At 40.7% G+C, this 508951-nt stretch overlaps 4 protein-coding genes across 12 annotated transcripts; 2 read left to right on the top strand and 2 right to left on the bottom strand.

Annotated features, from left to right (window-relative positions):
• Positions 1 to 15808: 15808 nt before the first annotated feature.
• On the bottom strand, positions 15809 to 41335 carry CALB2 (calbindin 2). The gene is made up of 11 exons (XM_074370466.1): positions 41179 to 41335; positions 31700 to 31776; positions 29064 to 29153; positions 26436 to 26516; positions 22088 to 22144; positions 21427 to 21504; positions 20831 to 20886; positions 20468 to 20507; positions 20244 to 20297; positions 19403 to 19474; positions 15809 to 16503 (listed from the first exon to the last, which is right to left on the bottom strand). Exons 1-11 carry the CDS (start codon positions 41270 to 41272, stop codon positions 16387 to 16389), a joined length of 816 nt encoding a protein of 271 aa, XP_074226567.1. The 5' UTR covers positions 41273 to 41335; the 3' UTR covers positions 15809 to 16386.
• A 52700-nt stretch (positions 41336 to 94035) lies between these two features.
• On the top strand, positions 94036 to 101336 carry CMTR2 (cap methyltransferase 2). 4 transcript variants are annotated; one of them, XM_045521392.2, is made up of 2 exons: positions 94036 to 94156; positions 97790 to 101336. In XM_045521392.2, exon 2 carries the CDS (start codon positions 97809 to 97811, stop codon positions 100113 to 100115), a length of 2307 nt encoding a protein of 768 aa, XP_045377348.1. In that variant the 5' UTR covers positions 94036 to 94156; positions 97790 to 97808; the 3' UTR covers positions 100116 to 101336. The 4 variants fall into 4 exon arrangements, with proteins under 4 accessions (XP_045377348.1, XP_045377343.1, XP_010959157.1 ...); XM_045521387.2 differs by lacking the exon at positions 94036 to 94156 and adding an exon at positions 94205 to 94341; XM_010960855.3 differs by lacking the exon at positions 94036 to 94156 and adding an exon at positions 94220 to 94357.
• Positions 94222 to 476059, top strand: HYDIN (HYDIN axonemal central pair apparatus protein). Of its 6 annotated transcripts, XM_074370458.1 has the most exons (92): positions 94222 to 94357; positions 107980 to 118254; positions 170368 to 170525; positions 172312 to 172437; positions 177690 to 177809; positions 181016 to 181150; positions 193436 to 193635; positions 202124 to 202248; positions 222558 to 222759; positions 229130 to 229313; positions 250749 to 250848; positions 267241 to 267359; positions 271228 to 271451; positions 276797 to 276864; positions 283725 to 283960; positions 286413 to 286513; positions 288981 to 289116; positions 291602 to 291766; positions 293286 to 293438; positions 314884 to 315122; positions 318072 to 318345; positions 320090 to 320233; positions 324886 to 325029; positions 329401 to 329714; positions 347432 to 347569; positions 348254 to 348335; positions 349097 to 349216; positions 349462 to 349671; positions 351456 to 351593; positions 363387 to 363564; positions 365344 to 365468; positions 367354 to 367481; positions 367904 to 368040; positions 368272 to 368399; positions 368553 to 368744; positions 369079 to 369228; positions 371891 to 372130; positions 376615 to 376783; positions 379304 to 379483; positions 379957 to 380130; positions 382525 to 382695; positions 385619 to 385836; positions 391060 to 391197; positions 391865 to 392048; positions 393786 to 393927; positions 395797 to 395956; positions 396832 to 397446; positions 399480 to 399701; positions 400668 to 400876; positions 401095 to 401277; positions 402106 to 402225; positions 404912 to 405071; positions 405176 to 405348; positions 405963 to 406161; positions 409753 to 409852; positions 411207 to 411306; positions 413351 to 413519; positions 414039 to 414277; positions 415891 to 416008; positions 421772 to 421976; positions 422525 to 422760; positions 424548 to 424699; positions 424790 to 424979; positions 428542 to 428644; positions 428861 to 429139; positions 430643 to 430785; positions 432806 to 433024; positions 435181 to 435341; positions 437599 to 437696; positions 438473 to 438680; positions 439871 to 440083; positions 440553 to 440691; positions 441760 to 441925; positions 444408 to 444555; positions 444979 to 445186; positions 445679 to 445900; positions 446359 to 446528; positions 447950 to 448148; positions 449841 to 449999; positions 450749 to 451026; positions 452232 to 452451; positions 454037 to 454249; positions 455092 to 455255; positions 456072 to 456222; positions 459865 to 460095; positions 463649 to 463873; positions 465498 to 471417; positions 472804 to 472954; positions 473248 to 473415; positions 474448 to 474510; positions 474901 to 475121; positions 475756 to 476059. In XM_074370458.1, the coding sequence occupies exons 3-87, from the start codon at positions 170391 to 170393 to the stop codon at positions 465981 to 465983; spliced, it is 15339 nt and encodes a 5112-aa protein (XP_074226559.1). In that variant the 5' UTR covers positions 94222 to 94357; positions 107980 to 118254; positions 170368 to 170390; the 3' UTR covers positions 465984 to 471417; positions 472804 to 472954; positions 473248 to 473415; positions 474448 to 474510; positions 474901 to 475121; positions 475756 to 476059. The 6 variants fall into 6 exon arrangements, with proteins under 6 accessions (XP_074226559.1, XP_074226560.1, XP_074226561.1 ...); XM_074370459.1 differs by lacking the exons at positions 456072 to 456222; positions 463649 to 463873; positions 465498 to 471417; ... (3 more) ...; positions 474901 to 475121; positions 475756 to 476059 and having other exon boundaries at positions 459865 to 459997; XM_074370460.1 differs by lacking the exons at positions 437599 to 437696; positions 438473 to 438680; positions 439871 to 440083; ... (19 more) ...; positions 474901 to 475121; positions 475756 to 476059 and having other exon boundaries at positions 435137 to 435273.
• LOC105073566 (large ribosomal subunit protein eL43-like) lies at positions 359105 to 362274 on the bottom strand. Its single transcript, XM_074370465.1, has one exon. It carries the CDS (start codon positions 359523 to 359525, stop codon positions 359184 to 359186), a length of 342 nt encoding a protein of 113 aa, XP_074226566.1. The 5' UTR covers positions 359526 to 362274; the 3' UTR covers positions 359105 to 359183.
• Positions 476060 to 508951: the final 32892 nt, after the last annotated feature.

Below are 508951 nucleotides of genomic sequence, written 5' to 3'. Positions count from 1 at the left end.
AGAAATATTTCCCACGTTTTGAATTCTCAAGCATCCAGACTGTGGACAGCCTCATGCGAGATTCAGGAAACCAAGTGTTCATTGGCAGGGTCAAGGTATTAAGGCTGGGAGCATCACAGGAATCCTGACAGACACAGACCTGGCCAGAGAGGGGCCCTGCAGCCAGGAGAGGTGGGTGGATTCTCCAGGTGGACTGTCACTATGACCCATGGAGTTAGGAGGGAGGGAGAGAGGAAGAGAAAGCAGCCAGGGTCATGTGAGGAAGGGCATTGGCTGTGTCTGTTCCATCTCCCACACATGCCTTACCCTCTCCCCACATCTGTATACCTGTTTTCTCCTCAAAGCTCAGTTCAAACACTTTGTCCACCATTAGAGCCCCTTTGATCCATTTCCTTGGTCCTTGGTCCTCCTTTCTATTCCCCCAGCCCACTGCACACCATCAAACTGAAGAAAAAAAGGTTTCTTCAGTTGTCTGCCTCACTCAGGAAATTCCACGGGGACAGGAACAGTGTCTTATCATTTCCAGGCCCCAAAGTACTGGACACAGTGACTGGCCTGTAGAAAGCCATCAATAGATGATGCTGGGTGGACACATTCAGGGAGACACTAAGAGAGAAGAAGTGTCTTGTATATGGCGAGCATGATTTCTCCATCAGCTGGGATTCTGGGGGTTCCCCCAGGGGTGATCTAGAGGGAAAGGAAAATCTCCCCAATCCTCAGTTTTCCCGGAGGAGGGTTCACAAGAAATCTGAGGTAGACCTAAGGTTTGAGTTACTTAGCAGGTAGCCAGCAGAGGGCGCTCCGACACAAGAAATCAGGTAGACCTAAGGTTCGGGTTATTTAGCGGGTAGCCAGCAGAGGGCGCTCCTGCCCCACCTAGATTCCTACCTCTGATGCCCTAGTCCTTCCTCTCCCTTGTGGCCCACCAGAAATGCTGACCCCAGTGGCAGGAGGCCCACAGATTGAACTGCAGCAACTTGGAGCCTCAGGGCACAGCTCTCTGTAGCTGGCTGGCTCCTCTCCAGTCCCAGGGTAGGGTGGAAGGTGGACCCCCATCCACACAGCCTGTTCTGTGGGATGAGGAGGAAGAAGGTTCTGAATTCACCATGGCCTGGGTCTAGGTCCTACATCGCCACTGACTTTGTGACCTTGACACACTCACTTCCCCTCTCTGGGCCTGTTTCTCCTCCATCCAATGGTGGGGTTCATCCCTTCCAGACTAGGATGGGAAAAGCCACCCTTGCCCAGCAGGAGGAATCCGATATCCAGCCAAGAAAAGGAGCTGGGGCCGTTTTAGAGATGAGCTCAAGTAGGGTCCAGACGTGGATAGCATGATGCCTTTTCCATAAGCTGTCAGAGCCCACCAGGTGGTATGACACATTAATTCTGGCTACACTAGCGTACCAAACCAGTAGGGAATATCCAGAGAAGGGATACTCTGTTGACTCAGTGCCAGTCTGAGAGAAGGGGCTGGTGTCAAAGTAATAACAGGGTGGTGGCAGGGGTGGAGGACTGGTGGAGCTTAGCTTTAGAACAATGTTTAGTTACTTAAAAACTGGTCTGGTGCACATTCAGCAAAGGGGTCACAACTGTTAAATCTGGTTGGCTGTTGTTTTCTGAAGCAAAAATTTTATATTTGAATACATGTATTTGCAAAATACAAGAGAAATGTGCTTCTGAACACAGTTTGTCTGAATGCTATTTCTTGATTGTCACAGGCCTCTGGGATGCCAAGGTGGCCTGCCGGGTGGTTTTCAGCAGGAACCCAGTGATCTGACTGAAGGGTGGACACCAGGAAATGACACAGGACGAACCATGAGGCAAGAGTGCCCAAGCCCCTGGCATCAGTCCCAGCCAGAGGAGGAAAGTGAAGTTGGTCCCTACAGGACCACTAGCCCACCTGGTCCACAAGCAGCCTCTTGCTATGAAACAAAAGCAGAAGGACTGAAGGAACCGAGGAGAGATTTAATGGAGAAAAAATAAGGAAACCTCAGGGACTCGCCGTTACTCATTGATTTCTCGACATCGGCTCTCTCCTGGCCTCGGAGGAGCACAGGAAAGGGATGCTGTGAGCGGGCGGGTCGAGGGGTAGAGGTGGGGGCGTGTAAATGCACAGGTGAGGGGCCTTGGAACTGACTTGCTCCATGAACCAGTAGTTTCTACAGTTGCCGTTCGCTGCTCACTTCACAGGCGCGCTCGGTTGTGGGGGTAGAAAGGAGCGCAGGTCAGCCAGGGCTGCGCCTGCGGAGACCGCGCGGCGGAAGAGTCGGGCAGCGTCCTCCCCCGCAGGCGCAGGCGCAGCGGCAGGCGTGGGGGCGTCTGGAGCTGCCTCCGCCCTGCGCGCCGTGCCCCGCGCCTCGTGTCCCAGGCCACGTACCCGTTCTTGAGAGCCGCTGTCCCTGGTAAGGGTGGTACGAGAGGCCTGGCTCCAGCACCTTTGATGACTTAGCTTCTCAGTAAGGGGAGTGCGGCCGCAGAGGAGCGTGCGAGACGGGCGGAAAGCCAGGCTGGGGTCCGAGCGCCCCCGCCCCATCTTCGGGGACCCCGCCACGCGGTTCCACGGTGGCCTCGGAACCCGGAGGGGCCCCGGCCATGCCTGCGGCTCTGCCACTCTGACACATGGCTGTGTCACCTTGGAAAAGTTGCCTCAACCACTCTACCTCAGTTGCCGCCTCTGTCACCTGGTGATCCTGAGTCCGGACCTGACTGAATGGCTGTGAGGTTTAAATGAGGTAGTAAGTGCAGAAGTTTCTTTTGAGCAGGTTTTCTTTTATTTAGAAGGTTTTTTTGTTTTTGTTTTTTTGTGTGTTTGTTTGTTTTTAATTTGGAGTACTCTAGAAAGGGTACCTGACCTCAGTATCCTTGGGTGCCTGGCATGGGCATGGTGGGGACCTGTATTCATGAATAGGTATCAGCGATTAATAATGTTTCTGCCCCTTCAGAATTACAAAGGGGTGTGTGTGTGTGTGTGTGTGTGTGTGTGTGTGTGTGTGTGTGTGTGTGTGAAAATACTCTCCCCCGGTGCCTTTAGGACCGGGGTTTCTCAGCCTCAGTCATGCTGACAGCAGGGGCTGGCGCCTTGTCTGTCGTGGGAGCTATCCTGTGCATTGTAGGATGATTAGCAGCTTCCCAAGCTCTTCACGTGAGATGCCAGTAGCATCCCCTCCAATTTGTGACAATCAAAAATGTCTCCAGACATTGCCACATGTCCTTGAAGAGGGGAGGTGGGGACACAACTGCCCCTGGTTGAGAACTACTGCTTTGCAGCATTCCCTGTGGAGTGAGCCTCAGAAAGGGGCTATTGTGTGCTGTGTTGAGTTTAGCAAGACTCCTTTTTTGAACCTCACTGGTCTCTGCCTACTTCTGTGCACTGTCTGGAGGGTCCAAGGAAGTCATGGCAAAAGTTTTTTCAAATTTGACGGACACAGACTTTTCAAACCCCAGCTCTTTCTGATAGGGATTACTGGTTCCTAAGCCTGGCTGGGCAGCTGGGTCACTTGGAACTCAGTTTTTACTGTATTTCTTTTCACTGAAACCCCAAGGGTTTTTAGAGCATGACACACAGTGCTCTAAATCACTCAGTCCTTTACTATCAGTTAAAACCTGAGCTGCCATTAAAATTAAACAGTTAATCCTGTGGGGAACAAGGCTTGAGGTAATCTTCTTGTGTGGTGGATACATTTTTTTTAAGCCACAAGCCTCAGAAGTGGTAGTTGCTCGTTCCAGGGAGAGGCCAGAGAAGGGTTTTAAGGAGAAGGCCCAGCAGGGGATGGTTGTGGAAGAAGAATTGGAAGCATTTGAGGTCCCCATTATCTCGGAGGTGGTTTAAAATCACTGTACCTGTGCTGCCCTCATGCTAGGGCATCCTAGATGTGATGAGGGTCTTTGACTTTTTTTTTTTAAATAATGAATCATCCTCCACTGCCTGAATCAGGCTCATCTCTCCTTTTCTTGCCTAACTCCTTGTATACCTGCTCTGACATCTCCCTGGGGATTCCAAAACACATCCAGGATGTGTTATGCTCAGGAGTGAGGAATGTTCCCCTAGACTTAGGGAACTTTTTTGTCTGAATGCTCACATAGCCTGCTTCATTCCTTCTGCTGAGGGTTTGCCAGCCTACCATTCTCTCACTATGGGAAATGTCATGCCTCCTACTAGGCAGCAGAAGCAAGCTTTGGAAATGCTGTGGGTGTGACAAGGAGCACCTCTGGGTGTGACAAGGAGCACCTTTGGGTGAGAGAACCAAGTGCTGGTTTTTGCCTTGAGTGGCTCCTATGCTTTGTGGGAATCGGGGATCTTGGCCAAGACCTCAGGCATAGGGATCAGCGTCAAGTCAAATTCCGGGGTGTGTGTGTCAGTAGCATTGAGTGTGGCCATTTGAGTCCCCCTTCCCATTGTGTGGACCTGGACAGCCATCTGCACAGCTGACTGATTCCAACTAGCACCTTGTGACGCCGTGACTGCCACCACCAGTGTAGCATACACTGAGGCATCTAGGATTGGGTAAGGTGTGTGATGCCTGACAGTGTTAAGGCACTTAAAGTGGCTGCTTTAAACGCAGAGCTCTCTGCAGAGCCATTGTGGCTGTTACCATGGGAGTCTCTAAACAATGCCCCTAGGATGTTGAAACGGGCTGCATCATTGACCAAGTCGATGTTGCAGGTCATCACCAGTGTGTGGGTTCAGAGATTCTGGTTTTCCAAGTGAGTGTAGTAGCCATGAAGCAGGGGTCTCAGCCTTGGAGTTAATTGCAAGTGGCGCTTCTTCAAGCTGATCACACTGCACCAAGGATTGTGGTATGAATTGTCCTAAGAGTGTGGCGTCCTCTCATTTGCTCTGTAGACGGCAGAGCCAGTTCTGGAATATGCCCAGTCTCCACAGGTGGGGCCACAGTCTTAGAATTCTCACTTGGAAGAGCCAGGGAAGATTGTGAGGAAGATGATGGTTGGGTTGGCCCTGGATTGGCTGCATTTGTGGGAATTGAGTTGGTTCCTCGTTGGAGCTGTGACGCGGTGGCTCTTCTACACTTAATTGCAAAAGTGCAGTGTTTCAGGAAAGCACAAATATGCAATCAGGAGAGACCTCAATGGGCCCAGGACAAGGTGCAAGGGCTTCCTCAACAGGCCCAGACCCCAGTCAGGCTGAGCTCCTCCAGTGAGGGACAAGGAGGATCCAGTAGGCTGGCTCATGGGTGGGGGTGAGAAAGAACAGTTTTAGGCAGTAATCTTCACAGTGATCAGACGGTTGTTTAAAACCCCAAACCCCAGATTGCTGTCTGCATATAGTCTCTTGGGCAAAAGGAAGCTCTAACTCAGGGAGAGCACAGATTGTATTTTCTCAGTAGGTCTAAGGGGAAACATAGGTGGAAGGATGTAGGGGATACAGGTCTTCCTGGTGGGGTGGGCATCTTTGTCTTGGTGTGATCATGGAAATCGTGGAAGTGACAGGTGGCCTGTGACATCCAGCTCTTTAGAAGAGAAGGGTTTCTTGCATCTCTTGGTGGGATGGAGCTGAACCAGCCAGGAGGCGTGCACTGCACTGGAGGCCTCGGATGATCCCTGGGAACAGGTAGGTGTTGGGGCTTCCAGTCCAGGCCCTGCCCCTTCAGCAAGAAGAGAACAGGCCCCGCAGGTTGGCCTGTTATTGATACCGGGAGCAGGATCTCACCTGCTTTGATGGTTGGGCCGGAGGAACTCTGGTCCTTGAGGGCGTCTTCCAGGAAGTTTCTGCTGACTGCTTGCTTCTTGGAGCTGTTTTGAGAGACACGGTTTGTTGAAGCGTAACTCTCTCTTTCTTGGTGCGTTTGTCCTAAAACAGGTCTCAAGTTGGCAATTCCCACCTTCTGTGTGGCAAGAGCTCTTTTAACATTCCTGTGCCAAGAACAAGAGTCTGGCTTTCCTGTTCAGAACACCCATGTACATTTTAGAGAACCGTTCTTGTTTTTCTAATTTTTTTCTCTAGCTCTTGGATTTTCTGCTTGCTCATTTTCACTTCCTCAAGCAGCTTCTGCTCTTTCTCCTTCCCAGTCGGCGGTCTGTGCCCCAGCATGACTCGTGGCCCATGGCCTTCTTGAAGGCCTGTGTGGTTTTGCCTTCATTTTCCGGGTGAGCATCGGCCAGAGGCTTCTGTCACTGCTCCCCTTCCTCTGCCGGCACCCGCCCACTGGACACCTCATCTCACCCAGGGTTGGAGGCTGCGTCTTTTTTTAGACTGTGCCCTTTCCTCCCGACTTTGTGCTGTAGAGCTATGACTTGCTGCTGACGGCCTTCTGAGGGCCTGTGTGACTTTCTCTTGATTTTTCGTGGGCTATACACCTTCCTTGTCTCTGTACTCCAGCCTCCTCTCTCTGTCTGGGTGGGAAGGCAACCGCCTCTTTCGAACTGTTGTGGTGGACAGTAGTTTGTCCTGGGATCGTACTGTCATGATCAGACTCCTCAGACTTCTGATTTTCTCATCCTAGGATACAACTGCTTTCTGACTTGTGGTGCATTGGTTGCTGGGGAGGTGGGTGGGGGCAAGGGTCCGGTGTGAGCCACAAGAAGTAGCAGAGCAGGTTGGGGTATTTACCTGCCGACTCTGGTCACTCCTTGGTTGAGGGATGTTCTGCAGGTGGTAACTCTGGAACTTGTGTCTTCCCTGTCTTTTGGGTCCATTTCTTTTCCCCTTTATACTTTGCCTGGGGCTCTTCAGCTCCTCGCTGGTTAACCAGGCTGTGGTTTTAGCTGCTTAGTCTTTGATGCAATAACATACTTCAGAGGAGTGCCTCCTGACTTCAGTGATTTTCGGGAAACCAGAGGCCAAGAAATGGGAGTCCTGAACAGCAGCCCCAGTCTTAGTAAGGCCTTAGTAAGGCCACCTTTGGGGTGAGATGAGACGCCCTCCTCTAAGCTGCTGCTCTGGGGACAGCTGGTTCCCCTTCAGTTTCATCCTTTTGTTTGCTGACCGTATCCCCAGGGGACCCTGTCCAAACCTGCTCAGAGCCTCTGGCAGGCTTTTGTGATTCAAAGTGTAGTTTTGTGATCACAAAGGGCACTTCACAGCTTCACTCTGGTTTTTAAAATTAGTATTCAGGAACCTTGTTTTTCTTTGACTGTTAAGTTCTGTTTGCAATTTCTGCTCTAAAGAGTGTTAGCCATCCCTTTTAAGGGAAGTTCGTGAGACTGGGTCCCACTGGGGGCAGTCAGTGATGGGAGCCCATCCCCTGCTCACAGGCTGGGTGGTGTAAAAGAGCACTGGTCCTGTTCTGCCCTGGGCTGGGGGTTGATAAGCTCATTTCTCTCTCCACATCCCAGGGGTACAGGGCTGGCTTTTGGGGTGCGCCACGTGGACAGCCACAAAGGGCCCCATGCTTGGTTTAATGCTCTATTGTTGTTAACTTGAAATGCGTCAGAATTTTTTGAAGGAGGGGCCCCATGTTTTCTTTTAGCATTGGGCCCTACAAATCATTTGCCCTGCTGGTCCTGAAGAGGGGCAATTAGAGACCTCAGTGCGTCCCTGGAGTATCACTGAGGGCAGCGAGGGAGGCTGGGACAGGTCTTTGGAGAAGGAGTTGTGCAGAGAGGCTGGGGTTGAGGAGAGAGAGAGAGTGGAGAGTGAGCACAGAGGGAAAGGGAGAGGCACCACCTTAAAATCATTGGGATGAATAGCATGAGGGGTGAGGCATTTTGTATGGGCCTTGTGATGATTTGCCCTCTGGCTGTATTTGCGCTCTTCTCCCTCCGACTGGGTCTGCTGTGGTTCTCCGTTATAGAAGCCCCGGTGTGAGTGTCGAAGGGCTCACAGCCTGTGGTTAATGCTCCAAAGAACAGTTGTCAAATGATGACAGACTTCATCACCCAGCTGCATGACAGTGAAATTTATTTCTTTGACAAGCAGCCGGGTCCTGGTCGGTTGGGGCCTGGGGAAGCAGGAACCAGCAAGCCCCTCGGTGTTGATCACTGGTGTTTCTATTGTTGGTTTAACGTGAAGGAGCACACACCCTTCGGCACGTTGCCCTGGGATCTGAGCCTGTGGTGCTGACCCTGTGGATCGCTCTGCGCCTTTTGAAAAACTTTCTTCTCTGAGCTTCTGGCCCTCCCTCTGCATTCTTTGTGTCTCTCTGCAGGGTTCCTTTTTTCTCCCACACCCTCCCTGCAGGCACCGTGGCGCTCCAGCTCAGGCATCTCTTAAAAACATCCACTTTACAGGATGACAGAGCTGCCCATTTCTGCATTAGGTACAAGCTTCCCACCCAGCCAGCACTCCCACCTTTACCCCTGCAGCTGAACAGCCCCTTTGCTCAGTGTGGGTGGTCTGTATGTGGTAAAGAGGCTTGCCTCACCTCTCTGGTATCTACCCAGCCACTCCTGCCTCCCCTTTCCTGGGAGCTGCTCCCTCCAAGGCAGCTGGCAGACTCTCCCCTGCTCCTCCCTGCGTGTGGGTATGCTGGAGAAAACCCTCCAGGGCGAGGCATCTCCAGGATGCTGCGAGCCCAGGGCAGGGTCTCTGTGTGGCGCCAGCTCTGTCCCGGGCAGCTGCAGCGTCCTTGGAGAGGGGCTGTGGGAACCTCTGGGACCTAGGGTGGATTTAAGCACACTTCTAAATTTGTGCTCTTTGCGAGGTCCTGCCCTTGGTTTAGTGCCTTTGAGTGAGATTTCCTGCTCCCTGTGTCTTTTGGTTTCTTGATGCTCTAACAAAGCATAGTTGCTGTCTTGTGTATAAGTATTTTTGGTTCCCACCAAAGGTCCTTTTATGCCATTTCTTATTCTGTTTCTTTCTCACTCAGTCAGTATTGTGTTTTAAGATGTGATTGTCCCCTCCGCAGTCACCAAACTTATTGAGATTACACAAAGAGCTTTTGTTTAGGTGGGTTAAAACTATTGATATTTACTGCATTAGGAATCAAAATGAAGACATTTAAAAAAGTTATTTTTTGATTCATTTGAAAATAGCGATGATGAACAGCTTGCATGTTAACATAAATAACATTTTATCATTACTGTGACGATAGTTTTGACCCCGAGGACTCGCAGTAAAGTGTCAGCCTGTGTCAGAAAGTGAAGGGGCACCCTGAAGGACAAAGTTTGGAAAGTGAATTTTGCTTATATTACTTTCCAATGCCTTTGTCTGAAAAGAAACTCTGAAGTGTAGTCTATTTCAGCAAAGTTTGCTCAGGTTTGATGGGCCCGCCTCCTTGGTTTACTGGCTAATACCATTGCCTACGAAATGGAAGGTTATTCTAGATGACAGGAATTCTGTGTCTTACCAGAAAGCTCTTTGGTGCTTTATGTTGAATTTGTCGTGTCCTAGAATAGATCATTTTAAAACACGAAAGATAGAAACTCCTCACTGAGGAACAAGCTATATGTGAACTTCTCTGTTTATTTTACTCATTTTTCCCCCATAATCAGTGCCTGCATAGGCTTTTTAAGAGAAAATTAAGATGTTTTTCACCTTTTTGGAGAGCATATAGGTCACTGGTTTTTGGTATATAATTACATTGTGCAGCCGTCACCACGATCTATCTGATTCTACCTAATTCCATCTTCATTTTGAAGATGAAACCCCACACCCTTTAGCAGTCAGTCACTCCCCACCCCAGCCCCTGGCAAGCATTAATCTACTTTTGGTCTCAATGGTTTTATCTTTTTCGGACATTTCATATAAGTGGAATTATACGATACGTGGGGGTATTTTTTGGTTTAGCGTCTTAGTGTAACGTGTGTGAGGGGTTTGACCATGTTGTAGCATATATCAATGCTTCATTCCATTTTGTGGGTGATTAATATTCCATTCCATATCTTATTTATCCATATCTTATTATTATTATTCCATATCTTATTTATCCATTCATGAGTCGATGGACATTTGGTTTGTTTTCATTTTTGGCTATTAGGAATAATGCTGCTATGAACATTTGTGTGCAACTTTTTATGTGGACATATGGTTTCAATACCTTGCGGTCTGTTTACTTTCGAGTGCTGTCACTTAATTAAAATGGGTAACTAAGAATTGTTTCTCAGGAACCCATGGTCATATTTTATATATTCATCATGTCCAAATCTCTTCTGCTAACTCTTTAGATTGTGCCTTTTCAAATAATTTAATAAATGCAGGGGAAAAAAAGGGGGAACTTTCAGGATTTCTCTTATACCTAAGGTGATCTTTCAGGTTTCTCAGAGGAGCCCTGGAAAATCACAAAGATTTGTTTTTGCGTCTCATTAAAAGAGAGATGCTGGGGATAATTAGGTTTGTTTGATGTGTTACTGTTGGCACAAGAAGAATTGTCAGATCAGAAAACATGTGTGGCCCTTCCTGAGGTTCAGCTTATATGGGTGAAATGTTAATGTAAGCATTTTAGAAATTGCGTGCCTTATGGAAGTTCCTGCTGATTTGTCAGTGCCTCACTGGCCCTATATTTTTACCGTCAGGAGAAATGCTCATCCAGAGTCTTACAAAACAGTTCTGTACTGCAGCCTGAGAGAGTTTACTCTCTTCCATTCTAATATTATTGGTTAGAGCAATGAATTAACTGCAGCCCTGAAGTCTCTGTTATGTCACAGAGGTTTTTGTTTACTCTGATGCTGTAGCTTATGTCTTCGGTGAAAAAGGACAGTCTGGGAGCCTTGTGATAAATGCCTGTACCAGATACAGCACACTGTCCATACTTTATATAAAGAACAGACTGTTGGGTGCAGGCTTCTGAGCTGACATCACTTAAGCAGCTCTCAGGTGCCACCCGTGGATCAAGTCAGGATTTCCAGGATTCCTTTTGGTCCAGAAACAGATGGCTTCATGAAAGCAGACTGCTAATCCAAGAGCCAGTGAAACAAGAATGAATTACATGGAACTCCATGAGGGGATGTGGGAATTTCATTGTGGTTCTTTGTTTAGAGTGTCAGTAACGTAGTTTCCACACTCTCTTTTCTGGCTCTGTGAGGAAGTCTTTTCTTCTCCTTCCTGCCATCCACAACAATTTAGTAGACTCTGCTTTTGTAAATGGAGATAAAGCATTTAAAAAATGATACTCTCTTTGCATTGGTGGTTTTAATTGGCATTTCCCTAATGGCCAATGATGTCAACCATCTTTGATGTGTTTGTTTGCCATTTATAAATGCTGAAACGTCAGGAGGTCAGATTTTGAAGAACACTTGCACACCGTCCACTGCAGACTTCCCATTGTACAGATGGGGAGCTTGAGACCCCGAAAGGGGATGTCTGGGCCGGGTTCTCCCTGCAGACTGTGCTCTCTGAGTGGAACCAAAGGACAAGCGTAAGGAGGACTGAGCGCCCCAAGCCAGGCTTCTGGGCAGTTTCTGGTGGGTGCAGGTCAGCTTCTGGGCCATGGCAGCAGAATTGCCCCCTCGGGGTGCCTGCCAGGTTCGGAGGACTCCCATCCTGGAAGGAGGAGGCAGTGCCCCAGGTGGCCACCTCCTCTGAAAGGTAAAACTTCCCAGATTTGGAACCAGCTGGGCCCCTGCGGGTCCTCGGGCTCACCGCGGGAAGGAGAGGAAGTGTCTGGAGACCACAGTAAATGTCATTGCGGCTGCCAGGTAGCGACTCACCACCGGCCTGACGCTGTGTGAGGGTATGTGCAACGAGGAGTTTCTGCAGCCTCACAAAAACACTCTGAGGAGGATGCATTCTTACCCCCGATCATAACGTGACAGGAACACAAATATCAGTGAGTCGGCCGGGCTGTGTTTACTTCCTGTTGCTGCTGTAGCCAGTTACCACAAACTTCGTGGCTTAAAACAACCCAGATTTATTAGCTTTACAGCTCTGGAGGTCGGAAGTCCAAAATGGGTTAAAATCGAGGTATTGGCAGGGCTGTGAGGTTTCTGCAGGCTCTCAGGGAGACTGTCTTCCTGCCTTTCCTAGTTTCTAAAGCCTTCCTGCTTCTTGCATCAGACCCTGACTTCTGCCTCCCTCTTCCACATGGAAGGACCCTTGTGATTACTTCAGGCCCACCCAGATAGTCCGAGGTCATCTCCCTAAAGTCATGATGAGGAGCAAGCTTAATTCCTTCTACAGCCCTAATTCCCCTTTGCCAGGTAAGATGATGTGTTGGCTGCATCCGGGGACTAGGGCTCAGACATCTTTAGGGGCCATTGTTCTGGGGGAGCTGAGAGGTACTAGGTGAGGAGGAGGCTGGGAGGAACGGGACCTCCTGCTGTGTGGGATGAGCAGGTGTGGGCAGGACAGAAGAGTGTGAGCACTGCCCTGGAGGACTTACCTCCTAGATGGAGGAGCCCCTGAACACACATCGGATCATGTGATCATGTGCTGTGAAGAAAAATATTCCTGGAGAGGGACTGTGGAGTACAGGGTTGGAAGTGGGTTGCAGTTTAATCAGGGTGGGCCTCCCTGAGGAGGTGGCAGTTGAGCCAAGAATGGAAGAAGAGAGGAGTCGCAGAGCAGCCTGGGAGAAAAGAGTGACGTCCCAACCCCTTGGGGCTGCAGGGCCCTTCATGGGCCAGTCCTGACCGGTCCTTGCGTGTCACCGTCTGGGCTTCTCCCCTCTAAGCTTCAGCTCTCAAGGGACTTGCACCTCCCCCAGTTGAGCCTGGCTTCCTCTGGCTCTGGTGCCACTGATGACAACAATTTTTTTTCCCTGCTGGGAATTCTCATCCAGGACTTGACCCCCACCTCTATTCCAAGGGCCTCCACCTGTGCTCTTTTTCCAGCCCACCACTTACCACACTGAGTTGCTAGTTCCCTCATCTCTCAGGTCCCAGAGCCTTTAAGCTGTCAGCAGCCAGGGACTGTCCTGTTTGCTGTCACGTCCCCACCATCTAGCATTCGTTCATCTCATGGGTGTTTGTTGAAGGCTGACAGTGTGAACGTGCCATCTGTTTTCTGCTGGTGTCCCAACAGGCAGCATGTCCCACATCCCGGTTCCTCCCCATCTGTCCCCTAACCTACTCCTCCCCTTTCTCGGTTACTGGCATCCGCTGTGCCCCTATTTGCTCAAGCTCACAGCCTTGGAGTCATTCTTGATTCCTGTCTTTCTCCCACATAACTTGTCCAGTCCTTAGTGAGCCCATGTGAGTCAGTCCTAGAAACAGGTCCAGGATCTGTTGTTTACTGAACCCTCCCACCACTTCCTTGGTCCAAGTCATCAGCATTGCTTGGCAGCCCTAGTGCATCAGCCTAACTCATGTCTCTACTTTCTTTCTTGCCTCCTATGGTTTGGTGTCAACACAGCAGCCAGACTGACCATTAGTATATATAAATCATGTCACTTCCCTGATGTGCCTCCCTTGGTGGCTTCCCTTGACATTGTAAGATCCGAAGTCCTTTTTGTTGTGGCCTCCACCTTGCCTCCCCTGTTTCTCCAACCCATCTACTCTTCACCCCCTTTCTTCATTCTGCTCTGGCCCCAGTGATGACCTTTCTGAGCCTTCTGGGAACTCTCTGACCTCAGGGCCTTTGCACATGCTGTTTCCGCCATCTGGACTCTCGACCCCAAGATGGCAGCTAGGTCTACTCCCTCACTTCATTCACATCTCTGCTTGAATTTCACCTTTTCCGAGAACCTAAAACAGCACCTCCCCTCTTTCTGTCCCTTTCCCTTGTTGAACTTCAGAGTGTGTATCACTACTTTTTGAATACTTTTAACTGTGTTTTCTCTTTTTCACCTTAGAGTATAAGCTCCATGAAGGCACTCAACAAATATTTGCTACTGAAGGAAGATAATGGAGCAAATACAAAGTGCCTGTGGGAGTGGCCCCCACGCCACACATCAAGAAGCCAGGGAGGGATTCCCAGAGGAAGGGGCAGTCCCTTTGTTATTGCTGCCAAGCGAGTGTGTAGGCCGCATATTCAAGGGTGCCGAGCATGCCAAAGAGGGCCTCCTCGTGGGATCACGTGTTCCCCAAGGGTCAGGGCCATGCCCTCTCAGTGCCATCAGACCTACCCCTGTGTCTTTGTCTTCTTGCTGTCTGACCACGCAACCTGCGGTAGAAAGTGGTTTGTCAGGAAGATATCTTTGTTGTTGACACTTTTCCTTGGGAAAGGCACTGCAGTGTTCCAGACCGTTTAGGGGTCTTCTAAACTAACTTCTGAACTAAACAGACTTCTGAATTAAAGACCAAGTGTCCCTGACAGCATGAGTTTCCCCTTCCGCTGAACAGAGAGAGTGCCTGGGAGAAGGGGCTACAGCAGGCAGAAAGGACCCAGCTCTGCCCCTGCATGGATCCCGAACTGTGCAACCGCACCACCGCATCTGGCCTCGGAGGCCTTGAGGGGAAGCCCAGGTAGAGCAGTGTGCGTTGGGAGGGCAGCTGTGAAACCACAGACTGGGCGATAGCGCCCAACCAGTGGGGCGCCGACCAAACACCAGGGGTGATGGGATGGGGACTGTGCTTAGTGGACAGGAGATGCCCTTGTAGGATACGTGGGGTTGGTCACAAGTGGGTTTGATGAAGCACAGCAGGGCCTGGTGGGAGCTCTTGGATGGCTCCCTTCTTCCTCACTCTGTTTCTGTCTCTTTCTCGTCTCCTTCTTTCTACTTCCCTCTTTCCCATGTGTTTCTCTGCGTATTTCCTCCACTGCTCTCTGACCAGCTCCCTCCCCCAGGCTCTTGGTTCCCACTCTTCCCAGCACCCATTTGGGTTTCATTTTGGGTCACTGTGGTACCACCTCTTGCCCCCAAAGCTGTATCACCACCCAACTTCAATGACATGCGTTCTGCCTGACAGCCCCGGCTCTCAACCTCAGGTTCCTGGAGACTCTTACGGGCCAGCCTGGACCAGATGTCCACTCTCAGCCCAGCAGCTGTGGCCGGGCGGACAGAAGTCGGGTGACTTACAGGCTATGTCATCTGGGGGTGAACAGGATGGGCTTTCTCAGAAGGGTGTGTGGCTGGGAAATAAGTGAGATGTACATTCGATCCAGGCATATCCACCCTTGGGGGGGTCTACCGCTCTGAGTGGGTTCCCGGACATCAGGTAGAGGGACGTGCTGAGGTGACTTTGGAGTCAGAGCGGCCTGGGCAGGCATCCTGCACCTGCCATTTAGGAGCTGTGTCACCTTGAACAAGTTACTTAATGTCTCTGAGCTTTCTGAAAATAGTATCCATCGCAAGGGTTGTTGGGACATGAAATGAAGTCATGACAAAACACATCTTGCAGACAGTCAATAAATGAGAGCATTAAAAAAAAATCAGTTATCTTTCCATTCTGCGATCTCGAAGAGCTCTGTGGACCCAAAGGCCAAGCTAGCCCCATACCAAGGGGCATCTGATAACGTTGTTGTGGGGTAAATGGTACTCGTGGTGTTTGGGACTCCTGGGTGGAGGCTCCCCGCTTGGTGGAGATTACCTAGTCCCACTGTTGCCAAGGACCATTGGTATCCCTACTGCAGAGAATGTGGGTCCAATCTGCAGGATTCACACCCCGGCTCTGCTGCCAACCAGCCCTAAGACGTGGGACTCATTATTTAACCTCTTCAATCTTGAGTTTTCTCGTCTGTACAGCGGAGACAATCCTGGCACCTCTCTCTAAGGACTGAGAGAGATACCACAGGTGAGCTGTATTGCACGCTATCTAGCACCTGGCACTTAGTAAACTTTCAGTGAACTGGTAACTTCTGATAGAATCTCAGAGACATAAAGACAGACGTGGAGACAGAAGTGACAGGCTGTTGAGAGCAGGCAGTGAGTGGGGATGGAGAGCCCAGAGTCCTGGGGTCCTCCACCCCTGCTTCTGGTGCTTACACCCCAGGTGGGTGGTCCCAACACCCTCCCTACGCACCCGCCCTCTTTGTCCTGAAGGGAGCTTATTGTGGGGATAAAGGTGTCCACTCCATCAGAAGTGGGAGAGCCTCCACAGCAGAACATTTCCTTTTTATTGTCTGTAAACTCTTCTTTGGTAAACAAGAGACCCAAGGGAAAAGGGGCACACCGAGTCAAGAGGACAAGGACTGGGCCAGTGCCTTCCACGAACAAGGAATGCCAAGAAGACAGCTACACCATGAGCAAGGTGGCGCAGGGAGCCCAGGGGCTCAGGAGGGTGGGTAGTAGCCCGGGGGAGAGGCAGAGGAGAGCGAGAGAGGGGAGGGTCTGCTCCGTTGGACATAGGAGCCTAAATCGTACAGCGAAAGAGCTCATGCATCACAGCAAAGAGAACCAGGGACCCCTCAGCTGTGCCCCCGCCACCTCCCACACGGTTGATGCCCCGCTGCAGGCCGGGCGCTGTGCCCATCAGTCAGGGTTGGGCTGGAGGGGGCACCAGAGGCCCATCAGTCAGCAGCCCCTCCACCTCTTCTTTCCTGCTTTATAGGCTGCTGTGTGTAGGTGGCAGGGGCAGTCAGAGGGGTGCTTAGGATCTCTGGGTCTGGGTGGGAGTGGCAGGGCAGTGGGGGCAGGGGTTAGGGGAGGTGGAGCAGCAGCCCGTGTTCCCCTATTACATGGGGGGCTCACTGCAGAGGACAATCTCCAGGTCCTTACGGTAGAGCCTCCCCGCCTCGGCCAAGGACATGACACTCTTTCTGTAGTTGGTGAGCTGCTGGATGTTCATTTCCTAGGAGACGTAGAGAAGAGCAGGCTCAGAGGACTGCCCCACCTAAAGGCCCGCCTGATCATTCACAGACATGCCAAGCAGGACCTTTCCCTTATCCCGTCTCAGGGCAAGTGACTTAAAGGCGTAAAAAGCATGGGCTCTGGAGTCAGAAAGCCCTGGGTGAAAACCCTCTCCCTTACACTCACTGGCTGCATTGCTTTGGAGAAAGGATTCAACCTTTCTGAGTCTGAGCTGCCTCATCTGTAAAGTGGGTACAATAATAAACCTGCCTCAGTGAGGTGTTTCGATGATTAGATGAGGAAACGAACATTGACAACACTTAGCACAGTGCCTGGCCCACGGCATGTGCTCCCAAAAAGCAGTAGCTATTGGTGACACTCATTATCTCTGCATAACTTGTATAAATTCCTCTACCTCGTTGGGCCTCCATTTACTCAATCTGAGGCCCTGCAGGTGAGGAGGAGAATGCCAGGGAAGCACCCCGGTTTGTTTTCAGGTCCCCTGGACCATAGGATTCTAACTCCCATCTCCTCTGGTGGCAAAGCCCACCAGCCGACTTCCTGTGTACTGGCTCCTCGTGGCCTTCAGATGCTACTGAGACAGGTTACTCACCAACATATACCCTTAGTCTCATATAAAGCGGAGGCCAGCATTAAACAGAACACCGCCATCCCATACACCTTGTGTTGCTTTGGCTGCAAATAGCCAATAGTTCTGAAATGTAGCAAAGTCACTTAAACAACTATCTTTTTCTTTCCCTCCTTCCTTCCTCTTTCTCCTTCTCCTTTTGTATTGAATATATTGGCAGGTCTTTTTTTTTTTTTTTTAAATACTTCCCCTTCCAGGCTAATGGGTCATTATCCCCATTCAGTGAATGAAAAAAACTGAGGTGTAAAGACTAGGGTATTGGCTAAAGGATGGGGCCAAAACTACCAAATATCCTTAGTCCCCTGAGTCCTGAAGTCTATGTAATTTTTTCCCTGGCTCATTTGTCCTCCATTATGGCTTTCTTGGTGCTCAAAGGTCAGTCTTTCATTGCATTGTTTGGAGACATCCACTCTTGTTACTGATTTCTGGGTTTGTGCCACCACCCAGCCCCAAGGCATGCTGCAAGCATCTCTAGCTTTGAGGGGGCATCTTCCCTAAAGTAGTGAAGTTCCTGGAAGTGTTGCCTAGTCTATGACACTGGGGTGTGCCCGAGCGATCTACCACTCAATTAGGAGCCAAGGAAGGGACCCCATATATGAACCCTGAGCTTGAGAAAACCCTCCGGTTCAGTGTGGGATCAAGAGCTTTAGCAGAATGGAGGGCGTAGGCTGCTTGCTTTCTGTGCCTGGAAGTATTGCTTGAAGCTAGGGAAGGCTTTAGCGAGTTGCAGTTGTCTTAGGAGTGCTGAGAAATAGCAAAGTTTGAGCCCGTCAACCTGTCCCTCAGGAGCCCCAAACATTAATCAACTCAGAAACCGAATCCCCATCCATGCAGGTGATGTCCATTGCAGTTAAAGGTATTTTCATTATGCTGCTCAACATTTCTTGCACATATAGGGATGCACAAATAATTATCTCCTAGAATTTGGTGCCCAAAAAAAAAATGTACCAAGTTCAAACACTTGGTGAGTACCTCCTTCTTCCTAGGACGTATTTGCTTACTTACGATTTATTTTCCTCCTCTTTCAAAAAGCAATGGTAGGTATTGTAAAGGAAAAAAATAAATTTAGGGTGAAAGAAATGAAGGATAATATTCAGGATAACAATTAAGAGGTCGGAAGGCAATTGGAAAGGGAGATAGATAGGCTCAGAGGCAGCAATGATTTTTTTTCTCTGAAAGTGAGCATTAAATTTAGCTCTTGCCTGATGGCCCAGGCAGTCAGACAACACAAAAAATTAGAGCTCATTCCTCATCTAATTAAAGAAAGCACCAAAACCGTTTGCTCTGAGAAAGATTTTCCAGGAGGTAAAGGAAGACGGCTGCCAAAACTCGTCTCCTGGTTCCTGTTCCACCTGCATCCTCCCATCCCGGGCACCCAGATGAGCCCCCGGGTCTGTCCAAGAGGCAACACAATGGGGAAAAGTAGTAAGAGTTCAGTTCCCAGCCTTCTCTTCGAGGAAACACATTCTTCAGTGACCCTCTTCCCCAGCTCCAGATTCTGCAGTCAATTCAGAATACCCGCGCCTCCCTCCGGGCCCTGCTCTCTCAGATCGCTCCATATGTGAAAAGTCTTTTTGCTGGCCATGTGGCTGCCGCTTCCAAGAACTGGGCCACATCAGAATTGCCATTGCCTCACAGCCACATTATTGGCATTAGCACACAGGTGGAAGCAACCCAAGTGTCTTGTCTGTGGAGGAACAGATCAACAAAATGTGGGATAGACACACTGTGGGATGTTATTCAGCCTTAAAAAGGAAGGGAATTGCGGCTCAGGCTGCAACATGGAGGAACTTTGAGGACGTTCCAGTAAGTGAAATAAGCCAGACACAGAAAAACAAATACTGTCTGATCCCACTTATGTGAAGTATCTAGAGCCATCAGGTTCATAGAGGCAGGAAGTGGAATGGTGGGTGCCAGTGGCTGGGGGCAGGAGGGAGTAAGGGGGAGTTACTGTTGAATGGGTACAGAGTTTCATCCTGGGACGATGCTGGACAGTGGGGATGGTTGCACAGTGAATGTACTCAGTGCAACTGAATTGTACACTTAAAATGGTTAAGATGGCAAACTTTATGTGATGAGTGGTTTTTTAAAAAAAAAATCAATTCAACCAGGAAAAAAAAAAAAAAAAAAACCAAACCAAAAAACTGCCGTTGCCTTGTGATGGGTGACCAGAGAGGAGCAAAATGCACTCCACTGCATTGTCCCCACCTTCCCGCCGGGACAGTTCCCCACCCCAGGCTCCTTTGCTCACCTTCTTGTTTTTCTCGTACAGATCCTTCAGAAGGGCGTCCAGCTCATTCTCATCAATGTAGCCACTTCCGTCCTGGCAGGGAGCAGAGGGTCAGCACAGAGCCTCAGGCCTCAGGCCCCACAGCCCCTGGCCAGAGTCTAACTTTTGCTAACAGTCTTTACTCTGTGCAAAAGGAGATGCCAAGATATCCAGTAACCAATAACCAATAACTTTACCAGTCACTGCAGGAAGGGAGGGCACAGGGCAAATTATTCATCCTGGTGTTTGTCATTTGTGTTGAAAATGTAAATGAGGCTCAGGAAGCATTTAGCTAACTCCCTGGGTGTCGAATCCCACAGTTAGATATCAGGGTGTACACAGGGGCTATTTAAAGTCTACCCCCAACCCTTTGGTTCTAAGGAAGACCACTGGAGTGCTGCAGGCAGGGGGCGGCTAAGGGAGAGGTGATGGTGGTAAGGAGGGCCTCTCACTCCCCACTGCCTAGAAAGACAAGATTATGACCTGGCACCCAGGGAGCAGTACTGAGCACGTCCTCCTCTTAGGCCCCAACAGTGCAATCGCACCCCAACTCTGAGCATAACCCTCTTCCACGAGCTATTCTCTCCTGTACTTTTAAGGAACAAAACCTTGGGTCCCCAGGCCACAGATTGTGAAGGACTTTTATCTTCTGACTAAGCAGAAGATGCCGCAGGGAACCCAGAGAGACAGGAAGAAACTACATGGCCCGGGCTGCCACTCCAACAGCTTGTCTATTCCCAAGGACCACGGTGAGCCATTCTGATCGGGGGCTCCCCTGGTGCTGGGCCACCTCCTCCTCTGTCCACACCATCCTCCGTCTTACCTTGTCGTAAAATGCGAAGATTGCGTTGAACTCCTCCGAAGTCAGCTTCATGCCCTGAAAGGCCCAAGGTATTAGAGTGAGAAGCCACAGCCTTGCAAAGTGTGTGTGTGTGTGTGTGTGTGTGTGTGTGTGTGTGTGTTGAGTCGGGACAGGAGGGTGGAAAGGTGAGCACAGAGGGACAAGGGGAAGGGAAGAATTGAAGAAAAGCAAAGTGGCTCTTTTACCTGAAATTTAAGCAGGAAGTTTTCCTGTACAGGCAAGAGTCTGGGAAGAGAACGTTAGAGTAGCGATTAGGGGACAGAGAAGAGGCAAAAGCAACTCAGACCAGAGAGGATGCAGACTTAGTATCCAGAGTTATGGAAACGATCCCTGAGCACTTAATAATCAGGAGTCAGTGGAAGGTGCTAAAAAGAGGGAGACGGAGCATTGAGGTGATGATCATGATTTCCTCTAACTTTGATTTGAGCTTCGTGACCCCTGACCTGTCACTGTATCCACTGGTTAATCTTAGTGATACGGCAGCACAGGTGTGATCTGCAGCAGTCTTGGGAAAAGTGATGCTGGGGTGAGTGAGGACAGGCACTTACCGGGACATCTCCGAGAGGCCCAATTTGCCATCCCCGTTCAGGTCAAACATCCGTAGCTGTTGGGGACAGAAAGTGGTGCCTGGGTTATTTGCTTTGACCTCCTTTCATAGGGGACCTTGACCTGCCACCCCCTATATTGGAGAGGAAGGACGCTGGGGGCAGCGTGTCCGTGTGTCCTCTGAGGTCACCTGGAGGCAGGGCCAGCATGGTCTAAATCAGGCACGGTCACTGGGGAATCAGCAGGCACTAGGTCACTGCTACCCTCTCCCCAGCTCAGGGACTGGGCTGCAGAGGAGAGCAGGCCAGAACCAGAGGCCCACCCTCCCCAAGTTTATCCTCTCCCCTAGCTGGAGACATTGTCATGCAAACAGATGCTCTGGTCACATGCTGGCCCAGGAGCACCTGGCTATGTGGTGACCTCAGAGAGAGGGTTGGGAGGGCCATGAACTAGCATCCCTTTAGCTGGCTGTCACTAGGAGTCACTTCACCAGGGCCTCAAGAATCAGCCAGCTAAAGACCCTGCAAGCCCAGAATCCCACCAGATTGGGGCCCATGTCCTGCGCCCCTGGGGAGGAGTACTACTTTTGGCCACTCACTATGGTTTGGGTGTACTCTTGGAGCTTGAGTTCGTCATATGGCCGGTTCGCCTTCTTCAGCAGATCAGACAGGAATCCCTGGAATACAAAGGGTGTCTTGAGAGCTCCTGACTCAGTCAGTCCATCCATCACTCACTTACCTGTTCATTCAGTCACTTTGACATTGCCTTCTGCCATTTGCATAGCTTACAGCCTCACAGTTCCCTCGCCCCGCAATGCTGTGGAGTCACCCTGAAGGGTGGAGGTAGCTCCTGGATGTAACCTCACCCCATAGGACAGGTGGTGGAGACTGGCTCTCCTGAGAGAGTCCAGGACACATAGCTAAGCAGTGCCCGGGGACCCCTGGTTCCTGAGGAATTTAGGAGTAGACATACAAGCTGGAAGTCCAAATTGCTGGGGTGCCTTGAGGATGCCTCTCCTGGGCCCCAATGTTCAGAGGAGTGTGAATTGGTTGAACTTTATGGCCCCACAGCTCCATGTTACTGATTTCACACGGCTGAACAAGTCCAACAGTTCAGAGCCAGACTTGAGTATTCCTCAGCAGACCACCAACCCATATTCCTCACCCAACGTCTCCTCCTCCCCAGGTTCCTTAAAACCACCACCACTCTGGCCTCACCATTCTCTGCGCCCTCCCCGCCCTGCCCAAGGCCCATCCTACCTTGAGCTCGTTGGCTTCGATGTAGCCGCTTCTGTCTGTGTCATACTTCCGCCATGCCTGCAACGGGAATGTCAGTGTATTCAGAGACCTGTGCACACCTACAAGCCTCCCTCCACCTCCCTTTAATGGGCCAGGCCAGGTCTTGATATTCAGGTGGGATGGGGACATGGAGATGGTCTAACCCAGGCCCTTCCATGCTGCAGCTGAAGAAATAAGAGAAAGTGTCTTGGCCAAAGTCACATAGAGAAGGGAAAAAAACTGTGGGGACAAGGTGTCCTAACTCTTAACTGGCTACAGGCCTGGCCTGAATGTCTATTTGGGTCATCTTGTAACCAGGCTTATGGTTTTCTAAGGTGCTAACCAGACAGATTTTTACCAAGACTAGCATTAGGATCTGGTGGATCCCATTTTTGCTGTGGGTATATTGGGTGCCCTTTTTACTGTTCTGGAAGCTTCTTATTCATCCCCTGAGTGGGAGCTTGGGGCAAGGGTAAGAACCCTCTGGAAGGGGCAGGAACAGGCTTTGGTTACTCTTCACTGTACTGCCTCCTCTCCCCTCCATCGTGATCCATGTGGCAGCCATGCCTGAAGCGTAATCAGTTTGTTGAGACTGTCCCAAGGCCACTCCTCCTCCTTTCTAAAAAAAGCATCTCCCCGCCTCTTTTTAGGAAGCCACCCCTCTCTCATACTCATTCCATGTGGTTCAAGAGGGGCCGACCCATGTCTAGAGATAGGCATGTGACCTAGGCCTGGACATTCGATCCCTCCATGTGTCTTGTCCTATACTGGTTTTGGGCTCTGATCCAAGTCCCAGTTATTCAGTGCATGTGTTGGGTCCCTGTGAGGAATCAGGGGACTGCCTGCTGACCACAGCATCTGGAGGACCAAAGAGAAGCAGAGCTTCAGCAAGTGATAGGGGTCTGACCACCTCCTTCCTCTCTATTCTAGCCATTTGAGCAGGAGCAGACATCACACAGGAGAAACAAGGGAAAATAGTTGTAGTGGTTTAGAGCCTAGTTTCCCCCTCCTTGTATGTGGATTGAACTTACTGAGTCACGTCCAATGAATAGAATATGGCAGATGTGACTGTGTGTGACTTCCAAGACTAAGTCACAAAGACATTGAGGCTCCTTCCTGTTCTCTCTCTTGGATCACTCACTCTTGGAGGAGGTCAGCTGCCACCTTGTAAGGAGGATACTTAAGCAGCCCTATGGAAAGGCTCATGTAGTGAGGAACTGAGGCCTCTTGCCAACAGCCATGTGAGGGCACCATCTTGGTGCACCTCCCAGCTCCAGTCAACCTTTCAGGTGACTGCAGCCCAGTTGACATCTTGACCTCAATTTTATGAGACTCTGAGCCAAAACCACTTGGCTAACCTGTTCCTAAATTTGTAACCACAGAAACTGTGAGATAATAAATGCTTGTTGCCTTAGGCTGCTAAATTTTGGAGGGTAATTTGTTATGCACCAATAGGTAACTAATACAGTGGTCTTGACAAAAGCTGGTCTTGAATGCAACTGTCCTGAAGCCCCAGCCTTTTATTTAAGCCATCTGTGGGTAGAAGGGAATTACCATGCTGAGGGGCAGAGGAGGGTGTATCTGTGACAAAAGGCCCAGAGAACAGTGTTTCCTTAATCTTTGGTCTATTTTGGTGCCTGATCATAGTTCTTAGATTTTCTTTCAAGTTTTCTTCCCTTGATTTTTATTCCTTTCTCCCCCAGCTCCAAACTGCACACCTGGACACCAGCAACACTTGATTTTCTGAGAGTCAGCAGGCACTAATTCTTTTCCCAAATTTGATCTCCTGCCTCCTTGATTTCTCCACATTATGTCCCCCTTTTATTGTCAGGAGTCTGAGAATTTATAGATTTTTTAGAATTTTCTTCCATACCAGTAAACAAGGCTGTGCAATTTTCATGGTACAGTAGTAGCTCAAGAAATTTGTTCCTGATTTTTTTTTTTTTAAGTTATGAGACATGACCAAGTTCCAAAAAAAGAATGGATTATTCTACATACACCTTGGGTAGATGGTTTTTGATTAGGAGAGAGTATTTTCTTTGGGGAAAAATGCCTGATTCAATCAAAATATTCCTTCCCATTCCTTGAAAGCCTGCCTTTAAGAAAGCACAAAGAAATATGTGCAGATTTTCAAATATGACTTCACCAACCACCTGCATGCATTTAGTGCATTAGAATTTATCTAGGCTGAGTCTTGACTGGGTAAAAAGGCAGCACCCCCTACATTGCCTAAAAGGAGGATAACCTGAAGGGACCCCAGTCCTAGCAGAGAGCAAAGCATCCAGCTGCTTTCAGAGTGAGATCATCCCAGCAGGTCTGACCTCCCTTTCTCCCTCCCTCCCTAGATCCACCGCACCCCCACCGCACCCCCACGGGCTCGTGCTGGACTTCTCTTCCCCTCCAGCACTTTGCGCTCAGCCATCGTGGGTCATTATTTTCTTCTCACTCAAGGAAAAGAGTTCAAGAGACCCGGGCTTTGTGAAATCTCAAAGAAATCCTGAGTTGTCACTAAAATTAGAAATTAAAATGTTATGCTGAGCAGTAAGATGGGAGCCATCTGTCAGCACAAGCCTTTCAGGGCTGCCGGGGGGCCATTTCATGTTTCCAGCTGATAAAGACAGAACACATGGACAACCCTGGGAGGGGGATGGTCCTGTAGGATGGTTGGGGAGGGCCCCAGGAAATTCGAGGGAGCAGGGTGGTGTTGGCTCAGTAGTTACGCGGGGGCTTAAAGGATAAAGGCAGGTGAGAATATGGAACCATGTCAACTACAGAGAGAGAAACCACTAATGATTTAGAGAGAGAGGGAGTTTTTGTTTTTGTTTTTTTTGGGTTTTTTTGCTCCTCTTTAAGTATCTCTGCCCTTTGCAAGCTATCATCCCCATTTTCCAGATCACAGGTGGAAGAGGGGCCAATCTTTGGCTGCCTTCCTATCAGAAAGGGAGCAGTCTGATATAAACACTCTCTTTTCTATAGACAGAAAAACTGACCCTCACGCAAGCAGCACCCTGACAAGTTCTAAGTATATGCAGACTTTTCTTCCTAGACAGGCAAGATGAGGCCTAAGAACAGAATCCAACATGTCAATTATCAGCGTATGGAATTTTGCCATCTTGAAAAAAAAATAGAGAAAATCCTTCAAAGCACTGTAAAATTAAATCCATATCTGATGCTTAGGCAAGCTGCCACTTAAAAAATAAGCCTTCTGCGCTGAGAATCCATTATTTCTAACTGACTTTCTATCCACGTGGGGAGCTCAAAGTCACTTGTGGTTCTGGACTGGCTCTCCAGTCGTTTTTACGCAGTGAAGCACGGAGAGGGGATTACCAGTGGCTGGAAATGGATTTAACGTGACGAAGGGCGACTCAGTCGTGTTGAAGGCCAGTCACTGTTTATCACAGCAGGCAGTGTGTGTGCAGGGGTGGGTGGGTGGGTGGTACTGGTTGAATTTTACCCTGAGAGACACATACATTAAATGGCTAGGATGCAGAGCCCCCCCAAAATAGCAAAAGATAATTCGTGGTTTGCTGGGCATCAGCATTAGTAATGTATTTGGTTAGACGATATAGAGTTTCCAATTTTTGTAAATAAAGACTGTTTAAATAGGAGCAGTTTCATATGGTTCAGTCTATTGGTTGAATATTACTCAAAAGACATGAATTTGGATGTCCTATTTCATGTGAGAACCTGAAAGCATTGCTACTGCAAAGACGACCATGTCCATTTTAAAGGTGAGCAGGGAAGCCCAGACCACAGTCTGAGATCAAGTCTGGAAGATATTGGAAACTGGAATTCTCACTTATCTTTTTCAGCTTTAGGATGGTATGTAAATCCATCCTTCCCACAAAGGCTCCTTGGAACTGGGACTTCCAGGGACACAATGCTATTGAGTGAGAAGAAAGTATAGGAGAGTCTGGAGGCAAACTGAGTGAGACAAATCTCTTTACTGCAGGATTTCTCAGAGCCTGTAATATGCAAATATCTATGACAAATCCCCCAAATGGGAGCCAGTGTGTACACGTTATTTCCCAAAGGAACTTCACCCATGCTTACTTCTCACCTTATTCCCCTCACTTTAATGTGCACACACATCACCTGGGGATTTTGCTAAAATGCAGATTCTGAGTCAGTGGGTCAGGGACTCTGTATTTCTAACAAGCACCCAGGTGATGGTGACATGGATGCTGCTGGCCCATGGAGTAGCTGAGCTACTCAGAAGGGGTTTAGTGTCTTTCAGGGACCATTTCCAGCCATTGGGTGGGCTTGGCTTTGAACATGAGAGAAAGGCAGGTCCCAATGTGTAAGACAGAAGCCAGCATCTTGGTCTCACCTCCATAAACTCAGTGCTGGAGCCCACGTGCTGCCTGAAGCACAGAAGGAAGTTCTCCTCGGTCGGCAGGATCTGCGCCAGCTGTGGGGGTCAGAGAGGGACAGTTACATTATGGAGAGCCCGGCCAGGGAGCAGACCAACTTTCCTGTAGGAAGGATGGAAAATAGCCAGTGGCAAGGCAGCGTGGGAGTCAAATTTTGCTCCATTTTGCTTCCTTCCTTGAGAACAGCCCTGCAATGGGGAAGAAGGATGCTTCTGGGTCACCCCAGACTTTCAGGTCGAAGCAGCTGGAGGGACAGAAAGTGGTGTCATTTTAAGATGCAAATATTCAGACTCAATACTTAACAGATGATCATATATATATATATATGATCATATATACATATACACAATTCTAGAAAATGAAGACTAATCTGAGATTGGTGGTTGCCGGTGCAGGATGGCCTGCACCTGGCAGAGGAACCTTTTAGGGGTGATCGAAATGCTGTGTCTTGATTGCGGTGGTGATTACAATATACAACTGTCTAAACTCGTGGAATTTTACACTTCAAATCAATGCTGTTTATTGTATGTAAATTATCCCACAACAAATCTGATTTTTAAAAAAAATACAAATACTCTTGTGAAGCAAACACTGTTGGCTGCACACCCAGCTGGCCTTCCCCCTCTTCTCTGCTCCCAGCATACTTGAGTCATAGGTAAATCCTAACTAGTCTCAGCTAACTGTGCTAATCCCACTTCCCTGGCCAGTGATTGGCTTATGCATAGGCATGTGACCTAGTCTTGGCCAATGAGATGTGAGGGGAGGTCTGCTGAGGGTACTTATGGGAAAGGTTTCCTTGCTCTTCTCAGGGACCACATGAGATGGGTCCTTTCTGCATCAGGGCGTGGCTGTGTCTGGATGTGATGCCTGAAACTGCTGCGGCCAGCTTGCTATGTGTGAGCCTGAGGATGAAGCCGTTTTAGAGAACAGAACCAAGAGAACTGCAGAGAAGCAGGGCTGGAGACCTGGCCTCCTTCACCAGGAGCCAACTCTCCCCATGGCCTTTCTCTTTAGGAGCCTCTCAGAGTTTAAGCCACAAGTTGGTAAATTGTGGCCCAAGAGCCAAACCTGGCCTGAAGCCTGTTTCTGTAAATAAACTTGTATTGGGCCATGGCAGTGCCCTTCATTTACATATTGTTTGTGGTGGTTTTTGTGCCACAGTGGCAGAGTTGAAGAGTTGTGACAGAGACTGCATGGCTTGCAAACCCTAAAACGTTGACCATGGTCTGGATCTTTACAGAAAAAGCCTGCCGACTCCTGGTTTAAGGCCATTTGAGACTTGCAGTTGAGGCAACGAGAGTGGATGCTCTTGGTGCCTTTCCCACATCACCTTTACCTGGGCGGTTGGCCATCCCTCAGCTGCTGTGAAGGTTGACTGCTAGTGGCTCATAGCTGCCCCCTGCTGGAGAAATGCCCTCCATCAAACCAGGGCTGCCCAGCCATCCTCCCTGCATCCTTCACCCTGCAGGGGACAGCCTGCAACCACGGCCTGATTAACACAGGGGTACAAAGGACCATCCTAGCTCTTGCTTCGAGGTGGGACCAACTCTGTGGCACAATCCACACTCTGGAGCCCCCACACTGAGATCAAGGCTAGGCTCCAGCTGAGACCATATCCTTGCTTCACTTCTTCTGCCCTTCCCTGTGTTCTCTCTTCCCTTCTCTTGAGGACTTCTCCCTCAATAAATCCTGCCCACTTGAATCTCTGTCTCAGTCTCTGCTTCCTGAGCACTGACCTAGCATCATGGCAACTAGCCCACCCTGAGAGGAGCGATGCCCTCCTTTGTGTGCCGCCATGATCATTCTGGACCACTGGATTATGGTCTGCAAACTGATTGCCAGAGGTGTTTGGTTAGACCAAGACACAAGTATGTGTGTATATGCAAATTGTAAAATTACACAAGGAAGCCATTAGACTGAGGTGGCCTTGATGCCTTAATAGCCCACGTAAGGAAACCAAAATCTAAACAAACAGCCAAAGCAGCCAGCTAGGCTTTCGTGCATAATGCAACCACTTAGGTGATAGCCAGTCAAATGATTTCCTTGCTTTGCTTCTGTCTCGTCTCTATAAAAGTCCTTCCCTTAGCTCCTGTTGGTGGAGTGTCCCTAACTAGTTCTAGTTTGGTACTGCCCATTCAAATTGATCTTTGCTCAAACTCTTACAATTTTTGATATGCCTCCATTTATCTTTTAACAATTTGTATATATCTATGCACATATGAATATATACCCACACACACCTTTGGATGCCCTTAGGTGGGGCATGGGCTGTCCTGTCCCCCAGTCTTCACCCTGTCTTCTGTCTTAAGTTGAGGTAATCACACATTTACAACACCTGTTGGACCCTGAGAGCATTTAAGGTCTTCATCCCTGTCTTAGTGTTTGTTGCTTCCTGTTTCCTTGTGAGACAAAGAAAAAGACCCATCTGTTCTCTTTGATCAGCCTAGGTGCTGGGGGTGGGGGTGGGAGTGGGGCTGTAAGACTGCCACCTCTTTCAGGTCTCTAGAAGGATGCTTGTACATGGAAGCGGCACAGGTGATTGTAGTCCCCTCTCACTTAGCTCTTAGCAGGACAGTAGGACCCACCTCCGACATCTCGATTTTCCCATCTGAATTCTTGTCGTACTTCTGCATGAATTCCTTCATCTTCTCCCCAAAATTGTCACTCTTTGACATCTGCAGAAAGATAAAGGGTGCTGATTGTGCTCTGGGTCCCCTGAGAACCATGGCTCTCTCACCCTCTCGATGCAGCAATGGTGGGGAAGCACTTTATGCCCCAAATACGCAGGTATGGAACCAGGTCGAGCCAGTGCTCTGAGTAATCAGGGATGCACCCAGATTTTCCCAGGTCCCTCCAAATCTAACTTCTCTTCAAGGCTCATTCACATAATTTTCAGAGGGGAACAGGACATGTGGACATGCTCTGTACCATGTAATTAAACATGCCCCTTTGCCTTTGAGACGGATTAAACCACAACCCTGTCAGAAGGGTGAGGACTGTTCCCATCACTGGGATGTGAGAGCTCAGGCTCCAACATTTTACTAAGGCAGCTTCTAATAAGTCCACCTTATTCCAGTGGCCCCCAGTGGGTTCTGCTTAGAGCAAGGTGAATTGCTCATTTTCCTCTCTAAAGATGAACTGGCAATTCCAAAATATTTTTCACTCTGATTTTATGCCTGGAAGAATGTGAAGAGAATGTCTTCATAAGCCAAGGTGTCATTTAAATAGTCCACTAGGTGAATGTGACTGCTAAAAAGGCAAAGAACTTCAAAAGTTCATTTGGGCCATCACCTAACTTATATCTAGGGCTCTTTTGAAGTTGTCAGAACTTCTCTTGGTTTGGGGTGCTGCTGATTAATTATTTGCATTAACGAGCTCTTCCTTATCCCTAATCAATGATGAATCAACTTGGCATTTGATGCTGCTGCTTTGCTTTTCTGATGACTTTCTGGTGGGTTATGTGTTTACTAGGATTGGGCCAAGGGGAATTCTACCAATTCTTAGAGTCTTTTCTGAATCCCTTCTATTGTTTATTTTTTCGTTTTTGGTTTTTGGTTTTTATTTTATTTTTACCTTTGGAACTGGGGTCATTTACTAGCATTTATTTGTTTATGAATATGCATTGCTTTACATTTACAAATGTGCATGGAATGATCCTAGGCCCTTATCATAAGTGTGGCTGTCCTATTTAATTTTCACAGCAGTCCCCATGAGGTTAGTCCCATTTTACAGACAAATGGAGGCTGAGATGAAGTGACTTCTCCTGAGGTCACCCGTTAAAATCGTCAGAATTTGAACTCATGGCTCCTGCTTTCCAAGGCCAGTTTTCTTTCTCCCACATAGCAGCTGCTCTGAGAACCAGTCTGGGATGATGTTAGTTGAGATGGTTGTTGATAGACTAGAAAATCACACCTGATGCCATCTGAGGAAGGGAATGACTGAGAGAAGTATTTCAGATTTGAAGCTTTTCATAATAACACATTCCTCTGTCTATCCCGTGAGCCCAGAACCAGTTGTGAAGCCTGTGCTTTCTGTGATCCAGGCTTCATTATCCTAGTAATGAGGGTGATGGGGGACTGTTAATAAACAAACCCATGAATCACCTGCATCACTTAAGCCCATCACTTGACGCCCTCTTCTTTGGGGTGGGTTGCCAAGCTTTAGACCAGGTGCTCACCAGTGGATTTATGACTCATCTCCCAAAATGCTCCACAAAGACTTGCTAATGAGCAGTGGATTGGCCAACAGACATGCAGCATGGAAGAGTAGAGAGACCTCCCACCCCCCACCAAGGACCCTTGGGAGCTGATGGGAGAGAATGGGTCTGACTCCATATATTTGAGAACCAGACACGGAAGTCACAGCACCCTAGCTCTAATCACCTTATGTTTTCAGTATTTCAGACGCTCCCCCAAAAGGCTTTAGTGAACTCAGTAGTGCCAGGTTGACACCAGCGGGAACAATGTGCCTGCCATTAAGGGGCTGGGATGTGACTTGGAGCCACTTTGGGCAGGCCAGGAAGGGCAGTCTGACATCACACACGAGGTCAACCAGTACAGTCTGGTTCAGATACTTGGTTTGGAGCAATCCTCATTTTTCTTCTAGGTCTCTGCCGAAGTTCCAGCCTGTCAGCCTAGAACAGTGGTTCTCTCATTGGGATCATTCTACACCCCCTGCAGGAGACATTTAGCAATGTCTGGAGATAGTCACAATTTAAAAGGGATGCTACTGGCATCTCATGGGTAGAGGCCAGGGTTACTGCTTACCATCCTACCATGCCAAGGACAGCCCCTCCATGACAGAGTCATCTGGCCCCAGATGTCAGTAGTGCGGAGGCTGAAAAACTCCAGTCTTAAATAAAGGCAGTTGAAACCCACTAGGCATCCAATCTTGAGTCACGAACCCCCGAGCGTCTTAGATAGATTATAGACTCTTCCCTAAGAAAACACTTTTTATACACACATACACAAATACAGAGTTCTGCAGTTTTGGAGGGTTCATCAATCCCTGATGCCCATGAACACCCCTCCATCCCAGACACCCAAAGATAGTGAGGTAAGGTACTCTTTTGAGGGAGTATTCTAATTTTTAAAAACCCTAAGGGTCAAGACCAGAGATGTCAGGCCCGCTGATGAAATGCATGATCTAGGACAGACAATGCTCAAAGCCATAATCAGGATGACTGAAAATCCCGAACAATAGGAGAGAGGGGTGGGCTTACCATGCCAGAGCCTTTTCTTGCCTTCTCCAGTTCTTGGAAAAAGTTTTCTAGCTCTTTACCTTCAATATACCCATTTCCTGCAAAGATAGCAAAGAAAAAAAGCCATGATGCTCAGAGCTAAGTAGTAAGACTTATGGTAGTTGGGTGGGGTGGGAAGTCAGGGGCTTCACAGATAAGTAGTTCTCATTGGTCATCAAGCAGGTATGTGGGCCAGCCCTGGACTGTTAGGGATGTGGGTCTTGCCCTCTGGGCATTTGCAACCATAGAGATCCAGGATGAATAACCATGTTGTCTTCGGGGTATACATTCAGTAGTCAGAGAATACTGGGAGGGACCAGCTGCTGGGCCTTCCAGCAGAGGGAGCAGGAGCTGGGAGCTGTCTGTCCATAACCAGGTGGGCAGGCAGCAGGCACTGGAGATGACAGGGGACAACAGGTCATCAACCTTGAGGTTTGTCACCAGGTGGCAAGCCATGGTCACTAGGGCAAATTGAAGTCAGAGTCAGAACTTGGGTCTTCGGGGTAGGAGGATGTACTGAGTTGAAGAGTGTCCTCCCAGATCCATGTCCACCTGGAACTCAGAATGTGACCTTATTTGGAAATAGGGCCTTTGCATATGTAATTAGTTAAGATGAGGTCATACCAGATGAGGTGGGCCCTAAATCCAATGACTGGTGTCCTTCTAAGAAGCACATGTGAAGACAGAGACACAAGGAAGAAGGCTGCGTGAAGACAGAGGCAGAGATTAGAGTCACGCATCTCCAAGCTAAGGAGGACTGTGGATTGCAACTACCAGGAGGCAGGAGAGAGACGTGGAACACATTACTCCTCAGAGCCTGGAACCAACACCTTGATTTTGGACTTCAACCCTCCAGAACTGTGAGAGAATACATTTTTGTGGTTTTACGCCACCTGGCTTGTTGTACTTTGTTAGGGCAGCTCCAGGGAATAATGCAGAAGGTAAGAGTGGAGAGAAAGGTAGGGCATCTTTCCTATGGGATAGGGGCACCGGAGGGGGTCATCACAGGAATCAGGCACACGGGAGGCCACCACTGCAGTGATGAGCAGGGGGTGCTCTGAGGTCTGTGGAATGAATAACCTTAGCGGCGCCTTCTAGTGGGGGAGATGCCACAATAAATAGTGTGTGGAGAGAATCATGTGACACATTATGTATTTTCATCTGCAGGGAAAAGAGAGGATTGTAATTGCGCCGGGGTGGGGGTGGGGGGACGAGACTTGAGTTCCCTTTTGCCCCCTCGGCTAGAGTGGTCATTTTTATTCTAGGATGTTCTGCTAAGCCTCTCAGGAGAGCTGGAATTTTCATGCATGTGTGCTCACAGCCTGCGAGCCAGCTGGAGTGGGGGAGTGAGGAGGGGAGGGAGGAAGGGCTTTCTAGGCAAAAAGACAGTTGTCCAGGTGATGGTGCCTCTGAGTTGGAGGAGTGAGTACTTTTCTCTCCCCGGTCACTCCCTGCAGTGATCAGGCTGTTCTTCTATTTCTCAGGCAGGAAGCTGAGCTCAGCTCTGGGTCCAGGGGCAGCTTCAGAAGCCCAAGGCTGGGGTTGCGGTGGGGAGCAAGAGCTCACACTGAGAGCATGCACTGGTGTTCCACGTAGCAGAGGCCTCCGAGGTGGGCCTGGGCCAGGGCTGGGCAGACACGTGAGTCAGTGGGTGTGAGTCTGTTTCGTGAGGGTTTTAGGAGGCAGCTGAAATTACCCACCAGGGCTACTTGGACAGGGTGGGCAGGGAAGGCCTCACTGAGAAGTCCTAGCAGAGGCAGGGAGGGGGGACAGGAGCTGGGCTAGTTCCCCGTTGGAAAGAAGCTCCTCCCTGAATCTAGCTTGAGCAGCCTGGGCAGCCCGAGGCTCCCAGAGACTGGATGAACCCCTCTTGCCATGCCAGAGATTCTGCCACAATCTCTGTGGTTCATTCCCACAAGTCTTTATTTTCTGAGCTGAACAACTGCTCAACATCGTGGCCGGAGCTCAGGGAGGTATGGCCAACTTTAGATACAGGCCTGTTCCCCAAGAGCAGGGGCTGCAGGGAGGAAAGGTCTTTGCTATTTTGGCTTCCCTCAGGGCAACTCCCCACCCATCACCCAGGAGGCACCTATTATCCAAGGCGGGGAGCGGGGGACAGGTTGGCCCACCTGCTTCCAGGGTAGACTTCAGCACTGGGCAAGTGGTTTGCTTTTCCTCTGACCCTCTTACAGTGGGTGGGGTGACTGGCCACCATGCAACTCTCATGTGATGGGCATTGATCAGGATGTAGTTATCATCCTTATGATTACCAATAGGATGGACCATAAGGTTACCATAGCAACCATCACCCCCAACCTCAGTATCAAACCACATCCTGTGAACATTAGGGAGATGGGGCTGGGTGGAGTCAGGGACCCTGCATCCTTCCTTATCCTAGTCTTCATCCCCTTTGTGCCTCAATTTGCCCAAATGTAAAGTGAGACAACACTTTACAATTAATCTGACCAGACACTTGGAAAGCCTTGACTGAAGTATGCCCTGCCCCACAGTGGAAAGGGGCTTATTTCTCACTGAGATTTGTGTGTACAGATTTTCTGAGAGTTGAACAGGTGAGAGGAACCTCAGTAAGAAGGGTAATTCTACCACCAGCTCTGTGACTGTCCATGCATTGTCAAGGAAGTCAATCTCCTGGAGCCTCAGTTTCTTGATCTCTAAAATTGGTATAACTATTTACTCTCAAAACTATTTATCCTTTTGAAAAACAAAAACAAAAAACCCAAAGCTTTATAGCCATTATGACAGCCATACAAGGTAAGACTGGGAAAGCATTCTGGAAAAATGTAAAATCCAACATAAATGGTAAACAGCATTTTTATACCCTATGCTCTTAAGTTCTTCCAAACCAATCCATGGCTGTAAACCCTTTGGGCCAAAGAGTTCCAGCATGACTAAAGCTTCAGAGTCCAGGTTCTCAGCCCAGGCTGTGTGTTAGAATCACCTGGGAAACTTTTAAAACAGCACCACTGCCTGGGGCCCCACCCCCAGAGCGTCTGATTTAATTGGAGGGGTGGGAATGTCTCGTGGGCATGTTTTCAAAGCTCTCCAGGTGATGCTGACATGCAGTCAGGGTAAAGGACTATTTTAGAGCAGTGTGTCTCAAATTTTAAGGTGTGCAGGAATTACCTAGGGAGCCTATTAAAATGGAGATTCTAATTAGGTAGGTCTGGAGTATGAGGACTTGCCGTTCCAAGAGTGGTCTGTGGAACAGTAGGTTTGGAATGACCTGGGAGCTTGTTGGAAATGCAGAATCCCAGGTCCCACCCCAGAGCTGCTCAGCCAGGACTTTTAACAACGTATTTTAACAACGTAGGAGCGTGAACTTTGGAGAACCACCGTTTTTGAACGTGAGCGCCTCCTCCCTAGAGAGACTGTGCCTTTGGCTTCACATTCGAAGTTGAGGTGGGGGGCTGGCTGGTGTGCACCCCGAGATGGTAGACCAGGGTTCCCTATTGACAAGTGACGGCACCTCTCTGAACACGGGGGGCCTAGACCAGCGCTGTTCAAGAGTGGTTGGGGCCTGATGGTGTCAGCATCACCAGGGAGCTCGTTAGAAATGCAGATTCCCAGACCCACCCCAGACCTGCCGAATTAGGATTGTTGGGAATGAGGCCCAGAAAATCGGTTCTTGAACAAGCCCCTCTGGGTGCTCAAGTTTGAGAAGCACGGGCTTAGGGCCACGGCGGTGTGGTGTTCACCAGTCTGTGTTAATCTGTGATGTGGAGTTTGGAGAAAACCAAGGAGGGAAGTTATGCAGTTTCAGACTCTTTGTTAACTAAACAAGAAGGTGTTCATGAGGCCAGGCCTCCTGGCTGTCCAAATTCATGGAAGGGCAAATAGCCCTCTACCCTCCAGTACGAGTTCCTGTGGGCCAGATACCACCCTTTAGGGCAAGAAATTGGCTTCCTTAGCTCTGCTCCCGCATTAATAGTACTTGGCATGGTGCACACCATTTACAAAGAGCTGTCCACTCTCCACCCTGTCTGGTCTTCAGGACTCTGCCACGTAAGCAAACGGGTGTTACTGGCGTCGTGTTAGAGAGGAGTTTGAGGGGAGAGAGAGTCAGTCCCAGCTAACAGCCTGTTCTCCTTCTATTCAGGCTCTGCTCATATCTGTATTTGTATTGGTTTTTCTCTTTGTCAGTCATACACGCACACGCACATGCACACATGCACACGCACATACACACACGCACATGCGCACACTTCTCCTGGTGGCTCCTGAAGGGAAAAACCCAGTGCGAACAGCTACTGGATGAATGTTCAGACACTTGACTTTTCATCTGTGTTTCTGGGCCATGCTGCTTCTGCAACAATGGCCCCGGAGCTGGCCTGGGTCCCCTGAACCCGTGGACATCTGGTAGCCTAATGCTGGGCCGATTCCCAGGCTTGGAGGAGGCCAGAAGGATGGGGCAGATTGGGCGACAGAGGAGGGGAGAGAGCAGAGAGCCAAAGAGCGGGGCGGAGAGGGCTGAAGCCAGAGGCCCCAGCTGGGACCGGCTGGGCAAAGGCGGGATCTGATGCAATCAGCCAGGACAGACCCCCCTGGGGCCAGAGTTGGGGAGGCCCAGTTCTTGAAGAGCCTCACGCCTGCATGCTCTATTAATTCTGGCTCCCTGGGCATTGGAAGAGATTTCCCAAAGGGGTCTCCTTAGCCCTGGGAACCTCCCCCAGGGGATCAGCTAGTGAAACTGCTGAAGTCTAGAAGGGGATAAACAAGGAGTAGGGCAGGGATGTGGGATCGCCGGGTTGGTGGCTGCCCTGGTGAGGCGGGCTTGTTTGTGAAAACGCCCCACAGCTGCCTCCCCAGGGAGCCCCAGCTCTTCTCAGATGCAGCTGCCACCCCCTCCACTCCACCCCTGCCTTGGCTGGTGCAATCACCCTCCGAGAGGCTGGGCCGTGGGGCATGAGATGCTTGCAGAGGGCACCCGGTGCAGGGCTGGCAAAACAAGAGGGGGGCTTGGGGGTGAAAGTGGAGGTGAGGTGGGGGACTTAGTCCTCAGGCTTACCGCAGGTGGGACAGGAGGCTGCTCCCGAAGAACGCGCAGTCCTGACATGCCTGAGACACAAGGACCCCACAGAGAAACGCAGACAGGGTTAAAAGGAAGCCTCACTCGGACAACTTTGACCTTGGTTCCAGGCACCAGTCCTGTCCGACTTTAATGTGCTGAGAAGCAATCATTTTTATAAATCCTATAATTATCTTATGAATAGCACAGTTGTATTGCATAGTAACAGTTGCACTATTTGTGTAAATGCTTAATATATACTGGAGCTTTTGCAACCCTGTTTGGGCAGGTCTTTCTAGTATTCCAAAAACCTTCTTTTAGAATTCCAGCACAGACAGACCTCTCTCCACCTGCTGTTCAGCCTTCCTCCCATTCCCCGACCAGGGACACAAACTCAGCAGTAACTCGTGCTCTGGGAGAGCCTGCCGGGGTACCCTGGGTCTGGCCAGTGGCCCCTGTGATGGGTGGGTTTGGAGGATGCTTTCTGTTATTACCACTGGGTATAAGAGGGCAGAGGAGGGAAGACTGGGAAGGGCCTTCCTCACTCGTCGTGGTCCTTCATGTCACTAATTGTCAAAGTCCTCGAGGACACATGGATAAGGAACAAAGCTCCGTCCCTGTGCATGGCTTTGAGAGCCCACTGCATCAACATGGCCACCTGGAGGCAGAAAAAGGCTCAGAAGACTGCAGGTCCCCACACCTGCAGCTTATATATATGTCTTTTGACGACAAGAGGAAGGTGCCCATAAAGTTATTTTGTTTTTCTGAGTATACAAGGAACACATGCTCTTGTAAAATTTCAAACGCTGTGGAAATTAACTTAGAAAGTTAAAGGAAAAAAGGCCTTTTAATTTGACATCATCTACTCTGCAGAGAGGACCACTACTGTTCTGTTCTTTCAAATATTTTCCAGCATACATGTTTCATTAATAGCAAAAATGGGTTCACACTGTAATAGTGTCCTGCTACAATTAAAAAAATCTTAATAATGCATCATGGACATTTTTCCATGTCAGACAAAAGCTCCATTGGTTGTATAATATTCCACTGTAGAGATTAGCAGGATTTATTTTTCTGTTCCCTAAGGAAGCACATTCTTTCTCAAAATTTCAGTATTCCGAAGAACTCGGTAATAGGCCCCCTCGTTGATGGAACTTTATGCACATGTACAAGTATATCCATGTAGGATAGATTCTTGGAGTGAGTGGGATTCTCTCTGTGGTCCTGTGAGTGTCTGCTGGCCTCTGGGAAAGAAGACATCCCTACTTGCAGTTGCATCCAAAGGGTAGCAAAGGCTCAGGGCAAAACTTGGCTCCTCACTGACCTACTGGTCGTTAGCAGAATAGGGGCCTGGTGGCCGTATGCTTAGAACCACAAAGAGAGGCCAGTGTGAATTCTGAGCTGGGCATCGCTCTGACCCCTGGATCTGGGAGTGAGAAAGTTTCTGACAAAGGAGTGACCAGGAAACAACAGAACAGTGGGCCCAGACATGTTGGGCACGTAAGGGTCACTCAGAGCCTGGAGGTGATACGTGGAAGAGCCCAGGCCCCACTTGGCTCCTAGGGTACCCTTAGCTGCCGTCTTCCATAATTCTGCCTTTAAGAGATGACACCTGGACCCTTCCAAGTGCATGACCTTGTTTGACTGCTGAGGAGGAGTTGGGGGGGGTACTAGGAGATAGGATTCCCCCCACCCTCTCACTTGGCCATGTGATCTTGTGAAAAGAATGTTGCCTCTTTTAGTCCCAATTTCCCCCTCTCCAGACACCTGCTCCTTCCTTCCTCTACCACAAGGCTTATGATCATTCTGAAGATAATCAAACTCTGGGCAAAAGTCACCAGGATGATGACTCTTCCTCCTGTTTAGAAATGAGCTGAGTTAGGGTCAGATCCCCTGCCCCATCCTCACTCTCCTCGGAATCCAGCTCCTCCTGCAGCTTCCTAGTCTCTGTTTACTAGTCCAGAAGGGTGGGGCTCCCTCTACCTGTTGCCCGTGGCTAATTGGGCTCCAGTGAGCTCACTCCAGAGACCCAGTGAGCTGCAAAGGAGTCTTCCCAGAGCTCTTTAACTCTGTGAGTGGCAGGGGGATTCTTGGAGTTGGGGAGAAACCCCAAGATGAAAACAGAAGATGGAGTTAGTAGGAAGGAGGCCCAGCTAGGGCAGGGAGCACCTTGGGGGGTGGGGAGGAGCTCCCTGGCAGCCTTGGGAGTTCAGGAGGGGACAGGTAGGAAAGGTCCAGAGCAGGGTGACCCACAGCTCAATCCTGGGTCCTTCAGTGGAATTCCAATTTGGCTGTATCCTCATTTTCCTAAATCACCTCTGTGCCATCTCTGGCATTTTAGTCCTCTTTGCCTTCCTTCTCTGTGAGGTCCATGGTCCGTCCTTGGGACTTCCCTGAAGCAGTGACCAGAGAGGGCAATGGGACACCGGGAGGAACCAAGAAGCAATCTAGCTCCTCTTTCATATAGGAGCAGGTACAATGGCTTTGGGGGTCTTTAAAGACTCTTGGGTCTAGTTCTAGCTTAGCTATGCTCTAGCCACATCTAGGACCCCTTTCTAGTATTAAAGGAACTGCCCATCACCTCCGAGGCTGGGTGGGGGGCTCTTCCATGAGTGTCCAGAGTTGGGGAATAAGTGCTGGCCAGGAACCAGTCCCCGCCACCACCTCGATACCTGACCTCAGAGAAGTCACAGTTTGTTCCCTTAGCTGCACAAGGAGAATGATAATCTGCCCACAGCTTCGCCATGCAGGACTCAAGAAGGTGCAACTGTGTTTTGAAAAGTACAGAGTCTCAGACAAATGTGAGGATTTGCATGATTATCGAGAGTGCTATTTGTTGTCCCCACGAGAAGAGGGGGAGAGTGGAACTGTGGAGTCCTCTGTTTATAGCTGACTCATCTGGCAGGAGGCCGGTGGCATGACCTTGGCCACTTGGTAACTTTCCTTGAATCACTCAAGTCTCTAGTGCAGATAAACTGGCAGGAGCATCCCTAGGGAATGTGCATGTCATCTGGAATGTGGGGAGGCTGTGATCTTCTCACAGCCATTTCTCCCAAGGGAGTTTTATGGCATGAGCTGGGGCTTGGAAGTACAACCCCTCCTCAGCCCCATTTTACAGATTTAGCAATCTACCCATCTCCTCCAGTAATTCATAGGCAAATCACAGTCCTAATCTAGGTGTCACATGCCCAGTTCTCTGCACTCCTAGATTTCTCAGTTGGCTCCAAGGGAACAAAACTTCACTCAAGATTATACCCAGACACTAACCTGTGCCTCTCCATAGCATGCTGGGCAGACAGCCTCTGTTTAGGCACCTTTACACCCACCCAGCCGAGGTGAGAAAGGGAAGGGAGAAGACTAGAGAGAGTCTCCACCTGACCCTCCCTCTGGCTTCCATCCCCCCACAAGCTCCCAATCCCAGGATAAAATCTCTGGGCCACCACCCTGCCAGTGGTCATAGATGCCAGAACATTTTGGCTGCCCACCCCAGCCAGGACCTCTGAGAAGGAAATCAGATCACTTAATTTTTTGGAGTGGTGGAGAGAAAGTCTCCAGTGATATCAGAAGCCTCTAAAGCAAGGTGGCAGGGGGTTGTCCTATTTATGTCAGAGTCAGACCATCATAGACCCTTGGAACCCCAGTGCTTGGAGGTTCCAAACATCATTCAGCCCAGCCCTCAATTTTTGGGTGAGTCAGTGTCAAGACCATGCAGAGCAGAGGGTGGGTCACTGAAGCATTTAAGATTATGCCTCCCCCGACCCAGAGACAGGAGTCACCCAAAGCACCCAGGATTATCACCGTGAAGGAACATATCAGGCTGGCACCAAAACCTGCCCCCCACCACACCCACTGCTGCTGTGGGTGGGATCTGCTTGCCGGTGAGGGACGGAAAATGAGCAGAGGAAGCCCAGGGGATGCTAAAACCCGATACCCTTTCTGCTCTTGTTCTCACCAAACAGGCTGGGGAGGACCCCCTTCAAGACCCCCACTAGCTTGCCCCAGCCCCCAGGATGCCACAGGGCTATGCTGCTTTTCAACAGGGAAACTTGAGGGAAGAAATGAATGGGCTTCTGAGATCTGTGGCAGCAGCCGCTGAAGGCAGGATGTTACCTTGAAGGGAAAGGCAGGGAAGATAAGATGGCAGGGGGAGTCACAGGGAGCCTTGTCTGCCGAGGCCTCCTCCCTGGGAAAGCTCCAACTTGCCCAGAATGAGGCTGCAAAAGCTGATGGGCTCTGTCATCTCTGTCAGGAAAGAAAAGTTCCTGACAGTTGTCACCCGGGCAGCCGGGTGTCTCCCAAACTCGACCTCAGCTGTCTCGGTGGCCAGAACACCCTCTGGGGCAATCTTACACCTGCCTGCATCATCATTGCCCCCTTCCTTCCACCGCAGGTCCCCTGGGGTTGAGTGGGCAGACAAGTTGGGAGCTCTACTGACCGTCTGCGTCAAAGTGTTTCCAGATCTCCAGGAACTGGGACGCCGTCAGCTCGGCCAGGTGCAGGTAAGGGGGCTGCTGCTGCGGGCCAGCCATGGCGAGCCGCTCTTAGACCTCAGGCAGCACCGCGCTCTCCCTGCGCGCCGGCTTCGCTCCTGCACTCGGCCAGCTCTTGCGCGCCACGCTGCCTTTATATACAGTTCGGAGGCTGCGCCCGCGCCTGGCCGCCAGCAGGGGGCGCGCGCGCTCAGAGAATCAGCCTGGGTCTCCGCCGGGCGGCGGCCGCCCAGGGACTCCGCAGGGGTTCGCGGGGTAGGGGCGCCGGTCTGCGCTGACCCCCGCCCGCTCCTGACCTGGGAAACAGAGGCTTTCGGGTGCAAAGGGAAGAGAGGCTATCCTTGCCTTCCCTCTCCTTCTCTCTGATCATCTTGAGTGCAGCCACCGCATATCATCACTAGCAGCAACAATAATAGTAACAGTAGTAACAGCAACACCACCAGTAGTAATAATAATATAAGTTTAACAAGTCTTTAGCACCTCGACTTCGGAGTTCACTAAGACGCTCTCATGCCTCCTCTCGTCTGGCCCTTTCATAGCAGGAAGACTAGGGACCGCTTTTCTGATAAGGGGACTTAAGACTTTAAATGACCAAATGACTTGCCCAGCCGGGCTCTTTCCATGATCTCATGGGTCCCAGTCTTGGAGACAAGCCGAGTGTTCCCTAGGCTTTACTGGGGGCAGCTGGAAACAGCGACCCCCAGGGAGGATCCGGATGGGAGTGGAGGAGGGGCTTCCACTGTCCCCTCTTGGGGTGTTGGTGATTGCCCTCGCTTGAGTACCTCCCTCCACTCCCTGATGCTTGCCTCGCCCAGGCTCTGGGGGATTTAGACACTTGTTTAGAAAGTCGCAGAACTAGATCCTCCTCTACCAGGCCTTAGCCACACCCACCTACCGACATCGTGGGAATTTGTTTAGGCAGGTGGGCAGAGAAGATCCCACGCTGTCATAGGAATGGTCTGCGCTGGTCTCGGGGAAGACAGAAGCAGCTGCTGAGAGTACAGACCCCCGGATATGAACATGACTCCCCAAGCTGGGGGCTGGACTCCCTCACCATTCTTCCTGGTGGCCTGAGTCCTGTCTTTGTGGACTGTAACCCCAGAGTGGCAGCTTTGTCCCCCCTTTCTCTCCTCTCCTGCTGAGCGACTGAGAAATGCACTGATGCTCATTAGCATGTGCTAATGAGTGTTAGGTGAACTGCCTTCCCAAGGGAGACCAAAGGGAAGGAGGTGAGAATGAAAAGGAGGTCGCCAGGGGAGAGAGGAATACCAGGAGAAGACAGAGGGGGCAGGCTGTCCCTCACGGGGAAGGACGAGCCCCGAGTGAGCCTGAAAGAGGCAACACGGAGTGAAGGTTCTAAAACCACTTGGATTTTTTTGCCTGGGGCAAACTTTTGCCAGGGCATATGTGTTTAGAGCTACTTGCACGAACAGTGGGAGAGAAAAGGAGTAGTAAGAAGCTAGCTGTCCAGGCCTGCATGCACAGAGGAGAGTCCTGGGCTGAGGAATGCACCAAAGCCACTGGGTCTAAGGAGGCAGGATTACTCAGTGGTTAAGAGCGGCACTTTAGAATCAGGCTGCTTGGACTTGGATCCCAGAATAAGCTGTGTGACTTTGGGCAAATTATATAACTTATCTGTGCCTCAATTGTTCTCTTCTACAAAATGGGAACGTGCACGTTTATCTCCTAGAATTGTTCAGAGGATTACATGAATTCATGCTCCCACTATCCTTTGTGGAGCCACAGGTCAGCAGTGGTTGGCTGGGCAAGAAATTCCTTGGCCAGCATCCCTCCCTGTGGTAGCTAACGGCTTCTAGAGGGGCTAATTCCAGAGTGAGGCCAAGGGGAAAGGATAAGCACAAGCTCTTAACCACTGAACTGCCAGCCCCTTGGAGCCAGGCTCAGCCCCTTCCAGCTCTGACAGTGTCATCTGGTCTCTTCTGACTCACCTCCTGCACCCACCTCTGGCCTGAGTCTGCAGTGAGAAAGCTCATCTCTGGCTCTCGAAAGACCAAAACCAGTACCTACTTGATGCTTTGGTTTACCTGGTGAGGAGGAGACAGTGGAGCTCATGCCTCCTACTTTCCAGAGCTGCTGAGATGGGGGAAGATGTTGGCTTGACTGGGAGAGGGCCTGAGTAGGACCACAGAGTGACCACAGTGGCTTCCAAACCCCTAATTGGGACAGCCCTGCACCGTTCATCTTAGCTGCAGGCTTGGAGTCTCCTTCTGGGAGGCCCATCCCTGACTCTCCTGGGGAGAGCTGCAGAGCCCAGTTGAATCCCTTTGCCCCCAAGCTGAGTCCTGCAGGAGCAGTCATGGTGAGGAATTACAAGTCCCTGCTCTGGGGTTGGACAAATGCAGGTGTAAAACCCACGTTGAGACCTTGGGCAAGCTAATTAAGCTCTTTGAACTTTAGTGAAAATAGAGGTAATAATAATACTTGGTAGCCCACCGTCAGTGTAACGTAGTCAAGGGTTTAGCCAGCAAGAATCCTGGCAGAGGTAAGTGCTTAATTAAAAGATAGATAGTATTATTAATATTGGATGGTAGGAATTTTTCTTATTGTTCTGAAATAGTAGCACAAAAGGGGCTGAGTACCCCACTTGGAAAGCTTCTCCCCAGGAGCCAGGCACCTCCTGTCCGCTGGGCTGCCCTCCACTTCCAAACAAGGTCCTGGGCTGTGAAAGGAGAAGCTGTGTAGGGGAGAGGGAGGAGCCTTAGTCTTTGGGAAGTGCAGCATTGTGGCTCCTCTGAAGCCATACTTTGTTGGGCTGACTCCAGAAGACTCTTCCAGGTCATGGGAGATGCCTGCGCTACTCTGGAGTCCGGGCCTGGCGTGAAGACAGAACTGCTGCTTGTGTCTGACTTAGAGCTGTCTGAAGGCCCAGGCTGTCCCATCTCCTGTCCTGTTGGCAAGGGGGAAGGAGGAAAGCTTTGAATAGGAGAAGAGACTGGAGTTTTAAGCTGGTCCTGACCAAGTTTACATACCTGAACGTGAGAAGGAAAACAGACTCGGATCCAGAAATGGTTCAGGGATGGGGGAGAGATTCAATGAGCATATCTGAAAGCAGTGACTATAGAAACAAAATGCTTTTATGTTTATATCTCAATGAGTTGAGATTTTTGTAATTATTTTTAGATGTCTGGGGTTCTCGTTATAGATCCTGGAGGGGTCTATAATGATGACCTGAAGGATACCTTTAGATGACTTTACAAAGAGGGCTGTAATGTGTCTTGCTTGGTTAGGTCCTCACAACTAGCCTATCACTGTAAGAAGTGGGCCCATTTTCAAGATGAGGAAACCAAAGTTCAGAGAGTAACACCAAACCAAGACCTGGCAGGGGTGGGATATAGGGAACAAATGGCTTCTCTGGTATATGGAGTCCTTGTGGACTAGGTGCCAAGTCCCTGGGCAATATATACAAAGTTCTTCCCATGTCCTGACCCCCCAGAGCTGCAGGGCACCTCCTAGTGGTGAGGGGTGAGACATCATGTCTACTGTTTCTGAGATGCTCAGGAGTTGGGCTGATGGTTGGTTCCTCCTTCTCTATAAGGGGCAAATTGGGTGCCATCCTCTGTTTTGCACCCCCAGCCCACCAGCTGCATTGTGAGTGCTGCAGTCCAGTGTCAAGGATTGGCACGAAGACTTGCCCTCCACCTCAGACCCCAGAATTGCTTCCCCAAGAAGGGAGGGAGGCCTGTTGACTGCGAGACAGTGAGATTCAGGAGAACAGATGACAAACAACTTCCCAGCCAGTATCCACTGGGCCGAGGTAATTGGCAGAGCTGCTCAGAGCACCTGGTGTTATTTTGGAGAACATCAAAGAAAAAAAAATCAGAAACCTCACTCAGTTCCTCCCTCTGCTTGGAAATATTTCTTCCAAATATTGCCTCTTTGGTCTTTATAATGTTTAGGCCTGGCTACTGGAGTGCCAGAGAGCTGGCCTTGCTTCCCAGAAAGCAGGATGAAAAGGATGCAGGAACCCAGCAGTTTCCATGGAAACGGATCAGGTAGAGGGATAATAAAGTCTAGAGGAACCCAGAGGTGGGAGCAAGACTTTTGCGTAAACTCGGTCTGAAGCCTGAGAATCTGTGGACAAAATACTTCCCTCTGAGCAAAAGATTTGGGTCACTAGGATAGCCACAGGAGGTGGAATGACAAATATTCTCCCTCAACAGGCAGGGGCACAGAGGCTGAGAGCTCAGTCTCCAGAATCCCACAGACCCCTTTCAGCTCTTGGTTTTTCTGCTAATCAGTGGTTCTGCCATGTGATGGCTGTGTGACCCTGGGCAAGGCATTCAACCTCTCTGAGCTTTCCTTTCCTCATTGGCAAAATGAGGATAATTCTAGTAACTTCCTCACATGACTTTTGTGAGCATTAAGAGTGGTAATGCATGTAAAGGGTGATGTAGGGCCTGGAACATATCAAGCATTCAAATATTGTTATTACAGGTGAGAAAACAGAGCAGATGCTGAAGGGTATCACCCAGTCAGTGGAGCCAATCCCCCTGGCCAAAATGCAATTAAGGATAAGGAGTAAGAGATAGCATTTCAGAAGCTGAAGGAGCTACTGAAACAGACACCCTCTCTATGGCAGACAGACTGGTATGAAGCTGTGAGGTGTGGCATTGCTGCAGCCATTTTGACACCATGAGTGAAGAGTCTAGAGTGGCCCAGGCTGGGGAAGGGCACAGAGTGGAGACTGAGGATGAAACCCATACTGCAAAAGGCAAGGCAGAGGAACTGTACAAGAAGTTGGGTCACATGTGACATCATTTGAGCTGCTGGATCAAGCTGAGCTTGAAGTATCTTTGGACTTTTCCATTGTATGAGTCGATGTATACCATTAGTGTTTAAGCCCATTTATGTTGGATTTTCTTTCATTTGAAACCAAAAAGTCCTAACTGATAATCCAAGAAGAAGATAGTTGTTCTCAAAAGAGCTGGACTTGGGGAACAGGGACCGAGGTGCCTCTCTTTCCTTTTTAATTAGGGCAGCAAGCCACTCCTGCACAGATTCTGTCTCCATTCGCACAGTTCCTCCAGTTTCTTCTCTCCCACAGCACATGTCCTCATGACTTTGCCTTTCCTTGCCTATCAAGCCACCTGGCCTCAACTTGTCCTCTATGGTCACGGCTTCCATTTCCCCTAATGGCTTGGGGCTCTCTGTTTCCCTTTCCCAAATTCCCGAGAGAAAAATCTGATCAGTCTAGTTCATCTTTTTATGTCAGGCCATTCAAATCATTGCAGCCCAGCTGTGGATGGTGCCCACCCCTTGATCCAGTCAGCTGTGGCTGGGGGATAGGGAGGTGAGGGGAGTGGGGGCAATGTACAGAGGGGGCTGTTTCCCTTTAGATGGAGTTGTGGGCACAGTGGCATTAATGCATACCTCGAGTATTGGATACTCGACGTGGAAAACTCAAACAGGCAGTGGGGCCTGGGTAAAAAACACTCTGACCAATGAGTCCAAATGTAAAAGAGCCAGGGGAGGGGATGCCATCTAGAACAGGGGTTGGCAAACTCTTTTTGTAAAGGGCCACATAGTAAATTATTTTGGCTTTGCAGACCACAGAGTCTCTGTCTCAGCTACTCAACTGTGCTGTTCTAGCCCCAAAACAGCCATAGACGATAGATAAACAGACATGGCTTTGTTTCAATAAAACTTTATTTACAAAAACATGTGATGGGCCGGATTTGGCCTGTGGGACATAGTTTGCTGATCCCTGATCTAGTAGAATGAACTCTAGGCTCTCTCTAACTTCTCCAAGCCTCAGTTTCTTCTTCTATGAAATAGGAAAACGAATAGAACCTATGTAGAAGAATTGTTGTAATGATTCAGTAAAATGGTGCGTGTAAGTTACCTAACACAGTGTCTGGCACAGAGTAGATAGATATTGGCTGCTTTTATTCTCTTTATCCTTGGGTGGGATCTCAGAATAACTGGATCCTAGATCCACCCATTTGCTTTATGAGTCTAGAAGAGTCCCTTCATCTTCTCTGAGCTGAGCTGGGAGCTAGCTGATAACCCCTATCTCAAGAGGTGAGACAAGATCACTAAAGGACAGGGGTGGAGGAGATAGAGAAAGACGAGGCTCAGGCAAAGAGCAGAAAGGGAAATAGAGCTGCAGGTGAATCCAAGTCTGCACAGCCCCCATGTGAGGCTGGCTTGGCCTCTGCTCCAGGACCTGGCAGGGAGCCCTGGGTTTGATTTGCAAGCAAACCTCCTTCATTTCCTGCCAGAATGGGACTTCCTGGTGGTTGGGAATTTGGATCCTTTCACCAAGGATGGGTAAAGGGTCCCTAGAGGAGCAGTGTCCCACTTCCAGGATTCTCCAAGATGTTGTAGGGATGTTGGTGTGACGTGCTACATTCCATTCATTCATAAACTCATTTAAAATTGAATTTATTTGTGCTGTCAAAAAATTTCATAACCATCGGCTTTGTGTCAGGCACCGTACTAGACCCTAGGGATTCTATGGTTAGAAAAACAGTCCTTCCCTTCAGGAGTTTAAAGTTGAGTGGGGAGAAAGATATTGGCCAACTCACACAATGGAACATAGAAGTGCAAACTGAGTCCCGTAAATATTTAGCTTTTATGGCAGGTCATCCTAAGAGCGAATTAACCAGGAGAAGGGAGGTGGTAAGCATTCCTGGGATTTCAACCCCATGCTCCATGGTGAAGGAGTTTTAAGATGGCCGGTGGGATTGGAGCGTAGGGCAGGTGGCGTGTGTGGTGAGGGTGACCCTGGAGAGGTAAGCATTGGCCAGGGTCCATCTCCAGGGGAGGTGCACCTCCCTTCGGTCAAGGGCAGTCACCTGGAGAAGGGTGCAGGTGTGACAAGTTAGCAGCCAACACCTGCAGCAGCTGTGAGTGGGAGCCCTGGTCACTGAAGGGGATTGGGTGGGACCCCAGATCAGCAGCTGCACCCCAGACAGAACAGGTGCCTCTGAGCAGTCCAGGCAGGGAGAGACAAGGCCAGTCACTCTGCAGTTGCAGCCAGCAGGGAGGACACAGTGTCCCTCTGAGTGACCTCCACCCCCCACCACTATTATCCGGTTGTCATTGCCCTCCCTCATGCTCAGACACCAGCCCAGAGATGGAGGTGAGGAGAGGATGGAAAAGACAGAGCATTTCTCTAGGAGAAACCAGCTTCTCCAAAAGTGCCCCTGTGAGCAAAACAGCATGGTAGTACCATAAATGGGAAATTTTATAGTGTGTTTCCTCATAAGCGCTCAATGAATAATTGTTGCATGAACAGATGGGTGAATGGATGAATGAAAGGCAGCAGAGAGGAAGAGGATGTTTCTACTTAAATAATCAGGACCCTCTGAAAGCTCTAGAAATGACCTCTTGCACCGACCTGGCCGGCTCACCTCCTGGCAATCAAGTTCCGTGCAACTGGCCCCCACAGCTCACCCTCAGGAGGGCAGCTGCTCTCCCTGCAGGGGCTGCAGCACTGTCTGCTCAGGAGGTGCTGCCTGGCTCTTGTCCTCTCCCTCATTCATTAATCCGCAGCCCTGGCTCATCACTTCTCCCCTGCCCTGCCTTCCTGATCACGTCAGCGGGGATCCCCTCACGGTCAGGCCATAGGATCAGGGTTCAGGGGAGCAGGTCTCAGCTGGAAGGACCCGCAGTGGGGTGCCTCTTGGCATCTTCAGCTCCAGCTGTCACAGCCGATGATCTGATACAGGAGCCAGAAGCTGGGGCCAAGCCCAGCCCAGCCAGTGCTGGAGGGTGACAGAGGAGGATGAGGTCCAAAAGGAAGAGAGGAGCGGGGTGCAGAGGAGAAGGGGAGGGAAGGGGATGTGGCTTTCCAGCAGTCAGACACAGACGGTGGGGTCTGGGCCTCCAGGGTCACCTGCAGGTAGTAGACACCAGTTGGACCCCACTGACGTCCCCTCTAACGAAGGTACAATGCTCCCCAGCAGTTGGAGTGTTGACTGCTGGGGCTCAAAGCTGCACCATTCTATGGAGGATCACCACCTTGCCCATTGATGCTCCCCCACCCCCACCCCCACCCCCACCATGGGACAACCCATAGCCAGTGACTGACAGATACCGGGCTTTGCGGCCTGGCCCCTTGCCTCAAGGCGAGAGAACTCTGTGGTCCATTCATGCTCCAGAGCTCCCCAGGGATCAGGCTGAGGCCAGCCTTCAGCTGAACCTGTACCTTCGCCCGGCTTCTCCCCTCCTGGTTCCTCCTGAGCAACCTCCCTCAATAACTCACCTGCACAGAATCCCTGTCTTGGGCTCTGCTTTTAAATCAGGAACTAGGGTCATGACACAGTCTTGCAGTGTGGCTGTGAGTTCAGGAGGCCGGAGGAGCCAGTGAAAAAGAACCTAACTTGAGAGTCAGATCGACCTGCCCAGCTGCGTGCCTCAGATGTGTTGTTAACGCCTCTCATGTGCACTTTCTCATCCATGAGAGGACGGTAATCCTGGTACCAAAGCCGTAGGTTCCTGAGAGCACAAAGTACATGCAAAGCACTTACAGCAGAGCCTGGCCCATTTAGGGAATACGAACCATACAGAGTTTATGCTGCACAGACCGAGTACTCAGTATGAAGTGGGCACTGTTGTTTTATTAATGTGGACTGTTGTTTTATTAATGTGGATGATTAATGTCTAAAGTCAAATATAATAATGATATGATGATTATAATAATAATAATACATACCTTTGGTAATTTGGGAGAGGTGCCTAAAGGGTGGCCCAGAAGTGTGGCAGATGGAACCCTGGGGGCCTGATACATCGACTGTGGGCTGGGAAGGGTAGGCAGATGGAGTACCTCCCCCGCCCCCCAGTCAGCTGGCATGAACTCGAGGCCTCTGTTCTGCAGCAGCCTGCCACCGGTGGCTTGCCTGCATGCCAGCCCATTTGTCACCCTGTCATCTCCTCCACACTTGAAAGCAGATCCCCAGGGATCATGGACACAGAACAAGGAGGCTCTTTTTTTCTTGAACACTGGCAAAGGGGAGGTGAGGATGGTGAGCAGCAGAGAATAACCAAGGGCTCGTCCTTGCCGGGAGGATGGTTTGACAAGATGAGAAAGGTGTAAATTCTGTCTCACGAAGGGCAGGGGTCAGCGGGCTGTGGCTCTCAGGCAGATCCAGCCACCTCCTGGGTTTGCATGGCCTGCAAGCTAAGAATGGTTTGTACATTGTAAGTGGCTGGAAAAAATTAGAAGAAGATTTCATGCAAATGACACGAAATTCAAACTTCAGCTTCCATAAGTGAGGTTTTACGGGGACACAGCCACGCCCCTTCACTTACATTGGGTCTGAGGCTGCTTTCGTGCTAGGATGGCAGTCAAGTGATTGCAACAGAGACTCTATGGCCAGAAAAGCTGAAAATGTTTACTCTCTGACCCATTTCAGAAAATGCTGGCTGACTTCTGACTTAGAGCATCAGGCTGACCAAGACCAGGTAGAAAGGAAGGTTGCTTCTCTCTTGCTTGTATTTGCTTTCCCGCCACGATTCCATGTCTTTTCAATAACCCTTCCCTTCAAATGCTTGGTACTTTCTTAACGCCTGGCTGAGGCAGAGAGAAGAATCTGATTAATAAGTTCACACTAAGGTGTTGGTGACTTAATGTATTGCACCCTCCTTCTCCCAGGATATTGGACTGAAGGAATAAATCTTTGGTGGAATTTTAGGAACTGTGGACCATGTGCGTGCTTGTGTGTGTGTGTATGAAAGAAAGAGAGAAAGAGAAAAATGTGTAGTCACAATGGATGGAAGCTGCAGGGCCCTGGCCCTAAGGGAAGAGATCAATAGCTTCTTTGGGAAGGAACCAGCTGGGATGAGTGGTGTAAGCCCCCGTAGAGGCCCCCAGACCCTCCAAGGGTGAGATAAAGAGAGTGCCATGCTTCCTGGTGTGAACTCTTCACCCGGATGGTACCAGGCTCCTTTGATGACCAGACAGTGTTGGGAGGACATGGAGTCTGGGGACAAGTCAGGACAATGGGGGCACCACCCCCCACCCTAGGTGCTGCCCAGGAGGTCAAACCCCCATGGCGTGACCAGAGGACCGGTGACAGCTGGCTTTGTGCCTGTGTTGGCCTTGACACTTGCTCTGCGGGCTCCGGGGCTCTGGGTACCAGCTGCTTGCCTTTATACAGAAGCATACCTTTGTCCTCCTGTTCTCTCTGCTGCCCGGATCTGAAGGTCAGTCACAGCCGGAGGGCAGGGCCAGTGCAGCTTGGCTACTGCTGCTCAGCCATCCCATGGACTGTGGACTCAGCCATCCTGACCTCAGGCTCCAAGTAGCTGGATAGCTGCAAGGAGTTTCACCCAGCCTGCTGCCTCTGCTTTGCATTCTCCAAGCTGCCCTCACTACCAGAACCAGGGAGAGCTTTCTGAAATGCCTGCTGGTGTGGACTAAATTGTGTCCCCACTCCCAGTTTGTATATTGAAGTCCTAATCCCACAGTACCTCTGACTGTAACTGTATTTGGGGATAGGACCTTTAAAGAGGTAATTAAGTTAAAATGAGGCCCTTGAGGGGGCTCTAATCCACTCTGACTCATGTCCTTTTAAGAACGGAAAATTTGGACACAGAGAGAGAGAGGCCAGGGGCACACGCGTGCACGGAAAGATGCGTGAGGACACAGCAAGAGGGTGGCCACCTGCAAGCCACAGAGAGGTCAGAAGGAAACCAGCCCTGCCGATACCTGGGTCTTGGGCTTCTGGCCCCTAGGACTATGAAGAAATAAACTTCTTTTGTGTAAGCTAAGCAGTTTGTGTTTTGTTAAGGCAGTCCTGGAAAGTGAATACACCAGCCTAACCGCAGAACCTGCTGTTTAAAATCTGCACCTGCTCTCCATCAGCTAAGGTCTGCTCTCTGTGTGGCCCTCCCTGCTCCTGGCCTCCTCGCCCACTGTCCCCCGCTTGGCCCTCATCCACCCACAGCAAACTTCTCGCACTTGCCAGAGTGTGTGCTGTTCCGCAAAGCCAAGCCCTTGCATAAGTTGTGTTCTGTGTTGAAAGGTCTTTTCCCCGACCTGGCAACTCTCATTTCTCCTTCAAGACTCCTTCCCAGTGCCTCCTCCAACCTCCCAGATAGGAACCCTAACTAGGGCTCTGGTGGAAGTTACATGCTGGATTCTCCAGTGATCAATCACAGTACTTGTAGACTTGCTTCTTTTATCTCTGTGGCCCCAGAATTCAGCAAGCATCCAGACCCAGGATCTGCTCCTCTGTGTGAGTGCTTTCTCCGTGGTCAGTGACAGGCTGAGCACCTCTCCCGGATAATCTCATCTACTTCTCAGCTGTCACATGAGCATCACAGATTTCCCACCTCCTATCACTGCAGCAAGGAATCCACATTGTCAGGTACACAAAGCGCTTGACACGATGACCTGGGCATGTGACAGCTTCTGTGGGCTTTGCTTCTAGCAGCTCATACCTGCTCCCTTCCTCAGGGACCATCTGAGCCACTCCACCTGTAAGGGAAGTGCTCATGCGGTGTCAAGCCGGGCTGAGACTCTACCTGACCTCATGTCCTGGCTTAGCTTCCTTCCCTTCCCTGTCCTGCTCCCTCTACCTCCTTATGGTTCTTCCTGGCAACATTTCCTTGATAAATCACTGCCCCAGAATCCTTGTTCTGCTTCCGAGAGAGTCTGACCTAAGAAGAGGTCAGCAAACTTTTTCTGTAAAGGGCCAGGTAATAACTGTTTAATACATATTTGAGGCTTTGTGGGCCTTAAAGTCTGTGGAAGCTACTCAACTCTGCCGTCCTACTGCGAAAGGAACCGTAGACACTATGTGAATTAATTTACATGGCTGTGTTCCAATAAAACTTTATTTAAAGAAACAGGAGGTGGGCTGTATTTAATCTGAGAGCCATGGCTTGCTGACCTTAGACTGAAGACAACAGCCCTGGAAGCTTGGGGCTCTGCCACATCCTTTTCTTTTAGCTGAGGAAACTGAGGTACAGAGAAGTTAAGGAGCCTGCCCAAGGTCACATGCTGGTGAGTGGCAGGGCTGGCAGCCTGGCTCTGAAGCATCTGTCCTGAACTGCTTCCCGCAGCAGGGGTCTAGGAAGAGAATGGCTCTGAGTGTCTTCCAGGGTGAAAGAAAACAAGGTGCAGGTGAGAAAATTCTGGTGGGTTTAACTCCCCTCCATCTCCAGAAGGAAAAATAGCAACTGTATCCCTGAGGTGATGCATCACCTTTAAAGTTCTGAGTGATTTCTACTAAATCATTAATCTGTTCATTCGCCTTCCTAAAGCACTGGGTGGACTGAGAAGGGCTCCTGGAGTCCTTTGTGAAACCTACGTGGTGGAAAGAGTTTTAAAAATAGCACCAGATTTTTCTGATGAGCAGAGTGTTAATTACCCTGCTGCTCAGGCACCCTGGCCTGTGTGCCGTGCCACTGCCAGCACACAGGCTTGGAGCCCTCCCCTCACCTTGAATCCTGAAGTCTTGGTTGAGGAGTGAGGTGAGGCAGTCAGTATGCACCGAATTTTCCAGCTCAGACCAAGAAGCTGCTTCGTTATAAGGATCTCCATCCTGAACATGATTCTGATGGGAATGTGGTGGGACCTTGCTTTCTGCACACTCAGGGTGGTGGAGGCTGGAGGAGCCCAGGTTGGTCCCACCCAATGGCAGCCAACCCAAGAAGCTTCCTCTGGGTGTGTGTGTGTGTGTGTGTGTGTGTGTGTGTGAGTGTGTGTGTATAAACTTTGAGCAAAAATAATTTACATTCATTGTAGTAAATGTTGCTAAAAAAGAAAACCCATCCACAATCCTACCCCCTGAATGAGTGATTTATTACATTCTGGTTTAATTCCTTCCAGTCTTACATACTCATACATTATTTATTTATTACAAAAATGGGATCCTACTGTACATACGGCTTCATTTCAGTGGCATAGTTTGACCATCTTTCCATGTCATTGCATATTCTTCCACGGTGTCATTTAAAATGGCTATCTATGCATGATACACTCTTTGCATACATATATCATAAGTTCGTTATTTACCAGTTCTTTCCTGTTAGGGAAAAGGTATTGTTTCTAGTTATTTTGCTATTATAAATGATGTAGCTAAATCTTTGTTCACCCCCTTGATAACCCCCTTACAATTTTAGGTGTGGAATCTCCGGGGCTTTGGGTAACTTTGGTGAGGCTGGAATCTTACTGATTTGTTCTTAGTTACCTACAGCTTCTTGACAAGATATTCTAAGGGAGCAATTAAGGACACATGTTCTAAAGACTGAGTGGCTGGGTTTGATTCCCAGCTCTGTCTAGAAAAGGTTTGGGACCCTGGCTGTATTACTTAACTTCAGTTTCTGTCTGTAATGTTGGAACGACAAGAATGCCTGACTTTTTCATGTTACAATGATAATGATCTGACTCTCTGCCATCGATCTCACCTGGTCCCTTCTTTCTCTTGCTTTTGCTCCTGCCCTCCCCCAGCCTCACTGATGGAACATATCAGTGGCATATCCACCCCAGGACCTTTGCACTTGCTATTCCCTCAGTATGATACATTATTCCTCTAGACTTCCCCATGGTTCATTTCCTCACTTTCCTCAGATCTTGGTTCTGATGGTCAGGCCCTTTTCTGCCTATCCCGTCCATCACTCTCTGTCACTTTACTGGGTTTTATTTTTCTTAGACCACTATGCCTTTCTGACATATGACATGTTTATTTGCTTCTGTCTTTCTCCTTCTCCATCCCAAGAATATACATTTCTGACAGGGTAGGAGTTTCTTTTGTTCATGATCATGTCCCCAGTATCTGAATTATATTGTCTTTTGCATAGAAGGTACTCAAACATAATTTTTGGAATGAATGAATTTTGCATTTGAAGTACTGAGGACAGTGCCAAGCCAAAGATGATGTGCAATAAATTGTTGTTCATCTCCTAGAAGAGCTGAATGGAATGACTGAGAAGTTGCAATGGCATGTTCCAGGGGTCTGAGCAGTGGTGACACTGAGGAGACAGGAGGCAGGAGGCAGAAGGGGTATCCTATTTGATGAGCAGCCCTTGATGGCACAGGACTCAGAACTGGCTGGGCTGATGGGTGTTAGGGGGTGTGGCCATGGTGCTCCCTTCTTCTCAGGGACACTGCCCCTTCCCCAAACACAGAGCTACCTCTCAACCAATCTCATCCTGGACTGTTTGATTTTAAAGCGGAGATGGGCAGCTGGAAGCCATGAAAAACTAAGGGACCTTCCCTTTCCTGCACATACTTTCTTCTTGAACTGATATCTCCTCTCTTTCGCCCTCATTCTCCACGCTGCAGCTGCATTGAATTGCTTGCTGCACCCTGAATGCTCTCTCCCATCTCTGAGCTTTTGCATAAACCCTTCTGTCTGCCTGAGCACTTTTTTCTTTGTTCTATCCATTCATTCACCCTATCCCAGCCAACTCTTGCCCAGCCTTCAAGACTCAGCTCAGGTTATACCTGGGAAGTGCCTACCACCACTCTCCCCAGTCTGGTGCTTCCCTGTCCCCATGTCTGCTCTCATTGTTTTTCTCACACTGTGTTATAATTTTGTGTGTGTGTGTGTGTGTGGGAGGGGAGGTCATTAGGTTTACTTATTTATTTCTAGAGGAGGTACTAGAGGATTGAACCCAGGACCTTGTGTATGCTAAGCATGTGCTCTACCACTTGAGTTATACCCTCCTCACTGTTTTCTTATAGACCTTCCCAACCCAGGTGAACATAGGGACCCTGCAGTGCTCACCATTTATCCTCAGTGCCTTGTCTGACACAGAGAAGGTATTCAATACTGTTGCATGAATGAGTTAATGATGAAATAGGCACCACTAATTGTCAGCAGGGGACATCTCTTGGGTGGGATGCCTGCTCTCAGTCATGTGGTTAACTGGTGCCAGGGCCTGGAGTCTCAGGTTCTATCTCCTAGGCTATCACCAAACCTGGGCTTGGGTCCACTTGCCCTATGTGCAGCAAAGCCAATCTACTGACACTTAGTTGTGGCGAAGGAAAGTACAGTGTTTATTGCAGGACGCCAAGCAAGGAGAACAGGCAACTAGTGTTCAAAAGACCCAAACTTGCCAGTGGCTTTCAGGGAAGGGTTTGCCTTTAAGGCAACATTAGGTGTGTGGGTTGCAGGGTGCCTGATCAACTCATGGACTTTCTTCTGATTGGCTAGTGGTGAGGTAATAGGATGATGTTTTGGGAGTCTACATCATCAACCTTATGGTCCCAATGGTCTGGGGTCCATGTGCTTGTTGTCAGCAGTTTTCATCTGGTGGGAGTCTGGTTTCTGTAAAAACAACTTAGGAATGTGCATCAGGCATTGTTATCTATGTCCTTCAGGTAGAGAACTAAAAGTCCTGTGACTCTGCTATATGACTGATCTATTGTTTAAATTACTACCAGTTTCCTGGCCCAACAGCTATTCTTCTTAAAACATGTTCACATTTTCCTAATCATTAACTCTTGAGCCAGCCTTTTGAGACTCAGAGGAAATCTGAAGCCTTTTACTTCCAGAGATAGGAGCAGAGTAAGGGGGGGAGAGCTCATATACCAGAGAGCATCCTGATAGGTCCTGGTTGGTTTCAAGGTCAGGTACTTTCATGGTTTCTGGATAAAGCATCCTTATGTGTCTAGGGGACTGACATTCTCTGCTTGGTGTACCAGCCCTGTCAGATTCAAATGCTTTAGCCAGTTTCTATAAATGTGAACATTTCAATTGGGCAGCAGCTGCCATGGTAACTGGCTGAATCTCAGAACTTGAGGACTAGGAACAGACCAGGGACCAGATAACCTTTAAGGGGCTCTTTTTAAAATTGTTCTGGTGTTTGGAAGCTCACCAGTGAGAACTGACTTTTCCCAAGTGCCCCATGATGCCAGCACTCGGTGCTTCCCTCTCTGGAAAGGAGTCTTTAAGGATTTTCACTGGTTGTATTTGTGGCCTTTGCCTCTTATCCTCTTGGATCCCAGGTTGTTTGGGGCTCAGATGAGGCAGGCTAAGATTTTCTTTGGTACACCAAGATGATAAGACTGGGGAAGGGGTATGGTGAAGCAGTAAGGTGAAGGTCACACACACCTTTAATATTCTATTCCAGTCAAACTTCCAAATAACTGTCCAGGTTCATGGGCACTTCCTCCTCCTGGAGCTTTCTTAAGTGTCAGGACAATATTTTTGAAACATTAACTAATGTTATTTCCCCATGGCATTTTTTCTCCTTCCCACTTGGACTGTATGGCTGTGTGGTCAATATTTTGCAAAACATACAGCTGTGGATATGCATACAGCTGTTCATGTTGTGCACTGCATAAGTTCACAAAATACTCCCTGAATTGTGCTGTGTGATAGCCTTGAAAAGGGATTTAACAACAAAAGAAAAGGGAGATGCCTCAGGGATTTCACATTTGAAAACTTTGGCTTCAGGGGAACAAAATGAACTCCAAGTATAGATAAAAGGATGAGAGGATGCTGGATAAGTAAGAACAAGGATTGTTCAGCCTCAGTCTAAATAAAGACTCCTTGGGCTGTCTGAGGGAGAAGAGACAAGTGTGTAGAAGTTAGTGGCTCACTGGGAAGAGGACCGTGCACTCTGCTCCCTGGGCCAAGTCCTGGTTAGGGCGGGAGGGTGTGGCAAAAATCTCAGGTCAGTTTGCAGAATCAAGAATTGCAGTGACTTGTGCCCATTTCCCTGGTGGAGCTCCAGAAAATAGAGGATTGTGTGGTAATTCTAGGCAGACAGGGCCTCCAAGGGTGAGGGGCAGTGGGATGATTTCAGTGCTGTGGGCACGGCATCCAAGCTGGCCAGCGAGCTGCTGAAACTGACCGATGCTCTGGCCTGGTCAGTTTTCCAAGCCATCTTCTGTGTGGACAAACAATGAGGGTGGATGGGGTGATGGCTGAATCTGAGGAGGCCTGAGTGGACAGGGAACAGCCAGAATCATACCTTCCTCCACCACTACCCCTCGATACTTCTGGAAACTTAGATGCCAGTATGTGGGGAAGTGGAGTTGGGATCCTCAGTTTGGCCAAGATTTGGTGTCTGTTCTCTGGTGGGAAGAGAGATCAGAATAGAGATTAAGTTGCATTAAAGAAAAACAAAGTAGTGGCGGAGGGTATAGCTCAAGTGGTAGAGCACATGCTTAGCAAGCACAAGGTCCTAGCTTCAATGCCTGGTGTCGCCTCAAATAAATAAAATTAAAAAACCTAATTACCTTCTCTCGCTGAAAGAAAAAAAAACAACAAAAAAGATAAAACAATTTTTAAAAAATTTAAAAAAAAGAAAGAAAAACAAGGTAATGTTTCTTGCAGTCAATCCTGAATCTTGGATACAAGATTTCTTTCTGCAATAACAAATTGCTTCAAGATTCACAAAAAGAAGACTGGTTGGCTGTCACTGGCTTATACTGGTGGTTATCCACCAGGGCTGCTTCTTAGAAATACCTAGGGAGTTTATAAAAACACACATGTGTGCTTTTATATTTAGAGAATGTGACTATATTGGGTAGGGCTGGCTTGTGTATTCCACTGGATAGTTTAGTGCCTACAAAGTAGCCAGTGAGACTCTTTCTTTGCGGGATTTGCTGTGTGCTTTTGGGAAATTTTCTTATTCTTTCCTGTTTCTTTATTTATGAAAGTGGGCAAATCTCTCTTCTTGTGAGTGACTCTGAACACTTAGAAATCCCCAGAAGAAAGATCTTAAAAGAAACAGACAGCAATGCTATTCATTAAAAAAGCATTCCATGGTCACTGATTGAAAAGGAGTCTTTGCTCCTTAGAAATTCATTCTTTAATATTAACAGATGAAGTAATAAAATGGTGATGATGATGATAATCGTAATAAAACTAGTTACCTACAGGGGGAGAAGGAATAGGTGGAAGGGACAGGGTCCAAAGCTGAACTTTGCAGAATGTACCTTTCCTGTAAATTTGACTTTGGAACAGTATAAGCATTTTTGGTGATGATGAAACAAAATTAACTGAAAAAAAGGGAAAAAGCCTGGAAAATGAAAATAACATTTTCATTGAAAGAAACATGAAAAACTGGAACCTGACTGTGTACCAAGTTGGAGACCCACAAAGAGAAATTATTTCCTACGACTTTTAAAACAGTATTTAACTGTGCATACCTAGTAGAATATATCCTAAGGACAAAAATAAATGAAAAATAGATCTTAAACTGTTTTCAGTAAAAATGTCATTAAAATAATAGTAGTAGTATTCAAAAGTATTGCTCTCTCTCTCATACACACACGCACACAGAGAGACACAGATACACAGACACAGTAAAATAGAGAAAATGATGTTATTAGAAACCAAGATGTTCAGCATGAGAGAAAAGATGCAAATATAAATTTAAGGCTTCAAGTAAAAATTCCATAATTTAAAATTTGAATTAGAAATAGCTTCAATTTATGACATATATTTTTCTGTTAAAACACATACACACACACATACACACACACAGTTTGTACATCCTACATCTATAAGCCCCCAAAGCCTAGAACAATGACCAATTCCATAGCAACGAGATGCCCAGTACTCAGTCTATAGTCTCCAAATACCATTCAACACTAGAAGGGGGACATTTCAACCAAACGCAGTGTGTGGAATGTGTTTAGACTGTGATTTGAGCAGAACAACCGTAAACAAACTTTCCTGAAATGACTGGAAACATTTGAAGACCAATTTTATATTTGATGAAATTAAGGAATTATGATATTTGTGATTTGCCTGTATTTTTAAAAAGAGGCCTTATCTTTTAAACATATATACTGAAGTAGTTGCAAAAGACAACTCTTGGATTTGCTTCAAAATAATCCATTAGGAATGGCAGTGGGGGAATGGGTGGAGGTATAGAAGAGAAAAGACTGGACATGCATTGATCACTGGTTACGTGGGGTGGGGGGTTCATTGTACTATTCTCTGTGTTTTTGCTGGTTTGAAAAATTTCAAAAAATATTCCTTCAAGAGAAAGAAAAGAAGGAGTAGGAGAAGAAAGAGCAGGGCATTCCATAAGTCTCACAAGTCGAAGGAATCTTAGCTTGTCATCAAAGAGAGAAGTCCAGGCATCTCCAAGAAGCAGAGGCACTTCCCTCTGCCCCAGGTCGTGGTGCCTACCGGGTAGAGGGACATGTGACTGGTGACCTAGGCAGTGATTCGGAAATCATGGCAGTGAGTTGCATAATCCGTTTAGAGCAGCTGGCTGAGCTGGCCTGGTGGAAGGGCAGCCTTTAGCACAAGCAGAGAGAGCTGGGCAACAGGACCAGCTATGGGCCCTGTTCCTTCTTTTCTCTGGCCAGGGCTTTTAAAGGGGACAAATCCTATTTTTTAAGGCACTTCAGTTCCACTTAGAAGGTATCACTGAGAAGAGATCCACCGAGTCAGACTCCAGAGGCACTTGTGTGACTCTAGCTTTAAAATAGTTTGTAACACTGATTTCTTTTCAGATTATAAAAATAACGTATTCTTAATAATGTGCTATTAAAGAACATATTATGGAAAAACATAATGTTTTGTGAAAGGAGCCAGATACAACAGAATACAGAGGATATTATTATTCCATTTATATGAACTTCAACAAGAATTAAACTGTTATTTAGAGATATAAGATTAAGTGGTGATTTTGAGGGAAAAGAAGGGCACAAACAATAAGAGTGAGAATGATTATCTTTATTGAGGAAGGAAGGGGCTGTGATCAGAGAGGACACAGTGGGGCTTCTGGGATACAGTTATGGGTAGTGGTTCCATGGGTGTTTATTCTATAGTTTGCTAAGCTGCAAATTGATGTTTCATGCATGTATTTCTAGATGTGTTTTTTTTTACAATATAAATATAAAAACAATATATCTTGCATGTAGAAAATTAGGAAAATAGGAAAAAATACAAAATAGAGAAAGACAGGCCACCTATGATCACTCCATCTGAGAGTAACCACTGTTGACATTTTGGTGTGAATCATTTTAGAAGGAGTTGATCTTAGCAGTTAAGAAGTGGACTTTAAGTCAAACAGACCCAGCAGGGCTCACATCTTGGACTTGCCATGTACTAAATATAAGAACTTGGGCAAGTGACTAAAATTCTCATCTGCAAAGTGGGGGATAATGACAACAATGCTTATCTTGGAAGATTGTCCTGGGGATCAAGTTAAATAATGCATGAAGAACACCTGGAATGTAATCAATGTTCAATGTGTTAGCTATTTTTAGCTCATTCCAATCTTTTAAAAACTTATGTATATGTCAAATATATATAAAACCTGTATATTATATGCATTTATATATCATAGATATGTTCTTAGGAAATTGTGATTGAGCTCTTAACAGTTCTGACTTGAGACCATTTTAGGAAGTAGTGATCCCTTCCTGGACTTCTCAAAGGGACAATTCTCTACAGTAAAGCCTGAATAATCTGGTGTAACTTCCAAAGCAGTCTGTAACCTACACTACTCCATCAGTTTTCAAAACTTACCTGCCTAGGCCTTTGCTTACCACCTTCCCTTTGCCTGCTGTCCCATCTCCTTTTTTGCTGGTTGATATTCTCCTCATTCTTTGGGTCCTAGCCTGATTGCTCCTCCGTGAAATCTTCCTTGGTTCTCCCAATTGAGGCAGGAGAGAGACATCCTCTACCTGCAGATTCCCTATGTGATGGAAGCCTCAGTGGAGAAGCCCACATTCCCTCCTATCTCCAAGGCACAGGTGGAATCTTAGTCAATGTTTACCAATAAGGGTGATGAACAAGACCCAAACTTTGTTTCCTTCTGATTTGAAAGCCATTGGAAATGAGTCTCAGGTCAAGGTTCAGGGTGAAAATAACCTACCCAAATGCTAGGCCCCTGAGCAGAATTTTAAACAGTTCAAGGCGGTATGACTCCTTCCCATCATCTAAAAGCTGAAAAAAAAAATGCAGATTAAAACATACAAGGGCTTATTCTCATGTGGAATTCCAGAGGTGGTGTTCCGGGCCTGATAATGGGGGCACCACAGTGCAGGTTGACTCCCATCTCTCTGCTTTGCCACCTCCAGTTCATGGCCATCCTTAAGTCACCTCATGGTCTAAAATGGCTGCCAGTGCACCACAGTCATCAGACACCCATGCCAAGCCATACGGACAGGTCACAGAGGGAAAAAAAGTGGGGTGGGGGTAGAGATACCTTCTTTCTAAAAGAGTCTTTCCAAAAGCCCCATATAACATTTCTACTTACACTTTGTTGGCCAGAACTTAGTCACCTGGCTATACCTTGATTCAGGGGAGTCTGGGAAATATTGCTGCCCCGATACAATTGGCCTTCTGTTATAAAGGAAGATGGTGAGAAGCTTGTTAGGATAAGCATCAAACAGTCCCTACCTCAGTTAGAAGGCTCTGCTGACAGGCAGTGTTACCTGCATGGCTGTCACCTGGAAGGGGAGCTGGCACAGAACAGACATTTCTGAGGGTGACAGTGGGGTGAGGTGGGGAGCATCAATATCACATAGAAATTGTCCTGGAAAGTCACCTGTCCTGCTCTGCAGTGGTTTCCTCCAACCTCATACGTATTGCTCTGGGGTGCCCTGCCTTTGACCCATCCTTGAAGGAGATTTCCCCAAACCCATAACTCCAAAATGCAATTCCCAGAATCCTTTAGCTTTTTTTTTTTTTTTAAAGTACTCTGTACTTTTCAAAGTGTTTTTACACACATGGTTCTGTTTGATTTCTTACCAAAGCCTGATATAGGTGTAACCTAACAAGTGGTGTTTGTGGGTCTTGCTAGGGAAAGGCCAAGTACTTTTGCAGGCCTCATCTCACTTCATTCTCACAGTGGCCTGAGAAGCTGGAACTGCTGGAAGCCCGTTTTTTCATATGTAGAAATGGAGGCTCAGAGAGGTGAGTTCCCTTGCCCGAGGTCACAGAGGACATAGTTGGGATTTGAACCCAGGTCTCTTTGATTCTGAAGCCCCTGTTCCTTAACCATAAGGCTAGAGTGGCTTTTGTTTCCCTTTGAGAAAAAGAGACCTTGAGAGAGTTAAAAGAACTTAAACAGGGTTATAAACCTAGAGGGTGGTGACTCAGGGTCCCAGCACTCACCACTGGGCTGCCAGGCCTCATTGCTCAGGACCTCAGAGCATCACCCTAGGGAAGCTGACTGCTGTGGCCCAGATCATCCTCAGATCCCTGCCCCCTCTATGCCATTTCTAACCTAGAGGAATCCAGGCTAATCAAGGCCAAAGGGGGATTGATGAGGTTCTGGGAGAGACTGCAGACTTAGCAGGAGGGACTGTGAAGCTTCTTTTGATTTGTGAGCTAACCCTCTTTGATCTGAAAATCAACAGGAGTAAATTGGTTAGACCCAGGGAAGCCTTTTCTGCCATGCTCTGTGTACAATAGCTCTTGAACTTGCTGCTGTCCTCCAGGATGGCCCCTCCAATGGCTCCTGAGGAAAGACAGGCAGCAGATGGAGTTATCATTCTGCTGGCACCAAATAGGCAGTTTTTTGCTGGTTCCAGCCCATGGTGTGACTTCAGTATTTCTTCCCCACTATTTGGCAAGGGCAGCTGTTCCAGAGTCTCAGCTGAAGGACAAAGGCCTGGACTTAAGAGATATTTATAGAAAATCCCAAGTGGACCCTTCAAGCCTTCCTGGAGACCCCATAGGGAGCACCATGGGGTTATTTCAAGACTCCCCAGCCTTGTTCAAGAACTGAGCACTGTGGCAAGCCAGGCATTTGGGGTGTATGTGTTGCTGGGCTGAAATGCAGCCTTAGAGCTTGTACATCTTATCAATCACTCAGATGCTTTCACTGGACACCTGATCAGTTTCAGGAGGACCCAGATCAGTAGACCCAAAGCTGGAAGAGAATGCTATGGTCATCTTGTCCACTTCTGGATCCTGAATATCCAGGCTGAAATGTGGCAAACCAGATCTACTGGGAATATTTTCCATTTGTAAATAATTCGGCAGAAGGCCTTTGACCCTGCTTCAGTGCCTGGCACATCCTAAGTGCTTGATGAATAAATGCTGAATGAATGAATACATGAATAAATTGCCTCCATAACTAATAACTTTTGAGCCAGGAAGTTCTTCAGGAAACTCTGAGAACTCATCAGCCATACAGGAGTTGAGACAAGTGTCAGCTCAGGAAACTAGCACCAGGTGCATTGATCTGTTACTTGAGCCCTTGTCCTGACACATGGAATGGTGGTTGAGACCATGAGTTTCAGCATCCGATGGATCTAGGTTCAAATCCAGCCTCTGTCACCTGTTAGCTATGTGACCTCAGGGCAATCACTTCATCATTTTGAGACTCACTTTCCTCATCAATAGAATGGAGCAATAGTTGTGTCTAATTCTAGGGCTATTTATAGGATTACCTGAGATAATGCTTGAGAAGAATGCCTGGTACCTAGTAAGAGGGTCAATAAATAGTGATGGTTACTGTGACATCACCACCACAGTGGGTCTCTGGGTCACTCTCACCTGCTCACCTTCACCCCTAATCCAGCCAGGTTCTCCTGGCTTCTGTATAGACCTCATGTTTTCCCATTTTTCCAAGGCCAAAATTTTTCTAATGGAAACTTAACTAAGAAAAAGAAGGGTTGATGAACGCTTCTAGTGACTAAAAATAAAAAATTAAGCCAATAAATGTCTGCCTGCCATACATTCATTTGGCTGGCTTAGCTTACCTGATATACAGCTCTAGAGAGCTTCTCTTTCATCATATTTGTCCAATAACCTTAATAATAACTTATTATTCACAGATTGATGATTTACTTATTGTATGCTCCTATCATCCTATCTTGGGAGATGCCATGCTGGGTTAGTTGGACAGTAAACACACAGTTAAATATTTGGAGCATCAGATGGTTGTCAGCGCTCTACAGCCAAAGACCACCAGAGGTACAATCGCAGTTGGGCACAGTTGGGTTTATTAGCTCTTGGCAATGAGGGAGAATGTATACTGTTGGACTGTGGGGCTCCTCAGGAAGTTGTGAGAAAGGACTAATTATAGGATTTATGAGTGTGTTGAGTGATTTGGGGGAGAATTCAAATAAGTGGAGCTTTGTTCCAGATTGAATGCTATAAGGAAGTAGGGATAATTCTGTAACTGGGGATCTGTGTTAGTTTCCTATTGCTGACGTAACATATCACCATAAACCTAATGGCTTAACACAGCAATGTTTATTATATTCACAGTTCACGAGGTCAGAAGTCCAAAATCAGTCTCACTGGGTTAAAAGTAAAGGTATCTGCAGGGCTGGTTCCTCCTGGAGGCTCCAAGGGAGAATCTGTCTTCTTGTCTTTCCCAACTTCTAGAGGCCACCTGCATTCCTTGGCTTGTGGCCCCTTCCTCCATCTTCAAAGTCAGCAGCATAGTGTCATCATATCTCCTCCACTGACCCTAACCCTACTGCCTCTTTTAAGGACTATGGTAATTATATTGGACCCACCTAAATAATTCATGATAATCTCCCCAACTAAAAATCTCCCAGTTAATCATGTCTGCAAATTTCCTTTTGCCATGTAAGGTGACACTTTACAAGTTCTTGAGATTAGGATATGGGCCGCTTGGGTGGGGTGTATTATTCAGTCTACCACAGTTTATCAGTAATTCTTATCCAGGAGTCATCAAGATGAATGGAGCACGGCCAGAGCTGTAACATGTAAAGCAGCAGCAGTCACTCACATTAGCCAGAATGTGGGGATGTTTGGGTGTTCTTGTGTTTTGGACCATGTTTATATTTGTGTCTGTGCTTAAACATGATTAAGCACAGACACAGTGCTTGTTTTTGTCTTGACCTATCACTGACACAGGGTGGCCTTGTCTGGTGGTGGTGTTCTGTGAAACTCTTTATGGTCAACAGAAGAATACCATGGCCCAGCTTATGGTGCCAGGCAAATTCTTGGCTGTTAGGGCTGCTTTTCTCTTTCTCCTGGTGCTGAGGTCTATGAAGAAAAGTAAGGCAGTTTGAGGGGAGATAGGGTGGAGTGTGCTTTGATTTTTATAGGCCTCTTCAGGGAAGGCCTCACCAATGAAGTTAACTTCTGAGCAGATACTTGAAGGATATGGAGAGGAGGCAATATGGTCAGAGGGAAGTACATTCCAGGCAGAGGGATTCTCAAGTGAAAAGGCTCTGAGATGAAGATGCGCTTTGATCTTGGATATGGCATGGGAAAAAGGGAATGGGGTCAATGGTGACTCCCAAAGTTTTGGCCTAAGCAATTGAAGAGTGGAGTTTCCATATTGTGAGATAAGAAAGATCGCATTTTACTGTGGGAGGAATTTAATTTTTAATAAACCTTTAAAATTAGGATAGTTTTTAATATACAGAAAAATGTGAAGATAATTCAGAGTTTCCATATACCTCACACCCAGTTTCCCCTATTCTTAATGTGTATTAGTACATGTTTGTCACAATTAATGAACCAGTATTAACACATTATTGTTAACAAAATCCCTTCATTATTCAGATTTACTTAGTTTTTGCCTAATGTCCTTTTTCTGTTCTTGGATCCTATCTAGAGTATCATATTACATTAACAGTCATCTGTCCTCTTGGATGTGACAGTTTTTTCAGACTTTCCTTTTTTGTTTTTTGATGAACTTGGCAGTTTTGAGGAGTGCTGGTCAAGTATTTCATAGAATATCCCTCTATTAGGATTTGCCTGATTTTTTCCCCTCTTGATTAGGGCTGTGGGTTTTTTGGAGGAAGACCTCAAAGTTCTCTTTTTATCATATCGTATCAAAGGTATATCCGATCAACATGACTTACCATGTTGATGTTGAACTTGATCATCTGGCTAAGATAGTGTTTTTCTGGTTTCTCTACTGTAAAGTTACTCTTTTACCCTATCCCCATGTTGTACTATCTGAAAGGAAGTCAGTCTGCACAGCCTACACTTAAGAAAAATTATGCTCCACCTCCTTGAGGGCAGAGTAGCTTCATAAATTATTTGAAGTTCTTCTGCATTTAGCTAATCTCCTCCATTTACTTATTTACTTACTTATTCACTTATTCATTCAATCACTTATATTAGTATGGACTCAAGGGTTTTTATTTTATACTTGAGGTTATAATCTAGTGCTACTTTATTTTGTTGCTGAAGTTGTTCCAGCTTTGACCACGGAGAGCGCTTTCATTTGACTCCTGTGTTTCTTTGGACATATCCCCATCATAATTATTTTTTTGTCTTTGAGCATTTCCTTACCTCTGGCATTACAGTATGCTCCAGGCTCGTCTTGTATATATTCTGCCCCAGTCCTAAAATTAGCTATTTCTCCAAGGATCCCTGGTTCCTTTTACTGGAGAATGGTATTACCAAGATCTAGGAACCAGGTCTGCTTGTTGCTACTGAGATATTGTTGCTTCTAGTCCAGGAGTTCAATTTGGCAATATTAAATTCAAGCCTTTCATTTGACATCCAAGTTGAGATATACACCTAAACGGCAGTTCTACATAGAGGTCTGGAGTTCAGGGAGGGATCTGGGCTGGAAATGCCCATTTTGAGACTCATCATGGTGGAAATGGTCATAAAGTTATGACTTGATGAGACTTCCTAACACAATTGAGACATGAGAGGAGAGCAAAGAAGGTGAGGAATGGCCAGTGAGATAGAGTGGCATTTAGAAGCCAAATGAGGAAAGATTTTCAAGAAAGAGATAGTGATCAGCTGTGTCAAGTGTTGATGATACAGTTGCGTGAAATGAGAAATGAGACTTGATCAGTGGACTTAGTCATGGGGAGATCATTGGTAATCCTAACCAGGGCTCTTTTAGGGAAGTGGTGGAGACAAAAGCCTGACAGCCTCAAAGGAGGTTGGGAAAAGAGAACTCAGAGACATTGAGTTTGGATAGCTTTGTAACATTTTGCTCTAAAGGGAAGTGAAGAAATGGGGCAATAGGTGAAGAGGGATATGGATCAAGAGAAGGATTTTAAATTAATCTTTAAAAAAAAAATAGGAGCCATTACTGTGTGTCTTATGCTTATGGAAATAATCTAGTAGAAAAGAAAAAAACTGATGATTCAGTAACAAGAGTGGACAATAGCTACAGTGCTTATTAATTTATTATTGTATTATTTAATTATTTTATTTTGGTTGGAGGCAGGCAATTAGGTTTATTTATTTTTAGAGGAGGTACTGGGGATTGAACCCAGAACCTCATGCATGCTAAGCAAACACTCTACCACTTGAGCTATACCCTCCCCCTACAGTGTTTATTAAGACTTTACTATTTGTTAAATGCTAAATGCTTTACATGTATCATCAAATACTCACAAAAGTCTACAAGGTAAACACAGTCCCCATTTAAAATATTAGAAAACTGAGGGTCAGAAAAATCAAGCAACTTAGCCAAGGTCAAACAGCTAGTGAGTGGGAGATCCAAGATTCAAATCCAGGTTCTTTTGACACCAAAGTCCATGGTCTTAGCAAATATTCTCTTTTTAAATTCTTTGGGAAAGTCCCTCTTCACTTTCCTTCATTTGCTTCTTTCCTATTCAGGAGAAAGAGTTTTTAGAACAATGAGTATAATATGGGCTGATGGGCTGGTCACCTTTTCTGTGGTTGGGTTTGGAGTTACCAAACTTCTCCATAGCCACCTAAACAAAACAATAGTTTCTGATGACTTTGAGTTGCTTCATATATTCATCTTCTCCAGTGAGGGGCCCAAGATCTTTTTATTCATCCATCAGCCAATTCAATCCATCCACCCATCCATCCATCCTGGAAATATACTGAGCACCTGATATATGTTATATGCTAGGGATATGATAGAAAATAACAAGGATGCAGTGAATGTCTGCCCTAATGAAACTTACCACCTCCTTCCTGAGCATCTTTGTACAGAGGAGGCCAGTTCTGTGATGGAAAGACAGTGACCTATCACTGTCCTATAGTCTCAGGCAGGTAATATAAGGAAGTCAAGGGGGTTGGGGTAGTACAATAGGGATAAACAGGGACTCTGGTTAACTGGAAAGTACATGGCCACTTAAAGGGGACAGCCTCTCATGAATTCCAGTTGAATGTGGTCCCGAGGCCCAGTGTTGTGGCATATTTGTATTTTGTCAAAAGAAGGTGGATATTAACATTTTTATGTAAGAATTTCCAATTTAAAGATTTAGGCAATTCATGCTAATAAATCCTCCCCTGCCTGTCCTCTCTGTTTGTGCCCCTGACATTCCCCACCCTACCCTCATGTATGGGTCTGATCCAGTCTATGGGCTGTTGGTTTGCAGTTTCTGCTCTGTAGCAAGCCAGTGGATTACAAAAGAATGGCAGTCCCCATTTAAGAGATACTATTTCATCCTTGATACTCTCTGATCTTTTTACAGTTTCAAGATTGGGACTTTAGCCCTGCAGCTGTCACAACTTAAGAGTAATTTCTCTGAAATATGCCTTCTGGTTAGTGAAATTATTGAAGTGTACATGAAGAATGCATGCATAAACTTGCATTTAGCTGTGTGGGTGTTACTTTAATTTTTAAAGCTACCTTGTTTAAGAAAAAAGAAAGAAATGTATTACAGGAAAACTCTTTGGTCTTTTGGAACCCACTTTGATATGAACAGTAAGAGCAGAGGGACAGGACAACACAACTGAGAAACTTAGAACTGGGACACAGACAGTCTTTCATGTCTAGGTCACTGAATTGAGCCTAGCCCAAGGCAAAACTGTCTAAAACATGTAAACATCAACTGCTGCTCAGTGGACTGTGTGGGAAGGACTCGGAATCTTGATTGGTTACCATATTTAGGTTTTCTGTACCACTTTGTGGCTGAGCTTAGGTTCATAACAAATATGTAAATGCTACCAGCATTGTGATTCCCTGTTTGGTGGATGTAGACTCCAAGGTTGAGGGAGGATGAGCTGCTATGTTTAGAGAGAACAAGAAGCCAGGATTCAAGTCTTGATCTTGAATTTAGGTTCTTTACCTACCACGTGTAATGTAGTGTTTCCTAAATGTCAGGTATTCTTATGTTGCCATAATGATTCTTACCTCATCTCTGTACCACCTGCATTCTTATTTACACAATTTAAAACAACAGGCCCATATTTTTGCTTAGATAATTTATTTTATAAGGAAAATTTATCTATCATTAATCCAAAACCATTATTACTTACTGTAGTAGAAGGTAATAGTAAGGTATGATAAATTACATAAGCTTTATAGTTTTATAGATGTTTATCCATGTATTAATTACACTTATCTTGCATGCCATTAGTGGAGTAATTTTAGTCCACACACACACACACACACACACGTCATGAAACAGTACGTACTCTGTGCAAATACACTTGTGCATTTCTTATTCCATTCTTTTCTTTTTAAAATGCTGGTCACAACCCTCTAGTATTGATTTCACTATATCCACAGTTTTAAAAACACTAGTAATATAGATGGTCCATGTTCAAAGCCAGCACCTTCTGTCCTGTTTACTGTTGGTAGAGCTGTCCACAGTGCTGATTTCTGCAAACTAAGTAGATTTGGTATGTGAAAAAAGGCATCCTAAAACCTCTTGAATTAGTCACCAGAAGATGCACTTTTATGCTCAGCTTCTCTTTCGCACCCTGAAACATACTCTCTGGCTATAGGGCTGGAGGTATCAATGCAGAACTCCGTGCACTGAAAAAAGCCCTTGCTAGCAGTCAGCCACTCTTCTGAGCACTTTGTGTATATTATTTCTCTTAATCCTCATAGTAACCCCATTTACAAGAGGTAGACACTTTTCTTATCTCCATTTTCAGATAAATAAGTGGATTCCCAAGGAGATTTTATAACTTGCTCAAGGTTACCCAGTCACATGGAAGTGGAGTTGAGATTTAAATCCAGATCTCTCTGACATCAAAGATTTTTTAATAAAATGTTCTCCTTAAGATGTGTAGGTATGGGAGTTGAATAATTTAGATCAAGTCCACAGTATAGTATTTACTTTTTCACAGAAAGTCCAAGTCCTCTGAGGACTAAGCCTTGCTGATGGCCCAAAACACATTCCTCTGAACCCAAAGCACCTGCCATCTGGACATATGCTTCTCTTATGTTTTGAGGTATTGCTAACCACAGCAGGTACTCCTGCAGTGAAACATACCTTCCACATGCCTATATGTTGGCTTATAGAAAATCCAACCAGGGAGAACACAGCCAACTCAAGAGAGCAGGAAGAGCGCACACATGTTCAAAGAACACCCCATTTGCAATCCGCATAAATACACTCTGGCTCTAACCAGAGAGCTTAATATAGCTACGTAAGTGGCCAATATTATACCAGTGTCAGCTTCCCCAAGGTCACCTGGGCATTGCAATATTTTACAGTCCAGACATCTGACATGAACCAGCTGGCTCCCTTCTTTTTTCATAATAACATGTTTGCTTCTTCTTATCTTCTGTCTGACATTTATGGAGTACCTGGTCAGATGAGAAAGAAAAATAAGGCAAGGCTCATCTGCTACTGAAGCTGATGCAGTCTCCTCCCTTCCAGAACTGCTGATTATGGGGCTTTGTGTATTGCACGAGGCCTCATCTGTCTCTTTCTGTTCTTCTTTTCTGTTCCTGCAAACTCCTCCCCAGTTTCCTCAGGGATGAACACAAATTAATGTGTGCATGGAGACAAGCACATGATGACAATCAGGATCTTTAAGAAGTGAGTTTTCATTGTGTAGAAATGATGGGCTTGGCTCTCCAGGGTTCCTCAATTTCTAATCAAAAGCATTGATTAGAACCCCATAAACAAGCAAAGTCTCAAAAGAGGGTGGTTTCAAACAGGTTATGTGTAGAAAGATATTCAGAACTCTACTTAAACTGTGGGTTAATATTTCTTATCCTTTGTCCTTCATCTGTAAGTACTATTGTGCTCTCAACCTGCATCTTCTTACCTATTATACAGGATTCCGGAGAATATTTCACCATCATCTTTATCGAAGTTGACAAGCAGCAGTTACATAGTTTTGGTGGTTGATCAATTCTTACTCCATAAGAATAGGTATTGGTATCTCTTTTGATCTCCCTTTGACTGCACGTGGCAGGTGCTGAATACATTTCGTTGAATTGGTTAATTAAAAGAAATGATCTGGACAAGTACCCATATGATAGTTTTGGTGCCAAGATGTTGAATACAGCCTAAGTCCACCTATAAAGAGCTTTCATTGTTTCTGGGTGGTATAAAGTGGGACATTCTCAAAAGAAAGTACTCATAAAGTGAGAGCTCTGAAAGTCAACCAACGTCTCTGGATTAGAGGCAAAGATCACATCAGCCAATGTCAACCACCATCTTTTCTGACAGTGCCCTCTTGCTTGTCTTAGGATGTGATTAAGAGGATACAGAAGAGATAAGAAAGCTAAACCCAAGAGAAGTTTGTGAAATATTGCAGTGATTTACATCAATTATCAATAATATCTCCTAGAATTCCACAATCCAGACAGACCCTCTCTCTTCCCTATACTGGCTTAGGACCCCAAGATGTCCCAAGATTCTTACAATTTTAGAGCTGGAAAGAACATGTGGTATCATTGAATCTTGTTTCATAAATGAGTCTTGGTTTAATTGAATTCCTTCATTTTTTCATTAATACAACCTCTATAACTTAAAGATCTACTAGATGTCAGGCACTGAGCTCATGTTACTACAGGACCACAGTAGTAAACAAAACAGAAAACGTTCTAATGACACTCTTTGCTCTTTATGTTCTGATGGAGGGGCACAGAGAGAAAACCCATGGAATAAATAAATAAGAATTTTTCAGATGGTGGTGAATCCTGGGAAGTAGATCAAACAAGGTGAGAGTGACTGGGAGAGGGGATGGCCATGGGATTGAGAGAACATGCCTCTGGAATGAACATGTGAATGAAGATCTAAATGACAAGGAGTCAGCCTTACAAAGGTCAAAGTGAAGATCTTACAAAGGTCAAAGTGGCTGCTTCTCTGGCAAATACCATGAGGTGGGAATAAGTTGTTATATTCAAGAACAGAAAGAAGGCCAGTGTGAGTGGATCACAGTGAGAGATGGGGAGGCGAGAGGTAAGGTGGAAGACACGGGCTGCGGTCACATCATGCATAGCTTTGCAAGTCATGGCAAGTGTTTTGGATTTCATTCTTTGTGCAGTGAGAAACCATTGGGAAGTGTTAAGCAGGGAAGCAAAGTGATTTGATGTTATTTTGAAAGGGCTACTGTAGCTGTCTAAAGAAAATGGTCTATTGGAGGTGGCCACAGGTAAGCATGGAGTATAGGGAGAAGGCTTCTGCTATCATCCAAATGAGCGATAACTCCTCAATCGTATGGTGAGTTAACGGTAGATCCAGGGGTAAAAAAAAATTGATTTCTTCCAACAGTAAATGGATTCAGTCCAGTTGAAAAAATATTTTTAAAATATAGTTATCGTTTGTTAAGTGCTTAGTATTGCCAGGCTCTGTGTGGTGTGCTTTATATGCATCATTTTATTTAATAGTTGTCATAACTATGTAAGGTAGATTCTATTCTTTCTATTTTATAGAGGTGGAAACTAAAGCTTCAAGAATCAAAGTATAGTGTCCAAGTTAACACAGATGGCAGAAGACAGAAAGGCAGAAGGGGAATTAAAACCCAAACTGAGTCCCAGAGCCCATAAGCCACAAAGATCAGTCTCATTACTTGTAGGGAGGGGCAGTGTAGCTTAATGGTTAAGCAGGTGGGTGTTGGAACCAGAAAGCCTGTGTTCAAATCCCAGCATCCTTGCTTAATAACTCTGTGACCTCGGTAGAGCCGCATCATTATTTAAATAACGTGATTGAAATTTTTGCTGTATTGCATCCCTCTCCACTCCCTCCCCCAGCCATTTCCCCATGATGACTAACAATAAAACTCTGGAAAGAAATAGGACCGTTGGGCTTTGTCTTTGCAAAAAACAGAGGAACTGGGAAGACTGGGTCCCATGTTACAGCCATAGCTTAGAGAATGGGTGGTATCAGTGCCTGAGGCAAAGGAACAGATGCTGATTCTCTGCATTCCCCAGGCAAAAGGAGAAGGAAGGGGGAGATTCTGAATTAAGCTTAAGGAGCATCTTGGGGCTGAGGAGGCAGAGTCATCACAGGTTCCTTCATACCTATGTGGCCTGGTGGTCTCTGAAACCTAAGTTCATTGTTTTCACTGGTGGTTCAGCGTCTGTGCTCTTACACATGATGGTCAGCAGGGGGCAGTGTAGCCAATGTATTACTTGTGAGTGAGGGGTTGTCTGCTTTTCGCACAAGGGTCTGGGGAAGAGTTTCTGTAAAACCGTGCTTATCTGGGCAGATTCTGGGTAGAGGAGCCCACCTTTTCTCTTATCCAAGATCCTATTTTACCCTTTTTTCTCTTGTCCCCTGTTCTGTTCTGCTTCCTGCATCCTCTGCTCTGTCTCACATCCCCATGTCCCACCTTTTATCTGTGTAAAGAGTGCTTACACCCATGGCCTCCTTGGGTCCTCCTAAATAGTCTATGAGGGAGACAGGTTCAGGTTACATATTTATCATCTGAAGATGGAGAAACAGAGGCCCAGGGAGGTGTCAGGTCCCTATCCCTTGTTCTTTCCTCCAGTGTACTGACAGGACATGAAAGCCAATAGTGAGGCTGATTTTGTTTCTCATTCTAGAGAAGGCTGTTATCCCACCAGGCACCACACACACTTGGGAATTAGAGCAAAAGCTGCCAAAGCAGTGAACAGAAGGGGCTCGTTCAGAGTTGTGGACTCTGGGGTCCTATCAATTTCACAGGACCTCCACAGAAAGGATGAAAAGTCGAAGGGCTAAACCCTTGAATACACCCTTGGGAACAGGTAGATGGAGATCAGTCTTCATGCTTTTTTAAGAAAAGAAGCTACAAGAGCCTCTGGCTCAGGGCCCAGCTGGTTGGAGAGAGGCAACCAAAGCTAAGACTATGTCCTTTGTGCAGGTGCACCATACTGTGAGCAAGTTTCTTCATCTCTTTAAGCCTCAGTTTCCTTTCACATAAGGGGCAACTGTAATAGAGCAGGTGTGAGCCAGTCCATGCATACTCTGAATTCAACCAGTATTGCTACCAGTATCAAAATAGATTTATGGTTTCCATAGCTACCACTGTGGAAGATTTAATTACATCAGTGGCCAAAGTTGATGACTCCCTGTATCCATACCCTTTGAGAATATCTGGTCCCTGCCCTCTTTGACTCCAGACTGGCCTTGTATCATGTCTGGCTTTGGCCAGGAGAATATGGCATCTGCTCGTTTTAAGCCGGGGCCTCCAGGAGACTTGCATGCTCTGCAGTTTCTTGCTTGCTTTTGAAACCCTGCCATTTTTGTATGAAAAAGCCCGGGCTAGCCTGCTGGAGGGTGAGGACCTGGCTGAGGCCATCAGACCAGTCTATAGCCCATAGCCCCCAGCCCCCAGTCGTGTGAGAGAGCCCAATTAAGATCAGCAGGACTGTCTGCCTGACCCACAGTTACCTCAGGTCTGTAAGTCCAGTGGGAGAGCAGAAGAACCACTCAGCTGACCCATCCAGACTCATGAGCAATAACACATACTTACTGTTTAATGTTGCTTAGTTTGGGGAGTGTTTACTATGTAGAAATAGCTAACAGATATGCTACTTAAAGTTTTATGTAGGCTAATTGAAGGAGGTGGGGTAATGGTGGGTGAGACTATTTGCAGGGTTACTTACTGTATTCCTGAATACTAAGGCAAATTGATATTTTTAGAGTCTCAAGTTTAGGGGTAGTACATAGTGGTTCAGAGTCAACACTGGAATAAAACAGTCCTGGTTCTAATCTCTGCTCTACCGCATACTAAATGTATGCTTTTGGTCAAATTTCTGCACCTTTCTGTAATTCGATTTCCTCTTCAATAAAATGGAGATAGTAATAGTTATTGGGAGGGCTATTGCAAGGATAAAATGAACTAACATACACATAGTGTTTAGTATGGTGCCCATGAGCATGGCACATGCTCAAAAAATATGTATTCTTACTGATAATCATGAACTTAATCTCCAAAGGACATCCCTACATACAAGCATGTGGTTGCTCAGGTCCAACTGGTAAAGCAGGACAAGATTTTCAGTTAATTCATCTAAAGCTTTGATAACAGATTACAAGCATGTCTCTATTTTTCCTCCTTTCTTTAATTAAAAAAAGTAACATATACCTTAAGCAAAATCTTCTGGGGCACAATGCCTGATTCAATTAAAATTTGTATTGTGAGTTATGACTTATAATTATGAATATTGATCTCTGCTTCATTGCATAGAGGTAGACCTTATTTTTTAAAGAAAGAAATGTGCACTCCATGCTCTGTTGTGAGACGGGGCATCAATCTATCTTTGTTACAAATTGTAACAATTTACCTCATTTCATTGAACAAGGAAGCAGAAAGCAATTATCTACAATGTGGAATGTAGGAAAAAAATCATCTGACTGTATAGCTCTCATACAAAGGTTTAACTCGACAGGAGATCTCAAAAGGAAATCATATTTCAGTCTAATGTTCAGGGCAAAACTTTCTTCAGTTATCAGCTTCTCACCAGCTTTCAGAGGGCACTCACTGACATTTATTCCTAGTGGAGAGGGAAAATTGTGGGCGAGACGGAGAGTCAGGGTGGAGAATCTTCCTAGTCTAGAGAGGAATGCTGTGTCAATTCCTTGTTCCTGAGCAGAATCAGGCGGTGTGAGCATTCACTGATTTAGTTGACTGTCAGTTGATTTCATTTAAAAAACAATAAAAATAAACGACCCCTTCCCTAAACGCCACCTCTTAGCCTCTCTAATTGTTTTGTCTTGGTTGTGTGATCAGAGTACCTGATGTTAGCTACATACCTGTGGATATTCACAACACTCTGTCCGTACAGTTAAGGAGTTCACAGTCCCCAGAGTGTATCAAGGAGCTACATGGACCTGTTTTAGAAGGAGTGGCAAGTCCCCCAAATCCCATTACCCAGTGGTGAATCCAGCAGCTTCTCATACAAATCAGATAGAAACTTTCCATCCCTGCATAGGCCACTTGTGTGTATTTTTCCAGGGATCAAAGTGAATGCACTTGACATTATCACAAAAACTCATCTGTGAGTTGTCTGACAGAGATACCAACTCCCCTGTGGGCTACTGAGGAAATCTGTGATCACACCAAAGTTTGGGCTAGGCTGCCTTGTGACTCCCGCTCGGGTGATCCTGAAGTTCTTATTTCACACATTCCTGCAGCCTCAGTCCCTGAGGGCAGCAGTGCATTCAAGGTGGGAGACAGCTGAGCTTCGGAATAACCAACAGCTGGTGGACACCCAGTGTCCAGCAATGGGGCTGCACCAGATGTTTATGGTGAGTTCCTTCCAGACTGGTTGGCATTTGAGTCTTATTAATGGTTAAATATTACAACTATCATCACTGGTTGCAAGTGACAGAAACCTAAAGTTTTTATTGTACCTCTCCAAATACAGGGGAGGAAGCATAGCCTGCCTGCCTGTCTGTCTCTCTTCTCTCTTTCTCCCCCATATATGGCTCTCTCTGCTTATTTCTGAGCACAGAAGACAGCTGCCCCATAGCTCCTGTTAATATCATTCCATTTCAAGCCTCTAGTAGAAACCAACCAGGTCTCTGGATTGCAGTTCTGAATTCCTGGGGGAAAGTATCTAATCGGCCAGGTTTGGGTCAGGTGTCCATTTCTGGACTGTGGCTAGCAGGGAGCTGTTGCTTGGGGGTCACATTCACCTTATACAATCATACCATTTAGCCTGCCCTGGTGAGTGATGGGAGAGGGCCGTTACCTGAGAAGGGCCCTGTGGTAGATGGCTTCTGAAGTGGCTCTCACTGATTGCTACTCCCTGGTACCCATGCCGCCTGGTAATCCCCTCCCCTTGAGTGTGAGCTGGATCTAGTGACGCTTGCTTCTAATGAATGGACTAGGCCAAGATTGGGTTACAAAAGACTGGGACTTCCATCTTGCTCAGACTTTGTCTCTGGTTCTTCATGTTGACTTGTTCTGATAAAGCCAACTGCTAGGCTGTGTCCTACGGAAAGACCCACAGGGCAAGGAACTGAGAGGGCATCTAGCCAAGTGCCAGCAAGGGACTGAGCCCTGCCAACAACCACAGGGGTGACCTTGGAAGTGGATCCTTTCCCACTTGAGCCTTGAGATGACAGCAGCCCCAGCTGATACCTTGACTGAAGCCTTGTGAGGGGCCTGGAGCCACAGGCACCTCTCTGTGCTCGGATTCCCTACCCCCAGAAGCTGCAAGATAACAGCTGTTTTAAGCCACCAAGTTTTACTCCACCACCCCGAAGCTACTAAATTTGGGGGGAGTTTGTCGTGCAGCAACAGATACCTAGCAAGGCACTTGGTAACTGGAGAGGTTCTGAGGTCAGATGACCTACATCTTGTCTTAACTTCACCAGGTACCAGATGCGTGGTTTGGTGCAAGTTACTGAACCTGTTCAAGTTACATTCCCTTCTGTAGAAAGGGGGTAATACTAGTAATATGATTGCTGGGAGGACTAAATGAGTGCCAGCCCTCAGTTTTCTCTATTAATATTCATTAATTAACTAATATTAGCAATATCAATGAAATTTAGCTACTGCTACTGAGCTTTCACAGCTCTGCTAACCCTGTACACTTGGGTGACTATTGCCTCAGTTTCTTCTTCAAAGAGGTGGAGAATTCTATGCCCTTTGTAAGAATGATATAAAGAGGCACATAAAATATACAAAATGATGGTCAGCAAAAACTCTTTGAAACAAATGGCTCTTTAACTGCTAAATATGGCAGGCTATTTTAATTTTACTCTATTTGGTGTTATAGTAAAGAACTATTTCTTATTAAGGAGAAAACGAATAACAGAATTCGTGCTCTCTGAATCCAAATATCAAAAAACATTTGAGTTGACAGACTTGAATTTGTTTTTGCAGCTTCCCTCACACAAAGGCATCCAGCAACCTTCTGCAGCCAATTATTTTGTGTGTGGAAATGCCAGGGCACCATGCAGGTGGCCATCCATCACCAAGACGGAGCCTGAAGATGAAGAGCACGGGGATGATCGTTGGCACTTAAAAGGCTTTTGCCTTCTGAGGCCGGAGCCCGTGGTGTCAAAGGTTTGATGCGGTTTGCTGATTAATTCCAAGCTCAAATGCTCAGTTACTGTGTTTTCCTTACTCCTTGGGGATGCTGTTGTTCTCCCGCTGGGAGCTGTGGACATTGTGTGATGGTGGGAGATGTCAGATTTGCAGATCTCCCACCCACCTCACTTTCATCCTTTCCCCCACTCCCTCCCCAAGGCCACTCCCCAAGGCTGATTTCCACTGTCTCCTTCTGCCAAGCTGTGTTTTTATTACTGCAGCTGGGGCTCAGCCTGCCCCACCTCATCTCCACTCATTCACATTGCTGGGCTGCTCCCTTCCTGAGCCTGGCTGCAGAGTTGGGAATAGCTTCCTGCCTCCCTCATTTGTGCTGTCGTAAATTCAAGCATAACAGAAGACCTTTCTGTGTTAAGGGTGACGCTACTTCTTGCTGAGAAAACACAGGGCAGCAGAAAGAGTAAATGAGAGGTGTGGTAGCCAGATAGCTCTCAAACAGCAACAACAACAACAACAACAACAACAACAACAACAACAACAACAACAACAACAACCAGGCTCCCTAAGAAGGGGCTGCCACTGCCATGAGGCTAGGGTCTGCTAAGTTCACCACATTTCCTCTCCTCTCCCACCCAGCCTTGTCTCTAAGGATGGTAGGGTAAAATGGTCAGTCTTCTCACAATTAAAAAACAACACTTTTTTGCTTCCCAAATCACCCTCCCCCATCACTCAATGAAATAAATCAGTTACAAATGATTACCAGCAACAACCAAACAAGGAAAGAGGTTATCCTCATGCTACAGACTGAAAAATGTCCAACAAAAGGTAAAGCAGAAAATTTTTGTGTGAGTTGGTGTAGCTCCTACATCACCCTTTCCCCCAGAAAGTGATACAAAGGAAAACTGGGAGATGCAAAACCTTGAGATTTCTCACTAATGCTCCAGACTTGGATAGAAGCTGATAAAATTGTAAGTAGGAAACAGAAGTCAGAGAAATCTCTTCCAAGGGTAGAAGTTCCCATATATGATCTCAGCATCATGGCTGAGCCAGGAAAAGCCGCCAGGTGTCATCACCTGCCAGGGTTCCATGCTGATTCAGGGGACTGAGATGAAGCCTGAGGATACCTTCTCCACCCTCCACCCCCAAGGAAAGGGGGAGTACCCAGTCTGGACAATGGCAAAATCTTAGAAGAGAAGTTAAGACTGGGAGACTGGGTTTAGTAAAGGCTGCAGGAAGTTTGCCAAGCTCTTTCAAATTTCCTGCCTTCAGGCTATAGGAAAGTGGATGGAATACAATTCCCAGGCCTCAAAATGTAGCTGGAAGGGAAAAAATGTCCCGGACAAGGTTAAGAAGTTGTCAATGAGAATTCATCTTCTTTCTATCAGAGCAAAATGAAGAACTGAGTAGAATGGTCCAGATGAAGCATGTGCAACGTGAAAAAAAGTAACATGGTAACCAAGGAAGCTTTCTGCAGGTGAGTGAAATGAAGAGAAGTCTTAAATGAACACTGCAGGCATAGAATAGATGAAAGACTGCCCCCCCCCCCAATCCAAGGAAGCTAGGAAAAGTTCCTTGTAATTTCTTTGAGTTACAGAGGCTCAGCATGAAGAACATGAATTCAATAAGCCTAGAGTTTAAAAAAAAAAAACCCACCTACTTAAATGGTGAAATTTAACAAGCCACAAGATGAATTGAGCAGTCAGGAAAGAAGAACTAATCTAACACTCATTAGCAGGTGATCATGGGACAAATTCTACAAATTTATGAGGGAAAGAAAGTATAAATGTCCTTTGAAAATAAAGAAGACATTTTTAAAGCTTGCTCAAACTTAGCACTTAGGAACCCATCATAAAAAGACATGAATGGAGAAAGTATAGTAAAAGGAAATGCATCAACTTGCATGTATATGATAACACCAGGGTTTGAGCCTATACAACTGGGAGAGTGAATTCCCATCTATTGACATGTGGAAGGCTGTGGGCAGAAGATGTGTTGGGGACTGGAATTGGATTTCAGTTTAACCTGAGATGCCTTTGAGGCATCCAAGAGGTGATGTTGGATAGGCATTTGTTTATGAGAGACTAGATGTCTGGGATGAAGAGATGCATCTAGAAATCTTAGATATATAGATGACGTTTACAACTTGAGATTGGATGAGATCACCCAGGGAATCAGGGTAGAGAAGAGGGCCAGGGAATGAGCCATGATCAATCCCAATATTAAGAATCAGAGAGAAAGAAGAAATGAGCCAAGAAAACTGAGGAGAAAAGTCAATGAAGTAGGAGGTAAACCAGAAGAGGGTGGTCTGGAAAGCCAAGTGAAGGATGGGTATTATAGAAAAGTAGATGATTAGCTGTGTCAAATGCTGCTCAGAGATCAAAGTAAAATGAGACTTGAAAGTTGTCTGTTGCCCTTAGCAATGTGGAAATCATGGGTGGCCTTGACCATAGCTGTTTCAATGGAGTTGTACAGTTGGAAGCCTGACTGAAGGGAGTTTATGAGACAATTTTTAAGAAATGTTGCATGTGGGGCAAAGAAAATGGGGAGGTACCTGGTTGGGATGGTGGGGTCAAGATAATGTTTTTTAAAGATGGGACTGGATGTGGTGCATAAAGGATAGAGGGATAATTTCTAATTCTGTTAGGCAGTTGGCCAGCTGGCTCTAGCCTCAGCAATGAGCTCTGGGCTTGGAGAAGTAACTTTGGGAATCATCAACTTATTTAAGGTTGCCTGGAGATTAGATGAGATATACTAGTGGAGCATGTAGACTGAGAAGAGTAGAAGGCCTTGTAGAGAATTCTGAGGACACTAATATTTAATAAGTGAAGGTACTGGGGCCTACAAAGAGACTTAAGGAAGAATGAGCATAGGAGGAAAACCAGGAGATCATGTTGTCATCAAAGTCTCAGGAAGAGAATGTTTGAAGAAGGAAGACCACAGGGTTGAATGGTACCTGGAATTCAGTAAAGATAAGGACGAAGAATTCCAGGTTGCATGTAGCAACAAAGGAGGTTATTTCAGGTCTTCAGTGAGAGTTTCAGGGATGCAAGAGAGGAGAAACAAACTTTTCATGAGTTGAAGAATACTGAGAGATGATGAAATGAAAACCATGAGCACACAGCTCTCTCAAGAATTTTGGCTATGAAGGAGGTGGGTGAGAGACAGGGTACTGATGGGAGGAAGACATAAGTTTGAGAGACTTCTTTTCTTTTTTTTTTAATATACTTTTATTGAAGTATAGTCAGTTTACAATGTTGTGTCTATTTCTGTTGTACAGCACAACAGTCATATAGGAACATACATATATTCATTTTCATATTCTTTTCACTATAAGTTACTACAATATTGAATATGGATCTCTGCAATGTACGGTATAAACTTGTTGTTTATCTATTTTATATATATTAGTACCTGTAAATTTTGAACTTCCAGTTTATCCCTTCCCACCCTCTTCCCCCTCAGTAACCATAAATTTGTTTTCTGTCTGTGAGTCTGTTTCTGTTTTGTAAGTAAGTTTGTTTGTCTTTTTTTTTTTTCTTTTTAGATTCCACATATAAGTAATATCATATGGTATTTTTCATTCTCTTTCTAGCTTACTTCACTTAGACTGACATTCTCCAGGTCCATCCATCCATGTTGCTGCAAATGGCATTATTTTACTATTTCTTATGGCTGAGTAGTTTTCCATTGTATAAATATACCACATCTTCTTTATCCAGTCATCTGTCAGTGGACATTTAGGTTGTTTCCATGTCTTGGCTATTGTAAATAGTGCTGCTATGAACATTGGGGTGCATGTGTCTTTTCGAATTAAGGTTCCCTCTGCATATATGCCCGGGATTGGGGTTGCTGAATTGGGAGACTTATTTTCAAGATACAGAGACATGCATATCTGAATGTTGATAGAACCAGGAGAGAGGGTAGGGGAAGGGAGAGGCTCCTCTGTGCCTTTGGGATGAGAAAGAGAGCAAGAGAGAAAGGGAGAGAGAAATACAAGAGAGAGAAATAATTGATGGAATCAGGTTCCCTGAAAAGTGGAAAGACCTAGGACACAGAGAACAGAGGAGGCATTAGTCTATTGCATTATGACAGGAAAAGAGTGGGTATAGACGCAGATCATTGTGGGATGAGTGGCAGCATTCTGAAGAAGTCCTTTTCTGATGGCTTCTATTTCCTTTGTGAAGGAGGAGGTGAGGTCATCTGACAGTGAGAAGTCAATAGGGTAGGAAATATGAGAAGAGTGAGAGAAGTGTGAAGTAGTCTCTGGGAAAGAAAAAGACTAGTCATTTGGAAACACAGTAAGGGAGCAGGGGTTAGGAAGGAATAGAAGGGAGTTATTTGTTCTACTTTCTTCTTTGTTCATTGCATCCAAGAAATGAACCTCTTTTTTTTTAAATTTTTTATTGATTTATAATCATTTTACAATGTTGTGTCAAATTCCAGTGTACAGCACAATTTCTCAGTTATACATGAACATATATATATTCATTGTCACATTTTTTTCTCTGTGAGTTACCATAAGATCTTGTATATATTTCCCTGTGCTATACAGTATAATCTTGTTTATCTATTCTACAATTTTGAAATCCCGTCTATCCCTTCCTACCCTCTGCACCCTTGGCAACCACAAGGTTGTATTCTATGTCTAGGGGTCTGTTTCTGTTTTGTATTTATGCTTTTTTTGTTTGTTTGTTTGTTTGTTTGTTTGTTTGTTTTTAGATTCCACATATGAGCGATCTCATATGGTATCTTTCTTTCTCTTTCTGGCTTACTTCACTTAGAATGACATTCTCCAGGAGCATCCATGTTGCTGCAAATGGCATTATGTTGTTGGTTTTTATGGCTGAGTAGTATTCCATTGTATAAATATACCACTGCTTCTTTATCCAGTCAGCTGCTGATGGACATTTAGGCTGTTTCCATGTTTTGGCTATTGTAAATAGTGCTGCTATGAACATTGGGGTGCAGGTGTCATCCTGAAGTAGATTTCCTTCTGGATATAGGCCCAGGAGCGGGATTCCTGGGTCATATGGTAAGTCTATTCCTAGTCTTTTGAGGAATCTCCATACTGTTATCCACAGTGGCTGCACCAAACTGCATTCCCACCAGCAGTGTAGGAGGGTTCCCCTTTCTCCACAGCCTCTCCAGCATTTGTCATTTGTGGATTTTTGAATGATAGGCATTCTGACTGGTGTGAGGTGATATACCTCATTGTAGTTTTGATTTGCATTTCTCTGATAATTAGTGATATTGAGCATTTTTTCATGTGCCTATTGGTCATTTGTATGTCTTCCTTGGAGAATTGCTTGTTTAGATCTTTTGCCCATTTTTGGATTGGGTTGTTTAGTTGTTTGTCTTTAAGTCGTATGGGCTGCTTATATATTCTGGAGATCAAGCCTTTGTCGGTTTCATTTGCAAAAATTTTCTCCCATTCTGTATGTTGTCTTTTTGTTTTACTTATGGTTTCCTTTGCTGTGCAGAAGCTTGTAAGTTTCATTAGGTCCCATTTGTTTATTCTTGCTTTTATTTCTATTGCTTGAGTACTGTTCTAGGAGAACATTTTTGAGATGTATGTGAGATAATGTTTTGCCTATATTTTCTTCTAGGAGGTTTATTGTATCTTGTCTTATGCTTAAGTCTTTGATCCATTTTGAGTTTATTTTTGTGTATGGTGTAAGGGAGTGTTCTAGCTTCATTGATTTACATGCTGCTGTCCAGTTTTCCCAACACCATTTGCTGAAGAGACTGTCTTTATTCCATTGTGTATTCTTGCCTCCTTTGTTGAAGATTAGTTGACCAAGTTTGTGGGTCCATTCAAGAAATGAACCTCTTTTTTAAATGATAAAGGGGATTCAAAACGAGTGCTCAAAGAGGATGTAGATAAGCTGGGCTTGAATTTCTCTAGGTCTCCTGAGAGCCATTGTCAACAAACTCCTCTCATCACTTCTGGTCACAGCTTTGCAGCTGGTTCTCTCATGAGCCTTCCTAACCTCCTTGACTTGGACATAGAAGGGATTATTGGTCCAGCTCCAACAGGCACTGTGGAAACATTGGAATCAGGATCCTGGGATTCAGGTTGAGGTAGAGAGGATGTTCAATGAAGGAACTAGACCTGTAAGAGTGTCTGTTTACCATCTTCTATAGCAAGGTCCACAGGCTATGGCTCATGGGCGAAACCTGGCCAACTGCCTGTTTTTTTAAGAAAATTATATTGCAATAGGTCTATGGTTGCTTTCCAGCTATAACATCAAAGCTGAACGTTTGTGACAGAGGCCTTATGGCACACAAAACTGAAGATATTTACTATCTGACCTTTTTACACAAAATGTTTGTCATCCTCCGTTCTAGAGGAAAGATGGGGATGTTTTGGAGGAAGGATAACCTTGAGAAAACCCCAACTTCTGAGTCTGTTTCCTTTTCTGCAAAATAAGGGCACCATTCATTAAATCAGTCTTTCCTTTAACAAACATTTATTGATTGCTCACCATGTGCCAGAAGCTGGGCGTGCAGAGATCAATAACACCCGGGCTTGTTCTTTCAAAGGCCAACAGCAGAGATAGATGGGTAAACAAATAGTTGGAATACTTAGAGATAAATGCTCCGTGCGAGCCATGAGGATGAAGGGGACGTGTCTCACCTGGCCCAGATGAGTCTGGGAAGGCTTCTCAGGAAAACAGAAGAGGGACTCATCAGCATGGAGGGTTGCTGTGGGTGAAGATGAAATCAGCCAGGGATTGTTGCAGGCTGAATGAAGATCAAAAGGAATGAAGGAGGGGGAATTCTTCGGAGCACTAAGATAAAAGATAAAAGGGGTCAGTGAAGGGAGTTGGAGAAAGAGCAGTGAAAGAGGCAAAAGGAGAATCAGGAAAGTGTCAGGAGTGTCGTTGGGCCATACAGGGCACCATTCTACCATCCTGCCTTGACACATCTCCCTAGCTGATCATTGCCCATCTGGTGGAGGCCAGATGTCATTTCACAACTGGCTCACCATGGCACTCTGGGCAGCCACCATCAATCAGAGTTTGCCCCTGTGATGAAACCTATTGGTGATCTTAAGGTATACACAAGCTATTTGTTAATCACAAAGCACCCCCAAATATTGACTATCAACTGTTAATAAAATAAAAGGAAATAAAAACTTAATAATATGGCAGTATGTGTAATTCAATCCAGGTATCAGAATTTGAAATCTGTTTTAGTCATGTAAACGTAACACAAAACATAACCTATTTTTAATAAATTCATTATACTGTTTTCAAACTGAATCTGAAAATCATCCTTACATATGATTTCGCTGAACAAATGGATTTCTACAGTGCATGGGAATTTGAATCGATTTAAGAATGAAGCAGATTGTCCTCTTTTTTTACATTCAAAAATGTTAAAAAAAAAGTAAAAAATAAATATAACACCCGTGTATCCACTACCTAGATTATTTAAAGTGCTAATATTTTGCCACTGCTTCAGAGCTTAATAAAAAGAATAAACACATTACAGATAGAGTAGATGTCCCTCTTGTGCCTCTTTCCCATCCCTTCTATCTTCCCAAAGAGTACTACTCCCTGGAAGTTAGTGGGCATCTTCCTCATCTGTGTTTTTATATTTTTACTGTATTTGTATCAATAAACATTAAACAGAATTGCTTCATGGGTTGTGAAACATCACACAAATGGTGAGGCAATGTGAAAACTTCTGCCACTTGTCTTTATCATTTGACATTATGTTTCTGAAACCCATGTTGATTCATGTGCTCATTCATTTTACAGACAGTCTGCTTTCTGTTCTTTGAAACCTGCCCAAATTGGTGAAGACAGAAAGCAGATACATCTGACAGCTTCTCGGTGGCAGTTATAAAATAATTTGGTCTCAATTTTCTTCTCTTTTATCCCCCTTCTTCTCCTTAGTCTCCTTCCTTCTTTTCCTCTCCCACTTTATTAAGTATTTTGATTGTAAAAAGAAACAGCAGAAGGAAACCTCTGAAGGGAGGATCTGAATTTAGCACCCTCTCTTCCAGAAGAGAATAGACATTTTCCAGGAGCAGCTAACATTTATCAGATACTGGCTTAGTGAAAAAACCTATAGTAAGCACTTCACATTCATTTGTTAATCCTCAGTTCCACCCTTGGAGGGCTTTCTTGCCCAAGGTCACAGAGCTGGTAGGTGGAGGTTTTAACCAGGGGGCACTCAGATGCTAGAGCTGATATGCCTAACCATTCAAAAAGAGAAGCCATACTGATCCCAAGGAGGGACAGTGTTAGGTGATCTGTTAACAGTAAGAACCCCCAGGGCTAGTGGTTTAACAACTTTTGGTATTAATTTCACTTCTAAATTAAGTATCATAATGATTGTTAATAATAAATAGTAACAAAGTACTTAAAAATTCACAGGGTTGAGTGTTAACTTCAGTTCAATTTTCTTGCCTGAACTTCTGCCACCCATTGATTTCCCTCCTGGGAACTCTCTTCTGGAACTCCCTCCTGGATATTTCCTCTTGGCTATTCTTCTATGAAGAATAAGTAAAGTGATTTTAAGTAAAATTGTATTTTAGGTCAGCATATTATGAATGATCTTATTCTAAATCTTATTTTAAAGTTCATTTTAAATATAATCTTTAATGATATTCATAACATATAAAAACACATTTTAACTTTTCTTCATTTAGTAAGTGACTCATTCTGTTGAGTTAACTTTAACTGTATAAGAAAAACACATGAATTTCTGAAAATAATTTTTATTTTGAAAATAAATTTTAAGGAAGACATTTCACATTGAGTTTTAGTTCTGAATATATTTTAAAATGCAGAATGAAGTTTAGCTATGCATTACAGCACCAAAGATAGACAGAAACTACTTTAATGATCTAATGTGTAGAATTCTTGCATTTATGCTTAAAAATTTATTTGTTTTAATTTTTGTTTAGTTTCTAAACAGTAAGAAAAAAACAGACTGTAGGCAGCTGTTTTCAAGCACTTTCCTACAAATACCACCATGTAGATGTTCTACCCAATAGTTGAATAGAGAAATTAGTTATAATTTTTACTGTATTTTCTCTTAACATTGTGGTTTGACAGTTTAAGGTGCTGCATGAGAAAATTGATCAGAATGCAGTTTAAAAATCTGGTGAAAAATCAACATGAAGGAAATTGGAGGAATTATTATCAGTTTATAACCTTCATTGACTTCTGGAATCTTAATGTCCATGTTCCCTTAGTTTGCTGCCTTTCAACAATGGTCCATTCCATGTGGCAAGAAGAGAGGAAGAGGAACACCATGTGACAAAGAATAGGAACAATTTAAGACTGTGTAATGGTCAAAACCAAGCCTGAATGGTGTTCACTAAGTCAGATAAATGGGTCAAGTGACTGAGCCATTAGAACATCTACCTGATCTTCACCAAGTCTGAAGCTGTTCACTTAAGCTCACTCAGAGGCTCTCTTTCCTGTTAATGGCAAATACTAGATACTCACTCTATGTATGTATTTATTTTTAATGGAGAGAGATGACATCCCTGCCTTTCATGATGTGAGTCTCTGTTTATTTCCCCCAGTATTTTATTATGAAAAATTTCAGTAGAGAAAAGCTGAATTACATAGTGAACAGCCACATGTCCACCACCTAGATTCTACAATCATGAACACTTTGCTATACTCATTTTTTCATTGCTCCATCTTTCTATCTATCCATCAACCCATCTTTTGTGTGGCACATTTCAAAGTAAGATGCAGATGTCTGTACACTTCTCCCCTAAACATTTCAGCATGCAAATGGTTAACTAGAATTCAATATTTGTTTATGGCTCTTTTTTTTTTTAAGGTAAAATTTATATTTAGTGAAATGCTAGTCTAAATCATACCATTTGATGAGTTTTGACAGATACCTATACCTCTTAACTGAAATCCCCTATCCAGATATAGGACACTTCCAATGCCCCAGAAAACTCCTTCTGGGGTTTTGGGACTATGATTTGTACATTGTCACCTGACAGAATCTGTCTGAGGTTGTAATTAGAGACTCAGCAAGTTGACAGTGATGAATGACCACAGAAGCAGTTTAGTTTTTGTTTGCTTTGACAGAGAAATATAATCAGATTAGGGGCTGGGGAGCCTGCTGTTTTAATTCTTGGATGCTACTTACATTCTAGTCATGCCAATTGAATGTAAAGAATATTCAGGAACTGGAAAGAAAAACTGCTTATAGCTAGCATCCACTCAGATACAGTGTATGATCATTAAACTATATTTTTAAAAGTTGATACTAAATGCATTCACATAACTGCATTGTAATACAAATTTACAAACATAGGCCTTTCAACTTTTCAAAGTTTTAGATACTAATTTTATGCATTCATAACATTTTGTCTTTTCCAAAAACTTTGCAACAATCTACCCTCCTGCTTTGAGGACAAAATTAATAAAACTCATCTTTAAAAAAATTAAATTATTGACCTATTATAGAAATTTATGGCCATGAATGTAGACTATAAAGTTGTTTTTAAATTCCTGGAGGCAATTTCTAGGAATTCTCTGCAGAACAGATTGGCCTTGGAGCCAGGCAGACCTAGGTCCAAACCTTGACTCCACTCCTGATGGACCTTCAGCAAACTGCGTAATCGCTTTTGTCCTTGATTTTTCTGTTTATAAAACAGGGACAGTACATGTATCTACCTCACAGAGTTGTTGAGAAGATTACATGAAAAGTGGCAGTAGTTTTCAGTGCTTAGCACATATTATGTACTCAAAAAAATTAATGTGATTATTTTAGTAAAGACAGGCTCACTATAAGCTTTGCTTTTAGAATATTTCTGATAATATTTATAAACCATGGGGAACATAGTGATTGTGTTTAAGAGATCACATATCCTTCATCTAGTCTTTGGTCCTGTGAAAGAACAATATCAACAGCTTTTAGTTTTTACATTAATATTTATTAAGAATTTATTAAGATGTACTAAGACATTAGATGTGGTTTCTTTGCTCCCTTATGTTCTTTGGATATGATTATAGCATTTATAGGCTTGGTGGTGAAGAACAGAAGATATTTGGTGCTAGATAGTGGAGCCTTATTTTTTATTATGGCAGCTTGCTACTTTTGTAACATGATGATTGAGTTGAATGCAATCAAAGTACAGTAACTGATGTCCCCTTCTTCCTGGACGAGTGAGCAGATGTGAGCAGACGATGAAATATTGATATTAGCATCCTTGAACATATCCAAGTGGGCAGTGTTTGGCTACTGCTTCTGTTTGAAATGATGCTATGTTTTGGTTGTGGCCTGAAGCTTTGAGGTGAAAGTTGGCATCTCCTTTTTTCCATGGAGCTCTTACCATTCAGACATGACAGAGCTGGTAAACTACTAGTTAGGCTGAGTCTTGCCTGCCTCTACTCGGTCATCTTTTTATGAATCCAGTGGCTTTTTTGTTTGTTTTTTTTTTTTAAATGGTTTTTAGCTGATGTTCATGAAGAACAGTGAGTACCTGGAACTGTGCCACTAAAGAAAGGAAATCCTATCTAAGAAGGTGCATAGCTGTGCCAGAGCTGTGTTGTAACCTGCTTTGGGCCCTCTGCTGGGAAAGTAGAATCAAGTCTCAAATAATGCCTTTTTAAATTATATCCTCCAGTACTGTATCATACCTCTCTGAATGTAAAATATCTTGTACCTGCTTTATGATACGTAGTAGTGACCATGCTTTATCAGAGCTGGTTTTAATGATGTTACTATTCTAGAATGTTTTCTTTCCAGATGATGATTGAGAAGCTAATTTAAAAAATGGTGCCAGGTACCACAACAGTTAAAAAAAAAAAAAGAATCAGATGTAAAAAGCAACCAGCTCCCACCAGTAGCTAAAATAAGAAAGATTCACACCACCAAAAGTTGGTGAGACTGTGAAGCAACCAGAATTCTCAAGTACTTTGAATAGGGATGTAAAATGGTGCAAGCTGGAAAACCGTTTGGAGGTTTCTTAAAGAGTTACACATATATCTACCTCAGTGATTTTCAAAATGACAGTAATGCTGAGGTTGAGAAACCTTGATGCACTCCATGACCCAGCCATATCATGTATTTACCCAAGAGTAAAGAAAACATGCCCACAAAAATGTCCTGTACTAGAATGCTTTAGTAGGTTTATTTATAATGGTCTCAAACTGGAAACTGAGCTCAGATGTCTATCAATAGCAGAACAGGTTAGTTAAACTGTGATCTATCCATACAATGGCATACTACTTGATAAATAAAAAGGAACAAACTATAGATACATAAGACAACGTGGATGAATACTGTCAGGGTTCAAAACACACTACCCCCAAATATAGTACTGTGGCATATTGAATATTTCAAGCTAAAGAAATTTGAGAAATGGTAGGTGCAGGAAAGACTGTCTGACCTTGCCCTGAAGCAGGTCATAAGCATCTTGGTTGGATGAGAGATGCCCTCCCTATACCTGGAGGAAAGGAACATCCTTATCTCCAATGATGGAAGGCCTCCAAGAGGAATGGATGAACATACCTTGTTAAATTTCCCCCAGTTTACTATTCTTAGTTCATACTCATTTGCCACATTTCCCCACAATTTTCCACTTCTCACCAAACCTAGTATAAAACACTCAAGTTTAACAGTTTCTTCAGATCTTCACTCCCTTGTGAAGGCTCCCATGTCATGCAAAACATTAATACATTTATAAGCCTTTCTTTTGTTGATCTATCTTTTGTTATAGAGCCCCAGCTGAGAACCTTGAAGGGTAGAAGAAAAATATTCTTTTCTCCCCTAAAATTAAAAAAAAATTACTCTGAGTAGAAAGGGGCTGAAAACTAAAAATTATAAACTGTAATGATAGAATGTATATGACATTCTAGACTAGGCAGAACTAAACTATAGAGTTAGAAAACAGATCAGTGATTGCTTCTTGGAGTGGGAGACTGATTGGAAAGGAGTTCTAGAGAACTTTCTGCAATTTAAAAGGCGTTTGGCAAAAGTGGTTGAATATTAAGTACACAAGATCAAAGCACTTGACTGTATGTAAATTATACCTTGAAAAAACTGGGAAAAAAAGGCAACCAACCGGTGAGTTTGGAAGATCTTGGAAGATCTTTTTCTTCCAAACAGCTTTCCATTGATTGCCCCTCAGTCTCTACACATTCTATTTTCAGTGTTTCATTTTAGTCACTTTGGTAATTGTATTTCACTTTGTGTTTTGTTTATATTTCTCCAAAAACTACTGAAGTTGAGCATCTTTTCATATGTTTATTGCCTTTTGGATATCATCTTTTTGAAAGTTTTGTTCTGGTCTTTTGCCCATTTTCCCACTTATTTGTAGGAGTTATATACTCTGGATACAAGTCCTTTGTTGTATATATGTATCGTAAGTATCTTCTCTCACTCTGTAGGTTGACTTTTCACTCTGGATGGTGTCTTATGATGAACATTCTTAATTTTAATGTAGTTCAATTTATGTATTTTTTCTTTATTAGTGCTTTTTCTGTTGTTAGAAACTTTTTGCCTACTTCAAGATCACGAAGATGTTCTGTATTTTCTGCTAAAAGAGTTATTGTTTGACCTTAAAAATACAGATTGGCAATCCAAATGAAATCTATTTTTGTTTTTGATGTGAAGTAAGAGTCCAAATAAAGTCTTTTCCATAAGGATATCCAAATGTCCTAGCACCGTTTTTTTGAAAAGACTTTTTCCTCCATTGATGCATGTTCTGGAAGACTTGCAAAACATGTATGTATATTGATGTAAAATTGATGTAAATGGTTCAAACTCTACACACAGTTCTCCTATTTTCACACAATATTATTGGCACATATAGCCTATTAATGGCTACATAGTATTTCACTGTATGGATAAAGAATTTAATTCCCTTAAAGTGAACAGTTAAAGAGTATCAAGTTTCTGTTATTGTTGTTATTAAGATGCTGTAATATACATTTTGTCCAAAGTGAGTGCCAGTTGTTGGTTTCCTAAAGATAAATTGCTAGGAGTGGGAATTGCTGGTCTAAGGTGCAAGGCAGTTTTAAAGTAAGGTAGTATCAATTTTCAGTCTCACCCAGAGTATGTAAACCTATTTCTCCACATTCTCACCAACAGTGACAATTATTGATCTTTTAAAATCTTTGCTAAGTCGGGTGGAAAGAAAACATTGCTTTCATTTCCAATATTTTTTAAAAAGTTAAACAGCTTTGTACTATATCCTTATGGGCTATTTTATTTTTTATTTTTTGGGGGGTGGCCTTTTTAAATCTTCCATTTTTCTTCTGAGGTTGTCTTTTTTTTTTTTTTAATTGGTTTATTGGTTTATAAACATAGCAGATAAGAGTGTTATCTCGCAGTTTCCCCAGTTTGGCTTTTTAACCTCATATTGTCTTTCGAGCACTAGTTTGTTTTTTTCTAATGTCTTGACAAGAAATCTTTAATCTCTTAGAATTCAGCGGTCTTTATACACTTCCACGTTAAAAAAATTAGACATGCACTCTCACTACAGATGGAATTTGTCTTGGACTGTCTTCTCTGATGCTTAACCAGGTTCCCTTGTGGAAATTACATGGTGTTACTTAGCAGTTTGAAATTTTGCCTTCGTATCTCATGTATCTAGTTGAACTCGGTTTTAATTCAACCAGTCTTAGTAACTAACTTCCATCCAAAAGCGATTGAAAGCCTCTGGCGTCCAGGGCCCAGGTGGGCGGGGCCGGCGTGTTTCCGACAGGCTTGCCCCGCCTCATCCCACTCGTCCACCCTCGAGGGGGCGGGGCCAAATGACGCTACGTATGCGCGCTCAGTTGCCATAGCAGCCATGGGGCGTGTACTTCGCAAAGAAGCGAAACCTAGGGAGGCCTGGGCGCTGAGATGGTCGCCTGCGTGCGTAACGTTGACGCGTGACGTCAGCTGGGCCTCGAGGCGCATGCGCGGTGCATGTGTTTGGGCCCTCAGGCCACCGTCGTCCAGCGTTCGGCGACGGCGCGACCTGGAGGTGTGCTTCCGCTACGGGTGTCTTGAGGGAGGGTCCCGGCCTTTAGGGGTGGTACCTTCCTTCCCAGCGGCGGAGGCTCAGAAGACCTGAAGGAGCGACGCCCCCGGGAATCATCCCCGGGAGCGGAAGTGGAGAATGCCCTCCTCGAGTGAGGAGAGCGAGTGAATCGCAGACTCAGGGCTGAGGTGGGCGTGAGCGAAGGTAATCCAGGCCCAGGTTCCGAGCCCGCGTCCTCCTTCGACTTTCCTGTGGTGAGACAGTGGCTGGGACTGAGGGTTTCTCCAGCTCAGGGGCCAGGCCTCTTGAATGGAGCTTGGGGCTCAGTTCCACCGGAGGAAACGAGTTGTTGGGTGCCCCGGCCCAAAGTAAAGCGCTGGATACCCACTAGGCATTATTTTCACCGTTGTTGGGAGGAGGAGTTGGTAGAAACACTTCTAAAACTCCTTTGTAAGTGTTAATTGGAGAGGTGACAATTGTTGACGAGGTTTTGTGCATTTTATGTTAGCCTGGAGAATTTTGCAGGTTTTCCCTTCGTGGCTTTGGGCAGGGGGCTACGGGACTTCCTGCTCGACTCTGCAGAATAAGAATGGTAATATTGACCCTTGTAGCAGAATTATGATGCCACAAAGCTCCATGAAGTGCTTAATGAGAGGGACAGAGGAAACATTCTGAAAAATTTACTTACATCCTATAAACATGCTGTTTTGTTGTTGTTACGCATTGGAGTGCTAGAGTGAAGTTGAAGTGCATTATTATGACTTATATTCAAAACTTCATCAGAGGACCGCCTTTTGTGCTAGTCTGATATCCTTTCAATTATTCGGTAAATACTTATTGAGTGCTTGCTGTGTACTAAGCACTGTTCTAACCTCTTGGGATGATAAATGAGCAATCAAAGATCTCTGTCCGATGGAGCTTAGATTGCAATTTTGGGAAGACAAAATAAATAGTAAATATAAATAAGTAAATTATATGTTAGAAGGAAAAGAGTGCCATGGAAATGCAAGAGTACCATTGGTAATGCAAGATGCAGTTTTCTTTATTTTTCTATTGTTTGTTTGTTTGCTTTTGTTTTGGGGGGGAGGTAATTAAGTTTATTATTGTTTTAAGGGAGGCACTGAGGATTGAACCCAGGACCTCATGCATGCTAAACATGGACTCACTCTACCACTGAGCTATACTCTCCCCTCTGCAAGATGCAATTTTAAATTAGAATGTCAGGTAGGCTTCACAGAGAAAATGATACTTGAGTAAATACTTGAAGGAGGTGAAGGAAGTAGCTTTGCAGATATCTGAGGTAAGAGCATTCTATGCAGAGGGACTGACCAGTTCAAAGACTTTCTGATTGTAGTGTGCCTGGTGTCTTCATTGAACAGCAAAAAAGTGTGTGTGGCTGGAACACAATGAGTAAGGGGTAGGACTAGAACATTAGGGTAGAGATAGGATGTTCCTGGAAGGCAGAAATCTTCAAGGGCCTTGTAGGCTTTGTAAGGACTTAGTGACTTTGCAGCACAATTTTGAGCAGAACAGAGATACAGTCTAACTTAGGTTTCACAAGATTACTCTGGTCAGTATGTTTCAGAATAGAATATAGGAGGCAAGAATAGATGCAAAGAGACCAGTTAGAAGGCTATGGAAGTAATCCAGGAGAGAGTTGACAGTGTCTGCAGTCAGGCTGGTAGCAAGAGATAGGTGAGAAGCGGTTGGATTCTAGGCACCACGATAGTAGGAAACAATGTTTGGATAAATTATGGATTATTGACCTGAACACTACTCAATATAATATATAATTTATATATAATGTGTAATTTTGGTCTGTGTACTGCAGGTATGGTCAGGAAGAACAGTGGAGTGTTTGAATTGCCTTAGTTCTCATGTGAAAGTAATTACCTCTTAGCTTACTATGAGTTTAGGACTTACAGGCATTAATTAGGATGTGAAGTTAATGACTAAAATAAGACTTTTTCCAAAATAGGATATAGTTGAGATCTCAGGGTGGTTGTGGGTTCCAGTAATCACGGTGTAAGTTAGGACAAATAACTTGTAATAAATTTTCACTTGCTTTTATTTAGGATTTTAGTGAATGTGAAAATGACTGCTTTTTGCCTTCTTTCAGCAATTAAAGTTAAGGTTAAAAAAGTAGATCTAAGGTAAGCAAATGACATTGATGGGTACTTATGACTATTGTCCACAGATTTCATGCATCTTAATATACTGTGGCAAACAAATGACTGAGAAGATACTTGTTACTTCAAGAAACTTACAAGCTAGTAGAGACTTGTAAATAATTTTAAAAAATATGTAAAAGGATGAAAAAAGTGTTAAGAGAACAGTACAAAGTGAATGCTAATAGAATACAGTCTTCAGGATGTCATCGTGTTTATTGTAGTGCTGGTTCACCTTTATCTGCCATTTTAATCATCGAACTGGTGTAGAATGTGTTGAATATGCTAAATAAATGCAGAACTCAGGAACTGAAGCACCTATTGATTAACATTGCGCCAACAAGTACCACATAATACTCATTGCTGTATCTGCTGGAATTTAGAACTTTTTCAACACGATGCCATTAAGCCTTGCATCTTTCTCTTATATGCATTTCCCTTTCCAGTAGACAGATGTTTTTGGTTTCTTAGGTACACAGAATGTAGGGTGACTATTTGTAATTTGTATATTCAGTAAGGATATTTCTTTAGTTTAAAATGATTCTGTCAAAGTGTGTTAAGTTTTAGTGGCAAAAAAGTAATATTTTATAATATAATCAAGGAGCTATCTGACTGATAATATGAGGCACGAATCTGTAGTTTAGAGACATGCCAGAGTGAACTGTAGATCAGTTTCAGCATTGAGCAGGAGGCTAACCAGTCAAGTACACCACAGTTAACAAGCATTATGGTGGATGAGTGTTAGTTGGTAGCCTGTAAAGGTGATTTGGTACCACCAAAGTGCATGACTTAGCAAGAGAGTAAGATGTGGACAGAGGACATATTTGGCAATCCTGGTAGGTGAGTAAGGGTGGTGGCAGAGAGGTCTGGAGGCAGGATCAGTACTGGGTTCAGGTACAGGAATCTCTTCCTGGAAGGAAGTGAGATGTGGAGGGAGCTAAAAAAAAAAAAAAAAAAGCTCAAAGTCACTTGTTAGAGCTTGATCAAAGGTCTTGTTCAGGGATAAATCTTAGTCTAAGCAAGTGTTTGGGGCCCTGCGGGTGATGTCTCAGCCATAGGTAGAGGAGAACTTTTGGGAGGAGCTAGATGGGTTACCTTGGTAATACAAGCTACCATTTACTGATTAATATTCTTTGGTGTATGCTTTTTATATGCTAGCCTGTTTTATCTTCATCTAAAAAGAGTGATACCTCAGTTTTTTAAATAAGAAACCGAGATGTAAAATGATTTGCCCAAGGCCACTTACTAAGTTGTTTAAGTGGTACAGCTGAAATTTGAGCCCAGGTCTGTTGGATGTCAGAGCCTTTACTCTTTCTTTCTTCCAGATTGCCTCATTATGTAATGCATTGTGTTTTTATTAGTCTTCCCATTTTATGTGGTTTGTCATGAATGTGATCCAATTGGCAGTGGATGAGATTTCACTCACTAATAAATTTGATTCATTTAATTGTGTGTTTTCTTTTTCTAGATTTTAATTTAATTTGAAAATGAGTAAGTGCAGAAAGCCACCACTGGGTTCAAGTCCTGAGACATTCAGCCCAGATGTTCTTGCTGACATTTTTGAACTCTTTGCCAAGAACTTTTCTTATGGCAAGCCTCTTAATAATGAGTGGCAGTTACCAGATCCCAGTGAGATTTTCACCTGTGACCACACGGAACTTAATGCATTTCTTAATTTGAAGAACTCCCTAAATGAAGTAAAAAACCTGCTGAGTGATAAGAAACTGGATGAGTGGCATGAGCACACTGCTTTCACTAATAAAGCTGGGAAAATAATTTCTCATGTAAGAAAATCTGTGAACGCTGAACTTTGTACTCAGGCATGGTGTAAGTTTCATGAAATTTTGTGCAGCTTTCCGCTTATTCCACAGGAAGCTTTTCAGAATGGAAAACTGAATTCTCTACACCTTTGTGAAGCTCCTGGAGCTTTTATAGCTAGTCTCAATCACTATTTAAAATCCCATCGATTCCCCTGTGACTGGAGTTGGGTAGCTAATACTCTGAATCCATACCATGAAGCAAATGACAATCTTATGATGATTATGGATGACCGACTTATTGCAAATACCTTGCCTTGCTGGTACTTTGGTCCGGATAACACTGGTGATATCATGACCTTGAAATATCTGACTGGACTTCAGAATTTCATAAGCAGCATGGCTACTGTTCACTTGATCACTGCAGATGGGAGTTTTGATTGCCAAGGAAACCCAGGTGAACAAGAAGCTTTGGTCTCTTCTTTGCATTACTGTGAAGTTGTCACTGCATTGATGACTCTTGGAAATGGTGGCTCTTTGGTTTTGAAGATGTTTACTTTGTTTGAACATTGTTCCATAAATCTGATGTACCTGCTAAACTGTTCTTTTGACCAAGTCCATGTTTTCAAACCTGCTACCAGCAAGGCAGGAAACTCAGAAGTCTATGTGGTATGTCTCTACTATAAGGGGAGAGAGGCGATCTACCCTCTGTTATCTAAGATGGTGCTGAATTTTGGGTCTGAAATAACCAGGAAAGCTCTCTTTCCCCATCATATGATTCCCGAGTCTTTTCTTAAAAGACACGAAGAATGTTGTGTGTTCTTTCATAAATACCAGCTAGAGACTATTTCTGAGAACATTCGTCTGTTTGAGTGCATGGGAAAAGGGGAACAAGCAAAGCTGAATAGTTTAAGGGACTGTGCTGTTCAGTATTTCATGCAGAAGTTTCAATTGAAGCCTCTATCCAGAAATAATTGGCTAGTAAAAAAATCTAATATTGGTTGTAGTACAAATACAAAATGGTTTGGGCAGAGGAACAGATACTTTAAGACCTACAATGAACGGAAAATGCTGGAAACGCTTTCATGGAAAGATAAGGTAGCCAAAGGATACTTTAATATTTGGGCCGAAGAACATGCTGCGTATCACCCTGGGCAGAGTTCTCTCTTAGAAGGGACAGCTTCCAATCTGGAGTGTCACTTATGGCAGATTTTACAGGGAAGGAAACTGCCAAAGGTAAAATGTTCTCCTTTCTGTGATGGTGAAATTTTAAAGGCTCTCAATGAAGCAATTGAAAAGTCATTAGGGGGAGCCTTGAATTTGGATTCCAAGTTTAGGCCAAAACAGCAATATTATTGTTCTTGTCACATTTTTTCTGAAGAATTGATATTTTCTGAATTGTTTAGCCTTACCAAGTGCCTTCAGGATGAGCAGGATATAGAGCCCAGCAATCAAATAAAGTGCCTGCTTGTGGGTTTTCCAACTCCCCATGATATCAAAATGCATATACCATTGGAAATTCAACTCCTGGAATCAGCTGAACTCATGACTTTTGGTTGTTCTTTGCTTCATGATGGAGACCCAACTTACCAGCAGTTATTTTTGGACTGCCTTCTGCATTCATTGCAGCAGCTTCATACAGGAGATGTTATGATTTTGCCTGTACTTTCTTGTTTCACAAGATTTATGGCTGGTTTGATCTTTGTACTCCACAGCTGTTTCAGATTCATTACATTTTCTTGTCCCATATCCTCTGAGACCCTGAAGACCTGTGCAGTCCTGCTATGTGTTGGTTATCAGGACCTTCCAAATCCAGTTTTCCAGTATCTACAGAATGTGAACGAATTACTGAGTGCTCTCGTTAACTCTGATGCACCCCAGCAGGTTTTACAGTTTGTGCCAATGGAGGTGCTCCTTAAGGGTGCACTACTTGATTTTTTGTGGGATTTGAATGCTGCCATTGGTAAAAGGCATTTGCATTTGATTATTCAAGGAGAGAGAGAAGAAATCATCAGCAGCCTTCAGTTACAAAATTGAACTTGTCCTTGAAAATTTAACTTTATGGCTTTTTACAGTTTCCATTGATATTGCATCCCTTTGCTGTTAATTTAAAACCTTTTATCTTGAGGAAGGGCCAACTTTTGCATCATTTAAAGTCTTATTATTTTTGAAAAGCCATCAGCTAGTCTCCATCTCTGGGGTATATACGCCCACAGGCATAGAGTTTTACACGTCATAGAATCTGTGCAATGATGATATTTAACTTCAAACATGAAAAGTGTGTATGTGCTTGGATGGACACACTGATGCTTGCATATGCAGTTTATTGGTCTTATTTATCTACTTAAGATTTGCACCTGTGTGCCTTCATTCAGATTTGATTTTTTTCCAACTAATTTTCTCTCAATGGCTAATACTGTTAATAAGTTAATAGAGATCTTTGATGAAAGGAATTGAACCACTCCTCAGCAACACTGATTTCCTTTAACACTGACTATGTCAGTTATGAATTTGGAGAACTCATCTTGCCAGATATCTTGATATGTGCCATTCATTGCCTTGAAGCCATTGATCCAGTTTACTTCTGTGGTTCAAATGAAGCTGCTGTGCTGTTTTATAAATATTTTTACCGACCACAATCATCCAGCTAGAAAGGATATCAGGACAGTGTCAAACCAAAGATCATGTTTAAAATAAAGTTACTGTGTCCAAAACTCTCCTGTATCCTGAAAAGCTTTCTTTAGCAATGGTATAGTAATTTTTAACTTCTGGGAAACAATCTGTGAACTAAAAGATTTTTTTTAAATTGCAAAATAGTGTTTATGGTCTCATATTGGGATCATGAATATGATGAATACAGTGAAGACTGAAGAAAAATTTTAACACCTTCAGAATGATGGTTTAACATTTAAAATTTTAATCTTTACTAATTCTTTTTTTAGTATGATAATAGCACCTTACCAAAAGATTAACCATAAGATGGTTATTATGTTTGATTTCTTTTAAATTATATATGTTTGCCTGTAAAAATGGACTATTCTGGCCAGCTCTATTAAGCAAATCTTCATTACTTTGAAATTCCATGAAGTGGAGAATATTTGTATTCTCACACGTGCATGTTAGACATTTTTGTTAGTTATATGAAAAATAGATGTATTCTTTGATGTATTTGGTTGATAAATATTAATCTGAATTTTTTCATGTCCTTTGCTATTTTGAGTTTCATTATAAATTCATGAATAAAGTCATTAGCAGAGAGATTTTGTGTTCATTTTTTTAAAGAGAATCATGGGGAAAGTTAAAAATATAACTTGGAAACAGATTTTTTAAAAGGAAGGTTTGAATGAGAGTTAATGTTCCTTCATTTCCTCTGATTTGTATTCATTAAAATTTAGTCCTTAATATTGTAATATTTATGGAATCTCTACTTCGGGAAAGAAAATGAATCCTTGAGGGAAGAAGTGGGTAGATTTAGTTCTTGCCAGGGAGGGTATGGAGTCCTGGAGGTAGATTTCTGCAAGAAATGTTGTTTCCTACTGGTGACTTTTTAGAAGCCGTTTCCATGATAAAAGTCTGATAGAAAATTGGTTACCAAGACAGAATTAAAAACCACTCTTGGGAAACCTTGGCATTTAATAGTATTTATGTCTTGGTTAGTTTGGTTCAATATACTGACTCAATTTATTTTTACTTGCTTTAACCATTTGATTACAATGAATTTGAAAGCCTAGGTCCAGGTTCTGATATTAAAATTTTCTTTTAAGCCCCTCAAATAAGTATGGAATGCTTAGTGTTTTTTTCTCTTTTTTAAACACTAACCTGTATTGGAATCTGTAACATACTGGTGTATACTACAATGTATTTTGGTTTTTAACTCAGTGTTTGGGATCAGTTGCTATTTATCTGGTTAACTGGATTCAGATTTGCTTTAGAGGTGAGATACAAGTAGAGGAAGGTTCATATTGAACTGGAAGTAAGTGACAGGAACCAATGATTTATAAGAATTTTCCTTTGAGAAAAAGGGAAGGAAAAATGCTATCCAAAAAAATGAATAAAAAAGTAGAGGAGGACAGTAAGGTGATGGTTTGTATAGTTTATCAAGTTGGTTACTGTTCTTTAAAAAAATTTTTTTTGGTAGATTTTGAGATTTTTAACTTAAAAAGAATTTTTAACAACCAGAGAATTTAAATGTCACAAATACGTTTCCTAACAAACTTAAAGAGATCATATAAATTTCATTTCTTCGGTATTACTTTTTGTTTTCCCTAAGAAAAAAGTTAGTTTTTTTTTTTGTTTTTTTGTTTTTTTTAGTTTTGTATTTTAGTGGGGCCTTTTATATATTATCCTAATGTCACATAGATATTTAAATGTGTTGAAAATATCTTTTCTGAAATAAATTTAAAATCCAAATTTGTGGACTTTCTTCATCTTTACAATAGTTGTTTTAAAATTAGGTTTGCATTAGATTTTTATTTTCTAAAGATCTTGAAATGGAATGAAAGAAGCAAGATATTAGGAGAGTTGAAAAAGTTTATTGATACTTTTGTTATTTTACTTATCTTTGATGAGAATACCAAGTCTTTAACAATATTTAAACCTTATCTTTTATTTCCAGGAAAGATCATTAGTTGAACGGTTTTAACATTAGTGAGAATATGAAATCAGTTAATCACTCAGATTTTTAGAGATGAAAATTTTGTAGTTGTTGTTTCTGTTTTTTTGGAATTACAAAGAAATTTTACTGAGGTAAAAATTAGAGGACACCAAACTGTAATATGTAAAGTATACAATTTGGTGTACTTTGAAATATGTAAATACACATGAAGCCATCACCAAAATCAATTTCTTCTTTTATGTCTGTTGGTATTTGTTTTATATATTTAGGTGCTCCTATATTGGGTGAATGTATATTTTTTTTAACATTTTTTATTGATTTATAATCATTTTACAATGTTGTGTCTAATTCCAGCATAGAGCACAATTTTTCAGTTATACATGAACATAAATATATTCATTGTCACATTGTTTTCTCTGTGAGCTACCATAAGATCTTATGTATATTTCCCTGTGCTATACAGTATAATCTTGTTTATCTATTCTACAATTTTGAAATCCCATCTATCCCTTCCCACCCTCTGCCCCCTTGGCAACCACAAGTTTGTATTCTATGTCTATGAGTCTGTTTCTGTTTTGTATTTATGCTTTGTTTGCTTGTTTTTTTAGATTCCACATATGAGCAATCTCATATGGTATTTTTCTTTCTCTTTCTGGTTTACTTCACTTAGTGAATATATGTTAATAACTGTAATATCCTTATCTTGTATTGCTTCTTTGATCATTATATAGTGTCCTTTGTCTTTCTATATGGTTTAAAGTCTGTTTTGTCTGCTAAGAGTATTGCTACTTCTGTTTCCTTGTTTCCATTTGCATGAAAATTTTGTTTAAAAGTCTAAGATGCTTATGTTCACATATAGGTTATGTACTCAATTACAAATTGTAGCCATCATAAGCGTTTCTCTAATTTTCTTGAGATCTTGATTATTGTGTCTTTATAGAGTGTCTTAATAGATTAACTAGGTGTAATTATCCTGTGTTCATTTATACCAAGTGCAGGAGCATCAGTTTATCCTGTTATTTAATAATGCAGCCACCTTGTTGACTTGTGGCTTAAATTTGTTATGCTATAGTTAAATAACATATTTCTAGAGACTGTTCTTTTTCTTTAAACTATTTATGTGATTATGCTGAAAAGATACTTTTATTTTAAAAAGTCTACATATCTTTGTGGATAAACGTATCTTATTTACATGTGTATCTGCATCTTTTTCCTCTTTAGAATCGTGCTTCAACACCAAATTAATTTACTGGGCAAGGTAGATACGCTTTTACTGTCTGGACTTCTGGGAGTTTCTATTCTGTTTCCAGTGAATTTCAGGATTAAAAAGTTAGTCTTTATACTTGACTAGCTGAGAAGGTTCAAAACAAGTACAAACGTATCCTAATGAATTTATTTTTTTTAATTAGAATAAACATTATCCTGCAGCTTCCAATAACTCCAGTAATGATAATCTCTTCCTGGAGCTATTGTACTTACTGCTTGAGTCATTCAATTTGAGATTTATTTATTTTTCTGTTCTCTTGAACATTTTATTTTATTTGCAATATTGTATATACACATACATACATATTTTGAAGTATTGATGTACAGTATTATGTAAGTTTCAAGTGTACAAGATAGGGATTCACAATTTTTAAGGATTATATTCCATTTGTGCACTACTTACTTTGTTCTTTGTTTTCTCCATTCTTTCATTTTCTTGACGGAATTAAAACTCAGGGGCAAGGCACTATGACATACTTACTTTGTATCCCATGTTGTCAGTATAGGTGTTTAGAGAATACTACTTGATTTTGTTTTTTTTATTATGGAAAACTTTCAAACACAAACAATACTAAAATTATATAACACCCCCATGTACTTTGACCCATTTTCCGTGACTACATTTTGCTGAGCATATTTTATCTTCCACTTTTTTTCTTGGAGTATTTTAAAGCAAATTCATGAAGTATCTCTAACAGAAAAGAACTTTAATCACACCTAACAAAATTAACATCACCCAATACTTAGTCTGTGTTTAAATTTTGCAGATTGTCTCAAACATGCCTTTTTATAGTTGATTCAAATAAGGCTCAGACAGTGCATTTACTTAATATATCTCTGAAGTCTTTCAATCTCTTCAGTCCCTCTCCCAACTTTTTTTTTTTCCAAACCAATTAACTGTCTTGTAATTTTCCACATTCTGGATTTGGCTGATTTTTTAATCTTTTAACATATCTCCACACAAAAGTTGGCATGGAGATACAAGTTAAAAGATTTATTCCTATAAATAGGTAGTTTATAAATTTATTCCTATAAATTGGTAGGTAGATCTAGAGAACTGATTGCTTTGGGCAAGGTTACTCCATAAGTGGTGTTGTGTACTTCTTTTTTCATCATGCCACGAAGCACAAAATGGGGTTGCCCCTGTCAGTGATATTAAGGTTAATCAGAGGTTCAGATAACAACTTTATTTCTACACTGCTAAGTTTTCTATCAGTCTTTCACTTAATGGCATTAGTATCCACTGAATATTGATATTTAGCTCTAGTAGGGATCGTAAATTGTTATATTACAGTTAAATCAGTTGGAATTCCTATAATGCATAGATGATGATTTGGTGCTCCTTAGGCTTTCTTTATGCCGTTTCATTATTTTTTCTTTTTACTCATCTGACTGGATAATTTAAAATAACCTGTCTTCAAACTCACTAGTTTCTTTCTTCTGCTTGGTTGAATCTGCTGCTGAAGCTCTCTATTGGATTCTTCAGTGCAGTTATTGAATTCTTCACTTCCAAAGTTTCTGTTTGTTTTTTATGTTTTCTATCTCTTGAAATTCTCATTTTGTTCTTGTGTTATTTTCCTGATTTTATTAAGTTGTGTATCAGTATTCTCTTGTCATAATCTAGGCATTTTTAGAACAGCTATTCTGCATTCTTTGTTGGGCAATCTGTTGATCTCTGTTTCTTTTGAGTCAATTACTGGAAGTTTACTGTATTGCTTTGATGTTGTCATATTTCCCTGATTCTTCCTTATCCCTTCAGACATCTGCACATTTGAAGAAGCAGTTACCTCTTCTAGACTTTATGGACTGACTTTCATAAGGAAAGACCCTCACCTTTGGGTGGTGACATGCTGGAGCATTTTGTGACCCCAGGTCTAGTGGTGTGGGGCACCAAGTGTTCAGGGCATGTGGTAGTTCTGGGTCCAAGAGTGCATGATGTCTTGCCAGCTCAGGCAGCTGTGATCCATGACATTGACAATTGTATGATCCTTGGCAAGAGCTGCAGAGGTCGACAGTGGCTTCAAAGGCTCTTGGTCCTTAATGGTGCCTCTAGGTCAAGTGGCTAGGGACCAGGGCATGTTGTGGTAGTCGCTGGAGCCAGGGTATGCACACACTTGGCCTTGGGGCAGCTGCAGGTGCGTGCATGGTGACAAGGGCTGGCTACAGACACCCATGCAGTGGCAGGGCCAGGACCACTGGCAGCGCCAGGGCCAACAGCTATGGGTGCATGAACAGCTGTGGAGTCCCTGAGCTGGTATGTACTTGTCTACTAAGGGGGCTAGCCTAAGGTGAGTGCAAGGCAGTGGAGGCTGGTGATGGGAGTTGGGGCTGGCAGCATGCAGGTACTCACTTGGGCTTGCTTGTGGTGGTACAGGCCAGTGACAGGAGTCAGGGCCATCTCTGGGCCCACAAGCAGCTCAGGGGACCTTGATTGTCTGCATGCACTCATGTGGCTGCAGTAGCTGAGCACAGATGCATGCACAGCAGTGGGGATCAGCTCTGGGAGCCTAGGTTGCAGAGGCTGACTGGTAGCCAGTGTGGATCCTGCACTTTGGTGGCAAGGGAGCATGGAGGTCTTGGCCAGGGTTATCTGTGAGCATGAAAATCTTTGAAGTGAAAATTGGCAGGGAGTCCACAGTGGCTATGCTGGCTGTTGGTTTCCTCAGCAGTGAAAGCTGCTAGGGTCCTCTGCGAGCAGTCTACTGGAGTCTGCAATGAGATTCTCAGTGATGAAAGTTGGGGAGGGGGTCTGCAGTGTCTGTAAGGGCTATTGAGGTCCTCAGTAGTGAAGACTTCAGTGGTCCTCTGCAGAGCAGGCCACCAGGAACCACAGTTGTTCATGCTTCATGACTGATACTGGTAGCTCCTGCCCTTCTCTTCTGTTCCTAACCATCTCTGGATATCTCAACTTTGCTGGTCTCTGGGTGAATCTGAAGTGGGTTCTTTGTGCAGTGTTCTGAAAGGCTGAGGAGGCTCTGTTCCTTTTACCAGTGAGGGAAACTCAGGCTGAGGAGTTCCTTCTTAGCACTGAGCACTGCCAGTCTGGGGGATAGGATGATGCAAGCAAAATGAAACTCTTCTTCCTACCCTTTTTGTAGTTATATTCAGGATTTTTGTTCCATTGTGTTGCTGAAGCTTCTTAAGTGGACTCCTGAGCTCTCCCTGGGCTGTTTTCCTTCATGGATAGATGTCTAATTGTTCTTTGTTGGGAGGACAGAAGCTAGAGTCTTCTACTCCACCATCTTGATGGTGTCACTGTCTTTTGCCCTTTAAAAATGTTACACTGTTGTCTTTTAACTTGCATGGTTTCCAACAAGATGACTGTTACAATTGTTACATTTATTTCTCTCTGGTAATGTCTTCTTTTCCCCTTTGCCTTCAAGATTTTCTCTTTGTTTTGTGTTTTTGGAGATTGAATATGATACGTCTGTCTCTGGCTTGGGTATTTATCTTGGTGGTTTAGATCTGTAGTTAGATACATGTCATTAATTTCAGAAATTCTTAGTCATTATCCCTTCAAATATTTATTCTATCCTATTCTCTTTTTTCCTCCAGGAATTCTAATTGCACATCTGTTAGATCATTTGATGTCCTACAGTTCCTGGATGCTTTGTTTTTATTTTTAAATATTTTTTCTTTGTCTTTCAGTTTGTATATTTTTTGAGCTCACAAATTCTTCCCTTAGCTCTGTTAAGTCTTCTTATGAGCCTGTCAGTAACTATCTTGATCTCTATTACTGTGTTTTTTATTTCTAGCATCTTCATTTGGTTTTTTTCTTAGTTTCTGTCTCCTGAAATTACTTGTTTGACATGAGTGTTGTCTAATTTTTCCATTGGAGCCTTTGACATATTTTTCATAACCATTTTAAATTCCCTGGTAGCTCCAACGTCTGTGTTATTTATGAGTCTGATTCTGTTGATTGTTTTATCTCTTGGCACTGTGGGTTTTTGTTTTTTTTTTTTTCCCCTTGCTTTTTTTGGTATACCACATCCCTGGTAATTTTTTTTGTTTGTTTTATAGGGGAAGTAGAGAAGAAGGATCTGGGCAGGACTCCATGGCCTTCCTGCAGCAGCTGCTCTTCCCCTCCCCTAAGCCTGTACCATGAGATATGCTTTCACAGGACTCTTGCTATCATTTTATGTGAGTACCCATTGGGATCTATAGAGAGAGAAGCCTGTGAGTGACATGAACTCCCTTATGTCTGCAGCCTTTAGAGCTCCATACTCTGTCACCAGCCAGTACTCAACCTCCACCAATTTCTTAACATTTCTAGGTGAATTCTTATTAGTGTTAAGTTACCCCAAGTCAACAAGTGCATTCCTCGTCTCCCTGTATGTGTTTGTCTCTCAGATTTGGGGCTAGTTGGCATTTCCTCAACTTCAGTTATTTGGTGAATCCAGGAAAAGTCATGAACTTGCAATTTATTCAACTTTTTGTGTTTTCAATTGTAAGGTCTTTTCCAGCTCTCTTCACCCAAGTTGAAACCAGAAACCTGATCCATCTTTTTACCCCCTGTCTCTACTGGTAGGGTAGTAATTTGTCATGGTTTACACCAGTATAATTATTAATAGCATCCCCCTTTCATTCAGGAGTTTCTTCATTTGAATGATAAATTGTATGATCACCCTGTCTTTGAAAATATTACATAATGAGGTTTCATTAAGATCATATGTTAAGTTTGGATGGATTTTTTTATTCTGGGTAAAAATCAAATATTGAATTCATTTTGGTGATATTGGGGAGAAAATGTGTAAATGAAAGTTATATCAACCAAATCCAATGTGTAGACTTACTTTGGATCCTGTTTCAATCCAAAAGGATTTTTTTTTAGACAATCAGGTACATTTGAACATGGGCTTAGGTATTAGAGATATTAAAGAATTATTGTTATTTGGTTAAGCATTACAATGATATTATAGTTATGTTTTTAAAAAGTCTTTATTTGTCAGAGATAAATTCTGATGTATTTGAAGGTAAAATGGTATGACAGTGGGAATTTATTTAAAAATATTCAAAAATGGAGGGAGAGAGAAATGTGATAGATACAAATAAGAACAACAAAATATTAATAATTACTGAAGCTAGGTGATAGGTACCCAAAGGTTCATTATTTTATGATTTCATCTTTATTGTACTTTTTGTCTATTTCCATAATAAAAACTTTAAAAAAGGGAGACAAAGATTAATCAGGAATCAATTTTTTTTAAAAAAAGGTAATTATCCTAAAATTTAAAGTGGTAAAGGTCCATTTTTCTTGTGGCAGATCAGAGATCAGGCAGCCCTGCCTTAAATTTCGTTTGAAAACCTCCTGTGCTTTAGTGATTATTCAGCAAACCAAATAATCTGTGATATGACAAGTACAGGGAGAAAAAAAGAGGTAAAATGCCATGGTTTCAATGCAGTTCAGTCCTGCAGACTCACATTCGATCAGGAGGAGGGAATGAACCTTATCTTATTAATCCTGACTCAATTTAGTGTCTGTTTTGTGCACACTTACCCTAAAAGGGGTACACTCTGCTTTTCTTCCTGGTTCTCACTGTCCCTGTATTCTCCTCTGTTTTCATAATATGGGGAGACAAATGCCTTGGGAACGAGGGTAGCAAGACTATAAACTCCGTGGGGACAAGGACTGTTCACTGTTTTGAACAGTGAGTGATATACCTAGTACCATTACTGGCACATGAAAGACATTTAGTAAATATTGGATGAAGAAATGAATGAATCAATTCACATTTGCTTCTTTCCACATAGAAGGGACCTAATAATATATATTGTATTTGTTGAATTGAATTATGAGTGAGAGAACTGAAAAGAGAATTTTAAAGTTCTATGTCCATTTAGTGCTGGACCTCTTCAAGTCTTCAGATATCCAGAACAGAATTAGCCAACATTGATGTTGGAGAACAGTCAAGAGAAGCCAAATGAAGTGCACCTTCCTTTAAAACTAGAAGAACTATATGCAGTTGTATGCATGCCACCTTTCTTTCAAATATATTCTTGGAAATGAATAGGAGAGGACAATGATTCTCTCCTCTCCTTTAAAAGTCCTTAGCTCTAGTTCTGCCAAGAAATCAGGAGACTGAAATACCCTGTTCACAGAAAGTTAGAATGACAGGTACCCTTAAATAAATAGGTGCAATTAATCATGGTGCTGCTTGTTTTGATGAGCATGCAAGAGTGACAGGTTAATAATAAATCTCCAGCTCATACAAGGAAGGTGGCTAAGGAGATGCTGTGGTTTAATTTACATCTTTGGAAGGCACCAAAGATTTAATAATCTCCCTGCGTCATACATCAAACTAATACCCCTGAGGCAGAAAAGCAAAACATTTTAAACTGTTAATCTGAGAAGCAATAAAATCCTGTCTCAGGTCACAGATAAATTGAGTTTCTCGTGGTCTCAGTGGACCCCTAGTGTGTATGATTTATTCAGATTCCAAAGCCATTCAGGACCCCTGGGAACCCTGGCTGCAAAACCAGGCAAGCTGGAAACACCATGGGAATTGCCAATCCAATCAGAAGACCTAGACTGAGGGCAGTGACTGATTTTACCTTAGATCTACCCAATAATTTTTTTCACCTTCTATGTTAACTACAAGTAGACTATGGAATACAAATGTATATGAAGTTGTGATTAAGTTCTAAACGATTGCTTTCAGTTTTTGCTTTAGTTCTGCTTATGTTATTACTTGTTCTTAAAAGATCAAAAGCTTTTTTTTTTTTAAGTTTTTAATAAGTGTAGGATTTTAACCTGGCTGGAGAAACTGGGATACAGAAAGGGGAAATAATCCTTCAGGGCACAACGAGCCTCTTGTGAAACCTAAACTGTTTTCAGACTTCTAGCTCTTCATTTCTTAAGGAGCTATAAGCTATGGGGTGTATTGAATTTATTAAGTTGGAAAACTGTCTCCTTATTGATACTAATATAGAAGATATATCATTCTTGTTTAAAGAATGGGCCATGATGGTCTCAGAGAAAGAGGGAGGTAGAATTATGTGCAGTTGCAGTGTGTACAAGTATATTCATGGCTCTAATTTGCTATGAAATAATTTTTAAAAGGAATTAGATCGTAAAATATGATTTCTGTTCATCTCTTTAGTAATGCTGCTTATAATTTCAACTGAATGAATCATTGTGATGTTTAATGCACTGTTATCAGAAATGGAACATAAAAATATCCAATTCCCCTCCTCCTCCTACCTCCCTTCAGCTCTAAATCACAGCTGTAAATTAGGGTTGCATTTTGTCATGTTTTCCAAGGGCACACTGACTGGCATAGAATGAGCTTTGGACTGTTACTAGCACATCCATTTGACTTAGTAATTAGGAAAACATATAATATCACCCCAGGTATACCTGGGCTGCTTCTGCCTTCCTCTCTCTGAGGAAGGCTAGATTCTCCTGGTCAGGAGTTCAGGTTGGGCCAGGTGGGAGAAGCCTTAGAGGAAAACCTCTTCCTCCTTCAGTAATTCACTTAGCAAACATCCCTTGACTACCCTAGGTCCTGGGGATGTAAGGACATAAAAGGACAGAGGCACAGGGCACTGTTGTCAGTTTCCTATTGCTGTTGTAACAAATTACCACAAATTTAGTGGCCTAAAACAACACAGATTTATTATCTTCCTGTTCTGAAAGTCAGAAATCTAAAATCAAGGTATTGGCCGGTCTGTGTTCCTTATGGGGACTCTATGGGAAGATCTGTTTCCTCGCCTTTTCTAGCTTCTAAAGGCCCCCTGCATTCCTTGGTTCATAACTCCTTCCTCAGATCACTTCAGCTCCTGCTTCTGTTGTCACATCTCCTACTGTTCAGTATGATCTCCTACCTCCTTCTTATAAGGATTCTTGTGATTACATTGAGGCCAGGATAGTCCAGCATAATCTCCCCACCTCAAAACTCTCAATCACATTTTACAAAGTCCTCTATTTTCTATGTAAGGTAACAGTCATAGATTCCAGGAATTAGGATGTGGACATCTTTGGAAGCTGCATTTTTCAGCATGGAATTTGACATTGGACAGCTCTGCTACTCTCTAACTTAGTTTAACTATTAAGTAAGTTTCTTAATCTTTCTGAATCTCAACCTTCTTAACTGTGAAATGGGGTTAATAATACCCATCTCATACGGTTGTGTGAAGATTAAATGCCTGAAAACAATTAGCATTTTGTCTAACGTGTGTTATTTGTTCAACTAATGGGAAGTTAATGGATTATCGTTCTTCTTATTCACCTCTTTGAGGACTTCTCACTCTAGTGGAGAAGACAAACAGCTAAACAAATAATTAGTCAGTGTGAGGCAGTGTGACATGGGCTTTATTTGTCTCAGGCCACAGGGATTTTCCATGCATGATTTCAGTCTTTTGTAGATGATTACCTAACATGAGACTTGAAGCAAAGGAAGGCAAAACATAAAAGGTTGTCTGAAGCTATGGCTGATATGGAATGTCAGGTCCTGGGAGGTTATGTATTTTTATTCTGATGAGCTCCTGTTTTTCCCAAGAAAAAACTATTTCTCAATCTTGAGATATTATGTTAACTCTCTTGGGCTTAGGGTATATGCCGGTTAACAAGTTAGGGCCTTGGAGGGCTCAGACGGCATTATAAAGTAAAAGAACCTGTACAGACCTATAGTGTAAGTCTTAAGAGAATGTTGAAAGTCTTCCTGTTCCTCTCTCCTTCTCTTGCTATGGACTTTCACACCTTCCCTACCCCAGGGGGAAAGAGTTCTGATTTGATTAGAAATATACCAGGAATTCTAGTTGGGCCATGTTTGCTGGTTACTAGGGTCCCTCTGTATGGAAAAGTGCATTCTGGGTGGGTGTCACTCATATGACTCTCCCATCATTGTGGCTTGAGTGATGAGGACCAAGCTCAACTCTTTTTTCTGTGTATCGCTTGGCCTGGGCATGCATGCTCTCCCTATTATGTCTGTCTTGTTTTCTAATTCTGCCCTCCTTTTATCTGACCCTTCAGCAGCCCATGACACAGACTCTTCATTTCACTTCTAGAACACTCCTTTCTTCTGTTTTCTTTCTACCTCATGCCCATTCCTTCTCCATCATCTCTTTTGGATCTCCCTCACTTCCCTGACTTAATATTCAAGCTTGCCAAAGCTTAGTCCCAAGACCTGTTCTCTTTTCTGTCTCTATTCATCTCATTCTTATGGATTTAAGTATCATCTCTATATTGAGGATGCTGGCATTAATTTTCCATCGCTGCTGTAACACAGTACCACAAACTTAATGGCTTAAGACAACACTAATTTATTATCTTACAACTCTTTAGGTTAGAAGTTTGACAGTCTCACTGGGCTAAAAATAACCTGTCAGCGGGGATTCCTTTCTGGATTCTCTAGGGGAGAATCCGTTTCTTTGCCTTTTCCAAGTTCTAGAGGCCTCCTAATTTCTTAGCTTGTCTTATTCCTTAGCAACATCTTATTCTCTCTGAACCTTCTTCCTTTGTCAGCTCTCTCTCCTCTGCTTCTAAGGACCCATCTGATAAGATTGGGCTCACTCATATAATCCAGGATAGTATCCCCACCTCAGAGTATATTCCCTTAATCACATCTGCAAAGTCTTTTTTGCCGTATAAGGTAATATAGTCACAGGTTCTGAGGACTAGGTCGTGGACATCTTTGGGAGGGCATTGTTCAACCACCTACTTGATATCTCCGTTTGGATGTTTAATAGATGTCTCAAATCTAATTTTTCCAAAACAAGCCCCTAAATGACATCTCCAAAACCTGTTTCTCTCATAGTCTTCATCATGTCACTTGATGGAACCACCCTTTAAGTTGCTCAGTCCAAAACCTTAAGAGTTATCCTTGACTCCGCCCTCTCTTTTATACCTATGTTTAGTCCTTCAGTGAATCCTGGTGCCTCTACATTTAAAGATATCCATTATGTAACTACTTGTTACCTCCTTCACTTCTATCACATTTGTCTTAACCACAGTCATCTCCCACCCAGATTATTTCAGTAGCTTCCTCGCTGGTTTCTGTGTCTATGCTTGCTCCCCTTCATTCTGTAGTCAGCACAGTAGCCACAGCTGTGCATTTAAAACATAAGTTGGGTATGGTCATTCCTCTTTCCAGAAATCACAGATGATTTCACATGTCATTCAGAGTAAAAGTCCAAGTCCTGAAGATGGCCTACCTGGCCCAAGGTGCTCTGTTCCCTCTGACCTTCACATTACTTCTCTGACCTTCTCTCCTTTCTTCCCCGTGCTCATTCCACTCCAGCTGCAGTAGCCTCCTTACTATTTCACAAATATTCAAAGCACATTTGCACCTCGAGATCTTCACACAAGCTGTTTCCGCTCTGCCTGGAATTCTTTTCTGGAAAACCACACAGCTTACTCTCCTACCTCCTTCAGACGTCACCTTAGTAGTGAAACACTTTATTTAAAATTGTATCTCCCTTTCCACTGCCCTTTCCTGCTTTTTTTCTCTTGTATGTTATAATTTACTTATTTATCTTGTTATGGTCTATTTCTTACTCTCTTCCCCCCACTCCCACCATTTGAAGGTTAACTCCACAAAGGCAGGATTTTATTCCTGTTTTGTTCACTGTTGTACCCTTAGTACCAGGAACAGTGTTTGGCCCATAGTAGGTAGTCAATAAAATTTGTTGAATGAATATGTGAATTCCCTCTAGCATTGGTGAGTGGTTTTTAGATTAGCCTTCCTTACATCAGAAAAATGAAGATCAAACTTGAGTGTTGGGAGACTGGAATGAATAATACAACTTTATCCAGTTCTAGCTTTGGGGTGAGATATAGTTTTATGATGAGATGTTTCTGGGAATTCACCTGCTCATCACTTCTGAATTTTTCTACTGGAAATAAAACACAGAAGTAGATTCACATATTTATCTCTCAGTACCAGGGATGAGAAAAGTTGTAATAAATTTAATCATTGTGATATTATGTCAAAATAAGAAATACATATTTTTGATCTTCATCCTTGTTCCTGGCACAGAGCTCCAAAAATCCTTGGCATTTCCTGAGTGATAGGGGTGAGAGGAGCATCTTTTGCTATTCATAATAAGCCTCTTTCCACCAAACCTGAGTTTATGCTAAGGAGGTGACTCTTGTAGGGTGAAGTTTGGTAGCCAGAGGAACTAACCATGTGATTGATTAGAGGGTTGGAACTTTCAGTCCTGACGTCCCAGAAGAGGGCTTGAAGATTGAGTTCGATCACCTCTGTCCAGTGGTTTGGTCAATCATGCCTATGTAATGAAGCTTTCATAAAAACCCTAACTGAAGGGGTTCAGAGAGCTTTTGGGTTGGTGCACACATCCACATACCCAGAGGTCGCACTCCCTAACTCCAGAGGGACAGAAGCTCCTGCACTTGGGATCATTCTAGACCTTGCCCTATGTACCTCTTCCTTTGGCTGTTCATCAGTATCTTTTATTATATCCTTTATAATAAATCAGTTAATGTAAGTATTTCCCTGAGTTCTATGAACTGTTATAGCAGATTATCAAAGGAGTGATTTCTGATTCAAGGGAGTTAATAAAAGGATTAGAATACCCTTCCCCAACCACCTTCTCCCCACCATGCACCTGCACTGGTGCTTGTAATGCCCACAGAGTTTGGCTTTGGATATCTTCTTTTTTGTTTGCTATTCCTCTTGGAAGGAGTCCAAAGCTGTTTAGATATCTGAGGGAGAAAGAAACAACAAACTTCAGCAGGGGGTTGATTAAATAAGATGTCCTGAAATTTTTTCTCCTTATTTTTAAAAATAACTAATTAAGTAGGTTTTGAAGGGATGGACTTCTCTGACTTTTTAAAGGTCCAAAAATTGATTCCAGGTTTGGGGCAGGAAATGTAAATGATGAACCTGGAACATCTTGTACAGTAAGAAAGGAAACTATTGACTGTTGGTTGTGGCAGAAGGACACAGGGAAAATTGAGAATCAGAAAGAATAATCACTGTAATTGATTGAAGTACATAAAATTTAAAAATATCCTAGTTCATACTGATACTTTAAAGATTGTCATCATTGGCAATTACTATGGTGCCAACTCATTACTCTGAAAATTAATAAAAGTACAGAATCAAGCATTTATTCTGACTTTCCTGTATGTACTGTGTTCAAGGAAAAACAGCTAATGAGGAAAGTTATTCTTTATAATTGTATAATCTTTCTTATTTTGAAACAATCTCAGAGTTAGCAAAAATGTCTAGTATAGTATAACAAACTACTTTTTCCTACCAAGCCATTTGAAGTTAAGTTAACAACCTGATGCCCCATCACCCCTGAATACTGAATACTGAGAGGATTTGTATTTTCCATAAATACACTCTCTTGGACAACCACAGTACAGTCATCAAAATTGGAAAAATAACATTGATGTCCATTTGTCCTAATAACAACTTATTTATAGCAAACGGTTTCTGTTCAGAACCATGTGTTGCATTAATTGTTATGTGTCTTTGGTCTCTTTCATTCTGTTTTATTCTGGAGCAGTTCCTCAATATCTGACTTTCATGACCTTGACGTTTTTGAAGATTACAAGCCAGTTATTTTGTAGACTGTCCTTCAAGTTGATATGTTTCCTTGTGATTAGACTCATGTCATGCATTTCTGGAAGAAATATCACAGAACTGAAGCTGTGTTCTCCTTTTTGCACCTTCTTGTCAAGTGGTATGTGATTTTCATTTGTCCATTATCGGTGATGTTCACATGATGAAGGTAGGGCCTGTCAGGCTTCTTTACTGTGCAGTTATTCTCTTCACTTTGTAATTAAGTATTTTATTTGAAAATATTTAAATACCTTGTTTTTCATCAGACATTTATTTATATCATCAAACTCATGGATTCTCATTTTATTCAAAGGGTTATAATCTGTTACTCTCATTATTCATTTTGACACTTGAGTTTTTCAGATTAGAAATGTAGGTGTGCCATCAATCTGGCCTTGTGTCTGTGGCATGTCCATCATTCTGTGAGTACTTCCTTACCTTCTGGCACAAGATGTCCCGAGCACATCTTATACTTTCCTGCCTCTAACCCTTGGATCAGCCATTTTTCTTTGGTTCCTTTTAGCAGAGAATAATATTTAGAAACCATGATTAGGTGTTATTGCCATTTTGTATTAGTGCTCCCAGCCCCTCTTACCTTCCCAGTTGATAGAGCTAGGGAATATATTTCTGTACATGTGTGTAATGCAATGTGTGGACCTTGGTTTGTATTCAGATTCAAATGAATCAATTGTAAAAAAAAATCGTTGAGACAGCTGGGGAAATTTTATAGGAACTGAGAACTGGATGATATTGAGGACTTACTAACTTTGTTATATGTGTTAAAGACATTGTGGTTATGTTGAAAGAATAATCTTTATCTGGGAGAGGCAACTGACATTCTTACAAGTGAACTTTACTTTCAAGGGGGTTAAATGAAATAATAATATAGGTGGAAAGGACAATCTAAATAAACCATTATTCCATATGAATGTTTATGCTGTATGCATATACTTGCATTCACTATGTATATACATACATATATATTGTAATTTGAGATTAAAATTGAGCTTGATATTTAAATATCTGGAATATCAGCCCTCTATATCCAATGTCTAGAGTTCATGCAATCCAAAAGCTCCCTGCCAAGTAAATTTATATCCTAAGCTATTTTATAAGACCCAGAAAGGTTTTGACCATGTCTAGAGGAAAAGACTTATTCCTTGACCTTCAGTTTGGTGCATGGTATACATCTTATTCCAAAGATAGAACTGATAATTTGAGACTTCATAATGTATTCTTGGCTTTGGCTGAATTTTTCAGGACATTAAAAGGTTATTTAGGACCAAGCACAAAAACTATCCTTCGTGATCCTGTTTGTGAACTGTCACTGATATGACAGGAGGGGTCGATACAGACAAGGACTTATTCTCTCCCTGGATGGGGAGCTGGCCTATGGCCCCGACAGCTGTTCCCTGCTGGAACAGTCATAGTTCCTGGATGCTCTTTGACATCCCCAGCAGCTGCAACAGCAAGCAATGCAGTGCAAAATAATTAGTCAATTAATCTCTTTGCTATTGAACATTTCAGATGCTTGTGCCTTAGTTCATACTATAAATGACGTGGGAAGTGGTGTGACTCTTGATTTTTACAGGTATATGCCAGCATATGATTGTCCTGCCAACCCCTGGGGACCTCCAGAACCCAGAGAAGAATAGCGACAGTATTAGGAAGTGGCGAGGCAGACAGCCTGTGGGTTGTACACAACTCTCTCCACAGTGACAGTGGCTCCGCCCTTTGTCTCCCACCCCAGGAAGCATATCCAAATGTAAGTGAGTGAGAGAGCTTACTTTGTGTCCTCTTAAACTGTAAAGAAAAGTACATTATTTGAAAACTTTAATACTTGAAAAATTGATGACAAACTAGTGTTAGGATATCATGGTTCAGAGCTAGTGCTCTTGTGGAATACTTTTAATAAATAAGAGAAATGGAAAACAATGTCTACATACTTCAGCAGAATTGTCCAGAGGCCTGACTTTTGTCAAAGCTGAAAAAAAATCCCTTGAAAATCTTCAGCTTCGCACTTAATTACCACCTCCTTTGGCTGTTTCTCTTTTACTGCCTTTCTCTCCTCCCTCCTGTGATTTTTCTTTCTTGTTGCCAAACACACTTTCTCTTCCAGACACCATCTGTTTTCAGAATATATTTGCATTTCCTTTTTCCTTCCCAAAGTGGCCCACTTTGGGGGTCTGTTTTCCTCTCAGTGGGCTGCTTCTACCATGTTACCCCATGCATTGGTGGAAGGAAAGCTGTGGCTCTGCCGATTTGAAATACGACCAGGAACCCAAGAGAGACATTCTTTTGGAGTTAGATGTACGCATCCACCCTCCAAAGGAGCTTAGTCAGTGGTGGGAGCAGTGGTGGGAGCATGTCTGAGCTGTACAGAGCCTTCCCCTCAGCGTTCATTGCAGCTTGCTGTCTGACGTGACCTGAAAAAAAAGATGATACTGCCCTGTCAAAAAAAAAAAAAACAACAAAAAACCCCCCAAAAAACAGGGATTGGTTTGTTGTATGTCTTTGAAAATAGTTTTTTTTTTTTAATTATCAAACTTCAGAGAATTCCAGAGTGTCAAAAGGAGAAAGTGAAAGTAATTCTCTCCAGTGCCAGTCAGATTTATCAGATGGGCATGAACTCCTCAGCCACACACAGTGATCCTAGTGACTGCTATCAACAGTGAGGCCTATATCCTTCTAGTCTTTTTGCTGTGCATGTGTTGAAATGTATAATCTGAATACATAGGAATGTAAAAGAAGTTGGATTATACTCTATATATGGTCTGCAACTTGCTTGCTATTATTTTACATAAATTTCATAGACATCTTTTCATGTCAGTACACATATATTTTCTCATTACATTTAACAACTGGTATTCCGCTGTATGAATGTGCCATGATTTATTTACCCAACCCATGACTGATATATATATTATTTCTAGTATCTTATTATTATTACCTGTGCCTAACGCATTTATCTTTATGCTTGTGCAGCTGTATTCTGTAAGATAGTTGCAGTTGCTGCATCAACGAGTATGTTTGAATGTTAATGGATGCTGTCCTAAATTTTATATGTAACACTAACGGAGGCACAACATTTTCTCCCTTCAGTTATCAGAGATTATGAGATAAATGATAACAATAGGTAAAGTGTAAAGCATTTTACAAAGTATTTTTATTTAACTTATTTAACACTCATAGATATTCTGTAGGGAGATAATGTTATCTCCAGTTTACAGATTTAAAGAAACAGAGACTCATCAAAATTAAGTGATTTGCCCAAGAGAGTACACTTGGGTGGCAGAGCTGAGTCCAAATCTGTCTTTTATCTCCAAGCCTGAAATTCTTTATCCTCCAGTGTTACTGGCTTCCCATGTAGGAGCACCAAACCTTCTGCTGTGGTGGATTGACTGAACATAGGTGCAGGGGGAGAGGGAGCGTGGAGGGAATTTTGGTCAGCCAACCCATGCAGCATACCCATGAACATACAGACATTTCTCTCTCTGCCATCACTTCTTTCGTGATGTCATTTGGTCATAGCTTCAAATACCATCTATAATGTCAGTGACTCCGAAACTTCTATTTCCAGTCTAGAACTCTTCCCTTAACATCCTACACGGAACTCGATCTTTCCCCCTGAACTTGCTCTACCTGCAGCCATCTCAGTTGGTTACTACCTCATCCTTTTAGTTCTTCCAGCCCAAGTTCTTGATTCTTTCCACTTGCTCATACCCCTCGTTCACAGGGAATATGACTAAGCCTGGATTGCCAGTTCCTGCCGGGTTTGTGATTAAAATCCAGGCATCCCTTGCTTTAAAGCACACCTAGGTTAAACTGCTTTATTCTAATTCCATTAGCCTGAAATGTAGTTCTGACTTGACTCTTGGAATTTGTACTGTAGTTTAGGAGTCCATGGACTGAGCAAATGTTTAGAAATGAGATCATATTCTTAATAAATGATTTCTTCTGGTTTCTAAGATTACAAAAATTGAAAGTCTGAGTTAAACTTATTGAAAGCATAATTAATCTTAGCTGAGGAGATCATTGGACCCAGACTTTTAAAAACACACAAGTCCTTCCTAGATCATTTCTCTCATATTGCATGCATACCAGTTGGGGGAAGAAAAATGGGCATGAGGGGAGTCCCAGAAGGGAGCCTTTTGCTCTCCCATTTTCTTCCTCCTCTGCAAAAGTACAGGATCAGAACAAAAGGTTTCCAATGGAAGGGCAGCTGATTTGGGAGGTTTAAATAGGAACTGAGGTAAAGCTGTGAACTTTTCTCAATACACCGAGGAATGCAAGCTCTTAAGTAAATTGGTTAAAAAAAAAAACAGCTTAAATTATTGATCAGAACAGGGATTTAGCTTGTCAGGAAATGCTGATTTTAATTTTAGCATATACTTTAGGTATTTGTGTTTCTGTGTACGTGTTTTTGTGTAGAAAGAGGTCATATTTAGAATTTAAAAGAGAGCAGTATAAGTGCTATTTTAACTATAATTCATTTGTCAGCTGGGCCCTCCCTGGCTCTAGGAAATTTAGGTAAACCTAATTCAAATCGTCAATCTTTCAGCCTGGCTAGAGTTTGCCTGGGACAGAAGGGGTTCCTGGAATGTGAGCTTTCCAGTGCTGACACTGGAAAAGTCTACACAAATCACAACAAGGTGGTTACTCTGAGCTTGACTTAGTCCAGCCCTTGCCACAATTTTTGCTAATTCCGAACTGCTTAATTTTTTATGCCCCCTTGTTGTGACTCCTGTATTCAGGCTTTCTCAATTGTACCCCGTGAGTACCTGCATGCAAATCTCAGTTCCTTCCTGGATTTCCACAAAGGATTTACTTCGCACCATGTGTTAATGAAGTAAGCAGCTTTCCTGAAGACTTAAGGAGTCACACATTCCACTGCACAGACTTTAACCATGTCTTTGGCTTCTTAGCATCCCTTTTCTTTCTTTCTCTTCCCTTCAACCTCTGTTGCAATCAGCAAATTTGTTCTCTTGTCTTATCCAGAATATTTCTGCCTCTCAAGGTCCTTGGTGGCAGGGGTCCCACATTTTATTCTATGGGGTACACCAAGAAATTTTCTCAAGAAAGGTGGGTCTCATCTAAGGGGAATTCTTTACCCAGCTACTTAGAGAATAAAGTTGTGTCCATTACATTACATAATGAAGAGTATTTTATGCAAACATGGGTGAAGAATTTTGACCTGATTTTGGAATTATTAAGCTACCTTCCTTTTTTCTCTTTCCAAGATCTTGTAAGATGTGACACCACCCCCAATTATACAATGCCATTTTTTCTTCTCTCCTGGAGCTTATCAATAGGGATTAAACTGAGTGCGGTGTTTAACTGTCTTCTTGTTTTAGGGACATCATGGAATTTTCCTTAGAGGTATCTGACTTTATGCATTAACAAACCCCTCGGGATAGTGGCTTTGCAAGGGGAATTGAGTGTGCATCTTAAAAACCAAGTGATGCATCTTTTCTAACGTAAGGCATTAAAGATTCAATTTGGACTTGGACCAGAGGAAGTAATAATGAGAAAGTTGTCAAAACCATTCATCAGGAAGGAGCTAGAGGGAAATGAGGTCAGACTCTGGGTGGTCTAGAGGCTCTGAGTAAGGATTCTTTCTGCTCTTCTTGGAACTGACACATCTGAGCAAGAGTAGGAACCTGTTTAGGGTGGAGGTCAGAAGGCCCTCCTGGCTTTTAGTTCCTCTTATGCAGTATGTCTGGACTGTGGGAGAGGCCACGAGTGTTATTCATAGGGAAGTTAGCCAGAAGAGAGAGCATGGGAAAGGCACACATGGGACACAGGAGATAAAAGGTGGACCAAAAGAGTATAAAATGTTTAAAAGCTTCTACAAGTCTCTGCCCATGTCCATGTTTGAAAAGTTATGCTTTGGTGATCAGAAAATAGGAATAATAATAATAATGACTAGCATTTATTGCATGCTTACTATATGCCAGACGTGGTGTTCAATGCACACACAGTAAAGTGTTCAACTTTATTACATCACCAGGAAAATGCAAATTGAAACTACAGTGTGGTAGTGCTACAAACCCACTAGAATGGCTAAAATGAAGATGTCAGAAAATACTGAATGTTCCATATAAATTTCATTATGAATTGTTCTAGTTCTGTGAAATATGTCCTGGGTAATTTGATAGGGATTGCATTAAATTGTAGATTGCCTTGGGCAGTATGACCATTTTAACAATATTGATTCTTCCAATCCAGGAGTATGGGATTTCTTTCCATTTTTTTAAAGTCTTCTTTAATTTCCTTAATCAATGTTTTATAGTTTTCCTTGTATAAGTCTTTCACTTCTTTGGTTAGATTTATTCCTAGGTATTTTATTACTTTGGGTGCTATTATAAAGGAGATTGTTTCTTTACTTTCTTTTTCTGTTGATTCCTCATTAGTGTAAAGAAATGCAACTGATTTTTGAACACTAATCTTGTAACCTGCTATCTTGCTGAATTCTTCGATTAGTTCTAGTAGATTTTGAGGGAACCTTTTAGGGTTTTCTATATATAGCATCATATCATCTGTATATAGTGACACTTTTACCTCTTCTTTTCCAATTTAGATCCCTTTTATTTCTCTCTCTTGCCTGATTGCTGTGGCTAGGACTTCCAAGACTATGTTGAGTAGGAGTGGTAATAGTGGGCAGCCTTGTTTTGTCCCAGATTTTAGTGGGAAGCTTTTGAGTTTTTCACCGTTGAATACTATGCTGGCTGTAGGTTTGTCATATATAGCTTTTATTATGTTGAGGTATGTTCCCTCTATACCCACTTTGGTGAGAGTTTTTATCATAAATGGGTGTTGAATTTTATCAGATGCTTTTTCTGCATCTGTTGAGATGATCATGTGGTTTTTGTCCTTTCTCTTGTTGATGTGATGTATTACATTGATTGATTTGCATATGTTGAACCACCCTTGTTTCCCTGGGATGAACCCCACTTGATCATGATGTATAATCTTTTTTATGTGCTGTTGAATTCTATTTGCTAATATTTTGGTAAGGATTTTTGCATCTATGTTCACAAAAGACCTAGAATTGTCAAAGTATTACTGAAGAAAAAGAGGCTGAAGGAATAACTCTCCCAGACTTCAGACAATACTATAGAGCTACAGTAATCAAGACAGCATGGTCTTGGTACAAAAACAGACATATGAACCAATGGAACAGAATAGAGAGCCCAGAAATGAACCCACAAACTTTTGGTCAACTAATCTTCGACAAAGGAGGCAAGAATACACAATGGAATCAAGACAGTCTTTTCAGCAAATGGTGTTGGGAAAACTGGACAGCAGCATGTAAATCAATGAAGCTAGAACACTCCCTTACACCATACACAAAAATAAACTCAAAATGGATCAAAGACTTAAGCATAAGACAAGATACAATAAACCTCCTAGAAGAAAACAGGCCAAACATTATCTTACATACATCTCAGAAATGTTCTCCTAAGGCAGTCTACCCAAGCCATAGAAATAAAAGCAAGAATAAACAAATGGGACCTAATGAAACTTACAAGCTTCTGCACAGCGAAGGAAACCATAAGTAAAACAAAAAGACAACCTACAGAAAGGGAGAAAATTTTTGCAAATGATGAAACAGACAAAGGCTTGATCTCCAGAATATATAAGCAGCTTATATGACTTACTAAGAAAAAACCAAACAACCCAATCCAGAAATGGGCAGAAGACCTAAACAAGCAATTCTCCAAGGAAGAAATACAGATGATCAATAGGCACATGAAAAAAATGCTCAATATCACTAAATATCAGAGAAATGCAAATCAAAACTACGATGGCCATCATTCAAAAATCCACACATGACAAATGCTGGAGAGGCTGTGGAGAAAAGGGAACCCTCCTACACTGCTGTTGGGAATGCAGTTTGGTGCAGCCACTGTGGATAACAGTATGGAGATTCCTCAAAAGACTAGGAATAGACTTACCATATGACCCAGGAATCTTGCTCCTGGGCATATATCCAGAAGGAACCCTACTTCAGAAAGACACCTGCACCCCAATGTTCGTAGCAGCACTATTTACAATAGCCAAGACATGGAAACAGCCTAAATGTCCATCAACAGCTGACTGGATAAAGAAGCAGTGGTATATTTATACAATGGAATACTATTCAGCTGTAAAAACCGACAACATAACGCCATTTGCAGCAACATGGATGCTCCTGTAGAATGTCATTCTAAGTGAAGTAAGCCAGAAAGAGAAAGAAAGATACCATATGAGATCACTCATATGTGGAATCTAAGGAAAAAAAACATAAATACAAAACAGAAACAGACTCATAGACATAGAATACAAACTTGTGGTTGCCAAGGGGGCGGGGGATGGAAAGGGACAGACTGGGAGCTCAAAATTTGTAGATACTGACAGGCATATGCAGAATAGATAAACAAGATTATACTGTATAGCACAGGGAAATATATACAAGATCTTGTGGTAGCTCACAGCAAAAAAAAATGTGACAATGATTATATGTATGTTCATGTGTAACTGAAAAATTGTGCTCTACACTGGAAATTGACACAACATTGTAAAATGACTATAACTCAATAAAAAATGTTTTAAAAAAAGAAAATACTCAGTGTTGGTGAGGATGGAGCAACTAAACTCTCGTACACTGCTGGTAGGGATTTAAATTCGAACAGCTTTGGGAAACTGGTTGACAGTATCTGCTAAAACTGATACCTTCTGATGCAGAAATTCCACTTGACCCCACAGTTGTATATATAGTTTCATGAAAAGATATGGACAAGAATTTTCACAGCAGCAGCATTTATAATAGCCCCCAAATGGAGACAACTGAAATCTCCATCAAGAGTAGAATGGATAAATAAATCACAGAATATTCAAAGAGTGGGCTATTAGCAATGAGAATGAATGAACTCTAACCATGTGCAGCACTATGGATGAATATCATTTGCTCCTCACAGTAACTCTATGAGGTAATTGCTATTATTACTTCCATTTTACAGATGAGAAAACTGAGCACAGAGAGGATAAGTTATTGTGTAAAACCACACAGCTAGGAAGTAGAGTAGCTGAGATTCAAACTCTGGCAGTTGAGTTCCAACCCTCAACCACTATGCAGCACTACCCTCAACCTCTAGCCATAATAGCGCTATTATTTAACGGGGTGGGAGGGAAAAGGGCTTTAATGAAGATCTGGCCTTGACCCTTCGGCCCTATAGGTAGGAACATACCCAAAGCAGTTGATTAGCCTGGCAAAAGAAGAGATCTAGTACAGAAAGGAAGGAATATTTATTGATTAACAGTAGTTGTCTTTTAAAAGTTTTTATTTTTGGTGCCTAGTGTGTTTGCTGCTTTAGTGTAACATGCCCAGAGGCACAGGGTGGAGGAGCTGTTGCAGGTGGTTCGGCAAAAGGTGTCTACCAGCTGACTTTGATTACGATGTGTCAGGCTGTGTACAAGTGCTTCACCTGGAGTATAATGTTTAATTCTCACAATAGCCCTCGTGGTAGGTACTATTACTGTGTTCATTTTTATAAATGGGGGAACAGATATGATGAGGTAAACTAATTGACTAAGTCAGATAACTGATATGTGATGGAGGCAGGATTTCAAGCCAAATCTGTGTGCTACATAGTCTTGTGTCCTTCACTGTCTCACCACATGCCTCTCCTCCACAACAACCAGGAAAGCAAAGCTGCGGGGCCTCCGTCCTAACAGGAATGGCTGCTCCTGGTCACAGGGCTTGAGTTCCTTGAGCTGTATCAACTGGCAAAAACAGTGAGAATGTGAGACCAAACCTTGAGTTTTCATGAGGCCAACTGACTTGTAAGCAAAGTATCTTCCATAGGTTGTCTTCAGCCACCTTCAAGGAAGAAAGAAGACTGCTGTTCCATGGCCTTGGGCACGTCTTCCTGTAAACAAACAGAAAAAGATAGTTGGAAAGCTTTGCAGCTTTTGAAGTTATGCCAAATTTCTTCCAGGCAGGCTGTGAGAATGGCCCCCTTCTAGCCACCAGAGCTGAGAGGACTTGTACTAGGGAGAAAGGGAGAGTTATCTAGCAGATAGCAGGGGTGCATGTGAAATTCCTCAGTGAATTCTGAAATAGGCATGGGCCTGCACCCCAGGGTTCTCTAATGAGAGGAGGCCTGGACACTGGCAACCTCTAGCCACTGGTTGCTCAAGAAACAGATGCTAGACCTCCCTGTATTGCCAAGAGCAGAAGACACTGGGGACTTAGGTTCTTTTGCTTGAATATGTTGATGGAGGAATGAGGAAATAGGAGAGTTGGGGCATTTTTTATATTTCTTCCTGATTGTAGAGTTTTGTCATCTCCAGCTGGTATCATTATAGTAGCCTCTTACCTGGTCTCCTTAACGCTAGCCTTTCTCTTCCCTGATTGACCTTTCTTACAGCCCACAGGTAGTAGGTCTGTACCTGAAGCTCTTGCTCCCACTTCCCCAAGTACACCATACAGTTGAATGTTGCCATGCCTTTGCAAATGTTGAATCCTCCCACTGAACATGGCAGGAACCTATTATTTTTGAAGCCACAGTGCAAAGCTCTGTCTTTGGTGTGGCCCTCCCTGACCACCTCCCTAGGTCGAATTCATTTTTTCCTCCTCAGCATTCCCATAATCATCATCATCATCATCATCATCATCATCATTATTATTTACTTTTTAACACATTACATCCCTGCTCTAACAATGTATTGTAACCATTTGCCATCCTGTCTCTAGAGTAAACTGTGAGCATCTTATGGGCAGGAGCTGTGGCATATTCCTTCTATCCCTAGCATCTAACAGTTCACAGCTTGTCTAGTGTCGAGTAAACATTTGTTGGATGAAATCCAAAAGCACAGATGTTTGCGTTGGTGGTATGGTGGTTAGCATAGCTGCCTTCCAAAAGCACAGAGGTTTGAGGTATGAGATCACAGTGTCTTTGCAACCCCAACGCAGCCATTGGAAGAGAAAATGCTCTTCTAAGGCCAACTTTCCCCTCTCTGGTCACATTGCTATCTCACCCTTCTTAATTTCAACATCAGTACCAGAAACTCTAGGGTTTAAGGGGCAACAATGGGTTGCTTTCCTCCGTCTCAGCTTTCTCATTCAGGTGGGTGGTAGGAAGGTGGTAGAATTGTCAGTGTTGTGGTCTCATGTAATAGAGTATTTGTGGGTGGGGAATAAAAACTCATCTGTTTCCTGTGCCCCCAGCTCCCATGATGGGTTAGCAGATAGCAAAAGCTTTAATAAGTAAACCTTTAAAACATAGATTTTATTTTTTTAGAACAGTTAACTGAAGTTTATCATTTATTCAGATTTCCTTAGTTTTTACCTAATGTCCTTTTCTGTTCTAGGATCCAACCCAGGATAATATACATTTTCCATCCTATTTACTTGGGCTCCTCTCTACTGTGATAGTTTCTCAGACTTTCTTTATTTTGAATGACCTTGACAGTTTTGAGAAGTACTGATCATGTACTAGACGTCCCCCTATTGGAATTTGTCTGATGTTTTTCTCATGATTATACTGGGGATATGGGTTTGGGGAGGAAGATCACAAAGGTAAAATATCATTTTCACCAGGTCATAACAAGAATATAGGCAGAATTTAAAAAATGTGAGCATAGACTCAACTCTTCCCTCTCCTTCTGTATTCCTATGCCAATCAATAGAATCATCACACACAGTCGTGAAGACTAGAAATTGCATCTACTCTTTCTTCTCCATCCTCCATCTAACTAGCGGTCAGTTACTAAGGTGCTACTGCCCCAGTAGCTCTGTATTTTCTCCCTTCTCTCAGTCACACTGTCTCTCTTAACTCTGCATTATTTTTTCCACAAACTATAACCATTGTGCCCTGACTGGCCCTCCTGATTCCATTTCCTTTCCTCTGCACTTTATTCTTCCTGAATACTATCAGTTAACTATTGGTTTAACATCAGTTCCATCTTGAGAAATCTCAGAATGGCTCCCCATCCCACACAGAATGTTTAAATTTCTTGATGTGGAATTCAAAGCTCTTCTGGTGCTAGCTCCAAATAACCTCATTTTCGATGGTAAATATTAGTTCTCTTACTCTATATTTAATGGTGTTGGGGAATTTATCTAAAAATAAATAGGTGTTTTCTTAATTTTCCCCCCTGAAGAGTAGATGATGATGGTGTGTGTATGTGTGTGTGTGTGTGTGTGTGTGTGTGTGTGTGTGTGATGTGCACACCTTGCTGGGGGATGTTTACCTCTCCAGGGCATGGTTTTAGATGGGCAAAAGAGCTACCCATGGCTTAAAGTCTGTTGTTAGTAGAACTAGTCCCCTTGCTGCATAGTTTGTATCAAGTTTAAAAAGATGACAGGGGAAAAGATAGTGAAGAGAATACACACTTGCCCAGAAGCGTGTGTGGGTGTTTAACAAAACCTCCACTCGTTTTCCTTTTTTTAATGGCTTAAAACAACAGCATCTATTATCTCACAGTTTTTGTGGGTCAGGAATCCTGGCTCCTTGGCTCAGGATTTGTCATGAGGCTGCAATCAATGTATTGGCTTCTCCACTCATTTTTGCACTTTAATCACACTTTCTAAAATTCATTGGCTAAACCTCAAATACTTCTAACTTCTTTAACGCAGAGAGCTTTTGTCACAGTCCGAGAATGGCGTTTCAATGTAAATTGAATTCCTTCTTGCCTGGGAGAGCCAGTTGTCCACATCACAGGATATGAAATGAGTCTGTTGTGCTGGATTATATAATACGGCTATCCTAAATTTTAATGAGCAAAAGAAATTGGCTTTCAAATTACATCTGCCAATTATTCATGGAAGTCCACAATCTTCATTATTAAAGTTTAAAGTGCATGAGGGATTTGTGAAAGTCTCTTAGGCAGCCTGCTGAGGAATGCATAAGGCAGTCTAGGCTGGGGACGGTTTTTATGCTCAACACTAGACAAAGAGAAGGGCTAGCAGAGGTGGAGACAAGAGTGAAAAGAGCAGGAACCATGAGTCTGAGGGTGCTAACATGCAAGACTTTGGATAAGTCATTGGATGAATTAATCAAGATGATTAATGTTCTCCTTGCATACTTAGGAATATTGAGCTGTTAGCAGCTCACTGAAGCTGTGTTACGGAAAAAGGCAGAGACTGTGCAGAGATCATCACCACTGATTTGGAAACTGTTTTCATTTCTTGAGCTCCTAAATAATGAAACTTTTCTGAAAGTGGAACTAAAACTGTTATCCCGGGATGGAAGACATCCACAGCTCATCTCATAAGAGCAGCAACTGTAACCAAACCACTGATGTTTTTCCACTCTTTGGGGATCCCATTTATCCATGGGATAGAAGGCTTCCATCTCACAGGACTTTGATAACTGTGTTCCAGACACAGAAGTAAAGGCTGTTGTTTATTTAGAGTTTAGGTGAGAAGGTGCAGACACTGACAGACCAAGATAGTTGGTGAGAAATAAAAAGACCACATGGACAGAACACATCATATAATTCTACTGTATCCATGTAGACTTAGACTTTATGTTCTTGTCTTCATCTTGGCTCTCAAGAAATATAGACACACACACATGCAGTATTACCCACCCATGTATGTGTTAGCCGTGTTCTTCCACTAGGCTTCTAATTTTGAATAGCTAAGGATATTTTGAAATACCCCTTTTTGGTGTATTATCTATGCCATGACTACCTTTATTAGTGCAAGTGGGCAATATTTGATTGTATAAATAGTTGGCAATGTTGCTACTACTCTATTTTAATTTTTATTTCTTCTTTTTTTCCTATTCCTATGAGGGGGATCATTTTCTTAAATCCTAACCTAATTTTAGATTTTACCTTGTTGTTCATTCCCCACCAAAAGTTGTTGCCCTCAGTTTTCAAAGTCATAACCATCTCTCAAGGGTCAGCAGCTAGGACCAAATCACTTCTGGGTCATCCCTGGCTGCCATTAACCCCTCTGATGTGTCCATCTGCTTTTCTAATGAGGCCTGGGGCTGAGGACTCTCCAAAGCCTCAGGGTTGGTCTAATGAGAAGACAAGGGCACTAGGGTACACTTAAATTTGTCTTTCTTCTTTCCTCGTAACATTCAGCCCCATCAGCTAATGAAAGACCACTGGCTCAGTGTCTGCCTCCTCCTGGCCTCCTTCCCGTGTCATTATCATAGAGGCTGCACCCTTTGTGTTTAGTCTGGGTGGAAGATTAACAACTGAGAATATTCCTCTCTTTGTCCCTAGAATCTGACACAGTTGATACAGTCTTAAACACATAGGTGTCTGAGAAATTTGTGCTTAAATGAATTAATGGAAGAGTTCTTATATATTTCTTTCCATTTCTGCAATAGGATATAATTATCAGAGCAAAATTTTTATATGGATTCAAATTGAACATTTCTTTCTTCTCTTCTAGGTAATTTGTACATTTTAGAAATCCTTCCTCATTTTGTCACAATCTTTTCCTCTAAAATTAAAGTCATAGCCCATCTCCATTTTCTCCTTTGTGTAATTCCTGGCTCTATCTCTCTCAAGTCTTTTGTTCCAAGTATCTAAGACTAAATTTTATCTCAGAAATTGTTGTCTTTACTCTGGTGAAACCCTGATGAGCTGTCTATAGGAATGTCGTAGCGCCTCATCTGGAAATCTTTCCCCTCCTTTTTCTCTGCTCTCTAGGGCTCTTGCTTGCTCTCAGCAGCTTCCTCAGTGCCTGACATGGAGTGTGTATTCATGAAGAGCTGTGAATATGTTAAATGAATAAATGAAGGGTCTGTGAGCTTTCAGTGGCCCCACCCAGTGACTGGCACGATCTGTTCCATAGCAGAGATTCAATACAATATTTGATGAATCCCATCTGAGGACACATTAATAAATGAATCAAATTTTACTGGCCCTTCAATGACCACTTTAACTTCAACCTCTCCTGAAGCTTTCCCAACAACTGCAGCCAACCATGTTCTTTCCCTTCTTAACCATCCTTGTGTTTGTTGAATGTTTTTTTTTTATAGATTATTACAGTGCTATTTATTTTGTGATGTATTGCACATTAACATTTGCATGTCTTTGTGCCTCCTCTCCCAATGATTTTACATTATCATTTTCTAGAGAGAATAGAAAAGATAGTTCAGGGTTTTTTTTTTCTCTAGCCTGGTTGATGTAAATTGCTGTATTTATTATTGATAGTTGCACATATATCTTTGTGTGTTACTTCACATACAGACATGTTCACTCTGTGGTATTGCTATACCTTTGGGCTCTACAAACACAGGGATTCTGTGAGATTTTCATCAATAAAAGGAGAAAAAAACAGTGCATCTATAATTACATACATGGCATTATCAAGTATTTTCCTAATAGGAGATGATTTTTATTTTGCCTAGATATTGACAACAACCAAATCCCCTCCTTACAATTAATTGTGCATGACTAAAGATTGGGGAATTTTTTACAGACTATCTCTGGCCTCACCCCTTTTATATGGTAGGTCTTCTCTACCACATGCTTTTGGTTCCAGAGCTGCATGACACTTTCATTATCATGCATCAATCCCAGATCCTGGGTGTTCACATCTACCATTCTTTAAATTCTGTCTCACAGCCAGCAGACACAGTAAGTGTACAGTGTCTTCTCTTGACAAGTATTTCTCTCTGGGTCTCCTTTTGACAGTTAATCACTGGAAGTATATTCCTGTTGACAGTTCTTGGATTTGCATTTTTAGGAAGTCTAAGACAGAATAAAATCTGCTTTAAATTCTCTTCCAACCCAGACATTGTCTGTATTGACTAAGAACATGAGGTCATCCTCAGGACATGAGATAAGATAGATTTTCCCCCTATAAACAAGACAGTGGGTAATGAAACATGGTGCTGACAGCTTTTGTTTCTAGGCCCTGTAAGAGCATTATAATTAGTCTTTTAATTGTTGAGCTGAGTCTGGTGTCCTAGCAGGAGAAGTCCAGTTATGCATATTGCATAAATATAAATTGCTGATGGCAGAGGGGCAGGCATGGAAGATGGAGTGCCACAAAGAGCCAGATGGGGAAACTGGGGGCTTGTATCATCTTGGTTAAGACCTTAGACCCAAGTCAGACAGACCTAAGTCCTGCCACTACTGCCTGTGTGATTTTGGACAAGTCATTTATGAAATGAAGAGAATAACTCCATGGGGTTGTGAGAATTGGTGTATAAAGCACTCTGCATGGAAGCACACGGTAAGCACTTTAGAGATGTTAGGTATCATTTTTTTGCTTCTAACATTTCTCTCTCCTCTAGTTCTATCTAGGTATCTATATATCTGTGTTTGATTGTTTAAACCTTTCCCCAGAATCTAGTCTCTTTAGCTGTTTTTCAGAAACAACACTTTTTGACAGCAGGAGCCAGAGCTTAGTCATTTTCTGCCCATAGTGCCTAAAAGCAGCCCTTTGTGTATAATCACCCCTCCCATTCATTCTGCAATCTACTATGTACAAAGTGTTTTTCTCTGCTGTATCACTCAGTCTTGAAAACCACCCTTCGATGGTGATGGCGATGTTGATGTCACCCAAGCTTATCGTGCTCAGCCCTTCTGCACGGTGAAGAAGCTGGTGCTCTGCTGCAGGAGATACATCATTGGGAGCCACATCCTGGGTTAATTCAGGAAGAGGTTTCCAAAAAATTTTAGCTGTTCGAAAATGGAGTGGCATGATGCTTCATCTTAGGTTTGAGAAGGGGTGGGAAGTAAGCATCCTAAAAAAGAGACTAAGCCGCTTGAGGGCAGGGATTGCATGTTATTCACCTGGGTATATTCAGTACCTAACATAAAATATAATGCTTAGCAAGTTCTCAGTCAAAGCTTGGCACATGGAAGAACGAAGAGCAGGAGTTTTAACAGAGGCTGAGTATCTTAGTTCATTTGGGCTGCCATAACAAAAACACCATAGACTGGGTGGCTTAAACAATAGACTTATTTCTTACAATCCTGTAGGCTGGCAAATCCAAGATGAAGGTGCTGGTAGATTTGATGTCTGGTGGGAGCCCAGTTCCTGGTTCGTAGACGCTGCCTTCTCACTGTGTCCTCATCTGGAGGAAGGGGTGAGAGAACTTGCTAAGGCCCCTTTTACAGATGGCTCCACCCTTATGACCTAATCACCCCAAATACCATCCTGATACCATCACACTGGGGTTTGAATTTTGAATTTTGAATAATGACACAAACATTCCATCTCTAGCACTGGATGAATGTTGGGAGGTTATGTCAAAAAGAAAACTGGACTGAAATATGGTGACAACATTAGCAAGAATGATAGCTTTCATTTATTAAGCCCTTGGTTTATGTTATTATCCTGTTTATTCTTCAACAATCCAATGAGGTAGTTGCCCCATGTGGCAACTGCATGAGGCACAGAGAAGTTAAGTAGCAAACACCACATAAGGAATAAGTTCAGAGCTGGGCTTATCTCATAATAGTAAGAAATATCATTGCTCGTGTTTTGAGCAACTACTATATTCTAAGCGTTTTATACCCATTGAGCTCTAAGGCGCTTTATACTGGTGAGTCCATGATCTCTGGGTACCTGCCTCCCAAGTTCTTGCCCAGGGCCCTCCTCTGCATGGGTCCTGTGGACCAGGATTGCTGAGATGGGCTTGGTCTTAGGGCCCTCAGGGTAGCTGGCCTACTTCTCTTTGAGGTCTGAGGAAGACTCTGTCTCCACAGCCTTGTCTCCTCATTGACCCGGTTATCTGCTCATACCTTAGAAAGAACCAGGCCCTGACCACCTCTCTCTTACTCCATCCACATGTGAGGTTCCTTAGGGTCAGGCAGCTTAAGATGGAGAAGTCTTCATCCATCCCATTAGCCTTTTTGGCTGAAGGGAAATGCAAGTTAACAAAAATAATTCCTAAATTTGATCTGCTTTTTAAATATCATAATTAGCATTCAGTTGGATATCCATTTCTAGATGTGTGGCTTTTTTGTTTTTGTGTTTGTTTTGCCTTGTGTTGGTCTTCTTGCCCGTCCCTCTGGCACTGCGAACAAACCAGGCTTCCATCGCCGTGCAGAAGCTGCAGATGAGCTTTGAGGGAGCAGCAGCCATGGTCACTGGTGACAGCTCTCAGCAGTCCCAGCAAGGCTTCTGGGGATGGGGCATAGATGCCAGTCTGAGGTCTGAGGTTGAGGTGCTATGTGACTAGATAATCTATTTTTCTCCCTATAATAATATGCACTTTCTTCCTTAACTTTATACATCTTCTGCTCTTCTGTACACTTCAGGTATAACACACATCACTGCCTATATTTATAGCCTGTCTCATATTTCTTATGTAACTCTTAAGTCAAGCAAGCATGGCTGGTGGGCAGCAGTCATGAAACAACTTCATTTTTGTCTTCTAGTCTCTGTTTAAAATGTCTCCATGGGGGAAATTGTTTTCCTGCCTCTGGGTGAATTCAGTGCCAGGTGCCAAGACTTTAAAATGAACCTTCTTGGGTATTAAAACAGTCTCAATATGTTCTGTCCAAGGTGATAATCAAAACTTTTAAAGTTGTGGCTCCCTCCTTTTTGGGTTTGGGCCTGCTACAAATAGGAAGCCTGCAGCTGGGGAATGAAAGCATGATCACTTTCTTCTTTCTTTCATATTGTCATCACTTAAGTTCATTGCCAGCCTCTATATCTGTGCCCCTAGTTGGGTGACTGTCTTCTGGCTCCTCTGGGATTACATCATGAGGAGGGAAGAGAGGAAAAGATGTTAAAGAAGTTGTTACTTGTCTGATACTGCTGTGATTAGGCTGACACTTCCTTTTGTGGAACACTTTCAAGAGTCAGAAAACTTACCCTCATTACTGGGCATCTGCACCCTGCAGTTCTCTTAATGGGGTCAAATGCATCTCTTTTTGCTGGTTCTTTGCTTTTCATTGGCCCCTCAGTACCTGATAATACCTTCAGCTTCCCTGTGCTGAGGTGTCTTTGTCCCACTGATTTCTCTCTTAAAACGGACCCAAAATGACCCTACACTTTTCTCAAGAGAAATCTGTAGCATCATGGAAAACACTCATGCATATTTTACCCTTGATAAATCCTGGGGGAAGGTTCTTCCTTTGCTCTGCTGTCTGCCCAATAGTCCGCTCATCTATTGTTCTTTAGAACTATTAGGTGGGATTCAGACACAAGCCCACTGTGCCTTCTAATATCTTAAGCTCACTGAGTGGTCCCCTTAAACCTTTTTTTTTTTTTTTTGGACTAAATTGTTAGGAAGTGGGGCTCACAGCTCAGGTCTCTTTGAAGAAATCTTCCTTAATCACCTACTCTTGCTCCTTTTATACACTCCATGTGGGAATGGCTTAAGAGTTGTCTAACCTGTTTTCTTAGTAAGTTCTTGTTCTAATTCCTCTATTTGAAATTTGCTACCTATTGTGCCTCTGCTGAAAAGTCTTATTTCAATATCTGTAATAAGATATCACTTGTTTATTCAACTAGCATTAAGCTCCCACTAGATTAGTTCTGTCCAACAGAAGACAATGCAAGCCACATATGTAATTTAATGTTTTCTAGCAGTTTAATTAAAAAACAAGTAGAATTAATTTTAATAATAATCTCATTTAATCCAGTATATCCAAAGTGTTATATGAAATCAATGTTGAAAATTATTAATGAGCTATTTTACATTCTTGTTTTCATTAAGTCTTTGAAATCCATAGTTTACACTTGTCCCACATTCCATTTCAGACCAGTCACATATCAAGTGCTCGGTGGTCACAGGTATCTAGTGGCTACTGTAGTGGACAGCATGGCAGTAGACCATAGCTCTACAGGCAAGACTGGTGGTGTTCCTGCCTTGTCAGTGCTGTACACCACAGTGCTTGGTATATAGTGGGCATTTGAATTTGTGAAATGGAACTGAAATGTTATTGAAGAAATTATCAAGAAAACAGCTTAATGTCTTCCCACAGCACTTACAGTCTAAATCATTCAATTCTACACATTTAGTTTGCCCACATAGTTTGTAATTCATTTATTCCACAAGCATTTGAGCTCCATGAAGGCAGAGGTGTCCTTGTTTTTTTCTCACAATCTATCAGAGTTCACTGTGAAATGGAGATTCATGTAGTCAGCAAATATTTATTTGGTGTCCATCCTGGGCCAGTTATTTTAGGTGCTGGGAATATCCTGTTGAACAACGTAGACACAGTCTCTGCCCTAGTGGAGCCCACAGACAATAAATAGTAACAAGGACTATGAAGGAAGTAACTAGGGTGACATGACAGGGTGTGGCTGGGGGGGCAGACAAGCAAGGGAGTAGGGAGAAGTAGCCAGTCCTTCGAAGAGCTAGGGGAAGGGCCATCTGATGGTGTCCTACCACAGTCCTACAAGATCCTTTTCAATCACATTGGCCTTTCATTTTCTCTAATTTATTTTATTAATATTCATTTATTTTAACTTTGTTTCCTTTGCCTGTGTTACTGTCTCCCTTTCTCTTGTATAGCTCCCCTTCTCATGTCTCAGCCCAGATACATCTCCTCAATGCGAACTTCCCTGACCACCCTATCTAAAGTACTCATCACCTTAGACACTCTCCATCCTGTTGCCACATTTTGTTTATTATCACATTCAGAAAGGATCTTGTCTATTCATCTGTTGTCTCCCACACCATAAGGAGAGCACTAAGAAACTAGGGACTCTGTCTTGACAGTTGCTATCTTCCAGTGGCTGGCAAAGTGGCTCTATGACAAATGTATTACTCATAATTAGTGATTAGTAGATATTTATATGAATGACGATCAAGAGTTAAAGTCTTTGGGAGAGGCTCAAGGCAGGATTTGAATGAGACCACAGTCTAAGTGGAGTCTGGGAAGAACCACACTACTTTTTATCTGTGTTCTTTGAGAAGGAAGGTGGAGTTAATGCATACAGCAGTTACTCTCTTGGACTTTATTGGGCACCTGGCAACTTGGGTTTCTGGTTCTGGCTCCTTTGAGATTGTACAGTTATGGGCCATCCTACTGGGTAAGTGAATATAAACTTTTGCATATAATTTAAGGAGTTCATGGACCTCCTGAAGAGGTTAAAAGACCCTTAAGTTAAAAATTCCTGGAGAAATGACTCTCACAGCAACACGGGCAGACACGTGTTAAATAAGGTAATGCATGAAGCACCTTTAAAAAACTAGGACAGGTGCCTGCTGAAGGTACCTTTGGGGAGAGAGGGTGTCTGAAGAATTTCTGAAAACCAAATTCTTCCCAAGTATCGCTGCCTGGTGGTTGCTATGGACGCTTGCCGTCTCCAATCAACGAGCGTCTTACTAAGCTGTGCTGCACTCTGCGGTTGCTGTGGCAACGGATGGCAACAGCTCCGCGACCCGGCTGCACCGGAGGAGAGCTGGCTGCTTGGAGCTGAGTGGGGAGCCCTTTGGCTGCAGCGTCTGTGAGTTGGACGCGAGGTCTCGGTGGGGAACGGGGCCCAATATTGACAGGGGGTCAGCAGTACACCGGGGTTGGAGGTCCTCGCAGTGATCCTGAGGTCGCAGCATGAGGGACGTGGGGACTGGCCAAGGTGTTCCGTCCTCGTGTTCCCACCCTTTGTCTAAGGGATTCCCTAAGCTTTCCACACCCCACCCCTCCCAAGCCTCCCCTGGCCCTTTCTCCTCACCCCACACACCTGCGCACCCCCCTCCCCCCGCCCCGCCCCATTAAAATAGTGGAACCTCTGATTTCTTTTCTTGGGATTCCCCAGCCAAACCACCTGTCTGGGTAGGGGGCAGACATAACCTAAAGGACAGAGACCTGGGTGTTCACCTTGCTTCTAAGTTATAATTAGCCAGGAGGCCTTGGGCAAATCATTTTCTGTATTTCTTCACCAGGAAAATGGGGTGCCATGCCTCCACTTCTCCCCCTTCTCTCTGTCCTCCCCTCAGGATGACTGTGAGGATCAAAAACATGGCCAGTACACCCTCAGATGTACTTTACCTATATGATCTCATTTCATAGCCACACCTGTGAAGTAATTCTGATGAGTATCCCCCCTTTACAGTTCAGCAATGTGGGTTCGGAAAGTGCCCCATAATCAGGGCTGTTGGTATGACTCTTAACCACCACTGATGCTGACACCTGGTGTCCTGTCCTCTATGTGAGCTCACTTGTCTACCTTAGGCATCTTGCTCCCTCTTCTATTGGGTCTTGGCCTTTTCACTTCAGAATATTTCAACCAGTATGTGTTTTATCAAGATGATTCTTCCCTACTCTCCTTTTCTTTACTCCTTGAAGTAAATGAGGTCCCACTTCATGTCTAGTGCTAACCTAGATGTTTCTCAGGAAAAAAATGTTAAGACGGGATCTGTGCTCTTGATGAGCTTAATATGGTGGAGTCAGGTTTTACTTTATTAGGTTAGGAGTCAGTGCTAAGGTCAAAGTTGAATGCAGTAAAAAAATATGCCTGGAAAATCCCTTAAATCACCTCTGAGAAACCTAATTCAGAAGTCAAACCATTGAAAAGGTGTAATTCTGGGAACATTTAAATACATTTCATACAATTCTAATTTATAGACTTTTCCTTCTTGTCACCATGAATTAGTGGGAGGATAAATTTATCCATTCCATTATGTCTCTCTAAATTTTCTTTTGGCCCTCATTTCATTCTTCAGTTTCTTCCCTGAGAATGTTTATGAGGCTATCACCATTTATGTGGCTACCTGGACATCACTCTTTGCTTGATAGGCTGTAAAGCCTTACAATTATTCATGCATCTTACTGGGGTCTCCCCAGTCTGCACTGGTCTGACTGTTCCAGTACTGAAGAAATGGACACTAGCATTTTCAGGGCTACCATCTTACCTCATTCTACAGCCCACTGAATGGAACAACAAAGAAAATCACTCAAGTATTTTACAGGTTATTTTTCTGTCTTTTGATTTAGTGAAGTATGAATTTGAATTTCCATCATACCCATCAGTGTAACTTTTGGGGCCTTACTGTAGAGATTGTACTTGTACTGTATAGGCATCAACACTTAATGCTGTCAGTGTTTTAAAACTTTGTTTTTCTGATGGGAAAATAATGTTTATCACTTTGTTATAATTTACATTTGCCAGATTACTAGTGAGATCAAGCGATTTATAATTATTGACTATTGATAATTGATATTCTGTGGATTGCCTCTCTTTATCTTTCCCCAATTTAAATTTGTCCTTTTTACATTGATTTGTAGGAGTACCATACATATCCTGGATATTAATACTTTGTATGCTATATTGAGATATAATTTAAATTAAAATTTTCTCCAGTATGTTCTTAGCTACTTTTTAAAAGTCAGGTTTATGATATATAATTTACATAATGTAAAATTCACCCTTTTTGTTTTTATTTATAATTGACATACAGCACTGTATAAGTTTAAGGTATACAGCATAATGATTTGACTTATATGCATCATGAAATGAGTATCAATAAATTTAGTGAACATTCATCATCTCATATAGATAGAAAACTAAAGACATATAAAACATTTTTCCTTGTAATGAGAACTCTTAAGTTTACTCTCTTAACAACTTTCATATATAACATACAGCAGTTTTAATTATATTTATCATGTTGTACATTACATGTACTGGTACTTGTTTATAACTAGAAGTTTGTATCTTTTGACTGCCTTTATCCAATACCTACCACCCCTGACCCCTTTCCTCTGGTAACCACAAATCTGGTATCTTTCTATGTGAGTTTGGTTTTGAAGTATAATTGACCTCCAACACTGTTAGTTCCTGTTATACAACATAGTGATTTAATATTTCAGTACATTTCAAAATGATCTCTATGATAGATCCAATTATGCTCTATCACCATACACGGATATTATATAATTATTGACTATGTTCCCCACACTGTACATTTCATACCCATGACTTATTTATTTTGCAACTGGAACTTTGTACCTCTTATTCTCCCTCACCTATTTCTCTCTTCTCATCCCTTGTGGCAACCAACTATTTGTTCTCTGTATCTATGTCTGTTTCTGTTTTGTTATGTGTATCCATTTTTTTGTTTTAGATTCCGCATGTAAGTGAAATCATATAGTATTTGTCCTTCTCTCTCTGGCTTATTTCACTTAGCATAATACTCTCTAGTTCATCCATGTTGTTCAAGTGGTAAGATTATTTTTTATGACTGAGTAATACTCCTTTGTGTATATATACCACATTCTCTTTATCCATTTGTCTATTGATGGGCACTTCCATATCTTGGCTATTGTAAATAATGCTTCCGTGAACACTGGGATGCATATATCTTTTCTAGTTAGTGTTTTCATTTTCTTTAGATGAATACCCGGGAGTTGAATTGTTGGATCATATGATAGTTGTATTTTTAGTTTTTTGAGGAACCTACATGCTGTTTTCCACAGTGGCTGCACCAATTTACATTCTTACCAACAGTGCACAAAGGTTCCCTTTTCTCCACATCCTCACCAACACTAGTTATTTGTTGTGTTTTTGATGATAGCTCTTTTGATAGGTGTGAGGTGATAGCTCATTATAGTTTTGACTTGCATTTCTCTAATAATTAATGATGTTGAGCATCTTATCACATGCTGTTGGCTATCTATAAAGAGCCCAAAAATGAACCCACACATATAAGGGCAGTTAATTTGTGACAAAGGAGGCAAAAATATACTATTGGGAAAAGACAGTCTCTGCAATAAACAGTGTTGGGAAAACAGTACAGCTACATGAAAAAGAATCAAACTGGACTACCCTCTTACTCTATGCACAAAAATAAATTCCAAATGGATGAAAGACCTGAAACCATAAAACTTCTAGAAGAAAACATAGGCAGTTCACTCTTTGACATTGATGTTAGTAATATTTTTTTGGATATGTCTCCTCAAGCAAAGGGAAGCAGAAGCAAAAATAAGCAAATGGGACTACATCAAGCTAAAAAGCTTTTGTACAGTGAAGAAACTTCAACAAAACAAAAAGGCTGCCTATAGAATGGGAGAAGATATTTGCAAACTATACATCTGATAAGGGATTAATATCAAAATATACAAAAAAACTCATACAACTCAACATCAAAACAAATAAACACCCTAACTGAAATTGGGCAGAGGATCTGAATAGACATTTTTCCAAAATTAATTCTTTTTTTATTTTTAAGAGATCACATTGCTTTTTATTCCATAGACATTGTGACATGACATAAAAAAGAGACTAAATATGTCACTAGATTCATATTTAGTTGGTTTTTGTTTTTGCCTCCTTTGCTAATTTTTTTACTCAGCTGTTACATCAATTATTATTTTTTAAATTGAGGTATAGTTGATTTACAATGTTGTGTCAGTTTCAGGTATACAGCAAAGTGATTCAGTGATATATATACATATATATATATATATATATTCATTTTCATATTCTTTCCCATTATAGATTATTACAAGATACTGAATATAGTTCCCTGTACTATACAGTAGGTCTTGTGGTTTATCTGTTTTATGTGTAGTAGTGTGTATTTCTTAATCCCAAGCTCCTAATTTATTCACCCCCCAACTTTTCCCCTTTAGAAACCATAAATTTGTTTTCTATGTCTGTGAATCTGTATTTGTTTTGTAAGTTCATTTGTATCCTTTTTTCTAAGATTCCATATATATAAATGATATATGCTTTTTGTCTTTGTCTACTCTCTTCACTTAGTATGATAATCTCTAGGTCCTTCCATGTTGCTGCAAAGGCATCATTTCATTCTTTTTTATGGCTGAGCAATATTCTATTGTATATATACATATATACCACATCTTTATCCATTCATCTGTCAGTAGACACTTAGTTGCTTCCATGTCTTGACTATTGTAAATAGTGCTGCTTTGAACGTTGCAGTGCATGCATCTTTTCAAATTAGCATTTTTGTCTTTCCTGGATAGGAAAGTGGGATTGCTGGATATATAGTGAGTTTATTTTTAGTTTTCAAGGAACCTCCATACTTCTTTTCTGTAGTGGCTGCACCAGTTTACATTGCCACTCACAATGGAGAGTTCTTTTTTCTCCACACCCTCTCCAACATTTATTACTTGTAAACTTTTTGATGATGGCCATTCTGACTGATATGAGGTGATACCTATTGTAGTTTTGATTTGCATTTCTCTAATAATTGTCATTGTTGAGCATCTTTTCATGTGCTGGTTGGCCATCTCTATGTCTTCTTTGGAGAAATGTCTATTTAGGTCTTCTGCCCATTTTTGGATTGGGTAGGTTGTTTGTTTTTTGATATTGAGCTGTATGAGCTGTTTGTATATTTCAGAACTTAGTTCCTTGTTGGTTGCATCATTTGCAAATATTTTCTCCCAGTCCATAGATTGTCTTTTTGTTTTGTTTTTGGTTTCCTTTGCTGTGCAAAAGCTTTTAAGTTTGATTAGGTCCCAATTGTTTATTTTTGCTTTTACTTCTCTTGCCTTGGAAGACTGACCTCAGAAAATGTTGATATGATTTATGTCACTCTCTGTTCTCTTATCTTCTAGGAGTTATATGGTGTCCTGTCTTATATTTAAGTCTTTAAGCCATTTTGAGTTTATTTTTGTGAGGGAGTATTATAGTGTGAGGGAGTGTTCTAAATTCATCGATTTACATGCAGCTGTCCAGCTTTCCCAACACCACTTGCTGAAGAGACTGCCTTCCTCCATGTACACTCTTGCCTCCTTTGTTGAAGATTAATTGACCATAGGTGTGTAGATGTATTTCTGGGCTCTCTGTTCTCTTCCATTGATTTATATGTCTGTTTTGTGCCAATATCATACCTTTTTGGTTACCTTAGCTTTATAGTATTGTCTGAAGTCTGGTAGAGTTGTGCCTTCAGCTTTGTTCTTCCTTAGTATTACATTGGCAATTCTGGATCTTTTTTGGTTCCATATAAATTTTAGGATTATTTGTTCTAGTTCTGTCAAAAATGTCATAAGTAATTTGACAGAGATCACATTAAATCTGTAGGTTGCTTTGGGTAGTATGGCTTTTTAAACAATATTATTCCAATTCAAGAGCATAGGACATTTTTCCATTTCTTTGAATCATCTTCAGTTTCCTTTATCAATGTTTTATAGTTCATAACATATAAGCCTTTTACCTCCTTGTAGAGGCTTATTCCTAGGTGTTTTATTTTTTGGACACGATTTTAAAAGATTTTGTCTTTTACTTTCTCTTTTTGATATTTCATTATTTGTGTAAAGAAATGCAACTCAGATTTCTGTATGTTAAACTTGTGTCCTGCTACCTTGCCAGAATTTATCAGTTCTACTAGTTTCAGTGTGGGGTCTCTAGGATTTCTATATATATAGTATCGTGTCATCTGCATATAGTGATAATTTTTACCTCTTCCCTTATAATTTGGATCCCTTTTGTTTCTTTTTCTTATCTGATTGCAATGGCTAGGGCTTCCAGTACTATGTTGAGTATTAGTGATGACAGTGAGCATCCTTGTCTTGTTCCAGATTTTAGTGGGAAGGCTTTCAAGTTTTCACTGTTGATTATTATGTTTGCTGTGGGTTTGTTATAAATTGCTTTTTAGTATGTTGAGGTATGTTCCTTCCATACCCACTTTGATAAGAGTTTTTATCATGAATGGGTGTTAAATTTTATCAAACGCTTTTTCTGCATCTATTTAGATGATCTTTTGTTTTTTTGTCTTTTTTCTTGTTGATGTGGTGTATTACACTGATTGACTTGTGCATACTGAACCACCCTTGTGACCCTGGGGTGAATTTGACTTGATTGTAGTGTATTATCCTTTTTATGTATTGTTGGATTTGTTTTGCTAATGTTTTGTTGAGGATTTTTGTATCCATGTTGATCAAATATATTGGCCTGTAATTTTCTTTTTTGGTATTGTCACTTTCTGGTTTTGATATCAAGGTGGTGGTGGCGTCATAGAATGAGTTTGGGAGTGTTCCTTCCTTTTCAATCTTTTGGAAGAGTTTGAGAAGGATCAGTATAAGTTCTTCTTTATATGTTTGGTAGAATTCCCCAGTGAAGACATCTAGTCTTGAACTTTTGTTTGCAGGGAGTTACTGTATTACAGATTCTCTTTCACTTCTATTGATTGGTCTGTTCAAAATATCTATTTCTTCTTGATTCAGTTTTGGTGGGCTGTATGTTTCTACAAACTTGCCCATTACTTCTAGGTTGTCCAATTTGTTGGCATATAATTATTCCTAGTATTACCTCTTAATTTTTTGTATTTCTGCAGTATCAGTTGTTATTTCTCCTCTTTATCTCTTATTTTGTTTATTTGAGTCTTCTTTTCTTTGTTTTTTGGTGAGCCTGGCCAGAGGTTTGTCGATTCTGGTTATCCTTTTAAAAAAAACAGCTCTTGGTTTTATTGTTTTTTAATCTCTATTTTATTTATTTCCTCTGTGATCTTTATTATTTCCTTCCTTCTTCTGACTTTGTTTGTTCTTCTTTTTCTAATTCTTTTAGGTGTAGGATAGGTTTTTTATGTGAGATTTTTCTTGTTTTATTGAGAAAGGCCTGTATTGCTATGCATTTCCTTCTTAAAACTGCTTTTGCTGCATCCCATAGATTTTGTATGGTTATGTTTTCATTGTCATTTGTCTCAAGGTATTTTTCAATTTACTCTTTGATTTTATCATTGATCATGTTTTTTTAGTAGCATGTTCTTTAGTCTTCATTAAGTTTTTTTTTCTCATTTCTATTTCTTTGGTTGATTTCTAGTTTCATGCATTATGGTCAGTAAAGGTGCTTGAAATAATTTCTATCTTCTTAAATTTGTTGAGGCTTATTTTGTGTCCTAGTGTGTTGTCTGTCCTAGAAAATGTTCTGTTTGCACTTGAAAGGAATGTGTATTCTGGTTTTTTTGGGTGTAATGTACTGAAGATATCAATTAAGTCTAACTGTCCTATTGTGTCATTTAGGATCTCTGTGGCCTTATTGATTTTCCATCTGGATTATGTGACCATTGATGTCAGGGTGGTGTTAAAGTCTCCTATTGTATTCTCATCAGTTTCTTCCTTTATGTCTGTTAGTATTTGTTTTATGTATTTAGGTGCTTCTGTAATGGGTGCATATATGTTAATGAGTGTAATATCCTCTTCTCATATTGATCCTTTTATCATTATATAGCGTCCTTCTTTACCTTTCTTTATAGCCTGTGGTTTAAAATCTATTTTGTCTTATATGAATGTTGCTACCCCTGCTTTCTTGTCATTTTCGTTTATATGAAATATCTTTTTCCATCCTCTCACTTTCAATCTATGTGTGTTCTTCACCCTAAAGTGGGTCTGTTGTAGGCAGCATATTGTAGGGTCTTATTTTATTATCCAGTTTGGCACTCTGTGCCTTTTGATTGGAGCATTTAGTTCATTGACATTTAAGGTAATTATTGATAGATTTGTATTGCCATTTTAAACCTTGTTTTTGAGATGAGTTTATATTTCTTTGTTCTTTTTTTCTTTTTCTTTTTATGTTTTGATGATTTTCTTTTGTATTATGCTTGAGTTCTCTTCTTCTTGTTTTTCTTTTTTTGTGTATGTGTGAATCTATTGTGTGTTTTTGATTGTGGTTACCCCAGTTTTCAAGTATGTTAACTCATAACTATATCCATTTGCTTTACATTGGTAGTCATATAAGCTCAAACACATTCTAAAAAAAAATCTACATTTTCTTACTCCACTCCTCACATTTTATGACTCTGATGTCCTATTTTTACATCTTCATGTTTATTTTTTTTGCTGTTCCTTGTGGTTATAATCACTTTCACAAATTTTTAAATTTGTTTTAATCTATGTACTGGCTTATTTAAGTAATCTACAATGTATATATATGCACCTTTCCTATTGTGGTTTCCCCTTTCCTATGGATTCTTGCTTCTTTTCTATTTAGAAAAGACCTTTCCATATTTCTTTTATGATAGGTTTAGAAGTGCTTTATCTTTTTCATTTTGCTTGTCTGAGAAATTCTTTATCTCTCCTTCTGCTCTAAATGATAATCTTGCAGGATAGAGTATCTTAGATTGCAGGTTTTTTCCCTTTCAGCACTTTGAATATATCTTGCAACTCCCTTCTGGCCTGTAAAGTTTCTGTAGAGAAATCGGCTGATAATCTTTTAGGGGTACCCTTGTAACTAACTCTTGTTTTTTTTGTTTTTTTTTTTCTTGATGCCTTTAGAATCCTCTCTTTATCTTTAACCTTTGCCATTTTTATTATGATATGTCTTGTAGTAGGTCTGTTTAGGTACATCTTGTTTGGGACCCTCTGTGCTTTCTGTACCTGGATATCTGTTTCTTTCTTTAGGTTTGGGAACTTTTCAGCCATATTTTTTTTCAAATACATTTTAGATACCCTTTTCCCTTCTTCTGGGTTTCCTATTTGCATAGATTGGCATGCTTTATATTATCTCATAGATCTCATATGTTGGTTTCATTTCTTTTTTTATTTATCTTTTTCTCCTGTTCTGATTGGGTGATTTCCATTATTCTATCTTCTAAATCACTTAATTCATTCTTCTGCATTATTTATTTTGCTACTTATTGCCTTTATTTGGTTTTCATCTTGGCAGTTGAGTTGTCTAATTTTGACTGGCTCCTATTTATAGTTTCTAGTTCCTTGTTACAGTGATCCACATTTCTATTAATAGATTTTCTTAATTCCTTCAGCATTTTTATTACCTCCTTTTTGAACTCAGGGTCTGGTAGACTGGAGAAGTCTGTTTCTTGTTCTTTCTGGGAATTTCTCTTGTTCTTTAACTGGGAGTGGTTCCTCTGTTTCTCATTTTACGTGTATTTCTCTGACTCAGTAAATTTAGGGGAAACAGTTACCTACTGTAGTCTTGAAGGGCTATTTTTAGTGGGAATGTCCCTGTGTAGCCTATGTTAGTTCAATATTTTTGTTGTGAAGGCTGTTTTTAGTATGGATACCTGCCACATCTTTCCTTAGGGTGTGCTAGCCATTATCCCCTTGATAAGGTGTGATTGATGCTGTGGTTACCAGAGCCTGCACTGAATGTTAGGCAGGGCCTCCTCTAGGCTCTGTGGTCATCACAGCTCTGCCAGGGGTGGCGTCTGCTCCCCAGTTGTTGAAGGAGAAGCCCCCAGATTCAGTTTTAAGTTGCGTGAGGTAGGTGGGCCTGGAGTGTTCTCAGTGGCAAAGGAGCTGCTGTGTAGTCCTTCCCGGAGCTGTCCGCTTGGACATGTGCTCTCTAATGTTTCCTGTCACCGAGCATGCTCATAAAATACACTGTTGTTGCCATTCCCCTTGGCCCTGCCTCTGCTGTGGGAATACTGGGAATTGGCTCAGGTTTCAGCCCTACCTCCACATGTGGACAAGCCACTGGCACTTGCAGGCTCTCAGAGCTCTTAGTGAGGGAGCTGTGCCTGTTGTGAGCATGCTGAAAATGAGACTACTATGATGGAGCCATGCCTCTCCTTTAGTGGTTGTGTTGAGAATGGGGCTCCTATGGCAGACCCAGGCTCCATCCTGCGCACACCTCTAGTTGTATTCTGGAGCACACTTCAGGCCCTTTGAGCTGTCTCTCTGCAGCCAAACCGAGTCCCCTCCCCGGGTCTGTCTGCTGAAGCCCGAGTATTAGCAACCATACCCTGATTGCACCAGCAGATGTCTTGGGTTGGGGAGTGCAGTGACGTGGCAAGGACCATCTTTGCTAGTTTCTCTCTGTCTTGCCTGCCATAAGCTGGCTGCTGCACTCTCCTCTGAGCCTCTGAAGCTCCCTATTTGTCCTGGCTGACCTCCTAGCTGGTGAAGAGGGTTCCCAGGGTGAGGGAACTTTCCCCTTTCAGAGCTCCCTCCCAGGGATGCAAGTCCCATCCCAATTCCTTTTTTTTCCCCCCTATATCCTACCCTTACATGGTGATCTTTCTTGCAGCTTTGGTTGTATGAGATCTTTTGCCAGTATTCAATAGGTATTATGTGAGGATCATTCTACATGTAGATGTATTTGTGAGAGGAGGTGTGCTCCACTTTCTTCTATTCTGTCATTGTATTCCAAAATGCATCCCTTTTAGATGTACAGTTCCATGAGTTTTGAAAAATATATAGTCATGTATACATGTAAATGTATAGAATGATTCCATTAGCTCAGAAAGTTCCCTTGTAGCTGGTTGTAGCCAATCAGTCCCCTTTCCCTACTTTGAGCTCTTGGCAGCCAGTGATCTGGTTTGTTTCTGTGTTTTCCAGGATGTCATATACATGGAATCATAAAATATACAGCACTTTTTGTGTGGCTTGTTTTATTTAACATATTACTTTTGAGATTTATTCATCTTGTTGCATATAACAGTAGTTGTCCATTCCTTATTACTACTGATTACTATTCAATTAAGTGGATGTACCACCAGTTAATGGACATTAGATTGTTTCCATTATTTGGTGATTATAAATAAATAAAGTTTCCGTAAACATTCACAGACAGGGGTAGATACCTAGTAGTTGGATTGCTAGGTTCTATGGTGAGTATATGTTTAATCTTATAAGAAACTGCTGAACTGTTTTCCAAAATAACTGTGCCATTTTGCATTTGTACCAGCATAGTTTGAAAGTGTCACCTGCTCCACATCCTTGCCAGCAGGTGACAGTTTTGTTAATTTTAGTTATTCTTGTAGATGTGTAGGGGTTTCTCATTCTGTTTTAAATTTGCATTTCCTTGATGACTAATGATATTGAACATGAACTTATTTGTTATTCTGTCTGTTCTTTGATGAGGTTTCTGTTTGTATCTTTTGCCCACGTCTTATTCAGTTGTCTTCTTATTGAGCTGTCTTTTGAAGTCAGAAGTTTTAAATTTTGATGAAGTCCAATTTATCATTTTTTTCCTATTATAGATTATGCTATCTAAAACTCTTTGCCTAACCCAAAGTAATACAGATTTTCTTCTATGTTTTCTTCTTGAAGTTTTATAGATTTAAGTTTTACATTTTATTTCATATTTTGTATATGAGCAAACTTAGAATTATTTGGGGGAAGGCACAACAGTATATCTGGCTTGTGTGTGAGAATGATTCATGCAGTCAGTCACAAAGTAGGGCAGAAATTATTATCTGTTATTAATTACTGGTATAGTTTCACAAGCTTCAAAATAGCTTTGAGAATGTTTTTCAGTGTTAGCAGCAGACACACTGAGAACATGAAAACTCATCAAGTGTGAAAGAAACCCACATAGCTTGAAAGTATTGAAATGTTTTAACTGATTTACTTTGAAATCTGTGTAGAGATTCTTGACCCTGGGTATATGGATCTTTAGATTTTATATTTATGTTCATCCTTTGGGGGACAGTGTTGCTTTTAACTGATTCCCAGTGGGACTTGGACCTTGAAGGTTAAAGATCACCGTTTATGTTTAGGATGAGCACATTTCAGAACGCAACACAGTGATACGCTTCATCACGGTTTCTATCGTTAAAAGTGAAGCAGCAGCCATTTCCTGAGGGCAGTCTCTCTCTCTTATGTCATTTCTCCCAGGATCTATTTCCTCATTAACACTACAGAGGCACTTAGTGTTTGGCTGATCTTCATATAAAATGTCTTGCAACGCACTGAAATAAGGCAGAAATCATTGTACAATCATGGCTAGAAGGATTCAGGCTGGGCAGAGGATAAATGAGGAATTGACGTATCACAAAATGCCTCTACTGCAATTTAATTGAAAAAAAGTGCTTTAGTTCTCTGATTTTTTTTAAGGGTCATATTTATCCCTTGTGGTAGGAGGGCAGAAGAGTGGGCTTTTTAAAAGTGTGCTGTGTGTGACTGAAAGTCTTGTGAGAAAGTATATGATGCTGTTAAAGTGGTGGTCTTCATCTTAAAATGAGTATCAAAAAGTCAACTTGGTTGACTTTAAGGAAAAATTAGTGTGACACAACTGAGAAAGAAATCTCTTGTAATTTCACTATCAGTTCATGAATCTCTCCTACATTTTTATTTTAAAATATCATCTCCTTGTTTTAATAGACTATCTAAAATATCTGATACAAGGTTGCTTTAATAACTTTTTTTATGATCTGACTGCATCTGTCTGTTTTTATTTATTTAAACTTCTGTTGTAAGTCAAAGTTTAAAAACTTTGCCTAAATCTATGTTCTGTACAACTATGTTGTTGATGCTTGTTTTTATTATAAACAATGCACCCAAGTTTGCAGCGATGTTTGGAAAATCCTTAATTAAAATAAATTTCAAGGTTAAGCTATTTTTATTCATGCCTGAAAACAATTACCAATACTTGTGGCTTTTAAAATAGTAACAGTGTGGTAAGCATATTTCAAAACCAGGAAGGCAGAAATTTGTGTTTATGAAAGCCAAAAAATTAGTCTTGCAATACTTTGCAGTGACCTTGATAATTAATTAAAGGTGATGCGTATTATAAGAAATCGCAAAGATTTTAGCGGGAGGTGGAAAACAGGAGATTTAGGTATTTCATTTCTGATATAATCCCTGTCACTCTCAGAGGGAATTAAAGTTTAATAAAAAGGAATAACGGAGAAATGTAATCTAAGAATACTAATTAATAACTTCAGCTCCACTAGAATGAGATTCTGTAATAAGTGGTAGGCTGTCAGTTGCTAAATCATGAAATATTGCAGAGAGGAAAAAGGCGACGTACTTTTTTACAATATGTTATGTTAAAACTGTTAGTGGTAGGGAAGTTTTGTACTTGTTAATCATTTGTGTTTTTGCATCACTGTTTGTAATTACAATTAAACAGATGGTTCCTAAAAAGATAGTGTGTTCTTAGCAATTAAAACCATTGCAAGCAGCATTTCCTCTTCCCCAACATACAATTAAACAGAATAGAATCACACACCCTGTGGGTTCTTCAGAGTAAAAGTTCTGCGCAGATTCAAGGAGATTAACATTCTGTTCCCCAGCCCTGTCATCTCGACCCCTGCAAATTGAGAACATTGCAGCTGGCAGAGAACTTACACACTTGGGTCTTAGAAAGTAGTCACCCCTTCTCTGCTTTCTCCCCAAATCCTATTCTTACCATATGAGGATTAACAGAATATGTTTTAAAATGGGATCTTTGGAACAATCTCTAAAAACCACTGAATATGTTGTATCTAATATGACTTTCTAAATTCTGGGAGCTCGGCTAGCCCATGAAATTCCTGAAGGGCCCAGGAAAATTCATCTTTTTTTTTTTTTCTTCTCAAGACAACTAATTTTGACACGTTTGCTTATGAAAAAAATTATTTCAGAGTTTTTTATCTAAAGAATATAGAATTTACTTTGGGTTCTAAGGAAATCAAATTTTCACCTTATTTAAGGTTCCTATTACAACAAATTAACATTAGGGGATTTCTCACCAAGGATTCAGCACCCCATGAAATATTTTGCTAGTTGAGATACGGCTTTGTGGCACGCAGCCCCTTCCTTGAACCAGACCTCAGCAATGTTAATTCATCTCCCTCAGAGCAGTGGAGTTGGAGCCTGTGTTGGTCTGTTCACAGATGAAACCTTGGAAATAAGTGTTTTGTTTGCATGAGCATAAATAGGCCCAAGTATACTTTCAATCTTTCAATGATTTTTAGATACAGGCTTTTGTGCCCACAAGTAAGCAGTTATTTGCTGGTGTAATTAACCATCTGCACCTTATTATGAGGGTGCAGCTGGCTAATTATGCCCAGCACTGTAGGGCAGGTTAAACTTCTCATCTGCATAAGAAGTGGATTTGCAGCAAAGGACACTGACCTTTACAAATGAGTCCCTAAATTTAACCAGTTCAGTTTGAGGTCACAACTCACGGATTTTTGTTTTGTTTTGTTTTGTTTAGACAAGAAATTTATACATGGGTAATGATATGTCTATTTGTAAAGTAGTTTATACAGAGCCATAGGACAGACATTATGAATCAGGGACAAATGATAACCCTGGTGAGTTCAAAGTATTTTGGTTTCTCATTTTGGAAAAGTTGTACATCAGTATGGATGTACATGTATTCATGAACTTGTATGAATGACAACTTGGAGTATCACTGAGACTTCAAATGGGGTAATTTTTGTATTAATCATTTCAAAATCATTTTCAGCAGTAGTTGTTCATTATTCTTGTGACTCATTGGATGGATTGTTTGAGAGAACAACAGAATATTACTGAGCAGAATCCAAAGATCAGTGTAGGTTAAATTCACAGCCAATGTCAGTTAATTAAGTGCAAAGGAGGTCTGCTATGGTGAATCTTCTCACATTGTTTGTCCAAAACTGTCTTTAATTTACTCCTACTCTTGAAAGGTATTTTTGCTGGTTATAGAATTAAAAGATGGCTGCCTTTTCCTTCAGAATTAATAGATGGCAGATTTTTCTTCCAGTACATTTGAATGCATTGTTCTACTATTTCCTAGTTTCGTACATATTGAGAAATTAGCTCTCAGTCTAACCATAGCTCCTTTGAAGATAATCTGTCTTTTTTTATTAGCCTTTTAAAATAATTTATCTGTTTATTTTTAGTTTTCTTCACCCTCTCTTAAGATGAATATGGATTTTCCCACATCTGTTTAGCTTGGGATTTGTTGGGCTTCTTGAATCTATATATTGGTCTTTTTCAACACTTCAGTATAATTCTCAGCTCTTATTTTTGAGATATTGCTTCTGACACACCTCTTTTCTTCCATTCAAAGCTCCAATGACGTCAGATCCTGTCCTCCATGACTCTTAACTGCACTTGTATACCCAAGGAATTTTTCAGTTTAGTTACTGTATCCTTCATTGTTAGATGTTCTATTTGGATCTTTTGAAATCTATACAACTTCCCCCTACAACATTTTGTTCTTAAAACAATTTCCAAATCTAAAGAAAATTTGAAATAATAGTATATAAATATCCTTTACTTAAGAGTCGTCAGTTGTTAATATTCTGCCACATTTGCTTTCTCGGCTTTCTTTCTTTCTTTTTTTTTTTTTTTTTGAACCACTTGAGAACAAGTTAATGACTTACAGAAGGGAGATATCATGACATTACTCCTTTAAATATATTAGCAGATAGTTCTTAAGGATAAGAACATTCTTTCATATAACCTCAGTACTGTTAACATGTTCATAAACTTAAAATTGATACAGTATTATCTGAGATACTCCATGTTTCCCCAATTTTTCAGTAATGCTCCTTTTATTTTTTTTTTTTTTAATTAAATTCAGGATCCAGTCAAGGATTGAGTTTTTAAGCTTTTTAATCTCTTTTACTGTAGAACAGTTCCCTTGACATTTGGGGGGGGGTTGTTAGTTTTTGCCTTTCAGGGCATTAACATTTTTGAAGAGTCCATTTGTTTTATGGAACTGCTGTATAATTTTTTGAATATAGATTTCTGTGTCCTGAAGATATTTTCAGGCTTATCTGTAAGTACTTGAAACATAGTAAACATTGTTGTTTTATAGTCTGTATTTAACGTCCCTATATGAAATCTTTAATGATCTTTCTGCTACCTTTAGTTTCTGTTAATTTTGCTCAAGATGTCTTGTTTTCCTATGTGTTGATTATTTTTGTTCCTCATTATCCTTGAAATATTATTTGTAGGGATTTTGATTTTTTGAGGTCTGGTAGGATGATGTTTTCCTCAATAGGTGATTTATATTTGCTTCTTCCGGGCACCTCAGGATTTGTTAGTCTAGGACTACATTAAACCTAGTTCATGGCTTGAAGTTCTGTGGATAATTTATGTGGTAGGGACCTGGGCTGCAAATTTGAGTTGGAAGTGACCCCAACTTTGGAGGTATTTTTCCCCCTTCTTTTTCTTTTTATTCTCTTTCTCTGCTTAGTTCCATGACAAGTTTTTCTTTCTGGTGATGGTGATGGAGTGGATTTTAATTGTGGACCCCAGCCTAAGGTGAAAAAGATCTCTCATTATACTTCCCATCTTGAGTGGACACTAATCATTGACTTTTATCTCATTGCCCAGCAAGGCCACCAAAACCAAAGCTCATATTTTTCTGGATTAGCAAATGCCATAGGGCAAAAGTGGCTATGGGTTCTAGTGCTTTGCTGACTTCTCTGGTGTTTGATTTCCTTTAGATTTTGGTTTGGTAATTGCTTACTGTCTTGAAAGCTCTCTTAATACTTTTAAGGATTAAATTTTTTTTTTCGCCTGGAGTTTTTAGTTGTGTTCACATGAATTGTTGGTTCAACTAACTGTTACTTGCCATTACTGGAAATGGAGGACCTCTTTGATTTTAGGGGAAAATATATTGCTGTCCTCATTAGAGATAGAGGCTGGATCCAGATATTTTTCATACTTTTAATGGGAATCGATCTGGCCAAGCCTTGTGAAAGTAACACACTCAGAATTTCCTAGTCAGTATTTACCAGTGTGATAACTGAAAGAAGAAAAATGGCGCTGTTATGTGCCAGACAGCTCAAGTACAGTGTTTTAGTCTGCAACCAATCTCTGTCATTGTTTTTCATTACTGAATTCTGTTATGACAGCCATCCAGTATGAATTAAAAGATTTCTATTTGACATTTTAATAAAAGGTAGACATGCAGCATTTAACAAGTAGCTGCTAGTGAGAATGTATGAGAGAGTGATCACTGTTGAAAGCACTCAGCTGAGCAGGGTCAAGCTAGCTTGCTGTTCACTTGCTTCTGGGGTTTGCCACTTCCCTAATGGCTGGTAGAGATTGATGAAAGCACCAGGCTCTTTCTTCATTCATGTTGGTTGGAGCTATGGAAGGGTAAATGAATAAATTCCTTTCCTGTGAAAGGAAATCTGATTCCTACGCATTATTTTTGTCAGAAGGATTTGGTGAAATAAACTCGTATAAAAAAACATTTAAATAACTCTGACTTGTTAGTACTTGAAGAAAATGATGTAAAATGTATCAGTTTTCCATAAAGGATTTTCTCTGTAACCCTTTATAGACTTTCAACTTTAAAGTCTGAAAATGCATTATTTTCAGTTCTCTCTTCTGGGCTCATACATTCTGGATGACCAGAATATTTGGATCCATGTGAGCTTCTGTAAAGACCTTGCTACATGCTAGTCATATTCTAACGTGGGCTTTGTAAAAGCAGAATAATTTGTGCATGGAATTACCTTCCCTGGGTTACCTAATCAAACTATCCAATGATTTTTCATGATTTCCAGATTTCTAGGCATCCTGAATGGTACATTTGATGGTACAAATGAATTAGTCCATATATTATATGTAAGTACAAAATGTATAAACTTATTCTCTCCTATCCTAATAGAAATGAGACATTTTAAACTTCATTTGGAAATAGCAAGTCATGCTTTTGCATAGTAGTTATTTGCAAATCTTCGTAATAAATGCTAGGAGTAATTTTCAGCTAAATGTATGATTCCTAGAAATATTAACAGTTATCATTAGAGAGTGTTAGATTTCAAGTGACAGAAACTTACTTCAGACTTCAGTACAGCTTAACAAACAAAATACGGAATTTATTAGTCCATGTAGTCAGGATACTAAGACACTAGGATGGCTCATAGGACTAAAAGATGAGCCACAGATACCAGGGCCTCAGAGTTTAGAACTGCTTTGAATATAACTGTGATTCACTTATATTCATCTTTCTTATCTCCTGTCATCCATCCATCCTGCTCACATTTCTTCTTCTATCTCCATAGTTTTGTTTTGCAGAAAGTCCTTTTCCGTGTGATTGGGAAGATAGCTGCCAATATCTTTAAATTCATTTTCAGCCCAGAAGGTCCAAAGAAAAAACTTCTCTTTCCCAGTATTCAGCCATCATTCAGGGGAGGGATTCTGATTGGCATTATTAGGACCACATCTTCATACCCAAGACCAATCAGAGGATAGGAGAAGAGGATACTGTGATTGACTAGATCTGCCTTCGACTTCTGGACAGGGCAATAGTTTTCTTTAGGAAGAAGGAGAATGGGAGGGGGATATCATACTGGACAACCCAAAGAAATCCTTTACAAGAATTGATTGTTAAAGAGGGTTAAAAAGAGTCTTCCTAATTCAGTATGCAGTCTTGAATCCAAGTAAGATAAATTTGAGAAAATGATCCACTAACCCATCATAGTCATATGAGAACATATTTTCTCATGTTAGAGAATTCCATAGATTAGTGGAACTGATACAGCACACTGGAGGAAAGAACAGTTAGGGATTCTTGTGTTAGGAAAAGAAATTAATACACCCAAGATTTTCCTTTGCTTAGGTTTCTTCCACAAAGAAGTCACTAAGAAATGATAGACAGCAGCTTTGAAAAAAATTAGTTTCTATTATGCTACACCAGCAAGAGTGAGCCATTTCATGTGTTGTTGCTATTAAAATATGGATAAGCTCTCATTGATTTAATGATTGGACCCAAAATAAGGAATTTTACTTATTAATGAATGGTAATTTCAATATCTTTTCTTCACTGCAGTAAATTCATAAATAAATATGCATTTGTTCATGAATTTGCTGTGATGAAAATAATATGAATTGCCTAGCATTCATAAGCATATAAAATAGATTATCTTGAATGATGTATGTACAGGTGTGAATTGAAGCAAATTGTCCAAATGAACATGCGTTATATATAATAGCTGTAGAAACCAAAGGCATTCTCACTGCTTTTGCAAGTCTACTGGTCTTTAGACTTGGGTGGTAACAAAACCAATGGCATATAAATTAGAAGTTTTTATATTTTAGTAAGGCAAACATGGACTTAAAGTAGCTTGTCTGTGATGTTTAAATTAACATATTTGACAGAATGCACAAGACCATCAAAAACTGCTTTTACAAGTTACGGTCTGGATAGCTCTCAAGTTATTCATGCTATGGTAATACATTACAAATAATAAATGGACTGCAATTATTTATAAAAAATTCACTTTGTCAAGAGACTGTGGTCACAGCATACAGCTCAGTTGACATTTGTGTCGAAGAACATTAACTGGCTCCGATAACTCACGAGTTCCTGTCTGGGTCTGAGGATTCGAATGATGTCATAAGAACTCATTCTCTTCACACTGCTTTTTTTGTGTGTGCCTTCATTCTCAGACAGCCTCTTCCCTCATAGGGGCAAGTGGGCTGCTAGCAGCATTAAGCTCATATCTCACTTCTCGGCAACCTCAATGGAAAGAAAGCATGCCTCTTTTTCAGCAGTTTCAAAAAAGTCAGAGTTGAGGCTCTGATTGGTTTGACTTGGGTCATTTGCCCTGTTCTAACTATGACCAGGGAGATATGATATTGGATAGGCCACTCCTCCATTGGAGTAAGGAGTGGAGTGTTTCCCTGAGGAAAAATAATATTGATCCCAGAAGAAGGGTGAATGGATGCAGGGTATTAAAAACCAATAAATATCTGCCAAATGATTCTTTTTTTAAAAATGAAGTTATCCTTGAAAAAGAACACATAACAAATAGTTCAGTGATTCAGCTGCCCATTAATCATTCCACAAAGATTTATTGACTTCATGCCAATCACTATTTTAGGCATATATACCAGAGGTGAGCACAATAGTCAAGATCTCTAACCTCATGGAACTTGCTCTCTGGTGGAGAAGGCAGACATAAAAATCTAGTTACACAAACAACTTACTCAGTATGTAGAAAGTGCAATTGCTGTGAGAATATATAACAAAGGACCTTCAGGGAGGTCAGGAAAGGCTTTCTAGAGGCAGTGATGTTTCACCTGAGACCCGTAGGATGAGTCTAAGTAGGGAAGGGAGGCAGGGGATGGAAGGTGAGAGTTTCAGGGATTTTACCTCTAAGAAACTCTATAGTTTGATCAGGGGAAATGGGGAAGCCTGAGAACCTCGGCAAAATGGGGACAGAATGTACCAGTAGAGCTAATGGACTTGGAAGGGGAGGCTTGTGTTCCAGTGACAAGAACTATGCACTTCATCATGTCATCCGAGGGTATCTGTGATAAGTGAGTCTCATAATACAGATCCATACACGGATCTTTTTCTGCAGGAAGATCTAGCTAAAGCTCAGAGATTCTCAGTTTTAATATACCTTTTCAAATTTTTTGCTTTTTTTGGTTCTTCAAATGAGAAGAGGCTGGAAAATATGCCCTTGGCTGCTTGGTAGACAAGTGAAAAATGTTTGCTTTTGGCCATTACAGTTCTGCAAGTAGCTCTTTGGTGTTTAATACACTAAGGATCCATCTCAGCTAACAGTAATTGTATCTCAACCTGATACCCAAAATGAAACAATCAAAATGTCAAGACATCAGCTTTGTCTATCTTGGATTAGTGGCATGAATGGATTATCCGGGTAATTTCAGACATCTAAGCAGTACTCTAAGCAGACTTCTACTAGTCCTAGGCACTATTTGTATTGTTTCATTTTGCATTTTGTCTTCAGATTTTCAAAAAAGTGGACTAATTGGAGATTTCTTTAGGCATGGGTTAGGGTTTTTTCCCCCTTATACCATCTACACTCAGTAAATGAGGATTTCTGTTTGTAGGAATGGTAGGCTAGGTAATGCAGGTCCACCCTCCTGAGGGCAACCAGAAAAACTGGATGGATTATAATCAAAGGCCTGCTTCATGGCACTCGAAGGCTAACAAATGGTGAAGAGCTTTCAGGCCAGGTCCAGGGGGAACAGCAACCTGTGGAAGTGAGCCCCACACTTGGTGCCTCTGAGAGCACATGCAAATTCCAAGGAAGAAGCTGAGAGACTAAGAGGATGGGCTGTCTTCAGAGGGTGGGCTAATGCAACAGGGTTTGGTAACCAGGGTCTGCAAGGTTAGAGGGAACCCTTTCTCTTTCGGTTTGGACCTCAAAAGGCTGCCTTGAAGGAGCAGGGATGAACAGGAAGTCAGCCCATGAAGCCACATGAAATGGAAAAACAAGCCACAGATTGGGCAAAGACATTTGCAGGAACATGTAATTGATACAGGGCTTGCCTCCAAAAGGACTTCCACAATCAATAAGAAAGACAACCCAATAGAAAAAAGGCAAGAGAATTGAACACTTCACAAGGCATTTCACAAAAAGGCATATCCAAATGACCAGTAAACATGGGAAAAGTTACTCAGTCTCATTAGTAATCAGGGAAATGCAAAATAATACAATGAGCTCTCATGACACACCCACCAGATAGCTAAAATTTAGGTTGTTAATCTAAGTGATAGCAAGTTTGAGGGACAACCAGATGTCAGCTGGTGGGAGGAAGAATAGGCACAACTTTGGAAAACTATTTAGCATTACCTACCGTAGTTTAAGATACGCATATCCTATGATCCAGCAGTTGTAGTCCTAGATATATACTCTGCTGGTCCTTATGCACAGACATATATAGAGGAATGTTCATAGCCACGTTATTCATGATAGCCTCCAACTGGAAACCACCCAAGTGTTAACCTATAGTTAACCTGGATTAATAAATAATTGTATATTCAAACAGTGAACTGTTATACTTAAATGAAAATGAATAGACTACAGCTAAATGCAACTATATATATATATATATAAAATAGCGCAAAAGAAGCCAGACATAAAATATTACATACTGTGTGATTCCATTGTTCCAAATATTAAAAGCCAGGCAAAACTATAGAGATACACGCTTAAGTTGTAAAAGAAAATCAAGGAAGTGATTTCTATAAAAGTGAGGACAGTGTTTACCTTTAGTGGGGAGAGAGGGCTTAGTGATTGAGAGGGGATTCAAGGAGCCTCTGTGGGCACTGGCCGTGTTGTGTTTCTTGGGTGATCATTACACAGATGTTCACTTGGTGATAATTCATTTCAGCTGTACATTTTGATGACAATTCTATGTGCATGTAATATTTCACCATAAAATCTTTTAAAAGACCATATCATTTTATCTTTTATCCACCTCAGTGAAACTAAAAGTAAAGTTTATCTATCACATGTTCAATCAAATTGCAGCAATGCTTTTCACTCAGAGATGTGACAAAGACTGAATGTGGGCAGATATGCAAAGTCAAAGTCAAAATCCAGTTAGATTTCTGGGGGTTTATTTCCATAAGCTAGTAGACATATTTCTCATTTTCATCTTCATTCTTCAAAAACAATATGATTTTACTTGTAATTAACTAATACAGTGCTTTGCACATAGTAGATACTCTATTTATTAAATTGAGAAATAATTGAATTCCCATGTGAGAAAAGTAATCTATTTTGGAACCATTAATACTTATAGATTCTTGGTATGAGTCATGAAATTATGTGAATTGCTGCTCAAAAATAGTAATAATCACTTTCTGCAGGTGTGACTCTCTCTTTTCCAGTCCTCACCTTCTTCCTAAATGGCTTGCAGTTGGCTCTTTGAATTTTTCCCTGCCTGTATCTGGCCTGGAAGCTTCTATGATTTGAACAAGCTTCCACCACCTGATATTTGCCTATGGAGAAGCAGTTCTTTTTCTAATTTGAATTCTAGGAAAAATAGTTTTCACTGTATATGTTGTGATGTTGTGATTTAAAATAAGAAATATATATATATTTCTTATACATATTAAATAATAATTAAATAAATAATACATATTAAAATTATATATATATTTGTTTTTGCCCCTAGTTCTGGCACAGAGCTCCTAAAACCCTTGAAATTTCCTAAGTGACATGAGGGATAAAGATATTTTCTGTTGTTAGTGAGGTGACTTTGGGCCCCATCTAAGGATGGGGGTGCTGGTTGTCAGGAGAACTAACAGTGTAATTAGAGGGTTGGAGCTTGCAGTCCTCCCCTCGCCGCCCACTAGGGGAAAGGGGCTGGAGGTTGACTCAATTGAGGATGGTCCGTAATTTAATCACTCTTGCCTATGTAATGAAGCCTCCATGAAATCCCAAAGGTTCAGAGAGCTTCTGGGTTGGTGAATACATACATGGATATCTGGGGAGAGTGGTGTCCCTGGAGAGGACATGGAATCTGTGCCCCTTCCCCGTACCTTTCCCTGTGCATCGCTTCCATCTGGCTATTGCCGAGTTATATCCTTTTGTAATAAACCAATAATCTAGTGAATAAAATGTTTCTCTGAGTTCTGGGAGCCACTCTAGCAAATTAATTGAATCTGAGGATGGGGCCTTGGGAACCTTTGATTTACAACCAGTGGATCAGAAGCACAGCTAGCAACCTGGGCTTGCAACTTGTGTTTGAAGTGTGAGGGCAGTCTCCTGGGACTGAATACTTAACCTGCGGAATTTGATGCTATCTCCATGTAGATAAATTGCTGGTTGGTGTAGGGGAAGATCCCCTTCCCCTGCCACACACACAAACACACATGCACGTTGGGATTGGTGACCAGAACAAAATACAAAATACATCTTCATTTTTTTTTCAGCTGCGGTCAAATAAGAGAATTCTTTCTAAAATTTGTCTCTCTTCTATGTACCTCAGATATAATAAGTAACACATTCTGCAGAGACAGGTTGTTTTCAGGAAATATTTCAAGGGGAAGAGAGCAGAGACCAATGTGAAACCTATGAAATCTGAATTAATCCAATTTAAAAGAGATAAAACAAATAGAAAACCAAGGAGCATAACAGCTTTAGAAACAGTAGAAAACAAAAAGAAGCAGCAGGATTATATGAAAATTAATCCTTTTACTCTGAGTGCCTGGAGAATCCCTCACTGACAAAAGCCATGTTGCATTTACTTGAGTGTTTTTCCTAATTTTTTCTTTGATATTTTCCTGCTAAAATGAAGTAAAGAAATATTTATCAACATCCTAGAGTATAATTTCCCTGCACTCACTTTAGCAGTAGCAGAACTTGAAGACATGGGAACGGTTAGTTTCATACACTCTTATTTATTTCCAGCAAGTGAGGTATAATTGAATGGAATTTCCATCTTTTCAGTTTTTTTAACCAAATATTCTGCTAATAACACTAAGAACAGTTATATGCCAGGTATTGTGCAAAGTGAAGTACTTTACAAATATTATCTAATTTAATCCTCATAATAAACGTATGAGGTGTATGTGGTTATTGGCTTCCAAGATGGCTCCCAGTGATCCTAATTTCCTGGTATTTATGTCCTTGTGTGGCCTTTCTCACATTGAATAGGACTGATCTGTGTGCCTAACAGATCTTGCATAAACGATGGTGTGTGACTTCTGGGCCACAAAGGACATTGCAGCTTCTCCCCGGCCTCTTGGACTGCTTGCTCTGGAAGTTGCCAGTCATCATGCCATGCGGACATTCATGTAGCCCTGTTGAGAGGCCCATGGGAGAGGAACTGAGGCCTCCCACCAACAGCCAGGAGCAACTTGCTAGCTGTGTGACTGGGCCATCTTGGAAGTGGATTTTCTAGCCCTAGACAGGCCTTCAGATGATTGCAACCCTTTCTACCATCTTTGACTGTATCCTCGTCAGAGATCCCCAAGCTAGGTTCTCCTGAGTTATCTGAGATTACATTCTTCCTCTTTTTTTCTAAAAGAAGATACTGTTTCATACATACTGAACACTTGTTTAGCTAGACTGTTACGTGGAAACACTAGGAGCTGGAGGTTGACATTTAAATTAAGGAACAAGAGGTAAATAGTTATTCTGAGAAATGTTTTTGTCTAGTGAAAATTCTCTTTTAATGAATGCAATTTAATATTCAGTTCAATTCAACAAATATTAACTGAGCCCCTTTTATGTGCCAATCACACATGGTCCCTACCGGCAAGAAGCTACATTCTGCTTCTGCACATCAAAGGAGACCATAAGTAAACAAAATGACAACCTATGGAATGGGAGAAAATTTTTGTAAATGAAACCGACAAAGGCTTGATCTCCAGAATATATAGGCAGCTCATACGACTTAATAAGAAAAAAATAAACAACCCAATCCAAAAATGGGCAGAAGACCTAAACAAGCAATTCTCCAAGGAAGAAATACAAATGATCAATAGGCACATGAAAAAATGCTCAATATCACTAATTATCAGAGAAATACAAATCAAAACTATGATGAGGTATCACCTCACACCAGTCAGAATGCCCATCATTCAAAAATCCACAAATGACAAATGCTGGAGAGGCTGTGGAGAAAGGGGAACCCTCCTACACTGCTGGTGGGAATGCAGTTTGGTGCAGCCACTGTGGAAAACAGTATGGAGATTCCTCAAAAGACTAGGAATAGACTTACCATATGACCCAGGAATCCCACTCCTGGGCTTGTATCCAGAAGGAAATCTACTTCAGGATGACACCTGCACCCCAATGTTCATAGCAGCACTCTTTACAACAGCCAAAACATGGAAACAGCCTAAATGTCCATCAACAGGTGACTGGATAAAGAAGCAGTGGTATATTTATACAATGGAATACTATTCAGCCATAAAAATGACAGCATAATGCCATTTGCAGCAACTGGATGCTCCTGGAGAATGTCATTCTAAGTGAAATAAGCCAGAAAGAGAAAGAAAGATATATGAGATCGCTTATATGTGGAATCTTAAAAAAAAAAAAAAAAGGAACATAAATACAAAACAGAAACAGACTCAGATATAGACTGCAAACTTGTGGTTGCCAAGGGGGCGGGGGATGGGAAGGGATAGACTGGGATTTCAAAATTTCTAGATACTGACAGGCATATGCAGAATAGATAAACAAGATTATACTGTATAGCACAGGGAAATATATACAAGATCTTGTGGTAGCTCACAGTGAAAAAAATGTGCCAATGAATATATGTATGTTCATGTATAACTGAAAAATTGTGCTCTACACTGGAATTTGACACAACATTTTAAAATGACTGTAACTCAATAAAAAAAGTTAAAAAAACCTTTTTTTTTCTGTACTATTTTAAATGCTGAAATGCTTGATTCCTAACAATATTGAGGTAGCTACCTGTTTTATAATATTTTACTAATATTATGACCAATAATAAGACTGCTATCCATTAGAGAGATATAGTCAAAAACTGTCTTTTAAGATCTGTTGGAATAATTGTTTTCTCTTTATGGTTATGGCACAAACTTGATATATGGCAAAGTTCATTTTTTTCAGTTTTCAACTTCTAAGAATTAATTTTTTCAAATGTTTTAAAATATATTTTTAGCAACTTTACTGAGATATAATTCACATTCAGTTCACCATATAATTCACCCATTTAAAGTGTATGTACAATCCAACAGTTTTTAGTATATTCACAAACAGTCAATTTTTTAAATATATCTTTTTACCGAAGTATATAGTCAGTTTACAATGTTGTATCAATTTCTGGTGTACAGCATAATGCTTCAGTCATACATGAACATATTCTTTTTCACCATAAGTTACTACAAGATATTCAATATATTTTCCTCTGCTATACAGTAAGAGTTTGTTGTTTATTTATTTTGTATATATTAGTTAGTATCTGCAAATCAGGAACTCCCAGTTTATCCCTTCCCACCTTCTTCCCCTCCTTGTAACCATGAGTTTGTTTTCTATGTCTGGGTCTGTTTCTGTTTTATAAATAAGTTTGTCTTTTTTTTTTTTTAGATTCCACATATAAATGATATATGATATTTTTCTGGTTTGATAAATTTCTTTTGTATTAGCTTGGTTTCTTTTTGGTTTTTGTGACTCTATTGTATGCTTTTGATTTGTGGTTACCCTGTTTTCCAAGTATGTTAACTCATTACTGTATCTTTTTGCTTTAGTCTTGTAGTCATGTAGGCTCAAACACATCCTAAAAAGAATAAAGGAAAAAAAAAAAAGAAAAAAAAGGGAGAGAAATCTATATTTTCTTACTCCCCTCTCCTACCTTTTATGATTTTGATGTCCTTTTAAAGTTTTTTCACATCATCATGTTTATTCTCTTGCAACTCATTGCATTTTTCGCATTTCCAATTACGGTTTTCTCATTTCTATATTTTCCTGCTTCTTTTCTATTTAGAGTAGATCTTTCAATATTTCTTTTAGGATAGGTGTAGTATTGCTGAATTCTTTTAGTTTTTGCTTGTCTGTGAAATTCTTTATCTCTCCTTCTACTTTAAAGGATAATCTTGCTGGATAGAGTATCATAGGTTGCAGCTTTTTCTCATTGAGGACTTTGAATAAATCTTGCCACTCACTTCTGACCAGCAGTGTTTGTGTAGAGAAGTCAGCTGAAAGCCTTATGGGGATTCCCTTGTAACTAACTCCTTGTTTTTCTTTTGCTGTCTTTAGAATCATTTCTTTATCATTAACTTTGGCTATCTTAATTATAATATGTATTGGTGTAGGTCTGTTTGGGTTCTTCTTGTTTGGGACCCTCTGTGCTTCCTGTACTTGGATAGCTGTTTCCTTCTTTAGGTTTGGAAAGTTTTCAGTCATGATTTCTTCAAATACCTTTTCAATTCTCTTTTTCTTTTCCTTCTGGGACCCCTATTATGTGTAGGTTGTTATGCTGTATATTTTCCCATAGGTCCCTTTTATTGCTTTCATTGGTTTTTACTTGCTTTTCTGTCTGCTGTTCTGACTGGGTGACTTCTGGTATCCTGTCTTCTAAGTCACTTATTCATTCCTCTACATTATCTGTCTGCTGTTGTCTGCCTTTAGCTTGGCTCTTATCTCAGCCATTGAGTTTTCTGTTTTTAATTAACTCCTCTTTATAGTTTCTATTTCCTTTTTATAGTATTCTCTCTCTATTCATAGTCTCTCTTATTTCCTTCAGTGCTTTTATCTCCACCCTTTTTGAAGTCATAATCTGGTAGACTGTTGAGGTCTATCTCATTGTTCATTCTTTCAGGGGACTTCTCTTGTTCTTTTAATTGGGAGTGGTTCCTCTGCTTCTTCATTTTACTTACATTTCTCTGGCTGTATGGATTTAGGAGTATCGGTTATCTATTGCGGTCTTGAAGGGCTGTTTTATATTTTGTTTGTTTGTTTTTATTTAAAGTGGGAGCATTTCTGTGTAGACTGTGTGTGTCTAATAGCTTTGCTGCAAGGGCTGGTCTTAGAATGGATGGTTGCCACATCTTTCTTCCATATGTGTTGGCTGTTATCCCTTTTATTGGGGGAGTGGTTGGTGTTGTGGTGATCAGAGCCTGCCCTGATTGTTGTTGTTGAGCAGGACCTCCTTTTTTGTTCTGTGGTTGTCACAGCCTTGACAGGGGCCAAGTCTGCTTCCCTTTTGCTGGAATAGAGGATTCTAGACCCGTTTCTGAGCTGTGGTGTGTGGTAGGCAGGATTGGAGTGCTTCAGATGGGAAGAAGAGTTGCTGAGTATACCTCCGCAGGAGATGTCCACTGGGAAGTGCCCTTTGTGGTGTTGTCACATATTATGTGGACTTAAAAAGTACTCTTTGTTGATGTTGCCTTTGTCCCCACCTTAGCTGTGGGAATGTCGGCCACCTATTCTGGTGTCCCACAGGTTCTGGGCCCCAGGAACTACTAGTGTAGATCCACCAATGTCAGGCGCTAGGACCTGCTATAGTGAGCGTGCAGTCACACACCTGAATCTGCGGTGCACCACAGGGTGAGCGCAGACCCCAGACCCCTCTCTGTGTACAGTACGATATGCCAATCTGTTGTAAATGACCATGCTCGCCCCCACTGTGTGCCAGAACTCTGCTCACTGCCTATTTGTCCCAGAGGTACAGGTCCACAAAGGGTCCAGAGAGAGCTCTCTGCCTGGAGCTGTAAACAAATCTCTGTCCCACCTATGAAGTTGCAGGGCTGCTGAGTATGGATTAAGCTTTTAGCCCTGCCTCTGCGCAGTAGAGGCCCACCTCTCTTCTCATGAGAACACATCAACAATGGAGCCAAGTAGAGATGGGCTATGGTGCGGCTGTGTTGTGCCCCTCCCCACCATGCACACCAGCAGTGGTTCTTTTTTATGGGGATCCCAAGCAGTTCTGTTCCACACACACCCCCAGCCAGAGCTCACACCACCCTCCAGTCCCCTGAGGCTGCAGTGGGCCCCGGCCCTCTCCCCGGGCTTCTCACCAATCTCCAGCAGCCAGTCCCAGCTTGTTCTTGCTGATTGAGATCGCAGGGACCCTCTGTGCAAGTTTATCTTAGTTCTGTCTGCCAAGCAGCTGCCACTTCCTCCTCTGAGCGTCAGAAGCTCTGCTTCTGTCCTTACTGACCTCCTGGTTGGAGAAGGGGTGTCTGAGCACCCTCAGCCTTTCTTCCTTTGCCAGTCCTTTCCTGCAGGACCAGTCCCGCACTGATTTTTTTCTTTTTTCTTTCTTTTTTCTTTCTTTTTTCTTTTTTTTCTCTTACTGGATTTTGTGAGAATCCTCCTGTATTTCGAAGTGAGACATACTCTGCCAGAGTTCAGTAGGTGCTCTGTGTGATTCAGTGGGTTTGTAGATAGAATTCTTGGTGTATTTGTGGAAGAAAGCGAGCTGTGAGTCTATCTACTCTGCCATCCGGCACCTCTGTCCAATTTTAAAAACATTTTCATCATCTGAAAAAGAAATCCCATACCTTTTAGTTTTCACCCCACCCCCTCTGCATTCCTTCATTCCTCCTAGCCCTAAGCAACCACTGGACACTTCATGTGAATGGACTCATACAATATGTGTTTTTTTGTGACTGGCTTATTTTACTTAACAAAATGTTTTTCAAGTTTTTTCATGTCTCTTTGATCCTAGGGGATACTTCAGTCTCATCCCAGGTTTTGGGATTCTCACAAAGGTGTCTTGTCTATGGACAATTGCTGATTGGTCTTTTTGTGCAGAAAACTGAGGTTGACAACTACCTACTTCACCATGTTTATGACCTCATACTTCCTATATTATTTTATATTGTAAAAATTATATGTATTGTATATAATTTATTGTTTGTCTTTCTATATTTAGTATGTCTTCTTTGCTTTTTCTAAAATTTCTTTTAGTATTTTGGAAGGTTTATCTTCATATTCAGCAATTCTGTTTGTATAAAAACCCTTTATAGTGCCTATATTTTTATCTATTGCTGTATAACAAATTATCCCCAAATTAATAGTTTAAAACAATGAATATCTGTTTTCTCAGTTTCTGTAGGTTAGGAATCTATGTAAGGCTTAGCTGGTACCTCCTACTTAGGGTCTATCATGCATCTCCAGTCAAGCTGTTGGCCCAGACTACAGTCATTTCAAGGCTCAACTGGGGCTGGCAACTCTGCCTTCATTCACATGGTTGTTGGCAGGCCTCAGAAGATCCACTGCCAAGCTCACTCATGTCATTGCTGGCAGGCCTTCGTTCCCCACCACATGAGCCTCTCTCTAGGTTTCCTGAGTGTCCCTACAATGTGGCAACTGATCCGAGAGAGAGCCAGACAGTGCCCAAGATGGAACCAAGTCTCTTTATAGCTAACCTCAGTGGTGACATCCATCATTTGTGCTGTATTATATTTGTTAGAATACCTAAGTACAGCTCATACTCAAGAGGAGAGGATTATATAAACACATGAATGGTTGGAAACAGATATCATTGACTGCTACCATGAGGGCTGTCCGCCATTTCCCCTTAATCTTCCTTTATTCCGTCTGGTTAAACAGTTTGACACCTACCTAACACACAGTTGTTAATAATCTTATTCCACTTTTCAGCCTTCTTTCTTTTTTATTTCTTTTCATGTAAAATTTCATTCTTTCTACTTTTTTGGAAAATATAACATTTAAGTTCTGTTTTTCCCTCATGTCCTCAATTTCATTTTAATCTTAGCTCTGTAATTAAATATATGAAATGCTCATCCACAGTATTTTTGCTGAAGTTCCCCAGTTACATTTTGGTTGGATGAAGCCCGTCCTCTAGTATATTCTTCAGGAAGGGAATATGTTTATAATATTCTCTGGGCTTTTGCATGTTCAAAACTCCTTTTCTGCAGCATTGATGATTAAAGGAGAGCTTGGCTGTTTATAAAATCTTGGCTCATGCTTTTTAAAGTTTTTAGAAAATGTTGCTCTTCTGTTTTCCCATTTCATAGGTTGCTTTTAGAAAGTCCAATGGCATCTAAATCTTTTGCCCTTGTACATTAACTCAACTTTTCCTTGGCGGCTACTAGGAGTTTTAAAAATCCTTTAAGTCTAATAGTTCTTCTAAGATATGACTCAGAGTTGATCGTTTTGGGTCACTTTTCTTGGATACCTACTGGTCCCTCTTGATTATGTTTTTTTTTTTCTGGAAAATTTTCTTAGATTATAATTTTAAATATTAGTTCCCCTCCAGTACTTTATTTTTCTTCTTTATGTGCTCTAATTATAGCATGTTAGAACTTCTTTGTCTTCCATTTCAGTCATTTTTTTTCTGTGATCTTTTTTCCTTTTTTAAAATCTCATATTGATTTCTTTGGGTGTTTTACTGCTTCATTTCAGTGTACCTTATTCATTTTCATTCAGATCTATTTTCCTTTATGCACAGGTTTCCCTTCCATTTTGGTCTGGCGGTACCTTACCATCCTGTGAATTTCTCATGATTTTAAAGTTTTTTATTTAGCATTGTTTCAAGTGTTTTTATTTTTTTGTACAGGGTTGGACAACCTTGCCTGCTATTACTTAAAATAGAAATCCCTACTTAGTCATAAATGGACCCCCATAGTTGCAAGTGTCCTGCTAGAAGTATAAGAAAGATATGCAAAGGGGAAGTGACATATTTCTTTGATTTAGAGGGATTAGGCTGCTGTTAAATGCCTTATTTATGACTATCAACTTCAAAAATTTTTCAGAAACTTTTCCCCCATATCATCTCATGCTGCATTTTTCAATTCTCTGCCCAGCTGTGAAGGCCTGAAGCCTTATATTTACTCTGTTTGAAGGGTGTCATCAGAGACAATCGTCAAATAAGCAACGATGAAGTGTATTTATTGAGCAGTTTTTATTTGTTTATCTGGGGAGGCTAAAAGTGCCAAGATGTAGGAACATCTTGTGTTTTGAAGTCTTCCATGAGCTTAGTCCAAAATCACTTGGTTTGTCTAAAACGGGTCCTAGACTTTGGGATAAGGCTAAATCTAGACTGGCTAATGGAATAGATTCCTTTAGTTAAGGCATTTGTTTCAAGCATTTGATGTATTTTTGAAGATCAATATTTTCTAAACCTTCTTGTATTTGAAAAAGCTTTTTAAAAAGTAACCTGTATTCAGGAATTAACTGTATTTGTTCTAATATTTTTTTTTCACTCTTAGGTTAACAAAGGAAATAACTAAAAATGACAACTAGAAGACTTGGGGAGTCCACGGGGGCTGTTCAGATGGGGTTAGTAAGAATGCTTAAAGGATTCCAAAGCAAGATTTTGCCACCCCTGAATCCAAAGGTGGTTACAGAAGAAGAAGTAAATAGAATGGTAATGTATCAGAGAATTTCAGAGTAAAATACTTACTGCAGTCTTTTCAGGAGAATGACAGTTGCTACTTGGCATTCTCAGAATATCAAACAAAGAATTATTGGCTGATAATATCAATTTAGTTAACATAGTAGCTTGCTGCAGAGCAAATGCACCTTTTAAAGCCTGAGAAGCTTTTGCAGTCACATATGTCAAAGTAGAGGCTTGAATTGCTTGAGTTAAGTTGAAATAAGACTATGCAAGCAAATTATTAAGGTTTTCTAAATATTAGCTTGAACCCTAAGATACTATCATTTATGCAGTTCAAAAACAGTCAAGTATGAGAATTTCATAGGTGTAACATAAATAATCAATTCTCTGTTGATTGGCAAGAGTTATCTTTGTATAATTGTAGAGCATAGAGCATTAAAATAATGACTATATCATATCTAGGGGAAATGTGTGATTTTAGAATATCCTATAAGATAGAAAATATTAATATTTTTAATGAATTATTCTGATTTGGTGAGAATTGAATTATAAACTACTTGCTGTAGAAAATATCAATAACAATTTAGAGTGTTAAAGTGTATTCACTGCATTTTAAAAACTAGTCTCTAGTTATGTGCGAATTAGAAAAATAAAATCTATCATCATTTTCTTTTGTGGTGTTATTGTTTCATATTTAAAGTAATCCATACTTTTTGCTTTTAAGAGCTTGTTATTTTTAACTTAAATCACAACACAGCTGATACCTATTAACATTTTAGTATTCTAATCTGTGTTCCAATCCAAAAGACCAATCTTAAAAAAACCAAGTTGGAAGCTATATTAGAAATATGCCTTCATTTAAATGGGCTCAATCCCAGAAATTAATTTTGTAGGGAATCCGAACAGCATTGATTTTAACCCAAGGCAGAATGAATCAGCTAAATTATATACCCCTGAATGTTTTAAAAAGTCTTGGCACATACTGAAGCATTATGTTGCTGCCAATTATCTCGGTCTCTTTGCATATAAAGTAGTGAACATTCCAGAACATCCATAACATTGCAGAATTAATAGTGATTGGTCTTCAGTAAGCCTTTGCTAGGTTATTTCAATGATTTTATTTAATTGATAGGTTACATTTTTTTCCTTCATAACATTAGAAAGTGTTAAAGCGTTTTACATTCTTAAATTTGAGTATGTGGATATGACTGGCTGCTGGATCTGAAAGTTGGCTTAGAGCTCTTTGAAAACGAGGTCTACATGCACTCTTGTGATTTCTGAAAACTTCAAACTCATTCCTAAGCAGTGTAAACACACTTCCCTAATCCTTTACATTTTATAAGATTTCCCTTTAACCTGATATAACATGATAAACACCTAAAAGCTTTACTTGCACATTGTAACTAGAAGTAAATAGAAGTATTGCAAACTCCTTAGCTCTGAAGCCTATGAGTGATTTTAGAAACCTAGAGTTTTGTGCTCTTCTGAGCATAAATGTTAAGCTCTTTGGACATGTTCTCATGCTATTTCTTGACCCCCTTCTCCCCCACCCCAAGTTCTTTTGTGTGAATCCTTCAAAATCATAAGGAAACAGCAACCACATGTCATTTCAAATTATGGTGCAGAGAGCTCAGAAGTGCATAGGTACTTTGTTTGTATTATTTAGTTATTTTAAATATTTTATAAGGGAACTTAGTGGAATTCCAGAATTATCCTGAAAGCTGCAAACACAAATTATTCATTACTGGCACTTATGAAAACACTTTTTCAGTATTTCCATTCATGAATCCTTGGCTGCTGTTGTTTTAAATTCTAGCTGACACCCTCGGAGTTCCTGAAGGAAATGACCCTCACCACAGAGCAGAGACTGGCTAATACACATATGATGTGCCGACCACGGATCATTGAACTTCTAGATATGGGGGAAACAACACATCAGAAGGTAGCTGCTCTCTCTCATACTTATGTATAAAGTAGGCCCTGGAATAATGTAAATATTTTAGAACAACTGGAACTAAGCAATACTTATTAATTCTGGGCTTACTAATCCCTTATTGGATTTCTTTTATACATTCTTTTTCTACTTCTGTTGATCTTTTTAGCTATAACTTGATATGAAAAGAATTACAGAGTACAAATAACTTTTGACTAGTCTCATTTCTTCCTTAGCTACTTCTGGACACTATTGTTTAAAGATAAGAAGTAATTCTAAGAATTAGCCCAGCCTGATTAGGTTGTCTTCCTAATACAAGAAATTCTTCCTTACCTGAGCTGTCCATCACTAGAAAGGAAGAAGGAGGAATTGTTCATCAAAATAGGCATGTTTGTTTTGGCTCATTTCCAATAACACATATATCCTTTTAGTTTCTAAAGAATAGCTATTTTGATATGCTTCTGTATTCTAACATAAAGCATATATTTCAGGAGTTAGGGGCATATGATTACAAAATAAGGTCTTTTTTCCCTACTTTTTAATTAATTTCTTGTATTACGTGCTTCACTTTTTATGCACATATTATCGTTGAAGGTTTCCCAGCTATTCCTGAGGGTTTCTCAGAGTGATTTTCCACATGAGAAATGAGTCCCCCAGGCTCTTTTGCTGTTCATGCCACACCATTGCCTCCCCTTTCTAAGATATGCATAATATTTGCTCTTCTTCTGAGCACTGCTAGCCTGCGTTATTAATTGTTTCTGCTCTTCCCCATAACCACCTTCTAACTTTGAGGGCAAGGAACAAACACAGCTTTTCGCAAAGCTAATTTGTCCTAATTAAAGGCTGTTTGCTCCTTTCCCAGAATATAACTAAGGCCAGACCATGTGTTCTGTTCTGTGTGTACTGCTTGTGTGTGTGTTTTGAGAGTTTTGACTCTTGCTGTGCAGGATGAGGAAATTCATATACCACATCTCCTCTCACCTATTTCTTCTCTTAACTCAGTTGGTTAATTGTACTTTATTTTCCGGAGTTTCATTTGTCTCTTATTTGGGTAAGAGTCTTCCTCTTCTGATTTCCCCAAGAAGAGTGTATGGAAACTATATTTCTTTGATTTTATATGTTTAACAGTATTTGCCTGCTGCCTTTATAAGTAAACTGCAGATTTGTTTAATATAAAATGCCTGAGTCACACATTTTCCCCACATGAGCTTTGTAGGCATTTTCTTCACTACTTTCTGGCTTTAAATGACAGCATGCAGAAGTATGAAGCCAGATTTATTTTCCCCACTCGAGATGCTTTTATCTTTTATCCTGTATGCCCAAAGATTGCTTATTCTTATTTGATGTCCAGTAATTTTATTAGGATGTGACTAAATTTTTCCTGAGATACTACTACACCACCCTTATTATATTTCTAGAAAGTTTTTTTTTGAATTATCAGATGTTCATGCCATTTTTGCTTCTTTTCTTTAGAAATATAATTTGTGAACATGTTGGATCTTCTTTGTGCTTCTACATCTTATATATCATCTCTAATCCATTTTTAACTTTCTGTTCATTGTCATTTCATTGTAATTACATTCATCAGCTATCCTCTGTATCCCTTATTTTGAGTTGTGTCTGTGTGTGTGTGTGTGTGTGTGTGTGTGTGTGTGTGTTTGTGTTTCTCTAATTCATTCTTAACGGGGAAGTGTATAACTCAAGTGGTAGAGTGCATGCTCAGCACTCAAGAGGTCCTGGGTTCAATCCCCAGTACCTCCTCCAAGAAGAAACCTAATTACCTCCCCTCAGAAAACAAACAATACAAACAATTCATTCTTAAGCTTGACCAGTTCATCACACTTTGGGTTGCTCACAGCATTTTACATTAGTTACTGTCTTTTTTTTTTTTTTTTTTTTGGTAGCTTTTTGTTTACTTATGTCTCAGATATCACCTTTGGCTTTCTTCACACTTCACTGGTTGTTTTTTGGGGGGGACCTTTCTCCTCTTCCTGAGCACTAAACATTGGAGCTCCCCAATACCTGGTCTTTGGCTTTCTTTTCTGAATTCACTTCTTAGATGATACATTCTAGGAATGAGGCTTTAAATTTCACCTTTTTCATGATTATTTTTATAATTATCTCTCCTGCTGTGGGCTAGCCCCTGAACTCTGGAATGTATGTTCAGTTCAATGTATGATTGGTAGCTCAGACTTAAAATTTTTAAGATTGAATTTTTGCATTACATTTCTTCCCTAAAGGTGTATTCTTTCCTCTTTTGTCTTTCCTCCCTCCAACTTATAATACCCCCACTTATCTATTTTCTCAGGCCAAAGACCTTGGAGTTATTGCTGATGCCTCTGTTTTTCCCATGTCTTCTGTGAAATCCAGCTACAACTGTACTTGCACAAATATCTTTAATCAAACGACTTCTCACCACCTCCACCACCATCCCAGTTCAACCCACCATCATCTTAGACTATTGAAATAGCCTCCCTGTTTGCATCTCATCACCCAAATATCAATTCTCCACCAAGAAGTAAGAGTGGTTTTATAAAATGTAAATCAGAACCTGTTGCTCCCATGTTTAAAACTACCTAGTAGCCTCTGATCATCCTTATAGTTATAAGGTCCTGCATCATCTGACCCTGCCCTTCTCATAGATTTTCCCCCTCCACTTCTCCCCAGCTCATTCTCCTCTAACTATGCTCCCCTCTAGCTGCTCTTCACACACTCAAAGATAATTCCCACCCAAGGGCCTTTTTGCTTGTTATTCCTTCTAACTGGAATGCTATTCTCTCAGACCTTTGCATGACTTGCTTCAGATCTCTGCATAGATGTCATTTCCTCAGAGAGGCCATCCCATGACTACCCATCAGAAAGATTCCTTGAGATACCCATTCCCTCCGTCTCCTTGTCTGGCTTTAGTTTTCCTCATAGCCTTATTACTACCCCACCTCATATTATGTATTTCTTTTTTTTTTTTAATCCGTTTCCCCAAGAATTTCAGCTTCATAAGACAGAGGCTTTGTTGGCATTTTTCACTACTGCATGCTCAAGGAATGGAAAATATTGGAAACTCAATTAGTATTTACTGAATGAAAACATGAATTTTTCATCTCTTTTGATTGCTTAATCTTCCCTGCATTCTTGAATATTTGCTTTGTGCTCTCTGATTTTTTCCATTATGTTCTTTGAGTTTTTTATGGTAAAATGGTGTAGTTAAGATTTTCATTGCTTCATGGCAATGCTTTTCTGGTGAATATTTGCCGTTTTCTTTGCTTCTTCTTCTTCTTTTTTTTTCTTGAGTGTTTTTGTATAGATCTTGTCTTGACTTGTCATTATGATTATTATTACCACTCATCTTTGAAAGAAAGAAGGGAATTCTTCTTGGAATTGCTGTTTGTAAGTAGTTAATGTTGAGGCCAGGATGGTTAGTGTCTCAGACCAGCTGGAATTCTCTATGATGCTAAATGCAGCTTTTTATGAAAGAAGATGGTATATGTGTGTTTATTTGGAAGGGAAATGAGAGGAAGGGAGGAAGTGATTGAGTTGTGTTGGCTTTTTCTTCTCCCTAGAGTTCTGACTGTAGGAATTCTTATGATTCATTCTAGCCTGCCTAAATGATGTCTGCTTCCCATAAATATGCATATTTGTGTGTTTTCCACGCAATTGTCAGTGGTTCAGTGTAGATCTTCTTTAATTTCTCTCAATAATGTTTTGTAGTTTTTCCAGATAAAGGTCTTACACATCTTTCTTTGGATTTATTCCTGTGTATTTTATGTCTTGGGATGCTATTTTAAATGGTATTATCTATAAATTTCACTTTCTAAATGTTCATCGATAGCATATAGAAATATAATTAATTTTTTATGTTGACCTTGTATTCAGTGACTTTTGATAAGTCACTTATTCTAATTTATCTACAGATTATTTTGAATTTTCTAAATAATTTTTTTCTTCTCAGGAAAATGACAATTTTGTTTCTTCTTGATGAAAATTTCTAATGTTAAAACAATCTTAAATTTCTGAGATAAACTCAACTTGGTCATAATGTAGTATCTTTTTTATATATTGTAGGTTTCAGTTTGCTAATGTTTTGTTCCTTTTCTGCTTTGGAGCTATGGTTCATGCATAAGTTTGACCTATAATTTTCCTGTCTCCTACTGTCCTTCTCAGGTATATGAAAGCTATGCTAACAACATCATCACTTGAGTTGGGACATATTTAATTTTTTGTTTTTCTCTCCTTTGAGGAAGTTTCTATAATATTTCAGTTGAGTTGCTAGAATTTGCTAGTAGAGGTACTTGGGCAGCATTTTCTCTATGAAAGGCTTTTGCTTTACAGATTCAATTTCTCTAATCATTAAAGAACACTTCATATTTTCTATTTCTTACTGTGCTAGTTTTGATAATTTGTATTTTTCTAGGAATTTGTACTTTTAATCTAAATTTTCACATCTATTATCTTTTTACTTAGTTTGGGTTCTGTAGTAATGCTCCTTTTTTCATTCTTTATAATTGGCTCTTTAAACCTTCTGTCTTGTTATCTTGATCAGGCTCACTAGGTATTTTATTATTTTTATTAGTTTTTAGAGACTCAACTTTTGGATTTGTTGATTCTATGGTATAGTTACTTCATATTTCATTACTTTCTAGTATTGTTTTTGTTATGTCATTTTTTTCATTTGTTTGGGTTTTAATTTGTTTTTTATGTTTGCCATTGTTCTTCTAAATTATGGAAATGGGTACTTACATCTTCAGTTTCCAAATTGTGTGCCAAGGTGCCAAGTTCATGCAACCATGAACTCACAGGGCATCATGGGATAGTCTAAATTTTTAAGGAATACATGGCAATACTCCAAACCTGTTGGATACTACATAAGCTACTAGCTTGAGAAAATGCTATTTCAACATTAGGTCATACTATCTTGTTAGCCCCTCAGGGCCTCCAAGCAGGTTATTTATTGGTACAGCCTTTTCTCTTATTCTCACAGGGGAATTGGTTCAAATTATCTTATTCACCATTACTGGAAACAGAAGATTTGAGTTGGTGTTCTAATTAGCCTATTTTTTTAAACTGAGGACCAAAACTACATTCATTAAAGAAGTTAATGACAATAATCTTACTAATTGTAACAGTGTTTTTATTACTTACCCCTTTTTGAGTGTTTCCTATGTTCTTAGTATTAATATTCATAGGTTGATGTAGTATTTTCTTTTCTTCCCTAGTCATTTCTGCCACTGTGTGACTATAAGATTAATTTATTCTTTCAACTTCAGTTTCCAGGAATTGATCTAGATCAGGCATTATTCCAGCCCTTCCCATCAGAAATAGTATTTCAGAACTACACTCCCTGTGAAGTCTATGAAGTTCCACTGGTGCTGAGGAACAATGACACAGTGAGTATGTTTGCTGGGTGGCTATATCTTTCATGGATATATAAGAAGGGATTAAATAAAATGAAATCCTGTAGGATCTTAGCTGTATTCTTTAACTTGGTAAACCTAGGAAAATAGATGAAAACATGCCTTTTAACTATAGGCTAAATGAAGACAAGACTATGTTGATTGGTTTGTTGCTCAGTCCCAGGGCAGCACCAATATATGGTAAACTCCCCACGTGGGCACTAACATTTTGTTGAATAAAGGATTGGCTAGATGAGTGTCATGAAGTTCTCATGAGTCACCATTTGGGCTAGGTTTTCATTTAAGACAGGGTGATTACTATTCAAGTTTACATATTCCACATTAGAGCCACTGTTTCCCCAAGTTGAAGGTGTAAACTCTACTCACATGAATTGCAGTTTTTGAGCCAATGCAATTAATTCTTCAAATTGTTTTTTTTTAAACTTCAAAAAAATGGAGATTCCTTTTTCTCTTTTCTGTCTCCTTCCTTCTACCTCAGATAGCCTTTTGGTTTTGTCTACAGAATGTTTTGGATGGCTTCTACCACTGTCTATACCCTGTCTCTTTGTGGTTGCAACTGAAGATTTCTTTTCCATCCTTACACCTTTTTCTTCAGAGATAAATTAGGGTTTATTTCAAGAAAAGATATTAGATGCCTGGAGATTTCCTTGACATGTAACAATAAGGATAGAAAGAATAATGCAGAAGGGTAGCATGAAGCACAGGTAAGTGTGAAAATAATCAGATAGGGAGGAAGACATCAGAGAGATGCTAAATGTCAGGTGTAAGGGCAAGTCGAAATACTTATAGGAGTCTTAGAATGTTGAGACAAAAAATTCTAGCTATAAGAAAGGAAAATAAGTGAAGACTATGCAAGTATCCAAGGCAAATGGGAAGACTTGAAGTTATATTCAGTATAGTAGCTCATTGAAAGAATCAGTGATGCCTTTCAGAGATCAGTGGGGTGATTTAGTGACAGGAAAGTCAAATGTTGAAGAAAATTGTACGTTTAATTCTTTACTACAGCAGTGTTAGCAAGAGAAACTCATCGGGCAGAAGCTAAATGGTAGGCAGAGAGAAGAAAAAGAACCTGAGGTGTGCAGGATTCTGCTCCTACACATCAAGAAGAGATACACTACATAGACAATAGGTCTCTCTCTTTTCATGTGGGGCTGCCATCCAAATTAGTTTCTCAATTCCAGTTCTATTTTTCCCTTTCTCCATTACTTTTTGACTCTTGTTCAAGTTTTTTTTAGGCTATTAAAGGCAGAGAGGAGCTAGTCTGAAGGGTACTTTGGCTACTCCTCCCTCATCATAAAGAAGAAATGATTGTCATGAATGTATATGAACAAGTCAAGGATAAGAGGCATGTGTAAGTCTTATCTACCAAAGGGCACTTGGTTTTTGTAGATAACCCCACACCTCTTGGTAAGATGCTGCTCGAGGATTGGATATGAGGAAAGGAAGGTCCTCATCGAAAGAAAGTCCAGCTACTAACAAGCAGACAGATACTGTAGATGATGCAGGTTTGTTCTCGAGTGAGTTATTCCCAGAACCCTGGTCCTAGGTAGCTGATGTAGCCTGCTTCCTGCTTCCTACTTCCTAGTTCATGGACACATAAGGAACTACTGAAATAAATTTGGGACACTGAAAAATACTTTCTATGTCTTCCACCTTTTATTTGCTTCCTCACTGTCATGAAATGCAAAAGACAGAGACCGTTTGATTATTATTTCTTTCTCTCTCTCTCAAACACACAAGTTGAAGGTAAGTCATGAACACTCTACAAGCCACAACACAATTCTACTTGGGATACAATTATAAGCACCCAGACTCCAGAGTCAGACTAATCTGGGTTCAGATTCCAGGTGAGCTCTCTCCCAGCTGCAGAGCTTGAGCAAGTCACTTCACTTCTCTAAGCATCCATTTCAGTAGGTTGCTTGGGATATTAAATGAGATAATGGATGTAAAGTATGCTGCTCAGTGCCTGTCACCTAGTAAGCATTAAAGCATTATTGTTGTTGTTGTTGTTGTTGTTGTTGCTGCTGCTGTTGTTTTCCTTATTAGTTTTTAACCCACAGTTATGTTCTTGTTATAAGTATTCCCAGCAAGCTTACATAGCATCATTCAATACATTGTAAATGCCACTGCGTGTTTCCCTTACCAGCAAAGCCAATTCTATTGCTCTCATATTTGCACACATCTCTTCCTTACATCCTCACTCTCTAATCTTATGATCTGTCTGAATTCTCTCAGTGTTTCTTCTTCCCTTCCTCATCTGGGTTTCAGATTTGAGAGGTTATAGGAGTTTTTTTCCTCATTTTCACCTGAGATTTCTAAGACATACTTAACTATAGTTAACTTTCTTCTGCTCCCTTGAAGTCTTTAAAAAAACAATCCTCCCCCTTTCCTGTGTTCCTAGAACCTCCAACCCTGATCACCCCCATTCTCCTCATGACTACATTTCTTTGATGGTTTGGGCTCTCTGAGATAGCAATACCTGCTCTGGGCAAGGCAGGCAGAGCAGAGGAATAAGACTTTAAAAGGATGAAACTGTTTGAAGCTGCTCTGAGTCAGGCCTGGGGATACTGCACCGCCCTCCACGTTCTTGCTTCACAGTGGTCTTTACTCAGAACAATCCTACAGGGAGGGGAGGTGGAGGTCGGCCAGAACTTGATTCTGAACGCCATTGCTTGGTAAAGCTGCAGCACTTAGGGCAAGTGTCTGTTTCCTCATCTGTAGAATAAGTCGTAATGAAAGTCCAAGGTTATTGCGAGGATTACATGGCACATCACATTCAGTGGATGGTCCATAGCAAGAGAGCAGTAAGTGTGATCTTGTCTCCCAGAGCAGTTTTCAGATGTTGGGAGGTCCAGTAACTCCACGGTGAGGGGGCGGTTTCAGGATTAAGCACTTAGTCTTTGAAGATAGTCACATTTAAATAATAAAATAAAGGTTTGCAATACAATTAAATTGGGTAATAATAATAATGTTAGTAAAAATTGAAACTAAAGTATACTGAGTGCTTACTTTGTGTGAGGCATCTCCTTTTATAGTTGAGGAAACTGAAGGTCAGACCTAACCAAAGTTGCAGGATTAGTAAGTAGTAAATGGAGAGTTCGTATTTAACTACAAAGCCTTTCCTGTTTTCTTCTGCTTTAACGTGTACAGTGCCACCTCACTGTGTGTTTTTCTTGCAGATTCCAAGGATGGTAAAAGTTGTTGAGGAAAGTTCACCTTACTTTAAAGTAATCAGCCCCAAAGATATTAGCCACAAAGTAGCTCCAGGAGTGCCATCCATATTCCGAATCCTCTTCACTCCAGAGGAGAACAAGGTAACGTGAGTTCTGGTGAGAAATTGGTTGGGTGCTTATCACTAGCAGTTTGCAGTTGTTGATATTGATGGTGGTGGCGTCAGGGGTATTGTTTGTGGTACTGGTGGTAGTGATGTTGGTTTGGGTGGTGGTAGTGTTGTTGTTGATGGCATTGATGGTGTTACTGCTGGCTGTGGTGGTGGTAGAGAAGTGGTGAGGATGGGTGAGAGGATGGGTATGGAGCACTGCTAAGAATGAGGAATGAATTGTCAAACAGTGAGGAGGGCTTATATGAGCTGCAAGTAGCCAGAGTGTAAAGAGGGGTAATCCTTCTGGATGCTCCCCGGGCACCTACCTCAGCATATTTATGTTGGACTACAGGCTAGAGAGACACCAAAAAGGAAGAGATGTGCTCCAGAAGCAATGAGCTGAGACAAAGAATGAAGATTATGGCTTCTTGGAAGTTTGGGATCCTGGTTAGTTACATCCCTCCTCCCCGATGCTAACTAGTTTAGGAAAGAGACACAAGATCCAAATACTGATCACAGTATCAGTCTCATTAATGGCAGAGAAGGTGGCCAGGACTGAGGACCAGTCTTCAGTGAAGGGCTGACCTACCCAGTAGCTGCACCCCAGCATGAGTAGAGAAGCTAGAGCTGAGAGCAGAGACCTGCCTTGTTTGCTGACCCTTGTTGGTACACAGGTAGACTAGAAAGAGCCTGAGTTCAAAAAGAGGCCCTGTCCCCTCAGCATCACCACAGCTGCAGAAAATCTAGCCCATTATCAGGCTCTCCTCAGTTGTGTCAACTCCAGTTCCTCCTGGAAGGAAAGACCAGCTCAGGGGGACTGAGGGTGGAGGCTTCTCCCCAGCCCTTCTCCAAGAGTGTGAAATTGTGGGTTGAGTTTTCCTCTCTAAGGGCCAAAGTGGAAACTTGTGGAGAGGGGGAAAAGGGTTTTACCAGCATGACTGAAGAAGCGAGAACAAAAAATAAGGCTTAAATAGGCATAACATAATGTGAGGTTTATATATAATATTAATAATGTATGTGCTTATCTGTATTGTGCCATTATGGTTAGAATCAAAAGAGCGTAATGGAGACAGAACAAGCTTTGAAAACCTGCTTCTCCATCACTAATACTTACTAGCTGCTATAAATGTCATTACCAGTATTCCTGCTGCTACTGCTACTGTTTCTCCTTTTCTGGAGAGCAGGGTAGAGAATTTAAAGGTCTGCCAAGCATCTATCACTGTAGTACATGGTTAGAAATTGCATTATAATGCTACTGTTAATTATTTTTCTACTTTGTGTGTTACTATTTATTTCTTGGGTTGTGTTTCTGAGCCTTTAATTTTGTTTGAGGCACCATTGAAATAAACAAAAAAGATAAAGAGCTCCAGAAGTAGTGCTTTTTATTATATGCTATTGAAGTCCTTGTTTTTTCTCAAAGCTCTAGCTCTGGATACTATCTGTGAAGAGAATGGTACTTGGATTTAATTTGGGTGTCAATTTCCTACACTGTCATTTCTGTGAGAAGCTGATTATAATAAGCTTTTGTGCAGCTTGAACTACAAAGCTTGTTGGATTTGAGGTGTTGGCTTCCCTCAGTTTTTTTCTGTGCTGGAGAAAATGTCTTCTGTTGGTTAAGTATTATTCTATCTGCAGCTAGTCTGGCTGAGAAAGGGATACACAGAACTTTCTGAAGAGGTGGGATTTTCTGTGTTATGATAAGTGTGTGGGTTATATGGATGAATTCATATATTAAATGTATTTATATTTTCTAATATATCTATATTTTACCTTAAAAACTATAAAATATAATAATAACAATAGAAGGAGGAATGGATGGAGGTATAAAGCCACAATGACAAAATGTTAATGATTATTGAATCTGGGTGATAAGTCCATGGGATTTGTTGTATTGTTCTGTTTTCTTGGTAAATGTTTCAAATTTTCCTAAATCAAAACCTAAAAGCAAAGGAGAGAAATTTTATTACTGCTTATCTGTACAGCAAATAATTAATTGAAATTTATTTTAGGTAAGTTTGTATTTACTTTATAACTATGAAATGCTAACATTCCCACTGAGGATTATTATTTGGCTATACTTTGTGGCTGCTTATCTTACTCATAGTTTTTTATTCCCTCTTACCATTCCATTTCACTAACATTGCCTATGGTCCATTGGGAAAGACCTAATGTAAAAAAAAATAAGTTAAATGTTGTTTTCCTGTTTCTTCTTCTAAGTATTTGAAAGTTATCAAAAAGTACATGCACGTATGAGGAGACATAGAGTGAGTAGAATGGCTACCTCTGAGAAATTTATCCACTTTTGGATACCTTAGGATTTTGTGTTGGATTGGACTCTAAACTATAAAATATTTGGCCTAATTTGTTTTTCTAAGGACATAGTGATTTCTCCTTTTGCTGACTGTCTAAGACTGATGGTGGGTATTTGGAGATGCTCCTCTGTTGCTAGTTTTGGTCCCCCTTTTCTGCAAAGATCCTGCCACCCTTGCACCATCAGCAGGGCCCCATGCCAATAGATTTTTCCAGTCAGCATCTGTATTCACTCTTCCTGTTGGAAAACCAGCAAGAATGTACACAGAATGAACAGCTAGGTTTAGTTGTGTTGCTTTTAGTGCTGCTCCGGAATGTATCAGAGGAGTAGCTAGAGCCAGATTCATTTTAGGAAGAATAAAAGTCACTGTGTCACTTTTTTTCTCCAGTCGGCCAAATTGATAGCCAATGTACGTATTTTTCCTTCTTATCTCCTGCTGATCTGAACACACACTGTTCACATTTACCCTCCTCACATCTGGAGGGTAAGATATGTAAATTGCAGCATGCCACAGTTTAATAAGCCAGTTCTCTTTCAATTGGATTTTCGGCACCCATGTTTATTAGCATGTCGAAGATGATAATACAGATTTACATTTTTTCCTGTCATCTATTAATCTAGCTTCCTGGAGATTTAACTTGTTAAGGATGCCAAATACCCAGATAACAGGTGCAGCAAATTCTCTTTAGCTTTCCTTATCTCTTCTCACACAGACTTGAAAGATTGGATATGTTACTTATCTAATAATCCAAGTGTACATGTCATGGACAGCAGAAATATAATAGTCAATGTTATTGTAACACTATAAAATTCTGGAGCCTGGCATTTTTCTTGGCCTCTTAAATTTGTACTTTTAACATTAAAAGAAATCTAAAAAATTAAACTTGAGCAGAAAAGCAGAACCAGGTACTTCCTTGGACTTAAGAAAGTATCTGTTTATAATAGTGTCAGCATGTGGAAACAGCAGCAGTAGTTTGAAGAAAAAATGAAGTGATGCAATTTTATTGCTCCAGCTCTGTTTTGTGAAAACATCTAACTTGTTGTCAAGATAGTTTTCTTGATTTGTTGCTATGAAATTTGAAAATCATGGCCCAAGAAGAGCAGAAAAACATTAACATATTTTGTTATGTAGGTATACCACAATAATGAATTATATTGCTAGCATTTTGAATTAAAGTATAGATATCATAAAATTTTCTGCAATCAACCATTTTTGTTGAGAGAAATAATGATAAGAGTTTAGTTTGCTTCCTGCCTGGAATTCACCCTCCCTAGTTCTCTCTGGGTTGTCCCTCTAACCTCAGTGCCGAGCACAGGGCCTAACATATAGGAAGTTTGCAGTAAATATTTGCCAAGTGAGATAAGTAAGTTCAACTCAAGAAAATATGAGTTATTTTTTTCAACTTGAGGATGGCCTGCAGATGTGAAAAGCAAAGCATGTAAAAAGCGAGCTCAAATATTTCTTCATACTGGGAATGTATTAGATGTTAACTTTCTTCTTGTCATTTCAACCAAGAGAAAGATGTCTAAGAAATGTGTAAGAAGAGTATGTCTCCCCATTTTGTTTCATATCTTCAGAGTTTTTATAATACAGCCAATGAGCATCTTAGGCATTCTCTTTATAAAGAACTCTTGGTAGTTTAGTATTCCAATAGAGATATTAAAATGAATATTATTTCACACACCCTGTGCCAGGCCCAGATCTATGAGCTGGGATCCAACGGAGAATAGAACAGGCTTGGCCTTCATGGAGCTTATGTTCCACAATGAATAAACAAGCAAACAAACAAACAAACAAACAAGCATCAATAACGTCAGGTATTGACATGCTACAGAACAGAGAGTGATGGAGAATGGGGGTTGTTTCCTTTCAGTAGGAAGGTCAGGGAAGACTTTTCTGTTGAGGTAACATCTGAGCAGGGAACTAAATGAAGCCATATCTGAGGAAAGATACTTGCCTGAGGATGGGAACAGCAATTACAAAGGTCCTGTGGCAGAAATGTGTCTGGGAACAGGTCAGGGAAGTGCAAGAAGGCCAGTGTGGCTGGAACGAAGGAAACCTCTGGAAAAGTGATAGGAGACAAGCTTTGCAGAAGGTGAGACCATGAAGGGTCTTAGAAATCATCCAAAGCAGAATAGAAAGCTACCATAAATTATTTAGAATGTTTTCACTATAGAAGCTTTCACCCATATGTAAGAGTATAGAGGATGGTATAGTGAAGTGTCACCACCCAGGTTTTCAAGCTATCAGCACTTGACCAGTCTTGCTTCATCTGGCCTGCCCCCTGACCCAGAGGATTTTTAAGCAAGTCCCACATGTCATTTTATTTCATCTGTAAATACTTCATTATTTGCCTCTAAGTGATAAGGTCCTTTTTAAAAGTTAACGTAACCACAATACTATTATCACACCTAAAAAATGATAGTAGCTCCTTAATATCATCAAATATGTAGTCAGTATTCAGATCTCCCCAGTTGAGTAAAATATACATTGTAAGTTGGTTTGCTTAAATCAGGGTCCTAACATGATGCTGAGTGCCTCCCTACGAAGTTCTATAGAATGATCCTCTGTCACCTCTGTTTCCAGTAGACTGATAGTTAGATCCAGAGGCTTGGTTAGATTCATGTTTGATTTGATGCCGAGGCATGGGCAGAATTCTTCAGTGATGTGGTACTTCCTATTCATCACATCAAGAGGCACAAAATATCTGTTGTTATGCTTTATTTTTGTAATGACCTGATGAGGAAGGATCTTGAGGAAAAATAGGATAAATGATCTTTTTCTTTCTCTACTTGAGAGGGTTTCGATTAGGAATGAAGCATCTGACTCACCTTTTAGGATCACTCTGGTAGCTGTGTAGAGACTAGAGTGTGATGGCTGGTTGTCTACCCTTGACATCTATTTTCTCTTTCCTCACTGGGAAGAGAATCACTAACTTTGATTGGATTCAGTGCTGCCTGAAATAAAAGATTGCATTTCCCCAACCTCCTTTGCAGCTGCTTGTGTTTAAGTGTTGGCCAGTGAGAGTGAGCAGGACTTCCAATGCAGATACTTGACGAAAACTGATACAGTGAGAGGTGCTCTGTACTGCCTTCTCCTTCTGCCTGCAGTTTGGCTGTGAGAAATAGCTGGCATCCCAGGAGTCACTGTTTCATCAGGTGACACTGAAGTTGGACACTGCTAAAATGGTAGTGCAGGAATTTAGGAATTTGGGTTTCTGAGGACACTGTTGAGTCACCATAAAACCTGGCCCACCCACCTCTGGACTTCTTTACAGAAGAGGAATAAACTTCTATTTAGTTGAAGTTGCTCTTATTTTGTCTGTTCCCTGTTCTACGTAGCAGAACTGAACCCTGATGAATACACAGACAAGAGCCTATTGTAGTAGTTGGGCAAAAAATGAGGATGATTTGTGACAGCAAAGGTGATAAGGAGTAGGTAGACTAAGCATATGTATTTTTAAGGTAGAGCTGTCAGGATTTGCTGATGAATTAGATAAAGGAATATGAAGAAAAAGGAGTCTAGTTTCTTACAGCGTTTTGGCCAGAAACAGACCAAGTGGTGCTTCCATTTACTGAGATATGGAAAATGAAAAAAAGTAGGTTAGTGAGGCTGGGTGGATATAAAGTAGGGAATCAGGAACTGTTTTTTATGTTAAGTTTGAACTTCCCTTTAGACATCCAAGTGGAAATATCAAGTAAGCAGTTAGACACAATTGTCTGCAATAAAAGGGAAATGTTGGGGCTATAGACAGATATTTTAAAATCATAAGTAGAAAGATGGTACCAAGAATAGAGGAGGTGATGTTGAGAGCGAGTGTAAATAAAGAACAGGTTGGGGAAGGGCAGAGATGCCAACAGAGGATAACACTAAGAAGGGGCAGTAGGAGGAGGAAAATCAGGAGACTGCATGGCTCTGGAGTCCAGATGAATAAAGTATTTCAGAAAAGAGGAAGAGGTCAACTGTGTCCAAAGCTATGAAAAGTAGAATAAAACAAGATGTGGAATTTGCCATTGGATTTGGTAAAATCATTAGTGACCTTGGTGAGAACAGTTTCTATGGAAGGCTGGGTACAGAAGCCTGATGGGGTGGATTGAAGAGAGAATGGAAATCAAGAAAGTGGTGCTATTGAGTATATATAATACCTCTGAGGAGTTTTGCTGTAAAGGATAATTGGGAAAATGTGGCAGTACCTGCAGGTGGATATTGGGATTGAGGGTAGGTTATTTAATATTTAAGATAAGGCTATTCAGGCATTGTTACAAGCTGATATGTGAATGTTCAGTAAAGAGGGAAAACTGATGCTTCAGGAAAATCCTAAGGTACACAGGAAGGATTGATATCTGGTATAAAAGGAGAGTAATGAAGACAGAATATATGGGTATAGATATAGGTGGATTGGTAGAGCTAGGGTAACTTAGAAAGCAAAAAAAGTTAAAGAGGAAATTAATTACCTTAAGTGGATGATTTGTACATGCATCATGAAATAACCTCACAACCATTGTATACTAATGATAAAAATGGTCAAAACAAATTTGGAAGTCCTCCAGTCTCTGCCAGCCAAAGATCAGAGGTCATTCCCTTTTTTTAATTGAAGTATGGTCACTTTACAATGTTGTGTTAATTTCTGGTGTACAGTATAGTGAGATATATATATATATATATATATATTCCTTTTCATCTTCTTTTTCATTATAAACTGTTACAAGGTGTTGAATATAGTTCCCTGTGCTATACACTAGGACTTTGTTGTTTATCTGTTGTAATAGATGGAGAAGTGTAGATGCCTCTAGGAAGCTGAGACCCCAGCTAAAACATATGAAGAGTCAGAGTGGTAGAGGATAAGGCCCAAGAGACCTGATCAGCCTTGTTTTTAAACTGATTAGGACTTGAGAACTGATTCTTCCCCTTTGGAGGTGAATTTCAGATTGAGAAGATACTGTAAAATAAGTACTTTAACTGGTTAGGGAATTTATAACATTTTTCAGGAACACTGAGTATTGAATGCACTGAGTCCTAATCAAATCTGGTTTTATTGTGTTAGCCATTCCACCGTCAAGTTTAGGAGTGGAAAAAAGGCAGAAGGAGGATTGTAAGGGCTTAACCACACCGGCTGTGCTTGCCCTTGAATGCCTGGAGAGTCATTTGCTGCAGTAGAAGACATCATTTTCCTTCACCTGAGACTTTAAAGGACAGGATTATTGCTGTGTCTTCTTTCTATCATGGAGCTAATATAAAAATCAAGATTTATTCTTTTCACTTCTCAGAGTCAAATCTGCCATTTTCATATTTTGCTGCCTTTTTTTTTTTAGTTTGGAGGATAGGCATGTTAGAAGGAAGGCTAATGGATTGGAATGGATTGACAATTTCATCTGGCGAGCATTGTTATTTAGGATAACATTTTAGGTTACAAAGTAATTCATGGCTAAGTCTCTCACAGTAGAGGGGAAAGAGCTCAGAATTAATCTTTTGGCTCTGAATGGTGACCTGGTTGCTCTGCATTTAGTTACAGTGGAAGGAAGTCCATCAACGGAAGTAATTGCTTAGCTTGCAGGCTGACAAAGCCTCCCAAGCTGAATTAATTTTAAGTCAGTAGAGCAATTGATAATTGTATATTATATAATCTAATATCGTCATGTTAAATACAGAACTTCAGAGATGGGAATACATTTTTAAGGAGTTGTTTAAAGAATTTCTTCATATTCTTTTATGAGCGTGTGAATTGACTATGAAAAAATATATAATTTTGATCAATCTTCAAATCTTCCTCATTTGAAAATTTGAAAAGTTTTGAAAACATCCCTGTGAATATTTCAGTTAGCCTCCTGAACAATTTTCAGCTGTCTTCAAGGAAGAGAATATGTAAATATGGAATAAAATAAGACAAATTACTTGGGGGTTACCTCTCATTCTGGATTCAGTAGCATCTTTTGTTGTGTCTCTCAAAGCCTCAGTTAATATTAAGTTTCCACATGTGCCAGCAGCTTTCCAGTTTCTAATTCCCAACGAAACCTTTGCTTGCTGGGTTTGATCTCCTAAGAAAAAACAAAAACAGTACTCATCTCTTTAGGATTCTGATGTAATCATATTAGGCTGTTGTTGAATTCTGTGGGGTTTTCTAGGATCAAGTATGCTTCATGTAATTTGTATTTCCTCATGTCTGAGTATCATAATTTTTGAGCATGGCCTTACTATGCAGAAACCAGAATCAATTAAACAGGTGAGTCCAACAACTCAATTTTAGTCAATTTCATGAATACGGTCCATTAATTTTTATTACTTGCTTCTACCGTAGGACCTTTACACTTGCCAGGAATCCTGCCTTTACCAGGAATCCTGCATTTACCATACCTGCATTTACCAGGGATCCTGCATTCCTAGACCTCACCTGACTGGATTCTTTAGCTACTCAGGTCTCCATCCAAAAGTCACCTCCTCAGGGAGGCCTCCTTGGTTGTTCTAATCTAAAGCAGCCCCTTCCCATGTTATCACTTTTCCATGTTTTGTTTTCTTCAAAGCCCTTATTGTTCTCTGAAATTATCTTGTTCTATTATCATTATTACCAGGATTATTATTATTATCCTAACAACAAAAGTAAACACAAATTGAGTTTTTTAATGTGCCTTACACAAGCCATTGTATTTAATACATTTGGGTGATGACAGCTAACATGTCTTGAGTACTTACTGCCCATCAAGCACTAGGCTAAGCATTTACCACACTAGGCCAGGTCAGTGTCATCTCTTGCCTGAACCACTGCAGTGGCTTCCTAACCAGCCATCGTTTTTTTCTTTTTAGCTTCCTTACAGTTCATTGACTACACAGCAGCTAGTAGTTCTTGTAAAACATAAATCAGGTACATCACAATCAGCTTCCAGCATCATTAATGTCTTCAGCCATCCTCAGGTCCTCACAGCGGCTTACAAGATCCTGTGTGGTGTGATCTGGCCCCCTACAACCTCTTTGCTGTATCTCTAACCTCTCCTTACCTTGTTCCCCTTTGGCCACAGTCTCTGAGTCATGCTTCAGCCAGATTACTAACTGTCCCATGACTTCACTTCTCCCTTCACTTAGGTCTCTGCTGAAATGTCAGCTCCTCATAGAGGCCTTTCCCAACCCTCTCTATCCCCTTATCATGCTGTATTTCTCATCACTCAATGTTAATGTTACTCATTTGCTTGTCTTCAGCAAACGTTTGTTAACTATTTACTAAGTACCAGCCCTGTTCTAGGCACTCGATACGTGAAGTCAATGCAAGAGGCAGAATCCTTGTTGACTTGGAGATATTTGGGGGAGATATACAACAGACTTGGTAAACAGGTAAAATAGATAATATGTAAGATGGCTTTGGGAAAACTAAAGCAAATGAAGGGCTCGGGAGTGATGGGACAGGAGAGGGAGAGTTAAGTGCAAAACAAGGCCTTCAGGGAAGGTCTAAGGGAGAGCATGGAAATTGTGCAAAGTCCTGAAGGAGATGAGGGAGCGAGAGATGTGGAGGGAAGCATGTTCTGGACAGAATAAACATCGTGTTTGAAGGCTCTGAAGGGGAAGCATCTCTAGAATGCTCAAGGGGCAGCAAGGAAGCTGTGGCTGGAGCAGAGGAGCCAGTTAGGGGAGAGGTATGGCCAGAGGAATGACAGGGGCGCCAGGCCATAGACTCACCATCACCCCAGCACTTTGCTTGGGATACTTTGAGAGCTTCCTGAGCTGACTTATGTTTCAACTGGATCTCTCTGGCCCTTGTGTGGAAAATAGACTTTAGGGGAGCAAAAGTTGAAATAAAGAGTCTAGTTAGCATAATAAAGATTGGAGTGGCCAGGACCAGGGTGGAAGGGTGGAGGTAGTGAGAAGTGACATGGTATGACTGTATTTTGAAGGTCAGTCCTACAGGATTTACTAAGAAATTGAGGAATAATGCAGTCAAAGATGCTTCATTCCAGGGTATTCAATCCAGGCCCCTGGAAGAATGGAGATGCCAGTACCAAGATGGGGAGGCAAAGAGGGAACAGATTTAGGGTGAAAGGAAGGTCTTGAGCAGGACTTCAGTTGGCATTGTGGAGCCTTTGTGGAAATGAGAAAGGCTCCCATGCTGGGCTGGTGGAGGCTGGAGCCAGCAGAGTGGACTGGATTTCAGGCCCCATTCCCCCCCTTTGGCAGGACATCTTTATGCACAATTGCAGGCAGTAGCATTAGTCAGGGACTTTGCTTTGGGACAAGGACAGTTTGCATCCAATGAGATGCTTATTGGGCCTCTGAGTATGAGTTTGGAGTTCAGGGAGGCAGAGAGGCTGCAGGTGTAAAGGGTCTGTCGTGGGAGCCTTCCTGGCTATTTTATGTTTATATTTATTTATGTGTTTGTTTGTGTGTTACATTGTATATTAGATATGCTTTATTTACCTGTTCATTGTCTCCTCCATCACTGTGTAAGCTTGAAGTGTCTACATCTGTGTTTTCTACTCAGTTATATTCCCTGACCCAGCTCCGTGCCTAGCACCTGAAAAGTTAATAAACATGGTTGGATGAATAAACAAACCGAGGATACCGCTGCTTTCTACTTGTCCAATAGGGTTCATGAAATTGAGTTCATGGTCAGGTCTATATGTCAATCAGTATGTCAGACATTCCCATTCCTGCTCTATGCCTAAAGCCCAAAGAGAGTTTTTTTAAAACCTCCACCCCTGAAAACCATTTACTGCGTGATTGCCAAAAGGAAACTTAAGTTCCCAGTGGACTTTATACTTACCAAGATTGCCTCGCAGCCAAAATACACACAAAAATGATGGAGAAACTTAAAATGAAGGAAAATGAATGTGGTTTAAGTAACAAATTCCTTTCACGGTGACTTCTGAGCTTCTGGCTTATTGTTGGGGGTCTGTTAATGCTTTTCTTGTACAATTAACTTGGGGGTGAGGGTTTACTTTTCACCTTTTCTTTGTTGCATTGATGTTGCATTGAGGGTGAGAGTTCCATTCTTCTATCTTATGAGAGGACATAAAGGGTGACTTAATTCAGCATTTCTGTTGCATTCGACTGAAGACTGAAGAAGATAGATGCCCATGACTCAAGACTGGGGAAGATACATGCCCAGGCCTCAGCATTTTTATTTTGAATGGTTGGTAATAGCTTTGCATAAGAGGTCAGGTTTAAAGTGGACTATGTATCAGTTACTATTATTGTATAATAACAGACCACTCCCAAATTCAATGGCTTAAAATAGTAAACATTTATTATGGCTCACAAGACTACAGTTCAGCTAGTCTTGACTGGCCCACTGATAAGTTGAGTAGGCAACTCAGCTTGTCTTGATTGGGCTCTTTCACATATCTGGGACTGAAGGCTGGTCTAGCATGGTCCTGGCTGAGACATCTGGGCTCTCATCAGTAGGCCAGACCAGTCTTGTTTACATGGCTGGGTTTCAAGAGCAAGAGTGGAAATGTCCAAAGCTTCTTGAGGCCTTAGCTTGGAACTGGCATAGCATAACCACTGCCATATTCCACTGGTCAAAGCACAGGGTGAAGAAATAGACTCCACTCATGATGGAGAAGCTGTACACTCATATTGCAAAGAGTGTGGTCATAGACCATTAATTGGAGCCATCAATCTAACACATGGGCATGAAGGATTAAGTTGGTAGGGTTCAGAATGATGACGTGAGGGAACTGGTGTGAACCTCCTCTGATCTAAAGAAGCATGTGCCTTGACTATCCCCTATCCCACCTCCCTGATATCTGGGAAACACAAGAAGCATTAGCTTCCTTACTAGCTTGTAGGTTTTAATACTTGAACTGTACTCTTTCTCTCAGAACAAAGTATCTCATTGAAAGTACATGTTTAATTGTCTTGAGAAGGTTTCATAGAACATGTTCAATTGTTTTGCAAGATGCTTGGCATACAACCATATTTTTTGCAGTTATCTTGATCATGTTGGTGTTTCCACAAATAATGATTGTCCTCTTCTCTTGTAGGATTATGCCCATATGTTGACCTGTGTTACTGAAAGAGAAAAGTTTATCATACCCATCAAAGCTCGAGGTGCACGAGCTATCCTAGATTTTCCTGACAAACTGAATTTTTCTACTTGCCCTGTCAAATACAGCACTCAGAAGATTCTGCTGGTACGAAACATTGGCAACAAAGATGCTGTGTTTCACATCAAAACTTGTAGGTATGCATTCCTTCAGCTCTTGTTTTTGACTGATTTTAGCTAAATCTAGTTAGCACAAGTCATTTCTTAGACTAGCAGTCAGGGTACAACTGCTTATTACAATCTTCAGTTGCAAGGCTGGGAGACCTCACTGATGTAGGGCAGACTTCCTCTTCATCCCGTGAGGAAAGCAAAATTCAAGGTTACCTGTTTGGATGTGGATGGTTTTCTGAAATGCCAGAGAAGAGTCTTCCTATTTAGCATAGAGATTGGCTCTCATGGGAATCTATTAATAAATATGTTTATTTTGACTGAAATTTTATGACTGGCTGTATTAGTTTTCTGCTGCTATTGTAACAAATCACTGCAAACTTCATGGTTTAAAGCAACACAGATTTATTATATGACATTTCAATAGATCAGAAGCCTCATTGGGCTAAAATCCCAGTGTCGGCAGAGTTGTGTTCTTTTCTGGAGGCTCTAGGGGAGAATCCCACTTTTCGGGCCACCCACAGTCTTCTCATCTGAAAAAATGGGGAAAAGTATAGTAGCCACTTTATAAGGTTGTTGTAAGGAATAAATGAATGAATAAACATAACTGCTAGTATATAGCAAGTGCTATATAGTAAGTGTGTCTTCTTTTATTGTTTCTTCAAATGAGCTACTGCCAGTGTGGTGGACAGAATAATGTCTCCTCAAATATGTAAATGTCCTAATCCCCAAGAGCCTATGAACATGTAGTGTTACATGACAAAGGGGGATTAGGGTTGTAGATGTAATTAAGGTTGCTAATCAGCTGACCTTAAAATGGGGGAATTATCCTGGATTATCTAGGTAGGTCCAGTGCTGTCACAAACATCTTTAAAAATAGAAGAGGGAAGCAGAAGAAGAGTTCAGAGTGATAAGATGTGAGAGAGACTCAGCCTGCTATTGCTGGCTTTGAAGATGAGAAAACTGAGCAGTACAAAGGTTATATAACTTTCTCAAGAGCACATAGCTAGTAAGTGAAGTTGTTTGACTTTAATTGGATTATTTATGGGGTAGCTACAGTATAGTTCACACTATGGGACAATATAAATATAATAGGACAATCTTTGCCCTCACCAACCTAAGATGGGAAAGAATGATTGTTATGGGACACAAAAACACTGGCTGATTAGCAAGATCATAACAAGAATGGCCAGCTTGGGAAAACAGGAGATGGAAGGTCAAGTTCTTTTCTATGACTTTTTTTTTTAAGTGCATGTATTGTGCTGTATCATGAGCTCATTTTCAGAAGCGCTTTATCTGTGGAATCTTTTGCTAGTTTAAGGACACATCTCTCCAGAAAGGATTAGCATTTTTTCCTGCTTGGTTTCAAATGTTAGATTGTGTAGTCTACCCTTCTGTTAATTTCTTGGCATAATGGTTCCTGGACTGATCATGCATATCTAAGCCTCATATCTGCATAAGATACATGTCCAAAGTTATGAATTCCCTAGAAAAAGATTCTCTCCTTCAAAACCGAGATAGACGTTTTCCCTTGTGCTAATGGGAGAATGTTGTGGTAGCCCTTCAAATTTCCCAGGTTTTCATGGGGATTTTGTTACCAGTCCTCTAACTTGACCATCCCAAGGCCTTGTCTCTTGCTCCAGCAGGGCTGTTAAAACCCACATTTCAGGCTTATTGCTCTGGTTCTTATTTCTTCTTTGTTTTTGAATCCTGTGGATTTGCCTTATTTTTTATTTTTTATTTTTTGCATGCTCAGCTACACATTTTATGTAAGTTATATTTTATCCAGTCTTTCTAGGTATTTTCTGATGGGTTTTCGAGTTTACTTGGGCTGGCACATTATAGGTAGCCAGGCTGCCATAATACAGGTTGAGGTGCATTCCTCAGAAGGGAATTTGTGTTTATTCTTCCATGTGTCCCAGGAGCACCACTCTATCTGAACCTTTTCACGCAGATCCAAGTTTCTGTCTGGTATCATTTCTTCCTGGCTTAAAAACTACTTTAATATTTCTTGTAGCACAAATCTAATGGAAATTCTCTCAGTTTTTGTCTAGCTGAAAAAAAAATATTTTGCCTTCATATTTTGAAAGATATTTTCTCTACAATATGGAATCTGAAGTGACAGTTATATATACACATTTTAAAAAGTACTTTAAAGATGTAACTTCATTGTCTTTTGGCTCACATTTTTCTAGTGAGAAGCCTGCTGTAATTCCTATCTTTGTTCCTCTGTTTGTAATTGTGTCTTTTTCTTGGGCTGCCTTCAAGATTTTGTCTTTATATTTGGTTTTTAGCAGTTTGAATGTGATGTGTCTAGGTGTGGGTTTTGTTTTTGTTTGCTTTTTGTTTCAAGGATTTTCTTTTGCTTTTATTTAGTTTTGCTTTCAGTCCTGCATGAGTTTTTCTGAGCCTCCTGGATCTTTCATTATTTTTGGAAAATCTCAGCCATTATCTCTTTGGCTATTTCTTCTGGTCCATCCTCTCTTACCATCTCTTCTGCTTGTAGGGAAGTTCTGTCTGCCACAGGTGAAACCAAGTGCACATGTCTCATCTTCCTTAGGGGCAGAGATTGTCCATTTTTAGGTTTCAGGTCACTTGTTTGCCCTGCAACCAAAACTCTCTGATGGGTTTGAGAAAAATTGTGATATTTGTTATTTATCTGGATTTTTTTCATTGTTAGAATGGGGAAGACACTCTTTCTAGCTCTCTGCAGCCTAGGTGGAAGCAGGACTCTGAACCACTTTAGATAGATCAATCATCAGAGGCAGAGGGAAAGTTCTTTTGAAAATCAGTGTCTCCTGATGTTGTCAAAGTGGTTATACAACCTTTGTTTGTCATTTCATGGTGAGATTTATGTATTTTGGTTGAAGGAGAGGGAGCAGGTTGTTTAGCTGGCTCACCATGATTTAGAAAGAACCAGTCTTTTTTGATATTTAAAAAAACAGCCTTTCACAACCATCATGCATGTTAAGTAAAAAAAATAACACACATTAAAAACTTCCTGTTACATTGTATTGTTTCAATGAAAAAGCGAATCCACCTAAGGTGGAAAAATAGGTGCAGGCAGCATATCCTCTGTTCTGTAAACTTAACCCTAAAAACTATACATAAATGGCAATTTCTTACATAATACATTCATGTGAAGTGAAACAAAATCACAGGTTTAATAGTGTGAAGTTACAGGAAAAGATCTAAAACTTTTCTCTTCCCTATAACTATGAATGTGAATCATCTTTTCCTAGTATAGAAACACTTCTGTGGTAAAATGGTGAGCTAACTTAAGGACTAGCCAGGAATCATAATGACATTAGAAACTCTAGTCCAACACGCCCATTTTACAGACGAAAGAAGTAAAGTCTGAGAAGGGAAATGATTTACTCAAGTTCCTTTAGGAAGTTAATAACAAAACCTGGATTAAAATAAACATGGGCTGGCTCTGGCCTTGTTTACCTTCAGATTCATTCTTTGCCCTTCCCCGGCTTTGCTCAGGTATCACTGTAAGGCTGTGTTCGCCCTGCCATCCTGAGCTTGCTGGATTCCAGCTGGGTCTGACCAGTGAGGGGCACTGGAAGGAGACTGGAGAGCAGGAAGAAGCTAGAATATTTCTCCTACTGCCTCTCTGATTTCAGCAGAGTCCGCAGCAGGTGACTGCATCTGCTCTCTTGTTCTAACTCCTTTCTGACAGACCTACCATGGTTCCAGCTTCTGCCAGGTCCCCAGGATCTGGTAACACTTCTTCCTCTCCTTCTGTCTCCAGCCCAGTGGTGGAAAGGGCTTACTGCTGTTACCATTCTCCAACCTTTCCCACCATTACAATTGGACTTTTCATCTTTTTCATCTTCTGTGTAACCAAGTATTTCAATTCAATTTCCTGCTTATTTTTGTTTTCTGGTTTAAGACTCTGCAGGAAATGTTAGTTTTATGTTCTTTCCACAAGATGTGTTTTCCAACCATAATGTCAGTTCTCTGAGCTACATCAAATCCTTTCAATAAATCCCTTTTCTAAGTTAGCCAGAATTGGTTTCTGTTGTTTGCAACTGAGAACCCTAGTGTCTACAACAAGAAAGGATGCAGTTGAATTTGTGGTCACGTTGTATTGAATCAGAATCTCTCGTGGGATCCCCTGATGAGTATCTATTCTTAAAAATGCACAGGTGATTGTGTTGCCCAGAAAGTGTTGAGGCTGACAAAATGTTTGTCAATAGACATGGTAGAGCAGTGGATATAGTTTGAGAATTTGGAGTAAAAAATTCAGGGTCTGTTGGTATTTCTGCTTTTACAGTCATTATACAGTTAGAAATAATACCTCACAGGAAATTGTTTAAAAAATTATATTCTTTTCCTTAAAACAATGATTTAATTAATAGTTAAGTTTATAAATGGCTAGGTTCATATAAATTATAAAAAATTAAGTTTCCTTTATGTGTCTGTTGCTTCCATTAGAATGTGAGTTTCTCAAATGCAAGGATTATATCTCTTTTCATTTGTCTGTCCCCAGCATCTAGCAAAGTGTCTAGAATAAATAAGTCCCCAATAAATGTTTATAGGATGCCTAACCAACAGTATATCACAACAGCAGAGCTACAGCTATAAACTTCTATAATAATTTAAAATAAAAAACATGCTCCAAATACTATAAAAGAGGCATAATGTTTTTTACACTAATAAAAGGAGCCACAGTGTGCTATAAAATATATAGAGAACATAAACAATTACTCTTCAACTTTATTACAAATTTGACCTAAAACTCTAGTAGGTACCAGAGTAACTTTGACTATTAAAGTATGATTAATTTTGGATGGTGAAATAGAAAGGATTAAGAAGCAATTTCAAAATCTAAAACCTCAAGTTAGGAATAAGAAAGATTATCTGAAGGAAAAATACTAATACTATATTCAGTATTTAGTATAATAGAACCAATATTTAGTCTTCTGCTAAAATACTGAATCATTTGGATAGAATAGTTTCAGTTCTTAAGAGCAATTTATAGTGGATTAAATAAAAATTCAAAATCTTTCCTGTGGCTCTTGATTTGTCACAAACCTGAATTCCCTCCTTAATCATGTATTTGGTAGTAATGAAGATATGATATGAAAACCAAATATTTTGGTAGACAGAGCCAGCCTTATACCCTGGAGGAACCCTTTTACCTCTTTGGAAGAGCATTTTCTGGTACTTGGTATTCTCTAGCCTTTTCAGCCTGTCTGCCTGTAGGAAAATGAAATACAAAATCAAATTATAGACAATATTTAAGCACCAGAATTTAACACACTCTATCCAATTAACATCTGATTTATTGAGGAAGCTCAGACAGCTCTAAGTAGCAGTGGCTATCCCAGGTGATTTTCTAACGACTGAACAAGTTTAGTTTAATATAAACCCAACAAGTAGCACAAAAGGAAAGAATCTATTACTGCTGTATGAAATTAGGATTTGTGGAGGTCCTGAAAGTGTTCCTTTGCCCATAGAAAATTAGCTTAGATTCTATAATTTAATACTATCCAATTCATTTCAAAACTGTTCTTTTGCTACTAAGAGATGTTTGAGAAGCAAATGAAAGCACAGTGTAGGAAGAAAAATACTAGGAACCAAGGAAGCAGAGATAGAAGAAAATATTACAGTTTTTCCCAAAGCCATGAAACTGGGCCCAGTTCTCAATTCTTTAGATTCTTCCATAACGAAAGAAAGAACTTTAAAGATGGTGAGACTCACCTTCATCTCCCATCAAAAGCCTACTCCTTTTCTGTTACACCAAGATGTCATATAGGTTAAAGATTAGAGATATTTTTTATTTCCCTTTAAAAGTTGATAATTCAGTTGGACAACCTCTTTTGAAAGGCTCCTCTGAGTAAAGAGCTGTGCATGAGGTGGTGAGAGACACAAAGATGAATAATCTAACCAGGTGGCTTCCATATTCAGGGGTGGTCTGGGGTGGGCAGAAAGAACTTGATCCTGAAGGCAGGCTCCCATCCCTGCTTTACCACTACCTAGTTGGGTAACATTGGGCCAGTTGCCTGGCCTTTTGGAGCATCTGTTTTCTCATGTCTAAAAGGCAAATAACAATACCTACTTTCTCAAGGTTTTTTGAGGATTAAAAGAATTGACATATGTAAAGTGCCTGGTGCAGCACCCAGCGTAGAGTACGTGCTCATGAAATTTTGTTCGCTTTCTCTTTCCTTTCATCTCAAGAGTGTCTAGCTATTGAGAGACAGGCATGAAAAGTAATTACAGTACAAGGTGAACCAGAAGTAAGAAGTAAAAATAAAGTTATAGCCTCTGAGAGGAAAGAGATATTATGAATAAGAGGGAGAATCAGGGAAGATTCTATTTAAGAGGTAACTTCGAGTCTGGGCTGAAACAGGTGACTTTGGAAGTATGACATTGAAAATGGTGAGTGTTCCTATTCCACCCTAGCAGTTCTGGAATGTCTAGGTAGGGGACACTGTCTGGTTGGAAGGGAGAGGAGGTGCAGTGCTTGGGAAGGTTATGGGTGAAGATAATAAAGCCCTCTCCTCCCACCCGACTCGCTCCAGCCTGAAGTGGAATGTGACAGTTGTTTAGGATATTTGGACAGATATATTTGTTTAATGAGAAGGCCGAAACTGGTTGGGAGCTGATTGTGTGGGACCTTGAAAGTCTATGACTTTGAACTTTATTACATAGATTATGGGAGCCACTGGAGGTATTTGAACAAGAGATTGATATGTTAGGTCCTGTGTATGTTTTTTTGTTTGTTTTACAACATCTCTAGAGCAATGTGAAGGATTGAGGGGCTGATAATAAGCACCTAAACTCATCTAAATACCCAGGATCATCCTCTGGCTCATTTTCCATCTACAGGCTGCCAAGGAGGGAGATAACAATAGCAATAACAAAAATAATAATAAACATTTGTTTAGCACTTCCTATGTGACAAACATTATTCTAAGCACTTTACCTATATCAACTCCTTTAATCCTCACCATAACCCTGTGAAGTGGATGCTATCATTACCCTCATTTTACAGATAAAGAGACTGAAGCTTCAATGACTTGCCTAAGGTCATGGCAGAGCTGGGTTTTGCACTTACTCAGTTGGTTCCAGGCTTGTAACTACTACCTCGCAGTGCCCCTGTAGCAATGCCTAGGGTTTATTGGCGGACTGGTGCTGAAGGTATGGGAAATGGACAGACAGAAGAATGAAAAAGTAAAGAAGAGAAAGGAGAAGGCGATCCAAATAGAGGGCACCAGAGAAAATAAACCATTGTCCATGGCAGGAAGTGTTGGAGGTCCTGCAGTGATGCTCTCAGGGACCACCAAGTGCCACCCTTGCCATCAGCTCTGTACCCTCATGGAAGAAAGCTTAGGTTTTCTGAAATTAAGTTCATTATCTAAGATTTAAGGAACGAAGGTTTAAGCGACAAAGACTCTAAAATTGTTTTTGATAGACGTGAATAATCAGAAACAGCTTAGCCTGCCAGATACATTGTCCAACACATTACTTTGAAAAACTAGCAATTTAAAGAACTGAAATGGACCATGAAAATAATTAAATAGGCTGGGTTTCCTATTTAGAAGGAACAGCTCTGTAAGTTACTTAAGGTACTTTATGATCAGATCCAGTTTCTCTCTTGCTACTCCTTTCCAGGACAGTAAACTCAACTCTTTATTGTTCCCAAATCCACCCAACCTCCACGTAAGGTCTATGTACCCAAATTCCATTTTCAAGACACAGAACATGTCCCTAGCTTGCCTTTCCAAATGCTTTCCACCCTTCTCCAGCTTACTGTCACCCAGGAGGCTGGCACAGGTCAATAGGCTCCCATGCCTTTGGCTTCTGGCTGAGTTTATCCTGCTGGAAGTCCCAGTGGGCAATTAGACTAGGGATATGAGGTTAGGTTATTTTTATCCCTAGTGTCTTAGGATTCTGTTGGTTTCAAAACCACTCCTTCTCCTTGGCTCTTTGGGCCTAGAGGTGGTAACAGTTCTACTGTTAATAACCTTGGGCAATTACATCATCTCTTGTAGTTCCCCTACACCCCTTCCCCTCTTTTAAATAGGCCCTTTGTTAAACTGCCCTCAACTTATCCTCATGTGACTGGATGATCACTTTCCTTTTAGAACCTGAATATGTTTTCCACTATAAAACCCTATCTTCTCCGAACTCTCACGAAACTTGATTCTTATCCCTTTAGAGGTACTCTTGTTTTGCATATTACAGTATTTGTGTACATGTTATAAGTCTGTCTTTTACTGGAATCTATCAATGAATGTTAAAAGAATGGCTGAATGGCAAGGATACAAATAAGAATATTATGCATTATTTAAGTTTTCCTTACACTTGCTGTACTACTACTGTTATTTTAATATTAAAACTAAAGTTCTTTCACATTAGGGGGAAAATATACTTTACTTCTGAATCATTCAATTGTGGTGTTGGATCTGTGCTAACGGCAGACCTAGAGCTCCGGTCTCCTTGCCCCTTCCCTTCACACTAGTAAGCAATGTGTTCTGATGGTGTGTCTCCATGTGCATTGCAGGCCCTTCTCTGTAGAGCCATCTGTTGGAACTCTTAATGTAGGAGAGTCCATGCAACTGGAAGTGGAGTTTGAGCCACAGACTCTAGGCAATCACAGCGAAAGACTTATTGTGTATTACGACACAGGTATGCATTGCTCTTTGTTAAAAGTTCAGGTGGAAAATATGATGAAGCAAAATAGGAACTGGTTATTTTGGCTGTATTAGAGTAAGCTAAGACCCACAAGGTGAAGAACTAAAGAAGGAATGCCTCCAGCAGAAATCATGTTGAGCTGGATGTAAATCCCACCTAATAGTTTCTCCAGAGAAATACAGGGCTCAGGAGGAACGGAAGGAACCCATACCCAGAAGTTACATTGGTAGATTGAGGTTGCTTATATGTAAATGGAAAGTTGAAAGTAACTTAATGCCTCATGGGTTTTCCATTTACTGCTGCATTGGTTTAAATTTTTAAAAATATAAACTCCAGTTCAAAATGTTATTGTGTGTTTCTGCTAGTTTATGTAAGATCCAGTTACTCTAATTCTTAGAATATGCAAATATATTACTTAACATCTTACTTAAATAGCCCTCTGTCTACTGCTGCTAGCATTTTCTTAAAGACCCCACTCTGCATAATAACAAAAATTCACTTGTTTTTGGAAATATTTAATTTATGGTCATGTAGACTGCCTGTATGTTATGCAAGTCTCCAAGTTGGCTTTCAAATTAATATTTATTACTGCTATTTATTATTTCATGATTTTTCTCATTTTCTTCTCACTTCTTTCTTACCTATTCGTATTGATTGACCCAGATTGTCTGTATTAGAAGGGCATCGTAGTGAGAAAACAGAAGTGCTCAGCCAGGGAAGGAGCGACAAATGACATCTAGATCACTGTTCAGGGTTGCTGGCTTTGTGGATGCGAATCTGAGCAGGACCATTCATTTTCAAGCCCTTGACTGAGGACCTGTGGTTAAGTGGTCCTGGTTCCACACTGCCCAGCATACAACACATAACCAGTGGCACAATCTGTATTCCTTATCTTTTAGTGTTGTCCACAGGTCACTGGCTGCTAGCAAGACAAACCTAACTTGGACTAGCTTAAACAAAAGGGGGTGTTTTGGGGCTGTGTAACCGAATAGTGGAAGGTTAAAAGTACAGCACATAACCCATCAGGGATATCTGTTTTCCAAAGCAGTGACATTTTATACTCCCACCAACAAAGCATGGGCATTCCAGTTGCTTCATATCCTCGTCCATGCATGATGTTATATTGTTCGTTATAGGCATACAGAAATATCGAGTGATGTCTTCTAGTGGTTTCAATTTTCACTTCTCTAATGATTAATGATGTTGAACACCTTTGCATGTGCTTGTTGGCTTTTCATGTATCTTTTTAAAATTAAGTATTCAAGTCTTTTGCTCATTTATTATTGAGTTGTTTTTCCTATTATCATTAATTTGTAAGAATACTTTGTAATTTGTTACTCTGAGTAGTCATTTTTCAGAAAAAAGTATTGTTAATTTTCTCTACCAGTCTGTAGATTGCCTTTTCATTTCCTTAATGATGTTTCTTGGTGAGCCAGTCTTTAATTTTAATGAAATCCACATGATCATTTTTTCTTTTAAGATTAATGATTTTCACCTTCTTGCTGAGAACTCTTAGCCTTTTCCAAGATTATTAATATATTCTCCTGTGTTTACTTTTAGAAGGGTAATAGTTTTAGCTGCTATGTTTAAGTTAATGATACATCTTTGATTTCATTTTTGCATATGTGTGAGGTAGGGACCATGTTTCTTTTTTTTCCCAAGTGGATTATTGACTCTTCTCCATTCTGTTATCTTGTTCTGGAATTCCAATTAGTTACTCTATTAGTCTATTACTTAATCTACTAGTAGTCTATTATTTATTGCTATTAACATCTTTTTTTTATGTTTTCCATTTCTTTGTCTTGGTAGACTTCTCTGGATACTTTCTTCCTATCTATTATCCCATTCAGTAATTCCCTCTTCAATGAAGACTCATCTGCTGAGTTTTAATTTTTCAATTATTATAATCATTTTAATTTCTGAAAGTTTTATTTGGTTCTTGGCAAATCTGATTGATCTCTACTCTTGTTTTTCACATTTCCAATTTATTAAATGTATTAAACATAGTTACTTATATTCTGTATCTGATAATTCAGACATACTGTCTACTCATTTATTTGTTTATTTATTTATTTTGCTGCTTGTTGTTTCTTATGGTTTTCAACCATGGTATCTGTAGAGGAGGAAAAATATCTTTTTCCTCTATCCTTTTAGTTTTTTAGGCTGTGGCTCTTGTAACAAAAGACAGATTAACAAGAGAAAAATGTAAACATTGATTTAATGTGTTTTACATGATATGGGAGCCTTCATAAGGAAATGAAGACCTGAAGGAGTGGTGAAATCTGAATGTTTTAATGCTAGGTTTGAAGAAGAGTGGAGCATTGTGGGAAATTGTGATAGGACAAAAAAGAGTATGAGCTAAGTGTAGTAAACTGATAAGGCCTGTTGATTCAGATACCTCTTGGTGTCCCTCTGTATTCGAAGATAAGGATGCTTCCTTCCATCAGATATTGGAGGGCACCTCTCACATGGAAGAATCTTATGACCTGCCTCAGGAGAAGTTAAGAAGAGCCATCTTGTACCTGCCATTTCTTATATTCGTTCAGCTTGAAATATTCAATATGCCAAGGTGCCATATTTTGTGAGTGTGTCCTGAACCCCATCATATCTTATGCCTCTTTGTGTTTTATAGTTTTTGGATTTAGCATTCTCACTTTGAGCAGGTCATGGACTTTTTCTCCTATCCTAGTCACCTGATGCAATAGTTAAAGCAGAAGTTCAAGGGTTAACAAAAGCCACTAAGGTGAAAGATAGCCTTGGCACTAGATTATTTCCCGGTATTCTTCACTTCACTTTGATGCCTTTATTTTCCTATCAGGTTAGTGATGAATTTTAAAGTAATTTGAAAAATATTTTTATTGAGTATTTTAGTTATTTCAATCTCCAGTTTGTTTAATTTGCTGCTTAAAACTGACTCTAATGTATGTCTTCTTTCACATTGTTCAGCAATACTTATATGATAGTTCATCCTTTCCCACTACTTTACAGTCCTTTCTATATATGATATTGTAAACATAGTTTATTCCTGTATATATTTAAGTTTTCTTTAATTTCTCTCAGCAGTAGTTTTCTGGGTATAAGTCTTGAACATTTTGATAGATTTATTCCTATATATTTATTCATCTTTGATGATTGTATGATTTTTTTTATCACTTTTTAAAAATTGAGGTGTGATTTAGATACAATGAGATTCAGAGATCTTAAATGTACAGTTTGATGAATTCTGACAAACGTAAATACCTTTGTAACTCATTCACGATATAGAACATCTATCACCTCAGAAGTTTCCCTCATATTCCGGTCAATCCCTCCATCCCCCATCCCAGAGATTCTGATTTCTATCACACTATATTAGTTTTGCTTATTCTTGGACTTCAAGTAAATGTACTCATACACTGTATACTCTTTTGTGTCAGGTTTCTTTCATTCAACGTAATGTTTTTGAGATTTATTCATATTGTTGTGTGTGTTGGTAATTCCCTTTTTACTCCTGAGCATTATTCCACTGTATGATTGTACATAGTTTATCCATTCTTTTGTTAATGTAACTTTGAATTGTTTAAAGTTTTGGGCTACTGTGAATAAAGCTTTATAGCCATTATTGTACAAGGATTGTGTGTGTGTGTGTGTGTGTGTGTGTGTGTGTGTGTGTACACATACGGGGTAAATATTTGGAAGTAGAATTGCTGGGTAATACAATAGTTATTTGTTTAACTTTATAAGAAACTTCCAAATAGTTTTCTAAAGTGGTTGAAACCAGCACTAGATGAGGGTTTCAGTTACTGCACATCCTCATCAACTCTTGGTTGTGTTAGTCTCTGTTTTTAATTGAGGCATAATTGTCTTATGTTATATTAATTTCAGATGTATAACATAGTGATTTGATATTTTTATGCATTGCAAAATGGTCACTGTGGTAAATAAGTATTAATAACCATCATCACCATCCAAAGTTATTGCAATATTATTGACTGTATTCCCAACGCTGTACATTTCATCCCTGTAACATTTGTTTTACAGCTGGAGGTTTGTACCTTTTAATCCCGTCCCTGTTTGCCCATCTGTCCACTCCTCTCCCCTCTGGCAACCACCAGTTTGTTCTCTGTATCTGTGAATCTGTTTCTGTTTTGTTATGTTTGTTCATTTGTTTTGCTTTAATTTTAGTCATTCTAGTGGATGTGAAGTGGTATCTATTCTGGCTTAAATTTGCATTTCCCTAATGACCTATAATGTTGAGTAACTTTTCATGTGCTTCTGACTGTTTTATTCCCAAATGTATATTCAATATTTTTCCCATTCTTAATTGGATTATATATCATTCTGTTATTGGCTTGTAGTGTTTATATATTCTCAATACGTCTTTCAGAAGTTATTATTGTTAATATTTTCTCACAATCAGTGGATTATCTTTCTGCTTTTCTTAACAGGGCTTTTCATTAGCAAAGTAATTTAATTTTGGTGAAATAGTGTGTCATTTTTTTCTTTTATAACTAGGGTAGTTTTTTCCTAGTTTTATTTTCTAAATTTTTGTGAGTGTATCAAAATACAGTTGAATTTTGTATGTTATCTTTTATCTACTGACCTTGATAAATTTACTTATTAGCTCATGGTTTATCTGTAGATGATTTTGGATTTTGCTTATATATAATCATCATTTGCAAATAATCATAGTTTTATTCTTTTTTACCCCTTAGCCTTTTATTTCTTATTCTTTCTTGCATAGGCTAGGACTTCAGTACAATGTTCAATGGAAATGATGACAGTGAACATCCTTGTTCTCAGTCTCAGAGGTGAAGTGCTCAGTGTTTCATCAATTAGTATGAAGTCTTTAGTGGATACTCTATCAAATTAAGAGAATTCCCTTCTGTCTCTAGGTTTCTAAGACTTTTAATCTTGAATGGATGTTGAATTTCATCAATTACTTATTATGCTTTTGTTGAGATGATTATATATTATTTCACCTTTATTCTTCTAATGCTCAGATTGAATTTCAAATGCTAAATCCCTGCTATATTCTGGGGTAAATCTAAGTTTTTAATGTTATTTTAATAAATTACTGGATTAGATTTCCTAATATTTTGTTTGAGAGTTTGACATCTAAACTCATGAGAAAGATTGCCCTGCCTGTAATTTTCTTTTCATATAGTGCCTTTGTCTTTGGTCTGAAAAAACAAATTGATCTCATAAAACAAATTGGGGATTATTCTCTTTTTAAATTCCCTCTGGTAAAGTTTTTTTAAAGATTCATATTATTTCTTCCTTAAATGATTGAAAAATTCATTGTTCAAGCCATCTGGTTCTAGAGCCTTTAAAAAATTTATTCAGTTTTCTTTAGGAGATATGAATCTACTAAGTTGTTTCTCTTTTTTTCTTGTGTAATTTTTGGTAAACTTTTCCAAGGAATTTTCCCATTTAATTGGAAAATATTAACTTACTGTCATAAAATTGTTTATAAACCATTCTCTCTATAATGCCTATAGGACCTGAAGTGATATCTCCTCTTTCATTATTGATACTGGTAATTTGTATCTTTTTGTTTCTTGATCTATATTGTTAGGGATTTATTAATTTTATTTATTCAGATAATCAACTTTTGATTATTTCCTCTATCATTCATTTCTTTTCAATATCATTGATTTCTGCTCTTTGTTATTTCATTTCTTCTACTTCTTGGGGGTTTAATTTGTTATACTTTTTCTAAATCTTAGGAGAGATGCTTAGAGCACTGATTTACAACCTTTCTTCTTTTCTAATATATGTATTTAAGTCAATAAATTTTCCTCTAAACTTGACTTTATCTTCAGCCCATATGTTTTTATATGTTTTATTTCCATTAACACTTAATTGAAAATATTTTAGAATTTCCATTTTTACCTAGTCTTTGACCTATGGGCTACTTAGCAGTGTGTTACTTAATATTTAAACATTTGATGATTTTTCTAGTTTTCTTTGTGTTATTGATTTCTAGTTGAGTTCCACCAGCAACAGAAAACAAATTCTTTATGATTTTTATCCGTGAAAATAGTTGAGACTTACATTATGGCCCAGAATATGTTCTGTTTTGGTAAATGAGCTCTGTACACTTGAAAAGGGTACAAGTTCCATTAATATCAGTTAGGTCAAGTTTGTTAGTAATCATGTTGTTCAGTCTATGTCTTTACTATTTTTTCTCATTTTATTTGTTATTGCAGGATGTTATTCAAATCCACTGCTATGATTGTGAATTTTGTATTTCTCTTTTTTGGTGATATCAATTTTCATTTTATGTATTTAGATGCTGTGATACTTGGTGTGTATACATTTAGGTTTATTATAACTTCCTGTTGAATTAACTATTTTATCATTATGAAATGTCTCTAAATCATTAACAAGATTTCTGACATTAACAAGATTTTTGGTGTTTGTATAGTACAGTAGCTTTCTTTTGATTAGTGTATCCATAGTATATTCTTTCTTTTTCTTTCAACTTTTGTGTGTCCTCATATTTAAAGTGTGCCATATGGAAGCATCACCATGTTGTTTTTTAATCCAGTTTGAGAATTTTAATTCAGTTCAGTCCTTTGTACTGTTCAGTCCTTTTATGCTGAATGCAGCTTCTAATATATTTGGGTTTGGATCTTCTGTTTGATTGTGAAGTAATTATTACCTTTATGAGAAAATTATTAGCTAAATTTCAACAAAAGTCTTCATGTTATTAGTGTTGCTAGTGGATGAAAGTGAAAAATAATGAGTGTTAAAAAACTCAATCAGTGATATATTTCTTCCATCTGGATCTCCATATCCTTGTGAGGTATCATTTTTGTTTATATCAGCCCCAAGATTAAGTATTGAAAAAATGTATGGCCTGAGAATTACCTTTTTTGGATTACTATATCACAATGTTTTAAACCAAGAGTTTAAAAAAGAAGGAAGCATAATCAATATTTTTTCTCTCACTAAAATAATTGTTGGTAAATTGGTAAATGTATCAATAAGTTATCTTTAAAATATTTTTATCTCATGCTCTTTTAATATTTTGGTTGTATTTTTAATACAGTTGACATGTGCCTGTTCTAGTATAGTGGTATAATTTATAAACAAAGAAGTTTACATATGTTGGGGTTACAATGTCAAAAGTTTTTGAGACCAACAAGCTTAGAGTGGTCATAGAGCAATAGAATCAAACCTTGAGAGAAGATTTCAGTGATAATCTAATCCAGTCCTTAGATTTTACACATGTAAAACTGAAGACTTATGAAATTAAGTGATTTGCCCACAGACATTTAACTGGTCAGAAATATAATTAGAACCCAACCTCAGACTCTCAACTCCTGTGCAGTACTTTTTTTTTAAACCATAGGAGATCATCTCCCTAATCTCTCATATTACTGCACATGCATTTTGTACTCCTGTAACCATTGACTTTGAAATGCAGCTACATTCTCCCAGTGACCCTCAATCTGGATTTTAGTTTTATGGAAGTATTTGGGTTGACACCCATACTTACATTTATAGTCCTATGCTAAAGGAAATGAATATTTGTATATTAAAATGTAATCATGCATCAAAAAGTCGATTTCCATACCCTGAGGTTTTGGTGTTAACCTTGATTTATGAATAAAGTCACTTTCTAACCATTGCATACAGAGGTAAACTGTCTTGTAGCATTTCTCCTTACATGAAATGAACTGCTGATAAGAATATGCCTTCATCTTTATTGTGGGTTATCAATGACCAGGAACTCTAAACTGTCATTACTGAAAAACAGTTAATGGTTACCCAAACACAATTAATCACAGAGCTTTTTCAAGCAGTCTTGATCACTGGCTTCTCATTTCACTAAATAAGCATCTGATTGAACTTTATGCAGCTGTTTGAAGTATGAATTAATTTGAGGAGGGAAATTTAGCGTCGGTTTTTCTTCATACTTCTTCAAACGATATTCCACAAAGAGGAGCATTGATACTCCTCAGCAGGGAGTGCTCAATCATATTTCTTTTCTTTCTTTTTCTTCTTCTTCTTTTTTGTTTTGTTTCTGTTATAGTTCTATGAGTTTCTGGTGTACAGCATAGTGATTCAGTTATACATATATGTATATATATATTTTTTCTTTTTCATATTCTTTTCCATTATAGGTTATTACAAGATATTGAATCTATATGTGCTATACAGTAGGTCCTTGTTGTTTGTCTGTTTTATATATATAGTAGTTTGTGTCTGCTAATCCCAAACGTCTAATTTATCACTTCCTCCCCTTTCCCCTTTGGTAACCGAAAGTTTGTTTTTCATGTCTGTGAGTTTGTTTAAAAAACAGAAACTTGTTTCTGTTTTGTAAACAAGTTCATTTGTATCATTTTTAGATTCCATTTTTGTATTTCTCTGGCTTATTTCACTTAGTATGATAATCTCTAGGTCCATCCATGTTGCTGCAAGTGGCATTATTTGATTTTAATGGCTGAGCAGTATTCCATTTTGTGTGTGTGTGTGTGTGTGTGTGTGTGTGTGTGTGTGTGTGTGTGTGTGTGTGTGTGTGTATCTTCTTTATCCATTCATCTGCCGATGGAAATTTAGGTTGCTTCTATGTTGGCTGTTGTAAATAGTGCTGCTATAAAGATTGGAGTTTTCAAAATAGAGTTTTCTTTGGGTATGTGCCCAGGAGTGGTATTGCTGGATCAGATGGTAAGTCTATTTTTAGTTTTTAAAGGAACCTCCATACTGTTTTCCATAGTGGCTGTGCTAAATTACATTCCCACCACCAGTGTAGGAAGGTTCCCTTTTCTCCACACCCTCTCCAGCATTTATAGTTTGTGGATTTTTAAATGACATTCTGACAAAACTTCATTGTCATTTTGATTTGCCTCTCTCTAATCATTAGCAGTGTTGAGCATCTTTCCATGTTCCTGTTGGCTATCTGTATACCTTCTTTGGAGAAATGTCTATTTAGGTCTTCTGCGCATTTTTTGATTGGGTTTTTGTTGTTGTTGTTATTGTCGTTGTTATTGAGTTGTAAAAGATAGTTGTATATTTTGGAAATTAAGCCCTTGCCAGTCACCTCATTTGCAGGTATTTCCCCCCAGTCCATAGGTTGTCTTTTCATTTTGTTTACAGTTTCCTTTGCTATGCAAAAGCTTGTAAGTTTGATTATGTCCCATTTGTTTATTTTTACTTTTATTTCTATTCCTTTGGAAGACTGACCTAGGAAAACATTGCTATGATTTATGTCAGAGAATGTTTTGTCTATGTTCTCTTCTAGGAGTTTTATGGAGTTCTGTCTTATAGTTAAGTCTTTAAGCCATTTTGAGTTTATTTTTGTGTATGATATGAGGGAGTGTTCTAACTTCATTGATTGACATATGGCTATCCAGCTTTCCTAACACCACTTGCTGAAGAGACTATCTTTTCTCCATTGTATATTCTTGACTCCTTTGTCAAAGATTATTGACTGTAGGTCTGTGGGTTTATTTCTGGGCTCTCTATTCTATTCCATTGATCCATATGTCTGTTTTTGCATTAGTACTTTGCTGTTTTGATTACTGTAGTTTTGTCGTATTGTTTGAAGTCTGGAAGGGTTATGCCTCCAGCTTTGTTCTTTTTCCTCAATATTGCTTTGGCATTTCTGGGTCTTTTGTGATTCCATATGAATTGTAGGATTATTTCTTCTAGTTCTGTGAAGAATGTCCTGGGTAATTTGATAGGGATTGCATTAAATCTGTAGATTATTTTGTGTGGTATGGCCATCTTAACAACACTAATTCTTCCATTCCAAGAACATGAGGTAGCTTTCCATTTCTTTAAATTATCTTCAGTTTCCTTTATCATTGTTTTGCAGTTCTCAGCGTGTAAGTGTTTTACCTCCTTGGTCAGGTTTATTCTTAAGTATTTTATTTTATTTTTTGATGCAATTTTAAAATGGATTTTTTTTTATACTTTCCCTTTCTGATGTTTCATTATTAGTGTAAAGAATGCAACAGACTTCTGTATGTTAATCTTGTATCCTGCTATCTTGCTGAATTCGTTTATCAGTTCTGGTAGTTTTTGTGTGGAGTCTTTAGGATTTTCTATATATAGTATCATGTTGTTGTCATATACTCATAATTTTTACCTCTTTCCTTCCAATTTGGATCCCTTTTATTTCTTTTTCTTATCTAATTGCTGTGACTAGGACTTCCAGTACTGCCTTGAGTAGAAGTGATAAGAATATGCATCTTTGTCTTGTTCCAGATTTTAGAGGGAGAGTTTTCGGCTTTTCACCATTGAGTATTATGTTGGCTGTGGGTTTGTCATAAATAGCTTTTATTATGTTGAGATATGTTCCCACTATACCCACTTTGGTAAGTTTTTATCATGAATGGATGTTGAATTTTATCAAATGCTTGTTTGGCATCTGTTGAGATGATCATGTGGTTTTTATCTTTTCTTCTGTTGATGTGGTATATCACACTGATTGATCTGCATGTGTTGAACCATCCTTGTGATCCTGGAATGAATCCAACTTGATAGTGGTATATGATCTTTTCTATGTGTTATTGGATTCAGTTTGCTAATATTTTGTGGAGGATATTTGCATCTATGTTCATCAAATATATTGGCCTGTAATTTTCTTTTTTGGTAATGTCTTTGTCTGGTTTTGTTACCAGGGCAATGGTAGTTTCATAAAATGAGTTTGGGAGTATTTCCTCCTCTTCAGTGTTTTGGAAGATTTTTGAGAAGGATCACTATAACTTCTTTGTATGTTTGGTAGAATCCCCCAGTGAAGCCATCAGGTCCTCAACTTTGGTTTAAAGGGACGTTTTGTTTGTTTGTTTGTTTTTAATAGATTCTACTTCGCTTCTAGTGATCAGTCTGTTCAAATTATCTATTTCTTCCTGATTTAGTAGTTTTGGTGGACTATATGTTTTTAGAAACTTGTCCATTTCTTCTAGGTTGTCCAATTTGTTGGTATATAAATTGTTCACAGTATTCTCTTATTTTTTTTTTAATTTCTGCAGTATCAGTTGTTATTTCTCCTTTTTCATTTCTTACTTTGATTATTTGGGTCCTCTCTCTTTTCTTCTTGGTGAGCCCGGCCAGAAGTTTGTCAATTTGGTTTACGCTTTCAAAAAATCAGCTCTTGGTTTTATTGTCAATCACATTTCTAACAGTTGTGTTTATACCTTTCCACTGTGGGTCCTCCACTTGATTAAATGCAGCTAGGAGATTTTGCTTTTTTGACAACTGGAGTTTGAACTAGTTCTCTAGCAGTTAAAGAAGTCAAGTATAAATTTCACTGATGTCTGATATTTTATTTATTAGCATTTTCCTGAACCAGAACTCTCCCTTCCTTTCCTGCTGTATATGCTCTTCCGTAGTAAAATCAAGTTTGTTCAAGCAAACTTTTTATTATAGTCTAAAGCTGAGAAGGAACTAAAGTAACTTGATACCTTTTACAAACTAATCCATCCAGAAGAGATTAAAAATTCAATTTCTCAAAGCTACATTCACAACAACAAAACCCAAACTGAAATGAAATCGGAACACTGAGTAAATTAGTTCCATTATTCCAGTAAAACTGAGAAGTTAAAATACTGACTATTAGGAGAGAAACAAATGGTTAATTGCCTTAAGTTTTACTTTTTTCAGTTGATATTAAGAAGCTTTATATAATCTAAGGATTCAAGGAAATATTAGTATTCAGAACAGGCTTTTAAAAAAGACACTGTTATTGAAACAGGTTATTTGGATGAACAGTAAAGTAGGAGCACAGCAGTGATTTTCCTTGATGCCTGGTGAAGTTACTGTCATCAGAGAGGTGGCATTAACTAGTGGCATAATCAGGAAATAGAGCTGATGCACTTATTCAGCATTTTAAAAAGTATTTTGTCTCTTAGTGAAGAGGAGATATTTCAATTCAGGAATCAGAAGTCGGCGAATGGGCTCTTTTCCCCAAAGGTGTGATGATGTAATATTATTAAACATGCAAGCAACTGTAATATTAGTACTTCATAGAGCAGCTTTATAGTCAATTATGTATTTTATGCTAATAAACCATGAAGAAATTTTTTTCCGCCTAAAGGCTAATAAATGAGTACCAAAATATAATATAGTAATTGAGTGTGATATGAAATCGTGCAGGTGAAACTGCTGAATAATATGTATCTGAATATACCCGTGCAGACTTAGCTCTATGAGCTTTGTGTCAATTGTGTGATTATTATAATGAATTATAAACATGTGCCATTATAATTACAAAATCTAGCAAAAGACAGTCATTATAAAGAAGCAAATGTTTTAGAGCCAATGCAAACATTCCTTGACCTAGTTTTCTTAGTTTCTTATTTTGCAGCTTAGGATAAGGAATAGCCAGAAGTTAGGATAAACTGATGGTCAGAGATTGTTTAGGGAAGTGGAGTGTTTTCGTAAACTGCATAGCAAGTGAAGACTCTCAAGTCATTAGATGTTAGTATTTAAAAGGACATTAGAGGACATCTCTGCAACTCCCTTCCTTTTAGGGAGAAGTAAACTGAGGCCCAGAGGCATTAAATGACTGTACACCTAAGTAAAGCTGGAACTTGGACCCTGGTCTTTGGACTCCTCTGAGGCCAGCATGCTTTCTATAACCCTACACTGCCTTCCATGTAGATTAAGAATACCAATTTTGGCATTTCCATTGATGTGCTAGGTGAGCTCAGTCAAGTTGTGTAATTTGTTTCCTGAACCCTTCAAAGAAAGAGCACTTCTGAAGAAGTTTGATTCAGCAATCCACTTGAGTGGTGAATCTGACCCTGCTGTGACCAAGAGATGAGAAACATTCTTTCCATCAACTTGCCAGTTCCCAAGAGAATCTATGGCTCTGCTCATATATTTTATTTACTGTCCTCTGTTGTCTGAAAGTAACTAAAACCGCAGTATAAAATGTATTGTGTATACAGCTAGTTTCACATTGGAGGGGGTAAAATTAGTTTCGTTCATACTTGTTTTTGCTTGATTGATAGTAGCAAAACTTGCAAGAGGTAATGAGACCTTCCATAAAATATGTCTTTACTAGGACATAATAAATGACTGTGGCTAGCCTCATCTACAGTGACTGCAGAATTCAACCCCAGAAACCAAAACAGAGCCATAATGGGAACAGGCACTCCAAGGGCACAAAAAATACCAACGATAAGGCACAGCAGCCTTACCTGTTCTCACAGGCATAACACCCCTTTCTCCTTTGAGTCTTCTAAGTAGCTAGGGGTTGGGGACCCTACTTAAGATTATCATCATGAAAGTCCTTCAACAGCTGTGGAAACAAGACAGAGTTATTGCTTTCTTCACTTGGTGGATCTGACGATTTTTGGAAGATGGTAGTGAAAAAAATCAATATTAGGTGGTTTTCGAAAAGAGTACAGTGGCTCTTGCTTTATTTCTGGGAAGGAACATTTTGCAGTGAACTCAAGTTGATGGCATTAGTCTCTCTGACCTCTAGATTTTTATGAAATAAGTAAGCCCTTGAATGTTTTTCCTTGATTAGTTTTTAAACAATGTTTCAAATAATTGGAAAAGCACAGAAATAACATAGTTAACAACCATTATATTTAGGACATCTCAACATTTTTCTAAATACATTTCTTTCAGATGTTTTATTTTATGGATAACTAAACTGATTATAGATTTGGTATCACTTTGTTACTCCTTCCTGATATAACTCCCCTGCCTTAGTTTACAGAGGAGCTGTATTGGGTGCATTTTCATGCCATTCCTACATATCTACTTATCCATAAACAATATATGCTATTGTCTTGAATAGTTTTAAACTTCACATAAATTGCATATTACTGTATATACCATTTCCCAACTTGACTTTTTCAGTCAACATTATGTTTTAAAGATTTAAACACATAGTAGTTACATAGCTGTGATTCATTTTAACATAACACACTTCAGCATATGAAAATACTATAATTTATGTATTCTTCTACTGAATATAAGCATGTTTCTAGCTTTTTGCTGTTACAAGCAATGCTGTAGTGAGTGTCTTTATGTATGTCTTCTTGTGCAGTTTGTGAGATTGTCCACAAGGATAAATATCTAGAAGTGAAATTGCTGAGTTATATAGCCAATGTATCTTGAGCTTTACTGGATACTCAATTGGTTGTACCAATCTATTTCCATCAGCAGTATATGAAAATTCTTGTTTTTCCAAATGTTTGCCAATATACTGCCAAAACAGGATTGTCATACTGTTTTGATTTTTGTTAATCTGGTGGTTACAAAATGGTTTTATTTTATTTTATTTTATATTTCTCTCATTACTAGTGCTAGCTAGCAGCTTTACATGTTTCTTGGATGCCCAGTAATCCCTTTTTTAGCATTAAAGTTTTAGATGAGTAATATATTCGTATGTTCAAAAATTAAAGCAATATTTTAAAGCATGTATCAAAAGTGTTATTTTCATCATACCTTGTTCACCTGACCCTGCTCTCAATTTATTGGTTTCTTATATATCTTTCCAGTGTTTTTATACAAATAGATGTAAACGTGAATGCATTTCCTTATTTCCCCCCGCCTTACACAAAAATAACACTGTGTAAATTGTTCTAATCCTTGCGTTTTCCACTTAACCATATATCCTGGAGATCTTTCCATATCACTGTGTACTTTTTCATACCCGCACAGTATTGCACTTTGGGGTCTAGCACAAATAACTGAACCAGCCTTCTCTTGATGGGTGGTGCTCCGGCTGTTTTCACTCTGTCGTTATTGAGAACAGTGCTGTAATGAATACCCTTCATCTTGTTCTGACTGATCTGTAAGATAAATTTCTAGGAGTGGGCCACAGGATAGTTTTGTAATTTTGATAGATGTTTTGTTCCAAATTCATTCCATGGAGTGGGGAAGAATAGTACCATTTTGCATTCCCACAGAATGTCTAAGAGTGCCTTCTCCCCACAGTCTTGACTATAAATTATGTTCTCAAACTTTAGTTTTACCAATCTGATGGGGGGAAATGGTATATAAATACATCTTTAGTTGTACTTCTTTTATCATATAGAGTCAAGCTGAGCATCTTTTCATACATATAGAAAGCCGTTATATTTCTTTTTTCTGTCTCTCTCTCTTTTCTTTTCTCTCTCTCTTTTCCCTTCCTTTTCTTTCCTTCTTTCTTTCTTTCTTTCTTTCGTTCTTTCGTTCTTTCGTTCTTTCGTTCTTTCTTTCTTTCGTTCTTTCTTTCTTTCATTCTTTCTTTCTTTCTTTCTCTCTCTCTTTTTCTCTTCTTTTCCTTTCCTTTCCTTTCTTTCTTTCTCTTTCTTTTCTTTTTTCTCTCTTTTTCTTTCCTTTTCTTTCTTTCTCTCTTCCTTCCTTTCTCTCTTCTTTCCTTTCTTTCTTTCGTTCTTTTGTTCTTTCCTCCTTCCTTCCTTTCTCTCTTTCTCTCTTTTCTTTTCTCTCTCTCTTTTCCTTTCCTTTTCTTTCTCTCTTCTTCCCTTCCTTCCTTCCTTCCTTTTCTTCCTTTTCTTCCTTTTGTTTCTTTCGTTTCTTTCCTTTCTTCTCTATTCCCATTCTTCCATTGGATTGTCTTACTTACTTCTAACAGCTATTTATATATTTGGTGATTTAGCCCCTTGTCTCAGATATGAATTGCAAGTATTTTACCCAGTTTTCCTTTGTTTTTGCTTATGACTTTTTGTACCGTGCAGAATTTCTTTTTTCATGTTTATATAATCAATTCTCATGTTTTTTAGAGGGATCTGGATTTTGTCACAGTTAGAAAACTTTCCCCCCAAAAGTAATGAAGAAGTTTTTCTGAGTACTGTTCTATTTTACAGTTTCATACTGAAAATTGAAATATTTGATTCATTTGGCTTTATTCTAATGTTAGCTGTGAGGTATGTGTTTCCATATGGCTACCAAGTTGTCCCAATAGCACTTCTTTTTAAACAAAGTTCATCAATACGCCAGTGATTCAAGATGCTGCCTTTATAATAATTTCCAATATGTATTTGGAAATTTTGATTTTTTATTCTGTTCCATTGATCTATCTCTTTATGCTGTTTTAATTACTTATACTGTGTTTTAATTTTAGCAGTTCCTGGGTTTTTTGAGTTTTTTAATAAAAAATTTTTTTTTGAATTTTGTTAAATTCCTTTTCAGCATCAGTGGAGAAGATTATCTAATTTTTCTTCTTAGATCTATTCTACATCAATAGAGTTTCTACACATTCCTGAGATAAACTCCACTTGGTTGCAAAATATTATTGCCTTAATATGCTGATGAATTACGATTGCTAATTTTTTATTTAAGGTCATACATTGATATTCAGAAGTGTAATTGGCCTGTATATTGGCCTATTTGTTTCATCTTTGACAGAGTTTAATAACAATGTCATGCTGAAAATACAATGTTGGAAGTTAATAAATAATTATGTTACTTTACCAGTAAAATGGACATAGCAGAAGATTGGATTAGTGAACCTGAAGACAGGTCAATAGAAAATAACCAAACTGAAGCACAGAGAGAAACAAAGAAGAATAGGGTGGGGGTAAGATACCAAACAGAAAGCAAAAACCATGCGGAACACAGTCAAGAGGACAATACACATGTAATTGGAGTCTTAGAAATAGAGCAAAGAATGGGATAAAAAATATTTTAAGAGATAATGGCTGAGAATTTTCCAAAAATGATGAATGACATTAACCCAAAGTTCACAAACTCTGCAAACCCTTAGTGGTACAAATATGCTAAAAACAAAAGCAAAGACAATATCATAAAAGTAGTCAGAGGAAAAAAGACACAGTCTCTTAAAAGGAGCACCATTAATACTGATGGCAAATTTTTCAGCTGGGTCTGAAATTTTAGAAGCCAGAAGACAGTAAAATGGTATTATGCAAGTGCTGGAAAGAAAAAAGTACTAATTTAGAATACTTTATCCATTAAAAATATCCTCAAAAAGTGAAGACAAAACAAAGACATTTGTAGACAAAAAAAAAAATGCTGAAAACCCATAGAATTCTTGATTGGCATTGTTTTCCTGTTCATTGTATTGAAGAAGCCATTCTATTGTTTTTTGTTTTCCATTGTTTCAGTTGAAAAGATAGCTGTAATTCTAACGTTGGGTCCGTTGAAGATAATCTTTTCTCCTCTAGCTGCTTTTAGGATTTTCTCTTTGTCTTTAATTTTCTTTAGTTTCACTGCAGTATATTTATATATGACTTTCTTTTAATTTATCCTATTTGACATTCATTGCACTTTTTGAATTCTAAAATGATGCCTTTAATCAATCCTGGAAAACTCTTAACCACCATCTCTTAAAATACTTTAATCAATCCTAGAAAACTCTTAACCACCATCTCTTAAAATACTGTCTTTGCTTTATTATCTCTTTCCTCTCCTTCTGAGTTCTCAGTTAAATGCTTTTCATCTTCTCATTCCATTTGCCTGGTCTTTCACACATTCGTTTTACATCTTGCATTTGATTTTATTTTTCATATTACCTTTTGTATTTTCTGAACCATTTGTCATTTCACTAGTTTTCATAAAATTGATAACATTCTCCTATTAAGTATATTCTTAGAGTTTAAAAAATTAGGATATTTCCTTTCTATATGATTTCATTTTTTCCCATTAGTTAGTTAGTTAGATATTAGTTAGTTAGTTAATTATTTCATGAAAGATTCTTAAATTCTGTAGTGCTTTACAACTTTTAAAAGTTTCACACGCATGATTTCATATAATACTATAATGACCCTTTTCCCCCTCCTCCTATATTGTCCCTCCCCATTCCCTCTCCCAACTGGTAACCACTACTTTGTTCTCTGTATCTGTCATTCTGCTTCTTTTTTGTTAAATTCACTAGTTTGTTGTATTTTTTAGATTCCACATATAAATGAGATCATACAGTATTTATCTTTCGCTGACTTTTTTCTCTTAGCATAATGTCCTCCAACTCTATCCTTGTTGCAAATAGCAACATTTCATTCTTTTTTAGGGCTGAATGTTATTCCGTTGTATCTAGATGCCACACCTTCTTTATCCATCCATCTTTTGATGGACACTGGGTTGCTTCCATATCTTGGCTATTGTAAATAATGCTGCTAAGAACATTGGGGTGCATGTATCTTTTTGAATTAGTGTTTTCTTTTCTTCTTGGATATATACCCAGGAGTGGAATTGCTGGATCACATAGTAGTTCTACTTACAGTCTTTTGAGGACCCTCCATACTGTTTTCCATGGTGGCTGCACCAATTTACAATCCCACCAACAGTATGTGAGGTTTTCCTTTTCTCCACATCTTCTCCAGGATTTGTTATGTGTAGACTTTTTGATGATAGCAATTCTGACAGGTGTGGGGTGATATTTCATTGTGGTTTTGATTTGTATTTTTCTGATAATTAGTAATGTTGGGCATCTTTTCATGTACCTGTTGGCCACCTGCATTTCCTCTTTGGAGAAATGTCTATTCATTTCGTATGCTCACTTTTCACTTGGGTTGTATGGTTTTTTTGATGTGGAGTTGTGTGAGTTGTTTATATATGTTGGATGTTAACTCCTTATGGGTCGTATCATTTGCAAATATTTTCTCCCATTCAGTAGATTGTCTTTTCATTTTATTGATGGTTTCCTTTGCTGTGCAAAAGCTTTTAAGTTTAATTAGGTCCCATTTATTAATTTTTACTTTTATTTCCTTTGCTTTAGGAGACAGATCCCCAAAAATATTGCTGCAATTTATGTCAAAGAGTGTTCTGCCTGTGTTTTCCTTTAGGAGTTTTATAGTATCTGGTCTTACATGTAGGTCTTTATTATTTTATTTTATTTCTGTAAGAGCCTAAAGTGTGGCTGTTAATCAAATTTTCTAGATCTTTTAAAAATTTCCTATTTCTTGGATAGAGCTTCAGGCTCATCCTTTTTTTTCTTTTAACTACTAAGCATAGTTGGTTCTAGTATCTGAACCACATATATATATGAAACCAATTAATACATGAAATGATGTTCAGCATCATCTACAATTAAGAATATGCAACTTAAAGCAACAGGTTTTCACTGATCAGACAGTTCAGTTTAACTCATCAAAAAGTTTAAAAGTTGACAAGAGTGCATACCTTTATTTGGGAAAGATGTATGTGAAAACACTAACAATTGTTACCTCTGTAAGGCAGGATTCTCACTCTAGGATTGAGTGAAGGGGAGGCAGACTTTTTATTTTCATGGTATGTTTTTATAATGCCTGAATTTTTTACTTTATGTATACATTTTAAAATAGAAATTTAAACTTCTAGAGTCAGATGCTTAACTTTTTCTTTAAACTTTGGGAAAAGTTTTGCTGTGTTCAAAGGGCCTAAGGAGCATTTGCACTGCGTAAAAGGTGTTAAGTAGCTGCTTGGTTCATACAGTCATAAATGGAGCAGAAATATTTGCTAAAAAAATAAAGTAAGTGATCAGGCTTTCTGGGTTCTGATTAAAATTATAGCACAGATCAACAGAACATTCATGGTATTTAAGTATTTTCTTTTCCTCCTTTGATGTCAGAGTAAGGCACCTGCTGTGACATTACAGAGATCAGAAAGAATATAGTTTGAAGGTTTGTGTCTTGGAAGCCCAAGGAGCCTCATTTATATACCTAGAATCAAGACATTTGGTACATCCTGAATTAAGTCAAGGACTTAAATTACTAGGCTGAGGAACTTAAATTACTAGGCTGAGGAAAGGTGTTCTTAACATTAAAAAATTTAAAACTTTAATCATAGTTTCTGTCTTTCTATTTTTTCTCTGTGTAACCAGTATGCAGACATTGTGTGTGTGTGTGTGTGTGCGTGCGCATGCATGTGTTTTTCATTTTTGTTTTGTTTTAATTGCTGTTGTTTAGGGATGTGATTCCTTTTAAATAGTCAGTTTTCTGTTAATGAAGTTATTAATTCTTCCTTCCTGATCCCCTTTGTTTTGGCCTTAGATCCTCTTGCTGAGCAGCTCTTCCCAGGTGTACTTGGTGCAATTACTTTAAGAAATCCAGCTCATGCTTGGAATAGAGATGAGGTTAATGGTTATAATTCTAGAACTCAAATGCCCTCATGGTCAGGCTATAGGATTTAGAACTATTACAAAGAAGAAAAAGTCTGATAGGACCCACCACACCATTTCATATTTTATGCATTTTTTCCAATAACCAAGCAAGATTATTTCTGTATAACTGTATCAAACATAACATTTAGGGTTTCTGATCATGTCTGATTTCTGGATTGATGTGGTGGGGAAAGAATGAAATGTCTAATGCTTGTAGTATGTTTCCTAACTTCACCTTGCGGGGGAAGTAGCCTAGTAGCTTCATTCTAGAATAAATCTCAAAGTGTATCTATACTTTGTTAATTTCTAGGTGAAAAAGTGTTTATATCTCTGTATGGAGCTGCCATAGACGTGAATATAAGGCTGGACAAGAATTCCTTGACCATTGAGAAAACCTACATATCTCTGGCCAATCAGCGAACTGTAACTATTCACAACCGCAGTAACATCATTGCCCATTTCCAGTGGAAGATATTTGCTACTCAGGAAGAGGAAGATGGAGAAAAGTATAGGTCTGTAAGAAAAACCACTGTCTATATAATAGGAACACAAAAAATTAGTTATGAAAACTCTGTGACTTTTGTGGTAAATTTCTAACTAATTCAAACAGTGTCAGATTTTTATGACTTAGGTCTAGTGCTCTTTATTTTCATTTAAAGAACTGGAGCTGAGCTATGTGAAACACAACATTGCCCATCCTCAGTTAATCTTAACCTGGTTGTAATTTTACAGTAGCTAAATTCCTGGATTTTAGAGACCAAATACCTCGTTCTTCTCTATTCTCTCAAAACTAATCTACATGTCTGTATTTCTTTTCATAACCCTAACCAGGTCAATTTTCATACAGTTTCTTAAAATAATCTCTTTTGGGTTGGGATCAATATGGAGTTTTTTTTTTTTTTTTCAGTGAAAAGATACTTTCAGAAAATATGAAGAATGAGGAAAAAGAAGGGCTTAGGTATAATGGTTTTTATATTTTCAGTTTCAGTAGCATTGATCAATCCCTGCTAACCATATAATTTAATAATGATTTCTTGTTCATATCTTTAATCTGCTGCTTTTTAAAATGATACTTCAGGCAGTGGAGCAAACTAATAAAATGAAAAACCAAACTGTTTTAGTTAATCTCATCACTGTGAAGTTTTGAATGTTTCTTTTTGCTGAATCTATCCTTGACTCTTTTAAATTCCATTTGCAATTTTATCTCCTTCCATCGTCCCTGAATTAGCACTTTTGCTGCTTTCATTGGAATTTATTTCAGCCTTTTTTGTTTGCCTTTCCATTTTCATTAAAGATTAGCCCTGGGAAGCTTCAAAGCTTTGTTTAAAATGGAGTTAATATGTGATAAAAATAAAAGTCTTAGGTCTATGGAAACCAGGCGGAAATCCCCCAGTGTGCTGTCCCTAATTGTATCAGAAGGAGCTGTGACAATGATAGGACACAGTGGACCAGAAGCTTTATCATTCAGACAATGAGCTTTAATCACCGGATTGCCACTGTGCCATCTTTAAAAAGTGGGAAAAGAAAAGTCTTTCCTGCCTAAAAACTTCATTTCGCCTCCTGGTATAGAACCTCCTCCTGTATAGAACCAGTAGTTTAAAAAGGCAAGAGGACACTGCCCATCCACTGCTTCATCTGTCCTGATTCCCCAGCTGGCATGTACATACCAACAATCAGAATGGTCCAGGCATGTTTAAAGATAAAGTGGGAGAGCAGGTACAAATAAAGAAACAGCAGTAAAAGTAGTGTTTCCTACTTGTGCTGTGGACCTAATCTTTTGGAGAGAATGTGTGTGTACTATCGAGGGGAAGCCAACTTTAATTTCAGCTATGTCTTTGTGTTTGACTAAGTGTATAGGACATGATTGATTCCATGCCTATGTCCAAAAAGTATTTAAGGAAGTTCATTTCAACAGTTAAATTCAAGAAAAATTCAAACCAGTTGCTATCAGAGATGCTAAGGTATAGAGAATATAATTTCAACCACATCTGGATGGGCATTTCTTTTCTTTTTTCCCCGCATTTCACCTCCCCCAACACTCACAGCCTCGTCTCTAATATTATTCTTGAGTCTTATTCTTCCTTTTCTCTTTCTTTCTTTCTTTTTTTTAATTGAAGTATAGTCAGTTACAACATATCAATTTATGGTATACAGCATAATGTTTCAGTCATACTATACATATATATATTTTCATATTCTTTTTCATTATAGTTTACTGCAAGATACTGATATAGTTCTCTGTGCTATACAGAAGAAATTTGTTTTTTAATCTATTTTATGTTTAGTGGTTAGTATTTGCAAATCTCGAACTCCCAATTTATCCCTTCCCACTCTTCTTCCCCCCTGTAACCATAAGTTTGTTAACTATGTCTGTAAGTCTGTTACTGCTTTGTAGATAAGTTCATTAATGTTGTCTTTTTTCTTTCTTCCTTTCTTTCTTTTTTAGATTCCACATATGAGTGATACCATATGGTATTTTTCTTTCTCTTTCTGGCTTACTTCACTTGGAATGATGATCTCCAGATCCATCTGTGTTGCTGCAAATGGCATTATTTTATTCCTTTTCTCTTTCTCGCTGTCTCTCTTGCTCTGTTAGTTCCTCTAGCAATTTTTTGTAGCAAGGGAACAACATAGGCTAGCATTTTCATAACCATGATTGGAAGCCTAATTTTGTCATCTTGGATCATGCCCTTCCCTTAAATAAAGAACTTGAAAAGTCACTTCAGATGGCTAGATAAGAATGCCTCCATTTTCACTGTGGGTGACACACAGCAGCATAACTCATGCTTCTCCAAACTGGATTGGTTGATCTCACTGAAGTCTGTTGCTTCCTCTCTCCCTATCCCTCTCCTAGGGCCAGATGCCTAACCTCTTGTTTGACCAGGTGTCTCTTCTCTCCCATGCTTCTCATTCCTTGATACAGCCCCAAGCATGCCACAACTTTTATGTTATTAGCCATGGATTCTTGTCCTGGATGTAACTAGCCATTAAATGCCCATCCTCTCAAAAGCAAAGAAAATAGTGAGAGGTTCGCTCTTTACTCAACATTTGGTCCCTGTCTCTGGATAGCTGTCCTTCTGTGGGTGGCTGGGCTCTTGCTGTGGGTGTAGGCCCTCTCCTCCTCCATGTCCCAAACCCTCAGGTTGTCTTTTAGGCCCACATCACTGACAGATAAAGCAGAATGTTCTTGGATAGCTTGTTTGTGATTAGGGGTTTCCTCATTTCTGAGAAGCAGCAGTGAGATCTTTAGCTAATGGTATAAATTCTCCCTTGAGCTCCCCAGTAAGGCCAAGGCAGGAATCCTTGGAATAATATTTTTCATGTTTGATTCTCCTTCTCCTAATAGTGAGCAACCTCTTTCTTTTCTCCTCTTCCTTGAGCAACATCTGTAGTTAAAGTGTAGACAGAAAGGTCGACTTTCATTCTGAACTTGGAACAGAGATGATCTAAATGGGCTCACATGTACTTTGAGAGAGTAAATTTTCCTTTTGCAGCACCCCAATGACCTAAGATTTGAAAATTTCAGTGTTGATTTTTAAGTGAGACTCAAGAGCCTTCCCACTGCTCTCCAGTTAGACCATGGCTCAAAACTTGTCCCAAGGCATTCATCTACAGGGGCTGAAACTTGCTCCATGGTCATTTCAAGAATTCTAATCACTTTAGCATTACCAATGCCCTGAAGACCCTATTCCAACCATCATGGTTTCTTGTCTTCCAGCATCTTGATGATGTCCCTGGGCAAAGACTTGGATGTCTCTTGTCCCAGCGAAGGAATTTCAGCCCTACTCAGGAATAGCATTTTATCATTTCCATTCTAGGAAGGATGACTTTCTCTCCACCTACCAAAACATGATGGTACAAACCTTAGGGCACATGTCCATATTTGGGGGCCTCAGGCTAATCTCAGATTCTAGGAAGAAGTTCTAGGCTTAAATTTTTTTTTCCACTTTTTTTAAACCTTAGGAATCAGAGGAGCCTTTAGAATTTGTCTTTTGGGTCTCTCTTTTCTGATGTTTTTCTGGGACTCGCAGAAAAATTAATTTCTTCAAAAATTGAGGCTGAATTCATTCCTCCTTATTTACTCTACCTTGGCCTGAGGGATTATAAAACATCTTACAAGATTCTTTCATCCTTGTTCTCATCACAGTTTATTATATCCAGAGACTGTGCATGGGCTTTTAAGGATTTCTGCTTCCCTTTTTTCCATTAAGGTCATGACCATTGTCTCAATCGAAACTGCTCTAATTCTGGATTTGCTCTGTACGAAAACTTATAACATCCTCAGTGGAGCCCCCACAGAATGATCAGTATGGATGTGTTCCAAAACATTTCAGTGTTAGAAATGACACATTTCTCTAAATAAATTTTTATTTTATTTATTTAGAGTTTTATTTGGGCTTTGAGCCTGCCACTTGGCAGTAATCAATTTAATCTCAGTTGTATTGGGGAGCCCTTCCCTTTCCTGGTCATAGAAGAATCTGAAGACTTGAGTGATACTTAGTAAACAGGAAGAGAACCTCTAGACCTCTGTTTATAATCTTCATCACAGAGTTGCTCTGTGTGTGGGGTCACACAATCCATTTGAAGGTGGACAGCTCCATCCTTTGTATGCCAGGTGTGGACATGGGAGTATTTCTCCCAGCTGCAGTGACCAAGGTTCTTAATTTTTAATCTCCTCAGCATCCAGTTACCACTTCTTGGGGTGCTCTAAAGGAGCAGGGTGCAGGTCTCTAGGAACTCAAGATGGGGCATTACTGGTTTAATGCTACTGCACCTGAGACACAAGTCTTCCCCAATGACTATAGTCCATAGACTGGACTATATTTGATGATGCCTAAAGGTGATGGGTGTTAGGGCTACCAGACCATTTGCAAAATGCCTTATATCCTTGGCTTTACTGAAAGAGAAGGCTGGTGTGTTGTTATGCTCTCTGATGAGAGGTCTCATCTATAAAACAGAACTACCTCTGAGCACAGAAGACCATGAATATCAGCAGGACAAGATGGCAAAACAATAGACAGAGGTATAGAGAAGCCCTTGTTGGAGTCGCCCCAGCTCAAGGTGGTGTTGCATGTCCCCTTCTTAGACTCTCAGCCATGGCTCTAATTCTGCATAGAGGGCAAAGAGGATGACGTCTGGTATCATCTCCCCGCCTCTCCCTTTACATTGTACAACTGTCACTGATTTAACAGCCCCAACCGTGTGGGAGAAGAGCAGCATTTAGAAGTTTGTGTTTGTCCTCTTTTGTTTTCTGGTGTAAGGGCTGAGTTAATCATAATCTTTAATTCATAGAGAATTATCATCCTTGGTCTACACAAAGCATTTTATCCCCACACGCGACTTCCATTAACCCCCCTTAATCAATGTAATATTTATGCTACCCATTATTTGTTTACCCAGTCCTTTAAACTGTTATGTCAAATTTACCCACTTTTTCTGATATTATTGCTAGCACTCTGATGAACCTTTTTATCACTCTTTGTTTACATCCATGATTGTTTCTTTAGGATTTATTCCTAGAGAATGGGTATCAGTAAATTCCACTTGCAGGAATACATGGTTTCCCTTCTTTCTGTAGATTGAGCTGTCTTTAATTTGCCATGCCCTGCCCAGCAGTATAGAAGGACTGCTGCTCTGGTAACCTTGGACACTGTTTCCCTTCTAGCAATAAGAAGGAAGCACAGAATGCTTTCTTCCTTGGGACCAGAACACACTGAACCATTTCTTCACCTTCTTTATGCTATGGGATGAAAGACCCTGAACACTAAAGTTATTAGAAAGAGTTATTTGACATTGCTGAGTATATAGTTTTCATGAAGTCATTTAGAAAAGAAATAGTTGGGACTGGGACTGGAATTCTGTGGCCCCAGGCTTTCAGTCAGTACTCACAGTACTAAACAATTTGTCTCTCACCACTGGTAATACCAGTAAAATTCTGGGGAAATGATCATATGACCTGGGAGGAGAGAAACTTCAGTCTTCAAAATTCAGGCGAAGTAACAGACACTGAGGGTGATGTGAACACAGCTTCACTGAGAGCAATGAGTAGAAGGCTGGGGAAGGCTGCTTTCCTGACTTCTCGCAAGGGATATGAAGAGCTAGAAGGAGAGAAAAAAGGAGGTGTCTCCAGGTGTAGTCAGAGCATTTTATAAGCTTGACAGCTTGGTAATTTCCTATGGTTGATACAGGGAGAAAACTGGTATTTACTTAGCACCTGATTTGTCCCAGGAACTAGATCAGGTCCTGGATCACACTTAATTCTCAGCACATCTTTATGATGGAGGAGCTCCTATTATTTCCACTTTATTAATGAAGGCACTGAGGCTTAGAGGATTTAGATAACTCCCAAAGCCCCAGAGTGAGTTAATAGATGGTAGAAATCAGTATCAAAACCTAGTCCTTGCTGGCTCCAGATTCTGTTCTCTAGGTCTCTAGGTAGCTAACAGCTCGGAAAGAAGTAAAGCTAAGCAAGTTTAAAACAAACAAAATTGCTCTTAAAGTGTGAGAGACAGAGTGTATGTTAAATATTCAAAAAGCAGCCTGGAAAACACAGTTACCTAAAAGAAAATATTTGTCCAAATGTACATGAGGGCTCAGGAGTAAGCAAATAGACATTGAGTAGGACAGGAAGCCTGGGAGGACTTCTTGAAGGAAGTGACTAAAGATGAGAAAACTGAGGCTCTTGAGAGGTTAAAGTACAAGATCACTCAGCTGTTATATTATAGACTCAGGGCAAGGAGGGACCACCCCCAAGTCATGGGTGAGACCATTCTCAGGAGGATGGGCTAGTGGGGAGCTCTTTACAGTGTTCTTCATGGGAGTACCAAAATGAATCTCATGTTTCTTTTTCTTTTCTTTTCTTTTTTTTTTTTTTTTTGGTAGGCTCTGTGATGATCTGATCAAAGAGGAAAAGAATGAGACCGATGAGTTTCTTGAGGAGTGCATCACTGATCCTTCACTACGAGAACGTCTTTCCATTCTCTCCCGCACCTTTGAGAATCAGAGAAAGATGGTTCAGGCAGACAGCATGCTCTTCTTGAATAACGTTTTTACCATTGAGCCTCTGGTAAGCACAAAAATACCGTCTGACCTTACAGTAAACAGAGCTATGCTTATTTTGATGCAGGTACTTACACTGCAGTTGATACAGTGAGTTCTGAGAGCATGAAGATGCGTCCAAGGAGTCTCATCATCATTATGAGACAATGAATGAAGGTTAATGGTAAGAGTGCTCAGAGGTCACGTTGATAGGTCACACTTTCTATTCACCAGTCATTGTTAAACACTTAATAACCATTACCCAGTTTATCTCATTTGTATGTATATTATTGGTTGTAATCAGTCCCCCATTCTATAGATGAGGAAATTAAGATTAAAGAAATTTGATAACTTGCTCAAGGCCAAAAAATTAGTGTCAGTAGTTAGAATTGTATCCCTGATTAGCCTCACTCTAGAGCAGGGAGTCTCAAACTGTGCACTATTGACATTTGGGGCTGGATACGTCTTCGTCCTGTACATTATAGGATATTTAATAGCAGCCCTGACTTTTACCATCACATGCTAGTTGTGACAACAAAACTGCATCCAGATGCTGTCGAATGTCCTCTGGTGAGCAAAATCACTTATGTTGAGAACTGCTTTGTCCTTAATTCACTCAGTAAATACTTATTGACTGCATGTTCTGTACCAGGGACCGCGTAATGTACCAGGCATCAATAAACTAAACAGACAGTCCTTGACCTCACTGTCTATCCAGTGAGACCTGAGCCAGAGTTAGAACAGAGTCTGTCCAATTCCACAGATCAAACTTTTTTTTAGGTGTACAACATAATGGTTAGGTATTTTATAGATTATACTCCATTTAAAGTTATTACAAAATAGTGACTATAATTCCCTGTGCTGTGCCATATATCCTTGTTGCTTATTTATTTGATACATAGCAGTTTGTATCTCTTAATCCCAAACCCTTATCTTGCCCTCCCCCCTTCCTTCTTCCCACTGGTATTTACTAGTTTATTTTCTATTAGTCTGTTTATATTTCTCTGTATACATTCATTTGTTTTTTCTTTAGTTTCCACATGTAAGTGATAACATGCAGTATTTGTCTTTCTCCCATCTGATTTATTTCACTAAGCAAAATATTTTCTAGGTCCAGCCACTTGTTGCAAATGGCAGAATTTTATTCTTTTTTTATAGCAGAGCAATACACACACACACACACACACACCCCTACATATATACACATACACATACATATATATATACATACACATACACATATACATATACACAGACACATTTTTTTCCACACATCTTTTGATGAAACACCTGGGTTGCTTCCATATCTTGGCTATTGTAAATAATGCTGCTATGAACATTGGGGTGCATGTATCTTTTTGAATTAATTTTCTTTTTTTCTTAGATATTTCAGGAGTGGAATTGCTGGATCACATAGTAGTTCTATTTTTAGTGTTTTGAGGAACCTCCATACTGTTTTCCATAGTGGCTGCACCAATTTACAATCCCATCAGCAGTGTATGAGGGTTTCATTTTCTTCATATCCTCTCCAGGATTTGTTATGTGTAGACTTCTTGATGATACCCATTCTGACAGCTGTGAGGTGATATCTTACTGTTTTTTAAATTTATATTTCTCTAATTATTAGCAATGATGAACATCTTTTAATGTGCCTATTAGCCATCTGTATGTCTTCTTTGGAAGAATACCTTTTCAGTCTTCCCATTTTTAAATTGGATTGTTTGGTTTGTTTGATATCAAGTTATATGAGTGGTTTAAGTATTTTAGATATTAGCCCCTTATCAGTCATGTCTTTTGAAAATGTCATTTTCATTCAGTGGATTGTCTTTTGCTGTACGAAAGCTCGTAAGTTTAATTAGGTCTCATTTGTTTATTTTTGCTTTTATTTCTTTTGCCTTAGGAGACAGATCCAAAAAATAATAATTCCTATGATTTATGTCAGAGTGTTCTATCTACAAAACTTCTAGGATTTTTGTGGTTTCACATCTTACATTTAGGTCTAATTCATTTTGAGTTTACATGATGTAAGGAAATCTTCCAATTTCATTCTTTTACATACAGCTGTGCAGTTTTCCCAGCAACGCTTACTGAAGAGACTCTTTACCCCATTGTGTGTGTGTATATTATATGTTGTACTATCTTTGTCTGGTTTTGGTTTCAGGCTAATGGCCTCATAGAATGAGTTTAGGAGTATTCCCTCTTGTTTAGTTTTTTACAGTCATTTGAGAAATATTAACTCTTCTTTATATGTTAGGTAGAATTCCCCTGTGAAGCTGTCCAGTCCTTGAATTTTTGTTTGTTGGAAGTTTTTTGTTTACTGTTTCAATTTCAATACTAGTAATTGGTCTGTTCAGATTATCTATTTTTCTGTGATTCAGTCTTAGAAGATTCAGTTTGGGAATTTATCCATTTCTTCTAGGTTGTCCAGTTTGTTGGCATATAACTGTTCTTATGCTCTTATGATTGTTTGTATTTCTGTGACATCAGTTATAAATTCTCCTCTTTCACTTCTTATTTTGTTTATTTAGGTTCTCTCTCTTTTTTCTTAATGAGCCTGGCTAACAACTTATCAATTGTATTTATCTTGTTTTCATTGGTCTTTTCTATCAATTTTTTTGTTCCCATTTCATTTATTTCCTCTCTGATCTTTATTATTTCCTTCCTTCTACTGCTCTGGGGTTTTGTTTGTTCTTCCTTTTCTAATTCCTTTAGATAGTAGGTTGTGTTTTTTATTTCAAATTTTTCTCGTTTCTTGAGATAAGCTTATATTGCTATAAACTTCCCTCTTAGAACTGTTTTTGCTGTGTCCTATAGATTTTGGAAGGTTCTGTTTTTATTTCATCCATTTTAAGGTATTTTATGCTTTCCTTTTGGATTTCTTCATTGACCCATTTGTTTGTCTGTTTGTTTGTTTTTGTAGCATATTGTTTAATCTCCATGTGTTTGTGTTTTTTTCTTTTTAACATTTTTTATTGATTTATAATCATTTTACAATGTTGTGTCAAATTCCAGTGTTCAGCACCATTTTTCAGTTATTCATGGACATATACACACTCATTGTCACATTTTTTTCTCTGTGAGTTATCATAACATTTTGTGTATATTTCCCTGTGCTATACAGTGTAGTCTATTCTACAATTTTGAAATCCCAGTCTATCCCTTCCCACCCTCCACCCCCCTGGTAACCACAAGTCTGTATTCTCTGTCTGTGAGTCTATTTCTGTCCTTTATTTACGCTTTGTTTTTGTTTGTTTGTTTGTTTTTGTTTTTGTTTTTGTTTTTTAGATTGCACATATGAGCGATCTCATATGGTATTTTTCTTTCTCTTTCTGGCTTACTTCACTTAGAATGACATTCTCCAGGAGCATCCATGTTGCTGCAAATGGCATTATGTTGTCGGTTTTTATGGCTGAGTAGTATTCCATTGTATAAATATACCACATCTTCTTTATCCAGTCAGCTGTTGATGGACATTTAGGCTGTTTCCATGTTTTGGCTATTGTAAATAGTGCTGCTATGAACATTGGGGTGCAGGTGTCATCCTGAAGTAGATTTCCTTCTGGATACAAGCCCAGGAGTGGGATTCCTGGGTCATATGGTAAGTCTATTCCTAGTCTTTTGAGGAATCTCCACACTGTTTTCCATAGTGGCTGCACCAAACTGCATTCCCACCAGCAGTGTAGGAGGGTTCCCCCTTCTCCACAGCCTCTCCAGCATTTGTCATTTGTGGATTTTTGAATGACGGCCATTCTGACTGGTGTGAGGTGATACCTCATTGTAGTTTTGATTTGCATTTCTCTGATAATTAGTGATATTGAGCATTTTTTCATGTGCTTTTTGATCATTTGTATGTCTTCCTTGGAGAATTGCTTGTTTAGGTCTTCTGCCCATTTTTGGATTGGGTTGTTTATTTTTTTCTTATTGAGTCGTATGAGCTACTTATATATTCTGGAGATCAAGCCTTTGTCGGTTTCACTTGCAAAAATTTTCTCCCATTCCATAGGTTTTCTTCTTGTTTTACTTCTGGTTTCCTTTGCTGTGCAGAAGCTTGTAAGTTTCATTAGGTCCCATTTGTTTATTCTTGCTTTTATTTCTTCTAGGAGAAAATTTTTGAAATGTATGTCAGATAATGTTTTGTTTCTATGTTTTCCTCTAGGAGGTTTATTGTATCTTGTCTTATGTTTAAGTCTTTAATCCATTTTGAGTTGATTTTTGTATATGGTGTAAGGGAGTGTTCTAGCTTCATTGTTTTACATGCTGCTGTCCAGTTTTCCCAACACCATTTGCTGAAGAGACTGTCTTTATTCCAATGTATATTCTTGCCTCCTTTGTCAAAGATGAGTTGACCAAAAGTTTGTGGGTTCATTTCTGGGCTCTCTATTCTGTTCCATTGGTTTATATGTCTGTTTTGGTACCAATACCATGCTGTCTTGATGACTGTAGCTCTATAGTATTGTCTGAAGTCTGGGAGAGTTATTCCTCCAGCCTCTTTCTTTCTCTTCAGTAATGCTTTGGCAATTCTAGGTCTTTGATGGTTCCATATGAATTTTATTATGATTTTTTCTAGTTCTGTGAAATATATCCTGGGTAATTGGATAGGGATTGCATTAAATCTGTAGATTGCCTTGGGTAGTGGGACCATTTTAACAATATTGATTCTTCCAATCCAAGAGCATGGAATATCTTTCCATTTTTTAAAGTCTTCTTTAATTTCCTTCATCAATGGTTTATAGTTTTCTGTGTATAATTCTTTCACCTCCTTGGTTAGATTTATTCCCAGATATTTTATTACTTTGGGTGCTATTTTAAAGGGGATTGTTTCTTTACTTTCTTCTTCTGTTGATTTATCGTTAGTGTAAAGAAATGCAACTGATTTTTGAACGTTAATTTTGTAACCTGCTACCTTGCTGAATTCTTCAATCAGCTCTAGTAGCTTTTGTGTGGACCTTTTAGGGTTTTCTATATATAGTAACATGTCATCAGCATATAATGACACTTTTACCTCTTCTTTTCCAATTTGGATCCCTTTTATTTCTTTCTCTTGCCTGACTGCTGTGGCTAGGACTTCCAGGACTATGTTGAATAGGAGTGGTGATAGTGGGCATCCTTGTCTTGTCCCAGATTTTAGTGGGAAGCTTTTGAGTTTTTCACCGTTGAGTACTATGCTGGCTGTAGGTTTGTCATATATAGCTTTTATTATGTTGAGATATGTTCCCTCTATACCCACTTTGGCGAGAGTTTTTATCATAAATGGGTGTTGAATTTTGTCAAATGCTTTTTCTGCATCGATTGAGATGATCATGTGGTTTTTGTCCATTCTCTTGTTGATGTGATGTATTACACTGATTGATTTGCGTATGTTGAACCAGCCTTGTGTCCCTGGGATGAACCCCACTTGGTCATGATGTATAATCTTTTTTATGTGTTGTTGGATTCTATTTGCTAAAATTTTGGTGAGGATTTTGGCGTCTATGTTCATCAGTGATATTGGCCTATAATTCTCTTTTTTTGTAGTGTCTTTGCCTGATTTTGGTATCAGGGTGATGGTGGCTTCATAGAATGAGTTTGGGAGTATTCCCTCCTTTTCAATCTTCTGGAAGAGTTTGAGAAGGACTGGTATGAGTTCTTTGTATGTTTGGTAGAATTCCCCGGTGAAGCCGTCCGGTCCTGGACTTTTATTTGTAGGGAGGTTTTTAATTGCTATTTCTATTTCCTTTCTAGTGATCGGATTGTTCAAGTGTTCAGATTCTTCTTGATTCAGTTTTGGTGGACAGTATGTTTCCAGAAACTTGTCCATCTCCTCTAGGTTATCCAGTTTGGTTCCATATAGTTTTTCATAATATTCTCGTATGATATTCTGTATTTCTATTTTGTTTGTTGTAATTTCTCCATTTTCCTTTCTTATTTTGCTAATTTGTGCTCTCTCTTTTTTCTTCTTTGTGAGTTTGGCCAGAGGTTTGTCGATTTTATTTACTTTTTCAAAAAACCAGCTTTTGGTTTGGTTGATTTTTTCTATGGTTTTGTTAATCTCTATTGTATTTAATTCCTCTCTGATCTTTATTATTTCCTTCCTTCTGCTGCTTTTTGGGGCTTTTTGTTCTTCTTTTTCTAATTCATTCAGGTGGTGGGTTAAATTGTTTATTTGAGATTGTTCTTCTTTTTTGAGGAAGGCCTGTATCGCTATAAACTTCCCTCTTAGCACTGCCTTTGCTGTGTCCCAGAGGTTTTGAGTGGTTGTGCTTTCATTATCATTTGTCTCAAGGTATTTTTTAATTTCAGCTTTGATTTCCTCATTGATCCATTGTTTGTTCAATAACATATTGCTTAATCTCCATGCTTTCCTTTTTTTCTCCTTTGTTTCTCTGTTGTTGATTTCCAGTTTCATGGCATTGTGGTCAGTAAAGATGCTTGAGATAATTTCTATCTTCTTAAAATTGTTGAGGTTTCTTTTGTGCCCAAGTACATGATCAATCCTAGAAAATGTTCCATGTGCACTTGAAAAGAATGTATATCCTATTTTTTGGGGGTGTAATGCTCTGAAAATATCCACCAAATCTAGTTTTTCTATTGTAGTATTTAATTTCTCTGTTGCCTTGTTTATTTTCTGTCTGGAAGATATGTCTAGTGATGTTAATGCAGTGTTAAAATCTCCAACTATGATTGTATTCCCATCAATATCCCCCTTTATCTCTGTTAGTAATTCTTGTATGTACTTAGGTGCTCCTATATTGGGTGCATATATATTAACGAGTGTAATATCCTCATCTTGTATCACTCCTTTAATCATTATAAAATGTCCTTCTTTATCTTTCTTTATGGCCTTTGTTTTAAAGACTATTTTGTCTGAAATCAGTACTGCAACACCTGCTTTTTTGGCTTTTCCATTTGCATGGAATATCCTTTTCCATCCTTTCACTCTCAATCTATATGTGTCCTTCTCCCTAAAGTGGGTCTCTTGTATGCAGCATATTGAAGGTTCTTGCTTTATTATCCAGTCTGCCACTCTGTGTCTTTTGACTGGAGCATTTAGTCCATTAACATTTACAGTAATTAATGATAGATGTGTGTTTATTGCCATTTTGAACTTATCTTTGCAGTTGAATTGGTATATCCTCTTTGTTCCTTTCTTCTTCCTTTTGTGGTTTGGTAACTTTCCTTTGTATTATCATGGATTTTATTTAATTTTTGTGACTCCTTTGTAAATTTTTGGCTTGTGGTTACCCTTTTTTGTAAATCTGTCAACCCATTACTATAACTGTTTTTATTAAACTGATAGTAACATGATATCAAACCCATCCTACTGTTAAAAAAATTTAAAAAAAGAAAAAAAAATATTCTATATTTCCCTGCCTCCCTCTCCCACTCTCAGTGATTTGTATGTCTTCTTTTATAGTTTCATGTTTACTTTATTTGTAATTCATGAGTTATCACCTTTCCAGTTGTGTGTTTCTCATTTCTGTAGCATCCTGCTGCTTTTCTATTTAGAATAGCCCTTTCAATATTTCTTTTAGCATGGGTTTAGTGTTGCTAAACTCCTGCAGCTTTTTTTTTTTTTTGTCTGTGAAACTCTTTATTTCTCCTTCTATCCTCAAGGATAGCCTTGCTGGATAAAGGATCCTAGGCTGCATCTTTTTTTCATTCAGGGCTTTGAATATGTCTTGCCACTCCCTTCTGGCCTGTAGTGTTTGTGTAGAGAAATCAGCTGAGAGCCTTATGGGGGTTCCCTTGTAACTTACTCTTTGCTTTTCTCTTGCTGCCTTTAGAATCATTTCTTTATCCTTGACTCTGGCCATCTTGATTATATGTCTTGGTGTGGGTCTATTTGGGTTCTTCCTGTTTGGGACCCTCTGAGCTTCCTGTACTTGGATATCTGATTCCTTCTTTAAGTTTGGGAAGTTTTCAGTCATGATTTCTTCAAAAACCTTTTCAATCCCCTTTGATCTTTCTTCTCCTTCTGGGACCCCTATTATGCGAAGATTGGGACGCTTTATATTATCCCATAGGTCCCTTATGCTATTTTTATTATTTTTTATTTGCTTCTCTTGTAGTTCTTCTGAATGGGTGCTTTCTATTGCCCTGTCTTCTAGATAACTAATTCGTTCCTCTGCGTTATCTAGTCGGCTTTGCACAGCTGTTAGATCATTCCTCATCTCTGTCAATGAGTTTACCCATTCTACTTGGCTCTTCTTTATAGCTTCAATTTCATTTTTGACATATTTTATATCTCTAAACACTATCTCTTTTAATTCCTTCAGCAATTCGATCACTCCTTTTTTGAAATCTTGATCTAGTAGGCTATTGATGTCTATTTCGTTGATCTTTCTTTCAGGGGATTTCTCTTGTTCTTTTAATTGGGAAAGGTTTTTCTGCTTCATCTTGCTCATACCTCTTTGGCACTGTGGTTTATGGAGTATCAGTTGTTTATTTTGGTCCTTAAGGATTTTATCTATCTGATGCCTATTTAGGAATAGAACTTAGGGAAAAAAAGAAAAAAAATAAGAGAGAGAGAGAAAGAATTTTAAAAGAAGGGAGAAAGAGGGTATGAAAACAGTGTATAATGAATAATAGAAGAGTGAGTTGAAGCAGAGTATTAATCGGGTTGAGACGTCCTTTTGAAACCTTTACAAAAAAGGGGGGGGAGATGAATAGATGTATTTGAAACCTGTATCTAATCAATAGCAGGACATCAAAACCCAAGAGAAATAGAAATGAATTAAGAAGTAAAGATTAAGAGAGTAATAGAAAATTGAACAGGTAAAAACAGATTTAAAAAAAAAGGGGGGGGTTGTTGGTGTTCTCCTGGAGTCTGTGTGCTTTTAATGTGAAGTCTTTCTGTCTTTGTCCTGTTTTGGAAGCTCAGCTTGCTGTTTTCAGAGGCCCTACATTGGCGCCCTCTCTGTGCTGCTCCCAGCACCTGTCGGCAAGCAGTGCGCGCCTCCTCCTAATACTGGGTCAGGTGCAGCTCTCTGCTGTGGGCGGGCGGGTCGCTGCCCCTCCGGATGCCGCAGTCAGATGTTGCAGACTGGCCAGGTAGGAGGGCGGGTTGTGCCCCTTCCCAGCACCTCGGTCAGGGGCTGTGTTCCTGCCCGAAAGGTGGGGGGGGGGGCCGCTCTCCCTCTACCTGCGCCGCCGGTAGTTCCGCTCTCTGTGCGGCTGCCGCTCCGCCCTGGTCGGCGCTCCGTAGGTGGGCTCGGGAAAGACCGAGGGACAGCCCTGTCCCTGCTCCGAGCCAAAACCCAGCTCCTTGTTTGTCTTTGTGGAGCAAGTTCTCTGAGGGACATGGATGGAAGGATCCTATCTGCCCCGGGCTGCAGGCCAGTCTCAGCCTGGCCTTTGAGGCTGCTAAGCCCTTCGGTGCGGATGCAGGTTTCGCCCCCGCCCCCGCCTGAGTGCTCAGCGCGGAGGTTATGGCGGCTGTGCCTGAGCCCCGCCTCTCTTCCCCCAAAAACTTTCCGCGGGTTTTCAGAGATGGGGGTGTGCACCCTTCCCCCGAGAGCACATCAACCTTGCTGTTTTATGGAGGGCCCAGGTTGTTCTGCCCTGTGCACCCACAGCCGCGGCGCGCAGCCCCTTGCGTTCCCCCGGGGCTGCCTCTGTGCAGCCACTTCCATCCTCCGCCCGGCTTGTGCAGCCTGGCCCTGCCCTCCGCTGCCGGCCCGCGTCTCAGGCTGGGTGTCGGGGGGACGCTCTGTGCCCGTTTAACTTAGTTCTGTCAGTCAAGGGCTGCTCTGTACAGATCCAAGCCTCGGAGGCTCCCCCTCCGTCCCGCTGGCCTCTCAGTTGGAGAGGGGAGACCCAGCGAGCGAGCGCCAGTCCTCCTTTGCCGCTCCCTCCCCGCGGGACCCGTCCCGCGCTGCTTTGCCTTTTATTCTTTCTTTTTTCCTTTTCTCCTACCAGATTTTTGGCGTCTTTATCTTTTGAAGAGGGCGATGTTCTGTTGGAGTTCCACAGGTGCTCTGGTTGGCTGAGTGGGTCTGTAGATGTGGGTCTTGGTGTATTTGTGGGAGAGGGTGACCTGCCAGCGTCCTTCTACTCCGCCATCTTCTCCGTCCGACCCATGTGTTTGTTTTTGCCATTTTTCTTCCTGTAATTGATTTCAAGTTTCATATTGTTGCAGTTGGAAAAGATGCTTGATGTAATTTCTAGCTCTTCAGTTTGCTGAGACTCTTTTTGTGGCTTAGCATGTGATCTCTTCTGGAGAATATTCCATGTACTCTTGAAAAGAATGTGTATTCTGCTGTTTTTGAATGGAATATCCTGTAGATATATATATTAAGTCCAGTGATCTAGTATGTCATTTAAGGCCACTGTTTCCTTATTGATCTGCTGTCTGGATGATCTGTTCATTGATGTAAGTGGGGTGTTAAAATCTCCTTCTGTTGTTGTGTTATTGTCAGTTCCTCCCTTTATGTCTGTTAATATTTGCTTTATGTATTTAGGTGGTCGTTTCACAGACCAAGTCTTGACCATTCTGCCCCACTGCCTCAAAATGAAGGTAGCCAGCATCTTCTCTGTTTACTATGTGCTAGGCACTGTACATTATCTTAGCAAGCATAGAGTGATGTAAGGATAAAGACAGTAATAAGAATTGAGAAAGCCCACAGCTAGTTAGAGCTGCTGGATTGTTACCATTTAAACCAGTTGGAGAGAGGACATGAGCCAAGGACACATTAGAATACAAAGTCATTTGTGAGAAGTACCACTGTGTAGACCAGTTTTCCTTAAGTCTGCACTTCCAAAGTATTATAAGAGGCTATAACACAGAAAAGGGATTCCATGGCTAAATAAGTTTGAGAAATACTAGGTTCAATATTGTGTGAAGGGTTTCTTTGGTGTAAGACTTCTAAAAGTCTTTAATGTGATAATGTGCATTATAAATCTCTAAGAGGGAGCCGTCCTGTTGGAGATATCCTTTGAAACTAATATTTAGTGAGAATTGCTGTGTGAATCATTGGTAAAGACAGGACAATAGTTCAGAGGCTGAGGTGATTATCATAGGCTAAGGAGTCAGAGTAGACTTTTTGAGAGCAGAGCCTTGACTTGGGTCTTGCAGGATAGAACTTTTAGAAAACAAAATTGGGAGTGTACATGGCGTGATTCATTCAAGATTCCATGAATGGATCCATTTGCTTGAAGTAAGGGATTCATGTAAGAAAACATAGTTGGAGATGTGGTTTGAGGCTGAATCTTCTCTCATGTCAAAAGACTGTTCGGGGCTCAGTTGAGCAAAGGGATCTTTATATATAATGGGTTAGACCAGAAAGAGGTTAAATCAAGGTGAATACATAGTCTTGGAAAGACAGGACATGTCCCTATAAAAGTAACTGAAGCCCAAAGAGGTTGAAAAGGTCATGAAGGCATTATAAGTCCAAGCAAGCAAGTTGCTAAGTAGGGCAGAGGCATAGAGGAGCAATCAATCATGGCAATCTTAGACATGACTGATAAGGTCCCCAGTGTAGACAGCCCAAGATTCTTCCCAGCTAGTACTGGAGAATCCAGGCTGATGACTGCTGTCCTTTTCTCATAGCCTTCTGGGAGTGGGTGGCCTCTGGGAGGAGGTGGGAGAACAGCAGGTAAGTCTTGTATATTTCCAATTCAGAAGTAGAAAGATTAGGCTTACCTCAGATTTTCTTCTCATCCCTGAAACCCGAAGCTTCTTGATGCAGATATATGTGTGTGTTAAAATGTGGCATTTAATATGATTACTTTTGAATTCTAGATAGGAACTAAATTGGGCATTCTTATCACAAAGCATCTTTTCACCATAAGGAAGAAAAACATCTTTTAAAATAGTGATACACTGAAATTATACCTTTTAAATAAATGAGACTGATTTTGTTTTCATTGTATGAAAAAAAAATCACCAGGAAGGGGGACAATATTTGCTAAGAGTATAAGTGGTGTTAATGGCATCTGTAATGATTTTGTCTTTTCTGACAGTATTCAGGTTTTCTTCTCATGATAGTATTCATTAGCTGGTTCTTGACAATTTTTGCAAAATGAAAATGAAGGCATGAACTTTTCCTAATGTTTCCCTTTCCTAGTGTCTTTCCTTCCTTGTTATTCTGGTCAAAACAGCAGAACTCTGTTAGTTATGGTGATTTACTTATTGATGTTAAAATTCCTTTTTTCCCTGCTTAACTATCCTGATAGTTTTATAGAAATACAGTTCTTGTGAGTGTAATATAATTGTACCTTGTGAATTACTTTGGCATGTATTTGATGGGAAAATTCTGTCATTTTGTTAGCTTCTTGACTCAAACGTGAACTGTGGGTTTTTTCCACTGTTGAGATTTTGGTTTTCTGATACAGGTAAACAAATACTACAGTAATTTTGGATGAGATAGTTGGGAAAGGATTTATAGAAGAGATGAGATCTGAACTGAATATTGGAGGAAGGGTAAGACTTAATTCATTGGAAAGGAAGGAGAATGTTTCCATTGGAGAAATTATGAAAACAAAGAAAGGGGAAACTGTTAGGTGCATAGCATATTAAATAACAATGAAATGATCAGTTTTTCTGGAGCAGCTGGTCATGGATCATATAAGAAATGAGACTGAGGAGGAGAGTAGGCATATCTGGGCTTCCTGGGCAACCTGTTGTGCTGGAGCCTGCTGTCTCCCACAGGGTGTTTGTGTGAATCTGAGGGGTGGTAGTATGTGTTTTTTGCAAAAAGGGAGTTTTACCGTCAAATTAAGTTTGGGAAATACTGGTTCAAGAACAGATGATTCTCCAAGGAAAGAGTATAAGCAGTACTTCCCCATCACCAGAAACCCCTTTTCCCACCCAGCATCCATCAGAGTCATTGTTCCACAGATCTCAGTCTAGTAACTGGTGCTGAGGGTATCTGAGGCTCACTGCTAGGTTTGAACAGGAACATGGTGTGTTCCACATGTTCTAGGAAGATTATCCTGGCATCCACTTGTGGATCAAATTGGAGGAGGATGGATAGAGGGTGGATTGGGTGATACAGGTCAGGCAGGAGAAATTCACTAGTGCAAGGAGCTTCAGGGAAACTGAATGTCTCTGCAGGCAAGATCAGAGTGGTGTGTGAGAGTGAGGGTGATGCTGACCTGGAACAGCCTGGTGATGGTCAGAAAGCAAAGGGAAATGGCAGCTGTGAGAGAGGTTCAAAAGAAAGAGAACTGGTTTTTGTTTGACAGGCCATTGAGAATGAGACATGGTGAGGAATCACATGTCTTCTCAGATCTGAACTAGAGTGAGTAGGAGAATTATGATGTCTTTGACATAAATTAGCAAGTCAGGAGTCCTGGGTTTAGCTCCTAGCTGTGCCAATGGCAAATGTGACCTTAAACAAACCATGTGATCTCCCTTGGCATCAGTTGTCTTATACACAAAATAACAATATTGAGGTAGGGCATGGTGATCCTTTTTGATTAGTAGGTTATGATTCTCCAATTGGGAACAGATTCTGAGCTCCTTGACGTCAAGGGGGTGCCATACCCTTGTCTGTACCCCAGGCCTAGCAAAGTGCCAATTAATGGTTGGAGGAGGGAAGGAACGAATAAACGAACAAATGGAAATCAATTAAGGATGATAAGTTTGGTTCTGAATATGTTGAGTCTAAGGTGACACTAGGTGTCCAGATAATTTTGGAAATGCAGTACTTAATTTGTAGGATGGGAATCAGGACTGGAGGCAGGATTTGTGAGTATCCGTTAGAGGTCTTCACAGAAGGCATGAAAAGCAGATGGAAATTCAAATTGCAGAATAAAGAAGGAAAGTTGCAGAGGATCCAAGACAGCCCTCAGGTACTTACCTTTAAAGGTCCTGCAAAGAGAAGAGAGTCTGTAAATTCTCAGAGAAGGATAGCCAAGGAGAACCAGCCAGTGGACAGCTCACCAGCCTATTCCACATGTCTTTCTACCCTATTATCCCTTGTTCACCATTTTCTACTGAAGGGTCTTCTGATCAGTTATGCCAAATGGCTACTATTTATGACAGTTGGGCTGTGCATCAGCAATTAGTTTTTTTTATTAGGATGTGATTCGTTTTAATTAGCTTCTTGATGTGAGCTGAGGTCATGGTAGAAGCTGAGATGATTAAAAACAAGCAGTGTCACCTACTGATCTAACAATCAATCTCTAATTGATGTCCTGTTCAAAAAATAAAAATAAAATTAAAGATGGATGCAAGGGTTTAGAGACTACCTTGCTTTCTGATGGGCTTTTCAGCCCTGTGTCTACCAAGGAAGGACATTGTCTTCAAATGAGGTAAACTTAAAAAGTAAACCAAAACCAAAAAACCCAAAAACAAACAAACAAAAAACACCCCAAAACCCATGTTACCTTAGAGTCTGAAAAGAAATAAGAAATCATATGCTTATTTTTCTCAGATCCATGTTTATATATCTGGTTCTTTAAATACATCAGCTAAAAGGAAGGTTAGTTTAGCCCTTATATGTTCTCTGCATATTGAGTGTTTTATGGCAACATTGTTTCTATTTTAGGGTCTCAATTTAAAGCAAGTCGATCCAAGGTTAAGAGATCAGTCACTGTCCCTAAATTGCCAACAGGTGGTGATGGGTTTGAATTTAAATCAAATTTTATTTATATGATCATGTGAGAAGCAGTTTGATTCCATGCTATAAGAATGACTGATGCAAAATTCTAGAACTGCAAGTTCTTTCTCTGTTCTACCACCTGTTTACTACTTGGCCCCTGGTTAGTTCCACTGTCTCACTTTCTTTTTATCATGCTTATTACATCCTCTTGCCATAGTGTCTGTTGCCAGAACCTAGAGGAATTATGCTGGGGCATTTTTGGTACTGATGCGATCAAGGTGTACAGAAGTGGAAGTTTTTCTTTTGAGAGACCCCAGACATGTTCACTGGTGGAGAAAAGAAGTGGGGAAAGACCCAGAGTGACCACAGGGAGAAGGCAGTCCTGGGCACATAACGGAAAATGGGCTGGAAGGAATTATTTTCAGCTTTACTTGGTAATTTTTTGATATTTTAATAGTAACCGTAATTGTTGTTCTAGTCATTAGAGCATGTGATATATTACTACTATTTATATCAAATTCCTCATGTCAACTCTTTTGATAATTTCTTAAAATATTAATGTAATTAACCTAAAGTTTCCTATTTATTCCTTACCTAGGGAAAGCACTGGGTTCTATAGAATACTGATCATTTCTCAAGGCACCTGCGTCCATATAGGTTTCTTCCCCCTTTGAAAACAATTGCAAAATCGAGTCTGTTATGCATGTTTTGTACCTTCCAGTAAAACAAGTGGAATTGACTACTTTCAGAAATATAGTATTCTATTTTACTAGATGGACTCTGGCTGTACAGAATTTTGACAGTCTCATTCTGTTATTTCCTCTGCTTAGGTCTCTTGGGTACCTTGAGTGAGAGAGATTCAAAGACAAAAAACACAGTTCTGAGAATTGAGAGGCAGAACAATACCACTGGGCTAAAAGAGAGAAATAAGCTTTTGATTTCCATGGGCATCTAGGAGCCCTCTGAGAAATCACTGCACAGATGTGCTGGTCTTGTTTCTGAACTTTGATATGGCTGGCTCAGGTCACACTTTTAAGATGCAGTGATTTTCTGAATATTGGACACTTGATATTCTCTCAAAAAGAAAGATCTGAGACATTAAAGATACTTACTCAAACTAGCCTTAGCTGATTGGCTGACATTAGTGAGCCAGGAAGACATTTCTCCTTCTAACAACAAATGTTTTTTTCATCAAAGAAAATTTCATCCCATATCCCTAGGGAAGCTTCAGCTTAATTTAACTAAGTCTTAAAAAGGGAGAGAAACTTGATAATTTCTTTATTACCATGTAAGTAATAGTAAACCATACTTTGTTGTCACCTAAGCCTACAGAAAACACATGGTTCAGCAATTTAGACTTTGAAAGCACAGCTCAAATTTAGTTTACTTTATTTTTCCCAAGTTGGCACAGCATGTGAGCTCAGCAGAACCAGGTTGGGTAGGAGCCCAGATGGCTACCAAAGAGGAAGAAGCTAGCTTTTTACTGCACACTTTTCCACCTCTCGTACCATTAGCCGTGAGTCACATTGCAAAGGTGTGGGCGCTGACTCCTTGGAAATGGACACCAGAAAGAAGCAAGGAGGACAGGGATCTGCTGAGAGCGCACTGTCCCTGACAAGTCACAGCTCTTCCATCAGTGCGGTTTTCCCATCCCTTCACCCTCCCTTTATTATTGTTCGTCCTCTCAGTTCTTTGTGCTCAGCCAAACCTTTTCCAGTTGTGCTGGTATATTCACTATTGTATTGGAGGTCGAGGGAGGCCTAAGGAAGTCTTAGAAACAGCAAGTTTCCTCATGGCTTGTTAAATAAATTAACACTCCTCCTTGTTGGAAGAGATGTGAGTCTATTCTCTACAGAGAAAGGCGTGAACATCACACACAACTGACTCAGCTCTGCAAAACCCGACTGGAATTTTCACCATGTAGCGGTTAGAGTATCTCACCCAAGAATGAACACACCTTTTGTGAAATTTTCTCTGACAAATGACCAAATTTTAAACCCTTCTCTTAAAACTTTTCTGGTCATTATTTTGAGAATCAAAACTTTACTAAATTCAGTTTCCTGTCCTAGGAGATATAATGGAATAGAAAAATCTCCTTTCATGTGCCAATTCAGTCTTCTCTCTCACTGATAATTAGGATAGTTTACCTTCAATTTTTTAGCTTCTATTTTTTCCCTATTTCTCTTTGAGACACTTCTGTTTGCCCTAAGTGACCATAAAAAGATCCACGGTTTCTCCTAGGTTTAGGTTACTCCTAAACCTCCTTTAGGAAGATTCTAAAAGAGCAACTGTGCATAGTTACACAGATTACAGCTTCTAATCCATACTGTTTTCCCCCTCTAATTGATAGCTGGAAATTTGACTTTAATAGGATATTTTTACTTCCCAAAAAAATTCTTTAAATTTTTCTGAAATACGATAACTGAAAATATTTGTCTAGGTAGTCAAGAATATTTTCATTTTGGTGGAACATGATGGAATTCATTACACATTATAGCTGCTCTTGAAGTCATCATTCACTGACCTTGTTCTGACCTGACTGTACCCTGACCTAACCAGGATAGCTTGATAAAGATCTACCCATGCATTTCTTAAGAGCAGCAGCATGCTAATATTGACTATGTCATCCATAAGAACCTCCTGTGAGTCACCTTCCAAGGTACCTGAACATATGATTATGCAGGAACACCAGGCCATGCTGGCTTTAATTAAGCGATTGTCAGCTGTAGCGTTTTAAAATTTCTTCTGGCACTTTCTAAATAATATGAAAAAGGCGAGACCTGACATTTTGTATAGTTGCAGTGGGATTCAGGAAGTTAAAGCAAATAGTATTATAGAATCCCAGCTTCTGCCACTTACTATTAATATAGCCTTGGGTGAGATACTTCTTCTTGGCTTGGTTTTCTCATCTTTGAAATGGGACTAATACTACCTCACAAGGTTGTAAAGATTGAATTAGATAATGTATAACAGCACTCGACACAGTGCTAGGAGTATGAGTTCTCAATTAATGGTTGCGAATATTATGATTTAGAGTTAGATACAATTCAATCTCTTGTCAGATTAGAGACTATGATTGGAAAGGATAACATTTGAATGGGCAAATGTTTGAATTTACTCTTCTAAATGTAAATTGGGAATTAAAATGCAGTTTTTTTATATGATAAATTTAGACATTGAGTCATATTGTCAACTACTTTCCAGATAAACCAAGTAAATCAAACCAACCCTCTGTATAGATGACCCTCTGTTCTTGTACTTTAGGTTTTGATTTTGCAAAATTTTCAAGAAATAATTCTTCACTAGAAAGAAGGAAGGAAGAAGATGTGTAATAAAGGAGGGAGGGAAGAAAGGTGATTTTTAAAATATTTCATTTTTATTTAAAGATTTTCAAGGGAGATATTTAAAGAGCCTCTTTAATCATTGCTGGTACAATTTTTAAGGAGATTATTTTAATGGGACACTTTTCTCATGATCTTATTAATCACCTATCATGAACCAGTGGCAGTATGTTCATAGACAGCTTTCAGAAAGTCTCACAACTGTTCCTGTCAAGCCACTTGGTTGTTCTTGTACCAGAAGGAAACATGAATTTCCATATGCAGAGATATTTAATATTGGGGCAAAAACTGCAAATATGGGAATTAACTTTAGACCTGAAAATTCAAAGTTAATTCCTTCTAGCTGGTCACTTGATTAATAAGTGAAATGCACTTATAGATCTGAGAGGAAATCAAAGCACTAAGACCAAGGAGAAAGATAATTACAGTAAAACTGAAGGCAATTATTTTTAACAAACAAGGTATTGATCATTTGCAGATTATCTTCTATGTACTCAGTATCTTTTTTGGAGCAGGAAAATGGACAGAGGTGGGAAAGGGGTTATAGATGGGAGGAAAGCAGAACAGCAGGGGTTTCTGTGTGATGGGGTTGGTTTCCTAGGACTGGGAAGAAAGGACACTGATGTCACAGCCAATAGGGAACATTCTGAATGTTTTGGCTTTCAGGAAGAGACTTTAGAACTGAGCAGTAAAAGAAAAATTCTTTTCAGAAACATAAATGTCATGGAAGTTAACTTCAGAAGTGTCGGAAAAGTAATATAAAATGTATCAAAGATACATAGGTAAAATTGGGGTCATTTTAGACTGATTGCCTGTTTCTGGAGTTTGCTTTCTGTGGTTTGCTAGAAAATGCTATAATGAGTTTTTGTTGTAAAGGAATTGAAGCTTTTTAACTTTTATTTTAATCCCAACTGAAAAATTAAAGTATCCTTCTACATGTTCCAAACTCTTTCAAATGACCTAATATTGAAAGCATCCCTCTGTGAGAGGAAACTGAATGATCACACTTCTGTTTTTACAGATACACTCGGCCTTCTTAATGCACATTAACTGATAAAAGCCCAGGAGAGGTTTTCAAATAGGATTTGTCCTTGAATTATCTCCTGAGGCTCAGTAAAAGCTATAAATTACTAGCAGATGTAGTAGGCACAACAAAACAGCTGCAGCCCAGGATAAGGAAGCACTGCACCCACAGTCCCCTTCACTCAGTCTGAACCCTGTGGACTCAGATTCCCTGGCACTGGTTTTTGCTCACCAAGCAAAAGGGCTTCTCAGCCTCCAGGGGCCTCCATGTCACACAATATGCTCGTGAGTCATATCCAAATGTCAGTGCTTTGGGAGATTCTGGTTGCCTTTCAGGAGTATGTCTGACCTACCGTTTTCCAAACCAACAATCTGACAGTCAGACTTCTTTGATGATAGGATGTCCAAGAGTGCTTCTGGGATAGAACTTAAGTGCATTGCCTTCTTGTCTGCATATGGACCCTGGACTTTTCTTGCTTGGATAATGCTTTTGAAAGTGGTCTAGCCCACCTCAAACCATAAGTTCCTTGAATTTGCCCAAATGTACTGAGCTTATTTGACTGCCAGTGTATCCTTTTTGGAGCATTTCCTACCACTCTGGTGAGACTGTTCTAGCAGAGGTTTTTTGGGGATCTAAGCTGGCCCCTGCAGTCAGTCAGTTTGGACAGGAACAGGTTAGCTATGTCCATTCTACACTTACATAGTACAACAGAGTCTAAACCCATCAGGGGAATGCATTTGTCTCATGGGTTAGGAGTAAACCCAGGTCTTCAGCCATTCTGAGACGGAATACCCATGGATACACTAGTGAACGGATGAACCACCTCTTTTGCGTGGCTTTTCTGCTCATTGTGGCCGTGAGTGTTCCTAACACTCCATATCACCAACACCCCCACAAATCAAAATGGGCCAGGCATTTGCCCTTTATCAGAAAGGAACAGATACTGTTTCAAGGTTTGGAAAAGCCCCCCAGTGAAATGCCCAGATAAGGGAAAGCGCCCAGGACTTCCCTATTCCCTGCATGATCTCCAAAGTTCGTGTCAGCTCTAAAATTGTATGACTTTTGTGATTCCAGTTGAGAAGAAAATGGCATAAATAGGTGCAGAGATTAACAGGCATCTGCCAGTAACTACACGGTGGACAAACTAAGTGGATATGGCTGATTCAGTAAATAATTTGAACACCAACTATGAGCCACCTCTGGTTTAGGTGCTGGAGATGGAACAGCGCTCATCCTCATGGAGCTTTCATTCTATTGGCCTGATCTGGCTGTAAGAGGACCCATGTAACACCCACCGCCCCCACTGCTGCTTCTTGGAGGCTCTGTGCTCTTCATTGTCCTGCAATCAGGGGGCCACTGCCTGGGAAGCACACTCACCAATCTGTTACCTTCATAAGCAAACCCAAATCAGCTCTAGTTTTCTATCTCCCTCCTTTGGTTTGACGTCTGCGTTTTAAACTACTTTGCTCTCTGCTTGATTCTCTATTCCAGCACTACATTCATTTTGGCCCAGACTGGATATAAACATGCACGGGGAACTGTCTGAAACTGGATCCTAATTATTTATGAACTTGCCTTTCCTTAGTTTTCTATTTAGTTGGTAGGACTGTTTATAGATTTTTGGATGTGCTTATCACTGTTGCCTTACTTGGCCCTACTTATAAAAACCATAGGAAAAAACCATACTTTTTCTCCCTAACTTTTCTGATACTTTCATCTTAGTTTTTCCAAGTGGCATAAAAATAACATCAATCATAGCAAACAGTTATTTACTAAGCTCTTACTATGTATTGAACACGGGGCAAAGCGTTTGACCTGCGTTACCTCATCAGCCCTTAGGAAACCCTTTGAGGCAGGTGCTATAGCATCTCCTTTTACAGCCCTGAGAAGTTACATGGTTAGTAGAAAAATATTTTTCAAAGACTATCTCAAGGGGATTCTGACATGTGGCATGTTGCATTACAATTTTCAAAACTCAGTTTTTTTATTATGACTTTTGAGTCATTTGAGGTAAAATGAGAAATCTGACACTGGGTCAGATCCAGGTTTTGGTCTGGCCATTGTTCTGCCTTGGGCTATCGCTGTTTTCACAGAACAAAAATATTTCCTTATGCTGTCACTCAAAAGGTAGGAATGTGGTTTCTCCATCAAGTAAGCTAGCTTTCTCTGTGGCCTTTCTGGCCCTTATATAGATAAGGCTCAGCACTTACTGCATAAGATATTAGTAATCATTTTCATACATGCAATCTTAGATCACACATTTCTTCATCTCTGAAGCCCAGCGCTGGACACACATTGGCATCCAATGAATGTTCATTGAATCCACAAATTGAAAAGATGCCCTAAGCATCCTAGTTTCCTTTAGTAACTAATTATGTATTCATAAACTCACTGACATGATCTTTGAAGCTTCAAGCAGCAGAGATTTCCTATATGTTGTGTAAAATAGGGCTTTCTTTTATTTATTGTAAACATATTTCCTTCAGATTTCCTGGAGTTGTAACAACAGCAAAATTAAAAGCAGTACCTTCCCTTCTTCATATTGTTTTTGAATGATTCTTTCATGTTTTTAGGAAGGCGAGGTCTGGCCCAACTCATCAGCTGAAATCACTGTGTACTTTAACCCTCGGGAAGCCATACTCTACCAACAGACTGTTTACTGTGACATTGCAGGTAAAACTCGCTCCTTGTAGTAGAATCAGGTTATCAAGTGCCTGGAGCATAAAGTGGTGGTGGTGGTGGTGGTGGGGTGTGTGTGTGTGTGTGTGTGTGTGTGTGTGTGTGCGCGTGCGCGTGCGCATGCGCATGCTGCATGCAGTACTCGACATCAATGGAGGATAATAGAGTCAAGCTATTCACTTCCTACTTCTTTCTAGAATAGATCAAACTTTGAAGTATATTACAATTGTAGTGAGGTGGGTAGGGAAGGGAAGCCATGGATCTGGGTTACCCCTTGATTTTTAGAGCAGTAAGTATATTACTTGACACTAACTCTCACAATATTATATTTTGTTCTTTTTACAATATTTGGCTACTTAATTTTTCCCTTTTAAGTTTATCAAAATAATGCATACCAAGTGGAGTGAGAAGGGAGCCTGGCAGTGGCCAGAGCCACAGGGAGTGGGTACAAGTAGGGTGGCAACCTGATGGCTTCAGGAAAATGAATACATACAGAGTAATTAAGCAAAAAAGTAAATATACTGTGGATAACAAGAGCCAGTATTTTTCACTCTTAGAGGAAGGAGATACAAATATGGGAAGGAGGAAGCCTAAGATGAGCCCTTTGGTACTGGAATGGAATTGGAGTTATAAGTATGAACTCAGAGTATTATAAATATATATGTAAATATATGTTTATGTACATACATACACATATTTCCTAGCTATGTCCATTGAGAGGTCATGGAAGATTTGCACTCCTAATAGCAATGAGCACAGCTAGCGCTTAAAGCTTGGTTTCTAAGTCTCCACTAAACGGAGACTTGAAGCAACTGACTGATGCTAGAACTGAGGCAGAAAGAGAACGAGATGAGCCTGGAACATCCTCTTGTGCTGAAAAATAAGGAAATGCTCAAAGAATGACAGATATGTCAAAAATGACACAGAAGCCAGCAAAGGGACTCCTACTGCCCAAATGTGGAACAAGTTGAGAATCAAAATGATGACACTAATAGATTATAATCAATTGAATAAATAGGAATTTATGAATCTACTAAATAAAATGTACCACTTGGCAATCATAGTAATAACCAATTCCAGTTAAGAGCACCAATGGATCTTAGTAACTAATAGGTGAAAGTAGGGTGTGGAACAGGATTTTACGTAGTCTCAAAATATCCTCCCTCAAATACTTATTGATTATAAAGAAGAGAAATTTAATTTTATACCGAGGAAACCTGGTAGTTGTTGTCTTAGTTAATACCAGCAGTAATAGAGCAAATCAACATCATCTCGTAGATCACCCATTAGGATGAAAACACAGCATCCCTTCAGTGATATCAGGACCAAAATACCTAACTTGGGTCTCATCACGAGGAAACATCAGACTAACCCAAACTGAAGAACAAAGTAAGATGACCAGCCTGTAATCTTCAGAAATATCAAGATCATGAAAGTTGAGAAGAAAAGATGGAAGAACTGCTCCAGATTGAAGGAGGGTAGGGAGTACAACATGTGAGCCTAGCTTGTATCCTTCGCTACAAAGGAGGTTATTGGGAAAAGGATGTATAGAAGTTCTTTGTACTACTCCAGAGACATTTCTGTATTTAAAAAATGTGACAGCATTTTAAAGAAAATGCTGATGTCAATAACTAAGTGAAAAAAATATATATAGTAAGATTATAAAGCTAAATAATAGTCTATTTCTCCAGTACTGCTTCCAAGAAGTACTTTTAGCTGTTTCTGGTGGTGGTAATTTCCCTTGCTGATTCTATTTATTGCTATTTTTTGATTTATCAGTTTCACACATTACTTTTCAGTCCTCAATATGAAAGGTAAGGATTTAGTTGACTTCCATCTCCCCTACCCCTTCTTGGACATATTGGGTTATAATTTATATGCAATGAAATTCACCCTTTTTTGTGTATAGTTCTGTGAATTTTGGCAAAACTCAACAGTGTTGTAACCACCACCAAAGTCAAGTATAGAATCTCTCCATTACCCCATAAAATTTCCTCATGCCCCTTTGCAGGCAATTCCATCCCCAACTTTAGCCCCTGGTAATCCAATTATTTTTATTATGTTTATTTTGTTTTATGAGTTATTTATAGCCTCAAATAGCTTTTATTTACATACTTAAAACTGTATTTTTGGATCCATCAACTCTACAATATCTCTCAATGTGCAAGGATATTGGGACCCCTAACCTGCCTACAACTGTTCAACCATATTTCTTCCTCTTCTGTGAGTCGTTCTACTTTATATTGTCATAGTTGATTACCATATTCAAGTCTTCTATTTTCATGGTTGATTACCATTTTCAAGTCTTCTATTTTATCTACATAAATTTTGTACACTGAAGGGCCAAATTGTCTTCTGGGGTTATATTTTATACTTCATTGGTTGAGTGTTCTGACCCTTAATCCCTCAAAGAGTGTCCCTAAGGTCTGAATATTGTGGATTCTCTCTGAATATTGTAGATTTTGCTTACACTCTACTAATTTCTCACAACCATACCTCGTTTTAGCTTACTTCATAATTGACTTGACTCTTTCGTACAACTTTTGGTATTTTTCCACTCATGGTTTCTAATTCCTCATTTCTTCATTCCTGTTTAATTTTAGAATTCATGTTCTTCTTGAAGATATTTCCTCAGAGCCCACCAGCTTCTTATTCTAATTTAGATCAGTTACCTCCTGCACAGTGGTTACCTAGGAATTAAAAAGAATAAATTTCCATGTGCATTCCATTGTATCTTCTCACTCTCACTTTGCTCAAGTAACTTCCTCAGAAAGGGTATTTAGAAGGGAAACTTTGATCCTTAAATGCAAGAAAATATCTCACTCTGCCTCACTTTAGCTGACTATGGAATTCTAGGTTCAAAATAATTTCTCCTCAGAACTTTGAAGACATTGTCCCAACTTCAGTGTAAAAATCCAGAAGTCTGAAGGTCACCTAATTCTTCTTCCTTTATAGGTGGCCTGTTATTTCTCTCTTGTATTTTTTAGGGCTTTCTTTTTCTACTTGGGGTCTGAAATGTCATGAAGCTGTGTCCAAGAGTTAATTCTTCAAGTTCATCCCCCTCAGTTTTCTATGGGCCATTTGAGTCTGATGACTCATGTGTCACTTAAGCTCTGGGAAATTTTATTTTCCTGGGAAATATATTTTTCTCCATTCTTTTTCATTTTATTCTGGAAATCTTAACAGTCCAATGTTAGACCTCCAGGACTGATCATCTGTTGTCAAAGCATGTTGTTTAATCTCCATGCTTTCCTTTTGTCCTCCTTTATTTCTCTGTAGTTGATTTCTAGTTTCATGGCATTGTGGTCAGTAAAGATGCTTCAGATAATTTCTATCTTCTTAAAATTGTTGAGGTTTCTTTTGTGCCCAAGTACATGATCAATCCTAGAAAATGTTCCATGTGCACTTGAAAAGAATGTACATCCTATTTTGGGGGGGGGTGTAATGCTCTGAAAATATCCACCAAATCTAATTTTTCTATTGTATTATTTAATTTCTCTGTTGCCTTGTTTATTTTCTGTCTGGAAGGTCTGTCTAGTGATGTTAATGCAGTGTTAAAATCTCTGACTATGATTGTATTCCCATCAATATCCCCCTTTATCTCTGTTAGTAATTGTTTTATGTACTTAGGTGCTCCTATATTGGGTGCATATATATTAACGAGTGTAATATCCTCATCTTGTATCACTCCTTTAATCATTATAAAATGTCCTTCTTTATCTTTCTTTATGGCCTTTGTTTTAAAGTCTATTTTGTCTGAAATCAGTACTGCAACACCTACTTTTTTGGCTTTTCCATTTGCATGGAATATCCTTTTCCATCCTTTCACTCTCAATCTATATGTGTCCTTCTCCCTAAAGTGGGTCTCTTGTATGCAGCATATTGAAGGCTCTTGCTTTATTATCCAGTCTGCCACTCTGTGTCTTTTGACTGGAGCATTTAGTCCATTAACATTTACAGTAATTAATGATAGATGTGTGTTTATTGCCATTTTGAACTTATTTTTGCAGTTCATTTGATATTTCCTCTTTGTTCCTTTCTTCTTCCTTTTGTGAACAAGAGTTCATCCTCAGACATGAATAAAAATGATATTAAATGCCATTTAAAGCTGTTAAATAAGGATGCCCTGAGAAATACTGACATTTATTAGTCAGAAAAACTCAAGAGTAGCAGATACCATGCATTCATAGGATTCCTTCCAATGTCTTCTGGTCTGTGGTTTTCTATTTATATATAAGAATAAGGAAATGGGTTTTAATTTTCAGGGTAGCTAGTGCTACTTGCCTCTGCTGTTTAATGTATAGTTCTCCAAGGGATATGGCTGTGGTAGTTACTTTTGACTTGGGTGTTATTAAGAGTGCACAACTATTAGTATCCGCAAGTGTAAAAATTCCAGTGTGCTGCTCTACCCAGCATGTTTTCAGTCCATATCTATGCAGTCACTTTTCTCTGTGTCAAAAGGGATCAGGCAGGCAAAGAATGGTACAGAAGAATGGGCTGCCTCACCCAGGACTGTGCCAGCCTCCACCTCCCCCAGGCACGTGTTCCTCCACCTTCCTTGGATGTAACCATCACCTTGACTTTTATGATGGTCATCTTCTTGTTTTCATATATAATTTTACCACCTATGTGTTTATCCCTAAGCAAAATAGTATAGTTACCTGTTTTAAATATATATTTATATATTGAAATCATGCTCTATGTCTTATGCTATTAGCACTTAGAAGATAAGCCACTCAATAAATATTGATTAAGTGAATGAGCAAATAAATGAAACGAATGAATAAGTGAATGAATCCTAGTTTGATCTGGTCTCTCCTTTGCCCTTGGACACGGATTCTCAAGATGGCCCCAGAGTGGATACAGATGGACTAGGAGCTTCTGGATTGACATAAGTGTTTCCACACTTCAGACCAGCATCATCTACCCCTGACTTCTTAATGGATCTGGAGGAAATGTTGGTACATCAGTGTTCAGACACAAGCTGGAAATGCGTCAGTGGCCCCACCCATCACAGGTGGCAGGACCTCTCTCCCATTGACAGCTCCCCTGGGATGCCATGCTTGGCCATTTTCCAGGGGGTTGGCTGCTCTCCAGGAGGTTCCCAAACGTTACATAACTAATTGCATTTATCTATTGTCTCCTTTGCAATTCTGAATTCTGCCACAGAATTCACACCCTGGGGCAACTGAATAGTGTAATTTTCCATCTGCATGACATTCTTTTTTATTTTCTTAGTGGTGTATTAAAGATAAGATTGCCAGGGAAGGGTTTTGTTTACATCATAATTCCATGTTATCTTCCCTATAAATTCCATGCAATTCTATGTGTCTTTTCAAGGGCTGGTGCTGATTCCTTACTATTATCTTCAAAGGGCTGGTAAAACCTCCTGGTTTTAGGTCACTGAGAAATACTTCTTAGGCAGATAGAAAAAGCTCCTTCTCTCGTTGTGTTTTGTTTTGCTTTGCTTTCGTTTTTCTCTAACGCTTTGAGCATATAAAATCAAATACATATAGATATGCTTCCCCTCACACCTTTTTACATAAATGACAGCGTACCTTATACAATAGTTCTAACACAGCTTTAAAAATATTTCTTACAGACTATTCCATAACACTAAATTAAAAAGGGTCGTTCTTTTTCCTGGTTGTATGGGAATCCTTTGTATTTACATATCACAGTTTAACTTTTAACCTTTTGTCACTGAGAAATAGTACACAGATTCAGAAATGTACATAATACATATGTGCAGGCAGAATAATGGCCTAAGCCACTAAGTTTGTGGTAATTTGTTGTAGCAGCAATAGAGAACTAATACACATACATATGCAACATAGCAAATACTTATAAGACAGACATTGTGTAATTGCCACCAAGACCAATAATGGAACATTTCCAGTCCATCCCCCTGTGTGTTCCTTCCCAATCACACTCCCTTCACCCCAGCCTCTCGCTGAAATAAGGACCATTCTGCCCTTCATGATTGTTATTTCCTTGCTTTCATTTATAGTTTTTACTCCTGTGTATATATAGCTAAAAATTACAATTTAATACTGCCTGCTTTTGGAATGTGCATAATTCGAATCAGTCTGCATGTCTCATCCAAGTTGTTGCTTGTAGCTCTAGTTGTATTTCAGTTTCACTATTGGCTAGTGTCCCATTATGTGAGTATATGTTCAGAGACAGGAAGTTGCAGGGAAGGCCAGTGTCACTGCTCTTGAGGGTCTTGCATGAAATTTAACCCACATCTCCAACTGCAACCTTTTCTTCTTTTGAAAGCGTTTACAGTGAGGCACCATGAGTACAAAGATGTACAGAAACATAGTTCCTGCCCTCAGGAAGCATAGAAATGAGTAGGGGAAACTGGCACATAAACCAACAGCTAGGTAATGCTATACAGTGAATGAGTGATAATAATAGAAAAGAATACAGGACACACAGCTCAGTCTTGGTATTTTCAAGGAAGGGTCCCCAGAGAAAGTGACCCTTGAAATATCTGTTAGTCGGGTGAAAAAAAAGAGAGGCTGGGCATGTCAGGCAGGGAAACACTTGTGAAAAAAACAGAGAAAAATTATGTGAAAATATAATATGAGCAAGATTCACAAGTTCTTGGGGTGAGAAACAGAGAGAGACAGAGAGAGTTGGAAGAGGCAAGGTGAGGGCAGGAAATGAAGCTGGAGGCTGGAGTAGTAGGTGGGATCCAGTTCTTTGAGGGCTGCTCTTGACTGCCAGAATAAGAACCTCGGACTTCATCCTGAGTGCAGTGGGGAATCACTGAAGGGTTCTAAGTAGGGAAGTAACCTGCTCAGACCTGAATATGACAAATACAACATCATCATAATCTTTTCAGTTAACCTGAAACTGAATTTTTTTTTCTTCATTTAAAAATTTCAGGTTTCCTTAGATATAGTTAAATCTGTATGTTAGATATTTATAAAAGACTTGTTGATGGTTTGATCTAGAGCTTGAAACTGATCTTTCTTGTATCTTTATTTTCCAACGGAATGTGCAAATACCTAATTTAATAATAGAGATTATTTGTTTTATAAAAAAAAAAACTTAAAGGGAAACTACACATATTTGGTTTGGATCACCATATGGGAACTTCAAAGAAAGTAACACTTTCTGATCTAAACTGTGAAATGTATCACTAGATAACATTAATGGGTGCTTCAGAGTCAAATTCAGAAAAGCAGCATGGTGGAAATGAGTCCTGATGTACCCGCTTCCTTTAAAGCCCCAATTAAGATGAAACCTTGTTATCCATTTTCATTCTTTGCATCATAAGAGAAACATCTGAGTTTTTAGCACAATTTGAAGCTTTTGAGTTTTATCCTAATTAAACTAAAGAATGGAGATTTAAGAAAGAGAAAGCTAAATCATCCTAATAATTAAAAACATTTTTGGGTTTTCAGAATAATAAGTGAGTAATACCCTACATATTTGTAAGTTTTCTTTCTCAAAACTCATCTGACTGCAACCTCATAATAATATAAGATGTCTTAGTCCTATGAATGAGAAATTATTTTCTTGATCAACTATTTTAAATTACATTTAATTAAGGTTAAATTTTTAGTTATCAAATATTTCAAACATAAAGAAAAATACAGAGAGTAATATACAAATATCTTTTATACATACCCAGATTTAGGAAAACTTGAAGAAATGGAAAAGCCTGTGTGTTTGAGCAGGAAAATCAACACTATAAATAGGTCAGTTCTTCCTGTAAATGTAATGTGATAGTATCAGTAAGGTGTTTTGCTTTTTTTTTTTTAGTTAGTCAGTTCTTATGGAAGAAATTAAAAAGTTCCAAAGTTCTTATGGAAGAAATCAATGAACTAGGATTGCCTAGAAAATTTGACTAGAATAACTTTGGAGAACTAATATGTTAAAACTTATTAAAGATCTATAGTAAATGCAGTTGTATGGTTCAGGAACCTGCAAAGAAAGTAGCCATCAAATCAATATCCATTCTTCTTTCCATCTTTACCAGTTAGCAGCAGCAGCAGCAGCAGCATGTCCTAATCCCCTAAATCCCACCCTACCCCAAATCCACATTTCCCAGTGTCCTTGGTGTGTGAGCAAAATAAAAACCCTAATCTGTTTAAGCCACTTTGCTCCATTTCGTGGCTTACAACAACTAGCAGTCATTTATTTTGCTCACAGATCTGCAATTTGGTCAGGATTTAGCAAGACAGCTCTTGTTGCTCTACATAGAGACAGCTGAACAAGCTCATCCACCTATCTATCTGGCACTTGATCCTGGCTGCTGACAGGGACTTCACTGGGTTCTGTTTGCCGGACCTCTTATCTGTAGCCTCTCCATGTGGCCGCTTGCTTCGTCATAGCATGCACAACGGACTGAATTGTTGAGATGAGAAACCTATGGCAGTCAAATTGTGATTTCTTTAGGTTATCTGTCTTTTCTATCATATTAATATTAAGAATTACTTTATGATTCTGTGTTCCACAGTTTCACTGTAATGGATTTGCCTCTACTTATCCTACTTGGTACTTGGTATGCTTCTTCAATCTCAGAACCTTTCATCAGTTTGGAAAATTCTCCACAGTTATCTCTTCACTGTTGTTTTCATCTTATTGTCTCAGTTTTCTCCTCCTGGAAATTCTTTTAGATATATGTCTATCCCATGGGGTCACTGTGTCTTTTAACCTCTCCTTTACATTTTTTATTTCTTTGTCTCTGTATGATACATTTTGGGTTTTTTCTTGAGATCTTTCTTCCAGTTGACTAATTCTTTCTTCGGGTATGTCTAATCTGGTGTATTTATTCATTTTTTTAACATTTTTATTGATTTATAATCATTTTACAATGTTGTGTCAAATTCCAGTGTTCAGCACCATTTTTCAGTTATTCATGGACATATACACACTCATTGTCACATTTTTTTCTCTGTGAGTTATCATAACATTTTGTGTATATTTCCCTGTGCTATACAGTGTAGTCTATTCTACAATTTTGAAATCCCAGTCTATCCCTTCCCACCCTCCACCCCCTGGTAACCACAAGTCTGTATTCTCTGTCTGTGAGTCTATTTCTGTCCTTTATTTACGCTTTGTTTTTGTTTGTTTGTTTGTTTTTGTTTTTGTTTTTTAGATTGCACATATGAGCGATCTCATATGGTATTTTTCTTTCTCTTTCTGGCTTACTTCACTTAGAATGACATTCTCCAGGAGCATCCATGTTGCTGCAAATGGCATTATGTTGTCGGTTTTTATGGCTGAGTAGTATTCCATTGTATAAATATACCACATCTTCTTTATCCAGTCAGCTGTTGATGGACATTTAGGCTGTTTCCATGTTTTGGCTATTGTAAATAGTGCTGCTATGAACATTGGGGTGCAGGTGTCATCCTGAAGTAGATTTCCTTCTGGATACAAGCCCAGGAGTGGGATTCCTGGGTCATATGGTAAGTCTATTCCTAGTCTTTTGAGGAATCTCCACACTGTTTTCCATAGTGGCTGCACCAAACTGCATTCCCACCAGCAGTGTAGGAGGGTTCCCCCTTCTCCACAGCCTCTCCAGCATTTGTCATTTGTGGATTTTTGAATGACGGCCATTCTGACTGGTGTGAGGTGATACCTCATTGTATTCATTTTTTATTTCATCAACTTGGTTTTTCAGTTTTAGAAGTTCTATATAGTTTTAATACTTTCATTTTTTCTCCTTCACATGGTTTCTATTTCTTCATTTACTTCTTTAAAGATTTTAAGAATGCTACATTAGAATTTATTTAAGAATTTTCTATTATCTTAGACTCATGGGGTATTAATTTGCATGTTTGTGGTAACCACTGATTTTCCTCATACTGGGTTGATTCTTTAGATTGTTTGAAATGTTTGTATTGTGAGCTAATCTTTAGCCCGTGCTATGGACTGAATGTTTAAAGGTGTCTCCCTCCACCCCTTAATTCATATTTTGAAAGCTAATCCTCAATGTGATAGTGTTTCGAGGTAGCACCTTTAGAGGTGATTAGGTTGTGAGGGCAGAGCCATCATGAATGGGATTAGTGTTCTTATAAAAGAGACCCCCAGAAAGCTCCCTCACCCTTCTCTCCACGTGATTGAGAAGATAGCATCTATAAACCAGTAAGCGAGCTCTCACCAGACACTGAATCTGCCAGCACCTTGATCTTGGACTTCCTAGCCTCCAGAACTGTGACAAATAAATATTTGTTGTTTAAGCCATCCAGTCTATGATATTTATTGTAACAGCTTAAACAGACAAAAACAACATGGGTACTGGATCATGGAAGTATTCCTTCAAAACATTTAAAAAATTTCTTCTGCCAAGACCTTACAACTTTTATTTTCTCAGCTTCTGATTCTTTCACCTATAGTATTGTGTAAATGGGGCTTTGATTTCTCACAGGGGCCTCTTTTCCCTATTTAGACTGCAAGGTAGAGAGCAGGCTTCATTGATCACTGCTTCCTTAGATCAGTAGGTAGAACTTTTCTAGTTTCCTTTTTGGAAAGAGGTATTCTTTCCAAGGTCCTGGATTTATGCAGGGATCTAAATTCAGTTCCTCATTTCCAGATAGAAACAAAGCATTATGCCCTGTTTTTGTGAAGGTGTCAAAACTGAAGCTATTAGACCATAAGGCAGTATGTACTTTGCCAATCTCCAAGTTTCCTTTTTATTTCTAGCACCTAATATGTTCCTTTCTTTCTTTCTTTTGGGCTTAGATAAGAATTAAAACTGTATATTGTCATACTTTTAATAAGCTTTTTTGTGTGTGTTTGAAGTGAAAGAATAGACTGAGTCAGCTTACTCTGCCATGTCGTCAGAAGTTAATGTAGTTAATAGTGTTCATATGTTTCCTGAGTTAGTGTCCTTAGAGGATCTGCACAGAATCACTCTGGTTGCTTATTAAAAATGAAGATTCTTGGGTTTCATCTATGTCTTATTGAATCAAAATCTGTGGAGATGGTGCTAGAGAATATGTATTTTAATGAGGGCTAAAAAGTAAATGTGTATCAAGATTGTAGGACACAGGATTTATACATATAGAGAAATCAGTTGTGTTTCTGGACAACAGTGAGAAATTAAATTTTTTTAAAGCAATACTACTTACGATAGCATTAAGAAACAAACTATTTAGAGATAAATGTGATAAAAGATGTGTAAGACTTGTACACTGAAAACTATAAACATTGCTGAGAGAAATTAAAGGCCTAAAAAATGGAGAACTATGCCTTAATAGGTCAGTATATTAAATATCATTAAGATGTCTTTCTCTTCCAAATTCATCTGTAGATTCAGTGCAGTCCAAATCAAAATCCCAGCTACTTTTATAGGTAGAAATTGACAAACTTATTCTAGAATTCATATAGAAGTAGCAGAGAATTTAGAAAGCCAAAACAACTTTGGAAAAGAAGAATAAAATTAGAAAGCTAGTATGACATTATTTCAAGACAACTTGTAAGCTACAGTAATCAAGATAATCCAAGGTAATATGCCCATCTCAAAATTCTTCACTTAATCAATCTTTTGCCTTACTAGATAATATTCACCTTTTTGCCATATGAGGTGATAATTTATATACTAGTTCCAGGAATTAGGGTGTAGATATCTTTGGGAGTCATTATTCAGCCTGCCACAGAATGGGGACCCTATGTGGGTCCCCAGTTGCTTCAGCACTTTATACTATGTAGTCCATCTGTCTTCACTGATTGTCAACACCTGCTCTGTCATAAATCAAACTTACATATATATGTGTATTTATTCTTAGTTCTGTATTCTGTATCCTTCGTCATTTTACACTTCCTGCACCAATACCATATTATCTTAATTACAATAGATTTATAATAGATTTTAATATGTGAAAGAACAAGTCCCCTGGATTTATTTTTCTTTACTAATGTCTTGGTTATTATTGGTCCTTTGATTTTACACGTAAATTTTATAATCAATCATCAAATTCCACCAAATTCTACCTACTAGTGTTTTGTTTCATAGAACATTAAAATTACAGATATAGATGAGTTGGAGGGAAATTGATGATTTTACAATATTGAGTTCTTCCCTTTGAAGAACACAGCCTAGTTCTCCATTTATTTAGATCTTTGTTAATATTTTTCAGTGAAGTTTTACAATTTGTTCCTTGAAGGTCTTAAGTATATTTTATTAGATTTATTTCTAGATACTTTATTTTTTGATGCTATTGTAAATAGTATGTTGAAAATTAATTTTTCTAATTGTTGCTGTATATAGAAATGCAGTTGACTTGTATATTGATTTGGTAACCATCAATCTTACTCTATTTTATTAATTTTAAAAAGTATTTATAGATTCTTTAGAATTTTCAAGGTAGATAGTCATAAAATATGTGAATAATGACAGTTTGTTCTTCCTATTTGTACATTCCTCCCCTGCCCCACCTTTTTCTTGTCTTATTGTACAGGAATGGAGCTCAAACATATTGGACATCTAAGATATCTTGGATGGCAAGCTTTTGAAAGTCCATGGTTATATTTTCTGGTATTTAATACAATGTAATCTATTACATTCCTGGATTTTAGGGCTGTGAAAGGGGTTCTGTAGTACATCTCTCTGTTTTTCATGTGTGAAACCAGGACACTGTAATCAGATGAGAATCTGCTCTATTTTAGAAATATTTTAATATTTTGCCCTTCTAATAAGGAATCTGTCCTCAGAGCTTACTGGTTCCTTTAGGCTTGTCCCCCTTGCTGCCTTTTGCCAAGACAAGAAAAATCCCTGCTTCAAAAATCTTGTGAAAAAATATTTATAATATAACGCTAAAATTTAGAGTAACTCTTGCAAATACAAGGCTGGGTATTACTTTACTCCCATTCTTTCCTGGCTGAGGGAAATGGCTAGCTACAAATAAGACAGTCTTCTTTGAAGTAATTGATAATTCACAAAGAAACATTGGCTCACTGCTTTATTACAACATACCTCCTTTCAAAAAAATTTTTATTAAGGAAGGCCATCAAGGTAACAGATTGAGAAAGCTTTAAGCTTGACAGTTATAAATAGTCTTGCAGTTTATTCCACAATATATTTGCAATTCTCTTTCTTTGTCATTCTGAAAGTTGGATCTCTGTCAAAATACTTTTCTCTTGACCAAGGAGTGCAAATTATTGCCTTCAAAACAGATTTGAAGATTAGAACTCTAGAATAATGGAGAAGGATGATGAGGTTTGGACTCTCGGAAAGTTTTACTAATGTTCTAGAGTGTTGTCAAACGAACACCTGATCTTTAGAGGAACTTATTTTCCAGGGATAAGATGGATTGGAGGTACCCTTTGAATAAATCAACTATCCCAAATATTGCTAGGATTGCTCTTGTTTCTTATAATCAAAGCAATACTTGCCTAATGACCACTGTGTTGCCAAGCATTAGAGAGGACCCAGAGATAAGTAATCTTGTCTTTAAAAGGACAGTTTTGGAGAGGGAGTGTTACAGATACAGAAGCTAAATAGCAATAGAAGACAGTGGGACATAAAATGTCACAAGGCATTATAATGATGATAATAAATTAGAAATATCACTTGGTTGTTCAATGTGTATTTGCTGTAATACTGAAAATTACATCTAACAGAGTAGCAAAAGTATTTTGAGTGTTCGAAACGTTACACACAGAACAAATATATCATTTTTTCCTTGAATAACTTAAAAATTTATTGGTGCAAATTTAAGGAAAACCTGTCAAATTAATCAGATATTTTTAAGAGTGTTGGCATCCCCACTGTCATAAAGGATATGGAGAGACAAAAAACATTAATACTGTTGATGTTTGTGTGTGAATTAGTACATGCATTCTGGAAGGCAATATGGCCATAGCTGTGAAGGTGTCAAATGTGTATCCCTTTGTTCTGGCCATTCTACTTCCAATGGTGGTGGGCTGGGTAACTTGAATTAACTCGTTTCTCTCTCTCTCTCTCTCTCTCTCTCTCTCTCTCTCTCTCTCTCTCTCTCTCTCTCCCTCTCTCTCTCTCTCTCTCTCTCTCTCTCTCTCCCCCACCTCTCTCTCTCTCACCTCTCTCTCTCTCTCTAAGAGCAACTAAAAGAGCAAGGCAAAATCTTTTTCAAACCTATTTTGAAGGCAAAAGAGAGCTGCCAGGACCATGAAGGATTTAGGAGGCCAAGATCCAGAAGAAAGACACCAAAACAGACAGACTTTGGGGCCTCTTTAACTTTAGCAATAGATTTTTTGGCAGATACTACAAAGACTCAGAAGTTCAGCAGAGTTAGGGAAGAAAACATAGAAGTTCACATGATACCCAAGAAGAAAGCGCCCTAGTAATCTCCCAGGCTTAAGGGTGAGATGCAGTAAAGTGGGCACTGGAAATGGGCCGCCCTCTTAAGAACTGGAGCTAAGCTTTGGATCATTTTCCAAGTATAAATTTGATTAGGAGACTTCTCTGTTGGGGTTCCAAGACATAATTAATCCGTAATGTTCTAAGGTATCTATTGTATATGAGGAATTAACTTCTCTTCTGTATCTAGGATAGTGCTACCTACATACCCTTCTTGGGAGAACTGAGAAAATAGTCACTCCAATAATTTACTGCAGGGCTTAATTCTCTCACAGAATCTTGCCACCAAAGGTTAGATTAGGTTATCTAGAATTGCTAATATTCCCTAGTCACCATCCAGAACCTGGAGGAAGATACCATCTTCTCTGAGTTTCAAATTATCTCTACAATTTTTTATATACACTAATCAGCACTCAATAAAAAATAACCAAGTAAATAAAACGGTAACACACCCTGATGATAGAACATCAAGAGAAACAATAGGAACAAGCCCACAAAGATCTAGGTAATAGAATTATCAGACACAGATTTTTAAAAATGCTCTTACTAAAGACAGTATTGAGCAGAGGTCTGGAAACTACAAAAAAATCTAATAGGAAGTCTAGAACTCAAAAGTTATAATGACAAATTAAGAACTCAGTAGATGAATTTAATAGCCTGTTAGGTGCAGCCAGAGGTAGATTTTGTAAACTAGAAATTAGATAAATCAAAGAAATAGTCACACTGAAGCATGTAGAGACAAAATACAGAAAAGAGCATAAGAGTTGAGTAGAATGTGGCAAAAAGTTCATATATATGTATTATGTATTACATTATATATGAATATATATAGAGAAAGAAGTGAGAAAATGGAGCATAAGCAATATTTGAGGAGATAATGACTAAAAATTTTCCAAATTTGATGAAAGATATTCATCCACGGAATCAAGGAGTACGACAATCCCCAGGAAGGATAAATGCAAACCACACCTGGAGACATTATAGTAAAACTGTTGAAAACCAAAGACAAAAAGAAAATCTTAAAGCAATCAGAGGGAAAGACATATCTCAAATAAGCAATAAGACTGTAAGCTGAGTTCTCAACATATTTCTGGAAGACAAGAAATAATAGAATGGAATCTTCAAAGTATTTAAAGAAAATATAGGAAAATTATAAATATATTCAAGGATATTAATTACTTTATAATTTGTTCTAATGAAAATTTAGAAATCACTTAAATATTCAACAAGAGGAATTGGTTAAAACATTTACTTCATCTTTATGTGACAATATGTAAAAATGTTTCAGATGTATTGTTAAGAGAAAAAAGGCAGGCTACAAAATAACATATAGCATATGCTCTCATTTACATTAACAGTATTTAAAAATGATTAAATGTGAAAGGATTGGCACCAAAGTGCTAACAATAGTTACCTTTGGGTGGTGGAATTAGGAGACAATTTCCACTTTCTCTGTAATATTTTTATAATGATCATGTATTATCAAGTGCACATATACCCCTTTAAAAAAGGGAAACAAAACCAGTCAGTACTTTAATGGCTTATGTGCTGTATTGACCATGGGTCCACTGTGGATGTGTAGTAAGGGATACTGTTTAGTGGATTCCATTTCCTCTATATGAAAGAAACTGCAAAGTGAGGATCAGGTAAGACTCCTAGGCTCAGATCCTTTTATGCCCTGAGTCTTCCTAAATCCCAGGAAGATCAGTGTGAACAAAAGCCTTTGGAGACTCATGGTGACTCTTATTTTATGGTCACTCTTCTCTGATTTAGAGAAATTATCTTCCTTTATAAGAAACTTGTAAAGTTAAGTTAAGATTGGGTTAATTTTGGGGTTTTTTTTCCCCCTGCTAAAATGACAGCCTAAATTGCAATATAAGCTGCCCCCTAGAGTTAAGAAAATAACAATATTCTTGTTTCTTAAAGATAAGCTAAATCTCCAGCATTAGTTAAATTACAGTTCCCTCGGTCCAGTGCAGGGAATTGATGCAATAATCTTGATGGCTTACACTGGTAAGATGCTGTGGATAATCTGGGGTAGAAAAGCATCATTTAGGGTAACAGAGTCTGAATTGTTTTTACAGGCCGAGAGATCCGTCTGCCCCTCAGAATCAAAGGGGAAGGAATGGGACCAAAGATTCACTTCAACTTTGAATTGCTGGATATTGGAAAAGTTTTTGTTGGATCTGTTCATTGTTATGAGGTAAGCACTAGAACTGTTCACTGAGAGTCAAAAGTCCTTGGTTTTTTTTTTTTTTTTTTTGGTTTGTTTTATTTTATGTGTCTTTAATGATAGAAAATCTGTGCAGTCACATTTATCTGCCATTACTCATACCTATTCAGACCCCAAATGATCCGACCCCTCCACCTCCTAGTCTTGTTGAGGGAAGCAACTTTTTTCTATAGCCCCTCTAACTTTACAGAAAGCATCAAAGCCATAATTTAATAGGTTTTATCCTCACCATTTGTAAATTGTGAAGGGGAACACTGTAAATACTTCTCCCCGTCCGTTTAATTCTTGTTCTCTGACAGTGTAAATCCTGCAGATCAGAGGATAGAGAACCTTCTACATTTTCCAAAATGTCCTAATGAGGATAGCTGTTTTCACACTTCAAAATTTTCTCTGATTTAAAATTTTAATTTAATTTTCTCTGATTTAAAAACCAATCATCATGGTTTCTAGAAGAGACCTCCCTGCTTTATCTTTCCAATTAAATAGAAAATGATTTTTTTACATGATGTACTCATGGGTTGATGAGGATCAAAGTTACTTCAATGTCATCTCAAACCTAAATTTGTATCTAGGACACTTGTTATACTATATCAAGCCATTGAAACTTTATGGTAGAAATATTCCTGAATTGTAAGAGTTTATATTTCTATAGAGGTAATAATAGAAGCATTTATTTAATGAATGACAAATAGGTGTCAGGTTCCAAGCTTTATTATTTGTGCATGTCTCTGTAGACGTGTATCATTTCTAATCCTTACAGAACCGTGAATGGTAAATTTTACTGTACCTAATTTTACAAATGAGAAACATGAGGAATTTAGTAGTTATTTCGATCAACAACCTCGCCCTTCATGTGTGTTGGGCACACATGCATTTGTTCACTTGGTCCTCACAAAAACCCTGTGGAGTAGGTACCCATTATATAGCTGAGGAACCTGAGGCTTAGAGAAGTTTTACTACTTAAGGTAATGCTACATACTATAACAAACAAATACAATAATATATACTCTCTGGAACATGATAAAACTCTACTTGGTTGCTAACAGAAAGTCCCTAACAAGCTTGCTCATCCACAGATAGCTCTCCTCCAGCAGATCAGGAACCCAGTCTCCTTCCACCTCTTGTCTTTGCCACCCCTAACATGTGACCTGCAAGATTGCAGTCTCATGTGTATCACACTGGCAGAAGGAGAAAGCTCAGAAGGATGCAAGTGAGAGGTTTTCCTAGGAGGTAACACTGGAGGTGGCATGTATCACTTTTGTTCACATCCTATTAGCTTCTGTAACTGCAAAGGTGGCTGGGAACTGTAGTCTAGCTATAGGCACTGGAAGAGGAGGATATGGGTTCAGTGAAAAGCAAACCTGACTTTGCCCCATCTGGGTTTCTCGGGCCCTACATCTTGTGGGAAGAGAGGGCCCTATGCTGGCTTTTCAGTCCATCAGGCTCTCATCATGGGCAAATCCAGCCTGTAGCCAACTCAGCTCTCAGCCCAGTCTAATCTGGCACAGTAGGTAAGTGCCCAGTTGATGTTGAGAGCTTCCCACATTGTTGTTTGTCCTCTTTTGTACTCTGTGTGAGGACATACAATAACTATGGCCCAAATGGGATGATGTGAAAAGTAGAGATGTTAATATCATGATGAAATGGGATATACCCAACAGCACAATTTAAATGAAGAAATCAGTCACATGACTTTCATAAAATGAAAAGAGGTACAGGTACTATGTTGCGTTGTCCTGTATTTCATTTTGAAAAAATATGGTCACTTAGGGGAGGGAAAAGAAAGATACATGAGTTCTTTATTAAATTAATATTCTGTCTGTAATTTATCCACTGTGAATTTCTCTTACACTCTGTCTTATGGATGCCACATCAGAAAAGGACCTTTAGTTCTGATGCAAAATGGATAGGGTTTCCCTGAATGTAATAATAACTTCTAATAAATTTAACAAAAGTGTACTTGAGTCCACCACTTCCCACCCTCCCAGATTTGAATAGTAAAGAGAACCACAGCCAGCTAAATAAATGTTAAATGAGGTGCTGCACCAGATTGGACAGTTTTGAGAGCTGTGCAGTGGCAGAGGACATGGTAAGGTGCTTCTTATGGGAGTATTCTGCACTCTCTGCGAATTTAATGCTGATGCCTCATTGCATCTCTCTCAATTTATTACATTACCTGCTTGAGACAAATTTGAATAACTAGCTATTGCTCTTAGTCATTGCTGAGCTTAGCAGATACATAAAGAATAACCCCTGAGAGATTACACTGTTGCCCAGTGTAATTAGAAGGAAAACAAATGAGAGGTGAAGTTCTACTTAAGTTGTCTCCTCTCCAAGGAGTTGGACTGCAAGGAGAAGGGCATTACTAGTAATCAGAAGGTGTCAGAATTGTGTCCCAAACAGTTTGCTTGATTCTGGATTCATAAATAGGCGCTGCTTTGTCATGGGGAGAAGAATGATATGTATATTCTCAAAAAGAGAGGAGCTGGCACCTAATAAAAAATCTGGGTGAAGCATTTCTGTGAACAACAACCAAAAAAAGCCATCCATGCACCTGCTCAAAGAGAAGAACAAGGGTCCTTCAAATTACCACTAATACCTTTGAGTTGCCTTCAAGTTACCACCAGTGCATGTCAGTTGTTTCTTAAGCCCAGTTCAAATTTAAACCCTTAGCTGTGGGGTTTAAATAGCAATCACTGTCATTTATAAGCACTCTTTGCCAGGCACTATTCTAAAAGTTATGTAAATTAATAAATTTCATCTTCACAGCAATCTGAGAAGTTGGTAGTACTACACATTACAGATGGGGAAACTAGGGCACAGAGAAGCTAAGCAGGTTCTCCAAGGTCACACAGCTAGTAAGTCAGTGGCAAAACTGGGATTTGAACCCAGGCATTTCGCTTCTGAGTCCCTGGTCATAATCACTTTTCTCCAAGTTCTCTTTAAAAGGAATGAAGGGTGAACCATGATTCCTACAACCAGGAAATTTAGAATGAGGGAAATGGGGAATAAATGTAAAAAGATGAATAAAATATCAAGTAGTGATGTACCTCTTTTGATGCGTTGCCCACTTTCAAGGACAGGAATTGTGGGAGGTGGGATCAGGAGCAGTAGACTGAGCCATTTGCAGAAGACTCTGAATTTCAGGCGTGAGCTTTTTACACACACCTAGTATACAATCAAAATGGGCAATGACATGGTTCTAGAACATTAGTATATAGGAATAAAACTTTTCTGTAGTAAAACAATTGCTTTTCTAAGCACCCCCAAACAGTTATCTATCCAATAGAGTTTGAGATGAAAATATCTTAATAGGATGAAATCTAATAGTACAACAAAGAGAATCCTTGCAATCTGGAATCCACAATAATATCTCATTTGCATCCTTCAAGCTACACTATAAACACAGGCTTAGGTAGTCCTTGCTCCTCTGTTATGACTTGCTTTTCATTTTTCAGCATGCCATTTAATCTCAGCCTTCTCATGTATAAAAGAGAAATACCTACCTTGCCTTGGTTACTTCATAGTATGAGTATTTTAAAAAAAAGTATTTTAAGGCTTTTCTTCAGTAGACGTGCTTAGGATCAATCTTTATAACATGAGCATAATACATTTGACTACATTTTGAAGAGGAGACAAAAACACAAAATTACTTTCTGGCTTAGGATTCTTATCTTCAAACACTCAAGACAGTTCTTGATTCATTTTTCCCCTGTTCATTTGTCCCCTGGAGTTTTTCTTTTGTTCTAATTCCTGCAGCTGTCTCTGTATTGGTGCTTATATGAAAATAAATCAGAGGCCCATTGTCTACCTTTTCACTCTTGCCTTTTTGATATAGGCAGTACTATCCAACAAAGGCAGCATTGATGCCCTCTTCAACGTGATCCCACCAACTTCAGCTGTGGGAGCCTGCTTTGTTTTCAGTCCCAAGGAAGGCATCATCGAACCGAGTGGAGTCCAGGCTGTCCAGGTCTCCTTCAGTTCTGCCATTCTGGGACACTTCGAAGAACAGTTCCTGGTCAGTGTCAATGGGGCCCCTGAGCCTGTGAAACTGACCATCAGGTAAGATACTTCTACAACTAATGTGGAAACTAACTGATGTCTTTACCTATTGCTTTCTTAGACTTCAAAACCAGACCACTTTACACGTTAATGGCGAGTTACTAGATTGCCAAAATATTTATCTATTTTTTTGTTAACAATATTGATACCTGATGAAAATAACAATTTGATTCCTCATTGATTATTTCTTTTTAATCCAGACACTGAAGTATCATGTAAAAATAAAATTCTTTAAAAAACCAAAACTAGATCATGTCTTAAATGTCCATAACTAACTTTGTTGATAATGAACACATTAACATACTGGGGTATTTTAAATTTCTACCAGTGTTTCCCTACAGAATACATGTAGCTTATTATTGTAGCATGGATACAGATGCTGTTTTTGGGATCTAGTTTTCCTGTAAGCTACAGCCTTAAAGAATAAGGACCTAAGTACTAAATTAGTTTCTACTTACTCTGTTTTACTGTTTAGGGAAAGTAAGTTATTGATGTTTTGTTAAAATCATCTCCTTGACTAAGCTTTGCCTATTATCACAGTTTGTCTAAACCTTCATCTTTCATTTTTATTTTAAGGAAATTCTTTAAATGCTCTTACCTATAATACCTCCAGGTATTGTAAAAGAATCTACTTACTGTGTCAGTCAGCCAGAGCTAGACACTTGCAGCTTTTGTGCTGGAAATCTTTTGATGTCTTCCGGCTTCTTCATTTGTTCTCAGGTTTTAAAAATAAGTTCTCTGTGACCAACCCATTGGGCTGATCTATAACCTTGGTTCCCAGTGCTGAAAAAGATCATATCTTCAGAACACATGGCAGATTCTATTTGGATTCCCGAAGCAACGTGCTGTTAATTATCATAGTAGTCTCTCTTATTATGGTTCAGTAACCTAGCAGGACCTCCTTCCATCTACAGCTGCCCTTTTTGCAGTAATTGACAAGCTGATACTAAACTTCATATGGAAATGCAAGAAACCCAGAATAGCCAAAACAATTTTCAAAAATAAGAACAAATTTGGAAGACTAACACTTCCCATTTCAAAACTTTTTACAATTTGATGTGGTTATCGAGACCATGTTGTACTGACATAAAGATAGACATAAAGCTCAATGGCATAGAATTGAGAATCTGAAAATAAATTCATACATTTATGGTCAATTTTTAATCAAGGGTATCAAGACAATTCAATGGGAAAGAGAAATTTTTCCAACAAATGATCCTGGAGCAACTGGATATCCATATGCAAAAGAATAAAGTTGGATCCCCTACTTCACATCATGTACAAAGTTAGCATACCATGAACCAAAACCTAAATGTGACAATTAAAACTATACAACTTTTAAAAGAAAATGTAGGTATAAATATGTGTGACCTCGGATTAGGCAAAGGTTTCTTAAATATAACACCTAAGTATAAGCAATGAAAGGAAAAATAAATAAATTAGACTTCATCAAAATTTTTAAAATTTGTGCTTCAAGGGACACTATCAAGAAAGTGAAAAAACAACCTATAAAATGGGAGAAAGTATTTGTAAATCATATACCTGAAAAGGGACTTAGACTGAGATATATAAAGAACACTTACGACACAGTAATAAAAAGACAACCCAATTAAAAAATGGACCAAGATTCTGAGGAGACATTTCTCTAGGGAAGATATACAAATAAATGGTCACTAACACATGAAAAGGCTCTCAACACCATTAATCATCAGGGGGATGCAAACCAAAACCACAGTGTGATACTTCACACCCACTTAGACAGCTATAATTTTTAAAATGGAAAATAGCAAGTGTGGAGAGAATTTAGAGAAATCAGAACCTTCATACACTAATGGTTGGAATGTAAAATATGCAGCCAGCTTGGAAAACATTCTGACAGCTTTTCAAACAGGTAAACATTGAGTTACCATATGACCCAGCAATTCTATTCCTAGATACATACCCAAGAAAAATGAAAATAAATCCATACAAAAACTTGTACATGAATATTTATAACAGCATTATTTGTAGCAGCCAAAAGGTGGAAATAATACAGATGTCTCCCAACTGATGAATGGATAAACAAAATGTGGTATATCCATACAGTGGAATGTTGTTAAGATCATAAAAAGGAATGAAAAAGAATGAAGGATGTACATGCTACAACATGGTACAATGAATGAACCTTGAAAACACTATGACAAGTGAAAGAAGTGGAAAGACCATACATTGTATAATTCCATTTATACAAAATATCCAGAGTAAGAAGATATGTATATAGATAGGAAGTAGATTAGTGGTTGCTCAGGGCTCGGGGTGAGGTGGGGGATAGAGGTTGATTGCTAAAGGGCATAGAGTTTCTTTTAGAGGTGATGAGAATGTTCTAAACTTGACTGTGATGATAGTTGCACATATATGTGAAAATACAAAAACCACTGATGTAGATACGTTGAGCAGATTGTATGGCATGTGCATTATGTTTCAATGAGGAGCCTATAATATTGAATAATAGTTTTATCATTTCACAGGTATATTTTTAAAATCTCTGATCTCTTCTAAAGATCCCAAACTAGTAGCATGTGTCACTATCAATGACTCAGTAGATTGAGGTGTACTTGGGTTTTCCATTGTGAATACGATTTAGAAATTTCTCATGAACTTACAAGTAAACTGGGACTCATTAATACTCTAGGTGCTCTGTGCAGGTTAAGTCTCTTGTTTTATCCTCTGGACCTTACCATTCATCCAAACTCCCATGCCATTTTCTTATTTTGGATGTTCATTCCTGATTTCTTTTGAAGGAAAAGAAAATCTCACTGTAGAAAGAATATTTATGTTCATCCTAAAACTAATCACAAATTAAAAAAGTAAAATAATCACAAATTGCTAAGAGAAACATTCTTGTCTAAATTGCATTTGTCCAAAAGTGTTCTAGCACTTCAAATCACAAATAATAATTTCAAAAACTTGGTAAATATCTGGTGTCAAAAATAAATGTCTAATGATAAAGGGTAAAATACATGTATAATTTATTATTTATTCCCAGATACCACACATTAATATTGATTTTACTTATGACTTTTGTCAGGAACACTTTTCTGGGCCTTGTGGCCCAAGAAATCTCTATGAAAGTTAATATTGTGGATTCTGGAATTTTGTTTCATACTCTTTTGTTGTTGGGTTCTCTTCTTAATACCACAGAATTTTGGCTAGTAAGCCTTGAAAGATCAGAACAACTATTGTACCTCTGTGGTTTCTATTTACTCCACCAAGTATGTAATACAGTATTTTAAGTGGTTGGATAAACAACCCTATAAAGTTAACATGGTTTTTAAAATTACCCACAAGCAGTTTTGTTCCCTCCTGTTTTTAAATATGTAACTTTATGAAGTTTAACTATAGCATAGATGTATTTTGCATTCAACTTGTTTCATGTAATATGTCATAATAATTCAATCATTCTATCTCTTAGTCTTTAAAATTCTGATTTTAACAGACCACTGCATTGATGGAGGATGCCATCTTGGTGGAGACTATCCTAATGTTCAGAATCCCTCTTAGAATGAATGTGGGCATATCCAACTCCAGATGGTATTCAGTGGCAGTTCCCTTAGTTGTGCCTTTGAACAAATGTGATTTAACTCTGTTTTTTCCTACTTCTGCGCTGATTTAACGACTGCTTTTTGCAGTTTTGTTATCTTCTTATTTTTTTAGCCTTTTGTGCATTTCAGATACTTCTGATCTATTTGTTACTTTGGCCCCCCAAAACTTCTTTTACAAGTCAAGTATCTAATCTGTAGGCTTGTTTGACTTCACTCTCTGCTGGATCCTAATTCCTTGCTAAGTACCAGCCACACTTTTTGAAACCACTTTGGATCATTAGCATAAAATAGAATAGATGGTCCTGAGAAAGACTTTCAAACTTGCTGCATTGAGTCTTTGTTGTCATGGCTCCTCCCAGGCTTGCAACAGCCTCTCACCACATGGTGAAGTCAAATCTTTAGCAGCTGAAAGTATCACTAGGGCACCATGTGCGCTCTTCATGGTATGACACACCTACATCACCAACATCTGGATCCCGGTGAATTAGGAGACTCATGTTTAGTGCGGTTTCTGGTATCTGTGTGTCTATAACTTTTAAAAGCTTGGCACGTAGATGGGGAATTATTTCAGTTCTTACCTTTGGTCTAGAGATTTCAGGGACTTGGATCCTGGAGAAAACAACAATAAACAACTATCTGATGTATTAGTTTTCTATTGTTGCTGTAATAAATTACCTCAGACTTACAGTTCTAAAGTCCAACACAGGTCTCTCTGGGCTAAAATCAAGGTGTTGACAGGGCTCTATTTGTCTCTAGGAGAGAATTCATTTCCTAACCTCATTCAGCTTCTCGAAGCTGCCTACAGTCTTGGGCTCATGGTCCCCCTCCTGTATCATCAAAGCCAGCAAAGGCTGGTTGAGTCCCTCTCACATTGCCTTGCACCTACCTCCCCTTCTGCCTCCCTCTTCCATTTTTAAAGACCCTGTGATTACATCAGGCCCACCAGAATGATTCTGACTCTAATCCTTATCTTACAATCAGTTCATTAGCAACCTTAATTGCTTCTGCTGCCTTAATTACCCTTTGCCATGCAACCTAATTTAGTCCAGGTTCTGGGGATTAGCACAGAGACATTTTGGGGGACCATTATGCTATCTGCCACACCTGAAGTCTGCTAGAAGCTGTAGAATATCTCAATTATTTATTTTAAGTTAGAGCATCATTCCAAGATCATGAGCCTTGCACTGAGAGAGAAGCAGACCAACATTTAGAGTGAAGGGTCCTTAAAGTTCATCTATTCCAGTCTTCTCTTTTATACATTAGGAAAAGAAACTGAGGCCTACAGAAGTAAAGTAATTGGCCAAGATCACAGCTAGCTGGTGGTAGGAGCTGGATTAAAACAGTTTTATAAAAGTGTGGGACAAGGAATACTGATAACATCGATAGCCTCTGATGTTTATTATATGAACAGACCTATAATTTTTTTGTCTGAGTTAATAACTTTTCATGATAAGTGTCTATCTACATTAATATTTTGTGCCATTAGTTCACCGATGGGTCTGCTCTGCCTCATCATTATTAGGAATATGGTGATAACTTAACCATAGCATCATTTGCTAAAACCCAAAGGTTTGAGAGTTTTAAAAGAATTTTAAGAACCACTGTGATAGATCATCATTTCATAGTTACTTTAAGTCCTAGATGCTATAACTGATTTAATACCAAATTATGATTTTCAGTACTTACCTTCTCTCCAATTTTGATTGTTACTTTGAATTTGCTGGATTCTCTTTCCACTCCCTTAACTTGTATTCCTACTTCCAGAGGCTGTGTCATTGGACCTACCTTCCACTTTAATGTTCCTGCTCTGCATTTTGGTGACGTTTCCTTTGGTGAGTACTTTTCCATTTTAAATTAGAAATTGAGAGGAATTACTTTTCTCTCTACATAGGAGGAAGAAGGTTTACAAAAAATCTCTCTTACCATTTTGTATGGATAATAGCCAAGAGATTCTAGAATCGTTCTTCCTCTGCAGAATTTTGGTGCCATTTCCTAGTTTATAGGTGAAAGTTGTATTCGTGTCCTGGGCACTAATAGCTGTCAGGCCGTCGCTGTCCCCTTCTTCCAGCAGAGGAACAACAGAAAGCTTTCAGCTTCACTCCACCATCTGAACATTCTGAACACTCTATTTATAGGCAGGTTCTGATTTGCCAGTCTGGCTACACAGCAAACTTTTCACAGAGATACTCTTAAGTTTTAAGTGAGCTCAGTGGTAGTTTAATTCAGGTGTTTCATCACTCCAGATTGAAGACTCTTCTGTATTTTTGTATAGTCTTCTTACTCAATTACTTCCCTGAGTCATTTTCTCCCATCTAAGCTTCCTCATAATAAAAATGATAACAGTGGCAGCAAAAATTCCCATTTATTGGTTCTTTCTTATATTCCACTTACTGCTAAGAAATTACATGCAGTACTGCATTTAAATGTTTTAGCAATCCTATGCAGAGGCTCTATTTAAGGCCTTCATTTTAGAGATGGAAGAACTGAGCATTGAAACAGTTAAATAACTCCCTAAGTTCACACAGCAGTGGCAGAATTAGTACTTCAGTTGAGATTTATCTAAATCATAAACTGCATATGCTGTCCAGCTGGGTGATATTGACCCTAGAGAAGCAAAAATTGGTTCTTGGGAGTTGAAAAAACTTAGATACAACAATGGTTTGTTCCACCCTACCCAACAGAATCTTATCCCTTAGTATTTAGTTTTTCTTGTTAGGGAGAAATTAAGTCTAATTTAAATCATATCTAATTAATTGATTTGACTTGGTAGAAAATTAGTTTATCATGGTGGTTCTTTTTAGGAAGTGATAATTTTTTAAAAATTGTGAAACCCTAGTCTACATCTATATTCCATAATCCTTTCTATTTTGCCCTGCTGTTTCCCACTTTGACTTTCAGTTCTTTTGCTTCATATCAAGTAGGCTCATCTAACTTGGGGAAAAATAGTTCTTTAGAAAAAGTTGATTCATTATGCCTTTCTCAGTTGCTTCAACATTTGGGTGTTATGACATTTTTTTATTCAGAATATGTTTATTTATACAGTGCCCTCCCCAACTACGTTATATTAGGTAAGGTACATACTATAGGAAAATTTGTGTAAGTAAAGTTGAATGTCTGTTCATACAGAATATGAAAATGGCTGGAGAGATATTTACAAATTCGTAAGGAATGTTTTATGTAATAGACTCCTTTGAAGGAAAATAAAAGTGACCTACAACTTGAAGATCATCTGGTGTCCAGCTCAGAGAGGCATACTCTCTCAAGGGTAACCATGACTGATGCACAATAAGAGGAGAGTTCCTGTACCGAGAGGCTTATGCAGTGTATGCCAAACACTTCAACTGAGTCCACAGAGAGGCCTGGGCAACTGGTGCTGACAGCAGCATACCCTTCCATGGGCAATGAAATACGAAGTCCTGCCCAAGGACATTTGGAAGATGTGCCCTATGTCATATTGCCTTGGAGGGAGAAAACAAGTCCAAGGAAGCACCTCAGATCAGTTACTCCAAGAAATCTCCACGGACTTATTGTCCAGAATCTGCCCTATTGTTCAGCTCTGATATGTTAATGTAAATACCAGCGATAAGCCAATTATTGAATCCCATTAATATCTAAAATGTTTTTATCTAGAGTCTAAATATTTAAAACCATCACAGCCAGTAATAGTACATTTCTATGAAATATGGAAAATAGGAAGCATACATAAATATCCTCAAGATGCCACTGATTTACTCAAAATGCTGTATTTGATATTGGCAAGACATGGGCCGCACAACGGGTATAACCATGTGTGCATGCTCCAATTCTAGGCAGGTTTTTCCATTAACAGTTTTCCATTTGAACCTCTCTTATCCCTAAGGATATGGAAAAGGCCATCATTAGGTAATTGATTCATAGTTGCCTTGAGCTATAGGGGTAATAATCAACAGCTGTTCCTCATAGTTGGTCCAGCTAGAAGTTTTAGTAATTAGCTTAGGTGAAAATTAGAAACAGCTTATTTTTCTTTTGTATAATATCAAACCATTTGATGATAGAGCAGCTAGATGCTACAGAGCCATGACCCAAGATTCCCCAAGTCTGAGATGTAAAAACTTACCCTCCAAAGTCCACCTTCAAAACCCAAGTTGCCTTTTCTTCTAGTTTGGCTGTGGATTCCTTAATCTTCTCTGTGTTGTGGTAGGAAATGTTAACAAAAACATATCTTTTTTTTTCCTTGCCAACAGGAAACCTAGGGCTATTTGGTTTTCAAAACCGCTTGGGTCATTGAATTCAAGCCACTCTGCTGTGCTTCTGGATTCTGCACTGTAATGGCCAGAGTTAGGGATACTTTGTGATAATCTTTCAAAATTATCTTGTGATAATATTTAAAATCCCATAGTTGGAACTCGAGTCCTCATGGTGCCAACACAAACTTTCATTTATTTCTCCAGGTAGATTGGCTTCCTGTCACAAAGAAGCATAGTTCATTGGAGAGTCATTTATTTGAAACTTTCTAATTATTACCCCATATATGCAGGTAGGGCTTTGATGAGGCAGATAAAACTAAGCATGTTATTGACTCAGGAATAAAGACCAACAGATGTATATATAGTTAGTTCCAGATGCAAAAGAAAAATTAAATGATATAGGAGCCATTCAGAAATTGGAGAAATTTTTTAGTTACTTCAGGATAACAGATATATTGTGTGGAATGAAACGAGGTTTGCAGAGACTGTTTTGGAGGTTGGGAGTACCTTACGCTAATTAAAGTTGGTAATACTGTCCCCATATTGGAAATAAGGCCCATTCCTGAAGAGGTATCTGTTATAGACTAGTGTTGGAGACATGGCATTTATTTACTCAGTGATAAAGATCTAGATGTGGCATCAGGGTCTGTTGGGATTGATAATGTTAGGATATCATAAATACCATAAAGTAGGTGAGAGGTTCAATAACCCTGATAGCTTGGATAATTCCTCAGATCAATAAAAGAACAAAATGGACCAAGTAACAACTGGTATGCCAGGTGATAGATGAAGAGGCAGGATAAGTATCTGCAAAGTCACTATTTTTTAGGAAGTGTAAGAATGTACTGAATGAGAATAAGGAATTTAGAAGGTTCCAGGCACTTAGTGGATTTGACCACTGGATAATCTGGACAGAGAAATTAGGGTTTGAGGGCAGAGTTATTGGGATAAATAAATATAAACATGAAAAAAAAAGCATAGTTGATATCTCTTGCATGGCCAGGTATGGCAGTGTTTTACTCAAGAAGTATTTAAACTGACTTTAGGACGTGTAGAGTGTCGGGGCAAAGCTTAATTGTCATGATCATAGAAAATTCTTAGAAAGATTGACGGAAGAGATCATAAGAGGGATGAGCAAAGCCTAGACCCAAGAAAGTTACATTAACAGTAAGGGAGACCTAACAGGGATATCAGAATTGTTACAACTTTAAGATAGTAAATAGAGAATAATATGGCAAAATGATAAAAAAAAAAAACAGAAGTATACAAGGGAAAGTATGAGAATCAGTAATGTCAGGTATGTAGCAAAATCTTGTTCCGTCAATCTTTCTACTTCATGTAAATTCTGCTCATTCTGAGGAGCTTCTGATAGCAGTCTATTTATGAAAGTTACCCATTTCTGGAAGATTTTTTTTAAAGCAAACTTCCATTTAAGATCTTCAGTTAAGAGTAGTTTTCTATATGTCTTCCCTCAATAATTCAGTTTCTTTAGGCATCTTTTTACCCAAAGGTCCACCTCTTAATTAACTGCAGGGTCAGTTGTTAGAAGGCTGTAAAGAAGACTAGCAATATATATATTTTTTTCATTTTTGAGGTTAAAGGAAGGAAGAGCTTCTGAAGGTGAGTTGTTAGGGAAAGCTTCTTAAACTTATAGATGAGTTGGTTCTTGACAATATTTCACTGTGTCTGCTCAAAGCAAGCTTGATTCAGATGATAAAAGACTTGTAATCCCATGGAGCTTCTGATTATTATTTCCTAAGGTAAATAATCTATGAGTTCCAGAGGGAGCTAACTTGATCTGATAGATATTAGAGTTAAAGGTAAAACTCTTTACCAAAAATCCCCAAGAGCCTCAGAGAGCTTGGCAAGTTTAAGATCAATAATACTATTTTTATGCTGTATTCCCAAGGATTGTGGATTGTGAAATTTTTTATCAAGTGGTTAACACACTATAAGATTCTTTATCTTTTCTATGTAAGGCTGGTATTCCCCAGGTGGAAAAGTTACAGTATACAACTTCTCATCCACAGTTATGGCAGTGGCCTTTCTGTATTGGAAGGCTCAAATCCATCTAAAGAATTTGCAGACAATTACAAGAACATATAATATTCTTAATTGTATGATTTGAATGCAGCCCATTTGAATTTGAAAGGTCTTCTGAGGTATGATTTAGACCCATGTCCCACTGCAGTTTTCTTGGAAAATGATAGAAGGATATCCGTAAGGCAGGAACCAGCCACATCCCCAGCTACAGAGAAGAAACATTCGCATCAACTGGTATTCAGAGATTATCTCTTCTCTTCTGTGATGGGACCTGTGGTATAAGGTTTTTGTCAAAGACCAGCTCAGACTTTGGGGCACTCCATGGTTGGTATGCCAGAGACCACTGAAGTGGACAGAGGATCTTGATTTTAGGCAGTGTTTGTTTTCTAAGTCTGAATGTTTTATGTTCAGAATGAATTGTGCAAATGTGCTTACTAATCTCCTGTATCGTGAGTTATTTCTATAGACAGCTACAAAAGGACCACCTATTTTGCACAATGATCTGCCAACACATTTCCCTTTGCTTTGTCTAAAATATCCCATGAATCCCAAAAAGTCTATCAATTTTAACTTAATTTTTGGTCTTGGGTATTGCTGAATCAATTTAATACTCTCATTAGCTAGAGTCTTTAAAAGAGATCATGTTCCAAATAACATACCACCTTTTGTCAGAATTGAGATTTTTACTTTGCAGCCTTAATGATAGTTTGCTTCTAGTTTAAGTTTCTTCTTAGGGGCTTTCTAGGTCAGGTGAAAATACACATTTTGAATGAGAATCAACCTGCTTGAGAGTATAGTCTTTTAAATTGTTATTTAAGTGCCAGGAGAGGTATGAACGTTCCTCTGTGAATCTTTGAGGCATTCAGGCCAAGAAATTATTCCAAGAAAAGTCACATAAATGTTGATGTTTAAAGTACTAGATAGTACTAAAGAAGGGAGAATAGAGATCTACACTGTAAAATACTTGCATTCAGATGGATGATAGAATAGCAATTAGGATTTGGTGCAACCAGAAACCTAGGAATAACATTTGTGTTGATTCATTGTATGATTCTTCACTCTTTAATAAAACAGCATCCTTTTTCTTTATGCTTCCTGGGGAACAATATGGGGTATTACAGATAGTTGTATAAGAAATTGTTCTAACTAGGAAGTCATAATTGGCTATATTCTTAGAAAAACTTCTAGCTTCTGGAAAGTAGTCTGGGCAATGGTTTGGAAGGACTCGTCCAAATCTTTATAGGATCCACTTCCATAATACACCCTACATTAGAAGAGTGTTTATCCCATAAATGGTCAGGTAAAATAAGGGATCTATAGTTTCAAGAGTCATTGTTGGGGAAGTTCAGAAAAGTCAAATGTTGTGATTGATTACATGATTGTGAAACTGACTCTCTAGCAATTCCTCTGGAATTTCCAAGAATGCCCTTAAAATCTGACAGTTCTTTTTCCATTAAAGATCTCTTCCAAGTTGATTGGCAGGTGTGAAGTCACAAAGGAGACATGCGTAGAAGTAGATCAGTTCAGAATACCGCCAGCAGAACTGCAGCAGTTACTCCAAGAGACTGTTATACTTTATCACAGTAGGGTTCAATATAGAAAGAGAAGTGTTTGCATCTGATAGAAATATGCATATTTGTTCTCTTAGGGTTGTAGATCATTCTTGTTCTGAAAGTGGTAGCAGATACAATGGCCACCTAGGGAATCCAAAATCAGAATTCGATTTATTGCTTCCCAGGCCATGAGGTTCCACATCTCTTGGGAAAGGAATATGAATCTTCTTGAATTGAATGTAGGAGAGCTAGAAATAACATTAAAAAGCAGCTTTGTCTAAGGGAGGTGAAAGCCGATGTGTTTGTCTCCAGCTGGCTCAAAAGCAGATCGTAAAGTCTCTCTCGGGAGAGGCTATTATTCGATTTTGTGTCATCGACCCTGAGAGCATGAGCCTCCAGGATGAGTTATGTAATGTCTTGGCAGGCTGTGGGTCACAGAGCGGGTAAAACTGCACAGGCTTCTTTCACACACTGGCAAATAAAAAAAAGCAAATATGATTCTATTCTCTGGGGGAAAAAACCTGTATTTCTATGCAAAAATTAAATGCAAAATGTGCTTCTAGAAGATTACTCAGCAAATTGAAAGTAGAGACTGACTCTTGAGAGGGGCCTGAATGACAGTCGAGGGGTTTGTTTCATGTCTATTGCTGTTATATAATAAATGCATAGTAAGTATTCATTGAATGAATGAATGAAATGTATTTATTGATTGTGCAATTGAAAACAATATTGGGGAGAAATGGAGTTAAGCACATAGTGATGAACTGCATAGACAATTTATTTAAGAGGTTTGGCAGTGCAAAGGGAGGTTGAAGTTAAGGGGAGGATATTGTGGGGCTTTTATTTCTCACCTCACATTTTGTCTTCCAGGGTTTCCTCATACCTTGATATGTTCCCTCAATAATACCTCTTTGGTCCCCATGACCTTCAGACTGCGTGTCCCTGGGGATGGCATTGGCCATAAAAGCATTTCAAGTTGTGAGCAGTATTCCAACAACAACGAATCATCTTCTAATAAGGATGAATTGCCTGTAATGAGACCAAAAGAATTCACCATAACCCCCAACTGTGGCACCATTCGCTCCCAAGGATTTGCTGCTATCAGGGTAAAGTGCACAGCCTTCCAGCACACGTGGCCAAGCAGCTGAACTGTCAAATAGTTATTGGGACCACATCTAGGGTTTGCATTTTATGCCCAGCGTCATTGGAGGGAGTGCCTCTAATTCACATAGAAAAGTGGGTCTATAAGGAAGTAAACTACTGTGGCAGAAAAAACCAGATACAAATATATTGGGCAGAAGAACTGACACTGCTCCAGTGGGTTTCCATCAATCTAAATGCCTTTACCAGAGCAGTGAATTCTAGTTATTTCTACTGAAACCACTGCTTTATATAGAAAGTACACACATCAATACTAACACAGATTTAAGAACTCATGGATAACTAGTCCTCCATCAGACTCAAATCATTCATACCAATAAGTGTCCAGATTTATGCCACAGACGATATCCAGTTTATTCAGATTTTTAATCCGATTCTGGGCTTCATGGCAAATTTGGATATGATGTTCCTAACAAGGCTTTATATTAAGGTCCACAGTGTGATGCTTTGCTAATGGCCTCATGGCGCCACAAGCAGAGTTATTTCACAGCTAACTGAGAAAGGTTTTAGCTGTCCTCCCTCACTATCGCTTCTCCAAACAGTTAGGTCTAGCAATTCAGAAGGTTGCTATATTGAAATGATTGTATCTTTTCTGAAAAAGAAAAAAGATAAGACTTTATAGCTAAGGTTGTTAATTTTCTCTTTAGTCATTGCCTTTGAATATTTGATTCAGGTATGGTTTTGTCCCCCAGATTTGATTTAAATGCTTCATAGTAGCTCACCATGAATCGACTCATTCTAAATCTTTTCTGGGAGTTTTCAGCTCTTCTAAGGGCTTCTCCAGGGGTCCAGTGAGGTTTGATATCATAGATTGTTATAACTTCTCAGTGTTGCTGTCTTAGTCCATTTGGGCTGCTATTACAAAATGCCAGAGAGTGGGTGGCTTATAAACATCTGAAATTTATTCTTACAATCTGGAGACCAGAAGTCTAAGGTCAGGGTACCAGCATGGTGTGGTTCTGGTGAAGGCTTCTTTCAGGTTGCAGACTGCTGTATCTCCTTGTATCCTCACCTGGTAAAGGTGCAGTCAAGCTCTGTGGGGCCTCTTTTATAAGGGCATGAGCCCTCATGACCTAATCACCTCCCAATGGCTTCACTTCCTCACATACTCACATTGGGGGTTAGGATTTCAGCATATGAATTTGGGGACAGGGGCTACAAGCATTCAGATCATAGCGGTTGGTAACGGTGATGTTCCCAGGGAGAAGTGCAGCTGCAATGAATTAATTTATTTTTTACTTAGTAATGCTCAGCTTGCATATTACCTACCATCTTCTCCTTTTTTGTGGCTTCTCCCAGATAGTACAGGAAGATTTTAGAAGAAGAGCATCTATCTAACAACCTTCTGCCAGAACCACTTGTTTGACACTTTGCCTTCCCGCCATAACTCAGAGACATCAACAAGGGTTAGAGTCACTCCAGGCATCTCTGCGCGCTGCGGCAAATCTGTCAAGTTTTCTTTTCAAATCAATGACTCCCTCTTCACTTTATTTTTTCTTTACATTTGGAGAAGCTTTCTCCAGGCTTCAGTTTTCCCTCCTGATCTGCACTTCAGCCATGTCTGTGTGGGCTTTAATTTGCATCCAACAATTCCCTTTCCAACCAAAAAAATTTTAATTAGTACCTGATACATAATTTATAGGTAGAAAAGCTGTAACCCATGCCAGAAGCAGTTTTCTACATGTACAATGATCTTTTCCAGCACAAATCATTTTAAAGCAATTAAAAATTGTAACAGGGCTTCCAAAGACTAAATGTAAAGCTTCACAACAATAAATAAGAACGTAGGGTAAAATTTACTAGTTAGATCCTGTCCTGGATAGACCTTTCTTTGGAGCTTCCTTTTTTCTGCTCTGTTAATGAATATGGAGGGTAGGGGGTAGGGAGGAATGACAAGATTTGATTTAAAAAAAAAACTAGTTGATTTCTTATGCCATTTTCTAGAATTGACATGGTTATATTCGTGTATTTTGCTATAAGAGAAATCTAGTTGTAGTGTTTTATTGGTGTATTGAATTTTCATAATTTATGTAGCCCAGAGTCATAGGGAACAACTTAAATTGCAATAATTAAAGTTTGTTTGATGTTGAGCATCTCTCAGGGTTCTGTTTCCCCTCATGCAGGTTTATGACTCCTTTGATATAACCCCCTCAGAAATCAGCAAACCTCTTGTACCAAAGCCATTTGGTAGTTTCTAACCTGGCCTTTGAAAAAACTCAGCATGCCCTGACCCTGAAATGTAACTTGTTTAACTAAAAATGTAAAACGCCATAGATCCCCTGATAAAGTACCTAGAAGCCACACTCATCGGTGTGGTCCTCCCCAGGTCCCTTTCTCCCCTGTGCAGAGGGGGAGCAGGCCTTTCAGAAGAGCAGCTTTTCACCCTTTTCTTTCCAGGTGACCTTATGCTCCAACACTGTGAAGAAATATGAGCTGGCCCTGGTGGTAGACGTGGAGGGCATCGGGGAGGAAGTGCTGGCGCTCCTAATTACAGCCAGGTATGGCACTCACCTGCTTTCTCTCTTCCCCAGTCTCCCGCAGAGCCCCCAGAAATGGGCTGCCTCTCCAGAGGGCAGCAGGCCTGCAACGAGTTCACACTGTGTTTGTTCTGCTTTCCTGGGAAGGGAAGCTGAATCTGATACACGAATGACAAAGCTTTAGAACAACAAACGCACCTTTGGTGGAAAAAAGAGGAGGGATGCGTGTGTTTTGCAGTGAGAAGAATAATAGTGCTCTCTAGTGGGTCTGACTTCCCAAGTATAACTAAAACCTTTTCAGTTATATACTCGAGGTGAACAGTTGCTGGTTTTTTGTTTTGTTTTGTTTTTTAGTTTTTATCTTTAAATATAATACTCCAGGGTTTTGCAGCAGAAAGAGTGGTGCTTGCAGCCCTGCAGTGGAAGATTCTGCTCCAAGACGTTGTCACTAAGACTTGAAGGCAGGCTGCAGGCAGGTCCCCCAAATGAGGCCCCCTTTAACCTCATAAACTCCTCAGAACCATCACCAACTTTACTCCCTTTTTTAATAGAGGCAGCCCTGGGCTCTAGAGTCAGGTTAAGATCCTGGCTCTGCCACTTTTGACTATGTCTTCTTGCTAAGTTACCATCTTTCCGAGGGTGATGTGGCCCCCTACTGATGATGACAGTGACCCTAAAGAAAATCACGGGCTACACTCTTGTGAAAGCAAACAAGTATCCAGATCTAGGACTTGAGAGTGTGTGTGTGAAAATGCCATCTGAAGGAGAAACAGAGAAAAGTGCTTAGTAAAACTCTGACATTACTCCAGTCCCTAGAATTTACCATTTCCTTGACTCATAGGAAGATGCACCTTAAAGAAGCTGTGCTGGTGGGTGGGGCCATGATAACTGGCACCATTTCCTGTGTCTTGGGGCTTGAATAAAGTCAAAGAGCAGTCCTAACAGAACTTGAAGGTCAAGGTTTTGTCACAATTGCTTAGTATTTCTTCCAAAGACCTAACTAATTCGTTTGTTTGTTTAAAAATAGTGAAAACACTTTCATCGGATCCTCTTTATACCAAAATTTGCCTTTTTGTCTAGTCTTGCTTTTCTTTCCTCTGTGGGTTTATTCTGAAACTTCCCAGCCTCTTTTCCCTGCAGCTATCAGTAGGAAATCCTGAAGTAAAAAAAAAAAAAAAAGGTTCTGGGCGGCTACGAGTTTCCTACCAAGTAGTTAGTCTGGGACCAAGTGAAATACTATCTGTCCTCTTAGCCACAGCCTTTCAGGAAGTAAAGGATTAGCTTTACTGAAATCATTGGGTCAACCAGTAACTTCTGTTCTAGCTAAGAATGAACACTCATCCCATGCTAAAACCCAGACTTTGGTGTCGACAAGACTCTCTTTCATGTCGCTACTTTTGGCATAACCTGTAAGAACTGCTCAGAGACTCTCAACAGAAGAGTTACTTTTAGAACGTGCTCCCTGAAGTGATTCTCCCAGAGAACCAGCAGTGCCGGCTGGCCACGCCCTCAACCACACGTTAATCATCCCTTACTGAGCACACGCCATACCCTTCATTCACACTGTCTTCCGTGTTCCCACAACACATGAAGAAGAGTTAACAATCCTAATGTCAATCCCTAGAACTACCTTCATTTTACCTCTGAGCAAAAGGGGACTCCGGGAGGGAAAGCAACTGGCTCAGGCTTGTACTTGGTACAAGGTTAGTATTTGAACACGGCTCTGACCGATTCCAATACCAGCACTCCCCACCACTGCACTGTATTGTGACAGTGCAACAGGGTAGGGCAGACCTCGGGACTTAACAGACACAAAATAAAACGCTGGTTGTCTAATAATAGACCAACTGCATGCACAGGCCTTCCATTCCTCCTCCCCTCCTCCCTCCCCCACATGCAGCTCACCCTCCCTGTCACTCCCAACACCCTCTCCGTATTGAGCGTATTGAGCGCCTCTGTCACAGGGCCAGTTCTGGGTTGAGCAGCTGCCCGAGCCTACTGATCCAAGACAGCTGTTCTGCATAGGAATTAGAATTATTACCATTATTTAGATGGTGCGAGCTATTGCCAGTCCTTAGGGGACTCTGACTGGTCCAAAGTGTCACAGCTAGTTAGGACCCCATGCTGGTGGCATTGGCCCTGTTTGTCATAGAAACAGATCTACTACCCTAAGGAACTTGCACTGTGGGGGTCTCTTACCAAAGAAGGGCCAATATGAAAAACAATGGAAATGTTAGTCATTACCCACAGAAGACAGTGTTTAACGAGTTCTGCTTCTAGCTCTTTTTTGATTAAAAAGTGGTGACTGGGGGCTAAGGGAGAGGGATGACAAGAGAGACAATTTGAAAATGATTAATGTAGTTATTAGAGGAAAACTACTGTGTGACAATGACAAATGTGTTTAACTTGGGACTCCACATTCTCAATACATAAACAAGCTCTCCCTCCATCCTTCTGACTTCTTTAATGGGCTCCTTCTTTTGAGCAGGTGTATTGTACCTACCCTTCATGTAGTTAATACAGAGGTAGACTTTGGGCGCTGCTTCCTGAAGTACCCATATGAGAAAACGATCCAGCTTGTCAATCATGATGACCTCCCAGGATGCTATAAGGTCCTGCCTCAGGTGAGTTACTCTACCCTTTTTCAGTGTTGATTTTTCTTCAGTTGGATTCCCTCAGTGAAAAAGAGAGGTCCTTCTAAAGAGCCATATTCCCGAGCACATGATCTTACAAAATTCTGATTTTTAATGGTGGGATACTCTGGTGATGGGGTTATAAAGCCACAGGTGGATTGCCACCTGCATGAGTGAGCAACTGTAGGTGGAAATAGTTGTTAATTTCCCAGGGAAATTGCCTTTGATAAAAAAGGGAAAGGGTCAATTAGGCCAACATGCAGAAATTGCACCTGCAAATTATTGACAGTGAATCAACCATGCATGGGAGATGAGACGGAGCTAGTTTTCATTTATGTCTATGGCTGTGACTTGAACAGCATCACTAAGATATGGTAAACAATATTTACAAATGAACCTACTGGACCAGAAGGCTAGAGATAATATAGGAAGGAGAAAGGAGTAATTGTTTCTTAACGTTCTAGGAAATGGATCTGTCCACATGCCACTACACCTAGCTGGGTGAGAGACTAAGCAGTTAAACATGTATGAAAAAAAATTCAAAAAGGCCTGTATAGACTAGAGTAATGAAGGTTACTAATGAGAGGCAGTTTACCAAGGAAGCATTTGGGTTTAAAACTCAGTTCTGTAAGTAGTACTCTTAATAAAAATTCACGCAAAAAGAAAAATCAAATGGGGGTTTTATTTGGCTACAAGTTCAAAATAACTTAGAAGACCAGTGAGGTGACTCTGTGGTGCAATGGATAGTGCATTGGATGTCCCAAAGACCAGATGTTGGGGCCACAGAACCATGACAAGTTTAGGCTGCATTAGGGAAACTGTGCTCCATAGCGAAAGGAAGGAGAGAACCACCTGTCACTGCAATGCTGGAATGTTGTCTTCAGATCTTGAAGTGTATTTTTTAAATGGAAGCTTAGAAAAAAAAATAATCATGTTGGGAGTAACCAGCATGTCAGTCTACGTTCATCTGGAAATCCAAGTCATCTAAGGAGCAAGTACAGTGTCTAATCTGGAACAGAGAATTTGCTAGGATGAAATAGCCACCACTAGTCAAAGGACTATTGTCAAAGGACTAGTCAAAGGACTATTGTATAATCCAAAGGGGAATTTGGATTATTCTTTGGGCTTTTCTGAGACAAAACCAGAAGCCAAGAATGGGGGTGACTGGAGACAACTTTTCTAACTTTCAGATGTTCAACAGCCAAACAGGCTAGCCCTGCACAGTACACAGTCATCTCAAGAACTCAGAGCAGAGCCTGAGCCGCCTAGGGTGACAGGGAAGCGATCTCTGCACAGCCGGGCTGTAAAAAGGATGAGGCACTTGCCTTGAGCACAAAATTTAGAGGGGAGCCAAAACACTCAGTAACCAAGTAGATGACATTTTCATGCCTCCCTTGAAGAAATCAAAACTAATGCAAAAAATCTGTGATAAATACCAAAATGTTAGGTAAAAGTGGAATCAATATTACTGTTTTTTTTCTTCAGGCTCAGGATCCAGGAAGTCTGGACGGAGCACTGCCATGGAGGGAGGTTGAGTTAGATGTGGCTGTGCGGGACCAGACCAGGTGCAGACAGATCGTAGGGTGCTCCAGGCAGAGGAAACCTGCATGCTCCATCCTTCCCTCCAGGAGTTGAGGCTCTGAAAAGTGTCTCCCAGAATTACTCAAACTTACTTGGCCAGGGGATTTTTTAAAGTTTTATTTGTTGTTTTTGTTGCAAAGAGCTTAGTGATAATGCTGCAGAGCAGGGTTCTGAGGACTATACATGTGTAAACAATGGAGAGCGTTCATACAGTCATCTGTTCATTCACCTACCTATTTCCCATTTAAAAAACCATCTACTGAGCATGTGTTTTGGGCATGCATTAAAGCCCAGGTCGTGCCCCAGAAAGTTTACAGCCCATGGAGAAGATGGACACATTAATAGTGCATGCTGTGGAGGGGACTGCAGGATGTTCCCCAAGGAGAGAGGAAGCGCCTGGACTCTGGAGCACTGGGCATCCCTGGGGGTATCATGATGAGTGTGTGGATGGGTCAAAGGGTGAGGACTTTCCAGGAAGAGTAACCACAAGTGCAAAGAGTTGGAGGTGGAAGCAATATCGTGTGTTCAGGAAGTGCCAGTGGCTTCTACTGATGGAACGCAAAGGGGTGAGGTGGTGGGAATAAAGTGTGAAGGCCAGTTTAAGCAATCTGGCTGTGGGAAGCTGTTGTCCTTACCTAACTCACACTGTGGATAATTTCTGCACTTTGCTGGGTCACACACTTTGTCTTTGGGGCCTTATGCACAGCCCGCTTAGCCAAAGTTCCTTTTGACTGAATAGGGGTTCTCATCCCCACTCACTTGCTTTAACGATGACACATTTCTAAAGACCCTCCACGGACTCAGGACAATGCTTGTTTCAAAATAACTTAATGTGCTGTTGGTTTCATACTGCACCTGGGGCTGGCTTATTTCTCTGCCTTCTCTCTCCCACCAGGTATCTGAGGACATGCCTGCTGTGTTGCTCTCTAGTCCCGCCCCCTGTGGGGTTATCCCCCCACAAAGCACCATTCACATACCTCTGGCTCTGGAGACCCAAGTCCCTGGGAAATGCAGGTCCACAGTTTACATCTCGACCTTCGGGAGCCCGGACCCCCCTATGGTGAGAGCCAGTTTTCAGAAGTGTAGTTCAAATTGCTGTACTTCTTGCCAGACATTCCGGCCTTCGCGTGTAAGGCAGTGTCGTATTTACGTATCCTCCAGTTGTTTGTAGTTCTGGAGGTTTTTGTTTTCACTCTGTCATGGTAAAATACCAGGGCTGTTACTTTGGGGATCTATTTGTGGATACATCTAAAAGTAGTGGTGCTTTATAGCAATTGATTTTTCTCACACACAGACACACTTGACCCCTCTTGAGACCTATTAAATCAGAATCTGAGGGGAGAGGGACAGCACATTGGTGTGTCTACAACCTCCTCAGTTTTTCCTAGTACACAGCTGAGTATTCCGAGATTGCTGCATGTGGGCTTTCAGACTAGTTTCACTCACTGCTCACTGGATCTTTTCCTGTAAATTAGTGGGTTTATATACAGCTATATGCCATGTATGTGTGTGTATGTGTGTGTGTATATGTATATATATGTGTGTGTATATGTGTGTGTGTGTGTGTATATATTATATATATATTAATATATATAATAATATATATATATTATATATAATATATATACACACTGCATTATATACAATTGGACTTACATCTCAAATTTACCTACTGAAAGTCTTGAGAGAAGTAGTCTTTCTCCTAGCCTGGGAAGAGGGATACATGGAAAGCTCTCTCCTGCTTCAGCTGAATCGTAGGTTGAATCTTGAATCTTGAAGGAAATTACCCAACAGGCTACGAATCCTAGATAGTGGGTTTACTTGAAAGTTGTGATGTCAACATACATTTGTTTGAAGTGATTCTGACTGCTTAGAGAATATAATAAATAAGGATTTTGCTTCTGTCTCTTCCATAGAAGATGCCATAGATAAGCCACCTGACTTACAAAGCAGCATCACGAAAGCAGGCCACCTGAAAGGTGCCACAATCCAGGTCCCGTCCTGGCCTACGCTGCACCTGCCCAGCCCGGATGTAGCACATGAGGGGGCACTTACTGAGCAGGAAGCACTTTATGAGAGGAAAAGACCCCCTTCCTTGGGCAGACACAGAGCCTGGCCGAGGGCACAGGGCAAGCGGGGCAGAGAAAGATGATTTCAGCCCCCAGCCTGTACAGCTCTGCACAGTGGATGGCCCTGTCACAGAGCAGGGACTCAGTGCAGCCACATCTGACTCAGTGGTGGTCCTTAACCCCTAAGTGTTCTTGAGGCTGGAGTGCTGGGTGGTGTATAGAGGACCATTCTTCTGCTTTCCCCTTGACACAGGGCTCTAGGCTGACCCAGGGAAGTGGATCATCCCTTTGGGGAGGAATTCCAGGCTGGACTCACAGTCTGATCAGCATGGCCATCCCTGTGACTTTTGACCACAGAGTACCAGGGAGAAAGGATGTCAATTCTAATAAGTACACTTTTATATCCCTGTTTTTTTATAAAGGGGTGCCTAGAAGCTTCTGTTTCAATTTGATTTTAAAGGCCAGCCATTTCAGCCATTCTTCTGTTCTCTCTCTCTCATTGGAATGCAGGTATGCCACATAAAGAGCATTGGAGAAGGCCCAGTTATCTACGTGCATCCCACTCAAGTGAATTTTGGCAATATCTACGTCCTGAAGGACTCCCTCAGGATTCTCAACCTCTCTAACCAATCCTTCATTCCTGCAGTATTCAAGGCTCGCATGGTGAGTAGACTTTGGGACTGTCACGTGGTGAAAACACAGCTTTGCCTGTATCTTATAGGCAGGGGCCCTATTTTAGCAGCATGCCTTTGAAAAATGATCACCGGAAGCAGAGATTTACATGGTTCAACTGTATTAAATTATGTTACTCTCATCGCCAGTTCCTCTTTATTATAATCCATTTGTGGATTAAGAAACATAATACACATGTACTTGGTAAACAAGCAAATGTATTTACTATAATACCCATTTAGGAAGGTGCTCAGAGATCTCCTTACTGAACTGTTCCTGAGCCCAGCCCCACACTTCCAGAAAACACTTTTTAAATGTCTCTATAACCGAAAGAGCTTCCTTGTATTTAGTTTGAGCCCTTTGGGCTACAAGTTTGTTAGTATGCTTATTCTGTCTTCATTCTCTCTTCCTTCAGTTATACTTTAATGTAGTTTGTAAGCATGTTTGAAATCCAACAAAATAGTTGGTAGTTGCCAAAAGTAGAAATTAAAGAACACAGCAAAACAAAGATAGGTAGAAAGATAGATATAAAATGGTCCTAGAAATGAGTCTGTCATATTTCTGTGTATTTAATAATGACATTTAGATCTGCTAGTCTTCCGTAAGCTAATTTTTTAAATAGAGATAATATTGGATTTTTGCAGAATCTAGGAATGTCTAATCCAGTCATTGAAAGTATTCTTGATTTTAGAAGTTTTCTAAATTAAAAAAAAAATTTAAGTAGCATAGCCCTATCCCCAAATTACTGACATTTGAATGAAAACTGACATTTGGTTTCAGCATTTGTCGGGTATTTTTGAAAAATCAAATAGTATTAATTTTATAAAAGTCACTATCAAAAGGAGCAGGATTGTAGTTTCCTACTGACTTGTGATGGCTCCTCAGTGTCACTGGTCCCAACCAGCAGCCATATATCATGATCATTATTTCTATTACCATTTGTCATCACTCCTTATAAAGGCATCCATTTCCTGTACAGTCACTGCTCTCTTTAACATGAGGTTCGGACATAACCCCACTCTTGTTCTCATGCCTTGTGGATGTTGTATAAAGAATAATGTTTAATAAAAAAATCCTAGACAGGACACCTTCACTTATCTCTATCCAATTAGTTAGTTGGTGTGGTTGATGGAAGCAGGGAGTACTGCTTAGGAATTGTGGCTTCTGGTCCAGCTTTGTATGTGCATGGTTCACAGAGGATAGGAAAAGAGGCAGCCGACCTATCCAGATGAGGAGAGGTGACATGGGAGAGTCCCAGAGGAAGGACATAGGCAGAGACTTATATTCAAATACAGCAACAATTCCCTTTCTCACCACCTCCCCTTTGGTTCTCAAGTAGCTCCAGATTTCACTCCTGATGGCAACTTTTGGTAATTCTAAGAAGAAGAAAAAAAAAAAAAAGCACATCAAGGATTGTTTCTTACTAGTATAGTATGTATATTGAATGACCCAGCAGATTGTTCGATGGGACTTTTTCTTTTCCACAGAGGTTTTCATGATTCCATCTTTTGATTCTTTAATGTCATCTTAAAACAGAAGCTCTAGTTCCAAGGAGCCAAATGTGTGATGTAAGTGATCTGCTGTAGACTCTGTGCATTCTTCCCTCAGTCCTTTCTTGGAAAACTTGTGTTTATTGAGTTGATTACCCTTATAGCATAAAAGTAGTTTCAACTGTAGTTCTCATAGGTGAAAATTAAACTCCTTTCCTGTTTTGGCTGGGATTCTTGATGGATTTCCTAGTAAATACTCTATGTTAATATTTAGAAGCCGAATTCCAGTACCCTGGAAATTAACTACTGTAGAAAGAAATTGAAATACCATTTATTAAATTTCAACTTGATGTACAATACTGAACCCACAATTCATTCTTACAGAAATTACTAAACATTAGGGAAGAGTTGCAATTAATAGTTGTTTGTTCCCTTGCTAAGCCCACTGCTCAGTACTCAGGTAAGTGATGGTTAGATAATTACTGTATTTAATTTCTCACTTGCTCAGAGTTGAGCCAAGGGCATATTCTTCATTTCTTCTGTTATTACCATGAATCCAGGTCTGGAAGTTCTTCTCTTTTCCTGCTGGATGCCCCAACAGGGGTCATCTCTCTCCTTTTCTGGCCATCAGTGAAAGTCCTCCCTCCCCAGATGCAACGCTGCTGCCAGCGGTCTGTTATGCGTTGCTTTGGAATGTCTGAAATATCAGCTTCCCCTAAAGGTTCCCAGTGAGCTGATTACCTGGGTTAAGCTGAAGGACTCAAAACAGTAGAGTAAATCACCTCCGGTTTGGGGGATAAAAAACATCAGAATGTGAGAGCAGAACATAGAAGCAGGCCCTATGTGGGCTGTGCTTTTACATACAGTGCTCCTTCAGGAAGACAGATTCCCTCTCTTTGGGTGACGGCAGAAATGAGGGTGAGAATATGGTGGTCTGCCCTGGGACCTCAGCACTGGGCTAGAAGACAGATACCCTCTTTGCATGGGTGTCTCTTGCTAGGTGGAGCAAGTGCATTGCTCAGCACTTATTTGGAAGCATTTGGAATTCTTTTCCATTTACCCTTGGCTCTAATTCAGCCTTGGGTACCATTAACTCAAGAACTTGTGTACGAGGTTAGTAGCACCTTGGGATTCAGCTGGCACTAAGACGTCTTCACAGTGGCCTTCTGCCTCTGTGATCTGCGGGAGAGGCCCTTGTAGTTAGATCTTTAGACTTTCCAAGATCCAGGAAACAGGGATTCTGATGTCTCATTCAAGCATAGTTCTTTTTAAACATTTACTTGGTCACTTGCCATAGAAATAGATAGGGATATGTCATCAAGGGAGTTATCAGGCTTTCATATCTCCTTCAAATCCTAAGCTGTTGGGTTATTTCCTCAAGTAAGTAGGGGCCTCGCTTGCTTGCTTCCTTGCTTTCTTTCTTCTTTCTTTCTTTCTTTCTCTCTTTCTTTCTTTCTTTCTTTCTTTCTTTCTTTCTTTCTTTCTTTCTTTCTTTCTTTCTTTCTGTGTGTGTATAGATTTGATTTTATTTTATTTTATTGAGTTATAGTCAGTTTACAATATTGTGTAAATTTCCAGTGTAGAACACAATTTTTCAGTTATGCATAAACATATGTATATTCGTTGTTGCATAGTTTTTCATCGTGAGCTACCAGAAGATCTTGTATATATTTCCCTGTGCTATACAGTATAATCTTGTTTACCTATTCTATATATACCTGTCAGTATCTGCAAATTTTGAACTCCCAGTCTGTCCTTTTCCACCCCTCTCCCCCCTGGCAACCACAAGTTTGTATTCTATGTCTATGAGTCTGTTTCTGTTTTGTATTTATGTTCATTTGTCTTTTTCTTTTCTTTCTTTCTTTTTTTTTAGATTCCACATATGAACAATCTCATATGGTATTTTTCTTTCTCTTTCTGGCTTATTTCACTTAGAATGACATTCTCCAGGGCCATCCATGTTGCTGCAAATGGCATTATGTTGTCATTTTTAATAGCTGAATAGTATTTCATTGTGTAAATATACCACATCTTCTTTATCCAGTCATCTGTTGATGGACATTTAGGCTGTTTCCATGTCTTGGCTATTGTAAATAGTGCTGCTATGAACATTGGGGTGTAGGTGTCTTTCTGAAGTAGGGTTCCTTCTGGATATATGCCCAGGAGCGGGATTCCTGGGTCATATGGCAAGTCTATTCCTAGTCTTTTGAGGAATCTCCATACTGTTTTCCACAGTGGCTGCACCAAACTGCATTCCCAGCAGTGTGGGAGGGTTCCCTTTTCTCCACAGCCTCTCTAGCACTTATTGTTCTTGGACTTTTGGATGATGGCCATTCTGACTGGTGTGAGGTGATACCTCGTTGTAGTTTTGATTTGCATTTCTCTGATAATTAGTGATATTGAGCATTTTTTCATATATCTATTGGCCATTTGTATATCTTCATTGGAGAATTGCCTATTTAAGTCTTCTGCCCTATTTTGGATTGGATTTTTTTTTTTGTTATTGGGCTTGTATGAGCTGTATGGGCTATTCTGGAAATTAAGCCCTTGTCAGTAGCATCATTTGCAAATATTTTCTCCCATTCAATAAGTTGTCTTTTCATTTTGTTTATAGTTTCCTTTGCTGTGCAAAAGCTTATAAGTTTAATTAGATCATATTTGTTAATTTTGCCTTTATTTTATTGCCTTGATAGACTGCCCTGAGAGAACATTGCTACAATTTATGTCAGAGAATGTTTTGCCTATGCTTTCTTCTAGGAGGTTTATAGTGTCTTGTCTTATGTTTAAGTCTTTAAGCCACTTTGAGTTTATTTTTATTTTCTAACTTCATTGATTTACATGTGGCTGTCCAGCTTTCCCAACACCACTTGCTGAAGAGACTGTCTTTTCTCCATTGTATATTCTTGCCTCTTTGTTGAATATTAATTGACCATAGGTATGTGGGTTTATTTCTGGGTCTTAATTAGTTATAGTTGTTGGTAAACTCTGATCTGTGGACTTCCTTTCCAGCCCTTGTACCTTGCTTCTTATTCTTGACTCACCGCATTGGATAGGATCTTCAATGTCATGTTAAATAGAGTAAGTTAGACTGGGCATCTCTGTCTTATTCCTGACTTTAATGAATAAGCTTCAAATGTTTCACTTTAAGCATAATATCTCCTACAGGTTTTTAGTAAATGCTTATGTCACATTAAGGAAGTTCTCAACCATTCCTATTCTGTTACCAAGAACATGTGCTGAAAACAGTGCATTTCCTGTATCTGTCCTGATGATATGATCTTCTCCTTTAATCTGTTAATATGATGAATTAAATCAATAGATTTTCTGATTGTGAATCACCTTTACGTTATTGGGATGAATCCATCCAAGCAGTTATAATATACTATTATTTGAGTACACTGCTGGTATAATTTAGGTATTTGTATCTGTTTACTTTTTTTTTTTTTACATTCTACTTTTCCGGTTTTGGTATCAGGAATAGTGTATTCTTATAATATAAGTAAGTTTTACTTATTTTTCTAATCTTTGAAAAGATCTATATATAATCTATATAATATAAAGTAGGATTCCTTGATGATAAAACCCTTTGTCTTGGTGTGTTTATTGAGAGTAGAAGGTGTATGGGAAGTGGTAAGGAAATTTCAATTAATGATTCACTCTCTATGATGATTATTCAGATTTAAATGTTTCTAGAAAATGTTCGTTTTATCTAAGTTTGCAAATGTATTGCATAAAATTATTCCAAATATTTTCTTATGATTTAAAAATGTTTATAAACTAATTTCTGCCCTTAGTTTTCCATTTTATGCATCTACTTTTTTTAGTAAGTATTTTGGTCTTTTTCAATCACCTTAATTTGAATTTTTAATTTACATATTTTAAATCTTAGTTTAATAGTGCATTTAAAGTTTTTAAATATTCTCTTTATGCAACATTTTAGCTGCATACCACACATTTTTATTTGTAATACTTTTTATCATTACAAATATTTGATAATCTCTACGTTTGCCTTAATCCTGAACAAGCTTCATGAATCCAGAATCAAGTGTTGAGCCTTTTTTCACATGAGGATACAGATTCAGTCATCACACTGGGCAGTGGCTTGGCCTAGGACCTGTCTAACTGACAATCTCTATTTCACCACCATGTACATCACCACTGGCACAGAAAATGTGTAGACTATAGCCTTGGGAACATCAGAGCTTTATTCAGACACAGGGAATCTCTCTTAGCTGGGGACCTGGGCCCTTATCCCTTACTTCCTGGAAGATCTTTTTGGTTTCCATTTTTCTTCCTTCAGCTTCATTTATTTGTTTCAGGACCTAGAGCCCAGGAGGTCTGTGGCTTCAAGCCCCCTTACTGTTTCTCTTCTACTTCTGGCCCATACAATGTTTACCTTGGTTTTGAATATAACTATGCCTGGCTTTTCATTTTTCAAAATATTATCTCTTTTTTCTATGTGTTGAAAGGCATGCTTTAAAGCTTAAACTCATTGATTTATAGACCTCTTAACTACTTTTTAATAGTGTTCTATATATTATCAGTAAGCACTGACAAAAGGGGAATGAAATGTGTCTTCAATTGGCATGAGAGAGTGGAGTTCTTATATCTTGGCCTAAATTGCGAAAAAAATCTATAAAATAAACTCACAGGAATAAGGAACTAAGAAGAGGATAACATTCTAGTTTATCATGATGTGGCATATTTTCTTCTACCACATGAAAGTCATAGCCACTCCAAAGTGGACTGTGCTCTTTCTGAGCCACACCAAGTGACTCTGAGTGACAAGAGGATCACTAGTGGCAATGACACCCAGAGACTTCCAGAAGCAAAGGTTTGTACTTGACAGAGTGGTGAGCCTCTCACCCCCACCTTCACTTTTACTTTGGCGTAGCTCAATGTGAAACTCAGAAGACCGATTCCAGCAGATCATATTGATTATAAACCACGCTGAGAGAAGGAAAGCTATTGATTGAATGTTAGGTAACATGATGGGTCAGCACCTTCCTTGCATCTAGAGCAACAGCTCTACTGATTGGATATGATTAGTTTGAGTATAAGCTAAAAACAAAATGAAAGGAAGTTTGGTTCCCTTGTCACTAAAGAGCTATCCAGAAAATAAAAGAAAAATATGTGGGTTTCCTCCATGCTTTGTAAGCCTTTCCATCTTCATTCTGCCTGTTCCAGCTCTTAATTAGCTTTAGCAAATTGTTTTTTCTAATTAATTACTATTCAGAGATACAGTTAATACTCATTACCTCAGAGGGAGGTTCAGGCAAAACTTCCTTTATATGGATCAAATGTGCCTTTTTTTCAAGTCCCACCTTCCCTCCTCCATAAAAATTTATAAGTTCTTCACCATTACCAGCATCATCATCAATCCAACTGTAATGTTTATGTCCACCCCTCCAAATTTATATATTGAAATCCTAACCCCCAATGTGATGTTATTAGGAGGTGAGGCCTTTGGAAAGTAATTAAGTCATGAGTGCAGAATCCTCACGAATGGGATTAGTTCCCTCATAAAAGAGACCCCCAGAAAGCTCGCTCACCCTCGTCATCACGTGAGGAAGGATACAATGAGAAAAATGGCTGTCTGCAACCCAGAAAACACCTCTCACTAGAACCTGGCCATGTTGACACTTTGATCTCAGACTTCATACCCACCAGAACTGTGAGACATAAATTTCTGTTGTTTGTGAACCACCCAGTCTGTGGTCTGTTCTAATAGCGCACACTGACTAAGACACCAATTCACATTACTTTTAAGGGATGCCTATCGTTTTCATTATTAACTAAAGAATTTATTCTGCCTGTTTGTGTGCTGGCAGTAGACAATCATCTCTGGCAAAAAGCTAATACAAAATGAAACAAACACTTTTATATAATGAGCAAAGACAAGAAGAGATGTGTTAAGGAGCACGGTATAAAAGTTTATTGATGGTATGAAATCCCCAGTCCACATACATCAAGATTATATGATGTCGATCAGGGAGCAAATCATATTCTTCCTCAGTCCCATTTCCTCTTCCCTATCACAAGTGAAAGAAAAGAGACGGGAGGACATATATAACATAGTAGGAGTCTGTGTAGGATGGGACTTGGGGTACGTCTTTTTTTATATATATATATTTCAGTTGTGATGAAATTGTTGTATATAGCATTAGGTTTCATACTTTGGAAGAAAAAAATCCCCCTCTGGGATGTTAGAACATTAAATTGGGGTGTGTCTCAGAGGGAAGAACAATGTTATCTGAGGGTAGGCATGGACATGTGTCATGCAGAGTTGTCTTACCCTAGGGTATTCACTCAACCCAGGGTGGTTGAGTATATGAGGGCTGAAGTAGTATTCTGTACCACTGAGAGTAAGTACACTGTATTCAGTCAGATCTGGAATCACATTCTAACTCTGCATGAACATTCTGGGCACGTTATTTAATCTTTCTGAGCCTTTGGTTCCTTCTCTTTAAATGGAACTAATAATGGCCTCTAGAAGATAAAACATGATAATCTATGTAGAAACTCCTGGTGAAAAATAAGCATTCTGCATTCAATATTTGATTATTAATATTGACAGACAAAAAGATCTAGGGGAAATGGCTTGTGGAAAGACATAAATTTTTATGACATTATATCTTAAGGTCTTTCATATTTCTTTCTTAGGTAAGAAGGAAAAAGAAATGAGGCACACTCAGAGAGGTCCTAAGCTTTCAAACTTAACTAATCCATATCGTATAGAGCTCTATCACATGGGAGCTCTAATGCTGCCTTTTTCCTCATTCTTCACTTGTTTCCCTAAATTTTTGACAGTGAAGCCATCTTGTAAAATATAAAACATTTTTATTGATGAATGCATATGTGTTCTGCATCAAAGAAAAGAGGTTTATTAGCAAGTAAGTTGCTTTAGAAATTTCAGATTCATTAGCTCTCTGATTCTTAAGCTCCTTGGAGCTTATTTACTCATGTATTTGTACAGATGCTTCCTGACACTGTGTATATCATGCCTCTGTGCTCATAGCAGTCCTGTTTCCTTTTATCTGGCTATCTTCATGCCTTGGGTTTGATCTGACACCTTTCACTGAATCTTGAGAAGGCAGTGACTTTTAGAAAAAACAGTATGGTCCTTATTCAAAGATATATTCTTGTAGCCTTAAAAGATTGTTGATACATATTACTTAAGAGCAATGTAAATTGCAAATAACTGCCTCCCTTACACAGTCAAACCCAGCTGGCCTTAAAATTCTCACAGTCTTTTTTTCCCCACAAAAGGGGAAGTCAATTTTACAATTGTTTGACCAACAGGAACTCTCAGCACATCAGTGACCAAGCCCTTTCAGTTCAATCTATCCTTCGGAACTACTTCCCTCTAAGAACAAGGAGAAAAGCTGGGCAGAATATGTAAAATCATGAGTTTGAGGGAATGATGGAGCCACAAAGTCAGTGACAACCCCAAAGAAAAAGGAAATTGAGACATAACATGCCCAACGTTTGTGATTACTTTTCCTAGTAGTTCTAAAAGAGGTTGAAAAACTGAAAAGAGCTTTCAGAAAAATCACTGATCTAAGAAGATAAAAATTGGAATCAGGACAGTTGTGAGAGATAAAGTTAGAGAATGTTGAACTTCCCAGACTTTTGGTTAGAACTCTGAAATGCTACATCCTGGGAACCAAGGTAAACTAGAACAGATCCTCACTTCAAATCATTTTAATCTCTGCCTGGAAAAAGGAGATCCAGGATTGTTGATTCCCCCACTGTCACCAGAGGATGAAAACATCATTCTAAGCCTCAGAAAGTCTCTACAATTTTCATATATGATGTCCAACATTTAATTTTTAAATTACCAGGCATACAAGGAGTCAAGAGAAGTTAATAGAAAACTACAATGTGCATAATAAACGCAAGGAAATAAAGGCAAGGTTTAAATTTTTGGTAGAGATCTGGAAAGTATAAAAGAGAACAAATGGGAATTGAAGACCTGAAAAATACAGCCATTGAAATTAGGGACTCATTATAGATGGGTTTAACTGCATATTACATACAGATGAAGAGACAGTGTGGAAGTGGAAGATCAGAAGAAACTACCCAAAGTGAAACACAGACAGATAAAATGATGAAAATGTAGAAGAGTTGGTAAAACAAACACAGGGAGTATGGTTACTGGAGTACCTGGATAAGAGGAGAGAATGTAGCAAAAGAGATAATAGCTGAGACATCAAGCCACAGATTCAGAAAGCATTATTAACATAAAGCAAAATAAATACAAAGAAAACCCCCCTAGGCACATTATCGTAAAGCAGCTAAAAACCAGAAATAACCAGAGAAAAAGACAGTTTCCCTTAAAAGGAATAATATTAAACTGGCTGCTGACTCCCCAGACACTGCTGAGGGCAGGGTACCATTAGAAAAACAAGAGGACTACAGGAATATCTTTATACTGAAAGGTAGAACTCCAGCCCCCTTTTCTCTCAATTCCCAGAACATGGGCAGAAGACTGGAATATTCTTCTCTGGACAGTTTCGCCAGCCACAAGGAAAGGCAGAAATAAACGATAGTTGGGCATATAGAAGGCCCTTGGCTAGCTGCCATCCTAGTGCACAGTGGTTTTAGTGCTTCACTCTTACACATGTAAGTACTAAACCAAGCTCCACAGAAAAGCCTGTGATGCAGAAGTAAGAAACCAAAAAACATAAATGAGAACTTGGAGGAAACCAAGACAATACAGTGAGAAGAAAGCTTAAAATTGAACAAAATGATCATTCATAATCTAAGGAAAATAAAAGATGACTTTGCATCCATGAATAGGAACAGGGGGGTGTTTTTTAAAAGAAGAACAAAAATGTGCTCATAGAATTTAAGAAAATGAACACAAAAATTAAAATTTAGACAAAAGCATCGGAAAATAAAATTGAGAAGCTATCAGAAAGTAGAACAATAAGAAAACGAGCTAGAAACTAAGAAAGGAAGATTAGAAAATAAAATGACTTGTTCAGGAGTTCTAAGATCCAAATAGTGGTTCAGAAAGAGCAAACTTAAAAAGAGAGGTGAGGAAAATATGCAATAAATAATTCACGGAATGTATCCAGAACTGATGGAGGGGAATGTGTGGGAAAGACTCATCAAATATGCTGCATAATGGATGAAAATAGGCTCATGTCAAGGCACATCATTATTAAGTTCCAGAACACTGGACACAAAGATAAGACTGCAGGAACTTCCAGATGGAAAAATAATAATAAAATTTGGTCAAAATTTAAAAAATTAAGAACCAGAGTGGCATCAACTTTCTTGTGACAGCAACACTGGTGGGAAAAAAATACTTTCTGAAGGAAAATAAATCCTAATTTTGTCAGCCAGAAAACTAATCAAGTGTGGAGGTAGCATAAGACATTTCAGACGTGCAAGATCTCAAAAAATTTTCTCTTCAGGGACCCTTTCTCAGGAAGGTACTGAAGAATGTGCTCCACGAAAGTGAGAAAGACATGATTTCAGGAAACAGGAGCTCAGACACAGGTGAGAAACTCAAGGGACACATAGGACATCACTGTGTGGCACTCCTAGGACCTTATCGCAGACCCAGACAGCAGCCAGTCCAGATAGGACAGTTACAGAACAGATGACTCCAGGAGAGATTTGTCTCCAAGAAAGTGGAACTGGTAGAAAATCTGATGTTTCCAAAAGTACTGAGAGGAGATTTACCCCTTTGACTGAGAGTTTGGGGATAAATCCATGTTAATACATTAAAAACCAAGCAAAGAAAGGATAATAATTCCTGGGAAAATGAAAGTGGCACCAGAAAGGAGATGTAATCCTAGTACCCTTATCATAAATCAGCTGTGAATATTTGCGTGCTTATAATGGCCAAAATGCAAATGTTTTTCTCACCAGAAAATAACTTTTGTCTATATTGAGAGAATGGAGAGAAGAAAGTGAAAGAGAAAAAGAGACATGGAGAGAGGGACAGGAAAAAAAAAAGCCATCATTGTCTTCCATAAAAGCAAGTGGATAAGGCTCAAACTGAAAAATTAAGTAGCAGTAGATTACTTAGAGACATGGAGGCGAATACCAAGAGAAGACAGTAGTTTTCCCATTAATGGGCAACAATGGGAATGAGAAGGTTTGGGAGATTGAGTTCAAGGGACTACTATTTTTTTACAAGATACCTTTTCTAGAACCATGTAACTTCATAAATTGTGTGGATGTGAACATTTCATAAAAATTTGAAAAATTTAAATCATGCTCCAGGACAGTATAAGTATGCTACCATTTATGCAAGAAAAAGTATATATGCAAATATATATATATATGTATTTTTTTTTCAGTCATAAAGTGTCTCTGGAAAGATGCAAAAAACTGTGAACAGTGGCTGCTTCTGGAGATGGTAACTAGTGGCCATGGGCAGCATGGGAGAGAGAAAAAGACTCTTTACCCTTGAAGCCATTTGAATTTTACCCTGTGGCCATGTGTTATTTATTTTTAAAGAAAAAGCTTCTAAGGAAGAAGGAAACTGGGTATCAATCGGAAGCAAGAGAGCAAACAGAGTTAAAATTAAATGAGCTCTAAAGGGAAAGACTGTTGATATCCTTTTAGGATGAGTTATTTATTCAAGAAATGTAAGTGTATGTCTTCTTATTGCACAAAAAACTTTATCCTTATGAAACAAATAAAAATTAAAAGAAAAGAAAATCACTCATAGTGCCATCCTGCGGATACCCAGTATTAGATTTTGGGTGTACATCTTCCAAATCCTTACTGTGGATGTGTCTATGTATTCCTGCCTTCCCACCATCGAGTAATACTATTTCATTACTGGCTATTTTCACTCATGTCAGTTTTGACATGAATTATTAAGGCATATTCCTGTGCAGATCATTTTTGGTGACTGACTTTACTGCATCATTTGTCTCTACACAGTTGACTGAACTAATCCCCTACTGATAGGTGGTTTTCAGTTTTTCCACCACTGTCAACAATGCTCATATCCTAATTGCTGCTCTAGTCTTTAACTGTTGCCTTAGAATGAATGCTTAGAAATGTAATTGCTAGGTCAAATGGCATGAACATAACTAAGATACATCTTTTGAAATTATCTCCTGGAAGACTAGTACCAATTTACATCCTACCCTGACCCCATCAGTGCTGAAGAATGTCACCCTCTCCCAGACTCTTGCCAACATTTTGTTAGTTTTGCAAAACCTGACAGATAAAAAAAATGTTGAACTGTTACTTAAGTGTATGTTTCTTTGGCTTACTGGTGATGCTAAACATTTTTTGTATATTTATTGACCAATAAATAAATATTGAGCATCTCCTCCATGCTGGGTACTAACTGTGCTAACTGTGTTTACTGAAGGGAGAGATGTAAAAGTAAATAGAGTGATCTCTTTCTTCAAAGAGTTTACAGCATTAAAAAAAAAAAAGGAAATGGATACAAAAGCAACACAGTATTACAATGTGCTATATTATATGTAAGCCCAGAGGAGAAAGTGGCTAATTCTATGAAATTAAGAATGTTGACAGAAAGGCACGTTTGAGTGGATACTTCAGGGATAAGGAGAAGGAACTCAGGAAAATGGGGTGTACCTTTCCAGAGAACAATGATGATATACAACATACTTGGGAAGATCTGGTGTGGCTAAAGCCCAGGATGCATGTTGGAAATTGACAGTGCCTGGGAAGTAAGTCTGGAAACGTGATTTGGGGCGCTCTAATGAATTTGGAATAAATCCTCCAGACTGGAGGCTCCTATCCTGTATACCAGTCTTGATTGTAGGTTGCCTTGTTTCAAACAGGAGAATAACCACCATCCTTGCGGTCCACGAACCCTGGAAATTATATGCAAAGCTTAGGATATGTGTTTAGGGTATGTGTGTTCATGGGGTATGTGTGTTCATGTGGTGAAGTGTGTGTGTGTACTTTTTTCTATGGAGGTGTTCCATAGATTTCTCAAAGGGGAAAGAGATTCAGCACCACTAGTCCAGACTTTGGAGAGCCATCCAGAATCTCCAGTAGAAGAGGCACAGGATCAGGTGTGTCAAAGAGAGTCCCATCAACAAGATAGACTGAGGAGGGGGCAAGCAGGAGGGAGAACTGGACATGAAGTTTTGGAAGATAATGTTAACAATAACCACCACTTATTATTTACTCCATGGTAGACAAAGTGCTAGATGCTTGGCAACCATTTTATTTCATCTTCAAGTACCACATTTAACAGATCAGCAAACTGAAACCTAGATTTGAAAAATTAGTCTAATATCACCTGGCTACAAATACTCTACACATACTCTAAAGGTCACCACATACTCTAAAGCCCCCTTTTTTAATCGTGACCCTCTCTGTCCCTCTTGTAAAGCTCCGGCACCATTTCTTTTGTACTTCGTCTCCAAACATGCAGTTAATTTTAAGCAGCAGAGTGACTCACTTCAGGGTAGAGAACCATATGACTAGAGGTACCATTTAGAAGACAAAAAAGAAAAAAGCCTCAATGACTGTTCATTGTTCTTGTTCCACAAAGAATTGATCATCTGCTGAGATAATAGTATAAATCCAAAGCAATCCCTCACTCTTCACATGGATTCCTGTTGTTATTTGTGTCCTCTCTGTCATTCCATGGAAGGAAATTCCTGCAGATTTCAACCGGCAAGCAAGTCATTTTGAAGAAAAGTGCGCAGTGCTCCTTCCTTCAAGCCCCACAGTCATTAGCACAGCAGGACAGGAGGTTGGCCTGAGCGCATCGTTCTCATTTACTGTGGAGACGACATGTGCAGACACTTCTGCCTTTCATGGCAAATATTAAATACATGATAGTGTAACTTACAAAAGCTCTGGCTGTTTTACCTTGGGACCTGAGCACTGCCTAAGAAGTGCGCTGATGCCCTGTTGTCAAATAAAAAGTAAATGTTATCCTAAGAGAGATGAAACCTCAGGGAGGAGGACGTAACACTCATCGCCAGTGGGCATGGAACTCTGAAATGCAAAAGATCACTATCCATCTGTCTTCGCACCTTCATAGGCACATGCACATACCAGCCTGCTGTGCGTGTTATTCATGGGCTGCTGTATGACCAGCTTTCCAACCCCAATTCGCAGAAAAAAACAGAGGCAGTTGTTGCTGAAATTTTGATGGAAGGCTTAGGAAAGCTCATTTTTGTCATCTTTGAAACAAACATACGAAACCGTGCATTAGTTTTCTACTGCCATGTGAACAATTACCACAAGCTTGGTGGCTTCATACAACACACTTTTATTACCTACCTCAGTTTCCGGGGATCAGAAGTCCAGGCATGACTTGGCTGGATCCTCTCCTGAGGGCCTCAGGAGGCTGAAATCAAGGTGCTGGCTGAGCTTCATTCCTTCCCTTCGGGAGGCTTGACTAGGGAAGGATCCATTTCTAGACCCGCTCAGGTTTGGTAGAGTTGGTTTTCTTGCAGTTGCATGACTGAGGCCCCATTTTCTTGCTGGCTGTCAACCAAGGACTGCTGTCAGCTGTCAAGCCCCCCACAGTTCCCCACCATGTGGCCTCCTGCATAGACCCTCTCATGCTTGGAATCTCACTAGGAAGAGCCCAGTCCCTTCTGAGGACTCATCTAATTAAGTCAGACTCACCTAATTAATTCAGACTCACTAAGGATCACCTCTCTTCCTTAATGTCAACTGATTTAGGACCTTAACCCCATATGCAAAATCCCTTCACCACAGAGCCTAGATTAGTGTTTGATTGAATAATTGGGAGAAGATAACTTTGGAGGCCGTCTTAGACTTCAGTCTACTGTAAACCTCTGTGAGATGCTTCTCTTCTGGCAAGAGTATTGTATGTTAAATGCTTTCTTAGCATCCATCCTTGTTTTCTCAGTTTTGTAATTTTTTTTTTTTTTTGGAAAATGCTGTTGAGCTCATAATGTGTCAGGTGGGGATATTCCAGCTCTTGGTAAAATGATGACAGTAGCTGTCATTTATGAGGACTTACTATGTGCCAGACACTATCGTGAGTTTTACATGCATTACGTCATTTAACCATCTATGCAGAAGGTGCAGTCAGTGTCAGATGGGAAAACTGAGACCAGGCATGGTGACATGACATGCCCAATATCTGACAGTTGAGCCCAAACCGCAACATCTCTTTTCCTTCAGACTTCTCCTTCCTAACCTATCAGTCATTGTCTTGCTGTATTGTGATTTTGAAAGGGTTACTGAATGTCCTCCGCATCTATGATTATCATTCATCCATTCCTTCTTTACTCAAATTTGCCATCTCATAACAGAAAATGTCACATAGACCAAGTCCTCCCTAAAAACAAAGAACACTCCCTAAAAGCCAGAGACCAAGATTAAAGTGGTTTAGAGCCTAACTTTGGGTAAAGATAGTCCAGTACCTTCGCAGCTGGCATTTTAATGCGCCTTGTTCTTGGATTCTAGGATATACTTTGCTGCCTGGTTTTATGCCAAACATTGATTAATAAGCTTCATCAAAAAGAAAACTCACCAGTTCAGCCCTGGAGAGCAACTTCAGGACTTCTTTCTAGAGCAGCCAACCTGTGTCAGAAGGAATCAGAATAGAAATGGTACCCATCCATTGAAAACTAATATCCTCTGACTTGAAATAGCATTTATGCTGATGACACCCTCTCTTTACTGTAGACAGAGGGTTGACCTGTGCTACTGGCTAGAGGAAGAAAATAAAATGGTTAGAACAAGAAAGATGACATTGACAGTATCCTCCTCTTAAAGGCATTTGTTGTCTTGATAAAAGGACAAAAATGGCATTGATTTATGTTTTAATTGTCAGCTGAGCCTCGTAAGTGAGTAAAACTATATATAGAGTGCTCAAAGGCCACATATTTGGGAAGAAGGGCCAACAGAGTGAGATGATCTTGCCTAGAACATTCTTATTTTATCTTCTAGTTGCCCCTCCTTTTGTCCTAACAGCAGGTAGACATGAACCCCAGGCCTGCAATTCCCATAGAAGTTGAAATACCAAGTTACGCTGCCTGTGTTCTGATGGAGTGAACTCTTCACTTTCCAGAATCTGACATCCAGGGTAGTTGGGGAAAAACCTTAAGACATGACAGTGGACTAAACCAACAAGGTAGCTTTAGCGGTGAGTAGCTAGCAGTTCACCATGCCCATCCTCCTTTATTCTTGGACCCAGAGCAGATGACATTTCCCAGCCTCCCTTGGAGTTAGGTGTGGCTGCATGACTGAGTTCTGGCCAGTAGAAGTGAGCAAAGGTGACGTGTACCACTTCCAGACTTGGTGCATAAAATCTTAACACATGGCCTTCCATTCTCTTTCTTCTCTTGTTGGCCAATCGAGTGTCAATGTGCAGACTGACTTAGAAGCCCCAAGTTAAACATGTCAATCTTTTTAGCTGGTGTCCTTGAATGACTGAATGAAACACAAGCACATCTTCACTCCTGCCACCAATTGGAATGCATGTGAACCAGAAATAAGCTTCTGTTGAATTAAGCCATTGATCATCATGAATCTTTACTTTATAGTAGCTGACATTACTTTATCTAAAAATAGTAGCCTAAAATTAAAAAAAAAAACTGAAGGTAAAACAAGTAGTTCTAAGCAAAGACAGGGCTGGTTACTCAAGCACAGGAAATCTATTTCCATATATTACATTGATTGTGTAGGTCAGACTGAAAATGACATGACAGACTCCTATTTATTGTAATAAAAACGCCAATGAAACGAAGCTATAATGACCCATTAATAATATCTATAGAAAATTTAAGTTGCATTTATAGCTCTTTAGAACTCATCTTTTGTGTCACTTTCTATGATTAATATGTTAGAGGATTAGTATTTTCACTTTGGGGCTGTGTCTTAGTTCAGACTGCTGTAACAAAGTACCAATAGAGTGGATGACTTATAAAGTACAGAAACTGATTTCTCATAGTTCTCGAGACTGGAAGTCCAAGATCAGGATGCCAGCATGGTCAAGTTCTGGTGAGAGCCCTTTTCCAAAATGAAGACTGGTGACCTCTCATTGTGTCTTCACATGACAGAGAGCAGAGTAGAGGAAGTGACTCTTATGAGGACATTAATCCCATTCATGAAGGCTCCACCCTCATGATATCATCTAATCCTAATTACCACCCCAAAGCCCACCTCCTGATACCGTCACATAAAGGGTGAATTTAGGGGCAACACGAACATTCAGTTCATAACATTCCATCCTGGCCCCGCCAAATTGATGTCCTTCTTACCTGCAAAATACATTCATTCCATCCCAACAGCCCAGCAGTCTTAACTTGTTCCAGTATCAACTCTAAAGTCTGAAGTCCAGAATCTAAGTATCAACTAAATCAGACAGGAGGGAGGCTCAAGGTACATTCATCCTAAGGTGAAATTCCTCTCGAGCAGTAAGCCTGTGAAACCAAACAAGTTATGTGCTTTGGGGGCTGTTGAGATGAAATGAATATATTTCGCATATAGAAGGGCGTGAATTTTGGGGGCCTGGGGCAGAATGTCATGGACTGAATGTTTGTACCTCCAAAATTCATATGCTGAAACTTTACCCTCCAGTGGGGCTGGTGTTAGGAGGTAATTAGAATTAGATGAGGTCATAAGGGTAGAGCCCTCGTGAATGGGATTAGTGTCCTAATAAGGGTCAGAAGAGAGCTCACTTCCTCTGCTCTGCTCTCTGCCATTTGAGGATACAATGAGAAGTCATCAGTCTTCTGCCTGAAAGAGGGCTCTCACCAGAACTACACCATACTGGCACCCTGATCTCAGACTTAGAGCCTCTGGAATCGTAAGAAATAAATTTCTGTAGTTTATAAGCCACCCAGTCTATGGTACTTTGTTATAGCAGCCCCAGCTGACTAAGACAGATATTGGTGCTGAGAGTAGAGTACCCCTGTAACAAATTCCTAAAAATGTGACAGCAGATTTGGAACTGGGTCATGGGTAGAGGCTGTAAGAGTTTTGGGTCATGGGTAGAGGCTGTAAGAGTTATAAAGTGCATGCTAGAAGAAGCCTACATTGCTGTGATTGGACTATTACAGACTTTTAAAAAATATGAATAAATTTAAAAATGCAAAGAAATTATTTCTGTGAATCTAAACGTGAGCAGAATATAGTGGCATTCAATCCTTGTAGTTTCTCTTGCCAATAGTAATCAATCTATAATCTCAAAAATTAAATTTATGAAGTTTATTATCTTTTTGTTATTAATATTTTAGGGTAAAATTATATACAAATACAGGTTAATATTCTAGAAAGATAGACTTGCCTTCTGCTTTCTTAATATTTTAGTACTTAACTAGGGCTAATTTACTATGGGTAGAAAACCTAGAGAGAAATTTTGGAAAAACAGTTTGAGTTGTACAAGCACCAGCATTTCTTTCAGAAAGTATCTTCTGAATGGAGATAATTAACATACAAATATCCCATCTCAGTCCTAGTTTATCTAGTGTGGTATTTAATGTTTAATTGTTGTCTTTTATATCCATGTCTCTAGAGATGTCCCATATTAAAGGATTATGAATAATGATTGGACTCTTGGCATAGAGTTAAATCTATAATTTCCATTAATGCCAAAATTAAAATAAAATTTCCTCATCATCATTCATCTATATCCTCTTTGTAAACACTTTATAATCTTGACAACTGTTTTTTGTTTCACTTAATTTATTTAAATTTTAAAATGTAATTTATTTATTAGTTCCCATGCAGAACTTCAAACCAGGAGGAAATATAATTAGCATTCTGATCTGTGGAATAGGATTTTCCTTCATTGTTAATTGGGAAATTGGCATTTGGGTATAAATACTAGATTTTCCTTATTTAAGTACCTATGAGCCTGTTTCCCAGAGAGTGATAATTCAGAATCCACTGACCAAATCCAGTCTCTGAATCTGCACTGGAGCCAGACCTGGATTTTGGTGACTTTCCAAGGTACTGCCATCCTGTGAGATTCTGCCTAGCTGAAATTTCTAACTCCTGCCTACAAATTGCAACATACATTCTTATTTACAATGATCATCAGTGCAACTCTTTTCCTAACCTGATCTATGCTTGTCAGGAAGTTTCTGATCCGTAGCTTTACAGTGAACCAAGCCCTCCTAGAGCTTTTGTTTATTTGTTTTGAGCTACATATGTTTTTACATTTCTCTTTTTCCTTTTGCTAGGAGAAATACACCATAGAAATTAAATAAAGGAAGGATAATTTTGGACTGGAATGCTCTCTCAAATTCAGTCCACAGAATATATTTTACGTTTGTTTTTAAGTTATTTTCTTCTGTACACTTTTCGTTAGAGGGCTTATTGTGAACTTCCCTACTTAGAAGAATATGAGGAGCCAAGGAAGATTCATGAGTGAACAATCAAACTCTTCTCCAATAAAGTGGAAAGGTTGACTTTGCCTCTCAGTTATTATCTTGGAAGTCTTGAAATGATCTCTACATCTCTTCTTTTTTCAGTCTTTGCCAACGCATTGTTGGTCATCAGATCAGAACAGCCTGGGTCTCCCATAAAATAAAATAAACACATATGGCTGAGAATTTTTTTTAGAAATAAAAGGTATCAAACCACAAGATTCTAGAAGGGTGGCAAATTCTAAGCAGGATATACAAACAAACCCATAACTAGACACACTGTAGTGAACTGCACTACAATCAATCACATAAAAGGAGAAAAATATTAAAAGCAGCCTGAGAAAATATATTACTATCAAATAAGCAGAGTTTATATTTTTAGATTAAATAAGGTACTTAAAGCATGAGTCTTTTTTTATTATTTGACACTTCAACCAAATTTTCATCTTACTTTGGAGCCTCATTGTGCCATACAAGATTTTCTTTTAAAGCTGGATGCAGGATTTGAAGGGCTGTTAAGCAAGAGGGAGATTTGATTTACTCTATTTAGCTCCAGGGGAGTGGACCAAATACCAGTGTATGGAAGGTCAAAAGGAAAAAAAAAATCTCTACTTAATATAAGGAAGAGATATCAAACAGCTTGAGTTGTTAAAACCAGGGATGAGTTACCTTAGATGAGAAATGAGTTCTCTGACATCAAAGGGTTTGATTGAAAATCAGATACATGAATTAATTTAACAAATATTTATTAATTATCTACCATGTACCAGACATAGTTATGGGTACTGGGGTTATATCAGTAAACAACAATAGCAAGAAAGACAAAAATCCCTTCTATGGAGAGCTTATATCATAGTACAAGGGGGCAGAAGTGTGCTAAGTCAATTATGCACTATGTTAGGAGATGTTAAGTGCTAAGGGGAAAACAGAGCAAGGTAAAGGGGATCAGAAGTATGGGGGTAAGGTTTGAAATTTAGAATATGATGGTCAGAGTAGGCTTCATTGAGAGGTATTGTTTGGCCAAAAACATCAGGGAGGAAAGACAGTGAGCTATGAGGATCTTAGCAGTTAAAGGGAACAGATCGGTGGGAGATACTTCCAACTCTATAATTTAATCCTATCACATTTCAAAATAAGTTTGGAATTTTAGCAAATGAAGTTCTATTGATTATTATGAAATAATAGAAATCAACATGGCTTCCTGTGTTGTGTTCATTAATGAAAACTATTCATCCCTACTAAAACATCATTGAAACTTTGCACTTGAAAGCCATTTCTTTTAAAAATTCCTAATTCCAGGAAGGATGTAGTACCTCCTGTTGGTATCTCAGAATTTGGAGATTAGAGCAGGTAATTAATACAAGGTTATTAGAGAACTGGGCTGTCATCCTGAGAGATGTAAAGAATCTTCACAGAGCATTCAGAAGTTGAATTGTAGGTTTGCTCTTGGGAATCATACTGCTTTTAAAAAAAAAGAAAAACACAACAAACACCCAGCTGCTTTGATTCAAAAAAGTAATATTTGTCTCTGATGTTGAGTTCATTTGAAGTATAAAGGGCTTTGACGTGCAGAATGAAAAGCCAAGAATATCTTCACTGTTAACTTGAAGTCTTGTGTTACAGGCACACGAAAAGTCCCTTTGGACAGTTGAACCCAAGGAAGGCATGGTTCCCCCGGAAAGTGATGTTGAACTGACACTGACTGCTAACCTAAATGACATAGTGACATTCAAAGACACAGTCATTTTGGATGTTGAAAATAGCAACACCTACCGGATTCCTGTCCAGGCTTCAGGAATTGGCTCCACCATTGTTTCAGATAAGCCCTTTGCTCCAGAACTCAATTTGGGAGCACATTTTAGGTAAGGAAATACCATGGGCCAGTTTTTATACGTATCACATATGTTGATAAACTGAGCATCACCTATACTTTGGAAAATTATTTTTAAGTAAATAGAACTAGCCTCCTCAACCACTTCCATTCCCCATACTCACTTTTCCCTCTCCAGATGGGTTCATCAGCCACACAAAGACATTTCGTGGTCATAACTTGGTTTCATTCTCCAAACTGTGTCCCTCAACGCTAAAGAAGAGACAGTTCATAGAAAGTGAATTCTTTTCTAAAACTTATAGTAGCTTCTTTGTGATAAATTTAGAATCTGAACCATGATTTCTCTTCTTTGATTCCAATACACTGCTAATTCCTCTCCATGAATGTGGGAAATACAGATGCATCTCTGTTGAGGTAACCTAAGTAGACTATAACTAGGAAGGTGAAAATATATTATAAATGTATCTTATCAGCTATTGCAAAGCCAGTAATGTTTTTTGGAATTACATCCTCTGCTTGCCTCCCCACCATAGCACTGACCTTGAGATGGTTGTAATTGGCTCCACCTGGTCACTCAGGAAAAGTTAAGGAATCTCAATATTTAAATAAAAGTGATACAGTATAGACACCTCTGACCAGAATGATCTAAATTTAATTGTGAAAATGTATGATGTTTGGATACTGATAGTGGAGGATATGTGTGAGGGTTTATTTTTGTTTCCTTAGAAGTTCATGAGCTGTTACCAGTTGTCTCTGAAGAGCCAGCTGAATTTGTACCTGTTTGTCGCAATACTGTGAGCAGATGTCAAAGGGATGCTCCTGCCTTCTGGCCTGAGGCCCTGAAACTAAGATGTGCCTGACAAAAACCTTTTAGGAGCCCTTCCTGCAAGCCCATCCACACCTCCTTTCCTCTGCTTCATCTACAAAATATGGCACTTGACTGAAAAATACCATAAACCAATAGGAATTAAGTAATACGCAAGTCAGATAGTTAACTGCATGTGTTTTCAGAGAGACTTTTTTTTTTTTTTTTTTTGCAGTTTTTGTGTCACCTAGATACAAAAATGCTCCTCTCCCCCTGTCCACTGACCATAAGCTAGGGCATTTTTTCATTGCATACCATGCCTCTGTTTCCAATTTTTTTGTTAAGTGCATTCAAATATAATTATAGAAAACAATCTACTGCAAACCAGGCTTAATTACGTGTTCTCCTTAATCTAAAAGTATTGTCAAATAACCCCAAAGGATATTCTGACACTTGCCTGGAACTGAAGGATTAGCTAAGTTTTCTATGACTATAGAAGCAACTATAGCTTTTAGCTGCCAATTTCCACTCTGCCGAAACCTTATTGTTCTTCCTTTTGACATAAAATCATGATACCTTCAACCTCCAGAAGAATCATCGAAAGCAGGAGTGGAACACTGCCACCTACTGCATGTTTCTGTAAATAAAGTTTTATTGGAACACAGCCATGCCCATTTATGTACATATATTTTCTATGGCTTTTTTCACTCTACAGTGGAGAGTTGAGTAGTTGTGATGGACCATGTGGCCCAAAAGTTCTCAAATGTTTATTATTCAGTCCTTTACAGGAAAAATTTGCCAACTTTTTGAACATAAGGGTCTAAAGAAATACCCGTATCATATGCTCCCTGTTCTGATTGCATTTTTTTGGACAACTCCTTTAAGTTTTCAGAGTTTCTGTTTCTCCATCAATAAAATGGGAGTAAGTGCAGTTTTTATTACTGGGTTGCTATGATGATTGAAAGATAGACTGTGAATAAGTGACAGAGACCCTGCCTAGCTTATAAAAATAATATATATCATTTATTATTTTCCCCCTTAAACTACTCTTAGTCATGAAGTGAAATTACAGAGTAAAGGCTCCAATGAGCATGTCCTTTTGGACATATATTTACATTAAAATGGTAATACCAACAACCGGCAAATACTCATTATTTATCAAGCTTCAACTTGCTTATTAGATATGACATCTTTCCAAAGGAGGAACAGATGGGATGAAAACTCGAAGTCCCTCAAAATGAAAAAGAAATATAAAACAGTCTTGAGATGAGTTTTTTTTTCCCTGAGAATATTTTAAAGGAAACTTATAAATCAGTAAAATAAAATCTCAAACAAAAATACATTTGAACTACCTCCAAGATCCTAGAAATCCCAGTGTCTAGCAAAGGACTCCTTAATAGGGGGGAAGGTATAGCTCAGTGGTGGAGTGCTGGCTTAGTATGCACAAGGTCATGGGTTCGATCCCAAGTACCTCCATTAAATAAAAATAAGAAGAAAAAAAGAAACCTAATTACATCCCCCCTCCCCAAAAAGAGGTCCTTAATAAATATCTGTGGAATTGATTAAAGAAAGAGAAAGAAAGACAGAGTGAGTAGCATCTTTAAAGCACATCAGACTGAGAAAAATGACCAGTCCCGCTGGTATTTGGATCCGTGACCTGTGATAAGTCTTAGAGGATATATGTTGTTTCTCTTCAAAGTTCCCTTCAAGTTAAGTCTGTCACAAAAACATTTCACTAGTCACTAGAAATTTACTCAAAACAATTTGAAATATGCTTCTCCTCCAGTATGTATTTTGCTTTTGTTCCTCAGAACCATTTTTCATAAGTTGAAGTGGTTTTCGCATGAACTGTGTCTATGCATCCTGTGGCGTTTTAACCTGCTGAGAGAAACTGAGGAGAGGTGGGGCCACTTTTCCATCCCTGGTGATGGCAACTTAGGGACCAAACTCAAGTCCCTGACTCAAGTCTAATGACACCTTGAGTAGATATTACCCTGTCCCGTTTCTGTGGTAGCTCCTAGTAGTACTACCATTTAGCCTTCCTACATTAAAAAATAATAATAATAATGTCTATTTTATTGCTCACTTTTTAAGTACTTCTGGAGGAGTAAATCCCAAGGGTGTGGAGAACACCCTGAAATTCAGTCCTTTCAACCCCTGCCTCATCTTTTCCAGCCTGAACACCTATTATTACTGCTTCAAGTTGACCAACAAGGGACGTCGGGTCCAACAGTTGTTCTGGATGAATGAAGATTTCTGTCACCAGAAGAAGCCAGGCAAGAAGGATCTGGCTAAGAAGGGACTTGCTAAGAGCCAGCCCCAGCCCCAGTGCTCCAAGACACTCAGGGACCCTTGGAGCCCCGTGTTTCAGCTCCACCCTGTCAGGATGGAGCTGTACCCAGGCCAGACGATCGACGTGATACTTGAAGGTTATTCTGCTACTCCCAGGGTAAGAGGAAACCACGTTTAGAAGCTATTTTTCTCCTGCATAAATCTTTGCTCTATTTCTTAGGAGAGTCGCTTGATATATATCTGAAGAAAGGATGTGGTTTCTCAAGGATTGCATTTGGCACTGAGTTACCATGGCAGCACCCATTTCTTTCAAGGTTCAGCTATGCAGAGTTTTCTGTTTGTTTCTACAATACCATGAACCCAATTCTAAAATACCATTTAAAGCAGGTTCTCATTCCCAGAGTCAACAAAGTGAACAAGTCTCTGGTAGAGGGACATCCAGTGTTCAGCCAAAGCTAAGCCTATTAATGCTTAGCAGTATTCACTTAACATTTAATCAAAAAAGATGTTTTTACAGACACTCTCAGCTACCTCTCCTATCCAGGTTTTGGGATATTCTCAGTTCCTTCCCTCTCAGCCTGACACAACAGCATCACACGTATATTCATCATCTTCTTATGTATCAATAAAAGAGCCACATTTATGTTCAGCAGCTCTGATGTTCTGCTGTTATTTACATTATTACTATTCTGCTTAAAACAGATCCAAACCATGTGTCTGATTATTCCTTTTCCCTCATGGAGGTTGGAAACCATCAAAAATCCAAAAGAAATGCTTCTGAAATCACTTAAAATCCTCTCCACAAATGCAGACTTTGTGAATGAGAAATGATGATTACTGGAGCTCCTGTCTGGTGTCACCAAATTAGGAGGTGATGCTGAACTTTCTCCTCATGAAACTGGAGACAATAAGAAATGGTCTCCCAGCAGACGAGATAGGAAAGCATGTCCACTGCTTAGCTTCTTGAGGTCACAGGTGGCACTCTGTTTCACTTACATCACTTCCTTATAAAGCATTTTCAGGGAAACCACATCCTCAGTAGGAAAAAAAAAAGATTATTTCTCATTATGGAGTATATAATGTGTTCTTTCTCTCTGATATTCATGGGCTCAGCCAGCTTTCACTGAGGATGTACATGACAGACACTGTGCTAGGCATTAAGGATGCAAAAATGAATAGAATGCAGCCCCTCATCTCAAGACACTGATAGCCTGTTGCAGGGGCATGTTTACAATGTCATTATCTAAAGTTGATAGGGTTCTAAATTCAGTTTTAGCTTTACTAACAGCCTCTTTGAACGTTCTTCCAAGTTCTGCAACATAATTGAGAAGAGACTTGAATTCAGTAACGTCTGAAACCTGAGCACTCTTCAATACAGGCTCTTCATGATATAAATTCACTTTGGGTCCTTTCTACTTTATAAAAATCTATTAGGTCCAAAGAAATATTAGTTTCTATAGCACAATTTTTAAATATTTCAATATGAAAGGCAAAATTTTTCCAGCCAATTTCTGACTAGCTTGATAAGAAATCATAAAACCACCATTAAACTCTAAGCTAATGAAGGATTTTATCTGCACCATCCATCACTATGGTGTGTATCCAGTCCCTAACAGCCATGTTGCATAATAGAGCTTCCATATACATATTGGATAAACCAAAGGTAAATTGACTGTGCCCTTGGGGGCAGTCAGATGGAGGCACAGGATCCTCCTGGACATACCTAAGCAATCAGACTTTAATTGTGGGACAGAGACCCACCCCTGACAGGCAGTGCTCAGAAAAATGTGCTCTTCCCTGGTGTCCCCAGGCAGGTAGTTGAGAATCAGTTTGCTGATTGTTGAGAATTAAGTATTCTGAGCTACAGAGGTTCTGGAAATGCTGGTATATGTCATCCGCAGATAGTCAAAGAAAAGCTGGTGTGCCGCACCATCATCGGGACACAGAAGGGGAAGAGCTTGGTGATGACTGTGAACATCATCTGTGAGTTTGTGGCGCCGCTCATCCAGGTCTCCACCAAGCAGCTCGTGTACCAACTGGAGAAGGTCAGCGGGGCCTTGCTGGGGCGGGCTGGGCACTCCCACTGTGGGTCAGCATGTTCACACTTTCATTTTGGAAGCTAAATTCATAGGAAACCTGTTACACCCACACCCAGCTGATGTTTTTTAAGCTTCAGAGGCCAATACACATTCAACTAAAAATTCTGAATCTAAATCTAGATCCCTTTGAAATGTGAATTGCCGTGAAATTCTGTTTCCATCATTCCTGATGTATGAGACCAAAGTGAAGGGGTATTCCAGTGCACCGAAAATACATTTTAGTCCATCATTTTACTCTAAATAAACTAAGCATCACAGTGTAGAAGTGGCTAGAGAAGAATTATTGATAATTACAGTAATAGGTACAAATAGCTGCCACTTATTGATTGGCATGTGCTGGGCATTGAGCCATGTTCATCACATCTATTTTCCCACTTGCCCCTCCCAGCAGTTGCTGCAGGAGGTTCTGTTATCTTTCCTACAATACACATGAGGAAACTGAAACACAGGTTCAGCTATTTCTGTGGATCATCTAACACTACTTGAGAAGAATTGGCTAAAACTGTTTGATTCACATTCTTTAATGAATATACCTGTAACAGTCCACAACTTTATATGTCCTGAAGGGTGAGCAGTAGTGTGGGGTGGGCAGCAGACAGGGGAAAGTCAGGGATGATTGCTGCTCTGGGCACAAGGCCAGGATGGTGAAGAGGAGGGGAAGATACTGCAGCAGGACTTGACCTACTCCTAGGCAGATTTCCACCAGAGAATTATTTACTATTTAGAACAGGTATGTGTGGAATATATCTTCTGAGTCGAGGACCATGTTGGTGTGAAAATCTGACGTAATCGAAGCTAAGAGACTTGTTGTGGTTACAGACTGTAAACAAACTGTTAAAATTTAATTGTTTTACCAAAAGGAAAGTTGGGAAGGGACAAATTACAAGTTTGGAATTAGCAGATACAAACTATGATATATTAAAGAGATAAACAACAAGGTCCTACTGTATAGCACAGGGAACTAACTACATTGAATATCTTGTAATAACCTATAATAAAAAAGAATATGAAAAGAATATATGTGTATAACTGAATCACTATACTGTATACCAGAAACTAACACAACATTGTAAATCAACTATATTTCAATAAAATAAAGATTATGACAATGTAATTGTTTAAATTACAATTCTAAACAGTGCTATGAAGAAGTATAAGGTGTAGTAAGAGTGTGTATCAGGAGACATGACCTTATTTGTACATGTGGCTTCCTTGAGCAAGTGCCTCAAGTTGGTACTTGAAGGAAAAATAGAAGTTAGCCTGGTGACAAAGGAAGAGAGAGAACTGTAGCCAGTGGAAACAGCACATGTGAAGGGCCTGTCAGGAAAGAGCTTGGTCAGCATAAAGAACAGAAAAGCCACCTTAGACAGAGTCTGTGCCAAGAGTGACATGAGGTCCATCTAGGGAAGTGGGCAGGAGCCAGATGTGTAGGGCATGACTGGGATGCAGGTTCTGAACTTTGGGGTTTGTTCTGAGTGGCCGCTGGAGGGCTTCAGTGAGGGGAGTGACCTGGTCAGATGTATTCTTGGAAACAGTCACGCTGGCTACCCAGTGGAATGTTTAAGACCTACCATGTGCCAGGCACTGTGTCAGGTACTAGAGATACAACAGTGAGAATAGTCCCTCCCTGATAAACCTCACGGCCAACTGGGAAGACCAAGCATTAAGGAGGAGCCCACGGTGTGGTCCCTGCTGTCATACGAAAGGACTGGGTGTGGCAGTGCCTAACCGGTCATGGGGAACCAGCCAGGGCTTCTTCCACTAACAGAGGCTTGCAGGAGAATGTTCAAGATCATTTATTTTGGTATTGGGTTCCATATATATTGTTCATATTAAGTAGATATCTATTGAGCACCCACCATGGATAAGGTGCTCTCCTAGGAGATGAATAAGGGAGCTTAGAGGCTAGTACAGGAGGTGAGATGTACAAGTTCCATTCACATCAGCAAATACTTTTTGAGCACCTAGTGTGTTCGACAGTAAAGGCACAGCAGAAGCCCTGGCTTACCAGACTAGTGCAGGAGGTAGACAGTGAAGAAGTGGGATAAGAGTTTTAGTTACAGGATGCTAAACTAACTGTGACGCTCTCCATGAGACACATAAAAAGAAAATACTACAAGAATTCCTGCTATAGTTATTAAGCTTTCATTACCGTTTTAAATTCTTCCTTTTTCAAGAAATCAGGAAAGATGTTTATTGGTGACAGCTGTGCCAAATTTGGTGGCATCATATTTTCTCTAAATGTAGCTTTTCAGAGAAAATTCAGTGAAGATTTATTGAATAGCTACTCTGTACAAGACATTATATGTTAAATATCCAGTTTAGTTTCTTATTAGATTATTTTCTGAAACCCATAAACACTTAGAAAAATGTGGGGTAGTATTGCTTTTATTCTCTTTATATCCTTAAGCCTTGTCTTTTTTTTTAAAAAGAAAAAGCATCTTCTTGTTTAAATGTCTATTGTTTGAATTTATCACTACAATAAAACAGCAAATATTTTGAATATGACAGTGACTTGTTGAATTAAAAAATGAATTGGGTCACAATGCCCTGTTTATTTGTCTTTGCCCTTCTCTCCCTCCTCCCAAGTATCACAAGTTTGAAATCTATCCTACTACTGTATTTTTCATTGTTCATTTCCTGCTCACATTTAATCTATATCAGGGACCATGAAGAAATGCAACTTCATTACCCAGCGTGTGCAGGAAACCTGTTAAGTCTCAGTATTCAGATTTAATGACGTAACATCCAATTATCCATTCTGTCTCCTTGCTTTCAGCTCAAGGCGGTATATCTGATTTAGTCCATTAGACTATAATGATACCAGCCCTGCCTATGGGAAGAATTTTTCTATCACTGTTTCCTCAGATTTGATCTGCTGTGTAACTGTGGTACCATTCATAGACCACAGAGATGTGGTTTCATCTCTGTGGAACTGAAAAGGTCAACTGAAACTAGCAGTCAGTTTGCTTCACGAAGTCCAGCAGCAAATCCTGTCTCCTGATATTTGGCGAGACAAACAAGCCAGAGAGAAGAAGGGGTCATTTTAAAATAGAACAGGTTCTCTGTGCATTGACTCTTTCTCATCACTAACCTCCAAATGGCCTCTTGCCAACACCAACCGAGTCTGGCTTCTTCACTTCAAAGCTACATGCAGTGACACAGCAGCCCGGGGGAAGGTTGGAAGTGCTGCTTCGCCCCTCCGCACACTGTAGTATGCAATCTGCGAATGCAGAGTGAATTCAGTACCTGCCTTACCTGTGAGCGGGAGGGAGACAGTGGCTGGCTTCCCGTGGCAAGTGCCAGACCGAAGCTCTGAGAGAACTTTGGGAGTGCACCGAGGACTTGTGGGGTACAACCAAGGCGGAAGGCTCAAGTCAACTTTATGGATTAATTGTGTTCCCCCAAAACCCATGTGTTGAAGCCCTAATTCCCTATATTGATGATGTTGGAGGTGGGGGCTTTGGGAGGTGATATGTTCATGGAGGTGGAGCCCTTGTGAATGGGATTAGTGCCCTTATAAGAGGAGATAAGAGAGATGATCTCTCAATCAGCATGAGGATACAGTATGTAAGGATACAGTGAGAAGACAGCCATCTAGAAGCCAAGAAATGGGCTCTCACCAGACACTGGATGTGCTGGCACCTTGATCTTGGACTTCCCAGCCTCCAGAACTATGAGACATAAATGGCTGTTGTTTAAACCACCCAGTCTATGATATTTGTTATAGCTAAGACTCTGTGGACACTGGACATCCAAGCTCACCTAGAGCCAGGGGCTCTAAGAACCACAGTGAAAGAAAGAATATGCTGGACAAAGAAGCAGAGACAGAGACAGAGCAAAATATGGAATCAGGAGGATTTAACTGAAATTGAAACAAGGAGAGCAGTCTAACCAGAAACTCTCATCCCAAGATTCATTTCTGATGTTTTCTGCGGCTGAAAATGAAATTTGATCTAACAGAGTGAAAGATGCTTGTAAATCAACTATCCCAGTGTTATCAGGAAAATTTACGGGAAATAGTTATCTGCATTTGTCAATATAGCAAGAAAGGTATATTTACAAATGGTATTTTAAGCATGAAATAAAATGTCATGTAAAAGAAAAATGTTTTATTCATTATAATGATACACAGTTTCTTCCATAAGATGTCACTAATTTATTAGACTTTGTTTTATGACCCTGGAAACTTTTTTAGTAATAGTTTTATCCAGAGGCATGGCATGTATGAGTTTTTTTTTAACTTTCTGTTTAAGGCAACAGAAAGTAAGAAAATCTAAACTATGCTTTCTGGTATGTGTAGGATCACTTCTCAGTGATAGAGAGAGAGACAGACAGACAGACAATCTATATTAATCCCTTGTAGAGATTAGATAAATCATTTGGAAAGTATGGTGGACTGCTGAGAAGTGATTCTACATGTATAGATATAATCTATATCTAGATAGAGAGATAGATATAGAGGATATAAATCTATACATCTATAGACATAAATAGAATGCTAATTCTGCCGTTAACAATGAATGTCAGACTTTTGTTGCCAAAGGCTTACTATATTACCATCAGTTGGTTTATTTCCTCCTTTCTCTTTTTTATAGAAACCTAACACCATTCTGGAGCCTGATTACAAGCCGTTGGTCGTGAAGAACATTTCCACCCTGCCCGTGAACGTGTTGCTCTCAACAAGCAGACCCTTCTTTATCTGTGAGACTGATAAATCCCCGCTGCCCTTGACTCCTGAGGTAACCGGACAGGGGGCTGTCCTAACTCTGAGGGGGGCTGTGTCTGTGATAAAGGAAGAGAATAACATCAGTACACTGCCGAATTTCAGTCCAGAAAAATATAAAGAATCCAGGAAACAAAGGGAAAAATACAGAACATCTAAAATGAGTCATAAATAAATTTCAATATCCATTGGTAGGAAAACTATTATTAATGATGTGAGAACTTCCTGCTCATCATTATGGCCCTTTCCTTCCTGCCCATTATAATGAAGCCAATCTTGAGAAAACAGTGACTTCCCACTGATGACAGCACAGTTCTCTCAGTCCCCCTCAAATCTGACCAAATCTCCATACTCAAAGAAAGCCCAGACCCTAAACCAGCCAGCCCATCTCCAGATACTGAGAAATCTCCACTGGGCTGAGGGAGGAGGCTGTGAGCTGACCAGTCTAGGGAGATGGATCTTTGTAGGAGAGGGGACAAGGTATGGCAGACAGTGTTGTGGTGCCACCCTCCCCTGCCCTGTCTCACCGATTCTTTAGTGGGTCTCATTCAAGCATGATTTGAGGGGAAAATAGCTAAAATCTTTAAATAGAGAAATAAGAGGAGGAAATAATCATATGCAAGAGGCAGATGAAAACCTACTGCAAGGGAACGTGTATACATAGAAGGAAACCAGAAGTACAAACAGGTGGTACTCTGTGGTCTCAAAGAACTTACAGATGATGTGACCTGTCCTGAAAAAGAACTCAAGGATGAACTACAGTGTTCAAAGAGGAGAAAAAGAATGAACTCACAGAGCAGAGAAAAACAAATGGGTGAGAAAAGGAAAATTCAGGCATGAGCAGCTCTCTCCTTCTGGGTGGTAGGTTAGACCCACTCATGTCCTTCTTGAAATCTTAATAAGATAAAATAGAGATGTCCAAAAGGAAAGACATCCAGAGCAATAAAAAAAGGGGGGGGGGGAGGAAGATGATGAATGTAGCAAATAATGAGAGGTTTAAAAAAAATTCTCGACAATAGAATGAGGAGGGAGTGGGTGGACAAAAAGGCATAAAAATCTAAAGCCTAGAAAATTCTCCAGTGAGGCTGCAAAGATGTGGGAGTCATTCAGCCCAAGTAGCCTGGGCTTAGAGGCCACAAGCGTGGCAGAACATTGAAAACAGAGGGATTCCCTGGGCTCCAGGCAGCTGTCCCCACCAACCCCACTCAAAAGATATGGGCTGGCTTTTATCCCAAGACATGAAGATAAATGCTCTTCCCCAGAGGAACTCATCAAAATGTTTAGGGAAATGTAATGGCTCCTACATCAGTGTCAGTAGCCCAGCATAATCCCTGGTATCTGGGTTGTGTGCCCTGCATGACTGTCCCCTCTCTGCCCAGGAAAACTATTCCGTAGACCCTCCTTTCAACAAGAATTGAGGAATGGTGGCCTCCAGATTGCTGGGATGCCAGGGTGGGCCAGGAGCTAGTTTGTTGTAGTAACTCTCGTAGTAGAGTTTGGCCTTTTATATTAATTGCACATATAACTTTAATAAAAGCATACATATAATTTTAAAAATAAAGAGCTTCTATAAATCAGCAGGAAAAATTCCAACAACCCAATAGAAGAATGGCAAAGGAAATGAATAGAGAGTTCACAAAAAGAAAAAGAAAATGGCCCTTAAGTATAAGAAAATATGCCCAGTTTTACTCGTGTTAGAATAAATGCAAATTAAAATGACTGTGAAATTTTTTTTTCCTATCAGATTGGCAAAGAGCAAAAGTTAGATAATGCTTGGGAGGGCACGTGGACACAGGCATTCCGTTATGATGTTGGGGAAGTTTGCACTGCAAGACAGTGTGGCAGTAGCTAGCAACATCTTAAATGCCCATATCCCTTGACCTAGACATTCCACTCCTAAGGATTTATCCTACAGACATATCCACAATATACAAGATGACATATATACAAGGATATACATTGCAACATTGATTATAAGAGCAAAAGACTGGAAGCCAATATCCATCAATAGGAGATTGGTTAAATAAATGGTGGCAGAATTATATGATGGAATAAAATGCAGTTATTAAAAAGAGTGAGGCAGCTCCTTATCCACTGATGAGTTATCTTCCAGTGGAAAAAGCAAAGTGCAGAACAGGAATGCATAGTGTGTTATCCTTTGTGTAAAAAATAGAAGAACACATATATGAATGGGATTTTATATTCATACAATGTCTTTATATTTATGCAAGGGTAGACAAGATACTTGCGTAACCTTGGTTCCCTCAGGGGAGGAGAATAGTTGGCTTTGGTTCTAGGTGGGGAGATGGGCACAAAGGTGACATGCTTTTCATTGTCCTATCTGTTCAAAAATAATAATGAAGTTTTTTTAAGATTTTGAAAAATAAGGTCATACTTTGTCCTGGGACAAAATGATACAGAATTCAACAGGGAGACATATCTTAGTGAAGGTACCAGTCTTACTGATGACCAAAGCAGAAAAGAAGAGGCCCACCAAGGGAAGATTTTAGACTAACCTTAGACTTCTCCACACTTTACATCAATCCTCTTGATCACAAAGGTATGGTGGTAATAATTGGCATTTGTATACCATACACTCTGTGCCAGGGACCGCTCTGAACACATCATAATTATATTAACTCATTTCATCTTCTTAAAAAGAGGTAGGTAGTATTGTTGCCCTATTTTAAAGATGGAGAAACTGAGCGTTAGGAAAGCCAAGCAACTTTGCCCAAGTTCACAGAGCTAGTAACTGACAAGCCAGGATTTGAACCCAAACCATCTGCCTCCAGAGTCCATGATCTTAAATTTAGTATCTCCTGTATAAAAATTTTTTTCATGTTTTTTTTAAATTCCAACATGATTTTTTAAAATAAATTAGTCTAATTCCATTTTTGTAAAATTGTATTTATCCATCTATCATGTCTGGACTAATGTTTTACTAAATGTGAACGCTGAGAAATACTATCTGATGAAACTTTGGATGAGTTTCTAACTTCTTCCCTGTGCTTTTATATATAATGGGAATTTTTACATGTATGTATCATTTCCACAAAACAACAAAGTCATTCCTCTGGGAAAAAAATGTTGAGTCAATCTTACAAGATTTTAAACACCAAGCATTGTGATACCGAGTGCTGCAGATGCCATGGTCTACCAGAATGGGTTCTAAATTGTGCCCATTCAGATGGCTGGCAGGGCTTTCAGAGGGCATTAGCCAACTGGAGAGTCATTACCCTCTGTCTGACTCTTGAATCGGATGATTGGCTTTATCAACTGAAACTGTCTAATTGTGTCACTGAAGTGCACAGTTAAATACCTGAACCTTAAAACTCATTGGAGAGGGAAGTGTTCTGTAAACAGATTCCTTCCTGGGTGCATTCCTTCCAACTGCCTCAGGGCACTTTCTGCAAAACCAGGAGGTGGCTTTCCTGCTGATGAAATGTGGGAATTAAGCGATTCCTAAAAAAGCCAATTCAGAGCCAGGCTTTCTATGGGAAAGTGTTTCTGTGGCCTGGGCATCAAGGAACACATGGGGATTTGAATCAAAGAGAGAAAAGAACAAACAAAATCTACCAAACGAACTCTGTACAGCTCTGGAATGTCATTTTAAGTTGAATAGAATACCGCAGAAAGTGGATAACACTGTGCTTAACAGTTAGAATTGCAGACATTAGAAAAATTAAATTACCTAATCCGTTCCTTTCTGGGTCATCCTATATAGAGCCCCTCCCCTAGTCCTTTAGAAAGCCTATTAAATTTTTTCTTAAGCAAAGAACTTTTTCCACTTATCTAGGAAGAGCATTTTACAATCTAATTTATTTTCAGTTAAGAATATTTATAATATAATTCATTGCAGATTTTCCTTTTACAACTCCTCAATACTTATAACCTCACAAAGCCTATCAAAATCTCTTCTTTCAAATAATTCCTCTCTAAATTTTTTTGTTTTCATCTTCAACTATTAAAAAATGTCTGAGGGGGAGCATATAGCTCAAGTGGTAGAGCGCATGCTTAGCTATACAAAAGGTCCTGGTTTCAATCCCCAGTACCTCCTCTAAAAACAAATAAATAAGTAAACCTAATGACCTCCCCCAACCAAAAAAAAGAAATGTCTGTGTGTGCATAGAGATAGATACAGACATAGATATGGATACATATATAGACATCAATATCTGTTTAATTATGTATAAGTGTGGGTGCACAATTATGGATAAAGTATATATATATATGTATGTATTTCCTGCTAATATGTATGTATGTATGTGTGTATATGTATGTGAGTTTGTACATAAATATAATAGATAACTTTAATTGTCCTCTTTCACATCTTAGGTTGGAAATGCATAGTAAAAAGATTATTAATTCCCCATTGTCTTGTTTGTAGCCTATTAAACTGGAGATCGGTGAAGAAAAAGACCTGCTGGTCAAATTTGACCCTTCCTGCAAAAATGATTTGAATAACTGGGTGGCAGAAGAAATTCTAGCCATCAAGTATGTGGAGCACCCGCAAGTAGACAGCCTGCTTCTGCGTGGAGAAGTGAATTACCCCAACCTCAGCTTTGAGACCATGGAGCTGGATTTCGGCTGTATCCTGAACGATTTGGAGGTGATCCGCTACATCACCATCACGAACTGCAGCCCCCTGGTTGTGAAGTTTCGCTGGTTCTTCCTGGTGGACGATGAGGAAAATAAGATAAGGTACCAACCAGCATGGCCATCCCGCTGAGCTCTCCTCTGCTCTTCATTTTTTCTCCTTCAGGTTTGGCACTGGGTTTCCTGTATTCTCAATACTCATCTTTCATGAACACTTTCAATTCTAACAGCTAATCATTGACAGAAGGAACAAGCCTAAAGTCATGGTCCATCCTAGATTTCCAAACAGGAAAAGCAGATAAAACATCTTTGAAAGCCCCAGTCGCCACCAGATTAACAAAATGATATCCCTAAGCCTGCTCTAATTTTGAATCTAGTAGATCCTTAGCAATTTGTCACTTAAAAAAAAAAGTCTTTGTAGGGTTCTCTTAATAAGCATTTCAAACCCAATGCATAGATTGAGTAGGACAGTGCATGGAGTATGTGCTGCCCTGAGTGTCACCTTCTGCACATGTCAGTGAGTTTCATTCTGGCCCATATACTTGTGTAGGCATATTCTTATGTACAAAGTAGTGGTAAGTGGTGAGTGCTGAAAGGGAAAAGCTGTCTTCATGGTATTTGGGTTTAGAAGTGTCTCTCCTGTTCAGTTAGAAGCTAAATCCAACTTAATTTGGAAAACACTCCTTGAAAAACATAAACAGCATGTTGCAGTCAGGCCTCAGTAACATTTTCATCTGGGTCAAAGTCTTGTTGATGGCCAGGATAAATGGGCTTCCTTGTATTTCTTTATTGGATGTCTGGACAGCTCAATTTTCAGCACCTGAACATTGAGTGGCTGTTCTGAACTGGGGAGGTCTCTTGTTTCTTGGCTAGTCAATGCTTCCTGTACTCAGTCCTCATTTTGTGTACGACAGTCATCCATCCTTTCCTTTCCCGTGCCTGTTACTACGGTAACCATGGCTTGCTCTGGATGTCTTCCATAGATATCTGATGGTGACCCAGTGTAGCACTGAAGCCAGGCCTGGGCCTGAGTGACAGAGCCTGCTTATTAGGAGCCTACTCATTAGGTTCAGGTTTGGGATGAAATTCTGTAGATGGTGAATGTTTAAAATAACTATGGAAAAAATTAGCCAACCTGACCTAATGAGTTTTGAACACCAGATAGTGTGAAGCTATTCTGATGTAGCACAACTAAATGAGTTTATTCCATCTAGGAGCAAGGGACATGCTTTATTTATTTTTTTATTTTCAAGAGGCTATTTCCATAATTAAAATAATGACATTTTGAAAATGTACTTGGCCAGTACTGGGGATGGTACACTTAATTTTTCATTGGTTTAATCATTCATTTAACCTTTGTTTTCCTTTCTTTAGTATCTTCCTATATCTTGAGATTGAGCCTCTGCTTATAATTCATTTATTCATTCATTCATTCATTCAGAGAACTATTCAGAAAATATTTAATAAGTAACTCTTAGATACCAGGTAATGTATGAGGCATCAGGAATACAGAAGTGAGTAAGACATGATCCCTGGCCTGAGGCTATTGGGGAAGCAGATGTGTAAACCATGGAGGACACATGATAATGCCAGGTTCTGAGGGAAGACAAGGGAAGGATGATGCTCACAGGAGTCTGAGAAGGCTGCACGGAGAGGCACAGTTAAACGTTCCACGTGGAGAAGTGTGGAAATACTCTCAGTAACAGGAACAGCATATATATGTTAGGATTCACGGATTCTGTTGCCAGTGACAGGAAACCAGACCTTAAGCAAAAATGAAAAACAAAGGTCATTCACTGGTTCCAGCAACTCAGGAGATCAAATTCATTCTGGCTTCTGGCCTGGCTTAAGCAAAGATTCAAACAATGTCCCCAGAGCCGGGGTCTCTGTCTCAGCTCCGCTCTTTCACGTGTTAGCCATGTTCTCGAATTGGCTTTTCTCCCATGGTGACCTCATGCTGCCAGCACTCCTGGGGCCATGTCCATGCAGATTCTCAGCCATGGGAAAGGAATGTGAGCCTTGGTCCCAGAACTTCCAGGAGATTCACTCTGATGGGACCAGCTTAATAACCTTTCCTGTCCGCTCCCTGGCGAGTCACTGTCAGGGGAGGGCAAAGCACTTGATTAGCATTGGCTTGGCCACATGCCTCACGCCAGGGACTGCAGTGGTGACCTCAGAGCCATACGGACTGAAGGGAGGGGAGTGGGGCAGATCTCCAGATAAAGACTGCAGGAGAGGCAGATGGTCCACAGAGTGCACATCAGCACGGACACAGCTAGGAGACCAGTCTGGGCAGGTCAGTGGGCAGTAGTGTGTGAGGAGGCTGGTGGTCTGCGATGAGGAGCTTCGACTCTTTCTTGGATGCACTGGTGAGAGGTGTAATCAGGAGAGTGACAGAGTCAGCTTTTTCAGAAAGATAACTCTTAGGGCATTCAGCACAATTGTCCAACTCCTTCCTGAAACACATTCCTTTCTTGGCTTGAATAACACCATACTGTCCTGCTTTTCCTCTCGTCCCCTCGACTGACAACTCCTTCCTCACTCTTGTCCAGGGGCAACTGAGCTGGAGTCCTAGGATGCAGGGCTCCCTCCTAGGCCCTCTGCTCTTCCTGGCAGGTGTGCCCACCCACAGCTTCACTTAGCCCCTGCTGCTGAGGCTTCCAAATGTGCATCTCCACTTGAACCCCTCGGATGTCCAAGTGCATCACCTTCTTGACATCTCCTCTTGGATGTCTCTTAGGTGACTCGTGTCCAACATGCCCCACTCTAAACTCAGGTTCTCCTCCAGCCCCCTCCTCACCTCTCCTCCAGGGCTCCCATCCCAGTAAATGGTGTCATTGTCCTGGGAGGCATCCAGATTCCTCCCTCTCCCATACCCTTCTCTTCCCCATCCTACCCCATCAAATCCATCACCAAGTGCTACCCATTCCACGTTCTGAAAACCTCTCATTCCTATTTCCACCGTTGTTACCATAGTTCAAGCCCCCATCACCTCTTGCCTGGACTGTTGTGACAGCCCCTGACTGGGCTCTCGGCCTCCCCTCCTGTGCCACAGTTCAGTCAGCAGCCAAGCGATGAGCACATTGCTGCCCTGGTTATAGCCTTGAAGGACACCCACACTCTTTGGGATAAAGTACCAAATACTCCCCACGTTCTGCGAGGCTCAGTGCTCACTGGCCCCGTGTTCCTCTCCAGGCTTCCCTCACTCCAGTCTCCCCTCACCACGCTGACCTTTCTGTTTCCCCACCATGCCAGCCTCTTTCCTGCCCAGCACTGCTCTTGTCTAACCGCCCTCTCTCTGCTGGAAGCTCCCCCCCTGTCCTCACCAGCTAGCCCTGCTCCCTCATCAAGTCTCAACTTATACGTCCTTCTCCAGGAAGCCTTCTCCAAGATCCTTCCCTCCTCGAGGTCCCCAGTAATAGGCACTGGGTGTCTCATCACATTATGGTTAATGGTCAACTTCCCAGCTGGCTCTTATTCCTGGGGAGGCCAGGGAGGCCATCTGTACTATTGCCTCTGGATCCCAGACAGTCTGTAGCACAGAGTAGATCCTCATAGGGTATTTTCTCATTAATTAACCCCACCCCCAGTATTTGTAGCGACAGGAGAGTCATTTCATAACTGGTTTAACGTTCTTTTCTGTCAGCTTCCTGGCACCTGCCAAGTGGAACAGTTCAAGGCATAAATATCACCTTGATTAGAAAAAAACGCCACTTGCTGTCCAGACAGGCTCTGTCTGTGCCACCCGCCAGAAAAACATGAACCACTCATTGGCTAAAGGTCACTTGTATCAGGCATACAACGCAAATCTTTCTTTTCCAGTCAGAATTCTTCTAAGCCTCGCAACCAGTAAAAGAAACAAAAGCATAAAAGAGGATTTTCTTTTTCTTCTACTGGGCAGAGTATGAGGAGGCCTAGACACTCTCAGCATTCCTGCCTGTCACAGCACACATACATCCGCCGTGTGGGGGGAGTGAGTGTGTGTGTACATGTGTGTGTGCCTGTGTGTGCATGTGGGAGTGAGTACGTGTGTGTGTGTGTGATTTTGTAGGCAATTCTGTCTCAGACATTCAAAGCATCTCTCTTATCTGGGCATATTTTTTGTTCCGAGTTGGCCCACATGTCATACAAGACTGCAAAAAGAAGTGGGGGTGGACAAGTGTGTTAGGTAAACACTCTGTAAGAGGGAATCCAGTCATCACCTGAGAAGCCTGCTCATCCGTACGAGTCCACAGGCACGACAGGGTTCTCAACTGACTTTGGTGGAGGGCAGTCCACACATGGTGAGGAAGCTGGGCGGACCCATCGGGGCTGAGTACAGGGCTGGCTCGGCCAGCACTGCAGGAACGTGCCCTTTCTTAGTCGGTCTCTTTTCGGCCTGATGTTTCAGCTGGATAAACACACGATGCTTCGTGGCACTGGTATGAAAGAGGAGCATGGGGAAGCCCAGGCTTGAACCAAGCCTTGCTTCTAAAAGGCCAGAGAGAGCCAGGCAGATGCTGGCCCGGCTGATGTCTGTGCCCAGGCTCAGAGCCGCAAGCTGAGGCGATGCTAGGGTGTAGAGCACAGGCTGCACGGTCTCCAAGGACAGCTTTGCCTTCTCGTTTCCAAATCAGATTATAAATAAATCAAATACAAGGGCCTAAGGGAACCCAGCCCTACAGCAAAGAAACATGTGTTGTTCTCACAGTGATTATTCTGTGATAAGCGTCAGTTGTCCAGTATTATGATTGGAAGAAGGGCTACAAGAGGGTTGAGGGGTCCTCATTTTCTGGATATTTCCATCTGTCTCCATCGTCCCTCAATTTCTCTTGCCTCAAAAGTGGAGCTTTTCTAAGATGAGATGTATCAGTGGTAGTTGAGGTCCTGGGCTGTGGAATGGGACATGGCTGGTTAGAATCCTGGCTGTGTCCTAGCCACGAGCCCCTGTGCCCTGGTTTACTTGCCTGTAAAATGAGGATAATATAGAAACTGAAGAGTGAGGATTAAATGAAATACGTCTATGAAGTGCATATGTCTCCGAGATATGAAAGAAAATCTGAAATCAGTGGCAGTTTTCAGGCTCTCAAAGGGTCCTTTCTTCATCATTCCTTCCTACCAAGTGCTGCTAAGTGAAGTTCTCCCCAGGATCTGAAAGTGTTGGAACCTTTGGGTCCTTAGACACCAGGAAGATAGACCCAGACCCCTTTTCCTTCTGAAGAAGGGTTGAAAATCCCTTTCCTGTTGGTACATTCATCAAGGCTGCCTTCATCATGTGTGGTCAGGAAGGCCAGGCCCAGAGTGCCTCCCTGTCACCCTGACCACTCCTCCCTGCAGCCAGGTAAGCCCAGACCAATGATCAAGGACAGGCCCTTGCTTTGCCCAAGGTTCCAACCAAGAAAACAAAAATGTTTAGGGGAAAAATAAAACATGATTCTTTATTTTCCTTTCAAAACAAAAATAGTTTTATTGAATCCCAGGGGGCAAGCAGTGGGGATCCTTGCTCCCCAGCCATCCAGGGCTGCTCGGGGTGCTGGCTAAGAGCCTGGCCTCTACGGCAGCCTTGCGCTTGGTCACCTGCCCTATATGACCTTGGTGGGTGGGTGAGCATCCTGAGTCTGGGCTTCCTCATCTGGAAGGAGGGCCAGGATAAGGGCCCCTCCCACATACAGACGTGGTGAGAACCGACTCAGTCACTGCCTCACAGCTCCTGGATCTTTGCCTGTTACGTGATAAATCTCAGTAAGCATCAGCTGTTCTGACCATTCCTTTATTGAGAAAACTGAGTGGATTGGCACCTTAGAGATGCTCAAATGGGCCCTGTTTGAGAAGCAGGGTCCCAGAGGCACCTGGGAGACATCATCTCCTGAAATTAGTCAGCATCCCTTTCAGGGCCTGGAGAGGCCTTGCAGCGTCTGAGGGCCACAGGTGTCTCTCGCTGGCCTGAGCCTTTGTCCCTTCCATAACTATCCCTCTCTCCTCTCCATTGGCCCTGTACCTCTCAGAATCCCTGAAGCCTCTGCAGTTGTGTTTTTCTTTTTCCATTTCCCAAAAAGACAAAAGCAAGTGTGGAGCCTGGGGGCTACAGGGACAGCAGCTCTGATGAGGAAGCAAAAAGGGTCAAAAGAGGGGACAGAAGTGGCCACAGCTGGCCTTGGGCAAAGTTCCAAGTCCAGCTCTATGTCCCTCCCACCTCCTTTCTTCCCTAATTCTCTACCTGCTTGCATCTGAGCCAGAATAATAATGCCACAGCCCAAAGAGTGAATCCAGTGCAAACAGGGGCCACCCACCTTCCCTATATGAGTATCCTATCACTGCTGAAACAAATCACCATAAGCTGATGCTGGCGTGTAGTAGACAGTACACTCAGAGGATGCATCTAGGTGAGATTAAGGAAGGGAGCACAGGCCTGAAGGCGCAAGAGGTGAGAGTCTTAACCAGAACCTCTGTGGCCTCCCTCACCAACTCAGGGTGTTACATGGCCTACTCTTTGAAGTCACGTATGGCTGAGGGATGGGGGACAGTTGACTTAAGAATATTTCCTGAGCAGTAGGGCAGAGATCCTGGGGTTAGGACTTCAACACAGTATTTCAAGGGGGATCAATTCAGCCCATACCGTCTTTAATTTTAAAAATTTTAAATCAGTAAATATATGAGTAAACATTTGAAGAGTAAAAAGGCCATGGTAGCAGATGACCTTGAGTCTGGGAAGTGGGAGCAATATGACTGGAAAATTTGCCAAGCCAGGTCAGGTTGGATGTTGTAGGCTGTGCTAAGGAGTAGTGAAAATGTAGTGAAAAGCCGAGGGAGGGTTTAAAGTAAGAGAATGACATGGGCTACTATGAACCAGATGCAACAGAAACAATTGTCCTTAGACTAATAGAAACTGCAAAACACCATTATCAACAGACCCATTAAAGGAGGAACAGACTCACTAAAGGGTCTTCTACTGGATATAATTAAGGAAGAAGAAAAATTATCCTAGACGTAATGTCTGAGATGCAAGAAGGATTTCCAGACTAAGAAAATGGTACATTATGGGTAAACTTAAACTATTATTAACTATATAAAATAATAATAATAATAATAATGTTTAATCTGTGGGGTTAATATAGTATCAATGTAGGACTAAAGTGCTATACAGTAGGGTGGGGAATTAGAGTTAAAAAATTTAGGTCTTTGAGTGGTTCCAGAAGAGAGAAAAGGTAAACTTTAGACATTGGTAAGTTTAATTAAAGAAAAGAAATAAATCTTTTTCAGATTCTTTTCCTATATATATTCTTTTTCATATTCTTTCCATCATAGATTATTATAAGATATTGAATATAGTTCCCTATACCATACAGTAGGACCTTGTTTTTTATCTATTATATATAGTAGTTTGTGTCCGCTAATCCTAAACTCCTAATTTATCCCTCCCCTCCCTTTCCCCTTTGGTAACCATAAGTTTGTTGTTTTCTATGTGAGTCTGTTTCTGTATTGTAAATAAGTTCATTTGTATCATTTTTTTTTAGATTCTACATATAAGTGATATCATATGATATTTGGTTTTCTCTAACTTGCTTCATTTAGTATACTTATCTCCAGGTCCATCTATGTTGCTGCAGATAGCATTATTTCATTCTTTTTTATGGCTGAGTAATATTCCATCATGTATATATGTACCATATCTTCTTTATCCACTTATCTGTCAATAATCACTTAGGTTGTTTCCATGTCTTGGCTACTGTATATAGTGCTGCTGTGAACACTGGGGTGCATGTATCTTTTCAAATTAGAATTTTCTCCAGATATATGCCCATATGCTGGATCATATGGTAACTCTATTTTCAGTTTTTAAAGGAATCTCCACACTATTCTCCATAGTGGCTGCACCAGTTTACATTTCCACCAGCAGTATTGGAGGGTTCCCTTTTCTAGCCTGTCTGGTTTTGTGGCATCTTTCTTCAGGTCTGCTTCTCTCCTTAGTACATCCCACCAGTTTTTCCTCAGACGTGTTTCCTGGATGGTTCTTCCTTCCAGCCCTCCTAGCCATCCCCTTCCTCAGGCTGCCTCCCCTTCAGAGTTCTGCCACACTCTGCTCGGCACTGGTTGCCTGGCTCACACCAGAGACAGCTTTTCTTCAGGCTACTGCTTTTATCATCTCATTTCCTCCCCCGACATCTGGGGCTTTTCAAGGCCAGACTTGCCATCTCTGCATCCTCTATCAATAACCTCTTGTCTCTCTTACTGCCTCCAAGCTCCCTGTACCTTTGCACTCAGTGTAGGTGCTCCACATCTTAGAAAGCCCTTCTCAGCATCCTCTTGTATCTCTGTATGGGGAAGCATAAGAAACCAGTGCACTAGTCGCCCCTCTCACCACCTAATCTGATTTAAACTGGCTTTTGACCCCTCACTTAACTGAAATTTGCCTGTCTGGGAGATCAGTGATGATTTCATTACCCAGATAAGGCCCTCACTCCACATGTTCCTTGAAATCCACTCTTGTTTTATTGTGAAACTACATCATGCATGTGGAAGCGTATATAGCACATACACATTGTTTAAGAATAATAATTAAACATCCATGTCTTGTCACCCCCATTAGAAATATGACATTATTAGTACATTTGAAGCCCCCTGTGAAAGATAACAGTATGAGGTCAACCCCCAGCAGACGTGCTTATCCTCCATGCTGACAGCCCTGGAAGCCCCCAGACCCTCCATCCCTCAGGCCTCTCCATAGCCGTCCATTCTTCCTGTCTTTGTATTTGGCCTATAAGTGACTCAAGTCCAAGCAGAGGGAGACATTTCGCTCCCTTCATACTTAAAAGTGATCACTGTGTTAGGGATGACAGTCTGCTTCTATTTGCAGTTAAGTTTAGTCCAATTTTCTAAGATATCTGTTACCCCATAGAGAAATGAATTGGGCTGTTTTTAATTTCAATTTTGAGTGTTATAAAACTTTTTGTACTGTTTCTGTGCCGTTATAGAAGAACTCAAGTTACTTTATTATAAATTCATTTTTTAAGGCATCTTCCCAGTGTCTCAAAATTCAGTGGAGGGCATCAGACTTTTATATTCAGTGTGAACTAAGCTGGCTTCTAAAGAAATCAGTGGAAAGTTATCAGTGCCTATCTGAACCTGAGTTAGGATGATGTCTGCTTGGTTTGTATAGTGATCTGATTTATCTACATGTTTGTATTAATTAAAATTCCCCCTAAAGCTAGACATCTGATGAAGGCCAGACATTAAAAGAAATTGACTTTAAAAACTGTCCTGTTTTGAAAATATTTCTGAAGAGCTTTGAAGCTGATCATAAGGGAGAGTTCACAGCCCACCTGTTCCCTGTTCGGCAGCCTTTCTAAGAGCATGTAGCAGTGGAGACACCTTCTGGAGCTTTTATAAAAGTGGACCCTCTGAGAGCTTCAAGGTAGATTCTGGTCACATCCCTCCACCACTCACCTAGCAGCAAAACTCTCTGTGGGAAGTCACTTCAAGGGCAAGGTCGACTATGTTGCTTTTCCTCATCTAGATACAGTCAGGATGGGTCCCTCTTCTTCCCAAGAAGGCTTCTAGACATATGATCCTTATGATGTGGATTCCAATTACTTTTTTTTAAACACTTTTTTATTGAGTTATAGTCATTTTACAATGTTGTATCAAATTCCAATGTAGAGCACAATTTTTCAGTTATACATGGACATACATATATTCATTGTCACATTTTTTTTTTTTGCTGTGAGCTACCACAAGATCTTGTATATATTTCCCTGTGCTATACAGTATAATCTTGTTTATCTATTCTACATATGCCTGTCAGTATCTACAAATTTTGAAATCCCAGTCTGTCCCTTCCCATCCCCTGCCCCCTTGGCAACCACAAGTTTGTATTCTATGTCTATGAGTGTTTCTGTTTTGTATTTATGTTATTTTTTGTTTTTTAGTTTCCACATATGAGCGATCTCATATGGTATTTTTCTTTCTCTTTCTGGATTACTTCACTTAGAATGACATTCTCCAGGAACATCCATGTTGTCGGGTTTTATGGCTGAATAGTGTTCTGTTGTATAAATATATCACGTCTTCTTTATCCAGTCAGTTGTTGATGGACATTTAGGCTGTTTCCATGTCTTGGCTATTGTAAATAGTGCTGCTAGGAACATTGGGGTGCAGGTGTCTTTCTGAAGTAGGGTTCCTTCTGGATACATGCCCAGGAGCAGGATTCCTGGGTCATATGATAAGTCTATTCCTAGTCTTTTGAGGAATCTCCATACTGTTTTCCACAGTGGCTGCACCAAACTGCATTCCCACCAGCAGTGTAGGAGGGTTCCCCTTTCTCCACAGCCTCTCTAGCATTTGCTATTTGTGGATTTTTGAATGATGGCCATCATAGTTTTGACTTGCATTTCTCTGATATTTAGTGATATTGAGCATTTTTTTCATGTGCCTATTGATCATTTGTATGTCTTCGTTGGAGAATTGCTTGTTTAGGTCTTCTGCCCATTTTTGGATTGGGTTGTTTGGTTTTTTCTTACTAAGTTGTATGAGCTGCTTATATATTCTGGAGATCAAGCCTTTGTCGGTTTCATCATTTGCAAAAATATTCTCCCATTCCTTTCGTTGTCATTTTGTTTTACTTATGGTTTCCTTTGCTGTGCAGGAGCTTGTAAGTTTCATTAGGTCCCATTTGTTTATTCTTGCTTTTATTTCTATTGCTTGGGTAGACTGCCCTAGGAGAACATTTTTGAGATGTATGTGAGATAATGTTTTGCCTATATTTTCTTCTAGGAGGTTTATTGTATTTTGTCTTATGTTTAAGTCTTTGATCCATTTTGAGTTTATTTTTGTGTATGGTATAAAGGAGTGTTCTAGCTTCATTGATTTACATGCTGCTGTCCAGTTTTCCCAACACCATTTGCTGAAGAGATTCTTATTCCATTGTATATTCTTGCCTCTCTTGTCGAAGATTAGTTGACCAAAAGTTTGTGTGTTCTTTTCTGGGCTCTCTATTCTATTCCATAAATCAGTTGCATTTCTTTACATTAACGATGAATCAACTGAACAAGAAAGTTAAGAAACAATCCCCTTTAAAATAGCATCCAAAGTAATAAAATACCTAGGAATAAATCTAACCAAGGAGGTGAAAGACTTATACACAGAAAACTATAAACTATTGATGAAGGACATTAAAGAAGGCTTTAAAAAATGGAAAGATATCCCATGCTCCTGGATTGGAAGAATCAATATTGTTAAAATGGTCACACTGCCCAAGGCAATCTACAGATTTAATGCAATTCCTATAAAATTATCCAGGACATATTTCACAGAACTAGAACAAATCATATTAAAATTTATATGGAACCACAGAAGACCTAGAATTGCCAAAGCATTACTGAAGAAAAAGAAAGAGGCTGGAGGAATAACTCTCTCAGACTTCAGACAATACTACAGAGCTATAGTAATCAAGACAGCATGGTATTTGTACAAAAACAGACATATAGACCAATGGATTCCAATTACTTTTATTCTTTCCTTTTTTTAAAAAAATGGAGTTTCTGGGGATTGAACCCAGGACCTTGTGCATGCTAAGCATGTGCTCAACCACTGAGTTATACCCTCCCTCCCCTGATTCCAATTACTTTTAAAATGAAAAAGCCTACTTTGTGAGTCACTGCCATGGGTATAGCATAACATGAAGTAACCGAGGGGCAGCCCTCACCTGTTGATCAGGTAGACTGTCCAGTAAAGTTGCTAAGAGCATGAGCTTTGGAGCCAGGCTAGTTAGCTCAGCCACTTACTTGCTCCTTGAGCCTCAGTTTTATCATCTGAAGACTGAGGACCATCTTAGTACACACCTCATCAAGCTGTTGTGAAGATTTAACTAGGGAGTTCTTATTAAGTGTGTCACATAATACTTGGTAGAGAATAAAGGGTAAATAAGCATTGGCTACAGTTAATTAGGGCCTATCAGTCTGTTTGGGCTACTCTAACAAAATACCAGGGACTAGGGTGGCTTAAAAACAAACATTTCTTTCTTACAGTTCTGGAGTCTGGAAAGTCCAAGATTGTGGCACAGACAGATATGGTGTCTGGCAAGAGCCCACTTCCTGGTTCGTAGATGGTGTCTTTTCACTGTGTGCACATTAGAATCATATTGAGAGCTTTTCAATATCCTGACTCCAAGTAAATCTGAATTGGGAATCGGGCATTGGTTGGCATCAGAGTTCCACAGGTGATTCCAGTGGACAGCTACATGAGAACCATAGTTCAAGGAGCTCCAACAGCAACTCGTTTGAGAGCCTTTTAAAATATGGTTTTCACCACTTAGGGTCTGAGTAACTTGAGTCTCAGCTACTCAATTATGTCCCACCAAATTCCATCTTAGCACAGTTGGCCAGTGGGACATAATAAAGGGATAAGGCTTTCTGTGTGAGGAAGTGTATAGCTGCCAGATGGAAGCAGATGGTGGTGGTGATGTTGACAGTGGTGATGATGGTGATGATGATGGTGATGATGACAATGATGACAATAGTGATAGTGATGATGTTGACAACAATGATGATGATGAAGACAGCAGAAGCAATGAGTTGGGAGTCAGTGCTGGCCAGCAGTGGAGGAGGCATGACAGGAGAGTGGGGAGAGCGGCCACAGGGACAGGAGAGGTGCTGATCCTCCTCCAGCCACTTTATTTTTACAGTTTTTACACACCTCTTCCTCCTGGCATTGGCAAGAGGAGGTTTCCAAGCACTAGCAGCAAATGTAGGGGGGACACAGTGACCAGGTGATTGTGGTGGCCCCTACTGTCTCCTCCACTTCTCTTGCATTTCCATTCCTTCTGTCTAGCCAGCCACTCAGCCTTGCTCATGGACAGGCCATGGAGGCGGTGGTGTGGGAAGAAAGTCTTGGGCTGTGCAGGCTGGGATCCTCAGCCCAGGGCCATGGTCCTGCCATTCCATCTCCTAATATGCACTGGAACTTCCCACTCGATCTCCATCTCCACTCTCTTTGACCAAGGCTGCCATTATTTTTTGTCTGAATTTCTAACATTATTTTCTGTGTGGGCTTCCTGATTTTTTTTTAATATATAAATGATATAAAAACAGAAAACATCCCATTGGGTAATGTTTTCCTCCACTCTTTAAAGCATGGTTGAGAGTTTTGGTCATTCTAGGGTTGTCCCCTTCTAACCCATGTGCTGTTCTGCAGCCCAAGTGAACTTTCTGATCATTTCACATTCCCCTTCAAAAATTTTTAGAAGATTCTCCATTTTCCTGAGGATAAGCAGAATTCTTAGTCAGTCTTACAAAGCCCTTCAGGGTCAAGCCTCCTGTTCCCCACCCTCTCCCCCTTTTGATATCAAAATGAGAGCATGACCACACAAGCCACTGGTGTCCTATCAGTGATCCTCGCATGATTCCAAGGTCCAGTTTGAGTTTTCAGCCATTCAAGGTTATGAATGTGTGCTATTCAGTATAACTCATTTCATTGTTGAGCTATTTTCTCCTACAGTTACACCCAATATTTCTATCACTTTTAATTTATAATTTGTGTGCCACATTAGGCAAACCATACATCTTTACTTATTAGATCTTATCAGGTGGTTTTTATATTCCCATTCTTCCTCTCAGCTATCTAACCTCTGCTTCTCTCATTTTCTTTAACCTTCATCTCTCTCTTTCCCTCCCTCTCTCCCTCCTTCTAGCTCTACACATCACAAACCTGCTCCAGGTTAGATACCACCCCCCTGATTCCTGCTTCTAAAGGGAAGTTATAATCATCAGTTTAAATCTGTTAAAAGTAGGTAAATTCTTGAGCCTCTCTGGGCACAAACACGAAGTCCTAGCCACGTTTCCATATTTATTGCCTGGCTTTGTGGTCTTACACTTGCTGATCCTCCCACATTGGGAAGCAAATGACAGACGAAACAGATGGGGCTGGCTTGGTGCCTTCCCCACCAGCACGGTCTAGCTCTGCCACCCAAGCAGGGGAAGTGAACTACAGACACACACATGGAAAGCAGGCTGCCTTAGCCCTTTGTTACGTCCCAGAATGCTTCCAACTGGCCATCCATGCTAAGGTGGGAGTCAGTGGGACATAACTGAGTGGCTGAGACTCAAGCTACTCAGACTGTAGGGGATGAGAAGTATAACCGCCTAGGCAGCTCAGGGCAGGTGAGGCAGCTCCCACTGGACCAGGGCAATGCCCCCAAGAAGGGTACAGCCAACATCCACAGCACCCAGGGGATGGGCGCATCATACTAGTGAAGGGGATTTAATTGGTGCACCAATAGCATCTGCTACCATTGATAATTAAAAAGAAAGAAAGAAAAAAAACATTAATCAACATATGAGCCAAACAAAACACACGTGCAGGACCTTTTTTTATCCAGCCATGAGCCATTTTCACCCTCTGTAGTCGACACTCCCAAATTCTAGGTCTATAATCAACGAATTATAGGTCATTGTGTCGACTACAAGGCTGCCCCTACCTTTTATGGAGGCCTTGGCTGCATTGCAGAGACTTGAGCGGATATCCAGCATACATCTATTCCATCTCCAAATGTCATCTGAACCACAACACACTACATTAGCTGAAACACAAGCCTGATTTGGGGAGTTTTATTTTGATGCAACGCTGCTTCTTAGTGAAGGGAGTACAGGAAACAAGAGTGGTAGGCTTCTTTTAATTTGCAGCACAAAAGATTGTATTGATCCTAACCTACCCAAGAATTGAAAATAAAATATGAAGAGGGAAACTGCTGAGCCCAAACCAATGTGACTGATCAACAGTGTGTCTGACATTCACACAGTTCTGTCCCAGCTAAAAGAAGGGTTTCTTTGCTGGCTCCTCCAGTGATTCTCATATGGGTAGCTCTGGAACTGGAGCAATATTGATTTTCTTTGTTGGCTACACAGTCTCTTTTAAAAATAACTGAATCTAATCCTGTTTGGGTCAGCACAACAGGAAAGTTATCATCTGTTCCTGAGAGTAAAAATGAAATTGGATCCAAAAAACTCTCCCAACCTTCTTTTTCTTTGGAGCAGGTTTTCTGTTTTAATGATAAGTTAAAGCCTTCATTATGTTAGAGGTTTCACAGTCTCCTGTCTGTTAGCAGCAGGGCTGCTGTACTGGTCTCCTTTGTTTCCAAAAGACCTCTCACTTCCCCATTGTCCAGGTATTGTTGGCAACCGAGGTGTTGTTTTTCCTCAGGTCTGCAGACATTCTACAGCTTTGTATTTTTCCTTTACAGATATTCCCATATGCATTTTGTTTTTCATTCAGCACAACATCCGGGGGGATGCAAATGTTGGATGGGGGTGCTATTATATGGGGCAGTGATCCAGCAGAGTCTCCCCAGGTATCTCTGCTGACCTGGGGTGATTTAATAAGTGTTCTGAATCACCCTCTGCTGATTTTCCTGTCCCTAGCTGGTAAGGCTGAGTGATAGCCCCACATTAATTATCAGCTCCAGCCCTTAGCCTTCAGGTTGCCATTCCTTCCCAGAGCAGGTCCTAAATTTGGCTGTACATTAGAATCACCTGAGAAGACTGTTTAAAAAATGTAACTCCTGGGCCCTGCCAGAGACCTGCCAAATCAGAATTTACCCAAGGATGAGGTTCAAGAATCTTTATTTTAATGAGCTTCCCAGCACCCAGCCCAACATGTGTCCTCTGCCCAGAATGGTGTGATTTCAGCCTAAGATAATGTCAGCTAGAAACATCTGACCTGGAATAAGCCAAATGGAAGCTTGTGGAAGAAGATGAAAAGAGCTTTTCCACTCTTCTCTGAGGCTGTCCCAGGTTGGGTGGAGTGGATGTGGAGGTGACGAATAGCCAAATTACCCTGCATACTGCTTACCTGTTCTCATTCAACCATCCATCCATCTGTCCAGTCAGTCAGACATACGATGAGCTCATGCCCTACGTACATATAAGACCCTGGGCTATGAGAGCTGTAAACAGGGACTACCTGGGACCCTGCCCTCCAAGAGCTCACAGTTCTTGGGTGGCAGTAGTTCAGTGTTTTCCCAAAGGAAACAGCTGACCCCTCTCTCCCTCTCTCTCTCTCTCTCTCAAAAAGAACAGTCAGGAGTCAGTTCAGAGTCTCCACCCAGCAAGAAAATAATAACAATTTTTTCCCATCATGTTGATTTTTCTAAATATGGTAGATAAAACTGGTTTTTAATTTATAGTAATGATACAAAAATTCCTTTAAAATAAGCCTATTAATTAACACTACAATGTGTTTTCACTACATACTCATTTGAATAGTTCTAATTAAAAAGACTGAATACCAAGTGGAGGTGAGGATGTGGACCAGCCAGAACTCTGGTCACTGTCAGTGGTAGTGTAAAATGGTGTAAAGCCACTTTGGAAAACTGGCAGTTTCCTATAACATTAAATATACATATACCATACAACCCAGCAGTTCCCTTCCTAGAAATTTACCCAAGAGGAATGAAAACATGTGTCCCCACAAAAACTTGTACATAATTGTTCTTGGCAACTCTATTCATCATAGTAAAAGCTAGAAAAAGCCAAGGTGTCCATCAACAAGATGGATAAACACACTAGTCATCCATAATATGGAATACTGCTCAGTCATTTAAAAAAAAAAACAGAACTGATGACTGCTCCTTGCTACAACATAGATGATCCTCAAAAACACTATGCTGAGCAAAAGAAGTCAGACACAAAAGTGTACATATTTATGGTTCCATTTAGATGGCACTGTAGGCATAGGTTAAGCCATAGTGACATACAGCAAATGAGTGTCTGGAGCCAGGGTGAGGGGGGGATAGACTGGGTCAGGCACAAGAGAACGTTTTAAGATGACAGAAATGTTCTGTGTATTAATATGGTAGTGATTATCCTGGTATATATATTTATAAAAACTCATCAAACAATGCTTAAAATGAGTGCATTGTGTACTTTAATTATACCTCAATAAAATAAACTTATTAGGTGATATTCAGCACAGCAGAAATCATGAAGTTGGTAGTGGAACACCTGAAGTTTAGGAAGCAGCACTCAGGTATATGGTAGAGAATAGACATTATCCTCAAAAGTGCGTATGAAATGGTGTAAAACTTCAGAGGGAGGAAAAAATTCTTTCAATGGGAAGATGGGACAGTGATGGGAGCTCCACATAATGTTTCTGCTGAGCCTCTGAGAAAATGTAGGAGCGTGCGGAGTCAGATTGAATATCTAAGTGAAATTGGGTTGAAATTAATATCAAGGGTCTGAGATGGGGAGGGGAGGAGTCTCTTAAAAAGCCACCTGTGCCCTGGGGGAACAGGAAGAATGGGGGCAACGCCGCCACTTTGGCCTTTGTGACATCCAGTCAGTGAAACCTGGACATACAGGCTTCTGTGCCAGCTGGTGCAGTCACCAGTTTCCCCCTCGCCCTCTGCTCTGAGAACTTGAGTAGCAGCAAAGCAAACTGGCAGGGCCAGTGCCAGGGTGAAGCAGTCAAGGCACCCAGAGCAAATATGATGGGAGGCAGGGTCCCACAGAGGCTGAGCCCATACCTACAGGACCCCGAGAGTGAGTGCCTCACAGCCTCATCCTGCTTTCTGGTTATCTGGGAGCAGGAGCCCTGGTGACTCATTCATTCATAGCCATGACCTAGTGCCCACTGCAGTCCAGGCACTGTGTTAGATGGAGAGGAGGGGAGGGCCAGCAAACTTTTAGGAAAAAGTAAAACTTCAGTTAAGGTTTGAAGAAGGTAAATCCAAAGGAGGGTGTAAGGCAGTCCCTTTTTAACCCAACCTGGTCTAGGATTTGGAGTTTCACCTTAGAAACCAAGAGCCCACCCAGGCACTGACTTGCAACTGTGTCCCCCACCCCATGTCTTTGTAGGTTTATGACATGGCCAAGGAAGCCCGACAGTGCCCCGCTATCCCAGGTGGAATCTACCCCAGAAACCTTGGCATCTGTCAGTTCGCCAGCGGTCCCAACAATAGAGTCCCCCGAGATTGAGCTAAGTGATTTTGTTAAGTAAGTGCAAATGCAAAGACAAAATGGATTTTCTTTAAATAACATTCTTTTCTCTACACTGACTGACATTCTCAAACTCATCCTTCATTTATTCATCCAACCACTTACTGGTCAACAGTGTAATAAGTGAGGTCCTCGACTAGGCACCTGGGATATAGAGTTGAAAGTCATCTCTGCTCTCAGGGAGCCATAGCCTTTTGAGCCCATGGGTACTGAGCCCTTCTTATGTTGCCCTCTCCTTCAGCCCAAGTTCTGCAGCCAGGGTCAGATCAAGGGCAGCAAGCAGGAAAGAACATGACATTGGCCAGACATTATATTCTCACAATAAAATGTTCCAATAAATGATGAAGCTTGAGCACTGGGGACACATGCAGATTGTCTGAAGAATTACTAGAGCTTGTGAGAACTTTTTGTAAGTCAGATGGGATTGATCAAAGCCAAGAAAGAAGGGTGGGGGCCTGTGGAAAATTGACCAGTTTGATGCCATAGACTGCATGCTTGGGGACAGGGAGTAACAGAGCACTGGCTCTCTGGCCTTTGAAAAAGGTGTCCCTTGAGTGAGAACCCCACTTATTCTTTGGGGCACAGTAGAGAGGAGAGGAAGAGGGGAGTAGCATGCAGCTGAAGACTGTGCTGTAATGGTTGCCAAATAAGTGATTCTCCACATTTCATTAAACTCCCCAGGACTATCCTTGTGGATGACGATGTTGTGTCTGAAGAAAGAGAAAACAGAAAAGCACAAGTGTCCACCATGGTCATCTCAGATGTATGGTGTCTTTTGCCTTGGGTGGGTGGGCTGCAGGTCTTTATCCAGGTCACTCCCCAACCAAACACTCACAGAGCCAACACCTCAGTGAGAACCCAGACACCTCAGCAAATAGATTTTCTCTGCAGTGGGAGAGCCAGTTACCTCTAACTTTGGTGATCTTGTGCTCTTCCTAGCCACTAGATAGAGGCTACAAAGGGAGGACTGTCTTCCTCAGTAATTCCATGGTGAAAACAAAGAGGTTCAAGAGAGTTTACAAATTCATACACTTAAGGGGAGAGGGTATAGCTCAGTGGTAGAGTGTGTTCTTAACATACACAAGGTCCTGGGTTCAAGTCCCAGTACCTCTGTTAAAAATAAACACAATTACCTTCCCCACTCTGCTGATAAGTTAAACAATTAAAAAAAAAACCAAGTTCATACCCTTAAATTCTGCTTTAAGAAGGAAATCAGTAATACGTTGTGCACATCATTCCTAGTCCATAAATATGCATTACATCATCCTCCACGAATAGAGGTACTACACACTTTTCATCTAAAGTGATCCTCAAGTGACAGGCATTTAGTTTGCTTCCTAAGTTTTGCTACTATAAGTAACATTGCAATAAACATACATCTTGGGCACTTGTCCAATTATCTCCATAGGAAAAAAGTGCTATTTTTAAAATATATACTTCATTTTTCTGTCAGTGATGGAGAAGGGTACGTTGATGATGAATTATGAATGCTTGCAAGCTTTTCCTCACCCCTCTACTTCCTAGGAATTAAAAATGAACTCTTCTGATACAGAAAGAATAGACCCCAAGCAGAGCCAGGTGGAGTTTCAGGAATCCCCATGGATCTTTGAATGGGATGAAATGCTTTCCATTGGGATAGAAGAAGTAAGTAACACCTCATGGGCCTTAAAGCCATCTGATGCTAAATCTTCTTGCTGAGCACCTGCCCCAAGTCAGAAATGTAAACTTGCCCGAGCACGATTTATGCCATTTCCATCATATATTTTCTGGGTGCTGGGCTTGTCATCTTTCATGGAGTCAATCAAGGTCAAATCAGGAATCAATCTGTAAATTGGCTGAACTTGAACTTACCCTTTGCAGGCTCTGATACAGAATGACTTTCTCTGCAGGTGTTTGATATTCTGCCCCTCTGTGGAGTTCTGCAGCCACACAGTAGCCACCAGATATCTTTCACCTTCTATGGACACTGTGACATCATTGCGCAGGCTAAAGCTTTGTGTGAAGTAGAAGGGGGGCCGACCTATGAGATAATACTAAGGGGAGAAGCCTCCCTGGTCAACTATTCCTTTGACACCAAGGATATTAACTATGGATTACAGGTATTGCCAACCATCAGGAGCAGATTTTCTGGGTTTATCTCAAACATCAGTCCTAGTCCTTGCGCTCTAATCTGTCCTGGAATCTCCAGTCATCATAGTCTCACCATCACCCCTATCCTTAATCCCTAATCTGGTCCCTGACCCTGATCATCCTTCAACTGCCACCTGTTTCTCAGATATTTTCACTTGCTTGTCTCACTGTCTCCTGAAATTCTGTATGAGACATTAAAATTTACATCTCTCAATCCAGAAGCACATTCCAACCTCTCCATTTCTTTCAGTAGGCTTACTCCCTTCACAGTCCCTTGAGTTTGTGAACTTCAAGGCATTCTCCACTGCACTCTCTCCTTCACCTCCCCGCATCTTCACAGCATCCAGGGTTTGCTAATTCATCCAGCACAATCCCTCTGAGTCAGTTTTCCTTTCCCATCAGCACTGTGGTTATCATACCACAGGATCTCATGAAGCCCTGCCTAAATTATTACAGCAGTTCTTCTCAAACTGTAATGGGCATACAGATCACCTAGGAATCTTGTTCAAGTGCAGATTCTGATTGAGTAGGTCCAGGGTGGAGCCTGAGAATCTACATTTCTAACAGGCTCCCCGTGATGCTATGCTGCTGTCCCACGGACTCCATGGAAGCGATGGGTTACTGTGCATTCATAGCTTCTACCGCTAACCCTTCTAAATATCATTACCAGTTAGATTTTCCCCAAATTACTTTTTCATCCCATCCATCCCTGAACAATTAACCCCAGCAGCATTTGAGAAAGCAACATAGAGAAAAGAACATGGTTTTGTAGTCAGAACTAGGATGTTATCCTAGTTTTGCTCCTACTGACTGTGACCTTGGGCATATCACCTAACCCCTCCAAGCCTCAGTAGCCCTCATCTATAAAGTGGGAATGGGGTAGCAATGCCTATTTCACCAGGTGGTTATGGTGTAATTGTCAGTTAATTCTATGCCACATCTTCTTTTCCCAATTATATTTTGTTATGTACTCAGGTACCACGTATCTCCTATCAAATTTAGTGGAGACAAGAACACCATTATACCATTATACAGCTACTGCATGTATGACTAGTGAATTGTGTGTGCATGTGTGCTTACAGGTTAAAGACTGTGCCTAAAATCACATTCACCTATTGACACCTTGTGCATTACACTGACCAAATAGAATTCTCTTCCATTCCTTATCTCCAGGATCTTCTGGGCGATTGGTTCTGGCTCAGCTCAGAATACATTCTTTGAAACAGCTAGTTCTGCCTTAGCTTGTCCTAAGAACCCCTGAAGTGGCTTCAGTTTAAGGTTATTGGACCTTCTGAATTATGTTAGCAAAATCTCAGGAACTTGTCTGGCCCATTACTCCCATGTCTCACCATAAAAATAGAAGAATTCATTCTAGAAAATTCTGAACTCACATTTTATCCAAAAAAAGCAAATCTTACTAATCTAAACAAGCTTACTTTAAAATCCTCTAATATGAATTCTTTGTGGTGAAGAAATGGAGGTCCAAGGAGGTTAGATGCCCACCTCACAGCCATACTAAACTAAATTAGTTCTTGGACTAAAGACAGAGCTAGGTTTCCAGGGTTTAGTGTTCCTCCTACCCAGGAGGCACCTGGTTGTGATACTGAAATGTGGATTGACCAGCACCTACCTTAGGAAAAATGAAATCCTTGTCTGTGAGGAATGCTTGTCTCCCCACCTCTGTCATGATGACAGCAGCATCTTGAAGGGTGGGTGACAAAGAAGTAACTCTTCTCCTTCTTCTCCTCTCAAGCTGTTTGACCATGTCACAGAGAATGAAATCACACTCAAGAACACTGGGAAAGTTGGCTTTGAGTTCAAGGTTCTAACCAACCACCAGTCTTCACCAGAAAACCTTCTGCCAGGAGTGCCACTAATCTTGCCTCTCTCAGTAAGTAGCCTCCCCACCCTTGCCGGCCATGTGATAATGGTGGGCGGGGCCAAATTCAAACATGCAAGCCACACCCCAGACGTGTATGAGATTAGCTAAGCATTCACTGCCAGGATTATGGCTATGATCTTTTAGAAATTAAAACTAACAAGCTGTTAGTACCAAAAAAACAAATAAATCCAACTACTTTACTCATTCTTTAAACAAGTATTTATTCAGTCCTGCATTAGGCAGACACTGTTCAGGCCCCAGGGGTTAAACAGTGAACAAGACAATACAACCCCATGAATTTTTTTTTTTTTGCTATTCATAAGAATAGTTCATTTCCACGTAGGTTCTCACACTTCCCCTGTAATTCCTTGAGGCCAAGGGCCTCCTTTCCTCTGACTACAACAAATAAAAGCAGATTTTCATAAGCAGATGTGAAAACACCAGTAGACTGCAATGAATGAGTCAAGTTGGTTTTAAAAGCAAATACATAGTCTTCATACATATTATGCTAACTATCAGCTTTAAGGAAATTTTATAAAGTTTTCTCATCGTAAAAATAATACATAATTGTTACAGAAAAATGAAAAGATATGAAAAAGGATAAAGAATGAAATTAAAATTATTTATAATCTAGAGGTGGGGGTAGAGCTCAGTGGTAGACCACATGCTTAGCATGCACAAGGTCCTAGGTTCAATCCTCAGTACCTCCATTAAAAAAATTATAATTATAATTATTCATAATCTGACAATCCAAAGATAAGAGTACTATCATCCTGGATGACAGAGTCTGTTCTTCCCTTAAATTATCATGTATATTTGGGTCTACTGCTGGTTTCCCTGTTCTTCATTGATCCGTTTACCTATACCTACACCCATTCTATACTATATTAAGTGCTATGTAGCTTTAAAATACATCTTAATATCTATTAGGTCAGGTCCCTTTTTATTCTTTTCCAATTTGTCTTAGCAATTCTTTTGAATTTACTCTTTTATGTTCTTCCTAAGTTGAATGCCTACTTTTTTCTTTCTTAATTAATAATGAAAAAAAGTAACAGTATGCATTTGTCTGAGTACATCTTTTAGCTTTGTCTCATAACTTTAAAGAAAATTATAGATTAAAAAAAGTGGAAGTCAACTTTGCATATTTTGTGCATTTTAATATCGATTATAATTTTCATTGTTTTCTAAGTTGTCTAGAATCGAGTTTTATTTACAAGTGTAACTTAAGGTAAATTTTTCTCTCTTTTTAATTTCCAAATGACTCAGATTGTAGTTTTTGTTATTTAAACTCTTATTAATGTGGAGTTAATGCTGACTTTTTCAGTATCATGGCCAGGTAATATGACCCTCTCAATTTCTGCTTTTGTTAGTTTGTTAATATATTTTAGTCACCTAGAATGATTTTCAGTACCAGTGAATGTTTGGAAATAATGTTATCCAAGCTATAGAATGCAGATTAAAGTGAATTTTTTTATTAAATTAACCTCTATTAAATTATATTATCTAAATCATGTCTATTTTTCTATTTAATTTTTCTAAGACTAAGAGCTACATATAAAAGATTTTCTAAGACTGAAAATGGTATATAAAAGGTTTTGGGATACAAATGGTTTTATGAAAGACTAAAAATGGTATATAAAAATTATAAATTTTTGTTTTATACATTTTCATTTCTGTGTTATTTGACAAAACAGAATTTCATGACTGTTTAGTGTTCATCCTGGACTTTATGTTTTATCTATTTTAAATTGCTGCTTTCTTCCCTTCTAATGTTTTTTACTTTGAAATCTTCTTTGTTCAGTATTAATATTGTATCCTTCAAAGCACCATATTAGCTGTCTACACAAGATTTAGTATGCTGGGTTTTTTTTTTAGGCTTGCTTCTTTTTTTTTAACTTTTTTTATTGAGTTATAGTCATTTTACAATGTTGTGTCAAATTCCAGTGTAGAGCACAATTTTTCAATTATACATGAACATACATATATTCATTGTCACATTCTTTTTTCACTCTGAGCTACCACAAGATCTTGTATATATTTCTCTGTGCTATATAGTATAATCTTGTTTATCTATTCTGAATATACCGGTCGGTATCTACAAATTTTGAAATCCCAGTCTGTCCCTTCCCATCCCCCGCCCCCATGGCAACCACAAGTTTGTATTCTACATCTATGAGTCTGTTTCTGTTTTGCATTTATGTTCTTTTTTTTTAGATTCCACATATGAGCGATCTCAATGGTATTTTTCTTTCTCTTTCTGGCTTACTTCACTTAGAATGACATTCTCCAGGAACATCCATGTTGTCGGGTTTTATGGCTGAATAGTGTTCCGTTGTATAAATATATCACATCTTTTTTATCCAGTCAGTTGTTGATGGACATTTAGGCTGTTTCCATGTCTTGGCTATTGTAAATAGTGCTGCTAGGAACATTGGGGTGCAGGTGTCTTTCTGAAGTAGAGTTCCTTCTGGATATATGTCCAGGAGCAGGATTCCTGGGTCATATGATAAGTCTATTCCTAGTCTTTTGAGGAATCTCCATACTGTTTTCCACAGTGGCTGCACCAAACTGCATTCCCACCAGCAGTGTAGGAGGGTTCCCTTTTCTCCACAGCCTCTCTAGCATTTGCTATTTGTGGATTTTTGAATGATGGCCATCATAGTTTTGACTTGCATTTCTCTGATATTTAGTGATATTGAGCATTTTTTTCATGTGCCTATTGATCATTTGTATGTCTTCGTTGGAGAATTGCTTGTTTAGGTCTTCTGCCCATTTTTGGATTGGGTTGTTTGGTTTTTTCTTACGAAGTTGTATGAGCTGCTTATATATTCTGGAGATCAAGCCTTTGTCAGTTTCATCGTTTGCAAAAATTTTCTCCCATTCCGTAGGTTGTCGCTTTGTTCTACTTAGGTTTCCTTTGCTGTGCAGAAGCTTGTAAGTTTCATTAGGTCCCATTTGTTTATTCTTGCTTTTATTTCTATTGCTTGAGTAGACTGTTCTAGGAGAACATTTTTGAGATGTATGTCAGATAATGTTTTGCCTATACTTTCTTTTAGGAGGTTTATTGTATCTTGTCTTATGTTTAAGCCTTTGATCCATTTTGAGTTGATTTTTGTGTATGTTGTAAGGGAGTGTTCTAGCTTCATTGCTTTACAATGCCACTGTCCAGTTTTCCCAACACCATTTGCTGAAGAGACTGTCTTTATTACATTGTATATTCTTGCCTCCTTTGTTAAAGATGAGTTGACCAAAAGTTTGTGGGTTCATTTCTGCACTCCCTATTCTGTTCCATTGGTCTATATGTCTGTTTTTGTACCAATACCATGCTGTCTTGATGACTGTAGCTCTACAGTATTGTCTGAAGTCTGGAAGAGTTATTCCTCCAGCCTCTTTATTTCTCTTCAGTAATGGTTTGGCAATTCTAGGTCTTTCATGGTTCCATATAAATTTTATTATGATTTGAAAAAATGCTCAATATCACTAATTATCAGAGAAATGCAAATCAAAACTACAATGAGGTATCACCTCACACCAGTCAGAATGGCCGTCATTCAAAAATCCACAAATGACAAATGCTGGAGAGGCTGTGGAGAAAGGGGAACCCTCCTACACTGCTGGTGGGAATGCAGATTGGTGCAGCCACTATGGAAAACAGTGTGGAGATTCCTCAAAAGACTAGGAATAGACTTACCATATGACCCAGGAATCCCACTCCTGGGCTTGTATCCAGAAGGAAATCTACTTCAGGATGACACCTGCACCCCAATGTTCATAGCAGCACTATTTACAATAGCCAAAACATGGAAACAGCCTAAATGTCCATCAACAGGTGACTGGATAAAGAAGAAGTGGTATATTTATACAATGGAATACTACTCAGCCATAAAAACCGACAACATAATGCCATTTGCAGCAACATGGATGCTCCTGGAGAATGTCATTCTAAGTGAAGTAAGCCAGAAAGAGAAAGAAAAGTACCATATGAGATCGCTCATATGTGGAATCTAAAAAACAAAAACAAACAAACAAACAAAAACAAAGCGTAAATACAGGCCAGAAATAGACTCACAGACAGAGAATACAGACTTGTGGTTACCAGGGGGGTGGAGGGTGGGAAGAGATAGACTGGGATTTCAAAATTGTAGAATAGATAAACAAGATTACACTGTATAGCACAGGAAAATATACACAAAATGTTATGATAACTCACAGAGAAAAAAATGTGACAATGAGTGTGTATATGTCCATGAATGACTGGAAAATTGTGCTGAACACTGGAATTTGACACAACATTGTAAAATGATTATAAATCAATAAAAAATGTTTAAAAAAAAGAAAAAAAAACAAATATAAAATCATCAATGTGATGTTGAAGTGACTATAATAATGAAAAACATTAATCCAGCATTAAAATTTACTCATGATACATATGACTTAGAGGGGCAATACGTTAAAATAAAAATTTTAAAACACCATGGTTCATTTTTTGTGTTGCACTATATCCTGTAGTAAGGTTTTGTGCTAAAAAAATGTTCAGTAATAAGATGGGAATAAAATGATGAAATCATTTACATTCATAGGTGAATAAGAGATTAATAAAACTGCTTTCTTTGGAAAAAAAAAATGGTCACAATGCCCAAGGCAATCTACGGATTTAATGCAATCCCTAACAAATTACCCAGGACATATTTCACAGAACTAGAAGAAATCATAATAAAATTTATATGCAACTGATTTTTGAACGTTAATCTTGTAACATGCTACTTTGCTGAATTCCTTGATTAGTTCTAGTAGATTTTGTGTGGACCTTTTAGGGTTTTCTATGTACAGTATCATGTCATCTGCATATAGTGACACTTTTACCTCTTCTTTTCCAATTTGGATCCCTTTTATTTCTCTCTCTTGACTGATTGCTGTGGCTAGGACTTCCAAGAATAGGAGTGGTGATAGTGGGCAGCCTTGTCTTGTCCCAGATTTTGGTGGGAAGCTTTTGAGTTTTTCACCATTGAGTACTATGCTGGCTGTTGGTTTGTCATATATAGCTTTTATTATGTTGAGATATGTTCCCTCTATACCCACTTTGGTGAGAGTTTTTATCATAAATGGGTGTTGAATTTTATCAGATGCTTTTTCTGCATCTATTGAGATGATCATGTGGTTTTTGTCCTTTCTCTTGTTGATGTGATGTGTTACATTGATTGATTTGTGTATGTTGAACCACCCTTGTGTCCCTGGGATGAACCCCACTTGATCATGATGTATAATATTTTTTATGTGCTGTGGATTCTGTTTGCTAATATTTTGGTAAGGATTTTTGCATTTATGTTCATCAGTGATATTGGTCTGTAATTCTCTTTTTTGGTAGTATATTTGCCTGATTTTGGTATCAGGGTGATGGTGACTTCATAGAATGAGTTTGGGAGTATTCCTTCCTTTTCAGTCTTCTGGAAGAGTTTGAGAAGGACTGGTATGAGTTCTTCTTTTTGTGTTTGGTAGAATTTCTGTGTGAAGCCATCTGGTCCTGGACTTTTATTTGTAGGGAGGCTTTTTATTGCTAATTCGATCTCATTTCTAGCAATTGGTTTGTTCAAGTGGTCAGTTTCTTCTTGATTCAGTCTTGGTGGACTGTATGTTTCCAGAAGCTTGTGCATCTCCTCTAGGTTATCCATTTTGGTTCCATATAGTTTTTCATAATATTCTCGTATGATATTCTGTATTTCTATGTTATTTGTTGTAATTTCTCCATTTTCCTTTTTTATTTTGCTTTTTGTGCTCTTTTTTCTTCTTTGTGAGTTTGGCCAGAGGTTTGTCAATTTTATTTACTCTTTCAAGACTCAGCTTTTGGTTTGATTGATTTTTTTCTACTTTTTTTTTTAATCTCTATTTTATTCATTTCCTCCCTGATCTTTATTATTTCCTTCCTTCTGCTGCCTTTTGGGATTTTTTGCTCTTCTTTTTCTAATTCTTTTAGCTGGTAGGTTAGATTGTTTATTTCAGATTGTTCTTTTTTGAGGAAGGCCTGTATTGCTATAAACTTCCCTCTTAGCAGTGCCTTTGCTGTGTCCCATAAATTTTGTGTGGTTGTATTTTCATTTTCATTTGTCTCAAGGTATTTTTTAATTTCAACTTTGATTTCATCATTGACCCATTGGTTTTTTAATAGCATGTTATTTAATCTCCATGCTTTCCTTTTTTTCTCCTTTGTTTCTCTGTAGTTGATTTCTAGTTTCATGGCATTGTGGTCAGTAAAGACGCTTGAGATAATTTCTATCTTCTTAAAATTGTTGAGGCTTCTTTTGTGCCCAAGTACATGATCAGTTCTAGAAAATGTTCCATGTGCACTTGAAAAGAATGTATATCCTATTTGTGGGGTGTGTAATACTCTGAAAATATCCACCAAATCTAATTTTTCTATTGTATCATTTAATTTCTCTGTTGCTTTATTTATTTTCTATCTGGAAGATCTGTCTAGTGATGTTAATGTGGTGTTAAAATCTCTGACAATGATTATATTCCCATCAATATCTCCCTTTATCTCTGTTAGGGTATGTTGTGCTTTCACTGTGGTTCATTTCTATACATTTCATAATAATCACTAGTATATCTTCTTCCTTGGCTATTGGTTCACTCCTTCACCCTGAAGATCTGTGTCTTTCATTTATTATATCTTCAAGTAATGCTTCTCCCTTATTTTCTCCAGTCTCTTCTGCTAAAGCAACTGTTAAATGCATTTTGGACTTCTTCATTCTGTCCTTCTTCTTGCTAAACCTATATTTCACATGTGTATCTCTTTATCTTTCCATACTGCATTCTAGATAACTTCCTCAGCTCTTTCAGTTAGACAACTTTTTTTCAGCTGAGTAGAACCTACTGTTTAAACCTACTAAGCATTCATTTTTTTTAACTTTTTTTTATTGAAGTATAGTCAGTTTACAATTTTGTGTCAATTTCTGGTGTATAGTACAATGCTTCAGTCATACCTGAACATACATATATTCATTTTCATATTCTTTTTCACCATAAGCTACTATAGGATATCAAATATATTTCCCTGTGCTGTACAGTATAAACTTGATTATCTATTTTTTATATACCTGTCAATATTTACAAATCTCGAAATCCCAGTTTATCCCTTCCCACCCTCTCCCCCCGATAACCATGTTTGTTTTCTATGTCTGTGAGTCTGTTGCTGTTTTATATATAAGTTCATTTGTCTTTTTTCTTTAGATTCCACATATGAGTGATATCATATGGTATTTTTCTTTCTCTTTCTGGCTTACTTCACTTAGAATGACATTCTCCAGGGCCATCCATGTTGCTGCAAATGGCATTATCTTATTATTTTTTATGGCTGAGTAGTATTCCATTGTATAAATATACCACAGCTTCTTTATCCAGTCATCTGTCGATGGACATTTAGATTGTTTCCATCTTGGTATTGTAAATAGTGCTGCTATGAACTTTGGAGTGCAGGTGTCTTTTTGAATTAAGTTTCCCTCTGGATATATGCCCAGCATTAATTTCTTTTTTTTTTTTTTTTTTTGTTACATAAATTAACCCATTTATTATAGGCTAGCAATGTTTCAAATGGTGGTGCTTCTACTTGTCCTTCAATTCCTTCAGTCTTCTGATGGCAGACTTTACTGTGACCGCAGAAGTGGTGTAGGTCCAGGCACCACCAGCTACCATTTTCATGCAGGAACCACAGTGCCAGATGCCCATGGCTCGTCTCTTCATCTTGGTTTTGCCGCAGAAGGAGCAAGTGTACTTGGCATGCTGGCTGATTTCAATTTTCTTCACCATTTTCCAGAGGGAGGCACCATAATGGGTCCCATATTTACCGACGATTCCGACCTTCTTGGTGCGTTTGGCCATGTCAGCGCAAACTAAGTCCAAGCCCAGAGAGGAACCAGCATTAATTTCAATAACCGTATTTTTCATTTCAAAAATTCCACCTATTATTCATCTCTTTCATTGGGATTTTAATTTCTTCATTTAACATTTTATAGATTCTTTTAAGTTATCCTAATCAAGTTATTGAGGATACCATTCTTCCTATTTGTGTGACTGTTAACTCTCCTTTATTATCAGTGCTTTCCCTGTATGATCTGTAATTTTTGACTTGGGATCGTCTTCACCTGAGACTGTTTTCTCTACAAGAACCTCATTCACCCTGGTTGTAATGTGATGCTATAAATCATGTTGTATTTATTTTTGCCAGGTGCCCCAAGGGCGCAAATTTTGAGTTAATTTTTTGACCTGGATTAACCACAATAATCCATCAGTATAAATTAAGACTCTATGGATATGCATGATACAGGCTTGGGCATTCTGTTTCTCACGGGATACACTTTTCCGCACCTGGGAGCCCAGAGGGATACAAGCTTTCTTGATTCTTCCCTGAAGAGCAGAGAAATAGCTTGGTTTCTCTTGTTACCCTTACAGAGTGGCATCCGTTCATGCTCCAGTCTTGTGCAGGGATCTGCCCCAGGTCCCCACCTCATACAGGTCCAGGCTGCATCCTCTCTCTTTCAGTCCCTGGATGGTAGGGACTATCGTTGGGTCTGATGTCACCCATGGCCACCATGGTAATCGCTCTGAACTTAACCACGCTTCCTTCTGTTCCTTTTTCACATTGGAGGAGGTATTTTCTTTCTGCCTTGCTGTATATTAAAAAAGAGTTCTGTTGTCTTTGTGGTTGCTGTGCCTTATACAGAATATCTTTGTGCTTGTAGCATGAGAGGGAGCTGTCACAGTGCAGTCTCCAGCATTGCCAGAATCAGAAGTGGGAGGATTTTTCATCCCTATGCACTCTTTCCCAGCTTAAGTTTACTCCCTCACCCTAACTCTTTGCTCCTGTGGATTAGATACAGTGGCTTCTTGAATCTCACTGGGACCATGGACTAGTTTCTTATTTTTCTTCTTTCTAATAGGAACTCACAGAATTTACTTGTTCGTATTCCTCAGATTCATTTCTGTGTCATGGGTCCCTGGGATCACCTCCAGTTTTAATGATTCTCTAGAGGGACTCACCAATAAGTTGGACTTGTGACTGATTTATTACAGCCAAAGGATACAGAGTAAAATCAGCAAAGGGGAAAAGCACATACAGCAGAGTTCAGAAGAGATCAGGTGCAGGCATCCAAAATCCTTTCCCAATGGAGTCCCGCAGGGTGTTCTTAAACCCCTACCCCAGCAATGAGCTGTGACAGCACAATAGGAGAGCTCCCGGGGAAGCTCACTGAGGACTCATCGCCAGTGGGGCCCAGTCCCTTAGGCACCCTCTGCCTGGCACACACCAAAATTCCAGTCTCCCAGAAGGAAAATAGGTGTTCAGCATAAACCATGTTGTTTGCACAAACAGTTGAAGCACAGTGAGCCATTCTTTCCAGGGAATGGTGAGAACCTTCCCAAAATGTAAGTTCCCAAATGCCAGGCAAAGGCCAACTTTGCAAGCAGGCCTTTCTCTAAGGGTAGTAATTCAGGGCTGCTATATTAACTCTTACCCCGCACTTCCTTCTTTTGAACTGGACCTTGTTTTTATGTGTCTAAATGTTTCCCTCTGTTTTTCCTTTTCTATATTTAACAGATTTTTTTATTATAAAGCCAAATTCTTATAATGAAAACAAATGTTCACAGAGTCCTGCAGTATACATGAATGCTTGAACATGTAACAAGGTAGAGAACATTTTTCCAACAGAATAACATGAGAGAACTATTTTTTATTGGAAAAAAATACACTATTAAGTGCTCAAGATAAAAATTGAGACCCACCCCTCTTACCTACCAGAGCACTGAGTGTAGGAAGGACTACTCTGTAGGAAACAGAGAATTTTGTGGATTAAGAGAGTGATGAGAAGAGAGAATTAAGACTGTGAGGGTGAATCCTGAAAAACATTGCACACTGCAATTTGACCCCACTTTGTGACACACACCCTGTACACACACACTCACCTATTCCATAAAATGTGCAAAATTTCATAAAATGCCTCCTATGAGTGATCCTTTTGTGAAATTTGATGATAAGGCTCAGTTCCGTGCTTGAAACGACAGCATATAAGGACATTAAAGAGTGGAAACCAAAAGAAGCAAGAAAATTAAGCAGTGGCTTCTCATAGAAATCATGGCAATGATTTCTGTCACAAGGGTTGGAGACAAATTGATTAACATTAGCAGGGCTCACAGACCCCCAGGGTGAGTTTGCATGTGTGTGTATGTATTTAAATAAAATCTGGATTGATACAAACTAATCAGTATTAATCATTATTTGCATGTCAGTGGTAAGCACTGGTGATCCTCATTAACTTTCTTCTTATCTCCATTCTCTAATTTGTCTTCAAAGAATATACATCACTTATAACATCAAAAAATAATAAAATATGTTCAAAAATTATAAGGAGCCCCTTCAAAAGTGACTTCTGAAACACTCTTAAATAACTTGAACCTATACTAGCATTTCCCACTCCCAGTTGAGATGCCAGCCTGATTTGCCCTTTCTGGTAATTTATAACCATGCAATTCTCCCACCCTTTATTTTCTAATTACTGACCTAGAGGTTATATTTTGTGACCTTATTCATAATTTTTAAGGTTTTATTATATGATCATTGATACATACAAAAGACATCCAGGTGTTTTTACAGAACACAATAATAAAATGAACACCCATGTATTTACCACCCATCTTCAAACCCAGAACATTACTAATGTATTTGAAGCCACTTGTATGTTGGCGTATGTTGCAATTTAACATACCTACAACCTACCCGGGCACCTTTTCTGTCTCCTACACCTCCTTGCTATCCCCAACCAGCAACCACTAGTCTTAATTTTGTGTTTATCATCCCTTTTTTAAAATACAGTTTTATTACATATGTATGCATCCTTACACAAAGTACTTTTCATTTATTAATTTATCAAAACTTCTAACCTGCTATAACCAGGCATTTTTTCCAATACTGGAGACAGGATAGTAAACAAAACAAACATACTTGCCCTCATGGAGATTTTGTTTTATGGGATTTTGCTTTATCTTGAGCTTTATAAAAATGGCATCAGAACATATAATCTTGTACGATTTGTTTTTTTCACCCAATATTGTGTTTTTAAGCCTAGTTCACATTGATGCTTGTAGCTATAGTCTGTTTATTTTCATTCATGAATAATATTCCTTTGTCACTACTGTATTAAAAGTAATTTGCCCTTTTCCAGTCAAAACAGAGTCAGGTATTTTTCCCACCAAATCTTGCTATTATGAACAATCCTGCTACAAGTATTCTTGTATTTGTTTGCTGGCCTACAGGTGGAAGAGTTTTCCTAGGGAATTTTCCTAGAAGTGAAATTTCTGGATCATGGCCTATGCATATGTTCAGCTTCACAAAGGTGGTGCTAAAGTGGTTTTCATAATGGTTGTTCCCATTGACAGTCCCACCAGATAGATATAAGTTTCTTTTGATGCATATTCTCACCAAAATTTGGTAAATTTTGCCAATCTTGGGTTAAAATTTTTTTTCATTATGATCTTAGTTTACATTTTTCTGATTACTTACAAGGATGAGCGGGTTTTACTATGTTTATTGGCCATTTCGTGTTTCATCTTTTATGAAATGCCTGTCCACGTATGCTGCTTATTTCTCTATTGTTATTTTCTCGTAGCTTCATAGGAATGAATCTTGGTGGGGGAGGAGTGTGAGTGGACAGTAACCAGCACAGTAGACCCTTGGGATTATCTTGTCCATCAAACTGCCAGAAGCAGGAGTCCACTGTAAATTTTAAAGTTCTCTCTGGTCTTTCTGCTGCATAGGGTTTTATCAGTTCCCATCAAGAGCAGGTGTTGAAAGTTTACTACTTACCTGGAGTCCCCGAGGTCTTTCAAAGGAGCTTCCAGATACAGATTGCCCACCTGGACCCAGAAAATATCACTCTGAGTGGAGAGGGAATCTTTCCCCGAATCTGCCTCGATCTCCCAAGGAACCTCAAAGGTACTTCTACCCACTATAGTACATTCCCACTGGGGGACAAAAGATGCATTTTAGCTGCATATTATGAGGTCAGTGGCACCTCACATTATTTGCTTGGCAGTCCTCACAAGTTCCCTTTGGTGTTATTCCTCAATTGCAAAAAATAAGTCAAGAGTTGAAATTGACTTGGTGACCTAAGATGAGTGAGATAAGATATGGTCCATGGTGGTCCCAAATTCAGACTTCTGGCCAAGTCCATTGTTGAATTACTTATAGAGTGATCAGAAAATTGTACTTCAAAAGCCTTTTCCTCTATCACATGTTCCTTCCAGCTACAGTCTCTCCCTGAGTTGTCACTCACAGATGGCCATTGAGACAGTGATTTTACTGCAAGGAGTACAGTTCTCAAAATATAAACTATACAGAAAGGCAGCCAAGGTTCCAGCCCCTTATGTCAGCATTACACAGTCTGGAGGCTAATTTGGACTGTTATTCATTGTCTGCCCACATTCCCAGCCGAGGCTTTTCTGGGTAACATCTGGCTCCTGGAACTGTCCCTCTGTACTAGATTATTTCTGTCTTGCAGATCCTGAAGCTCAATGCAGCAGCTCTTTTAGCCACAGACTCCCTCTGGCTCTTTCCCCCTGACATGGGGTACAGGACAAAGGGTCAAGAGAAACTTCTCACCCTTCTTCGTGACTCTCTCTTCAAGCTCCTTGAAATCCACATTCCCTAACCAGCTTCACACTAAGTCCTTGCCCCTCAACCTTTCCTCCTACCCAAGTCCCCAGAGTCACTAACTCACCTGATGATGATCATTCAGTAAATCCTAATTGTCTGCTCCCTGAAAATATGAACGCAAATATTGTAAGTCTGAGAGCATGTTACCTTCTTGCATCTAGTGTTCCAGGCAGTCAGAGGTTGGTCCAAGGCCACATATAATTATCAGGAAGAAAAGCCTTTGACACATGTTTGAAAACTGGGTGCCCAGCTGGCCTCATTAAGGGAGGAGACACGTTTGGCCAATATAGGGCTTTAAAATAATTTAAATCTGAATACCATTAGTTGGGTCTTCTGTGCTCTAGTTCACCACAGTCCCAGCACTTCCTATGGTTTCATAGTAGGCACTTTAGTTATTTTGCCTGCCTTGCCCCTCAAGCGTTTGTATTTGCACTGACTTACTAGTAATCTTGGATGTCTGAAATCTCTCCCCTAATTGCCTACTCTCCCTGATTCAGGGGATAGTAGCTAATTTAGTTGCAGTTAAAGCAACTTGAAGCAAATACATTTTTTATATACATATATATATAAATATATATATATTTATTTGTTAATAGAGAATTAATAAACACGAAGACTAACCTAAAGGGTGACCATCCATCTGAGTTTGTCCAGCATAGATGGGTTTCCCAAGTGGTGCAGTTGTTGGTTCTGGAACGGGAAATGTAACAAAGTAAGCTGGGATCCAGTTGGTCACCCAGCGAGTGACTTTGGATGTTGCTGCCATCAAGTTCTTGAGAAGCAGCTGGTAGCTAAAGCATAATCTCATAAAACTCAGTGAAGCCTCTGATACAAATTCAACTCACTCACAAAGTACCCTCTGAAGCAAAAAAAATATATATACACACACACACACACACACACACACACACACACATATGTGTATATATATATGGCAGGCAAATTATCAAAAAGCTCACTTCCTTTCTCACTTTATTACCCTGAGCTGAGAGTCTGTGTTTTAGGCATAATTCATATATTTCTAGCCATCCTGATTTCTTTCTCCCTCAACTCCCACAGGAAATGAAAAGTATGAAATCTTCTTAAATCAGGCCAGAAAAAACCTGGAAAAAGAGTGCAACAAATATGAAATGTTTGATCACTCAGAGACACCTGAGGAAGTGCCTGAGGATGAATCTTCTGAGGTAAGATTGGATTCACTCTGCACAGGAAGTAGACTGACAGGAAGCTGGGGAAAAAAGTATTTTTCCCGATGGTAACATCTTACATAACTATAGAACAATATGAAAACCAGGAAATTGACATTGGTACAAGCTACAGAGCTTATTCAGAGTTCATCAATTTTATATGTACTCGTGTGTCTGTCTGTCTGCATGTCTGTCTGTGTGTGTGTGTGTGTGTGTGCGTGTGTGGTTCTACCCAATTTTTTCACATATGTAGCTTTGTGTAACCACCACCACAATTAAGATATGAAACTGTTCCATCAACGTAAATATCCCTTGTGCTTTTTGAGAAAATAGAATTACAAACAAAATCTCCTTCCAACCCACAAAATCTCTCCACAAAGGTAGAAGAGAAAGAATACAATTTTATTATTGATATGCCTTAAAGCAGAATGTGCTGTGTCATTGTCAGTCTGCTAGGAGATTGCAAAGACAGAGAGAACTCTTAGTCTTTTATAGAGCCAAGCAGATACAATCCATTATACACATGTTCTCAAGGTAAACAGTAACTAGTCCTTCAGGAAGAACTATAACTAGACCTCAAGTAAGAGGACTTGACGGCACATTGTGTCACACATAGTCCATGCTAAATTCACATGATGATTGGGATGGCCATCTGTGTTAGCTAATTGGCTTTACCAAAAGGAGAAACAAACCTCTTGTGTTTCTATGACAAGGGTCTTCTAAAGTTGGGTTCCTACCCTCCCACAGAAACTGAGAGATGGGGCTCTGTCTTCCTTTCATGATGACATGTCAGAGAGATGGCTCCCAGGTCCTTGAGAAAGACACTCCTGGGTTGTAAAGCTGATAAAAGCTCTATTTTGCTTATAAAAAAGATTTATATTTGTTTCAAAAAGGCAGAGAAAGAACTTACAAGTTTTCTCAAGTAAATTCTTGACGAAAATGAGACTGGGAGAAGTCTCTTCCCTTATTTTCAATGGTGAGAATTGAGCCTCTTTTTTTTTTTAAACATTTTTTTATTGAGCTATAGTCATTTTACAATGTTGTGTCAAATTCCAGTGTAGAGCACAATTTTTCTGTTATACATGAACATACATCTATTCACTGTCACATTTTTTTTCTCTGTGAGCTACCATAAGATCTTGTATATATTTCCCTCTACAGTATAATCTTGTTTATCTATTCTGCATATGCCTGTCAGTATCTACAGTATAATCTTGTTTATCTATTCTGCATATGCCTGTCAGTATCTACAAATTTTGAACTCCTAGTCTGTGAGCCTCTTATTTTTAATTTGTTTTTGCCCTTAACACCCTTACCTGCTATTCCTTTCTAGCCATCCCCAACCACCCTATCCCGACCTCCAGCAACCATTATACTTCTCCATCTCCATCATTTTGTTATTTCAAGAATGTTATGTAAATGGAATCATACAGTATGTAACCTTTTTGAGTTTTTTTTTAAATTCAGCATAATGCCGTTGAGATCCGTCACCATAGATAGTTCACTACTCACTTCATTGTGGAGTAGTATTCCATGGCACAGATGTGCCAGTTTGTTTATCCCACCCTCTCCCCCAACAAAAATTTTAACACCACAAATATACTGTACATCTATGTACTCTGACCCTTGGGAGGGCCACAAACCACTGTAATATCTAAGATCTTTTTGCTCCCCCTACTTCGTGACATAGTTTTTGCCCCCTCTTAGGGGTGACATTACCCCATTAAGAATACATGTTCTTTTTTGGTTTTTTTTTTTTTTTTGATTGAAGCATAGTCCATTACATTGTGTTAGTTTCTGGTGTACAACATAATGTTTCAGGCATACACGGGAATACATGTTCTTAAAGAGTTTGCTCATTTGCTCTTCTCTCTTGCTCCAGTTAAATACTCATCTCCAGATGGAAATAGAGCGACTTATAGTCCAAGGCTATGCCATAGAACATCAGAAATCAATCATCCCTTATTCCGTGGATGACTTCTGCCACCGAAGTCGCTGGAAACTGACGAAGTGAGTGCCCTCCCATTTTTTTTTTTTTTCCGAGTGTAGCAGAGCAGCTGTGCCGTCCTCCAGCACGCTCCCAGAATTAATGGTTAATCATGTAGGAGTGAAGTTCACTCACCTCATGTATCTGCCATTCTCTAGCATCCAGCCAGCCAGACAGGTCTCTGCCTCTTAAAGTCAGAAGCCTCCAGCTTTGTCTAATAGACAGGCCAGTTTCAGGCCCTTGAGGGGCCTTAGTGCTTTTGGAGATAATGGCTGAAACAGCAGTGTGGAATTCTGGGGAAGTATCATGTTCCTGGTCTCCATTCTGGAGAGTGGTTGTCCTCTACTACAGAGAATAGAATTACGCAGAGGAGGCAGAAGAGAGCCTCACACACTCTCGCTTTTGGAAAAGTGAGTGGTTAAGGAGAGCCTGTTAACCGTTTCAGAGTCCAGCTACCAGAGTATATCCTGGACTTTGGCTACATCATCCTTGGTGACGTCCGAACCCACATCATCAAGATCACAAACACTAGTCACTTCCCAGTGTCCTTCCATGCAGAGAAGCGTGTCCTTCATGGCACAGGTAACCAGGCTGGAGACCCTTCCTATTGCACTTTGTTGTTTCTAACAAGGTGCCCATCTGTACTGTCCTTCTGGAGTAGTGTTTGTGCTTCTTCTGGATCAGCTGAAAGAATTGTGGGGCCGTTAATTGATACTTTGAGAGGTCATCCTACCTCCATATGGGCACTATCTAGAGCAGCTCTCATTTGCTCTTTTTCTATCCCACAAAGAAATTTTGTTTGTCTTGCTCCAGGCTTCAGTATTGAGCTAGATCGTGTGAAGAATCTGCCTTACTGTGAAACGGAAACATTTGAACTGAGATTTGACCCACAAGGGGCCAGTCTTTCTGTTGGAAACAAAGAGGTTGTCCTGCCCATCAAGGTGAGATGCACCACTGGGCCCAGCTAACTCTCCCCAGCTTCCGGCTCTGCCTGGCAATCAATCACCCTGGGATAATCCAGTTACCATTTCAGAGCCATGATTCTTCCCTCAGTCCCATGCCATGTGGTAACAGCAATCTTCTGCCCACTCTAGGTGGTTGGAGGGCCAACAGTTCACATCCGTCTCCAAGCCAAGGTGACCATTCCCACTATGACACTGTCCAGTGCAAAAGTGGAGTTTGCCACAATTCAGTGTGGTCAGTGCCTCGTGGAAACTGTTCAGCTTTCCAATCATCTCCAAGTCCCTTGTGAATGGTTTATCCACAGCCATAAAAAAGTTAGTAAGGTAAATGAATTGTGGCCCATTGTCCCCTTTTTTTCCATCTCCATTTCAGCCATATTTGTAATTCTAGTCCTTCACTCTCTTCATTTCACCCTCCTACTCAAAGACTTTCAGTGACAACCGTTGCCTCCTGAATAAAATTTGGCCCTCAGCCCAGCACTTGAGGACCTATCAGGCTATGCTGTGTGCAAACATCTCATTTATCTTTGTGCCTCTGGTATCCACACAGCCCCTGACACCTGGGAGGTCCTCAGTAAACGTAGGTTGAGTGAGTGGAAGATGGAATAATCTCATTTTCCAAAGAAGATGGTCTAATTGTCTACTATTTATTAACCAGCTAGAGAAACACATGCCAAAGTACTTAAGACGGAAACTATGTGCTGAATTAAAGCCCAAGACACGGATCTTTGAGATTCAGCCTACTTCTGGGGTCTTGGATCCTGGTGAGAGGTCCAACGTGCAAGTGAAATTCATGCCTAAAGAAGAGGTAAGCCTTAAAGAAATGTACTCTCATTCAGACTCTGGATCACTTTGACCTTTACTCAAAGTCCATGCTTTGACTAGGTCTCCAGGGAACCTTTGAGTGACCTGTACCTCATTATTCTGATGATAACATCCAGTGCTCTGGTTCCCATAGGAGCTGGGTCCTGGTGGTTAGGATCACCAGCTCTGGAATCAGCAGATCTGCCTAACACTTTGACTTTTATCCGCAGACCTGGCTTAGTGGGCTTCTGCCTCCTCACTTAGAGACTGCGTGGCTTTGGGCAAATTGCTCAGCCTCGCTAAACCTCAGTTTGCTCACAGATAAAGTGAAAAATAATAATATCACATGTTCAAAATCCCTTATTGCAATTCTAAAATCCAATAAGTTCCAAAAACTGGGGGGAAAATTTTTTCATAAGTTTCAGACCCAAAGTCATTTGGCAGAAAAACCTAATTGGAACTGACAGGAAATTACTTAACCTTTATTTATCCCACTTGGTTTGCAGACTCAAACACTGCAACTGCAGAAATATTAATGTATTTGATTACAGAGGACCTGCCCCAGACCCTGCCAAGGATACTGTGTAATGTAGGGTATATGCGCTGTGTTTACCTTTAAAAAAATAATCTGAATTTGAAAGCATCTGGTCCCTAGGGTTTCAGGTGAGACGTTATCAACCTGCAATACCTACCTCCTAGGGTCATTTTGAAGATTAAATGAATTAATGTGAATAAAATGCACAGCATACTGCTCTATAGATACTGTCTCAGTATCTATTTACCATTACTAGCAGTAGTTGTAATAATAATAAGTATTTCCTGGGCCTCACAAGTGTTTCATTTGCAAACACCATCAGCACAGAGCTACTCCTGACAAAAAACACAGTAAAATCCTTGAACTAGAGAGGATCTCAAGAGGTTACACTGTAAAGACTTTTGCTCAAAGTCTAAGGCGTTTGGGAGATGTTTTTCTCTATTCTTTTAAAAGAAGAAATCGATGTAAGTTTTATAAAATACCTATGGTTAACCCCCATTTTCCTGGTAACAACTTTGAGGAATTGCTTAAAAATCTACAGTGAGAAGAAAGAAAAGTGAATAACTTCATATCTGGTTCTAAAATAGAGTCCCTGTTTCTATTATTATCAAAATCTCCCCAACCCTTTTAAAAGAAATGATAATCAATGTGTTGGTCATTCTTAAGAGTCTTAAGGCTGTCAGAAGGTTTATTCAAGATTTTGGATGTTTTTACTGAATGAGGGAACTATCAGTAAATATAGTTTAAAAAATAGATTTGTTGGGGCAATTCCATAAATGTTGTGCTGGAATTGGTCAAAACTAATAAAATGTTTCCACGAAATGGGAAAGGAATTTATTGGCTGTATACAAGGAACTTGTTAGCCTTGCAACCCATATGGTCCACACCTGTATCTCCACCAGCATCAGCAGCACAGAGAAACCACAAATGTCCACAGTAACCACTCCTATACATTAAAACATGTGTTCAGCATACTCTGTGTTAGAAAATAGGGAGATGAATAAAATGTTTTAGACATACTTCCATAAAAAGCAATTAAAATATAGAAGTTTGGATCATAAGGTACTAACCCCACAACTATATTGAAAACTCTCTTAGCCAATAATTCATTCTCTTATTGTCTCCAACAGTAGGCATTTTACTGTACTTGTGTCTATGTCCTTACACATTCCATCCATCTGATTTTTCCCCTTAAGCTAAGGTGGTTAAGAGCTCCAAATCACACAGCCAATCATGACCTTCAAACTCCAGCCATGAGCCACACTGTGTCAGAACAACCTGGGCATCTGATTAAAAATACAGACTCCCCAGCCTTACCCTGTCCCTACCAAGTCAGGCTCTCTAGGTATGGGCCTGTGAATCTGCATTTTAATAGGCTTCTCAGTGAAACCACTGGTATTTGGGTTGTAATTGTATCAGATGAACTGAACGCCCTAGCTGATCATCCTGGACCAGCTGCTTAACTGGATCTTCAAATAATGGAAATATGTTAATTCAGATTCTCCAAGAAACAGTCCTGGAGATAAGAATTTGAGCGCAAGCAGATTATTTAGGAAGTGTAGGGAATACTGACAGAGAAGTAGAAGGTGATAAGGAAAAGGAAGGCAGCTTATAGGATGTGTGAGTGAATCAGCTACCTTGGAGACTAGAGCTTAATCCCACTGGAAACTCTGAGAAAATATACAGAATGCACATTTCAGAATTATCCCTCCCCAGGGACAAGGGAGCTGGGGTCTTTATATGATAACTCCCGAGAGTCATTTATTGACGATTGATTCTAGAAGATGCTATTTCCCTGGGACTTCTGCCCTGCCCTACCCATGGGCAACCCGGCCCATGAAATGAGAGCCCAGAGGTGCAGATATTGGCAACGGGACACCTGAACACACTGGAGGATCTGAGAGATATCAGAACAACATTCAGGGGGCCATGGTGAAGCACTTGTTACAGTGCCTGGCAGGCTAGATACCCAGTATTAATATTGTAATGTAAATTGCTCGCATGTAATTTTATAAGAAAAGTTTTCCTTTTTAGTCTAAACGGGAGCAATTGTGTCCCCTCAGTGGTTATCAGTTTTACATGGCACATAACACAAAAAATTCAGATGTTTGTTTTGTTTCATGTTTTCCAGAAATTCTACAGCCAAACCCTGGTGTTCCAGATTGCCCAGAGCACTCAAAAGCTGACACTGCTGGCACAGGGGCAAGGTCTAGAGCCACACCTGGAATTTAGTCCTTCAGTTCTGAAGCTGGGGCCACTGCTGCCTTATGCACCTGGAGACGAGGCTGAGGTGGTGGTGAAGAATCCCTGCAACTTTCCCATTGAGTTTTACTCCTTAGAATTTGACCAGCAATATCTTGTAGAAGAGAAGGTGAGCACAGACCAAAACCAAACTTTGTTTTCCTACATATGCTGAGTCCTGCCATGGACTCGTGTTCATCTCTCTGCATGGACAACTTCCTCCTGACCTTTGCTCTTTCTTCCTCTGACCCCTTCCCTGTTGATTTAAAGATCACTTTGCAGCATTTCCTGACCTACTTCCCTTGCCCTAAACAGAATTCACTGCTTCTTTATGATCTTATTATACATTTTAAACAACTAATTGAGAAACTAATACACACTCATGGTTAAAATCCAAACAGTAAAGAATGTATGCAGCAGTCATTATATTTAAAATGAGTTTCTTGTAGACAGGATATAATTGGTTCATTTTTTTAACATTTTTTATTGATTTATAATCATTTTACAATGTTGTATCAAATTCCAGTGTAGAGAACAATTTTTCAGTTATACATGAACATATATATATTCATTGTCACATTTTTTTCTCCGTGACCTACCATAAGATCTTGTATTTATTTCCCTGTGCTATACAGTATAATCTTGTTTATCTATTCTACAATTTTGAAATCCCAGTCTATCCCTTCCCACAATTGGTTCATTTTTAAAATATGCTCTGGCGGTCTTTGTGTTTAATTGGTATATTTAAATCATTTACATTTAATGTAATCATGTTAAGTCTTAAATCTGTCTTTTTTTTTCCTTTTCTGAGCTACATATTTTATTATTGCTCCTCCATGTCCACTTTTTTAAACTTTATTTTTTAGAGCAGTTTTAAATTCACAGCAAAATTGAGGGGAAGATGCAGAGATTTCTCATTTACCACCTTCCCTCACACATGCATAGTCTACCCCATCATCAACATCCCCCACTAGAATAATATATTTGTTATAATTGGTGAACCTATGTGACACATAATAATCATCCAAATTCATAGTTTACATTACAGTTCTTTCTTGGTACCTTCTTTGGGTTTGGACAAATGTATAATGCCATGTATCCATCATTATAGTATTATATAAAGTATTTTCACTGCCCTAAAAATCTTCTCGGCTCCACTTATTCATCCCTTCCTCCTCTCACCCCTTGGCAATCACTGATCTTTTTACTGTCTCCCTAGTTTTGCCTTTTCCAGAATGCCATATAATTGGAATCATACAGTATGTAAACCTCTCAGATTGGCTTCTTTCACTTAGTAATGTGCATTTAAGATTCCTCCACATCTTTTCATGGCTTGACAGCTCATTTCTTTTTAATGCTGAATAATAATCCATTGTTTGGAAAGACCACAGTTTATCCATTCACCTGCTAAAAGACATCTTGGTTGTTTCCAAGCTTTGGCAATTATGAATAAAGCAACTACATCTGTGTTTGGGTTTTGTGTGAACATAAATTTTTGCCTCCTTTAAGTAAATACCAAGGAGTATGACTGTTGGATCATATGTTTAGTTTTGTAACAGAGTGCCAAATTATCTCCCAAAGTGGTTATACCATTTTGCATTTCTCCAGCACTAAATGAGAAAGCCTATTGTTCTTCATCCTCACCAGCATTTGAGTTTTTCAGGGTTTTGGATTTTGGCTGTTCTAATTGGTGTGTAGTGGTATCTCACTGTTGTTTTAATTTGCATTTCCCTGATGACATATATGATGTGAGACATCTATTCACATGCTTGTTTACTATCTGTATATCTTCTTTGGTAAGATGTCTGTTAAGGTCTTTGGCCCAATTTTTAAACTAGTTGTTTGTTTTCTTATTGATGAGTTTTCAGTGTTCTATACAGATTTTGAATAGCAGTCCTTTATCAGATGTGTCTTTGCGATTATTTTCTCCCAGTCTGTGGCTTGTCTTTTCATTCTCTTGACATTATCTTTTGTAGAAAGGAAGTTTTTCATTATAATAAAATCCAGCTTATCAATTATTTTTTTCATGGACTGTGCCTTTGAAGTTATATCTAAAAATTCATCCACCATACTTTACATAATCTAGATTTTCTCTTATGTTCTCTTCTAGAAATTATATAGTTTTATGTTTTTCATTTATGTGTATGATCCATTTGAGTTAAATTTTATAACTGGGGCAAGATCCATCCAGATTTGATGTTTTGCATGTGGATGTCCAGTTCCAGTAACATATGTGGAAAAAAACTATCTTTGTGCCATTGTGTGCTCCTTTGTCAAAGACCAGTTGACTGTATTTATTTCAGTCTATTTCTGGGATCTCTATTCTGTTCTATCAATCTATCCAGGTCCAATTTTACTACCTTTACCCTGCTCTCCTACCTTGATGTTGATCTGTATAAATTATACCTTTACCTAATACCTTTAGTACCCTGCCTTTTAGAAACAACTTCTTAGTTCCCTACTATGAGCAGTAATGAAATTAGCTAGTAATCTCTTTTTCCCTCTCCTCACTACCTTCTAATTTAAAATGATATTATTTTACTTCCAGTTAATACCTACTGGGTAATCATCTCATGTACACTTCCTCTGTGTTTTGCTTCTTGTATTAAATCTGTAATGTCAGAGCTTAAAATAGAAAGATATCAGGACCTACTTTCCATCATAATTTCCATCATTTAGTCTTAGTTCTACACTTGAACATATTCAGCGCTCAGCACCAGTCCTTGTGTCGAAGCTCCTCCAATCGCTACTGGGTTATCAGAATCTCATTCTCTAGTGGATTCCTCAAGAAGGGACCATGGGAACAGTATTCCCTGAGTATTCACATGTTCATAACTGTTCTTTGGTGACTTCTGGGCTTGAAGATCAGTTTGATTGGGTATAATATCCTTGGCTCACATTTTCTGCACTTGCATATCTTAAATGTGTTGCTCCATTGTTTTCTCATAAGGTTTTGTTGTTCATGAAGTCTGATGCTGTGTTAATTACCTGTTGCTGCAAAATAACTTACCCCCAAACTTAGCAACTTAAAACAAAAAACATTTGTTGTCTCGGGTTTGCTGTGGGTCAGGGGTTTGGGAATGGATTAGCCAAGGTGGTCCTGCTTCCTCTGGACCCTTCTCCAACTTGGCCTGTGAACCTTCTATCTTTTTTATATCCAGTGTTTATGCTCTGCCCAATTTGGATTCTACATCCAGAAATTTTTTCTCACAATGGGACTCTGTCCCTCTGGAAGCAGGTATTTGTTAAACATTCAGTGGCTTATGTTGGCCCAGTGTCCTCTGTTGTGGGTCAGAGTCAGTGGAAAGCAGAATCTAAGACTCTGTGAGGTTTGCAAGCAGAAGGTTTACCTGGGAGCACTTTCAGGGACAACACCCAAGAAGAATAAGGGAAGTAGACCTGGGCAGACAGAGAAGGTGACCTGGGATGAGATTGCACAGAGACTTCAGCTGGTCCCACAGGAAGCTCTGGAGCCGGGCTGGCTCTTTAGAGTTGCCCCAGTTGTAGCAAGTTGACCAGGTCTTTATGTCTGCATCATCCAGCCTTTGGAATAGTCCCTCCTTTCCACACTGATCTGCTGTGTCCCCTCTGTCCTGTGTCAAAGCTCCGTATACAAATGGGTCTATTCTAAGCTCTCTCTTCTGTTTCACTGGTCAATTTGTCTGTCTGGACATCGATACCACCCTGTCTATTGCTCCAGTTTCATAAGTCCTAATATCTGGTGGGGCAGTCCTCTCTCTATATATTTTTCTTCATTAGCATTTTAACTATCTTAGCTCTTTGTTCCTCCATATAAATTTTAGCATAAGCTCATTAACATTGGTTCTCAAACAACTAAAAATGGTAATCTTGGAGGAAGATTACCTAACAAAACTGATTTTTCACACCAGTAAAATAGGTCATATAGGAGGTAGTTGCTTTCTAGGACTTGATTTTACAGTCTTTTATAAATATACATATATACAAAGGTTGCCAGGTTTAGTAGAAAGAAAAACAGATTACTCCCATTAAATTTGAATTCCAGGTGAACAACATGGGATAAATTTATACTTAAAAATTACTCATTGTTTATCTGAAATTAAATTTTAACTATGCATCTTGTACATCTTGTACCCAATACACATCCCTTATATCCCTCTCTCTCTCCCTTACACACACACACACACACACACAATGCCATTTTACCTGTTTTTCTCTGGATCCTCTATTTATGAGACAAGCACCTTACCTAGTATAATATTGCTAACCACAATACTTTTCAATAACTTGTCACTCAAAGTAGATAATTGAGTTCTATACATTTGTCAGTGGAAAAAAAAAAAACCAGAAAAACAGTATATATATGATATTTAAAACAAGGAGAGGATTCTTTTCCACATGGGAAATGCCCAGGCTCACATGAGACCAAATAAAAATCCTATATCCCCACAGATTCAGGGCTCTGCCATACACTTTAGACCTCTCCACAGGGCTCTACCCTTTGAGATCCAGAAAATATTTGTACACACCCCAGCCTTGGGCAGGGCTTTGATGAGGTGGATGGCAGACTCACCTGGGACTGTGGGGAGGACGCTTCCAGAGGGACCAACAGCAGTTCCCATTCTCCCTGAGCAGATCTTGCGAACGCTAAAGGGCTATGACTCCTACAACACCCTGCTGCTGCCTCCTCGCCTTCCCGGGGAGAAGCTGCCCCCAGAGGTGTATGAGTACTTTAAGGAGGTGAAGCGGATAAAAGAGGAGCAGATGAAGATGAAATATCTGGAGAGCCTGGCGCAGGAGAACGGTGAGAACACAGCAGTTCTGGAGCCCCTGGCGCCAGCCACTGGCCTGGCTTCTTTGAGTTACCTCTGCAGGGAGACCAGCCGCTTACTGAACACCTGCCAGGTGCCAAGCAGGCACTGCGTGCCTTATGTATTTCCTTTCTACCCTTACAAAGTGGTCCTGTTATCCCCACAGAGATGGGGACACATTCTGCTCTCGCTAGAATCTGATGAGGAGTTAAGACTTAAAAATAGCTAATATACATAGAGAAGAACACTTGCTAGATACCAAGCCCTATGTTGAGGGTTTTACACGTATAGATGAGAGATGAAGCAATGAGAGGCCAGGTCCTCAGTTTTAAGTGGCAGAATCAGGATTTGAGCCCAGGTCTGTCTGACTCTGGAGTCCACGACAGTAACCAGTCTTCTCCATGGGCTTCATGTGTATGCCAAGGCATTGCAAGTAATCCATCAGGCACGGTAGAAGTTGGTGCCCTACAAGAGGCAGAGGTGGGAGTTCATATGAGGAAGAACCCTCCATCATCCTTGAGGACAAACCTCAATCCCAAAGCTTGACTGTGTTCTTTTAATCTTGCCCTTTCTGGCCCAGCACCCCCGAGTTATCCATTACCCACCCAGGGACTCCCTTGGGTGCACTTGAGCATTAAGGCTCCAGGATCTAACCTGTGGGACCGTGTGGCTTGTCAGGACTCATGCTTCTCCTCCCTGCCTCTCTGTGCCCTCATCCTGGAAATGCACCCTCCCTGTTCTTACTTGCTCTCTTCTTCTGTGTGACAGTTGTCACATGTCCTTTATTTATACCTGCCTCTCCCTAGGCAAGAAGCCCCCATAAAGGCAGTGATCATGGATCCCCGATGTAAACCCAGGGCATGGACCAGCACCTGATCCATCACAGTGGCCTGATAAACATGCTATAAGAGTGAATGAGTGAATGAAGTCCATTTTCTTGCCCTTGTGCTTGTGTTGTTGTATCTCAAGTAGATAGGAGCTAACCAGAGAACACTACTTTTCCCTAAAAGGAGATGAGAGAAGAAGGCTGCCTCTCCACCCATAGTCATTGAGCATATTAGTTCACTAAAACGGCCATCGCAAATACCACAGACTGGGGGACTTAAACAAAGGAAACTCATTTTCTCATAATTCTGGAGGCTAGAAGTCCAAGATCAAGGTGTTGGTTGGGGCTGTTTTCTTTTGAGCCTCACTCCTTGGCTTGTGGATGGCTCTCTTCCCCCTGTGTGTTAACAAGGACTTCCCTCTGTGTGTGCCTATGTCCTAATCTCCTCTTTTAAGAACACCAGTCATACTGGATTATGGATGGATCGGGACACTCATATGACCTCATTTTAACTTAATTGCCTCTTTAAAGGCCCTACTTCAAATAGTCACATTCTAGCATACTGGGGTGGGGAGGTGGGGTGTGGGGGTAGCTAAGATTTCAACAAATGAATTATAGGAACCAATTAAGCCCATAACATGCACCCATTATATTCTGAGCACTGATCTGCAATGCTGGAAGGAAGATCAGTGAAACCAGCCTGTGCCTCTGAGAGCTCACAGTCAGGAAGGGGGTTGGGGGACAGACCTTTACACTCAGGAGTGCCTGGCAGCCGAGGCAGAGAGCCACAAGAGGACTTAGTAAGGGCCCTGTCGTTCTCATCCCTGTCCTACATGCTATGGTCATGGGCTCAGTTTTCCATCTGGCCCGTCAAAAGGTGGTCTAGAGCCAGGACCTGAGGGTCAGTGGGAGCCCAGGGAGGCGCTCACTCTGCTTCTCAGCAGCACATCTCTGAGTATCTGCTCTCTCTGCTCTCATCGAGTACCCTGTCCTCCTCTGCTTCCAGACAACAACCAGGGAAGGCGAGCAGCTCCAAGTCATGTCACTGCCATTCCCAGGAGAGCTGCAGCCTCTGCAACTCAAATCTAAAGTTAAACAAAGAGGATGTCTTGGCCCCAGGGTAGAGCAGGGTCACCTTGTACAGTGACAGCCTGACATACTCACTGAAAGTCTGTGGAATAGGGGCAAGGAGGAGGGTGCGGAGCAGATAAAGTAGTAGATGTGCTTAACAATCACATGGAGAAATGTTCATGATAGATTGAGGGGGAAAGCAGCCTACAAACTGGTATGTACAGCATGATGCCAGCTTCAGTTTTGAAAAATTAAAAATCTGAGAGGTTGCAGCTCTCTGACACTGGTATCATAAAATTAAACTGCAATTCCTCTGTTACCATTTCTTTGTCTATCAGTATCTCTTTCTGAAGCTAAATTTTATCAATTTTTGCTCTTTTGAATTTCCTAAATTTTCTGGAGCAAATGTATCATTTTGATTTTTTTTTTAATGTTAAAATGTAGCAACACACTGCAGCAGGCTGACTGCAGTTCTTATTTCTTTGGGTGAGATAGTCTAGGGTGATGGGAACCAGTTCAGCGATTCTTCTCTTTGTCTCTCTTTCCTTTTCTGCCCCATCTCCTTGGTCCCCCTCCGAACTCTTCCTGTGTGTTTTCATCCTTTACTCTCTGGCAGAAGAGGACGATGGGCCCTCGTCAGAACAGGGAACCTCTGCCAGCACGAAGAGGACCTCACTTAGCCAAGGGATCTCTGTCACATCCAACCTGGAAGAGCGACACATCCCAGTGGTCGAGTCCAAGACTTACCCAGATGAAGAGGAAGATGAGGAAAGCCTGGAAAAAATCATGTTTCAAAGTAACCAAGCATTTTAACGTTTTGGTACCAGTTCTCTCTAAGCAGACGCAGGAAGGCTGTTCAGTGCCTTTCCATAAAATGCATCCTTCTAGCACTATTATGTGTTAATGCTATGATGTGAATATGATGCCATCATTTATTTAGCCATTTCCCTTGGTGTTGCAAATTCAGCTAGTTTCCAGTATTATTTTTCAGCAGGAGAGGTTCCCCAAAATGGAATTAAGAGTCAAAAAGTATCTGTATTTTCAATCCTAGTAACTGTGCACAAAGAATTAGCCAAAAGGGGGCACTCTCATACACTACAGGGGAGTGAGGACTGTGGCAATATCTCCAACAGATTATGTTTGTCATCTTAAAGCAACAAAGTTTGATAAGAAAAAGTCGTCCCCATTTCCATCAGGACCCATGTGAATTCTGGGTGTGTCAACATGCATGCACATGCACACATGCGCACATGTATTTTTAATTTTCAGCTGAAAAGATTCAAAGCATTGAAAGCCACTCTGCGGAAGAGGTTGGAGAAGTAGAAAACAACCCAGTGAGCAAGGCCATCGCTCGCCACCTGGGCATTGACATTTCTGCAGAAGCCCGCCTGGCCAAGAACCGGAAGGGTATTGCCATCATCGTCCATGGGACGCCCTTATCAGGTATGCACCACCCTCAGGGCACACACCTTTTGGGTTTATGGTAAAGTTTGGACATGTAATTTTTGAGGGCATAAAAGGCTCTTTTCTTTTAAATTTATATACCAAAGGATTATCTTCAAGTTGTTAAACTTTCAACTTTTGAGATACGGGGTTAGAGAAAGAGTGAGGACATCTCATTTTTAATTAGTACATCTTCAAATTGTTGGAGCTGGTATTCTTTCAATAATTTAATAACATTAAAGTATTAAAGAAAAACCCAAGGCATTAAGTTACTCAAAAAGAGAGGAGGAAAAATATGTGCAAAAACCTTTGGTCTGTCAATATTACTTCTAAAAATTTATCTTAAGAAGATACTTAATCATGTGGACAAAGATGAGCTACATGATTGTTCACTGCAACATTGTTTACCATACTAAAAATCTATTCATTCGTTATGGAGGGGTCTAGTTAATTAACCCATAGTATGGTCATGTGGTGAATTACATCACCGTTAAAAACAGTGTCTTGTAACAGACTCACAGACATAGAAAACAAACTTATGGTTACCAGGGGGGAAGGGGTGGGAGGGGATAACTTGGGAGTTGGAGATTTGCAGATACTGACTGGTATATATAAAAATAGATAAACAAGTTTATACTGTATAGCACAAGGAACTATATTCAATATCTTGTAATAGCTTACGGTGAAAAAATATGAAAACAAATACATATATGTTCATGTATGACTGAAGCATTGTGCTGTACACTAGAAATTGACACAATATTTTAAACTGACTATACTTTAATTAAAAAAAAGATTTAAAAAAAAAAAAACAGTGTCTTGTACCTCCATGTTCATAGCAGCATTATTCACATTAGCCAGAAGGCTATGAGTGGATAAACTAAATGTGGTGCAATGGAATATTATTCACTCATAAAAATGAAAGGAATTCTCACACATGCTACACCACAGGTGAACCTTGAAGACATTATGCTAAGTAAAATAAGGAAGACATAAAAGAATAATTACTGTATGATTCCATTTATATAAGGTACCTAGAGTAGTCATATTCATAGAGACAGGAAGTAGAATGGTGGTTTCCAGAGGGTAAGGAAAGGAAGGAAGGAGAGGTTATTGTTTAATGGGTACAGAGTTTCCATTTGAGAAGATGTAAAACTGCTGGAGATGGACAGTGATAATAGTTGCACAACACTGTGAGTATACTTAGCAACTTAACTATAAACCTAAGAAAAGTTAACATGGTAAATTTTGAATGTATACTATCACTATAAAAAAAAAAAACAGTGCCATAGAAGTATATAGCATGAACAGAAAAATGTTTATGATATACTGTTTTAAGTAAGGAAAAAATGCCATACTTACAATTTGCAATCTATATTAATTTTCTATTGCTACTATAACAAATAACCACAAATTTAGTGGCTTAAAACAATGCAGACTTACTTTGTTACAGTGCTGGAGCTCAGAAGTCTAAAATAGGTCCACAGGCTGCATTCTTTCTGGAAACTATAGGGGAGAATCCATTTCGTTGCCTTTTCTAGTTTCTAGAAACATTACCTGCATTCCTTGGCCCATGGCCCCTTCCTCCATCTTCAAAACTAGCATCATAACATCTTCTGGTCCCCTTCTCTTTCCTTTTGTCATCACATCACCTGTCTTACTCCAACCATCCAGCTGCTCTCTCGTAAGGACCTTGTGGTTACGTTGGGCCCACCCAGATAATCCAGGATAATCTCCCACAGCAAGATCCTTAATTTAATCACCCCTACAATATCCCTTTACCATATAAGGTAACATATTCACAGGTTCCAGGGTTTGGGCTGTGGACATCTTTGGGGCCATTCTACAGCCTACCACATAAACCATTTCTTTTTTATAAGAAATACAAATAAAATAGTTACATATGCATACTTAGCAGCCATATGCTATCTGTAATCTCTCTGGATGAACAAAGTATGGATTTTTTTTCCTTTTCTTCTGTTATTTCTACACTTTCTTTTTTTTAATGAATAGTTATTTGGGAATGAGAAAAAAATCGGTACAAGTTATTCTTTAAATTGTCTTCTCCTTAGAATTAGAGACAGTAAGAGCTCCAAGATTTTTTTAATCATCTGATCAAGTCACTTTTTAAACTGAGGAGAAAATCCAGAGAGAATGTGGGTTGCCACAGCACATGGCACATCAGTGGTAGAATTAGGACCAGAATCCACAGTCCTGACTCCTGGCTCAGGTCTTCCCTCTTTTTTCTGCTGCCACCTCTGACCACACGAGAGACTTAGAGGCAGAACACTTGGAAAGATCACTTTACAGGAGCCTCTGTTCTAGAAGCTTCTTAGGTCTGAGACACTGAGCAAATGAGAGCCATGAAATTCAACCCCCTGACCTCTTTTGTAGGAAAGTCAGCCACCGCAGTCAGCTTGGCCAAGTACTACAGTGCAGCCTGCTTGAACATCGACTCCATTGTGCTGGAAGCCATCTCTGACAGCAACAACATTGAGGGGATCCGGGCCCGTGAGCTCTGCATCAGGGCCGCCATAGAACAGTCCATGAAGGAAGAGGAGTCTGGTGAGAGCCGTTTCCCCTGACCTTTGGTGCTAAGTAGCCCTTACCGCCCTGTTCATGCCTGTCTTCTCTGTTTCCCCAGTGAGCTTCTCCCCAACAGCTCGGCTGTGGTTGGGTTCCAATAAGCATAATTTGGGGTTGTTTTCATGGAACTGGCTTTGAAGGAGCAGGAGAATGTTGATAGGTAAACATGAAGATAAGGACATTCCAGACCAAGAAAGATGGGAAGCTGATAGTAAATTAGAGGTGAGAAGGCAGTTTGAGGCCAATCGTAGTTGACCTGGATGCCAAGATTAGGAATTTGGATTTTATTTTGAAGAAAAAAAGGAGTTGGTCAGTTTTCATCCTATGGGAGAAATGGTCAGAAAGCCACAGTAGGAAACTAGCTCTTGTAATGTCTTATAAAGGAAGCAATAGTGAAGTTGAAGATGAGCGGGGCTGGGCCAGCTGACCTGATAGCCACCTGCGTGGCAGGGAATTGAAGGAAGGGGAGTCATTCAAAGTGGTCACATCAAGATGTCCAGTCACAGAAACCAGGAAGAGAGTTATATCATTTACCAAGGTAGGGAATAGGGGAGGAAGAGAAAGTTGCTGGAGAGAAACATTAACTGAGTTTTAAACCCCATAGTAGTGAAGCCTTACCTACCAGAGGTTAGGAATCTTGGCTCCCTCGAGTCCTCTAAGGACCTACAATGTTGTGCAATGGGAAAATCTATTGAATATAAAGCAGCATACCTGCTCAGAGCAGAATCGTTTTTATATAAATATTCAGAATAGTATGATATCATTCCTGATAGCATACCATGCCTGCTGAACAGGTGCTGAGGCCTGAGACAGTAGGTTGATAAAACTGGCTGGGGCTTTCAGGGTGTCCCCTTCCCTCAATACCTCTGCATGGGATGCTTAGGGAAATGGAAGACTCTTTGCTGGGAAGATAAGAGAAATAGCTCTTTAGTGGTATTGTTGCAGAAAAATGTGTTACAGCTCACTTGTGACAGCAACCTGGATCCGGGCGAGAGACCAAGCAGCACTCTGAGAGTTGGAGAACTCAGGTTTCTTATGCCAGCAGGCCCAGACAAGTTAACACTTTAAGCTCTAGACGCTATCTGTAGGTTTACACAGGCTTTTATAGGCTGCCGGTTTTACACTTTGCAACATCATATGCAAATAGAGTATAACAGAACTTGACCAACCAGGAACAAGCTTTATAGAAATAGACCAATCAGGAGTGAGAGAAATAACCAATCAGGAGTGAGGGGAATGGACCAGTCAGGAGTGAGAGAAATAACCAATCAGGAGTGAAGGAAATAACCAATCAGAAGTGAGCTCAGGGAACCAATAGAATTTTAGGGGCAATAAGCAGTTTCAGAGGCAAAAAGTGAGATAGAGCCTCTGGGCCAGGGAACCGGATGGTGCCCGCACAAGAGTAGTGGCCCTGCTTGGGGTTCCTGCCGGTCTTTTTATGGGGCTTCTCGCCTCAGTATAAGGGAGAAAAATAATTTTCTCTCTCTTCTTCTGAGTTCTTGGCTGAGAGCCTTGTAATAAAAGACAGATTAACAAGAGAAAAACAAGTTTATTGACATGTTTACTTCACATATACAGGAGAGATACTCAGGGAAAAAAATGGATGGCTTTAGAATTCAGAATTAAATACCATCGTAACAGGGAAAAGGGAGGCGGGTGTAGTCTTCTTAGGGGAGGGTAATGGTTTTTAGGAAAGATGGAGGGACCCTTAAGAAAATGGATGGGGAGGTATGATTGTGATAAAGTTTGTCTGAGTGTGGTGTTGGCTTCTAGTCTTTCCTGTGATAAGAGTCAGTCTTCCTGGTTAATGGAATTCCCAAGGAAGGGATTTGTCACAATTGAGGTGCTTTTGAAGGCTCCATCTTGAGCCAGATAAGGAGGGTTCAGAGAAAGCCGTTCCCTGCATTTGCTGTTTTTCAAGTGCCTGCAGCTCAAAATAATCAATGTGCCAGAGCAGCAGTTTGAGGTGGTGTATCTTGAACTCCTATAGCCATATTTTGGGGTGGCATATTCTGTTACCCTTTAGGGGGAACCCCAAGCTGCATCATAATTCTGTTCCTCTGTTCTCTTAGATTTTGTGTTTCTTTTTCTTTCAAATAAACTACATTTCACAGAGGTCTTTGGAGCTATGTTAATGTCCTTTGACCAATCATGAATTTGGGATCCCTGAGAAAGTAATGTCAAGCTGAAGGCATAATTCAGGGAGACAGGACTTGCCATTGTCACTGGGGGGCTTGGAGGGGCAGGAGCTTATCACAAAGGCGAAAGGCACTCTAGCAAGAGTTTTTTGGGACAGCTCTCATGGAAATCCTTTTAAATAATTACATCAATTTGCTGATTCTGAAAGGGAGCTTTTCAGTGGGTGGGAGTGCTTAGGGGTGGTGATCTGATTGGAATAGAGGGCACGGATGAAACTAAGAAATTAATCTTGAAGCCATGTTTGCCAGCAGGCACACTGCTATTACTTGGCCTGTCTGTACCTCTGAGCGGCTCTGCTATGGCAGCAGAGAATGCCTGACCAACTGGTATCACTGCTGCCTAGAAACACAAAAGTTCGGGTGTTAGGTTTCCAGGGCAGGCAGGGCTGTAGTACACCAGTGGTTTCAGAAATGATTGCCCTCAGGGCTGGAGGAGAAAGTGAGGCAGACTAATGTGGGATCCACTGGGAAGATGGGCAGTGAAGAGCCCGGGACTCCAGGCCAGGCTCTGCACTCACCCATGGTCATTATCATCTATCCTCAGTGGGTGGAGCCCCTTCCCCCAGCCCTGCTCAGCCAGCTGTAGATGGAGACAGCTTTGTATTCCTCAAAAGAATCACACTAGGTTTCAGCGTGCCATCTTCACCTTTACTTCCTAATCGTCCTAAGGTGACTTTTAATATAGACCTATTCTTTCCATGTAGCCCAGGAGGCTGCTGCTTTGAGCCAAAATGCCATGGGCCAAATCCGACTGAGCAGTGAGACCCTGGGCAAGTTAACTTCAGAATCCACTCTGGTAACTCCCGAAATTAAACCTGCCAAGACAGTACGTGGGAGCGTGCTGATCACCAAAAGCAAGACAGAGAGCCACGGCTCTGGGTCTCAGAAGCAGCATCACCAGCACTCATCTGAAACACCACAGGTATAAATCAGGGCTCCCCAGAAGGAGGGTTAGGTTCCTTCCCCTTCCTCCTCCTTTTTCTCCTCCTCCTCCTCCTTCCTGGCATCCTGCAACCAAGTCAGCACAACTTCTTTCCATGAATGTAAGTTGTAGGAGGGCTGCAGTGGAGTCTTGGAATGTAATAAAGAATTCAGAGTTTGAGCTTCATGCTGAGGGACTTCAAGAACAATCTCGGCAGAATAGCAGGTGCTGAGCCTGACAGTAGGTGGCACTGTGAGAGACAGGTGGGTGATGAGTTGTCAGTGGGAAAGCAGAGTGAAATGAGTGTTGGGTTCTAAGATAACGGAAAGAAAGGGGAAAAAAGATCAGGTAATCATTAGAGGAGCAAACCCAAGGTCAAGAGAGTTCTTTCTCTGAAAGGACATGGAGGCACAAACAGGTCTCTAAAGACAGAAACTCCTGGAGAAGTACAAGGTGAGAGAGAGAATGAGATTCCAGGAGGAAACAGGGAGGACAGGATTAAGCACAGTTGCAGGAAATGGGAGCCATCTTCCTCTAGAGTCAAAAAGGTAAAAACAGATACAGCTACATGTAGGGGAAGCAGAGTGGAGAACAGAGTTTGGAGAAGGTTTTGCTGAATGGCTCTAAGATGTATGCAGGATGTCTGGTCTTTGTAGGCAGTGTTGAGGAAGTTGGGTTACAGAGCTTGCTTGAGGAGAGTCGCCAAGCACTGATGTGTCCACTGTGAGGAATAGAACCAGAAACTGATGATGGATAAAAGAAAAGATGGCTGAGAATGCTGATGGCCTGGCCAAGATGTGAAGCCATAACTTCACAGTTGTAAGATTTCTCTAATCTCTATTCTGCCCCTGGAAGCCCTTATTCAGAGGCAGAGAGAGACATTGTCATCATTGCAGGGGTCGGGGTGTACTCAGAACAAGGAGCAAGGGAGTTGAGAGTAGCATCAGTATGGGAAGTCCAGCCTAGGTGGAGAAGGAATTAAAAGAAGGACAATAGAATGAAGAGAAACAGGAAAAGTGAAAGGGTCTATGAGTCTTGTTTCAGTCTGTGTGCCGTAGGGGGGATAGGAGAGATGGACATTTCAGAGAAGTTTGCTGAGGTAAATGGAGCAGAGGTGAAGTTCCTTGTCAGAGAGGAGGCTCGCATGAGTTGGATGCAGCAGGTGAATGGAGGGTTGGTGGGGCAAGTGGATGTTAGAGCATTGGATAGGGTAGGTGGATGCAGTGGAGGTCAAGGTCTTTGTGTAAAAGGAAGTATGATGGTTATATGGGGCATCCATGAGGTAGAATTTGTGCCAGATTTTTTCACACGATCTTCACTTCAGTTGCATGTTCTTCTAACATCTTGAAAACTGAAACCATTGGCTCAATTTCTTTTGCAATAATCATCCTTTTAATCTTCTTATCCAAGATTTAATATGATGTTATTTACATAGATGTTTATGGAGGAACTGAAAGCCATATAGTTTTATTAAATACAGTGTCTTGAGAAATGATTTTCTTTGGTTTGTTTCTACCCATCTGGACAGTAAAGTCAGGGTTTTTAGAATATATCAGAGGCAACAGAAATTCCCAATTCTGACTCCAATCCCCCTTCACTAAATAGGGAACTTAAAAACCTGCTCAAGATCATAGTAGAAATCAGAGCTCACAGATGCTACTCACCCCCATATGTGGCTTCCTGCATTGCTCCAGAGTGACAGGAGTCAAACGGTTGGACAACTGCCACCTCGTTTTACCTGTTACCTTGCTTTACCCAAAATGGCTGTTTGGTTTTCGTGAAGCTCTCCTAAAGCATGAACTCTCTAATGACCAAAAATTTAATCATGTTGCAAATGGGAAGAAATGTGTAATATGTCATGTAATGAAGATATTACCTGTAATATAAGGGCATTTATTTATAAATCACCTTGTTCCAGGAAAGCACCAGTAAGAAGTCCTGATCTTTTGAATGATAATTAATCCAACACCCTGGCTTCTCAGTTCCGTGGCCTCCTTGGCTACTCACTACCGTGGTCATATTCTAGACCTCATTAATCATTTCCCATAAACTGCAAGATCTCTAAATCACACATCCTACTTTCTGACAACCATCTTCTAACTTTCCAGATGACTTATTCTGGTAAGTAATTGGTCCCACTGAAACCTCCAATCCACATCTTCACTGTGTACCAAACCCCTTCATTTCCTTTCATACTCAGTTTGGATTCTTCCATCCCCACTTGCTCCCTGGCCCCTTCCCCTTCATTGCGCTCTCCAAGCAGAACTTCAGCCTTGGTGAACCCAATTCTCCACTTCCTCCATGTAGGGCAGCTGAACATAGCTGGAGAAAATCCCCATCCCTCCTGAATGGTCTTAATTTAAATTTAAGACCACAAATTTCAAGTGGCCTTGTTGGTCTGACCTAGTAAATTTGCCATCTATCTCTTTAAGACATTTATTGCTGTCATCACTCTCCAAGCCTCTAAGACACCTTTCTCTTCCTCATTCTCAGGTGATGGTCTCTCTTCTGGCTTCATGGAGGGTGCAGCAACAACCAGAAGACAACCACCTCTCTACCACCAAATCTACTAGCCAGACTTCTTTCTAACCCAGTGCTGTGCCTTCCCTGCACCTGAGTACTTGCCCCACTCTCATCCAAAGCTGATCCCTGTGCAAGTACACTGGACCCCACCCATTCTCTCTTACTCACAGGCTAAATTCCTGCAGTCGTCCCCATTCTCTCATTTGTTTTTCCCCATCTGTTTGCTGAGTCCTTCCTATCATCATCTATGCATGCTGTGTTACCTCCCATCTATGAAAATACTTTCCCATGACCCCAGGTTTCCCCTACAGGTATCACCTCTCAGCTCCTCTCCACAGCTATTCCTCCAAAGAACTCCTCGTCCTCACCATCCTCTCTTCTACCTATTCCAATGTGCCTTTGTTCTCACCACTCCACTGGCTACTCTTCTCAAGATCATTAACATTCATCTTGCCCAATCCAGTGGCCAATTTTCTGTCACCCCCCTCAAGGGACCTCTTTGGCAGCTGATGACCCCCTCCTCCTGGAAGCACTGTCTTCCCTGGGCTTTCAGAACTCCATACTCTTCTACTTGTCCATCTAACTCATTAGTGACTCCCTCCACTCCTGCAGCTTCTCCATCTCCTCCAGATTCCTAGTTTTTCTGAGTAGATGACCTTTTCTTTATAGACGATCTCATCCAGTTCATTACTTAAATACTTAAATATTTTCAGCATACCTAGGACTCTTAAATTTCTATCTCCAGCACTAATTTCTCCCCAAGCTCAGGTTCATATATCCAAACTCACATTAAATATCTCTATTGAATGGCTTAGAGACGTCTCAAAATTTATATGTCCAAAAATTGATACTTGCTTCCCCCTCCAAAAAAAGAAAAACAAAACAAATTAAGTCAATAAAATTGTTCTTCTCTTAGTCTTTCCTGTCTTTATAACTTCACCATTTTCCAACTTGCTCAGTCATTCTTTTTTTTTTATTTTTTTTTTTATTGAGGTATAGTCAGTTTACAATGTTGTGTCATTTTCTGGTGTACAGCATAATGCTTCAGTCATACATGAATATACATATATTCATTTTCATATTTTTTCACCATAAACTACTACAAGATATTGAATATATTTCCCTGTGCTATACAGTATAAACTTGTTTGTCTATTTTATATATACCAGTCAATATCTGCAAATCTTGAACTCTCAGTTTATCCCTTTCCACCTCTCCCCTCTGGCAACCACAAGTCTGTATTCTATGTTTGTAAGTCTGTTTCTGTTTTATATATAAGTTCATTTGTCTTTGTTTTTTTAGATTTTAGATTTTTTTTAGATTATGTGAGTGATATCATATGGTGATTTTCTTTCTCTTTCTGGCTTATTTCACTTAGAATGACATTCTCCAGGGCCATCCATGTTGCTGCAAATTCATTATTTTATTATTTTTTATGGCTGAGTAGTATTCCATTGTATAAATATACAACAGCTTCTTTATCCAATCATGTGTCAATGGACATTTAGGTTGTTTCCATGTCTTGGCTGTTGTAAATAGTGCTGCTATGAACATTGGGGTGCAGGTGTCTTTTTGAAGTAGGGTTCATTCTGGATATATGCCCAGGAGTGGGATTGCTGGGTCATATGGTAAGTTTGTTTTTAGTCTTCTGAGGAATCTCCATACTGTTTTTCACAATGGCTGCATCAAACTGCATTCCCACTAACAGTGTAGGAGGGTTCCCTTTTCTCCACACCCTCTTCAAGGAGTCATTCTTGATGCCTCTCTTTCTTTCACATCCCATCCCAAATCCTATTGGCTCTACTTCCAAAATATATCCTGCATCAGCCACTTTTCCCCACTTCCACCATGTCTGTCCTCGTCCCTGCCACTGTTATCTGCCTTGATCACAGAGAAGTATAACTAACCTTCCTACTTCCATTCTCGTCACCTCCTGCAGCAAGTAGAGCGGTCTTTTAAAAATAAAAAGCAGATCATTTGTCTGCCTAAAACATGCCAACAACTTCCCATGATACTTGGAATAAAATTCAGATTGCTTACCAGCCTACAAGCTCTGCATATTGTGGCCCAACTATGTCTTTGACTTTCAGCCTGAGCATCTTCCCCATTGTTCACTCCTCTGCAGTTGCACTGGGCTCTTGTGTGCTTTCCACATACCCACAAGTGCACTTGTGATGACAGAGCCTGCTGTTCCCTCTCAGAAAGATTCTTCTCTAAGGATCTCGTCTCTTGTAGCCACTGTCCAACTCTGTCATTGCTCTTTATTTCCTTACCAGATTATTTTCTCCCTTGGACTCATCATTATCTGAAATTATGTTATTGATTTGTATATTCTTGTGCTCCTTTTCTGTCTCCCCATTTGAATGCAAGGGCCATGTGGACAGCAATATCACCAGCCTTGTTTGTGGTTGTATCCCTGGTACTGGAGGTGCTCAATAAATATTTGTAGACTGAATTAACACATGTTTGCTGTTCAGTATGTTTACAAAGCACTTTCCACCGTGTTCCTTCTAGAGCATACAGTCATTGCTTAAGTGAGATAGGAATCTTCCATTTTATAATGCAATCCCCATTTTACAGATGAGGAAATGAGACCCAGGGAGATTAGATGATTCTCCTAAGGTCACATGGTTTGTAATTGTAGGAGTTGTTGGAACACCAAGCTGGATTCTAACTCCTGACTCTTCTCCCTCTTGATAGATTTCCTCCAGCCCTCTCCTCTCGGGGCCCACACAGCGCCGGCTCAGTGTCAGCGGCAGCATTGGAGGTGATACCGGGTTGGTGAGCTGCGTGCTCCCTGAGGAACTATTCACTCAGATCCTGGCCAAGCGCATACAGGTGCGTCCACCCACCTGCACAGAGCTGTAGGGCTCACAGGCCATCTTCATGCTGTGTGCTGAGATTCTGAGCCATCGCCCACCCAGAGCAGCTCAGACCCAGGGCCCTTAGAGAGAAGCGATGGGTTTCCTCATCCACAACAGTCATTTACTTGTCCTTTGGATGGCAGTTGTCAGACCATGACCCTGGCTCAGTCTGCTGCCTGAAGCCACTCACCTTGAAGGACCAGTGAGCAGAAGGTAACACATTAAACACACAAACACAGAGTCATGGCACAGCCCTACAGTGGTGTGTTAAAAATTATAACATGGAGCCATGAAAAGTTAGAAGTTTAGAGTGATGTTAATTGCTTTAAAAACATGTTTTTGATATGCTTAACATGTAGTTTTTTTAAATTTCTACAGAGACAGAAAAAATCCTTTACAAATATGTATCATAAAGATCTTTCATGACTGCAAAAATGTTTTTATTTTTCTCTTTTACTTAATAACAGCACCTTGAATTTAGCAGGCAGAAGGACAGCTGAATGGGATTTTCGTCTGGGCCCAGTAGGTCTGCAGAACCAACTGCGCAGCAGCAAAAGCACCAACAAGAGAGCCAGCAACTTTCTCCGTAGAGAACACATGATCTTGTGGCCACTTTAACCATCTTCGCTCTCTGGTTTCAGCTGAGTGACTGCTACCGAGGAGTGGTGTTTGACAGTCTCGATACGCTCTTTGCTCGGAACGCGGCTACCACTCTCCTCTGCCTGCTGAAGGCCATCGGCAACCGGGAGCACATTTACGTGCTCAACATGGCCCAGGACTTCACAGCCATGAAGGCCCAGGAGAAAGCCAAAAAGGAGCAAGAAGGCAAGGCCCCTACCCTCCGGGGCTGTCCTTCCCAAGCCCCCATAGGTCTTTCCTTTAAACAGAGCTTTAGGCTTTTTTAAATGCTTCTCTGCCATGATAACCCGTTGGGCTTACATGAAACTATTACATTTACCGTCTCATTGGTGCCCCACTTCTGCTGTGGAAGGTGGCTGGGAGTTCTTATTTCTACTTTGCATGTGTGGAAACTGAGACACAAATAACCTGTTGAGAGATTAATAGAAGGAAGGATGGACCCAGCTCTTCTGACAGCAGGCACCTTCCTCTTTCCCTGACATCACACTGCATCCCTTCATCTTCTCTGTAACTACAGCCTCCTGAGGGGACCATATCACAAGTCCCATCCAGACTCAGATGACTGATTAGCTTGTTGGTTTTGTTGAAGCCTACTGGGAATTTCTTGTAAGACTAGAGGTGCTGATAACTTTACGAAACAATTTCTACCTTTTAGCCTCCTGTGTACTAGGCACTGCAGCAGACATTGTGTACACTTTAAATGTCTTTTTTTTCTTTTTCTTTTTATTGAAGTATAGCCTGTTTATAATGTTGTGAACTTTAAATGTCTTTAAATGACACTTTGGGTCATTTAATCTTCACAATAACCCTATGAAGGTTATTGTCCCCACTTTACAGATGAGGAAAATGAGGCTTAGAGATTTCAAAACTCTTGTAGATTTATATAGCAGATTAGTAAGGTCTTTGTAGCTCTGAACCTTTTGTTTTTTATGTCATTACACTAGTGGTCTGGAAAAAAATTTCAGTGATTGAAAAATACATAACACACACACACACACACACACACACACACACACACACACACACACAAAGTAGTGTTAGCTTAAGTTCCCAATTTAGTCAGAAGCAGACCTAGCAAATCTTGGCCCCCAAGGGAGGAGGTGGCATTGTCCCTGGAAGGCAGAGTCCTGCTCTGGCCTGGACCTGGGATCTGTAGGGTGTGGAAGATGATTCCCCGTGGTCTGCAAATGGTTGTGTCACCTCCAGCACTTGGGTGGCATGTGTCCATAATGGGTAAAATCAGTGGGTGGTAGATTACTTTCCTGTTGCCACTGTAGCAAATCCCCTCAAACGTGGCGACTTAACAGATTTATTATCTTACAGTTCTGGAGGTCAGAAGTCCTAAAACTGAGGTGTTAGCAGAGCTACGTTCCTTTGGAGGGGAGAATCCTTTTCCTTGCCTTTTCCAGCTTCCAGAGGCCTCCTGCATTCCTTGGCCCATGGCCCCCACCTCGCAGCCCTCTGACCTCTGCTTCCATTGTCACATCTTCTCTCACCCTGCTTCACTGTCACATCGCCTGCTTTGACACTGACCCTCCTGCCTCCCTCATATGGGTCTCTGTGATTCTACTGGGCCCATTCAGATAATCCAGGATAATCCTCCCAACTCAAGGCCCTTAATGTAATCAAACCTCCAAAGTCCTTTCTGCCACATAAGGTAATGTATTCACAGGTTCTGGGGGTTAGGACCTGGGCATCTCTGAGGCCTCTATTCAGCCCAACACAGATGGAAACCAGTTTTGGAACTGAATGAGTGAAAGAAATCCCACCAAACAGTAGCAATGCCAGCTGTGGTATCAGCCACCTCTCACAGTCACAGACCATCCGCAGCCTGTTTCGGCTATCAGCTTAACTGCTGGCGGACCCTGCAGCCAAAGCTGGTGAGTGACTTTTCCCTGCCTTCCTGTCTACTCCTCCACCCAGAGCACAAACGCAAGGAAGCGCTTGAGAGAGAAAAAGAACGTCTTCAAAACATGGATGAGGAAGAATATGATGCCTTGACAGAGGAGGAGAAAATCATATTCAATCAAGAAGTTCAGCAGGCCCTCCAGGAGAGGAAGAGGAGGTCAGAATCAAGGGCTGGCCAGACCAGAAGCAGTTCCACTAGGAGCAACTTCCATCAGACACGTGGCCCGACCCAGAGACTGGGGACATCCCCCTGGGGGCAGCAATGGCCATGGGGACCCAGAAGGATGACTTTGCTGAGAGAGGAAACACATATTTTGCACATCCAGGGTGCTGGATGCTGTAGCCTTTCTGGGTCGCCATTCTCCTCTCCTTCCTTCTTTCTAGGGGCACCTGGGACTGGGAGGAAGGTTATGTAATATAATGGGGGAGGGGCTTCTGGCCCCTGTGCTGTCCTGGGGCTCCTGCTGGCTCGCTGGCTCCCCCTGACAACTGTCCCCTAGGTGTGGCTCATTAACCCCTGTGCTCAGGTGTCCACAGCTGGTGACCCAGGGCCACTCTCATAACATGGGCAGGGTGGTTTCTCCCCAGAACTCGGCCATTTCTCCTCCTTCCCTGGCTGCCATCTTGGCCTTTGGTGGTGCTGTGTATCCCCTGAGGTCTGACTACCTCTCTCACTTGATCCTCAGCCTGGGAAGTTCACCAGAGACCCAGGCTCCCAAGCCAGTGCTTCCAACCACTTCTGTGCCTAACCCTGGGGACCATATGGAAATGAATGGATCCCCTCCACATCACCTAGGAGACTTGGGCCACTATCTCAGGCTATCTCAGGCACAGGTGGGCAGTGGGACATATGTCCTTTCTGCCCTCAGGTCTTCCAAAATGGCAATGGAGGGAGGTTCTATTGCCTACCCTCCCTGGGATTCCAAACACAGGAAGGGGGCAGAGCCAAGATACTTGCGTACGACTTAATCCTTCTTCTTTCCTCTCCCTCCACCTCCAGACTCCTTCCACTGATCCCAAAAGCTCTTTTATGTCCTCTACAGTATGCAGTATGCAGTATACCTTCTCCTGCATGGTCCATTGTAAACATGCCCAATTCTCCAGAGGTATGAAAACCCCAGCTCTGGGATTCCAAAGGAATCACTTTTCTTTCTCATCCAGGACATTACTTTCAGGCATTCATCTCATGGTGGACTTAGAAAATGCAAATCTGATCCTCAAAACTCAGTAGTGACTTGTTTGTATCTCACACACACATACACACACACACACACACACACACACACACACAGAGGAAGTGAAGTTATGATGAATCAGCTTCAGCGGGCAGAGCCACAGCAAACCAGGAACAACCAGGGGTCCCCAGAGGTCACAATAGATGGGTTTTGTATCTTCAGAAATGCTGTCTCCTCCACTCTTGTTTATACTTGGTGCCCTCTCTGCCATTAGCAGCAGAGAATCCATGGCTAAATCCACAGCAGGAAAGAAAAGAAAGAGAGGAGGAGAGGAATGTAGCTTTCAGCTCCAGCACCATGGTCCCAAGATCTTCCTGAAGGGCTGCTATTAACAACACCACTTCTTCTGGTCTGAATCTCAAACGTGACAATGTAGGAAGCCAGGCCTCATCTGCCCTGATAACATTACATTCTTTGAAAGATGCTTTTTTAAAGTGCTAACATTAAGCTTATTTCCAGGCCTTCTCTCACTCTCCTATGAAAGGAGATTGGAATAGAGACATACATTAGTTGAGTATCCCTCTTAGTTGAGCTTCAGTTAATTGGTTTTCCTGAAGGATGTTCAGAGATAGATGTGAGCCATCCTTTCCTCCTTTCCTTCTTTCTTTCTCATCCCTCCTTCCCACCCTTCTTCCTTCCTTCCTACTTACCAAGCTTTCTCTGGTTCTTTCTTTCTTTTTATACCCAAGAAAGCTCTCTGCCCCACATCCCCCGACTAGGCAATCCTAGGCAGGTGGGCACTCGGGCAGGAGGGGCTCTGAACTCAGTTTTGTCTGCCTGGTCTGATGCAGGGAGCTGGAGAGACTGGCAAGGGAGATGCATGAAAAGAAGCTACAACAGGAGCTTGAGCGGCAAAAGGAAGATGAGCTAAAACGGAAGATCAAAAAGCCAAAGCAGGGACTATTAAAGGAGGAGCCGGCCATGAGGAAACCTCAGATACCGAGCCGACAGGTAGCAGCCCTCATTCTCTCCTTAGCAAAAGTCAGGCCCAGATCTGTCCAGCACTGTAGCCAGCCAGTCAGGCTGGCATGCTTCTCCTGCAGAAAATGGACCAAATACTGTCCAGATTTTGTAGTGAAGCAGAAAGTAGAAGGAGAGGAACCTCCATTTGTTCAACACTTACTGAGTGTACAGTGCTGTGTTGTGCCTCACATAAGCCTGACATTTTGACATCTTGCCCACCCTTGGAAGTTCAGAGACAGGAACCCCATCTGAGGCTGAACAAGATGAAGTCAGACCGGTTGTGTCTGAACACAGTGCTGGCTCTCTCCACTGACCCCGCAGGCCCCTGGATGCTGCTCAATAGGCTAGTAGTAAAGATGTGCCTCTAGTGAGCCACCAAGTCAGTGTGTCCACCCCAGAGCTGAGCCTTGACAGTAGTCAGGGGAGGCGCTCCAGCCTAAGCGTGTCTTCGGGTTTATCAGCCACCAGGCTCAGCTGTCATGTCACTGCCCAAGCGGCTGGGATTGGACCATTACCCTCTGTGGCCTCTCCCCAGGAGAGGATTATTTTTGCTAATCTTTCCCTGTTGACCCTTCGGAACAGCAGCTCTCAACCAGCAGTGCACATCAGATTTGCTCTGCACCTTTTACAAAAAGGCACAGTGCTAGACCCCAGCCAGCTCTATGACAGGGAAGGACCACAGGGAGGTTATTTGGAGACAGGCCCCCACAGTGATTCTTAGGCACAGCCCTAGTGTATGTAAGAGTTGCCTGGAATCCAATGAGGCCCTCTTACAAAACAAAATGCCCTGTTGCCCTTCCTTATGTGATTTGCTCTCCCTTAAAGATCTGTTTTAAGAATATTTTATGTGTTTTGCCTTCTAGACACATACTTTTTCCAAACTAGAAGTCAAGTCAGACACAATAGAAAGAGAAGTGTCTGTTAGGGAGCAGGCAGTGGTGGAGAAGGAAGAATTGAACAAGAAGAGGAGGAACCTACTGGCAGATAGCAACACGCTTGGGTTTCCTCTTGCCCAGGAACAAGAGGACAGTGAAGGGGACCTCCCAAAGGACACTGAGAAGCAAGTGGCCCAGAAGTTTAAGACCTATGAGTTGACCTTCAAGGATATCCAGAACATCCTCATGGACTGGGACCGGAAGCAAGGAGTTCAGCAGCCTCACGCTGGGGCTGAGGACTTGGGCCACGATGGGGATGGAACTGACCAGCGCCAGGTTCCCTCAGGTGGGCGCAGAGGCCGCAAGGACCGGGAGAGGGAGCGCGCAGAGCGGGAGCGCCTGGAGCGGGAGCGCGCGGAGAGGGAGCGGCTGGAGAAGCTCCGAGCCCTGGAAGAACGCAGCGACACGGGAGAGGGCGAGGAGGAGGACCACGAAGGGAAGAAGGATCTGGGTGTGCCGTTCATAAACATCCAGACGCCCAACTTCGAAGGCTTGAGCTGGAAGCAGGTGCTGGAGAGTGACAAGCTTCCCAGAGCGGATCAGGTACAGACTCTTCTCCAGGATGGAGATGTAACGAACCCATCAGGTTGCCAGATAGCGATGAAGTGCTAATCGTTGGAAAGGTGTTTCAACATAAATCCTTATCCCCTTAATTCCGTTCATCTCTGTTGCTCCCTTGGATATAAGACGATAATGGCTATAAAAACCTTCTTCTGTGTGGTGAAAATCCAGAGAAAGTTCCACACATCAAAATTATACATCTAATCCGATTTAAAAGCCACCTGTACGGTTGATTTTTAATACTGACAACACTGTGTTATGGGCTGGCAAGGCAGGTGTACTCTGGGGTGAAGCAAGCACTCAACTACTCTAAAATTGCTTTCCTACAAGCTTCCCATAGTGACAGAAATTATACTACCAGATAGCTTTTTGTTCCTAGAAACAAAAGTATTGCATATCTAGAAGCCCTTTTGGCAGTGGTTTGGAGGGGATGGTCATTAGAGCCTTTTGTTCAGGGAAAAACTTTTTTCTGTAAAACACCAGAAAATAAATATTTTAAGCTGCCTGTCACACAATCTCTGTCCCAGCCCCCAATTATATATAAATGAATGGGCATGACTCTTTCCAATACAGCCTGATTTAGAAAAGCAGGTAGCTGGCCAGATCTGACTAGGGGACCACAGTTTGCCCACCTCTGGTTTAGTTTTTGTTAGAAACTAGATGCAACTTTAGAAGGTAGAGAACAGAGCCTGGCAGGTAAGAGTTGAGGAGAGGATAGGGCTAACTCCTCAAGAGGGCGGATTTTGTTGTGATGGAGCCTCGCCTTGAGTCTGGCCTGAGTGGTCCAGGGTGGGGCAGGAAGGGGCAGACGACAGCTGAGGTCACACAGCACCAACCCCTATCATTTTACAGTTCTGCCTCAGGTCAGCCTTTGGGAAGAAATCATTGTTATTTTCTTTTTCAAAAATATCTTGTTTTATACTCATCTTGTTTTATATTCCAGAACTATAGCCAGGATGATCTTCTTGCCTTGTTTTATACTCTCCACATTCCAGGCCATAGGTTAGCCTGTTGCTGAAAGAACTCCCCATGTCTAGTAATTTAATAAGGGGTACAAATTATTCCTCCTTTTCCTCACAGACATTCTAAATCCTGGGAGTTAACTCTAGCTACATATTAGTCAGGATATATCTTCAGCTGCCTGACTGACAGAATTAGAAACACAGGATTACATGAAGATAGTTACTTGCTAGGCCCCGGCCATTTGGTCCATAGAATGGGCACTCAAGTGGGCTAATTGTTGTGATGACAGCAATTAATCTAGGGATAGCATCCTTATTCTGAGGATTTTACAAGCTGAGAAGGAAGTTGCTCCTAAATTTTCAAGCCATCTTCTCGGGAGAAAGCATGTTCATTGTAAATCAGAGGAGAGTGGGGAAGTGCTGTAGGGATAAATTACCTCTCCCTCAAGTTTCTTTTTTACTTCTCTCTTCATTCCCATCTTTTACCCCATTCCTAGAACCTTTGCTTCTTTTTTTTCTTTGTTGTATTTGACCTGCTCCAAACCTAACTTTCTTTCACTTTCAGAAAGAATACTTAAAGATAAAAGAAAAATTAACAGGTGATCTGAAAATGGATGAAACAGCTTTATACTATAGACATCAGAACTTTAACAGCTGATCTCTTGAAACAGAGATTTTTTTTTTGAATGCCTACTGTGTGCTAGTCCTGTTCTGTATTGCCCTGGTTCCTGTCCTAATGGGCTTTATAGTCCAGTTGCAGAAACAGACAATTAAACAGTCACAGTGAAGTGACAAGGGTCGTGTTAAGAGAGGGAGCATGCAGCCCACAGCAAGAGCCCCAGCTGGGTCTGAGGGCCCAGAGGTCTGGAAAGTCCTGCAGAGCTGTGTCAAAGACCTTTCACAAGCTGTCCGTGACACTTACCTATTGCAGGGCATCTCCCAAGAATGTTGGGAGGGAGCCAGGAGGGTCTGACCACCCTGTGCTCACTCAGGGAGGCAGGTAGGGGTAGCCCACCCTCCGCACAGGAAACTCATCTCGGGCTTTTCCTTTAGATCCTTGACCTCTTGGGTCTGGGTTCCTCTGGACTGCCCATCCCACCGCCCGCCTTATTCTCCATCGTCTCCTACCCTGTGAAGCGGCTGCCTTTGGCCACGACAGAAATCCTGAAGCATTTCGTGTTTGTAACTCCACCATCCGAAGAGCTCTCCCTGATGGAGGAGAAGAAAGAGGCAGAAGCAGATGGAGATGTTTCAACCACCACAGGCTCGTCAAAGGTAAAGAAAGCAGTTTGTCCTCCAGACCTTGGCAGGACTTCAGACAGGCGAGGAAAGGAGATCTCCCTCCACTTGGCCAAAAATTGAGCCAGTGCTGGGTTTCATGCTCACCAAGTGTTTCCCCCTTCTCATCAGGGATCCTGCCTGAGCCTTTCCAAGCTGCACATTCCCGGGGTCTGACTCTTCCTCCTCCCCCAAGAGGAGACTGAAAGTGCCTGAGTCTTACCTTCCAACCTTATGAGTCTCCGTGGGATGGTTTAGGGAACTTGTTGAGTTACTCTGAAGCTCATCTGCAAGAAAAAATAAGTAAAGCTGGCTCTTTAAAAAAGATACTAGACTGCATTGTGAAACTAAGGTAATGCACACAGCACATAAGAATACAAGAATCAACAGACACAAGTTAAGGGAACACACACCACTAAAGAAAGGACAGATTATTAAAGAAATTATGAGAGGAAGATTAGATATTTTGGGTAAAGTCGTTTTTATCTCCTCTCTTGACACAATGCAGTAAAGTTAATTCCACCTGGACTGAAAATAAAGCAATCAAAATGAAATCAAGTTAAAGTGGAACATATATGTTATATATACAATGAATAGAATAAATCACAAAGAAAAATAGATTTTACCAGTGATATATAGAAGGTATCGATATTAACATTTATAGAGAGGCTTTTTAAAATTCCCGGAGAAGAATTGTGGCCCAAAATTTGAATCTCTCCAGACAGCCTCCTTCCCATAAACCATGCAGATCAGCAAGGAGTAAATAAAATCAGCAGCAAATAAAATCACCTGTAGGCCCTGCCATCATCTCAGTTCAGTAACAGAGAGCCCCAAACTTCAGTTTAATAAGTAAGTAGGAAATCAGCATCGAGGTCATAGCATCAGGGGGCAGGCCTTAGTTGAGCAGAGTCCAAATTAAAAAGATAAAGAAGGAAATAGGACCCTGTGCTCATTTTAATTAAGGGCCAGGAGGAGCAGACCACCTCATCTAAGTCAAGCAAACAGAAACTGAAAGAAAAAATGGATCAGACCCGCGAGACTCAGAAGGAGAAACGTCGCATGGCCTTCAACAGAAAGGGCCCTTCTGGAGGAACGTCTAGAACCATTGCTCCCCTGTTGGACATAGAGCAGAACAACTTCTCTGGGCAGCATTCCCAGGAAAAGTTCATCAGGTGGGCCTCCAAGAAGCCCAGGGAGGGGAGGCTGAAGCTCTAGATGGAGGGTGTGGCTGTCACAGCACTAGATGGGCACAGAGCCAGCCTGGCTGGGGGGCTCTATGGACTGCCATGCAGAACCTCAGCAGGACAGGAATTCTCCCAGGCCCCAATCTAGTTTTCTCTTGGCCCAAAGGAAACATTCTTGCTTTAAAAGGCTGTGTGGTTATTTGCAGGCTAAATCATTTCCGGTGGATCGTGCCCGCCAACAGTGAGGTGACATTGCGAGTACACTTCTCTTCTAATGATCTCAACATCTTTGACCAAACGTTTAACTTTGAGATCCTGGGAACTCGCCGCCAGTATCAGCTTTACTGCCGAGGTGTCTGCACTTACCCATACATCTGCCAAGACCCAAAGTAAGTGTATTTTACTTTAAAAGGAAAGCTTGACAGGTACTGCAGTTTTCCCCCATGGTACTTTGAACAAGGTGGCTCTTAATACAAATGGAGAACTGGGACAGCATCCCAGGCCCTCTTGTATCAGGCTCCAAAGTCTTGGCCATTGACTAAGACACAGGAATGACATGGTACCATGAGAATGAGATAAAGAGAATGCTAGCAGGTGTGAAGAGGGGGAAAACGTCTTCCTCTGGCGAGTTAGTTTGCTTATTTAACTATTGGGCAAGCTTAATCATTTTATATTTACTATAGGACTTTTTACCCCATAATATCAATATATGTGTGAATCTCTATGGGCTGGAGATTTTTTTCTGAGCTACTGAATCCTTGTACCACATAAAGGCACCTGGCTGAGCAAGGTAGGGGGACCTTTTGTAGCTTGTCCACCAAGAGGAGCTTTTTTGCAGTTCTCACCAAGGGGCCACATTGGACAGAGAACTCAATAACTGGTTAATATCCATGAGAACTTGTTTTCCATAGGATTTCTCAGGAATTTTTCTAGCTGGGCTGAAACAGGAAACGCAGATCTATCATCAGCCCTCACTATGACAGACACCACTGGGAATCATTCTTCTCCAGTTCAAACTTCTCTCTTTACTCAGAGGTGGGGAAGGAAGGACACAGGAATAAAGGCTGAATAAATGTCCTCAAATTAAGAGTCATTCTATCTCCAGACACCTGGACCCTTTGCTGAACAGGGAGTATTGAGTTCATGTAAACATCAAGTGGTGGCATTGAACTTCCATTCAGACAGCATCTCTTCCCCTCTTCCTCCCCCATGTCCAGAGTGGTATTTCCTCAGTGGAAGATGGATATGAATCCGAACGAGGTCATCTTTAAGAAGTATATTGTCAGCATGGAGAGGTTTTACTTCGGTCCACTGCTTTGTGGAAAATCAAGAGATAAGTAAGCTTTCCATTATTTCAAAGCAGATTTCAGACCCCTGAGTTGGACTCATGAATAGCACAAGCAGGGTACCTGTGTAGCCATAGCTTTTACTAACATTGCCTCAGTTAGCCCTGAACCACAAATCAGGACAAAGGGTTCTTGTGCTCCAAGTTTCTGCTAAGCACTCAAGTGAATGGAGGGGCCATTTTCCTAGATGGGGAAGCCTGGAAGAAGAATACATTTTGGGAGGGAAAGGGTAGGATCAAGAGTTCACTTTGGGATGTGTTAAGTTTGAGAAGCTTGGGAGATATAACAGTAGCCACATAAAGCAGGGACTACTCTACATAGTTTTGATTCTCAGAGGAGAGTCTGTCTTCAAGACAACAAAAATCATGAGTGTGGATGAGATCACCTAAGATGAGAGTACACGGTAAGGATAGAAGAACCACGAATGGCGCTCCAAAGAACTCTACCACTCAGAAGAGGAGAAACCAACAAAAGAGCTATTGTGGAAACCAAGAAAAGGTGGTGTCATGGAGCTATGAGAAGGGGGCATGGTCAGCTATGTTGACTGTGACAGAGAGGGCAGAAAGATGAGGACATCAGCATCCACAGAGTTCAGTAACATGAAAGTCAGAGGAGCCTTGGCAAGAGCCCTTTAGGGAGGATTTCTGAAGATGAAGCCCAAATAAAGTGAGTTGAGGAGTCTGTGGGAGGTGAGAATGGAGGCAGAGTGTGGAGATAGCTCTTTGGAAAAGCTTGGCTCTGAAGGGAGATGGAGGTTGTCGAGGATGGGATGGAGACATGGAGTACAGAGGAGGTTTTTTGTACACTGTTGTTTTTACGATGTTCAGATGTCAAGAGGAAGTAGGGAGGAAGAAGTTAGAATTTCTGGAGAAAGTAAGGGCCATTGGTGGTGTAGCTCCCTGAGACAACACAATGGGACTGGGGATGCTGGTCTTTGCCAGGAAGAGGGACTTTCATCTGACACGGACGGAAGAAGGTGAGATGCATTCAGGTGCAGGGAAGCTTATAGACTTCACTGAAATGGTGAGGAGGTTCCATACAGCTGTTTCTTTTCTCCATGATGAATGATGGGAGGTCATCCCTAACAGTGAAGAAAGTGGGAGGAAGTGTAAAATGTTGAGAGAATGGAGAAGGTTCTGCACAAAGTGGAAGAGGAAGAATATTAGAGAAATAGACTAAGATTATCAGGCAGGACTTAGGGCCTGGATAAGGTTGATGATCATAAATATTTAGTGACACTAATTTTTTTAGTTATATATAAATTGCGTTTTGTATAGGCAGAAAGGTGAGACCAAAACTAGAACCAAGGTCTCAACCATGTCTTCATTCAAGCTAGATTTATTGTCTTAAGTAGAGAGTCTCTGTGTCTATGCTTACTTGGTGGAACTAATGAGCCAACTTTGTTCTCCATTCCCTTTATAACCTCTGGTTTATTTCCAAGATGCTGGACTAGAAAATTAAGGTGAAGAGGGTTTACTGTTGATGGAGAGGATCTTCCAGGCCCAATGGAAAGAAGGGCTTAGGAGGGAGGAGGAGTGTGGGTCAGGTTGATGGACATGATGTACAGAGCAGCCTGGGAATCGTGGAAATGATGGCCATTAAGAGAGGCATCTGTTCTAGGCATCACTGGAATTAACCAGGATGTGGGGCCAGACAGCAGTGATCCAGGAGGGCAATTCGTGATCCCAAAACAAGTATCATCCATCTATTCTTTTAAGTCTTGTTGATCCTCAATGTCTTTATCTGCAAAGTGGGAAAACAGTAGCACCTACTACACAGTTTTCTGAAGACTGAACTGGATCATGCACATGGAACTTTTAGCACAGTGCTGGGTGGTGGTGATTATGCCACCCCTCTGGCAGTTACACACAGAGTGCTCTGTGTCTCTGATTCTGACTTAGTCTCTGCCGTTCCCTTTCCTTCCTTCCTGCATCATATCCTGTCCAGAGGGCTTTTCAGATGGTTTCTGGGTACCAGTGGGTACTCTGGTGTCCTGCTTCCTTGACCTGTGCTTTGATCTCCAATGATGTGTGTGTTCATTGGTATTTCTTGTGCCTTCTGTGGTTCCTTTTCTGTTTGGTACCATTAACTGAGCAGCTTCCAATTCTTACAGTGCTCGACTCTGTGGATCTCTCCCTAAGGTACTAGGAAACAGAAACAGCCTTGCAATAGTGAACAGTGCCAAAGGAATCCATGTCAGAACAGTAACATCCTGTGCAAGTGTAGAAGGCAATCAATGAGGTCATGTCTAAGACAGACATGAAATTAAAAGTTACTCAAATGATCATCTCTCCTGGAGGTATAAGCCATGGAAAGCATAGAGATGCATATTTCTCAGTTAGAAATCTTTGCAACAGTAATAAGTACCATTTATTGGGCACTTGATATCTGCAGATGTCCTAAGAGCATTAGCTGCACTATTTCATGTAATACTCATAGAAATCCTAAGAGACATTATCATCCCATCTTAGAGATGAGGAGACCAAGGCTTGGGGGAATTGAGGTCACGTCACAGCTGCAAATCTTCACAACAAAGCCTGTGTTCCTAGCCACCATGCCATGGCCTCTGTGTAACCACATTATCCTTTGAAATTCCTTTGCACCTCACAGTCTCCTTTTGCACCTGAATTCTCAGTCAGTCCTCACATCCACATCCCTAATTTTTGTTCATTTCCAGGTACAAATCATCCTTGTTTCCAGGCAACATGGAGACCCTGACAATCCTGAACAGTTCCCCAATGGTCGTGGAAGTGTTCTTCTGTTTTCAGAATGATGTCAAAGCAAACACCTACTTCTTGGAGCCCATCACCATGGTGCTGAAACCCAATGAGCAGCAGGTACAGTCATGTGGAAACAAGTCCATTAGGGCAAGACCTTCATAGGAAATTTGAGGCCTTTATGTCCTCGATATAAATGTACTTTGTTTTGATTCTTCTGTTAGATGCTGAATGTATGGGCCTACCCCACTGCGGTTGGTGTCTTTGAAGACAGCATTGTCTGCTGCATCAAGGAGAACCCAGAGCCAGCTGTCTTCAAGTTAAGCTGCCAGGGGGTCCGCCCAGAACTAGAGCTGGACCCCAAACAATTGCATTTTGACCGGCTCTTGCTGCACAGGTCAGAGTTCTGAATGATACCAGGACTGGAATGAAATATAAAGAAATTTAGTTCTAATGTGACCAGTTCATCCTGATTTGCTTGGGACTGACCTGGTTTTAGTATTGAAAATTCTGCGTTCTGGGAAACTTCTGGTCCTGTGCAAATCAGGATGGATAGTAACCTTATGAGTTCACATGTTGTCAACTTGGGCTCAATGAATAGAAGTCAGCAGGGTCAAGGATCCCCTAAAATCAACTGCCAAAGTCTGTGCGTATTTATGTTTTTCTCTGAAGGACTAGCTTTTTCCAGATTTTCAGTCCATCACCCTAAAAGGTTAAGAATCTTGTCTCTAGAAATTAGAGGACAAACAGAGAACACTAGACCACACCTAGAACTTACATATTCATTTACTGAAATTGTATTATTCTAAATAGAGACTATTTATTTCTGGGGTCCTAGGAGAGAATGTTGATATATGTGTCCTGCATTCCTTGGTCATAACCACTAGGCCCCATTCCCTGATAATTACTGATCAGTGAACTAGCAGTAATGGAAATAACCAGAAGGGCTTTTTCCTAACCTGCCATACTAAATCAAAATTATATGGAATTGATTTCCTTTGTTCTCTGCAGAAAAGAATCCAAGGTGGTTCTTCTCCGCAATGTTACCCTACTGCCCGTGGCCTGGCGGATCACCAGCTTGGAGCACCTGGGCGAAGACTTCACCGTGTCCGTGATGCAGGGGATCATACCCTCCAAGGCTGAGCAGAGCCTACAAGTGCACTTCCAACCCTCCAAAGCCATCAACATCAAGAAGGCGATTCGGTTAGAGGTGAGGCTTCCTCCATCTTCAGACTCAGTCATCAAAATGTGTACACATTGGATTCCCTCACACACACACACATACACATAGAGACACACACACAGACATACATATAATAAGCCAGCTCTCTTTATTACACACTCCTATCTGATCCCTGCTGGACAGCCCCCAACTCACAATATTCTGCTCCGCATACAACTCTAAGCTCCATAAAGGCAGTCCTGTTCATGGCTGATTTCCCAGTGCCAGAAACAGAGCACTCAGTCAATGCAGAGTGAATGAGTGAATTAATGAATGAATGAATGCTGTTATTATTCCTTGTAAGCACTAGATTTCTGATTTCAGACCCCCCAAACACAGCCACCCCTCGAGTCCTAACTCAGTAAACGTCACCCTCCACCCAGTTGCTCCCAACAGATACCTAGGAATCATCCTTGATCCCCCTCTTTTTCTTATGGCCTCCCCTCCAACCCAGTCCTCCAACAAGTCTTGTCAGTTCTGTCTCCCACTGCATCTTCTGCCCATCCACTTCTCTGTCTACACTGCCGCTGCCACCGTCATCCAGGCCACCTGCATCATCTCTCACTCAGACTCCATAGAGGCTCCCTAACTAGCTTCCATCTTCCCTCTCCCTCCAAGTGTCCAGAGGGATCTTTACAATGTCAGTCAAAACAGGTCACCCTTTCCTAATGCACGAGACAGTCTTCCCATTGCAATAAGAATAAAGCCCAGGGTCCTCACCTGCTTCTGAGTACCTACCTACCTCTATATCTGCATCAAGTTTTATCTGCCTTGGGACCCTGGCCTTGCAGCCAGGAATGTTGTCCCTATGCTCTGTGGGGAGTTGGCTCCTGCCTGAGGGTCTGCTGTACAACATTGCCTCAACTGGGTTCTTCTAGTCACCCACTGAGGAAATCTCATTATTTGTGGTCACTCACCCTGTCTCCCATCCTTCAGGGCACCTACTCTATTCAGACATCATCCTGTTTCAATTTACTCCTTATGTTAGCACCAGTGAGGCAAGACCTCACCTCACTTGCTCCTCATCTGTATTGCTTCCAGATGGCTGCCAAAATGAATGACCACAAAATGAGTGGTTTAAAATAACAGACATTTATTCTCCTACAGTTCTGGAGGTCAGAAGTTCAAAATCAAGGTGTCTACAGGGCCAAGCTGTCTCTGAAGGCTCCAGAGGATAATTCTTCCTGCCTCTTTCAGCTTCTAGTGGCTCCAGGTGTTTCTTGGCTTGTGGCCACATCACTCAAATCTCTGCTTCAATCTTCACACAGCCTCTCCCTCTATCTATGTCTTCTCTTCTGTCTCTTATAAGGATACTTCCCTTGGATCTAGGGCCCACCTGGATAACCCAGGATGATCTCATCTGCAGATCTTTAACTTAATCACATCTGCAAGGACTCTTTTTCCAAATAAAGTCATATTCACAGGTTCCAAGGTTTAAGACATGGTTATACCTTTCGGGGGCCACCATTCAACCCACTGCCCCATCATATCCCCAGTGTCTAGCACAGGCCTAGATGTAGAGCACTCAGTAGAATCTGTTGAATGAATGAGTGAATGTCACTGACTTTTGATGTTTGAATTGATTCTGCAACAATTAAGAAGTCACCCAAGCTTCTCTTCAAATACCTCCAGGGACAGAAAACTTCACAAGCATTTCCAAGTAGCCTCATCTGTCCTTTGAACATGTCTGACTATCACTTCTTCCTGGGGTTGAGCTCAGATTTCTCCCTGTAATTTACACACATTGATCCTGTTTCCACCTTTTGGGGCCAGTCACCGGATCTAATTAATCTGTCTTATCACCTACCCGTGACAGCCCTTCAGATAGCTGAAGACAAATATTGATAGATTCATCCAATCCACAAATGCGTATGAACCCCAGAGGTGATAGTCAGCATTTTCAACACCAGTTTCTACACGACACGGATCTCTGCACAATGAATCCAGGCCACATAGCTGGTGTAGGGTGCCAGATGTGCCAGCTTCATCCGTTAGTTACTGAATCATGGGGAGTCCAGGGTTTCCCATGGTGGGGTTGCAGGAGGCAAGCAGCAAGGGAACACTTGGAGGGGTCCCAAGTGTCATCGTGACATCTCTTTATCAACTAGTATGGAAAATTTTCTGTAATTTAACAGTTGACGTCACATTCCTGTATGTTTCAGCCAAAGCAGATAGAGTGGGTCTCCCAAGCTCCCAAAATGGTCTAAGGTTTCCCTTCCCCAGGTTATATTCCTTCACCATCTACATGAGGAAATGCCTTGCTTTCTGGTCCCTTTGGAAAGTGCTCTGGTGAGCTCTATTTTATTTTTGTACCTCTTAAATTGGCCTTCCTATTTTCCTCAATTACAAAATTTAATCCCCCACCCCCTAACCCCCCACCTCCACCATCTAGCAAGGAAACAAAGGAAACAGAGTGTTCTGGGTCCTTGGTATCAGTAGAAGAATCCTATATAAATCCTGGGGCTGATAGTCCAAGTTCTTTGTCTTATTTTTCTCTTCTGCTGCCTGCCCTTCTTATCATCTCTGTCAGAGGTTGAACTTCAAAAGAAAGGAGATAAACTCAAGTCGGTCCAATTTGCTCTGTGGAACATTGATAAAATGCTTGATGAAAGAAAAGATAGAAACTCTGAATTAAAACTTGAGTTTGGTGACAGCTACAAATTGCCTCTTGCCACCCGAAGCACATGCAGTGGGGAGCTGGTGGCTTAGTTTTTCAACTTGAGGTTTCAGCAGAGAGGTGGGTAGTCTCCAGGCAGATGCAGGAGAGCCACACCCACTGCCCGCAAGTGCTCTTTTCCCTAACAAACAGACCCTTTATTGCCCCATGGTTAGTCTCAGGAGTCAACAGTTGGATCCAGCTGACAGCTGACACTGGTGGGTTCAGATGCTCCTCAGGACAGTAAGGGAGGGATTACCACCAGGGACAACCACTGTGTTAGGGTGGGGGTGGTGTGCAGTGAGCAGCTGGAGGCTAGGAGTCTTGCCTTTTTTTTTAAAAAAACATTTCCAGCTTTAATAGTAATGATGTTCACGTTAAAAAAAAAAAACTAAAATTTCCAAAAGAGGAACACTAAACATTCATTTTATATGAAAAATCTAGCACTTTTACACAGGTCAAATCAGAACTAAAGAACAGAACAATTCAGATTTATAAAATGAGTAAAGCAAGGATAATTTAGAATGTAAAAGTTTTTCCTTTCAGCTGTCAGAAAAATGCTCTTCTGTTTATTTGATTTACAAGTTCAAAGAACACTTCCCTGCAATGTATACTCACAACCCAAACTTCAGTAATATAGTGACAATCATGCACATTATTGAAACCCAGTACATGGACAGGATGGAAAAATGCAGTCCCTTCTCCCCATCCTCATACAGACTGTCAACACCGGCATTCCCCAAAGGGTATTGTGAAGAACACTCATCCTGCCAAATGCTCAGTGAAAGCAAAAGCTAAATCCGTTTCATAAGTATCCCTTACCATCTCCCCTTCTTCATGACTCCCCCTGCACGTCACATAGTTCAGGCTCCAACTACCTCCTTGGTCTTGCTTTTACTGAAGAGTTTCTCTTGCCCGGACAGGTTTTAGATGTGGACAATCTTGTTGGTGTTGTTCAGATCGAAAACATCCTGGTCTTTGCTGAGTCCTATGACGTTGCCTTGGACATCACCTTCCCCAAAGGTCTGTTGACACCTTCAAGGAAAGGGTATTTAGAAGTCATGTCTTTCAGGGCCATATATTTCGTGTGTAGAGAAAGACCTGTGGTGGTGGGAGAGAGAGGTGGAATTTAGATAGTGAGAGTGCTAGGAGACAAGAGATGGTCAAAGTATAAAGTCTGCAGAACTCTTTTCTGTACTATCATCTGAGAGTGAGTTCTTATCAGCCTGCCTGTATTTCTTTTCTATTGCTGCCCTAACAAATTACCACAAACTCTGTGGCTCAAAACAATGCACATTTCTTATCTTACAGTTCTGGAGGTCAGAAATCCAAAATGGATCTCACTGGTCTAAAATTAAGGTGTGAGCAAGGATGCACTCCTTTCCCAAGGTTCTGGGGGAGAATCCATTTCCTTGCCTTTTCTACCTTCTAGAAGCCATGCACATTCCTTGGCTCATGGTATGTGCCATGGTATGCGACCCCCATCCTCCATCTTCAACATCAGCTGTGTTGGGTCACATCTTTCCCACACTGCCATCTCTCTGGTTCTCCCACCTCTGTCTCCTTCTTCTGCTTTTCAGGACCTTTGTGATTACTTGGGGCCCACCCAGAGAATCCAGGATAATCACCCTTATTTTAAAGTCAGATGATAAGCAACCTTGAGTCCACCTGATACTTTAATTTCCCTTTGCCTGTAAACTAGCATAATCCAGAAATTAGGACATGGACATCTTAGGGCTTGTGGACAGAGCATTATTCTGCTGACTCAGCAAGGCTTGAGAATGTTAAAGCTATGTATTTGCCTAGAGATCATTAGTCTCATGTATGATAACATTTATTACAGCATTATGTATAATAATGAAAGATTAGCAATACCCTAAACGTCTATCGATAATGGAATATTACTGTTGTAGGAATAATACTATATATCATAAATAGCTACGTCATGGTATATTGTGCAGCCATTAAAATCACATTTATGGGGAGTTTTTAATTATGTGGGAAGATGCTTATAATGTTACATGAAGTATAACAACATAAATTTATGTTAGATCTCAACTCTGTATGTTATACACTTGATACAAGTTTTTTTTTAAATACTAGAAGTTTTAGCTAATGGGAAACATGAAAAGAAGTACAGTGATCCCAGGATGGAAGCCAGAGGGAACCACCCTCTTGAGTTGGATATAAGAGCAGTGTCTGTGTTTGTTTGCTAAGACTCAATTACAAGAGATTTTTCTAGCCACAGTGTTTTCAGAAAATATGTGCTGTTAACCTGTCACCATAGATGTTCCATGTGAACTTCAGCAGAAAGTCCCCCTGGTTGTCACTCCCATGCGTACTCACCCCTCCCCACCCCGGCCCCTGGCTTCTGCAGGAGCTGAAGGAGGCCTCGATTTTGGGATTGTGAGGGTCTTGGAGGAGGTGAAGCAGCCCCTGCAACTGAAGAACCGTGGGAAATACGAGATCATGTTCAGGTAAACTGAGAATTATCGGTAGGTGGTCATTCACAGTGTAGAGGAGAGTTGCCTGGGAGATTAAGAAAACAAAGTCGATCAAGGAAATCATAAGAACCATCTCTGCTTTTAGCCTCTCTTGGCTTCAAATGAGTAGAATTCCAGCTGCTCATTGACTTTATAGGGCCTCCAAAGGGTCCCCTGAATGCACCTGGAGCCACAGGGGCCTGGGAGTGGGAGCAGAACCTGAGGGGGGAGGTTGAGAAGAGGAGATAGTGGGGTGAGGAAAGGTCTTGGGAGTAGAGGGGGGGACTGGAGATGAGGGATCTGACCTCTAGCTGTCCTGCCCTCCTTCCACCTCCTCTGTTTCATAAGTTGGTGTTCTACATAGGATTTCATGCAAAGAAGGGGTTTTCCAGTTTTCTTTTTTAATTTTAAGAATCACTGTTTTTTAGATTCTAAATGGCAGCCAGGTGGAATAGAGCTTTAGCTTGTGCTCATCCTTGAGATTAAAATTGAAACACTAGGGGAAGGGTATATAGCTCAGTGGTAGAGCGCATTACCCTCCACCAAAAAAAAAAAAAAAATGAAAAACTAAATAAGGGAAATTCCTCTGAAAGGAGAGGGTGGCACTGGGGACAGGGAAGGAGGGGGTCACTAGCACCCATGGCCAGTCGATTTTATGAAAGATCATCCTTTCCTTTCCCCAGAAGGATGATAAAGGGACATCCCTCGCTCGCAGACTTGGAAGGAATTCAGTATATCCATGATAGTTTCATTTCAGTTCAAGGAATGCTGAGATTAGAGAGGTCCCACCTCAATACTCCCATATTTTAAAACCATAAATTGAAATAAATAAATAAATAAATATCAATTAAAGCTGAACAAGCCTAGGAGAAAGCCACGGTCACTTTGAAATTAGTGCTGAATGGAATCTTGTCCGTCATGGGTTTCATTTTAAATTATGACAGGGCTTTAGCTCTGCTCTTTTAGGATGCATGGGCCAGAGTCTCCCTTGGGTTGGAACATGTGATCAAGGTTCATTGAATGGATGTGCAGGGCAATGAGGAAGCACAGGCACCATGCATACAGCAATGAAAGGGCCAGATCTCCTGGAGCATGGGGGTGACATTTGGGTCCCCATGGCAACTCCAGGTATTTGGCCTCATCTTGAGTTCCTTGCTCCAGCTCTAGTCCCCCTGCCATCTCATGAGTCAACTTTTCTCTGTGGCATGTCACCTCACCTGCACAGGGCTGTGGCCTCCCTTTCTGAGCACCTCTGTTGCTTGACTTCTGCACCCCTCTTCTCTCCTTCCTTAGAGCCCCTGGCTTCTTCATCCCTTTTCCCTCTATGCATACTGCATTCAGTCTCAGAGCAACGAGGTGGGGAGACAAAGTGAGAGAGGGAGATAGGGAGAGAGAGACAGGGAGAGGGAGAAATGGAGTAATTTAGTTGATTCTTATCCAGCATCACATGTCCCTGTTGGACAGAGATCTCCTGCCAGGTCACCTCTTAACCACAGGCTGTCTTTGCCTCAGGCATCAATCCCTGGCCTGGTCAATCCTGGCTAAAGAGGGGAGATCACAGAGTATGAAGCACAGTGAACACTGCTAGGCATAGTGATTATATAGGGCTGAGGACATGGCAGATATTTAACAGTTTGGAGTCTCCTCTCTAGTATCTTGGGTTCCATAGATAATGACTAAAACTGACTTTTTTCTTAATTATATTTTTTATTGAAGTGTAGTTGATTTACAATGTTAGTTTCAGGTGAACAGCAAAGCGATTCAGTTATATACATACACATACACATATATACATACACACACATACACATATATTTTTTCAGGTTCTTTTCCATTATCTTACTACAAAAAATTGAACAGAGTTTCCTGTGCTATACAGTAGGTCCTTGTTGTTTATTGTATATATAGTAGAATGTATCTGTTAATCCCAAATACCTAATTTATCCCTCCCTTCCCTTTCCCCTTTGGTAACCATAGTTTATTTTGTATGTCCATGAGTCCTTTTTTGTAAAACTGACTTTTTATTCTTGTCTTTCAGCTTCTCCGTAGACTCCTTAGGGATCTCAGCAATCAATATGAGTTCCATGATCTCAGTCCAACCCAAGAAGGGCTCGCTGACCGCAATGGAAAAGCCCACAAATGTCCAGGTATTCTTTCGTGCAAGAAAGGAAGTGAAGGTTGAGCACCAGCCAGTTCTGCGCTGTCAGGTAAGAGAGTTCAAAGGGAGGACGCATCTGGTGGCAGGACTGTGGGACTCATGTTGAAAAGAAGAGTACATGTGGCGGGGATGGGGAGGGGGTGGCCTGGTGGCAACAAGAGAGGATACACCAGGGTGTGGTCCCCAACTACAGACATGGGTAGGTCCAGTGGGAGGGGTGCAAAGTCATCAGAAACTGAGAGCCTGAGAGGAAATGTGGCCCCTGGTCTTTGGAAGAGACCAGAACAGAGACAAGGAAGCTGAGTTCAGTCATCAAGTGCAAAAGAAGAGTGGGAAGGAGAAAACGGGAGGTGAAGTAGATGAAGTTGGTCTCTGTTGACCCATGGCTGGTACACAGTAAGTTTTATGTTAGCATTTACCAATATTGTTGATGCAGTAATATAAAGAGAATGAAATAAAGAAACTGGCTTCATGTCAGTGATGAAAATAGGGAATGAAGTAGACAGTCATGGGAATTCTGGAGCTGTGCTGGTGGCTGACATCTTCCCAATCTTTCTTCCCTTTCTAGATTATTGAGCCCAATGTCTCAGAGGGAGGTGAAATCATTGCCAGCATCCCCATTAAGTTTTCCGTGAATGCAGTGTTCTCCAAATACAACATCAGCCCCTCTTCCATCATCAACTTTGGGGCTTTGATCTGTGGCACTCGTAAAAGCTCCTCCTTCACCATAGAAAATCAAGGTGTAATCGATTTCAAGTACAACCTTTACAGGCTGACAAGCGAGAACGCCCTTCATCAAAAGAAAGTGTAAGACAAGTATTTATTTAACTCATTCCATTCCCTGGTTAACCAACTAGTGCTTTATATTCTACAATAAGCTCTCATATATTTTGTCTAAATTCACCCAATCTCCTTTTGTGGGTGAAGTTACTAAGGTTTTAAAATGGCCCATCCAACATTATGGAAGATCTTAGTTCTGAACCCAAATTTCTCATGCTTTCTAACTGCTGTCAAATACATGATACGTTTTAATTGAACAAATGTAAAGCCTTCTGCTTGGGATTGTGTCTATTTTCTTGCTGCTTCTAGTGTGCTGTAGTAATGACCACTAAGGCATTATCCCATCTGTGTGGTTCTGTAGAATGTCAAGGGTCTACTGTAACAGCAACCTACATCAAAAGAAATAAAACTGTGCTTCATGCTGGGGATGACAAAGGGTACCCTGGAAATTTGGACCAGATAAAACATGGTAATGCCTTCCCTCTTCTGGGACTGTTTTTTGCCTTTTCCCAATGAAGACACTTTATCATGACACCTAACTTAATAATTGTTCCAATAGTAAAATTCTGTATTCTTCAAAAGGCATCTTTCAATCAATTACCCAAAACAGTTTACCTTTTTGAATGCTTCTGGCTTTTGATTATCATGTTCTTTTTTGGCAAATGAAGGATGGTTTTACCAATTCCCAGGTACTTTGTCCTGACTTTCTATAGAAATGACTTTCTAAATAATGAATTATTAAGATTGACTTTCTAATTAATTGCTTTAAATCAGACATACAGCTTTACATTGTTTGGAGTTGTTTTGTCATTGTTTTGTGGATATCCTCTTCCATTTTGGCAAAATTTGAACATACTAAGACATTTTTTATTAAACTGTCTAAAGTCTCCTCCCTCCAAATTTAATTTCAACCTAATTTTTATCATTTATTTTATAATTTAATAGTGTTTATAGATGTTATAATATAACTTTGTTTTGCTTAACATTGTTTTACATTTTAATTAATTTTTTTATTTTAACATGTACAGATTCATGCAAAATACTCAAAAGGGGGTTGAATGTCAGTTGTTCTGGTTATTAGGCAAATGAATATATAAAAATCTTGTAAGTTTAAAATTGCACCTCAAATACATTTGAATACTTTATGTGAGCTGGCCTCTAAACAAACTAATTATTGGGTAAACTACCTTCAAGTAGAGTGAACAGCTCCAAAACCTATGTTTGTGCTATTGCTTAAACTAAGACTTACAAACACCATGACTCTAAATGTGAAGAAAAGGGACAGAATTAAATCTATTTGTCATTGCACTTTTTAAGTAATACTAGATAAAAGACTTGATGTCTGCAGTTTCCACTCACAGCTTTCCAGTGGACTGAAGTAAACATTTAAAATTATTGTTTTCTTGCAGCAGTTTTTAATGTCCTTATGAATCATATGTAATAAGTACAATTTCTGCATAGTTTTCTCAGAGTTGTTAAATGAGTTTGGCTGATGATAAATAAGCTATGCTACCCAATGCCCTCTTGGGCAAGGAAAGACCTTTCCCCGATTCCTAGGAGAAGGGACCTTGCAAACAGACAGACAGGTGGTGTTTAATGACCACCCCAACCTGAGGGGGTACTCTTGCTTCTTTAATCAGAGTCAGCCATGTTAGACATGCAAGATCCCGAGAAAGCGACAGCTTCTACAGGACTGGCCCTTCCAAAGCAACCAAGTTCCCTGACTCTGTTCAGAAAGACATAAACATCACAAACCAGGTGAGCACCCTTTTCCTTATCCACAGAAAACCTGTAAGGCCAACTCCCAACTAGTTCTTGCAACAAATACCTGCCTAGGACAGCAGGATTTGAATTTTGAATCTTCCTACTGTGGCAGGAATAGTAGTTATAATGAAATGTCACTTTCATCTTAAAAGAAGGAGTTATAACTTAATTTGGATATCCTGTTTTGCTTTAAAACCTTCATTGGCTCCTCACTGCTTTAAAATCAGTTTCTACTCTTCATAAGTATTTTAATCAAGAATCATTTGTTGATGCAAAACAGAAGCCCATTCAGATTGGCTTAAATAAAAGGAGATTTGAAGGCTTTTGCTTCTGGTAAGATGAAGTAGTTATACTTTACCTCATTCCTCCAACTAAGTACAACTAAAAACCATGGACATTATGTATAAAGTAAAAATAGAAGACTAAAAAACGGAGAGAAAAAAATCAGACCAGCAAGGGTCCTTGGGACCCAGTGGACATCCCGGTGGTGAGTTCCCCGAGATTTCTTTTTGCTTCATATATCCCAGACCATGTACTCAAGGAGCCAGCAATTCAGAAACATCAACAAGCACAGAACAAAAAAGCCCCAATAAATGCCTACTCCCACTAGCCAAAGGACCGGGAAAAGGGTAGTCTTGCAAGACATAAAACTTTCAAATAAAAATTGTAATATGACAGTCAAACATGACAGAGAAATCTGTGGTCCTCCCCACTCCTGTAAGCAAAGGCCAGTGGGGAGCCTAGACCTCCACCCATCCAGGCTGTAATGAGGTCCCCCAACCCCCTGCCAGAGTATGTCTGAGAACACTCAGTAGGAAGCCAGACTCTCATTACCCACCACCTTCTCCACTGTTGTCAATGGAGACACCACATAGGGAGCCTTGACTTCCACCTCAGACCAGTGGTAATGAGATGTCCTTCCCATTCTCCTCAGTGAGCCTCCTACCCCATGGCATCAGCAGAACAGTAATGAGACTCTCTTACCCATCCCCACCTGGGAGGTATCAGTTGAGGACTAGTGGAGAACTGGAACACCCACCCTTGCCTGGCAGTAAAAAGAAGTCCAAGTGGGGAATCTGGACTACCTCCCCCACCTGGCAATAGGCAGTGCTCCTCCTTCCCCTGCCAGAGTGGTGTCAGAGAAAGCCTGCTCAAATAGAAGTTAAATAAGATCCAGAGTCTTGTAATAACCAAAATGTCCAAGTTTCAACTAAAAATTACTCATGATAACAAGAACCAGGAAGATCTCAAACTAAATGAAAATAAACAAGCAATAGACGCCGATGCTAAGTTGACCTAAATGTTAGAATTATCTGACAGAGACGTTAAAGCAGCCAACATAAAAGTGCTTCAAGAAGTAATTACAAATATGCTTGAAATAAGTAAATAAATAATAAGTCTCAGCAAAGAAAGAAAATATAAAGAAGAACCAAATGGAAATTTTGGAATTGAACAAATAACCAAAATTTAAAACTCAGTGGATGGGTTGAACAACAGAATGGAGGAAACAAAGGAAAGAATCAGTAAACTTGAAGGCAGAACAATAGAAATTCCTCTGTATGTTTCCTATTGCTCCCATAACATATTACCTCAAACTTAGTGGCTTAAAGCAATACAAATTTTTTATCTTCTGTAGTTCTGTAGGTCAGAATTCTGACACAGGTACCAATGGGTTAAAGTCAAGGTATTGGCAAGATACCTGCATTCTTTTCTAGAAAATACAAATTTTTTATCTTCTGTAGTTCTGTAGGTCAGAATTCTGACACAGGTACCAATGGGTTAAAGTCAAGGTATTGCCAAGATACCTGCATTCTTTTCTAGAAACTTTAGGGGAGATTCCATTTCCTTACCTTTTTGACATTTCTAGAAGACACCTGCATTCCTTGGTTCATGATTCCTTCCTCCATCTTCAAAACCAGCAATGGGGGATTGGGTCTTTCTCACATCACATTATTTTAACCTTGTCCATAGTCACATCTCTTTCTCTTTTCTGCCTGCTTCTTACATTTCTAAGGACCCTTGTTATTACACTGGACCCAGGACAATACAAGATAATATCCCCATCCCAAGGTTCTTAATTCAGTCATATCAACAAAGTCCCCTTGCCATGTAAGGTAATATATTAACAGGTTCCAAGGATTAGAATGTCAACATCTTTATAAGAGATGTCCAATCGTAGATGTCTGAGAGTGCCAAATCTAGACAAGAGAGAAAATAGACTCTGTTCTGAGTCTACTGAAAGTCTGTTTAGTCCAATGGGAAAAAGCTAACAGACCCTCAGGGACCTGTGGAATGATAACAAAGAATCTAATAACCCTGTCATCAGAGTTCCAGAAAGAGCCAAGAAAAGGGTGGGGCTGAAAAGGTACTCAAAGAAATAATGGCTGAAAACTTACCAAATTTGGGAAAAGATTTAAACCTACATACTCAAGAGTCTGGGCCTCAAACAGGACCAACCTAAAAAAGTCCATACCAACACAGGTAATAGTCAAACTTCTAAAAACTAAAGACAAAGATTCTTGAAGTCAGTGAGAGAAGACTGACTCCTTATGTACAGGGAGGAAACTATGTGAATGACAGCAGATTTCTAATAAAAAACCAAAGTGGTCAAAAGGAAATGGCACAACATTTTGCAAATGCAAAAAGAAAATAACTGTGAACCCAGAATCTTATATCCAGCACAAATATCCCTCAGAAATGAATGGAAAATCGAAACTCTCAAATGAAGGACCAACAATCTGTCCTAAAAGAATAGCTGAAGGTAGTTCTCTAAACAGAAAATAAATAATAAAAGAAGGAATCATGGAACATCAAGAAGGAAGAAAAAACATGGCAAGCAATTATATGGGTAAATTCAATAAACTTTCCTTTTCCTCTTGAATTTTCTAAATTATGTTTATCAATTAAAGCAAAGGTTATAACACTGTCTGATATGGTTCTAAATGGATGTGGAGGAAATATTTTAAATGCCTATAAAAAGCAAAGAGTGAATAAGCAATTGACAGGCAACATGGTGAATATTACAACTGAGATGTATACGGAGGGAGAGGCTCCAGAAAGATGGAGGAATGAAGGCCTCCTGTTCCTGATATCTGTTAAAAGTTATCAAAGACTTCAGAGAGGAGGAGGTGCTTGGTTTGTGTATTAGACTGTGTTTAGCTACAAGTAACAGAAAATCAACATTAGTGGTCTAAACACATAGCAGATAGGCAGTTGCTGGAGTTGGTTTACAGACTTTTTGATGTTTGTAATTCCCTTGACTTTTCCTCGTGGTTCCAAGATGGCTGCTGCAGCTCCAGCCACCACATCTGCATTAAAGGCAAATATAAGAGGAAGTAGGTACTCTGCACTCTGTGGACACCAATAGTTATTGATTGAATTGAAATGACTTTTCTACATGTTGGTTTTTATGTCTTTTCAAGTACTTTCCTCTTCAACAAAAGCCTACTTAATTAACATATATAATTTTCTACATATGTTTCTATATCTGTTAATATATGTATATTTATTTATATTTTTATATATTGGGGGGAGGTTGCCTTATTCACCAACTATCCATTCAGTGAAACAGTCTCTCCAATACCCTACCTTTCATTTCCAATGAGCTAGTTCTCTCTCCCACCTTGGTAATTCAGTCTCAGGGTCACGCTCTAGATGTCACATCACAGGAAACTGAGGTGCTTCTGAAGTCTTGATTTCTAAGATCCCTTTCCCTGACTGTCACTTCCCCTTCTCCCATCTTGCTAGCTCAAGTCCACCAGTTCTGCTGTTCTTTGACCTCACTGTGATCTTGTTCCTTGGAGGCAATACCCAACCATTCTAATTATCCAGAGCTTCTCCTTATCCCCACCTTATGTTCTTACCACCAGAGCACAAAGATTCCTTTTTCTCTTCATCTTCACCAACTCTTGTTATCTCTTGTCTTTTTGAAAATAGCCATTCTAACAGATATGAGGTGATAATCTCATTGAAATTTTTTTTTTGGCAGGGTGGTTGTTTTTATTTTGGGGTTTTTTTAATTGCCAAATATTTTCAGCATGGTTATTCTTTATTGAGGTTTAGGAAACAAGGATTTAGAGTTTGTAATATTCCTTATTTCAGATCATCTTACGGAGTCATAAATCAGTGAGCTGTGTTTTAATAAAATAGGCAGTGGACCAGATTTGGCCTCTGGCCATAATTTGCTGACCCCTGGCCTAAACAATTATAAACCCTTGGGCCTAACTAACTTCAAGTTTTAGTGCCAGTTTTTTCAGTGTTTCTCTGAAATCTTAGAAATTCATTCAATGTTTTTCAGACTCATGTTTTTCAGTTTATAAAATGAAATTGGGTTAATAATTTTAATTGGCTTCATATAATTTAATGAAGAATATTTAATTAATTAGATCAAATGATTTTAACTGCAGTAAAGTAATAAATACAGTGCCTGGCTCAGAATTTATTCAACAAATACTGTCTATGTCAGACATAAATCTGGAGAGATGTGAGGGGGAAAAGTAGTAATAAGTTATATTGTTATTTATAGAAGGTTAATGGAGGAGTGAAGAGAAGTTCATAAACTCTATACAATTCACTGACCAATCACCTATTAAATAAGAAGCTTTAAAAAATTTAAAACACTGATAAATTAGCTGCCAGGAGCTATCACCTGTGTGCTAAATAGAGTCTATGTGGCTTTAGTTAAGTTTCTAATGAAGTCTTGACTGGTGATGCTAAAGGTATAAAAAGATCCTCACTGAGGTTTTTATTTGCATTTCCCTGATGATTAGTGATTAACTTTGTTAATATGATTAATTAATAACCTTGAAATAGGGAAATTATCCTGGATTATCCTGGACCCAGTGTAATCACAAGGGGATCAGGTATCAGGGAAATGGGTAGATGTTGGTTAAAGGGTACAGACTTCCAGTTATAAAATGAGTAAGTTTTGGGGATTGACCTAATATTCAACATGGTGACAAGTTAACAATACCACATTATATACTTGAAAGTTGCTAAGAGAGTAGATCTTAACATTTAAGATCATCACACACAAAATAAAATCGTAATTATTTGAGGTGATGAATGTGTTGACCTTATTGTGGCGATCATTTTGCGATATATTCAGGTATCAAATCATCATGTTGTACACCTTAAACTTACATAATGTTATATGTCAGTTATATCTCAATAAGGTTGAGGGGGGAGAAAGGAAGGAGGCTTCTAAGGACCAGAAGAATGCATGACAACAGCCCATGGTTTGAGCACTGATTCTGTGCCAGATGCTCTCCCTGGAAGCCTCCAGTGATCTCAGGAGAAAGGCTTCATTTTCAGGATAAACTAACACTCAGAGAAGTCTCTTGTCCAAGGTCAGACAGTTAATATACAGCAGGGCTGGGATTCAAACTAAGGAGTATCTGACTGAAAAGTTCATAATCTTAACCCTTACTCCACCTGTGCCCCTCTGCTGGGAGATTCCCATCTGGGTAAGTGTTGTACTATGCAGACTATGTCTGTTCCCTTAAACCCCACTCACATATGATTTTCAGAAGGACTGTGCATAGAGACAAGTGCTGAAAGGGCCTGCCCCTGAAGACCCCCCCCCCAACCCCAGGCCCTCTCTGCCTCCAAGAGGAGAGCTGGGGCCCAGAGAGAACCTATGGGGAGAGACCCCACCATCTGGTCCCTCCTGACACCATCTCAGGATTCTGGTTAAAGGGCTCAGACTATGATCCCCAGTCTGCCTCCACCCCTCGCCCCTCCCACCCTTTCCTGCAGGCTCGCTTCACCCACGGTATGTTCACCGTGTACCCTGGGTTTGGCACCATCCCCTCTGGAGGAACGCAGGTCATCACCGTTGACTGTGTGGCTGACCCCATGGGAAGATGTGAGGAGTTTATAGCTATCGACATCTCTGACCGAGACCCAAGAGACCAGCCTGCTGGCATTCCTTACACCCTGTTGGCCGAAGCTTGTCAACCAGGTACTGGGCTCTCAGATGGGACAGCACCCCTTAGTCTAGGATTCTCAGGTGAATAGTGTTACCTGGGAGTCATGGTGCGATGGGATATGGCACAGGACCCAGGAACACGGCATCCTGCTCATGGCCAGGCCACTCCCTGTGAGTAACACATGTGCAGAGAATGATAGTCAGGGACTGAGTGTACTATAACTTTAACCCAGCAAGCTGGCAGAGGAAGCAGAGACTGCTCCTCTTGCTTTGGCTGTAGGTACCCTGCAGTCTCGCACCAAAGTGAGCCAGATGCCTCCTTCCTTCCTTCACTCACCCCAGATCTTATTCCTGTTTACCACTGGAAGGAAAAGGTAGTTGGAGTCTGGAGACCAACAAAAGCATCCAAAAGAGGAAGAGAAGATAGGATTTATCCCATCACTCACACCCCGTTGTGTGAATTCCTTTGCCTCTCCTCTGTCATCGTTCTTCATTGAAATCTAAACCTCTAGATTAGGAGTTACAGAAAGCAGGAATTGAGCTTTCAGGCTTCATCTCACAGCCTTCCCTCCACTCCCCAGCCTTCGTGACTGACAACAACGCCTTGATATTTGAAGAGCACCAGGTCTGTAGCACCACCAACCTGTACAGCATCCTGCAGACCATAGAGAGTGGGGGGCTGTTTGTGGAGGATGAGAACAAGTTCATCTTCTGCAACGTCCTGGTGGGCCATCAGGCCAAGGCTCGGTTCAAGATTTGCAACATGGGAAAGATCACCTGTGATGTGAACATTGTGGTTAAGCCCATCTCCAGCAAGGTGAGTGGCTCTGTGGCCTGGGCCCCCAGGACTGACCCAGAGCCAGGGCAAGAGCTCTTGGAAGCTGCTGCTCTTGGACCTGTGTTGTGAGTGGGGACTGTTTGGCCCTCAGGCCTGCGAGAAGTTGCATGAGGTGACTGGAGGGGGCTCACCTAAGTCAAGGGGCATCTATTTGCCCCAGTGGATGTCTTCTCTGAGTACCTCTGGTACACGGGTGGGAGCAGTGCCCTTATCTATCAGACACACACCGTGTGCTCACAGTAGACAGAGCACCCTGGGGAGAGCCAAAGACAAGGGCCTGCTCAGGCAGGCCGCCTCAAGTTGCAGGTTGGCATGTAAGGGGGATTTGGGGGATGTCAGAATATAAGTGTAAGGGGAAATGATGAACATTTTTGAACATTATTGAGCCCCTGCTGTATGCTAAGCACGATGCTGAATGATTTTCATTATCTCATTTCATCCTCACAACAAGTTTGCATTATTGGACCTTGTGTTATTATCCCCACCTTATAATTAGGGAAAGTGAGGCTCAGAAATGCTAGATTCCTCCCCTAGGTCCCAGAGCCAAGGGATGTAGGGCTTGATTTAAAGCCAGGCTTCATCCACATACAAGATAAATAATAAATGTCCATCTCAGGGTCTGCTAGACCAAAACTGCCTTCCTCTTGGAGTCAGACCACCTGAGATCCTTTTTCCTGGCAGTGGAATAAAAAATTCAGGATCCAAGAGAGACAGCTTTAGTCAATGGGTTTCACTCACCCTTAATTTCCAATCAGTGTGCTACAAACACTGCCTAGTCTCATCTCAGCCACTGCAGTTCTTGGCCTGAAGGTAGAATCTGGGCCTCTGTGGCCCCTGTGCCCCAGAATTGGCATCATGCACACAGCTGGTGGTGGTGAGGAGATGTCCAAGAGGGCTGGCCTAGTCCTGAGCCGAGACTAGTGTGTATTCCCAGGAGACAGTCACTGAAGAGGGGCAGGAGTTGAGAGACTGTCATTACTCTCTGACCTCATTTGGGGCAAGAAGGGGCAGCTTTCTCCCTATTTCATACCGAAAACATGAAAAGTGAGCAAGCCTGATTTCTAAACACAGATAGGTTTTTAACAGGAATTTGCAGCCATTATGTTGTAACATACTGTCCCTTGGAAAGAGAAAAGAAACCTTATGCTCTCAGTTTAAGAATAAGAGGGAACAGTCAGTCTTTCATCCATTTGCCTCCCACAAGAATAAAAAAATCCTTTAAAACAAATCCTATGAGGCCATGCCAGGGGTCCACACAGTCCCTGCAGTCTTCCCAAAACACTGGAACAGACAGAACAGATAAAGCTCTATGGCAGGTGGTTCTATCTAAAGTTCTTGGAGTGGCAAGGAGTAGAAGCCCACGTAGGATGGTCCCAACAAAGCAAGGCTTGCTTCAGTGAATCCGAGACCTCAGATATAGGTCAGAACACATTATGTAGCCAGAGCTCTGTAGGACTAGAACTGTCACCTGAAATCCAACTTTTAGAAGACCAGACAGACAGACAGACAGAGAGAGCTATCTGAGATATGGTTTAGTTCATCTATTTGAATCAAAGACCAGGCCAAGCCCAGCCAACTATTGCTGCGGGGTGGATCCCCAAGTACCCAGGCTGCTCCTCCCAGGAGTGAGCATGCAGGCAGTGGGACATTTCTCCCACAGAGTTTAGAGAAGGGAGATTTCACAGTAGGGCTGATAGAGGTGAGCAGCAAGCCCAGTGCAAGTGCAGAGTCACCAGCACACGCCGACCCCTGCTCCACCTCCCTAGATCTTTGCCCGCATCACCGACATCTTTGAAGTGGAACCCAACAAGATGTGCATCGCCAGCCACTCACATGCCTTTGCCACGGTGTCCTTCACCCCGCAGACCATGCAGACCTACCAGTGTATCTTTGAGGCTACCTTGGATGGCTTGCCCAGGTACCAGCCCCCCAGCCCCACTGCAGGCCACACTCTCTGTGGAATGTCATTCCGCCATGCCAGGCTGAAAGGTCTTCCTGTTCCCCACAGCAGCCTAGCCAAGAACCGAAGCCTTATGTTTGATATCGTTGGAGAGGGGAACCTCCCTCGGGTGACTGTTGTGCGGCCAGTTCTCTGTAACCAGTATGGAAACCCCTTGCTCCTCTTTAAGAGGCTTCTGCTTGGCCATTCAGAGACACTGCCTCTCATCCTCAAGAACAATGGCACCATCCCCGCCAAGGTACTGCTGGAGGGTGAATCCTGGGGTGAAAAGGGAGAATCATTTAGAAGTAAGACTTCCAATATTGGGGTCTCTGCCATCCCTAACTTGTGACAGCTTCTTTGATGTTCCTCATAGATTATCTTGTATGAGACATGGGACATGCGCAGTGGAACCAGGCATGGTCTCTGCCCTCAAGGAGTGTAAGAAAGCAAATTACCTAGTACACTGATAATTAGCATGTGAGGCAGTGAGCAATGATATACACCAAGCTAAATGAGTAGGATTATGGGTATTCTTAGTGTCTTCTTTACTTTTTCATCTGTAATAAGGAAAAAGCAAAAGAAATTTCAAAAGGGGTAAGACATACAACATCTGAAGGGACTTTTGGTTCAGCGATTATGTTTTTATTTCACAGAAAAAGTGATAGATTGTATAAGTGTGTCACAAAGAACTGTAGGACTTTTTTAAATGCTCTACTCCCATCTAGGGGAATCAAGAGAAATTTCACTCTGAAATGACATTTCAGCTGGGCATCAAAAGATAGCTGGGTTTCAGTAAGTGAGTAAGTTCCAGGCAGAGAAAGAAAACTGCAAAGTCAAGGGCATAGAAGCAAAAATATTTATATGTGTATGTGTGTGTGTGTGTGTGTGTGTATTACAAGCAGAAACTAGCAAGCACACAGCTACATGCACAGAAGCAAATATATATATACACATATACAGAGAGAGAGTGCAAACAGGAACTAGCAAGCACACAGCTACGTGAGAACATAGGGTTATAGATAGAAGAGCAGCAAGAAAACAGAAGGGCAGAGTGAGGGGACAACTTGTAGAGGGCTTTGGATTCCACCAGACACTATTCCTGTTGATGTTATTGTTCCTACAGTTAGTACTCACTTAGATTCACCCACAAGTTACCAAGTTTATTGCCCTCCATTCCTGCATCTCCAACTTAACACCTGAGATCCATTTCCTACCTACTGAAGAATACTCATTAATCTGTCCATAAGGCAGGTCTGCTAGTGGTGAATTCTGTTTTTATTTGAAAAACTCCATTTCTCCTTCATTTTAAATGTAATTTTTACCAGCTGTAGAACTCTGGGTGGGCAGTTGTTTTCTTTCAGCAAATGGGAGATATAATTCCAGTGCATTCTGGTTTCCATTGTTAGTTCTGAGATGTCAGCTATAAGTCAAAAATGTTCCTTTGAGGCAGTCTTTTTCACCCCAGCTTTGTACCTTCGTCTTTGTTTTCTGCAGTTTTACTATGATGTGTCTAGGTGTGGATTTCTTTTAGCTGATTTTTCTTGGAATTCACCAGGCTTCTGGACTCTGCAGTTGATGTCTTAAATCAGTTTTGGAAAATTCCTAGACATGTCTTTAAATATTGCTCTTTAAATAATGGAATACCATTCTGTCTCATCTCTCCTTCTGGGAGGCCAAGTAAATGTACGGAAGGTCTTCTCACTATATCTTCTGTGTCTCACAACCTCACTGTATTTTCCATCCATTTTTCTCTGGGCTTCATTCTCCACAATTTCTTTTGACCTGTCTTCAGTTCATTAACTCTCCATTTGGCTGTATCTAATCTGCTATTAAACCTTCCATTCAGTTCTTAAGTTATTTTGCAGTTCTAGAATTTTTATTAGATTGTTTTTCAAATCTGCATAACCAGTTTTTATAATTTCTAGTCTCATGCTGAAATTGCCAGACTTGGCTTTTGTTCCCTGAACACAGTAATCACAGCCATTTTGCAATCTCTATCTGATAATTTCAAAATCTGAAGTCCCAGTGGGGCTGCTGTTTCTTCTTAGTTTTGCCCATGTTGTCCTGTCTCCTCATGTACTTGATTATTTTTTATCACATGTTGTATTATATTTGAAAAGTTATTTAGAAACTAGACTAAGGATAATATTTTCCTTCGGAGACAATTTTTGTTTGCTTCTGCCTAGCACTTGAGAGAACTAGAAATGCAGGATCACGTTAAACTCATTTCAGGGCTTGAGATTTTCTGTATTACACAAATAATGCTGAGCGGGATTGCTGTCCTTCAGAGAGCTGATTTATATCCAGCCTAACCTTTGTCTTATTATTCAGACCTTTGGAGCCCCAGTCTAGATAAAGCAAAGAAAGCACTCCCACCCTTCACAGGACTTTTGCCCTCTTAGCACCAAGAGATCATCAAAAGCACAGTTCAGCCTCCTTTGTGCCTCTTCCAGATTGGCAAAAGCTCCAAGTCAAAAACAGCCCCAGAAAGTTAGGCTGGCCTCTGTGAATTTCCGTGCTTTCCCAGACCTTGGTCTGGTTACCCTTCATTGTCTTCTTAGTTCTCTGACACTTCTAAAGTTTGGGAGGGGCTTGTTTGTTTGTTGTCTTGCGATGTTTTTTTTATTGTCTTGAGTCCAAATTACCTAGTTTACCATTACCTTGCATGGTTTCCATCATTGTGGCTTTACAAAATGTTTTAGCACCCACTCCCTGTTTTTATAATTTTTCCTTGACAATTTTTGCATATTTAGGCTCTCATATGAACTTTAAACATCATTTTGTAAATGTTCCTCACAAAATCCCATTGGGAATCCTATGAATTATTTGGGGAGAATTTTTTGTTTTTGTTTTTTTCAGGGAGAGGTAATTTGGTTTTCATTTATTTTTTAATGGGGGTTCTGGGGATTGAACCCAGGACCTTGTGCATGCTAGGCATGCTCTCTACTGCTGAGCTATACCCTCCCCTGGGGAGAATTTCTATTTTAGAGCATTTAGGCTCTCCACCAGGAATAGCATTTAGGATTCCAACCCATTTATTTTTATCTTCTTTTATGTCAATATTTTTTCATATAATTCTTTCATATAGTTTCTTATTAAGATTATTTCTAAATATATAATTTTTACATCTCAGAAACTTCTATGTGATGTCACTGTTTCTTCCTTCTTTATGCCCCATTTTTTATATTGTTCAATCTTGTTCATGATAATGCCAGCATAACTTACCTTCTAGAAGTGTCTGCTGGTTTCTCATACCTCAAATCAGATATACAGCTTTAGTTTTTTAAATCAGCTTCTGGCTTCCAGTGGGCTGGAAAACATCCCTTTTCTCCAGGTAAGTAAAGCAGATGCCCACCTTGGTTTTCCTCCTCTCTTTGTTAAGGATGCTTAACATAACACTATCAGGCATTAGCACCTAGAAGATACTGGTTTTTAGGAACTCACATTCATGCAGGCCCTCATGGAATGACAAGTTTTCATTTCCATTTTCTTAATCTAGTGTATATTTTACAACTGCCTCTGTCAATAACATACAAAGGCAACCCCGTTTTGACATGACTTAGCTGGGTGAGCTGGAAAGTCACCTACACTCTCTGGACCTCTGGTTCCTCACTTGAATAGCAAAGGCTGAACTAAATTTTCATTTGTTGTCTCCAGATCTAATATTTATATCTCCCTCTTAATAAGAAACTCAAAAAGTGAGCACTAGGCAGGATGATTTGGGGGGTACTTCCCAAACAGCACAGTATCTCACTCCAGACTCAAAACTCACGAGCAGCCTGTAAGCTTAACACTCAGTCCTGCTTGCCTTCTGCCAGCTTCATGTTGACCTGCAGGACCAACTAGGAGTTTTCTCCCTGAAAGGGAAGCCCTCTACCTCCTACATCTACATCATAGAAGAAAACAAACCACATGCAAAAGGTAAGTTGGGAGAGTATAGCTTCTAGAGAGCATTGGGTCCCAGAAGCTGTTTTGTTAGGGGACCCAGCCAGTGTCAGATGCCCAGTCTTGTCACCAGTTGCCTCTCTAGCCAAGGGTCCTCCCCACACTAGGTCTGCTTTCCCCTGAGTCCAGGTCCTTATGGATGCATCTTCCTTGAAACTGTCTCTAAATCATGTCTCCCTCTTCTCTTTGCAGCAAAGAAAGCTCACACAGCCTCCCTGGTTGTTCCTCCTGGAAACACAGCTGAATTTGATGTGGTTTTCCACTCCCTGAAGGTTGGGAGAATGGCGGGCATCATCCACTTGTCAGTGATCAACAACCAGTATGAGGAGACTGTCATCCACCTTGTGGGAGAGAGCTACAAGGATGACATCACCTTGGACAACATCCACGGGCTGGTGGCTTCCACCATCCAGGAGGCCTCAGATACTTCTGAGATGTTCAAGGAAAACACAATGGAAGACTTGGTGGCAGGTAGGAGAAGCAGCAGTGAGGTGTTGACAGCTGTTGGCTCTTGGATCATTTTAATTAGAAGTGAAATTTGAATAAAAGACTGGCTAGCTGCCTGGGAACTTAGGAATGAATCTCCTCTCTGTTACTGTTTGCTCCATTGTGCCTGGCTCAGTCACTGCACTCATCCATACGTTCTCTCAAGGAACATTTATTGAACATCAGAGTGCATGCGTCTGGAGTTCCAAGGAGTAATTAATAAGAGAATCTGCCCCTTGGAGAGCTTAATCTTTGAGCTCAAATTCCAATTTAGCTAATAAGTGAAATTCAAATTCACTAAGACATGAATACATGTGTCTCTGTAGTTTTCCCTGTCTATACCTTTTAGCTGGCTTGTGTTTGAGTTGTCTGTTTCATCTGAATCACGTATGCTAGACATTCTAGGAGAAATGACAGGCTTGTTTAATTAGGGGGATGTAGTTTGTGCCACTTGTAGAAGTTCATTCTCCTTAGCTTCACTACTCGATGCACTGAGAGCCTACAGCATCAGCACCACCTGGGAGCTTGTTAGAAATGGGAATTTCATATCCCACCCCAGCACCTCAGACCTACTGAATCAGAATTTGCAGTTTAACAAGATCCCTAGGTGATTTGTGTGTGTATTAGAGCTTAAGAAGTGCTGCCCTGCAGTCTGTCAAACACCACATTTGGTTGACTATATTCTTTGAATAGAAGAAAATTTACTTCATCATTGTTATCAAAAAGCATTTGCTAAACACCCTAATTGTGTGGCTGATTGCTATGAAGTGAGCTATAAACACAGTCTCAGTTTTTCTAGGAGCTTCACTGTAGTCCTGAAATGTAGTATTAAACAGTCCATACAACATGGGCTAAAATCAGTGCTCCTCCCATATCTGGTGTCTTACCTCTGCAGCTACAGGGTGACATCTCTCTTGTTAGGGGTCAAACCAGAGACAGTAGTGAACCTTAGTTCAGAAATTAGATTTTCATACATAATAAGGCTATCAGATTTAGAAAATCAGGATACAGGAGTCCCCATTCATTTTGAATTTCAGATGTTAAATTTGAATTTTAAATAAACTATGTATAATTTTTAGCATATTTGTGTCACAGATTTTTGCATGGGACAGACTTATACTAAAAATTACTCATCATTCATCTCTAATTCAAATTGAATGAGGACTCCTGTATTTTATCTGGCAACTCTAACCTTTAATAGTACTCTTTCAGCAAATAAATGTGGAGGGTGGCTATGTTTTCCTTTGTACAAATGGAGGTGAGGCTAGGGTGGGTGGATGGATGGATGGATGGATGGAAGGATAAGTACATTCCCCTGGGAGAAAGCATGCTGCTCAGGGACTCCAGGGATTTCCAATATAACCATCCAAGGAGGGTGGAGTTGCATGAGGGTGCAGCACAGTGTTTATCAGGTGCTGCCTCCCTGGGGAAGGGAGACTGAGGAGGAGTCCAGAGAGCACTGACTGGCCTCCTGCTTCTGTCCCCTAGCTGCTCTGGTGGACCACATCCAGTTTGGGGACTGCCACATTGGAAACAGCTATAACGTGAGCTTCACAGTCACTAATCACAGCCAAGTAAACGTGATACGGTTTGAATGGCCCCTTTTAGCTACAGTTTCTTTCTCCCCACAGGTGAGTAAAAACCAGTCACTGTTTTCTGGACTCCCTTAAGCCTAAGCCAACATCAATTTGATTATCATCCATTCCCAAGGATACATGGGAGGGGATGGATGTATCCTTCACTCAGACCTGGTACCAAAAGTGTCCCCTCTGGTCCAAAAGCAAGACTGTTCCTAGGCTGATGTTGAGGAATTACATGGAGACCTACATGGATGCAGACAGGTCCCAGTCTTCCTCTTCCCCAAGTACAGACCTGTGTCCCCCTAGGTGTGTGTTTCTTTAGAGTGTTAGTCCTGCAAAAGTGGCTCATCAAAAGCTAAAATGGGAGTGGTGGATGTGGACAACAGAGATTTAGAAAATGTTACAAGTTACATCTTTTGCCTAAAGATTCCCACTGCCCTTCAGCACATTAAAACCTAGTTAACTCTGTTTTATCTGGAATTTCCTATCCCCTTCTTTTAGCCTCTCACAGCACACGTTTTATGAATTGCTGGCCAAAGCTCAACATTGAATGAGGCCTAGGACAACAGATCCTTGCCCCTGACCAGCGCTTGCTTTTCACAGACAGTTCACTTCTGATTTCCCAGGACTGAATGTATCCACGGCCTCCTGCTCCATTTTAGCCACCGAGTCTGTTCAAGCATAGAACTCTGGGGGGACAGAATGAGGAAGGTTGGGAACCCTGCTTTGTCACCTTAAATCTTAGGGTGCTACCAGGAAGGGATGTAAAGTCGGCAGAGATAAGCTTCTTATAGTCCATTTACATATATCCACATGCACACACTCAGGCATACACCCGCACCTGTACACACACACACACACACACACACACACACACACACACACACACACAGCTATGGCCTTGGGAAATATTAAGCTTTCTTCTTTCTTCACTTTCCAGAGCAGGGAGAGCTTCTTGTCTATCAGACACATGAAAGGACTGTATACATAAGACTGTATATAGTATATATGTGGGCATGTGTGTGTGAGTTTATGTATGCTAAATCACAAATGTTTTCTTTCTACAAACCAAATTGGACTTCCCATATATCTGGAATACTTCAACAAATCTCAGCCTTTTTGGTCTCGGGACTCCTTTATATTCCTAAACATTATTGAGCAACCCCAAAGAGCTTTTGTCTATGTGGTTATGATTAACATTATTTGCATATTAGAAGTTAAAACTGAGAATGTTTATAAACATGTATTTATTGATTTTAAAATATAATAACAAACCTATTACATGTTAATATAAATATCATATTTTTATGATAATGGCTATATTTTCCTAAAAAAAGTTTTGAGGAGAATGGCATTGTTTTACATTTTTACCAGTCTCTTTAATATCTGGCCTAATGGAAGACAGCTGGATTCTCGTATTTGCTTCTGCATTAAATCTGATGCAATGTCGTACGTCACGTAACCTCTAGAAAGCTCCATTGTATACTCATGAGAAAATGAAAGTGAGAAAGTCAAATAACATCTTAGTATAATGATGAAAGTAGTTTTGACCTCATGGACTCTTGAAAAGGTCTAGGGGATCCCAAAGGTCACAAGATCACATTCTGAGAATTGCTGATATATTGTGGACTTCTGTCCATAATTTGCACTGATCATATGATTAAATACAGATGTTTAAGAGTGTGGCACCTGGAGCCATACTGCCTGGGTCTGAATCCAGCTCTTCCAAAATTATTGCTATGACCTTGAGCAAGATCCTAGTTTCCTCATCTGTAAAATAGGGGTTCTAGCTCTACCTCTTATGGGGTTGTTGTGGGGATTTATAGAATTTTACAAATATTTAGAATAGTGCCTGAAGCTTGTAACAGTTTAGTAAATGTAGCTGCCCTTTTTTTATGGTTATATTTCTATCTAAGAACCTCTTGTAGCTATTTAAGACAGTCTACACATATGGGCTTGAATGAAGCATTTTTTGCCAAGACTTTGGGCTCTACCCATAGAATGTCACCATCCTGCATCAAATCGCCAAGACTGAATTTCCCGAAAATCCTAACACAAGGCTCTTTCCCAGATCGGCCACCTCCACCCTGGCTGTGCAAAGGACATAGCGGTGACCGTGAAGTCGGACGTTCCCATCAACCTGAAGAAGATGGGGACCAAGTGCAAGCTCTCCAAGATCATGTTTCCGCTGCCGGCAGACCAGGTCCCTGACTGGGATGACCGCATGCACACGGTCAAGTGGGTAGACATGCTCAGAAACACGCCCGGGACTTTCACTACCAAACGGAAGGTGAGTGGGGACATCAGGCCTTAGTCTGGCCAGGCCTGCCATGCTTGGATGCCTGCTGCTCTCAAGCTCAATGCCTCATCCTTTCCTTCTTTCACTGAAAAAAAACAAAAAAAAACCAAAAAAACGGTCCCCATTCCACTTGACCTGAATTTCCATAAGTGGCAAACTCAACTTTCAGGCATGCTGCCTGCCATCCACACTTCACTTACCACCTGAACCACACACCTGAGTGGATGGAACTTTAGTGTAAATCTTGAGATCTAGTTGAGCAAGTCCTCCCACCTTCTTCCTCTTCAGAAACATAACTTGTCTTTCAGCTGCTTCCTTTTCCCTTCCAGTGTCCAGAATTAGCTTTATTATAATCTCTGCTTCATGATAGAATCTCTTCTTTGGCCCATGCATACCCCTCTTTTCATTATTCCTTGGTTGGTTTCTTTTCAATAATATAATAAACAGAGGTGAACCTGCACCCAGCACAGGGAGTAGAACATGGATCACCTGTGTGGTTCTCAACCGTTCCATCTCTTCTCCCCCCTAGCGGTGGCCACTCTCCTGAATCTTGTTAACTCATCCCTTGATTTTTGTTTTCTATTCCTTTTTTAACCTATGCATTCTAAAAGGCGTATTGTTTAGTTGTAGTTTTTAACTCTGTTTTTTAAGGATCATTACGTGTGGTCATCCATATTGTTGCACGTGGCTATAGTACACTCATGTCACTGCTAGATCAAAGTCCATGGTTATTTACCCATTCTTCTTTTGAAAATAATTTGGGGCTTGCTACTATGAACAGTATTTCTGTGAGCATTATAGTTCATGCCACATGGTGTTCATTTGTAAGAATGTATATTCCTAAAATGTGTCATAGGAAGTGGAAGGAATTTCTTCTTTTTTTTAAACATTTTTTATTGAGTTATAATCATTTTACAATGTTGTGTCAAATTCCAGTGTAGAGCACAATTTTTCAGTTATACGTCAACATATATATATTCATTGTCACATTTTTTTCTCTGCGAGCTACCACAAGATCTTGTATATATTTCCCTGTGGAAGTGGTATTTCTGAGTCATAGGATGTGGGAATGTTCAACTTTCCAAGATGATTCCCGAGTGTTTCCAGAGTGGCTCTTTGCTAGTAGGAGTGTAAATTGGTGCAGCCACTTTGGAAAACACTCGGGCATTATCTTAGAAAAATGTGAGTAGTAGTTATTTTATTTTTCATAAACTCTTTCATTTCTATATTTGTCTGCAAATGTCTGCACCGTATTTATCACTTACCTTTTCACTTTCTTTAATGTATCTTTTTGTGATTATCTCCATACTGTTTTGTTCTGAAGCGTTTTGATTATTCTTGGTCCTTTATTTTTCTGTATAATTTTGAAATCCATTTACCAAGTACTATGAAAACGCTGATGGAAACTTCATTGGAATTGGATTGCACCTATAAACCAGTTCAGGAAGAACTGACAATTTTATGACATTCCTTCCTTTAATCTCTCTACTTGTTTAGGTCTTTCTAAAGTTTTCTTTTTAACTGCCATTGGAGTTTCTTTAATAGTAATGGAACTCTTCAGGTTTTTTAAATTGTTTTGGGGTCCATTTTATTAAATTGTTTTCCTAAGAATTTGCCCTTCAACTGAGTTTTCATATGTATTTTCGTAAAATTACTTATAATATTTTCTTCTCAAATATTTAAATATCTGTAGGATGGATGGTAATGTTTCCCTTTTCATTTATGGTATTGGTTATTTGTACTTTCTCTTTTTTCTTCTTGATCAGTTTCACCACATGTTTTCTAAATCTTTTCAAATAAACAACTTTTAGCTTTGTTGGTCTTCTTCTCTTTTAGATTTATTTTCTATTTCATTAATATAAATTCCTATCTTTATGATTTCCTTTATTCTACCTTCTTTGGAGTCTGTCTGACCCCAAGACTCATGCCTGTGCAGTCTTGATACTCTCAGTAATGTCTTGTTACTCAGTTTCTTCCCTTCCTTTTGATGAGTCACTTTAGGTTTGCCTTCATCATTTATTCTGGAACTTCAGTTTACGAGTTGGTGCTCATTTGCATACGTAGAATAAAGCACTGTCTTATCTCCCCATTTTTCCTGTGAAGTGGCTGGCTCTGCATCACTGAGAAGACAACTGGCTTTGTTACAGGTGGTAGAGATGGATCCTGAGCCTGCTCACTCAGTTCTAGAAGAAAACTACCGAGAACTGCAGCTACAGATCAGTGCCAACGTGAATTTCGCCTCATACCAGTGCCAAATGAGTGATGTGCACTTTAAGGAAACACTGGTTTACCAGACCCGAGTGTTTGAGTGAGTCATCAAAAGCCTCCTGACCCTCTCAGAGAAGTTCTTTCATCCCTCATTTACTCACTCCATCAAACTTTTATGCAGTGTCCACAACATCTGTGTACGCCGCCCTAGAGGGCCTTCATAGGTCCAGTGAAACATTCAGACCACAAAACTATTGAAGTTCTCGTTTAAAATCAAGATGTAGACCTGGAAGCACAGTCTACCAGGAGGGTGGCATCAGGCCTCAGTGAGACCAGTCCTTGCAACAGTCTGTATCACCACCCAGGAACTATTTTTGTTGGCCCCCAGTAACCACTCAGAAAATACCCACACTAGTGGTCATGGGGTCCATCTTAGCTTAGAAACCCAATGACCAATAGAAGCCAACATTTCTCAGAACCACTGTGTGACTATAGCTTCCAGGATCCCTGGAGGGGATGTGGCCAGTTACAAGAGTCACTGCACTCAGAGACCCCAAACGCTATGCCTTCCCTCCAGGTGATCATGATTCCTCCCAGACCTAAAGCAAGTTACCAACCGCAGGTCGTTTTAACTATAAACAAGATTGTCTAATAATATAGCTGGCATTTCTCCCTTATCAGGTTTCCAGGGAAACAGAGCTAGAAAGTTAATTCAATGTCAAAATTGTCTTTAGAAGGAGAAAGGGTTATGTTAACCCTTTAACCACACTCAGATGATACAAGGACACCTTGAGTCCTGCTCTCAGAGAGCTCATGGCAGGAGTTTGGGGAATGGGTGAAAATAGGTATGATGGTTTGGTGTTCTGTGCATGCGGCAAGTGTACCTAAAACAGACCAAGATATGGGGAGACACAGAGTGTCCGGGAAGGCTTCCCAGGCAAAGTGGGGCCCAGCTGAACTCTGGAGGACAAATAGGAGCTGACAGGTGAAGAAGTGAGAAAAGGGGCCTTTAGGCAGTGAGAGCAACATGCGCAGAGACAGATACAGGGGGAAGGCCTGTGACTGTTCTTTGAGAATCACAAACGCAAAAATGTAAACCACTGACATTCCTAGTTTATAAAAATTAGTAATTAACTTGTTCAACTCATTTTACATTTGTGGCACTTAAATTGTCCTCTCAAATTATTACAGAACCAAAAGATAAGAGATGGGACATGGGACCTTCTGCTGACAGCCATTTCACCTATAGCAGGGGTCGGCAAACAGTGGCCCGCGGACCAGACCTGGCCAGCTGCTTATTTGTGCAGATAAAGTTATGTGGGCACACAGCCACATGTGTTCATTTTTGTACCATCTCCAGCTGCTTTTGCACGACAACAGCAGAGGGAGTAGTTCCTGCAGAGACCTCTGGCACGCAAAGCCAAAAAACCTTACTATCTGGCCCTTTACAAAAAAGTGTTGACCCCTGACCTAAACCAAGAATGTTTTACTAAAAGTATTCTGTGCCACTGAGATTGCTCCCCTTTATAAAGATTTTCTTTAGGATAAAGACCAGTGCTTGTAAATTCACACAATTCATAAATTCACACAAGCCCCTGTGGTCAAAGCTTGACTTCAGACATAGCTGCATGGTCTATCTGGACTGGATTAATGGAAATCTAATCCCTACACCCCACCCTTAGACCTACCCCCCCACCCAATTCTCAACCCCTACTTCTCCCCTAAAACTAAGAAAAGCGTGTGTGTTTCTGTCTTGCACAATCATTTTCTTGTAACTGTCTGCAATCAAGTTTACTAGTGATTCAAGAAAAAGCTTCTATCTCCCGGTTCTTGTCTGAGAGCAAGAAAAGTCTCCGCCAATTCAGAATTTGAGACAAGTCTGTGTCTCAGCCAGTGAAGGGGTCTCAGGCAGGGGTCAGAGGGGTTCTGACCACCAGATGTGGTTTGTTTCTGATTGAAGGTGATTCAGGAAGGGAAGGGCTATGGAATTTGCACCTGAGGAAGGTACTGTCCTGTGAAATAGGTTTTGTTTCCTTCTTCATGGGAAATTTTCAGGATTACCGTGTTGCAGGCTGAGAGCTTATTGCCTGGGGTGTCAGTGGTATGCAAGATGACTTAAGTGTTAAACATTTGGATACTTTTAATAGCTATGTATATACTTTATGTGTTTTAGAAGGAAATATAACTAGTACATCAAAGGCATGATTTCAGATAAAATTGCTTAAAACTTGCCTTTGAAGAAATATTTAAGAAACAAAATGATTTAAAGAAAGAAATGAACAGTACAGGCAATGTGCCGACAGCACAAAAACCATCTGTAGCACATTTCTCAGATCCATTTCCTGATCTGTTTGCAGGTTTGAACTGATTAATTCAGGAAGCGTGCAGCTAGAATTCAATTGGATCTCAGAAGAGACGGCAAAGTCTGTCAGCTTTGCAGTGCCAGATATCCAAGGTAAACGCAATGACAGGTAAAACCCAGGGCTTGAACTTTTCCCAATTAGCCTTGTTCATGGAGAAGACTGCTGCTCCAACTATCCCCGAAGTAGCAAAGGAGAAGCAGAGCAGAGCCCTCTTGGCATCTACGGAGCCTAATAGGCCTGCGAAGCTCAAGAGCTGACCTTGTCCTTCCAGGAGCCCAGACCCTGGCCCCCTACTAGGCCAGTGCCACCTCTGATGGATCCCTAGAAGTCTTCTCTTTTAGATTTTAACCTTCTCAGAGATTAGAGTCTTGAAACTGATGAAAGCTATGATCCCCAGGAAAATACACACCAATGCCCAACTCACAGTCAGTACCTGTGAAGTACTTTAAAAAGGGCCCAACACTTGATGGGCAAGTGTCCATTACCACTGTTTCAATTCTGGAGATTCCCAGACCTTCACAGCTCCCAGGCTGTGAACCCCTACTTTTAAACAATGATTCTTCAAAAATTATGTTTTCAGCATATTCTTGAGGCCGATGACCCAAAGACATCTACTTAACCCCCACCCCCATCCCAAACCAAAAAGAAACAAACTTGAAAACTTGATGGAATTTCTGGAAGTATTTTTCATGGGTCTCTTGGAGAGATAGGAGCCAAGTCCTTACCCCAGGGCCCAAAGTTAAGTATACCTTCTGGACGAGGTGAGCTCACAGACCCCACAGAGGTGCCTCAGGACTGGGAGTGTGCTGCCTTCCACCCGCCCTCCCCTGCATGTGCAGAGTATCACTGGCTCTCTCTCTGCCCCCAGGTTCCTCCCAAAAAGACCAGCCTAGCCAGGGCACGCTACACACAGGCAGCACTCTGGACAGTGCCATGGACCACTGGAACGAAGCTTCCCCGCCACCCTTCTCTGTGGAGCCTGCCTCGGGCATCGTGCCCGTGGGGAAGACTCAGAAGCTCAAAGTGAAATTCTCCCCACTGGAGGTTGGAGACTTCGAGAGCATTTTTATCTGCCAGTAAGGACCCAAGCTCCCTGCACAAAGTACTGCAGCTCTTCACCCCTCTTCTGTCCCACCATGACCACCATTCTTTCCAGCCTGGGCCCCTCCACAGCACCACATAGCCACATTTCCCTTTGGAAAGGTCAAGGGGGCCAGCCTTGTGAGAACAAGGAGCATCTGGTCTTTTGTGTTGCTCATCAACCCTCTGTAGACTCAGCCTCTCGCCCACCTCCCCATCCCCAGCCATACACAGGATTCCACTGGGCAACAGAAAGGTGGGTGGGCAACCAGGGGGCACCTAGTCCTGGGACCAGCATAAACTTGGGGAAGTTTTCTTATATCTCTTCGGAGACTCAGTTTCCTCCTCTGTACAATGCGAATAACAATACCCACCTTGCAGAGCTGTTGTGAAGACTAAATGAGGTGATTCAGGTAAAGAGCTTAGAACAGTGCCTGGCACACACATCGTACAATAAGTATTAGGTGGTGGCGGCGACAAAGGTGGTAGACCTGGTACCCAGTAAGTGAGGAGCCGATGGGCAAGATCCAGTTAAAGGAAGTCAGTCAATAACCTCTGGCAGTGAAAGTGCCTGATGGGGTACCTGCTCCCAGGGAAGCCCCGTGGAGGACACCCACCTCAGAGGGAGTCTGTGATCCATGGCCTAGGGTGGCAGAGACCTAGGTGAGCCCTAAGAGTGTCCAGAAATCCTGCAACCACAGTGCAGGGACCCTTCCTACACCTGGGCCCCCTAAGCTCGGTGCTGGTGCTAGAGGTCTGCTCATATCCAGTTCACTTTTTCCAAGGGGCTCAGGGTAGCTTTTTTAGGATATCTGGGTCATTTCTTATATCCCACTAGACACATATGAGAGGGCCCAGAGGGCTAGACTCTGCTCACTTTACAGCAGGGAGATTTTCTCGCCATTGATAAAGGAAGGACTTGAGGCCAGAGAAAGGTACACAGAAGGAACCAGAATTCAGGCTCTTCATACTCAGCCCATTCATGCATTCGTTCACCCAATTTTTAATTAATGAGTCCCTACTGTGTACTTCAAGGAGCTGAGCTTATGTTGTCGATCAAGGCAGATGCAGCCTCTGCTTTCATGGAGCTCTCATTCTAATGGATATGAGATTTATTTCCACCAATTGAGAAAGCGAAAAATGATTAAAAAATTTAAAATAGATAAGAGTAACCTTATCCTCTCAGGATTCCTAACCTGCTACCTGGAGAGCAAGGCCCGGTCCTGTCAGCAAAAGGGCGGAGCAACCTGCCCTTCTGTCATTTTGAGCTGAAAGACTCGGACTACATCAGAGGTCATCGGCGCAACCCAGACCTCCGAGGGCCTAGCAGTGGGGCCCTGGACCCGCACACTCGGGTGATCGAGTTCATCAGTGTGGGCATAGGAGGGAGGAACCTCCGGTGAGTAGTTCAGTTTCACGCTGGTTGAGTTCATGTCAGTCAGTCCTTCTAAAAACTCAGAGGAAGAATTCAGAGAAGCAAGCTAGACTGACACCTAGAAGCAACACTCCATATCCTGGGATCTGACTTCAGAGAACTACAGTGAGAAAGCTCAATTCTGTCTCCTTAGTTTTGACACTGGGGGAAATTTGGAAGATGTAAAAATGTGATCACTGACTACCACCTTGACCACAGAGGATCCCTGGGACAGAAGGGCCCTGGGCATCACTACTACTCCTCAGTCCAGAATTCTAGCCAGACTTTGGTCTCCCAACTGAGATGCAGTTTTTGCTCCTACAGTAACAAAGTGCCCAGAGCAGTTCTGATTCCCATGTAAGGGGACAGGCACTAGGGCAGATCCTAAGAAAGCTTCCCTTAATCCTCAACTCCCTCACTCACTCTCTGCTTTTAATTCTTTCCCCTTGGCCAGGACTTTTACAATCCTGAACCCAACCAATAGCACCTACTCCTTCTGCTGGATCTCTGAAGAAATTGAAAGTCTCCAGAACCCTCCAGCCTTCACATGCCTTACAGAGAAGGGCGTCATCCTCCCTGAAAAGAAAGCTGAGGTGTGTGTGAATGGGGACCACTTGACCCAGGGCTTTAATCATTCTGTCCCATCCCCCCCCCCGATCCCAACCCCCATATAGCAGGCGTGCTGTGGAGCAGGGGTAGAGTTAAGGAGAACAGACTAAGGGTGCATTCATCAACAAGAATTTCTTGAGTGGCTACCTTACATGTTAGACAGTCCTCCTGAGCAATGGTTGAGCTCTCTTGGTTGGCCATGGAGAAAGAGAGAGCTCTAGTATTTGAAGCTTTAAAAATTGAGATTATTAAAGCAAGGAAAGGAGAGCTGGACACCACTGCCTGGGGACTCTAGGACTCATACAATAACAAGGGACTGACAGCAGTGAAATAAACAAGGGACTGACAGCAGTGAAAGGACACAGATGTGTTTTTACTTGGCCAGGCCACAGGGAAAAACAGAAAAATGGAGTCATGTCACATGGCTTTGTCCTAAAGCTCACACAGTGATTTAGAGCAGAGGGTCAGACTTAAAGAAATATGAACTTGCTGACCAAAACAGATCCATGGGCCCCATGTACTGTGAGTTCCACAGAGAATCTTGGAGGCAGGAATAAATCCATGAAACAGAAGTTACAAATTCAGAAGCCCTCAGGAAGTTCACACAAATGAATGACACCATCCAAGGGGACAGCGATAGGGAACGCTGGGCATCAGGGCTGGCTAGCTGTAGTGCTTCTCTGCAGCTCACCACACAGACGAGTGGGCCCAGAGCTGCTCATTCTCCCAAACTTTTCAGTAAAAGCCAAAATTACAAATTTCTATTTGAACCTTTCCATTTTTGTATGCCATCCAAAGACGTGGCATGAAATACAGCAGCCTAGCCAGCAAAGGCAGTGAGCAGGGTAGACCCCCTTAGAAATATTTGTGGGCAGGACACGCAGACATTGATGTTTCTAGTACAGCCAAACTTACCTGCCCTTACACAGAGGGTAGAAGGTGGTGCGCTGGTAATGTCAACCAGCGTAACCCCAGTGCTGAGAGCCTCCAAGGCCACGTGGGTCAGCAAACAGAAGGGGCTCTAACTGCTGTGCTCCAAACTGTCTTCTTAGATCGTCTTCCAGTTCTCACCTTCCCATCTGGACATCTCAGAAGCATTCTGGACTTTCTTAATCCCTGAACACAACATCACAGTCCCCTTCCTGCTGGTAGGCAAAGCCAGTGACCCTCTCATCATTCTGGACAAGTCACATATCAACTTCAGTTGTCTCCTCATTGGTAAGGCTGCCCTGTTGGTTTATTTACAGTTGCCATGATCTGGGGAGGGGAGTGAGACCAACCCAGCGATGAGCCCCAGGAGCAGACTTGGGTGGGGAACTCTTCCTCGTGCCTTCCAGAAGCACGTCAGAGGGCCTCTATCATTGTTCACAAGGCCACAAAATATTTAACCTCCCAATCTAATCTCCATCAAGTGTCTTCTAAACTCACACAGTAATAACCTAAGGAAATTTAGGAGGCTTGTTGCGGCTCTTACTTGGAAGATTCCTCTGGGGCCTGGACTGACTATGTTTATTTCTAGAGACCCATATCATCCCCATCCTACTTGCATGGGCCGCCAGATTATGACTGTATCTGTTTGCTTCTTGGTCTTTGTCACAGTGTCCAAATTTCTCTGCCATCCTTTCACACGTTTATCTGGTTCTGCAAATATTACTGAGTCCCTTGTATGAGGCCAGCACTCTTCTGTGAGCTGGCGATACAATGGACCAAGCCCAAGTCCCCACCGTGACGGTAGTTAACATTCTAGTAACAACAAGCAGACCACCAAAAAATGAGAAAACAAAACATATAGCATGTCGGATGCTGAGGAGTGTTCTAGAGAAGAATAAAGCAGAGTAGGGGAAATAAGGAATGCCAGTATGGGAAGGTGACTTTGAGCAGACACTTTGAAGGAAATAAAGGAGGTGATTGCCAGGTCTCTTACAGCACTACCAATCTATCACATAGATGTGATGTGTGTGTGTGGTGTGTGTGTGGTGTGTGTGTGTAAAATGCGATGAAAGTCAGAGGATTTTTTAGTAATTCATTAGATTTTTTTATTTGTAAAAGTAATACTCTTTACAAGTCAATCAGTGTGGTGTTGTATAAGGAAAAATTTAATAAAAATCACTCCCCACCCATTCTATCTCACCCTGTCCTTTCCGACAAAGGAAACCAGTGTTAACAGTTTGATGTGTATCATTTCCACACATTTCTTGTACTGATGCATATAAATAGATGAGAGGAGATTGTAGTGTTTGGAAAGGTTTTGAACCAAGAAATGGGAAATGCAGCATAAGAATAATAAGACAAACAGAATTTAATCTAATGCAATAATGGTGCATTTCCATATAATTATTATATCAACAGATTAAAGAACAACAAGGTGATCATATTAATATAGACTGAAAAGTCATTGCTAAAAGTCAGCAGACATTCTCAACAAAAAGTCTAATAGGAAAAGAGAAAAAAACTTAAATAAAGATGAGCCAAAATCAAGAGGCAAATTTTATCTTGTCATAAACCACTAAAATCAATTCAATTAAAATCAGGAATTAGGCAAAGGTGCTCATTATCACCATTATTATGGGACAATTTCTTAGTGATTTTAGCAAATACAATAAAATAAGAAAATTAAATAATTGGCATAAATATTGGAGAAAAAGAGACAAACTATCTCATGCTGTTGCTGATGATTCATACATAGATAACCTCAAGAGACTCTAGAGAAATGCAAAATAAACTACTAGAATCAACAAGATACTTTAGAAAGTAGCTGGATACAAGATACATATGCAACCAATGGTTTCTCTTTCTTCTAGGGATAAGCACCTAGAAACAGAAACAAAAAATTCCATTCAATATTGATAAAATCTATATAATAGCTAAGAATAAATGTAACAGGAAAAGCATAGGACCTATATGAAGAAAACTATAAAATCTTATTTAAATGCCCCCAAATAAGATCTGAACATTTGTCAATTCTCCCCAAGTTAAACACAAATTTATCAGATTCCAATTAAAACCTTAACTAGAGTTGCAAGAAAAAAATACAAGATGCACAGTTAAATTTTAATTTCAGATAACAATGACTAATCTTTTAGAATAAGTATTCAGTATAAGTATGTCCCCTGCAATATTTGAGACTTACTTGTACTAAAAAATTATTTGCTAAATCTGACAACCTTAGTCCTGAAAGGATAGGGATGAGGGGAGACTGGGTAAAATGATTCTAAAGTTTATGTGGAAAAGTCAATGCTCTACAATAGTCAAGAAGAGTAAGAAAAAGCCAAATAGTGATAGGAGGTGTGTTAGTCAGAGCCCTGTCAGGATACTCATGACATACCCAAAGTCTAACCCAAAAGAGTTCGCTGCAGGGGTGATTTACAGAGATCAGGGCAGAGCTAGGCGTCTACTCGCCCCCATTGACAAAAGCAGGAGGGCATTGGGTCTGAAGAGACAGGAGAATCCCAGGAGAGCCCATGTGGCAGGGGCAGGCAGTTGACGGAGTCAAGTTCTAGGAGGAAGGAGTAGAGTTCCCTTGGGAGGAGCTAAAGGAAGAGAGGTAGCCAGAGGCCGAGGAGCTTGGAAAAGGAGAGCAAAGAAGTCAGAGAATCTCTTCTAAGAATTCTGGCCTCCTCTGTCCTGTGGAGCAATATCCGCTGAGACACTTCGGGAGCAGGCCTGAGACCTCCCTTGAGGGCCACTGTTTCCTCCTCAGGCAGAGAAGCCAGAGAGACAGTGAATGTCATCAACAAGGAGGAGCAGGGGTTCAGTTTCGCCTTCCTGGACAACTCCCGATACTCCGAAGGTTTCAGCAACAGCCTGGTCGTGTGTCCCATGGAAGGCTGGCTCCCACCACTGTCCAGGTAAAGGAAAAGGAAGCCCCTGGGACTACACTTGCCCCACATGGCAGGGGGCCCAGGCCTGCCAGCCAGGAGAATCCGTTTGCTTTAGAGTGCGCTGTCTATGAAGCCTCTCCCGACTCAAAATTTAGATATTAACACTTCCGTCTCTGTCCGGCTCATTCCCTGCTGTTCATTTTCCTGATGAATTGTGAAGCACGAGAACTTTAAGCTCTTGTGCTTAGTATTTTCTTATGTTTGTATTCTTTTCCTTGCTTTTCACTGTGTTTATGAATCCATAAAGCAGTGGCCACCTTGCCTGGCAAACCTTCAAAATTCATCATGATTTGGAGTTCTGGTGCTTTTTCTTCAACATGTATCTGCTCATCCATCCCACCCATATTCTTCAGGAGGTTTTATCTAGTCTGCTGTCTTCTTCCCCCACAGGTTCCCAATTGATATTTTCTTCACACCAACGCAGGAAGGAGATGTGAATTTTAATTTGATCTGCAACGTGAAAAAGAAAGTCCACCCTCTGACCTTAAATGTCAAAGCTGAGGGCTACGTTATGAATGTAGAGGTCAAGTGCAAGGACAGGACTGGCTCCATCACTCTCTTGACTCCCAACCAGACCACCATTGTCAACTTCTATGAGGTAAAGGTGGGAGTGGACTTGCCCTCTTGTTTCCACACTGGCTGGGAAAGGCAGTACAAGTGAGTATTAGCTGGATCTCTGTTTCAGCTGCCAAGAGACCAGAACAGAAACTCTCCAGCAGCAGCGCCATCCCCAGAATGTGCATAGTTTTGATGGGAAAGCTTTTCTCATTTTACATTCCAGGGGTTAGAGAGATGGTAGGGAAGGGGGAGAATGCTTGTCCTAAACACACAGGAAGGATGTTTTGCTACCAGGGGACATCGAAGAATTAAATTGTCATCTTACTCTTCAGCTCTGAGGGGCCCCCAGCACTTAGTAGCTCTTGCTGGGATATCTGACTACACTAAGCTCGGGATACTCAGCTCACTGGTGTCGTCTGCCATCCCTACACCCAAAGGATGTTTTCCTCCAACATGTTACAGATCCTGACCCCAGAGAAGAGAACTGTGGTTTGCATTCATTCAACACACAACACTACTCTCTGTCTCTCAGGTGGAGCTGAATGAATGTGTCCAGTGTGAATTCGGTTTTATCAACACTGGAAAGTTCAACTTCAGTTTCCAGGTGGAGCTGTCCGGCCCCAAATCCCTGCTGCAGTACTTGGAATTTTCCCCCATCGAAGGCAGTGTGGACGTGGGGCAGAGTGCTCACACCTCCCTGTCTTTCCAGCCATTGAAGAAGTGTGTCTTGAAGGACCTGGAACTCAAAATCAAGGTGAGACCATTTAACATTGTCCAACACTGAAAGCACTCACAGCATTCTTATCTTGAGAACTCTGTCTCATGGCCACCCTTAGCGGCAAGGGAGGATGGGAAGTGACAGATTTTTCCCCCATTAGCACATGGGCAGCTAATCAGAGTCCTGCTCATAAGGAAGCCTTGCGAAGGATGCTGAGTGGGAACAGGCCATCTCTGCCACGCCCCTCCGCCTTCCAGTGGAATCGTTGCTGCAGGAGCAAAGCAAGAGTCAATGTCAGATCCTGTACAGAGTAGTCCACCTTGTTTTTTTTTAATCAACAAACTCCTAACCTGTTCATCAGAATCTCTGCAGATGGAGCCCTGGGACCTGAATTTTTTTAAAGCACTCACTGCTTGCCTCCTTCACCCGAGGGCCTAAGGACCCTTTCCTCTCACATCTCCCAGTCACACTCCACCACCCTTCCCTCCCCACAGATCAGCCACGGTCCAACATTCACGTGCAGCATCTCAGGCTGTGCCGTGAGCCCAGCCGTCCATTTCTCCTTCACCAGCTACAACTTTGGGACCTGCTTCATCTACCAAGCTGGGATGCCCCCATATAAACAAGTTCTGGTTGTCACCAACAAGGAAGAAACATCTATGAGGTAAGCAGGCTTCCCAGAGCTTCCAGATGACTCTGCCACTCCTGTGGGACCTCCCGCCCTCACACAGGTGACGTCCCGCCAAGACAGAAAAGGAAGGACTGTGGGAAAGAGTCAAACATAGATGGGCATGCATCTGGAGTCTCCCTTCCCCTGCACTAACAATGATAATTGGGTAGCATGAGCTACTCTGCTATAAAACAATCTTCTGAAAATGAGGAGGGCAGTGCCAAATGACCTGATGTGAGGTTTGGCGGCCTCCATTTATTTTTCCCATGTACTAGATGTGGAAACTGAGGTTTGAAGAGTGAAAAAGTTAATTTCTCAGGCCAGTGACCTTGCCATAAATGGCAGATCCTTGCTGAGCTTAAGCCTTCTGATTCAAATCCCACCTCTGCGCCATCCCTGTGTAGAACATTCCAGTCCAGGTTTCTGGGCCCTTTTCAAGACCTAACAAAACAAAATCTCCAGAGACCTGTGTTTATTCAGAGTTCTCTGGATTAGTACTTTTTTCAATGACAGAAATGTTATGTATCCGCCCCGTCCGATACAGCGGCCTATAGCTACATGTGACTGTGGAGCACTTGAAATGTTACTACTGCCACTGAGCAATGATTTTTTAATTTTACTTTATTGTAATAATTTTAATTTTGCTAGCCACATGGGTCTAGTGGCTACCGTATTGGCTAGTACAGGTCTGGGTTCAAGTCCCAGAACTTCTCTGTGTAACCTGGGGCAAATTTTTTAAACTCTCTGTGCCTCTTTCTCCTTGCCTGAAGTGAGGAGTAACAATACTATCTCTCCAACAGGAGGGTTAAATTAGTTCAGCTCCCCTTGAGGAATGTTTCCTATGTCCCCTGTTTAGCGATGATTTGGTCACTTCATCCCATTGAATTCTCACAGCCACCTCATGAGATAGCAATCACTATCCCCATTTTACAGATAAGGACACAGTGACCCAACTGGGCTAAGTCATTTTTCTAGGGTCACACAGCTAGTGATAGAGCCTGGATCCAAACTCCTGTCTGTCTGACTCTGGAACGCATACTCCTCTCCACTATGCTCTCCCCCCAGTCACTTCAGCAAGCACTTCCTTCTGTGAGAGGGTACAAAACCACAAGCTGCATTATCAAGAAAGGGAGGACAAAGAAAGGGAAAGGAGCCCCCGGAAAAGGGTCAGGAGACTGAATTTGAGGCCTGGCTCTGCCAGGATCTGGGGATATGATCTGGGACAAGTAGCTTGACTATGCCCGGAAAGTGTGGGCTGGATCATTGCCGAGGTCCCTTCCAATCCTTAAATTCTGACTCCAGGACAGCAGGGCAGGACATGCAGCAGTGCTCAGCTTGAAGAGACTTGGGGTCCGAAACAGTCCCGCCAGGTTGGCCATCTGAGAGCTTACACACTGTCCTCCTGTTTTCTCTAGCATCGATTGTCTGTATATCAATACCAGCTACCTCGAGGTGAATTTCCGAGTCGATGTGATAAAGCCAGGAAAGACACTGGAGATTCCGATCACCTTTTATCCACGAGAAAGCATCGATTATCGAGAACTCATCCCCTTTGAAATCAATGGGCTCTCACAACAAGTAGTTGAAATCAAAGGGAAAGGGACTGAAATGAAGGTAAGAGACAAGTCGGGGAGATCCCCGGACTTGGCACCCTCCTACCCGCCCTTCCCAGCCACCTTCACCCACCTGAGCCTGCACCTTCCTCCCCTCCTCATCACCAGCCCCCCGTCAGTCCCACCCAGGGTGAATTGTCAGAGCAGACTCAAGTGAGTCACGTGGATCTCACTCAACACCAAATACCAAACTGTGCTGGATCAACGGGGACAAGTAGTCACAGGCCCTGGAGAAACATTCTTCTCCTTGGAGAAATTTGAGACTATCAGATGCAACACCCCAAGCATGTCCTTTTTCTCCCATATTGGGGCGTGTTTTGTTTTCAGGTTTCATAGGCAAGGTCTGTTATAAGCAATGTGTACAAACATACGTTGCAGTGATAGAACATCCTTCCTTAACACCACGTTGACTAGCGCTTTCCAGCCAGTCGCAGGTCCCAGGAGTATACTCGATTGAGGGTCTTTCATCTACCAGGTGCTCCTCATAGAAAGCGAAGCCCTTCCTTCCCAGTGTCTGGTAAACATTTAAGGTGTCTGTCTGGTGGGAGTATTTGCATTTCATGGGAGGTCTGGGGAGACTGAAGACCTTCCAAGAGTCTCAGTAGTGCATGGGACATTTCAGCAGCCCAGAAAAAAATGGGAGGGCTATATTCTTGGCAGCCTTCCCATCAAACCAGGGGAGCAGCAGGACCAGGCATGCGGTGTGTCTGCACCCGAGCTAGTGGCAGTGTCTCTTCTGACATAACTGATTCGTTCCTGTGGTCATTCTTTCATTCATTCATGGCACATCTATGGCGTGTAGGTACTTTGCAAAAACCCAGAGGTGACCTCCAGGAGCTCACGGGCTGGTGCTGGAGGTGCTCTTGCCTTTGCAGACAACTTGGAAACTTGTGAGCTGGATAGAAAGATCGTTGTGGCGGTCAGGGGGTACAGTTTGGTGACTGGTCAAATGACAGTGACCAGTGGATGCTGCTCATTGGGAGTTATGCCATCCTGGAGGGCAAGGCCCAGCCTGATCTGGGCCTGATCCAGGCCAGCATTTGGATCAGTGCTTTAGAGGAGGACTCTGAAGTGAATCTCCTTGTCCACCTCCACTGCCACCATCATCTCTCACTTCTCAAGGCTCTCCATCCTGCCCCTTCCAGTCCATCCCCACAAAGGAGCGCACCAGAGCCCCCCACAAAATACACGGCTGATTTTGAGTCACTCCATGCCTCACTGGCTGCCCACTTCTCCCAGAATAAAACCTGACACCCCCCAGACTTATTTCTCACATCTCCCCATCGCTCCCAGCCCCAGGCCTTGACGGGGCTGCTCCCTCCAGCTCAGGGCCCTGCCACAGTTTGTCTCCTCCCTGGGTCCTGTCTGACCCTGTGCTGGACAGCACCACAGATCCTGCCCTTCCTTCAGCTCTCAGGAAGGTCTCCCTCACCTCCAGGCTGCCTCTGCCCCCATACCCTGAGCTTTCCCCTCACAGTGCTTCACCCAGCCTGAATTACATCATCATGTGACAAGTTGTTGAGTGGTCATATTATGCACATAGATGTTTACTGAGCAAGCAGATGCCCATCCAGTGTGAAGACGCGGGACTCAGAAAGAGGGAATCCCCCCGCCCCACCAGGGCACATGTGTCATGTTTGTTTTTCTCATTGACCGACAAATGCTCCCTCCTACTCTCTTTCTTGTCCCACAGATTTTAGTCCTAGATCCAGCCAATAAGATTGTGAAGTTAGGAGCCATCCTGCCTGGGCAGGTGGTGAAAAAGACAATTTCCATCATGAACAACAGCCAGGCCCAGCTCACATTTAACCAGTCAGTCCTGTTCTCGACTCCAGAACTCCAGGAACCCAAGGTTAGTGCTCGGGGACCCCGTGGCCTCTTCACGCCCCCTGGTGATACGGGTGATGGCTCTGGTGACCCTGACACCTCACAGTTCTCAGGCCCTGTCAGTGAGCTGGGCCTTTCTGAGGGCTCCCTGTGCGGCCTCTGATCATCTTCACCAAAACAGCTCTGGGCGGTGCCTCTGCTCCCCTCACTTTACATGTAAGGAAACCAAGGCTTCAAGAGGCTGCATCCCTCTAATGGGCATCAGGGAAGCAGACAGAGAATTGCCCCTGATGGGATTCAGAAGATCTGGGCTCTAATGCGCATACGTCTTCAGGGCAGAAAATTTCAGGAATGTGGAAAATCATAAAGAAAAACATTTTGGCTATAATCTCATACCCAGAAATAATCACTTAACATTTTGGTGCCTATCTTTCCCATTTTTCCTACACAATTTTAAAAATAAAATGGAATTACAATGTTTAGACCATTTTGAAACTTGCTTTTACCATCTCATAAAAGAGCAGGGGTTATTTGCAAGGAGTGGAAAAGGGAATTAACGTTCACTGAGTGCCTGTTACGAGCCACACATTTTGTACAGCTGATCTGAGTCTTCCTCATAGAGTAAGTCACATAAAGTTGCAGGAACTCAAACTCAGTGACGTGGCTGGTGAGAGAGCTGAGTGAGGTTATCCCTGGCCTGTTACAGTCCCAGCAGCAGGAACTCCCCTGGCCCCACTGCCCTCAGCTCCTGACTCTCATCATCCTTTTTTCTAGGTCATCACCTTGACACCATTCTGCAACATCTCTTTGAAGCCCAAAGAGGTCTGTAAGCTGGAAGTCACCTTTGCCCCAAAGAAGCGCGTCCCTCCCTTCTCCGAGGAGGTTTTCATGGAGTGCATGGGGCTCCTGCGGCCCCTCTTCCTCCTCAACGGCTGCTGCCAGGCCCTAGAGATCTCCCTGGACCAGGAGCACCTTGCATTCGGACCAGTCGTGTGTCACACGCAAGCCACGCGTCGCATCCTCATGTTGAACACAGGCGACGTGGGCGCGAGGTAGGACAGCCTCTGTGCCTGGACTCGCCCTGGATTTGGAGTAGACATTTGTTTTACCAACGTGGCCACTTCTTTCTTTCCCCTCCCTTTCACATCCCCTCCCTTCCCTCAAGATGTGACAGTGGCAGCCACACCAGGGTGATCACTGCTGCCATGATTACTAAAACTAACATGATAAGGAACATTTGCTCGGTGCCTGTGTTACGCCCTCCACATGGCTCATCTCATGTAAACCCAAGGACAGTTCTATGACTGATCCATATTACAGCAGAGAAGGTCGAGGTGGAATGAGATGAAGTAACTTTCCCATAATCATACATTGAGCAAGAACCTACAATGTGCAGGTGCCATGCTGAGTGTGCTTACATATAAGATCCCATTTCCCCATCCCAGGACCCCCTAAGGTAGGTACTGTATTTTCCCATTTCACAGAGGAAGTGGAGGCTCAGAGTGGTTAGGTGACTTGCCTGAGGTCACACAGCCAGGAAGTGAGAAAGACGGGATTAGGACCTAGCTATATTAACGGCAGGTCTCCTTCCAGGCTCTTCCCTCTTGCTAGCAGGTTCCTGTCCCTGTCACTACTCGGCCATGCCCAGCTGTGCACCACACACCTGCAGGGGGAACCCTTCACATCGGCCTCAATGTGAACGGTGCCCCAAGGTTGTGGCCCTGCAAGCACTGGTGTGCACCATTCACCCTCTGCCTCCTGCCTGAACCGAGTGCCAGACCACAGAGCAAAAACCACACAGGGCCATCGGATCCCAATGCCACCAAGAACAGGGGCAGCTCTCATGTGAAGGGATTGTCTCCACCCTCCTAGATCTGACCTGAGAGGCAGTGCAGGGAGGGTTCCAGTCCCGGCGCAGCCACTTCCCAGCTATGTGACTTTGGGTACAGACATGTAAGCATGTTCATGCATGTGTTCCCCACTGTGTCACTTGTGGGGAATGAGATAAAATGCGCTGCTTCCCATCCTGCTCAGTTTCCAGGGGGAGCCAAGAGATCCACCCAGGACTGACCTGGCCTTTGTCCCACTGGCTCAGCTCTGCCAGGCAGTCTTCCTCCTCCCAGGTCCCAAGGGGTATACAAGGGGATGAACCTCCCAGCTAAAAGCCCAGGCAAAATCTCTTTTCTCAGCAGGGTTGAGGACACACACCCAGGATATTACTAAACTGTCTTCCTTGTCTCCTTTTGTCTTGGAAAAGGTTTAAATGGGATGCCAGAAAATTTGAGCCTCATTTTTCCATCAGCCCAGAAGAAGGCTATATCACTGCAGGCATGGAGGTTTCTTTCGAAGTGACTTACCATCCCACTGAGGTGGGCAAAGAGATTCTCCATAAAAACTTGCTCTGCTTCATCCAGGGAGGCAGTCCTCTGAGCCTAACCCTGTCTGGAGTCTGCGTGGGACCACCTGCAGTAAAAGAGGTCAGTAGCTGCTGCCCACGGGTGGGCCAGTGGCCAGAGTGGGTCCAGCAAGCCCCATGAGGGAACTCATTCAGGCCTTCTAGAAACTAGTGGTTCTGTTTAAACAGTCCTGGGTGCCCACATCAAGTATTCAGACCTGCTCCCTCCCACCACAGGGCCTCTGTGTGCATATGCTATTCCCACTGCTGATAAATTCATTTCTCCCTCTTCATTTAGTTAATTCTTATTTATTCTTCAGCCCTCAACTCAAGCATCTCATTCTCAGGGAAGGTTGTATTGACATCTCTGGCTAGATCAAATTCTTGTATGAGCTCTGGAAGTAAAAGGTGAACACCTTTCTCCTTCTCTGTCGTTTAAAAAAATACGTATGTCCTTGGGTTAACCCTCTGCCAGCCCTGTTCCTAGAAACCTAATACTGGTCTGTCAGCTGTGTTCCTGGCAACGTTGCTTATGGTCAGAATGACACCTGATCTCCATCTCTTGTTATTTCAAGAATGTTATGTAAGTGGAATCATACAGTATGCTATAAACATATATGTACAAGTCTTGGCAAGAATACATGCTTTCATTTTCCTGGGTGAATGTGTAAGAGTAGAATGGCTAGGTCATAGGGCAGGTATATGTTTACCTCTTTAAGAACCTACCATATTGTTTTCCAGTGGTTCTTAGGCTTACACCACATCCTTACCAACACTTGATGTGGTCAGTTTTTTTCATTTTAGTCATTCTAATAGGTGCATAGTGGTATCTCATTGTGGTTTTTAATTTGCCTTTCCCTAATGCCTCATGATGTTAAGCATCTTTTTAGGTACTTATTTGCCATCCATATATCTTCTTTGTTGAACTGTTCAAATCTTCTATTTTTATCTGGGCTGTTTGTTTTCTTAGTATTGACCTCCTTTATATATTCAGGACACAAGTTTTACATTTAGATCTTCAATCTGTTTAGAGTTCATTTTTGTATGTAGTGTAAGATATGGATTGAAATTCACTTTATTTTATTTTTTGTACATGGATATCCAATTTTCCAGCACCTTTATTGGGTAGATTACCCTTTCTCCACTAAATTGTTTTTGCACTTTGGTCAAAAACCAGTTGATGGTATATGTGTGGGTCTGTTGCTGAACTCTGTTCTTGTCTCACTCGTGATCTCTTTGACTCTCTTTACACTGGTGGCACACTGTCCATATTGCTGAATTCAATGGCTAGTTCTCACCCCTCATCTTGCTTGATCTGTTAATAGCATCTGACACCTTGAACAAGTCCCTCCTCCTTCAAACACTTGTTCACGTGGTTTCCAGGATACTGCCCTCTCCTGGTTTTCCTCCCACCTTATTACCTGCTCCTTCCCATCTCCTCTTTGGATTTTTCTTAACGTTGAAGTGCGCCAGTTAGGAATTAGTCCTGAAATTTCTTCTTTTGTCTAAATAGACTTACTTCTTGATGATCTCATCTAGTTTCTTGACCCTAAAAAAACATTGTTATACTGACATCTCCCAAATATAAATATCTCCAGCCTGAACCCTTCCTTAAAATGCAGATTTGTAAGTTCCACTGCCTGCTTGAAGTGCCTGTCTTCTTCCAGGTGGTGAATTTCACCTGCCAGGTGCGCTCCAAGCACACACAGACCATCCTGCTCTCAAACCGCACCAACCAGACCTGGAACCTGCACCCCATCTTTGAGGGCGAGCACTGGGAGGGGCCCGAGTTCATTACCCTGGAGCCCCATCAGCAGAACAAGCCCTATGAGATCACCTATAGGCCTCGCACCATGAACTTGGAGAATCGCAAGCATCAGGTAGGCTGAGCGCCCCCCCTCATTGGTTTCCTGGCATGATTGGGAGGAGGAGTTGTGCAAGAGAGGTTAGGAGCTCAGACAATGTGAGAACAAGAGGGAACCCCGCAAATCATGTTGGAACAATGGGGACTCACAGATTATCAAGTCCAGGGCTTCCTTTTTTGCCTATATGTTTTCATATTTAGGGGATTCTCTTGGAACCAGGTGTTCAGTTCTGAAATGGAATCCTGGACTAAGTAAGCATCAAGCAATCAATTTTTAGCTTAAGGGCATGAATAACATCATAGTGACTATAATAAAAAGCAAAAAAAAGCAAAGAAACCACAATCTTCTACCCGCCTGCCAAGAAAAAGAACTGTTTTCTTTTATCTTCTCTACCAACCCTTACTCAGACACAGTCACAGCTATCCTCACAGCATCCTGAGTTTTGAGCATTTTCATATTTACTGTGTAGTCTTCATGATCATTTGTAATGACTGACTAATATTTTATTGAATGAGAGTTCTGTAATTTATTTAACATCTCCCAATTTCTGGATGTTTATGTTACCTCCATATTTTCATCAATATAATATAAACACTTCTAATATACACATGTATGTATATATGTAACTTTTTTCTCTGGAAGGATTTTTCCTCAGGAAGTTTCCTGGAATGGGATTCCATTCCTGGTCCAAACACACATGAACATTTTTATGGCTCTCAGAAACATATTACCAAGCGTGTTATGTGTTACATGTATTGGCAGAGCCTTCATTAATCCTGTGTCACTACCACTATTCTGAGAGGTACAGAATAGAGGGCCCTCTGTGTCCTTCTGACCGCATGTCTTCTTCTCCTCAGGGTACCCTCTTCTTCCCCCTCCCGGACGGGACGGGCTGGCTCTACGCGCTGCATGGGACTTCTGAGATCCCGAAAGCCGTAGCCAATATCTTCCGCGAAGTGCCATGTAAGACGCCCTACACTGAGCTCCTACCCATCACCAACTGGCTGAACAAGCCCCAGAGGTGAGGGGATGGGGAACTGGAGGGAAGACTCCCACTGTCAAGCCCAGCCCCTCCCCTGGGCAGGGCCTTGAGAGGATGTTGGAGGGCAAAGGGTCAGAGACAGAGTTCCCTGATGTGGCCAAGCCCTGCCCAAAGTCTAAGGCTCCAGAGAGAGTCTCCTGTTCAGTGCTATGTGGCTGGTGACTCATCAATCCCCTAGAACACTGCCTGGCACAAAGTAAGTGCTCCATAAATGTCAGCTGTTGTATTATTATTATCAAAACAAAAATCATGGTTGTTTAATTATTGAGGGTTCTCTCTTATCACCTAAGCCACTGGCCAGAGAAGGCCGTCCCTGGGACCCTGTACTTGCAGTGGAACTCCTCTAGATTGTAGAGGAGAACGCAAGAGCTAGGGGAGCTTGAGGCCAACCAGCCTGGTCCCAGAGGCTGGGAGAAGACATGTAACTTACTGAGAGCTGCCTGCTCTCAGTGGGTAAAGGCTCAGACTGAAGTTTAAGTGCTGGTTCTGCCGATAACCAGGCGTTGCTACCTGAGTGTGTTATCTTCCTTCTCTTGGCCTCTGTTTCTTCACTCATAAAATGCGGAGGATACCGAGATGGACCTCCCACAGGCACTATGAGGACTAAAGGCCTGTAGCACATGTCAAGTGCTGACTCAGTGCCTGGTTAGTAAATGGGAGTGACAAAGAACTAGAACCCCGGACCCACGTGCTTTCCATAAAATCAAGAGTAGAGATAGTACCTTGCTGTCTTTCCTTCGGGCAAACTGCCTCATGTTATCTGTCCTCCCGTCTTATACTCCTATGTGCCTCCAGATTCCGGGTCATTGTAGAAATGGTGAAGCCAGAGAGGCCTGACCTCAGTGTTACCTTAAAGGGCCTTGATTACATTGATGTGCTGTCTGCCTCCAAGAAAGACTACAAGCTGAACTTCTTTTCTCACAAGGAGGGACTGTACATGGCAAAGGTATCCACATGTTATAGGCACTGCCTTGGGACCCTGGAGCTTTGGCCCTGAGGGTTGACAACCTTGGTGTCCTCCCATGGCCAGCCTATCCTTACCCTGCTGGGCTGACTGTTTAGACTGACTTGGCACAGGCATTCAGGATTCCCAGACTCTTGAAGATGAGGCCAGGTTGCAGGGCCAGCCAGTCATCATGCAGGCCTATGCCAAGTCTTCAAGACAGCAGAACCATGAAAATCCTTAAGCAGTAGGGAACACTGGACCAGCAAACACCAGACTGTAATAATAATAATGAAAGACCCCTTTTCTGAGTGCTCATAGAGTGTCCAGCCCCATGCTGATCACTTAACACACAGTTAGTGACGTCAGAGCCTGGATTCAACTCAGAGCCTCGACTCTGAGGCACCATGGGGTCTTTCACACATGAGCTGTTTCTCCTGATCCGTTCATTAGTTCTACCAGTGTCTACTGAGCACATGTGCCATATACTATACTAGGTGCTGGTAACACAGCAGTGATCAAAGATAGGAGTCTCTGTTCTCCTGGAACATACCATCCAGTGGAGGGAGATGGACATTTATCAAATAATTGCATAGTTACAAGATGAGATAAGTGCATCAAAGAAAAGGAGCTTCTGTGGATCAGTAGCTCACAAGAGAGGACAGGGCTGAAGAGAATCTATGGGAATTACCCACCGATAGATAGTATTTGAAACTAACATGGAAGATGGAATCACCTAGGGAAAGATTTTAAAGTGGAAAAAAAGAAGAATCTAGGAACACATCTCCCCTCTCCAGAAGAGGTCTTGGCAGAACCCACCCAGCAGCCCATCACCTCCTCCTCCTCACCTACAGTCACTAAGGAAGGCTGACCCACTCCAATCATGTTCACAGACAGGCTAACGAAGAACCTGAAAACCAAGGAATCATGAAACAGCTGAAGGGAAAAGAAGAAACCCGCCATAAAATAGAAATACCAGTTTGGCAAAAAAGAACCCCTGAGATAAAAGAGTGATGAAAGCCAACAGGATTTTTTTTATTGAAGTTCAGCTACAATGTATCAATTTCTGGTATACAGCACAGTGTCCCAGTCATGCATATACATACATATATTCCCAACAGAAGGATTTTAGTGAACAATATTAACATCCTCAAAGGAATAAAGGAAGATAATCATACCCATAAAATAAGAACAGGCTATTGTGGAAGAGAATCCATTAGAGGACCTGAAAATGAAAAATGGAATATTTGGAATAGAAGATCACAGAGGAGAGGAAAGCTGAACAGTGTAATAGACTCCGAGGAAGCGGTTCCTAGTGAGACAGAGGACAGAGCAGAGTCATAGCACCAGACTGCAGCACGTGAGTGCAAAGAAATGACAAGAATGAAAAAAAAATGGCAGCTAGTGCTGGCAAGGGTGTGGAGAAATGGAGCTTCCACACATTGAGTGGGAGTGTAAATAGTGCAGCTGCTTTGGAAGACAGTCTGGCAGTTCCTCAAGCAGATAAACGAGTTACCATGGAATTCAGCAACTCCACTCCTAGGTATATACCCCAAATAAGTGAAAAACATAGGTCCACACAAAAACCTGTACATACATATGCATAGCAGTACTATTCGTAAGAGCCAAAAAAAAAATGGAAACAATCTAAATTTCCATTAACTGGTGAATGGATAAATGCAATGGAGTATTATTTGGCAATAAAAAATGAGAACAAAGTAACATCCTAGGAACCCAGCTGAAATGCCAAAAAGGCCGGAAGAAAGAACCATGCTCTTAGTATAAGACCTTCTGTGGGTGAGCCCTAAGAAAGCCTAAAACTAAGCACCCACAAGATCTGCAGGGAGGACAAAAATTTGGAGGTTGAATCCCATCAAGTTGGAAGGTCTTGAGAAAGGCCTTGAACTTTCCACAGATCTGTTCTAACAAAGCATAAAACCAAACCTACACCAGTTTAAGGTGATAAGTCAGTGATTGAACTGCCAGCTAGAACAAAATCAACACTCTTATGAGGAAGATAACAGAATCTCTACAGTGTCCAGTACACAAATAAGTCACCAGACTTGTGAAGAAGCAGGAAAATGTCACCCATTGTCAAGAAAAAGCAGTCAATGGAAACTGACTCCAACATGGGGTAGGTCCTCTTCAGTCTGAAGGGAAATGATGCCAAATGGAAACTTGGATCCACTGGAAGGAAAGAAGAGCTCCAAAAATGGTAAATAAGTACATAAATATTAAATATATTTTTTTTTCTTCTTAGAACTTCCTTAAAAAGACAACTGACAGTTGATAGCATATATAGTAACATTGGGAGGTGGATGCGCTCAGGTGTAGAAGTAAAAGACATGGCAGCAAAAGCCCAAAAGGTGGGGCGGGAGGTCAATGAAATGACACTGAAGGAAGCTTGTTACATTCGTGAAGTAGGAAGTGAAAGGTGGGAAGCCTAAGGCATCAGTTATAAAGTGGGAAGTGATAAAATACTGACCCTACATACATTTCGATAAATTAAAAATTCATGTTGTCAGCTCCAGAGCAACTTCTAAAGATCTGTTATTTTTAAATATAGCTAAGAAGTCAGTAGAGGAAATAAAATATATTCCAAAAGAGTACACATTGATCCAAAAGGAGGCAGGAAAGTAGCAACAGAGGAATGACAAAATAAGAGACAAATGGGAAAGAAATAGCAAGAGGGTCAACTTTAACCCATATAAATGATCCCTTTAAATGTAAAAGACTAAACACTCCAAGTAAAAGACAGAGTGTCAGAAGCAGGAAGAGGTTGCAAGTAAAAAGGCAGAGATGTGAAGAACTATTACCACCTAATAAGATAAACAGCGCAAGGTATTAAAAAGGGCAGAAAACTTGAATAGACTCTACATCACAGACGCAGATACGTGAATGATCACCAAGCACATGAGCAGATGTCAACACCATCAGTCATCCAGGAAGAGAACTGAAAAAGGTGAGCAGCTTATCAACAAATCAGAGGCAGGGGTGAGGAGGGGACGATGCACTGCGGTTACATGTGTGAGCTCTGGAGTCAGTCCAACCTGGGTTTGAATCCTGGTTCTGACATTTACATGACCTTGGGGAAACTAATAACTTGCTAAGCCTCAATTTCCTCATCTTTGAAAAAAAACAACAAAGGGAATAGTAATGTTGCCTACAAATTGTGTAAAGTAAGTAAGTACTCCCAGTGCCTGGCACACGGTGATCATTCGCTGAAGTGTTAGATGCTGTCATCATCGTTGTCATTATTAACTGTTCCAGGAGCAGCAGGAAAGGAGTGAAGCCCACTACAGCATGAACCTCTCGAGGTCTTGCTTGTTCTCCAGGGCCACTCAGCTGTTCCCACTGGGGACACCGTCACCTTCAGCACTAGACAGTGCTGCTGTAGCCTCTTCTAGAGCAACTCAGGCTATTTAGTGCTGTCTCACGTGGAGGGGGCGGGGCCTGGGGGGATACCAGAAGAGAAGGGCTGGCTGGCCGGGATTCATATGGGCTGGGAGGACTCGTGTCCGCATGGTCCCTGTGCTTCCCGCATCCAGGCATTGCTAACAGGGAGAAGGGTTCCCGGAAGTGGCAGAGGACCCTGGGCTAACCCGTCTGCTCTGCCCCGCTTCCTCCCACTCTCTCTGAACCCAGGTGATCTTCCGAAATGAGGTCACCAACGAGTTCTTATACTACACAGTGAGTTTCAAGGTCATCCCTTCAGGCATCATCAAAACTATTGAGATGGTGAGCCCCATCCGGCAGAGCACATCAGCTTCCATCAAGGTGGAGAACCCCCTGCCCTACTCAGTGACCTTCTCCACAGAATGCAGGGTGCCCGACATCAGCCTGCCCACCCAGTTTGTGGTGCCGGCCAACTCTGAGGTATGGCCCTGGCCACAGGGCCCCTGATATGTGTGATAGAGGCTCTACCCTGGGGCTTCTGGGTCCACGTTCTGCAGTCCTGAGGGGACCAGCCCCGAAGGTGATCGGGAAATCAGGGGGCGATGGATCCATCACTCCTGTGCCCTTTTCCTCTGCTGCCCAAGTCCTCACATAAACCAGGGCCACAGAACTTGGGTTCATACATGTAAAAGGGACTTATTTATTATGAATCCTTGTCTCCATTATGTGTGTTTGCCTTCCTCACATTTAAAATATTTCTCTTCTTTCTCCTAATTATATAAGTAATAATGAATATGTGTGTTGAAAAGAACAGCAAGGGACCCGTAATATTGTATCAAGTGTTCAACATACACACATTCATATGTATGCTTGCTCGTGCATAGACTCCTTCATGGAGGACGCCCAAGAAACCTTTGATGGGGGGTGGGAGGAGATGGCTGGAATTATGAACTCGTGGGAAGATAAATGTTCTTTTCATCAATTTGCCACTCCAAATCCTCACTTTCCAGATTCCATCAGAATCTCTTCTGTTTCTCCGACTTTAGCCCACCTGGCTTGTTCCCTGCACTCCCACTCTGCCTCTTCTTTCACCTTCAGAATCTGGAATCTGTTTTGTTCTTCAGAGAGTCTCCATGCCCTTTATTTTATTGTACTTTTGTATTTTTCATTGTGAACTATAGAATCTATACAGAAAATTATATAAAACATATATATACATATATGTATATGTACATGTAAACATATGTTTATACATATGCATATAAATGTTTGTTTACACAAAAAATTAAGAAATAAATATCTGTATAGTCAATACTCAGGTCAAGAAATTAAAAAATTGCCACCTCCCAAGAAACCTCTCTCCTTTCACAGGACCTGCCCTCCCTCACCCCATCCTTATTTTGCAGTTATCATTTCTTGCTTTTTATTTTAAGAATGTTTCAGTTTTCTGTTCATCCATAAAAAATTATCCCAAAACTCCGCAATTTAAAAAAATAAAAGTTTATCACCTATACAGTTTCTGAGGATCAGGAATCCAAGAGCAGCAGCTTAAACTGGGTGGTTTTGGCTCAGGGTCTTTCATGAGGATGTAGTCAGTTGTCAGCCAGGACTCTAGTCACCCCAAGGTTTGACTGGGGCTGGATAATCTGCTTCCACACTCACTGATGTGTCGTTAGAAAGGGCTTAGTTCCTTGCTGGCTGTTGGCTGGAAGTTTCAGTTTCTCACCATGTGGCCTCTCCCTGGAGCTGCTTTCTACGTGACAATTCTTGTACCTTGAGTGAGCGACCTGAGAGAAAGTGAGGCAGCAAAGGAGAAAGAGTGCACAAAACAGAAACCGCAGTCTTTCCCTCTTAATCTCAGAAGGGACATGCCATCTCTTCTCCCATATACCAGTGGTCACACAGACCAACCCTGGGTCAGTGTCGGAGAAGATTATGCAGTGTGTGAATAGCAGGCCGTGGGGATTCCTGGGGGCCATCTTGGAGCCTATGTACCACAGGGAGAATGTGAATCTTTACAGTATTGGGGTTTCTAATCCATGATCAAATCTCCATTTATTTAAGTCTTTAGTTTCTCTCAATAATACTTTTTTTTTGTTTTCTGTGTAGAGGACTTACTCATCTTTTGTTAGATTTATTTATAGGTTTTGTATATTTTGATGATATTATAAATAGCATCTTTTTTAATTTTCATTTTCTATTTATTGTATGTATTTAGAAATATAACTGATTTTTGTGTATCAACTTTATACCCAGCTAACAAAATTCACTAATACTAATAATTTATATATTCTTGAGTTTTGTAGATGTACAGTCATATCATCTGTAAGTATTTACAATTTTGTTTCTTCCTGTCTAAACCTTTTCCTTTAATTCCTTTTTCACACCTTATCGGGCTATCTAGGACCTCCAGAACAATGTTGATGAGGAAGACAATAGAATGCATCCTTGTCTCATTCCTGATCTTGAAGGGAAAACTTTCAAAATTTCCCATTTATTGTGACATTTGTTTTAGGTTTCTTACTAATAACCCTTATCAGATTAAGGATGTCCCCTTCTATTCCTGGTTTGCTAAGAGCTTTTTAAAAAACACTATGATTGGATGTTGTGTTTTAGCAAATGCTTTTACTGCATCTATTGAGATGTTCATTTGATTGTTTTCCTTTTAATTTGTCAATATGACAACTGATTGGTTTTTCCAATGGTAAACGAACTTTTCATTCATGGAATAAACCCAACTTAGTTATATAATATTCTCTTTTTATATGTTGCTAGAGTTGAGCAACATTTTTATTAGATGTTTGTATATATGTTCAGGAGGGAACCTGGCATCCAGTTTTCCTTTCTCCTATTAGCTTTTTGCTGGATTCTGTTACCAAGATTATGTTTGTTAAGGTAGGGTCCCTCTTCTTCTTTTCTCTGGAAGAATCTGTAGACTACTAGGTAGAACTTACAGATAAAGCTTTGTAATCCTGGAATTTTGTTAGGGGGAATTTTTTTACTATTAAATTTCTTTAATGGTTACAGAACCATATGGGTTTTCTTTATCTTTTTGAGTCTGCTTTTCTAAGTTATATTTGTTTATACAATTGTTTATTTTCATCTAAATTTTTCAATTGTGGTAAAATCTTGTAAATTTTTGTACTGCATTATTTTCTGTTATAAATATCCCCAACTTTAATGATATCCTTTTTATTTTATTTTTCAATAAGATCTAGTTTTTTAAAAAAAGGAACAGTACCTACTCATGATAAAAACAAAATTTTAATGCCACAAAAGTAAGTGAAATAGAAAGTAAAAGCCCCCACAATCCCATTTCCCCACCCTACGATAACTATTGATAACAATTCGGTATATCCTTGCTGTCTCTTTTCTATACATACATAGACATACTCTTCTCCACACCAAAAAGCTCATGCTTTATGTACATTTCCAGAACCTTCTTTCTTCTACTTAAAATACCATCAACACCTTTTATTTCAATGCTTAGAGCTCTGCCTTTTCCTTTTTAGTGGCTACATAATATTCTGCTGAAGTGGGTAAAGTATAATTTCTCTACCCAGTCTCTTACTGCTAATGCATTTGAACTGTTTCCTTTGTTTTGCTACTATAAGCAGTATTCTCTGGTTCTTGTTTTGTTTTGCTGTGGATGATAACAGAGAAAGGAGAAGGCCTTTCCAAATGATGGTAGAACCCAGGAAGCTGTTCAGAGACTGGCTATGAGCAAAAAAGGAGCTGCCTGACCTTTGGCCCTCCTGCCCCTCCAGCTCACCCACCCCCGTCTCCATAACTATGCTTCTCAAGAGGGGATCCAGTACCTATTTTTAGATGCAAAGAGATTCCAGATACAGAAAAATCTGGACTAGGGGAAGCTGGAAGGGGCCCAGGGGAGGAAAAGTGGGCTGGTTTGAACAGAGGTTCCCCAGGGTCAAAATCAGTATGAGCATCTATCACCACGCTGCTCTGAGGCCCTTGGGGGAGAAGGGATGGGTCAGACTTTCAGTATCACAGGAGCCTCTGTGTTCTCTTGCAGGGCACATTCTCATTTGAATTCCAGCCCCTGAAAGCTGGAGAAACCTTCGGAAGATTAACACTGCACAATAGTGATTTAGGTTACTACCCATATGAGCTCAATTTGAAAGCCACACCAGCACTGCCGGAAAAGCCCGTGCACTTCCAGGCTGTTCTTGGCAGCGGCCAGAGCATCTTTGCCAAGTTCACCAATTACACCCGACAGAAGACAGAATACTACTGCAGGGTGAGCAGCCCCTGCCCCGCCCTCTACCTTTCCCTTTCCAGCAGTCTGGGTTCAGAAATCATGGGAGGGGGACACAGGGGATGCAGAAATGTGAAACTCAGAGTCAGGTGCTCTATCTAGTTGGAAACTCCCAACTAGACACAAATAGCGCCAGGCCTGGGTTTTTCCTTACAGATTTTCTAGTTTAACAAGCTGGTGTTGGGGTGGGGGGAGTTAGCTCTCCACAACATGCTCAGTAGTCAATAAAAAGAGACATTAGAGCTTAGTGGTCATGCTTTATAGGCTGTGAAATCCAGCAGACCTGGATTTGAATCCTCACTTCAATATTTATTGTTGTATGAATAATTTACTAACACTCTCTAACCATATCTATAAATGGCAGTAATACCCCGACCTCATAGGATAGCTGCCAGGAGTTTTAAATATGTATATAAAACTGAGCCTGGGCCATAGTAAATGTTCCATACATGTTACCTATTAAATCAGTTTGAACATAGGATTAACTACTAAAACAGAAACCCCAAACAACAAAATAGAAGTTTATTCCTCTCTCAAATAACTGTGGGCAGAAGCATTTTTGGGCTGAATGGCAACTCCGTGACATCAGACACCCAGACCCTCTGTCCTGATGCTCTTCCCTCTATATATAAAGTTGCTTTGGTCCACATGGACCAAGATGGCTGACTGTGATGTCTACACTCCAGCCAGCCACAGGAGGGAAATGAGGGAGCTGCGTACATCACTTCCACTCACATTCCATTGACCAAAAGTACATATGACCACACCTAGCAACAAGGGAAGCTAGGAGGTGTGACCTTACACTGGGTGGCTGTGTGCCCAGTTAACATCAGAGTCCCATGGCCATGGTCAAGAGGCATAGGCTCTTTCTTTTTAACTGAGGTATAGTTGACTTACAATATTATATAAGTTTCAGGTGTACAACATAGTGATTCACAGTTTCTAAAGAGGCTAAGGCTCTTGATCATGCACATCCATCAGGAGAAGCAAGGTTATGCTGTAGTAACAAACAGCCCCAGTATCTCAGTGGCTTAAAACAACAAAGGTTTGTCTCTCCTCAGTGCTTTCTGTTCAGGGAGGGTCAGCATGGGATTCTGCTCATTATAGCCACTCAGGGACCCAGGCTGAAGGGCAACCACCATCTCGAATGTTTCCAGTCATAGCACCCAGATGGGTGAAAAGACCACAAAGGCACTTCATCAGCAAATAAATGCTCTAGTGTGGAAAGGACACCTTGCACTTCTGCTCACAACTTATTGTTCATAACTAGTGCCACCCATCCAGGAGGAGCCAGCATGTCTGGTCTTCCATCTGCATGGAAGGAAAAAAGAGCAGATTTAGGGGACCAGCACCAAGGACCACCACCCAACATCATCCCTCTGCGTGTGTATTTAACATCTCTCGGCCTCGGTTTCTCTGTAGTAAAATAAGGATAAACTTAGCAATACCTACTCTTCCAGGGAGTTATAAGGGTACAGCTTTTCTATAACCTCACACAGAACTAGGTTGCGTGATGTTGGAGGGCGGAGGGGCTGGGGATGGACTTGAGCTGCTGGTTTGCTCTTCAGGGTCATGTGTGAGCCGAGTGCACTTGTTCCCCTTTCAGACAGACTGTCCGGACTTTCACACGGAAAAGGTCATTTTTGCAGCCCCAGGGGCTCAGGGCGGCACGGAGGTCAGCGTGGAGATCTACTTTGAGCCCAGCCGCCTGGGCGAGAGCAAGGGCATCCTGAGCCTGTCATCGCTTGCAGGAGGGGAGTACATCATCCCCCTCTTCGGAGTGGCTCTGCCACCCAAGCCGCAAGGCCCCTTCCTGATCCGAGCCGGGTACAGCATAGTCATCCCCTTCAAGAACGTCTTCTACCACCCAGTCACCTTCTCCTTCATCGTGGAGAACCCGGCCTTCTCCGTCCGCGCCATGGACTCCGTGAGGCCCAAGAAGATCAACAACATCACAGTCTACTTCGAAGGAAACCCATCGGGCAGCAAAACTCCCATCACCAGCAAGCTGATTGTGGCCTGCCCTCCCGGTGAAGGCAGTGGCGAAACCGGCCTCAAGTGGATTTATTACCTGAAGGGGATCACCCCCTAGTCGGAAGCAGGGTCGGCTGCATCATCGGAAAGCTGTCTTCTCAGCCTTGATACCTGTGTGTTGCTCCAGCCTGGCGAAGCAAAGAGAAAACAGCCCCAAGTCTAAAGGTCTTAACCTCCAATTCAATGAGAAGGGCACTTATTTCTGTATTATATGAACTCCAAGTATCTACATGAAATATAATATTCCATATTAAACATGATAACTACACAAAACAGAGCTATATTTTACTTTGTAAAGGCAAGTCTCGAAATTTAGCATCTTAACATAGCTCCAAAGCCCAAGCACTGTGTCAAAATCCTCGTTTTTAACAAGATAACCCAGATATCACACACATGACATTCTGTCATGCCACACATAGCGGTGCGTGATGCTGGGCACCACAGTTTCTTTTTAAATCCCATAATGGCTTAAAAAGCCCTTAGACATGACTCTATTTTGATGTGCTTTTTTATTCTGCTTTCACATAAAGGCCAAATAAGTCACTATTTTCAGAGCAGTGAGCAGACACATTAGGGCAATTATTGCAGGGACAGGGGCCGGGGATGCTCCCTCCGTCTCTGAATCCCATATCTGTTCCCCAAAGAAAGTTCTTGCTGAAGGCCAGGTCCTGGAGAGACACAAATAGAGACCCGATTTCCCCACCCCACTCCCAGCCCCCTGCGTGGCACTCAGCCTGTAGAGCAGTGATTCTCTGCCCTTGACTCTGGTCCAGACCCAACCTCCCGAAATGCTGATTTAATTGATCCAGGGAGGGATATGGGCATCATTTCTTTTCAGCCCATAAGGCAGCTGAGAACCAGTGCTACAGATCAAACACCCACCTGGCCATTAATGCTGCAACTGAGTCAGGGCTCTCCTTCCAGAGGGAGGACCATGTCCGTTTGATGTGTTTAAACTGCAGCCATTCTGTGTGCATATAAAGGGTGACATTCTAAGTCAGTCCTTCCTTCAGAGGGAAAGCACTGCGGAAGCCCCACGTCCAAGGAGGAGTGAGCATCTGCCTCCCCCAGGCGCTTCCCAGGTCCCGCAGTGGGTATTAATAGAGCCGCATAACTGTAAGCATCACCCATTGGAATAAAGATGGTTAAAGTCTGGCCCCGGAGCGGACTTCCTTCTGCACACACACACACACACGCCCTCACCTGAGGGTCCCCTCTCCTCATCCTCTCCAGCCTACCTGCAAGAGAGGGAGAGGTATGAAAAAAGATGGCCATTTGGGACTGAAAGCACCAAAGAGGTGGTTCTTGAACATGATTCCTGGACCAGCAGCTGCAACATCACCTGGGAATTTAGCAAAACTGCAAAGTCTTAGGGCCCACCCTTGACCTATTGAGTCAGAAAATCCAGGGGTGTGTCCCAGCAGCCTATGTTTTAACAAGACCTTAGAGCTATTAGAGTGTTTTTAATGGAGGGAGATTCTTAACCTCTTTTGTATCGCCCCCAACCCTCAACTCAGTACACTCCATGGCAAATGAAGCTTTTCCTAAAGTTTCTGCAGATGCACCCTTAATAGACAATCCATTTTTGTCACCACCAAAGACACTGCTGATGGGACTAAAGACAAAAAAACTAGATGACAGATACTCCCAGTGGTTAAATGAGCAAAGAAACACACTAAGTAACAAACTGAGAGGGTGCAGATCTCAAACAGCAGGTCCTCTGACGAGCAGTCTGAAGAAGCCAGTGGTTCTCAAATTTAGCATCAGAATCACCCGGAGGACCTGCTAACCCACAGACTGCTGGGTGCCCCCTCAGAGGCACGATTTAGTAGGGTTGGGTGGGCCTGAGAATCTGCATTTCTGCCCAGTTCTGGGTGATGCCGTCGCTACTGATCTGAGGACCCCACTGTGGTCATCGCTGAAGCCTCAGCGCCTCACGTCCGCATCACGTGGGCACTCAGTGGGAATGCAGGCTCTCTGGCCAGCCCCAGGTCTTCTGAATCAGAATCTGCACTTTAATGGCATCCCCAGGGGGTATGTGTGCACAGAGCAATGGAGAGCACTGCTTTGAAGGCGGCCAGCAGGACATGAGTCTTTGATGCATTCGCAGCCCTAATCGTCTTCATTAGAGCCCTGGAGAGGAGTCTCACCACCTCTGCTTGAGGCCTACTGGATGAAATGCACCCCACCTCACCGCCCCCAGTGTCCCTCCTCCTGCCCACTCCCCACAGGCATGGCTGGGGGAGGGGAACAGTTGGCCCACCACCACCTTCTTCCAAATGGGCACTTTTTCAACACTTTTAAACCTAGTTGATAAACAGTCATTAATACTGAAGAAAACATGGACAAAGCCGCGTGGAAGTTGGCTCCAGCACCACGGGCACAGAGAGGTGAGTCTAGAGCCCAGAGCCTCATAGGCTAGGGTCAGGGAAGAGACCCTTCTCCTTGGGACTGTGTGCCAGCTCAGACCCTGCCCCAGCATAAACCCCCTTCCTGGATGACTTGAGATGGGGTACATCACTTCCCTTTAGGTGGTTCTCACGGGCTCAAAAAAGACAATAACCAATTGTTCTATATTGGCAAATCTGGAAAGTTAAAGTAGCTCCAAAGAGGGATGGAGGGGAGGCCTGGTGAAAACGAGCATGCTAACACAAGCTAGTGGAAGTTCCATTGGACAGAATGCGCTCTCAGCAAAGTGGACCAGGAGACATCTCACAGGAGGGCAGGGGTTCAGGAAATATCAGGGCCCAGGTGAAACAATTCCAGAGAGCACTTTGCACAGAATATGATGTGAATGGGGCTCCCTAATGTTGTTCAACACAGAGGCCCTGGTGAGTGTGGCACCCTAACTCCAACCACTTCTTTAGGAGAGACATGCCTCAGATCAGAGGCAATGTTATTGTGACATCATGAGGGCCTGTCAGATCTCAAGAAGTCCCAAGTGTGGGATCTCCCAAGCCTCTTAGAGCCTCAACATGTTGTCCTGACACCCCTGCAAAATCAAATTGCTGTTGGAGAATCTGCTTTGCAGAGTTAAGACTTAGGTATAATTTCTTATGTATCACCAGTACCCTCTTGCCACAATGCCCATAAGTTATGTAACAACAATGAGACATCATCATCACAGATGCAGAAGAGTTACAGCTGTGAAGTGATGGACACGGTGCAACCAGGTGTATTATTATGCACTAGTCTGGAGGATTCTGAGCATGGCCAGGGCTGGCCACTAGGGACAGAGAAATGAGCATGTAGAGAAGGCAATGGTGGCCCTCGTCTGTTCTCAGCACCAGTGCCAGTCCAGTTATGCATAAATAGCCTTAACTAGTTGACATTCTCCAAGATATTAGAGAAAAAAAGACAATTATTCCAAGAATTTCTGAATTAAAGGTAGGACAAAGCAGAGGTTTGGGCCTTAAGTGAAAAACTGGTTTCTTAGCAACCTAGTCAGAATGTGATTTCAGAAGAAAAGAGTTACTTCTGGTAAAAAAAAAAAAAAAAAAAAAAGTCCTAGCTGTTTCAATTATTAAAAACTGTATCACATTACGACCTTTGGGAAATTCGTTTCACCTTTAAGAAAAAGCCAAACGAAACAGTAAAAGAACACATGAAATACTGCATTAAATATGGATCTAGTGGAAATAAGTACACACTGGAAAAATAGATCCAAATCATCCCCATTGTTTTAATTTTTTCCATTGTTTTGCATCAACCAGCATCAAAATTCTAATAACATAAACATCACAAGATGTTTAGAAATGCCCTTATCAGTGCTACTTGGTATCAGGGTATGAGGAGGAAGCTATTAAACACTACGTTTTCTTCTGGAGATGAATCTAGGTTTGGGGCAGTTTTCAGATTGTTGGTGCACCCACCTTCACTTGTGAGATTGTGTTGGCAAAGGTTTTAAAAGCTGTGAAAACCCCACCAGTAAAGAAAAGCACATTTTTCATAGATTTTTCTAGACACAATTCCTCCATGACTTGCTGAGTTTGAGGTTAGCTCCTGTACAAATTTTCTATATCTGCACAACAAATTATCACAAACCTAACAGCTTGAAAGACACAAATTTCTTATTTCAGTTCCCATGGGTCAGGAGTCCAGAGTGGATTAATTGGGGTCTTGGCTGAGAGTCCCACAGGCTCTGAGGGAACCTCAGCCAACCTCAGTCCTCATCTGAAGACTCAACTGGAAAAAGATCCTCTTCCAAGCCCCTCAGTGTGTTGACAAAATTCATTTCTTTGCAGCCATTTGACTGAAGTCCCATTTTCTTGGTAACTTATCACAGGGAACAAGCTTTATCAGCTAGAGACCACTCTCATATCCTTACCAAGTGGCCCATCATACACACTTCTCTGTTGTTACTATTGGCTGTTCGAGGCATATACCCAAAAGGGTGGGACTCTGAGGGGCCATCTTAGAATTCTGCTACCGTAGCCCCTCATTTGTGTCTGATAATTCTGATCTATGGATTGAGGATAATACTCCATTTTCAAGATTGTTATGAGCTTTACATGTGTGCTTTTCACTCATTAAAGAAAAGTACCACCAGTGTTATGTTCATATTGTTTTTAAAAAAAATGAAACAACAGGCCCCAAATTGAGTCATTTGTGCTAAACCTATGTCAACAAACCAAGACTTAATATCTAACCTAACTAGTTTCAGCTTATCCCAACACTGTGACTACTAATTAGTCAATCTGGAATTACCTGATTAGCTCTGGTGAGGTGATTTGTGTGACAGACACATCCCCCTCCCCAAAAGAAGGTGACATGCCTGAAACAATCCACTTCCTTCCTGGCCCCTTCCCCTTTCTGCCTATAAAAGCCTATCATTTTTAAAAATATGTATTTTATTGAAGTACAGTCAGTTTACGATGTAGTGTCAATTTCTGGTGTACAGCACAATACTTCAGTCATATAGGAACACACATACATTCATTCTCATATTCTTCTTCACCATAGGTTACTACAAGATATTGAACATGGTTCCCTGTGCTATACAGTATAAACTTGTTGTTTATCTATTTTATATATGGTAGTTAATATCTGCAAATCTTGAATTCCCAATTTATCCCTTCCCCCCACTTCCCCCTGGTAACCATAAGTTTGTCTACTATGTCTGTAAGTTTGTTTCTGTTTTGTAAATAAGTTCATTTGTCCTTTATTTTTCTTTTTTTTAGATTCCACATATAAGTGATATCATACGGTATTTTTCTCTCTCTTTCTGGCTTACTTTACTTAGAATGATATTCTCCAGGTCCATCCATGTTGCTGCAAATAGCATTATTTTATTATTTTTATGGCTGAGTAGTATTCCATTGTATAAATATACCACATCTTCTTTATCCAGTCATCTGTCGATGGACACTTAGGTTGTTTCCATGTCTTGGCTACTGTAAATAGTGCTGCTGTGATCATTGGGGTGCATGTGTCTTTTTGAATTAAGGTTCACTCTGGATATATGCCCAGGAGTGCGGTTGCTGGATCATATGGTAAGTCTATTTTCAGTCTTTTGAGGAATGTCCATACTGTTTTCCATAACAGCTGCACCAAACTACATTCCCACCCTTTTCCCCACAGCATGTATCGTTTGTGGACTTTTGAATGATGGCTGTTCTGACAGGAAGGAAAGAAGGGGGTGGGGGGAGGGAGGAAGGGAGGAAGGAATTTGATTTCTCCTTCCAGCTGAGATGGAATGATAGAGATCAGATGTAACTTGCCCAGCTGAAACAACTAGTTTCCAGGCTACAACACAGGTTGAGGAACTAAGAACCCAGCTGACTCCCTGAGTTGGGGAGATAAAGGTAAGTGTGGGGAAACAGGTAGCTAGAGAGAGGCGATAGCTCAGTGGTAGAGTGTAGGCCTAGCATTCAGGAGGTCCTGGGTTCGATAACTGGCAGGAGAGGTGGGAGAGGCACGCTCTGTCTTCCTGCCGTCTTCCCGTATTACATGGCCTCCTCATGCTTTTCTGTGTCCATTTCTGTGTCTCCTTCCCACCGACTCTGTCATATTTGAGGCCCCCTTCCTGACCCTGTAGCTGCGGTGTTCTCTCATGGGAATACTGCAGTTTCCTTCTGTCCAACTAGCCCGCCTTCCCCAGCGCAGCCTCTCCAGGCTCCCATCAGAGGCACCAAGTCAAAGCACAGACCTGAGCGTGTCACCCCTACTGCTGGAAACCCTTCTCTGGCTCACCTCCCCTCTCCCCTTGTCTCCAGCCACACCTTCCACGCACGAAACTCCTGACGCCCTCCCCTGAATACGTCAGGTTTCTTCACGGACCCGTGCCTTTAGCCACGTTGCTCCCTGTTCTGAGATCCCCCGCCTTCTCTGTTTTCCGGGAAAACGCTTGTTAATGATTCTACGATCTGACTCACACGGCACCTCCCAGTCAGCCCCGAGACACTTGCCTCTGCGGCGTCGCTTGTGCTGTGTTGCAACCTGGACTTGTTTGTGTGTGCATCTTGCCTATCGACCCAGGCCTAGTTCACCACTGTTCCCGGAAATAATGTCAGACACAGAGAACCTTTTGGGTGCGTGAATCGAGGGCTAAGCAAGTGCTGAATGAAAGAGATGGAACACTGCACCTTTTAGTCTTCAGCAAGACATTCACTTGCACTCTCTCAGATTCTAGAATCTTTCAAATTCCACTGTTCCTTGTTCTATTGTAGACAAGGGAAACAGAGGCCCAAAGAAGGGAAACAACCATCACCCCCCTAGAGCCTCCCAGTCAGCAGCAGAACTGGGGAAGGCCTGCCCCGAGACTCTCGATTCATCTTCGTAACAGGCCATCTCTCTCCCTCAGCCTTGGCCCTCAAGCTTGCACCCACAGGAGCAGCCTGCTTCTGCTGGTCCTGAGCTCCTCTCTTCTCTCTCTCCAGGCTGGTCTGGGAGTTCGTGGCCCAGAACAACACCGTGCAAATCAAACATGTGATCCAGACCCTGTCTCAGGAGTTTGCCCTGTCTCAGCACCCCCACAGCAGGAAAGGGGGCCTCATCGGCCTGGCCGCCTGCTCCATCGCACTGGGCAAGGTGGGCCTTTCTCCTGGAGGAACAGACACACCAGCCATGGCCTTGACTCTGACCCAGCAGGGTTTTACAGACCTGTCATTTTTCGCCATCCTCTCCACACCTTAGGCCAGCAAGGCTGGCTCTCTGGCCTTGCCGCCTGGTTCTCGGGCACGGCCCCTATGCCGGGAGGCTGACTTGCGGAGGGTCTTTTAGCCCTGCCCTCACACAGAGGCCTGAGCATCTCCGTGGGAGCTGGGGGCTGGGGCCTGGGGCCTGATCCAGTCTGAGCTGCTTCTCCTCCTGTTCCATTGCAGGACTCGGGGCTCTACCTGAAGGAGCTGATCGAGCCGGTGCTGACCTGCTTCAATGACGCTGACAGCAGGCTGCACTACTACGCCTGCGAGGCCCTCTACAACATCGTCAAGGTGGCCCGCGGCGCCGTGCTGCCCCACTTCAACGTGCTCTTTGATGGGCTGAGCAAGGTGACCGCTTCTCCCTCTAGCTGGGCTGAGTTCGTCCCACCCACCTTTCTCCCAGAGGCAAGCGGAGCAGATCAGCACCTGCTGCCAGGGAGGCTTATTGTCTGTTGAATCTAATGATACATGTTTTAAATGGGCTTGTGTTTATGTTTGTTTTTCCCCCCATATCTGTGTTAGCTTATTTTTTATTGCATTTCATTTTATGAAAGCATCAGTCCACCATGAGAGTCAGAAACCAATCATTTGAAAAGCACTGTGGATGCTGCACACCAGAAACTGAAACATTGTAACTGACTATACTTTAAGTAAAAAAAAAAAATTTTTTTTAAGGAAAAGAAAAGCGCTATTGGGGGAGGGTACAGCTCAGTGGTAGAGTGGGGTGCTTAGCATGCATGAGGTTCTGGGTTCAATCCCCAGTACCGCCATTATAAACGAATAAAGCTAATTACCTCCCCCCACAAAAACGAAAAAGAAAGGAAGAAAGAAAACAAAAGCACTAACTTCCCTTATTGAAGGTGAAGATGGTGAATGCATAGTGCAGACTGCATTTCCCCTGTGAGGAGAGCACAGGCTCTAGGAAAAGCTCTATTAGAAAGGCTTCGGGGTCCCTAATAGCCTCAGCTTCACCCTCAGCTTCTTGGGGTTCCCTCCCTGAAGCTCTACTGCCCTGCTGACGCCCCAGTTGTTTCTAGAGGATCCACCTCACAGCTGCTCCGTCCTCTCCTCCGGGAGTGGAGAGGGGACCCAGCCTTGTAAGGTTGAAAACCCTTGAGGGAGCCCACCAGGAAGCAACCACCTGACCGGTGGCAGCGGGTCCCGTACAGAGGTACCTGACCACATCAGGGGTCCACTGCATCTTGGCGCCTTTGCCAGGTTCCATTTTGCCTCCCCGCCTCCCATACTTTCTTCCCGGTGCACCGAAAGAGGTGCCCTGCGACGTTCCAGCCACACCAAGGCCTTGGCGGTGGGATTTCAGTGGATTCCTTGTCTTACATACTGACTGTGACCCTCTCTCCACCTCTGTGCCTCTCGTAGTTGGCTGCTGACCTAGACCCCAATGTGAAAAGCGGATCTGAGCTCCTGGACCGCCTCTTAAAGGTATTTGTACTTGGTCTCCGCTTTTATTTTTAGAATCTCTTTCCTTCATCTGTCTGTACAGCTTATAAATTCTATCACTGGCACACTCTGCCTAATTTAAAAAATGTTTTTCATTTACATACAGTAAATGAAACAGTGTACAGTTCTGTGCCAAGTGTATAGAGTTATGTCACCAGAAGGATCAAAATGCAGGACTGTTCTATCACCCCTAAAGTCCCCTCGTGCTAGCCCCACCCTGCAGCCAGCAGGGGGAATGAAACGGGCCATTCATGCTAAGCTCACCAGAGCATTCAATCCAGACCACAGAGATGTAGGTAGCGTTTTGCCTTTTGATTTGTTCTTTTGACCTTGTTTCCTGCTTTTAATCCATCTATTTTGCTTGTCCTTCAGGCTGTGAGAGCATGGATGCTCTGGGGGCCTCTCCTGCCTGGCTCAGGCTCTGCCATCTTCCCCCGCAGCACCTAGCCCCTGGCCCCAAGCAGCTCACATGCCTTTGACCCACAGAACATTGAGACAGAAAGCAACGGTTCAACCTGCTGAGCTTCATCCCTTTGTTGTGGGAGAGGATTTACTCCAACAGCCAGTACGCCCGGCAGTTCATCATCTCCTGGGTAAGGTCCGGTCCCTTGACACTCCTTTGTCGGCTATAATGAGCCTCTAGCTGAGTAAAGTCTGCTCTTTAGCACCACCTGGGTGCCTCCTGTGACCACAGAGACACCTCTTTGTTATCCCTCTATTACTCAATGACACTAGATAAACCAAAAACGTACTTAGTCGGCTTTGACCACAAAGCCCATCATGTTTGCCCCTGAAAAGGATACAGTTCTTTCCTTGTCCTCAGAATCACCCAGATACCGCCTTGAAATCAACCAAAACAACAGCCGCTTGCACCCCCTCCCCTGTGGGCCCCTCAGTTCCCTGAAAAGCCTCAGCAGGGCCCCTTCTCACTGGCCAGTCCCAGAGGATGGGTGAGGAGGCACAAGTTCTTAGGCTGGTGACTTGCCCTGCTGGTTTCTTCCCCAGCCCAAACCCTGGTTCTGGAGTCCGTGCCAGACATTAACCTGCTGGATTATTTGCCAGAGATCCTGGATGGACTCTTCCAGATCCTGGGCGATGACGGCAAAGAGATTTGGAAACTGAGTGACAGGGGAGGGGCAGGCTGCCAAAGCCCTGGGTGCATATACATATCCGACATCCAACAGACAGGCAGCGCTGGGAAAACAAGAAATTGCTCTCTTCTTCCAGATCCGTGTGCTTCCCGCTTTGAGGAGCTAAGAGCTCATCTACCCCAGCCTCTGAGGAGCACTCATCTGACAAGTGTATCCCATCAAGTGTGGTCCCCCTCTGGGTGGATGACCCAGAGCAGAAGTGGCACTGGTGGAGGCTCCTCCAGCCCTGGCTGGCGTGTGCTGTCTCCCTTCCCCTCTGCTCATTGGTAGGTGTCAGGTGGTCCTTGGAGAATTCTTGAAAGAAATTAAGAAGAACCCCTCCTCCAGTGTTAAGTTTGCCGAGATGGCCAGCATCCTGGTGATCCACTGCCAGACCACGGGTGAGTGTGTCAAGGCCCCAAGGCCACCCCCCTCCTCAGAAGCACCTTCTGTCTCACCATCTGGGAGAGTGGCCTGGTTGGAGTGTGAATCAGAGTGACAAGGTTATCTTGGAGTGGTGGGTCCTTGTGGGAGAGAATCTGGTTCTCTAACAAAACTGTAACTAACCAAAATCAGGAATTAAAAAATGGGGAACCTTATTATATATCCTAATTTACTGTTTATCAACCTATAGTAATATTAACTATATTAACTATATTGTGGCATAACTTTTTATTGTATAAATAATATATGATGCTCAGGTGTGTAATTTAGAAGGAAAAAGTGTTTCTCAATCCCTACACAATGAACATCACAAAACACGGTTGAAAAACTAGAGAATACTTACATAAATGGAAAGATATCCCAATTTCCAGTCAAGATGGTGGAGCGGCAGGACCACAAGCTTGCCCCTCCTCACAACTACAACAGAACCATAACTGACTGCTAAACAACCATCGAAAAATAAAAGACTGGAACCTAGCAAAAAAGATCTTCTTCAACTGAAAACATAAAGAGGGAACCATAGCAGGGTGGTAGGAGGAGAGTACTCGCAATATAATCAGGCCCCATAGCCCCCAGGGTAGGCGACCCACAAGCTGAAGAATGATTAAGTCACAGAGGCCCTCCCACAAAAGTGAGAGTTCTGAGCCCCACGTCAGGCTCCCCAGCCTCAGGTTCTGGCATTGGGAGGAGGAGGAGACCCCAGGACATCTGGTTTTGAAGGCCTGTGGGGCTTAACTCCAGGGGCCCCACAGGACTGGGGGAGACAGAGACTTCACTCGCTTGGGAAGCATACATAGAATCTGACGTGCACCAGGTCCAGGGGCAGAGGCAGTGATTTCATAGGAATGTGGGCCATGCCTGTCTGCTGGTTTTGGAAGATCTCCTGGGGTCGTAGGGGACAGCTGCAACTCATCCAGGGAACATAAAAGCTGGTGGCAGTCATTTGATGTGTTGATTGGATCATTAGCACCATGACCTAGCCCTACCCAACTAACTGCCTGTAGGCTTCAGGGCTGGGAAGCCTCAAACCAAACAACATACTAGGTGGGAACACAGCCCCATCCATCAACAGACTTCCTGAGCTACAAACGCCTCTAGATATGGCCCTCCCAGAGGTCCAGGACCAAGCTTCACCCAGCAGTGGGCAGGCACTGGCTACTCCTGCCAGGAAACCTGCATAAGCCTCTAGTCCAGCCCCATCCACCAGGAGCAGATACCAGAAATAAGAAAACAACAATCCCAAAGCCTGTGGAAGGAATCCACAAACACAGGCCAGACTCTACACTGGGACCAGCTGGACCCTGGCCCTTGGATGACAAGAGAGGAGTGTACTGTTGGGACACACAGGACATCCCCACAGAGGGCCACCTCTCCAAGGTCAAGAAACATAACTAATCTACCTAGAAATATAAATAGAAAGATAGACAATATGAAGCAACAGAAGAATATCTCCAAAGCCAAGGCACAAGATAATCCCAGAAGAAATGAGTCATGAGGAGACAGGCAATTTATCTGAGAAAGAGTTTAAAGTAATCATGGTAAAAATGTTCAGAGAACTCAAGAGGAATATAGATACACAAAGTAAAGTTTTTAGTTAAGAGTTGGAAAATATAAAGAATACCCAAACAGAGTTGAAGAAGAAAATCACTGAAATGAATAACACACTAGAAGAGACCAAGAATAGACTAAATGAGGCAAAAGAATGGATCAGTGAGCTAGAAGACAGGTTACTGGAAATCAGTACTTCAGAACAGAAAAAAGAATGAAAAGAAATGAGGATAGTTTAAGAGAACTCTGGGACAACATGAAGCACGCTAATATTCACATTTTCGGGGTCCCAGAAAGAGAAGAGAGAGAGAAAGGACCTGAGAAAACTTTTGGAGAGATAATAACCGAAAACTTCCCCAACTTGGGAAAGGAAACAGTCACCCACATCCAGGAAGCACAGAGAGTTCCACACAGGATCAACCCAAAGAGAAACACACCAAGGCATATAGTCATCAAATTGGCAAAAATTAAGGATAAGGAGAAAATACTAAAATCAGCAAGAGAAAAGCAACAAATAACATACAAGGGAACTCCCATTTGGATTTTTCAGCAGAAACTCTACAGGCCAGAAGGGAGTGGCATGATATATTTAAAGTGATGAAAGGGAAAAACTTACAACCAAGAATACTCTATACACCAAGGCTCTCGTTCAGATTTGATGGAGAAATCAAAAGCTTCACAGGTAAGTGCTAAAATAATTCAGCACCACCAAACCAGCTTTAAAACAAATGTTAAAGGAACTTCTCTCGTCATCAAACTGTAAGAAAAGAGAACAAAAAGGAGAAAGAGAAGGAAAAAAAAGACCTACAAAAGATTGCTTTGGCAGTTTGGAGTCTTTTATGGTTCCATATAAATTTTGGAATTGTTTGTTCTAGTTCTGTGAAGAAAGTCATGAGTATTTTGACAAGGGGTTGCATTGAGTCTGTAGATCGCTTTGGGTAGTGTGGCCATTTGTTGATTCTTCCAATCCAAGAGCACAAGATATCTTTCCATTTCTTCACATCATCTTCAATTTCCTCCATCAATGTTTTACAGTTTTCAGAGTACAGGTAACCTCCTTGGTTAAGTTTTTTTCTGGGTATTTTGTTGTTTCTGATGCAATGGAAATGTTTATGCCAGTTATAAAATTCTGGTTTTTGAAGTGAAAAAAAAAAAAATGAATGAAGGGCAGAAACTGGCAAAATATTCTTCCTTCCTTATGGGTGAGTTGTATTTCATTACATATATATGCTGTATCTTTTCTATTCATTCATCTATTGATGCTTCCATATCTTGGCAATTATAAATAATATTGCTGTTAATAGTGGAGTGTATGTATTTTTTAAATTAATTCTTATTTTGTGGTTGTCTTTATTCTTTGGATAACTGTGTAAGTTTAAAAAGCTAAAGCTCTAAACGTTCTTAGAAACAATGAATAGTACATATATGTAAATTTTTAAAATATGTGTAGTATATTGTATATATGTATTTACATGCAATATACTATATATGTGCAGTCAAATTGTAACAATTCTACCTAACAAAACTAAAAAATGAAAAAAAACCCAGCAATTGTGAGGAGAGGAGAGTACAAATGCAGGGGTTTTTTTAATGCATTTGAAATTAAGAGATAAGCAACTTAAAACAATCATAAATATAGACTGCTACAGCAAAACCTCATGGTAACCAGAAACCAAAAATCTGTAATAGATATATACACGAAAAAGAAAAAGGGATCCAAACATAACACTATAGATAGTCATCAAATCATAAGAGAAGAGAATAAAAGAAGGGGGAAAAAGGAACTACAAGAACAATCTACAAACAATTAATAAAATGGCTATAAGAACATACATGTCGATAATTATTTTAAGTGTAAATGGACTAAATGCACCAATCAAAAGATTGAGAGTGGCTGAATGGATACAAAAATAACACCCACATATACGCTGCCTACAAAAGACTCCGGATCTAGAGATACATACATACTGAAAGCGAGGGGATGCCAAAAGGTATTTCATGCAAATGTAAATCAAAAGAAAGTCAGAGTAGCAATACTGATATCTGACAAAACAGACTTTAAAATAAAGAACATTAGAAAGACAAAGATGGACACTATCTAATGATCAAGAGATCAACCCAAGAAGAAGATATAACAATTGTAAATATATATGCACCCAACATAGGCACACCTCAATATATAAGACAGATGTTGACAGACATAAAAGGAGAAATTGACAAAAACACAGCAACAGTAGGGGACTATAACACCCAACTTACATCAATGGACAGATAATCCAGTCAGAAAATCAATAAGGAAACACTGGCCTTAAATGACACAGTAGACCAGATAGACTTAATTGATACATATAGAAAGCATTCTATCCAAAAGCAACAGAATACACATCTTTTCAAGTGTACATGGAACATTCTCTAGGATAGATCAAATGCTAGCCGCAAAATAAGGCTCAGTATGTAAGAAAACTGAAATCATAAGAAGCATCTTTTCCGACCAGAAACTATGAGACAAAATCAACTACAAGAGAAAAAACTGTAAAAAAAAAAAAAAAATACACACACAGAAGCTAAACAATGAATCACTGAAGTAATCAGAGGAAATTTAAAAATACCTAGAGACAAATGAAAACGAAAACACGACAATCCAAAACCCATGGGGTGTAGTAAAAACAATTCTAAGAGCAAAGTTTATAGCAATATAAGCTTACCTCAGGAAACAAGAAAAATCTCAAATAAACAACCTAAACTTACAACTAAAGGAACTAGAGAAAGAAGAACAAATAAAACCCTAAGTTAGTAGAAGGAAAGAAATCATAAAAGGTAGAGCAGAAATAAATAAAATAGAGACCAAAAAAAAGAAAAAAATTAATGAAACTAAAGCTGGTTCTTTGAAAAGATAAAAATTGATAAACATTTAGCCAGGCTCATCAAGAAAAAAGGGGACAGGACCCTAAGAAATAAAATCAGAAAAGAAAAAGGGGAAGTTACAACCAACACCACAGAAATACAAAGGATCGTAAGAGACTACTACAAATAACTATATGCCAATAAAATGGACAACCTAGAAGAAATGGCCAAATTCTTAGAAAGGTACAATCTCCTAAGACTGAACCAGGGAGAAATAGAAAATATGAACAGACTTCACCAGTAATGAAATTGAATCAGTAATTTAAAAACTCCCAAGAAACAAAAGTCCAGGACCAGATGACTTCACAGGTAAAGTCTACCAAAAATTTAGAGAAGAGTTAACACCTATCCTTCTCAAACTGTTCCAAAGAATTGCAGAGGAAGGAACTCTTCTGAACCTAATCTGTGAGGCCAGCATCACCCTCATACCAAAACAAAAGATATCACAAAAAAAGAAAACTACTACACCAATATCACTGATGAACATAGATGCAAAAATCTCAACAAAATACTAGCAAATCGAATCCAGCAATACATTAAAAGCATCATACACCATGATCAACTGGATTTATCCCAGGGATGCAAGGCTTTTTCAATATCCACAAATAGGTCAATGTGATGTTATACACCACATTAACAAATGGAAGAATAAAAACCATATGATCATGTCAATAGATGCAGAAAAAGCCTTTGACAAAATTCAACATCTGTTAATGATAAAAACTCCAGAAATTGGGCACAGAGAGAACATACCTCACCATAATAAAGGCCATATATGATAGACCCACAGCTAACATCATACTCAACAATGAAAAGCTAGCTAACAGCATTTCCTACAAGATCAGTAACAAGACAAGATGCTCACTCTCATTGCTTTTATTCGTCATAGTATTGGAAGTCCAAGCCACACCAATCAGACAAGAAAAAGAAATCAAAATTGAAAAGGAAGAAGTAAAATTCAATGTTTGCAAATGACGTACTATACCTAGAAAATCCTAAAGAGGCCACCAGAAAAGGAATAGAGCTAATCAATGAATCCAGTAAAGCTGCAGGATACAAAATTAATGTACAGAAATCCTACCACATTTTATTTATCCATTCACTTACTGAAGGACAGTACACATTTTCCAATTTTATACTATTACAATGCTGTAATGAACACTTTAGTACATTCTCCTTGTGCACATGTTGGTGAATTTCTATAAGGGAAATAATTGGAAGTGAAATTACTGGGCAATATGGTAAATATACCTTTTGCATTATTAAATAGCATCAAAATTCTCTCCGAAGTGATTGTCTCAATTTACACTTCCACCAGCAGTACATGAGGGTTTCTGTTCCACATATTCTATGTCAGAAGACTTAAATTTTTGCCAATATGACGGATGTGAAATGGTTTCATTGTTTTAATTTATATTTTCTTGATATTTAGTGAGGTTGAATATCTTTTCATTTGATTTACCTTTTCCGTAATTGCCTTTTCATATACTTTCCTTCTTCCTCCGTTGAGTTTTGTTTGGCTTTTTTTTATTGTGCTTATTGTGGGAATTCTTCATACCAGTTTTTCTGGTTTGTTTTTGTGTTACAAATATCTTTTCTTAGACTAGTCGTTGTCTTATAAATTTGTTAATGGTACTTTTAAAAAAATAGATGTTTTAATTTTAATAAAGTCAAACTAATTCTTTTAAAAAAAATAAATGTACAGAAATCCATTACATATCTATACACTAACTATGAACTATCAGAAAGACAAATTAGGGGCAATGGCAGCATTGTGCACAGACCAGCAGCCCTGCTAGGGAAGAGCAGGACACACCATGGCCACCTCCTCCCACAGGGACCCATGAATCAGCTGGACGGTGTGGCAGCTCCACAGGTATGATGGGGGGTTGCACCCCAAGAGGGGACCCCAGGTTGGCGGGTGGGGGGGGAGATGGGGGAAGCCCAGAGCCTAGAGCACTGTGCCACTTCATTGCAAGATTTGCAAAATGCAAAGTGTCTGGGAGTGTTTCTGGGCACAAACGGGAGGGTCAAGGTCTGGAGAGTCCCCAGGCACCTGGGGGAGGAGGATTGGAATAATATGGGGGTCTTTTCGGGCCCAGGGCTCAGACCGGAGCCCAGAAAACAAAGCAGCAAGAAAAAAGAGCAGCCATTTCAGTTTAGACAATTCACATTTAGCAAAAATGCAACCCCTTCTGGCTCTTTCCCTCCCCCCTAAATTTGCAATTTCCCCCTGACCCTCGTGCACTCGGGGTCCCTGATGACCCCACAGGAAGGTCTCTTCCCTCTGATCCCCTATCTTTGCAACAATTTTTTTTAAGGCCATATTTCCCTTTCTCAATTTTTTTTATTAGTTTTTCTTCAAACAGTAGTTTTTTCCCATTAAAATGATGCCACCTAGAGGATACTATTTTGTAAATAAAAAAGAAATTAAAATTAAAAATAAAAAGAGAAGTTAGGAAATAATCCCATTAACCATTGCATTAAAAAGAATAAGATACCTAGAAATAAACCTACCTAAGAAGGTAAAAGATCTGTGCTCAGAAAACTGTAAGACACTGATGAAAGAAACTGAAGATGACACAAACAGATGGAAAGATATACAGTGTTCTTGGATTGGAAGACTTTTTATTAAAATGGCCACACTACCCAAGGCAATCTATAGATTCAATGCAATCCTTATCAAAATACCAATAGCGTTTTCACAGAACTGTAACAGAGAATTTTAAAATTTGTATAGAAACACAAAAGACCCCAATAGCCAAAACAATCCTGAGAAAGAACAGAGCTGGAGGAATCATGCTCCCTGACTTCAGACTATACTATAAAGCTACAGTAATCAAAACATCATGGTACTGGCACAAAAGCAGACACAGAGATCAATGGAACAGAGCAGAGTGCCCTGAAATAAACCCATGCACTTATGGTCAATTAATCTACAACAAAAAAGCCAAGAATATATAATGGAGAAAAAGATACTTCGATAAGTGGTACTGGGAAAGCTGGACAGCTACATATAAAAGAATTAAATTAGAACATTCTCTAACACTATATACAAAAATAAACTCAAAATGCATTATATATGTAAATAGGGGGAGGTGCCAAGATGGCAGAGCAGAGAGACTCGCAGCTTGTCCTCTCCCACAAATGCACCAAGAATTACGTCTACAAATTCACTGAATCACACAGAACACCTACTGAACTCTGGCAGACTGTCTCTCATTTCAAAATACAGGGGGATTCTCACAAAACCCAGTAAGAGAGAAAAAGAAAAAACAAAGGAAAATTGGTGCAGGGCCAGTCCTGTGGGAAGAGAGCAGCAAAAGAAGGGCACCCTCATGCTGGGATGCCCCCTCTCCAGCTGGGGGGTCAGAAGGGACAGAAGCAGAACTTCTGAGGCTCTGAGGAGAAAGTGGCAGCCGCTTGGCCAACAGAACTAAGAGAAATTGGCATGGAAGATCCCTGAAATCCCCAGCCCTAGACATGAGATGGCAAGGACAAGCCTGCTGGAGATCTGTGACAAGCCTGGGGAGAGGGCTGGGGCCCACTGCATAGAGGCAGCCTCAGGGGGCTGGAGGACCTCATGAGCTCTGGCTGGGGGGGGGGGGGGGAGGGGGAGTGTGGAACAGAACAGTGTGGAACCCCCATAAAAAAGCACCACTGCTGGTGTGCATGGGGGGAGGGGCTCAACACAGCCATGCCATAGCAGTAGTCTCGACTTGGCTCCATTGTTGGTGTGTTCTCAGGAGAGGAGAGTTGAGGCTCAGTCATAGCCATTGCTGCTATGTGGAGGCGGGGCTGAAAGCTGAATCCATACCCAGGAGCCCTGCAACTTCATGGGGGACTGAGAATTCTTTGCAGCCCCAGGCAGAGAGGGTGGATTTGCTCTCCTGGTGCCTTTGTGAGCCTGCGCCTCTGGGACAAGCAGAGTTTCTGGGAAGTGAACAGAGTTTTGATGCAGGGGCAAGTCCAGGTGTTTACAACAGACCAGCATACCTTACTGTGCATGGAGGCAGGGCTGGTTCTGCACTGACCCTGTGGTGCACCATGGATTCAGGTGTGTGACTGCATGCTTGCTACAGCGGGTCCTAGCGCATTGGTGGATCAGCAGATTGGATCTGCCTTGGTGGTTCCATGGGCCCATACCTGGGGGACACCAGAGCAGGTGGCTGACATTCTTGCAGCTAAGGTGGGGACAAAGGCAGCGTCAACAAAGAGTACTTTGTAAGCCTGCATAACAAGTGACAGACAACACCACAGAGAGCACTTCCCAGGGGACATCTCCTGTGGAGGTATAGTCAGCAACTCTTCTTCCCAGCTGAAGTGCTCCAACCCTGCCTACCACACACCACAGCTCAGAAACGGGTGTAGAAGCCTCTATTCCAGCAACAGGGGAGCAGACCTGGGCCCTGTCAAGGCTGTGACAACCATAGAACAAAAATGGAGGCCTTGCTTAACAACAACAATCAGGGCAGGCTTTGATCACCACAGGACCAACTACACCCCCAATCAAAGGGTAACAGCCAATACACACAGAAGAAAGATGTGGCAACCATCCATAGTAAGAACAGCCCTTGCAACAAAACTATTAGACACACACAGTCTACACAGGAACACTCCCACTTCAAATAAAACAAACAAGCAATAAAACAGCCCTTCAAGGAAACAGTAACTAATACTGCTAAATCCATACAGTCTGAGAAATGCAAGTAAAATGAAGAAGCAGAGGAACCACTCCCAATTAAAAGAACAAGAGAAGTCCCCTGAAAGAACAAACAATGAGATAGACCTCGACAGTCTACTAGATCATGACTTCAAAAAGGGGGTGATAAAAGCACTGAAGGTAATGAGAGACTATGAATAGAGAGAGAATACTATAAAAAGGAAATAGAAATTATAAAGAGGAGCCAATTAAAAACAGAAAACTCAATAGCTGAGATAAGAGCTGAGCTAAAGACAGTCAAAAGCAGACTAGATAATGCAGAGGAATGAATAAGTGACTTAGAAGACAGGATACCAGAAGTCACCCAATCAGAACAGCAGACAAAAAAAAAAAAAAACAAGTAAAAACCAATCAAAGCAATATAAGGGAGCTATGGGATAATATAGAGTGCCAACCTACACATAATAGGGGTCCTGGAAGGAGAAGAAAGAGAAAAGGGGGTTGAAAAGGTATCTGAAGAAATCATGACTGAAAACTTTCCAAACCTAAAATATCCAAGTACAGGAAGCACAGAGGGTCCCAAAAAGAAGAACCCAAACAGACCTACACCAATACATATAATTAAGATGGCCAAATTTAAAGAAATTATTCTAAAAGCAGCAAGAGGAAAACAGAGTTAGTTACAAGGGAACCCCCATAAGGCTTTCAGCTGATTTCTTTACACAAACACTGCTGGCCAGAAGGCAGTGGCAAGATATATTCAAAGTCCTAAATGAGAAAAAGCTGCAGCCTATGATACTCTACCCAGCAAGGCTATCTTTTAGAGTAGAAGGAGAAAAAGAATTTCACAGATAAGCAAAAACTAAAAGAATTCAGCAATATTAAACTTACCCTAAAAGAAATATTGAAAGGTCTACTCTGAATAGAAAAGAAGCAGGAAGCAATGGAAATGAGAAAACCATTATTGGATATGAGACAACTACAGTAAGTTGCAAGAGAATAAACATGAAGATGTTAAAAAAAAATCAAAATCCAGTTTTCCCAGCACCATTTGCTGAAGAGACTGTCTTTATTCCATTGTATATTCTTGCCTCCTTTGTCGAAGATGAGTTGACCAAAAGTTTGTGGGTTCATTTCTGGGCTCTCTATTCTGTTCCATTGGTCTATATGTCTGTTTTGGTACCAATACCATGCTGTCTTGATGACTGTAGTTCTATAGTATTGTCTGAAGTCTGGGAGAGTTATTCCTCCAGCCTCTTTCTTTCTCTTCAGTAATGCTTTGGCAATTCTAGGTCTTTGATGGTTCCATATGAATTTTATTATGATTTTTTCTAGTTCTGTGAAATATGTCCTGGGTAATTGGATAGGGATTGCATTAAATCTGTACATTGACGTGGGCAGTGTGACCATTTTAACAATATTGATTCTTCCAATCCAAGAGCATGGAATATCTTTCCATTTTTTAAAGTCTTCTTTAATTTCCTTCATCAATGGTTTATAGTTTTCTGTGTATAATTCTTTCACCTCCTTGGTTAGATTTATTCCCAGATATTTTATTACTTTGGGTGCTATTTTAAAGGGGATTGTTTCTTTACTTTCTTCTTCTGTTGATTTATCGTTAGTGTAAAGAAATGCAACTGATTTTTGAATGTTAATTTTGTAACCTGCTACCTTGCTGAATTCTTCAATCAGCTCTAGTAGCTTTTGTGTGGACCTTTTAGGGTTTTCTATATATAGTAACATGTCATCAGCATATAATGACACTTTTACCTCTTCTTTTCCAATTTGGATCCCTTTTATTTCTTTCTCTTGCCTGACTGCTGTGGCTAGGACTTCCAGGACTATGTTGAATAGGAGTGGTGATAGTGGGCATCCTTGTCTTGTCCCAGATTTTAGTGGGAAGCTTTTGAGTTTTACCGTTATCTGACATACATTTCAAAAATTTTCTCCTAGAAGAAATAAAAGCAAGAATAAACAAATGGGACCTAATGAAACTTACAAGCTTCTGCACAGCAAAGGAAACCAGAAGTAAAACAAGAAGAAAACCTACGGAATGGGAGAAAATTTTTGCAAGTGAAACTGACAAAGGCTTGATCTCCAGAATATATAAGCAGCTCATACGACTCAATAAGAAAAAAATAAACAACCCAATCCAAAAATGGGCCGAAGACCTAAACAAGCAATTCTCCAAGGAAGACATACAAATGATCAAAACGCACATGAAAAAATGCTCAATATCACTAATTATCAGAGAAATGCAAATCAAAACTACAATGAGGTATCACCTCACACCAGTCAGAATGGCCGTCATTCAAAAATCCACAAATGACAAATGCTGGAGAGGCTGTGGAGAAAGGGGAACCCTCCTACACTGCTGGTGGGAATGCAGTTTGGTGCAGCCACTATGGAAAACAGTGTGGAGATTCCTCAAAAGACTAGGAATAGACTTACCATATGACCCAGGAATCCCACTCCTGGGCTTGTATCCAGAAGGAAATCTACTTCAGGATGACACCTGCACCCCAATGTTCCTAGCAGCACTATTTACAATAGCCAAAACATGGAAACAGCCTAAATGTCCATCAACAGGTGACTGGATAAAGAAGAAGTGGTATATTTATACAATGGAATACTACTCAGCCATAAAAACTGACAACATAATGCCATTTGCAGCAACATGGATGCTCCTGGAGAATGTCATTCTAAGTGAAGTAAGCCAGAAAGAGAAAGAAAAATACCATATGAGATTGCTCATATGTGGAATCTAAAAAACAAAAACAAAAACAAACAAATAAACAAAAACAAAGTGTAAATACAGGACAGAAATAGACTCACAGACAGAGAATACAGATTTGTGGTTGCCAGGGGGGTGGAGGGTGGGAAGGGATAGACTGGGATTTCAAAATTGTAGAATAGATAAACAAGATTACACTGTATAGCACAGGGAAATATACACAAAATATTATGATAACTCACAGAGAAAAAAATGTGACAATGAGTGTGTATATGTCCATGAATGACTGAAAAATTGTGAACACTGGAATTTGACACAACATTGTAAAATGATTATAAATCAATAAAAAAATGTTTAAAAAAATAAAAAACATAGGAAGTGGGAGAGGGGAGCAAGAAAATACAGGATTTTTTCTCTCTCTCTTCTTTTTTTCTCTTTTTTTTCCAAAATTAACAAACCACAAAAGGAAAAACAAAAAGGAAAACAGAGGAACAAAGAAATACCAATCAAATGGAAAACAAAGTTCAAAATGTCAATAAACACACATCTATCAATAATTACTATAAATGTCAATGGACTAAATGCTCCAATCAAAAGACAAAGAATGGCAGTTTGGATAATAAAACAAAAGCCTACAATATGCTGCCTACAAGAGACTCACTTTAGAGTGAAGGACACATAGACTGAAAATGAGAGGATGGAAAAAGATATTTCATGCAAATGGAAATGACAAGACAGCATGAGTAGCAATAACTCATATCAGACAAAACAGACTTTAAAACAAAGGCCATAAATATGTGCATGACTGGAACATTGTGCTGTACACCAGAAAATGACACATTGTAATTGACTGTACTTCAAAAAAGTGAAATATTAGGAAAGGAAAGGAAAGAATCTCTTTTAAAATTGCATTCAAAAAAAAAAAAAAAGACTTAGGAATAAATCTGGCCAAGGAAGTGAAACACTTACATGTGGAGAACTACAAAACACTGACTAAGGAAATTAAAGGACTTAAAGAAATAGAAAGATATCCCATGTTCTTGGATTGGAAGAATTAATATTGTTAAAATGGCTATACTATCCAAAGCAATCTACGGATTTAATGTGATCTCTGTCAAATTATTCAGGACATTTTTCACAGAATTAGAACACATAATCTTAAATTTTATATGGAATCACAAAAGAACCAGAATTGCCAAAGCAATACTGAAGAAAAAGAATGAAGCTGGAGGAATAACCCTCCCATACTTTAGACAATACTACAGAGCTAAAGTAATCAAAACAGCATGGTATTGGTACAAAAACAGACACACGGCTCAATGGAACACAATAGCCCAGAAATAAACCCACAAACTTTTGGTCAATTAATCTTTGACAAAGGAAGCAAGAACATACATAGAGTAAAGACAGTCTCTTCAGCAAATGGTGTTGAGATAACTGGACAGCTGCATGTAAATCAATGAAGTTAGAATACTGTCTCATACTATACACAAAAATAAACTCAAAATGGCTTAAAGACTTAAACATAAGACAAGCCACTATAAACCTCTTAGAATAAAACACAGGCAAAACATAGGCAATAGAAATAAAAGCAAAAATAAACAAATGGGACCTAATTAAATTTAAAAGCTTTTGCACAGCAAAGGAATCCATAAGCAAAACAAAAAGACAATGTACGAAATGGGAGAAAATATTTGCAAAAGATGAGATTGACAAAGGTTTAATTTCCAGAATATATAAGCAGCTCATACAACTTAATAATAAAAAAAAAATCCAAAAGTGGGCAGAAGACATAAACAAGCAATTCTCCAATAAAGACATACAAATGGCCAATAGGCATATGAAAAAATGTTCAATATTGCTAATCATCAGAGAAATGCAAATCAAAACTACAGTGAGGTATCACCTCACACGAGCAGAATGGCCATCATTCAAAAGTGCACAAACAATAAATGCTGGAGAGGGTGTTGAGAAAAGGGAATCCTCTGCTGGTATGAATGTAGTTTGGTGTAGCCGTTACGGAAAAAGTATTGAGATTCCTCAAAAAACTAAAAATAGACTTACCATATGATCCAGCAATCCCACTCCTAGGCATATATCCAGAGGGAACCTTAGTTCAAAAATATATATGCACCCCAGTGTTCATAACAGAACAATTTACAATAGCCAAGACATGGAAACAACCTAAATGTCCACTTACAGATGATTGGATAAAGAAGCTGTGGTATATACAATGGAATACTACTCAGCCATAAAAATAATAATGCCATTTGCAGTAACATGGTTGGACCTGGAGACTGTCATTCTAAGTGAGGTAAGCCAGAAAGAGAAGGGGAAAAAAATACCATATGATATCACTTTTATGTGGAATCTTAAAAAAAAAAAAAAAAAAAAAAAAAAAAGAAGACAAACAAACTTATTTACAAAACAGAAAAAGACTCACAGACATAGAAAACAAACATGGTTACTAGGGGAAGAAGGGCGTGGGATGGGATAAATTGGAAGTTCAAATTTGCAGATACTAATATATATAAAATAGATAAACAATTTCCTACTGTATAGCACAGGGAACTATATTCAATATCTTGTAATAACTTATGGTGAAAAAGAATATGAAAACAAATATATCTATGTTCATGTATGACTGAAGCATTATGCTGTACACCAGAAATTGACACAACATTGTAAACTGACTATACCTCAATTAAAAAAAAAATATATATATATAAAGATCTAAATGTAAGATTGGAAACCATAAAACTCCTAGAGGAAACATAGGAAGCACATTCTTTGACATAAATTGTAGAGGTATTTTATCAGATTTGTCTCCTAAAGCAAAGGAAATGAAAGCAAAAATAAACAAGTGGGACCTATAAAACTTACAAGCTTTTGCACAGCCAAGGAAACTATCAACAAAATGAAAAGACAACTTACTGAATGGGTGAAAATATTTGCAAACGATGTAACTGATAAGGAGTTAATATCTAACATATATAAACAGTTCATACAACTTAACATCCAAAAAACAAACAACCCGATTAAAAAATGGGCAGAACTGAATAGACATTTTTCCAAGGAAGAAAAACAGATGGCCAACAAGCACATAAAAAATGGTCAACATTGCTAGTCATCAGGGAAATGCAAATCAAAACCACAAAGAGTTATCACGTCACACCTGTCAGAATGGATAACATCAACAAAAGCACAAATAACAAATGTTGGTCTAGGATGTGGAGAAGAGGGAACCCTTGTGCACTTTTAGTGGGAATGTAAATTGGTGCAGCCACTGTGGAAAACAATATGGGAGTTTCTCAAAAAACTAAAAATAGAACTACCATTATGACCCAACAATTCCACTACTGGGTATATATCAAAAAAAAAAAAAAAAACTAAAACCACTAATGGAAAAGATACATGCACCCCAATGTGCACAGCAGTATTACTTAACAATTGCCAATATATAGAAGTAACCTAAGTATCTGTCAACAGATGAATGGTTATAAAGATGTGATACACACACACAATGGAATACTGCTCAACCATAAAGAATGAAATGTTACCATTTGCAGCAACATGGATGGACTTCAGGGTATTATGCTAAGTGAAATAAGTCAGAAAGAGAAGGACAAATACAGTATGATATAACTTATATGTGGAGTCTTAAAAATACAACAAACTAGTGAATATAACAACAACAACAACTTTTTTGCTTTTTTGCAGACTCTCAGATACAGGAAACAAACTAGTAGTTGCCAATGAGGAGACCAAAGGGGGCAGGGGCATTATAGGGGTAAAGGATTAAGAGTTAAAAACTATTATGTATAAAATATGCTACAAGGATTTACTGTACAAAATGGAAAATGTAGCTAATATTTTATAATACTATAGGTGGAGTATAATTTTTAAAATTGTGAATCACTATATTGTATGGCTATAACATATAATATTGTACAACTATACTTCAATTAAAAAACAGATCACTGAAAAAAAATACAGCAGCAATTTTAAATCTGATTCCATGAAAGGAGCATTCTTCTTCCAAAAAGAACATTTACATTACCCACTACAGCTTAAAATTAATATTATGGATCGAAATACTGAGAAAGAAAAGTAGTTAAATTGGTCTTACCTTTGGTTAAAATAAATTTTTAAATTCCTATCTAATATTAATGGCTGTGAAATGCTTAGTTTTTCCACATGAACTATACCTTTTAAAATGTATTTTTAGCAAACGGGCCGCATAAAGTAGTAAGTCCAAAGTTCATCTCAGTTCCTCCCTAACATTAACAAGAGTTTCAATGGAATACGCTGCTTAGATTTCAGTTATTAGCTTAATATTTTCAAATAAATAAATATTTCAAAAATTGAATTAAATATTAGGTGAGCCATATGATGATGCCAGTTGCTATAAATCAAAAACAGGCAAATCTTGGTGATTCCATGTAGTTTAATCTAATAATTTAAGTTCAGACAGTTCAAACTGTACTCTAGAAAAAAGCAAATGCATACCAAAAAACTGTTTACATCATGTGAAAATACATGTAAATTTTCCAAAGGAAATAATTAAATGCAAAGGATAAAGAGAAATAAAGATAGTGGGGTTTATGAGAAAGGGGAAAAAAAAAAAAACAGGCATTTCAGCAGGTTACTGAAATCTTGGTGAAATCTGCTTCTCCTTTACGAAGAGGCTCTACTTAGCAAATCACTGTGTAAGCTGCCTCAGTAACAGAACTCCTGCTCTCAAGTTTACTTGCAATGATTTCAACAAAGAAGTTAATTTCTTAGATGAAAAGAAAAGGTTACCTGAAATGGGGAAAATACAGGAGACCAAGATTTCTGTTAATAAAATAGACAGTCATCAGTCTAGGCAATGAACTCAGAGCTGTGTTATGCTCTGCAAGATCAGAATTCCTTATAGCTCAACTATTCTTTAGACACACGTACATTACTTTAGACACACGTACATACATACATGTGTATGTACATACTTCCCTGTGACCTGTTTTTGGAAAGTTCCTAGTTTTAGCACTGAAAGTTCCATGATCTAGAAACCCAAGCCTAGGCAAACTGGGATGATTAGTTACCCTAACCTACAGCTACCAATCCATGAACATGCATGTGTTTGTGTGTTGTACCCACACACACTCACCCATCCACATCCCAGACTCCAAAAAATGTTTTCCTGTAATTTATAATGAATTTATTAACTCTTCAGAAAATAAGTAGTATTATAAAATTATCCAAAAGTTATTTGTTTTATGACTATATCAATAAAATACGTAACTGGCAGTGATGAAATCTGAGAGCTTGGAAATTACCATTCATCACAAGTCACCAGACATTCCTTCCTAAAAAATTTCATGTTTCAATCATACATTGATAAGCATTATCATTGGTAACCTCTTACAATTATGCTCATTTGGTAAATATGATGAAAATCTCTGTGCCATTCTATAGGTTCAAATCAGCTTCACCACTTATCAACAATGTAACTTCAGGAGAAACTCCTTGACCTCATTAATTCTCTATTTCCTACTCTGTAAAATGGAAATAACAATAATATGTACATCATAGGGTTTTCATGAGTATTAAATGATACAATGTATATAAAATGCTTAGTACAATACAGTAGCATAAAATTCATTCTCAACAAATGTTACTTATTATTATAACTGCTATATATATATATTGCACAGGTAAGAACTTGCAAGTGCTTTGAAGGTGGGAGTCACCCATTCCTGTCTTCTTTGGTGGAAATATTTTCTATTAACCATAATTTATTTCCTTTTATAAAATATTAGTTTTTATAGTCAGAATAATTCTGGAAATCTTAAGAGAATCTTGAATAGTATAAAAAAAAGAGTGTCCTTATGAGACTAATTACTTATTTTATAGAATTTCTTCCCATTTTTGAATTTCAACATTGGATATAATAGTGCAAGAATAAAAATCAGAGCTCCTTGCCCCCTGACTTTAATAAAATATAATATTTAATGGGCTAAAATACAGGTGGTAAAGTTCTATCTGTGGTAAAGTTCTATCTGTGGTAAAGTTCTATCTGTGCTAAAGAGAACATGTATAAAAATTAAATCAAAATAAAATTAAATTAGATTTTAGAATTGGAGGAAACCTTTAAAATCATTCAATAGGTTTCCTCATTTTATAAATAAGACCCAAAAAAGGTGATTTTTTCCAATGTCATATGGCCAAAATCAGATAGTACAAGAATTCAAGTCTCTGATACCTGCCTCAATTTGTTCAACATGCTTCTCTCCAAATCCTAAGTGAAAATTATTAGACAAATTCCTATTCCAAAATTTCTAATAACAACCATTTTCAAATACATAAAGATAATTAAGAGGACATGTGATGAGAAGGATGAAGAAAAAATAATTAGTATTAAGTAGTAATAAATACACTTTGAAGTCTGACAGAGCCAGCTCTGCCACTCCTTCACTCTGTGTCAACAGGCAAAGTACTTACTCTATCCGAGCTTCAGGTTCCTCATTAGTAAAACGGGGATAACACTACCTAGAACAAATAACATAAAAAAGGGTTAGATTAGCACAGTAAAGCAGGGTGTATGTATCTTTTTGAATTAATGTTTTCGCTTTTCTCAGATACATGCCCAAGAGTGGAATTGCTGGGCCATATGATGGTTCTATTTTTAGGTTTTTGAGAAGCATTCATATTGTTTTCCATAGTGGCTGCATCAATTTACATTCCCACCAACAGTGTACAAGGGTTCCCTTTTCTCTACATCCTTGCCAACAATTATTTGTGTTCTTTTTGATGATGGCCATTCTGACAGGTGTGAGATGATATCTCATTGTGATGTGATTTTGATTTGCATTTCCCTGATACTAGTGATGTTGAGCAATTTTTCATGTTCCTGTTAGCCATCTGCATTTCCTCTTTTGGAGGAATGTGTGTTCAGTTCTTCTGCCCATATTTTAAATGGGTTGGTTGGTTGGTTGGTTGGTTGGTTGCTTTTTAACTGAAGTACAGTTGATTTAAAATGTATTAATTTCTGGTGTACAGCAATGGATGGATTTAGAGGGCATTATGCTAAGTGAAATAAGTCAGACAGAGAAAGACAAATACTGTAAGATATCACTTACATGTGGAGTCTAAAAAAATAGCAAACTAGTGAATATAACAGAAAAGAAACAGACTCACAGATGTAGAGAAGGAACTAGTGGTTACCAGTGGGGAGAGGGAAGGGTGAGGGGCGAGGTGGAGGATTAAAGAGGTACAAACCATCAGGAATAAAATAAGCTATAAGGATACAGCATGAGGAATATGGCCAATATTTTATAATAACAATAAATGGAGTATAACCTTTAAAAACTTTGAATTAGTATATTGTATACCTGTAACATTTAATATTGTACATCAATTATACTTCAATTTTAAAAATATGATATTGTAAAATAAATAAATTTAAAAAAAAAAGAATAGCACAATAGTTGGGAGTCAAACTACCAACATTTGGTCCCAACTCTAAAACTTACTCATTGTTTGACCAAGTTTCATGACTTCTTTGAGCCATGGAAAGTCCTTTGGCAAAGAACATGGCACATAATAAATGTAGCAAGTTTTAGTTTTATCAATACTATATACAAATCACCTGACACTTAGTGGGTAGTGAATTAACAAAACACCTGCTTTTACAAGTAAAACAGATGACAAAGGCACCATGCTTTATAAAAATCAATGCTATCTTTTTTAAAATATGCCCATGTATGTAAAGTTCATTAGACTGGGATTAAATGTCAAATTTTCAAAGTATAAAACCTAAAATCTATCAAGTAAATAATCATTCTCTAGTGACATATTTAAGAAAATTATGGTTTTCAGGGTATTGAACTCAGTTCACAAGTCAGAAAAGTATGGTATAAAGTCAGAAGTTAGGTTAATAGCAGAAGTATTACAAGGAATGAAATAAAGCTAAAATTATAGCATTAGTAGATTTGAAAACCTATAGAAGAGCAACTGTGTCAAGAAGAAACCATTCGCTTTGGAAGATTATGTCTATTATGACATGGTTTTCATAAACTCCTAATAAAAATATAATAAAGGAAAACAAAACAGTAGAAAAACACATCCAACATATCACTATTTAAGAGAACTAATTCCTAGGTGATTAGTAAAGCTCTCTGAAATGGGTGGAAAGGCATGATTCCTAAATCCAAAGGGAAATTAAAACTACAAAGTTTTAAACAAAACCATATGGGAAAAAATACCTCACAAAATAAAATGGAATAATTTAGTTTTCAGCTTTCTCTTTACAAAACCTCTATTTTTAGATCAGATACAGTGGTTTAAGATATTACCATGTCTTTAAGCTCCCTTTGATAGCGAAATACCTGTTTGCTACTTCTAAAGGTAAATAGAAGGTTTTGCATTTAAGTTACAATATGGAATACTTCAGAGTAACCTTATGCCAAAGTGGCACATTTCTGAGGGATGCAGATGTATTCAATAAAAAGCTTTTAAAGGCATATTTAAACTTTTCTGTGTCAAGACAGTAATACTTTTAACAGCATTGATCAAAATGTCATTCTTTTATAAGTTTACAATACCCTTTAATGGCATACAGCAAGCCATTAGGGTTATACACCTCTGTACAGCAGTTAGCTTACTAGAAAAAAAGAGAACACTGGCCAAGATACAGTCAGTAGGTTTTATCTTAATAAGGAAACTTTCCCCCGCTACCTGCTTCATTCTAAAGTCCACAACTGAAATTATCCAAAGAGTAAATCTAAGCTCTCTTCACTTCTGTAATTTAGAAGCATTTTCACAGAGCCCTAAACTGCAAGGTCTACACTGCATCTTGGCAAATACCATAGGATGGCCTTGAAAACAGCCTCTCACCCAGAGCAAGTAGTATTCATGAAGATTAGAAAAGAACTATGATTTTACTTATTTTGCTACTTTCTGGGGAAAGAAGAAAGTGAATTTTAAAAAGTGTTATGAGATAATCACTTTTCATATTTATTTATAAAGCCAAATACTAAAGGAACATTAAAGTTATGTATTACTCTACCATAAAATATCTCTCTTCATCAACTAACATTGATTAGGTAATCTTTCATAAAATCATCTTAAAACAATTCCTTATCTTTGGGGTAGTCATGCTTTAAGAAAGCTAAATTCTAAAACTACTTACAAAACTTAATCATACGAGTATACAAACTCATTTAAAACTTTCATCAATTTACCAAATTTCTAACCATTCAGGAAATAGAGAGGGAGGCTATTCCCACTTTTCATGATAAACATTTACTTATTTTTCACTATTAAAGGAAATATGACTTGAGTACAAGTAAATTCTTAGAAAACAGAAATACCCCAGATATATTGATTGTAGCCTAAGTCTCTACCTTCTGAAACTATTTTAGGGCTTCAAAGAGTCTAAAAAATGTTACCAATAATAATTACAATCCTGTACCAAATAGTAAAACTCAACTTTACAGACAAAACTACATATATTTCATGAACCTTTTCCCTAGAAGTAAAGTTTTAAAAGTAGAAGAATCTGTCTCCTTTTAAAGGTGTAAGTGTGTAGGTGTGAGTATGTGGGTGCGCAGTGGGAAGAAAATATCAAGAGAAAAAGAAAGTTCATATGAATGGCTTTCTAAATTTTATTATCAAACAGAAAGTTGTTTCAGGCAATGTAGAGACCCAGAGTATCTGCACCAACTCCATCCCTGAAAACAACTAAAAATGCAAGGTAATTTAAAAAAAAAAAAAAACTTCTTAAAAGCATCCCAGGTGATAAAAACAGTAAGAAATCAGCAATCCAAAATCTAAGTGAAAGTGGGAACTCAGAGAAGGTAAGTGAAGTGCTGAATCTGCTTTTGCCCTGAGAATATTCAGTCAATCATTTTGACTAGAATTAAAATGTACAGATCTGGTTTGGAATGAAGGATAGAAAACAAACACAAACACCATCTAAAGAGTCTAACAAGAGGCTCTCCTATGAAGCTGGGAACTCAAAGGGTTATCCCCAGAAAGCAAAGGTGATCTAGGAGTCTGGAATTAAGAGACTGTAAGGAAAGCTGTCTTGGCAATGAGCAAAACAGATGGAAACATAAAACCTCAACCTAGCACTCAAGTAAACATACACACCAAATTCATATCACCCAAATGGGTCCAAAAAATAAATTAAGTAAACACAAAATGGTATGCAACTAGTCACACCCCAAGAAGCCAGATTGCAACAAACACAAATGTTATCTGGTGGAATGAACTATTAAATATGCAAGTAAACAAGGCACTGTGAAAGAGAACCAGCAAAGACAAAATCTACAAGGATTTCACTTTTTGGAATTATCAAACACAGATTATATACTATCCATGTTTAATATGTTTAAAATAATTTTTAAAGTGTAAAAGTATCTTCACAGAATAGAAAACTTAAAATACATGACCTAAATTTCACAAAACATGTATACGAATTAAATATATAGTAGTTGAAATTTTAAAACTCAATGAAAAGGCTACAGCAGATTATCTCATAAGAGACTAATCTTTCCAATAAAAATAACTAGAGAAAGTAGGTAAAATATGGAAAACAACAATGTGAAGGCATTGGAGAGCTACCAGAGGCGTCCAAGAAGCACAAAACAGAAGTACAAAGAGGTAAGCTCAACTTTCAGCATGGGCTTTCTTAAGTCATTTTCCAGTCCTCAGTCAGGAGGCTGAGAAGCTAAACAAGAGCTGTTAGCAGTAATCACAAAAGACGAGAAAAAATTTTTGAAGTTTGGGCACTGCTAGTCATAAACCAGAAAGGTATCAGAAGAATGAAACTCAGCTATATATCAACTCAATCCCAGATTGGATTAAGTTTAACTGTCTCTACTTACCTGCCAGAAGCAAAAATAAACTCTCTTTGGGAAAAGTTAATATTAACCATATCCTCAGAATACCACATCCAATACCTGACATCCCATTGACAATACTAAGCATACCAGAAAACAAAACGACAGTAAGATTTAAAAGAAAAGGAACAGATCTACAGAAGATACAAATTGGAGTTATCAGACCTGGACTTTAAAATCATAGGTTAATATGTTTGGGAAAATAGAATAGTGCTCCAGTTTCCCATAAAGTAAGGGCAATACCTGAATCCAAATGTCTCCACATAACCTCAATGAAACTTTCAAAATTAAAACAGAGTGGGAAAAAATTCATAATCCACATCTACAACATAACTAGGAGACAAAGACTACCAGCTTCAAATACATGTTAAGTAGAGAAATGAACACTAAAATCCAGCAACCATTTCTGAAGCCCATGCTGGTGAAAGAAAGAGACTGTGTAGAAAAGAGGACAGAGAAGCAGGGGCTTAGAGGTGACAAAATATAGGTGAAATAAGCACCAGAAAGTGGGGAAATCCTAAAAACAGGTCTAAGACCTGTTAGATTGGAGTATTGATTACTGTGGAGTCTAAAGGAAGAGGCCTGCAATTCCAAGAAACAGAAGCGACAGTCTTGGGGAAGCACCATTTCTAGGATAGAGAACAGTGAGTGACTTAGATGTGATGTTCCTTGGATGTTTGGTGGTAAAGAGAAAGAAGAAAACAAGAGAGAAAAAAATAATGGTCCTACAGAAATAAAAGAGAAGCACAAAATTAGAGAAAGGTCAAGCCCTATTAGCCAAAACAAATGCACCGTAGATTCAAGTTACTGCACTTCATTAAAGCAACAGAATAGGGTGCTTTTGAGCTAAGAAACCTTGTAAACCCCCTCACCACTTTCTATATAAATTATTACTGCTGATCAAGAAAAATAAAATTTTCAAAACTGATCAGAAAACAGCAGAATACCACTGTAAAAATTATTATAAAAAAATACAGAAAATGAGAACAAAAACTCTTCAGCTGATGAATACCTCTCTCCAAAAAGAAAGGAAAGAAGGAAGGAAGGAAGAAGAAACCATAAGATAGAGAAAATTATAACAATATCTCAAATTGAACTATATATTGTTAAACCAGTATTTACAGATTAAAAAAAACTCTCCCCTCCACACACAGAAAACTCAAACATCCAGTAATTCAGAAGAGTAATAGGTAAAAATCTTCATATCAGGAACATGTGAAATGAGAGGTAACTGGTCTCATACAAGAAAAATTAAAAAGACATAAAAATTATTTTAGAAATGAATAAATTATGAAGTACTCAAGAAATAGGATTGAATAAAAATATAATAAGGGGCATTGAACAAAAGCATGAAAATAGCCAAAACAAAATGAAGCAAAAGAGGAGTAAGAATCAGGGGAAAGTGTTAACATAGAGGGAGGGGAGGGGAGGGGAGGGAAGGGGGATCGAACATACATAAAATTGTAGAGCTAATATTTAAAAACTACAATACAAAAAAAAAAAGATAACCAAAATAAGAGAAAACATGAATCTACATATTAAAAAGGCCTACAAAGGATCTTGGAAAATTGATACAAACAATTCTGATATGTAATACAAAATTAGCCTTTAAAGATAAGAAGAAAATCTTCTGGAATCACTTACAAAGGAAGGAAAAATTCGATTGGAGTGCACTTGGCTTGCGGCTAAGTCCTCACGGCCCGCATCACTGAGCTTTGCTTAGGGAGGGCCTGGTCCGGGCCCCGGTCCTCTGCTTTAGACATTGCTGTTGCAGTCACTCACCGAGAGTTTGTCGAATATTTACTGTGCCATCCGACTGGACATGGGTGAATGTCTGGATCCGGAAATACAGAGAGGAAAAGGTGCTGCTCCAGCCTTTCAGGTTCTCAAAAGATACATATTCAGCTGGCTGCTATGCTGAGTAATACATGCTCAAAAGAGGTCTTTTTCAAACTGCTTTGATGACCCAGAGGGAAAAGTGCTTAACTGAGCAGTGTGCTCAAAACAGAAACTTGAAAGTTTTCTAGATGACTTCTCTTATGTCCCACATCCAGCCAGTCATACCAGCCTCTCGAGTATCTCAAATCCATACACTTCTCGCCACTTTTACTGTCATTACTTTGGTTTGGCACGACTGCTACATAACTATGACAGTAGCCTCTCAGCTGGTTCTGTTTCTTTCAATCTGGTTACCTTCTGTCCAGTCTCCATGTTGTCAGGCTGATTAAACCCAAATCTGATCAGGCCACTCCCCGTTAAACACTTTTCCTCTGGTTACTCCTATTTGCCCTCAGATTTAAGTCTAAACTCCTCAACGTGGTTAACACGTCCTGTCCAGCTTTGTTTTTCTCCCCTCTAGCCCTACCCTCCAACCATTCAGAATGTCATTTTGAGTTCCTCAAATGCACGATCCCTCACCTCCAGACCTCTCCTACATCCCATCCCCAACCCAGCTAATTCTTATTCCTTAAAATTCAGTTTATGAAACTTTCTAAGTCAGGAAGCCTTTCCTGACTGTGCAAGATTGGGTCACAAAGCACACAGTAGTTACTCATTCTACAGATTATTTTTAAGTGCCTCCCTCCTCTGTGCCAAGAACTGCTAGGTACTAGGATTACAATGGTGAACATGATGTGAGATTCCTGTCCTAGTGGACCTTAGAAACCTTTTATGGGTGGACTTGAGAAGAATAAAGGGGAACCTACTTAAGTTAGTCTGGAAAGGCCTCTCTGATGAGTTGACACTTAAATTGAGGCCTAAAAGATGAGGATGATCCAGCCATGCAAGAGAGGAAAAGGAAGAACATTCCAGAGTGAATAGGTTATGCCAAGGCCCTGAAGCAGGAAAGAGCTTGGCATTTTAGTGTTCAAGAACCTCAGAGAAGGCCAGTGTTGCTGGTGATATTGATGCATGCTAAAGTTTGAGAATCCCCTTGGCTAGTATGAAAATGGGATGCAAGAGTGATAATCAATGAGCTTACATATCTGAGCCCATTGGCAAAAACATCTCTAGTGTGAAAATGATGCATCAACTATATTGGCCTGATTCCATTAACATTTGCTTCACCTAATGCCCCTTCTTCAAGTAACTTTCTGTTTATAATTTGGCTTAACATGTACTTATATCCAAAAGAAAATATGGGCTTAAGATGAGTCCCTTCCCTCTGACAATAATTTTCATGGTAAATTAGTAAAGCATCTTGGATTATGGTTGATCTCCCACATGGCTTGACTAGAAAGAGAGAAAGCAAGTATTCCACAGTATTCCATGTTTAATTAGAAATGCACTGTAATTGTCCACCTGGACCCCACATATTTTCATAAGCGTAAGTCTACCAAAGTCTTCATTCCTGGACGTTTACTTGAACAGTCTCTGGGCCTTCAAAACAAAAGCCAACTGAGGCCCTAATTAACTCCCTAGCATTTATACTTTTCTTCCTCTCTCTCCATCTCAGCCTCCTTGTTTCTACTTCTACTTGTGAGAGGTTGAGAGGACCCAGGGTTTTCTTTGTACGTAATTGCTAAGTTCCCTGCCTAGTACTTTTATTATATTTATTAATTTTTCTAATTATAAAAGTAATGGATTTAAAAAATATTTTAACTATATAAAGGAAATTAAGATCATCTTTAAATAATCTGACAACTCTGAGAGAAAATACTTTTCAAAAGATTATCTGTATGCCCATTATCCCTTCTCTCTACATCCCCCCAAGCTAACTCTACATCAGTCCCCTTGTTATATTTTCTCATAATATTTTGTACACTTCCTTTATTGAATTTGCCACAATTTCAGTTTTTTGGTGAGATTATTGGTTTAAAATCTGTCTCTTGCACTAAGTCTAGTGACCAGGTAGGGACCTTGTCTGTTTTGTCTGTCAAAATATATTATTCCCATTACCTGGTATTTATAAGCTGCACAATAAATAATTGATAAATAAGTAAATATGTTGAAATTATTAAATTGGAATATGGTTTGCTGACTGTACGGGACAAAAGAAATGTAATACTATATCACCATCCGTCCCAATAAAATCAAAGAGGAAAGAGAAATTGCAATAGATACCATATATGAAATCATTCCCAAGTCTATGATCATGTTTTCCTAACTTTAGTATTTACTCATTCCTGATGCTTCATTCAGTTATCCATCAAAGAATTCACCCTACTGCAAGTCAGGCAGGAGAGAGAGAGAAAACAAATTAGATGACAGGTATAAGGAAACACTATGAAAACAGCAAAGGGAATAATTAATAGTGACTGCCTAAAAGGACCTTATTGCATTTTTGTCCACCAGACAATGAATGGAAAGTCTTTTTGCTGGAGCTTACATAATGAAACACAAATAGTAAGAATACTTTAATGACTTTTTTCATTTCATTTCTCAAATTTACCATTAAGTTATGGTTTTCTAAACATACTTATTTCTCCACTAGAGGGCAATAAACCATTAAATAATGACAAAAAAGGAAAAAAAACAATGAAGGAAAATCAAACAGGCATCAGACTACTTAGCAGCAATTTACAAAGAAAGATAATAGGAAGGTAGGAATCAAATTATGTTATTTAAACTGACAACCAAACAATTAAATCTGAAGTAAGCAAAAAGGGGACAGATAAATTAAAGCCATCATAAATAATAGTATAAAAGTAGCCACTAGAACAAAAACACAAACCTTCCAAAATAACCAAGGAAAATACAAAAAGAGGGTGCAGTGAGGAACATACTACATAATGAAAGAGGAATTTAATACACATGATAAATATATATGTAATATTTTGTCAGAATAGAAACCACACATAGTCATATCAATAAATGTACACTGATTTAGCTTCCCTGTTTTAAAAAAAAAAAAAAAAACCACTTTCAAATTAACTTATCAAGCAAAACTCAACTCTACAATGAACTAGAGAAACTCATCTAAAATAAAGCAATTCCAAAAGTAAAAATACAAGGGAGAGACGAATGTATTCAAGGCAAATGAAAACAACAACAAAAAAGCAGGTGTTGTAATTCTAGTATCAGACATGGTAAAATTGAGACCAAAAAGCATTACATACTAATAAAACAACAGTTCATGATAGAAAGACCAATTCAAAATAAATATATAATAGTTAGGAAAAGCTATGTACCAATTGAGACCAAAAAGCATTACATACTAATAAACAACATTTCATGACAGAAAGACCAATTTAAAATAAATATATAATAGTTAGGAAAAGCTATGTACCAAATAACACAGCAAGTACTGTGATAAAATAGAACCAAGGATAAATAAAGATGCAAAAAGGAAGACATCAACATACCAAACTCAATACAAGTGTACAAAAAATATAAAAGGATATGGAACATACAGACTAAACAAGTTATATCAATATCTATATCTTTAAACCCCTATAACAAATACTTTTCTTTTTAAGTGAACATGAAACATTCACAAAAATTGACCAAGTGTATTAAGTCTTAAAGAAAGTATCAATATGTGCCATAAAGTAGAAACAACATAAACAGTATTCTCTGATCACACAATAAAAGTAGAAATTAAAAACAAAAAAATAAAAATAAGGTTATTTCACCTGGTAATTTTAGAGCTTTCTAGCAAAGTCTTTGGTGAAAGGAGAAATATAAACTGACACTAAACAGTCAAAATTAAAGACAATACCAAGTGTTGGAAAAGATGTGGAGCAAATGAAACTCTTACACAATACAGACGGGACTGTAAATTAGTACAATCACTTTAGAAAATTTCTACTAAAGCTAAACACAATCCTGCTGTATGACCCAACAATTCTTCTGACAGACAGACAGATACATACATATATACATACACATACACATATGTATACACACAAGAGACACAAGTGTGTCTATAAAATGGCATATACAAGAACATTCATAACTGCTTCAATATTGATAGTCAAACATTGAAACAACCTCAGTGTGTATGAACAAAAGGAGAGATAAATAAATTGTATGATTTCATACAGTGGAATATTGAACAGCAATGAAGAATAAAAGATGGCTGTACACAACAAAATGGCATCACATTATATTTTAAGTAAAATAAACTAGACACAAAGTAGCACATACTTTTAAATGAAGTTCAAAATCAACCAAAACTAATTGGTATTAGCCAGAGCATTCAGGTAAGAAAAAAAAGGCATCCAAATTGAAAAATAAGTAAAATTATCTGTTTGCAGATAATATTATCTTTTATGTAGAAAATGCTAAAGAATCCAGAAAAATATTTTGGAACTAATAAATGAATTCAAAAAAGTAGCAGGATAAAAGCCAACACTCAAAAATCAGTTCCATTTCTATACACTACCAATGAACAATCTGAAAAGGAATTTTTTTAAAAAATTCCATTTACAATAGCATTAAAAAGCATAAAATACTAGGAATTAACCAAGAAGTTGAAAGACTTCTACAATGAAAACTACAAAATATTGCTGAAAGAATTAAAGAAAATACAAATAAATAGAAATACATCCCATGTTCATGGAATAGAAGACTTATTATTGTTGAGATGTCAATATCACCCAAAGCAATCTACACAATCAATGCAATCCCTATCAAATTCCCAATGATATTTTTTGCAGAAAGAGAAAAACACATCCTAAAACACATATAGAATCTTAAGGGACCTTAAATAGCTAAAGCAATCTTGAAAAAGAAGAGTGCTGGAGGACTCACACTTTCTGATTTCAAAACTTACTACAAAGCTACAGTAATCAAAACAGTGTGGTACAGGCATAAAGATAGATAGACAGACAGACAGACAGATAGATTAAGATATATATCTTTAAGACAGATATATAAATCAATGGAATAGAATAGGGAGCCCAGAAATAAACCCTCACATATGTGTCATCAAGTGATATTTGACAAGGGTACCAAGACCATTCAATGGGGAAAGGATAGTCCTTTCAACAAATGGTGCTGGGAAAACTGGATAACTGGATATCCACATGCAAAAGAATGAAACTGAACCCTTACCTAACACCAAAGCAACTCAAAATGGATCAAAGACCTAAATGTAAGACTTAAAATACAAAACTCTTAGAAGACAACATTGGGCAAAAGCTTCATGATATTAGATTTGGCAATAATTTCTTGGATATGACACAAGAGCCACAGGTAACAAAAAAAATACAAATCGGACTTCATGAAAATTTTAAAATTTTGTGTATGAAAAGACACTATTCATAGATTAAAAAGACAATCCACAGGATGGGAGAAAATATTTGTAAATCATATATCTGATAAGAGATTAATATACATAATATACAGAGAACTTCTAAAGTTCAACAACAAAAGAACAAACAACCTGATTCAAAAATGAGCAAAGGACTTGAATAGACATTTCTTTAGAGAAGATATACAAATGGTCAATAAGCACATGAAACGATGCTCAGTGTCACTACCATTTGGGAAATGCATGTCAAAACTATAATTAGATACCACCTCACACCCATTAGGATAGCTACTATCAAAAAAAATACCCAGAAAATAATAAATGTTGACAAGGATGTGGAGAAATCAGAACTCTTGTGCACTGTTGGTAGAAATGTAAAATGGTACAGCCATCATAGAGAACAGTATAGTCATTTCCACCAAAATTAAAAATATGATTTTCACATCACCAGTAATTTCACTTCTGGTTATATATCCAAAAGAACTGAAAGCAGAGTCTTAAAGAGTTATTTGTACACCCATATTCACAGCAGCATTATTCATAATAGTTAAAATGTGGAAGTAACTGAAGTATCCATCGACCAATGAATGGATAAGCAAAATGTGATATATACACACAATGGATTATTATTCAGCCAAAAGGAAATTCTGCAATATGCTACAACATGGATGAACCTGGAGAACATTATGGCAAGTGAAATAAGCCAATCACATAAATAAAAATACTATATGATTCCACTTATATGAGATACTTAGAGTGGCCAAAATTAGACAGAGTGAAGTCAGAAAGAGAAAGAAAAATACCATATGCTATCGTTTATATGTGGAATCTAAGAAAAAGGACACAAATGTACTTGTCTACAAAACAGAAACAGACTCACAGACACAGAGAACAAACTTACGGTTCCAGGGGATAAAAGGGGTGGGAAGGGATAAATTGGGCATTTGAAATTTGCACCTCTTGGGGAATGATGAAAATGTTATTTAGCTATCTTGGTTGTTGTGGTGGTGGTTTCACTGGTGTATACATCTATCAAAATTCATCAAACTGTACATCTGAAATATGTGTAGTTTACTATACAGGAATCATACCACAATAAAGGTGTTAAAAAAAAATCAGAGACAGAAAGTAGAATGGTGGCTGCCAGGGCCTGGGAGAAGAGGGAAATAGGGAGTTATTGGTTAATGGGTGTGGGGTTTCAGTTACCAAGATGAAAAAAGCTACAGAGGTGGATAGTGGTGATGGTTGCAGAAGATTTTGAATGTATTTAATTATGAAAGATATCTGAATACTCAATTAACACATGAAAACATGGTCAAAATCATTAGATATCAGTAAAGTACAAATTAAAGCCACAATGAGATATAAATAAATACCCACTAGAATGGCTAAAATTTAAATGATTGACAGTTCCAAGTGCTGACAAGGATGTGGAGAATTACAACTCTCATACATTCCTGAAGGGAATATAAAATCATACAAATACTTTGGGAAACAATTTAACAGTTTCTTATAAAGTTGGACATATAATTATTGTATGATCCAGCAATTCCACTTCCTAGGTATTTACCCAAAGACTGCATACAAATGTTCATAGCAGCTTTATTCATAATAGCTTCAAACTGGAAACAAACCAAATGTAAATCAACAAATGAATGGATAAATTATAATATATAAATAGATATAGAAATACTATAATACTGATATACACTAAAATATGAGTTAATGTCAAAATATAATACTGAGAAAATGAAACCAGATACAAAACAGTATATACTGTATCATTTCATTTATATGACATTAGAGAAAACTCAAAATGAATCTATAAAGTCAAAAAGCACATTGATGGCTGCCTAGGGTTAGAGAAGGGAGGGGGAAAGGACTGAAAGTGGGACAAGGGAATTTTTCAGGGTAAAGGGAGAGAATGGGAAAGAAGCTATATCTGAGAAGATACCAATCAAGAATTTTACAAAACTAGTGACATATCAAGCCATGATTCAACTCTACAAAAGGATAAACAGTATACATTATTTAAAAAAATATATACATATAAGGGGGTGTTTATAGCTTAGTAGTAGAGCACATGCTTAGCATGCATGAGGTCCTGGGTTCAATTCCCAGTACTTCCATTAAAAAAACAAACAAACATATCTATATCTATATCTATATCTATATCTATATCTATATCTATATCTATATCTGTATCTATCTATCTCAGAACAACATAGTAAAACTAATGACAATCAAAAAGGGGAAATCTTAAAATGAGTCAAAGAGGTAAGTTCTTCCTAAAGGTATAAAAAGTCTGATAGCTAACTTCTAAGTAAAAACAGTAGAAACCAGAAGATAATGGAATTACACCCTCAAAGGAATGGGAAAATTGAACTATCAATCCATAACTGATAAAACTATCCTTCATCAATGAAGGTGAAATAAAGACTTTTTTTTCAGATATATGAAAAATTGTGAGGATCTGTCCTCAACAAATCCACATTCAAATGAATACTGAAGAACATTCTTTAGGCAGAAGGAAAACCATCCCACCAGTGAAAGCTAGGAGACATAGAAAGGAATGAAAAGTCACAAAAAAAGGTAAATCTACAATAATAATAACATCTTAGAGGATTTAAACTAGAAATAAAACAACAGCAAAATGTGAAAAAATAAGACTAAATGTAATAATAGATTTGATAAATCAAGAATATAGAACAGCTAAGGATACCCTCAACAAGATGAAAAGACAACCTACAGAATGGAAGAAAATATTTGCAAGTAACGCAACTGACAAGGGACCAATTTCCAAAATATACAAACAGCTCATATACCTTAATATCAAAAAACAAGCAACCCAATCCAAAAATGGGCAGAAAACATAAATAAGCAATTCTCCAATGAAGACATACAAATGGCCAATAGGCA

This window comes from Camelus bactrianus, chromosome 9, assembly GCF_048773025.1.
Source record: "Camelus bactrianus isolate YW-2024 breed Bactrian camel chromosome 9, ASM4877302v1, whole genome shotgun sequence".
Taxonomy (NCBI): Eukaryota; Metazoa; Chordata; class Mammalia; order Artiodactyla; family Camelidae; genus Camelus; species Camelus bactrianus.
Note: the sequence above shows the minus strand (reverse complement) of the source record. Positions and strands in the feature narration are given on the sequence as shown.

What these genes read in the sequence shown, in the direction of transcription:
- CMTR2 (XM_045521392.2), top strand. Translation starts at nt 97,809, where the DNA reads ATGAGTAAGTGCAGAAAGCCACCACTGGGTTCAAGTCCTGAGACATTC.
- HYDIN (XM_074370458.1), top strand. Translation starts at nt 170,391, where the DNA reads ATGACAACTAGAAGACTTGGGGAGTCCACGGGGGCTGTTCAGATGGGG. An exon ending in CTCAGATACCGAGCCGACAG is followed by an intron (nt 395,957 to 396,831) that starts GTAGCAGCCCTC and finishes TTTGCCTTCTAG; the next exon opens with ACACATACTTTTTCCAAACT. An exon ending in CCATTGTCAACTTCTATGAG is followed by an intron (nt 445,187 to 445,678) that starts GTAAAGGTGGGA and finishes TCTGTCTCTCAG; the next exon opens with GTGGAGCTGAATGAATGTGT.
- LOC105073566 (XM_074370465.1), bottom strand. Translation starts at nt 359,525, where the DNA reads ATGAAAAATACGGTTATTGAAATTAATGCTGGTTCCTCTCTGGGCTTG.
- CALB2 (XM_074370466.1), bottom strand. Translation starts at nt 41,272, where the DNA reads ATGGCTGGCCCGCAGCAGCAGCCCCCTTACCTGCACCTGGCCGAGCTG. An exon ending in TCTTCGCATTTTACGACAAG is followed by an intron (nt 19,475 to 20,243) that starts GTAAGACGGAGG and finishes GCTCCCTGCCAG; the next exon opens with GACGGAAGTGGCTACATTGA. An exon ending in TGTACGAGAAAAACAAGAAG is followed by an intron (nt 16,504 to 19,402) that starts GTGAGCAAAGGA and finishes TACGTCTCCTAG; the next exon opens with GAAATGAACATCCAGCAGCT.